General features: G+C 39.9%; 6 protein-coding genes, 1 long non-coding RNA gene and 1 other non-coding gene across 15 annotated transcripts; 5 read left to right on the top strand and 3 right to left on the bottom strand.

Annotated features, from left to right (window-relative positions):
* Positions 1-14,769: 14,769 nt before the first annotated feature.
* On the bottom strand, positions 14,770-116,462 carry ABCB1 (ATP binding cassette subfamily B member 1). 3 transcript variants are annotated; one of them, XM_061413731.1, is made up of 28 exons: positions 116,212-116,462; positions 115,563-115,636; positions 110,180-110,240; positions 96,676-96,847; positions 84,860-84,920; positions 82,374-82,565; positions 81,767-81,938; positions 73,423-73,547; positions 60,804-60,975; positions 59,753-59,866; positions 59,499-59,609; positions 59,286-59,411; positions 58,976-59,179; positions 57,968-58,138; positions 55,816-55,977; positions 54,592-54,768; positions 52,628-52,774; positions 51,323-51,430; positions 47,696-47,773; positions 44,917-45,000; positions 41,839-42,042; positions 33,107-33,207; positions 31,545-31,685; positions 28,378-28,534; positions 27,697-27,894; positions 19,755-19,961; positions 16,250-16,396; positions 14,770-15,389 (listed from the first exon to the last, which is right to left on the bottom strand). In XM_061413731.1, exons 2-28 carry the CDS (start codon positions 115,628-115,630, stop codon positions 15,168-15,170), a joined length of 3,882 nt encoding a protein of 1,293 aa, XP_061269715.1. In that variant the 5' UTR covers positions 115,631-115,636; positions 116,212-116,462; the 3' UTR covers positions 14,770-15,167. The 3 variants fall into 3 exon arrangements, with proteins under 3 accessions (XP_061269715.1, XP_061269716.1, XP_061269718.1); XM_061413732.1 differs by lacking the exons at positions 73,423-73,547; positions 81,767-81,938; positions 82,374-82,565; ... (3 more) ...; positions 115,563-115,636; positions 116,212-116,462 and adding an exon at positions 63,174-63,192; XM_061413734.1 differs by lacking the exons at positions 14,770-15,389; positions 16,250-16,396; positions 19,755-19,961; ... (7 more) ...; positions 51,323-51,430; positions 54,592-54,768 and having other exon boundaries at positions 52,644-52,774; positions 55,820-55,977; positions 116,212-116,403.
* Positions 116,463-167,617: 51,155 nt separating this feature from the next.
* On the bottom strand, positions 167,618-167,689 carry TRNAC-GCA (transfer RNA cysteine (anticodon GCA)). The gene has a single exon. It is a non-coding gene; the product is annotated as a tRNA-Cys (tRNA).
* A 19,319-nt stretch (positions 167,690-187,008) lies between these two features.
* LOC133245956 (phosphatidylcholine translocator ABCB4-like) lies at positions 187,009-228,498 on the top strand. 2 transcript variants are annotated; one of them, XM_061413728.1, is made up of 10 exons: positions 187,009-187,332; positions 189,368-189,418; positions 201,065-201,198; positions 211,332-211,445; positions 213,973-214,083; positions 214,299-214,424; positions 217,530-217,733; positions 218,090-218,260; positions 225,492-225,653; positions 228,418-228,498. In XM_061413728.1, exons 1-9 carry the CDS (start codon positions 187,263-187,265, stop codon positions 225,630-225,632), a joined length of 1,122 nt encoding a protein of 373 aa, XP_061269712.1. In that variant the 5' UTR covers positions 187,009-187,262; the 3' UTR covers positions 225,633-225,653; positions 228,418-228,498. The 2 variants fall into 2 exon arrangements, 1 of the variants encoding a protein (XP_061269712.1); XR_009735828.1 differs by lacking the exon at positions 228,418-228,498 and adding an exon at positions 223,790-223,984 and having other exon boundaries at positions 187,010-187,332; positions 225,492-225,628.
* LOC133245957 (probable mitochondrial glutathione transporter SLC25A40) lies at positions 228,486-264,213 on the top strand. Of its 2 annotated transcripts, XM_061413729.1 has the most exons (7): positions 228,486-228,573; positions 250,713-250,780; positions 252,858-252,982; positions 253,602-253,775; positions 260,226-260,306; positions 260,646-260,816; positions 263,950-264,213. In XM_061413729.1, exons 2-6 carry the CDS (start codon positions 250,776-250,778, stop codon positions 260,756-260,758), a joined length of 498 nt encoding a protein of 165 aa, XP_061269713.1. In that variant the 5' UTR covers positions 228,486-228,573; positions 250,713-250,775; the 3' UTR covers positions 260,759-260,816; positions 263,950-264,213. The 2 variants fall into 2 exon arrangements, with proteins under 2 accessions (XP_061269713.1, XP_061269714.1); XM_061413730.1 differs by lacking the exon at positions 260,646-260,816.
* Positions 264,214-265,601: 1,388 nt separating this feature from the next.
* Positions 265,602-436,289, bottom strand: RUNDC3B (RUN domain containing 3B). 4 transcript variants are annotated; one of them, XM_061413723.1, is made up of 12 exons: positions 435,739-436,289; positions 410,051-410,166; positions 369,680-369,730; positions 361,669-361,802; positions 352,110-352,195; positions 337,218-337,307; positions 334,992-335,072; positions 318,958-319,126; positions 310,921-311,078; positions 289,202-289,348; positions 281,656-281,777; positions 265,602-266,984 (listed from the first exon to the last, which is right to left on the bottom strand). In XM_061413723.1, exons 1-12 carry the CDS (start codon positions 435,855-435,857, stop codon positions 266,839-266,841), a joined length of 1,419 nt encoding a protein of 472 aa, XP_061269707.1. In that variant the 5' UTR covers positions 435,858-436,289; the 3' UTR covers positions 265,602-266,838. The 4 variants fall into 4 exon arrangements, with proteins under 4 accessions (XP_061269707.1, XP_061269710.1, XP_061269708.1 ...); XM_061413726.1 differs by lacking the exon at positions 289,202-289,348; XM_061413724.1 differs by lacking the exon at positions 369,680-369,730 and having other exon boundaries at positions 435,739-436,288.
* Positions 411,866-521,798, top strand: LOC133246745 (ATP-dependent translocase ABCB1-like). The gene is made up of 9 exons (XM_061415372.1): positions 411,866-411,870; positions 493,230-493,290; positions 495,580-495,771; positions 496,170-496,341; positions 504,716-504,840; positions 517,295-517,466; positions 518,756-518,869; positions 519,013-519,123; positions 521,604-521,798. The coding sequence occupies exons 2-9, from the start codon at positions 493,283-493,285 to the stop codon at positions 521,796-521,798; spliced, it is 1,089 nt and encodes a 362-aa protein (XP_061271356.1). The 5' UTR covers positions 411,866-411,870; positions 493,230-493,282.
* LOC133245958 (uncharacterized) lies at positions 461,358-483,469 on the top strand. Its single transcript, XR_009735829.1, has 3 exons — positions 461,358-461,544; positions 462,105-462,175; positions 481,293-483,469. It is a non-coding gene; the product is annotated as an uncharacterized LOC133245958 (long non-coding RNA).
* A 1,051-nt stretch (positions 521,799-522,849) lies between the features above and the next one.
* Positions 522,850-560,391, top strand: LOC133245954 (ATP-dependent translocase ABCB1-like). The gene is given in 12 exon segments (XM_061413722.1): positions 522,850-523,064; positions 526,499-526,576; positions 529,271-529,354; positions 533,098-533,301; positions 542,523-542,623; positions 544,549-544,689; positions 547,300-547,456; positions 547,940-548,137; positions 555,838-556,044; positions 558,634-558,780; positions 559,632-559,770; positions 559,773-560,391. Coding segments are annotated over 12 exon segments (1,686 nt in total). The 5' UTR covers positions 522,850-522,893; the 3' UTR covers positions 559,832-560,391.
* The last annotated feature ends 15,053 nt before the right edge of the window (positions 560,392-575,444 follow it).

The raw sequence follows: 575,444 nt of genomic DNA, 5'->3' as shown, positions 1-575,444 counted from the left end.
AGTGGTATAACAAAAGCCAAGAGCCGCAATTAATGAAGTTAGAATACAGCCTCACGCCATACACAAAAATAAACTCAAAATGGCTTAAAGACTTAAATATAAGACATTACATCATAAAACTTCTGGAAGAGAACATAGGCAAAACATTTTCAGACATAAATCAAACCAATGTTTTCTTATGTCAGTCTCCCAAGGCAACAGAAATAAAAGCAAAACTAAACAAATGGAACCTAATCAAACTTACAAGCCTTTGTTCAACAAAGAAAATCATAAACAAAATGAAAATATAACTTATGGAATGGGATAAAATATTTGCAACCATGCAATATGGTTGCAAACTTTATTATTGGTTGGTTAAACCATGCAACCAACAAGAGCTTAATTTTCAAAACATATAAACAGCTAATAAAACTTAATTTCCAAAACATGTAAACAGCTAATAAAACCAACAATATTACTGGTTGATTAAACCATGCAATCAACAAGAGCTTAATTAATTTCTGAAACATACAAACAGTGAATAAAACTCAATAACAAAAATAACCAAACAACCCAATCAAAACATGGGCAAAAGACCTACAGAGACATTTCTCCAAAGAAGACAAACAGATGGTCAAGGAGCACATGAAAAGATGCTCAACATCATTAATTATTAAAGAAATACATATCAAAACTACAGTGAGTTATTACCTCACACCGCAATGGCCATCATCAAAAAGTCCACAAGTAATAAATGCTGGAGAGCGTGTGGAGAAAAGGGAATCCTCTTGCACTATTGGTGGGAATGTAAATTGCTGTAGTCACTATGAAAAACAGTACGGAGGCTCCTTAATAAAATTTAAAAATAGTTACCATATGATCTAGCAATCCCATGCTATGCTGTGCTTAGTCACTCAGTCATGTCCAACTCTCTGCAACCCCATGGACTGAAGCCCACCAGGCTCCTCTGTCCATGGGGATTCTCCAGGCAAGCATACTGGAGTGGGTTGCCATGTCCTCCTCCAGGGATCTTCCCGACTCAGGAATTGAACCGGAGTCTTCTGCATTGCAGGCAGATTCTTTACCAGCTGAGCTACCAGGGAAACCCCCCAGCAGTCTTACTCCTGGTCATACATCCAGGAAAGATGAAAGCTCTAAATCAAAAGGTGCATGCACCCCAATGTTCACAGCGATTTTTAGCCAAGACATGGAAGCAAAACACATGTTCACTGACAGCTGAATGGATAGGAATATGTGGTAAATCTATATACAGAGGAATATTACTCAACCATAAACAGAACGAGAATGCCATCTGCAGCAACATAGATGGATCTAGAAATCATACTAATTGAAGTAAGTCAGACAGAGAAAGACAAAATTGTATCACTTATAGGTGAAATCTAAAAAACAGTACAAATGAACTTATTTACCAAACAGCAACAGACTCATAGACATAGAAAACAAACTCATGGTTAGCAAAGGGGAAAGAGGGGAAGGATAGATTTGGAATATGAGATTAACAGATGCACAGTACTATATATAAAATAAACAACAAGGATCTGCTGTATAGCACTGGGAACGATATTCAATATACTGTAATAAATTGTAATGGAAAAAGAATATATATGTGTGTATATATATGCATGACCAAATCACTTCGCTGTACATCTGATATGCAACATTATGAACTATACTTCAATTATAGAAAAACAAAAATCCCCACAAGCCAAAACAAAAATGAGGAACTCACCACCATGTCATTCTTTGGATTCCAAGTTCCTTGGCTTGGTTGTCTTTGTCTCTTCACTTCTCAGAATATTCTTATGGTTGTTTTATTGATAATGTTCTGTGTTTCTAGTCGTACTTAGCAGGAGGGATAGGGAAAAATATGTCTCCTCTATCTTCTTGGAAGTTGCTGCTGGATTTTTACAATCCATTTTCTATAATTGGATGCCAAGGCAAAGGAAGATTGTGAAACCAAATGAGCCAGTCTTTATATTTGTTCATCAGTATAAAAAGGGATATGAAATATTAGATTAAAATGTTTCTCTAACTTATCTGCTCACTCTCCTCCTCCAAACTCTCTCACCTTCTTAGTAACACCTAGTAGATGATGGCTACTTACAAAAATCTGTGTTTTTATATGTAAAATATGCAGGTAGGTGGATATTTCCTGGGCCTAAACTTACAAAGTCCGGTGTTTTCCTTACACTTCCCCCTTATAGTAAAATATGAAGTCAAATCTGATAATTATAGGGCTTACCAAAGTAGAACAATGAGGTGCCACTAAAAAAGCCAGGGTAGGGACTTTGCTGGTGTTCCAGTGGCTAAAACTCCATGCTCCCAATGCAGGGAGCTCAGGTTCGATCCCTGGTCAGGGAACTGGATCCCTCATGCCACAACTAAGAGTCTGCATGCCACAACTAAATATACTGTATACTGCAACTAAGACCCAGCACAGCCAAATAAATATACATATTTTTAGAGAAACCAGGGTATAAGATCTTCATAGTTTTATGTTATGCTCTATTATACTGCCTTAATTATTCTAACATCTTTTTTTTCCCACTAGACTGTGATCTCCTTAAAGAAACCGGATGAACTAAATTTACCCAGCACATTGCAAGCACCTGATAATCACTCTTCTCTACCTTCTCTCCCACTTCTCTTCCACCCCCAGCTGGTTCAGGAATCAACATAGAGAGCCCAGAGGAGAAACTGCATCCACAAATCATCTGGGCTTAAGGGCTCGAAGAAGACCTCTGATTCGAAATCCAAGCACCACCAATCAGTCCTTCAAACTAAATCTCGCAGGAAGTGCGGGTCACTTCCCACCCCACCACGCACATCTTGCAAGATTCTGACATGACAAGCACTGATGGATTAAAGGCAAAGGGTGACGGATCCTGTCTTCCATGTCCCTTCTCTGAGGGTTCTGACCAGTTTTGTCAATATTTGTTCAATAAATATTTACGGAGGAGGAAAAGGATGGATTTTAAAGAGCAAGGTTTTCCAAACTGTGACCTGAGGAGCCCACCATATGCTTAGATAACAAGGGTTCCCTGGTCACATAAGTTTAAGAAGTGCTGGCTCCAGGCTGCTGTCTCAGAGCTCAGGAGGATACCAACGTTTTGAGAGCTCTATAGTAACAGGTCATTTAGCTTTTTTAAGATACATTTCTTTCCTCCACTCCCAGACCACAATATCCATTGAAAATACAAAATTCATATTCTCTAACCTCATGCATGAAGCTCTATCTAAAAGAAATAATTCTAGAAGTCCAAAAGCAGGGAATAATACAGAAACAGATAAAAATGAAGAGTGGAGCCCGGGAAGGGAAGAAGCTATGATCTGACTGGGGCAAAAGGCAGATAAGGAAGCACTGGGATATGTGATGGAATAGATTAGGTAGGATTCTGCCAGGGACCAGCCCCGGCTGATCCAGGGAGTTCGAAGGGGAGACGGCGTTGGCGAATACACTGGATACACTGGCTTTAATTAAATATTAATTAGAGATATAAAGAGCAATAGAATAAGGATAGCTCAGTAGGAAAATTCAGTGGAGAAAAGAGACTGAGTAGCTTGGTTTACGCGGGAAACCAATAAAACTTCAAGACAAGAAGCTTGCACCACTTATGTAGGCTGCAGGCGTCCTTCTGTTCTCCCGAAGGAGAGGAGACACTGAGGCCTCCCCGGTCGGATCTTAGAAGCCCAGGCAAAGTTAGTAAGCTTGGCAGGCTCCGCGCTCCAGATGGAGACTCTGAGAGAGAGAGAGAGATGGGGAGACCAGTCTTTCGAGGAACTGATCCCAATTCTTTATTTTCCAGGGTCTGTCTTTATACACTGAGGTGTTATACAAAAGTCACGCGGGGTCAGCAGTCCTGACTTTTATTAAAGTCAGGTGCTTCATACAGATGTATACAGAGATCTTAGGGGTGTTACATCATCTTCTGGCCAGGGGGGCCTGCTGACAATTTATGACCCTCTCCTTGTGACAGCGGTCAGTCAACCAGAACACTTATTTCTCCAGGGGTGATTATTCTTAAAACAGACGCCACCTTCTGAAGGTACCAGATAAAGTTACATTCCTATAGGGTGAGGGTGTAGTGGGTTTTAATTAAGGACAGAATTTGCTTAGCCTAAGGTCTAACGTGATTAATATCAAAGGTTAATACTTATTTCTTCTATATATTCATTAATGTGTATAAGGGCAGGGGATGTGGAGACTTAGCAGTAAACATTGGCTCAACAAATGAAAAACCCTTCACTAATACAATTTCTAATCAGCCCACTATACTATACTAATAGTTTTCTAACTTCTCTAAAGAACTTGTTTTTAGAAGGTTTAAAGCATCTCGTGCCTCTCATGGTTGGGAGGCTGTGAGCAATCACATGGGGCCGGACAAACCTGTCAGGCAGGCTAGAGAACCTTCAGAGGAGTTTGTAGGTTGAAACACTCCTATCATGCCCAGGAATTATTATTAACTGGAGCTCTAAGTTAACTCCTTCTCTGAAAGAGGTGGTGGGGGACAGCCCTCCGTAAAGTCAGAAGTGTAGGTGAGAGCACAAAGTAGTAAAGTAGGCAGGTTCTGGTTATGGGGGTAGATGCTCGAGAATTTCCAGGGGGACTCCTGAGGCTCGATCCTGCCTTTGCGTATGTCGAGCCTCCTTCCTCATGACCTTTGCCATGGGTGGAGATCCTCACGCCGGCACCCCGCAGGATTCTAGATTCACAACTATTGTGGAGAAGGTTTTTAGAAAGCAGTCATTACCTTGTCAAGAACGGTGGCTTCTTTTTGAATAGCTGTAACTGTCTTTTATCAGTTGAAGTCCACGAGGAGCGGAATGGCACACTCTAATTAGGATATTCAAGGAGGATTTAACACAGTGACTATTCACAAAGGTATGAGCAGACATAGGATATCATGGATACACCGTATGGATAGGACGTATGTTGGGGCCATGCAAATGGGTGGGGGGCTGTTGCCCAGGCCAGCATGGGTGAGGGGAGGGAGAAGGTACCAGGTCACTTATGAATGTCACGTAGAGAAAACTGCTTTGAGAAGGGCAGTGATCCCCTCCAACCATACCCAGGTCTTCCTTTAGCTGAACCCACAGAAGTCAGTCTCCCAGGGTGGAAAGCCATGTAGAGAGAAGGGAGGACAGCTAATACACAAGGGCGGAGGGAAGATATCTGGCGCTCGTCTCATGCGGAAGAATCTGGAGACTGGTGACTCTGCCATCTCCTGCCCAGCTGTGTCTATCACGATTCACACAGTGCTTTTGCAGAAGGCATGTACTAGGCCAAGCTCCTGCATCGAGCACAGAGATGTGCAGACGACAAGATCAAGCGCTGGCTGTCAGATATGTTAAAAACTGATAACCAGAGAAGGAAAGAAAGCAAACAATTAAAATATATTGTGAAACATAGAAAGGTGTAGAAAGCATATGGTAGTCTGATGCCAAGAATTTGCAAAGCTAACCTGTGACCTTGCCCTTGATATGCAATGCTAGTATGTAAAACTGTCAGCCAACGTGGACTTTCTGGCATAAATGCAAATTTTGAGAATCAAAAAGGTACTTGAAATTTAATTCCGTTCATTAATAGCCAATAAAAATTTTAGCTTCTCCAAAAAATTGCCTTCAGAATTGAAGTACATGCAAAAGATTTATTCATGAATTCGAACTTTCATGAAATGTCCAGTATTTTGTATTGAGCTTCTGACACTCTTAAGTATTTGTTCTCACAGAGGAAATCCAAAAAATTGTTTTTTTCACTTTAACCCAACCATTTCCCTTTAGCATATTGCTCTCCAGGTTCTATTTACATGTACAAGTTCCAGACCTGGGCTCCCTGATTCCAAACAATTTCACACCATTTTTTAAATTAATTAATTTTTGTTGAAGGATAATTGCTTTACAGAATTTTGCTGTTTTCCATCAAACCTCAACACAAATCAGCCATAGGTATACATATATCCCCTCCCTTTTGAAGCTCCTTCCCATCTCCCTCACCATCCCACTCCTCTAGGTTGATACAGAGCTCCTTTTTGAGTTTCCTGAGCCATACAGCAAATTCCCACTGGCTGTCTATTTTACATATGGTAATATAAATTTCCACGTTAGAGTATAAGGAAGCAGATTATTGTGCCCTTAGTGTTTCCCAAATAATTCAGGTAGGTTTAGCCATAGCCTGGCAAGAACTGCCAGTCTTCCAGGCAACACAGACCATCCATGGAAAAAATGACTTATTGCCTGAGTCATTTATTTAAAGTCTAAAAAGAGTGGGAGCAACAGGGTCATTGCCACACTGACAGACATGTTTTGCATAAGAGGGGATTGGATAGGGACAATGAACTCTGAAGTGTTAGTCACTCAGTCGTGTCCGATAATTTGCGACCCCATGGACTGTAGCCAGCCAGGCTCCTCTGTCCATGGAATTCTCTAGGCAATAATCCTGGAGTGGGTTGACATTTTCTTCTCCAGGGGATCTTCCCAACCCAGGGAGTGAACACAGGTCTCCCTCATTTCGGGCAGATTCTTTACCGTCTGCGCCACCAGGGAAGCCCAATGCACTCTTTAGGAAATGCAAAAACTGTCATACTCAAATTCTGATAGAAGAGAAAAGCTTCAAATGCCATTGTTTAATGATAAAAATAAATATTAGAAGTATGATCTTGATAACAGTGTTTAGTTTTTCTACCTCTTCACTAAAATGGAAAAAAAAAAAAAAAGCCCTCTTCCCCTCACCTTGCCTTTCCCCTTCTTCCCAAAAAGAACACCGTGATTTTTGGCTTGCGATGCTAGAATGCTGTGGCTCCTGATGCTCACAGTTGAAATATTCCAATAGCAGAAGCAGTAGGTTACCCACATGTCCAAGGGTAGCAAGCTAGGTCTCTACAGTGTGTTCTTTTCTTCCTTTAGGTAAGGCATTTGTAAAAGGGTGATATGTCCATCTGCATAACAGAAATCAAAGAAGTTAAATCTGATTTATTTCATAAAATCTCACTGCACAGGTACCCTTGTAGGAATGTGGACACCTGAAAGTAAGGCATATCTCAACACTCTATTTTAAACAAACTACAGCAAGGATAAAAATATATCTGTTTTGGGACTTCCCTGGTGGAGCAGTGGGTGGGAATCTACCTGTCAATGCAGGGGACATGGGTTCAATCTCTGGTCCGGGAAGATCCCACATGCCGTGGAGCAGTTAAGCCCCTGCCCACAACTACTGAAGTCTGTGTGCCAAGAGCCTGCGAACCGCAACAAGAGGAGGCCCTGCAATCATAAGTCTACACACCACAAATAGAGAGTAGCCCCTGTGAGCCGCAACTAGAGAAAGCCTGCACACAGCGACAAAGACCCAGCACAGACAAAAATTAAAAAACAAACAAATAAATAATAGCAATTGTGTCATTAAAAAAAATTACACCTTTGCTGGCACACCTGGCCCTTCAGGCTGTTTCTGGCTTCCTAGCCTCACCCCTGTGGTGGCCACCACCCACTCCTCCCAAGCCAGCACCTGAAACTGACCATGAGTCACTTCTGATGCAGTCTTCTGGGATGTTTACACACTCTCCCTGTGCACAGATTTCCTCTAGCATCCATCTGACAAGTTGACACTCAGTTCTCCAAGAAACGTTTTTAACCCTCAGAGCACTCCCAAGAGAAGTGCTGGCGTTCTGTTTAGTTTCCCCAAGTCTTGTGTGATGGCACGTACACATTACTAACCTTATTTCTTGTCTCCTTAAACCGTGAGCTCCTTATCATCATGCTCCTAATATCTAGCCCATAGGCACTTAAGTAGTTGTTAGGTGAAGAAACACAAAACAGAACTTTTCATGCAAGAGAACAGGTGGCCTTGAAGAGCATGAAGTGAAGGCAACCAACATTATTATTATTGTTTTTGCAATATTCTATCTGATAAGCATTGTCCTAAATATTATAATATCCAGTGTTCAAGTAATCCAGTGAGGTAGCTATTGAAATTCCATAAGGTCCAATGAGGAAATAAAGACTTAGAGACAATCAGTAACTTGCCCAAAGAGTGACATATGTAACAAACAGCCAGCCAGGAGAGAAACCCAGGTTTTCTGGCTGGAGAACTTTGATGGTTCTCCACAGAACAACCGACAATCAATAAGAGGGAAAACATTTAAATTGAGCTGCCTAGCACAGAAAGCAAAAATGTTCCATTTCCAATTCAAAGGTCACTTTTCCTTATGACCCAAACTGGCTCTTTTGAAAGAGTCCTGGTGAAAACATTTCATCATGTATCTTTGCCTCTTGCACACATCAGTGAGCATTCCCGCTTTTCTCTTTGCTCTCCTGATTCCTCCCGAAGCCAAGAGCAGAGGTCTTTCACCTTGGTGTTGTAAGTTCCAAGTGGGACAAAGGACTACAGTTACAGATGGCTCCTGAAAATCTCATCTGATCTCTTTCCTAAGATCAACAGATCTTTTGTTGTTTTCACTTAACAGATGTTCTTAGTGAGGACTTCCAACGTGCAAGATGCTGACTGGGGTGTGTTACAGCCTACAGGATACTTTTGAAGTTTTCAAGAGTTAAGGTAAGTGAAAGTCCTTTATAGGCTTTCCAACTCAGAGGGCTATTACTTGCTCTAGTTATCAACTGGCTTAAAATACTGGATTTTTATGACTCATGGTTCTGTGGATTGACTGGGCATAGCGCTGGGTCTCATCTCATGAAGATGCAGTTAGGTGCTAGCTGGAGCTGGTCATCTAAAGGCTTGAATGGGTTGAAGTCTGTGGTACCCCCTCACGTGGCTGCCACTTGATACTGGCTGTGGGCTGTGCTGAGTCAAGTCATGTGGCCAGCCCACATATCTCAGGCTGCTTCCTATGGCACGCTGGCTAGGTTCTGAGAGGGAAAGGCAATCATAGCTCAAGATCTGATCCTCAGCTTACAACTCCCAAACTGCATTTTGTCAGTAGGGCTTCCAGAGGAAGCAGGCCAGCGCTTCCTGCCTTCATGCCACTCTCTGCCTAGCTCAGCCAGCTCCAACCACAACATCTTTCTGTGTGTACTTCAAATACTTTTAAGTAGGCGCTGAAAGGCTCTACTGAAATGAGAGCCGAGGCTGAAATTTCTCCACCTGAAATGCTGTCCCTTCATCCCTAGGGCCTGTCTTCTCCAGTCACACCACTTCTTAGGTAACTCATTTTTCGTTTTAGCCCACATAATTAGCACTTGAAGAGCAGCAGATCTTTAAGTTTCACCATATGATTCTATCTTTAACCTTTTGTTGTTAAATAATCATAGACCCACAGCAAGTTGCAAAAATTGCAGAGTCCTGTGTACCCCTCATCCAGCCTCCCTAAATGACAGCAGGTAACAACTATTACAGGGCTTCCCTGGTGGCTCAGACAATTAGGAATCTGCTCGCAACGCAGAAGACCCAGGTTCAATCCCTGGGTCATAAAGATCCCCTGGGGAATACAAATCAAACCCGGGATGTTGATATTGGTATGATACTGTTATTAGACTACTCTCACTTCATAAAGATATTTTTTCTTTTACAAAATTATGGACATAACTCCTAAAAGGCTTCCCCTTTTATTTGGTAGAGTAGATAAAGCTGGGTCACAGGTCTTATGATAACGATGGGCTTTCCTACTTATTTTTTATGTAAAACTATATGGCCTTACATAAGACTACTCTTAATATATGTTATATTAACAAATCACTTTTCAGATCCTAATTTTTGATAAAACAAAACTAATAGAGAGGAGGTACATACTAGATTTTTAAAAAAGCTTAGCAGAAGAGCAGACACTTACTGAACCTGACTGAGTATATACTAAAGACACCGCCAGACAAAAGAACAAAGTGATGCAAAGACACAATCCTTTCCTCAAAAGGTTCATAAACTAGAAGCAGGCATCTGAAATGAAGATGTGAGTAAGAAAAAGGAATCAAAAACACTTCTTCTTACTGAGACCTGGGAACAAACGGCTGCTGTGTGCATCAGGAAACAGAAACAGAAACACAAAAATCATCATCACTGTTTAAAGTTGGACAGAGCTGGGTAATCCTAGGATGGAATTAAGAAAATAAAAGAGCTGATTTCAAGCAAACAGCACACAGTGGGACCCATCTGGGTTTAGTTAGTACCAGGGGCCACACTCTAAAACACCTTCTACTATGATGTCACCTTCAAGCCATGCGAACAAACTACCTTCCTCCTAAGAGAGCTGTTCACCTCCACCCGTGTCACGGCATTCTCCTAGCCAGTTTCTTCCCCTCCCTCCACCGCTCACATCTAGACTCTGGATATTTCTCATAGCCACTCGTTCTTCTCTCTTCTCACTCATCTCAGACCTCATTACCCTTCTTTTTAAAAAGTAAAATAAAATAAAAGCATCATGTTTAGCTCCCCCTATCTGAGGTTTCTATTAGTTCCCCAAGGCTACTGTGACCAATTAACACAACTTTGGTGGCTTCAAATTAGGGAAAACAATGTGAAGGTTTCTCAAAGATATAAAACCAGGGTCTTCCTGGTGGCCCGGTGGCGAAGAATTCACCCTCCAACGCAAGGGACGTGGTTTCGATCCTGGTCGGGGAACAAAGATCCCACGTGCTTCGGGGCCACTAAGCCCGTGCACCACAACTAGAGAAAGCCTGAGCGCCGCAGTGAAGACCCAGGGCAGCCAGAAAACACATTTTTTAAAAAAATTAAAACTAGAACTACCATGTGATACAGCAATGGCACTTCTGGGTATGCACCTGAAAGAAACAAAATCAGCACTGTATATTCACTGTCACATTACTCACAATAGCCAAAATATAGAAACGTTAAGTATCCACCAAAGGACGACCGGATAAAGAAAACACAGTAAATACTTAGAATGGAATACTGTTCAGCCATAGGAAGGAAATCCTGCCGTTTGTGGCAACACAGATGAATCTGGAGGGCATTATGCTACGTGAAAGAGGCCATGGAGAGAAAGACATTTTTTGGTAGAATCCGTAGGGTTTTCTGTATGTGTATACGATCATATCATCTGCAAAGACAACCTAACTTCTTCCTTTCTGATGTGGATGCCTTTTATTTTCTTGCCAGATTACTCTGGTTAGAATGCCCAGTACTATGTTGACTAGGAGTCAAGAATGGGGACTCTTATCTCATTCCTGATCTTAGAGAAAAAGCTTTCAATCTTTCACCAATGAGTATGATGTTAGCTGTAGGCTTACAACATATGGCCTTTATTCTGTTAAGGTATGTTCCCTCTACGGCTTCCCTGGTGGCGCAGAGGTAAAGAATATGCCTGGAATGCAGGAGACATGCGAGATACAGGTTCAATCCATGGCTCAGGAAGATGCCCTGGAGGAGGAAATGGCAACCCATTCCAGTATTCTTGCCTGGAAAATCCCATGGACAGAGGAGCCTGGCAGGTTACAGTCCATGGGGTCACAGACTCAGACACAACTTAGTGACTGAACAACATATTCCCTCTATATACAGTTTGTTGAAAAATTTTTATTATGAAAGGATGTTGTATTTTCTCAAATTCTTTTCTACATCTCTTAAGATTATCTGATTCTTATTCTCCATTTTATTCATCTTATTTAATACAATTAATTTATTAATAAACTATTGATTTGCCTATGTTGAACTATCCTTGTATTCTAGGGATAAACCCCCTTGATCATGCTGTATGATTCCTATAATGTGCTGTTAAATTCAGTTTGCAAGTATTTTGTCAAGAATTTTTGCACCTATATTGATCACCCATATTCATCTGTAGTTTTCTTATAATGTTTTTATTTGACTTTTTAATCAGGACAATGCTGGCCTCATAAAATGACTTTGGAAGTGCTCCCTCTGCCTCCATTTCTTGAAAGAGTTTGAGAAGATTGGTGTTATTCTTTAAATGTTTGGTAGAATTCACCAAGGAAGCCATCTGGTTCTGGGCCTTTCTTTGTTGGGAGGTTCTGGTTTACTGACTTAATCTCCTTACTCATTATTGGTCTATTCAGATTTTTGATTTCCGATTCGATCTTAATATGGTGTATGTTTCTAAGCATTTATCAGTTTATCCTAACGTTATTCAACTTGTTGGTGTATAGTTGTTGATAGTAATCTCTTATGAACCTCTTTCTGTGGTATCAGCTGTCATTTCTCCTCTTTCATTTCCAATTTATTTGATTCCTCTGCTTTTATTTCTAGCTAAAGTTCTGTCAACATTGTCACCCTTTGGTGGTATCATGTTTCCTTAATTTTTCACGTCCCTTGAAGTCTGCATTGCAGTCCTCCCATCTGAAGTAGTATTCACCTTCTCCTGTCTTTATTAACTGGTTCAGTAGAGAAGTATCTTCCTTCAGCCCTGCCAGTGATTCTGAGGCTTTCTGACTTCCTCTGATTGTACCTCATCCACACTTCTTGCTCCCTCTTGTGGCAGAACCCTTAGGCTTATATGCCTTCTCTTGATCAGCAGTGCATCTGGCCACGTACTGGCTGTCTTCCTCCTGTTTTGCCAAGTGAAGTTGTTTGTGTCTGACTCTTTGCAACCCCATGGACTGTAGCCCACCAGGTTCCTCTGTCCATGGGATTTCCCAGGCAAGAATACTGGAGTGGGTTGCCATTTCCTTCTCCAGGGGATTTTCCTGACCCAGGGATCAAACCCGGGTCTCCGGCACTACGGGCAGACGCTTTACCATCTGAGCCACCAGGGAATCCCAGAGGTGGCACTAAAGCTCAGTTTGCAGTTTCTCCGTAGCCTGTAGATTTGGCTCAGCCGTCTGTGTGTGCTCACCAGTCATCAGCCAGGTCCTGCTCTTGCCACTGCTGTCGGGAGCACACAGGGAGCCGGCCACAGGGTCAGGGGCTATTCGTGGGTAAGGTATCCTGAGCGCTTATAACTCAGATAGTAAAGAATCCGCCTGCAATGCAGGAGACCTGGGTTTGAGCCCTGGGTCAGGAAGATCCTCTGGAGGAGGAAATAGCAACCCACTCCAGTATTCTTCCCGTGAGAATCCCATGAACATAAGAGCCTGGCAGGCTACAGTCCATGGGGTTGCAAAGAGTCGGACATGACTGGGCGACTAAGCACAGCACAGCATATGCTGAGCACTGCAGGTGAGGCATCCCCTGCAGCTTCAGGACAAGCTTGTTGAGTGCAGTCAGCTGGACCCGTGTGCCTTCAATGCCCTGAGTGGGCTCCCTGCCATCTCCATCTCTTCCTGCCTCCCAGTCATGCAGTCCATGTTTCAGGACTCCGGATGTGGGGAGAGAGAAAGGAGCTTCTTTGGCAGCCTCCCGCATGGGCTGGGAAGCTACGTGTCACCCACAAGCTCTTATTTTCCCTGAGAGAAACTGCAGGATGAGGTCTCTCCTGGCCCTAAGCTGGGTCCCCTTGGGGGCAGGGTGAAGCTGCACCTCCTGCTCTCTCAGTGCATCCAAACTCAGTTTTGGGCTCCAAAGACGGGCTGAAACTTCTCTTTTGGAAGCCCGGACTTCTCAAAGGCTCTCTGGTCGGTGGGTGACTGTTTCAGACAATGTTTTCCAGGGGCTCCTGGACCAAGGCTGGTGGCGGGGGGAGGGGGCGCTGCTCGACCCAGCTCACAGGCTATTTCAGGGTCCAGCCAGGGCCAAGTCTGTATCCCTACCAGTCGACTTGCGGGGAAGCAAGACTCCTTCCTCTCAGGGCCCCTTGGCACAGGGTGTTGGATGCCACAGCTCCCAGACGGTACTCCTGTTCGTGGTTCAATGCCAAATTACTGTCGCTGAGGGCAAAACAAAGAGGGCAGATGCCTTATTCTGCCGCAAGGCTGATGTCACTCCTCAAGGGCTTGTCATTTTAATCTGCATTTCTTTGGGACCGTGCACTTTCTTTCTCCAACGTTTCTTCTTTGGGAGTTTCTGGACCATGTTCTCTTCCCATTTTTCCTTGGAGGGGATGGCATTTTTGTTCCTTTTAAAATTCTTCGTATTTTCAGGATGCCAATTGTTCATAATAAATGTGGCAAATATTGCTCCCAGCTTGTGCCTTTCAGTCATGTTTATAGTGCTTTTTGGCTTGTCTTTTTGTAGTCGGAGCACCATTTTCTGATTGTATTTAAACTTACAGCACATTTTAATCATCTGCCACCAGAAGGATCAATTTGGAAGAGACCAGTTTACTGGGAAAAGTGATTCAATATCAAAACAGAAGAAAAATTTTATTGTGAAACGTGCAAAAAAGAACTTCTTGGTGGTCCAGTGGCTAAGACTCTGTGCTCCCAAGACAAAGGGGCCTGGGTTTGATCCCTGGTCTGGGAACTGGATCCCACATGCCACAACTGAGAGTGGGAATGCCGCAAACAGATCCCGCATGCCGCAGTGAAGATCGAAGGCCCCATGTGCTGCAACCAAGACCCAGCGCAGCCAAATAAATACATGCAAATACTTTTCAAAAGTACAAAAAGATGAAAATTCTGTAAAAGCCCTTCATAACAACAATGCAACACAGTCAACACACATGACAGTATGTGCTTCACAGCTTCCATCCTCTGCCCCCAAAACCCTGTACTGATCCATGTGAGTGGTCGGAGTCAGCATAATGTGGAAATACAAGAATCAGCAGGATCAAGTTCAAGAAGAAGCCACATGGCTTTGTAGAATAGAACCCAACGTGAAAAGACATGTACAATAGGAATTAATATACAGCTTAACCATTCTTACAAAATTAATGGGCGTTTTTAAAGAATTCCTTTTTTTTAAGTGCAGAAATGATCTTCAATAGTCCAGGTGAGAGATGACAGATTTACAGGCACTTCAGACAAGATGACTCCAGTCATATACAAGTTTAGTTTTATTATAGGCACTATATGCAAACATTCAGTACTTTTTGCTACTTCTGTAATCTTTTAGCAGGGCAGTCAGTTACAGTTCGAATAAGAAAATATAAATAACAATTATACACTTTATTAACAAAAACTACTTTGAATGATTCTATAACCTTTCTAATGCAATCATACCCACTGATTTACTCCTGTTGATGATGCTTCTTTCTGTTCTTTCAATTATAAAGTCTCTGAAGACCCAGAACAGAGTGCGATGGATCTTCCACTGCAGCAGGAAATGTTAAATAAGTAACTCTACATAGTTTCTCTGTTAAGTGTTCCCTTTTTAATTTTGATTAAATGCCATATTTTAACACGAATACTATAAGACAATATTTGACAGCTTATATGGTCACTGTTGATTGGCGCTTTGTTCCAGCCTGGACACTGACCATGGTGAAATAGATGCCTTTCTGTGCCAGCAGCTGCTGGTGTGTGCCATGCTCCTTGATTCTGCCATTCTGAAACACCACTATCAAGTCTGCGTTCTGGATGGTGGACAGCCGGTGAGCGATCACGATGCAGGTGCGGCCTTCTCGGGCTTTGTCCAGGGCTTCTTGGACAACCTGTTCAATAATCACACAAATTACCTCTGGTCAGGATAATCCTCTCCCTTGAATTCCTCCTTCATAACAAGCCTCACCGTTAATGTATCCAACGATAAGTGCTTCTTTAACAGTGTCAGTGGAATACAACACATATTTCACAAAGCAAGGGATCTGTTATATGGAAGATACCGAATCCTAGTTTGGGTTAGTTCTCGGGTAGGGGCTATCTCCAAGTTGTGACTATAAATACAGCCCCTGCGATCATTTAAAAGCATTCAGTAGTGGGCTTATCCAAGCAGCATCCTTCTGGTCTAGCACCACAGTTAAGTCAGGAAGCCTAGGCACGGGCCAAACACACCTTCTCTGAATTTTGGTATTTTTAAGATTAAAAAATAATTCTCAGTACAACATTATAAAACAATTATATTCCAATAAAAGATTTTTTAAAAAAATCTCAGAATAAGTTAATCATTAAGATACCTGAATACTCAACTTTTTCTCAAACTAAAAACAATAGCTAGTATTTACCTAAGGAACAGCCAGGTTTAAACATTTTTCTGTGCTTCCACTTTTTGCTATAGTTGTTGAGGAGATGCTGTCAGTAGAGATGGGACCATGCCTCCTGAATGCAGCTTCTTGGATCAATACAAAGTGATCCAGGGCTATTTTTTGGAGCACACGTGCTATAAGACTAATCTGCCTCATTTCATCTTGGATCTCTTGAATGACAGCTACAGAAAGTGTTTAAATTCCACTGAAAGTAACAAAGTTTGTTATCAGCCTGAATTTTGTTCTTTACCGTAGAAGACAGTAGTGCGAATTTAAACCGTCTAAGGACAGCTGCTTCAAGTGTGAATGAGACCAATTTAAATTCTCACCTTTTCACTTTCCGTGTCCAGAGCCGAGGTAGCTTCATCCAGAAGCAAGATGTGAGGCTGTCTAACAAGGGCGCGAGCTATGGCAATGCGCTGTTTCTGGCCACCAGAGAGCTGAGTTCCTTTGTCCCCTACTCTGGTGTTGTATTTCTGTAAACAGGGTTTTGTTATTATGAAAAGCAGAACTGATAAAGCTGTGAGAAAGAGTCTGCTTGCAGAAAATAGGATAACCACTTCCATATACACAAAAAGGTTGAGGTTCAGAAGCTAAGAATGGGTTGATGAGTTTAACAGCAAATTCATAGCTCTAAATGGCAGGATTAATTTGTCTTCTTGAAAATAGACATTTGTGTCTTAAAAATTATGTTTTAGTGTGGACAAATTAACCTGAGGAAGACTACTGCTGCAATGTTAGTCTCTTCAAGCCTTCTGGTTTCACTATATTTGGGACAAAGACTGGTCAGAGGAAGGAAATTTGATTTTAACAGGCTATGCAGAATAATATAATTGAAGCTCATTTTATTTATGACCAGTAGGTGATGCTCTCTGCATTATTTCAAAAAGTGAGGAAGGGAAGACTCTTAGAACGCTAACCTTTTGCTGTCTGTTTTTATAAGACTATTTCCAAAGCGTCAACAATTTTAATGGATGCCAAGAAATTCTATCTTGGTATCTCACTTGAAAAGCTGAAATCTCCTGATTTACTTTTGTTTTTAGAATTCTCCTGACAGTAGATAATTAAGTATTAAATATGACGATAAGGACTGGAATTAATAGGGTAAATAAGTGAGAGCAGAAATGCAATGTATAACCTAGAAAACCACATTATCCTTTTTCATTCTCAGATTCTTGCCAGGCTGAAATTTTGTAAACTGTGGGCTCTGATTCTGACATGCAGAGTTTGATTTTAAATCACATCCTACTTCCTACTCTGCTGGTGAGAACGTAAGCTGGTGCAGCCACTATGGAAATTCCTCAGAAAACTAAAAATAGAATTACCATATGATCTAGCAACACCACTCCTGGGCACACATCCAGACAAAACTCTAACTCAAAAAGATACGCGCACCCTATGTTCATAGTAGCACTGTTCACAACAGCGAGACATGGGAGCAATCTAAACATTCACCAGCAGATGAACAGTTACCAAAGGTGTGGTGCGTACATACGATGGAATACCACGCAGCCGTAAAAGAGAATGAAATAATACCATCTGCAGCCATGTGGATGCAACTAGAGATTATCACACTAAGTGAAGTAAGTCAGAAAGAGAAAGACAAATATCATATGGTATCACTCATGTGCAACCTACAATATGACACAAGTGAACTGAGCTGCAAGACAGACTCACGGACACAGAGAACAGACTCGTGTCGCCAAGGGGAGCGAGGTGGGGAGCGATGGAGAGGGAGGCTGGGGTAAAGCAGAAGTAATTACTGTATACAGGATGGATCCACAGCGAAGTCTAGTGTGAACCACAAAGGTGAAGAAGTAGGTCCTTGGGGCAAGATACACTTCATAAGGTAGATGATAATCACTCTCAGTATTTGTCTTTGTTAACCCCTATCCCAGTGGTTCTCTAACTGTACCTGCATCCCTTATCACCTGGGGTATCAGAACACAGATTCCTAGACCCCAGTTCCAAGTTTCTGGTGCAGCAGGTCTGGGGTAGGGCCTGAAAATCTGCATTTCTCACAGGATCCCAGGTGATACTGAGGTGCTGGCCTATGCCCAGACTAACTGACCTCATCATTAGTGAAGGGGATTAAAGTTATGCACTGAATGTTCCAGCCTTGGGAAGGGCCCATTATCCACAGATGGGCTAGAAGGTTAAAGCAGGGGAGAGAGGGGACACTGCTTCTTCCTGGAGGACTGTGATGTGTGGTGCCGGCAGTGATCCAGAGAAGAGCCTCAAGCAAAGGCAGTCTCGGGAGCGGCCTAGGGCCATAAGGCATTGTCATCTTTCCCCAAGAGGAGAGGACCTTCTCTGCTGGTTTGAAGTTGACCTTTGTTTTCAGGGGGCAATTCCTTATAATAAAGAACATAACTTGTGATAATGGGGGGGCATGAGATAAGACAGGTCTAGTGTATATGTGTTCTCGTGTCTGAGTCTTGCAACCCTGTAGACTGTAGCCCGCCAGGCTCCCTTATCCATGGGATTTTTCCGGGCAAGAATACTGGAGTGGGTTGCCATTTCCAACTCCAGACAGTCTAGATGCACTTAAAACACAGGACCTAAGCAGCTTAAGAGAGGTAAGAGGCTCCATTTATCTAATTTCCTAGGAGGAATTCGGAAGGCATCCATGGGACAACAGCCCAGGGCGGGCTTCAATATCAGTCCGGCAAGTGGAGCGTGGGATCCATGTGAGAGATGACACCATACCACGGACACTCCAATAACTCACCCTTGCTCAGAGCCTTTTTTATGAATGGGTCCAGTCCCCTGGCCTGGCCTGACTCCACAGAGAGAGGCTCAAGGCTTGGGGCAGAGCTGCAAGGAGGCAGAGGGAAGGAAGGTTGGGAGAGAAATGATGGGGAGGGTCACACCTGCTTCTGTGGGCTCCGTGCCCTGATGTGGAGGGCAAGGCCTCCCAGACGTGTACTTTTTAGTCAGACTGCTCACAGGGAGTCAGGCAGGTGGTTGGGTAAACATGACATAGGATGGGGATGGGAAGTGTCGGAAACATGACACAGACGGGGACAGGAAGTGTCCTGTAACCATGACACAGACGGGGATGGGAAGTGTCCTGTAACCATGACACAGACGGGGACGGGAAGTGTCCTGTAACCATGACATAGATGGGGACGGGAAGTGTCCTGTAACCATGACACAGACGGGGACGGGAAGTGTCCTGTAACCATGACATAGATGGGGACGGGAAGTGTCCTGTAAACATGACAGACGGGGATGGGAAGTGTCCTGTAACCATGACACAGACGGGGACGGGAAGTGTCATATAAACATGACATAAGACGGGGACAGGAAGTGTCAGAAACATGACACAGACGGGGATGGGAAGTGTCCTGTAAACATGACATAGACGGGGACGGGAAGTGTCCTGTAACCATGACATAGATGGGGACGGGAAGTGTCCTGTAAACATGACAGACGGGGACAGGAAGTGTCCTGTAACCATGACATAGATGGGGACGGGAAGTGTCCTGTAAACATGACAGACGGGGACGGGAAGTGTCCTGTAAACATGACATAGATGGGGACGGGAAGTGTCCTGTAAACATGACAGACGGGGACGGGAAGTGTTCTGTAACCATGACATAGATGGGGACGGGAAGTGTCCTGTAAACATGACATAGATGGGGACGGGAAGTGTCCTGTAAACATGACAGACGGGGATGGGAAGTGTTCTGTAACCATGACATAGATGGGAAGATGCTTGTCCACAGCAGGGGTGTGTTTTGGTTGCTCAATTCTCTTCACCTTTGGGATCCAGCCCTTTACAAATCACAACCACAGGCTCCCAGGCACTGCATCTTGTGAGAGACTTACGTCTGGCAGCATCTCGATGAAGGGGTGGATGTTGGCCTCCTTGGCCGCGCGCTCAATCTCCTCCTGGGACACGACCCGGCTGTTGTCTCCGTAGGCGATGTTCTCGCCGATGCTGCAGTCAAACAGAATGGGCTCCTGGGACACGATGCCCATGTGTGCACGCAGCCACTGGACATTCAGCTGCTTTATTTCCTTGCCATCGATTAACTGAAAACAAGAGATCATGGATCAGCCTCAGAACCGGAACATTTTTGAATTTAGCAAAATTAATGTTGTTATTTCCTACGTTAAGACTGCAAGTTGTTATGAGACTGTTGTTGTTGCTTTATTTTGGGCTGTCAAGGTTAACTGAATCAGGTTCTAACTGCATGCTTTGGGGAACTGTCATGTTTCTTGCATTTTAACTCTGGCTTCTGATATATGCATCTGGAAGGCAGAATAATTGCTGTCCCTTGGACTGCAAGATCAAATTAGTCAATCTTAAGGGAAATCAACCCTGAATCAACCCCCCACCACCGTTGGAAGGACTGATGAAGCTGAAGCTCCAGTATGTTGGTCATCTGATGTGAAGAACCGACTCACTGGAAAAGTCCCTGATGCTAGGAAAGATTGAGGGCAAGAGGAGAAGGGGGTGACAGAGGATAAGATATTGGATGACATCACCGATGCAATGGACATGAACTTGGGCAAACTTCGGGAGACAGCGAGGGACAGGGAGGCCTGGCATGCTGCAGTCCGTGGGGTCACAAAGTCGGACACAACTGGGTGACTAAACAACAGCAACAAGGCATAATAATGCCCAAGTCCTCCATCCCAGATATCCACATTCTAGTTCACGAAACCTGCTCATATTATTCACATGCAGAGAGAATTATGATGGGAGGCTTGCTCATTAGCTGAGCTCAAGATGAGGAGCTTATCTTGGATTATCCAGGTGGACCCAACATAATCATAAGGGTCCTTAACTGTGGGGGGTGGAGGGCAGGAGACTGGGGATCACAGTGAAACAACACGAGGAGGACTCGATCAGTCGTTGCTGGCTTTGAAGATGGAAGAAGGGGCCATGAGCCAGAAAAGATAAACAAGCAGACTCTCCCTGAGGGCCTGCAGAAGGCGCACAGCCCCGCCAACACCGTGCGGTCCACTTCGGACATCTGACTTCCAGAATGCATAAGATAGACCTGTGGGGTTTTACTCCCCTAAACTGGCTGTAATTTGTTGTAGCAGCCACCAGAAACTAATAAAACATATTCTATTTCTGGAATGTATTCTGGCATTCTTTTTTTTTTTTTTTAAATAAGATGACTTTTTAATTTTAGTTTTCTGGCCATACCATGTGGCACACAGGATCCCAGTTCCCCAACCAGGGGCTGAACCCTAGTTCAACTGGAGTCTTAACCACTGGACCAGCCAGGGAAGTCCCCCATCCTTACCGCTCTGTATCGATTTTTCACAGGAAAAGCATCCACAATTCGATTGGAAATAACTAACTGCTATCACCACATAACAGGCCTGGAGGTCACATTTCTGATCTGACCTGTTAGTCAGGATCAGCTTTTTGAGGACTCAAGTGAAACAGAAGTGAGCGTGGGAGGATGCCGCTATCTCTCTAAATAGTTGTTGACCTTAGGAAAGTGAGTTAGTACCTCTGTTTCTTTGCACATAAAATGGGAATGATTATAATCCCTAAACTCCGGATTGAGGATTCAGCGACGTCAGCAGGGACCCCACTGAGCACAGTGCTGGGCACAGAGTGTGTGAAGGACTGTCTGTGGTTTGGAACGGTGCCTGTGTGATGCACTTGGAACCACAGCAGAGGGACAGATGTCTGAGGGGATGAAAGGATGGACAGACATCTATAGCTTACCCAGAGCAGCAGGAGGGAGAGCCTGGCCTTTCTCTAGGAACCTGGTTCCCCTTGGATCACTCTGCAGAAGCCTGGGCATGCCCATTACAGCCTCGCAGATAAAAATCCTTCCTTTCTGATGGAGATGTATCTGCCCCAAAGATCTACTTTGCAAGAGAACACTGGCATTCAAGTGAGAGCTGCCATAATCGTGGAAGAAGACATCAGTGACTCAGCTTCGAGCTTTTCTAATACTGATGAGTATATCCCGAGCTATAAATATACTCTGAATCCCATGTGCCCGGCTGCCCGCCTCTGGGAGACAGCTGGCCAAGGACAGGGTACATACGGGCTTTGCTGCAGGAAGGTAGCTTCTATTCGTGAAACTAGCAGGTGCAAAGATGGATGGAAAACACAGCCATGACCTTATTAGCACCCAGCCCAGTTGCCATGGAGACTATTCCAAGCATCTATGCTCCAGGCTTCCTCGTGGTGTTAAGTGAAAGTGGAAAGTAGAGGCTGAAGAGAGGAAGGAAAAACCACACAAGGATGGTTACAAACCATATAGCAGGTCAGGCTAGATGGAAGACTGTGCACTTCAGAAATGGAGAACTGAGGGAAGAAAAAGAATTTTTTTCCAGACTTATACCCCTAGGGAGCTTCCCTGGTGGCTCAGATGGTAAAGAATCTGCCTGCAATGCAGGAGACCCAGGTTCAATCTCTGGGTTGGGAAGATCCCCTGGAGAAGAGAATGGCAACCCACTCCAGTATTCTTGCCTGGAGAATTCTATGGACAGAGAAGCCTGGGGGCTACAGTCCACGGGGTTGCAAAGAGTCATACACAACTGAGCAACACACACACACAGACAGACAGACAGACAGACACGCACACACACACACACACACACACTACTAGGAGAAAAAAAGACAGTTTAATATAATCAGATGAATATGACTGATCCCTGCAAGCTTCAATGAGTTTTTCCATCAGACATATAATAAGATGCTTAGAGCTCCTCATCCCCACACTATACACAGCTACTGCTAACTATTTAAAACTTGTGTTTCCTAAAGGATCCTTTCCTGAGGGAAAATATGTTTAAACGTCCAAATGTAAAAAGATCAATGCACATCTTCTTTGGCTGAGGCACGGGTGGTGATCTGAGGAAGACCAAGGAAATCCAGTGAGTCTGTGAACACTGCTCAAAAGATCCTGGCCTAAGTGAAAATCTCAAGTAACACACTGACAGTAACAATGAAAGGCTAAATTAAAATGATGAGCTATCCCTATTCTAGACTTAAATCTACTGCCTGATTTCAGTAGCACAATCAAATGTTAAATATGTATCATTTTCCTGTATGTATTTACTCTGAAATAATCATTTTAGACAAGTTATTGAGCACTGATTATATTATAGGTCCTGTGTTGAAGTATGCCTCATGCACTCTTTCATTTAATCTTGACAAAACTTGCAAGATCGGTGTGATTTTAATCCCCATTTTACTGATGAGGACACGAGCAGAGTTCCGTCGCTTGTGCAGGGTCACGTTCTTAGTGGCTAAGGGAGCTCAGGTCTGCACACTACAGGTTAGATTTTGGCTACACAATGGTTGAGAATTGAAAAATACTTTCTGTCTTCTTTCAAAGGAACAATGTGTCCATCTTAGCCCAGGCACCCAGTGGGTAACAGCCAGACGACAGGCTTCTAGCTGTGTCCTAAGAGGGAGAGAGGACTCTGATGGTGGTGTGAAGGATGGGCAAGGGGAGAAAGGAAAGGTCAGGGGAAGACCAAAGACTCGAGTGAGTCTCAGTGAAGCTAATGAATGTAAGATTCAAGGACCCTCATCTGCAGGCAAATGCTAGGAGTTACACAATGTCCTGGATGAGGGGAGGCCAGGCTGTAGTCAGGGGGTTTTCTGGCTAAGCCTTTAGGATAACTTGCCTAAAAAGGAGAGGGACCAGAATCCTTAAGGCTTTAATATTTTGTTGTGAATTTTTTTCATTAGAAGTAAATATTTACGCTTGTGACTAATTCTGTGTTCCTAACTCTTTCAAGTATAGTCCCTGAACCTGTACAACTTTCGGGCCCCACGAAACTCAGAACCTCTACTCTCTGAACAATCCCATAGCTTCATTTTGTAAGACTCGCCACAGTGTGACCTGAAACTTGAAGTTACCAGTTCAGTGGTCCTCAAAGTCTGGTTGGCATCAGAATCATCTGGGAAAGTTTAAAAAATGAAAAGGCCAGGTCCTAACCTGTGTGAATGAGCCAGGGTGGCTGCATTCTTTGTGAGCTCTCCAGACCATTCGGACCCACACCAGTCTGAGAACCAGCGCTCAGGTCAACGTTGCTAAGTGTGACTTGAGGCTTGCTGATGGTCACGAGCATTTCCTGACCTCAGGGTCAAGTCCTTACTTCAGTTCTTACAATCAAATGACGCTCCGGTCCCCAGACTCATTTTTTTTTTTCATGGCACTAAGAACTAATTGCTAATAACCTATTGACTTAGTCTTTATGATCACCAACTGATGTTCATAAACAGAACCTGGCACATTTACTAGCCTTTACTGGGGCACTTCCACTAAGAAGGCCGGCCGCTGTGTAGCACTTGGTGGCATCTCAAAGCTCTAGCGCAAACACACAGAGCAGATCATCGTGTTCCTCCAACAGATGAGGGCGCTTTGTTTGCAGTGTATCATCACTGTAGTCCTGAGAGGGTTATTCTACGCACTCAGCACTCATTTCCATATTCTTGTGTGTCTGTCCTTTCACCTATCAAGGGACTGCAGGACTAAAATCTATTTCCTAGGCTCCCTTCTGCCGCCAGCAGTAACTGAGGTTCTACCAGTGAGATGCCCGGTGCAAAACCTGGAAACCAGAAGCTGTGGTAAACCGTCACCCGTGTTCCGGCAGAAAGGAGCTTTTGCAGCAGCGAGACTCTGTCCTTGTGTCTTCAGGCTTGGAGCAGCTGTGACATGGGCACCAGTCCCGGCAACTTCCTGGCCACAGGATCCCAGCTGCGGCACTGATTTGAATGCTGGGAGTGCTGACTCTGACTCCCCTCTGCCAGTGATGATGTGAGTGCTGAACCCCCTTATTAAACGAGCAGCTGCTCAGATGCCCACAGAGCTTTGTTTCCTATGCTGAACCATAACTGGTACGGTTCATGCCTTTAATTTTGCTCCCCTGTGTTAATGGATGTGGAGAATAACCATTTATTTCTTTACTTTCTCGTAGTCTGATTATTTTACTGTTACCATTATTGCTGTTTTCAACTCCAACATTTTGTTATTACCAAGAGTTTTTCCCACTACAGAGACTATGAGAGCAGTTGTGCAGGCAGGCTGGGGAATGAAATTTTTTGCCTTTCCTAAATGGGTTATAATCAAACAAGTTTGAGAGTCATTATTCTAATTAAATCTGCTATTTCAGCCAACTTGTGCTGCATGCGTGCATGATTAGTTGCTTTTGTTGTGTCCCACTCTTTGTGACCCCGTGGACAGTAGCCCGCCAGGCTGCTCTGTCCATGGGGATTCTCCAGGCAAGAATACTGGAGCAGGTTGCCATGCCCTCCTCCAGGGGATCTCCCCGATCCACGGACTGAGCTCATGTCTCCTGAGCCTCCTACATTGGCAGGCGGGTTTTTTACCCACTTGGGAAGCCCAACTTATCTTATGCTACATTAGGGACAAATCACTTATCAGCCACACCTCATATTATCTTTCATCAAACAACATCTTGACTGCACACTCATATAGCCTTATGCCTCTAGTTCTAGTTTCCCTTTAACAATCAACTCTAGATTTATCATCTGTTTTAAAAAATTTTTTGACCACACCAGGTGGCATGTGGGATCTTACTTCCCCCACTAGGGATCAAACCCACGTCCCCTACATTGGAAGCATGGAGTCTTAACCAATGGACCCCGGAGACGTCCCAAAGTCTATCTTCTTTAACTCATGGAAGGATGTGCCCTATCTCTTCAGTTAAATTCTTTAACTGGAAGATGGTTAAAATTTTTAATCATCCTCTATAATTCATTAGAGATTAGCATATAACATGCTGCTTAATAAATGTCTCTTAAGGACCATGATCATTGTCTCAGAGTCAACATTTCCTCCTCTGATGGCTTCATTTGTCAGGAAGGTCTTCACTGAGAGTTCTCTGTCCAAACCTTGAACATAAAACTGAAGCATAAAGTCAGAATTCACAGAAGATATGTGATGAAGTAGTAAAAATAAGGAACCAAGCTTAAAGAAGAACAAAGCGTACATAACTGTCACAGAATAGACTCACTAAAGGCACAACTGTCTTTGGATACAGTAAGAGATATTTATGATCACTGTGATTACTGTGAGGAAGTGCAAAGAGCCCTCACCTACAGGTAGAAAATGCTATTTCCATGTCAACCATTAATACAAGCAGGACCCATAAGGAGCTGGCGGGCATCACCTCACTGTACAAAGCAGGTGTCCATCCTGGTTGGGCAGTGCCCAGGCCATTCCAGTTGTTGAATATTTTGAATGTCACCCCTGAGTATAACCGATAACTCAAGGTCTACATAATGGAAATGTTTTGCTATAAACTTCACTCCTTCCTAATATGATTCTTTTCTAGTCCCCATTACAGTCATTTCAAAATTTACTATTTTGGGGAAATCTCTGGTGGTCCAGTGGTTACAACTTTGTAATTTCACTGCAATGGCCCAGGTTCCATCCCTGGTCAGGGAACTAAGATCCCACAAGCTGCACAGTGCGACCAAAAAATAACAATAAATAATGTCCCTACTCCCTTCACAATGCCTATCTCATTCCCAGTGCCTAAGATAGTCCCTGACAGGCACTCATTGACAGTTTACTGAATGTCCCATGAATCAATCTGACCCTTCACTTACCCTTTTAGTTTAGAAAGAAAAGAGAATCCCTCTATGTTCTTTATTTACTTCCCAAATTTGTTGATATTGCTTTTTTTTTTTTTCCTTAGAAGGTCTCTGAATTTCCTTTCTCCATCAATGGTTTTATCCCATCTTCAGCCATAAAAATGTTCAAGATTCCCCGTGATGAAGGTCTTCCCTGGGTTCTGCCCAGTTGTATTTTCCTTCCCTCTCCTTTGATCTGCTGCTAATCTCCACACACCTCGTCTCCGTTTCCCTCCTAACCACACCTCAGCCACGCTCAACTGTTTTCTCCCACCATCACTTCACTCAGGAGACTGTGAAAGGTCAGAAGCAGCCCATTAACTGCCAGCTCCTCCCACGTCTTTTCAGTCTTCACCGTACCTCGTCTCTCCACGGCATCTGCCACTGGGGACCGCCTTCTCCTTGCCATACCGGGCTTCCATCTGGCTTCTCTCAGCGCCCCTCCTCTGCCTTTCTGGATGTCCACCCCCCAACCCCCCGGCCCCCGCCGATCCTCTCATGTAACTGAGACCAAGGGAAGGGGGACGGCAGGCAAAAAGGCTGCCTGTCGAGGAGGGGAAGGTAGTAGAGTTGAGGGAAAAGTTGGACAAATTGGCTGGAACAGTGGACACAGCTTTGAGACTATGTCAAGGAGGTCAGGCCACTGTTTAAAGGTTTATAAAGCCATGGCTTATGGTCGAGAATTAAATACATCTAGGCATTAAGAAGACGAAAAATTTGGAATGAGCTGAACAAGAAAGGATGCTCAGAAGGACCTAGAGATTATAACTAAATGAAGTAATTCACACAGAGAAAGGCAAATATCATATGCTATCACTCACGTGGAATCTAATTTTTTAAAATTATACAAATGAACTTTACAAAACAGAAAGAAGACTCTCAGATTTCGAAAACACACTTATGGTTACCAAAGGGGAAACATGTTGGAGAAGGATAAATTAGGAGCGTGGGATTAGCACACACAATCCTCTATATATAAAACAGATAGCTGACAAGGACCTCCTGTTGAGGGAACTCCACTCAATATTCTGTAACAACCTGCATGGGTAAAGAATCTGAAAAAAGCGTGGATATATGTATATGTGTAACTGAGCTGCTTTGTCGTACACCTGAAACTAACACAATATTGTAAATCAACTACACTCCACAAAAAACTAAAGAAAATAGTGCGCTCACCACTGTGCCAGCCAAGGGGTCATAGAACCGCTCCAGGAGCTGGACGACCGTGCTCTTCCCGCAGCCGCTGCTGCCCACCAGGGCCAGCGTCTGGCCCTTCTTCACCTCCAGGCTCAGCCCCCGAAGCACCGGGATGTCGGGTCGAGTGGGGTAGTTGAACACGACGTCATTAAATGCCACATTTCCTTCCACTGTACTCTAAAATCAGGACAGTAACAGTAAATTTCATTGCTGCAATCCTGAAAACTGACTTTAGAGCCAATCCTCTGTACTGCCAGGTATCAGAGGGCAGCGACCTTGGATTGCAATCAAGCTTCAGTTGTAACTGCTAGAAAGTAATACAGATCTAAAAGGGTCAGCGTTTCCACAGCATGTCTCATTAACACAATACAAACGTGATAACCCAAAGCTATAACAGAATTACCTATACATAATAAAACCTGATTCGCAGGATTTGTGTATAAAATGGGCAGTATTCCTATATCCCTGTGGCTCTGTTATATAAAAGTACTAGATGTTAACATGTATCAATATTATCAGCATTTATTAAAATGAACCCCTGATCAAGAAAGTTTCATTTTACTACCAGCAAGTAAAAGCACAGATTTTATTAAAGTTCCACTTAGAATACATTCATTCATCAGTTAGGAGCAGGTCACGTAATCAAAACACGAAACTGACCGGCTTTAGGCCTTCTGTGCTGTAGCTGTCGATCAGAGGAATTTTTTCAATGATATTGATGACGTGGGCTGCTGACACTTTGGCCTTGGCATAGTCAGGAGCAAATGAACTGACCTGTCCCACAGCCATGGCACCAAAGACAATAGCTGAGAACACTCTGCCAACAACAAAGACAAAATGTGTCAAGAGTTAACGACTGCAATGCCCAAAGGGTGGCACTTCTACAACCTGAGAGCGCTACCTCGAAGAATCCCAACACATTAGTCAAAGAATAAAACAACCGTTTCCTTATAAGTTCATATCAGTGTGGTTAACTGATTGTAAAATGACCCCACGTTTCACCTCTCTCTGGGTTTTCGCCTTCTTATAATGTGACCTTGCAGCCTCTCCATGGAAGAAGTGGAATTTGTCTTCCTACCCTTGGAATCTGGGTTGGCCTTGGGACTTGCTCTGGCCAACAGGATGTGGTGGAAGTGACCGTTTCCAGCTCCAAGCCTACAATTCAGGGGGCCTTGTGTGCTCCTGTCTCTCTCATTCCGCCACAACCACAAGCCCAGCTGGCTGGCTGGAGGACAAGGCACGGACAGAAGAGTGTTGTGTGGACCCCACTGCTCACTGCACACACGTGTGAGCCCAGCTGAGATCTCCTCTGCCTAGGCCAGACAGCAGAACTGCCTGGCTGACCCCAGACTTCAGAGCCAAGAACATATATTCACTATTGTACATTCCTGGGGGCTAGCGGGTGGCTGTCTTGCAGCAGTATCTGTGGCCATCAATAACGGATACAGGCAGTTTTGCTGGAATTGGATCAGAGTCTTAGAAAAGCTGTGAGCCATGCAGCAAACAAGAGAGTTCCTTAAACAGCCACATAGTGTGCTGGTCTCAAGATGCACTGAGTTCTTTTTGGGTTTTTTTTTGGCCATGCTGCAGCTTCTGAGATCTTAGCTCCCCTTAGGGATCGAACCCAGGCCACAGTATAGAAAGCAACTGAATCCTAACCACTGGATCACCAAGGAAGTCCCTGCATCGCCATTCTTAATCTACATCATGGGAATCATAGCAGCTTCAAGTCGGGAAGGACTTCACAGGATGTCAAGTCCAGCTCTCCAAGTTTGTGCCAGGGCGCACACCCCAGGCCAGCTCCCATCCTTTGTTTCAGGAAGGAGGAAGTTTGCTAAAGGAAGTCTTTTGTTAATCAAAGAGAAATGTACATCCTTTTGCCTAATACTGCCCTTCAAAGAACTGGAATATTATTTAAAAAGCCCTTTGCATCTTTGGTAACTCCTTTCACTCCCAACATTCCAGCTGCCCTTCTCTGGACACATTGATCAAAATGTCTTTTTAAACAGTAGGCCTAGAACCGATACAACACTGGGGATCTTCCCAGGATCATACCATGAGTCCATCAGGTCTGTTTCTTTGGGCTCTATGCCTGAGCCAACGGAGCCCACAGCGCTGTTTCTACACACCTCTGAACAAATCACTCAGATGGTTCATTTGGTCTGCTTATCTAGACCTGTGGGATCTTTTTCAAACAGATAACTCTTCAGACAGGTCTCCCCTATCCCTTACTCAGAAGACTGATTTTCTGAATCTAACAATCCAAGAGTCAGTAACTTCCATCAGTTGAATACCTTAACCTCAGAGTAAAGCACTAATTTGGATTCTCTGGTGACTTAGACAGTTAAGAGTCTTCCTGCAATGCTTGTGAACTGTGGTGTTGGAGAAGACTCTTCAGAGTTCCTTGGGCTGCAAGGAGATCCAACCAGTCCAACCTAAAGGAGATCAGTCCTGGGTGTTCATTGGAAGGAATGATGTTGAAGCTGAAACTCCAATACTTTGGCCACCTGATGCGAAGAGCTGACTCATTTGAAAAGACCCTGATGTTGGGAAAGATTGAGGGCAGGAGAAGGGGACGACAGAGGATGAGATGGTTGGATGGTATCACCGACTCAATGTACATGGGTTTGGGTGGACTCCAGGAGTTGGTGATGGACAGGGAGGCCTGCGGTTCATGGGGTCGCAAAGAGTCGGACATGACTGAGCGACTGAACTGAACTGAGTTCAATCCCTGAGTCCGGAAGATACCCTGGAGATGGACATGGCAACCCACTCCAGTATTCTTGCCTGGAAAATCCCATGGACAGAGAAGCCTGGTGGGCTACAGTCCATAGGATTGCAAAGAGTCGGACACGACTGAGAGACTACACTTTCACTTTCAAAGAAATAATTATAAAATAATTATCTAATCGAAGCACCAATACCAGTGAAGCCTGATTACAATCCTTTGGCCATAGTTATAAAGAGCACCTGCATGTCATCTGTCAGAGAAAGGTTGAGTGGAAATTTTACAATCTTCTGTTGGGGTCATCCTGAGAAACCTGGAATGCATGCACAAATCAATGTCTAAATAGGATGTAAATATACTGACACATCCTTCCAAGTTTCAATGATGCTGGTTTAACTATAAAACTGTGTCACCCTGATTATGGTATGTTATGAAAGGGCAGCTCAGACATCACCAAATCAAGACACTCAGAAAAATTACACTCACTTTTCACTACCAAACCACATATTTTAGTTTAACTGTATATTCAGTATTTTAGAAGGAAGTCCAGGCCTGTCTTCTGACTCAGGTACAATCTTCTGCATTTCACAGTGATGAGCCAGATATTTCCATAGAGCTTTCCTTTTTCATTCCTCAATTTCTCCAGCTCTTACCTTCTAATTCCTTTTCTCTTATTAAGCAAAGCAAATGTATCCTAGAATATTCCAGAGCTCTCAGAACTCAGTGCTCCACATCTATTCTTTAGCTGCCCTGTTCAGAATCTTCTCAAAGGAACTAGGTACTTGACTCTGGGTGAGGCTTCTTCCCAAACACCCAGACCTGCTGGAAACCCCTTGATGAATCACAACCCCACCGAGCCATGTATTTGAGAATGTCAAATGTGTGAGTCAGTACTGGGGAGAAGGGCAGATGCCAATTCCCCAAATGAAATGGGATGCTTTCAGGGTAACACACGGAAACTCAGAGGCAAAACGCCAACTTCTGAATCACCAAAATCTCTTCATGAAGCTCCACAGTAAGGCTTCCTATCCAGACATGAAGCAGATGCACCTTGGTTTCATTTCTAGAGCCCGACTGTCAATAGGAGCCCCGTACTTACAAGAGAACATCCTGAAACTCCATGATGCCTTGCGCCACCAAGTAGGCACCAAACCGGAAACAGCCAGCATAGGAGAAATACATCATTGCCTGGGTGAAGGCAAATGTAATTCCAAAGACATGTGCTTTCCTCAAAGAGTTTCTGAAAAGAAGACATTCTGACATTTACTTGACTTTCATTTCTCAGTCCTTAAAACATAATCTTTGATGCGTTAGCAGTAGGGGATGGTGGCATAGCAGACAAAATGGGTTTCATTTCCAAAACCCTAAGTTTGGTCATCACATCTCCACTTTAATGGAGAACTAACCACACCTCGAAGTGTTGAGGTCAAGGTAAAATAAGCCAAGGACAAGAGTTCGTTAGGGGTTAGTGCACTCCTTCCCTCCCCCCCACCCGTGGACATGTAACATATATGTACTCTACACTGAACAATCACTCAACACGTGTTGACCCAACACCATGAGCTGCAGGGACGTGAAGGGCCACGCAGAGGTGCCAGCTGTGTTCTTGACCTTGGGGACCCAGGAGCTGAGCTGGATGACTCATGCAGTGGAAGTTTCCCTTGTAACATGTTACAGCAAGAAATGAGGAGGCACCAGTGGCACCCCACTCCAGTGTTCTTGCCTGGAGAATCCCATGGATGGAGGAACCTGGTAGGCTGCAGTCCATGGGGTCGCTAAGAGTCGGACACGACTGAGCGACTTCACTTTCACTTTTCACTTTCATGCATTGGAGAAGGAAATGGCAACCCACTCCAGTGTTCTTGCCTGGAGAATCCCAGGGACGGGGAGCCTGGTGGGCTGCCATCTATGGGGTCCCACAGAGTCGGAGAGGACTGAAGCGAATTAGCAGCAGCAACCCTCTGGGGGTTTAGGGAAGGCGCCCCCAGGGAGTTAACACATGTGGTTTTGAGCCACATGGAGCTGGGTGGTGTGGGCGCAGACTGGTGAGTGGGCCTGTTTCAAGCAGAGCAGCTCAGCTTCTGTTTCGAGGACTGGGCTTTAAGCAATTTTTTTCCTATAAAAAGGGTCTACTATAAAACCCAAATCTGTTCATCGTATAAGAAACAAAAGAGTCAAAGAGGTCGGGCCTGCTCGTATCCACGTCACTTTTTAGAGCACTCACCGTGAGTTCATTAAAGGACAAAGGGTCTGCACTGGAGACAGGTAAAGAGAACAAGGAAGGGAGGGTGTCCTCAGGAAGCACCACACCCTCAAGCCTCACAGACACCCCAAATTTCACGTTCCACAAAGAACTCACTCCCAGCAGGATGATGTAGTAGGGTCATCACGCAAACACAGGGTCAGAGCCATTCTCAGTATCCTCGCTCCCTCCCCTGCCCTCGGTTACCTGTTCTCACTGGATCTACCTCAGAGACGTCCTTGCCTTAGGTGAGGTCCTGTGATTCCTCTCTTGGAGAATTACAACTGCTTCCCAATTGGTTCCCTTCTAGAAGTCTCTCCACTTACTCCCTACCTTCTGGTCAAACTAATTTTCCTGAAAACAAACCTGATGATTGAAAAAGTCCCCATACTCCCCTCCTACTCGTCAGTGGCTATTACCTGTATGGTACCTGCAAACTCTGGGCATACATATATTCAAACCTCTCCTCCCGAGTCAAAGAAACAACAGTCCGGAAGTTTTCTATCGCTTCAGTGGCAATCTGTAACAGAGAACACTCCGTCACTAAAGGTACAAAAGCCAGCAGTGGCAACGAGTTGGAATTCCAATAGAGAGATTAATATTATATATTAAATAATATTTATTATGACCTCTGAGTTTCTTTGCTATGGAAAGAGATACTAAGTATGTTATCAAATTGAGTTTTAGATCTGGAAAGAACATGAGCTAATTTAAACTCCTCTCTGCAGAAAGAGATTCTCAAGTGTCCACAGATGAAGGCCCTTACCTAAAGCCACATAGCTTTACAGGAGCGAAAGTAACCTGAGAACTCAGTATTTTACCTCTATTGAAGTGCTCTTTCTTCTATGATGGTCACATTTTCAGTTCATAATTATTATATATAAATTATTATAGTATCATTATAATTGCTATTATTAAATATATATAATGTTTATATTTTTCTCTGCATAATTGCCACTTGAGACAACTAAAGAATATTTGGAAAATATTGAAAAGATAAAGAAGGTAATGAAAAATTACATATTAGTGTATTTTACATAATACCTTACATGCTGTTATTTTCTAAAAATATACCTGTTTAACAAAACTGGGCTGAGGTTCTATGTTTGGCTTTACAGCCTTATTTTTTACTTTAACAAATATCAAGAGCCTTTTCCAAGGTTATTAAATATATATATTAACAATGAGTTGTTTAAAGGGCCACTGAACAAAGCTTTTACTGAACTAAGTTTTCAATTCTTATTAAAAAGAATGCTGTGAAAACATCCTTGCACATTTATGTCCATATTAAATTATTGTCTTAGACATTCTTAAAAGTGAGTTAACAAGATCAAAGAAAATAAACTAATTTTTAAGGAGTACAGCACACATTAACACTTTGTTTTCCAGAAAGTTACTATCATTCGATTATGTTTTAGTTGAAAGTTAACTTCTAACAAGGCTATCTCATTAGGACACAAACATCATTTACCACTTTTTAGAGTCTGGGTAAAAAGCCTATAGAAAATACAGAAATCACCAGTATACAATACAAAATGATACTTCAGCCTGCTTCAGCGTGGGACCTTAAAACATCTGTCTGTCTGTTCTCATCTATAAAATGAGGGTAGACAAGAGGGTCTCTGGAGTCCCTTTTAACTCTAATTTTAAGAGAAATAAGTTTTAGATTGTAAGTCTAAATTATAAATCACTATGAGAAATTACCCATATTAAGATGTTCTTCCTTTCTCTGGCCTCTTCCCTGGTCAGAACTGACTCTAATACAGACAAATTCAATTATATTAGAGTGATTTATGGCAAAACAAAAATCACAAACCCAAACTCTCACTGATTCTTTACTGAATCCTACACCAATACCTACCTTTAAAGATAATAGTGAATATTTGATATGATGTTGTTGGTTTTAAAGACTAATGCAAAAGGCTACTAGAAGAAAGAAATTAATACCATATTCTTAAAAACAAAAAAAGTATTTTAAAAATAAAGTTAAAATTATTATGTTCTGACCCAGCAGGCCAACAAGAATGAATTAAGTTTACCATAAGCTACTAACAAATACAGGGAAATGTCCAGATTCAACTTATGTTAAAATATTTTATGCAATTATTTACATATTATAAAAATTATACTTATTTTAGAAAACACTAACACTGCAGAAAGCAAAAAGTTAGAAGAAAAAATCCACCTCCAGTCAAACCCTCAGAGATGATCATTGGTAGAAATATTTCCATTTATGAGGCTTCAAACACAGAAAAGAGGCTTTTTTTGCATTAGTTAAGAAAATTCAGCAAACTTTAAAACTGTCTGCTGAAACAAAACAGACTTCACTGTGAATTTCAATGTAATGATTTTAAGAAATACTTATTTCTGGGCACATTTTTTCTTATGCCAGTGTGTGTATTGTTTGGTTTGTAACATCATCACTTTATTGTGTGTGGAGAGCCCAATAAAAGTGAGAGTTCATGAGTTGCACACCTTGAATAGTGAGTAAAATAATATAAAAACTGCACAATCATCTTCATCTTGTCACACAAGAAGAAATTAGGAAAAGGCTTAATTACTATTCTGTACCCTTGAAGGTTCATTTACTCCAAATTTTACATAGAGATTCAGTAACCACTATGAGGAAAGGGACGTTGTAATTCAAGAGGAGGAAATATCAATAGCACTGGGTTTCCCTCAGAAACCATCATGTACTAAATGATTTTTAGGAATGCAAAAAATATGCACAGGTTTCCTGAAAAACCTCACACTTCTCCTCCTACCCTTGTAGAAACTCAAGTGTGATTACAGCTTTTATTTCTAAAAAAGAAAAAGCATCTATTCTATAAAAATGTTCATTCGTGAATAATATGACAGAAATCAATGGAGCAGAGACCACGAGAAGTGTAGAGGTTTTAGGAGCCGGCTCTGACATCACACTGTCCTGCTCTGCAATCCTGGCCCTGCTCCGTCCTTTTAAGGGGAACAACAGATATGATACTGGTCCCCACCTTAGTAGGGAAGACGGTCATCAATCAATAAACAAGTGGGAAAGAAACATTAAGTGCAGAAAAGTGTCAGTAATGAATTCGAATGTCAGGAGAGACCTCTCAGAAGAGCTATGAAGACCAGAGGGAACCAGCTTGGAATTTTGTAGGACCGGAAAGAAGGCCCATGAGGCCAGGGCAGGTGGATGAGGGAGACAGCAGAGCAAGACAGGGTCAGAGAAGTCATCATGGGCTGAGTCATGCAGAGTTTAATAATCCAGGGTTGATTCTATTGCCAGTGTGATCAGAAGTCACTAGAGGGGTGGAGGTTCGGTTCAGTTCAGTCGCTCAGTTGTGTCCAACTCTTTGCTACCCCATGAACCACAGCACGCAGGCCTCCCTATCCATCACCAACTCCCGGAGTTCACCAAAACGCATGGCCATCGAGTCAGTGATGCCACCCAACCATCTCCTCCTCTGTCATCCCCTTCTCCTCCTGCCCTCAATCTTTCCCAGCATCAGGGTCTTTTCAAATGAGTCAGCTCTCCGCATCAGGTGGTCAAACTATCAAAGTTTGAGCTTCAGCATCAGTCCTTCCAATGAATGTTCAGGACCTCTTTCCTTTAGGATGGACTGGTTGGATCTCCTTGCAGCCCAGGGGACTCTAAAGAGTCTTCTCGAACACCACAGTTCAAAAGCATCAATTCTTTGGTGCTCAGCTTTCTTTATAGTCCAACTCACATCCATACATAACTACTGGAAAAACCATAGCCTTGACTACACGGACCTTTGTTGACAAAGTAATGTCTCTGCTTTTCAATATGCTATCTAGGTTGGTCATGACTTTCCTTCTAAGGAGCAAGTGTCTTTTAATTTCATGGCTGCAATCACCATCTGCAGTGATTCTGGAGTCCCCCAAAATAAAGTCAGTCACTGTTTCCACTGTTTCCCCATCTCTTTCAATGAAGTGATGGGACCAGATGCCATGATCTTAGTTTTCGGAATGTTGGGCTTTAAACCAACTTTTTCATTCTCCTCTTTCACTTTCAGCAACGGGCTCTTGAGTTCCTCTTCACTTTCTGCCATAAGGCTGTTGTCATCTGCATATCTGGGGTTATTGATATTTCTCCCGGCAGTCTTGATTCCTGCCTGTGCTTCCTCCAGCCCAGCATTTCTCATGATGTACTCTGCATATAAGTTAAATAAGCAGGGTGACAATACACAGCCTTGACATACTCCTTTTCCTATTCGGAACCAGTCTGTTGTTCCATGTCTGGTTCTAACTGTTGCTTCCTGACCTGCATACAGGTTTCTCAAGAGGCAGGTCAGGTGGTCTGGTATTCCCATCTCTTGAAGAATTTTCCACAGTTTATTGTGATCCACACAGTGAAAGGCTTTGGTATAGTCAATAAAGCAGAAATAGATGTTTTTCTGAACTCTCTTGCTTTTTCCATGATCCAGCGGATGTTGGCAATTTGATCTCTGCTTCCTCTGCCTTTTCTAAAACCAGCTTGAACATCTGGAAATTCATGGTTCACGTATTGCTGAAGCCTGGCTTGGAGAATTTTGAGCATTACTTTAATTGCGTGAGATGAGTGCAACTGTGCGGTAGTTTAAGCATTCTTTGGCATTGCCTTTCTTTGGGATTGGAATGAAAACTGACCTTTTCCAGTCCTGTGGCCACTGCAGAGTTTTCCAAATTTGCTGGCATATTGAATGCAGTACTTTCACAGCACCATCTTTTAGGATTTGAACTAGCTCAACTGGAATTCCATCACCTCCACTAGCTTTGTTTGTAGTGATGCTTTCTAAGGCCCACTTGACTTCACATTCCAGGATGTCTGGCTCTAGGTGAGTGATCACACCATCGTGATTATCTGGGTCGTGAAGATCTTTTTGTACAGTTCTTCTGTGTATTCTTGCCACCTCTTCTTGATATCTTCTGCTTCTGTTAGGTCCCTACCATTTCTGTCTTTTCTTGAGCCCATCTTTGCATGAAATGTTCCCTTGGTATCTCTAATTTTCTTGAAGAGATCTCCAGTCTTTCCCATTCTATTGTCTTCCTCTATTTCTTTGCACTGATCACTGAGGAAGGCTTTCTTATCTCTCCTTGCTATTTTCTGGAACTCAAATGCATTCAATGGGTATTGAATGCTATTCTTTGGAACTCAAATGCATTCAAATGGGTATATCTCTCCTTTTCTCCTTTGCTTTTCACTTCCCTTCTTTCACAGCTATTTGTAAGGCCTCCTCAGACAGCCATTTTGCTTTTTTGCATTTCTTTTTTTTTGGAGATTGTCTTTATTCCTGTCTCTTTACAATGTCAGGAACTTCCATTCATAGTGCATCAGGCACTCTGTCTATCAGATCTAGTCCCTTGAATCTATTTCTCACTTCCACTGTATAATCATAAGGAATTTGATTTAGGTCATATCTGAATGGTCTAGTGGTTTTCTCTACTTTCTTCAATTTAAGTCTGAATTTGGCAATAAGGAGTTTATGATCTGAGCCACAGTCAGCTCCCGGTTTTATGACTGTATAGAGCTTCTCCATCTTTGGCAGCAAAGAATATAATCAATCTGATTTCATTGTTGACCATCTGATTATGTCCATGTTAGACTCTTCTCTTGTGTTGCTGGAAGAGGGCGTTTGCTATGACCAGTGCGTTCTCTTGGCAGAACTCTATTAGCCTTTGCTCTGCTTCATTCCGTATTCCAAGGCCAAATTTGCCTGTTACTCCAGGTGTTTCTTGACTTCCTACTTTTGCATTCCAGTCCCCTATAATGAAAAGGACATCTTTTTTGGGTGTTAGTTCTAGAAGGTCTTGTAGGTCTTCATAGAACTGTTCAATTTCAGCTTCTTCAGCGTTACTGGTTGGGGCATAGACTTGGATTATCATGATATTCAATGGTTTGCTTTGGAAACGAACAGAGATCATTCTGTCATTTTTGAGATTGCATCCAATACTGCATTTCAGACTCTTTTGTTGACTAGGATGGCTACTCCATTTCTTCTAAGGGATTCCTGCCCACAGTAGTAGATTTACAATGGTCATCTGAGTTAAATTCACCCATTCCAGTCCATCTTAGTTCACTGATTGCTAGAATGTTGATCTTCACTCTTGCCATCTCCTGTTTGACCACTTTCGATTTGCCTTGATTCATGGACCTAACGTTCCAGGTTCCTACACAATATTGCTCTTTACAGCATTGGACCTTGCTTCTATCACCAGTCCCAACCACAACTGGGTGTTGTTTTGCTTTGGCTCCATTCCCTCATTCTTTCTGGAGTTATTTCTCCACTGATCTCCAGTAGCATATTGGGCACCTAGCAACTTGGGGAGTTCATCTTTCTGTGTCCTATCTTTTTGCCTTTTCATACTGTTCACGGGGTTCTCAAGGCAAGAATACTGAAGTGGTTTGCCATTACCTTCTCCAGTGGACCACATTCTGTCAGATTTTATTGCCAGTGTGATCACAAGTCACTGGACGGGTGGAGGTTAGCAAGATCTTATTTATGTTTATAAGAGATGACTGTGGCCTCTGTCAGACAAATATAAAAAGTGGACAGACAGACCAATTAGGCTGCTGCTATGCGACTTTGGGCAAGTTACCTGACTCCTCTGAACCCTGAGTTTTATGATCTAACAGGGTAATTCAAAAGGGTTACTGAGAGTATCAAGTGAGAACAGGTAGCATTCTTAGCATGATGCATGGTATATAATAAACCATCAACAAGTGGTAGCCTGAGAATGACGATCAGATGGGAGCTGACTTTTACTATTTCATAGACTGGTTGGTGCAGCAATCACTTCCCCTATCTGCTTTTCTCTCTCTCTCATGAACCACCGATTTAGAGCATTTACCCCACTCCCGACCTTTATCCAGAAAACCTGCTATTCTCAAACATATGTTTCCATCTGCACCCCTTCACCCCCCCCACTTCCAACAAATGACCAGAGTTTTAAAGCTAATGCAATACTTTGAAGATGAAAACCTGTGGCTTACAATGAACCAGCTTCCGACTGGTCATCTTCCTACAAACAACCGAAACCTCCTCTCTGGGACACTTTGAACACCTCCATAAACGATGACACTAGAAACAGTAATGCACTTGCTTTGGATGCACGTTTTTTCATCTTCTCATTAGATGAATCAACACCATAGGGGAAAATCCCACAAAGTACAGGATTAAACGAAGTGACTGGTCACAGGACGGACTCCCTGCCAGGGGCTGACGTCACCTGGGCCTGACCAGAGCCAACGTCTGAGGGCCAGCACCATGCTGCTGGACTTCAGGACCAAAGGAAACCTCACATGAGGACTTTCTCCCCCAGACAATCACTGAGAAGCACTAAAGCTGATCCAAAGAAGTTTCCTGAAGGAATCCCAAGGACACAGGGTACAAAAAGTCAGAGGAGATAGCAGGGAGGCAAAGGAAGAAGTGAGAGTGCTGATAACCAATCAAAGGACGCTTTTCATCATCCTTATTGGTGAGGTGCCTGGTCCAGAGACAAAGGACCCAAGGCCACTGGATCTGCCCGGGTCGCTGCCTTGAGTCTTAGGCACCTTGGAGGGTCCACGGGTAGATGTCACCCTATCCTAGACGGTAGGCCTAGTTCTGAGGGAGCTCGGCTCTGACCACTCGTTTCTGCAATGATACAGATCATGTGATATCAGACTATGCCCCACCATCAGCAGACCTCTGTTTTATTTTTCTTTAGTGGAGGATAACTGCTTTACCACCTTCCTTCTGAGCCTCCGCTTCCCCCCTGTCCTACTCCTCTAGGTCAGCACAGGGCACTGAGTTGAGTTACCTGTGTTAAACAGCAGCTTCCTACCAGCTATGTATTTTACACATGGTAGTCTGTATATGTCAAAGACCTCTTTGTTTCTTAACTGAGGTACAACTTGGGAGCATGACTGTCTGCGTTTGAATCGTGGCTCTGAAACTTATGAGCTCTGAGGCACTGTGGCATTACCTGCCTGTGCCTCAGCCTCACCTGCGAAAGGAGCTAATAGAAGAACCTATCACACAGGCCTCCCTGAGGAGTAGAGCAACTGCCATACATGCATCTGTTCAAAACAACAACTCTACTCAAAACTCGGTAAAAACCTAAATGAAGAAAGAATTTGACAAAGAACAGATACATGTATAACTGAATCACTTTGTTGCACACCTCAAACTAACACAACAGTGTTAATCAACTATACTCCAATATAAAGTAAAACTTTTTGGGAAAAAAAGGGGAGATTCAAAATGCAAATCAAGCAACAATAACAAACAGGCAAGCATGCAACATGGTTCCTCCACCCCCAGCAAAATATGTTAGGATAAAGGGTAAACGGGGCTTCCCAGGTGATTCAGTCAGTAGTAAAGAATTCGCTTGCCAATACAGGAAACATAGGAGACGCAGGTTCGATCCCTGGGCTGGGAAGACCTCCTGGAGAAGGAAATGACAACCCACTCCAGTTATTCTTGCCTGGGAAATCCCATGGACAGAGGAGCTTGGCAGACTATAGTCCATGGGGTTGCAAACAGTCGGACATGAGTGAGTGACTAAAAACAACATTAACAGATGGCAAACACAAGTAACATGAAGGGAGGAGGCGTAATGAAAGGGAAAGAGGGATGATATTTTAGCCAGTTAGAGTGAATACCTTTAAGGCTTTTCAAGTTTTTAAAATCTCCCCTCCCCACATCTAATTAAATAGGCCTCCTTTCCTCAATAAAGCAATGGATTTCTGGAGAAAGGGGAAGGAAGGATAAAAAGTGATATGAAAACAATTGTAACTAGAAAAGTCCAACAAAATTAGTCTTCAGTCTGTGAGTCTAAGAATTTGTTTTGCTACTTTTCTTCAGTTTGCAATCTGCTGAATAAGTGTCAAATAAGACTGCTTTGAGGAATGGTTATAAAAACATTCTCAGGGACTTCCCTGGTGGTCCAGTGCTTAAGACCCCTGTGCTCCTAACGCCAGGGGCCAAGGTTCAATCCCTGGTCCAGGGACTAAGATCCCACACGCTGTAACTAAGTTCACAGGCCGCAACGAAGACTCAGCACAGCCAAATAAACAAAAACAAAAGCCATCCTCAGAGCACAGAAAGTAGCCACGACTAACAGAACAACACTGCTTAGAATATTTTACTTACCCAGGTCAGAAATGTTATCTCATTTGACTCACCTTCCCAGCACCTTCCAGTTCTTTCTTATCTTTCAGGGCTTGTCCAGACAACATTTTCATTTCAATAACTCCTGCTACTGCAATGATGGGTACAATTGCTAACAGGAGAAGTGTTAACTGCCAGCCATAGATGAGGGATATAATAATGCCTGTGCCAAGATTTGCAATATTCTGAGTAATTACAGCAAGCCTGGAGCCTATAGCCTGCAAAACACACAGAAAACAGTGTTAGAGAGATACCTTCCGATCATCTCTAAAGTCCACGCTTATGCATTTTCTTAGAGATTGTGAAAATTCAGCTTTGTGAAAATCTCATCTCCTCGGTTATGATCTAATAAGTTAGTAGTAAAAGTTTACATGTAACTTTATTTGGTTTCCCAGATGAGGATTTTCATGACCTCCAAATAAATATTGAAAGTAGGTCAATAATTCAGAGTTCAATTACATATTTCTATCTCATTTGATTTTTTAAGACCACAAAACTTTTCATTAAAAAATGACACCATGATCCCTAATGCAAGCTCTGCAAATTAGCAAGATAAAATAGTCTGACAATTACGTTCAACTGGGACTGTTGGAAATTTCCAATGTTAGATGTATAACTACCCATAATTTAAGCCTAATATTGATCATTGAGGGTATCCAGATATTTTGTGGCTTATTTGAGATGCTTATTGTGTTTACAGGGCTTCCCAGGTGGTACAGTGGTCAAGAATCCACCTGTCAATGCAGGAGACTGCGGTTTCATTCCTGGGTTGGGAAGATACCCTGGAGTAGGAAATGGTAACCCGCTCCAGTATCCTTGCCTGGAGAATCCCATGGACAGAGGAGCCTGGTGAGCTACAGTCCATGGGGTCGCGAAAGAGTTGGACACGACTGAGCTAGAGCCAGAGAGACTATGTTCAGAAAAAATATACAGAGCTGAATGTTATGGAATTTAAATTTATGATACTAAGCAGGCATCAGAACCTTCAGTTTACATGCCAGAAGGAGCCTGAAACACAACTGTCAGAAGCATTCAGTTATTTCCAACTGAAAAGTCAGAAGTCAAAATACAAAGTCAATTCACTTCACTGCTCTACACTTCTCTCCCTTACCCTGGAAACGCCCCACAACCTCAAGCCTTTCCAAATTCCTGCTCTGGCCCATGTCTTATCAACTCTCCAAATTTCCTCTGCTTGAGTGGGGCCATTCTCAGGGAAAGATTAATGATGGAGAACAGTCTAGAATGGTCATTTCCACCTCTGGGGCCCTGGTCAAATTTTTCCCAACCCCAAAATGACTAGGTACATTGATTAATAACCAAAGCTTCTGGCGACTCTGAGTTTTAAGACAGAATTCTTTCCCAGCCCCCTGCCTCAATGTCAACCTTCTGAAATCATTTGAAACTTATGTTGATACAAACACCAAACCAGTAACTAGGGGGAAACAGTATTACAAAACTACCAATAGCTCTAGAATTAAATTCCATACCAAGGAATTGCACCAGGGCTGCAAGAAACGGCACATAGAGCATTTATTTTTATCTGATGCCATCACTGAGCTTATATAAAGGGAGGTTTAGCCGTATCTGGCATAAGTCAGAGTGGAGTGGCCTTTCAAATCAGCTCTGTATTTGCACATTTTCAATTTCAAAGTCAAGGGTTATAATCTGAAAAGAGTCTGTGGCACAGGCAAGATGGAGACTGTTCCTTTTTCAGTATCCACAAGCCCTACTCAGAACTCATTTCCCACAGCACCCGACTGCAAGAAGCACTCAGAACATCCCGCAAGTTCACAGCAGACAAATTACTCCGGTACCTAAGCTTCCATACACATAAACGTTTCACTGAGGACGGCAGCCAAGGCCACGGAAATAAGTAAAATGGATTAAAGTGCTTCTTTAATGTACATGAAAATGTACATCCAAAAAACCTAGAACCTTAAGCTGGCGGGGAAGTAAGCCCCTTGGCATAGTATGATTAAATGCTTCTGGTGACATTGCACTGGTTACTGTTCTTTATTCTAATGACACATTCACCGTCCCAATATTTATTCCTCATACAGAAAAAGAGTCTCTAGAACACTCCATGGGAGAGCATAGATTACTAGAAGCCGGAAGTTTTTCAATGAGGAGGAGGGTAGGTAACATTCTAAAGCCAGAGCCCAAGAGTGCAACAAGGTTAAGACAAACTCCATCATCCTGTGGATTTTTGTCATAAATAGACCAGGTGGCACTAGTGGTAAAGAACCCGCCTGCCAATGCAGGAGATGTAACAGACGTGGGCTCAGTCCCTGGGTCAGGAAGATCCCCTGGAGGAGGGCATGGAAACCCACTCCAGTATTCTTGCCTGGAGAATCCTCATGGACAGAGGAGCCTGGCGGGCCGCAGTCCATAGGGTCGCAAAGACTCAGACACGACTGAAGCAACTTAGTTTGCACATGTGGTGCAGTTAAAGAAGAAACTGTCACTTTACCCACCAATCAAAACCTACTGGTCTAATAGTTTCTAGTTATATTAATTAAAGAGATTCATGTAGCAGCAGAATTTAAGTTTTATAGTCTGATACAATTGTTCCTTTTACCCTTGTTTTAGTTTTTTCATACTCGTTTCATTTCTTTCAACCTTTGTCTAAATTTTCTTCCCTCCCCTCTGAATTCAGTGCCCCTAAATTTTCTTACAGCAACTACACACACTTTTTTTCAGTAGCAATTACAATTTTCTGGGGATTAGCAAAGCATTAAAACAGACTGAAAAGATTAAAAAAAAAAAGACTGGGCTTGCATGATACACTGATAAATACTTCCTTTTTAAATAATTATCCTTCTACATGTATGTAGATTATGCCATGAATAAGATATGCCATGAATAAGAAAATAACAAAACAAAGCTCAAAAGTCATCACTGTTATAGTGATACAGCATATGATATTTAAACAGATAATATTTTTTCCATAAGACACATGCTATATCGCATAGGTTAAAGGTTTGACATTTTCTAAATGATGATGAGAATTAACTGTAGCGAGAGAATTAGTTTCATGCTCAAATTCTAAATGGCCCATTAGGACAATCACAGCAGAAAGGAGGCAGTCATACCCCTTTAACTTGAGCGGCGTCATTGGCAAGCCTGGTCGTCAATGCTCCCGTGGTGTTTTTAGGGTCATCGAACCAGCTCACATCCTGTGGCAGAGAAACTCATTTCATTATCTCAAAGCCTGACGCATGAGACCTTCAGCTCAAGAGACTCACAGGGTGCCCTTATCCCCTACATTAAGCACTTAGGATTTGACACTGAATAGATAAGAAAAGGACTTAATAAAGTCATAAAAAGAACATTTCTCAAATAAAAATTTTTTTGAGTGCCTACTCTGTTCCAAACATAATTGCCAGGTGTTGGACCTATTCAACAGTGAACAAAAATGACAGACTTGCTGCTTTCATGAAGCAGATTCCAGGGACAGACGCCACAAATTAATATACACCATGCCAAGGGGTAATAATGCTAGGGAGAAAACCAGAATGGGGTAAGAAGGGAAAAGAAGAGGGGGCGGCACCATTTTATAGACTGGGGAGGTGAGTGAGAAGGCCTTCTCAGGTGACCTTTGAGCAGAGACCTGAGTACGGAGAGGGATGAGAGTATCTGGACAAGGAAGGGACAGCACGTGCAAAAGCCCCGAGGCAGAGGCATTTTTGATCTGCTCACATACAAGCAAGAAAGCGTAAAGGTCATCACCAGCCTTAAAAGCACCTCCATGTAAATGTACAGAAGCTGCCTCTTCCTCAGGACAGACATCCATGCTCACTGGGCTCTCCCTCTTCCCTACCCCATATCCACTTATGTCAGCCAATGTGTAGAGAGTAGACTGTGTATGGGGAAGGAGGTGAAGCTCTAGGAGATGAGGTCTGGGGAGGTAGTGGGGACACAGAGTTTGTGACTTTACTGGCAAAGGCAAAGATTCCAAATTTGGGGAATTCCCTGGTGGTCCAGTGGCTAGGACTCCACGCTTTCACTGCTGAGGGCCTGGGTTCAATCCCTGGTCAGAGAACTAAGATCCCACAAGCTGCATCACGTGGACAAAAAAAACCAAGATTCCAGATTTTACCCTGAGAGATATGGGCAACTTTCAGCAGCTTTTAAGCAGAGGGATGTGATTTAACTTTTATCTTAGAAGAATGATTCTGGTTCTTGGGCAATGAATGAGTGAACTAGGATAAGGATTGAGGCAGTGAGACAGGTTAGGAGGCTGTTGTAATATCGGACAAAGAAGAGGAGACAAGGACAACTCCTAGGACTTTAACCTGAGCAACTGGCAGAATGGAGGGGCCATTTACTGATATTGGGGAGGTCTAGGTGAGGAGTAAGCCCTTTGGCAAAGGGTGGGAGGGGTGTCCAAAGCTGTTTTGGAGACATTTGGTATGAAATTCTTAATAGACATTCAAATAGAGAAGTCAAATAAACAGCTGACTATAGTTTATGGCCAAATAAATGAATCGGGTTAAAAAAAAAAAATAAACCAAAGAAGTCTAGATTAAAGTTTAACACTCAACATAAAAAAGGATTTTCTTTATAAAACCACTTACACTTTTAAATACAAAAACACTAAAAATATTGTGAGTGTCTCAGTTTGTGTCTGTTACAAAAATAACTAAGGTCCTAAGAACTTACCTTAACTCTGATTTGCAGTTAAAGCAGCATTTATCAAATATTTAAGAAAAAATGAATTATAATGCATTATAATTTATTATAGTACATATGCATTTGATTTTTAAAAATTGTTAAGTGCTTAAGTATCTCCCCCATTGGAACACAGCTGCCACATATACAGGCACCACTCTGACTTGAAGACCTTACAATACCTAGTATTATGCCTTGTAAGCAGAAGGCACTTAATGCATGATGGCCGGACTGAATAATTGGTGGAGACGGTATGACACAAATCCTCAGCTCAAATCCAAAGTATAAGGGGCCTAGGAGTCGGCCTACGGCCTGGCAGGGGAATGGGGCATTTTAGCCCTGGGCCCAGGCCCTGAGTCTAGTTCGGATCTGTTATAAATACCGTCTGACTGAAAATCCTGACAAGAGGCCCTACACCAAACAGTGCTCTCTCACTCACTGGACTTGGTCCTGGCTCTGTCAGTCCCAAGCCAGCAATCCCCATAAACACGGCTTGTTTTTAAGCAGCAGGGGGTCATTATACTTATGAGCCAGGGTTTAAACCCTGCCCCATCTCCCCAGGTGTATCTGAGGCATTCTTCTGAAGTATCACCGTATTAGTGCTTTTAAAATGTAAAGTTACAAAGTCACAGGCAAAATGTGCGTGATTGTTAAAGACCCTTTGAACTGATCTGCTTTGAGTGACATGTGTAGGACCCCCCTCCCCCTTCCCCTGAGAAACATTCACATCCACGTGCTGTCAGGGCCTGGGAGGTGCCCAGTGTGGGAGACCTAAGTCACTATCCGCTAGTAACAGTGCAGCTGGAACGAGTCTATCAGCCAAGCCCCTGCACAGAAACCAAGCAGCAGCAAGTGGGCCGCGGGGCTGACTTTTGATCTGTGGAAACAAAGGGTTCAGAGGGCACCTCTTGGCAGGAATAAACACGAGCATCACGGGTCTCCCGGGGAGAGAAGGAAAGAAGGAGAGGAGAGGGATGTGAGGGCACGGAATATTGCTTCCATCTCCTCCGCCTGCAGCTGCTGAGGCGGAGGGCGGAGGGGAGCCCGCCTGGGAGACGCCATCTGGCGCGCGGGGACCCTGGTCCCGAGCCCATCCCCAGCAGAGCACCCCGGGCTCGCTCTGCGGCCCCAACAGCAATCCCAGCGCCTGCCCACAGGGCACAGTGCACACCCCCCGGGCGCCATCCCCGGCAGACCTACCTGCCTCAGCATCGACCTGAAAACCAGGTACCGCAGCCGCCTGGTGAGGATCTCGCCCGCTTTGCCGAAGGTGAAGCCCTGTAGGGAGGGACACGCCACAGGGAGAAGGCTGGTCAGAGGCCCGGCCGCCGGCGACACCGCGGGAAAGGGACGTGGGGTCAGCGCCGGGGCAGGACACCAAAGTCGGAAGCCCGGTTTCAAGGCTTGGCGGCCCTGCTCCTCAAACAGCGACGACCACAAGCGTGGCGCACCACCAGCAGAGCTGGGAGGATCTGGTTCTGACATCGACACTGCCGCACCCCAACCAGCCGGCGGGCCCTTTGCGGATCTACAGGAAAGTGGTTCCTCTGTCTCCCTTCCCACTCCCGCTTCTCTCTCTCAGGAACCAGGGCCTGCCACTGAGGAAGCTGGGGAGTTGTTCCCATGGCAAGGGGAATTCGACTCTAACCCAGGGGTTTATATTATGAATCATCCCAAGCAGGAAAATTTTTGAGAGTGAATTGCGGGGGGTGAGGGGCGGGCACTGGTCACAATTACACCAGACCTGAGGTGCAACCTGGAAAAACAGGAATCTGCAGCCGCTCCAGCCATAAAAGATGCAGAGAACAAAGATATCAAATGCTTTGTTTCCAAGTCAAAAGAAAAGCCAAAGTCTAGGAGAGAAATAGGTTGGAAAGGAAGGCTTACTGGAGACAGAGTTTTCTGCACTGATCTCCCCCCTTCCCCAAGGATATGACCTATGCCTGGGAGGAGAGACGAGCGTAAGATGTGATTGTATGGCCATGCTGGGCCACATCTGGGGAGGAAGGAGGACAGACCCTCGTCCCGGGAGCTTGGGGATATACAGGGCCAGACTGAGGCACTGCGCCACTTTCTCTCTGGAGCTCCGGGAAGGGGAATTTCACAGATGGAGCCTGCCACACAATGGCCCAGGGAGAGCAGAATGGAAATGGCTGGATGGTGCTTTGGAAGATGGGAAGCCCTAAGAAGAGCCCAGAGTCTCCTGCAGCATCTGAGACACGATGGAAGGCAACCGTAGCTCCTCCACACTCCCAGGGGGCAGGCTGGACATCATCGAGAGAGAGACAGAGAGAGAGAGAGAGAGAGAGAGAGAGAGGAGAAACACAGGCAAAGAGCCCAAGTGGAGAGAAAGCGAACTCTTCCTCGTGGTCCTGATCAAGGGGGACAGCCAGGCTGGACCATGTAACTGCAGGCCACCAGCCCCTCCGGTCACCAGTGTGAAGCGGGGGGCAGGGGAGGTGCACAGACCAGCGCCCCCCACCCAGTGCTGCAATACTGCGTACCCTCTCTGCTAGTACACACCACCAGGGACAAGGGGGAGAGAAAGAGACCCTGGATTAACTGAGTTGAAGCCTGCCGTTACCAAAATGATTAACTTTACTAGGAAATGACCAGATGAAGGTTTCTGCTTTAAACTGAATGCAACCTCAACTATCTTGCCCACTATGAGAATACTACTCTTGTCATTTGGTTGAGAACTAGCCAGAGAAGGCAATGGCACCCCACTCCAGTACTCTTGCCTGGAAAATCCCATGGACAGAGGAGCCTGGTGGGCTGCAGTTCATGGGGTCGAGAAGAGTCGGACACGACTGAGCGACTTCACTTTCACTTTTCATTTTCATGTATTGGAGAAGGAAATGGCAACCCACTCCAGTGTTCTTGCCTGGAGAATCCCAGGGACGGGTGAGCCTGGTGGGCTGCCGTCTATGGGGTCGCACAGAGTCGGACACGACTGAAGTGACTTAGCAGTAGCAGCCATTGTAAGTATGTCAGGAACATTATCTCTACAAGTCCTCAGGACAAACCTATAATTACCACTTTACAGAAGAAATGGAGGTTGAGGGAGGCTGGGAAGTGGCCAGAGGCTACAGTTCTAAGGTGGCAGAGCTGGAATCTGATGTGCATCTAAAGAATCTTAACCAGAATGAGCACCCAGAGCCTGGACTATCCCCCAGTGAGCTTCTCCCTTGCTTTTCTAAATGAGGGGCTAACACCATGTTCTAATCCCATTGTTGGCACAGTGCCACCTCTGCACTTCTGAGGTCCTGGAATTCAGAGCCTTTGTTCTCACCCCGGTTTGCCAGGCAAGCCAGGCTCCACTCTCCCTGGGCATCACTGTGTGACAAAGGTACCACTTTGTCTGCCTTTGCGTCACCAATTCAGATTTCCAGCTCAAAGCCTATCCTGCTCCCAACTCCTTAACCAACTGCACCCTCAGCAACCTCTACATTCTCCCAACTTCTCTGGCGTTAATACTTAGTATGACAATCTGTATACAAGTTAGAGTGTCACATTTATTCTCGTTTGATCAGATTCCCCAAAGAGACTTGAAGGACGCAGTAACAAAACAGTCCAGGATTTGGGATCTCCTATCATGTCCAGAAAAGTGTCCTGTCTATTCAAAATATATAAACATGCTCACACCATGCAAAATAGAGTTCTATCTTTAAAAATTACATGTGACTAACCACTCATTCTGGAGAAGGAAATGGCAACCCACTTCAGTATTCTTGCCTAGAGAATCCCATGGACAGAGGAGCCTGGAGGGCTGCTGTCCATAGGGTCGCACAGAGTCAGACATAACTGAAGTGACTTAGCATGCAGGCATGCATTGGAGAAGGAAATGGCAACCCACTCCAGTATTCTTGCCTGGAGAATCCCAGGGACAGAGGAGCCTGATGGGCTGCCATCTATGGGGTCACACAGAGTCAGACACGACTGAAGCAACTTAGCAGCAGCTGCAACCACTCATTCATTTAATAAGTGATTATGTTTATAATCATCTCACACACAAGTAGGACCTTACCTCTTTTCATCATCAAGAGTCAGCTGCCATTCTCCCCATTCTAACAGATGAGGGAACCGAGGCTTACACAGTTTCAGTTATTTACTTGCCCAAGGACACAGAATTAGGAACTGGTGCAACTCATACCTGACCCTACACCTAACACCAAAGCCCATACTGCCTTACGATGCGGAGCATCTAGAGTGCTTAAACTCCTGGCAATTTCATTTCAGCCAAATGATCTGCAATCTGTAAAAGCATACTTTGAATATGCTTACTACAGTTTTTGTTTGAAGACTGACATTCTTCCATCATTAGAAAGGTTCCTTCTTCAGGAAAAGAATGACAAACTCTTCAGATATTTTTAAAATCAGCATGACTGGCTTATGGGGCTCTGAGGTTTGTTCTTGCTTTTAGAACACTGGAAGATACTTGAGTATCAGAACTGGGTGGCAGTACTTATATATCCAAACATGTGTCCACAGCTCCCCTGAGATTCCATTTCTAAGACCCCTGCTTTTACTTCCAATCATCGTGTTAGTTCAAACACTCCGTTCCCTCTGACTTCATGAACATTTCCAGTCAGGGGAGAAGGTGGGGAGAAGGAAGGAAGCAAGGGTTCCTTCCCTTGGGGTGTAAGAGGAAGCCAGAGGAAGAAAACATCTTTGATTTAAGTCAAGGAAACTGACTGCTAAGAGCCCAGTGACTAGAGGAACGACTCTACTAAACAGCAAATCACACAGATGTTTAATAAATCCCGCCAGTTGGGTAATGATACATTTCTCCAAATGGAAAAAGAAAATGAAAATGTGGACACTTACCTGAAGGAAAAATGTAATAAAAGAAATAATTCCAAGGATTAGAAACAACAGTGAAAACAAGTTACTGTTCTGTCGTTTGGTTTCATCATCCACATCTCTGGTGAAGATCTGGCAAAGAAAATATTTAAGGGTTTCAGTACTACTGACGAAATCATTCACAGTCTGACCCATTTTACATCTAGTTATAGTACTTGGGGTCAAGAGGGCCTTAGCATGTGGAGCTCAGGCAGGCTTCCCGAAGGCCAGACTTCAATGGGGCGGTATCGTGCCTTCCCTAGGGCCCAAGGCCTGTCACTCATTCATTGATCCATCCAACTCTTCCTCTGCTCATACTCCTTCTTGAAGTAATGGGTGCTTCAAGTCAGCACCAAACCCAGTACCGCAGAACTGGGAACAAATACTGTCTTATTCCTCTGATGGAAACTACACTGTATGGCAGTCTGTTGTTTCACACGGCGACATTTCCAACTGTCCCAAGGTGTCTGCAGACACATCTGCTGATGTGGTTTTGGAGAGCCCAGGAGGTGAGCTCATATATTCAGCCCAGGTCTCTCTGAAGAAAGGAGGCTTCTTCAGCCAGCCTTCTTTGTAGGGTGGCCTGTTAGACAGACAGTGGGGAACTACAGCCAGCTCACCCGGAACCACACTGGGAGACCTTGGTTAAAAGAGCTAAACAGGATGCCTTGGGCTCAAAAAGCATGCAGAGAACAACCACTTCACAGGGAAAGAAAACCATCTTCCTTCACACTGCACCAAAATCTGACTTGTGAGATTGTAACTTTATGGTTGAAAATGACACCATGAAAAGCAGGGCGACCAGTATCTGTCAGCCTGAGTCTTTTCAAGCCGTCCCATTTGTTTTCATCTTAATACGTGGGACGGACATCCCACAGAGGCCAAGTGCTCAGCCCCATCACGTCCTGACAAGTACACGAGTCAGAGACTGGCTCTTCCTTGAGCTGGTGAGATGAATACACGAGGAACCCTGTACACCAGTCACAGAACTGTTGCTGAGGCTGACTCAGAGTCCAGCGATGGCAGGTAGGGGACAGTCACCTGGTCAGTTTCATGGACTGATTTACAGGACCTCATTCCCAGGGCCCTGGGATAGAAACCAACTGCCACGACAAAGTAAGTTTTGAAAAATCAGTTTTCCTAACACAAATAAAACTTCTACATCTTCAAGCTGTTATATGAAGGTACAATGCACGTTTTTGTGGCTTTTATATAAATTTACAAATACAAACAGTTCATTCTTTAGTCAGGACTCACAGGTAAGTCGCCAAAATGAACATAAACACTTACTCCTATAATCCTTGAAAATATGACTGAGAATGCTGGTTGCAGAGCTCCATTTATAATGGCGCAAAATACACCAACCACAAAATAAGGCCATTCAGTTATATTCAGCTTCAGAATCCTCCAAAAGGAAACTGGAGGTACGCTTTCATCCTGGAGAACACAAAATATTACAACAAACCTGTTAGGAAAATAACTGATCTTAATGGATTGAACTGATATACAGTTCTTCTCTATGAAACAATTTGTAAACAAATAGATCTTATTCCTACTTCCGTATCAACTGACGGCTATGTAAATCTTTTTTAAAGAGTACAGACAGATTCTGTTACATTGTGCCTTCATTTTTAAAGAAATACATGATGATTCCATAAATATTTAAGTCTGACCGTACATCTGGATCCAAGGTAAGAGAAACCCAAGTAAGATGGCAGGTGTTGCAAGAGGGCATCAGAGAGCAAACACACTGAAACCATAATCAAAGAAAACTAGTCATTCTAATCACACTAGGACCACAGCCTTGTCTAATTCAATGAAACTAAGCCATGCCCGTGGGGCCACCCAAGATGGGCGGGTCATGGTGGAGAGATCTGACAGACTGTGCTCTATTTCTGCTTTATTGACTATGCCAAAGCCTTTGACTGTGTGGATCACAATAAACTGTGGAAAATTCTGAAAGAGATGGGAATACCAGACCACCTGACCTGCCTCTTGAGAAACCTGTATGCAGGTCAGGAAGCAACAGTTAGAACTGGACATGGAACAACAGACTGGTTCCAAATAGGAAAAGGAGTACATCAAGGCTGTATATTGTCACCCTGCTTATTTAACTTATATGCACAGTACATCATGAGAAACGCTGGGCTAGAAGAAGCACAAGCTGGAATCTAGATTGCCGGGAGAAATATCAATAACCTCAGATATGCAGATGACACCACCCTTATGGCAGAAAGTGAAGAGCAACTAAAAAGCCTCTTGACAAAAGTGAAAGAGAGAGTGAAAAAGTTGGCTTAAAGCTCAACATTCAGAAAACTAAGATCATGGCATCTGGTCCCATCACTTCATGGGAAGTAGATGGGGAAACAATGGAAACAGTGTTCAGACTTTATTTTTTTGGGCTCCAAAATCACTGCAGATAGTGACTGCAGCCATGAAATTAAAAGACGCTTACTTCTTGGAAGGAAAGTTATGACCAACCTAGAAAGCATATTCAAAAGCAGAGACATTACTTTGCCAACAAAGGTCCCTCTAGTCAATGCTATGGTTTTTCCAGTGGTCATGTATGCATGTGAGAGGTGGACTGTGAAGAAAGCTGAGCGCTGAAGAATTGATGCTTTTGAACTGTGGTGTTGGAGAAGACTCTTGAGAGTCCCTTGGACTGCAAGGAGATCCAACCAGTCCATTCTGATGGAGATCATCCCTGGGATGTCTTTGGAAGGCATGATGCTAAAGCTGAAACTCCAGTAGTTTGGCCACCTCATGCGAAAAGTTGACTCATTGGAAAAGACTCTGATGCTGGGAGGGGTAGGGGGCAGGAGGAGAAGGGGACGACAGAGGATGAGATGGCTGGATGGCATCACTGACTCGATGGACATGAGTCTGAGTGAACTCCGGGAGTTGGTGATGGACAGGGAGGCCTGGCGTGCTGCGATTCATGGGGTCGCAAAGAGTCAGACGCGACTGAGCGACTGAACTGAACATGACAAACATATTTGTAACGATGAAAGAACAAAAATGTCTGTATTTGAAAACTCACTATTATCTCTTTACATTATAAACTCTAATTCTAAAGTTCTTATCCTATAAATTATCATTCATAAATTCCACCTTAGAGTTAACACGTTGAGATTTGGGTCTGTGGACCAAGCTAAGGGATAGGACAGGGAATTCTGGATAACCCTTTCTTGCTCCCACCCCTATCCCAGCCTTAGCCCACTCTTAAAGACATCAGTCTGCAGCCTCCTTTGTACCAAAGTTTCTTCTGAACTGAGCTTTCTGTCCCGGCTTTGGGATCCACGGATACTCCTGCGAGTTGATTTTCTTCTGATTAGACTGGATCTTGAATCTTGGGAGGACGTGTACAAGTCCTCAATTTTACTTAGGGATTCACCAGGGGTATTTTCTAATTCAAGTTCATTTCCTTTTGTCTAAAATAAACAAGAAATATGCATAAGTTGGTTAGGCGGAGTTAACCAATGAAATCTAATTGCTCAACAGCAGATATCAAGGAAAATGGTAATTTAAGTCCCTTTGGGAAAGGATGAAGTGGAACTGCCATTTTTTTGGTGTGATTATATTTGAAAATTGAAACCATTAAATAAGGATCCCCATAAACTATGCTGAAACAATCTGGCATCCATTCCAAGTATCTTATCTAGTCACCTCCTGTGTGTGAGTGATTTTGGCTCAATCAGATTTGCTTTGGACCAGTGACATCACACAAATAACGGTGCAAGTCATACTGTGAGACACAATGTTTTCAGTAGACATGTCAAAAAAAAGTGATAGGTAAAGTTAGTTTTAATTATATATTTTATCTAACCTTTAATGTATCTAAGATATTATATTAACATGTAATCAGTGTAAAAACTTTTTGAGATAGCTTGCATTTTTCTTTGGACTAAGTCTTTGGACTCTGGTATGCATTTTCGACTTACAAACACTTCGATTCAAATTACCCACCACTAATGTGCTCAACAGCCACGTGTGGCTAGCAGCTGCTAGAGTGGATACTGCTGCGGCAGCTGGTTAGCCACTCAGTCGGGTCCTACTCTTTTTGCAATCCCATAGAATGTAACCTGCCAGGCTCCTCTGGCTGTGCAATTTTCCCAGCAAGAATACTGGAGTGGGTTGCCATTTCCTTCTCCAGGGGATCTTCCTGACCTAGGGATTGAACTCATGTCTCTTGCTTGGCAGGCAGATTCTTTACCACTGGGCCTCTAAGAAGCCCTTGCTAGAGTGGATAGCTCACTTTTAAGCCTTTTTAACTTTACCTTTCTCTATCCTTCTTCATTTCTCTCCTTTCAAGAGGGAAAAAAAAATCTAAAACCTGGTGTGATCCTCACTCCCTCTGCTTCCTACCCAAAAATTTTTTCCCTCTTCTCAAGATAATCAATAGTAACATTTATTTATAGCACCAAATACAGAAAAATCAGCTCATGCCTGAGATACTTGAGGAAACTGCTAGACTATACCTGCATTGTGACAAGTTTGAAGTAAATGCCTCTCTTCCCCATGAGCTCATTGTGATTGCCTTCCTCCACAATGACTCCATCATCAAGACCAGCGATGACATCAGCATTACGAACCGTGGACAGACGATGTGCTATCACAATGGTGGTCCGGCCTTCTCTGGCCTAAAGGGAAAAAAATCTCATTTTTGAATACATGAATGATTATATGAAAAAAATTCAGTAATTCAATGTATATTTACTGACCACCAATGCCCTGAACATTGCAAAACTGTGTAAGCTATATGAGGCAGTCTCTGGCTTCAGTAAATGTATTGTTAATGGTTTAAAATGATGTTTTAATAAGTATAAACACAAATATGATAGTCTCATATTAATACTATGTAAGCCTCTAAGATTCTACTCCATCTCTACTAGCCTAAGTTTACGTAATAATCAAGGTACAACACTCGAGAGCCCAGGAATCAGTCGATCGGAGCAGATACAGGCCTGCTGCGATCCGTGCCAGCCAGCACCAAGTCCCCCAGGAGGTCACCCTGTGCTCTCTCAGACATCCGGATGACCAAGACAAACAACAGATGTGAGGCAGCAAAGGCCAGACTTCAGGGTTACACTGATGTGAACTCAAATCTTAGTTCTGCTCTATATGCATTCCAGGATCTTACACAAGTCTTTAAACCTGTGTGAGGTTCAACTTATTCACATATCCAATGGGGATATTAATAGTACAAGGCTACTTTCTGGAGTGGTTGTGCTATACAATAATGCACAGGTAGCACTGTGATGTACACAGTAAGTGCTTAATAAATGATGCTTATTTCTAGGGAGAAGCATTATGGAAAAAACTAAGGAGTTAAGTAAATGTCTTAAACACCCAATCTCATTTTTATTTTCATATGGAACAAAGCCAGATAACCAGCACTTGTCCGAGATTTTTTTAACCTTTGTAACTTTCCCAATGCTTATAATTTTTCTTATTCATATTTCTCTTTGGGAACTAGCAATAAAATTCTCAGAATAAGCTAGCAAAAAGAGGTATAACGATCAGTTTGAAAAAGAGAAGCGAGAAAAAGTCCTGGAAGAAAAAGAAATGCACATCAGAAAAATTAGGTGGAAACAACTAGAAAGCAGAGAAGACGATCAAGTCTTTGGATGTTTTCAAAGGATGAGATGTGGAATGCCCCTTCTAAATGTGCATGAACAGGAAAAGGTATTTTTAAATGCAACCTTTCTAAATTCATTTTATTAATAATTTAATACATAGTAACACCGTAGAATAGAAAGAAAACACAGATAAGCAAAGAGAAGAGGAAAAAGCAGACTCAGTCGCATCTCCATCTATTCTGGTCCACAAAATTGTTCGGGATTTTTTTTCTTTTTCTTGTCTCAACAATCTGTTACGCACTCTGACAGGATGTTTAGAGAAACAGAGTTGTTTTGTTATTAGAAGAGCGGGATAGTTGGAGCATAAATGAGTTTATCTTTCAGTTCTGCCAGGAGCACTTCAACTCACAGCACTTATGGGTTAAAAGGTTTCCACGCTCCGTGTCCTCACAGAGCGAGCCTACTTATCATCAGACACCGGAGACCAAGCACACGGTAACGGGCGTGGCCACACACTCACGTCTAGCCAATGAATGAGTCACACGGACTCAGGTACTGCAGGAAGGTCGAACTCTGTTGACGGTCAAGGACATTTCATTTCATTCCCAGCGTCATCAACTCTCTGGCACTCTCCTCAAGATAAGAGGTCTCTCATTTCCCATTGTCTTTGATAGGCATCTGACCTCTTAAGAACTAGATGTAAACCTTCCTCGTGTTGACAACAGTAAAAACTCATAAAACCTAAGTATCAGGGTGATCTATAAGGCTAAGTTTTTAAGAGCACAATGAAGACCAACTTTCATCTGAGTCTATATTTCTCATTGTTTAACTTAAAAAAATGTACAAGTATCTTTCAATGAAAGTTTATTCATCTCTACCTAAAAATATACCAGAGAGATAGAAGTTATACAGATCCAGAGAGGCCTGATGGTTTTAATAGCTTAAAGAATTACTTTAGGAGAGATTTCTTTAAAAATAATCTTATGAAGAATTAACAATGGAATGTTCTTATGCTTACAAACCAGCTAGGATTGAACTGAGGTTCACCCACCTTATCCAGGGCCGCCTGAACCACTGCTTCACTCTCCGTGTCCAGAGCTGAGGTGGCCTCGTCCAGCAGGAGGATCTTGGGGTTGCGAACCAGGGCCCGGGCGATGGCGATTCTCTGCTTCTGTCCACCGCTTAGCTGGGCTCCTCTCTCTCCAACCAGGGTGTCAAATTTCTACAACACCAAAAACACAGGAGGATTAAACAACAGAATAAGCTATCTCAGCTCAGATTTTTAAGATGGGACGTAATCCTATAAACAACCCAAACCTCACAAGCAGTATGGTCCAGTTGCGTGTGTGTGTGTGTGTGTGGTCGCTTCAGTCGTGTCGAACTCTACAACTCTGTATGGACTGAAGCCCACCAGGCTCCTCTGTCCATGGAATTCACCAGGCAAGAATACTGGAGTGGGTTGCCACGCCCTCCTGCAGGGATCTTCCCAACCAGGGAGCATCTCTCATATCTCCTGCGTTAGGAGGTGAGTTCTTCACCACTGGCACCACCTGGGAGGCCTCAAACTTAGCAATCACCACCCGAATTAAAAAAACACATCAGGTCTTCCCTCACGGGCCAGTGGTTAAGAATCTCCTTGCAATGCAGGGGACACCTGTGTGAACCCTGGTCCAGAAAGATCCCACATGCCACGGAGCAACTAATCCATGTGCCACAACTACTGAGCCTGTGCTCCAGAGCCCCGGAGCCACAACCACTGGCACCTGGGTGCCTAGAGCCCGAGCTCTGCAACCAGAGAAGCCACCACAGTGAGCAGCCCTCGCCCGCAACTAGAGAAGCCCGGCTGGCAGCAATGAAGACCCAGAGTAGTCAAAAAATAAGTAAATATTTTTAAAAGTGTGTCTACTACTAGTTGATGCTACTAGAGCTGTAAAATCTGGAGTCATCTTGATCTGCCACCTTGGGAAGTTCCCCCAGTTTTTATTCCTTTCCTGACTTCCGATGCGTCAGGCCAGCATGCCATGACCCTCCAGCACAACGAAGATGGAGAAGGACTTACATTAGGCAGTTTCATGATAAAGTCATAGGCGTTGGCTTCCTTCACAGCTTTCTGAATCTCATCCATGGTGACATCTTCACGGCCATAGCGAATGTTCTCAGCTATCGTGGTGGCAAACAGCACGGGCTCCTGACTCACCACCCCGATAATCTCCCGCAGATACCTTACGTTGATGGTCCTGATATCCTGTCCGTCGATACTGACCTAAAATAAAAAGGAGCTGTGATATCCACATAGCGCAGATTTGTGATGTGCAATCTGCTAAGGTAAGTCAGTGCTGCAGCATCTGGCTGAACAAGAGTCATCTCACCATGCCCTCCGTAGGGTCATACAGCCTCTGCATCAGCTGGACGGTGGTGCTCTTCCCACAGCCGCTGTTCCCAACCAGGGCCACCGTCTGCCCACTCCCTACCTTCAAGTTGAGGCCCTTCAAGATCTATGAGAACGAACGAGAAATAAACTTAAACCACAGATTTCAGGACTACATACATTGTTGAACTGTTGAGTAATCATTTCATTGTACCTTAACTTCGTTTCGAGATGGATAATGGAAGTGAACATTTCTGAATTCCAGATTTCCTTTAATATTGTCGGGTTTGTGCCCAGTGTTTGAATAGCTGTCGATGCTTGGTTTCTAAACAGAATAAAATGTCAGAAGGTTACAGCAACTACTAGGTTACAATAAATACTTTCAATTACATTTGTGGAGAGCTGAATAAAAGTGATAAAGAAATAGACTGTTTTAGACAGACAGATAAATGGCCAGCCCACACTTACGTGATCAATGATCTTGAAGACTTCATAAGCTGCTCCTCTTGCGTTTGCAAATGCCTCAATGTTTGGAGATGCCTGTCCAATACTAAAAGCTCCAATTAATACAGAAAAGAAGACCTGAGGAATGTGAAGTAAAAGCATTGAGTTACTTAGTATTTAGCATGCTTTTTTCATACTTTTAACATCGTTAAATTTTTACATGGCAAGATAACATATGAATACTGACTATTAAAACTATTATTTTTAAAATTGAAGTACTTTTCAGTTGAGAATGCTGAATTAGTCTTACTGGATCCGTGAAATAATAAATTCCATATGACTGGAATATTTTCATATGTCTTCAAAGACCAAGAATTTTTTGAGAGCATCAGTAGGGTATAGTGGAGATAAACCCTATTACGAGACTCAGAAACCTGAGGTCTGAACCCTGGATTAACCACTAAATGGCTGTATGTCTTCAGGTGATTCTTCGACAGTCTGAACTTCAATTTCTTTATTTGCAAAAAGAGACAAGATTCTGTTTTCCCTACCAAGCAATCTTAGTGTTGTTGTATCAAGTGGAACAGTACATAGGAAAATATTTTGTAAATATTTTGCCTAAATCAGTTTCTTATCATACATTTGACGCTGTTTCTCTACAGGTGTTAAAGAGGACTAAAGTCACTGTTCACTTCTTTGTAAATCACACAGTAGTTACATTATCCAACAACTTACAGAGAAGAAATTTTGCTAAGTGTTTCTACATTCACTTTCTCGATTAGTCCTTACAACAACACTAAAAGTTATGGCGTCTTACTCCCGTCATTTCCATTTTGCAGAAGACGTAACAGAGTCTTCAAAAGTCTAGGTGGCTGAACCAAATCATACAGTCAGTAAGTGGCACAGCCAGAATTTGAATCAGACCAGCCTGATATCAAATCCCAGGCTCTCACTCGCTCTTATTGGCCATTATTTAATAATTCTTCTAAAATATACTCTCCAACAGTCAAACCAACACCACTAAATTTCATTGACACTTTAAAGGTGATTCATCTCTTACTATGATATCACTTACCGTGAGCACTTGTCCAATGGAATATTCTCTTGAGAGGACCAAGGAGGTCCCGTACCAGAATGCCAGGGCATAGGACGCATAGATCAACAGAAAAGCAGCACCCATAGAGATGTTGGCCGTGATAGCTTTCTTTATTCCAATTCTCTTGGCTTCTTCCAAATTTTTGTTGTACCTGGGAGAAGTAACAAATTATCACACATGCTTGTAACATCTTACAAAATGGGTCAGTACAGCATGATGGTTGTTGAGTACTCAAGATGCACCAAGGCCTCTGATGGGCGCTTCGCATGTATTTTCTCCATTTGACCCTATGATGTTAGTACTATTTTAATCTCTTTGTGCAGAAAAGGAAACTGAGGCCTTATGGAAATTAAGTAATCGGAGGCATGTTCTAAAAGCACCTTCTCTGGCCTTAGCAATAGTGAAATAAAAGAAGTAATACTTAGCAAACTTACAGCACTTGCACTGTTTCATAGAAGACAAAACACAAGCTATGAAAACACTTGTGTTTTCCCTTTAAAATCTGCATGCATTTTAAATGTATCAATAAAATTAAGATATAATGCTAGAAAGTACTCAATACAGACGTGTGTGGGGATGTGGACCTAGAGACTGTCGTACAGAGCGAAGTCAGTCAGAAGAAAACAAGTATCATATATTAACATAGATATGGAATCGAGAAAAGTAGTGCAGACGATCTTATTTGCAAAACAGAAATAAAGACACAGACGTAGAGAACATACAGACACCAAGGTGGGGAAGAGATGGGGTGGGATGAATTCGGAGGTTTGGACTGACACATATACAACTACTGATACTTGCATAAAACAGATAACTAATGAGCACAGGGAATTCTACTCAGTGCTCTGCAGTGACCTAAATGGGAAAGAAATTCAAAAAAGAGGGGATACAGGGGTGTGTGTGTGTGTGTATACATATATATATCTGATTCTCTTTGCTGTATGGCAGACACTAGCACAACATTATAAAGTAACTATACTCCAATAAAAATTAATTTTAAAAAAAGAAAGTACTCAATACAAGTAAGTCCTTGAAACCTCTGCACATCAAGGATGAAGGCAGTTTGCTCCCTGCCCTGCCTCCTTCTGGGCCTGCTGGAAGGACCAAATGAGAAAAACACATGTGTAGGAGCAATCTGAGTGCTCTGAACTGCCATCTAAGACTTTTTACATGTGAATAAACTGTGTCCTGTGCTAAGTCCTGTCCGACTCTTTGCAACGCTAAGGATTGTAGCTCTCCAAGCTCCTCTGTCCATGGGATTTCCCAAGCAAGAATACTGGAGTGGGCTGCCATGCCCTCCCCTCCAGAGGGGATCTTCCTGACCCAGGGATCAAACTCAGGTCCCTGTATTGCAGGCGGATTCTTTACCATATGAGTAAAGAATTAATCATTCTTTACTCATATGGTAAAGCAAATACAGGGGATTACACAAAAAAGGGCTAAACCAAGGAAGCAAACAAAAACCAAAGCAATGTTGGAGCCCATTGAGACACATTTCCCTCTCATTCTAATGATTTAACATAATTTGAGCACTTTTTAAACCCTGGGGAAGTGGTTAATTTCTGATATTCAAATTAAAGAAGATAGGTGCATAGCAGACTGTTCCGCTTAAGAAGACAGATACGGAGATAAGTGAATGGGGATCAGATTCAAAGAAAAAGAAGGATCTTTGCAGATACAGAACGATGGTAAAACAATCAGACAGAACAGACTGTAACTGAGCCCTAAATCTGTCCTTATTCTCTTAAAACAACTCCCTACAGGACATCAGAACATTGCCTTGCAGACAGAGGAGCTCATAATTGCGGAAATGAAAGAGTTTATTTCTAATAGGATGTATATTTTGAGTTCTTTGATCCATAAACACATGATGTTATAAACATTATACACTATTATATTAATTTTTTGGAGGATTTGTTCCATTTGAGAATGTACAAGCAGAGATCAAGCCCTGCTCAGATATGAACACGTATTCTTTCATGACCTCATGACATTTAAAAACTACCTCACCAATAACCAGTTACCAAAGCACGGCATGGCCCAATGAAATTTACATGATTACTTCCTAAAGAGTAAATTTAAATGGAACTTTATAGTGATAAAATGGTAATACATTATGAAAGTTTCTCCCTCCAAAAAATGTAAATCTCCAACTAGCCAGTTATAACACTTGACCAGGAAATTATTTTTGAGAAATGTGCTTCAATGGTTGAATATACATGTCTCCCACTTTATGAGCTGATGTGATATGAAAGTACCACTGGGCATAAATTATACACGATTACACTTAAGGAACTTTAATGCTTATGACTCACACTTTGTTTTGCCTTTATTTCAGTTCTTGCTTACCGAGACTAACGTAGAAATCACTGTGATATGCTGTGTCCCAAGCAGCCAGAGGAAACTTTTGCACAGGAAGAAGCAACAAGGAAGAAAATCACTTAGATGCCAGAAAAGATAAATGAAAAAAAAGAAGTGGGTAAGGAAGGAGGAGAACCAAACACTACTCCTTTTGCAAAGGCTTTCTCATTAGCTTGTCAACAAAAATGTCACATGTACAAAATTAGATATTAAAATCATCAATTCATTAAAAACTATAGTATCAAAATGGCAAAGTAGGATTTCCTAAAAGGGGTCAAAGTTACATAACAAAACACTAACAATTAGAAAAAACTATTCTTCTTAAGTAATATGAACACATTTATCAATGATGCAAATAGCCACCTTTGAGAGCAAGGAAAAATTTCTGCTGTGTGTGCGTGTGTGTTAGTCACTCAGCTGTGTCCGACTCCTTGCAACCCCATGGACTCTAGCCAGCCAGGCTCCTCTGTCCATGGGATTCTCCAGGAAAGAATACTGGTGTGGATAGCTACTCCCTTCTCCAAGGGATCTTTGCAACCCATGGATCAAATCCAGGTCTTCTGCATTCCAAGCAAATTCTTTACCATCTGGGCCACCAGGGAAGCCCCACTGTATGCTACTGAATTAAATTCCCCAATTCTGAAAGAATTTGAGAGATCTTACTGTACCTGCTAATTTGAAGAGAAAATCAGAGTAAGACCCTAATTACCTGTCTATGTGGAAGCAGCAAAGGGAAGGGTAAGAACTAGAAGGAAAACTGAAGAATTATATTTGGTCTAAGAATAGCTTTAATAATTCTATTATTGCTATTGTTCAGCCACTAAGTCGTGTCTAACTCTTCTGCCATCCCATGGACTGTAGCCCACCAGGCTCCTCTGTCCATTGGATTCTCCAGGCAAGAATACTGGAATAGGCTGCCATTTCCTTCTCCAGGGGATCTTCCTGACCAATGGGTCAAATCTGTGTCTCTCACATTTCCTGAATTGGCAGGCGGATTCTTTACCACTGAGTCACCTGGGAAGCCCCTTAATAATTCTACTTCCAAATTAAATCCCAAATCCAGGGACTTATCATCCTTCTCCTGGAACATTTCAACAGTTTTCTGAACAGTTCAAATTTTTGACAGCTCTCATCCATTCACCTCTCCGCCCTCCTGCGCCCGCGCAGCTGCCGCTCCTTGGACATGGGGTTGCTCTTCTCGGCCACCACCCCTGACCTCGGGCGTGGCGAAACTCCTCTTGGTCACCGCCCCTGACCTCCGGAGAGGGTTAGCTCAGGAGAGTTACTCCATGTTCAAGGTCAGGACAGGCGGCCCTGAGGACATACCCCTCATCCAAGGTAAGGAGCAGCGGCTGTGCTTTGCTGGAGCAGCCGTGAAGACATACCCCACGTCCAAAGTAAGAGAAACACAAGTAAGACAGTAGGTGTTGCGAGAGGGTTTCAGAGGGCAGACACACTGAAACCATACTCACAGAAAACTAGTCAATCTGATCACACGGACCACAGCCTTGTCTAATTCAATGAAACTAAGCCATGCCGGGTGGGGCCACCCAAGACAGGTGGGTCACGGTGGAGAGGTCTGACAGAATGTGGTCCACTGGAGAAGGGAATGGCAAACCACTTCAGTAATCTTGCCTTGAGAACCCCATGAAAGTATGAAAAGGCAAAATGATATGATACAGAAAGAGGAGCTCCCCCGGTTGGTAGGTGCCCAATATGCTACTGGAGATCAGTGGAGAAATGACTCCAGAAAGAATGAAGGGAGAGAGCCAAAGCAAAAACAATACCCAGTTGTGGATGTAACTGGTGACAGAAGCAAGGTCCGATGCTGTAAAGAGCAATATTGCATAGGAACCTGGAATGTTAGGTCCATGAATCAAGGCAAATTGGAAGTGGTGAAACAGGAGATGGCAAGAGTGAACATCGACATTCTATGAATCAGTGAACTAAAATGGACTGGAATGGGTGAATTTCACTCAGACGACCATTATATCTACTACTGTAGGCAGGAATCCCTTAGAAGAAATGGAGTAGCCATCATGGTCAACAAGAGTCCGAAATGCAGTACTTGGAGGCAATCTCAAAAATGACAGAATGAACTCTCTTTGTTTCCAAGGCAAACCATTCAATATCACAGTAATCCAAGCCTATGCCCCAACCAGTAACGCTGAAGAAGCTGAACGGTTCTATGAAGACCTACAAGATCTTTTAGAACTAACACCCCAAAAAAAGATGTCCTTTTCATTACAGGGGACTGGAATGCAAAAGGAGGAAGTCAAGAAACACCTGGGGTAACAGGCAAATTTGGCCTTGGAATACGGAATGAAGCAGGGCAAAGGCTATTTGCTAAGAGAATGCACTGGTCATAGCAAACACCCTCTTCCAAAAACACAAAAGACGACTCTACACGTGAACATCACCAGATGGTTGACACTGAAATCAGATTGATTATATTCTTTGCAGCCAAAGATGGAGAAGCTCTATACAGTCAGCAAAAACAAGATGGGGAGCTGACTGTGGCTCAGATCATGAACTCCTTATTGCCAAATTCAGACTTAAATAGAAGAAAGTAGGGAAAACCACTAGACCATTGAGGTATTACCTAAATCAAATCCCTTATGATTATACAGTGGAAGTGAGAAAAAGATTTAAGGGACTAGATCTGACAGAGTGCCTGATGAAATATGGACAGAGGTTCGTGACATTGTACAGGAGACAGGGGATCAAGACCATCCCCATGGAAAAGAAATGCAAAAAAGCAAAATGGCTGTCTGGGGAGGCCTTACAAATAGCTGTGAAAAGAAGAGAAGTGAAAAGCAAAGGAGAAAAGGAAAGATAAAAGCATCTGAATGCAGAGTTCCAAAGAACAGCAAGGAAAGATAAGAAAGCCTTCCTCAGCAATCAATGCAAAGAAATAGAGGAAAACAACAGAATGGGAAAGACTACAGGTCTCTTCAAGAAAATTAGAGATACCAAGGGAATATTTCATGCAAAGATGAGCTCGATAAAGGACAGAAATGGTGGGGACCTAAGAGAAGCAGAAGATATTAAGAAGAGATGGCAAGAATACACAGAAGAACTGTACAAAAAAGATCTTCACGACCAAGATAATCACGATGGTGTGATCACTCACCTAGAGCCAGACATCTTGGAATGTGAAGTCAAGTGGGCCTTAGAAAGCATCACTACGAACAAAGCCAGTGGAGGTGTCAGAATTCCAGTTGAGCTATTTCAAATCCTGAAAGATGATGCTGTGAAAGTGCTGCACTCCATATACCAGCAAATGTGGAAAACTCTGCAGTGGCCACAGGACTGGAAAAGGTCAGTTTTCATTCCAATCCAAAGAAAGGCAATGCCAAAGAATGCTCAAACTACCGCACAATTGCACTGATCTTACACACTATTAAAGTAATGCTTAAAATTCTCCAAGCCAGGCTTCAGCAGTACGTGAACCATAAACTTCCAGATGTTCAAGCTGGTTTTAGAAAAGGCAGAGGAACAAGAGATCAAATTGCCAACATCAGCTGGATCATCAAAAAAGCAAGAAAGTTCAGAAAAACATCTATTTCTGCTTTATTGACTATGCCAAAGCCTTTGACTGTGTGGATCACAATAAACTGTGGAACATTCTGAGATGGGAATACCAGACCACCTGACCTGCCTCTTGAGAAACCTATATGCAGGTCAGGAAGCAACAGTTAAAACTGGACAAGGAACAACAGACTGGTTCCAAATAGGAAAAGGAGTACGTCAAGGCTGCATATTGTCATCCTGCTTATTTAACTTTTATGCAGAGTACATCATGAGAAACGTGGGGCTGGAAGAAGCACAAGCTGGAATCAAGATTGCCAGGAGAAATATCAAGAACCTCAGATATACAGATGACACCACCCTTATGGCAGAAAGTGAAGAGGAACTAAAAAGCCTCTTGCTGAAAGTGAAAGAGAGTGAAAGTGTTGGCTTAAAGCTCAACATTCCGAAAAATAAAATCATGGCATCCGGTCCCACCACTTCATGGGAAAGAGATGGGGAAATAGTGGAAACAGTGTCAGACTTTATTTTTCTGGGCTCCAAAATCACTGCAGATGGTGATTGCAGCCGTGAAATTAAAAGACACTTACTCCTTGGAAGGAAAGTTATGTCCAAGCTAGATAGCATATTCAAAAGCAGAGACATTACTTTGCCAACAAAGGTCCGTCTAGTCAAGGCTATGGTTTTTCCAGTGGTCATGTATGGATGCGAGAGTTGGACTGTAAAGAAAGCTGAGTGCTGAAGTATTGATGCTTTTGAACTGTGGTGTTGGAGAAGACTCTTGAGAGTCCCTTGGACTGCAAGGACATCCAACCAGTCCATCCTAAAGGAGATCAGTCCTGGGTGTTCATTGGAGGGACTGATGTTGAAGCTGAAACTCCAGTACTTTGGCCACCTCATGCGAAGAGTTGACTCATTGGAAAAGACCCTGATGCTGGGAGGGATTGGGGGCAGGAGGAGAAGGGGACGGCAGAGGATGAGATGGCTGGATGGCATCACCAACTCGATGGATGTGAGTCTGAGTGAACTCAGGGAGTTGGTGATGGACAGGGAGGCCTGGCGTGCTGCATTTCATGGGGTTGCAAAGAGTTGGACACAACTGAGTGACTGAACTGAACTGATCCACTCACCAGACCAATTATAGACAGAAAAACGATTTTAAAACATAAACTAGACATCATTCCTTTGTTTAAATCCCTCAACTGCTTCCCTGTGCCCTTGGAGTTAAATCCTGACTCCTTACCAGGACATGTAAATCCCCATGTTCTGGCCCCCACTCACCCTCAATAGCCCCTCTTCACTTCAATCTCCTCTGACTCAACCGAGCTCCAGTCACACAAGCCTTAGGATATTTTCTAGAATATACCAAAGTCTCTGCCATCTTGGGAAACCTGGAAGACTCTTGTGTCCCTACCTGACTACAGCAGGCTTTTTCTTTTCCCTCAAGTACCAGCCTCCAGGAAACCTCAAATATCCAACACGCGTGCCTTCCGTGACCACCATGGTTAAAGTAAACTTGTCCTGCTCACCCTCATCAGCACATTCTTTGATTCCTTCAAAACACATTTAAACAATTCATGATTTAATTCATGTCTCTGATGATTTTTTTCTTCCTTCCTGCTCTCCTCCCTCCCTTCCTTCTCTTTTCTTCCACCTTATTATTTTGACCAGGGATCATATGAGGGCAAAAAAGGCAAAGATAAAGCAGTATATCAAGATGTCCAAGACATACAGACTTCCTACAACTCACTGCCTGAGGAACTGTGCTAATTCTTTTACAAGGTTCGCATCAACAGGGAAGGTAAGTGTAGTGTTCTAAATACAAACTGATGAAGCACTAGGAATTATCTGAAAACTTAAACAGAGGAATATGATTATGACCTGAAACTTCCTTTTCTTAGGTTTTTAACTGTTCAAAACACTTTTACATTTACTTTTTGAATAATCATTATAAGAATAGTTAATAAAAACAGCTTTTCAAGGAAATTCTGATACGAATACCAAACAACATCACCTAATGCATAAGAAAATTAAAATTGAATAAAATTCAGAAAAGTATTTCTGTCATATTCTGGAGGGTTTAACATAATTATATTCATATTTGAGAAAACATTTCTAAATTTTCATTTTGTTTAACAGATAATTGATTTTTAAGCTTCTTGATGTTAAAAAAAAAAAAAACACCAGTGAGGGCTACTTTGGGTTTTTCAAAATTTATTATAATTTTTGAAGACCTGGTTACTTATTTGTATCAACTTAAAAAAAAAACACTGCTTAATTGAATCAGTTTAATACCAGAATTAAAACTCTATAAGAATGTCAGCATTTAATATATGAATAATGCTAGAATGTATAAAGAAATCAGCCTGAGCACTGATTTTAACAAAGATATTTTTCTTGCTATTTTTTATTCAAAGATGGGAGAAGGAAATGGCAACCCACTCCAGTATTCTTGCCTGGAAAATTCCATGGACAGAGGAGCCTGGCAGGCTATAGTCCACGGGGTCACAAAGAGTCTGACATGACTAGGCGACTTTCACTCACTGCCAACACACAAGTGAAAACCCAGAGCCTAGCACAGTGCTTTGCATGTGGTAGATGCTGAACAAATTTGCCAAATGAACTGAACGTTCCGGAAATGGCCAAGCTGGAGAGAACCTTAGGCCATCAGGTTGTAGTCTTGAGTCTACTCCTGATATTCACGAAAAAGTAATTTCCAATAATTTCCAATTTTCTAGGGGACCTTTCAAAGACAGAGTCCAGTAAATAACATCTTCTGAAGAAATAATTCTACACATAAAATGAATCTTTGAATATAACTGTGTAAGCCCATTTGCTTGTTAAAAAGTTGATCACTATCTTCTATAAAAAACAAAACAAAAAAATCTGTATCTAATTACTTCAGTTCAGTTGCTCAGTCGTGTCCGACTCTTTGTGACTCCATGAACTGCGGCACGCCAGGTCTCCCTGTCAATTACAACTCCTGGAGTCTATCCAAACCCATGTCCATTGAGTCAGTGATGCCATCCAACCATCTCATCTTCTGTCGTCCCCTTCTCCTCCTGCCCCCTATCCTTCCCAGCATCAGGGTCTTTTCCAATGAGTCAGCTCTTCGCATCAGGTGGCCAAAGTATTGGAGTTTCAGCTTCAACATCAGTCCTTCCAATGAACACCCAGGACTGATCTCCTTTAGGATGGACTGGTTGGATCTCCTTGCAGTCCAAGGGACTCTCAAGAGTCTTCTCCAACACCACAGTTCAAAAGCATCAATTCTTCGGTGCTCAGCTTTCTTTATAGTCTAACTCTCACATCTATACATGACTACTGGAAAAACCATAGCCTTGACTAGACGGACCTTTGTTGACAAAGTAATGTCTCTGGTTTTTAACATGCTATCTAGGTTGGTCATAATTTTCCTTCCAAGGAATAAGCGTCTTTTAATTTCATGGCTGCAATCACCATCTAATTACTTAGATCTAATTACCTCAATCACTGCATTAAAAAAATACTTTCAATTCCTTTCAACTTTCAGTGAACTAAAATAAGATTTATCTAAGTTTTGAATATTGGACTTGACACCTTTCCCTCCTTACACCCAGGTTATACATCATTATAGTTTTTCATTGCTAATAATATCTTCTAAAATTATCATGTTCTTCAAATTTTGGATGCCATTAATCTAAGAAGTATTATAATCGTGTTATTCTATGCAACATTAATAAAGGAGTTTAACAGAACTCTCCATATACAGCAGGGACCCAAAAGGCTACAGCCTGAATATAATAAGCATGTACACCATGGAAAGTGACAGCAGGAGAGCCTGCTTGTCTCAACCTTGACAACAGATGAAGGGTCGGGGGGAAAACATGTGCCCTGGGAACCGGAACCATAAAAGGCAATGCTTATACAGCATTCACCCTTCAGATGAAGGGTGAGGGGAAAACATGTCCCCTGGGAACTGGAACCATAAAAGGCAATGCTTATCCAGGTCTGAAAAATATGAATTCACTAGTGCGGTTCAAAAACTCCTAGACAAAGAATATAATGTACACGGGCTCAGGTTAATACTGCCCCCAGTGAGTGGCAGAAGCAAACACAAATCCTTCTTGCAAGAACTCAGCTTCTCAATCCAGACCCACAGCAATTGTAAGACGGCTCTGATTGTAGGATTTGTCTCAATTTCAGAGTTGATGAATTGCAAGAGAAAAATGTGCATCCTACAACTGACGGAACACTACATGTTCTTAACTGTTCACTGCTGTTCACAGGAATGCCATTTTTAGCCCTGAACTGTCAGCAGGTACCCAGAGGCCTTCCCGTACATTGTTGTTCTGCAGACCTTATTACACTGTTACTAGAGTTGCTGTGTAGACAATCACATATTCTATACAGAATGACAGTTTTGCTTTTTGTTTACCAACCTAATAACTTTTCTTTTTTATTATTCTTACTCTTATTTTTTCCTTAATTTTATTATCTTGTACCAATACAACTCTAAATAGAAATGGTGCTAGCAGACTTGTTTCATTATTTTAAAGGAATGCTATTATTTTACCATTTAATAAAATTTCCTGTAGGTATCTGGTACATACTCTTTATTAAATTAAGAAAGTTTTTGTCATGAATCATCTGTAATCTCATCCATCAAAACAAAATGTCTTTCTTCCAATCAACTACTGTGGTTAATTATATTCATGGATTTTAAATCATCTTTGTACTTATGGGATCAAGCCAACAGGTTCAGAAATTTTTTTTTAATCTGATGATAGTTTTCACATTGATTCATTTAGCAAATACTATCTAGACTTTCTGCATCTATGTTTTAGATGAAACTGTCTTATAATTTTCCTCTCTCATATATCTGCTATCTTGTTATGATGTCAAGGTTATACTAGCCTCATAAAATGAACTCACTCTATATTTATGTTTTTTTTGTTCTCTTGAACAATCTGTGTAAGATGGGGTTATCTTTCTTGAAGTTTTGGTAAAATCTGTCTGGAAAATTATCTGGACCTGGTGGGTTTTTGCGTGTTTATGTGTGTATGTATATGAAAGGCAAAAGACGGAGATTTTAAGCTGGATTCAATTTCTTTAATGATTATGGTTCTACTCAAGTTAGTGTCTTAAGTGAGAATTTTAACCTATATTTTTCTGGGACATCATCTATCTCATCAGGGATTTTTAATTACTGGTATAAAACTGTAATTCTTAAAATAAATTTTAAAAAATCTATAGCAACGTTTTTCCTTGTTCTCCTTCATTTTGTTTCTGCTTTAACCTGCAAAATACTACTTCATTATTTATCCATATTTTCATAAAAATTAATGATTTTTTGTCAGCCCTTTGCTTCTTTATCTTATTTTCTATTAAAATGTTTTTGCTGTTAATCCTTTATCTTTCTTATACTTCCTTTCTCTGTTATTCTTTTTCTAACTTCTTAATTTAGCTGCTTAGTTCACGAATTTTCAGCAACTTTTAAATTTCTTCTACCCAACACCCTAGTGCTACCACTGGACTCGGATTGATTTTTAATGTGAAACTCTCAGCTTTAGGAAGAGAGAGCTCCCTGGTCCTCAGAGTATTATAAATTCAAACTCTAGCAGCACATGAAGGTGAGGCTTGCAATTTTGATTTCTACAGAGAGATGCTTTCCCTTGGTGCGATAACTAGGCAGAATCAGATAAGATTTGTCGCCCCATGTTGGTAAAGAGATTCTTTTTCTGATACACCTCTCCATTGAGAAAAACTGAAAATGAACGCCAAGTTCAAAATTTCATTCTGTCTCTACTCAGACATTTATTCAGAAAGTACTTGGCTGAATACACTCTTGAAACAGTATCCTCCATGACTCTAACAGAGTATTTAACTTCCCCAAACAATATTTACCCCAACTAGTACATTAGATATGTTGTTGACCTGTGGTTGTTTGTATCTGTCCCCTCCCCCCGCCAGAATTAAAGCTCCAAGAGAAAGAGGGGCTTCATTTGACTGGGTATTTGCAAAGCAATGAAGCAAGACTTTCCATTTTTTAGTCAGACTCATGTTAAGGCAAAAGCAAAAACCTTCGCAAAAAATGAGATAGAGCACAGATGCTGCTTTCCTCTGAACTATGATAGGTACACGGCCATCACAAATCTCTCAGAGGACATCTTTATGGGTATGAAATGTATCATCTGAGAAAAGTACCCTGCAAACACAGTGTGTACAGCTGAAAGAGTATACAGTGAGCACTCATGTAAGCACAGCTGAGGTCATGAAATACAAGAATGTCAGAATCAAGATGCCCCTGCCATGTGCCCCACTTTTATCACCAACCCCTCACCTCCCCCAGAAGTAACCATTATTTTGACTTAATGACCCCATCCATCTACCACAAAATACTCATTCTTAGAGAAACAAAAATTAACTTGATGGAGAAAAATTATCATCAGAGATATTAATTATGTTTCAGCCTTAAGAAACTATTTTATCTCACTACCCACCTAGGAGACTCTAGAAAACACTTTCAATTAGCAGATATAAGAAAATTACAACAATTAGAATCACAACTTTTCCAGAATATTAACTATGCTATAATATATCCAAGAAGCTGTTTAAGGAAACATATACATCAGAGAATACCCTTAGAATCATCACCAGCAACCTGAAGGGCATTTAAGATGACAGAATTTAACATCTCTACCAACTTAAAAAAGGAGACTCAAACCTTTCAAGTTCTTTCTTTTGTCCTCCAAATGCAATCACAGTTCTAATAGCCGCTAAGACCTCTTCAGCTACTGCTCCAGCTTTTGCATATGCCAAAAGTTCTTTATCAGTAAATGAAGACAGTATCTGTTTAAAAATGCAATTGCAGATAATTTAAATTTTTTAACAATTTTACCTTTTGTACACAAATGCTGCTGGTACATAGTATACTGTACTGTATATAAATCTTTTACTCGTCTTTTGTTATGAAGCCCTATTTTTTAGTATACATATTGTAGCCATTTCTTTTTGGACTGAGATGGTATATAATAAAGTAAAATTTCAACTTTCTCACTATACTCCATGGATTCTCATACAAATAAATAAATCTGGGCCTTTGGGGGAGATTTTACATTTTAAAAAGAAGTGTATACGCTAAACATCAATAAATACAGAAAATGGGGCAGTATATCAAAAAAAATAGGTGTACTCAACATAGCAGTTGCTAATTATACTCTGGTTCAGAAATGCCAAAGTAGGAGGCCAGGAGAACACAGGGGACCCAGCCCTGTGCAGTGACAGGACCTCGAAGAGGTTTCCAATGGCAGGGGAGCAGAGCTCCTTCTACCAGGGCTTCTGAGCACGACATTGGGCCACCGTGGAGGTCTCTTTCATGGACGCGCTTTGATTTTTCTGTTTGGTCCCTGAGCATCTGTTCTCTGGAAGGAACAGTACTTGGTCCTTTATATACACAGGATCTCCTTCACTGATTCTTCTCAATTGTACCAAGAAGTAGGCATTATTTTCCCCCCTCAATACATGAGGAAATGGAACGAGAAAGAGGTCAAGTCATTTGCTAGTAAGTGAAATATCCAGGATTTAAGGCTTCACAGCATGAATCAACAGCCACCGGAGTCAATCTCTCTCTAAAACCAGCCACTGATATGTGTGGAATCCTAGAGGGCTTTGTGATTAAAACGGAATCAACTGGCATGGGCAAAGAACCACTATTTTTACCTGAAATGCTTGACTAGTCAGCCATCTAAATATTGCACACAAGAATTCAAATCAAATTCTGAGTAAATATATTATCCTCTTTCAATAAATAATTTATAGCATCTGTGGACTCATTTGTATAAGTAATAACAGCCTATTCCTTCTTGTCATAAAAAGTTCAAAGCTGTTTTGATTTTAAGAGTGCATTTCTTCCTCTGCTTGTGCGAAAGTAAAAGGAGCTACGACAGATGTAAGAACGGGTGGGTGAAGGCAAACGAGCCTTTACTAACCAGGTTCTATGTGCAGATGTTGTACTCTATGCGTCTTCTTCTTTGGTACCCAAGCAACAACCCACTGATGCTCTAGACCTTCCTGACCTCTCAAAATGACCTGCCTAGGGCTGCCCTATCACATCTGCCAGAACTGCTCACAGCGCTGGGCCTGACCCAGGGAGATCACTGTCATCCCTGAACAAACAGGTCTGCATAAGGCAAGAGGTGCATACAATACAGTTTAGCTCTGTTTCTCTGCTCTTGTTGAAAACCTCAACCATCAACCACACCAGAAACAGCTGACAACAGAAGATTAGCAGAACTATTTTTGACTGAGGAGTTTCAAAACATGCTATTCTAATTTATTGTTGAAATATCAAGTACCATTCCAACTGATTCAGTAAACCTGGCTTCTCTATGACCTTCCATAATGATAAGCATATCCTTAGGCAAGAATACAGTAGAATGTTGATGAAGTGTTTTGTTTTTTAACAGATCATGTCTATTGAAAGAAAAAAAACACTTTCAAATACTCTCAGGAATGTTAAAAGTCAACTTTACTATTCCTCTAATATAAAATAACAGAATGCTGATACTTCCGATATTACAATCACCCACCCAAACAATATCAAATTTCACTAACTCATCCCTTCTTCCAAAGGCTGCTAATTTTTTTTTAACAAAGCCTAATTGTACTAGTGCTAGACACATGAAATTGTTATTCCTCTTAAGTTAAAAGCCAACACAGGCCACTTTATATTGTTCAAACTAATACATTCAGAAGCAATAGTTTTGACCATGACAGATGTTTTGGCCTTCATCTTTGTCCCTTTTGTCCAGTGCTCAGTGTAGGTTTTTATTTCATTTTGTTTGGGATAATTTATACATGCTTTATTTTTTTTAACGTGGTATTCTGAGATAATTGTAGACACAAAGGCAGACAGTGTAGACACAAAAGAAGACACTAAGGAAGACAGTCAGATCCCATAAACCCTTTATCTGGTGTTCCCCAAAAAACATCTTCAACATCTCTTCAGAACAAGATCCCAGCCAAAAATTTAACACTTAGCATTAATTCAACGTTATTCAGATTTACCAGTTTTACATGCACTCGTGAGTGTGTGTTCAGTTCAGTTCAGTCGTGTCCAACTCTTTGCGACCCCATGAATCACAGCACGCCAGGCCTTCCTGTCCATCACCATCTCCCAGAGTTCACTCAAACTCACGTCTATCCAGTCGGTGATGCCATCCAGCCATCTCATCCTCTGTCGTCCCCTTCTCCTCCTGCCTCCAATCCCTCCCAGCATCAGGGTCTTTTCCAATGATTCAACTCTTCACATGAGGTGGCCAAAGTATTGGAGTTTCAGCTTTAGCATCATTCCTTCCAAAGAAATCCCAGGGCTGATCTCCTTCAGAATGGACTGGTTGGATCTCCTTGCAGTCCAAGGGACTCTCAAGAGTCTTCTCCAACACCACAGTTCAAAAGCATCAATTCTTCGGTGCTCAGCTTTCTTCACAGTCCAATTCTCGCATCCATACATGACCACTGGAAAAACCATAGCCTTGACTAGACGGACCTTTGTTGACAAAGTAATGTCTCTGCTTTTGAATATGCTATCTAGGTTGGTCATAACTGTCCTTCCAAGGAGTAAGCATCTTTTAATTTCATGGCTGCAGTCACCATCTGCAGTGATTTTGGAGCCCAACAAAAGAAAGTCTGACACTGTTTCCATTGTTTCTCCATCTATTTCCCATGAAGTGATGTTAGTTCCAAGCAATGTTATCCTGTTAGATTCACGTGACGACGATCACAATACAGAACAATTCCATCACAAGGATCGCTCAGTCCTGCTTTCTGTAGTCACAGCCACCTCCTTTCCTACTCCTCGTTTCTCCCCTCCACACCATCCCTAACACCTGAAAACCACTAAACTGTTCTGCCTGTTATTTTGTCATTTCAAAAATATTATATAAATGGAGCATAAGGTATGTGACCTTTCGGGACTGGCCTTTTTCACCAAGTGCAAATCTCTAGAGACTCATCCAGGTTGTGTGTGATCAGTACTGCTTTCCTTGTATCACTGGATGTACCACAGCTGCTCAACCAGTAACCTATTCAAGAGTGTTGGGGGTTGTTTCAGTTTGGGGCTATTACCGATAGAGCTGCTATGAACACCTGAATACAGATTGAGTGAATACACGAACATAGTCTCTCTTAGATAAATGTCCAATACAACTGCTGGACTGTATGGTAACTGCATGTTTAGTTTTATAAGAAATCACAGACTATTTTTTCAGGCTGAATACCATTTTACACTCCCACCAATAATGAGTGACCCTGGTTCTCTGCATCTCAGCAGCATTTGGGGTTTCACTTTTATTTTAGCCATTCTGGTAGATGTATAATGGTATCTCATTGAAGTTTAATTTGCTTTTCACTGACGACTAACATTGTTAAACAACCTTTCATGTGCTGACCTGCCACCTGTATAACCTCTCTGATGACGTTTGTTTCTCTCTCCTGCCCATCCCTAACTGGTTCATTTGGGTTGTTTTTCTCCTTAATATATATATATATATTATTGAATATAGCTGACTTCAGTGTCTCAGGTGCACAGCAAGGTGATGCAGTTATACATAAACACACATTATTTTTCAGATTATTTTCCATTACAGGTTATTACAGGATATTGACTATAGTTCCCTATAGTTCCCTGTGCTATACGGTAAACCTTTGTTGCTTGTGGCATATTTATTTTTTAGTTAGAAATCTAGCATTCTATTTATACTACGTCAAACAAGTAAAATCAAAATGTCATAAATTTTTTTCAATTAGGCAAAAGTTTGTAAGTTTTCTAAAAAATATATATTATCCATACTATTTATATATATGTAGACAAAAGCTTTTCTACTATGCCGAAAAAGGCTTGAGAAAGAACATCAAAAAAAGAGAGAGATGGAGAAATTGGAAAAGATAAACTAAATGAAATGCCAGCACTGAGTAAGAAATAGAAAATGAAACAAACTGAATAAAATTAAAGATTATACAGCCCAGTGGTTTTGAAACATGGTTGCTTAAAAAAAAAAAAAAAGAAAAGAAACATATCTGGAACTCTGGAGGAAAAAAGCAATACCTGAGCATTGGTATTTTTCAAAAAATTCCAAGATAATTCTAATATGCATCTTGATTTTAAAAAGTGATTACAGGTATTTCTATTAAATAGTAGTTTTGGTGATTTTTTTTTAACTATCAAATTTTGAGAATTCCTTATATATTAGATAAAGACTAATCCTTTGTCAGATATACGACTTGCATGTTACTTTTTTCCCAGCTTTTAGCTTGTTTTTTCATCTCCTTTACATGGTTTTCACAGAGTAAGAGTTCCCACTTTTGGGGGAAAGCAGATAAAGTCTTCTTTCTTCTAGGGGAGGTTGTATAAAATTGGTGTCAATTCCTCTTTAAATGTCCAGTAAATTTTTCCAGTAAAAGTTGCCTGTGCCTGGAGAATTCTTTTTCAGGAGCTCAGAACTTACAGAATAGATTTCTTTAATCACTTCATCTTAGTTGTTCCGGATATCACAATATTCATAGGTGACATAAAAATCTACTGGTATCAACATTTTACCACTTATAATTCTGGGTTTAATCACCAAATATGATTTAGAAATCTCCTGGGAAAAGAGAGGCCCAAATTCCTGCTCTTTCTGTTGTTTCTTTTCCCTTCCTGATGCTCCAATATGCCTTGTATCACTTTCCTTCTGTTTGAAGAATTTCATTTAGCCAGTTTTTAATAGGAGGTATGCTAATGGAAAGTTCCTCTATAGTATTCCATGATCTGGGAATGTTTTTATCTCCCCCATCATTCCTAAAAAATACTTTAACCAAGTATCCACAGTTGACAGGTCTTTTCTTTAAGCACTTAAAAAATACTTTGCCACTTCCTTCTGGTCTTTATGGTTTCAGATAAGAAATATATTGTCATTCAAATTGGTGTTCCCTGTAGGTAATGTGCTGTTCCGGAGAAGGCAAGGGCACCCCACTCCAGTACTGGAAAATCCCATGGACAGAGGAGCCTAGTAGACTGCAGTCCATGGGGTCACTGAGGGTCAGACATGACTGAGCAACTTCACTTTCACTTTTCACTTTCATGCATTGGAGAAGGAAATGGCACCCCACTCCAGTGTTCTTGCCTGGAGAATCCCAGGGACGGGGGAGCCTGGTGGGCTGCCGTCTATGGGGTCGCACAGAGTCGGACACGACTGAAGCAACTTAGCAGCAGCAGTAGCAGCAGTAATGTGCTGTTCATCTTTAGCCAATTTCAGCTTTTTTCTTTGTCTTTAGTTTTCAATGATTTAACTATGATGTGCTTTAGCATGGATTTCTTTGGGTTTATCTTGTTTGAGGTTAGCTTAGCTTCTCGGACCTGAACGTTTGTCTTTCACAAACCTTGGACATTCTCAGCAATTATTTCTTACAATATTCCTTCAGCCTTACTTCTCTCCTTTCTTTTGGGACTCTGGTGGTCACAAATGTTCTATATCGTACTACTGTCCCACAGGTCCCTGAGGCTCTTTTCATTTTCTGTTTCGTGCTGGGCGACTTGTATTGTTCTATTTCCAGTCCACTGACTCTATCCCATCCTCTCCACTCAACAAGAATAGCCCCTCCATTGTGATTTCTGTTCTACGGCTGTACCTTTCAGTTACCTAATTCCATTCTGTCCTTTTTTCTTAATTTCTTTTTCACTGCTGATATTTTCTATTTCCTTTTGTTTTAGGATAATTTGTAATTGATTAGTGAAGCATTTTTCTGGTGACTATTCCAAAATCCATGCCAAACAATACTGACATAGGAATTGTATCAGCACTTGTCAGTTAAGTGTTTTTTTCTCATTGAAGTTGTGGTTTTCGTAGTTCTTGGTATGACAAGTGGTCTTCTTTTAACTATTTTGGGTGTGATATCTATTATGTTAGGAGACTCTGGGTCCTATTTTAAAGTCTTGTATTTTAGCAAGCAGTTACCCTTTGGGGATTTAGCATATAATTCTTAACCTACTTCTGTGAGTTGTGGGTCAAGCAGCAGTTTTACATTCACTGTCTGTGGTATTACTTTCGTCAGCATGGTTTGTCTGCAGTTGCTGGGGCCCCTGCTTCTGCTACCTGAGGGAGTGAAAGTGTTCTTAAGGTTGGACCACCTCATATAGGAGTAGGAGTAGTTTCCCCTCCCTTTGCTCCTTAGCTGACCCAGTGTCTCTGGGCGGGGTTAGAGAATTGCGTGCAAAGATCAAAAGAGGCTTTTTGGAGTAGGAAGCTTGCTGGGGCCAAGCCTCTTCCTGTTCTGCCTTCTTGCCCCGGTGCCTCTGAGTTACAGAAGAGAGCCTCAGAATCACAAGGACAAAGCAGCTTCCTCCACCAGGCCTCATTTCTTTTTTAGTAAGACTGACGACCAGACAATTGAAGCCTCCATTTATTAAATAGTATCTGAAGTAATGCACAATTAATTATTAAAAGATTAACTTACTGCTTTTCCCCCTAACTTAACTAGAACAAACATCAATACATTTTAGAACAGTTTTTTAGCAAATACTAATACGAAAAATCTGCCTAACCTTCTAGTAAACAGAAAAATCAATTAACACAAAGGCTTTTGCCAAATATTTCAACAGAGATGCAGTTTAGCCACCAAGAACACCATTCAAACATTGTGTTAGTCTGAACAATAAATTAATAAGAGTTCTCAGAACTTCAATTTCTTCCTCTGTTAAATGAGATAATGTCTACACTTTACAAGAACATGTATTTCGTGCCTTTGAGGAAGAAGATAATATGATGGAATGAGGGGGAAAATATTCTGTAATATTCTACAAACTTCTATTTCATATATAGAAAATATTATAGCTAAATGCTGCAAAAAGTGTAACTAACATTTACTAATTTCGGGGGAGATTAAGATATGTTATTTTATACTCTGAAATTCCCTGGGATTTTTTAACCTAAAAAAAGTGGAATCTGGGTAACAAGGTCCTATTGTATAGCACAGGAAATGGTATTCAATAGCCTGTGATAAACCATAATGGAAAAGAATATGAAAAATAATGTATATATATGTATATCTGAATTACTTTGCTGAGCAGCAGAAATTAACATTGTAAACTAACTGCATTTCAACAAATTTTTTTAAAAAGAGAAAAAATATGTATTTGCCTGACACAGTAGATACTTTAAAAAATGGCGGTTACTGTTTATAACAGCAAAACAATATCCATCCCACAGGGTTAAATTTTTTAATTTCTTAATACAGCCTGATTTGTTTTGTGTTAGGCTTCGGTTTGCTTGGCCCTTCGTTATTCTACATCCTTTTGCCATGTGAATGTGTAGCGCTGTCTCTCATTTCTCTTTTTCTCTAAGAAACTACATACCAGGCCAATCTCTCCATGGCCACCTACACTTACAGGAAATCAATTTAGAATGAACACTACACCCCGTCTCAAGAGAAAGGCCTCCCTGCGGAGGTACGGAGGGCCATTTGCATTGCTTTGCTTTCGTGACAGAGAGGGAACCACAGACCTCAGACGTACATGCATAAGGGGCTAGAAAAAACCTCTTTTTAAAAAACTGTCTTCACACCAATGGACTTAAGTATGTATAAACACAGAGCCATTGATAATGCTGACAAAAGTGTTCTCCCAACAAAATAAATAAAATCTACAAAAACACTGACATCAGTAATGGTAACTGAGTGGGACTTACGCGTTAGTCACTGAACTTGAAGCTCTACTTGTGAACAGGGAACTATCTACCGAGAACACAGCTCTCTGAGAGCCGAGCATGCCTTTTGCATGAAGGCAGAGAAGGAGATGGGAGAGCTCCATCTCTCCCTTCCCCCAATAACAGCACAGAGTCTGGGTGGGGACAACTCAGTGAGCTCACAACTGCCTATTCCCACTGATTGTGAACAGATTTAACACCAAGATTTATCAGAAGATTTAATGTCATCGTCAGTGTCAGGGTCATCAATCCTTCTACTGGAGGAGTTGTGGAGTGTTTTTAGAGGGTGGAGACAGTTTAATAGCCTGGATTCATAGGCTTCACACCTACCTTTGCCCAGACAGCAGCTGACAGGCCAAGAACAGGACTGATGGCCAGAATCACAAGGGTGAGCTTCCAACCTTCTGTAAATCCTATTATAAAACCGGTGAAGAATGTTGCCATTGCCTGAAAGAACATTCCGATTTTGTCACCAATTCCTTCATTAATTTTGGAGACATCGCTGAAAGAACAGTGTTAGAAATAAACATCAGGATTATGAACACCAGAACCTTTTTCCTGAAGCTAGTTGAGTGTTTGTTTGTTTGTTTCAGTGGGGGGTAAATCAGTTTACATCTAGGATTTTGCTCAGGAACGTCCCCAGCAAGTATCATGTCACCGCCCTAATGCTCACTCCCACAGGATGTCTTGGGTCTGGCAAGTCCAACCCCTCATTCACTACCAGTCATGCGGGACCTCTTCATGCCCTGTCAGGGTTGTGGGAACGAAAAGATGCATGAGGCACGATCAAGACTCAGAAGGAATTTAGTTTCAGAATTACTTCTGAGGGATGGGCATTGCCTCCAGGGATTACCTCCTGACAGATTTTATGACCTCACTTCCATTTTAAAAGAATAAGAAGCACATGTCAGAGTTCAACACACACCCAGGTACTTACTCTGTGAGGCGGGTGTTAAGTTCTCCAACGTCATGCACGTCAAACCAGCCTATCTCCTGTTTCATGATGGCATGAAAAAACTGTTTTCTGATTCTGTGTACTTGTCTTCCAGCGGCCAGACACCAGAACGAGACCTGGATGTAAGCGGCAATAAGCACGCCAGCGCCAATTCCAGAGTAATAGTAGGCGTACCTGAAAAGCAACAAGAAAGCTGCACACACGCCACTTTCTCATCCATGCACTGTTCCCAGCAGACCACCCGCCCTGCCTTTCAGTCATCTGGCAATCTTGCCCTCCTTAAAAGCAGAGCTGATGGTCAGCATCCAACTACGGCCACCCTGGTAGAATGTCATGGTGAAGTGTGCTTACTGTTTTGGCTCAAATCCCAGCTCTTAACTGCAATACAGGCTGACTTCACCTTTCCAAGTCCCAGTTTTCTAACTGGCAAAATGGAGATAAGAACTGTAACACAGTGGGACTTCCCTGCAGTCCAGCAGTTAAGACTCCATGCTTTCATTGCCAAGGGCATGGGTTCAATCCCTGATTGGGGAAATAAGATCCCGTATGCCTCGTACCATGGCCAAGAAAAAGAACTGTGACACAGTAATATATAAAAACACTTGCCTCTGTGCCTGGCATGCAATTAGCATGTAGAGAACGCCAGTTATTGTGAAAGACGTGAGTGGTGCCTAAAAGCATCACAGCATTAGGTGAGGTCTACCAGTGTCATCCCGCACACCTGGATTACCCCGGTATCAGCTGATGAACACTGGGATGGTTTCTGCACACTGGGGAATGGAAAGAAGGGACAGAACTTGCCAGAAAGTGAAACCAAGAACCAAAAGGTCACCTGACCTTTTGGGTTATTAATCTGCCAACAGACAACTGAGAATAAAAAATGTTTTTATATCATCTGCCCAACTGGCCATCATGAGTTATCCTGAAATGCTTAATGAATCAAGTAGCAGGCCCCCCAGTTTAAATTCTAATGATAAAAAGAATGAGTATTTTCTAAAACCAGACCCTTGATCAACTAGAAATGCCAAATTTGTATTTCCTTATCTGAATCTTCATATAGAAAAAAGCAAACAACATATGTGCTTCACTAAGAAATTACTTTTTAGGTAAAAACAAACATTCAAAAATGAAATACAGGATTCCAATATTCCTGCTTTTAAAAGTTCACAACTTGCCACCCTCAAAGAAAAAACGTATATGAATCATGCAGAAACTATAAAAATGGTGATGTAATAACCAGATAGTTGCTGATATCAATGTTCACAGCCTGATGTAAACGTTATCTTCCCCAAGTTATACCTGGTAATGTACAATGTATTTATCAGGGAAGATAGAATTAGAATACTAAATTTTAGTTAATAGATGACTCAATATTTTTTATCCAAGTGTTAATGATACAGCAAGAGATAGCTAAAAAGAAGCCTCATTTAACAAGTGGAATGTGCTTTGAAAATGAGCTAAAATATTGTAAGCCACCAGTCTACGTTTACTCAGAAAAAAATACCTGTGTTTAAGTATTTATAAGATGATTACGGGCTTCCAGAGCGGTTCAAATGGTAAAGAATCCACCTGCTATGCGGGAGACCTGGGTTCGATCCCTGGGTTGGGAAGATTCCCTGGAGAAGCTAACAGCTACCCTCTCCAGTGTTCTGGCCTGGAGAATTCCATGGACAGAGGAGCCTGGCAGGTTACAATCCATGGGGTCACAAAGAGTTGGACATGACTGAGAAACTTTCACTTTCAAGATGGTTATAAGACACTGTTTTTCATCAATATTAAAAAAGTGCCTCTCCATAAGAGTATCTGGAGGTGTTTGCTTCTCAACTTTCAAAATATGGTCAAATATGTCCATTTTCTTCAAACCTTCTAGAGTAGGATTAGGATTAGGATTACAGGATAATGTGCAATCATTTTCTTGTGAATCACCAACTCATACCTTTGGACATGTTTTATAAGCTGTTCTGAGAGCAAACTTCAAGGTAAGTAAATCATTAATGAAAGCTTCCAAAGTAAGTTGAGGTTAAAAGGACTATATTTATTCTGGAATGTCTTGTTTCATTGTTCAGAATAAGATGCTATATTTAAAAAAATCCTGTTAACTGATCTCATTACATCATGACTAAAGCCAGCCAAGAAGGAAACTAATAATACAAAGCCATTGCAAATAATGTGATTCTTAACTGCATTTTAAACAAGCCCACTTTGAACCCCTCTAATTTCCCTGCAGATGATATTCTATATTTACCAATGCATACATCAGTCTGATCCAGGCTCAGCCTTCACCTTAGAGTGTCTTATGCAGCAAATGCTTTTAAGAAAAAAACCTACATTGTATCCTCCTAAAAAATGAACAATGATGTTGCTCCCCTCAAAATTTTGAATCTTTATTATAATAGTGCAAAAATTTTAACCACATTACAATTGGATTAAGACAAAGATTTAACAATAGTAGAAAAATGTCTACTTACGTGGTCATTTCCTTCTCCAGCTTCTTGCCATACTCTGTTCTGACTATAGTACCTAGTTCACCTCAAAACAAACACACACTGTTATGTCTCTTTATTTTCCATTAAAAATATGCATATAAATAGAACTTCCTCCACAGTCCAGTATTAATAATCTGCCTTCCAATGCAGAGGACGTGGGTTCAATCCTTGGTCAAGGAACTAAGATCCCATATGCTGTGCATGACAACTAAGCCCTCACGCTCTGGAGCAGGCATGCCACAACTGGAGAAGCCCACGTCCCCAACAGGAAAAGCCCACGCACCCCCCAAAAAAATCCCACATGCCGCAACTCAGACCCGGCACCGACAAATGAGGAAATTTCAAAAAGATAAGCATATAAAAATGAATCAAACTTGTGTCACTTAACAACTTACACAAAAATGGGTCGAACTAATTTAATTGCAATTATCTATAAGCATCAGGGCATCTGTGCAAATCCTTTACTACTGGATGTGTGCAACCACACACAAAGTTCAGCGAAGCTTATTTGCGCGAAGAAAGCTGCATTGATTAAGAAGGAGTCTGTCACCTGAGATACTAGTGATCCCTGGATTAAAATGTTCTATGAAATACCACTCCAAGAGGACATGGAGAAAAATCTTTTCTGTGGGCTTTGTCCTGATAAATATCAGTGCAGACTTGACCCTAAACCCATTTAGTATTTCAAACTGAACACCACATTTCTTCAGTTTTTATTTTAAAAATGTAAGATACAAAGAAGAATGTAATAAACACCAGTATTATGCAGTATTAGCAGATGTTAACGTTTTGGGACAAGGTACATTAAAACTCTAACACCTCCCTCCAAACACACACACGCACACGCACGCACACACACACACACACACGCACTAGCCACTATTCCTATTCTGGTGTGAATTTTTTTCAGATTTTATTTTCTATATGCAATTTTACACATACATCAATACACATACATGCTTATTTTAAAAGACAGAATCACAGTTCACATTCAGTGGCCAATTTTCCATGTCAGTACGTGTGTATATGGGGCCTCCCGGTGGCTCAGTTAGTGAAGAATATCTCTGCAATGTGGGAGACCTGCGTTTGATCCCAGAGTTGGGAAGATCCCCTGGAGAAGGGAATGGCTACCCACTCCAGTATTCTGGTCTGGAGAATTCCATGGAAAAAGGAGACTGGCAGGCTATAGATCGTGGGGTCGCAAAGAGTCAGACACGACTGAGTGACTTTCACATGTGTGTGTATGTGTTATCTTTGTTTTTTCAAAGTTGCATCTATTTCAGTTGCTTCCAGTCTTACTGTTACATGCAATGCCACATTAAACATACCTGTCCACATACATGGTGAATATTTTTGTAGTATACATTGTTATAATCAAGATGGCTGGATCAATGCAGAGAGCACACTTTAAATCTTGTAATCATTTCAAAAGTTACAATGCAACATAAGAGGGCTTAGTTCAGCTGAGTGTGCTCTTGACAGGTATGGGAAAGAAGAGGAAAAGTTTTTCTGGCAAAGAGAACAACACTGCATGTGTGAAGAATAAGTAAGCTGCTTTGGCAGGAGTATGGGTGTGTTGTGTGGATGGAAGGAGGTGGATACATGATTGAAAAGATCATCTAGGTTCCCTAGGTATGGTATATAAAAACTAGTAGACATTATGTGTATATGAGTGTACATATATATATGTACATGTATATGTGTGTGTGTATATATGTACTACATATACTTTTCTTCAGATTCTCCAACAGATTGAGTAGAGTTCCCTGTGCTACACAGTAGATCCTTGTTGGTTATCTATTTTATATCATACATGATAATCCCAACCTCCTAATTAATCCCTCCCCAACAAGAAAAGTCAAATATTTAAGTGTAGCTTTTATTTTAATAAAATACTTGCTTAGATTCTTGACCACTTTCTCCTCTGGCTTCCAGCACCTCATCCTCCTCGTCCTCCCATAACTCTGATCCCTCTCTCTTAGTCTTATCCACCAGTTCCTCATGCCCTCTCCTCCCTCCATGCTGCTGCCTCTCAGAATTTTACACTCACTCCCAGGGTGGCCTCTACCACTTGCGCAGCTTCAGTGACTCCTGCATCTGTCTGGGCGCCCCTCAAATCCTCTCCTTCCTCACAGCTCATGTCTGGTTCAGGTCCCCATTACCTCTTACATCTGCTCTAACAAGAGCCTCCTAACTGGCTTTTCTAATCCCATGAAGTCTTTATCTTGCCACCACATCTTCTATTTGGGAACAAAAATATAATTATATTGCCTCTGTTAATAACCTTAAATGACAGTCCACTGGATAAAGGACAAAGTCCAAGAGCCATACATGCCCTATTAATTCCTTTACAATCTTACCACAATAAGCCACACAATGACTTTCCAGATTTTTTTTTATCCCCACCCTTTCTCCTCATCCCAGTAGCTAGGGCACTGTGCAGCCACCATCTGGGGTTGGGGGTAGGGGGCGAGGATACCACAGCATAAAAGCAAACAGAGCCCAGGTCTGCTTGATCATCACATTCCCGAAGCCTTTGCCCTTGGGACTGGAGAGGAAACAGGGCATGACAAAAGATGCTGCTTCAATTTCATGAGACCAAGCTCTGTCCTTTCAGACGAAAAGCTACTGTCCACATACTGAGATGAGATGGAGGGGAGAAGTGCTGACAGCTTTCCTCCTCTAAGCCCTCCTTCATTCTCCTCTCTCTACCTGGACTGCCTTTTCCTAGTCTTTCTCCTGGAAAAGACTGGTCCTTCACGCATGAGCTCAGTATGACCTCTTCCTAAGTGGCTTATCTCCAGCAGGGTGACTCACAGGGTTCCAGAGTAACTGACACACGATTCAGCTGACTAAGTCAACCCTAGAACAGACACGCCACGGTTCATACCCATCTCCTCCTGCCGTTTCCACGGGTGTGAGCGCCTGAGAACATGACTGTGTCATTTACCTTTGTACCCTTGGTGCACAGCCTGCTGCTCTGTCTGCTGTACCTGCACCTGTTTCAAAGACCTTCAAGGATTTCACAGAGCCAGCAACACGCAGACCATTTATAAGAATATGCCAACAATCCTTCTATTTCGTACATGTGTCTTGCATATTGTGGGGTTAAACAGAGATACAGCAGACCACCACCTTACTACCTGGGGTAAGGAAGGCCTTATCTAAAACCAAGCAAGACCACAAAGAAACCTACCACTGAACAGGCTTCTGCCTGCAATGCAGGAGACTCAGGTTCAATTCCTGGCTCAGGAAGTTCCCCTGGAGAAGGAAATGGCAACCCACTCCAAAATCTTGTCTGGGAAATCCCATGGACAAAGGAGCCTGGCGGGCTACAGTCCATGGGGTTAGGGTTACACGGGTCAGACACGACTTAATGACTAAACCACCAAACAGTGTCCAGCACCACAACTAAAGACTTCATACCATTTTGGAATCACATTTAATTACATTTTTATCTGACCCAAATATCTCAATAAGTTTAGTAGTTTTAACTACTGAATGCTTAATAACAGTGTAAAGACAAGTATGTGACATGGATACATCTGTGATTTCCTAACTGGTAAAATTAGATTATGTTATAAAGGGGTTTTCAAACCACTTTGCACAGCAGGCTCTGTTCTGGATACTCTGGACACAACCCGGAACAAGAGCGCCTCTTTTTCTAATCTCACTGGATTCTGTGCGAGTAGGAAACCCTTTCACTATCAGACCCCAAACTGCATGTGACAGGGTACCACTGCTGAAATAGTAAGACAGTTAACTTAAGACAGGAACTTTTTTCTGTTACACCGTTCTTCCCATTTGAGAAGCTGTAATAGCCTGGCAGGCTGCAGTCCATGGGGTTCGCAAAGAGTCAGACATGACTGTGCGACTGAACTGAACTGGATAAACAAGTAACTCAATAAATCAACAAGATAAGTGTACTAACTCATAAAAGGGAAATAAAGCAGTGATGCTACAGTAACTTTGGAGTGGACTGGGGATGAAGGTCTTTCTGTGGGAGAAATGAATGGTAAGAAGCTGGGGCAGGTTCTACACGGCCCCTAGCCAGGGAGGAAATGAGAGTGTTCATGGAACAGTGAGAAGGTCACTGTGGGTGGGCTGTACTCAGAAAGCAACAACCAATGAGACTGACGAGGCAGGAGGGGGACATCAGGTGGGCCAGGTGGGCCAATGGAAGACGGATTTATTCCAGGCTATGGAAAACCATCGAGGATAGATGTGACCTGTCATATGTCTGTAAGAGCTCATTCTTAGGGACTTCCCTCGTGGTGCAGTGGCTAGGACTCAGCAATCCAATGCAGGAAGCCTGGGTTCAATCCCTGGCCAAGGAACTAGTTCTCACATGCAGCAACTAAGAGTCAGCATGTTGCAACTAAAATCCAGAACAGCCAAACACATTTTTTATTTTAAAGCTCCTCCTGAGAGTGTGTGGAGAACCGGATACTAGAGGGCGGGGGTGAGTGGAAGCACAGAGAGGAATTGGGAAGAAAAAGGATGACTCAGCACGGGCTGCAGCCGGGACAAATGTGGTGGCAACACATGCAGTGACTTCAGCACTGCTGCCGGGTGGTCGGAGAGACAGTTAGCAGAGGTCCTCCCCTCCACCACTTTCAACCAAGGAAGCCTCTCTTGGAGCTGATTTCCCCGGGCAGCATCTACGACAGATATCATTCACACAGGAGGATTCTCTGATCAAAGACATGAGGGAACCACTGCCTTCAATGGCCTGTCAGGTCCGTTCTAGCCCCGTTCTAGCCCAAGAATGCTGTGACTCAATTGTTCCCATCATCTGTGCAGGAAGCTCCATCAGACACAAGCAAGAGCGACTTGGACCTTCTGCTTAGATGATCACTCCCCTCTGGCACTTGCCTGACACTCAGGGTGGCTGGGCTCATTGCAGGTGACCGAGGTGCCTCTGGGAGCCACCGTCACTCCTGGCCTGAAGAGCGGTACCTCGGGGCTGCCCTGCCTGATACACTAATATGTAAGTCCACAGGATGGCATCTTAGGGAGAGAAAAGACCAAATGAAAAGTTGGGTTTGAAGTGTTTGCTTCCATTTTAGGCAGAATTTGAAACTACCAATAGAGTGGGGAAAATACCAGAATAAAAGGCAGGATTCCTGGCCCAGGAATTCAGCAATGCCCACTAGCAAGCAATTCCCTTCTGGCCTTCACTGGTTTCTACATCTACAAAATTATGGGTTTGGGCCAGATGATTCTCTGGGCTCTTTTTCACCTATAAAATTCTGTGATTTGGTCTCTCATTTATTCATCTCACTTCTTAAACACCTAGAACGAGTCAGGTATTATCTATTTTCATTTTTGCTACTTTTTATAGAGTTTACACTGTAACTAACCTACTTTTTAAAAAAGCATCTCCCCCATAGTAACAACAACAACAAAAAAATCTGACTATTTTACACTACAACTACTATTCTAGAAAAATTAAACATATTTTAAGTTTTTACTCAAACTTAAAAATTAAACTGCCACACTAAACAATATACTGCAAAATACTTTGCCATTATTTGGTATTTGATTTTTTCAGAAATTTATCTCTAAGAATTTTTCCAATGAAATAGTTGAGAGCAGAAGAAATCCTTGAGCAAATGAAAAAAACAACCATCATGGAAATTTTTAAGAAGTACTTAGAACTGAAATATCAGCTATCATTCTAGTCGGAAGCACACTCATCACGCTGGCCTTGACGACACTGACGGCAGTGTTTTCTATCTTATCAACACCAAGGACACACACCCAAGACCTGCATATTCTTTGTATGTTCATAGTTTAAGCAGCAGAATATAAACATTATTTTGATTATTGGCATTTCACAAATAGTTTTCATATTCCTCACGAGTTTTGGTGAAGTAAGAGTAGAAATGGTAAAAGATAAATAGAAAAGTAAGTTATTTCTACTTTTTTTTCCTGTTTCCCTGAATTATTAACTTCTCTTAGCAGTTGAATGTCTCCTTTTCTCCCTTCCTCAGCCCACAGTCTGGTAGGAGACTAAACAGAACCAACCAAGACATATATAGTTATGGAGAAAAAGAAAAGTCATCCACGTACCATCAATTGAACCCCTAGAGACAAATAATCAAGAGTTTATTTTCAGGGTACCTCTGGGTGACACTCACACCATGAGACATGGCAGATCTCCCCCAGTACTTTCCTTTCTGGATTAACATGTAATCCTCAGTGTCTTCCTTTCTGGGTCTCCCTCTGTCTACCTGATTCCTTGGACTTGGGGCTGGTCTGCATGGGTTCAAATAGCGAGTAACTCTATAACCTTAGTCAATTAAATATACTCAACCCTCTGAGCCCTGGTTTCCTCATCTGTAATGTATAGATAATAACAGTATCAACCTCATGCCCATGAAGAAATAAAGGCGTTAATACACACAAAGCACTAAGAAGAGTGCCCAGAAGATATTAAATGCCCAATGAATCTTGGCCCAGGAGATTTATCATCCCTTCAACTCAAATGATGCCAAATCTCTAGGCCTACTCTTTGTGCCAAGATTCAGTCTCTTACCTTCAACTGCCTGGATATCGTTTACACTTGTCCCCAACCTGTCACCTTTAACACAACATGTCTAAAAATGACAATCACCTTTACTCAGGCTCATTTTCCGGCAGTGCATAGTCTCATGAGGAAGATGAGAACTCCTAGAAGACTACAGAACTTCAGCACTGGTGAAGCTCTGTCCACACAAGTGGATCAGAGTTCGCAAGGCCCAAGTCAACAGAGATTTTAAAGCAAAGGCAAAATCTAACAAGATGGAGATACAAGGGAGGATATCAGGATATCAGGTCCACAACAAAAAGATGATTAGAGAAAGGTGTTACAAGAAGGAAAGATGATAATGGGTCTATTACAGCAGCAGAGAAGGACATGTTCACTCAAAAGTTTTTACGACTGTCTAGTTAAAGCCTATGTTTATTGTAAAACTCCCAGACTTTCAAGAGCCTTAGCAAATCCAAGCTTCCTTAAGCAAGGAATACTTCCTATCCAACAAGGGGGCTCTGGTATCTAGTCTGCCCCCATGAAGAGGTCACGAGGTTCTACCTGGAGAAGGACAAGAAGAAAGGTCTGAGGGTGTCTGGGGTCCCAGAAGGCTGATTCTCCCACCAGAAGCATCAGAAAGCTTGCTTGCCCTCATCTCCAGGACCAACATCAAAACCTTTGAAATCCTTCCCATCCAGGCAAACTTCAGGACATCTGGAAGTCTGAATCTGCAAAGAGGTTTATAACAGAATACTGACTGTCCTTGGGTAAAAATTAATGTAGAGATAAATCATAAAGACACAGAAGGATATATGACAGGGGAGAGGCAATCAGGAGTAGTGGTGAGAGAAGGGTATTAGCTTTGTTTTTTATTTAACATTTGTTTTTAAATGTTTTCACTTGTGACACAGAACATGTCTACTTTGTGCATGAGAGAGATACCAACTGACCAAACTTGGTTATCACCTCCTCCTGGAAGCCTCCCATGATTCCTAAATGGAGCCAAACACCCATCCTTCCCTTCCCAAGTATTTTGTGTATCTCTGTATCATAGCACTACTCACATCCAGTGCATTGGTTGGCTCCCGGTACATTCCACCCATTATACCAAGTTTCCTGGGGGCTGGAAATGCTTCTTTAGGACACATACTATTGCTGGTACATAGAGCACTCGGTCAACTTTTTAAAAAATGCACGAGAGCTGTGAGCTAAGTTTTATTTTAGGCAAAATGAGGGTTATAGTCTGGGAGATAGCACCTCATATAGCTCTGAGAAACTGCTCCAAACAAGTGGCGAGGGAAGGACAGTATATATTCAACGTCGGTGAAGGGGGAGTTCTCGCAAACAAGCACTTATCTTTGCAAAGGTTTTCTGCTAGTCAAGAGAAACTAATGTCCCCATGAAGGAAATAAGTGCTTTTCTAGATATGAGGAGATGCAAGAACTGGCCTCCTAAGATTAAATCCTGAAAACATCTATCTGAAGACCTGTTCTGCCAGTTCTCCAGAGCACAGAGTGCCTCATTTCTGATCTGCATCCTAAACTCCCCTAAAGGGAGTAGCCATAAATAGTATAACAACGTCTGTGGCTTCCATGAAAGCAGCCATAGATAATATGCAAACAAGTGGGCATGTCTGTGTTCCACTAAAACTTTATGTATAGATACTGAAATTTCAATTTCAAATTATTTTATGTGTCACAAAATATTTTTCTTTCATTTTTTCCCAGTGATTTAAAAATGCAAAAAGCATTCTAAGCTCACAGATGGCGTAAAAAGAGGCAATAGGCCAGATATGGCCCACGGGCCATAGTTTGAGGCCCTTGCCTTCCCTGAAGGGCATGGCTAGCAGTCCATAGTTACTAAGGAAACGCACCTGAGAAGGACGGCTTCACATTTATAACAGGTACTGAGTGACTTGCAGTCTGCCTTTCAACAACTATAAAAACTGAGTTAGTATCACAGAGTTCTGAAAAGATGAAAGGAGATAAGGAGCCATATCATTGCAAGTTATGTAGGTTCACTTGTGAGGAGCATGGAAGCATGAGCTTCTTGTTGATAATTATTACAAATATTAACAATTATTGAGCACTTTTTTTATGACTAATCCCTCTTCTGTGAGCCTTAAGTGAGGAATCCATTTAATTCTCACAATCATTCTATGAAGTAGGTCCTACTGCTATCTAACTGTTCCAAAGATGAGGAGATTAAGGTATGAAAATAATCCCCCAATCGTCTTAACTAAAAAGTGACAAAGGTGGAGTTTCAGAGCCAGGCGTCCTACGCTCCAGAGCCAGCACTGTAACTACTGAATACAGCATCTCTTCAGAAGGTAGCAGAGACAGACACCAAACGTCCAAATAGTTCTCTAGGTTTCCCCAAGACTGGAAGAGGGAGCTGAACGGGAAGGACTGGCAAGGAATGCAACATGAACTACCTCCCCAGGTGGAAACTCCGTGATCCGAACATCTATGATGATGCGTGCCGAGGAGGAGCAAGTCTCCACAGCCGGACCATTGTGAGGACTTACTACGCTACTAGGTAACTAGGTCAGGTTACTGTCCGTCTCACACGTAAATACGGACCAGGCAAAGCCAAGACACAGCAATGGTTCGGACTCCTACCTAAAGAGCTCGATTATTTTCTTATGAAAGTAAGGGCCGAGTAATTTTTCAGTGATCAAGATAAAATGTATATAAATGTTAATGCAGTTTTAAAAAAAAGACCAGTTGAACACACATCCCAATATTCATAGCAGCATTATTTGCAGTTGCCCAAGATATGGAAGCAACCTAAGTGTCCACTGACAGATAAATGGTTAAAGAAGATGTGGTGTATATATACATATACAATAGATCACTACTGAGCCACAAAAAAGAACAAAATTTTGGCACTGGCAGCACCATGTGTGAACTTCTACAGCATCATGCTAAGTGAAATAAGTCAAAAACAAAGACAAATACTGTATGATATTATCAATCATATGTGGAACCTAAAAAAAACCCAACAAACTAGTGAACATAATGAGAGACACAGACTCACAGATACAAAGAACAAACCAGGGTCAGCAGTGGAGAGGGGGGAGCGCAGCAGAGGGGCAGCACAGGGCCTGGAGGGGAAGGTACAAAACTGCTGGGTATAAGACGGGCTACAAGGGATGTACTGTACAACACAAGGACTCCAGTCAGCACTTTATAATAACTGGAAACGGAAAACAACCTCTAAACATTATACACAATAAACTTATACAAAACATTTTTAAAAATAAAAATAAAGTTTGAAACAGACCGATCCACACGGCTCAAGGTGCGTTTCCTGTGGCCCATGAGAGCTCAGCTCTGCTAGCTGCAGGGAGCCATGTGATAGTCCACTCTTCCCAGACTGGGCCAACCTTCAACAGCTGCGTTAACAGCCCGGTATTTCCTGACTAACACAGCTGGGTTCAGCACTGGCCCTCCATGGAGTACATGCAGGTATACAGCGGGGTAAGTAGAAACCTCCCACAGTTAGATCAATGTGTGTGTGTCTGGACTGAATTAAAAAATGGGTAAGATCAAAATGGGTCACAGATGTACATATAAAGTCGGCTGAGCTACCACAGAGCACTGAAAGATTCTTGCATTGTAAGGTGGTAACACAACTCCAAAGAATATTGCTAAATTACAGCATGCATGGGAACCAATGAACACAGAAAGCCTTAAACATTTCCTTTTGCTGACTGGTGTGAAAGAAAGGTGCCAGTCCAAATGCAGTGCAACATCTTCTGGCCGGTCCCTTTGAAGGGGCTTAACAAATACATGAGAATTTTACAGAACTCAGACACACAGTAAGATTCTCTAGCCCAACTCAATACCGGCATTCACATAATTTGAAGCAGTCCTGCCGCAGGGTAAAGAACGTGCTCTTCAGCATCACACACACACACACACACAAAGTTCCTAGGATCCACAGACAGGTATCAGAGGATCCATAAAGACCCCCAAATGGCATGCACATCTGCGTGCATATTTCTGGGGGAAAGGATTCACAGCAATCATCAGAGACTTATAGGTCCTGAAAAATCTATGTCACTAAATCCTGGAGTGCACAAAAGGCCTCTTCAAGGTTTCCATGACTTGAGTGCACATCAGGCTGTAAGTCTCTGTGCGGTTTAGTCGAAATCAATGTACACTTGACCAAAGGTGACTTGGGAGCTCAGTTATGAGCCAGTTTCTCCTCAATCAAGTTCAAGGATGTGAAAGTGTGTGACACCCTAGTCCACTCACTTTCTCACTCTGCTAAGAAACTTATTTTAGTTTTTTTTTTTTTTTGGTGATGCCATGCAGTTTAGGAGATTTTTCTTAGTTCCTGACCAAGGATTAAATCTGGGCCCTCAGCAGAGGGTGGAGTCCTAACCACTAGATGGCCAGGGAATTCCCAAAACTTATTTTAGGTTTCCTTTCTTGATCAGCCAAATGTCTTGCTTCCTATTTGACTGAGAAGACAAGTTCTACAAGTCCTCGTGTCCAAGTATACCAACCTTTGAGCACTAACATTCAAATACCCTGTCTTCTCACCCGTTACTGTTGGTGAACTATTCATGCCTGTACTTCAAGCAAGTATTTCCTCTTAAGCATAAGTTTCCTTCCTTTCTCAAGGACAGCACTCAAATGAATCTCTCCATCTCTCCCAAAACATCACTTTCTCTTCTATCTTGGATAATTTCTATCAGCATACAAACAAGCTGTTATTCTCCCATCCTAAACACACACACAGCTTCTCTTGTCCCCATTTCTCCATTTCCATGTTTCCAAAAAGCCCAACCTGTGACGATGCCCAAAATTAAATTTTTGGTATTTACTGCCAAAACTGATCTCCCTCTGTCTTCCTCATCTCAATTGTTAGTAACTGCATCCAACTTATGCAGTTTCTCAGACTAAAAACTTTAGAATCATCTTGGATTCCTGTCTCTTATACCCATAATCAATATGTCACGGAACTGCGTAACTGATTTCTACTTAAAATTCAAATACCAGATTAGGTTCCAACACCTTTTCCTGAAACTGCCTGGGATATTTCTGACTTCATAGAGCTCTCTCTTTTCCCATCTATCTCTACCAGCACTTTCACTGTATGTTCTAATGACTGTGAATATCATCTTCTCAAATTCATTACAGATATGACCCCTTCATCTCACGCAGCACTAAACACACTAATGCATACTTAGTGAAGACTCCACAAACTTCACTTTGAGTCAATGATTTTTCATCAAGCTTTCAAAAAAATCAGTACCACAAACAACACTTACTTCCATTAGTTGTGTTTAGAAAAGTTATGTTTCCGAAACTTCCAGCAGCTGCAAAGCTATCCGTCATGTCTCCAAACACTAGCATCATGAGGGGGAGTCCAGCTCCGTGGATGATGGCAGCCAAAGTCCCCAGCACCATATACAACCTATCAAGCCAATTTGAATAGCGAAACTAAAAAAGGAGAAAATACAGACAATAGGAACAATTAGCACGATGTCATGGATGGTTAACTCTACTTTCCAAATGTATCCAAAATCTAAATAGTTAGCTGTAGACTACTATTGCAACCACCTTGGCCTAATAACTTAAGAGAAACAGGCAATTGCTTCTTCTTCCTTTTTGAGTTTTGACCTTCTTCTTTATATTGGACTCAATCTATTCACTTCATAAAAATTAAACTATAGTTGACTTACAATACATTAGCTTCAGGTGTACAACAGTTACTCAATAATTTAATGGATTATACTCTAAAGTTATTATAAAATAATGGCTATATTCCTTATGCTGTACAATACATCCTTGTAGCTTATTTATTTTATACAGTTGGTTTATACCTCTTAATCTCTACCCCTATCTTGCCCCTCCTACCTTTCCTCTCCCCACAGATAATACTCTTGATCACTGTATCTGTGAGTCTGTTTCTGTTTTGTTATATTCATTTATTTTATTTTTCAGATTACACATATGATAACATACAGCGCTGGTCTTTCTCTGACTTACTTCACTAAGCACAGTACACTCTAGGTCCACTCACGTTGCTGCAAAAGGCATAACTTCATTCTTTCTATGGCTCAATACTATTCCGTTGTATGCATATGTGTGTATACCACATCTTTTTCACCCATCTGTCAATGGACAATTAAGTTGCTTCCACATCTTGGCAATTGTAAATACTGTTATTAAGAACTCTGGGGTGCAGAGAGCTTTTTAAATTAATGTTTTCATTTTCTTTGGATCTATACCCAAGAGTAGAAGTGTGGTTCTATTTTTATTTTTTTGAGGAACCTCTATACTGTTTTTCACGGCTGTACCAATTTACAGCCATACCACCTTGAACATGCCTAATTTCATCTTCCTTCTTCTCTTACATACGAGGGATTCATGAGATGCACAGGACATTCTGGAACATTACAGAGATCTATAACACATGTTCAAGCTGGTTTTAGAAAAGGCAGAAAAACCAGAGATCAAATTGCCAACATCCACTGGATCATGGAAAAAGCAAGAGAGTTCCAGAAAAACATCTATTTTGACTTTGACTCTGTGGATCACAACAAACTGTGGAAAATTCTTCAAGAGATGGGAATACTAGACCATCTGACCTGCCTCTTGAGAAACCTGTATGCAGGTCAGGAAGTAACAGTTAGAACTGGACATGGAACAACAGACTGGTTCCAAATAGGAAAAGGAGTACGTCAAGGCTGTATATTGTCACCCTGCTTATTTAACTTCTATGCAGAGTACATCATGAGAAATGCTGGGCTGGAAGAAGTACAAGCTGGAATCAAGACTGCCAGGAGAAATATCAATAACCTCAGATATGTAGATGACACCACCCTTATGGCAGAAAGTGAAGAGGAACTAAAAAGCCTCTTGATGAAAGTCAAAGAGGAGAGTGAAAAAGTTGCCTTAAAACTCAACATTCAGAAAACTAAGATCATGGCATCTGGTCCCATCTCTTCATGGCAAATAGATGGGGAAACAGTGGCTGACTTTATTTTTGGGGCTCCAAAATCACTGCAGATGGTGATTGCAGCCATGAAATTAAAAGATGCTTACTCCTTGGAAGGCAAGTTATGACCAACCTAGAAAGCATATTCAAAAGCAGAGACATTACTTTGCCAACAAAGGCTATGGTTTTTCCAGTGGCCATGTATGGATGTGAAAGTTGGACTATGAAGAAAGCTGAGCACCGAAGAACTGATGCTTTTGAACTGTGGTGTTGGAGAAGACTCTTGAGAGTCCCTTGGACTGCAAGGAGATCCAACCAGTCCATTCTAAAGGAGATCAGTCCTGGGTGTTCTTTGGAAGGACTGATGCTAAAGCTGAAACTCCAGTACTTTGGCCACCTCACGCAAGGAGTTGACTCATTGGAAAAGACTCTGATGCTGGGAGGGATTGGGGGCAGGAGGAGAAGGGGACGACAGAGGATGAGATGGCTGGATGGCATCACCGACTCGATGGACGTGAGTCTGAGTGAACTCCGGGAGTTGGTGATGGACAGGGATGCCTGGCGTGCTGCGATTCATGGGGTCGCAAAGAGTCGGACATGACTGAGTGACTGAACTGATAACAGCTCAATGTAAGAAATATAGTATTTGTGACTCTGATTCCCACGAGTGGAAGCCACTTTTCAGCTCAAGATTTTTCTTGGTTAAAACACCATGATTGCCAAAGGTCCCTCTGAGGACACCATTGAGGAAATATGTTTTGCTGCTTTCAGAAAGTGGCTTGGGTCAAACATCTGCTGCCTAACAGCACTGGCATAAATGTTAAGCGGTATTAATGTAATTAGGCCTCCATGCTGGCGTGCATTCTCAGTCATGTTTGACTCTTTGCAACCTCAGACCACCAGGCTCCTCTGTCCATGGAATTCTTTAAGCAAGAATACTGGAGTGCGTGGCCATTTCCTCCTACAGGGAATCTTCCCAACAGAGGAATCGAACCTGCATCTCCTGCAGCAGCAGGCGGATCCTTTACCACTGAACCACCTGGGAAACCAATTAGGCCTCCATAGTGAGAAGGAAAGGGAAAGCAACAAGTTAGATACATGCCTCCCAAAGAGCAGAGCAGATCTGCATAAACTCTTTAATTGCAGGCAAATCACAAGAAAGAAAGAGTAAGCTCCTGAGACGCAAACCTGATGAGAAGAGGACACAGTAAGGGGAGTGGGCTTGGGGCTGTGACAGGCCCACTTGGGAAGCGATTAATACTTCTCCCATTCGGGAGGATCTTCCTAACCCAGGGGTCAAACCCACATCTCCTGCACTGGCAGGTGGATTTACCTTCTATTAAAAGCTATAAAGTGGAAAAGTATCGAATTCCTCAATAGATGAAGCAAAGATAATTGATATACAAGGATTTCCCTCATCACCACTCCCAAAGTACTGTCCACCTCAAAAACTAATCACTGACTGGAATAAAAGAAAGTGGGCCATGAATATAAACATTTACTAAATGCTATCCAATGACTGAAGAAATCCAGTAATAAATACCAAAAATACAATTCAAATGGAAAAAAAAAAAAAAGGATATTCCATATATATTCTGCATGCCTTGACAGCATGGTATACAGAGCAGAGAAGACACAAACTTGAGCGAATGGGTCGTTCTGTCCTTTGCGGAAAAGCTTCATAAAGAAGGTAATGGTTCCTCCCAGATCCGAAAGTTTACCACGGGTTGAAAAGCAAGGAGGGGGACTTCCCTGGCGGTCCAGTAGTCTAGCAAGAAATAATGAGTGTGACTAAGAATAATTTGGAGACCGAGTAATGTAGATAGCACATGGACCATTCTTTTATGACCTTAAGACAAAAGCAAGAGAGATGATGGTTACTAGAGACGGTTGTAATGCCAAGGGATAACTATTTAAAGAAATCTTCTACATGTTTGTAGGTAAATGAGTCAAAGAGAGCATTGCTGAAAATACAGGAGGGAAACTGAGGTGCAACAATGTCCTAGAAAATAAGAGAAATCACTATTTTGAGAACCTGGAGTGAGGGATCATCAGCAGGCAAGACACAATAATTATTAGGAGACACAAGATATTCCCTGATGCCCCAAGACCCCTCATATCTGCAAGAGGATAGAGCTCCTTCCACAATGGAGGAATCCAATCTGCCATCACTTTTATCAAGCGATCAAACTCGGTACCACAGAAAAGTAAAATACACTGACATGTGATGTTTCCAGGTGTGATGACACATGACACAGCATTCCCTATGCAATTTTCTTACCAAAAATATTTAGCAGGAATGTATTAAAATCTTTAGACTTAACTCTCAGTATATAGGGCTTCTCTGGTGGCTCAGATGGTAAAGAATCTGGCTACGCTTCAGGAGACTTGGGTTCGATCCCTGAGTCGGGAAGATCCTTTGGGGAAGGAAATGGCAACCCACTCCAGTATTCTTGCCTGCGAAATCCCATGGATAGAAGAGCCTGGTGGGCTACAGTCTATCAGTTACAACAGAGTTGGAGATAACTGAAAGACTTTTACTTTTTTTAGCATATAAGAAACGCAAGATGTGGAATAATAAGTTAAATGATACCAGAACAAAGTAATAGAAATTGTCCAGAGGGTGAAGCATTCTATAGGAAAATTGGTACCATATTTTCAACAGGTCAATGTTATTTAGAAAGAGAAGAAAACAGAACAAATCAACTGTTAGACACACTTAGGGGAGCTAATTGTGAAAGTTCAAATACAAACTACTAGATAATACTGAGGAATTAACATTCACTTTGTTAAATATAATCACTGTATTATGTTTTAGAGGAAAATGTTTGGTAGGAAAATTAAGAGACAGAAACGGAAGTACTTAGAAAATATCATGAAATCTATAATTCCAGGTGAAATGTATGTAAAAAAATGTTAAAAACTACTAATTATAGACAATGGTTATATGAGTATATAGGTTATATTTTTTATTCCACCCTTCTATGTGGTTGAAAAATCAAAATAAAACTTTTTAAAAGGAGAAAAGGTTCTCCAATAGGGAAAGGTATGTCTCTCTATCTCAGGCTAGAAGGAATGAGCTAAAAGTGAGCACAGATACAAACAAGTGTCTGAGAATGAGGACAAATTTGAAAAAGTACAAAACCTCATAGTTATTTGTGACGTGAGGCAAGACTGATTTCTGGAGGGATGTGGTAAGAAGATTTTGAGAGGGTAACAGGCAGGAAGGCCAGGGGTCTCCAAATGGAAGAATCAGGCTGCAAGTGTCGGACATTTTTTCTCTCTCTCTCAAGCAGCAGGAGGAAACAAACAAGTGTTAGATTTTTCCCCTTTCTCTATACAAATTTAAAAAGAGGTTTCTCTTAAAATTTGGTGTTGCCCTGATGACACCTGGTTCCACCTAAGCTTAACTTTTCTCAAACCTTGAGCTAACCAATGCGGTTTTTCTTAAGGAACTGTTTGTCTTAAGCTATGTTAATGGCCTGTGCATTTCCCCTAGACTCCATCTTCCAGTCTGTTCTGCCTAAGCCTCAGAAGGACTTGACAGACTCATGCAAATGTTCTCTTAAGCTGTGTTAATGAGACTGTATTTGCTTGGAAACCTGTCTTTCTTCAAGATTCATGTCAATCTTTTTATGGCCCTGGACAACTCACCTTGTGCCAGTGTTATCTCAAAATGCACATTGTAGGTGAGGGGCCTGGTGCCAGTCTCTGAGTTTTGAGACATTTCCTTTTTCTAATTAGCAGACTGCTAGTAGCAATATAACATCTGGCTAAAGACTAGCAGGGGGGCACTCTTTCTGCCCCCTTCTGATGCCTATGTCAGAAGCTTTCTATCTCATTTATTCCTTAATAAAACTTTATTACACAAAAGCTCTGAGTGATTAAGCCTCGTCATTGGCCCAGGATTGAATTCCGGCATCTTTCACGGCTCAGCAACAACCTTTCAATTTGAGGGCAGTAGTAACACCGCTGAATAGGACAAAAGCCTCAGGGCAACATCCCACCTCTGTCATCTACTCAAAAGGAGACTTTGGAGGGAAAAAAATCTCTTAATAACCTTCACCTTCAGTTTCTACACTTAAAAATGAGGAAAATATTCATATACAGAAAGTTTCACAAAGCTGTTATGAGGCTAAAAACGGTACTTCATAATAGAAACCTTTATTAGCCATATGATATAATACTAATATGCAATATAAGCAGGTACTGTCATCAGTTTTAGAAACATAAAATAAGATTCTTCAGGAGCTTACGGTAAGGGATCAAGTAGACAAAAAACATGTAATACATAGGGTGAAATGTAAGAAAGTGAAAGTGAAGCTCAGTCGTGTCCGACTCTTAGCAACCCTGTGGACTATAGCCTACCAGGCTCCTCCGTCCATGGGATTCTCCAGGCAAGAATACTAGAGTGGGTTGCCATTTCCTTCTCCAGGGAAATGTAATACAGAAGTTTATTTACAATTACAGCCCTTTAAATACAAGGAAATGAAAACTGTTTGGTCAGATACTTACAGGGAAGAGAGAGGGGATGAACCAGAACCATACAGGAGACAGGGTGATCAGGACTGAAAGTCAAGGGGTAGACTTCCCAGGGCAAAGCAGAAGGTGCTGGCAGGGGAGAGGCTTAGGTAATATCCAGCAGGCAAGATGGCGCACATGATCTTACCATGGTACCTGGCTGGAGGCCAAAGTCAATGATTTCATTCATTTATGCATGCATTCATTCAACATTTGAAACATATTTATTAAGCACCTAGTAAGGAGTACGTCAAGACTGTATATTGTCACCCTGCTTATTTAACTTATATGCAGAGTACATCATGAGAAACACTGGGCTGGAAGAAGCACAAGCTGGAATCAAGACTGCTGGGAGAAATATCAATAACCTCAGATATGCAGATGACACCACCCTTATGGCAGAAAGTAATGAGGAACTCAAAAGCCTCTTGATGAAAGTGAAAGAGGAGAGTTCCAAAAGGTTGGCTTAAAGTTCAACATTCAGAAAACGAAGATCATGGCATCTGATCCCATCACTTCATGGCAAATAGATGAGGAAACAATGGAAACAGTGGCTGACTATTTTTGGGGGCTCCAAAATCACTGCAGATGGTGATTGCAGCCATGAAATTAAAAGACGCTTACTCCTTGGAAGGAAAGTTATGACCAACCTAGATAGCATATTCAAAAGCAGAGACATTACTTTGCCAACAAAGGTCCATCTAGTCAAGGCTATGGTTTTTCCAGTGGTCACGTATGGATGTAAGAATTGGACTGTGAAGAAAGCTGAGTGCCGAAGAATTGATGCTTTTGAACTGTGGTGTTGGAGAAGACTCTTGAGAGTCCCTTGGACTGCAAGGAGAACCAACAAGTCCATTCTGAAGGAGATCAGTCCTGGGTGTTCTTTGGAAGGACTGATGCTAAAGCTGAAACTCCAATATTTTGGCCACCTCATATGAAGAGCTGACTCACTGGAAAAGACTCTGATGCTGGGAGGGATTGGGGGCAGGAGGAGAAGGGGACGACAGAGGATGAGATGGCTGGATGGCATCACCGACTTGATGGACATCAGTTTGAGTGAACTCTGGGAGTTGGTGATGGACAGGGAGGCCTGGCGTGCTATGTGATTCATGGGGTCGCAAAGAGTCAGACACGACTGAGCGACTGAACTGAACTGAAGGATCAAGCATGGTTCTAGTTAGTAGCTACAATGACTAAGAAAGGCTATCACTCCTCATAAAGCTTATATTTTACTAATATGCAAATAAAGAGAAAATAGACATTTAACAATCATTCACAATATTCAACATTCATTCAGTATGCAAGTCCCTATTAAAGTTCCAGGCACTGTTCTAGGATCCTGGAGCACAGCAATGAAGAAAACACACCAAACCCCTCTGCCCTAAGGCAGAATCCCAGGCAGAAAGAACAAACGCAAAGATCCTGGGGTGAATACAAGCCCTGTGTGTTTCACGGACCAGACATGACGACCACTGTGGCCAGAAGAAGGTGAAGGAGACCTGTCTGAAATGAAATTAGAGATGAGACAGAGGTCAGGCTATAGATGGCCTTTGATGGCCAGAGGAGGGAGTTTGTTGTTATGCTAAACCTCCCATCTGAGTGTAAAAGAAAGGCCTTCCTTAGAGGGTTTTCAGGCAGGAACTGAGGTGACTTGATGTGACTACTATAGGTAAGATAATTTGTAGAGGAGCTAACGTGGAGGAGGGGGACGAGGAGGTAGAGAGTGGTTGACAGAACCAAGTCCAGAGCAGGAGTGGGAGGCAGAACAATGCCCCACCTCCCAGGCTTGACCACATCCTAATCGCAGGAACCTGAGAATATGCTTCCTTATGTGATAAAAAGGACTTTGCAGACATTAAGGATATTGAGATGGGGAAATTATCCTGGATTATCCCAGTGGGCTCAATGTCATCATAAGGAGCCTTATAAGAGGGAGCCACGGGGATCAGAGTCAGTAGTTGGAGAAATGATGAGGGAAGTAAGGAAGGGGCCAGGAGTCCAAGAAGGCAGGAAGCCTGAAGAAGCTGAAAAAGGAGGGAAACATTCCCTCTTGGAGCCACGAGGAGAATCCAGCCCTGATGGCACCTTGACTTTAGCCCAGTGAGACTTGGGGCCACAGAACTATACGATAATACATTTGTGTTGTTTTAAGCCACTATTGCTAGCAGCAATAGAAAATAAATACTCAAAAAAAAAAAAAAAAAAAAGGATACTAAGGAAGAATGGCCAAGCAAGAAGGATCAGAAGTAGTTGGGGAAGCAGAGGGAAGAGGTTCATCTGAGTTTACAGCAGCGGAGATGGGAGTCCACCCAGATGATAAACCAAAGGTCTTTGTTCATAGTGCAATTTACTAAAGGAAGGTAGGGATGAAGGCTGTTGGAACTGAAGAGGTCAAAGAATGTGGCACCTAGTAGACTTTAATAAGGTGACAAAAATAAAAGAATGTGGAGCCCACAGATGAACAAAGGAGAAGCAATCAAATGCCAAGGTTCTCAATGGAGAAGCAGAAGTGACTAGAAATTAGAAGGTATATCGCTGCCAATGGATAGACGCTATTATAACTGTGCAGAATGAAACAAATACGAAAGGAGTTCTGCATGAAAATGATTTAGAAATGGCCATGTGAAACTAGAGAAAGGCCAACAATACCACTGACTCCAAGGATTGGGGGTGGAGGAGCTCTAAGTTCACAGGCAAAGGTGACACAAGAAAAGAACCAAAGAACCGGGAGGAAAATGAGCAGACTCTGGCATTGCAGAAGCAAACAGGAGGAATGAATATGGCGAACAGCGTCAAGTGCCACTTAAAAGTCAGCAGAGACTGTCCACTGAATTCGGTGAGTGGTGGAGACAGAGCCAAATTAGAATGTAAGAAGTGATACAGACAGAAAGCAAAGTCACCTCCTATTTGTGAAGCAAGCTAGAGGAGGCTTAGTGAAATGAAGGAAGGCATTAGTCAATAAGATAGGTGACATGTAAATACCAATCAGAAAGACCCAGTTGAGAGGGAGAGATGGAGGATACAGAAGAGAAAGGATAATGATAATAATGTAAGGTCCTTGAGAAAGTAGAGGATACAGGAGCCAAAGCACAGTGTACAAGAGGGTGATTAAAGAACCAAATGCTTCCTCTGTTAAAACAGGAGGGAAGGAGGAAGCAATTGACCTGGGTACTGGTGTGTTTGTAGACTGAGAGAAGAGCTGAGGAACTTCTGTCATGGGACTTCCATTTGGTTTGTGAAATTAAAAAAAAAAGGGGGGGGTCATTCACGAAGAGCTGGGGCTTGTGGGGAGACATGGGAAATTTGTAAAGGGCTTAACATACTCAGCGAGAAGAGGAAGAGTAGCATTTCTGTGTGGGATACATGCTGCCATGAGGCTTTTCTCCAGCACCCATCAGATGCAGGGGTTCAGGCACCAAGAAAACAGATGGTCCATCTGACTGTCAAGCTGGGCTTGACAGGTGACAGGTGAAAGGAAGTCTGCAGCTTAGGCAGGAGCATAACAAAGTGATGATCGTTGCTCTAAGGTGATAAGAGAAGGGAAACAAGAAGGGGCTGATGGGAAATTGACAGGTCAGGGGACTCAGGATCCAAGGGAAACAGTGAGCAGATTGAAGACAGAGGAGATAGCTGGCTAGTTCTATCTAACTGCTTCCTAACAGCACTTTGGATGTAGAACAGTTTCAAATAACAAATCTAGGATCTAAGTGTGTGCATGGGTGGCTGGAATAAAGGGGAGGGAAAGAGTGGTTATCCTTATAACACCATAAAAGTCACCCAAGATAGTAGGAGCACCAGGGGCGGAGAGGGAGACACCGAGCCAGATGGTAAAGTCTCCAATGAGGAATGACCAGGTGGCCACAAGGTAACTGCATCAAAGAACCTTTCAATTCCAAGCAAATAAAAATTTAACCAATCACATACTATCATAAATGATTAAAGCTGTTAAAGGCTCTGGCTCTAATGTAAGCAAGGCAACCCACTCCAGTATTCTTGCCTGGAGAATCCCACGGACAGAGGAACCTGGCGGGCTATAGTCCATGGGGTTGCAAAAGAGTCGGGAGGGACTGAGTGACTAACCAACAACAAAATGTTGTAACAAAGCCTGATAGAAAATAGAGGCCAGTAGAAAAAATTTGAATCTATTTCTTACCTCTTTGTCATCATTTTCTCAAGACTGCTAGAAAGAAGTCTTCTACTAGAAAAAAGTTAACAGGGCTGGTGTACAGAAAACAGTTAACATTGCAAGCCTGAGCCTGCGTTCAAGGCTAGCCCTCGGCTGGCATCTAGAATTTGGCTTTTGGGAAGAGTAACCATCACCCTAACTGATAGAAGTGGCCGAACGATTTGTACAAACAACATGCTTTATGTGAGTGTCTGCCTTCCTTCTGTCAGTCTGGAATTTTGGTACATGCTGTGCCTACATCATCAGCTCCCAGTCAGAAACCCTGGGGCACTGAGTCCCTACTGAGCTTCCCCGACAGCATCTCACACAGTGAGTCGGCACAACTCACTGCTGGAGGAATCAAGTCGGCTCCACTAGACAGGACGCGTGGCGCTTCTCTTGGACCTTTCCCGCCTTCCTTTGCCCACTGCTGATTTTGCTTTCTGTCCTCCTTCTGTACTAAATCTTAGCCATGAGTATGGCAATACGCTGAGTCCTGTGAGTCCCCCAAGTGAATCATCGAACCTGGGGCTCTTGGAAACTCCCAACACACATGAGTTTTCATCTTAGCTGGAAATTTTTATTAATCAGCAATGCTAATGAAAGGTTGTTGCTGAACCACGAAAGACACCAGGATTCTCGGCCTCTAGGGGAGAAGAATTCAATTCGGGGCCAGAGACGAGGCTTGATTGCTCAGAGCTTTTGTATAATAGAGTTTTATTAAAGTATAAAAGGAACAGAGAAGCTTCTGACATCGACATCAGAAGGGGGATGGAGTGCCCCCTCACTAGTGTTAGCAATGGAGTTATATACCTTTTAATTAGTTATTACAATGGATCAAAAGAACGTCTGGAGGTTGTAAAGATCTTACTAGACCTACTCTCATAATTCACATTTTAAGATAACAGGATTAGCCAGAAGGTTTTCAGGAAGGAGAAACTGTCCTCAAGCAGGATACACTGTTGTTGTATAATCCCTAGTACAGAGTTTAAACTGAGTTGTGCAATTGACTAAGACTAAGAAATGTAGACAAAAAAAGTTTGTCCTCTCCTCCTCCTTGAGAATTCCAGACCCCTCTCTCCTTGGGGACCCCCGGATTTCTTATCAACCTGCCTAGGAATTGACTCTCTCACTAAGAGCATCAGCATTTTACTGTCAAACATTCTGAATATGTCCCTGTCTATATAGATTTTATACACAAGTTCAGTTTTCTGTGTCAACTCCTTTAAGAGAAAGGCATGAGGAAAAGCCACATAAACATTCAGTATAGCTTTCCATCAAAAAGCTAAGAATATATTCCTTCCTTCATATGCCAACCTGAGCACTATGATTTAGTGTGAATTTCTCAGGTCTGAACCTTGGCCCTGACGACTATTCCTGGGCAAGTTAGTAAGTCTCACCTCCCTTTCTTCATCTACAAAATTAAAACAATAACAGTATCTATCTCCAAGGAAGTTGTAAAGATTAATGCATTCACATAGAAAGTATTTATTGCAACACTTGGCATAAAAAGCTGTGTTTGTGTTTTAATTATCACCTGGACTTCAAACTCCAGATTTTTATTCTTTGGTGGCCTGAATTGGTTTAATAGTCTTACCTCTATATATTAGGTCTGATAAATTTTCTAAAAACATAAGACTAATTTTTAAAATTTAACTTACTTATAAAAACTGAAATTACAAAAGAGAAATATTCTAGTCTCAAAATGACAGAATTGGAAATTAAATCTTGGGAATAAACCCTATTTTAACACCAAAGGTTCTTTTAATATAAGAATATAAAATGAAATGTAAAACAAAAACTGTCACTTGGTTATTTCTGAGAATAACCCAAGTACACAGTCTCATTTCCCCAAAATTCCAAAGAGAGTAAAGACAGACTCAAAGGTGGAATTTTATCAAGAGCAACTGGAGTGCAAGAAGATGTGCATATAAGATCACTGGAGTGTAAAAGGCAGCTCTTTTTTATGCTTGTAACCATACTTAATATTCAATTTTACAAATATTCATTTTATAAGATAGCCTGCCCCACACACATACACAAATTTTACAAGTGTCTGGTGCGTTATGTCTGAATTACAAAGTGTGTACTGCTGCTGCCGCTAAGTCGCTTCAGTCGTGTCCGACTCTGTGTGACCCCATAGACGGCAGCCCACCAGGCTCCCTTGTCCCTGGGATTCTCCAGGCAAAAACACTGGAGTGGGTTGCCATTTCCTTCTCCAATGCATGAAAGTGAAAAGTGAAAGTGAAGTCACTCAGTCGTGTCAGACTCTTAGCGACCCCAGGGACTGCAGCCCACCAGGCTCCTCTGTCTATGGGGTTTTCCAGGCAAGAGTACTGGAGTGGGGTGTACTTTAAGACTTAATTGGTTCAGTAAGTCTTCCAGGTTCTAACTGCAAGTTCCCCTAAATCTGCATTCTCAGGGAAAAAAACAAAAACGGATACAGGTAAAGAGGGCTCATCAACCAGCCTGTCTTATTCCACATCTGATTAAAGAAAAGCTTCAAAGTGGCCACCATGAAACCAGAAAATAAGACAAAGAAGTATAATAAGGTTTTCAAATTCCAGATTTTCAGTTATTCAGCACAGAAGCACAGTGACAGGTACTAAGCCATAGTAATTAATAACCCATTGCTAACTTCTATTATGAGTGCCTGGGACTTTGACCTCAAACCTGCCAGGATTAGAGCCCTTGGCGACAGGGTACCCCAGGTTTTGTTTGAACCACACTCCGTGAGGCTGGTTTCCTCCGTCTAGGACTGAGACCAGCAATGGGAGAGTGCTTGTGTAGTTGACATATCACTGGTGACATAACTGGTTAGGAGAATACTGAAACCCAGGCCGGGACAGGGGAGTCTGGAGGCTCACTGCACACAGCAAGTGTGTGTCCAATGCTCATCATTCCCTGAAAACAAGCTAAATTAAATGAGTTCATTTTACCTCTTCACTAACATACTCCCCAAGAAAATATTATACCAGATCAAATACCTCTTTTTTAGATCAAGAGAAGCACAGCACTTCCTTTTGTTTCGCTTTGATTTCACCGGAGTGAGACTGGTTTACAACCTTGTGCTAGTATCTGCTGTGCAAAGTGAATCAGCTGTGTGTGTGTGTATAGATAGAATAGTGAACACATTCAAACTCACCATTGCAAAAGTACTGACGGTTGGTCTCTTTTCTTTCTTCTCATCTTTTTTACTGAAAAACCTAGCAACAGAATGACATAAAACTTTAAAAACTATGTAAATCTATATCCAATCAACGTAGAGCTTATATTGAGCAACAACCAGGACAAACAAACATGTCTACAGTGTCATTAAAAAAACAGTGTCATTATAAAAAACATTTATAATATGACCCCATTTATAAAGTTTGAGTATGTTTACATATACCTAGAAATCTATACAGGGGGTTATGACTGGGTGTTGAGACTTCTGTCGAGATTTCAATTATTTTCTTCCTTGTGCCTTTGGTATTTCCTAATTTTCTATGATGAATACACAGAGACACACAAATTTGGAATTACAAAACTAACACTAAAAAAAGAGAGCTTCCTGTCTTTCTTCTACTTAGAACTCACTCATGCTCCCCAGAATTAATCCCTTTAATTATCATCTCAGGGATTTTAGCAACAGATAGTCTATCCTTCTATCTACCTAGATATTATCCTTCATCTACCTAGATATTATTCCTTTACCTCAGGGAGAGTAGTGGCAAACATGCAGGGCATAAATTATCCTAAGAAAGAAACATAATTCAATCACTCTCCATGAGCAAATCTAATTCTGAAAAGATGTCTGGAGCCATTGTGGCAATACACAACCAAGAAAATGCACCATCAAAAAAGAGGGTTTGTAAACTGAAAAAAAAAAAAAAAAAAAAAAAGCTGTCCTCAGGCAGAGAAAGGTCAATTATTTCGAGCGCAGATTCAAAACTCTCTAACTGGTGTTCTACTCTAACTGCCATCCAGCTTTTGAAAGCAACCTCCGCATCTGTATTTTCCTATTTCTAAAAGAAAGACTATCTCAGGGAAGAAGTACATTCTTTTTACACAGCTTTTCAAGTTCAAAAAGTAAATTCATCTGTGTCTTTGTTCTTTATGCTAAGCAAGGTCAAAGAGTTGAAGAAACTTCTAAAGCAAAAAAACCCAGAGTCTACTCCATATTTGGCTCTGGAGCGACGTTCCACTACTGAGAAACACACAAAATACACAAACATAACTCTTCAGATTCGGTTCCACCCTATTCCCAGTAAAGGCACGGTTTCAGTACCCCTGGAATCAGGATGAGAGGAGAAAACCAGCCATACAGAATTGAGTTTTAGCTCTAAGCTTTTTATTTATTTTTTCATTCTCCAAAACTGCAGCTACTCTGAAGAATTTATAATGTTCCACACACTGGCTAAGTAAACACTTTCCATACAAGACCTCATTTCATCTTAATCTCTAAGGCAGGCACATTTTTATCCTTCCTTTACAGACAAGAGAACTGCAGTGAGAAGAGTTAACTCACTTGTCCAATGTCACACATTTAGAACAAAGCCAAGCTTTCCACGGAGAAGTCTAACTCCCAGACACCAGGCTATCTGGTGCAGGGTCAGACTTCTGAGACGCTGCCCTGCCGGGAACACTCACTGTCACCCCTCTTAGAAGATTCATCTATCCCCATTTGCTCCAACACAGTGCTGACAAGTAGGAAGTTGCTTATCAAATTGCATTTTAATAAAGAATCTTTACAAACACAAATATGCCAAAGGGTACTATTACCCAAGCATTATACCTATTCACATTATCAGCAAGTCACATGCTTCTTTATGACTCTGAATTAGAATATACAGTTTAAAAAACAAACTCATAGAAAAAGAAAAAAGATTTGTGGTTTCTAGAGGGGGAAGACAGGATGAGAGAAAGCTGGTCCAAAGGTACAAACCTTCAGTTATAAGATAAGAGTGCTAGAGACGCAATGTGCCACAAGATGCCTACAGTTAACAGTGCTGTACGATATAGAAGAATCAGATGTTAAGAGGGTGGATCCTAAAATTTCTCATCACAATATTTGTAATTCAAACCATTATGCTATACAGTCTAAACTTGCAAGGTATTGTAGGTCAATTATAACTCAATAAAATTGGAAAAATACACAGCTTTATAAAACACAGATTCACATCAATAATGGTGCTGCTGCTGCTAAGTCACTTCAGTCGTGTCCGACTCTGTGCGACCCCACAGACGGCAGCCACCAGGCTCCCCCGACCCTGGGGTTCTCCAGGCAAGAACACTGGAGTGGGTTGCAATTTCCTTCTCCAAAGCATGAGAAAAGTGAAAGTGAAGTCGCTCAGTCATGTCCGACTCTTAGCAACCACATGGACTGCAGCCTACCAGGCTCCTCCATCCATGGGATTTTCGAGGCAAAGTACTGGAGTGGGGTGCCATTGCCTTCTCCATCAATAATGGTGAGCACAGTTTAATAAGAGTTACTTAACTAAAAAAAAAAAAAAAAATTCTAGTTTGAAAAAAAAGTTTGTAGACCATGACAGCAATCAACAATAAAATGACAGTATATGCAAGTTTAAAAGAAATAGTTTCCAAAATATGGGCTCTTACAGAAGAATAAATAAGTAAATGTCCCACAAATATTTATTGAACACCTTTTTCAAAAAGGTTCGAGAGGGAGGGGACACATGTATACCTATGGGTGATTCATGTTTATGTTTGGCAGAAACCAACACAATACTGTAAAGCAATTGTCCTTCAATTGAAAATAAATATTTAAAAACTGAGGTATAAGTGACATACACTGTATCAGTTTCAGGTGTACAAGAGAATGATTTGATATTTGTAAATACTGGGAAATCATCACGAGTCTAGTTAACATCTGTCGTCATACAAAAATCACAGAATTTTCTTCCTTGTGATGAGAACTTTCAAGATTTACTCTTAGCAACTTTCAAATATGCAATACATTGTTATTAGCTGGAGTCACACTGCTGTACATTACACCTCCATGACTTATTCTATAACCGGCACTTTGGACCTTTTGACCCCCTTCCCCCGTTTTGTCCCCCTTTCCTCCACCTCTGGAAACCACCAATCTGTCAAATACATTTCTTTCCTTCCACAGAGCCTTAATACTTATTTCAATGTCCCTACGTGTTTGCGTCAAAAAATACGTATTTGTTTAAGGTACCAAGTTTAAAAACTTAAAAACAAAAAGGGATGTATCTACCTTCCACTCGATATAATCTATTTTATGAAAATTTATCATGAAAACCTTCAAACAAAAAGAATATTAATAATGACTACCCATTAAAAATTCACCTAGATTCAACAACTGTGAACATTTTGACCATATTTTCTTTAATGCATAAGGAAGTTTATAACTGTTAATCGCCAAACTGTTTGAAAATAAGCTGCAAATATCTTGGCACTTCACATGTTTTCCTACCATTATCACATACAATAAAATTAACAGCAATTTTGATATCAATCCACATTCAAAATTTCCAAGAATGTTTTCTATAGGTTTTTCCTTTTTAGAACTCTGATGTAATTAAGGCTTATGTATTATACGTGGTGGTTTTGTTTCTTTGTTGTTGTTTAGTCACTAAGTCGTGTCTGACTCTTTTGCCACCCCATGGAGTGTAGCCCTCCAGGCTCCTCTGTCCATGGGATTGCCTAGGCAAAAATACTGGAGTGGGCAGGCTGCCATTTCCTTCTCTATTTGTCTCTTTAGTCTCTTTTAAATCTAGAAATTCTTCTCCCTACCTACCTCCCATCAAATATTGACTTTTTACAGAAACAAAAACAGGTGTCTTATAGGATGTCCCACATCTTAGATATGTCTGTTTCAATCTTTGTCCAAATTGTGCAGTAAGTATGAAATACAGATTTGAGGATGCATTGTAAAAGAGAATGCAAACTATCTCATTAATAATCCTCATTACATGTAGAAATGATAATAGGTTGAATATACTTGGATCCTTAAAATGTATTTCCAACATTAATTTCACCTGTTTCTTTTTACTTTTTAGAAGTTGGTATTAGGAAATTAATAATTACAAATGTGGTTTACATCGTATGTGGTTCACATTATATTTCTATTGGACAGCATTAGTCTGAAAGCTTGATAAGTTAGATTCACTAAATGAGATTTTGCAAACATACTTCCTAGGTGGTGCCATGTCACTAATGCAGTCTATTCCAAGAGCCAGGCCAGGTATGATCACTTGGTTACGGTGACTAACTGCACTATCTTTTCACTGTAAAAAAAAAAATCACATTTTCCTTTTTCCAATTAAGAATTGTGGCTAATTCGTAGATTCAACCTTTCTCTGAGTGGTTTAGGATCCATTAAAAATCCTTGCCTGAACCAATTATATCAATGCAGGTTTCAACATTTTTCTGTGAAGAAGGTTCTCCTTCCCTCTCTCTCCCTCCTTCTCTCTCCCTTAGTTTTCCTTCCCCTCTCAGAATTTTATTAAAAATTAATTTACTCAGTATTTCACAATCAAGTTCTTCACCTCACAATCAAGTACAGTCATTATTCTTGATGCTCAAACTGTCTCTGATGTGGGCCAGTGAAAGCCCCTTCAAGCCAGCTCCTGTGTCCTTTTTTCATAATCGCCCTCCGCCTCTTGTTTTCAGGTACTCCAAGATACTCCAAGCTCAGCCTCAACTGACATTAACCCTTTCTCTGTTGGGTGCAGATTTCCTTTTTGTAAGGAACCATACTGAGAAACCAAGATTGACATTGAGTGTGCTCTCAAAGGACAGAAACTGCCCTATTAAAAAAAAAATCATGAAATCATATTCAGATTCAACATTGTTTTTAAAAAGTCTACTTAATGTCCACACTTGTATTTCTTTTCTCTTACAATGAAAAGCTTGGTTTCTAATAATATTCATAATTTTACTAATTTAAGTTTACCATTTATTACTAACAGAGCTGAGTGAAATTAAAAATTTCCTGTACAGATACTGCACTGTGATCAAAATTTACTTAAGATAATTATTTTTCCTATGTGATTACAGAACCAATTCTATACACAGGATAATTTTACACCATTCTAATAATTCTTTGATAGTACACTCGTCTTACAATTACTTCTACCAGAGTCAGATACCCATTGCCTTAAAAAGAAAAAAAGAACATTTAAAAGTAGTCGTGGCCTTCTGTCCCATCTGCTGCGTGCCACAAACATGCAATGTTTAAGTGACTGTTTTTACCAGAAGGAACAGACTGGACCACAAAGCAGGCTCGCGGACGATCAACATCACACGTAAAGCAGAAGGTTATAAAACACAGGAAAGGAAATGAGCCTTGGCCTGTGTGGGACCAAAAAGCTGAGGAAGAAGCTCACCATGCAAAAGCTGGGCTCAACTCAAGCCAGCGAACCTCCACAACTGCCTGCATTTAAGATACAAAAACCCATCACCACCACCATCATCAGCTCATTTAATTCAGTTAGAGGCCGGAAACAAATCTCCCAAGTTTCTCAAGCCACGTAAAGTATGAAAGTGAAACAAACTACCTTTTTTTGTCCCTTTTCAAGAAATTCTTCCCCCCTGCTCTTCCATTGCGGCCGTCTTCAAGATCCATCGCGACCTGAGGAGAAACCACAGCCAATCAGTCAAACCTAAGATCCTCAGAAGGCTAAGATGAAACTGAACTTTACTACAGCGCGCCGGGCAGAAGGGCGGAGCGCTCGCCCTGATGCTCCAGCGGCTCGTGGCCGCGAGGGTCGCCGCAGGGACATTACTCAGCGCCAGGCATCCAGCCTCCGCACGCGAGCCGAGGGGCAGGGCGGCGGCCCGGCCCGGACTTTGCCCGCCTCCACCGCGGCTCTGCCTCCTGGTTCCCCACGCCATCCATCTGCCCGCGGGCTCAGAGCCGGCTGCCCGCACAGCGCTGGCTCTGCAGGCTCGGGGCAGCAGACTCCAGGACGGATAACTATCTCAAAAAAAAAAAAAACCAAAAAACCTAGAGACAGGTGCCTCAAGAGCTCCCCAACTGAGAATAAGTCTCACCCCTTTTAGTCCCCTTGGACTTGCCAATTGGCATCACCCCTTCCCTCTCCTCCGAAGCCCTCCGCCCCAGGAGACCCAACTCAGGAAATTAGAGAGCCCACCCATCCTCCCCCCGAACCTTCTCCGTCTAGTCCCCAGCTTCCCGCGCCCTACCTCGGGCTTTCCCTCGGAATGTACACTAAGGCGTGAATCTTTGAAGAAGAGAGTCAGACTCCAGCGGAAAGACGCGGCGGATGCGAACAGCGGTCTCGGCTCCACTGAGTCTTGAAGAGCCGCTGCTCGTACGCGCCCCCGCTTCCCGTGGCCCTGGGAGCAGGGAGCGGAGAACTTGCGCAAAGCCCACGCCCGGTGCTTTGCGCTCGGCCAATCACCCGCAGGCTCGGGACAGCTCCCGGCCGGTTCTATTGAATTCTGATTGCGCGAAATTACGAAACAGGTTGGAATTATATGGGAGGAATGTCCTCGCTTCTGTTGCCCCTCAGCAGAAGGGCGAGCAGGGAAACGCTTATCAGCTGAATCACCTAGGGCTTTTACGTTTAGAGAGCCCTTGTCTGTACAAGTCCACGAAATTATGAATATATAGATAGATATAAATGTCACTGTACAATTCGCTTCTTGTGACTCGATTAGATAAGGGAAATTTTCTTTGATATCACATCCAATATATTCTAATAAAACAATATCCGGCTTTGCCCATTCTGTAGTTAAAATTCCCTTCCGCTCTCTTATATTTTGTTTTTCATTAGATTACACATCGTTTGTTACTTTTTTTTTTAAGTCATATATTTTTGTCTTTATAACAACAAATTAAAGATACGGTGAAAAAATAAAGTTCCCTTCCAAGCAGCATTTTTTAAAAGGCCAGGTGAAATTTTTCTGCAAGTGTTCTCTTCAGTTGTTTGACAGTTTCTAAGGTATATATGTTTATCCTTTATTTGAAGAGACATACAAATAAATGGTCTTCCCTGGTGGCTCAGATGGGAAAGAACCTACCTGCAATGCAGGAGCTGGGGTTCGAATCCTGGATGGGGAAGATCCCCTCGAGAAGAAAATGCCAACCTACTCCAGTATTCTTGCCTAGAGTATTCCCTGGACAGAGGAGCCTGGTTGACTGCAGCCCATGGGTTGCAGAGTCAGACATGACTGAGCGATTAACACTGTGCTTCAAGAAATATATGGGAAGATATTTTCTTAAACATATAAATCGAAACGGACATTTCAAGGTAGAAATTTATGTAAAAGAGTGTAATATTTTGGGGTTTTAGCCATCAGATGAATGCCCTGTTTTTCTCAAGACATTTTAAAACATATTTTTATTTGGATTCTAAAAGTATCCTGTATTTTAACATGTTGCTTTAGTTGTAATTTAATGCCATATCTACTGTTGCCGTTTACAGGTTTTTCTGGTCCTCTCTTCCTCAAATTGATGAAAAGTAAGTGCAGTTGTGAAGACAATTCAAATTCATAAAGCAGCATTACCACATCAGAGCTTTTCATACTTGTCAACCCAGGGGAAATGGATGTTTTTATAACCTTTTGTCTGCGTTCTCTGACTTAGAGGAGTTACCTCTCAGCTCACTGCAAAAGTTTAAAAGAAGAAAATCTTTTTAGTTTTTACTGCATAGTGTATTTTCTGTACTTCAAGTAACTCATATTTCAAAGCCATAATTTTCTTTCCATCTTTTATTCCAGATTTTCTTTGCCTTGATTTTTTTTTTTTACTTAGCTATACAATTAGGTTTCTTTCTTTACAAACTGTTAATTAGTCTTTCTAACAGACCACTCACAGTCTCTGTGTTCTAGTTGGAAATGTGTGTGTACAGCATCAGCCCAACTGTTTAAAGGCTTAACACCAACCCTTTGTTCCACCTGGGGCAAATGTATAAGGCGTTCCCCTTTCTCCCATGTGTTTTTAATCTGATTCATGCTTCTGCTCTTTTTTTCCACTTTTGTTTTACCTTGTCCCTCATTTAGTTATGTGATCTTGTCATATATTCAGTATTTTATGTATCCTTGAAAAATGCCCTATATCCCCTCTAAAACAATGCAGGATTTTTTTTTTTAATTCAAGTATAGTTGATTGTCAATGTTGTGTTGGTTTCAGGTGTGCAGCAAAGTGATTCAGTTTTATATATTTTTTTCTTTTTTAGATTTTTTCATTATGGATTATTACAAGATATAGAATACAGTTCCCTATGCTACACAGTAATTCCTCGTTATTTATTTTATATATAGTACTGTGTATATGCGATTCCCAAACTCCTAATTATCTCCTGCTCCCTTTCCCCTTTGTTAACTAAAAGTTTGTTTTCTATGTCTGCAACTCTATTTCTGTTTTGTAAATAAGTTCACTTTTATCAGTTTTTTAGATTCCACTTAAAATTGATGTCATATATTTGTCTTTCTCCCTCTGACTTAGTATGATCATCTCTAGGTCCATCCATATTGCTGCAAATGGCATTATTTCATTCTTTTTATGGCTGAGTAACAGGATTTTAGTAGAACATATATTTTGTTGTTTCCACTATTTCTACCGGCTTGAGCTTCAGGTGATAATCTCCATCAAGGAGTATGTGGTTTAAGGATCAGAATAGCCCACAGAATTTTCAATAACACACACACATGTATATATCTAAGTTGTTTTGCTCCACTGGCATGAAGATATGGTTATAAAATACAATGGATCTAAAACAATGGATGGTTCTAGCTACTCCCAAGCCATAACATAAGTCTTGATTTTAAAGACTCTGACTCCTGTCTCACATTACTGCCAGCCACTCCTGGTAATATTGAACAGCTGGACTAACCACTTCCACTATGAACCTCATTAACTTCCAGTGAAACCCTTTGGAAAGCAACCCCTTTGCAAGTCTTGACTCATACCCCTTCATTCAAGCAGCCATTTTTCCTTTTGAAGTGTGCTTCCCCATAATCCGTACCTTCCTGTCTTCCACGGGCACGTAGTCCTTTCACAGGCTTTAATGCACTCTCCCAACATTCAAGATTAGCATCCCTGCCACAGTTTATTACATACCTGCGGGAATAATAATACATACCTACGGGAGTAATAATAACTAGCATTGACTAAGCACTGGCTGTGTGCCAGGAATTATCCCAAGTATTTGAAAGAGATTAAATCATTTAATCCTCACAATTATCCTCTGACATGTGTAATTTTATTGTTACTCCCATTTTACAGTCACAGAAACTGAGGTTTGACATCACGTGCCCAAAGTCACACAACTGGTACGCAGCCAACCCAGGACTTGAAAGCAATCCAGCTCCCAGCCCTCATAACTACACTCTTAACCACTTGCCTACAATGCTATTATAGTACACTCTCCTACACTGCCTTTTCAAGCCCCATGAAACATTTTCATCTTATGACTCTATCTTAGAAATCATGCAATGGCTCCTTACCACCAACTGTATCTATCGTATCTGAGAGTTCCCACTTGACTTTTAAGGGCTCTAACACATAATATCTCTCTGACCGTCTTCATCCACCTCACTTCCTTACACTCTCTCTCTCAACCCCAACACATATATGAATGTTCACTCCATTTTGGCCCAACTCACCTCTCAGATGATTTGCTTTTTTTCCCCTCTGTGCCTTTCCACATGTAAATCTTTAATTTACAGCAATTTTCTTTTATGGTACCAAACTCCACAAACAACTTCAACTTAGATTCAACTACTGCATGCATGCTAAGTCGCTTCGGTCTCGCGTTACTCTTAAGCGACTGTATGGACTGTTGCCTGCCAGACTCCTCAGTCCATGGGATTTCTCAGGCAAGAATACTGGAGTGGGTTGCCATGCTCTCCTCCAGGGGATCTTCACAACCCAATGGAACCTACATCTTGAGTCTCCTGCATTGGCAGGTGGGTTCTTTACCACTAGCACCACCTGGGAAGCCCTTTCGCTGTCTAAGTTGGAACAATTTATAATTTACTTAACTTTCCAGTCCTTGAGTTGTCCCTTTGGTAAAAGGAGATAATAATGGTACCTTATAGAGTTATTGCAAGATTAAGTGATTTGTGTATTGAAAGGGCTTGTACAGTGCCTGAAACACATTAAGCACTCAATGCTGCTGCTAAGTCACTTCAGTCGTGTCCCACTCTGTGTGACCCCATAGACCGCAGCCCACCAGGCTCCCCCGTCCCTGGGATTCTCCAGGCAAGAACACTGGAGTGGGTTGCCATTTCCTTCTCCAATGCATGAAAGTGAAAGTGAAGTCGCTCAGTCGTGTCCAACTCTTAGCAACCCCATGGACTGCAGCCTGCTAGGCTCCTCCATCCATGGGATTTTCCAGGCAAGAGTACTGGAGTGGGGTGCCATTGCCTTCTCCATAGCACTCAATAATTGTTATATATTAGTAATAAAACCCCGTTCTCAGTCTATTTTTGCCCTTTCTTGCTATTCTTCACCATTCATGTATGTAGCTACATGCATGTATTCTCTGTTACTTTCAACAAGCTTTCCAGGTGACTCAGTGTTAAAAACCTGCCTGCCAATGCAGGAGACACGGGTTGATCCCTGGGTTAGGAAGATCTCCTGGAGAAGGAAATGGTAACCCACTCCAGTATTGTTGCCTGGGAAATTCCATGGACAGAGGAGCCCAGTGGGCTACATTCCCCAGGGTCACAAAAGAGTAGGACACGACCAAGCCACTAAACAGTAACAAGACTTTCAACAGTCATAGAGGCGCTAAATGATAGTGACAGATGGTATAAACATTAAATTCTGCCTTCAGGGAGATTGCAGACTGTTTTATTCATAGAAGTTCTTCTGGCCCAAATAGACTGGGATTGTGTGTTTTATTATTTGGTTGTGTTGCAGTTCATATAGTGCTGAAAAGTACACTTCATATAGTACTGTACTGTCTGTGGTAGAGATATCATAAATGCCATTGTCAGCATCAGTTCAGTTCAGTCGCTCAGTCATGTCTGACTCTTTGCGACCCCATGAATCGCAGCACGCCAGGCATCCCTGTCCATCACCAACTCCCGGAGTTCACCCAGACTCATGTCCATCGAGTCAGTGATGCCATCCAGCCATCTCATCCTCTGTCGTCCCCTTCTCCTCCTGCCCCCAATCCCTCCCAGCATCAGAGTCTTTTCCAATGAGTAAACTCTTTGCATGAGGTGGCCAAAGTATTGGAGTTTCAGCTTCAGCATCAGTCCTTCCAAAGAACACCCAGGACTGATCTCCTTTAGAATGGACTGGTTGGACCTCCTTACAGTCCAAGGGACTCTCAAGAGTCTTCTCCAACACCACAGTTCAAAAGCATCAATTCTTTGGCTCTCAGCTTTCTTCACAGTCCAACTTTCACATCCGTACATGACCACTGGAAAAACCATAGCCTTGACTACATGGACCTTTGTGGACAAAGTACTGTCTCTGCTTTTGAATATGCTATCTAGATTGATCATAACTTTCCTTCCAAGGAGTAAGCGTCTTTTAATTTCATGGCTGAAGTCACCATCTGCAGTGATTTTGGAGCCCAAAACAATAAAGTCTGACACTGTTTCCACTGTTTCCCCATCTATTTCCCATGAAGTGATGGGACCGGATGCCATGATCTTAATTTTCTGGATGTTGAGCTTCAAGCCAACTTTTTACTCTCCTCTTTCACTTTCATCAAGAGGCTATTTAGTTCCTCTTCACTTTCTGCCATAAGTGTGGTATCATCTGCATATCTGAGGTTATTGATATTTCTCCCAGCAATCTTGATTCCAGCTTGTACTTCTTCCAGCCCAGCGTTTCTCATGATGTACTCTGCATAGAAGTTAAATAAGCAGGGTGACAATATACAGCCTTGATGTACTCCTTTTCCTATTTGGAACCAGTCTGTTGTTCCATGTCCAGTTCTAACTGTTGCTTCCTGACCTGCATATATGTTTCTCAAGAGGCAGGTGAGGTGGTCTGTTATTCCCCTCTCTTTCAGAATTTTCCACAGTCTATTGTGATCCACACAGTCAAAGGCTTTGGCATAGTCAATAAAGCAGAAGTAGATGTTTTTCTGGAACTCTCTTGCTTTTTCCATGATCCAATGGATGTCGGCAATTTGATCTCTGGTTCCTCTGCCTTTTCTAAAACCAGCTTGAACATCTGGAAATTCATGGTTCACGTATTGCTGAAGCCTGGCTTGGAGAATTTTGAGCATTACTTTACTAGTGTGTGAGATGAGTGCAATTGTCCGGTGGTTTGAGCATTCTTTGGCATTGCCTTTCTTTGGGATTGGAATGAAAACTGACGTTTTCCAGTCCTGTGGCCACTGCTGAGTTTTCCAAATTTGCTGGCATATTGAGTACAGCACTTTCACAGCATCATCTTTCAGGATTTGAAATAGCTCAACTGGAATTCCATCACCTCCACTAGCTTTGTTCATAATGATGCTTTCAGTTTCCCTATTTTCTTTGAAACTGTTTGCCATTCAAAATAACATTAACCTCTCCTGAAACACACCTTTCCACCCAATGTCAAGCAAAACTAGTATTCAAAGCTCTGCCAAAAAACTCTGAAGTTTTTTGAAATATAATTTCAAAAAACTATTGATTTATAATTCATACACATTATTGTAGTAGTTTGGGGCTTCCCTGGTGACTCAAATGATAAAGAATCTGCCGGCAATGTGGTAGACCTGGGTTCGATCCCTGGGTTGGATTACTGTGATATTGAATGGTTTGCCTTGGAAATTAACAGAGATCATTCTGTCATTTCTGAGATTGCATCCAAGTACTGTATTTCGGACTCTTTTGTTGACTGTGATGGCTACTCCATTTCTCCTAAGGGATTCTTGCCCACAGTAGTAGATATAATGGTCATCTGAGTTAAATTCACCATTCCAGTCCATCTTAGTTCACTGATTCCTAGAATGTCAATGTTCACTCTTGTCATGTCCTGTTTGACCACTTCCAATTTGCCTTGATTCATGGACCTGACATTCCAGGTTCCTATGCAATATTGCTCTTTACAGCACTGAACCCTGCTTCCATCACCAGTCCCATTCACAACTGGGTGTTGTTTTTGCTTTGGCCCCATCCCTTCATTCTTTCTGGAGTTCTTTCTCCACTGATCTCCAGTAGCATATTGGGCACCTACTGACCTGGGGAGTTCATCTTTCGGCATCCTATCTTTTTGCCTTTTCATACTGTTCACAGGGTTCTCAAGGCAAGAGTACTGAAGTGGTTTGCCATTCCCTTCTCCAGTGGACCACATTCTGTCAGACCTCTCCACCATGACCCATCCATCTTGGGTGGCCCCATACGGCATGGCTTAGTTTCACTGAGTTAGACAAGGCTGTGGTCCATGTGATCAGATTGGCTAGTTGTCTGTGACTGTGGTTTCAGTCTGTCTGCCCTCTGATCCCCTCTCTCATGCCTACCGTCTTACTTGGGTTTCTCTTACCTTGGATGTGGGGTTTCTCTTCACGGCTGCTCCAGCAAAGCACAGCCGCTGCTCCTTACCTCTGATGCGGGGTACCTCTCGGCTGCCACCCCTGCCCTCAGGCCAGGATAGCTCTTCTTGGACCGTCGCAGCCGACACTTTATAAGCAACTTTCAAATATGTTATTCAGTATTGCCTGGAGAATCCCATGGATGGAGGAGCCTGGTGGACTGCAGTCCATGGGGTCTCGAAGAGTCGGACACGACTGAGCGACTTCACTTTCACTTTCACTTTCATGCATTGGAGAAGGAAATGGCAATCCACTCCAGTGTTCTTGCCTGGAGAATCTCAGGGACGGGGGAGCCTGGTGGGCTGCCGTCTATGGGGTCACACAGAGTCGGACCCAAGTGAAGCGACTTAGCAGCAGCAGCAGCATTGTTAACTTCATACTACATTACATCTTCATGACATTTATTTTATAACTGAAAAGTTGTACCTTTGACTCTCTGCAGCCATTTGTCCCACTCCCACTTCCCACCTCTGGCTACCACCAGTCTATTCTCTGGATCTATGAGCTTGTTTTGCTTTTGTTTTTAAGAGTCCACATATAAGTGAGATCAGATTGTATGTGTCTTTCTCTGTCTGACTCAGTTCACTTAGCATAACACCCTCAATAACGCCCTAGCGTAACATCCATCCATGTTGTTGGAAATAGTCAGAATCATTCTTTTTATGGCTAAACAATATTCATTTCATGTGTACATGCCACATGTTCTTTATTCAATGGTCAGTGGACACTTATGTTGGTTCCATGTCTTTGCTCTTGTAAAGTTTCAATGAACATGAGCAAGCGTATGTCTTTTAGTGTGAGTGTTTTTGTTTTCTTCAGGTGAATGCCCAGAAATGGAATTGCTGGACCATATAGAGCTTCTGTTTTTAATTTCTTGAGGAAACCTCCATACTGTTTTCCATAATGATAGTACCGATTTACATTCCAGCAAGTAGTGCACAATACTTCCCTTTTCTCCATGTCCTCACCAATATGTTCAGATGACTCAATCTTAAATGTAAAGAGTATTTGCCTTATAAGTCCCATAAGTGGTGAGTTTCACTCAGTGCATTGAAAAATTAGATATTAGATGTGGCACCACCAGCATTTTAGCTACTTTTATTTAGTTGGCTTTATCTTACAGCCTATTAAACTATTCACAAATGAACCTTAATTCCCACTGCTTACATTTTAATTTCTGTAAATGTGTTATTAATAAATGTTTTTATTTCTTTAATGTAGAATTTCAGAAGTTTTAAATTCTGCCATTAATAGAAAATCCATTACATGTGTTTTTATCAATCACCAAGCACCGACTAAAAGTGGATTCTGAGGAATGTCCAGGCTCTCTGGTTGTATATTTAGATGCCTATTTATATCCTAGCTCCCTCAACCCTTCATTACCTTTTCAAGCCACTATTACAATTTATTTTTTGTGCTTTCACCTACTTTCCTTCTTCTCCTAAGAAGAGAATTTTTTATTCTTCAGGAGGTTCTTCTTCCCATGACTCTTTTGTGGTAAATCCTATGTATTTCTTTCCCTGGTCTCTCCAATAATTCATTTTCCTTATTTCTCCTACTTCTATTTAGCCAATCTGAGTGTGAATTGAAGATTCAATATTCTAAAAAAAGGAATGCAAAATCACACTGATGAACTCTGCTGACCTGAGCCAAAGAAAGAACACACCGGAAGTTTCAGTCCAAAGAGCAAGACAGATGACAGCTGTGGCAACAACAGTCAAGGATCCACACACCCTCCACCCATTTACGTGTAATTAATTTTATGTACAAAAGATGTATGACTATCTTGATGACAGGGCTGAATTCACGTTGGATTACATCAGATTGCTTCTATGCACACATGCACTTTAAAAAAAGAAAAACTCTTCATGTAAGCATATTGCTCCCCAAAGATGTTATTTCTCTTGACATTGTTTAACCAATGGATGCAACAGCCTTGACTTGGGTGAAATGCTGATCAGAAGATAACAAATTGACTTATTCTAAAACTAAGTGATTAAGCCATGTATCCAAAGTGAAAGTCGCTCAGTCATGTCTGACTCCTTGTGACCCCATGGACTATACAGTCCCTGGAATTCTCCAGGCCAGAATTCTGGAGTGGTAGCCATTCCCTTCTCCAGGGAATCTTCCCAACCCTGAGGTGGAACACAGGTCTCCTGCATTGCAGGCGGATCCTTTACCAGCTGAGCCACCAGGGAAGCCCAAGCCATGTATCCAAGTCAATGATAAATAGAAGTCTGAATTCTACTCTTCTGGGTATCCTTCTCTGTCTATCCTAGCAAGAAGTGACTCTTACCCACCCCCATCCTACTGCTAATTATCTGTGTCCCTCTTTTGGTATTTATTGTTACTTTTTATATGATTAGGAATTTCTTTCTCTCTCTCTCTTTTTTTTTTTTTGCCACACTATAAGTCATGTAGGATCTTAGTTCCCCAAACAGGGACAGAACCAGTGCCCCCTGCAGTGGAAGCACAGAGGCTTCCCCTGGACCACCAAGAAAGTCCCAGAAATTTCTGTTTATATTTTAATAACACAGCACCTTAGATAAAGATTTAACACAAGCTTGTTGAATCTGTTAAGTACAGAGTCTGATCTCAGAGACAGCTTTATAGAAATTAGACCAGTAGGCCAATTGCTCAAGTCAGTGCTTTGAGAGTTCTATAACCTTTGTCCACCTCTCGTAGCAGCTTGAGTACTCCCTCTGAGTAAATCACTGTCTTCTATGAAAATAAATCTATCTATAAATCTATAAATCTGTGCTATTCATAATAGCAGAAGAAGATTTTTAAAGTAAATCACAGAATTAATAGGAGAGAGAATAAGACAGTAAGAACAAGGGAAAGATGAGAAGGAAGTGAAGCTTGGTGGTGGGTGGTTTAGTTGCTAAGTCGTATCTGACTCTTGTGACCGCATGGACTGTAGCCCACCAGGCTCCTCCATCCATGGGATTTCCCAGTCAAGAATACTAGAGTCAGTTGCCATTTCCTTTGCCAGGGGATTCTTTACCACTGAACCACAAAGGAAGCCCTGAAGTGAAGCTTAGAAGGGTTTGAATTTTAATTGCATCATTTATTGACTGAATCGTTTTGGACAGGTTACTCCACCCTTGATTTGCACATTGTTAAAATTGAGACAATAGTAGAATCCACCTAAGGTTTTTGTAAGAAGTAGATTGGGTAAGACTTGAAAAGTGTTTGGTGTTGAGTAAGTAGTATGGTTACCCAGATAGCCTAGTAAAGATGATGAATGGAATGTCAGGAATAAAAATTAAATACAAGAATAAAAGTGTTTGAAAAGGACTAGTGATAGTCATTGAAAGTAAATAATCATATGGAAAATATGAATAATTATTTGAAATAAAGCTAAAAAGAAGGCAAAAGTTATCTTGAATAATTTAGATTTAGAGGCAACAACTAATTAAATAGTTCTTCATTGTAAATATCATGATGGATTAATATTCTTAATATTTAAATGGTTCTTGTAAGTGTAGAAGAAAATTCAAAAGCCCAAATAGAACTGGGCAAAGTACACAAATAGATAATTCACACACAAAAAAGCAATAGTACTCTGGTCAAGAAAGTAGGATATAGTGAAATGTTCACACTCACAGTACAAAGAAATTCAAATTAAAACAGCAAAGACATTTTGAAAAATGAGACTATCAAGTGTTCACAAGAGTGAAGTAAAATAGGTGAGAAGTGAAAATTATTAAGATGAATAAGGAAACAATGCTTGGCAATATATACTTTAAATGTTTGACTCAATCCAATTTTAGGAATTCTGTTCTAAAAATATAGTCCAAAGAACAGGAAAAATGTCAGGCACAAAGATGTTCATTGCTGCCTTATTTGATAACAGTGAAAAATGAGAGGTAACCTAAATACATAGCCACATATAAATGGCTGAGAAAATTATGATGCATTAATTCAAAGAAAATAGATAAAATGTACTGCGAACTTCATACTCAACAGTAAAAAGCTAAAGGTATTTCCTCTAAGATCAGGAACAAGACAAGGATGCCCACTCAGACAGAGAAAGACAAATACTGTATGATATATGGAATCACATATCTTGTAATTCTAAAAAAATCACATGTGGAATCTAAAAAATATAACAAACCAGTGAATATAACAAAAATGAAGCCAACTCACAGATAATAAGAGAACAAACTAGTGGTTACCAATGTGGGGAGGAGTATGGCGATACGAGATGAAGAAGAACAAACTATTAGGTATAGGATGAGCCACAAGGGTGTATTTGAACAACACATGGAATATAGCCAATATTTTATAATTACTATAACCTTTGAAATTGTGAATCACTATATTGTACACCTATAATATGGTACAGCAACTATACTTCAATGAAAGTAATTTTTTTTTAAAGGAAAAATGTACCTTCAAAGAATTTGCAATAACACTGGAAAAAAACCTACGTTAATATGCAAGGAAAAGGACAGGGGAAAATTATGACAGCATGATTTAACTAGGGTAAAAGAAATGAATTGATATAATATTAGAAAGAAATACATCAAAAGGTGAAGAATGGTTTGTTTTTCAGTGACGAAAGTTATGTCAGTTTTTTCTTTAAGGTTTTCTGTATTTTACAAATTTCCTATAATAAAAGTGTAGAGAATTCCCAGGTTGTCCAATAGCTGGGATTCTGTACTTCCACTGCATGGGGGTTCTGGTCAATCTCTGATCCAGAGGAGAACCAAGATCCCATAAGCTGCTTGGCGCAGCTAAAAATAAAGTGTATTATTTTTACAATAGAAAAAGTGGTGTTTTGTATAGAACATAGAGATGGCCATAAGAAAAAAGTTTCAGGATCCCAGTTACTGTTATCCACATTTCAGTTTCAGTGGGGTTTGCTGCTTATTAAGGCACAAACGGCTATATTTAGTGACGGGCAAAATTAACTGGCTAAAGCAGGTAACATGGAGAACTGACAATATTCTACATTTCTTCAAAAATTTGTATTTCTGAAAATTCCTTTAACATGTTTTTTTCAAAGAAGAGAGACAGGAGCAAGGGAGAAAGACAGAGGTAAAAATAGAGATATATCTCTTTTAAGTGATAAGAAAATATATAGTAGACTGAAATACCAATTTTTTAGTTTTGCCAATTCACTGTCTGGGTGACATGGCTACATTTATCTCATTGCTGCTTCCCTATCAATGCCAAAGCATCATGGAATAGATCAAAGACTAGAAGTACTTCTCCTGAATAACTATGCCATACCTCCCCCTGAGGAAAGTGAAAAGGAGGAGGAAAGACCGATTAGGCACTTCATTGTCATTCCCCTGAAGAGTAGAGCTCCATGATGGTAGAAGTCTTGTGTCTTTTTTTTAACTGAAGTGTAGCTGATTTACTACGTTGTGCCGCTGTCTACTGTACAGCAAAGTAATTCAGTTATACACATATATACATTCTTTTCATGTATTCTTTTCCATTATGGTTTATGAGAGGATATTGAATATTGTTTTACACCATGTTGTTGGTGCCTAGCACAAAGCACAGTGCAAGATCTTCGGTACTCAATTTCTGCCTGTTGAATGGACTTGGAGAAAATCCCATTCACAGCATTATTTGACTTTTTGGTTTTGTTTTTTGTCGTTTTTAATTTTTGGCTGTACCGCGTAGCCTGTGGGATCCCAGTTTCCTGACCAGGGATTAAACTCGTGTCCCCTGAAGTGGAAGGGCAGAGTCATAACCACTGAACTGCCAGGGAAGTCCCTATTTTTCATTTTAAAGTATATCCAAACAAAAATGGATTTTACCAGAACAAAGGTCTTTCTTGAGTTTTCTTTTCTTAAAATTTGTATTGAGCACTGTGTGGCCAGGCATCCGCTAAATGCTGGCAATGGGAAGAGGAAGGACCACAAAGTCCCTCAAGTTGTGTGCATGTGTTTCCAGGGGTGAAAATTATTAGTATAACTTTAGTATACACAACAGATATTTTGTTTGTGTTTTTTAAAAACAAAACTCAGCTTTTACGTATAAAATGATCACTATCCTCTTCAAAGTAAATACCCAAGAAAACTATGAAACAATTTCAATGGTGCCAAGAAATAAGGTTGTTAGAACTTTGGCGGGGATTTGTCCTCAGATTCTACTGACATATGCTTTGAACGTCCTCAGTGTTAGCAAGTATTGCCTTATGTTCATAAATTTAAGTATTAGGAATAGGTCACTTGATATTAGACAATGTATTTATTCTTACTTTAACAGAAATGTCTCATTTTTAAAATTAGTGAATGTAGAACAGTTAGCTTAGTATCTGGATATCTAAGCTTTGAACATTTACTTCTGTTTTCTCATTATTAGTAGTAGGCTAGTGGCTGACTTCCTTGAGAGAAGTTTCAGCTAAAAATGAAATATGGCTAGAACGTAACAAGCCCAATTTTCTTGTGGGCTTAGCAAATTTGTTCTCAAGATTATTCCTAGAGGGAAATCCCTTCAATGTTCAATGTTTATTTACTTGAATCACTCCTAGTATATATCCATTTAATCATTTTTTTACTTTATAGCCAAACCTTTTGCCCTCAGACATCAGGAGTGAGGAATTCCTAACACAATAACAATGTTACCTTAAATGGTTTTTGAACTTGCATAGTTCATAAAAAAAAATAACACTTCCTTTTGGTTTTTAATTGCTTTATGATTCATAGACTTTGAACTTGCTCGATCTTAAATGAACTCTTTCCTCAGAACAAGGTCAAATCAGTTCACCAAGCTGACGTTTGCTCACTTATCTTTTCAAAAAGGTTTTGTATTATTTCAAAAAACAAATCTACTTAAAATATGCTTCCGTGTGGAAAAAACATTGTGCTAATAGACTGACGCGTAGTCGTTAGATCTGATTTTATGATTATAACTCAGGTTAGGAAATGCTTCACTTTATATTGGAATACATTCATGCATCCAGTCAACAATATTAATTGCGCACCTTCTCTATGTCATGTGTTATTATATGTCCATTGGCATTTATCCATGAACAACAACAATATCTCTGCCCAGGTAAAACTTACATTTGGTGGTGGGGTAGACAGATCAACAAAAGCATAGAAAATCAGTGATTTAGTATGTTAAAAAGTAGAGCGTGCTCTGGGGAAAATAGAGCAGAGGAAGGGGACTGTGCCAGTCAGGAAAAGATTGCAATTTTAAGTAGGATGACCCCATGTGACCAAGACAGGATGAAGCTGAGGAAGGTTATCAGTGATGCAGTTAAGATCTTGGGAATCTGAGATCGTGTCTCAGTCACATGAGGTCATCCTACTCAAAACTGAATATAAATGCTCTTAAAATTATTTCTGTAAAATGGTTTCTGCTGTAGGGTAATTCTCACACTCCAGTGTTTCCTTCTAGATTCATGGATGTGTACGCTTGTGTGAGAATTTAGAGGTCAGTGTATGCAGGTCTTTTATTACACCAAGTCTCTGAAATGCTTAGTCACTTGACTGAAGGCCACATATCAGCAAGGGTCGAGTTAACAACATAGATTTTCTGACACTGAGTTTTTTGTTCTTTCTATCATGTTGAGAGGGATCCTAATGGTGAAGATTTCAGATTGGCTACTGTAGGGTGTGCGTTAGGGGCACAGGTGCAGTCAGACTCTCTAGCTGTTTTACTTCACCTTTGTGGCAAGTTTCTCTCACTTGATTTTGTTTTTGCCCTTGATCAGTTACATTACTGACTAGGGTTCTCGGCCTCCTTAATCAATCGAAATTGATGAGAGGCCAGTCAAGAAATTTAGACAAGGCATTATTACTGGGGCTCATGCTGCAGCAAAGAGGAGGGAAAACAAATAACAGGTTCCCTTGCTTGCTCGCTTGCTCCCCGAGGTGGGGCAAGTTGGTTCCTTATATGGGGTGACAGCAGGGCTGTCAAGAAGATCTGGAGAAGAAAGTGTCAGTCCACTCCAGTATTTGTTGCCTGGGAAATTCCGTGGATAGAGGAGCCTGGTGGGCTGGGCTATTGTCTGTTGGGTCGCAGAGAGTCAGACAGGACTTGAAGGACTTGTTGTGACTAAACAACAACAAGGCGGGGCCCAGGGCTCACCTGGAGGGTGGCTGAGGTGGTTTGCCCGCGTCTGTGGGGATATTGTGTGCAGGGGGCTTGCACAGAGCCTTGCTTTTGCCTCCCGCTCTTCAAAAGTGGCAGTTAGGATTTTGGTCTCTTCATGTCACGTTGTCCATAATTTGCCCCAACCGCACCTGCACATGATTATTTTTAGTTTCTTGTACTTTGTTTTCATTTTGTTACTCGAGGGGATATTTGTCCAGATGCAAGCACTGCAGCAAATGGTCCCGGTCGTAGGTCCTAGCCTGCCTCATTGAGACTTGCCTGTTTTAATCACCATTTCTCAGGACCAGGAGAAGGGCTATAGTTCGAGGGCACACTCTGCCTTAGTAGTGTCTGAAGTCCAATTATCTGGGATTCTAAAGCTGGCCAACTGAGACCTGGGGTTTATTTTGTTGCACATACTTGAAAATGCTTGAAAGAAATATTGCTCATTACAAGTTGCATTTTTTTGTAGCTCGAAATTAAATTATGTATTAGAATACCTTAAATGATATTAACATTTCTCACGTTATTAGAAAATGAGGACATACTGCTAACCACAGTAGTGTAAAAGAAATTGCGAAATTTGTCATTTACTGCATGACCCTTTCTTGAGACACTGATGAATTCTGATTCTTATCTTTAGTTGGTTTCTCTTGTGTTAGTCCTTCCCAGTAAGGGATTCTGTAGTTCGACGGAATTTTTGACTGCATTGTCTTTGTTACTTGACATAACCTGCCATGATCTTGTAGCTCTTGTGTTGCTTCTAATCACTGTCCTATTGCATGTTCTTTTCCAGGAATTTGAAATTTAGTTTGCAGTTAACATTCTGCTATCACTTCTAAATTTATTCCTTTTATTTTGCTGATTATTATGCATTACAAATAGTGCTCCCTCAAGCCAAGTATATTGGGGCTTCCCAGGTGGCGCTAGTGGTAAAGAACCTGCCTGTCAGTTCAGGAGATGCTAAGGGATGTGGATTTGATCCCTAGGTCAGGAAGATCCCCTGGATGAGGGCATGGCAACCCACTCCAGTATTTTTGCCTGGAGAATGCCATGGACAGAGAATTCTGGAGGGCTACAGTCCATGGGGTCACAAAGAGTCAGACACAACTAAAGCGACTACAAGCCAATTATATTATCTTATTACCATTTCATCACACGACAAAGATGAACCTTCTTGCTATTCTACAGTGTAGTTTTTCTCACTCTCTGTCATCTTTGTTACTCTAAATACAGTAAATTCCAAAGATCATGCTTTAAAATTGCCACCTGGGTGGCTCAAAACATCTCACATTGAGTATTGGACTTGTTTTTGCTTTCTTTCTTTTTATTATTTATTTATTTATCTGACTGTGCCGGCTCTTAGTTATGGCATGTGGGATCTTTAGCTGGGCGTGTGAACTCTTAGTTGCAACGTGTGGGATCTAGTACCCTGACCAGGGTTGGAACCTGGGCCCTCTGCATTGCGAGTGTGGAGTCTTGGCCACTGGACCACCAGGGAAGTCCCCAGGCCTGAACTTCTGATCCTGTCGCCAGATTGGCTTCTCTTTCAGTTGCATATCTGAGTCAGCACCATCATTTACTTCATATCAGAAACCTGGGGAAAGGGGCAGTCAACCTCGGCACCTGCTTCTCCCCTACTTTCTGTGTCAGACTTGAATCCATTTTCTCCTCAACAGTGATAATAGCCTGGAGAAGGGAAGGTCAACCCACTCCAGTATCCTTGCCTGGAGGATCTCACGGACAGAGGGTCGGACATGACTGAAGCAACTTAGCACACAGGCACGCACGCAATTTTGTCAAACCATAATAACTACTGTCCTCTCTTACCTGGGTTACTATCAGAGCTTCCTACCTGGCTTCTCCATATCCATTCTAGAACGCTTCAAATGCACTCTCCACATCAGGCCAAGTAACTTGTAAAAATGCACATATGGCCATGTCACACACCCATGTAAAGACTTGCAATGCCTTTCCGTTGTTCTCAGGTTCAATTCCCAATTCATCTCTGTAGCTACAGGCTGCTTCTTTCTCTCTTTGCTCCTTCATGATCCAGGCGTGCTGGCCTCTGTGAGCTCCTTGGAGCTTTACTGTGCACGGTGTTCCTCTTGCCCACCCTCCTGGAGTGATCTTTCTCTACCCGCTACCCTCTCCTACCCCTTACAACTGGCCAACATGCATTTGCATGGAAACACACACACACACACACACACACACACACCAGCAGGTGGCTAATTGATTCATTCTTCTGCTTCAAACATCAGTTCCTCAGAGAAATATTCCCTATGCTTCTGGGTTAGATTTTGTCATCTTGATAGTAGTTCACAGAGTATATTGCACTTCTCCTTCCTATTAAACATCACAATTGCAATTTTTGCTCATTACAAAATGTGTCTTTTCCCACTGAGATATAAACCCGGTAAGGGCAGCCCATTTCTGCTTTGTTTTTCTGTTTCCCAACAAAGGAAGGATAGTGAACACAGTAAATATTTACTGAGTGAAGGAATGGCTAAATTAATATTGTTGTTCATCCCCTTGCTTTTTCTCTTTTTATACTGGGCCTTCCTTGTTTTGAATCATCATTCCACATTTGTAGGACAAGTTTGAAATATCTTAGCTGATTAACATCTCTACATTCATTTAACATTCTTAGATTCCTTTAAAGATGAGGAAACTAAGACTCAGTGAAGCTGAAAGATCCCCGTCTTTCTGAACCCAGGAAAAAAAAGACACGTGTGCTAATGTGCTCAGTCGTGTCTGACTCTTTGTGACCCCATGAAATGTAACCCACCAGGCTTCCCTGTCCATGGGATTTCCCAGGCAAGAATACTGGAGTGGGTTGCCATTTCCTCCTCCAAGGGATCTTCCCGACCCAGGGATTGAACTTGAGTCTCCTGTGGCACCTACATTGCAGGCAGACTTTTTATCCACCAGATCATCAGAGAAGCCTTTATGAAGAAAATAGGGCATTAATACAGGTTTAAACATGCTTAGGGCATGTCTGAAATTCTTTGAACTATGTATTAAAATCAATAGATTTGATTTTCAGTTTTGTGTACATATTGCAAATAAAAATCAGGACATATTATATTCATTTACTTATAAATAAATAAAATAATTATTCACAAAAGAATAATTTTTGATTTAAGGCTTTTTGTATTAAAAAACAAAAACAAACAAACAAACAAAAAAAAACATTATAAGAGGGGAATTCCCTGATGGTCCAGTGCTTATGACTCAGCACTTTCACTGCTGTGGCCTGAGTTCAATCCCTGGTCAGGGAATTAAGATACCACGAGCCATGTGGTGTGGCAAAAAAAAAAAAAAAGTTTAGTTACTCATAGAGCAAATCACCTTTACTGAAAAGAAAGACTGGGAAATTTCTGGAGACTGTTAAATGTTCGAGATTTGTGACTAGCATTGGAAAGAATTTTCTGCTCTTTGTCACTACCTGCTTTACCCTGGTAATCTGGTGCCACAAGAAATACGTTATTTACAAAATTCTTTATAGCAGTGCTCCAGATGGTTCTATCAGACCTAAGAATCCCATAACAACAAAACTTAACAAATATTTATTGATCGATTGTACTGAACACTCTAGGTGTAAAGAGAAATGAGTTAACTCTTGCCCTCCAAAGAGCTCCTAATGTATCAGAGGAAAGAAGGTAAAAATAATGACTAATATTTATTGAGCTGTAAATCAGATGTTTTTACACAATGCTGACACAATTGCTGCTGCCAAGTCACTTCAGTCGTGTCCGACTCTGTGTGACCCCAGGGGCTATCATTATATTTATTTTAAAGAAAACTAAGACTCAGTGATGTCTAAAAAAGCTGTAAAATAACACCCAGTCAGTGACCAATAGGACAGAAATTTGCATTCAAGATCCCATACAGCAATCTGAACTTTGGAACCCACATCTTTAACCACTTCTCTATGTTTCCTCAGGTTCAAAATGTTACAGTGTTTAAAAAGCAGAACTGAGATCTTTTCTCAGGCATCTATTGAGCTACTTAAAGACATCCTTTTTTTTTTTTTTTTTGAGAGCCTATATATATGGCACCCCACTCCAGTACTCTTGCCTGGAAAATCCCATGGACCTAGGAGCCTGGTAGGCTGCAGTCCATGGGGTCGCTAAGAGTCAGACACGACTGAGCGACTTCACTTTCACTTTTCACTTTCATGCATTGGAGAAGGAAATGGCAACCCACTCCAGTGTTCCTGCCTGGAGAATCCCAGGGACGGGGCAGCCTGATGGGTGGCCGTCTATGGGGTCGCACAAAGTTGGACAGGACTGCAGCGACTTAGCAGCAGCATATCCATATTTGAACTTTTCCCTAAAAAAAATCACATAGATTAATGCTAAATGCAGCTCTATTAGAGAGGATGAATATGTGAGGTGCATATTTTGTTGTTGAAAGGATAGTTAAAATAGTCTCCATCTGTGTGCCAAGGAAAGCAATTCAAATTCATGAAAATGTATTGAATCAATCTGAATCAACAATTGTTATATATTTTCAACAGTTTTTTATAAGTAAATTCAGGCCTGTTAAAACTACTGAGCTGGAGTATGTTTGAATGATTTAATAGGCAGTTTTCAGAGCTGGTTTCTGAATGAGAGCTCAGTGTAGCCTTGAGACATGGGGAGATTGGTAATCAAATCCAGAAGGGTGTTGTCATGGGCTCTATGGGTGGAATGTGTGTGAGAAGAGTTTTTTAGTGTTCACAACTGCTATCAGCTTGGGCGTGACAGCAGGAAGCCTAGTTTACATGTCTGGATGGTGTAACTCCACGTGTTCCTTGATTTTTTTCTCTTCCATTATGGTTTAAAGGATATTGAATACAGTTCCCTATGCTAGACAGTAGAACCTTGCTGTTTACCTATTTTTTTTTAATTTATTTTTCATTGGAGGATAATTGCTTTACAATGTTGTATTGGTTTCTGCCAAAAAGAATGCAAATCAGCCAGAAGTGTACATCTGTCCCCTCCCTCCTGAGCCTCCCTCCAATGACCCCCCTCTCCTATCCCACCCCTCTAGGTTGTCAGAGCACCAGGTCTGAGCTCCATGCGTCATGCAGTAACTTCCCACTAGCTATCTGTTTTAATATGGTAATGTATATGTTCCAAAGCTACTCTCTGTTCATCCCACCCTCGCCTTCCCTTGCTGCGCCCACAAGTCTGTTCTCTGTCTGCGTCTCTATTCCTGCAAATGGGTTCATCAGTACCATTTCCCTTGCTGTTGTCATTTAGTTGCTAAGTCGTGCCCGACTTTTTGTGGCTCCATGGACTATAGCCTGCCAGGTTCATCTGTCCATGGAATTTCACAGGCAAGAAGACTGGAATGGGGTGTTATTTCCATCTCCAGGGGATCTTCCTAACCCAGGGATCAAACCCACATCTCCTGCATTGGCAGGTGGATTCTTTATCACTAAGCCACCTGTGAAGCCCACCATTTTTCTAGATTCCATATGTACGTGTTAATGTATGAGACTTGTTTTTCTCTTTCTGACTTACTTCACTCTGTGTAACTGGTTTTAGGTTCATCTAACTCACTAGAACTGACAGATGCGCTCCTTTTTATGGCTGAGTAATATTCCACAGTGTGTATGTACCACAACTTCCTTGTCTATTCATCTGTCGATGGACATCTAGGTTGGTCTCATGTCCTAGCTATTGTAAATAGTGCTGCAATGAACACTGGGGTCTTTTTCAATTATAGTTTTCTCAGGGCATATGCCCAGTAGTAGGACTGCTGGGGCATGTGGTAGTTTTATTCCCAGTTTTTTAAGGAATCTCTATACTGTTCTCCATAATGGCTGTATGAACTTACATTCCCACCAACAGTGCGAGAGGATTCCCTTTTCTCCACACCCTCTCCAGCATTTATTATTTGTAATTTTTTGATGATGGCCATTCGGACGGGTATGAGTATAGTAGTTTGTATCTGTTAATTCCATTTTAGAATTTCAGGATTTTAGAATTTATGTAGTTAATTCCTTTAGAGGAAGCAAAGGAAGTATCCAGGGAAATGGGGATAATTGGAAGAATGAATAAAAATATGGAATGGGAAAGCAAGGCTGCATAATATTAAGATCTTTTCTTTTTTTTCAACATTTTCTTTTTCCCTCAACATTCAGACATTCCTTAAGCCCATAATTTTCACTTATAAATTGGTGGAAAACAATGTTTTTACATAATACAGTGAAGATTATCACTGTCCTAAGCATGTTGTATAGTAAGAAGGAAAATTCCAGCCAAATGTGTAGATCTTTTCTCAAGATACGTGTACACACACACACACACACACACACACACTCATGTTTGTGGGCTTCCCTAGTGGTAAAGAACCCTCGTGCCAATGTGGGAGATGTAAAAGATGTGGGTTTGATCCCTGGGTCAGGAAGATCACATCACCTGAAGGAGGGCATAGCAATCCATTCCAGTATTCTTGCCTGGAGAATCCCATTGACAGAGGACCCTGGTGGGCTACAGGCCATATGGTCACAAAGAGTCGGACACGACTGAAGGAACTTAACACACACACACACACACACATATATATGACTTCTCTGAGAGCTCTGTGATAAAGAAACTGCCTGCCAATGCAGGAGATGTGGGTTCAATCTCTGGTCCTGGAAGATCCCCTGGACAAGGAAATCGCAATCCACTCTAGTATTCTTGCCTGGAGAATCCCACAGACAGAGGAGCCTGGTGTGCTACAGTCCATAGGGTCGTAAAGAGTCAGACACAGCTCAGTGACTGAGCGACAACAACAACATATACTCCTGGGAACTGGTCTTAGAAAAGTAATTCTAAATACAAAAAGCTTTATGACAGACTTGATTATTACAATGTTGTTTGAAATACAAATAATTATCCAACAGTATAGGAACAAAAGTAAATTATGATTTCTGACTACTTTCATATGTAAGAGGAAATTCCCACACTCTTGTCTATTCTCTATGTTTCCTTTTGGATAGAAAATAATGACACAGTCGACCAAAATTAAATGAGGATTGTATGTCAAGTAGGGATTCCTGTATATCATAAGGAGAGCGTTTGTAACAACAACCTCATTTACCGTGTTGATGGTTAGGAAACACTCAAGAATGACAACGCGTAGTTTTCTCATATGAAGCAAAACCACGGCAACATACCCTGCCCCCGCACCCCACCCCTACAAAAGTGAAATGTTTTTGTTTTTCTTCTACAAAGTACAAGTTGTCTCAGGACATGAAAGTGCACAGTACTGGCACCTGTTATCAGGAACCTACTAAGGCATGAAAGAAAGAACTAGAGTTTTCAATCAGAAAGTGTATGAAACCCTAAGTCATTAGGGAAACTAATGAAACGTTGCTGCTGCTAAGTCCCTTCAGTCGTGCCCGACTCTGTGCGACCCCATAGACGGCAGCCCACCAGGCTCCCCGTCCCTGTGATTCTCCAGGCAAGAACACTGGAGTTGGTTGCCATTTCCTTCTCCAGTGCATGAACGTGAAAAGTGAAAGTGAAGTCGCTCAGTCGTGTCTGACTCCTAGCGACCCCATGGACTGCAGCCTACTAGGCTCCTCTGTCCATGGGATTTTCCAGGCAAGAGTACTGGAGTGGGGTGCCATTGCCTTATCCGCTCTAACTCCTGAGATGGAGGGAAAAACACGAAGACGCCTTTGAATTTTTTATTTATTCCAACTTTTCTTTATAAACTAGTGAATTTTATATTGTAATATCTGATTAATGACTAAGTTTAGAAAGTGAAGCTAGATCTCATGTTCTGTCTGTCTGGATATGTATGTCTTGGTATGTGTCTTTGTCTCTGGATAATACCGTTGAGATTAATTTGTAAATGAGTTCTATTTAACTTGCTGAAGGAAAAGTAAGTGCTTACAAATGAAACAATTCCAGATTAAGCTAAATAAATTCTGGGTTCATGTGAATGGGAAATATAGACATGTCTATAATATAGACATGTCTTTAGAACCATCAATAAGTATAATACTTCTGTTGTACCTAGGATTACTAGAGGTCAAATGAGACTGTATTCTATCTATTACAAATTTGTCAAAAAGAAAAGAAACTCCATGGGAGAAAAGTTTTAAGGGAAGTGTTTTCACTAAAAGAAGGTGTAAGAAATGAAACTGTACTGAAATGAGTGAGTTATGCATGATCAGGATTTTCTAAAATTAGATTATAATTAATTGGGTAAATGGATTTTGTTAGAAATGACTCATTCATAGGAAAACTGGTTAGAACCAACTAGGTCCAAGATTTCACTAGACCTTGAGTTTTGGTATATGTACCCATTATAAAATATCAGCAAGTTAAGTGATATATCCACTCAGTTCAGTTCAGTCACTCAGTCGTGTCCGACTCTTTGCGACCCCATGAATCGAAGCACACCAGGCCTTCCTGTCCATCATCAACTTCTGGAGTTCACTCAAACTCATGTCTATCGAGTCGGTGATGCCATCCAGCCATCTCATCCTCTGTCGTCCCCTTCTCCTCCTGCCCTCAATCCCTCCCAGCATCAGAGTCTTTTCCGATGAGTCAACTCTTCGCATGAGGTGGCCAAAGTATTGGAGTTTCAGCTTTAGCATCAGTCCTTCCAAGGAATACCCAGAACTGATCTCCTTTAGAATGGACTGGTTGGATCTCCTTGCAGTCCAAGGGACTCTCAAGAGTCTTCTCCAACACCACAGTTCAAAACCATCAATTATTCAGCACTCTGCTTTCTTTATAGTCCAACTCTCACATCCATACAGGACCACTGGAAAAACCATAGCCTTGACCAGATGGACCTTTGTTGGCGAAGTGATCTCTCTGCTTTTTAATATGCTATCTAGGTTGGTCATAACTAGTTTTGGCTAAATCTAAGTGTTTTAGATCCTTCTGATTTTTTGGACAAAATTTCCTAAATAAAATTCTATTAAAGTTCTTTTGATTTCAACTAACTTTGGGATGCTACAAAGGGCCCCTGAAACATTCCAAAGAAAGATACTAAGCTAAGTAGGTTCATTTGGTATATAAAATTACATGGGAAATATTATATTATCAATATCATCCTATTATCCTTTTAGGTTATATTTTATGGTACATGTTACTAATATATATATATCCTAGAAATTACATGGAGTTCCTAAAATTCTGATATGTCCTGGTATTCTAATGGGAAAACTGATGACTTAACAAAGGTTAACAAAAGGACTGAATTAATTAGTGAATATGTTTGTAACTTCTATGGTTTCTATCTAAAAAAATTACTAGTTTGAAAGTGTGTTTTCAAGGAGTATGGAAAACCTTCCCTTCAAACTAATTATGACAGTAATATGGTAAAATTATACTGTATAGACAAATTGAAATATTTATCTTTTCTCTCTATCTGACCCCTCCAAAAATTAGAAACTCTTAGGTTTCCATTAACTTTATCAGATAAATTAGGAAGATTATCTCACTAACAGGTACAGAAGTCTCAAGGAATTTTTGAGACCTTGAGAAGAGAGGAAATTCACCTAGACTTATTAGGCAAAATCTATGATAAGCCTTTGGCATGACTTTCTTATCTGTGAAATATTTTATTTTAAAAGTTCAGTCTGACGAATGGATAAGGAAGTTGTGGTACATATACACAACGGAATATTACTAAGCTATAAAAAAGAATGTGTTTGAGTCCGTTCTAATGAGGTGGATGAAACTGGAGCCTATTACATACAGTGAAGTAAGTCAGAAAGAGAAACACCAACACAGTATATTAAGCATGTATATGGAGTTTAGAAAGACGGTAACAACGACCCTATATGCAAGACGGCAAAAGAAACATAGATGTAAAGAACAGACTTTTGGACTATGTGGGAGAAGGCAAGGGTGAGATGATTTGACACAATAGCTTTGAAACATGTATATTACCATATGTAAAATTGATGACCAGTACAAGTTCCTTGCATGAAGTAGGGCACTCAAAGCTGATGCTCTGGGACAACTGAGAGGGATGGGGTAGGGAAGGGGGTTCAGATGCGGGAATACATGTACACCCATGGCTGATTCATGTTGATGTATGTCAAAAACCACCACAATATTGTAAAGTAATTAGACTCCAATTAAAATAAATGAATTTTTTTAAAAAGTTCCATTTGAGACTCTATAAAAGTTTCAGCAAAGCAAAAAGTCTGTGATCAATTATGGTTTTATAAATCATCAGGCCAAGTTTATTGAGACCAGACCTATTTCATAAACAAACTAGTCTTAATTTGGTTATATTTGGTAAAAATGAGGGTGATTTTAGGGAGAAAATGATGTTTCAATGAACACTAAATCCCAGTTTGTTAATGAAAGTCTGTATTTACTAAGACTCATTTCCTGGATAGTTCTTTGCTGTTAGGGTATAGTACTGTAAAATTTAATTAAATTATTAGAAGACACCCTAAGTTTGTTTCTGAAGCTTATCTCAGTAATCTGTCTTTGAACGAAGATCAGGTGCCTCACGACCTGCAACCAGAGCTGGAAAATGACATAAGGGGCTGTTTCCAACATGGATGGAAGAGCCTTTTTATCAGGTACTCTTAAATAGCTCATGCACAGTGAAATTAAAGGGGAAAGATTAATTTCCACTTTCAAAGGCCCCTATACTGGACTAATCTATAGAGAGGACTGCTGACCTGAATTCACCTTAAAACGGTGCTCAGAGGAAACTGCACTGTACTAGGATGAGAGGAAGACGACATCAGAAGTAGTCAACTTGCCCAAGATGCTGGACCTGATTCGTATGATCATTTATAATGCTTTCTTAACTTCTTGGACCTTTACATATAAATCAAATGTTTTTCTATTATAGACATGATCCTATGCTAGTTTTAGAAATCAATCCAATTGTTGGGTTTGTGGCCAGTTACCTATATCTAGCTCTGGGTTACCTTGGTGAATTTCTCTACTCCAAGGCTCTAACTGGTTGGATGTGAGCAAATTTACTTTAAGATGAAGTCATGTTCAGGTCACTATTGATGTTACTAGATAGAATCACCGCACCTGGCCAATTAATAATGCCTGCTCTGACTCTGGCCATAGGTTGAAATTTTTTTTCAGGGTCACTCAGATTAATTCAGAATGATGAGCTAAGTCTCAACCAAATCCTCTAGTCTATTAAAAGGAAATCTCCCACAAGTATGGAATGGGTTTATGTAGATAACACCAGGCTATGATAATGTAAGTTTAAAATACCCTCTAAATGGTCATGAAATGCCCCCCATAACAGTCAAGTTTATGACCATGAGGGCACTCTGCCAACTAGACACTGGTACTTGCCACCTACCTCTACAAAGATTAAATCATGGCCACTGCAGCTGTTGACCTTTAACACTCCCGAAAGGAGTGCAGGGTGGAGATTAGGAGCGAGGTACTCTGTGCTCTGGGAAAAACTGGCAGAACAGGCCTTCAGAGAGTTAGATACTTTCAGGAGGAGATTTTATGAGTCCCAATTCTTGCATCTTCTCATGCCTAGAGAAATATTAACATCATTATTAACCATGACATCTACTTTGGCTATTAAGGAGAATATTACAATTAAAAGTAAAAAAAAAAAAAGATTGAATAGCTATGGTTCAGACATTCAAAGAAATAACTAGGTGATGCTATGGGTACAATTACAGACTAGTCTTTGTATTGCTAAGAACTTGAGCTTTCTGAGTTGGGTCAGATTTGGATGCCACTAGACATTCTCAAACAATGTCTGTAGGCAGCTAGTAACTGCAAACTTTGGATAAAACCAAACAACTGGCTACCAGGCTACAAGTCTCCTCAAAGTGCCAGGTCCAGATTGGGTTTCAGGCCTATTTTTCTGAAAAGAAATGAGATTTTATTTTGTCTGTTAAAATTCCAGTTGTCACTCCTCCAACTACCTCTGGGTCTGTTACATCAAAATTACAGACCAAGGGATTGAGATTTTAATCATACAAGACTCAGATCTAGGACTTGGAACTCAGAAATGCTTCCAGTTCAGTGTCTATTCTCCAAACTGAGGTGGCCCTATGCCCTATTTTGACAGGAAGCTATCAGAGCCATAGTTGCCCAGTTTCCCTGAATTTAAATTAAGTGGGAGTCTGGGGTCTTGGGGTCTTTCTGTGCCTCCTGCTTCCTGTTTGTAGGATATAGGCTTTATTCAGCCTCCTTGACCTTCCCTGAGTTCCAAAGGGCAGAGTCAAATAGTTGACAATAGAAGAAGGGAGGGAATGGTGGCTTAGTGAGTGGTAAAGAATCTGCCCAACTAAGCAGAAGACTCAGGTTCATTACTGGGTTGGGAAGATCCCTGGAGAAGGAGACGGCGACCCACTTCAATATTCTTGCCTGAAGAATCCCATGGACAGAGCAGTCTGGGAGACACAGTTTATGGGGTCGCATAGAGTTGGACGCGACTTACTGACTACATAGCAGCAGCAGGGAAGGCAGAAACAAAGGAGGAACACTCCAGAAACAATAGTACAGCAATAAAGCAGGGTCCTGGCTCCTCCTCAAAGGGTATTAACAATACCGTTGAGTTCTTCTGCAGGAACTAAGCCCTCCACTCAAGTGGAGGATGATGACTTCATGCTAAGCACAAGATTCTTAGAACTTCACCCTGTTACTTCACCCCCAACCAATCAGAAGAAAGTCTGCATAGAGTGGAGAATAATGAAGACCCCCTCCCCAAATGATTCTCTTTTAAAAAACTTTTGTTGTTGAGCTGGATCTTCAGTGTTGGTTTTTGGACACAAGTCTGCCTTCTCCCCAGGTGGCCAGGGTATAAAGCAAATTTCTTTCCTAACCAACACTTGTCTCCTGAGTATTGGCTTTTGAGTGGTAAGCAGTCAAACCTGAGTTCCTTAACAATATGATTAATTTTACCCTGAAAATTCAAGGGGGCAGTCATTACTATTATGGTCTTTTTGATATATTTTAAACATGTACATGCAAAATTCAACTATGGGCATAGTCAAGTGATACCAAATGTATTTTAATTCTCTTGAGTTAAAGAATCTCTCTAGAAGAATTTTCTTGAACATTGTTTTAAGCTTAAGAAGTTCATTTAGTCTATCTGCAGAAAGAATTTAAGCAATATATATATATATATGTGTATGTATATACATATATATATACACACACATACTCTTCTTGACATCATGGCTTAAAATCCTTTTTGGAAGTTTGTGAGTAACCCATTTCTCACTGATGTTTAACTTTTGCCAAATATCCCCAAGATGATTATTTTGAAAAACTTTACATTTGAATAAGTTGGCTAAGATAACTTACAGAAAATTACTTTGTAGAATTGGCAGTCACCCAGTTATAGCTATAAAAATGAATTCATGATGTTAAAGAGATTTGTGTGTTACTTTACTACCTTCATTATTAATCTTTCTGTTTTTGAACTAGTATGTTACTGTTCTATAATATGGTTTTGTGTATATTACAATAGATTTTATTATCTGATAAAGCAAGTCTTCTCTTGTTGCTCTTGCTTTACCTGGTGATCTAGGCTACATTTGCATGTTTATATGACTAACAGATGAAATTTAGAATAATTTTTCCAAGACCCCCAAATGTAAACCTACTTACTTCATCATGGACAATTTAATCATTCTAATAACCAATATAAATAATAATAATTATTATATCTAATGCTCATTGCATACTTACCAAGTATCTGTCAATATTATAAGCACTACAGGAGTAAACTCAAGGGATATAATTGTTTACTTGAAAACTAAGAAAATCGACTGAAAATATATTAATAACAATGTGTGCGTGTGTGCTAAGTCACTTCAGTCATGTCTGACTCTTTGCGAATGCATGGACTGTAGACCTCTAGGCTCCTCTGTCCATGGGATTCTCCCGACAAGAATACTGTAGTAGGTTGCCATGCCCTCCTTCAGGAGGTCTTCCTGACCCAGGGATCAAACCCACATCTCTTGTCTCCTGCATCGGCAAGCAGCTTCTTTACCACTACCACCCCCTGGGAAGCCCATTAATAACAATGCTGCTGCTACTGCTGCTAAGTCGCTTCAGTCCTGTCCGATCTGTACGACCCCATAGACGGCAGCCCACCAGGCTCCCCCATCCCTGGGATTCTCCAGGCAAGAACACTGGAGTGGGTTGCCATTTCCTTCTCCAATGCATAAAAGTGAAAAGTGAAAGTGAAGTCACTTGGTCGTGTCCGACTCTGCGACCCCATGAATTGCAACACGCCAGGCCTCTCTGTCCATTACCAACTCCCGGAGTTCACTCAAACTCCCGTCCATCAAGTTGGTGATGCCATCCAGCCATCTCATCCTCTGTTGTCCCCTTCTCCTCCTGCCCTCAATCCTTCCCAGCATCAGAGTCTTTTCCAATGAGTCAACTCTTCGCATGTGGTGGCCAAAGTACTGGAGTTTCAGCTTTAGCATCATTCCTTCCAAAGAAATCCCAGGGCTGATCTTCAGAATGGACTGGTTGGATCTCCTTGCAGTCCAAGGGACTCTCAAGAGTCTTCTCCAACACCACAGTTCAAAAGCATCAATTCTTTGGCACTCAGCTTTCTTCACAGTCCAATTCTTACATCCATACATGACCACTGGAAAAACCATAGCCTTGACTAGACGGACCTTTGTTGGCAAAGTAATGTCTCTGCTTTTTAATATGCTATCTAGGTTGGTCATCACTTTCCTTCCAAGGAGTAAGCGTCTTTTAATTTCATGGCTGCAATCACCATCTGCAGCAATTAAGCCCTACTAGATAGTTAAAATTATAAGGCTTAATTCAATACTTATCAGATTTTGGTACCACTAGCTTACAAATGATAAATCACTGGATCAGAATAGAAAATCCAGCAATAGACTCAAATATACATCAATATTTAGAGCCTAATAAAGGTAGCATTTCATGTCCATGGAAAGGAATGCATTATTTAATACCAATGTTAAAGCATCAGTTACTCGGAAAAGTTAGGCTTTTTCATCAATTGTTTCTTACAGCAAGATAAGACCTATAAGTACCAAATATACAAATGCAAAAAACAAAAAGGAAAAACGCATTACAAAATATTAATCATTTTTATAATCTAAGCATAAATAAGTTTTTCTAAGAATGAAAACACACAAAAAACATAAAAATAAAAACATAAATTTGCATAAAAATACAAAGCTTTTGGAAGGCAGAAAATGTAAACAAACACAAATAGTGAGAGGTATTGAAAATACATATTGACTGTGTATAGCATGAGACCATCTGGATAAAGTTAAGTACATATATCTTTATTTTGTGTCTGGAGAGATATCGCGAAAAAAGTTGCTGTGATACATTTATGTTCATTATCTCTGTGGATTTATTATCATGAGCACATATATTTATTGCAAATGTAAAATTACTATTAAAAGTATTCAGTTCAGTTCAGTCACTAAGTCATATCTGACTCTTTGTGACCCCATGGACTGCAGCATGCCTGGCTTCCCTGTCCATCACGAACTCCTGGAGTTTACTCAAACTCATGTCCATTGAGTCGGTGGTGACACACAAACATCTCATCTGTCGTCCCCTTCTCCTACCTCCTTTAATCTTTCCCAGCATCATGATCTTTTCCAATGAGTCAGTTCTTTGCATCATGTGGCCAAAGGACTGGAGTTTCAGCTTCACCACCAGTCCTTCCAGTGAATATTCAGGACTGATTTCCTTTAGGATGGACTGGTTGGATCTCCTTGCAGTCCAAGGGACTCTCAAGAGACTTTTGCAACACTACAGTTCAAAAGCATCAATTCTTCAGTGTTCAGCTTTCTTTATAGTCCAACTCTCACATCCATACATGAATACTGGAAAAACCATAGCCTTGACTAGACAGATGGACCTTTGTTGGCAAAGTAATGTCTCTGCTTTTTAATATGCTGTCTAGGTTGGTCATAGCTTTTCTTCCAAGGAGCAAGAGTTTTTTTAATTTCATGGCTGCAGTTACCATCTGGAGTGATTGGAACCCCCCAAAATAAAGTATCTCACTGTTTCCATTGTTTCTCCATCTACTTGCCATGAAGTGATGGGACCAGGTGCCATAATCTTGGTTTTCTGAATGTTGAGTTTTAAGCCAACTTTTTCACTCTCCTCTTTCACTTTCATCAAGAGGCTCTTTAGCTCCTCTTTACTTTCTGCTATAAGGATGGTATCATCTGAGTATCTGAGGTTATTGATATTTCTCCCAGCAATCTGATTCCAGCTTGTGCTTCATCCAGCCCAGCATTTTTCATGATGTACTCTGCATGGAAGTTAAATAAGCAGGGTGACAATATACAGCCTTGATGTACTCCTTTCCCTATTTGGAACCAGTCTGTTGTTCCATGTCCAGTTCTAACTGTTGTTTCTTGACCTGCATACAGATTTCTCAGGAGGCAGGTCAGGTGGTCTGGTATTCCCATCTCTTATAGAATTTTCCACAGTTTGTTGTGATCCACACAGTTAAAGCTTTGCCATAGTCAATAAAGCAGAAGTAGATGTTGGCAAATTTAACATTTCAAACCACTAGGGAAAAGATTAATCATTTAATAAGTAAACTTAGACAAATGGCTAACAATTTGGAAAAATAAACACATATCCTAATTTCATACATTCTTATATTCCATATAGATGAACTTTTTATTAAAAAACATTTTATGATATTAAAAACAATGTGCTAGATGCTAAATGTAATGAAAGTGCTTTCTGTCTTCCTGGAGCCACAGCACCTATAAATTTTTACAAAAATAAGTTTTGAAATGAAAAAAAAAATAGATGGACCATTTTTTATATAAAAAAGAAACCATAAAATTTCTGTATATTCTTGGGAGTGGCAAAGGCCTTTCTAGAACAACCCAGGGAAAGCCCAATAAGGGAAAATAATGATGAATACAATTTGAATAAAACATTTTCAATATCTCTCTACACTATAACTCTATAGGCACTATAAACAGGTCCAGAACAAGCTAAAAAAAGATCATCCAGTCCTTTGATCTTTCTTTTATACCCCAACCCATCATTTCTCTTTTCATCTTTCCCTCTGTGTCTGGTGTAAAATGCTTTAAAAATCTCTTTAGAATCATACTGTTAATATCCCAAATTTCCTTGTATTTCTGTCTTTTCCTCTTAGTCTCTCATAAAAATCTCATTCCTGCATAAAATCAACATTTCCCTTATTTCTTCCATGCTAGGAGCCTAATCATCTGGGTGAATGTTGTGTTCCCCAAGACTCATACACTGAGACCCTACCCTCCCAGTGTGACAGTATTTGGAGATGGAGCCTCTAGGAAGTTATTCGGGTTAGATGAGGTCATGAGGATGGGCCCTAATGATGGATTAGTGCCCTTCTCTAGAAGAGACACTACCAAAGAATTTGCTCTCCCTCTCATTCGCTACCCCACCTTCAGGACACAAAGAGGTCTTGTGAGCACACGGAGATGGCGCCATCTACAGCCAAAAAGAATTTTCAGATCAGATCAGATCAGTCGCTCAGTCGTGTCCGACTCTTTGCGACCCCATGAAGGAGCCCTGGCTGCGCGGGCGCAGAAGGGCCTAGAGGAGCTATCACACGTTGAAGGTCAGGAAGGGCGGCGGTGAGGAGATACCCCTCATCCAAGGTAAGGAGCAATGGCTGCACTTTGCTGGAGCAGCCGTGAAGAGATACCCCACGCCCAAGGTAAGAGAAACCCAAGTAAGATGGTAGGTGTTGCAAGAGGGCATCAGAGGGCAAACACACTGAAACCATACTCACAGAAAACTAGTCAATCTAATCACACTAGGACCACAGCCTTGTCTAACTCAATGAAACTAAGCCATGCCCGTGGGGCAACCCAAGATGGGCAGGTCATGGTGGAGAGATCTGACAGAATGTGGTCGACTGGAGAAGGGAATGGCAAACCACTTCAGTATTCTTGCCTTGAGAACCCCATGAACAGTATGAAAAGGCAAAATGATAGGATACTGAAAGAGGAACTCCCCAGGTCAGTAGGTGCCCAATATGCTACTGGAGATCAGTGGAGAAATAACTCCAGAAAGAATGAAGGGATGGAGCCAAAGCAAAAAGAATACCCAGCTGTGGATGTGACTGGTGATAGAAGCAAGGTCCGTTGCTGTAAAGAGCAATATTACATAGGAACCTGGAATGTCAGGTCCATGAATCAAGGCAAATTGGAAGCGGTCAAACAAGAGATGGCAAGAGTGAATGTCGACATTCTAGGAATCAGCGAACTGAAATGGACTGGAATGGGTGAATTTAACTCAGATGACCATTATATCTACTAGTGTGGGCAGGAATCCCTCAGAAGAAATGGAGTGGCCATCATGGTCAACAAAAGAGTTCGAAATGCAGTAATTGGATGCAATCTCAAAAACAACAGAATGATCTCTGTTCGTTTCCAAGGCAAACCATTCAATATCACAGTAATCCAAGTCTATGCCCCAACCAGTAACGCTGAAGAAGCTGAAGTTGAATGGTTCTGTGAAGACCTACAAGACCTCTTAGAACTAACACCCAAAAAAGATGTCCTTTTCATTATAGGGGACTGGAATGCAAAAGTAGGAAGTCAAGAAACACCTGGGGTAACAGGCAAATTTGGTCTTGGAATACGGAATGAAGCAGGACAAAGACTAATAGAGTTTTGCCAAGAAAATGCACTGGTCATAGCAAACACCCTCTTCCAACAACACGAGAGAAGACTCTACCCATGGACATCACCAGATGGTCAACACCGAAATCAGATTGATTACATTCTTTGCAGCCAAAGATGGAGAAGCTCTATATAGTCAGCAAAAACAAGACCAGGAGCTGACTGTGGCTCAGACCATGAACTCCTTATTGCCAAATTCAGGCTGAAATTGAAGAAAGTAGGGAAAACCACTAGACCATTCAGGTATGACCTAAATCATATCCCTTATGATTATACAGTGGAAGTGAGAAATAGATTTAAGGGCCTAGATCTGATAGATAGAGTGCCTGATGATCTATGGACTGAGGTTCGTGACATTGTACAGGAGACAGGGATCAAGACCATCCCCATGGAAAAGAAATGCAAAAAAGCAAAATGGCTGTCTGGGGAGGCCTTACAAATAGCTGTGAAAAGAAGAGAAGCGAAAAGCAAAGGAGAAAAGGAAAGATATAAACATCTGAATGCAGAGTTCCAAAGAATAGCAAGAAGAGATAAGAAAACCTTCTTCAGCGATCAACGCAAAGAAATAGAGGAAAACAACAGAATGGAAAAGACTAGAGATCTCTTCAAGAAAATCAGAGATACCAAGGGAACATTTCCTGCAAAGATGGGCTCGATAAAGGACAGAAATGGTATGGACCTAACAGAAGCAGAAGATATTAAGAAGAGATGGCAAGAATACACAGAAGAACTGTACAAAAAAGATCTTCATGACCCAGATAATCACGATGGTGTGATCACTCACCTAGAGCCAGACATCCTGGAATGTGAAGTCAAGTGGGCCTTAGAAAGCATCACTACGAACAAAGCTAGTGGAGGTGATGGAATTCCAGTTGATCTATTTGAAATCCTGAAAGATGATGCTGTGAAAGTGCTGCACTCAATATGCCAGCAAATTTGGAAAACTCAGCAGTGGCCACAGGACTGGAAAAGGTCAGTTTTCATTCCAATCCCAAAGAAAGGCAATGCCAAAGAATGCTCAAACTACCGCACAATTGCACTCATCTCATTCGCTAGTAATGCTCAAAATTCTCCAAGCCAGGCTTCAGCAGTATGTGAAATGTGAACTTCCAGATGTTCAAGCTGGTTTTAGAAAAGGCAGAGGAACCAGAGACCAAATTGCCAACATCCACTGGATCATGGAAAAAGCAAGAGAGTTCCAGAAAAACATCTATTTCTGCTTTATTGACTATGCCAAAGCCTTTGACTGTGTGGATCACAATACACTGTGGAAAATTCTTCAAGAGATGGGAATACCAGACCACCTGACCTGCCTCTTGAGAAACCTGTATGCAGGTCAAGAAACAACAGTTAGAACTGGACATGGAACAACAGACTGGTTCCAAATAGGAAAAGGAGTACGTCAAGGCTGTATATTGTCACCCTGCTTATTTAACTTCTATGCAGAGTACATCATGAGAAATGCTGGGCTGGAAGAAGCACAAGCTGGAATCAAGATTGCCTGGAGAAATATCAATAACCTCAGAGATGCAGATGACACCACCCGTATGGCAGCAAAGTGAAGAGGAACTCATAAGCCTCTTGATGAAAGTGAAAGAGGAGAGTGAAAAAGTTGGCTTAAGGCTCAACATTCAGAAAACGAAGATCATGGCATCCAGTCCCATCACTTCATGGGAAATAGATGGGGAAACTGTGGAAACAGTGGCAGACTTTATTTTTCTGGGCTCCAAAATCACTACAGATGGTGACTGCAGCCATGAAGTTAAAAGACACTTTCTCCTTGGAAGGAAAGTTATGACCAACCTAGATAGCATATTCAAAAGCAGAGACATTACTTTGCCAACAAAGGTTCATCTAGTCAAGGCTATGGTTTTTCTTGTGGTCATGTATGGATGTGAGAGTTGGACATGCGATTCATGGGGTCGCAAGGAGTTGGACACGACTGAGCGACTGATCTGATCTGATCTGATCTGATCTGAATCGCAGCACGCCAGGCCTCCCTGTCCATCACCAACTCCCGGAGTTCACTCAGACTCACGTCCATCGAGTCAGTGATGCCATCCAGCCATCTCATCCTCTGTCGTCCCCTTCTCCTCTTGCCCCCAATCCCTCCCAGCACCAGGAACCAAACTGGCTGGTACTTTGATCTTGGACTTCTCAGCCTCTGTAACTTTGAGAAAATAGATCTGCATCATTTAAGCCTTCCAGACTATGGTGTTATGGCAGCCTGAGATGACTACAACACCAAAAATATCAAGGAAAATCATGCAGTAGGATAGATAGGGCTCACTATAAATTCATCATCATGAACCTTAAAAGAAAATATATTAGTCATTCAGTTGTGCCCGGTTTTGTGTCCCCATGGACTGTAGCCTGCCAGGCTCCTCTATACATGGAATTCTCCAGGCAAGAATAGTGGAGTGGGTTGCCATTCCCTTCTCCAGGGGATTTTCCCAATCCAGGGATCCAACTGGGTCTCCTGCACTGCTGGAGATTCATTATCGTCTGAGCCATCAGGGAAGCCCTCATCAATCTTAAATTGGTCCTCTGACCCTGACGAGGAGTCCTAAATTTCATTAGTCAACTTATTTCACCATTCACTGTTAAGATGGACTGTTGGAATTTTTCAACCAGTGACTTTGTCTTCTATTTTGAAGTTAAAACAGAAGTTACCAGATAGGAACTTCCTCATCCTTCTAATAATAAAAGCTTAAAATTACTTATGTTTGCACCTGGGCTCCCACATTTCTCTATGGTTACAACTGAGAATTAGTATCTTGAACCAAAGCTCAATCCATCTACCTATGCGTTGGATCCCATTGCTTTTCCATATTCTCACTTCTGATCATTTTTCCTCTCTTGCATTACTAACATTTCCTTACCGGTGGATTCATTCCATCAGCTTTAAAATGTGCTCACGTCATTTCTTTGGAAACAAACAACACAACAGTAGGGATAGAATACCAACATCCCTTTACTCAACATTTCCCTATGTCACTCCCCTCTTTTCTCCCCCTTTATAATAAACTTTAAAAAGAGTTGTGTGATTCTCAATTCCCACTCTTTTAGTCTCCTACTTGGCTTCCACCTTCGTTATTCTACTGAAACAGTGCTTATTGATCTGCAGGAATGTTGTGTATAAAAGGAAATCAGCTTTTTGTCCATGATGTGAATTTCAAATATGTTTTCTCAGTCTGTTACTTTTCCTTTGTGTTTATGATGAAACTTGCTTCATAGATTAAAAAAAGTGTGTCTTCAGTTTTATCAATCTTTTCTGTATGGCTGCTGGGCTTGGGTATACATAGAAAGTCCACTTCTTTGAGATTATAAATGATGATTTGGTAGTCTCTCTGGCTTATTTTAGATTTGAGGACATTTTATGTGTTACAATTGGAATTTTGTCTTCTTAAATTTTTTGTCTTTTTTGATGGGGAAAACAAGGAGATTGGGGAAACGGTGAATGAGTATAATCTACCCACTGAGTTCTATGGAGTCCGTGTAGGTGAAATTTGGCATTTACTGTTCTCATTATTTTTACTGTGTCTTTTTACATCCCTGAATAACCTTTGTGCCTCTTGGATTAATAAAGAATGGCAATAGGTGCCAAAATAGTTCAAAACATAATGTGAAAACTCATGTGCTTCTATAGTACTATTGTACTTTGCACTGGAATATAATTGATTTATTATCTCCCAGGTTAGTGATCTGAAGAAAGAATGAGACCCACAACATATAGTTCAAGGTAATTAAGAAAAAGCTTTATCAAATAAGGCCCACATGTGGCGGTTTAATGACACGCTGTGCATAGAAAAGAAGGTTTAAGCGAAATCTTGTGCAGCAAGTGCCAACAACTGAATCCCAGTAAAAGTATCTTTTGAAAAATAACATTAAAAAAAAAGAAAAATAACATTATTACCTAATCATGTAAGATGGAGTTTTACTAAGTCTTCAGTCATAACTGTAAATTCGTAGTACAAGTAACATGAAAATGTACTTGAAAGGTTAGGAAGCCAATTTTAAGAATAACAACATCTCGCTTTTCTCTATTTGACATGACCACTCAGTTTTGTCTTTCTGATAAGGGTTTCAGACATGTGTGTTCTCTCCCTCCTGCAGGACAAACCAGTATGGAATTTTCTTGATAACTGATAGCTTCCCATTCTTTTCTCTATGCAGTTTTCATCTGTATTTAAATAACAATTTTGATTTGAGTAGGATAAACTTCCTTACAATTCTCTATGTCATTCATCACAGAGAAGACAAGAAATGTTTGGCAACCAGTGCACTGACCTGGAAAAACCTCCTACTTTTATGTGAAAGATCGTGTTTAAAGTTTACATTGTTTATTATAATTTTAATGTCTTAATATTTATTGTAATAAATTAGTTGTGACAGTTTTTTTTCTATACGGTCTTTTCATTCTATTAATACTGTGATTAGGCTGAGTGGATGAAAGGGCTCAGTCTTTGCTCTGACGATTTCAAATAGAGATTAAACATTTTTTACAAACTTGGAAATTAATAATTTACAGCTTTAATATACAAAGCTCTGTTTTAAAAGCGTTCAACATACAGTAACAGTACCTCCTGTAGTACTTTGTATAATATACAAGAAGTACAGAGATACCTACACTATATCTATTTTATAATATTCTTTGACAGGAATGTCAACATCAGAGCTGAAAGTTTAATGGTTTTTGGAGCCACCAAAACTGTAAAATCAGAGCATATTAATGTCAAATGTGACTTCAAGTTACATTTAACGAACATTTATTGAAAACCAGTTTTCTGCACAGCAGCGAGCTAGGTCTCATAGGGACAGCTGTGAGTAAGGACTTCACTCTAAAATCCGGGCATACTGATGCAAAGAGAGATGAATGGCCAACCTAGATGAGCGCCCGAGAACTCGGGGTCAAAGCCAGGACCTCCCTGTTGGTAAGGTCAGGGGTGGAGAACCTCTGGAAAGTGGGCGCTAGGTTCCCAACGGTCGCGCTGTGGATGGCACTCCTTGCCTCATCTCTGGGAAGCAGCCCAGCCGAGCCAAGGCCGAACTGCCCGGAGGCTCGCCGCTCCCCGCTCCTAATTCCGGGGTCACTGCCCAGGACTGGAGAAGGGCGAAAGGTGCAGTGTACACTTGCGGCGCACTTCTGTGGGCGGTCACTCCGGGCTGCAGGCCATGCTGGGGGCTAAGACAGGAGCGAAGTGACATCAAAATCTCACCAAGACGCCCCAGGAGGGATGTTCTGCGGGCAATTTCCCTCCTTGTGCTACTTGTAGTTGTCTATCAGGCCAGGGGAGGGCGTTAGCGCGCGCGCGCACACACACACCCACACCCACACACACCCCCACCACATACACACACCACCACCACCACCACCCACCCACCCACACACACACACCACCACCACCACCACCACCACACACACACACCACCACCACACACACACACACACCACCACCACCACCAAAACCCCTGCACGCGCACACACACACCACCACCAACAAAATCCGCTCCCTTCCTGGAAGTCAGGCCCTGGGTCAGGTGAGGGAGCGGGAGCTAGTGCAGGCTCGGCGTTGTAGCTACGGATGCCCCTAGGCTGGGGAGTCGGATTCCGGCAATAGGGTCAGCCGTTAGAGCTAGCGATCCCAGCCATTAGTTGGGCTCCGGGAAAGGGTTGGCAATGTTCCCGGGGCACTCATGAGCGCCGCATCCCACAATCCCCAAGCCAGCTGCGGCGCTGCTCCCCAGTGTGCAGACTGTAGCACCAGGGTGGCGAGCGCTAGCCCGGCCTCTTGACAGCTGCCCATGTGCCCGGCGGGCTCCAGCAGGTAGCTTTAAAGGTCCGCGCGGCAGCCCCGCCCCTCGCGCGCGGCGATTGGCTCCAGCTGGGGCGGCATTGGCTCGATAGGTGCAGAGAGGGCGGGGCTGCGCGCGCGAGGCCCGTGGCTCCCCGTGGCGTCCGCTGCTGGGGCGCGAGTGGAGGCTGAGTGCGGGTGGTTGGGCGTGCGGGGCCAGCGGGCACGCGCGTGCGCGGCGCCGAGATCCCTGGGGAAGTAGGGGAGCGGCCGACGCCGAACCGCACGCGCAGCCCGGCTCCTGGCGGTGCGCGCGAGAGCGGGGGTGGTGCGTTCGTGTGCGCTCGTGAGTGTGTGTATTTGTGTAGAGCTCTGGTGCGGTGCGCCAGCCGCCAGTGCCCGGGTACGAGTCCTCCATCGTCTTCCACACCCTCCCTCCGTGCGCCTTCCTTCCCTGCCACCCTCCCGCGTCCCCACGGCCGCAAGCCGAGCAAAAGCCCAGGAAAGCAGGTGGGGGGGGGGGGTGCGGGGGGGGGGGGGGGGGGGGTCGCACGAGACAAAAGGGTCCGGGGGTCAGCCCGCCATGGCCCTTCCGGAGCCTGGGGGGCCTGGGACGGCGCCTCGCCAAGGGGGGCGGCGGTCCCGAAGAGCCTGAGCGCCCGCAACGCCGCCGTGGAGAGGAGGAACCTGATCATGGTGTGCAGGTACACGGCGCGGCCCGCCGCTCGGGGACAGAGGAGGGGGCCGCCGGCGCCGCGGGCTGGGGAGAGCGCTAGCCCCTGGAGGTCCCGGAGACAACCGGCTGGAGCCCCGGCTGCCGCCGCCGCCCCGGGCGTGTCCGCGGCCAGAGCGTCCTGTGTGGGGCCGGCCTGGGCTCCGCCAAGGCCCCGGATTTTCCGTCAGTTTCAGTGCTGGGAACCGCTTGAGGGTAGGGCTTGGGGCGGGGCTCGGGGAGGATTTGTTTTCAATGTACAATCTAGCGTCTGAGTGAAAGTGGAGGGCAGGGAGGAGGAGCCGTTTCCTTTTAGTACGCGTTAAGCTGTCTGGCAGCTTTTCGTCAAGTAATTGTTGACTGTGTTGCTTCAAAATCGGAGTGCGTTTTGTTTTCTGTTTTTGATTGTTTGCACATTGTCGTTTCGTGCCACAGATAGTGAGTGCCTACTACATGCTAGCCGCGTGTGTATGTGTTTCCTTGTCCTCTGCACTCTAAATTGCAGTGTTACTGATATTTCTGCAATTGATACCAAGAGTAGGACTGTGGAGGATACCTAGTCGGTGATTTATTTCAAGTTTTGCCTTTCTTTGTTTTGTAACTATAATCGTAATATTCCCTTACTTTAAAAAATGTATTTAGAAATTACTTTCAACCAGCCTTGTAGTCAGAAATAACTGACTTTTAGCATGCTGACATTTTGTTTAAGTCTTGTTTCTGGGTATTAAATCCATGGTAGTCCTAAGCATCCGTTTCTTAGGAAGGTCATTGAGCCATCAAGTTGTTGTAAAAGTAGTTTGTTGCATGAAACTCTTCCTTAGCCATCAAAAATCCTGTAAGAATAAGAGAATGAGGAGACCTTTCCCTCCTTTACAATTTACATGTTTTTTTTCTTTTCCTTATGTAAAGATGTGTCTAAAAAAAAAAGATGTGTCTAGCGTGTTAAGCAGAATATAGATATTTATACTCGGGCTTATATTCAGTAACTTTGAGCAGGTTTGTTGTTTTTTTTTTTTAATTGCATTGTGCTTAACAGCTGTTCACCCCTCTGGTAGGAAGACCTGCCTCACTGACTTTTATGGCACTTGGAGTTATAAACAGTAAAATATTAACATGGGATCTTTTGAATTGACATTTGTGCTGTTTAGGATGCAACCTTTTGAGGAAGATAGGTGTATGAAATTTTTTTTACATCTAGGCAGTGTTTTTAAGTTAGGTAAATAGAACAGTAAACAAGGCTAACTTTCTTACAGTTTTTGGGAGAGTTTTGTTACCTACTAGTGGCTGCTGCTGCTGCTAAGTCACTTCAGTCGTGTCCGACTCTGTGTGACCCGGTAGACTGCAGCCCACCAGGCTCCCCCATCCCTGGGATTCTCCAGGCAAGAACACTGGAGTGGGTTGCCATTTCCTTCTCCAATGAGTGAAAGTGAAGTCGCTCAGTCCTGTCTGACTCTTCGCGACCTCATGGTCTGCAGCCTACTAGTGGCAGCTGAAGTGATTTTGAGTGTTTGTAGGATAATGTTAATTACCCAAATATTTCAGCCTGGAACTTTAAACACCTGGGCTGACATAAATTGCTCTCAATCATTGTGGCAGTCTTCAGAACAGTGGGTGTTGAAGATTTGGGGTAAAACACTGTGAGACGTTTTATACTCTACTAATTTTTAAAGACAATAAAAACCGATGAATAAAAAAATCAGTGGAGGATACTGTTTTGCATCTCCATTTTTGTCATGGCAGCAGAGGCAGTGCAGGAAAAGAAAGGGACACATCTAAACCTTATTTAAGTTACATGTTTAAGAAATTTCAGTCACTGATTTGTGTGGGCAGTTGTCTGGGATAGCAGAATTTTTGTTGTGTTTGTCTAATTATTCTTTTCTACTCTGGAATGAGCATACATGCTGACTTTAGTTGCAGTTTATGATACATTTAGTATTGTAGCTAAAAGAAATTTCATTATTGTAGCTATAATAAATTTCAGTTTCTGGCTTAGATTTCAACTTGTGTATTTATTTATGTGGATAATGTTACTAACACTGTTCTTCATGTTCAGATAGTTGGTGGATATCAATTATTATCCTTTTCTAGTAATGAAATCTATTTGATAGATTTTGTCTAAAGGCTTTCAGTTTTGGGGGAAAAGTCATTGTAGGGTGCCGAGGTCCTGCCCCGGCTGATCCAGGGTATTCGAAGCGGGGACAGCGTCGGCGACCTATTTATTTAAATATTTTATCAAAGATACAAAGAGTAATAGGATGAGGATAGCTCAGTAGGAAAATTCAGTGGAGAAAAGAGGCTGAGTAGCTTGGTTTACGCGGGAGACCAATAAAACTTCAAGACAAGAAGTTTGCACCACTTACGTAGGCCGCAGGCGTCCTTCCGTTCTCCCGAAGGAGAGGAGACACTGAGGCCTCCCTGGTCGGATCTTAGAAGCCCAGGCATAATTAGTAAGCATGGCGGGTTCCACGCTCCAGATGGAGACTCAGCCAGAGTGAGAGAGAGAGCGACATGGGGAGACCAGTATTTCGAGAAACTGATCCCAATTCTTTATTTTCCATGGTCTACTTGTATACACTGAGATGTTATGCAAAAGTCACGCGGGGTCAGCAGTCCTGACTTTTATCAAAGTCAGGTGCTTCATACAAATGTATACAGAGGTCTTAGGGGTGTTACATCATCTTCTGGCCAGGGGGGCCTGCTGACAATTTATGACCCTCTCCTTGTGACAATGGTCAGTCAACCAGGACACTTATTTCTCCAGGGGTGATTATTCTTAAAACAGACACCACCCAAATAAAGTTACATTCCTATAGGGTGAGGGTGTAGTGGGTTTTAGTTAAGGAAAGAATTTACTTAGCCTAAGGTATAACGTGATTAATATCAAAGGTTAATACTTATTTCTTCTATATATTCATTAATGTGTGTAAGGGCAGGGGATGTGGAGACTTAGCAACAAACATTGGCTCAACAAATGAAAAACCCTTCACCAATACAATTTCTAATCAGCCCATTATACTTATACTAATAGTTTTCTAACTTTTCTAAGGAACCTGTTTTTAGAAGGTTTAAAGCATCTCGTGCCTCTCACAGTTGGGAGGCTGTGAGCAATCACATGTGGCCGGACAAGCCTGTCAGGCAGGCTAGAGAACCTTCAGAGGAGTTTGTAGGTTAAAACTCTTATCACGCCCAGGAATTATTATTAACTGGAGCTCTAAGTTAACTCCTTCTCTGAAAGAGGTAGTGGGGGACAGCCCCCCGTAAAGTCAGAGGTGTAGGTGAGCACAAAGTAGTAAAGTAGGCAGGCTCTGGTTATGGGGGTAGATGCTCGAGGAGTTCCAGGGGGACTCCTGAGGCTCGATCCCGCCTTTGCGTATGTCGAGCCTCCTTCCTCATGACCTTTGTCATGGGCGGAGTACCTCACTCTGGCCCACAACAGTAGGCCATTTGGGTGTTTTAAGTATCCCCACCTTGAATTCTGCAAAAGAAAGAAATCAGTATTTGTGAATTTCTTTTGCTTTTCTCTCTTTCAGAATTATCAGAACCTGGGTATCTCACCCACATCTGTTAAATAATTTATTTTTAAATTTTTATGTAGCAGATCAGACGTGATTTCGTATTTAAGTTGGGAAGAAGCTGGTTTAGTGAAATATAATTGAGTTCTAAGTTTACTTTGTCATTAATTGTGTCCTTTAACAAATCTGTTTTCAGTTTTCTCATCTGTAAAATAATATTGGACAGAATCATTGGTAATTCTGGTAGACATATGCTGAATGGTAGCTAGATGAGGCATGTGCTTTTTCTCTGCAAACAAAAACATTTTGAATTGTGCCTTCTATGTTGTGATACCTTGATTCTCTACTGGTATCCTGGAAAAATGGCATAGTATAGAAAGCCAAACCAAAACAAACTCCCCCCACCCCTGACTAGCATTCTGGCATATGTGTTAGTTGAGGGTGGGAAGATATTTTAACCTGCTTCTTTGCAGGTTAATTAGTACAGGTGATATGCATCAATACTTAGACAGTAATGCTTTTCATTACCCCTTACACAGTTTAGGCATACTCTCAGTTTAGGTTTACAGCCCTATTACATAACCACACAATTCTTTTGGTTTGAAAATGCCTCATATTAAGAACTATGTTACAGTTCGAACTTTGGAAGTGAGTTATTTGGTTAGGTAGGATAGTCAGGAATTGAATTTTGGTTCATTGTGATTGTGTGTGTAATTATTTCATCAGTTTTTTCATGGACATTGATATATTGTAGACTGAAAACACTTAGTACTTATCTCAGCAAATAAGTAGTCTTTAATCATTTTTTTTACAGATTGTGATAGAAAATAGATCATTCAAAGTCTCTAAATGTTCCACATTCAACTCTAAAATATTCATAAACTGACTTATTTCCATGTACAAACTAATATTTTCTCTGCATATTCTCTACCATTTACAAAAATTGTTAAATTCCTTGAGGATTTCTTAACCTGCATTTTTCATCCTAGAAAATCAGGTACTAGTTACATTTTTAAGCTTCATAGGTTATTGAAAAAACTTACATATTCCTTTAATTTTAGTTCTGGTGACAAGGAGAATTAAAATATAAGTTCTCTTTCCATGGGTCAATAATAGTTTATGAAAAATTATTAAAATATACATTTAAATATAGGTGCATAAATATTTTAAAATAACATTTGGCAAACTTCTAAACCAATACATTAAGAGAAACTCCCACATAAAGCCATAACTTCCCTGTCTTGTGTATGGAAAGGACTAATGAAAGATTGAAGGAGATGGTGTGATGAAGTAAGCACAGTAGAGACAAATGATGATTTTCAAAATTAAAGTACTTTTAATAACGTGTACATAGTTCTTAGTTTTCTATAGGTCAAGATACTATTTCATAACTTGAATGTTAATTCAGATAACCTCATTTGAATAGCACCTCATTTTTCCAATGTGTTTGGGAAATGAGATGCTCGTATTTTTCTTGTAACTGGTGTTTGAGTTAAAATTCTCCGGTCAACTGCAGTGCTTTACTCAGCATTTTTTGTGGAGTAAAGTCTTCTGTTTAACTGAAGCTTACAATCTTAAGTGTTCAGATTTATATTACAATAAAGAATACTATTTAAAGCGTTGTGGATAAACTGCTTTTTAAAAAGCGTTATACGTTTCCCTACCTTATTAAAAAGACTCGGCATAGAATCCCTAAAAGTGACTTTACTCTGGATCTGTTTCTGTGAATGTACCCTGTGCAGTGGTTGCCCTTGGAGACTCCTGAGGCACACAGCGCTGTTTGCTACATGGCCCCATGGTGTGTTTGGTGTTCTTGGTCTGCTTTTGCTTTGCTGGCTCTTCCTACCAAGTTAGCAGTTATTTCCTGCACCTCTGCCTGTTTCTACCAGCTCTTTCCTCTGTGCTTCCTATCCTGACATGCTCATTATGTGGTTGTGAACTAGAAAAGCAGATAAGTAAATTTATCCAGTGTTTTAAAAAAAAAAAAAGCACTGAGACACCTAAGTTCAGTGAGTGAGCTTTTGCACTCTGAACCTCTTAATGTCTGGTGCTGAATAATCAGGAGAAAAAAAGATATATTCCTGTACTTGAACAAGGTGGTTAAAATGCAGATATGTGAAATGTTACCAAATATCATTGGTGATATAATCCTCTAAATAACTTTAAATGCAGTGACTTCCTTTCCTTGTTACTTTTTGCTTGAGAATGCTTTAGCAGACTGTTCATACCTTGCCTATCGTGATTATATTTTTGGCTGAAGCACTTTTTATCAATGCTACACATAGTAGAACTTTGGGTTGGGACTTTGATCAACATTATTTGTTACTGTATGGCTTTGGAGAAGATTCAGTATCATTTCTAAAGAGTCTTAGAGCCCTAATCATAGGTGATCCCAGTGGAGGTAGGATGATCATCTTAAAAGTCAGAGGTCAGCTTCTCAGCATTCACAGAAGATCCTTATCCCTTCCTCTAGCTTAACTGGCTTCATATTCAACTGATAATGGAAAATTGCTGTCCACTACACATTTATTAGAGGGTATTGTGTTAATCTCACTGCTGATTGATAAATGTCAGAACTTGGTTGAGAGATGCGATATTCAGGGGGAAATATGTGAAGCTTATCCACTATTGTATTAGTCTTATAGGTTTATAAACTATATCCCTGGGTCAGCCTGGAGAGCAGCTGAGTGTGTAGGTTGCATCGCTTTGCCCTGTCCTGTCTCCACTTGCTTTTGCCCCTGTCTTGCTTTGGTAAGATTCCAGCAGCCTACATTGAGTGTCAGCATTAGAAGCCATCACAGTGGATCTTCTTGAAATTGTTGTCAAGAACTTTGTTTATTATGTCAAAAAATGTCTTCTTTTTGTGAAGATTTCTATGAGAAATATCTTTTTTTTTTAGTGCCAAGAGTTGTATCTTTAGGCAGTTGATCTACTTATATCTACTGGGCACAAATGAATGTGTAGCTGGCAACTTCTCTTTTTCTCATAAAGCTATTAGAAATCTTAATGTTAAATCGGGAGAAAGAAATGGCAACCCACTCCAGTATTCTTGCCTGGAGAATCCTGTGGACAGAGGAGCATGGAGGGCTGCTGTCCATAGGGTTGCACAGAGTCAGACAAGACTGAAGAGACTTAGCAGCAGCATGCATTGGAGAAGGAAATGGCAGCCCACTCCAGTATTCTTGCCTGGAGAATCCCAGGGACAGAGGAGCCTGGTGGGCTGCCGTCTTTGGGGTTGCACAGAGTTGGACACTACTGACGTGACTTAAAAGCAGCAGCAGCAATGTTAAATCTGTGGCCAACCTCTGACACATATGTAGAACACCATACTGATGTATTTAGCCTTGTTTCTAGCTACACTTTGCTTCCATATTTTAATATAGATTTTCATTGATTTATCATATGCATATAGAAAAGTACACACAGCATAGGTGTACAATGATTTTTTTTTTTTTTTGCAAAAAGAACACAGCTTTATATCCAGCACCCAGTTCAAGAAAAAAGTGCATTACCCAAAGGAAACAAAATCATTGTTTCAGAAAGGTACCTGTACTTGCATGATGATCGCAGCATTACTTGGAATAGTCAAGACATGGAAAGAACTTAAGTGCCCATCAGTGATGAATGCATAAAGAAAATGTGATGTGTATACACAATTGAAAATTATTCAGCCATGAAAAGGGGGGAATCCTGCCGTTTGCCACAACTTGGATAGACCTTGAGGGCATTATGCTAAGTGAAGTAAGTCAGGGAAAGACAAGTACTGTGTGATCCCACTTATATGTGGAATCTTAAAGAAACTGTACCCACCAATACAGAGAACAGGTTGGTGGGAGGTTAGCAAAAAGGTGAAGGTGACAAAAGGTACAAGCTTCCAGTTTAAAGATAATTAAGTTCTGGGAATACAGTATTACTAATAAAAGAGAACACTACCTAAAGCCGCAGAAATCTCTTCCTTCCCTTCCTTCAGTTACTGCATGCTCCTAGCTTTCAACACCGTTAGTTTTGCCTCTTTTTGAATTTGATACAGCATTGAACATTAAATTACAGCTATGTGCAACAAAAAGGATGAATCTCACAAACATAATGTTGAGCAAAATAAACTAAATAGAAAAAGGTACGTATTAGTCCATTCATTTCAAATTCACAATGAGGCAACACTCAACAAATCCAGTCTGTGATGTGAATATACCACAGTATATCCATTCTGCCTAAATAGGACACTTGCATTGTTTTCACTCTTTGACTATTACTAATTGAATATTCATGAATATGTATTTTGGTGAATATATGTACCTATGAGTGCAGCGACATTCCAGGAATCAGTGAACTAAGATGGCCTGGAATGGGTGAATTTAACTCAGATGACCATTATATCTACTACTGTGGGCAGGAATCCCTTAGAAGAAATGGAGTAGCCATCATAGTCAACAAAAGAGTCCAAAATGTAGTACTTGGATGCAATCTCAAAAACGACAGAATGATCTCTGTTTGTTTCCAAGGCAAACCATTCAATATCATGGTAATCCAAGTCTATGCCCCAACCAGTAACACTGAAGAAGCTGAAGTTAAACAGTCTATGAAGACCTTCTAGAACTAACACCCAAAAAAGATGTCCTTTCATTATAGAGGACTGGAATGCAAAAGTAGGAAGTCAAGAAACACCTGGAGTAACGGGCAAATTTGCCCCTGGAATACAGAATGAAGCAAGGCAAAGGCTAATAGAGTTTTGCCAAGAGAACACACTGGTCATAGCAAACACCTTCTTCCAACAACATAAGAGAAGACTCTATACATGGACATCACCAGATGGTCAACACCGAAATCAGATTGATTATATTCTTTGCAGCCAAAGATGGAGAAGCCCTATACAGTCAGCAAAAACAAGACCGGGAGCTGAGTGTGGCTCGGATCATGAACTCCTTATTGCCAGATTCAGACTGAAATTGAAGAAAGTAGGGAAAACCACTAGACCATTCAGGTATGACCTAAATCAAATCCCTTATGACTATACAGTAGAAGTGAGAAATAAATTTAAGGGACTAGATCTGATAGACAGAGTGCCTGATGAACTATGGATGGAGGTTCGTGACACTGTACAGGAGACAGGGATCAAGACCATCCCCAAAAAAAGAAATGCAAAAAAGCAAAATGGCTGTCTGAGGAGGCCTTACAAATAGCTGTGAAAAGAAGAGAAGCGAAAAGCAAAGGAGAAAAGGAGAGATATAAGCAACTGAATGCAGAGTTCCAAAGAATAGCAAGGATAGATAAGAAAGCCTTCCTCAGCGATCAGTGCAAAGAAATAGAGGAAAACAATAGAATGGGAAAGACTAGACATCTCTTCAAGAAAATCAGAGATACCAAGGGAACATTTCATGCAAAGGTGGGCTCAATAAAGGACAGAAATGGTGGGACCTAACAGAAGCAGAAGATATTAAGAGGTGGCAAGAATACACAGAAGAACTGTACAAAGAAGATCTTCACGACCCAGATAATCACGATGGTGTGATCACTCACCTAGAGCCAGACATCCTGGAATATGAAGTCAAGTGGGCCTTAGAAAGCATCACTATGAACAAAGCTAGTGGAGGTGATGGAATTCCAGTTGAGCTATTCCAAATCCTGAAAGATGGTGCTATGAAAGTGCTGCACTCAATATGCCAGCAAATTTGGAAAACTCAGCAGTGGCCACAGGACTGGAAAAGGTCAGTTTTCATTCCAATGCCAAAGAATGCTCAAACTACTGCACAATTGCACTCATCTCACACGCTATTAAAGTAATGCTCAAAATTCTCCCAAGCCAGGCTTCAGCAATACGTGAAGCATGAACTTCCAGATGTTCATGCTGGTTTTAGAAAAGGCAGAGAAAGCAGAGATCAAATTGCCAACATCTGCTGGATCATGGAAAAAGCAAGAGAATTCCAGAAAAACATCTATTTCTGCTTCATTGACTATGCCAAAACCTTTGACTGTGTGGATCACAACAAACTGTGGAAAGTTCTTTAAGAAATGCGAATACTAGACCACCTGACTTGCCTCCTGAGAAATCTGCAAGCAAGTCAAGAAGCAACAGTTAGAATTGGACATGGAAAAACAGACTGGTTCCACATTGGGAAAGGAGTTCATCAAGGCTGTATATTGTCACCCTGCTTATTTAACTTATATGCAGAGTACATCATGAGAAACGGGCTGGAGGAAGCACAGGCTGGAATCAAGATTGCTGGGAGAAATATCAATAACCTCAGATATGCAGATGATACTACTCTTAGGGCAGACAGTGAAGTAGAACTAAAGAGCCTCTTGATGAAAGTGAAAGTGGAGAGTGAAAAAGTTGGCTTAAAGCTCAACATTCAGAAAACGAAGATCATCGCATCCGGTCCCATCACCTCATGGCAAATAGATGGGGAAACAGTGGAAACAGTGTCAGACTTTATTTTTCTGGGCTCCAAAATCACTGTAGATGGTGATTGCAGCCATGAAATTAAAAGATGCTTACTCCTTGGAAGGAAAGTTAAGAGCAACCTAGACAGCATATTGAAAAGCAAAGATATTACTCTGCCAACATAGGTCCATCTAGTGAAGGCTGTGGTTTTCTTGTGGTCATGTATGGATGTGAGAGTTGGACTATGAAGAAAGCTGAACACCGAAGAATTGATGCTTTTGAACTATGGTGTTGGAGAAGACTCTTGGGAGTCCCTTGGACTGCAAGGAGATCCAACCAGTCCATCCTAAAGGAAATCAGTCCTGGGTGTTCCTTGGAAGGACTGATGCTAAAGCTGAAACTCCAATACTTTGGCCACCTGATGCAAAGAGCTGACTCATTTGAAAAGACCCTAATGCTGGGAAAGATTTAAGGCAGGAGGAGAAGGGGACGACAGAGAATGAGATAGTTGGATGGCATCACCGACTGGATGGACATGGGTTTGGGTGGACTCCAGGAGTTGGTGATGGACAGGGAAGACTGGTGTGCTGTGGTTCATGGGTCGCAAAGAGTCAGACACGACTGAGCGACTGAACTGAAATGAACTGGCATTTCTGGGTGATATGGTATATAGATGTTTGGCTTCAGTGGATACAACAGTTTTCCAAAGGCATTGTACCAGGCTGCATGGTAGTCAGCAGTGTACAGTTGACTCCTGAACAGTGGAGTAGGGTTAGGGGTGCTGACTCTGAACATGGCCTGAAATCTGCATGTAACTTCACAGTGGGCTGCATCAGCATGCACTCTCAGATTGTACCAACCGCTGACTGTGTAGTACTGTGAAAAGTGAAGTCGCTCAGTCATGTCTGACTCTTTGTACACCCATGGACTATAGCCTAGCAGGCTCCTCTGTCCATGGAACTTTCCAGAAAAGAGTACTGGAGTGGGTTGCCATTTCTTTCTCCAGGGGATCATCCCAACCCAGGGATTGAACCTGGGTCTCCTGCATTGCAGGCAGATGCTTTACCGTCTGAGCCAACTGGGAAACCTGTGTAGTACTGTATTCAGTGAAAAAAGCCTGCATTAAGTGGACCCATGCAATTCAAACTCATGTTACTCAAGGGTCAACTGTATGAGAATTCCAGTTTCTCTAATCCTCACTAACACTTGAAATTTTTCTGTCTTCACTTAAGCGATTCTAGTGGTTTGATGGGGTGTCACATGGGGATTTATATAATTTGTATTTCCCTGATCTCTGTTGAAGTTAAGCACCTTTCCATAAGTCTGTTGGCCATCTGGAGAGTCTCTTTTGTGACATGCCAGTTCAAGTGGTTTATCATTTGCAATGTCTGATGTTTTGTTTGTGTAATTCTTTGTACATTCTATGTGGATCTTTGCTGAGTCTATGTGATGTAAGTATCTTTCCCCATTTGGTGGCTTGATTTTCCATTCTCTTTATGTTGTGATAAATAGAAACTCATAATTGTGAAGTAGTCCATCATAAAGTTCCGTCTTGGTTCGTGCTTATTGTGGCCTGCCTAAGAAATTGGTCTAGTACTCCAAGGTAATGAAAATATTCTTCTGTTTTCTTCTAGAAGATTTAGTTTTGTCCTTTACATTTATATCAGCAGTCCACCTGTACTTTATTTTTTGTTTATGCTGTGAAATATAGGAGTCAAGATTAAATGTTTTCCTTAGGAAATCAGTTTGAGGTGTGCTAACTAGCTTCAGTCCTGTCTGACTCTTTGCTACCCTGTGGACAGAAGCGCTTCAGGCCCCTCTGTCCATGGGATTCTCCAGGCAAGAATTCTGGAGTGGGTGGCCCTGGCCTCCTCCGGGGGATCTTCCCTAGTACCATTTATTAAAAAAGACCGTGCTTTCCTCACTACACTCAAGTGTCACATTTGTCATAAGTCGGGTGACTGAGCGACTGAACAACGACAAGGTGATGGCATCATTTGTGTGTGTGCTTCCGGACTCCCTCTTCTGTCCCATTAGTCTCTTTGTTCTTGAGCTAATATCATATTGGTTTAATAACTATATCTTTATAGTATATCGTGTTTGGAAATATAAGTTCTCCAGCTTTGTGTTCGAGACTGTCTTGGCTATTCTTGGGCTTTGCAAACTAGATATTAGGATCAGTTTGTCAATTTCCATTTAAAAAATCTGCTGGAATTTTTTTAAGATTGCATTTAATCTATACATCATCTGCCATCTTGACAAGACTTAAATGCAATCCATGAGTAAAAAATCTCCATCCCTTCATGTATTTGTAGCTATTCTGAAATTTTTCTCAAAGATGTTTCGTAGTTTTGAATATATAGATTTTATCTTTTTAGATTTGTTCTTCCATATTTAATCTCTGTATTACAATAATTTAAAAACTTTTTTCTTTTTTGTTGATATATAGACATTAAATTGCTTTTAAAAATATTGTTCTTGTAATTAGCAATTTTACCAGATGTGCTTATTCATTCTAATAGATTTTCTGCAGTTTTGTGTGTGTGTGTGTGTGTTTAGCATTCTGAAAACATTGTCGTGTCTTCTACCTATTTTATTTCTTCCCTTTTTAAACTTTATGGCTTTTCTTTTTTGTCTTACTGCACTGCCTAGGACCACAGTGTTGTAGAAAGCATTAACAGTTTTACCACTAAATATGATGTTTGCAGTAGGTTTTTCTTAGTTCTTTTTACTAGTAGATTGCTGAGAATTTTGTGAGTGGATGCTGAATGAGTTTGAGCAAACTCCAGGAGATAGTGAAGGATAGGGAAGCTGGCGAGCTATAATTCATGGGGTCGCAAAGAGTCAGACATGACTTAGCAACTAAACAACAACAAATGTTGTCAAATAGTTTTTCTATCAAGATGATCATATGATTTCTCTCCTTTTTTCTCTTTATGTAGTTAATCACACTAATTGAGTTTTTGATGATAACCCACCCTGGAATAAATAAACTGGGTTGTGCTGTATTATCTTTTTTACGTATCTTTACATTAAGTGAGGTGATACTGTATTTGGGATTTTTGCACATTCATGAAAGTGATTGGTCTGTGATTGTTCTTATAGTGTCCTTGTCTCGATTTGTCAGTAAGATTATCTGACTTTACAAGTTGGGAAATGTTCTTTTATTCTGTTTTGTAGAAGAATTTGTGTACAGTTAATATTATTTCTTTCTTAAACTTTTGGAAGAATTCACCAGGGAAGAAATCTGAACCACAAATTGTCTTTGTGGGAAGTCTTTTAGTAATAGACTCAATTTCTTTAATAGATACCGAACAATTCAGATTTCCTGTTTATTCTTTTATCAGTTTCAGTGAGTTTTTCAAGGAATACACCTATTCCTGTATGTTACCAAATTTAAAGCTTCTCTCAATATCCTCTGAATATCTTTTTATCATTTAAAAATCTGGTCATTTCCCATTTTTCTCTCCTGATTTTGGTAATTTCTGTTTTTCCCATTTTTTTTTCCTTGCTGGGAGTATATAAATTTTATTAATATCTTCAGAGAACCAGCCTTTAGCTTTGTTAATTTCCTCTCTGTATATTTCTTAATTTGTTGCTTTCTCTTTATCATATTTAGTATTTCCTTCCTTCTGCTTTTTTTTTTTTTTTTTTAAGTTCCTGTTCTTTTTCTAATTCTTGAGATGGAAGTTTAGATCATTGTTTTTCAGCCTTTTTTCTTTCGTATCTTTGCATTATTAGACCACAGATTGCCTTGTTTGACATTGCTTTGGGATAACAAACAAGGGGCTTCCCTGGGGCTTTACTTTTCAGACACTAAAGAATCTGCTTGCAATGCAGGAGGTCCCCGGTTTGATCTCTGGGTTGGGAAGATCCCCTGGAGAAGGGAATGGCAATCCACTGCAGTAGTCTTGCCTGGAGAATTCCACAAACAGAGGACCCCCGTGGGCTACAGTCCATGGGGTCGCAGAGTCAGACACAGATTTAAAATTTGTGTCTTCATTATTAATTAATTTAAAATGTTTTCTACTTTCTGTTGGGATTTCTTCTTTGACTCATTGTTTATTTTAAAAGGTACCGTTTAACTTTCAGACAGTTGAGGATTTTCTGTTTTTAGTTATTGAGTTCTAACTTAATTCCACTGTGCAGAGAGTATTCGAAAAGATTTTAAAGTTTTGCATTTTTATCTATGCTTGCTTTACAATGCAACATTTGGTCAATTGTAGTAACTCTTTCATATACATTTGAAAAGAAGATAAACAGTCCTCTGTATTCACCTGTTCCACATCCAGCAATGTGGAGGGCCAACTCTAAGGAACTTGAACATCTGTGGATTTTGGTTTCTTCAGGGTTCCTGGAAGCAATTCCCTGCAGATATCAAGGGAGGACTGTATTCTGTCATTGTTGATTTCATGTTTTATAGATGCCATTGTGTTCCTAATTTCACTATCCCTCCTAGTTTGTTGTATGCTTAGCCTGATGTTAAGAGACATGTGTTAGATCTGTCAGATCTGTCTGAGTGTAGATTTGTCTGTTCCTCTGTTTAGTTCTGTCATTTATTTGCTAAAATATTTTGTTGTTTGATTACCAGGTGGGTATGGATTGAGAACTGTGGTCTCTTCCTAGTGATTTCATTCCTCTGTTATCATGAAACGTCCTTCTTTATCTCTAATAGTGTTCCTACCTTAAAGTCTAGTTTTTTCTGCTATTAGCATAGTTAAAATAGCTTTCTTTTAGTTAATGTTTATATGATACACTTTTTATTCTTAACTTTAAGTATTTCTGGGTCCTTAAAAGTGTCTCTTTGTAGGCAGGATAGAATTGAATTTTACATTTTATCTAGTTTTTTATTTAGAGCATTTAGCCCAGTTATATTTAATGTTATTACATTTGGGTTTATGACTACCAATTTACTATTTATGTTCACTTTTTAATCTTATGTATCATTATTTTTTTATTTCATTTATTCCATTTAGTTTTCTCGGTATGAACTTGTTGGTTATATATTCTTTTTCATTTTCTATACAGTTTACCCTTGAATAGTGTGAGGCTTAGGGGTGCTTACCTTCCGCAAGTCAGAAATCCACTTTTAACAGTCATGTGTATGCTGTCAGCCCTCCAAACTGTGACTGCGTTTACAGATTCAACCAACCGGAATCATATAGCACTGTAACATAAATGGGAAATAAATGGACCATGTATAAGTGGACTTACGCACTTCAAACTTGGGTTGTTCAAGGGTCAACTCTTTATATATTTGATTTCTATCCTTTTGACCCTTGATTTATTACAGTAAATCCAAATTTAACTGTTACTGCTTTTCCAGTAATGTTAGAACCATTTATCCTCCCTCATCCCAAAATACTTTTTAATAAATATGGTGCTCATTATGCTGTAATCTAATTATCTTTTTGTCTTCTGTTGGAATGTGCATTTCTCAAGTCCAGGAATCATAGTTTATTGAGCATCTATTTTATTCCCAGTATCTAGTAAGGAAATGGCAACCCACTCCAGTATTCTTGCCTGGAGAATCCCAGGGACAGAGGAGCCTAGTGAGCTGCTGTCTATGGGGTCGCACAGAGTCGGACATGACTGATGCGACTTAGCAGCAGCAGCAGCAGCGGTACATAGTAGGGATGTTTGTCAAATGAGGTAATTATGTTCAACTAGTGAAGAATAGTAGCAGTGGATATTTCTATAACAAGGTTGAAGGTAAACTAAAGAAGCATTCTCACTTCTTAAAAAAAAAAAGCCACCCTTATGAATAATCTGTAATGAGGGGGTTTTAAACATCATATAGCTTTGCTACTGCTGCTGCTGCTAAGTCGCTTCAGTCGTGTCTGACTCTGTGTGACCCCATAGATGGCAACCCACCAGGCTCCCCCGTCCTTTAGATTCACAGATACAGAGAGCAAACCAGTGGTTACCAGTTGTGGGGAGGACTGGGGGAGGAGTAGTGTAAGGGTAGGAGATTAAGAGGTACATGCTTAAAAAAATTTTTTTTATATAGTTTATACTAGATATAAAACAAACTACAAGGATATATTGTACAGCATGAGGAATATAGCAAATATTTTCTAGTAATTATCAGTGGATATAAATTTTAAAAACTGAAAAAAATAAGCTTTGAAATTAAAACATCTAATAGCTTCAGTAAAGTAGAACTGTCTATCTAGATTACTAGCTAGCTTGTCGCTGTTATTGTTTAGTTCAAAGTCATTTCTCACTCTTTTTGTGACGCTGTGGGCCTTCCAGGCACCTCTCTCCATAGAATTTCCCAGGCAAGGATACTGGAGTGAGTTGCCATTGCCTTCTCCAGGGGATCTTCCCAATCCAGAGATTGAACCCTCATCTCCTGTGTTGGCAGACAGATTCTTTACCACTGAGCCAGCTGGGAAGCCTCGATAGCTTACTTATGTTAAAATACATTACTTGAATATTTTCATTTGTCTTTGGACAAGGAAAAATTGAATTCCAAAGTGATATGTGATACAGGTGTCCAGTGAAAGTATTCTTTATTAAGCTGATTTTAATTGGAAATTATTTCATATAAGAAATCAAATGAATTAATTTAAGATGGGAAATTGTTTTTTGTTTGAATACTTTCTAATTTTAAACAAGTTGTAAAAAATTTGTTTTGTCCTACACATACTAGTGAAACTAACGAAGACTAAACACAAAGAAAGAATATTAAAAAGGCAAGGGAGAAGCAACAAGTAACATACAAAGGAAACTCCATACCTTTAACAGCTGATCTTTCAGCAGAAACTCTGCAGGTCAGAAGGGAATGGCAGGATATATTTAAAGTACTGAAAGGGAAAAACCAACAACCAAGATTATTGTACCCGGGAAGGATCTCATTCAAAATTGATGGAGAAATAAAAAGCTTTTCAGACAAGCAAAAGTTAAGAGAATTCAGTACCACCAAACCAGCTTTAAAACAAATGTTAAAGGGACATATATAGTCAAGAAATACAACAGAAGAAAAAAGATCTACAAAATCAGTTCGGTTCAGTCGTGTCCAACTCTTTGCAACCCCATGAACTGCAGCACACCAGGCTTCCCTGTCCATCACCAGCTCTCGGAGTCCACCCAAACCCATGTCCATCGAGTTGGTGATGCCATCCAGGCATCTCATCCTCTGTGGTCCCCTTCTCCTCCTGCCTTCAATCTTTCCCAGTATCAGGGTCTTTTCAAATGAGTCAGCTCTTCGCACCAGGTGGCCAAAGTATTGGAGTTTCAGCTTCAACATCAGTTCTTCCAATGAACACCCAAGACTGATCTCCTTTATGATATGCTGGTTGGATCTCCTTGCAGTCCAGGGGACTCTCAAAAGTCTTTGCCAACACCACAGTTCAGAAGCATCAATTCTTTGGTGCTCAGCTTTCTTTATAGTCCAACTCTCACATCCATACATGACACTGGAAAAACCATAGCCTTGACTAGACAAACCTTTGTTAGCAAAGTAATATCTGTGCTTTTCAATATGCTGCCTCAGTTCATTTCAGTTGCTCAGTCGTGTCCGACTCTTTGCAACGCCATGAATCACAGCATGCCAGGCCTCCCTGTCCATTACCAACTCCCAGAGTTCACTCAAACTCATGTCCATCGAGTCGGTGATGCCATCCAGCCATCTCATCCTCTGTCATCCCCTTCTCCTCCTGCCCCCAATCCCTCCCAGCATCAGGGTCTTTTCCAATGAGTCAACTCTTCGCATGAGGTGGCCAAAGTATTGGAGTTTCAGCTTTAGCATCAGTCCTTCCAAGGAATACCCAGGACTGATCTCCTTCAGAATGGACTGGTTGGATCTCCTTGCAGTCCAAGGGACTCTCAAGAGTCTTTTCCAACACCATAGTTCAAAAGCATTAATTCTTCGGTGCTCAGCCTTTTTCACAGTCCAACTCTCACATCCATACATGACCACTGGAAAAACCATAGCCTTGACTAGACGAACCTTTGTTGGCAAGGTAATGTCTCTGCTTTTGAATATGCTATCTAGGTTGGTCATAACTTTCCTTCCAAGGGAGTAAGTGTCTTTTAATTTCATGGGTGCAGTCACCATCTGCAGTGATTTTGGAGCCCCCCAAAATAAAGTCTGTCACTGTTTCCATCATTTCCCCATCACATGAAAGGCTAGTTGTTTTAAAACATTAATACATTTTAATTTTATTAACTCTTGGTCCAGAGTGAGCAAGAAAGAGAAGACAAACTACCAGTATCAGGAGTGAAAGTGGGCATATCATTATAGATCCTACATTCAAAGGATAAGTAAATACTATGAACCACTCTTAACATAAATTTGACAGCATGGATGAAATGGATCAATTTCTTCAAAGACAAATCCTAACAAGACTTAACAGAGAAATAGATAACTTGCCTAGCCCTGCATCTATTAAAGAGATTGAATCAGTAGTTGAAAACCTTCCAACAAATGAAACAAATGCTCTCTTTTATAAGGGCCCTAACCCCATTCATGAGGGCTTATGATGTGATAACCTCCCCAAAGCCCCACTTTCAAACACCATCACACTGGGGATTAGGTTTCAGTGTTGGACAGACACAAACATTCAGTGTGTAGCCGGGATCTACAGAAGTCTACAGCAGGATTTCTTAGCCTTAGGATTAGTAACATTTTGGACCTGATAATTTCTCTAAAACTCAATATTGTTAAGATGTCAGTTCTCTCTACATTGACTATAGATGCAGTGTCCTCTCAAAATGTTAGCAGGCTTTTTTTGTAGATATTAAACTGATTCTGTAAATGGCTAGCCTAGGTAACTAGAATAGGCAAAACAGTTTCACAAGGGAAGAACAAAGTTGGATGCTCAAAGTCTCTGATTTTGAGAACTTTCAGGAAATAGTGATTAAAGGGTATGTTATTGATAAATTACAATTTCAATTAAATATTAAAGTAAATTAAATATTAGGACTTCCCTGTAGCTCAAACGCTAAAGAAGCTGCCTGTAATGCAGGAGACCTGGATTCAGGGTCAGAAAGATCCTCTGGAAAAGGAAATGGCAACCCATTCCTGTATTCTTGCTTGGAGAATCCCATAGACAGAGAAACCTAGAGGGCTACAGTTCATGGGGTGCCAAAGAGTCGGACACGACTGAGCGACTAACACTTACTTACACTTACTTATTGGTAAAAGCTTTTGTATATACATACATATATAAGTGGCTAAGTAATATCTGACTCTGTGATTCTATGAACTGGCTTCTCTGTGCATAGGATTTCCCAAGGCAAGAATTCTGGAGTAGGTTGCTATTTCCTTCTCAGGGAATCTTCCCAACCCAGCAATCAAAACTGGGTCTCTGGGTTGGAGGACAGATTGTTTACCACTGAGCCACCTGGAAAGTAGAATGGAGTAGAGTCCAGAAATCAGAGGCACACAGATATGCTTGATTGGTTTTTTACTGAGAAGAAAAGGCATTTCACTGGTGAATTGATCATCTTTTCCAAAAAATGGTGCTAGAACAATGGGATTCAGGTCAGTTCCTTCACTCAGTCGTGTCCAACTCTTTGCCACCCCATGGACTGCAGCACGCCAGGCCTCCCTGTCCATCACCAACTCCCAGAGTTTACTCAAACTCATGTCCATTGAGTCGGTGATGCCATCCAACCATTTCATCCTCTGTTGTCCCCTTCTTGTCCCGCTTTCAATCTTTCCCAGCATCAAGGTCTTTTCAAATGAGTTAGTTCTACGCATCAGATAGCCAAACTATTGGAGTTTCAGCTTCGGCTTCAGTTCTTCCAAGGAATATTCAGGACTGATTTCCTTTAGGATTGACAGGTTTGATCTCCTTGGAGTCCAAGAGACTCTCAAGAGACTTCTCCAACACCACAGTTCAAAAACGTCAATTCTTCAACACTCAGCTTTCTTTATGGTCAAACTCTCACATCCATACAAGAATACTGGAAAAACCATAGCCTTGACTAGATGGACCTTTGTTGGCAAACTAATGTCTCTGCTTTTTAATATGGTGTCTAGGTTGTTCATAGCTTTTCGTTCAAGGAACAAGCGTCTTTTAATTTCATGGCTGCAGTCACCATCTGCAGTGATTTTGGAGCCCCCCAAAATAAAGTCTGTCACTGTTTCCATCAATTCCTCATCTGTTTGCTATGTGATGGGACCGGATGCCGTGATCTTTGTATTTGAATGTTGAGTTTTAAGCCAACTTTTTCACTCTCCTCTTTCACTTTCATCAGGAGGCTCTTCAGTTCTTTGCTTTCTGCCCTAAGGGTGGTATCATCTGCGTATCTGAGTTTATTGATATTTCTCCTGGCAATCTTGATTCCAGCTGGTGCTTCCTCTAGCCTGGCGTTTCGCATGATGTTCTCTGTATATAAGTTAAATAAGCAGGGTGATAATATACAGCCTTGATGCACTCCTTTTCTGATTTGGAACCAGTCTGTTGTTCCATGTCCAGTTCTAACTGTTGCTTCTTGACCTGCATACAGATTTCTCAGGAGGCAGGTCAGGTGGTCTGGTATTCCCATCTCTTAAAGAATTTTCCACAGTTTGTTTTGTTCCACACAGTCAAAGGCTTTGGCATAGTCAATAAAGCAGAAATAGATGTTTTTCTGGAACTCTCTTGCTTTTTATGTGATCCAGTGGATGTTAGCAATTTGATCTCTGGTTCCTCTGCCTTTTCTAAATCCAGCTTGAATATCTGGAAGTTCACGGTTCATGTACTGCTGAAGCCTGGCTTGGAGAATTTTGAGCATTATTTTACTAGCATGTGCGATGAGTGCAATTGTTCTGTAGTTTGAGCATTCTTTGGCATTGCCTTTCTTTGGGATTGGAATGAAAACTGACCTTTTTCAGTCCTGTGGCCACTGCTGAGATTCCCAAATTTGCTGACATATTGAGTGCAGCACTTTCACAGCATCATCTTTCAGGATTTGAAATAGCTCAACTGGAATTCCATCACCTCCACTACCTTTGTTCGTAGTGATGCTTTCTAAGGCCCACTTGACTTCACATTCCAGGATGTCTGACTCTAGGTGAGTGATCACACCATAGTGATTATCTGGGTCATAAAGATCTTTTTTGTACAGTTCTTCAGTGTATTCTTGCCACCTCTTCTTAATATCTTCTGCTTTTGTTAGGTCCATACCATTTCTGTCCTTTATTGTGCCCATCTTTGCATGAATGTTCCCTTGGTATCTCTGATTTTCTTGAAGAGATCTCTAGTTTTTCCCATTCTATTGTTTTCCTCTATTTCTTTGCATTGATCACGGAGGAAGGCTTTCTTATCTCTCCTTGTTACTCTTTGGAACTCTGCATTCAAATGGGTATATCTTTCCTTTTCTCCTTTGCCTTTCACTTCTCTTCTTTTCTCAGCTATTTGTAAGGCCTCCTCAGACCACCATTTTGCCTTTTTGCATTTCTTTTTCTTGGAGGTGGTCTTGATCCCTGCCTCCTGTACACTGTCACAAACCTCCGTCCATAGTTCTATATGCAAAAAATGAACTTGAGTTCTACCTCACACCACCTACAAGAATTAATTCAAAATGGATCATAGACTAAATGTAAAAACAAAGAACCATTAAAAACATAAAACATCTTTGTTATGTTTAATTAGGCAAACATTTTAGGTAAAACAACAGAAGTGTAATCCATGAAGCAAAAAATAATGACGTGTAGACCTCAGGAAAATTACTGACTTTTGTCCTCCAAAAGACATTGTTAAGAGAATAACACAAGCCATAGGCTGGGAGAAAATAGTTGCTAACTACATGTTTGACAAAGGGCTTGTATCCAAAATATGCTAAGAACTATGAGAATATAATAATTTGAAAACATCTAACCCAATTTAAGGCAGTGGCACCCCACTCCAGTATTCTTGCCTGGAAAATCCCATGGGTGGAGGAGCCTGGTAGGCTGCAGTCCATGGGGTCGCTAAGAGTCGGAAATGACTGAGAGACTTCACTTTCACTTTTCCCTTTCATGCATTGGAGAAGGAAATGGCACCCCACTCCAGTGTTCTTGCCTGGAGAATCCCAGGGATGAGGGAGCCTATGGGGTCGCACAGAGTCGGACATGACTGAAGTGACTTAGCAGTAGCAGCAACTCAATATAATAATGGGCAAAAGATTTGAACAGACCCTTCACCAATGAAAATATGCAAAAGGCATGTAAAACACATGAAAACATGTTCAGTATCGTTAGTCACTTGGGAAGTGCAATTACAACCACAGGCACTGCTGGACTCTATACCCATTTCTAGTAGGGATGTGGGGAAGTTGAAATATTGATGTGTTACCTGTGGGAATGCAAAATGGTTTCCCAAAAGCTAATTCCTTTACTCAAGAGAAATGGAAACTTATCTTTACACAAAGATCTGTTTATAACAGCCATATTCATAATCACTAAAAACTAGAAACAGCCCAATGTCCTTCATGTGATGACTAGGTAAATCAACACAATCCATACAAACTGAGAAAAAAAGGGAAAAAACATCTCTGTATGCAACAACCTTTATGAATCTCAGATGTATTTTGCTAAGTGAGAGAAGTGAGACCCTGAAGGTCAGATACTGTATGCTTCCATTTGTATGACATTCTAGCAAAGACCAGACTGTCATGTCAGAGAAGAGGTTCAGGGGTTATCAGGGGTTAGTGATTAGAGATGTTGATTATATACTGTCAGCACGAAGGAGTTTTTTTGGGTTGTAGAACTGTTATGTATCTTGTGATCATGGTTACATGATTGCTTGCATTTAAAAAATGCACAGAACTTGGCTTGCCAGGTGGTGCTAGTGGTAGAAGGCACCTGCCAGTGCAGAAGGTGCAAGAGATGCAGGTTCGATCCTGGAATTGGGGGAATTGGCACCCCACCAAGTATTCTTGCCTGGAAAATTCCATGGGCAAAGGAGCCTGGCAGGCTACAGTCCATGAGGTCACAAGCAGTCGGACACAGCTGAGAGACTGAGCACTCTGAATGCCAACAGCAAACTTATTGTACATTAAAATATATATTTATAACTTCCTCTAGTTCTGTCAGTTCCCATTAAAACATTTTAAAATGGCAAAGATCCCACTCTTTCGTTGTAATACTTAAAATTACCATTCCTTGATTCTTGGTTACCTTAGGAAGTTGAGTAAGTTTCGTAACATAGTAGAAAGAAACCCCAAGGAAGATAGCCATCACTCCTTCACATTTTTCTTGGCTAAATATAACTCTATATGTTCCTCTGCTTTGGCAACAAGTCATAGTGTGAGTTCCCTATACTTTTCCTGGAGCACATGGCTTTAACCTTGACATTGCACATATGCCTTCCTCTTTTTTTTTTTTCCCCTAATCTTCACTCACACACACACACACACACACACACACACACGCACACCCTATTTATACCATTCATTCTCTTATTTAACAATCCATCTAGATCCTGTGCTACCGTATGGGATACAAAGATTAAGAAGGCATGCTTTCACATGAAATCACTTCCGGAGGGCAAAGGGAAGGTACATGAACAAAGATGTCGATTATTGTCGTTGAGTCATAGTAGAAATATCAACGAGCATGATGTAGCACAAAAGAGTCAATAATCCTTTCTGCCTCATTGGGTCAGAGAGGAGTCCACACAAGAAAGACATAAAAGTGCCTCAAATAAAAATGTAAAATTTCATTTTTAAAATGTAGTAGTGTATTGTAGACCGGATAGTTTAAGAAAAATATGAAATTTAGCAGTAAATTGGTCAGAAACAATCTTGAAAAAGCATCTTGAAAACTTCAACTAGGTGATATGGAAATGGGATATAATGGTGAATTTTGTAAAGGTTATATGAAAAATAGCTGATTAAAATGAAAAAGCTCTGAGTATCATAGAGGACTAAAGCCTATTAATTAGTAATATACTATTAATTAAAGAAAACAGGAACAAATATAATGAGATACTATTGATATATCAAATGGCCAAATATAATAAGATACTACTGATGTATCAAATTTCCTATGGATTAATCTGCTAATTAAACTTCCTAACCTTGGGCTTGCTGACTCACTTTGAGTTTAGATTTTGCCTCAGTTCTCAACATGTTCTCTAGTTACACTATGCACAGAGAATCCTCTTTCTGTTTTTAAATTGCTGTGCTCTAGCCTTATTGGCGGAGAAGGCAATGGCACCCCACTCCAGTACTCTTGCCTGGAAAATCCCATGGATGGAGGAGCCTGGTAGCCTGTAGTCCATGGGGTCGCTAGGAGTCATATATGACTGAGCGACTTCACTTTCACTTTTCACTTTCATGCCTTGGAGAAGGAAATGGCAACCCACTCCAGTGTTCTTGCCTGGAGAATCCCAGGGACAGGGGCGCCTGGTGGGCTGTCGTCTATGGGGTCCCACAGAGTCGGACATGACTGAAGTGACTTAGCAGCAGCAGCAGCAGCCTTATTGGTCTTCTCCTTTTTCTTGAGTAACCAGACACTGCTATCATAGAACACCATTGCACATCTCCATCTGAATGGTTAACTCCCCATCTGTTTCAAAACTGTTCATTGAAGTGTAAACCCTTCCAGCATATTTTAAATTAGAACTCACCTCACCTCCTTTCACCTGAAGCATTCCTGACCTCTTTTCCCTGTCCTGCTTATTTTTTAAAGTCTTAACTTCTGACATATGTGATTTACTCATTATGATTATTGTTTATTGTATTCCTTTACCTCTACTAAAGTATAAGCTTCATTAGGGTAAAGATCTTTGTTTCGTTCATTGACGTCGCCTAGATTTCTGGAACAGTGCTTGGAATATGGTAGGCACATAGTGAATATTTGTTGGAAAACAGAACTCTTTAGAAATTTCCACTTCTTGATCCCCTGAGTACTAATCTCTGGGCTGGTTTTTTGTGGGGGGTTTTTTGTTTGTTTGTTTGTTTTTTCTCTGATAGCATCTGGATTCAGACTCTTAAAATAAGGTAGAATGTCTGTGACTTGACATTTTAGAATTTCTGCAATCCAGTTGAACTGTTATGATACCTAACCATTGTTCAGGAACACTGGCTTGAACCTCAAAGCTCTTCCTGACTTAAATAATAAATAGTTACCTCCCCATGAGGCCACCTTTTGAAGTGTGGTGTAAACACTGTTAGAAACAATGGTAAAGATAAACCTTTCCATTTGCCGCTTGAATTTTCTTTGTTCATTTTTGAATGTTTTCCAACTTTTGATTCTTAGTTTGCACATAAAATGAGACTTGAATTGTTTATGCAGTAACATTTGAACACAACTCACCCAATAAAACTCACCTACTCAGGCCAAAAAAAACATGATACAATAGAAAAGAAAGTGGCTCTGAAGGTTGCCAGAGTTTGGCTTTTAGACAATGGACAAGGCCACTCTGTTCTTGGAATGTACTTCCATGATATGCTTGGAAATGCAGGAAACCTTCAGCAGATTTTGTGTCTCAGAAAATAATAATATTCAAACATTCTTGAAACATCCAGGATTATATGTAGATGGTCATTTTCGTTCAGCGTCTTAAATTGTGTGTTTTAGTTGCTAAGTCGTATCCTGCTCTTGCAACTCCATGGACTGTAGCCCGCCAGGCTCCTCTGTCCATGGGATTTCCCAGGCAAGAATACCGGAGTGGGTTGCCATTTCCTTCTCCAGGGGATCTTCCTGACCCAGGGTTTGAACCTGCATTGACAGGCAGATTCTTTACCACTGAGCCATGGGGGAAGCCCCTTAAATTGTATAGGAAATAAAATTAACCTCTATGTAGTATAGTAAATTTAAAGTTCAAGTAGTAAATAAGCAGCTATGTAGATTCTAAAAACAGAGGACTTCAGTTTGTAAGGCAAGTATGGTTAAAAAAATGTAACTGGAAACATTGAAGTATCATTCAAGTTTCCTTTTCTTCATATATCTTTTTTGATAAAAATCATATACCTATACTTTTATATATTCCTAAGCTTATAGCCCTTATCATTTCTTGTTTTGTTAATGCCTTTTGAAAAACCTCTTTTTCATTTTAAGATTTTATCCCATAAAGGCCATGTGGACTATTTGACTTTGTTTATATTCTTGTTAATGTTCTACTGTGTTTTTATTTTTATTTTTTTCTTTATTAAGAAATGAAAATATTAATTTATTTTCATTCTGATAGTGTCTAAAATGAGAGCTGATAGTCTGCTGATTGTTGGTAGAGCTCTTTTATTTTTACTGTGTTTTTAAAAAAAGGAAAGAAAGGAAGAAAATGATAAAGCTCTAGCACGATTCCTTAATTTAACCCCTTCCTGTATATGTATACTTTCATCTTCATGGACTATCAGTTGTTCTCTGCCTTCCCTTTTACTCCTACTTCATGTAAAAATGATGAGAGGTTCACATATAAAACCTTAGAAGTATTAATAAAACCTTCCAGAAATCCCAGATATAATTGCAGCTAGCAACTTTCTGTATATCTATCACATCTCAATATGTATACATAGACAATATGTGTGGAGAAGGCAATGGCACCCCACTCCAGTACTCTTGCCTGGAAAATCCAATGGATGGAGGAGCCTTGTAGGCTGCAGTCCATGGGGTCTCTAGGAGTCGGATAGGACTGAGCGACTTCACTTTCACTTTTCACTTTCATGCATTGGAGAAGGAAATGGCAACCCACTCCAGTGTTCTTGCCTGGAGAATCCCAGGGACGGGGGCGCCTGGTGGGCTGCCGTCTATGGGGTCGCACAGAGTCGTACACAACTGAAGCAACTTAGCAGCAGTAGCAGACAATATGTGTATTTTCTTTGTTATGACCTGTGTTTTGCCATTAGTCATATTTTTCCACGTCATTTGTTTTATTAGCATTTTAAGACTTGAGATTAAATTCATATAACATAAAGTTCACTATTTTAACCATTGTAAAGTGTGCAATACACTGGATTTTAGTGTATGCACAGTGTTGTATGACTATCACTGCTGTCAGTTCTAGGACATTTTCATTATATTATAAAAGAACCTCTGTATCCACTGAGCAGGTACTTCCTTTTCTCTCCCCACCCCATTGCCTAGAAACCACTAATACACTTTTGGTCCTTACGGATTTACTTCTGAACATTTCATGTAAATGAAGTTGTAAAATATGTGGCTTTTATGTTTGGCTTCTTTAATTTAGCATGTTTTCAAGGCTAATCCTTGTACAGCTACTAGAACTTCATTCCTTTTAAAGGCTGAATAATGTTCCATTCTATAGACACACCACATTTTGTGTATTCATTATTCATTTAATAGAAATTTAGATTGTTTCCATTTTTTTCTACAGCAACAGTACTATTATAATAGTACTGTTATGAAAAGTCACGTACAGGTTTTTGAGCATCTATCTTCTCTTGTTTATATTGCCATTTCATTTAAAACAAATATATAATATTCGATTGTATAAATGAACCATAATTGTCATGTTTACTTATCAAAATTTTTTACCAAATTTGTCTTTCATAAACATGCTGTCATATATCACTGAAAAAATTTTTTCACAGTTTTCTAATTCTTTAAAATTGTTTTCTATTAATGATAGTAGCTAATGAATTCTTAGAATTGTAGTTACTGAAATTAAAGGGTATGCACATTATGATATATATGTACTATGTTATGTTTAATGTATGTTGCTATATTATTGTCTATCAGGTTGTACCAACAATAGTATATATGGTTATTTTCTCATATGCTCATTATATTATTATATTACTATTTTTAATTTGGTAAGTGGAAAGTATTTTTGGTCTTCTATTAATATGAAATATATACAACATTTTGTTATTTTAATTTGTTTTTATTTACAAATGAGATTGAGTGTATGTTCATGTTTATTCATCTGTTTTCCTAACTTCCAGATTATGACTTTGTTTATTTGTTTTGTAGATTGAATTTTTTTAATTAGAATAAAAAAGAATTAATTAGGTACATTATGTGGAACTCATTATTTTATAGCCCATTTTGGTCAATGACTTTTTTCTTCCTTGATATTAGTCTTCTTACATAAATATTATTGGTAGTTTATTATTTTATTCTTATGTTTCACTTGAAAGTTCATTTCTGTTTTGAAACATCTGAAATATTTTTCTTGTCTTAGTTTCACATTGTATATGGTTCTGAATGTTTAAAATTCTGAAACACACAATGGCCACATACTTGGTGATTTGCTCCTGTTTGAAGTATGTGATTGTCATACAATCACACTAACACTTAATTAGTGTTATTTGTTGTAGGCATTTTTAGGTGAAAAGCAAGAAAAATATCTCAAGTTTTTACATTTTATTTGGAGATAGGAGCAAAACAGTTTTTATATTTTAGAACCAAACCGTAATTTTCAAGGAATTTTTGACCTTCACATTTAAGCATTTTCTTACTTACAGGAGAGGTTTATTAATGGTTTTAAACCTGGTTACCCCTGGAGAGTTTTTCAAGTTTTTTTTTTGTGAACTTCCTTCAAAAGTCCTTCAAATGAAAGAATGACAATTTAGAGTTGAGTTCTGAGAAGGGAGTACTACATGGAAGAAAACATTATGAAAAAACTTATTCAATAATAGCTACCATTGATAGAATTGCCTAGGATATTTTGTGTGTGTTTTTTTTGTAAATATAGGATAGAGTTAAAAAACTTTGTGATTCTATTAGGTAATCCAGTTCTTGGAGTTAGCAGGAAATGATGGTTTCTGATGGTAATTGATGTTTGTGTTGTTTACCTGTGTCTGTAGTCCTTTGAGTCTCTGCCAGAAAAATAATAGGACATTCCCAGTTTGATCTTATGATTTTTGCAAATTAGCATAGAGCTACTTACAGTACGTGTAATTATCAGATGATATTTGGTTTATTTTCAGTAATGGAAAGTTTTTTCTTGGTAAAATTTTTGTTACATAACTTCAACAGTTTAGATCACTTAATGCTCAAATATTGCTCATTTAAAGGAAGTAAATATTTCTCATAGTATAGAACAGGGAAAAGATTGCACAATTTAATGGACTTTCATTTTTTTTGGAGAGCATCATAATTTCAGTTCCTACATTTTTCTGATTTTCTAATTTCAATGAGTTGTTCATGCATATAATCTAATATTTTTATTTGGTTAAAATTCTTCCTATATTCTTTTTCTTTAAAGTCACCATGACTTATCAAATGTAAAGTATTTGCATAATTTTGGTGCTCAGTTTTTAAAAATTGTTCAATCAAATAACCAAATACTATTTCAATGTACCTACATTTACCTGTAAATGGCATTTTAAAGCAAACTTTTAAGAAGTTTAAGATAAGTTATATATAATATTTTAACTTTAGAAGCTACTAAAAAGTGGAAAATGGCTACGTAGAAAAGATACTGTTTCACTGTTAGCTGAATTACAGTGCATATTGCAGTTGTAAATATTGCTTCACTGAGTGATTTTTCTCTTACATACAAATACATGGTTAAAGATTCAAAATTTCAAGCAATACAAACTTGAACATTATTAGTATTAATGACAGAATAGAATATATTCTATCTGGTATTCCCAGTTTAAAAAGAAAACTTGTGAAAATTCTGACTTACTGTCTGATCATTGATTATCAGACTTGTTATTTGCCTTATAAATGGCAATCAATTTACAAATATATCTAGGGATCTTTTCAGGAATCCATCTTACATAAAAGTAAAATCATCTACTTGTAGGCTTATTAGAAAAGTATACACGCACAAAGAGAAAATAAGACTAAATACAACAGAGGCTAAAGGTTCACGTTTTATAGTTGTTAGCATTTATCAGACTTTATCAATCATGATAATGTAGCTCAGTCATCAAAGGAATCAAAATAAATAGAAAGCTAAAGTTGTAACAAGGGCTAACATGAAAAAAAGGGAAGAATAAATGTATTTATGGATTGGTATTACATTCAGTCTTATCACCAGGGTTGATTGATTTGTTTAAAGCAGTCTTTTCTGTATGGTGGCCATTTTCCATATTAATATAAAGATTATAAAGTTTACTTACTTAGTTACTTGTTTTTGAAAATTATCTACTTTCCAAGTCAGGAAATACTATATCTTCAGTATAATTAAGCATTCTTTTATTGTATATCCATTTCTGAGTAGATTCTTGTTTTGGATAAAATTTTAGAAACTAGGACCTAGTATCACTGTATAATTATAATGGTCCATTTGAATGACTTTTTTTCTTGAACAAAACATTTTCGGTTTGTTTGGTTTAAATATTTGGTCTTGTCTCATCTGTCCTAACTTAATATGTGTAATGTTAAATATATAACATTATATATATGTAATAGATTTGGATATATAATATTACATATGAAATGTGTAACATAAATTACGTATGAAATGTGTAAGTAAATGTTAAGTATTTACATATTAATATACCTATATTCTTGTTCAGGTATATTGTGTATGTATTATATCTTTTATATATTATAAATAATTTAAACAAAATATATAAATAACTATTATTGTATACTTTAAAACAAAAAGTTTTAATTTCAATTGAAAATGAGAATGTTTTCTACTAACAAGCCACTCCTTGAGCCACTTTGAAATAATGTAAGCTTTGCCATTCATATATATATATATTTTGGCACCATCTAAGCTAAGGATTTAAATTTTATATGAAAATATTTACCCCATTCACACTGCGTGTTTACTGCCCCGTTATTTTTCCCATTTATGAGACTGTAGTAAGAACTCATGTTCAACCAGGAAAGCCAGTCGACTGATTCTCTCATCTGTCAGATCTTGTCTACGGCCGAAGGAGTAGGTGAGCATGAGGATGCGGGGAACAGAGGTGCTGGGTCCAGGTGGGCGCTCTCTGGGCCTCACCTTTCCATCTACAGAACGAGAGCGGTGCTGAACTGTGACTACAGATCATTGGAATCTGGTGGATTGTCTTTTGGTCTGGACACTTCTGGTTGCTTATAACTGACCTCAAGTGAGATATTAAATTATGATCAAAACAATTAATGCCTACAAATAAGTGGAAATGTTTTAGTTCTTAAAATTTTCAGATGGTGTTCCACAGCCAGAATCAAAATATTACACATAACCAGGTCATAAAGGCTAACATGTTAACAGCTGGAAAAAACCCTAAAGTATAAATTGAGCTTCATAATAGATTCAGTAGTTGTTTCCCATTTTGTACCAGGTATTGATTAAACCATGACGTAAATCTGAACATGATGAATCTTACTCGAGACTTTTTTTTTTTAAGTAAAATTACTTTAACCACAGTTTTCCTGAAAATTGTTTTTACTTTGATAACTTTTTGATTATGTGAATGACTACAGGTAAGATACACTACTTTCAAGACAGAGCTAGTAAACGTGGTTTAAACATTAAAAACTGGTGTTCTTAACATTTTCAATGAAAAGCATTCTGTTCTGATTTACATTTAATGCAGAGAGATTTTCATTCTGTTTGTTGTAGAAAGAGCATTCATTTTTAATATGGGCTTCAACTAGGGTACCTTTGGTTATAGATCCTTTTGGATATGTTTCCAAATTTAATATTTGTTTGCAGTGATGCAAATGGATGTAGGAGGATAGAGCTGAATAGCAGAGACATAGATGTAGCCAATAGCACAACTATATATAGCTCCTTCCTTTTACTTTTTTATACATTACTCACTGTGTTTGGTTGCTTCTGTTTAGTTTCATAAAAGGTCTAAGTATTTGGAAAGGTGTGGGACCATGTCCTGTTGGAATTTCAGTGTTTGCTTATGAAAGAAGATACCATCTGTGGGGAGTATGACTTCAGAAATCTGACTTTGGAGTGTTCCTGTATAATTCTACTGGGAATTGCCAAAAAACATAGTCAAGAATTAATAGTACTTTTCCAGATGGTGATTGTTAAACAATAATTGGAAGCTGCAGGAAAAACAGTGTTTTTGCATAAAGTAGGCATTTAGTCAACATTGGTTAAACTAAGGATTATTTTACTAAATAATTAAGTGCTGTTCTCATGATTCAGAAAAAAATATGCAAACTTTATCTCTTCTTAAACCAATAAAAGAGAACTGCTCCTTAAAATGAATTTTATAACTTTTTGAAAAGTTTAACAGTAAAAAAGAACATTTATTTTTAAAGTTAACTTTCTGAGTCATATATTTCAATAAGTAAGCAACTTTCCTAGCCATTTGTATACATTCTGAGGTGCAAGGCTAGCAAATTCAGCAGGCTTCTTGTTCATTTTGGAGAAGGCAATGGCACCCTACTCCAGTACTCTTGCCTGGAAAATCCCTTGGGTGGAGGAGCCTGGTAGGCTGCAGTCCATGGGGTCGCTAGGAGTTGGACACGACTGAGCGACTTCACTTTCACTTTTCACTTTCCTGCATTGGAGAAGGAAATGGCAACCCACTCCAGTGTTCTTGCCTGAAGAATCCCAGGGAAGGGGGAGCCTGGTGGGCTGCCGTCTCTGGGGTCACACAGAGTTGGACACGACTGAAACGACTTAGTAGCAGCAGCAGCTTGTTCATTTTGCATTCTTTCATTATCAGCTTGTTATGTTTGGGGAGCAGTATGGAGATGAAAATAAACAGGGAACAGTAGCTTCTCTCTTGTGTAACTTAGACAACCCAGCCTCTCCAAAAGAATAGGCTACAAAGAGACCAGTTTGATTTCCACGCTGAGTAGAGCCCATGTTTATCTTAATTGAGTTCATCTTATGTAATAGATGTAAGCAGTGTTTACTGCATCAAGATTATTTGTAGCTATCTTATTGGGGCTGTTCAGTTTGCTTTTGTAAACTTCATGTCAGGTTTTTCAAATATCTCTGTGTTGTTGTTTATTTTTTTTTAGAGAGTTCCCAAAGTTGCCGATGGCTGTCTCATCTGCAAATACCTCTTCAAGGTACTCTATGCTGGTGATGTCTCCAAGCACTGAGCTGCACGGGAGCATGGAATTGACTTACTGGGGAGGACTGTATCAGTTAAGTGATCTTTCTTAGTACATTGCATGGGTTTTGCAAAGCTTTCTGCTTTTGTTAATCGAGAGGGCAGAACTATGCTTACGCTGATTTTTAAATGAAAAGCTTTTTGTTAACCCACAAAATATAATACTCCATTTACTCTCCTACATGACCCCCTCTATATTTCTATTAAGTTTCCTGGTTTTAAGCACAATTTTATTAACCATGTGTGTCTGTGTTATTTATGTTTTACTATAACTCACTAAGAAATGCAAAAAAGCAAAATGGCTGTCTGGGGAGGCCTTACAAATATCTATGAAAAGAAGAGAAGCAAAAAGCAAAGGAGAAAAGGAAAGATACAAGCATCTGAATGCAGAGTTCCAAAGAATAGCAAGGAGAGATAAGAAAGCTTTCCTCAGCAATCAATGCAAAGAAATAGAGGAAAACAAAAGAATGGGAAAGACTAGAGATCTCTTTAAGAAAATCAGAGATACCAAGGGAACATTTCATGCAAAGATGGGCTCGATAAAGGACAGAAATGGTATGGACCAAACAGAAGCAGAAGATATTAAGAAAAGGTGGCAAGAATACACAGAAGAACTGTACCAAAAAAGATCTTCACAACCAAGATAATCAGGATGGTGTGATCACTCACCTACAGCCAGACATCCTGGAATGTGAAGTCAAGTGGGCCTTAGGAAGCATCACTACGAACAAAGCTAGTGGAGGTGATGGAATTCCAGTTGAGCTATTTCAAATCCTGAAAGATGATGCTGTGAAAGTGCTGCACTCAATATGCCAGCAAATTTGGAAAACTCAGCAGTGGCCACAGGCCTGGAAAAGGTCAGTTTTCATTCCAATCCCAAAGAAAGGCAATGCCAAAGAATGCTCAAACTACTGCACAATTGCACTCATCTCATAGGCTAGTAAAATAATGCTCAAAATTCTCCAAGCCAGGCTTCAGCAATATGTGAAGCGTGAACTTCCAGATGTTCAAGCTGGTTTTAGAAAAGGGAGAGGAACCAGAGATCAAATTGCCAACATCTGCTGGATCATCGAGAAAGCAAGAGAGTTGCAGAAAAACATCTATTTCTGCTTTATTGACTATGCCAAAGCCTTTGACTGTGTGGATCACAATAAACTGTGGGAAATTCTGAAAAAGATGGGAATAACAGACCACCTGACCTGCCTCTTGAGAAACCTATGTGCGGTCAGGAAGCAACAGTTAGAACTGGACATGGAACAACAGACTGGTTCCAAATAGGAAAAGGAGTACATCAAGGCTGTATATTGTCACCCTGCTTATTTAACTTCTATGCAGAGGACATCATGAGAAATGCTGGACTGGAAGAACCACAAGCTGGAATCAAGATTGCCAGGAGAAATATCAGTAACTTCAGATATGCTGATGACACCACCCTTATGGCAGAAAGTGAAGAGAAACTAAAAAGCCTCTTGATGAAAGTGAAAAAGGAGAGTAAAAAAGATGGCTTCAAGCTCAACATTCAGAAAATTAAGATCATGGCATCTGGTCCCATCACTTCATGGGAAATAGATGGGGAAACAGTGGAAACAGTGTCAGACTTTATTTTTTTGGGCTCCAAAATCACTGCAGATAGTGACTGCAGCCATGAAATGAAAATATGCTTACTCCTTGGAAGGAAAGTTATGACCAACCTAGATAGCATATTGAAAAGCAGAGACATTACCTTGCCAACAAAGGTTCGTCTAGTCAAGGCTATGGTTTTTCCAGTGGTCATTTATGGATGTGAGAGTTGGACTGTGAAGAAGGCTGAGCGTTGAAGAATTGATGCTTTTGAACTGTGGTGTTGGAGAAGACTCTTGAGAGTTGCTTGGACTGCAAGGAGATCCAACCAGTCCATTCTAAAGGAGATCAGCCCTGGGCATTCCTTGGAGGACTGATGCTAAAGCTGAAACTCCAATACTTTGGCCACCTCATGCAAAGAGTTGACTCATTGGGAAAGACTCTGATGCTGGGAAGGATTGGGGGCAGGAGAAGAAGGGGATGACAGAGGATGAGATGGCTGGATGGCATCACCGACTCGATGGACAGGAATTTGGGTGGACTCGGGGAATTGGTGATGGACAGGGAGGCCTGGTGTGCTGCTATTCATGGGGTCGCAAAGAATCGGACACAACTGAGTGACTGAACTGAACTAATAACTCACCAATATAAGACTTACTGGTTATTTTCTCAGTTTGTAAGTGCCGTGTAGTAATATTTGAATTACATGCAAACTGGGGCTCAGGGAAGCTGTGAATTTTCCAAAGTTACTCAGTAAAACATACATGGGTGCTATCAACAGTCACTGCTGGTCTTAAACCACTAGTGGGACTATATTCCTTAGTTTCCTTTCTTCAAGGTAGAATATATGCCTTAACTGACTTATTTGAAATTTTTTTTTATTGTATTCCTGCTGTATACAAAGCACTGCTAGGCCTCATGCTAATGCCTTTTATTATATTTTTGACTTAGAAAAGAAGTACATAGTTGTTATTTTTAAAGATCACTTATAGTAAGACAGGTAGAAATAGTGAAACAGTATGTTCTCATTTCCTCAACCTGATCCCCACAATCACTTTAAAAAATTTAGGTCCCTTGTATATAACCTTAGTCACTACTAAAACATTACACTCCATTTCTTCAGGCCTGTGCTTTGATATGTGACTCTGTGTGGATGTCAGCCTTCATGCTCTTAATTCCGTCTACCAGTGTTCTAAGCCTTATATTAAAAATGCGGGTGGAAGAAGAACGCAAAACCTTTGTACTCTGCTTCGAAAGATGGCAAAATTACTAGGATAAAAAAGCCTGTAAGTCAAATTCAGTTTTCAGATTTCTGGTGAACCTGATTATCTTCATTTTCTTTGTTGGTTTGGGAGATTAAGAATTGGCTAAGTTTTGGAAAGAATAAAATACTTAGGAATATATCTACCTAAAGAAACTAAAGACCTATATATAGAAAACTATAAAACACTGGTGAAAAAAATCAAAGAGGACACTAATAGATGGAGAAATATACCATGTTCATGGATTGGAAGAATCAATATAGTGAAAATGAGTATACTACCCTAAGCAATTTATAGATTCAACGCAATCCCTATCAAGCTACCAACAGTATTCTTCACAGAGCTAGAACAAATAATTTCACAATTTGTATGGAAATACAAAAAACCTCGAATAGCCAAAGTGATCTTGAGAAAGAAGAATGGAACTGGAGGAATCAACCTACCTGACTTCAGGCTCTACTACAAAGCCACAGTTATCAAGACAGTATGGTACTGGCACAAAGACAGAAATATTGATCAGTGGAATAAAATAGAAAGCCCAGAGATAAATCCACGCACATATGGACACCTTATCTTTGACAAAGGAGGCAAGAATATACAATGGATTAAAGACAATCTCTTTAACAAGTGGTGCTGGGAAATCTGGTCAACCACTTGTAAAAGAATGAAACTGGACCACTTTCTAACACCATACACAAAAATAAACTCAAAATGGATTAAAGATCTAAACGTAAGACCAGAAACTATAAAACTCCTAGAGGAGAACATAGGCAAAACACTCTCCAACATACATCATAGCAGGATCCTCTATGACCCACCTCCCAGAATATTGGAAATAAAAGCAAAAATAAACAAATGGGACCTAATTAACCTTAAAAGCTTCTGCACATCAAAGGAAACTATTAGCAAGGTGAAAAGACAGCCTTCAGAATAGGAGAAAATAATAGCAAATGAAGCAACCGACAAACAACTAATCTCAAAAATATACAAGCAACTCCTACAGCTCAACTCCAGAAAAATAAACGACCCAATCAAAAAATGGGCCAAAGAACTAAATAGACATTTCTCCAAAGAAGACATACAGATGGCTAACAAACACATGAAAAGATGCTCAACATCACTCATTATCAGAGAAATGCAAATCAAAACCACTATGAGGTACCATTTCACACCAGTCAGAATGGCTGCGATCCAAAAGTCTACAAATAATAAATGCTGGAGAGGGTGTGGAGAAAAGGAAACCCTCTTACACTGTTGGTGGGAATGCAAACTAGTACAGCCACTATGGAGAACAGTGTGGAGATTCCTTAAAAAACTGGAAATAGAACTGCCTTATGATCCAGCAACCCCACTGCTGGGCATACACACTGAGGAAACCAGAAGGGAAAGAGACACGTGTACCCCAATGTTCATCGCAGCACTGTTTATAATAGCCAGGACATGGAAGCAACCTAGATGCCCATCAGCAGATGAATGGATACGAAAGCTGTGGTACATATACACAATGGAGTATTACTCAGGCATTAAAAAGAATACATTTGAATCAGTTCTAATGAGGTGGATGAAACTGGAGCCTATTATACAGAGTGAAGTAAGCCAGAAGGAAAAACATAAATACAGTATACTAACGCATATATATGGAATTTAGAAAGACGGTAACAATAACCCGGTGTACGAGACAGCAAAAGAGACACTGATGTATAGAACAGTCTTATGGACTCGGTGGGAGAGGGAGAGGGTGGGAAGATTTGGGAGAATGGCAATGAAACATGTAAAATATCATGTAGGAAACGAGTTGCCAGTCCAGGTTCGATGCACGATGCTGGATGCTTGGGGCTGGTGCACTGGGACGGCCCAGAGGGATGGTATGGGGAGGGAGGAGGGTGGAGGGTTCGGGATGGGGAACACATGTATACTTGTGGCGGATTCATTTTGATATTTGGCAAAACTAATACAATTATGTAAAGTTTAAAAATAAAATAAAATTAGAAAAAAAAAAAAAGAATTGGCTAAGTTTTATGGTATAAACTGTGGTATGATTTAGAAGTTTGTGATAAGTTCCTTACCAGTGAACAAGACATTGTCAGCACCAAAGGATAATGATTACATGTTATAGATTGGTAATGATTACATTTTATAGATTGGTAACTGTGATTCATAGTTGCTGAATGATTTACTTGAGGCATCTTATAAGTAACATAGAGCTAGCGGTGTAAGTACAGTTGAGTATCTCATCTAGACTCAGAGTTATTCACATCAGCTGGAAGTGTAATTAAAGTTAGTTTAAGTGTTTATATTCTTTTTTTTTAGAACATTAACATGAAACTTTATCTAGAAAATTAAGGTCACGATTGTACTTTCAGCACTGGGTGGTCTAATAAATGTGAACTTCAACTAAAAGTGCCTTTTTTTTTAAAGGACAAGATTCTGATCTTTTTCAGAAATGGGAATTTTCTCTCTTTAGAAAAATTTAAACTAATTTTCATAAGTTAGCAGGAAGAAATGTAAGATTCCTGCTTCCCTGGCAACTCAGTGGTAAAGAATCCGCCTGCAGTGCAAGAGACACAGGAGACGTGGGTTCAATTGCTGAGTTGGGAAGATCCCCCCAGTCGGGGGAAATGGCAACTCACTCCAGTGTTCTTGCCAGGAAAATCCCATGGACAAAGGAGCCTGTGGTGGGCTATGGTCCGTAGGGTCACAAAGAGTCGGACACGTCTGAAGCAACTGCACACACACACACACACACTATAGAATTGACAGTGCAAAGTTAAACAATCTAAATATATTGGCAACAATATAAATCCACAAGTAATTAGTTTCCTTGAAGTATCTGAAACTTTTGCAGTGGTATTTTGTTGTTGAGTTGCTCAATCGTGCTTGTTGTGACCCCATGGACTCTAGCATGCCAGGCTTCCCTGTCCTTCACTGTCTCCCAAAGTTTGCTCAAACTCATGTCCATTGAGTCAGTGATGCCATCCAACCATCTCATCTTCTGTTGTCCCCTTCTCCTCCTGCCTTCAGTCTTTCCAGTGTCAGGGTCTTTTCCAATGAGTCAACTCTTCGCATCAGGTAGCCAGTGAATATCAGCTTCAGCATCAGTTCTTCCAATGAATATTCAGGCTTGATTTCCTTTAGGATTGAGTGGTTTGATGTCCTGTTGTCCAAGGGACTCTCAAGAGTCTTCTCCAGCACCACAGTTCAAAAGCATCAATTCTTTAGCATGCAGCCTTCTGTATGGTCCAGCTCTCACATCCGTACATGACTACTGGAAAAACCATACCTTTGACTATGTGGACCTTTGTTGGCAAAGTGATGTCTCTGCCTTTTAAAACACTGTCTAGTTTTGTCATAGCTTTTCTTCCAAGGAGCAGTGATATTAGAGTGGCTTTTTAAAATTTGATGGTGCTGTCTTTTATCGCTTGTCTAGATAAATGGCAGGTCCAAGGTAATAGTCTTTGATGTTGTCATCCAGGTGATGTATTGTGGCACTAACAAAACTTCAGTCAGCTCTTCACATAACTAAGCACAATACAAAGAGTGGAGAAAGAAAGTCATTTAACAGATTAATTTATATATTACCAAAAGATGATGTGTTGTCATCCACTACTAAATAGAGAACCATTAGGAAATTTCAGTTTTTAGAAGGTCTCATCTGGCCATAAAATAACGTAAGAACAAAACACAAATGTTCTGCATGACGTGAACATCTACATTATTCAAGTGAGGTAATATGAAAGAGCAATTTAAAATAATGTTAGACCTTAGTGATCACAGGCCATTTTAAGGTGCTTGAAAATAGGCAGTTTAGAGGGAAAGACATCATGTAGCTGGTTAGTAGCAGATCACCTTTTAGTCTAGCAAACTTTCACCTCTTATTTCTGTGCCTGAAATGAATTAGAGTCAGATCAATGGGTTGGAAATAAGTATTGAAAAGTTACTTTGGTAAAAAGTCAACTTCTAAAAATACATATAAAATTGAAAGCACTTTATAAATCTGTACTTGTTGCCAACATTAAAAAGAGAATTCAATTAGTGATAGCATGTTTCTTCTCCTGAATAAAATGTCTTCAAAATATAGGCTAGTCGGTTCCTTGCTGTGTGATTGCTTTTGTGGCTGTTTTTAAAGGAAATGAGAATATCTTTGGAGTGGATTGTTCATTACCTCAGCAATTTTTAAAGGCACGGTCAGCTTGTAACTTTTTAAACTTTCCTGTTGAATATAGGTTTTACAGACTAATAACCCCAAGTACATCTTTTGCTAACAGTTGATCTATATTTAAGTACAAGCGATGTTCAAGTAATAATAATTCAAATAACCAGTTGAACACTTCTGTTGTTCTTAACCGCAACCGTTTTCATAGATGCAGAAATTACTTACTTAAAATCCTAGGATACCTGGACAATTTACATGAGAGTTCATTTGGAGTTTCTAACAAAGACCCCACCTTCTCCTAACCAAAGCACATCGTTCTGAATGTGAAAAATTCAGGGTCTTGATTTAACAAATTCATTTTTGAAAACAATGCACATGAAAGTAAGGCAGGCAGAATCAAGCCAGTCATGCTCTCATCTCATTTCTCGAGTAGGTGGAAGTGTTGTGAAGATGCTGTGACTGGTATACTTTGTTGTTCAGTCGCTCAGTCGTGTCCAACTCTTTGCAACCCCACGGACTGCAGCACCCCAGGCTTCCCTGTCCTTCACCACCTCCCGGAGCTTGCTCAACCTCATGTGCATTGAGTTGGTGATGCCATCCAACTGTCTCATCCTCTGTCATCCTCTTCTCCTGCCTTCAGTCTTTCCCAGCATCAGGGTCTTTTCTAATGAGTCAGCTCTTTGCATCAGGTGGCCAGCGTACTGGAGCTTCAGCTTCAGCGTAAGGCCCTGCGAGTCATGGTGACGTGTCATGCTGTTAGTTGGTTAGTTTCTCGGTTTCTTTAGTTTCTTATCTAGGAAATCTTGTCATTGTCTCGTGGGTGAAAGTCCTGTAGACAGCATATCATACACACAGCAGGAGTCTGAAGGATTTAGCATCCATTCCTTCTCTGTATAACCTAAGCCTAGATATTTAGTTTTTCCGTATCTTTGTTTCCTCTCCTCCAAAAGGGGACTCTGTTTCTTTAAGGTAATTTTTACTGGAGTGTGGTTGCTTCACAATGCTGTGTTAGTTTCCACTGTGCAGCAGAGAGAATCAGCTGTACGTTTACATATATCCCCTCGTTTGGGGATTTCCTTCCCATTTAGGTGGCCCCAGAGCACTGAGTAGAGTTCCCTGAGCTATTTATTAAGCTTTCACCACTTATCTATTTTATACATATTACCAGTAGTGTATATATGTCAATCCCAAACTCCCACTTCATCCCACCCCACTTCTTCCCGCCTTGGCTCCATATGTTTGTTCTCTGTGTCTGTGTCTCTGTTTCTGTTTTGCAAATAAGATCATCTATACCATTTTTCTAGATTCCACGTATATGTATTAATATATGATATTTTTCTCTTTGTAACTTACCTTACTCGGTATGATAGCCTCTAGGTCCATACATGTCTCTACAGATGATCCAGTTTCATTCCTTTTTATGGTTGGTAATATTCAGTTCTATATATGTACCACAGCTTCTTTGTCCATTCCCCTATTGCTGGACATTTAGGTTGCTTCCATGTCCTGCCTATTGTAAGTAGTGCTACAGGGAACATTGGGGTGCGTGTGTTGTTTTGAATTATGGTTCTCTCTGGAAATATGCCCAGTAGTGGGATTACTGAGTCATCCCTACCCATCGATAGGGGACTTTGTTACATTTTAAAAATTTTTCAACGGCTCTACTTTTAAATTTCTCATAAATTATTTTCCTCAACCACATCAAATTTATGAGAATGTTTAAAATAAAGTTACCAGAGAAACCTTGTGATTCTCCCTTTAAGATTGCTTCCAGTGTATGGGACTCCATTTATTGAGAGAAGTGTGGTTGGTAGTCCTCATTTTTAAACTGTGGGATGATCTCAATTAATAGAAGCTAAAGAAATTAACCAAGACTAGATTTTAGGGAGGTCAATTTAGGATGGTTGATATGGGAAAAGGTTGGATTAGGGAGTAAATTTTAAAGATTTTTCTAGATTCTAAGCAAGTCATGGGAAAAACTTCACTATGCGTTTCATTGCTATTTTGTAATGCAAGGGGAGCTTGGATCTCTGAACTGTTTGTATGATAATAATAAAAGTAATAATGGTTATTAACATCTGTATTGGGCTATATAGTAATTGCTGCACATTATCTAATCCTCACAACAGTGTTATCATGTAGATACTACCATTATTATCAGTTCATAGAAGAAACTCAGGTTGGTAGAATGAAAAGTCATTTGCTTAAGACTGCACGTCTAGAAAGTGCTCTGTTCTGGTCTTGACTCAAAAGCCCATATTCTTAACATTAGACATCCTGTCTCTTCTCCAAATGGCTAACAAATTGATAACATGAAAATTGCCCTAAAAACAAACTATGCTAACATCCTGTTCTGGGAACTTTTTTTAAAGAGGAGAAGGAGCAAAGAGAAGCAATGGGGAGAGACTGAAAGAAAGAAGGAAGATTCTAAATATTCCTATAGATTTCTACTTTTGGCAGTAAGATTTCATTACTGAAGACACATTTGAGTTATATAATGATGTTTGAGTAGGGATGTGTCAATGCTTTTGTATTTTTATAAAGGTAAATATTTTTGTCAGAATATTTGATGTTTGCAATGTAGCATGCAGACATCTTGATACCAGATTGTCACTGAGTTGTTACTGTTAAAAGATCCTAATTAGATTTTTAAGATTCAAATTTTTATATGTGTTGCAGTTAAGATCTGGCTAGTGTGGATTAACCAGTCGATTTGTTTTAATAAATATTTATTAAATGCCTGCTGTGAGACAAGCACTGTGTCAAGTGCTGGAGATAGAATTAAAGACAAATAAGATATAGTCTCTGCCTTAGTGACCTTACCATCTCATGTGTGAGACAATCAAGTAAGCAGGTAACTATAAGTGTAAGCTCAGGGTGTTAGGCCAGCTCTTAGGGAGAAGTGACTTGCTGTAGAGATCACATGCGGCTTACAAAAAAAGGAGGCCTTTGAAATGTCCTGCATGATGAATAGGGATTACCTATTGTTACATATGAGCTTTCCCTTGGTTGATTAACTATATTATTAGAAATACCAGAGGGATCTTTTAACAATAGCAATGCCTAGGCCCACCCCCAAAGATTCTGATTATTTAGTTTGGGTGGAGCCCAGACATGAGTACTTTTTAAAAGAAGCCTAGTTATTCTTAGGTGTTGCCATGGTTGGACACCACTCAGATATTTCAGACATTGTTCCTAAAATGCTGCATGTGGACAAGAACACTTTTATACTTCTTGATGTTGCTTAGAGAGAACATGTTACCAGGGAAAAGAAAATTGAGATCAATAAATGTTACTTCAAAATAAAGAAGCAGAGGTTTTAAAATATAAAAGCTACTCTTTCTTAACATTGAACAGCTTCCCTAGGTAAGAATAATTATTTCAGAAAACTGAAGAAATACTAAGATATCTCTCATATCCCATTTAAACATATTCAGAGTACAAAATTGGTCCCATGGACTTATTACCCAAAGTCCTGCATTGAAATATTAATACGCAGAAAAGAACATTTGTTCTTGAACACAGACATAGTTATCCAGGTCTGGAAGATTAGAATGGTAAGTGCCTAAGGACTTGTCATGGGTTGTTGACTAGAAGTGAGCAGGTGAATGACGGATGAAGGTTTGGGTAGAATGGTAGTGAATGGGTGGTAATGGTTAGTCAGTGTATGGTTCCTGCTGTTGATAGGTACTTACAGGCTACATGTTGTTTCATTTCTTGGAAGTATCCCTCTGAAGAGGAGAAAAAGTGTCACCTTTTAAATTTTTTTCTGTTTTTCCAAGAAGAGAAAGGTTTAGGATGCAAGAGGTAACATTTTTTTCCTTTTTTATTATCTTTCTTTTTGTACAGTACTTTTATGTGCCAAGTCCTATGCTCAGGACTACTCGGGCATTACTCAGGCATTGTATTTGATTCAGAGAATACTATACCCTGAATACTCAGGCATTACTCAATACTCATTACTCATACTCATTACTCAGGCATTACTCAGACATTGTTGTATTTGATTCAGAGAATACTCATAAAGTGGTTACTCCAACTAGTCCCCTTTTAGAGTCAAGAAAAGTGGTGTTCAGAAAGGTTAATTAACTTGCCTGGTGTCACACAGCCAGTAAACGGCAAAAGTGAAAGTGAAAGTGAAGTCGCTCAGTCGTGTCTGACTCTTAGCGACCCCATGGACTGCAGCCTACCAGGCTTCTCCGTCCATGGGATTTTCCAGGCAAGAGTACTGGAGTGGGGTGCCATTGCCTTCTCCATAAACGGCAAAGGTGCGATTTAAATGAAAGCTTAACTGGAAGCACAGGGAAAGCTAACTGTGTGCTCTCTGGAAGACTGTGTTAGAATGATAGGATATTAACCTGCAGACAATTGTGTTTAGTGTCTAGGCCCTTTTTGCTTCATTCACTCTGATTGTATTGTTGAGAAAACTGCTATCCAGATCCATTAAATAAATTGCCCCAAATCACACAAGTAGGTAAAGTTAGAAAGGGACCAGACTTAAGGATTTTTGACCCCAAGATCAGTGTCCTTTCCACAATCGCACACTCTACTGCCCTTTATTTTGTTGTTCTTGCATTTTGAGTTACTAGCCTGGTTTTCTTTTTGTGTTACAATTTGTCTCCTGAAGGTCAAGTAACCTGGTTTGGTTACGGAAGTCCTCGTAGCTTCTGGGACTATATCAGAGTGGCTTGCCGGAAAGTTTCACAGAACTGTACCTGCAGCATTGAGAATATGGAACATGTCAGTTCCTCCAGAGCTAAGGTAAGACCTCAGTAGGAATGTGCAGGGTGTGCGTGTGCTCTCCGCCTGAGCATTTGACCCAAACAGAGAATTCAAGCTCCTTGCTGTATACAATATTTCCTTTCTTTGTTGAAATTAAGCACTTGACCATATTTAACATCTTTCAGAAGTTAATTTTTTTTTTTTTTACTAGTTATTTTAGAGTGCTCTTGAATCTTCTCTGTTGCCTTATAAGTAGCAAGAAGGCATGAAGCTAGTCACTGTGAGTTTCTTTTTTGAGAAGCACAGTGAAATATTTCCCAGTCTGTGAAGTTTCAGCAGCTCTTCGTGTCCTGCACTGGCAGTCCACGTGTCAGACTGTGTTCACATAATTCCAGATGTGATTTGCCTGTTGCACCGGGTTGCTATCGCATTACTGGTGCAGAAGCAGTGGTAGGTAAAATTGCTGCTGCCTTGGCACCAAGTAAAACAGTGGCATCAAACTATTCTAGTAGTCATTGAGTTCTTCCTCGTCATGCACTCAGTCTTAAAAAAAAAAAAAAGCCACTTTCACTTAATGTTTGTAATGGTAGACATTATTAATTTAATTAAATCTCAGCCTTTGGAAGCCTTTCTTCTTAGTATTTTGAGTGACACAGTGGGGAGCATGCATAAAGCATTTCGGCAGCATACTGAAACACGGTGGTCGTCTCGAGGAAAAGTGCTCGTGCAACCGTTTGAATTGTTAGCTGAACTAGATGCTTTTGTTGTGTAATAGTATTTTTACTTGAAAGAAAAACATTCAAACTATAGCTTTCTTGACTTAGGCATTTGTAGACAGTCCTTAAATAAAGATGAATGAAGTAAGTCTGTTCCAACAAGAAGAACAGCTTGACAGTGTTTGTTGCCAACGTTAAAATTAAAGCTTTCAGGTAAAAATGAGAATTTGGGAAAACTTAGAGTGTATTCACAAGCTTGATAGCTTCCTAGGACTTAAGACTTTTCTGATAACATTAATATTAACAAAAATGTATTTATCTTGTTTAATGGAATGTGTAATATTTTTAAGTTAGTGTGTTAGTCATGTCTGACTTTTTGCAACTCCATGGATTGGGGACTACCAGGCTCCTCTGTCCATGGGATTTTCCAGGCAGGAATACTGGAGTGGGGTTGCCATTCCCTTCTCTAGGGATCTTCCCGACCTAGGGATCAAACCCGAGTCTCCTGTATTGCAGGCAAACTCTTTACTGTCTGAGCCAATAGGGGATACATTGAAGTCAATAAATGTCTTCATTTCTAAGTCAACTATGACTAGTTTTTTTGTAAAATTTTTTTTCTCATAGATGTTTAAATCTCTTTTGTTTCTTTTTTACTTTAGCAGATTTCATTTTTGTCACAATTGTTATCTTAGTGGTCTTTTGGCCTCCGTTTTCTTCAACTATTAAATTTATTCATTTATTTACTTTCTAATTGTCTGATTGAATACAGGTTTTTAAAATGTGCAATTTGAATTGTCTTTTGCATCTTAACTGAGTTTGTATCTTGGCTTCTGTAGGTTAAGGTGAAAAGACTTGTTCAGTCACTCAGTCATGTCCGGCTGTTTGTGACCCCATGGACTCCAGCATGCCAAGCTTCCCTGTCCTTCACTCTCTCCCAGAGTTTGTCAGACTCATGTCCATTGACTCAATGATGCCATCCACCCATTTCATGCTTAGTTGCGCTCTTCTCCTTCTGCCCTCAGTTTCCTGAGCATCAGGGTCTTTTCCAGTGAGCTGGCTCTTCACATCATATGGCCAAAATTTTGGAGCTTCAGCATCAGCATCAGCCCTTCCAGTGAATATTCGGGCTTGATTTCCTTTCGGAGTGACTGGTTTGATCTCCTTGCTGTCCAAGGGACTCTTAAGAGACTTCTCTAGCATCAAGGTTCAAAAGCATCAATTCTTAAGCGCTCATCCTTTTTTATGGTTGAACTCTCACATCCATACATGACTGTTGAAAAAACCATAGCTTTAATTATACAGACCTTTGTCGACAAGGTGATGTGTCTGCTTTTTAAAACACTGCCGAGGTTTGTCGTAGCTTTTCTTTCAAGGAGCAAGTGCCTTTAGTTTCATGGCTGCAGTCACTGTCCACAGTGATTCTGGAGCCCAAGAAAATAAAGTCTGTCGCTGTTTCCATTGTTTCCCCATCTATTTGCCATGAAGTGATGGGACCAGATGCCATGAGATTAGTTTTTTGAAAATGTTGCGTTTTAAGCCAGCTTTTTCGCTCTCCTCTTTCACCTTCATCAAGAGACTCTTTAGTTCCTCTTCGCTTTCTGCCATTAGGGTGGTGTCATCTACATATCTGAAGTTATGGATATTTCCCCTGGCAGTCTTGATTCCAGCCTGTGATTCATCTAGCCTGGCATTTCACATAATAATGTACTCTGCATGTAAGTTAAACAAGCAGGGTACAATATACAGCCTTGAAGTACTCCTTTCCCAATTTGGAGCCAGCCTGTTGTTCCATGTCTGGTTCTAGCTGTTGCTTCTTCCTGCATACAGGTTTCTCAGGAGGCAGGTCAGGTGGTCTGGTATTCCCATCTCTTTCAGAATTTTCCACAGTTGTTGTGATGCACACAGTCAGAGCCTTTAGCATAGTCAATGAAGCAGATGTTTTTCTGAAATTCTCTTGCTTTTTCTGTGATTCAGTGGATGTTGGCAATTTGATCTCTGGTTCATCTGCCTTTTCTAAGTCCATTGTGTACATCTGAAAGTTCTCGGTTCATGTAATGTTGTAGCCTAGCTTGAAGGATTTGAGCATTACCTTGCTAACATGTGAAATGAGCGCAACTGTATGGTAGCTTGAGCATTCTTTGGCATTGCCCTTCTTTGGGATTGGAATGAAAACTGACCTTTTCCAGTCCTGTAGCCACTGCTGACTTTTCCAAATTTGCTTCGGTATTGAGTACAGCACTTTCACAGCATCATCTTTTAGGGTTTGAAATATCTCAGCTGGAATTCCATCACTTCCCCTAGCTTTGTTTGTAGCAATACTTCCTAAGGCCCACTTGACTTCACATTGCAAGATGTCTGACTCTAGGTGAGTGATCACACCATCGTGGTTATCTGGGTCATGAACATCTTTCTTGTATAGTTCTTCTTCTGTGTATTCTTGCCACCTATAATATCTTCTGCTAGGTCCATCCCATTTCTGTCCTTTATTGTGCCCATCTTTGCATGAAATGTTCCCTTGGTATCTCTGATTTTCCTGAAGAGATCTCTAGTCTTTCCCATTCTGTTGTTTTCCTCTGTTTCTTTGCAATGTTCACTTAATAAGGCTTTCTTATCTCTCCTTGGTGTTCTTTGGAACTCTGCATTCAGATGGATGTATCTTTCCCTTTCTCCTTTGCCTGTAGCTTCTCTTCTTTAAGGCCTCCTCAGACGACCATTTTGCCTTGTTGCATTTCTTTTTCTTGGGGATGGTTTTTGTCACCGCCTCCTGTACAATGCTAGGAACCTCCATCCATAGTTCTTCAGGCACTGTCTATTAGATCTAATCCCTTGAATCTATGTGTCACTTCCTCTATATAATCATAGGGGATTATATTAATAGAAGTTACCCCAGTGATACAGAAACTTTATTTTCTTATTTTCAAATTAAAAGCAGGAGAGATTAACATGACAAGTGTATTCTAAACCCCTTCAATATAGGGGAGAATGTATTTATATAACTAGCATTTACCAAAATACAAAAGGTTGACCTGGGAAGACCAAAGAATGCGAAACTCCAGCTGACCAGCTCTCTTAAGAAGCCTTGGGAGTAGGCCCTACACAGCAAGATGCTGCCCAGCAGAGATGGGTTAATATTTATTCTGTAAAAAACTGGTATTGAGTATCAAAACACCACAGAACAATCACCTTCTAAATCCTGTTTTTATATCTTTGTTTTGCTCAGGCCTCAAACAGAGTCCATCCCCAGGCAAGGATCCTGGAGTGTGTTGCCATTTCCTTTTCCAGGGGATTTTCCCAACCCTGGGATTGAACTCAGGTCTGCCTCATTGCAGGCAGACTCTTTACCATCTGAGCCACCAGAGAAGCCTCCATTTATTCATACTTGTAGGGGAAGAAAGATCTACTACTTGTCTGGAAAAGTCTGCAGGCAAAGATTACACCTGTCTTTCTTCATTGTAGTGCAAAGAGCAAAGTACTTAATCTACTCAGTGCATCACATCTGCCAGGTGTCAGGATTGAAGGATTAAACAGATATCTCAGGGGGCAGGTTTACTGAGCCTTTGAACTGCAGTTCGGAGTGACCGCTAGCATGTATAACACTCTTATCCAGCCTTGATACTTGGGAAACCGTACCAGAACCTGAGCACCAAACTTAGGTTTTAAACAGTGTGTAACTCAGTAGGCTTGGGACCAAAACTAAGATATTCATTTTTGATTTCTATTTAAGAAACCAGATTCATTCTGATTACACTTTTAGGGTTATGTGAACATTTTAAATAGTGGAAGACAGGATGCCCTGTGGCCCAAAGATTAATTCAGCCCAGAGACATTCTCTAAATTGATTGATTGAATCAGGATTGCCTGTGTCTTCGTATCACTGAACAGCTGAGATTCACAATGTAGAAACTTGCTGCCATAAGAGATGTGACCTTAGTCACCGTAATCTGAGACCTGTAAAATGTAGACATTCCCTTTCTTTGCTTACTCTGTGACTAGTTGACCTCATTTTCCAGGGCCTGTTCATAACCTGTCAATGAAATGGAATATTTGAATTGAAGATTGTGACTGTAATCTTTACATCGCAGCCGTATTTGCAGCTCTTCTTTCTATAGTATACAAGGGATCTTCCCTGATAGTCCAGTGGTTACCACTCTGTTTCCACTGCAGACGGCATGCGTTTGATCCCTGGTCAAAGAACGAAGATCCCGCAGGCCCACCAGTGCAGCCAAAAATAAAAAGTATAATATGCAGGAATTTGGGGACATAGGATTTCTGTACATCAGCTTATTTAGCTGTCAGGCTGGAATTAGCTTTCTGAGAAAAATAACTTCATATCAACAGGTACCTATTTTGCTTGCTTCTGAACTCGTCCATCTTCCCTATCTGCTAAGGTGGCCAATTACTTGTAAGCATAATATTAATACATGACCTTTGACATAAGGTCCACTGAAATTGGATCCTTAGTTACTATTATTGTTTATCTTGCAGATCTTTCCATTGGATTTTCTTAGTATCCCAGCTGATTTCAAGTTCAAGATAGCCTTCTTCCCCTTTAGTTAGTCTCTGGCCTGAAAGTATGAACTCTCTACTGTCGTTGAGTTCTTCCTTCTTCCTGCATATGTTGTGTGAATTTTTTGTTTGTTTGTTTTTAAGAGCGTTCTTATTTTTAAAATTCTTATTTAAGGCTGTGTTAGGCTTTCCTAATTTGTGGTTCCTTACCCTATGTATTCTTTGCAGCCAAAGATGGAGAAGCTCTATACAGTCAGCAAAAACAAGACCAGGAGCTGACTGTGGCTCAGATCATGAACTCCTTATTGCTAAATTCAGATTGAAATTGAAGAAAGTGGAGAAAACCACTAGATCATTCACGTATGACCTAAATCAAATCCCTTATGACTATACAGTGGAAGTGAGAAATAGATTTAAGGGACTAGATCTGATAGACAGAATGCCTGATGAACTATGTTCGGAGGTTCGTGACATTGTACAAGAGACAGTAATAAAGACCATCCCCAAGAAAAAGAAATGCAAAAAAGCAAAATGGCTGTCTGGGGAGGCCTTACAAATAGCTGTGAAAAGAAGGGAAGTGAAAAGCAAAGGATAAAAGGAAAGATAAATGCATTTGAATGCAGAGTTCCAAAGAATAGCAAGGAGAGGTAAGAAAGCCTTACTCAGTGATCAGTGCAAAGAAATAGAGGAAAACGACAGAATGGGAAAGACTAGAGATCTCTTCAAGAAAATCAGAGATACAAAGGGAACATTTTATGCAAAGATGGGCTCAATAAAGGACAGAAATGGTAGCGACCTGACAGAAGCAGAAGATACTAAGAAAAGGTGGCAAGAATACACAGAAGACTGTACAAAAAAGATCTTCACGACCCAGATAATCACGATGGTGTGATCACTCACCTAGAGCCAGACATCCTGGAATGAGAAGTCAAGTGGGCCTTAGCAAACATCACTATGAACAAAGCTAGTGAATTCAGTTGAGCTATTTCAAATCCTGAAAGACGATGCTGTGGAAGTGCTGCACTCAATATGCCAGCAAATGTGGAAAACTCAGCAGTGGCCACAGGACTGGAAAAGGTCAGTTTTCATTCCAATCCCAAAGAAAGGCAATGCCAAAGAATGCTCAAACTACTGCACAATTGCACTCATCTCACACGCTAGTAAAGTATTGCTTAAAATTCTCCAAGCCAGGCTTCAGCAATACGTGAACCGTGAACTTCCAGATGTTCAAGCTGGAAAGAAAGCTGAGCGCTGAAGAATTGATGCTTTTTAACTATGCTGTTGGAGAAGACTCTTGAGAGTCCCTTGGACTGCAAGGAGATCCTACCAGTCCATCCTAAAGGAGATCAGTCCTGGGTGTTCATTGGAAGGACTAATGCTGAAGCTGAAACTCCAATCCTTTGGCCACCTGATGTGAAGAGCTGACTCATTGGAAAAGACCCTGATCCTGGGAAAGATTGAGGGCAGGAGAAGGGGACAACAGAGGATGAGATGGTTGGATGGCATCACTGACTTGATGGACATGGGTTTGGGTGGACTCTGGGAGTTGGTGATGGACAGGGAGGCCTGTCATGCTGTGGTTCATGGGGTCACCAAGAGTTGGACACAACTGAGCGACTGAACTGAACTGAAATCCATGCCTCTATTTTTAACCCATTGAATATCAATAACTAACTATAGGTCTAATACCTACTGTAATTCGAAGTAGGTCTGTGGGTAAAATGTGTTTCCAGAAATCTGTAAAAAGTAGAACATGATATGAAAGTGATCTGGGATTGCTATTGGCAACACAGTCACAGTTACTGTTGACACTACAGAGGCTTGTTGCCTGCACTGATAATCGAAGGAAATGCTGAATTTTGGTTAGGGGTTAGCAAAGTTAAAAGTGTAAGTTTTTCCCTGGTCAAATTCCTTAACCAGGGATTCCAGGTCGAGTGCCTCTGCTCTAAGGGGAGTTGATAGACAAAAATGTATGGGCCAGAACAAACCCCCTAATAAAGGCTACTCAACTCTCCAACCAGTTTTCTTTAAATAATAACATACCCTAATATAACTGAAGTATGACTCCATGTAAAATATTTTCTTTTGCCATTCTGCAGGACTCCTGATACCCCTGACTCTATGAAAGAGAAATTCTCTGGAAATTCTCCAGCCTTGAAAGCAAAGGTTCCCCACTCCCCTCTTTTTCATTTTCTGTTTTTCTATTCCTTAAATCCTCTTGACAGCCAACCTGTGCCTGGTTCTCTAACCTCTTCCTTTTTCTCTCTCACTGCTGCTTCCTGCATATAATAGCCCACACACCTCAGGATGTGAGTGTAATCCGTGCCACTCCATTAGCTGCAAAAGGCAAGCCATCTAAGCGAAGGTAATTACAGCACGTCCATCCTTTTCCCCGGAATCCGTGTCACATTGGGGCTGATGTAAACCTCCCTGCCCGCACCTTGCAGCCGGGCCACCTGGGATTCAGCGATGGGCGTGGGGTGCCAGCTGTCTCCCCAGGGACGCAGCTCTGCTAAGTCATGCTGGCCATGAAGGTTGATGGTGAGGTTCTCCCAGGGTTGGGAGTTCAGTCCTGAATCAGCTATGGGAACACTGGTGGGACTGGTGGGGACCGAGGGAGATGGGTCCAGGCCAGTAGAGAAAAGGCTCAGATGGGTTCTGGTCCAGGCTGACCCTGCATTGGTTCAATTCCTGGGAAGCTGGGTATCTCCACAGGTTACTTGTTTGATGGGTTTTGTCCCTTAAACCTCTGGCTGTCCAGGAGGGGAATATAGCTAAGATTATGGATTCTTTTTATATTTCCCTCTTCATTTTCTGGTAGGTGTCAGAAACATCCAGAAAATGCCAAAAAGATTGAAATTAAAAAAGCTATTTCAGCAAACATTTCTATGGGCATTGCCTTCCCGCTAATATATGCATTGTACGCACCGGCCTTCTGGTATGGATCCCCTCTAGATATAGCCAAAGAATACACTATTGGAAATGCAATTACAATAAGTTGTTTTCCTAATATTTGTGACAAATCTAAAAATATTATTTATCTATCTACCTCTTCTTTCATTTTCCTCCTTTTTGAAGAATGAACCATGGTTGTAACCTTTTTACTGTGGCATATCTTTGCTCAGTCCTGTGGGCAGAGCTGGGCTTCTAGAATACACAGAGCATCACAAATGGTTAGACCAATTTAGAAACATATGAGCATATAAAGAAAGATGGAAAGAATTTATGAAAGAACAAATATCAATTGGCATAGTATGTCTCTCATAGTATGAGAGAACATTAAATTTGTATCATATTGGCTATCGAAATACAAGGTGAAAAGTGATTTTAGTTTTTTTTCCTTTATAAAATGAAAATAAGTTCATTTATTGATTAGAAAAATTAAACATACTAGTTATACAAAAGATTAGAATACTTTTAAAAATTAGAAATTACTTAGAATTACTTATGATTTTAAAATCCATATACACTTAATGATAACTTTTGGTGTATATCTTACAGATTATTTTCTGTATATGGGTTTTTTTCTCTTGAAACCTAAATTGCATTATGCATATCTTTCTGTAAATTTTTTTATAAACTAGCAACATATTGTGATCTTCTTTCCATGTCAGTGGTGGTCAGGACAACACGTAACCATTCAACTAGCCATGTTTTAAAACCTGCACTTGCCTGTCTTTCTAAACAGAGGACATGGAACACAGTTTGACCCCTTGATGATGACTTAGGGGCATTATGGAAATTTATCATTTCAGAATGTTCTCTAGAGTGGTACCTTCAGAACCGCATTGAAGTGTTGAGGGCTGTTTGGCTGGATGAGGTTTCATCGCTGCAGAGTCTGTTTTTTCTCATGTTGGTCCCCTCTCCTTGTCAGCTTAGAAGCACTCTGCCTCTCTTTACTTCCTCATTTGCTAAATTTTACAAAGCGGGGAGATTGAGAATGACTCTGGCATTCATCCTCTCTGGCCTGGTCTCCCCATTTGTTGGGTGTAGACAGTGACTTCTCCCAAATAGGGGAGCAGAGTGACTCCCATGATGCAGGGAGCCCAGTGATGGCCTCTTCATAAATACCAAGAACTCGAGTGTGTTAACTTTCTAGCATTGCTTCTGGTAGGGACTTTTTTTGCTCTCTTGCTGGTCCTTCTCTGTATTGCAGATAGTAGATAGATATTTGAGTTCTGGTATGTTAAGTGTTACTGTTATTTGTCATCTTCTGAGAAAAGCCAAACTATAAGTAGATGAAAGGAGTCATTTCTCTTCATTTAGGTTTTTCTCAGTTAATGTATGCTAATAACCTGGATTCCTGAAACTACAGTCTTGACTTTTCTGTATCAATTTGTTTTCCTAGTGAAAAAAAGATGAAGGGAAATGTGTTAAGTTTGTGTGCTATAGTACAGACTAATTGTGTAGAGGAATTATTAATTAATGCACACAGATGTGATTTATAATGCATGAACTATTACTTTTTAATGTTAAAAATCTTATCAAAATGTGTGTATATATATATAACATGGCACTTTTTAAGGAAAGTTATATGGGGCCAAAATCTACTTTGTTGCATCTTGAACATTCTATGTAATTCCATGCATAGTTAGAGAAAGTAATTTAGTACTGAATAATACTGACGGAAAATATTTTCCTCTGGTGGCAATGGCTTCAGAATCAAGGCAACATCTTTGAAAAATCATTGTCATTTTGTCTAAGCCCAGGAGAAGAACAACCAATAGTTTGACAAAATAGATGAAAAAATATTTTTGAGGTTAAAGAAACCCATTTATGCAACAAAATTCTGTAGTTACCTTGTAAATTCTGCTCTTGTGCTGAAAAAAATTTTCAAGGGATAGACCTAATCTTGACGCTTTGGTGGCCTATGTTCCAAACACATGTGTTTGAGATGACAGTGGACACTGGAATGGGACATGTGACTTTCCCTTGTGTTCTCTTGCTCAGGTCTTTTTCTCAATCCTGATCGGCGCCTTCAGCATTGGACAGGCTGCTCCCTGTATTGATGCTTTTGCCAATGTGAGAGGAGCAGCAAATGCAATCTTTGCTATTATTGATAGCGTGAGTCATTTATTATTTTTAATGCTGAAAATTTTTTTAAGGCCTGGATAATTAGATCTGGCTTTATGTTAAATGTCCTGTAAAAATTAAGTGACATGAAAAATTTCTGCTTATTAATGAATAAAACCAAATGCCTCTTTTGAATATTTGTGAAAGTTTGAAAAAAAATACCTCTTTTTCAAGGTTAATAATTTGCATTATATTCTGAGTCTGAGAACTCACAGGATCCCAAGATCAGTAATCAAAACCAGCTCTAAATGATGAGGAAACTTTTTTTGGTTAAGCCTAGACTTGACTATTTGTAACATTCATACTGGTTCCAAATTAAAGAATCAAAACCAAAATAATAATAAAGAATAGAAATGGGATATCAAGTGAGGAATAAATGAGGTTAGGAGTGCTTATTACTGTGCCTGCCTTAAGTTGCTGCTGCTGCTAAGTAGCTTCAGTCATGTCTGACTCTGCGTGACCCCATAGACGGCAGCCCACCAGGCTCCCCCGTCCCTGGGATTCTCCAGGCAAGAACACTGGAGTGGGTTGCCATTTCCTCCTCCAATGCATGAAAGTGAAAAGTGAAAGTGAAGTCGCTCAGTCGTGTCCGACTCTTTGCAACCCCATGGACTGCAGCCTACCAGGCTCCTACACCCATGGGATTTTCCAGGCAAGAGTACTGGAGCGGGGTGCCATTGCCTTCTCCTGCCTTAAGTTAGGGTTTAATAAATTTTAAGTTTTGAGTTAGCCAATTGGGGAATAAAAGGCAGAATGTGCTAAGAACTTTTATAAAGGAGAACAGGTTTGTTTTTTTTTTTTTAAAGAATTCTCTTTCCAATAAACTTTATTTTAAAGAAAAAATATTTCTTAATGCTTATCTTTAATCAAACAGCACTGATCTCATTTGGGAAAGTGCATCTGAACTAGTGTGTTATTACTAGAGTTCAAAGCAAAGATGTTTGTCTTCCTAGTTTTTCTCCTTTTCGCTTTGATTTTGTAGCCAGACTGAGAACATTATGCTTTGTAGACAGGATGAGTGGATGGAAAAATGATTGGTGGGAACAAAATTGATAGTATGTTTTGCTGTGGGTTGCCCTCTCCCTCTGGAGAAGGCAATGGCACCCCACTCCAGTACTCTTGCCTGGAAAATCCCATGGACGGAGGGGCCTGGTTGGCTGCAGTCCATGGGGTCACTAAGAGTCAGACACGACTGAGCGACTTCAGTTTCACTTTTCACTTTCATGCATTGGAGAAGGAAATGGCAACCCACTCCAGTGTTCTTGCCTGGAGAATCCCAGGGATGGCAGAGCCTGGTGGGCTGCCATCTATGGGGTCACACAGAGTCGGACACGACTGAAGCGACTTAGCAGCAGCCCTCTCCCTCAAAAAAAAAAAAAATCACTTTGTATATGATATAATTTTGAATCAATTGTATTGCATAAGTTATCCTGACTGAAGTGAAATAAAGACAATCATTTTGACACATTAAAGGTGGTCTCTGCATTTACACAAAGAAAATGCTAACTAGCTAACTGAAATGTAATTGTGTGTCCAAGCAATTGCTGTTTCATTAATCTAAGTCATGAGAAAATTGGTCAGCTTCTGCATGTATTGAAAATTTACATCATTCCAAACTAAGTTGTCCCTGACCAATTTTTCAATCTTCTCAATCCAGTCCGTCACACTTATTGTTTAGGAATAAGCTAATTTTCACTAAATGCTGAAATACCTGGATATATCAGTTAAGTTCAGTTAAGTCGCTCAGTCATGTCCGACTCTTTGCGACCCCATGAATCGCAGCACACCAGGCCTCCCTGTCCATCACCAACTCCCGGAGTTCACTCAAACTCACGTCCATCGAGTCGGTGATGCCATCCAGCCATCTCATCCTCTGTCGTCCCCTTCTCCTCCTGCCCCCAATCCCTCCCAGCATCAAAGTCTTTTCCAGTGAGTCAACTCTTCGCATGAGGTGGCCAAAGTACTGGAGTTTCAGCTTTAGCATCATTCCCTCCAAAGAACACCCAGGACTGATCTCCTTTAGGATGGACTGGTTGGATCTCCTTGCAGTCCAAGGGACTCTCAAGAGTCTTCTCCAACACCACGGTTCAAAAGCATCAGTTCTTCGGTGCTCAGCTTTCTTCACAGTACAACTCCCACATCCATACATGACTACTGGAAAAACCTGGATATATCAATTATAGTATATTTTGTAATTACAGTTGTAGGAATGTACATTTTGAAAATTTATGAGGATATGCTAGAAACTTAAAGTGAAATATCATATGAAATGAAAAGAATATGTCCCTTATGTACTTTTTAAGAGAAACCTATTTTCAGAGAAGGAATACTTCCTTAAACACATAAACATAAACATACAGACACACACACACATACACAGTCTTCAACTTGGGTTCTGACTCACATGAAGGGAATTATGCTTTTCTGGGTCCTGTTTTTGGCATTGCTGAGGCCTATTCCTTAAAAATGCAATTGTTTGTCCTATGATGGAATAGCCGTTGAATTTTGTTTTGTTTAGGACCCTAAAATTGACAGTTTTTCAGAGAGAGGACACAAACCAGACAACATCAAAGGGAATTTGGAGTTCAGAGATGTTCATTTCTCTTATCCTGCTCGGCCTGATGTCCAGGTATTATAAGTTATATTTATAGGGATTCCTAATTTAGATTGTTTAATCATCTTCAGGAATCCACAGTCTCTATTATTTTGATATGTATGTGCCTTTTCCTTTGGGGGTTATAGTCCCTTATTTAATACTATTTTTCCAAATTTAAAATTGAGTCAGATTACTTCTCTTTCAGGCTTTTGATGTGAAGTGCACTCTTTTTCTCTCTTCCCTTAAAGATCTTGAAGGGCCTCAACCTGAAGGTAGAGAGCGGGCAGACGGTGGCCCTGGTTGGGAACAGCGGCTGTGGGAAGAGCACGGTAGTCCAGCTGGTGCAGAGGCTGTATGACCCTGATGTGGGGAGTGTAAGTGGGAAGAACCCCGCTCTTCAAAATGGGAAGCTGGGTATCAAATAGCCCTTAGAAATTTTTTATTCGGTAACATATTTGCATGTGAATCCAATTTTGGTTAAAAAAAGAAAACGGCTATGGAATTGCAATGCATCTGGATAAGACCTTCAAACCCTTGGGATATTTTGACAAAAGTAGTCAAGATGATAAAACTCAAAGAAGCTAGACAGTGCTCTCCTCTGTTCCATCTAAGCTTTTCATAGTCTACTATGTCACCGGAAAATAGTCATCCAAACTACTGAGAGGATTATTTTCAATGACTTACTGAGTTTGGTTAAAAATGTTCCACATTAGTAATTGTCAATAAGCTTGTGTTCAGGGTCACAAGGAATCTTAGGGCAGTAATTAAATTCATCAAAGACAGTTGAGTTTTCTTCAGTGTTGGAATATCTGAAGGGGAAAGTGGAACAGTCTCCATGAAACTGGGGATGTGAGAAACAGTAACGGCCTAGGGTATAGTTTTTTGATCTTTTAAAATTTTTATTATAAATTGAAACTTACCGAAAAGTTGCAAGTAAGGAACTCACATATACTCTTCACCCAGATTTATTCATTGTTTTTATTTTGACCTACTTGCCTTATTATCATCTCTTTCTTACTGCATGTTTGTGTGTATGTATAAGACCAACACAAACATACATACCAGTTTTTTTCTGAACTTTTGAGAATAAGTTAAAGATGTTATGCCCTTTGATCCTTACGTACATTAGAATATAATTTCTTTTTTTAAATAATGTTATTGGATTATAGGCTGTTTTACAATGTGTGTTCGTTTTAGGTGTATAGCAAAGCAGAATGTATTTTCTGAGAAGACAACATGCTTTTACTTCATCACAAACCAATTATCAAAATCAGTAAATTTAACATTAATACAATAGGGGCCCACAGTAAATATTCAAATTTCCTCAGTTGTACTGACTTGCGAACATTGAGTTTACCTGACATTGAAATGTACTATAATTATGAAAACAGAAGTTTACAAGTTACACAAAAAAACAAAAACAATAAGGCATTAATACAGGACAGAGATTCTAGGATATGCGAATTATTTACTTTCTTTAATAAAATTAACAAAATTTCTTTGAAAAATCTGATACACCAAGTAGGAACATGGACCCCTTCTCATTTCCTAAAGCAAACTCTAGGTTGGTTGAAGTATAAACAGTTTTCTTCATTTTTCAAAAAGAACCTAGTAAATACTTACATTGAGGATAAGCATTTGAAAACATTAAAAAAATTACTATTGGAGTAATGCATTTTTAAAAGAAAATACATGTCAGCAGGAAAAAAAAGTCTTCAGAAATTCTGAACTCAGAGATATTCACTGTTCACATTGTAATTTAAGTTTGCTTACTGCTGAAATAATGGAAAAAATGCCCAGTGATACAGCTGATTGATTCGATTTTCCCTTAAACCTCTCTTCAATAAAAATCAGTAAAGCTATAGTTTAAGAAAGAAAGAAATTGGAATGAAAAATTTATGATACATGATAAAACTATTATATTACTATTTTATAAATTAATATGAATCTATCAGAGGCTATGAACATGCATATCTTTTGAGAGTAAATGTAGATTTGTAAAAAAGAGTCAAGAAATGCTCAATTTCACTTATATATGAATTACATATAAGCTACATCATACACTTATTAATTAGAAAAGACAGATTAATATGATAAAAGCCAGTAAATTACAGTGAAGCAAATATATATTTATATATTCCTGCTCCCACTGTGAATTATTAAAAATCTTTTTAGAGAGTTTGTTCAACCTTTATTCAGCAAATAATAAATACCCAACATGTGCCAGTCATTGTATGAGTTAAGCAATTATTACTGGAAAAGAAAAAATAAAACATACTCTTCAGTCTGGTAATTCTGTCCTTCTACTATGATTGTCCCTCATTGTTTGCACGAAGCCAAATACTCAGCAGGTGGGAAATGCTGAAGTACATTATGGTATTGATATATTATGTAGAGTAAAACATCATAATGCCATCAAAGTGATATGTAGACTAGGTAGGCAAATGGACAGTTAATTCAGATTTAATAATGGTAAGCAAAATTCATAGTTATGCCAAAATACATAACTCAATATGTAATCATTTATGGAGAATATTCCGTCCATGAAAAACAGTATACATAAGATAATAAAATCAAAAGAGAGAATAGACTTTATTTTTAGCCTTGCACATTGCTCTTTATTTCCAATTCCCATTTCTAACCACTGAAATATGTTAAATATTAGCTAAGGTTGTTTTTTTTTGTTTTTTGTCTTGTCAGCAAACAGATTTTATTGAGCTATATTCTAAAAATAATATGTAAAGTTTTGATAAAGATTATTTAAAAGATGGTTTTACCAATGTTGAAAACATCCCAATTAAAATAATAGATTCCAGTGTATAAATTGAATGGTAATAATTTAAATAAAAGATTAATGGGGAACACATGTATACCTGTGGTGGATTCATTTTGATATTTGGCAAAACTAATACAATTATGTAAAGTTTAAAAATTAAATAAAATTTAAAAAAAAAGATTAAAGCATTTAAAATATAAGATCTTTGTAAACACAGCAAGCAGAAATAGCTGATAATCCCGTTAAAAGTGTCTTTTAAAGGAATAAAGATATAAATTACTGGTGCTGACTTTTAATATTATGTGAGTGCTAATGAAGAAACTTTATTATCAGGAATTCCCTGGCCGTCCAGTGGTTATCACTCAGCACTTTGACTGCAGTGGGCCTGGATTTGATTCCTTGCTTGAGAACCAGGATCACGCCAGCCAAGTGGCATGGCCAAAAAAAGGAAAGAAAAACTTTTATTAGCACCATTTTATTTACATGTCATGTGGTAAAATAATAAATAGCTCACTCAGTTTGTATGGATCCATTGCATTTATTGTTATTTTTTTTTTAATTGGTGGATAATTCCTTTACAATGGTGTCTTGGTTTCTGCTGCACAACGTGAATCACATATTAGCTAAGGCTTTTTTGGTAACAAATGCTTTCAACGTCAGATGGCTTATTAAAATATTTAATGGAAGTATCTTGTTTCTTCAGATTATCATCGATGGGCAGGATATTAGGACATTTAATGTAAAGTATCTGAGGGAAATAATTGGAGTGGTGAGTCAGGAGCCGGTGCTCTTTGCTACCACCATTGCTGAAAATATCCGTTACGGCCGTGGAAATGTCACCATGGATGAAATACAGCAAGCTGTGAAGGAAGCCAACACCTATGAGTTTATCATGCGGTTACCACAGGTAAAGCCTCTGTTAATTTAAGTGCCCTCAAACTTCACTTCGTGCCACCGAGTTCTTTCTTCAAAGCTTAAATAAGCTAATAATGTTTGAGGTTCCAGGTTGTCCAACTTTGCTAGGTAAGTCCCTTGAATTATCCATTTGGAGGGTCAAGGAGTGTAGCTTGGTACAATGACTCATAGGAAATTTTATACAGAGTTTGTGTTACTAGTTTTTTAGAATGTGAAATGATTTATTATGATTTGTGACTCATTACGCTAGTCAAAATGAGGCACCCTGTTGTCTTCCATGAATTCCTAGACTCCATAGTTTTTTCTATTTGAAATATTTCAAGAGCTCTACCACGCTTTCTGTTGTAGAAATTTGACACCCTGGTTGGAGAGAGAGGAGCCCAGCTGAGCGGTGGACAGAAGCAGAGAATCGCCATCGCCCGGGCCCTGGTTCGCAACCCCAAGATCCTCCTGCTGGACGAGGCCACCTCAGCGCTGGACACCGAGAGTGAAGCCGAGGTTCAGGCGGCCCTGGATAAGGTCAGTGGGTCCTCAACGCCTGAAGGACCAGCCAACTGAAACTGTATTGAAATTCTTACCAGTGCTTTGCAAGCCTAGGCTGAAAAACATGGACGTGAGAGCAGATGCAGCTCTCCCGTGGGCTTTTTTTTTTTTTAACGTGTTACTCCATGTGGAGTGCAGTTGGTTAACAATCTTGTGGTAGGTTCAGGTGCGCAGCAGAGCGACTCAGCACTTATGTATCCATGCATCCATTCTCCCCCAAACTCGCCTCCCATCCAGGCTGCCACATAACACTGAGCAGAGTTCCCTGTGCTATACAGTGGGCTGGTTATCCATTTTAAATGCAGCAGTGTGTACAGGTCAGTGCCATGGGGCTTTCTTTCAGGGCACATTGCAGAGAGAGGTGGGCAGCCCATTTGCTGGCTTGCTTTCTTGGACCAAGATGCAGTTATCCCCCGGTCCAGGCCTGTGCAGTGAACTGCTTAGCTTTGGGGGTTTTGTTTGTTTACATATAGGTTAGGACTTTGATCAAAAGTTCTTGCGGTAAAATGTACAAAGAAAATTCTGATGACTTACCCAGTGGTCCATCTGAAAAGCAGTTCAAAATACTTGCCTTATTTTGTAGCAGTACATCATCTTTATCTGTTCATAAAAGTGAATGGGTCCTTCTCTGGAAATAAAGTTCAATTTGTGTGTTTCTTTTTTTTTTAATTTAAATTTATTATTTTAATTAGAAGCTAATTACTTTACAGTATTGTATTGGTTTTGCCATACATCAACATGCATCTGCCATGGGTGTATACATGTTCCCCATCCTGAACACATGTTCCCCGCTCCCACCTCCCTCCCCATACCATCCCTCTGGGTCATCCCAGTGCACCAGCCCCGACCTTCCTGTATCTGGCATTGAACTTGGACTGGCGATTCGTTTCTTATATGATATTATACATGTTTCAATGCCATTCTCCCAAATCATCCCCCCTTCCCTCTCCCACAGAGTCCAAAAGACTGTTCTATACATCTGTGTCTCTTTTGCTGTGTCTTGCAGGGTTATCGTTACCATCTTTCTAAATTCCATATATATGCATTAGTATACTGTATTGGTGTTTTTCTTTCTGGCTTACTTCATTCTATATAATCGGCTCCAGTTTCATCCACCTCATTAGAACTGATTCAAATGTATTCTTTTTAATGGCTGAGTAATACTCCATTGTGTATATGTACCACAGCTTTCTTATCCATTTATCTGCTAATGGACATCTAGGTTGCTTCCATGTCCTGGCTATTATAAATAGTGCTGCAATGAACATTGGGATACACGTGTCTCTTTCAATTCTGGTTTCCTCAGTGTGTATGCCCAGCAGTGGGATTGCTGGGTCGTATGGCAGTTCTATTTCCAGTTTTTTAAGGAATTTCCACACTGTTCTCCATAGTGGCTGTACTAGTTTGCATTCCCACCAACAGTGTAAGAGGGTTCCCTTTTCTCCACACCCTCTCCAGCATTTATTGCTTGTAGGCTTTTGGATCGCAGCCATTCTGACTGGCGTGAAATGGTACCTCATAGTGGTTTTGATTTGCATTTCTCTGATAATGAGTGATGTTGTGTGTTTCTTTAAGCATATAAATAAGGAACATATTTCAAGGCTGCTGAACTCATGGGCCTGGCTCAGTGTTTCTAAATCTCTCACTATCGTCTTTACTAAGCTGAAGCTTCGCAGCATGAACCTTATCTTGGGACACTTTCAAGGTTAGTGCTGATGTCATCTGTCATAACAACACAGTATAAAAACTGGAGTCAGATGACACTATGTAAATAGATTTCAAACACATAAATATCATAAACATTTTTGACTTCAGAAAGTTTAATCATAAAATGTGCAAGTTACTTAACAGTCCATCCAAATTGCCTCTTGAAATTTTGTTTTTCTGAATTGACCTACTTTATTTTTTAGTTTTTATTGAAATATAGTTGGTTTACAATGTGGCATTAGTTTCAGGTGTACAGCAAAATGATTGAGTCATACATACATATGTGTGTGTATATATATTATATATATATCTGATATATATATATGTCCTCTTGAAATTATACAGATGAGCTGTATGAGCCTTATTTTCTCAGGAAAATGTATACTTGAATCCTAAGTAAACACAACTACCGTGTGTGCTATAAACTGTAGTTAATTCAGGCTTCGTGGTTTATCATGTTAACATTTTGGCTTATTTTATATAATGTAATTTAATAATTAATGAGAAAGAATATGATATAAGAGAATTATAAGAGAGAATTATGAGAGAATATGATATACTCTCATAAATTATTCCTCATAAATTTTTGTACTGAATTACCCTGCTTTCATGTATATTTAGTCTCAAGGAACCAAAATATAATACATAGGGGGCTTATATTTGGTTGGTTAATTAGAAGTGACTTAAATCAGGAAATCATAAAAACAAATACATGCATTCATTAAATAATTGATTTAAAATGTGTCAGAATAGATTTTTTTAGCATACAGTTACGTACGATAAGAGAGATTTATGGAACAAAGTCCTAGTCGGCCCTAGGACACAGGTCCTAAAACTTTCTAGGGTGTGTACATTCAGGACAGTAGCCCTTGCTGTGCTAAACAAACAGAATTACTGACAAGTTTTTCCATGATGTGAATTCTGTCAGCAAAAGTTGTATCCTTGCAAGTTTTAATTCATATTTGGATACATTACTTTTTTGAATTTTAGCAATTTGTGTTGGCAGACACAAAAGCTATAAGGCCTCTTGAAGTCTATGCTTCAGACATTGAACAAGCATTCATTCCTTCACAGCTTTTGCTCAAAACTAGTCACATGGCCTGCCCAAATTTGAGGAGGTGGGAAAATACAGTCCATCTCTGAAGGGAATAGCCATAAAGTGTTTGTGGCCAATTTTTATCTACCATAGTTGCTACAGATAGTTTATAATCTACCGAATCGACTCCATACATTGCAAGATAACTGATATGTTTTTCAGACAATAAACTATGTCTTGAAGAGGGAAGTCCTTCATTATTGCATTCTCCCCAGTGATACTGGTCAGTCAGTTGGCTGGTCCATCTGGTTAAAAACCAACTGTCTTAACAATGAAAGTTGAGTTTTGTAATTCTCTGTCCTTGAGGAGCATAAGGATGTAACACTGTTACTGTTTTTCCTCTCTGATTACCTAGCCTGGAAGCAGAACATTTTCCTTCTGTAGCCCCTTTCCACAGTCATGACTGTCTCTTGTCCGGCACCATGCTGTTGTACTTAGCTATTTATTTATATGCTTTCTCTCTCTCTCCCCTGAGAGGCAGAACTAACAAAAGGCTCATGTTTACTCTATAACACCCACTCCAGTGCCTGCACATAGTAAAGCCTGAATAAATTTTTACTGAATTGATTTCCATGGTCTAGCTCATTGAATAATGCAGTTCTACATTAGAAAAAAATAATTAATGACCATATCCGCTTTTGGCTCAATAGATAGCAACTGTTCTTCAAAATAAATAATAGGTTTTTCAGTATAAAATCTTAAAGAAGACTAGAAAAGCAGACTTGATATTTTGATTTTTTAAAGAAAGTCAATAACACAAAGGTTTGTACCTGTGTCCCTCTTCTACTTATAGTGTTTCCATACTGGAGGGGCAGGAAAAGAATGAAAATAGTGATTTAATGAAATGATCCCTGAAAGTTTCCATTTGTGCTTCCCCCCCCCCCGCCCCAGAAGTCAAGAAGCCTAATAGATGAGCGCTTCCTCTGTTTGGGCCTACCTTTCATTCCTGTGCTGTGAGCTTAATCACACAGTCATGTCCAGCTCTCTGTGACCCCAGGCACTGCAGCCCGCCAAGCCCCTCTGTCTGTGGGATTCTCCAGGCAGGAATACTGGAGGGGGTTGCCAAGCTGTCCTCCAGGAGATCTTCCCAACCCAGGGATCGAACCTAGGTTTCCCGCGTTGCAATGGGATTCTTCACCATCAGAGCCACCAGGGAAGCCCACCTGCACATCCTAAATTAGAAGTTTCAAATTTCTTAATAGTTGTTCTCCTTGAATCCAGGATATTTGTTTGCCAGTGTCTTGTCATCATGGGGGTGTTTGAAAATACCCTTTTGTGTTGAATCTCCTCTACCCTAGCCAAAATTCTTTGGTCAAGGGTGACAGTGGCTAACTTTGAAATTCACAAATGCATACTTCGTTGCTCCTGCACACCAGTCATGTACTCACGAGTCTGACTCCCAATTCCTTTGTTTTTAAAGTTGACATAGCATTAACCTATTGTTATCATAATGATAAACCCAGCCACTGTTAGCAGTTACTCATCACTGTTAGTATATAATTAGATTGATCAAATTATTTCCTATATACCTTATCATACATGGACAAAGCTGTGCAACTTCCTTATTAGTATATCAGTAAAGATTTATGAAGGTTTCTTTGGGGCCCAATTGCTAAAAATAAAAGAATAGTCTTAAGTGTTGTCCAGTAGAGTTGTGCTCTACTACTGCTAAGTTGCTTCAGTCGTGTCTGACTCTGTGTGACCCCATAGATGGAAGCCCACCAGGCTCCCCCATCCGTGGGATTCTCCAGGCAAAAACACTGGAGTGGGGTGCCATTGCCTTCTCCGTTGTGCTCTAGTCTGTCTTCTTATGCTTTCATGTGTGTTAGTGTGTGTGTGTGCGTGTTAGTCACTCAGTTGTGTCTGACTCTGCAACCCCATCAGTGGTAACCCGCCAGGCTCTTCTGTCCATGGGATTTTCCAGGCAAGAATACTGGAGTGGGTTGCCATTTCCTTCTCCAGGGGATCTTCCTGACCCAGGGATCAAACCTGGGTTTTTCCCATTGCTGGCAGATTCTTTACCATCTGAGCTACCAGGCTGTTTTATATGTATTGAAACATAATTGATTCATCTGGTTATTAGTATAAGGCCTGAGGAAGAAAGACCACATTATTTTTTTTCCAGGTGGCTACACAATTGACTCAGTACCATTAATCACATAGTCTGCCTTTTCTCTACTGATAGACAATGCGTATTTATCACACACTAATTCTTAAAGGAGATCAGTCCTGGGTGTTCTTTGGAAGGACTGATGATGCTAAAGCTGAAACTCCAATACTTTGGCCACCTCACGCGAAGAGTTGACTCACTGGAAAAGATTCTGATTCTGGGAGGGATTGGGGGCAGGAGGAGAAGGGAATGACAGAGGATGAGATGGCTGGATGGCATCACCGACTCGATGGACGTGAGTTTGAGTGAACTCTGGGAGTTGGTGATGGACAGGGAGGCCTGGCGTGCTGCGATTCTTGGGGTTGCAAAGAGTCGGACATGAGTGAGCGACTGAACTGAACTGAATCATTTTAGATAAGTTATTGAGCACTGATTATATTATAGGTCCTGTGATTAAGTATGCCTCATGCACTCTCTCATTTCATCTTGACAAAACTTGCAAGATAGGTGTGATTTTACTCCCCATTTTACTGATGAGGACATGAGCAGAGTTCAGTTGCTCATGGTGGTCTGGTATTCCCATCTCTTTAAGAATTTTCCAGAGTTTGTTGTGATCCACACAGTCAGAGGATGAGATGGTTGGATGGCATCACCGACTCGTTGGACATGAGTTTGAATGAACTCCTGGAGTTGGTGATGGACAGGGAGGCCTGGCGTGCTACATTCCATGGGGTCCCAAAGAGTTGGACACGACTGAGTGACTGAACTGAACTGAATTCTTAAAAATGTATGTCTATTCTGGACTCTCTGTATGATTCTGTTGATCAAATTGTCTGTTCATGTGATAGCTTCCCCTGGATTTTATTGTTTTAATTGCTGTAGCTTTTTATGTTTTAGTATCTAGTGGAGCTATTACCCAGATACTTATTAACTTTTTCAGAATTTTTGTGGATGCTCTTTTTAAAAAGATTGATGAATCTTTTAAAAAGATTCATATACCATGAAGTTCACCCTTTTTAAATGCACAGTCATTTGTTTTTAGTATTAATATATTCACAAGATTTTGTAACCATCTGCATGATCTCACTGAAGAATATTTTCATCATTCAAAAAAAAAAAAAAAAACCCTTGTACCCCATAGTACTCACTCTCTATTCTACCCTCACCCTTGAGCTTGGCAATCGCTAATCTTTCTCTCTCTCTGGATTTTCCCATTCTGGACATTTCCTATAAATAGAATCATACAAGGCATGGTCTGTTTTAACTGACTTCTTTAACTTAGCATCATATTTTTAAGGTCCATCCATATTGAAACACATCCATATTGAAACACATCCATATTGAAACACATTTCCTTTCCTGGCCCAGTGCTATTCTATTGTATGGATATACCACCTTTTGTTTCTCTTTTGATCAACTGAACGTTTGGATTGTTCCTCACTTTTTGGCTATTATGAATCTAGCCTCGCATTTTTATGTTTTTACCTGCTTAGGTGATTTGGGCCACGCCCTAAATACCATCCTAACAATGTGGTTTTATTGCCTCAGAGTAGGTAGGTAGTGGTCTTAAGAAGTTGTTAATCTAATAGGGTAATGAATATTAAAAAGAATAACTATTGTTAATGACATAACGTGAATAATTTGATGGACATTTTCCAGTCCTTTCATTAACCCGTCAAGCTAATGACATGTGAGCTCACTGAACTACTTAGGGGGTGATTTGTAGATTTCAGTGTCCATAAAAACCACCCAAAGTATTTGTTAAAAATCAGTTACTGGCCCCACTCCAGAGTTTGTGACTGAGATGGTCTTTGAACCATAACTTAAACCATCCAGACCTCAGGATATGTTTTCGCCTAAGGTGCCTGCACGTAGTCCATCAGAATTACAATCACACTAATTACAGAATTGCAGGCACTTCAGAAGAAATCATACAGAAGTGCTCTGGAGAAGGCCTTATGTGGCAACAACTTCTGAACATGCTTCTGCTAAAGTCTTTAGCATATCGTATAACTCAGAAGCAGGGCTCCTCACGATGGTATGAAAACATTAGAGAAGCTCCGGAGTTCTCCATCTTCATCCTGGGGGATTGGCCTCCTGTCTGGTCCAGAATTTAAGTCCCCTTGTGTCCATTCACATGTGAGAGATGCCTTTGTGCCCTGATCACACAGGGATGGTGAGCTGCTCTCCATCAACCACAGACACCCCCGTCTGCCTGCTTCATTGTGTGTTAATCAACAGTGCAAGGACGGTGTAACCCTGCTCCCCTTCATGCCTGTCCTTTTCCCCTCTAGGCCAGGGAAGGCCGGACCACCATAGTGATAGCTCACCGACTGTCTACAATCCAAAATGCAGATGTCATCGCTGGGTTTGACGATGGAGTCGTTGTGGAGCAAGGAAGCCACAGAGAACTAATGAAGAAGGAAGGGGTATAGTTCAGGCTTGTAAACACACAGGTATCTGCTTCTTGGGAAGTTTTTCTATTGTTTTTTCCTTAATATAATATTCTTTCTTTATTAAAATATCACTTAGCTAATGCTGTACTGAGAAATCAGAAGTATCAGAAAGATGCCACGCATACATCTGAGACTTTAATTCAGAGTCGTTGAAAGAATCTTGAAAGAGAGAGGTGGGGAGGGGGGAAATAAAAGAAAACACCAAAAACATTTTGAACTTGTTGTTTAGGACAGTGATTCTTAATTGCCTGTTCAAACTAATGGGTCCTTGCCCCAGTAGATTAGAGATGTTCAGAGTGGTGGTCGGGGTAAGAGACTGATGCCAGGATCTCTGGTAGTTGGGAGAGGTCCTATGAGACTTTAAAATACTTCCCAGATCATCCTAATGAAGCCAACAGCAAGATTCATGGCTTTTGGAAGTGAATAGTTCAGTGTTTTGTTTTTTGTTTTTGGCTTGCGAGATCCTAGTTCCCTGACTGGGGATCATACTGGGCCCACAGGAGTGAAAGTGCCAAGTCTTAACCTCTGGGCCTCCAGGGAATTCCTGAGTTTGGTTTTCCTTTAAAACAACAACTATTCACTCTATTTCCTAGAGCAGGTTCTATTGAAAATTCTTGATTTGCCTTATTATTGAAATTAGTCACAAGCAATTTTGCAAAATAAATAATTGAAAAATATTTATCCTGTAAACACAGTTCTTATATTCATTAAAGTTTATACATTTGTTTTGATAACTGTAACTAATATGTACATATTTTTGTTATTTTTCTTCACATTTCAAATACATACACTCCAAATACTATCATTTTATATGTCCTCAGCAGTAATTACATTAATGTGTAATAAACTGCTCAAATCATTTCTCTAAAGTTGACTACATGGCTTGTTTCTAATAATTCTCTGTTCTAAATATTGCCCTTTGGGAGCACGTGGCAGGGAGGGGGTTGAGGGTGGGTTCCAAAAAGGTTAAGGCAAAAATTTGTTTTGTTTTCTGACAAGTAATTTAATTTAACTCCTCTGAGTCTCAGTTTCCACATTTGAAATACAAAACCTACCATGTGAGGCTGCTGTAAGGTTAAAAATAAGCACCTGTTTAGTTCAGTTCAGTCGCTGAGTCGTGTCCAACTGTTTGCAACCCCATGGACTGCAGCACACCAGGCCTCCCTGTCCATCACCAACTCCCGGAGCTTATTCAAACTCATGTGCATTGAGTCAGTGATGCCATCCAGCCATCTCATCCTCTGTTGTCCCCTTCTCCTCCTGCCTTCGATCTTTCCCAGCATCAGGGTCTTTTCCAATGAGTCAGCTCTTCACATTAGGTAGCCAAAGTATTGGAGTTTCAGCTTCAGCATCAGTCCTTCCAATGAACATTCAGGACTGATTTACTTTAGGATAGACTGGTTTGATCTCCTTGCAGTCAAGGGACTCTCAAGAGTCTCCTCCAACACCACAGTTCAAAAGCATCAATTCTTTGGTGCTAAGCTTTCTTTATAGTCCACCTCTCACCTCCATACATGACTACTGGAAAAACCATAGCCTTGACTAGATGGACCTTTGTTAGCAAAGTAATGTTTCTGCTTTTTAATATGCTGTCTAGGTTGGTCATATCTTTTCTTCCAAAGAGCAAGCATCTTTTAATTTCATGGCTGCAATCACCATCTGTAGTGATTTTGGAGCCCCCCAAAATAAAGTCAGCCACTGTTTCCTCATCTTTTTCCCATGAAGTGATGGGACCAAATGCCATGATCTTAATTTTCTGAATGTTGAGCTTTAAGCCAACTTTTTCACTCTCCTCTTTCACTTTCATCAAGAGGCTTTTTAGTTCTTCTTCACTTTCTGCCATAAGGGTGGTGTCATCTGCATATCTGTGGTTATTGATATTTCTCCCAGCAATCTTGATTCCAGCTTGTGCTTCTTCTAGTCCAGCATTTCTCATGATGTACTCTGCATAGAAGTTAAATAAGTGGGGTGACAATATACAGTGTTGACATATGCCTTTCCTTATTTGGAACCAGTCTGTTGTTCCATGTCCAGTTCTAACTCTTGCTTCCTAACCTGCATACAGATTTCTCAGGAGGCAGGTCAGGTGGTCTGGTATTCCCATCTCTTTCAGAATTTTCCACAGTTTGTTGTGATCCACAAAGGCTTTGGCATCGTTGATAAAGCAGAAGTAGATGTTTTTATGAAACTCTCTTGCTTTTTTAATGATGCAGCGGATGTTGGCAATTTGATCTCTGGTTCCACTGCCTTTTCTAAAACCAGATTGAACATCTGGATGTTCACGATTCATGTACTGCTGAAGCCTGGCTTGGAGAATTTTGAGCATTACTTTGCTAGCGTGTGAGATGAGTGCAGTTGTGCCATAGTTTGAGCATTCTTTGGCATTGCCTTTCTTTGGGATTGGAATGAAAACTGACCTTTTCCAGTCCTGTGGCCACTGCTGAGTTCTCCACATTTGCTGGCATATTGAGTGCAGCACTTTCATAGCATCATCTTTTAGGATTTGAAATAGCTCAACTGGAATTCCATCACCTCCACTAGTTTTGTTCATAGTGATGAGCACCACCTGAATATACTAGAAAAAAGCACTTTAAAAGGGTGAATTTCATGATATGTGAATTTTGTGTCAATAAAGCTGTTATATCATTTTTTTTTTTTGAAAAGCACCTAACACAAAATAGATGCCTGACAAATGATAGTTACTGGTTCTAAACCTGAAGGTTACATCCATCTGGACACACAGCTCAGCATTTTGTTCTTCCAGATTTCAGGAAACCAGCTCCAGTCAGAAGAATTTAAAGTCGCTGATCAATGGCCTGCTGTGTGTTTGACTCATCCCATAGTTAGGTGTTCTCTTCATAAAAGCCTGAGGAGTTCCTGACAGTATCAAAATGGCTTTGATGTGGAAACCAGTGAACTTGTAAGTTGTTTTTCAATTATCTTTCATTGTTTAGTTTTGCTGGTGAAGTCCATAGCCTTGCAAGTACATTGTAGCCACAGAAGATTCCCACCATGAGCCATACGCTTATTAAAAGAAGGGAATATTCAACATTAATTGTACTTATCAAAAATTGAAATCAATTCCAATTAACAATGAATTTTCAATACAAAGGGATCCCAAAACATAGCCTTTGTGCTTAGATGCTTAAAATTAAAACAAGATATTCCATTCATTTTTGAGATCCAGAGTAATACGAGGCTGGTCTAAAGCAAGAGGCTCTAATATTTGCATAATCTATTATGTAGGATTACTTTTGATTGTCTATGCTAGGAAACCCAGAGTAATATCAGTTTAAGAAAAATAAGCTTTTATTTCTCTTTCACATTAAAAAAAAAAAAAAAAGCTTAGAGGTGAGAAACCCAGGGTTACAATGGTAACTCCACCATGGTTACCATGGACTCAGGCTCGTTTCATACTTATTCTCGTTATCCTGGCATGTAGCTTTCATTCTCAATAATCTAAAATGACTCCAGAAGCTCCAGCCATCACATCTATGTTCCAAGCAGCAAGAAAAAACAAAGATTTTCCAGACATCTCATACAATACTTAAAAAAAAAAAACAAAAAACTATGTCATTGGCCATAACTTAATCACATGCCCATACTTAGCTACAAGGGAGAGTAGAAAACTGAACCTTTTTGCTATATGCATTGCTACCCTGAGTAAAACTGGAATTTTCTTACTAGGAAACAGGACAAAATAACCAGAAATAGCCAAAGTGTACATTCTTTAATATTTCTCACCTGAAACCTTGGGATTTTTTTTTTAGATCAACATCTTACATTTTATAATACAAATTTTTACACAAATCACATGTTTACAGTACAAAAGGCAAAGGACCTCAAGAGAAGTAACTGGGATGATATTAATTCAAGTTAACAGAAGCTTTTATAATAGAAAGGGAACACATTCCAAGAAAAGATATTTTATGATTTTAAGAAACGATTTAGGAGTGTATTTTGATGTTATTCCCTGATAACTCGGTTGGTAAAGAATCTGCCTGCAATGCAGGAGACCCTGGCTCGATTCCTGGGTCAGGAAGATCCCCTGGAGAAGGGATAGGGTACCCACTCCAGTATTTTTGTGCTTCCCTTGTGGTTCAGCTGGTAAAGAATCTGCCTGCAATGCAGGAGACGTGGGTTCGATCCCTGGGTTGGGAAGATCCCATGAAGAAGGGAAAACGTACCCACTCCAGTATTCTTACCTGGATACTCCCATGGACAGAGGAGCCTGGTGGACTACATCCAGTCCAGGGGGTCACAAAAGAGTTAGACTTGCCTTAGCAACTAAACAACAGTTAATAAAAGCTGAGTGTATTTTACCTCTTGTGTAGGTCTGAAGAAACTGATCCTCCTGAGAGTTCATTGCGTCTGTTTTTCCTGCCCACGATGTTATTCACTGCAGAGGTAAGAAGGGCTCTTTTAGCAGTCTCAATCTTGGTGTATTTATGGAAAGAGAATAACATTGTATTATTGTGGTGCAATATTATTGTAAGTAAGATAAACAGTTTCTCCCTTTTTGCTTCTCATTTTCTGTCTGGATAGTTACACTGTTACATCTTTAGAGTCTGGTATTTTAGAGGAGCACTTCTCTTGGAGAAATGCAAAGAGGGGTAGGCAGAAAATGCCACAATTAATACGGCTGTCCTTGGTGCCATCATAGAGGGATAAATGGTGTGCCCAGTGAGAGGGGGAGATTAAATCTGATTAGAAGGACTGTTTGCTTGTGAAAAGCAGCCTGAGCTCCTTTATCAGCCTGGAGGCCAGGTCTAAAAGATAGTGCTAACTAGGGAGGAAAAAAGCCCCTAAAATGCAGAGGAGAGGGGTGGTTTGAAAGCAAAGGGCTGAATAGAAGCTATTCCCATGTTCTCTATTTTATAGGGACACAAACGTGACCTATTTAGATAACTGTAAGGCCATGGGTTTCCATAGGCACACGTGGTATCTAGTTTACTGTGAAACCACCTCTATAATCAAAATATTCTCCTTTTTATTTTTATTTTTGGGCACCCCACACAGCCTGTGCAATCTTAGTTCCCTGACCAGGGATTGAACACGGGGCCCTTGGCAGTGAAGGTGTTGAGAGAGTCTTAACCACTGGACTGCCAAGGAATTCCCTAGAATATTCTCCTTTATGTGACTTAAATCCCTCATGTTTGACCAAAGAAGCTGGTATGTGCCAGGCATTGGGCCGTTTCTAAGGAGATAAAGTGTTGGTCATTCAGTTAGTCTCTCAGTTGTATCCAACTCTTTGTGACCCCACAGACTGTAACCTACCAGGCTCCTCTGATCATGGGATTTCCAAGCAAGAATTACTGGAGTGGGTTGCCATATCCTTCTGCAGGGGATCTTCCTAATCCAGGGATCAAACCTGGGTCTCCTGCATTGCAGGCAGAGTCTTTTCCATCTGAGCCATAGTGAAAGCCAAGACATGAGCCAAGACATCTTAAAACAAAGTCACAGAGATGTGTAAACAAATGGGGGGAAAGTCACAAAACAAGCTATGAAGCAGAAGTCTGTAGGGAATGCAGAGTAAAGTTAGTTTGCCCTACCGTTAGTAGTGGTGAAAGAAAAGCGCGTGGGTACTTTAGTTTTGTGAGTTAGGATATGACAAGGATAAGATGCGAAGCAGGGTTCTGGGCTGAGGAGACCAGGCCCAGGTCCTCAGATGAATCACGGTGTCTTGTGTTGGTGAGGACGCTTAACCAGTCTATTCGTGGGTCTTACCTTGTGTGACCCCAACATCATGACTTGAATTTTAGGGCATCTGGTGCCCAGATCCTGCCTCCGCTCATTGCTGAGGCTGGGATAGGGAGAGGCTGGTCACACTGTGAGGACTGCTTCTCGGGTGATGGACTCCCCCAGCTCAGGCTGTGCAGTCCATTTGCTGCCGTTCAGTCACTCGGTCATGTCCATCTCTTTGCAACCCTGTGGACTCCAGCACGCTAGGCTCCCCTGTCGCTCACTATCTTCTGGACTTTGCTCAAATGCATATCCATTAAGTCAGCAATGCCATCCAACCATCTCATCGTCTGTCGTCCCCTTCTCCTCCTGCCTCCAATCTTTCCCAGCATCAGGGTCTTTTCCAATGAGTAGACTCTTCGCATCAGGTGGTCAAAGTATTGGAGCTTTAGCTTCAGTCCTTCCACTGAATATTCAGGGTTGATTTCCTTTAGGATTGACAGGGACATAGTTGACATCTTGTCACATCCTGTCTGACCCTCCCGTGGTCTGCTGTGGCCTAGTCATTTCCTCCGCCCAATATGTAAGTTCCTGGAGGGCAGGCCAGGCCCTCTCCGGGTCCACACTCTGGTGCCTGTGGTGTTTCTGCCTGTCCGTCTTGATGTGTGTGTGTTCTAAGACGAATCTGTGCCACCAGTGTCTTTTCTGAAGATGCTGAAACTGAACAAGACAGAGTGGCCCTACTTAGTGGTGGGAACCCTGTGTGCTGTTGCCAGTGGGGCGCTCCAGCCGGCCTTCTCGGTCATCTTCTCAGAAATGATAGCGGTGAGTGTGGAAATACCACTGGATGGCCTGAGTGAAATCACTCAACCACGAAATCAGTTCTCATTCCAACCTGGTCCACTCTGCAGTAAGGCAGCCTCCAATGAACCTAAGCCAAAGGCTTTAATTCTCTGTTGAGGAAAGCCGTGAGGCAAAAGAAAATGTCAGCCAGTTACGCTTTCAAGGAAATTGGAAACTGTAAGATCCCTGAAGGAGGCATTCTGTTCACTCTCTTCGTTCGGGTGAACTGGTGTCATGCTGTGATCCCCACCCTGCTTGTGGAGAGGAGATGCTCACCTCACAGGGTGGTTGGGTGGTGGGAATGGGGGAAGAGTTCACGTCTCAAGGGTTTAAGAGGCCAGGCTCTGGGCTCAGACTGGCCTCGCCATTTAATTGCTGTGCTAAGTCGCTTCAGTCATGTCTGACTCTTTGCAGCCCTTGGAGCCCAGCAGGCCCCTCTGTCCATGGGATTCCCCAGGAAAGAATACTGGAGTGGTTGCCATGCCCTCCTCCAGGGCACCTTCCTGACCCAAGGATAGAACTTAGGCCTCTTAGGTCTCCTGCCTCTTAGGTGGGTTCTTTGCCATTAGCGCCACCTGGGAGGCCCCAGCTGCTGTGCAAATGCTTCACCTTGCGGCACCTCAGCTGTTCATCTGTAAAATGAACCTACCTCCCAGAATGGCTGATGATTAAGAGACGATAAAAACCATACTCCAATAAAAATTTTTAAAAAGGGAGATAAGTAACGATTAATATACAGAAACCATTTAAGAGTGTCTACCTCAAAGTAAGTATTGAAAAGTGCTATCTACTACATCATTGTTCAGTAATCCTTACAAGGCTTGGAGAGGCTGAGACACAGGAGGAAAACTCCTACAATCCAGTTGTTAAATTCCCTGAGGGATGTTTATCAGAAGTGATCAGAAATATCTAAGGCTCCATAAAATCCAACATTTATATTTTATGTCCTTAGTTAATCTCTAATGTTATTGGATAGAATTTTTGTTAGAGTTGAATTATTCCCCATCATATGAAGACTTTATTATGCTTCTGAATTGGAATGTTGGTCTACAATTAAGACCACAAATTAAAAAATAAATGAATTAGGGAGAACCCACCAACTGTTTTTACAGTACAGAATAAGGCAATCCCTGACTCTCTTGCAATTCAAAAACAGTGTGGGCTGTATTTATATGGGGGACCTCTTCTTGGTGTCAAATGGAGCTTTTGGAGATTGAGTATAAAACAAAATAAACCAAGTCCTGCCCCCAAACAGTTTACTTTCTATTGGGACAGACGCATAACACACACACACACAAAACAAGTATATTACATGTCACGGGATCGCAGGCATTTTAAAAGCACAGTCAGGCAGTGGAGGGGCCTGCAGTGGGGGTATGGTTTCGTGCAGTTTGGTCAGGACAGACCTCTTTGGGCCAAGGCCCTGTGGGGTCGGGGGAGGCAGGTGAGGGGCAGAAGGAGTTCGGGCAGAGGGAGCAGCAGGTGCAGAAGAGGAGGAATAAACATCGTGGTGTGCAGCCACACACATCCACGTGCAGTGCTCCAGCCATGGCAGTAACCACGCACAGTGAGTCCTCTACATACGAACCTTCAGGTTGTGAATTTGCAAAGATGCAAACTCACATGCCAGGCCCTGTATGCCAGCTGTTGCACTATGTACTTTACAGGGTTCTGTACTATAAGATTAAAAATATTTCCTTTATTTTTTGTGTTTATGTTTTATGTATGCATTATTTGTACAGTAAATATTATAAACGTGTTACTATGTAGCTTATCATGTTTGTTGGGGTATCTAGGCTAACTTTGTTGGATTTTCAAAAAAAAACAAGTAATTTGATTTAAAAATGGATAGAAGACCTTAATAAACATTTTTCAAAGATGAGGTACAAATGACCAACAGTATGTGAAAAGACACTGAGTGTGACTAATCATCAAGCAGATGAAATCAAAATCCTAAGGTTATCACTTGATACTCTTGTTCAGTCTCTCAGTCATGTCCAGCTTTGCAAGCCCATGGACTGCAGCATGTCAGGCTTCCCTGTCCTTCACTATCTCCAGGAGTTTACTTAAATTCATGTCCACTGGGTCCATGCACTGAGTCAGTCCATCGTCCATCCAACTATCTCATCCTCTGTCTTCCTCTTCTCCTGCCCTCAGTCGTTCCCAGGATCAGGGTCTTTTCCAGTGAATTGGCTCTTTGCATCAGATGGCCAAAGTATTGGAGCTTCAGCTTCAGCATCATTCCTTCCAATGAATATTCAGGGCTGATTTCCTTTAGGATTGACTGGTTTGATCTCCTTGCTGTCCAAGGGACTCTCAAGAGTCTTCTCCAGCACCATAGTTTGAAAGCTTCAATACTTCAGTGCTCAGCCTTCTTTATGGTCCAACTCTCACATCACATCTGTACATGACTATTGGAAAAGCCATAGCTTTGACTATTTGGACCTTTGTTGACAAAGTGATGTCTCTGCTTTTTAATATGCCAAGTTTGTCATAGCTTTTCTTCAAGGAGCAAACGTCTTTTCATTTCAAGGCTGCAGTCACCATCTGCAGTGATTTTGGTGCCCAAGAAAATAGTCTGTCATTGTTTCCATTGTTTCCCCATCTACTTGCCATGAGGTGGTGGGACCGGATGCCGTGATCTTAGTTTTTTGAATGGTGAGTTTCAAGCCAGCTTTTTCATTCTCCTCTTTCACCTTCATGAGGAGGCTCTTTAGGTCCTCTTCGCTGTCTGCCATTAAGGTGCATCTGCATATGTGAGGTTATTGCTGTTTCTCCTGGCAATCTTGTTTCTACCTTGTGATTCATCCAGCCCAGTATTTCACATGATGTACTCTGCATGTAAGTTAAATAAGCAGGGTGACAGTATACAGCCTTGACACATTCCTTTCCAATTTTGAACCAGTCCTATGTTCCATGTATCCGTTTCTGACTGTTGCTTCTTGACCTGCATACAGGTTTCTCAGGAGGCAGGAAAGGTAGTCTGGTATTCCCATGTCTTTAAGAATTTACCACAGTTTGTTGTGATACACACAGTCGAAGGCTTTCGCATAGTCAATGAAGCAGAAGTAGATGTTTTTCTGAAATTCCCTTGCCTTTTCTATGATCCAGCAGATGTTGGCAATTTGATCTCTGATTCCTCTGCCTTTTCTAAATCTAGCTTGTATGCCTGGAAATTCTCGGTTCACGTTCTGTTGAAGCCTACCTTGAAGGATTTTGAGTGTTACCTTGTTAGCATGTGAAATGAGTACAGTAGTGTGGTAGTTTGAACTATTATTTGGCATTGCCCTTCTGTGGGATTGGATTGAGAACTGACCTTTTCCAGTCCTGTGGCCATTGCTGAGTTTTCCAAATTTCCTGGCATATTGAGTGCAGCACTTTCACAGTATCATCCTTTAGGATTTGAAATAGCTCAGCTGGAAGTCCATCACCTCCACTAGCTTTGTTCTTAATAATGCTTCCTAAGGCCCACTTGACTTTACACTCCAGGATGTCCTAGGTGAGTGACCACACCATCGTGATTGTCTGGGTCATTAAGGGCTTTTTTGTATAGTTCTGTGTATTCCTGCCACCTCTTCTTAATCGCTTCTGCTAGGGCCATACCATTTCTGTCCTTTATTGTGCCCATCTTTTCATGAAATGTTCCCTTCGTATCTCTGATTTTCTTGGAGATCTCTAGTCTTCCCTATACTTGTTATGATGGCCATAGTTAAACAACCAAACAAGTGCTAGTGAGGCTGTGGAGAAATCAGAACCCTGTGCTTTGTTGGTGGGAATGTAGAATGACATACTATGGAAAACAGTGTAGAGATGCTCAAAAAATTTAAAATAGAATAGCTATATGATCTAGCAGTCCCTCTTCTGGATATTTATCTAGAAGAACTGAAATCAAGATGTTGAGATTTGTACTCCTGTGTTCATTGTAGCCATCTGCACAGTTCCAGAGGTGGAAACAACGTAGATGTCCCTTGATGGGGAAATGGATATTAAAATGTGGTATATACATATGATAGGATATCATATACTCCTCCTGAAAGAGGGAAATCCTGTCAGATGCTGCAACATGAATGACCTTTGAGGGCATTATACTGGGCAGAATAAGCCAGTCATAGAAGGAGCAGCACTTCATGATTCTAATCATAGAAGGTTCTGAAGTAGTCATATTCTTAGAAGATTAAAGTGGAATGGTGGTTGCCAGGGACTGAAGAAAAGGGGAAAGAGTTGTTAGTAATGAGTATAGAATTTCAGTCACAAGATGGAAAAGTTCTAGGGATGTGTAAAATAATGTGCATATGGTTAGCAGTGCTGTATTGTACACTTAAAAGTTTGTTAAGGTAGAGTTCATGTTGTGTTTTTTACCGTAAAAAATAATGAAGAACTTTATCAAAAAGATGCTGTAAAGAATGTAGAAAGATAAATCATAGACTCTGAGAAGAGAGAAGTCACACAACCTGCAAATAATTTGTACTAAGAATAAAAAAGTCCTTAAACCAGTAAAAAATGTAAATACACCAAGAGAAAAGTGGACAAATGGGATTCCCTGCTGGTCCAGTGCAAGGGGTGTGGTTTCAATCCTTGGTTGGGAACTAAGATCCCACATGCCATGGGGGCGGCAGTCAGTCAATCAGTAAGGGAATAAGACAAAAGATATGAATGGACATATTACAGAAGAGGCGATACATACTACTAATGTTAATAATATGGAGATGTTAAGCATCATTAATTATCAGAAAACATAAGACGGTAATAAGATAGCATTTAGCACACATTTGAGGAAAATTTTTAAAGTTCTGATGATACTAAGTATATATTGATTTACTATCTTCTGACTTGGATATTGCTATAATCTTTTTACTAAATCATCTCCATTTATTGCTTGGTTGAATAGATGTTGTCATCAGGTAGCTTTCATTTCTTCCCCCAAGAGGAGCTCATTGAGTACTCATGTTTGAGAATGTTTACCATTTATACTTGAAGACCACCTTGACCAGGTAGAGTAAATCATTAATACTAACTTGAGTACAGAATGCAGGAAAAGTATAGAAAAGAGCATTTTTATAGGGAGTTGAGGAAGGAAGCTATTCCTGTAGAACATTTGTTTGTGACTCCATAAGTTAAAGGAGATACTAATGTCATCTTTCCCACTAGTCCCTGTGCCCCTGGAAAAGGGATGGTACCTGCCATGTAGAAAAGCAGGTACAATGAAAACTGTAAGCAGGTGGATTAGACTGGAGGAATTTACAGCACTAGAGAATACATTTTGAGTTCTTGACAATCCACTAAGATTATATTAATAACTTCCCATTTTTTCTTCATATTTCCCTAATCTTTGGTTTGTTATCCATTTGACCCCTAGTATTTTGAAAAGGAGACTGATTTTTCAGATATCATAAGTAGATTCATGTTATGATCTTTAGAGATGGTTGATAATGACCTTTTTCTGAAATATATATATATATATATGTTAAGAAATGAAAGTTCAAAGACTTTAATTTTTGGTTCTAAAAAGTTACATCTAAATTTTGGATTTTTTTCCCCCTTACATTCTAAACAATTGGTAGAAATATATAAATTATTTTGGCTTTAATTTCAGGTGAGAATATGCAGGTTGCCATCTTGCAGGATGGGTATTAAAGCATATAGGTCTTTTAACCTTTCAGGAGGAGGTGTATACCCGAATTTTAGCATATGTATGTTATTTTTCTACTTAAAAGACCTGTCTTCAATGTTAGAAATAGATTCTTAGATTTGAAGATTCTACATACATTTTGGGAATTAAAAAAATTTGTTGTGTGATACTTAAGACAAATTATCTTAAGGTATCAAGTACTTAAACTTAAGATACTTAAGCACTTAAACCTAGACTTAACAGATTATTAACATGTTAATATATTTATTTTTTCTGAAGTAGTGTAAGCCACACCTGTTACAACATTTTAGCCCTTGATATGTCACTAAGAACCTCTTTAAAAAGTTTCTTTTTTAATATTTGAATATCTTCTTTTTATTGGATTATAATTGCTTTACAATGTTGTGTAGTTTCTTCTGTACAATAAAGTGAATCAGCTATATGTGTACATACATCCAGACCCTCCTGGACTTCGCTCCTCCTCACCTCTTTCCCACCCATTTAGGCCATCACAGAGCTCAGCTTCCTGTGGTTTATAGCAGGTTCCTACTAGCTATCCATTTTACACATCTGTTGTTGACGTTCAGTCGCTCAGTTGTATCTGACTCTTTTCAACCCCCTGGACTGCAGCACACCAAGCTTCCCTGTCCTTCAGCATCTCCTGGAGCTTGCTCAAACTCATGTCCATTGAGCCGGTGATGCCATCCAACCACCTCATCCTCTCTTGTCCCCTTCTCCTTCTGCCTTCAATCTTTCTCAGAGTCAGTGTATTTTCCAGTGAGTCAGGAAAAGACTCACTTTGACCACTTTGCATCAGGTGGTCAAAGTATTGGAGCTTCAGTTTCAGTCCTTCCAGTGAATATTCAGGATAGATTTCCTTTAGGATGGACTGGATTGATCCCCTTGCAGTCCAAAAGACTCTCAAGAGTCTTCTCCAACACCACAGTTCAAAAGCATCAATTCTTCAGCACTCAGCCTTCTTTATGATCCAATTCTCACATCCATAGACGACCACTGAAAAACCATAGCTTTGATTATACAGAGATTTGTTGGCAAAGTAATGTCTCTGCTTTTTAATATGGTATCTAGATTGGTCATGACTTTTCTTCCAAGGAGCTTTTCTTTTCATTTCATGGCTGCAGCCACCATCTGCAGCAGTTTTGGAACCCAGGAAGATAAAGTCTCACTGTTTCCACTGTTTCCCCATCTGTTTGCCATGAAGTGATGGGACCAGTTGCCATGATCTTAGTTTTTCGAAAGTTGAGTTTTAAGCCACCTTTTTCACTCTCCTCTTTCACTTTTTTCAAGAGGCTCTTTACATCCTCTTTGCTTTCTGCTACAAGGATAGTGTCATCTGCATTTCTGAGGTTATTGATATTTTGCCTGGCAATCTTGATTCCAGCTTGTGCTTCATCCAGCCTGGCATTTCACATGATGTTCTCTGAATATAAGTTAAATAAGCATGGTGATGATATGCAGCCTTAATGTACTCCTTCCCCAATTTTGAACCAGTCCATTGTTCCATGTCTGATTCTAACTGTTGCTTCTTAACCTGCATACAGATATCTCAGGAGGCAGTTGAGGTGGTCTGGTATTCCCATCTCTTTAAGAATTTTCCAGAGTTTGTTGTGATCTACACAGTCAGAGGATGAGATGGTTGGATGGCATCACTGACTCAATGGACATGAGTTTGAGTAAACTCCAGGTGATGGACAGGGAGGCCTGGCATGCTGTAGTCCGTGGGGTCGCAAAGAGTTGGACGTGACTGAGCGACTGAACTGAAGTGAACACAGTCAAAAGGTTTAGCATAGTCAATGAAGCAGAAGTAGTTGTTTTCTGGAATTTCTCTTGCTTTTCTTGCGGCAGTTGTTGGCAATTTGATCTCTGCTTCCTCTTCCTTTTCTAAAACCACCTTGAACATCTGGAAGTTCACAGTAGCGTATTGCTGAAGCCTGGATTGGAGAATTTTGAGCATTACTTTACTAGTGTGTGAGATGAGTGCAATTTTGCAATAGTTTGAACATTCTTTGTTATTGCCTTTCTTTGGGATTGGAATGAAAACTGACCTTTTCCAGTCCTGTGGCCACTGCTCTGTTTTCCAAATTTCCGACATATTGAGTGCAGCACTTTCACAGCATCATCTTTTAGGATTTGAACTAGCTCAACTGGAATTCCATCACCTCCACTAGCTTTGTTCATAGCGATGCTTCCTAAGGCCCACTTGATTTCACATTCCAGGATGTCTGGCTCTAGGTGATTGATCACACTGTCGTGGTTATCTGGGTCGTGAAGCTCTTTTTCATACAGTTCTTCTTGCCACCTCTTCTTAATCTCTTCTGCTTCTTTTAGGTCCATACAGTTTCTGTCCTTTATTGTGCCCATCTTTGCATGAAATGTTTTCTTGATATTTCTAATTTTGTTGAAGAGATCTCTAGTCTTTCCCATTCTATTGTTTTCCTCTATTCACTTAGGAAGGCTCTTTTATCTCTCCTTGCTCTTTGGAACTCTGCATTCAGATGGGTATATCTTTCCTTTTCTCCTTTGCCTTTAGCTTCTCTTCTTTTCTCAGCTATTTGTAAGGCCTCCCCAGACAACCATTTTGCCGTTTGCATTTCTTTTTCTTGGAGATGATTTTGATCACCACCTCCTATACAGTGTTACAACCTCCATCCATAGTTCTTCAGGCACTCTATCAGATCTAATCCCTTGAATCTATTTGTCATTTCCACTGTATAATCGTAAGGAATTTGATTTATGTCATTTCTGAATGGTCTAGTGGTTTTCCCTGCTACTGCTGCTAAGTGACTTCAGTCGTGTCCGACTCTGTGTGACCCCATGGACTTTCTTCAATTTAAGTCTGTATTTTGCAATAAGGAGTTCATGATCTGAGCCACAATCAGCTCCCATTCTTGTTTTTGCTGACTCTGTAGAGCTTCTTCATCTTTGGCTGCAAAGAATATAATCAGTCTGATTTCAGTAATGACCATCTGGTGATGTCCATGTGTAGAGTCATCTCTTATGTTGTTGGAAGTGAGTGTTTGCTATGACCAGTATGTTCTCTTGGCAAAACTCTGTTAGCCTTTGCCCTGCTTCATTTTGTACTCCAAGGCCAAACTTGCCTGTTACTCCAGGTACCTCTTAACTAACTACTTTTGCATTCCAGTCCCCTTTGATGAAAAGGACATCTTTTTTTGGTGTTAGTTCTGGAAGGCCTTGTGTTCACAGAACTATTCAACCTCAGCTTCTTTGGCATTGGTCGTTGGGGTATAGACTTGGATTACTGTGATATTGAATGCTTTGCCTTGGAAACAAAACGAGATCATTCTGTCGTTTTTGAGATTGCACCCAAGTACTTCATTTCAGAGTTTTTTTTTTTTTTTAGTGTGAGGGCTACTCCATTTCTTCTAAGGGATTCTTGCCCACAGCAGTAGATATAATGGTCATCTGAATTAAATTTGTCTATTCCAGTCCATTTTAGTTCACTGATTCCTAAAATGTCAATGTTCACTCTTGCCATCTTCTGTTTGACCACTTCCAGTTTACCTTGATTCATGGATGCAGTATTGTTCTTTGTAGCATCGGACTTTACCTCCATCACCAGTCACATCTGCAACTGGGCATTGTTTTTACTTTGGCTCTTCACTCTTTCTGGAGCTATTTCCCCACTCTTCTTCAGTAACAGTTGGGCACCTACCAACCTGGGGAGTTCATCTTTCACTGTCATACCTTTTTGCCTTTTCATGCTGTTCATGGGGTTCTCAAGGCAAGAATACTTAAGTGGTTTGCCATTCTCTTCCCAGTGGACCATGTTTTGTCAGAATTCTCCACCATGACCCGTCTGTCTTGGGTGGTCTTACATGGCATGGCTCATAGTATCATTGAGTTAGAAAAGGCTGTGATCCATGTGATCAGTGAGTTAGTTTTCTGTGATTGTGGTTTTCAGTCTGTCTGCCCTCTGATGGATAAAGGTAAGAGGCTTGTGGAAGGTTTCTGACTGGCAGTGGGTGAATCTGGATCTTGCTGTGATGGGTGGGTCAGTAAATCTTTAATCCAATTTTCTGCTGATGGGTGGGACTGTGTTCCCTCCCTTTCAGTGCTGTGATCCCACAGCAGGACACTGTGGACCCATGCCTCTGCCGTACACTCTGGGACACTCCTAGGCAAGTCTGGCTCAGAGTCTTATGTGATAGCTGCTCCTTTCTCCTGGGTGCTGGTGCACACAAGTTTTTGTTGTACCCTCCAAGAGTTTTGTCCCCAGTCCTGTGGAAGTTCTGTAATCAAATCCCACTGGCCTTCAAAGTCAAGTTCCCTGGGGATTCTCAGTCCCTTTGCCAGATCCCCAGGTTGAGAAATCTGCTTTGGGCCTTAGAACTTTTGCAACAGTGCGAGAACTTCTTTGGTTCTCCAGCTTGTGGGTCATCTGCTCGATGGCTCTGCTACTGCTAAGTCACTTCAGTCGTGTCCGACTCTGCGACCCCATTAGATGGCAGCCCACCAGGCTCCCCCGTCCCTGGGATTCTCCAGGCAAGAACACTGGAGTGGGTTGCCATTTCCTTCTCCAGTGCGTGAAAGTGAAAAGTGAAAGTGAAGTTGCTCAGTCGTATCCGATTCTTTGTGACCCCATGGACTGCAGCTTACCAGGCTTCTCCGTCCCAGGAATTATCCAGGCAAGAGTACTGGAGTGGGGTGCCATTGCCTTCTCCACTCGATGGCTTTATGGTTGGGCTAATGGCAACCTCCTCCAAGAGGACTTATCCCACATGCTGTGCCTCCCAGTTCTGCTGCAGCCAGAGCCCCTGTCCCCACAACAGGCCACTGTTGACCCATGCCTCCGCAGGAGACACTCAAACACTCAAAGGCATGGCTCGGTCTCTTGTGGGGTCTCTGGGTCCTGGTGCGCACAAGGTTTTGTTTGAGCCCTCTGAGCATCTCTGGCGAGTATGGGGATTGATTCTAAACGTGATTTCGCCCCTCCTCCCATCTTGTTGGGGCTTCTCCTTTGCCCTTGGATGTGGGGTATCTTTTTTTGGTGGGATCCAATATTCTCCTTTCAATGGTTGCTCAGCAGCTGGTTGCAATTTTGGAGTTCTCACAGGAGAAGATGAGCCCATGTCCTTCAACTCTGCCATCCTAGAGGTCTGTTTTGATGCCTACAGTTTTATAATGTGGTTTGGAATCAGGGATAATGATAACCTCTAGTTTTGTTTTTCTTTCTCAAGATTGTTTTGACAATGCAGGATCTTTTGTGTTTCCATACGAATTTTAGAATTTATTTGTTCTAGTTCAGTAAAAAATGCCATTGTCATTTTGATAGGAATTGTATTTAATCTATAGATTGCTTTGTGTAGTATGGTCATTTTAACATTATTCTTCCAATCAAAAAACATCTGTTTGAGTCACCTTCAATTTCTGGTCTTATAATTTTCTGAATTCAGTATTAATATTTTACCTCCTTGTTGAGTTAGATTTATTCCTAGGTATTTCATTCCTTCTGATATGATTGTGAAGGGGATAATTTCCGTAGTTTTCCATGTTGATAGTTTTTAGTGTTTAGAAATGCAGTAGATTTCTGTATATTAATTTAGCATCTTGCAACTTCACTGAACTCATGAGGAGCTCCAGTAGTTTTCTGCTGGCATCTTCAGGATTTACTGCATTTAATAGCATGTCATCTGTAAATGGTGACAATTTTACTTCCTCCTTTCCAGTTTGGAATCCTTGTATTTTTTTCTTCTCTTCTGTGGCTAGGACTTTGAAAACTATGTTGAATAAACCATGTTGAGTGATGAGAGTAAGTGTATCCTTGTCTTGTTCCTGATCTTAGAGGAGATGCTTTCAGCTTTTCACTGTTGACTATGATGTTAGCTGTGGGCTTGTTGTGTATGGCTTTTGTGTGTTGAGGTATATTCCCTCTGTAACCGTATACCCACTTTGAAGGTTTTTATCATGAAACAATGTTGAATTGTGTCAAAAGCTTTTTCTGTACCTATTGAGATGATCATGTGGATTTATTTTTAGCTGAATTATTTTATTTTTATATATTTATTTATAAACTTTATTTTCTTCTTGGCGGTGCTGGGGCTTTGTTGCTATGCAGGCTTTTTTTCCGTCTAGTTGCCGGGAGTGGTGGCTACTCTGTAGCTAGTGGTGCACGGGCTTCTCTTTATGGGGCTTCTCTTGTGGAGCACAGGCTGTGGGTGGCACAGGCTTCAGTAGTTGGAGCTCACGGGCTCAGTAGTGGTGGCTCTTGGGCTCTAGAGCACAGGCTTAGTTCCTCCTTGGCATGTGGGATCTTCCTGATCAGGGATCAAGCTCGTGTTTCCTGCATTGGCAGGCAGATTCTTTACCACTGAGCCACCAGGGAAGTCCTCCTCATATGGTTTTATTCTTCAGTCTGTTAATATGGTGTGTCATTGATTGATTTATTGATACTGAACTGTTCTTTCATCCCTGGGATAAATCTCACTTGATCCTGGTGTGTGACCCCTTTTGATCAGTGTTTATCTTATTATTAAAGTTGGTTTGCTAAGATTTTGCATATCAGAGGATTTTTGCATATCAGTGATGCTGGCCTGCCATTTTCTTTTTGTGTGTGACATCTTTGCCTGCTTTTGGTATCAGGGTGATGCTGGCCTCATAGAATGAGTTTGGAATGAGTTTTTCTTCCTGTACAGTTTTTTGGAATAGTTTCAGAAGGATAGGCATTAACTCTTCTCTGAGTATTTGTTGGCTTCCCTGGTGGCTCAGAGGTTAGAGCATCGGCCTGCAATGCAGGAGACCTGGGTTTGATCCCTGGGTCAGGAAGATTTGTTAGAAGAGTATTTGTTAGAATTCACCTGTGAAGCCATCTGGTCATGGACTTTTGTCTGTTGGAAGTTGTTAAATTACTGATTTAATTTCATTTCTGGTAATTCATTTATTCATATTTTCTGTTTCTTTCTGGTTTAGGAATTTTTCCATTTTTTTCCTGGTCATCCATTTTACTGGCATGTAGTTATTAATCTGTTAGGATCCTTTGTATTTCCGTGGTGTCAGTTGTAAAATTCCATTTTGATATATAGGTTTTTGTGTATATATTCCTTTGCTGAGCTGTTCTAATGTTTCATTTGTTTCAGACATCTTTGTAAGTGATGGTCAGTGGTTTATATGTTGATTGCTGTAAAACCTTTGTCAGATAATCCTGTCAGTCTCACTGCCGGTGTCTGTTTATTGTCTCCTTTCATTCAGGTTGGCATCTTTCTTCCTGTTTATTTTCTATTGGCTGCACCATGTGGTTTGCAGCGTCTTAGTTCCCCAACCGGGGATCGAACCTGGCACCCTGGCAGTGAGAGCGCCAGTTTCTAACCACTGGACCACCAGGGAATTTCCTCTTCCTGCTTCTTAAAATGACAAGTGATTTTTTAAAATATTGGAACCAGGAAATTTTGGGTATTATGAGTCTCTGAATCTCATTTAAATATCCCAGTTGGCTGTTTTGACACTGTCAGCTCAGGAAGAGGGCGCCACCTTGTTAATGGGCTGGCAGAGCTGGAAGTCCGTGTTCCTCACTCAGCCTCCAGACACACGGAGTGGGGGTCGGGGCTTTCACTTTGGGACACTGTGGTCTGAGTGTGTTCCCTCCAGAATTCACTGTAGAAATCCTAATGCCTGATGCAGTCGTTTTAGGACCTGGAGCCTTTGGGAGTTGATTAGGTCACGAGGGCAGAGACCTCATGAATGAGATTAATGCCCTTAGAAGAGAGACTGCAGAGCTTCCTTGCCCCTCTGCCTTGTGACGACACAATGAGAAGTGTGAAATCCAGAACAGGGCCCTCATTTGACCTTAGCAGAACCTGGATCTTGGACTTTCGGCCTTGAGAACTGAGAAATAAATTAGTGTTGTTCATAAGCTACCCACTCTGTCGTGTTTCATTAGCAGCCTTAACAGACTAAGGCAGTGGGAGTGGAATTTCTGACTGCCCTGGTGATTTCCGTTGCCTCTGGCGAGGCGGCCTTATCACTGTCTCCACTACTAGTCCTCTGATACTACTAAGTGCCCTTGACATACTCACCATTGTTACTGAAAATCCCCAGGCTGGTAATTTTAAAATCTCTGCCATATCTGAGTCTGATTTTGATGTTTGGTTTGTTTCTTCAGACTACATTTTTTGCCTTTTAGTATGCTTTGTAATTCTTTTTGTTGAAAGCTGGGCATGATGTATTGGGTTAAAAGACAGACCTTGAATGTGAAGTGTTATCCAGCGAGATGCTGGGCTTTGTTTACTTCTGGATAGCTGTGTTGTAGAGACTGAAATTTCCTCCACTGTCCCAGCTGTTGTCTTACCTGTTGTCTTTTCCTGGAGATTCCTCAGATAGTAAGATAGTTGCCCTTGAGTGTTTCTCCTTTAAAAAAAAAAAGGAGAATAGAGATTTGGGGCATATTTGTAAAGTGATTTCTTTTCCCCTTACCCTGCTGGAAACAGGAGGGGGTTTCTCTTTGATTTTACCAGTGAGGATCTGGTAGGGCTCAGGGGCTGAAAGTCATGAAAGCGTGAAGGCCCTCTCAGAGTAGCGCCTCAGAGGTTTTGATTCTCCGGTTAGTCTACACTGAGCTTCCAGCCGTTGGTCAGTTACAGCTCATAGCATTCCTGTTGCTGCTGGTTCTAACTGCGGGCTTCTGCTCTACTGTGCTGTGAGTCTCTGTATTTGACGGTCTCTCCAGGCTCAGACAGTAAAGCGTCTGCCTACAACGCGGGAGACCCTACAACCAGGTTCAATTCCTGGGTTGGGAATATCCTCTGGAGATCGAGATGGCAACCCACTCCAGTACTCTTGCCTGGAAAATCCCATGGATGGAGGAGCCTGGTAGGCTACAGTCCATGGGGTCGCAAAGAGTCAGACACGACTGAGCGACTTCACTCTCACTTACCAGTGTTCAAGGTAGCAGTTTGACCGGTGACCTCAATTCTCTGATTATCCTAAGAGGAATTGATTTTTCAGTTTGTTCAGGTTTTTTTCTTGTTGTCAGGATGGAAGTGATGCTTTCAAGCTCTTTACATGCAGAACCAGAAATCAGAATTATTCTTTGGATTTATTTTGGTCATTGCATTGTACTTTCTTAGGTGGAAACATGAATTATTGATTTTAAGCCTTTCTTTCCTCAACTCCACATTTAAATTTCCTTCAAAGTACTAAATTAGATATGTTCCAAAGATTTTGATGATGTGTTTTCATTATCAGTTGAAATATTTTCTGATTTTCTTTGTAATTTCTTTTGCCATGGATTATTAATTTTCCAATAATTGGATATTTTCCTAGATACCTTATTGTTCCTGATTTCTAATTTAATTCCAATCTGGTCAAAGGAATATACTCTTAAGTTTTCAGATTTTTTTTAATGTATTGAGTCTTGTGTAATGGCCCTGTGTATGATCTTGGTGACTATTTTGTGCTCTTTAAAGTCTATATTCTGCAGTTGTTGGGTATAGCATTCTATAAGCCATTAGGTCAAGGTGGCTGATGTTTTATTTGGATCTGCTGAAGTCTTACAGAGTTTTTAAAATTATTCTATTATTCTCTGATAGAGGATATAATAATCTTTAGATAGGATTGAGGATATGTCTGTCTTCCTTTTTAGTTCTCTCTGGTCTGCCTCATAGGGTTTTGAACCTCAGTTATTAGGAACATACACATTCACTTGATATGTTTTTCTGATACATCTGTATTATCTTGAAGTCTTTTATCTGAATGTAGTATAGCCACCTTTCAGCTTGCAGCTTTTAGCTTTCTCATAGTAGTGTTTATGTAGCCTGTCTTTTTCCATTCTTTTACTCCAAGATGGTGATACAGTTCTGTCTTGTTCTGTCACCCTCTGTGACCCCATGAACTGCCAGGCTCTTCTGTCCATGGGATTCTCCAGGCAAGAATATTGGAGCCGGTTGCCATTTCCTACTCAGGGGATCTTCCGGACCCAGGGATCGAACCTGCATTGGCAGGTGGATTCTTAACCGCTAGTGCCACCTGGGAAGCCCTAGAAACTCCACAGATAGGATGCAGATGGCTGTTGATGTAGTGACTTTTAATCGGAAAGTTTAGTCCTTTAATATAATTTTTCATATGGTTGGAGTATTAATCTGTTTTTGTATATTTTTCTAATTGTTCCCCCTTTTCCTCCTTTCTTGTTATTGGTTTGAATTTTAGTAACATTATATTGATTCTGCAATTCCCGTTTCTAGGCAAACTGTTCAAAAGTGTTTCGTGTTGGGCATATCTCATGTGCGTCGCATTGTCTGTCCTTTGTTCCTGGTCATCTTTTCAAGGCTGTTTGGAGAGTGAATGACCTTGGAAGATACAGGCATCCTTACTCCCTGTTGTAAATGGTTTGATCCCCTGAGGTCAGTTTTCCTCCCCTGTAGCGCATCCACCGTGTGTTCAGGTGTCATCCACCGTCTTCACACGCCTGTGGAAACTGGGGCTCAGGATACAGGGATCAGAATGCCGGTACTCTGGCTGCTGCTGTTGCTGTGACGATGAGCTTTATGTCTCGCCCCAGAGAGTTTCATCTCTACCTGGGCTCTCATGATGCCATGCAGGCCGACTTGCTGACTTGCAAGTAGAGTGGATCTCGGGCCCCCATGTCCTGGCACCCTTACCCCCTCCTCTTTGTTTGTGCTGCTGCCTCACGGATGACACATCCTAGTTCTTTACAGATGCCAAGGTTCATAGAATTTTCAATTTAAATAGTCTTGTCTTTTAAATAGTTAAAAAGAAATACATATTTTACCTGTAACCATATATTCATCACCTCTTTTGTCCTCCCTGCCTTTCTGAAGATGGGAGTTACGTGGGGCCACCATGACCCTTGATCCTAAAGAACTTCTTTCAGCATTTCTTTAATGAAGGTATTTTGGCAGTGTATCTCTAAGTTTCGGTTCTATACAAGTGTCTTTATAAAGCATTTTTGACATGTGTTTGGCAGCATACAGAATTCTGGCTTGCTCTTTTTTAGCACCTTAAATGTGTCATTACATTGTCTTTGGCCTTTCGTGTGTCTGCTGAGAAGCTGATCTTCATTTAATCATCCTTTCCCGATATGTATTTTGTCATTTTCCTCTACTGTTTTTTGTTTTTTATTCACTTGGGTTTTTTTTTTTTTGGGGGGGGGGGGACCCTGTCAATTGATATCTTTCACTAATTTAGGGAGATTTTTGCTCATCATTTCATCAGGTAATTTCCTATTCTGTTTTCTTTCCTTTTCTCTATGACCCCACATAAACCAGTGCCGTACTGCTTGATATTTCCCCTCAGGTCTCTGAGCCTCTGGTCATTTTCCTACCCTCAGGTCTCTGAGCTTCTGGTCATTTTTCTACCCTCAGGTCTCTGAGCCTCTGATCATTTTTCTACCCTCAGGTCTCTGAGCCTCTGGTCATTTTCCTGCCCTCAGGTCTCTGAGCTTCTGGTCATTTTTCTAAAGTTTTGGGTTTTTTTAATTCGGCCATGCCACATGGGTTGCTGGATCACAGTTCCCTGACCAGGGATTGAACTGGACCCTCGCAGTGAAAGCATAGAGTCTTAACCACTGGACCACGGAGAAGTCCCCATTTTTCTTCATTCGTTTTCTCTTCCTTCTTCCAATTTAATTTTAGATTTGTCTTCAGTGACTCCTTGCTGTCTCCTTTCTGCTGTGAAGCCCACTGAAATTTTTCATTTCAGGTTCAGAATTTTCACTTGGCAGTTTGAGTAGTAATTATTTCCTTGCTGAATTCCAAATTTGTCCATGCACTATGGACCCATCATCTTTGTAACCCTTGCACATGTTTATAATAGGTGTTTTGGAGTTCTTATCTGCAGATAGCATCATCTTAATCATCTCAGTGCTGGTTTCTGATGACTACTTTTTCGTTTGTTTCTTTTTATGTCTAATGAATTTTGATTGGATAGTGATCATTATGAAGAATGCTCTGTAAAGACTCTGGGTTCTGTTATATTCTTCCCAACAGTCAGTTCTGTTCTAATAGGCAGTTAACTTTGGCTAGATTCAGACTATACTCAGGCACCACTGTGGTGGGCTGCAGCTGAAATTCCCACCCCGTCTGCCATCCACGGGGTGTCTGGTTTGTTTTTGTTGTCTTCTCCTGGGGCTGCACAATTGAGTTGTGAGCCACATCTTGTGGCTGACTTTGTTGCTAAATTCAAGGGCTTACGTCCTTTGTCTGGAGAAGAAAACGGCAAGCCACCCGTGTTCTTGCCTGGAGAATTCCATGGACAGAGGAGCCTGGAGGGCTAACAGTCCGTGGGGTCAGAGAGTCAGACATGACTGAGCGACTAAAAGGGCAACAACATGTCCTCTGTAGCCTCTCTTCCTAGGATTTCCCTTCTAACTTTCTGATTAGTTTACAAGCCTAAACTTTGGTGTTGCTATCTCAAGCAAGTAAATGTACTGTTCCTTGCAGCTCCCATGGGCAAAAAGCTGTAAATGTGCAAACCTCATTCATGGGACTTTGACTTTTAACAGTAAGCTTCCCTCTAGCTTCTACTTGCTTTTTGTTCTTCCTCAGAGGTTTCAAATATTGGGTTTAAATAATGTTTTCTCAGATCTCATAATGGGAGAGGAGAGTTATTCTAACTTTCTGCCATCCCTCCACTTCCTTTTTATAATAATCTTCAAAAAACATTGCTTCTCAGCCCTAAGTAGAACAATCCCAAGCTGAGTAATGTAGGTTTATTTTGTAAGCAGGAACTGTGATTTAGAAATGCTTCATTTGTGTCTGGAAGTTGAGAAAAATTCTTTTTTCCTTTTTAAAGAATGGGTGTATATAAATCTGGGAAGCTTTTATTTTAGAAATAAATGCTTAAAAGAATCAAATACCAATTATCACTGTAAGATTTTTGGATATTTTGACCACTTTTTTCTATTACAATTTTAGGATGCTTTTTTGAAAATCATTCTAAATGAGGGCATTAAATCCCTGTGGAGTGGCCTTCCTCATATGTTGTAAGTTGAAATTTAGTATTTTTCTTACTTAGTGATGGTGGTGGTTTTGTTTTGCCTTATCCGTATGATGGGATATCATCATGCATTTTTAATATCAAAACATTTTATTTTCTAGAGCATTGTTTTGTGACTCTCACAACTACCCCACATTTGATGATTTGCTAGAAGGACTCACAGGATATATACTAATGTCTGTGGTTTATTACTGCAAAAGGCATGAAGGGGAATCAGTGAGGAGAAAAGGCATGAAGCGGAATCAGTGAGGAGAAAAGGCATGGAGCGGGATCAGTGAGGGGAGAGGCTTGGAGCGGGATCAGTGAGGGGAGAGGCATGGAGCGGGATCAGTGAGGGGAGAGGCATGGAGCGGGATCAGTGAGGGTAAAGACACAACAGGACCCGGCCAGGCGGAGTCCTCCTGAGACCCCGCTTGTGACACGCAGGGCGCAGCTGCCTCTCCCAGCCCCAGGCTGCCGCAGCAAGTGCAGGGGTTCAGCCTTACTGGCACTTGAATCTGAATCTAGGGTTTGCACTGGGGGCTGATGATAAAACATGCTGTGTTCATGACTGGCTGTGGTTACTGAAACTCCAGCCCCCCAGAAAGAGCAGATATTTACCAAAACTCACATCATGTGCACAAATCAATGCAGGCAAGCTGGTTTAGTGCTCTAGACATACAGAAAAGCCTTGTTACAGGGAGTTTTTCGAGGGCTAAATTCCTTGAAGATGACCCAAGGTCGAGTAGACAAATAGGCCCTGCTGAAGACACTGGATTTGGGGCACAAACATACTTTATTTTTTCATGTTCAGAAATTAAGAAATTAGTGTTCATTTTAGTTTTTATTTTACTAAAATAATGAGAAGTATTGTGCTATTTATACTTCTTTTCCAGATAATTAAATTCTGTGCTAACTAGCTATTACGTGCATTCATATGACAAGCTGCTGCTGCTAAGTTGCTTCAGTCGTGTCCCACTCTGAGTGACCCCATAGACGGCAGCAAGCTAGTAAGGCTGAATGTAAAAATTCCAATTAATACCTTGCCTTTCTCTGCCTCGTTTCTTTCTGACTTATCTTGTTACGGAGCTCATTAGTCAGTTTTGAGGCACCTACTCTACACAGTGCCTAAGGTTATGAGGTTGGTGATAGATCCAGGAGCAGCAGTCAGTCCTGTTCCTAAGTTCTCATCACCACGCTTCACTGGCGAGTGTTAGGCGTTCCCACGTGTGGTCTGTGATAGTCCGTTGGTTAGACCAGAAACAGAGACTGGTTTCTTGTTGCGCTAAATCTTTATGACATGATAGTACCTTCAATTTTGTATTTAATTAATGACTCCCTCTTGATATTTTCATTTGAAAGAATGTCATTGGAATTTCCTTTGAGTATATATAATTCTGGTGACATTATTTTCAGTTATAAGTAGGTAAGACATGGTCAACAGTTCAAAAGTATTTTATAATTGTGCTTGTACTTTTTTACAAGTAATTTTTACGAGTTTTACTTTAGTGATTTTCATGTTACCGTAATGTATGTAGTTGGGAATGAAGACCAGACACAGAATAAGTCAAGACGACTTATTTGTCTTTTCTTATTTATGACCTGACTGGGTGCTCTAAACTTACCTTCTCTGCTACATTACAAATCTCTGGAGAGCAGAAACCTACTTTACATCTTTTGTTGTCTAAGTTAAACACTGCTAATTCTTAAAGAAAAACTGATCTCACAGCTGATTTGCTGTGGTTTTCAGCTTCTGTAAAATAGGAGGATCTTCATTTTTACTTCCCAGGTGGTGCGGTTGGTAAAGAACCCACCTGCCAGTGCGGGAGACACAAGAGGTATGGGTTTGATACCTGGGTCAGGAAGACCCCCTGGAGAAGGAAGTGTCAACCCACTCTGGTGTACTTGCCTGGGAAGTCCCATGGACAGAGGAGCGTGGCGGGCTGCAGTCCATGGGGTCTCAGAGAGTCTGATATGACTGAGCACACATGCTCTGTGCACTGTGTCTTGTGCTTCATAATAATGTAAGAATATGTTTCAGCCTTTTGATAGTGCTGTACCAATCTTTTCGTTTGTTCTAACAGAGTGATGGCAGTTCCTGCCACAGTTATTTATTTTACCTGCTATGATCAATTAACTGCTCTTCTGAGATCTAAATTAGGAGAAAATGAAAGCCGCATACCAATTGTTGCTGGAATCGTGGCCAGACGTAAGTAATAAATTCACAATGTTTTCATTCTGATTTCTACTTAAAGCTTGCTTTTAAATGTTTACATTCATAGAGAATTTCAAGTAGTATATTGCTAATGGTTTATTTTCCATCATAGTTTGTCCTCATATGTCAACACGTATGCTCTAGCGATCATATTGTGTGGTGACTGCCATCAGAATGGGACGGGATCAGCCTATCCTGTTAATTCTTGGACAGAGGTTTTAGATTTGAGATTGTAGACCTTAGATTCTAGATTTTAGGATAATAACACAGAGTCTAATTAATGCCAGAGTCTTTCATCATTTTCTGTATACACTTTGCGATTCAGAGTTTAATCAGAAGGACATTTTTATCTGTGTAGTGGAAGTGAGGTTTGTAATAGTCCTGGTTGATGTATAATGGCTGTGGAACTGCTCTTGAAAGAGTAAGGTGTGTGAAATACCTTTATCAGGGAAAAAATCTGAGCCAGGATGTTGCCATCATTAGATACTAGATACAGTTTGCAGACATTTCAGAATAAAATTTAAAATACAAAAATGCATGAAATACTCATTTCTGCACGCATGTTTTCATAATGCATGGCTTTGCTTTTGTTGTATTCGCTTGTTTTGTACAGTTGGTGCAGTGACTGTAATAAGTCCACTGGAATTGATCAGAACCAAGATGCAATCTAAGAAGTTTTCTTACGAGGAACTGCATCGATTTGTCAGCAAGAAAGTATCTGAAGATGGTTGGATTTCCCTCTGGAGGGGCTGGGCTCCTACCATTCTTAGAGATGTACCATTCTCAGGTAGGATTTATCTGCTACATTTTAAGTAGCTTTGTATGTACCACTTTTAAATGAAGGAAATTCTAGACTCTTTAAGGCTAAAGGTAAGTTACTGTCTTAGGTGACCACACACACCTCGTTCAGCATGGCTCTCTCAGATCTTGATGAGTATTTATTTAATGAACGGTTTCTGTTTCAAGCCTGGTTTTCTTTTCTGTTTGTTTTCTTTCTTTTTAAATATCAATTGGTGAGTACTCATATTTAGGTAATGAAGCTACCTTTAAAATTATTGTAAAGAAGTCATAATTAGCAAGATATGTAAAGTACTACAAATCAAAATATCATAACATTTAAGACCACCTGTGAATTATATTGACTCCTACTTTTTTCAGTTATTAAAAATCTCCCGCACTTAAGTGTCTTGTAGGGACTATTATAAATCAGATTCAAGATTGTGCTAATCATTGAAATATGAAGAAGGAGAAAATCATGAAGAAATACAAAATTAACAACTTATAGAATATGCATACTTCAGTACTACTTCTCTTGTGAAACTGATATTTCCATTTAAAACCTGGAAGAAATAATTATTGAGAACCGTTGTATTAACATTCCACATTCTTTCTCCCTTTGATTTAATCCTTTGCTTGGACTCCTGTTTACAGTCCTATATCTTTCCCTTTCAATTAGTATTTTTCTTCAACTTTTGTGTTCAGCTATGCTTTTTAGAAACACCATGAATTCCTAGACCAATACTTTTTCATTTTTTGATGTTTTATACATAAAAAGTCAGATCAGATCAGATCAGTCGCTCAGTCGTGTCCAACTCTTTGTGACCCCATGAATCGCAGCATGCCAGGCCTCCCTGTCCATCACCAACTCCCGGAGTTCACTCAGACTCACGTCCATCAAGTCAGTGATGCCATCCAGCCATCTCATCCTCTGTCATCCCCTTCTCCTCTTGCCCCCAATCCCTCCCAGCATCAGGGTCTTTTCCAATGAGTCAACTCTTCGCATGAGGTGGCCAAAGTACTGGAATTTCAGCTTTAGCATCAGTCCTTCCAAAGAAATCTCAGGGCTGATCCCGTTTAGAATGGACTGGTTGGATCTCCTTGCAGTCCAAGGGACTCTCAAGAGTCTTCTCCAACACCACAGTTCAAAAGCATCAATTCTTCGGTGCTCAGCCGCCTTCACCGTCCAACTCTCACATCCATACGTGACCACTGGAAAAACCATAGCCTTGACTAGATGGACCTTTGTTGGCAAAGTAATGTCTCTGCTTTTGAATATGCTATCTAGGTTGGTCATAACTTTCCTTCCAAGGAGTAAGCGTCTTTTAATTTCATGGCTGCAGTCACCATCTGCAGTGATTTTGGAGCCCCGAAAAAATAAAGTCTGACACTGTTTCCACTGTTTCCCCATCTATTTCCCAAGAAGTGATGGGACCAGATGCCATGATCTTCGTTTTCTGAATGTTGAGCTTTAAGCCAACTTTTTCACTCTCCACTTTCACTTTCATCAAGAGGCTTTTGAGTTCCTCTTCACTTTCTGCCATAAGGTTGGTGTCATCTGCATATCTGAGGTTATTGATATTTCTCCCGGCAATCTTGATTCCAGCTTGTGTTTCTTCCAGTCCAGCGTTTCTCATGATGTACTCTGCATATAAGTTAAATAAACAGGGTGACAATATACAGCCTTGACGTACTCCTTTTCCTATTTGGAACCAGTCTGTTGTTCCATGTCCAGTTCTAACTGTTGCTTCCTGACCTGCATACAAATTTCTCCAGAGGCAGATCAGGTGGTCTGGTATTCCCATCTCTTTCAGAATTTTCCACAGTTTATTGTGATCCACACAGTCAAAGGCTTTCGCATAGTCAATAAAGCAGAAATAGATGTTTTTCTGGAATTCTCTTGCTTTTTCCATGATCCAGTGGATGTTGGCAATTTGATCTCTGGTTCCTCTGCCTTTTCTAAAACCCTCTTGAACATCAGGAAGTTCACGGTTCACATATTGCTGAAGCCTGGCTTGGAGAATTTTAAGCATTACTTTGTGAGATGAGTGCAATTGTGCAGTAGCTTGAGCATTCTTTGGCATTGCCTTTCGGATATAAATTACCAAGTGCACTAATAAACACCTGTGACATCACCATCTCTGTATATGAATTAGAACACTGCAGTTTTTAAAATCATGAAACCACGTATGTCCACCTCCACTGTCACATCCTTAGTGGTAACCTCTTACCTGAATTTTTATCATTTGATTTAAAAAAAGCAGTTTTACCACATATGTATTATTGCTAAACAATGGTATTCAGTTTTGCCTATTTTTGAGGTATAAAATTTATTTTACTTGGAAATATTCCTTAAGTTTTATTTTATATGTGCAACTATTGTTTCCACTCATTTATACATGAATAAACAAGTAAACCACCCTTATGGCAGGAAGTGAAGAGGAACTAAAGATGAAACTGAAAGTGGAGAGTGAAAAAGTTGGCTTAAAGCTCAACATTCAAAAACGAAGATCATGGCATCTGGTCCCATCACTTCATGGGAGATAGATGGGGAAACAGTGGAAACAGTGTCAGACTTTATTTTTGGGGGCTCCAAAATCACTGCAGATGGTGACTGCAGCCATGAAATTAAAAGACGCTTACTCCTTGGAAGGGAAGTTATGACCAACCTAGATAGCATATTCAAAAGCAGAGACATTACTTTGTCAACAAAGGTCCGTCTAGTCAAGGCTATGGTTTTTCCTGTGATCATGTATGGATGCGAGAGCTGGACTGTGAAGAAAGCTGAGCGCCGAAGAATTGATGCTTTTGAACTGTGGTATTGGAGAAGACTCTTGAGAGTCCCTTGGACTGCAAGGAGATCCAACCAGTCCATTCTAAAGGGGATCAGCCCTGGGATTTCTTTGGAAGGACTGATGCTAAAGCTGAAATTCCAGTACTTTGGCCACTTCATGTGAAGAGTTGACTCATTGGAAAAGACCCTGATGCTGGGAGGGATTGGGGGCAGGAGGAGAAGGGGATGACAGAGGATGAGATGGCTGGATGGCATCACTAACTCGATGGGCGTTGAGTCTGAGTGAACTCCGGGAGTTGGTGATGGACAGGGAGGCCTGGCGTGCTTCGATTCATGGGGTCGCAAAGAGTTCAGTTGAACTGAACTGAACTGAAACAAGTATGCAATGCTGTGAACACTTTTTAAGTCTGTTGCTGGGTATGTACAAGAATCTGCAGCTTTAAGTGCCTATTTAAAAAATCCGTTTAAAAATGTTTTCCAGGTGTTTGTGGATGTTGCAATATGAGTTGATTTTTGTCTGTTACCTTATATTCAGCTTCTTCTAAAACTTACAAATTCTAATTTGTCTGCCTTTTTTCTATGTAGACAATAATGTGTTAATTATAACTATTTCATTTTTAAGTTCATTTCCCCAGTGTGTATGCCCAGCAATGGGATTGCTGGGTCGTATGGCAGTTTTATTTCCAGTTTTTTAAGGAATCTCCACACTGTTCTCCATAGTGGCTGTACTACTTTGCATTCCCATCAACAGTGTAAGATGGTTCCCTTTTCTCTGCACCCTCTCCAGCATTTATTGTTTGTAGACTTTTTGGTAGCAGCCATTCTGACTGGCATGAGATGGTACCTCATTGTGGTTTTGATTTGCATGAAATGTGTTTTTAAAAATGATTTGTGAACTACATTTGAAACCCATAAAGAAAACATATGTAGCACTAAAAGTTCAAATGTCCATTTCCTTTAATTTTTTTTAACAATTTTAAAAACATTTGGAAAATTTTAAATGCTAATTACTAGGTACTTTAATTTCTGCTTTAAAATACACATTATACCTTCATCTGTAGTAAAGGAATAATGGAACACACAGGAGCATCAGAAATTGTGAATACTGGTTTTGCAGTCAGAGGTCTGGTTGGAATTCTGACTGCCAGCTAGTGTAGTGTGACCTCAGGAATATAGGGGGACTGTTCTCTTAGTCCTGAACTTTGGGAGGAATACATAAGACTTTATCTGTTCTCTTCAATAGGAGCTTCTCTTTAAACATCTCTGGTTTTACTTTATGTTTCAGTTATGATTTTATTACGTAATATACTAATGAGAGTATAAAATACTTTGGGAAAATTTAATCAATTTTATTGTTAGTTTGCGGCTGTTGTAACTTTGCCATTTGATGTGGTAAAAACACAAAAGCAGACCCAACTTTGGATATATGAAAGCCAGAAAAGTAAGTTTAATTAATTTAAAATGTGTCTAAGGTGCCATGAAAAATATTTTCTTTCTAGATAGTTAGGAATATCTAAGGTACGGAAGACAAGATTCCCCCTGCCCCTTGGCTGCCTTCCTCTCTACTTAACTCAAACTAATGTATTGTTAGAATGGAGTACCCAGAAAAACTTCTAAACCTAAACAAAAAATTTAAGAAAATTTAAAGACTGTATTAGTATGCATATACATATTCTTTTTTCTTTTCTATTTTTTTAGCTTCCCTTTTGATGTGTTTTTTCCCCCCTGCCTGTTATCCCATCTACTTCTTTATAACCTGTAATTTCTTCTAGAACAAAACTGTCCTGGGGCCTTCCCCTTTAATGCAGAAGGTGCAGGTTTGATCCCTGGTTGGGGAGCTAAGATCCCACATGCCTCCTGGCCAAAACACCAAAACATAAAACAGAAGCAATACTGAACAACCACAATGAAGAATTTAACAATGGTCCATATTTATAAAAAAATACTATTAGTTGCTTCTACTAGATTCATTCTGTTATTATTACAGAAAGTGTAGCAAGCCCACTGGAAATAGGGCTTTGTTTCTGAAACATAAAATTGTTAGGATTTGATCATTTGGATGGTCAGTAGAGGAGTGTTTATTGTTGTCTGTGCTTGAAATATTAATAACCACAGTGTTTCCTTGCAGTGTATGGAGTTGCTTTTCCCCTGTAGAAAGAGCTCTGGGACGTTGGATCTTTAGGCAGGGCTCTGCCATGGCTTCCCTCCAGTTGAGACGTCTTCTTGTTCGTCGTCTTTTACATTCATCTCACCCTACTATTAAAATAGAGACCAGTTTGAAACTTGAGCTCCGTAAGATTAGAAATACCCAGCTACTTAGCCTCCTTTCTTTACTAGTTGTTTCCAAAGTTGAAAACATTTAAACAAGGAGCATAAGTTGTCAACTTGTAGTACAAAGCTTTTGTCACTGACTGTTTTTAGAGAGTTAAATTTCAGTCATAAATACTTTGTTCTTGGTTTAAAAATGTATCCTTTCTGTTTGGTTGCTCTAATTACTGTAGTTATACTTACACTACTTATATAGATAGTTTAGCTTCTTAAATGACAAGGCCTCATTTATCTTCATAGAGAATCTGATATTATATAGAAGACATTTTGAGATAATGAGCCCCTCTTCATCAAGCTGCAGATTCTACAGAGCTGTTACTGAATGATCCCTTTGCCTAATTTTCCCTTTTTCCCTAGGCACACGTACTGAAGTGTACTTTAACCCTAATGACTCAGAATAGTCCTCACTGTACACACTGATTACTGTAGTTTCATAGCGCAGCTCTCAGAAGCCAGTGAGACCCTTAGGAGTGTCTGCCTAGCACGCACTGGTCTGGGAAGACTGAAATCCTCAGCTGTCACAGTGGTAGGATGCCCACCTTTTAGCAGATTTTTTTTCGCCTTTAGCGTCTATAGTCTGGGGGTAAGCCAGCTGCTTAGGATCACTGTGTACAACGAAGGTAAGTGAACTTTGTGTATGTACAGCACATTCATGAGGTTTATGTTTGAATCTGAGTAACATCTATTTTTGCTGTTTTCAAAAGATGTATAAATCTGTTTCTTTACTGTGTTCCAGACACTTGAGCAGTTGCAAATAAGTGAGATGTTACTGTTAGTTACAGGAAAACTTCCCTTCAGAGGAGACAGGACGGATTTATTTCAAGGCTAGCACATCTATTCAGAAAGAGTCGAGTAAGGTGGAGCCTCCCTAGGGAGAATAAGCTATTTTTCCTTAAAGCTTCTCTTTGGGGAAAAAAGTTTTTTTAATGTATGCACTAAAAGTACAATGAAAAATGGTTATCATGGCTTCACTTGGGGAACCCCATGAAAATTCCTGTACATCTTTAAAATTTTTCCATTATGAAAGATCTTTAAGATACAGAAAAAAGTATAAAGGACACACATCACCAAGCTTAAACATCAGTTCAGGGGAGGCTTTCTGTATATTCCTCCTTGATTGCATGTGGTCCTATATACCTTAAAAGTGCCTTCAAAATTTCTGTTTTAATGAATCCAACGATTAAAAATAAGATTTAAAATAGTTCTTTATGTAAACAGATCTGTTCTTATTATAATGAAACAATATATCCCAAAGCCCATAACCACTCTTTTATGTGTATTTATCTATATTAGAAATTAAGTGGTAATTTATAATAGCATCGTTTCTTTAACATTTAGTCTCTATGCCTTTGCAAATGTCAACCTGGACTATAATGAAGAACACTGTTGCTAAGAATGGATTTTCTGGATTATTTACAGGTAAAAATATTTCCTTTACCAAACTGTTGACTAAAATGTTTACTTTTCCTTTTAAATTAATTGCCTTTCAGCAGAAAATTTTTGAAAATATTCCTCATTTACTATTTCCTCCTAAATATCTTTGCTGTAAGTTTAAAAATTTTAAATACCAGTTGCTTTTGAAGTAATTTGGAATCAAAGTGAGGAGTGAACAGTTGGGCTTGTTCTTTGACACCAGTTATGGGACAGTGTTTTATATGTTACTTTACTTAATTTGATAACTGTCAGAATGAAACCAAATAAATTACATTTTAAAATGTACGGTAAGATTTGGTCTGAACTTTTCTCTTCCCTTTTTAGGACTGATTCCTCGTTTAGTTAAAATTGCTCCTGCTTGTGCTGTTATGATCAGTACATACGAATTTGGGAAGTCTTTTTTCCAGAAACAAAATGCTCAAAGACAGCGATACTAGAGATGCTGTTTCAACCTGAAATAACAGCCATGACCAAATAATAAGAGGAGACTCTTAGGCAAGAGCTTTTTTCACTTTTTTTGCTATTATCTTACAGTGGTTTTCTATCATTCTTATCTATAATTTAAACAAATAGTAAATCTCTACTTTGCATTTAATCATTCTAATTTTAAATTTTTATCCTAATTTTTGAGAATTAGAAAAAGATATTCCAGAAGTCATAACCATTGAGCATTCTTGTAAAGAAGAGAAAAATTATTCTACACTGAAAGCAATAATCTCAGAGTTTGGTACAGATTTCTGTGTAACTTCATCCTGTTGGGAGTGTCAGAGTCATGAAACATTTTTGCAGTTGTGTGCTGAATGATGTACAGAGTCTAAAAGAATTCCCAAGTCTTTTATACACGTTTAAATCATGGACGTAGATACTTAAGTGTTTCAACAAAGTAGATAACGGAAAGCAGTCTTTAAATATTATTATTCACATCATTTACCAAATATTGCCTATAAGTTATTTTCTTTAATTCATATGTATTTGGGTGTTTCCCCTGCTACCCCGCCCTGTTACTATTTTAAGGCCTCATGTGTATTAAGATTTCTCTGATCCGAGGTATGGCTATCTTACGTTCATGAACCAAAAATATAACTTGTGTGATATTGATGCTGCTATTTTTGATGTCTAAAGACCCCGTATTATCTACTGTTTCTGTGAGAGAGAGCGTTCACTGACCGTATTCAATGTTCACTTCAAACTTGGGTGTGCAGTGGAAAAGCACATTGCATTCAGGCAGTGAGAAGGCTGTTTCAGCACAAGAAAGGCCTCTGGTTTCAGCTGTCTTGCCATCAGGTATTACCGTTTGTGAAGTTCTCTAGGTCACGTCTGTTCGCTTGTTCTAACATCACTGAGACAGAGTATGTTCAAGATGTCCCTTGACTTTACACATCTCACACAAGTGTGCTAGATCAAGAACTACCAAGGCAGTTTCCTTGAAGAAGAGCTTTTGGTCACTGGAGGCTAATGCCTAAGAAGTTTAGTTTATGAATGTAAGAATGAAAAAGAATATGATTTCAAGACAAACAATATTTTTAAATATTTTTGTTTTTCTCAGGATCTGTATACTCTTAAGAAAAAGCACTTTATTGCAGTCTATCTGTATTTTATGAAAATGTGAAACATTTTTTCCCTAAAATGGAGTAATATATATTTAAGTGACAAATCTCTAGTGTTGGTAGGAATTAATGTATTTTCTAATATAGTAGAAAACTATTTAATGTTTCACCTGAAATAAACTATATAGGGTTTGTATTTAAGCTTTTTGTGTTTATTTTATCCTGTGTTGATTTACCTTTAGTTTTCAACATATATATCCATAAAAATATATTTTCATTGCAATATTTTGTGCTTTCTTAAAGCTACCACTGTGCTTCTAGCTAAATACTTTCATATGAAATTATGTTAATGCTATACTATCAACATATATATAAAACACACATGGAAGTTTATCTTGAACACTGAATTTAACAGTATTCAATTTAAATTTACCTTTGTTCTGCTGTGCTTCTTTTGGGTAACTGGCAGAAAAAGGCAGAAAAAATTTAGGTTTTTAACAACAGTCTCAAAAAACAGTTATGTATTTCAAGTTAATGTCACTTATAAACAAACAGAAGGGAAACTTTCATCCTCTCCTTGCCCCACTATTGACTGCATTGTGGAAAATTCTTATAACTGCTGCTGCTGCTGCTAAGTTGCTTCAGTCGTGTCCGACTCTGTGCGACCCCATGACGGCAGCCCGTCAGGCTCCCCCGTCCCTGGGATTCTCCAGGCAAGAACACTGAGTGGGTTGCCATTTCCTTCTCCAATGCATGAAAGTTGAAAGTGAAGTCGCTCAGTCGTGTCCTACTCTTAGTGACCCCATGGACTGCAGCCCACCACCTCCTCTGTCCATGGGATTTTCCAAGCAAGAGTACTGGAGTGGGGTGCTGTTGCCTTCTCCGATTTTATAACTAAAAGAACTTAAATAAACCTAATTCCCTGTAGTTTTTGTAACATACATTACATGCAAAGTATCTGAAAGAAAAGAAGTCTGAATTTAGGCTTTGTCTATACTTAAGTGGTAAAAAAGCATTACTAGTAGGAACCAAAAACAGTTTGGCTACAATTTGTATTCTTGGTAATGTTTCTAAATGCATTCTGTTAATGTTAAAATTTCTAACATACACATTTAATTTCTTATGTGTAAGTTTTTTAAGAAACATGTCTTATTCAAGTATTACATGCTTGCTGCCTTTCATATAATTCCATATTACTTTTCAAAAATAAAGTTATTTCTAGGAAAACTAATCAATTACTATGTTTATTTAGCCACATTTGACTCCTTTAATTCTAGCCTTTTTATTCCCTGGGGCACAAATTCCAGGGATATGGGAAAGCTTAGTGTATTACTTTTTAATTTTTGTCCAAAATGAACTTTTAAAAGTAAATTACTGTTATTATGTTTTAATCCATCACTCAACACTTACTGAGATGAGTCCTTTGATGTGGTAGGCAGTATAAAAAGCACTGGAGGTAAGACATTGCAGCTACTCTCACTGGTCTTAAGGTTTCAGCTGTGATTGTTAGAAATAAACAAAAGAAGTAATGGGAAAGCTGAAGAATTCTCCCCAGCGTGGGGTGCAGAAGCTGGTCGGGAAATGGTTCTTAGGACAGGCAGTCCAAGGCAACATACCTGGAGGCTGGGAGTCTTCAGTCAGGCAGTGGTACTTAGCACCAGCGGCTGGAGCAGAGTGTACATGCCCCCTGGTAGATCAGATGGGAAAGGAGTCCAGGGGGCCTGGTCTGCCAACGAGCAACAAGAAGGCAAGAGAAAACCTAGGAAGTATTTTGGGCCCAGTTCTGAAAAGTTACAGAGTTGTGTTTTGTTGTTCTCTCAAGACCTATTTTTTTTTAACTGAAAGAAAATAGGATAGCATAGGTTAGCCTAGAATAAAACAGAAAACACCAAAATGTGTCACGTATTAAGACCAAGCGTTGTACCGTGAAGCTGGTTTTAGAAAAATGACTGGCAGGATGAAAAATGGGACTTATGATCAGGTGACCTATTTAAAAACAAAAGTTTTGGTTTATACTAAAGTATATTTTTAAAAGGTACCACCATGGCATTGGTATAATTTTATCTTCCCCTTCCTTTCAGTGGAGGAAAAAGCTAAAGCAAAATAGAAGTTGCTTTGCTTACTAAAGAGCAAAGTGGACCAGATAAAAGAAATTAAGAGCCCTGATGGTCAAAGCAGTCATGTGACGTTTCCAGAGTAATCCAGTGTATGAGCTTATCAAAACCAGAAACTGTAACCGACAATGGGAAATTTAACAAAGAATTTACGTAAGTTGTAAATCTGAGAAACATTTTTAACCACTTGAAAACTTGTATGTACATCTAATAAAGATGACTTAAAACCAACTTAGTCTACTTGGATGTTTAAGGTTCCTGTCAGTCACAGTTAATAGTAGTTTGCATTTGGTACTTACCGCTTCAGGACTTAAAATTTTATTTAATGTTGACTTTATCCTGGTGCCATCACATAGGTGCTGAGAGGATGGTGGTGGGTCCATTTTACATGTCAGTGAGTGAATGTTATCAATTTTAAAGCATATTATGTCATTTTTTAGAAAATAAAAATTTGAAACAAAATGAAGATTTCTCCAAAATAATTTTCATATTAGTTTTTGAGGTGTTAATATACACTCACCAAATTTGTCGAAACAAAAATTCAGTGTATACCTTGAATCAAATAACATTTGTCAAAGAAAAAATAAGACTACTACTTCATGGTACAAAATGTTTAATACACATGCAACAAGTATCGTACATCAAGGCAACGAAATACACATGGAAATAGTAGCATGTAGTTCAGCATTCTGTTTAGGGGAGGGTGTGTAAACAATGAACACTGCTGAAGATCGAGACACACCTCATGCAAACACTAACAAACTATCTCTATAACTAGCGGGAAATGAACTGTGGAGAAACCTGAAGTCACATTAGCAGATCAAGTTTATACCAAGAGCTCCAAGAAAGGAGGGAAAGTCACTGTCCTCAGATGTTGTGTTTCAGTCTGCGTTCAGCAGCGTGGTAAGATGCACAAGATTCGGTACACATTAGAACAAATCCGAAAATTCTGATCAATTACGGAATCCTGTATTTCCTTTCTATATTATAAAAATGTATGGAAATGTAACAATGATTTTCTTAAATTACTAAAGGATAATGTCGTTTGAGAGTGGACCATGAATGAAAGCATTGAAATAGTCTGACTGTTGTTAGGAAAGCAGCAGCAACAGTGCTTAAGGCCAAAAGCCTAAAATTTTCAAAGGTCCCCCCACCCCACCCTTAATCGTCTCTCATTCGCTCCTCCCAAGGTTTCCAGTAACCTTGTTTTAACCTTCCTTCCATTCCCCATGCAGAATTACAAATTGCTGTAGATACATCATTCACAATAAGGTATACAGAATTAAGACTAGATTGATGGTACCATTTCTCAAGAATATTTGCATTACTACAAGTACCAAAGACTTAAGCTAAAGGAAGAAAGCTCTGAGTATGTTCTGATACATCTAAATAACTTAAGGGCTTCCAGGTCTTCTTTGTCCCGGAAATGACATTGTTTGAACTGTCTTAACACACGACTAGCCTTGTTACTGTTTATTATCTTAAATTCCGAATAATGAGAGTCAAGTATTGCAGAGAACCACCACACTCCCACATTTCTAATACAAAGAATGACTGTGGTAAGTGCTGCTTTTCTCTCAATATTTTAGGAGGAATGTTCTTTCAATAGTCAAAGTTACTAAGTTTGAATGTACTGTTTTATTAACAAATAAAAAATAGCATACAAAGTCCCGGATAAGTATTGTAGTAGCCTCTTCATGTAAACAAGGTATAAAACATCTTTGGCACAACTGACCATGTTTTCCTCATCTTACTCTAGAAAATGTACTTCATACATTTCCTTTTTCAATATGGTGGAATCTGGGGGGGCCAAATGTACAATTGTTTCAAAATTTGCAAAAATTTAAAAGACAGCTCAGAGATTTTTAAGAAAACGAATTTTTAACTAGTAATTTTTAAGGTCAGTTTTAAAATGAGATTATGGCTGTTAAAGCACGTAGGACACAATTCATTCCTGCACACGAGAGAAAAACAGCACTGGGTGTCAGACATGCTGTTCAGTATGGTGATGAGCCTACTGATCCTTATTTTAAAACTTCTCAAATCCTTAAATGAACTTGAAATCTTTCCTGATAAAATTGTTTCAACATCTGTTCTACATTTTTAAGTTTTTCCAATTTATGGGACATAAATGTGATCAATTTTAGAATTGGTAAACTTTAAAGGAAATTTTGGAAAACAAAATGTTACTCATTTTACCTAAATGGCCTAAAATACTGTAAAATATTTTCCTTGTGACCCGAACAAATTTAGTAACTGCCTAAAGGCATGTCCTACAAAATTTATAAAATGCTGAATGGAATGTTAGGTTGATGCTAAATGGTAACTGTTACAGACAAACTGAATAAATTGCTGTGAAACTGCAGCTGAGAACCTTTCTCCTCACTTCAAAGACAAGGCATTTAAACATCAGAACCTGGGAAGGAGTTCATGAAATATGAAATAAGTCATTTTTAGAAAATGTAATCATTGAATAAGAGAGCAAAAGAAAATACTTAAATATCTAGAATAAAACCTTGAACTCAGTCTCTGGCAACTATAATACATTTAAATATATGAAAATCAGCTGAATAATAAATATGTACAATTTGCAATGGATTATTAGAGGATATCTGAAAGTTTTTTAAGCCTATTTTTAAACTTCAGTGACAAATATAATCATTTTAAAATGAAAAATGGCAGCATTTTTTTTTCACCCAGAAGTTTACATGGAGTGGACTGAATTCTCTAATACAAGCAACAGAATTCCAGACATGTCCCAGAACAATATAAAATTCCAAAGATTTTCCCAGCAGTCAAACTTACGTATATGGAATATTTGCAACATAAAAACTTCTGGCTTTTACATACAATTTTTCAGGATGGAGTCAGACCTGGACTTGTCATCTCTGTTGTAGGACTTGCAAGGTAGTCATTCGATTTTAGGCTTGTTAGAGATTTGTAACTTGCCACTGACGTTAGAGACCCACAGAGGCCAAGTAATGAGGGAGTATCTTCTTTACCTGAAAATCAGGATAAGATAACAAATATTTAATTGCTCTTGAAGCTTGATACTAGTAAGATCCTAAAACCATTAAACTTTACATACTGTATGAAACAGTGTAAAATCAAACATCTGTATGTTGACGTTTGATCTTCCAGTAGTTTCAATGCTGCCCCTTATAGAAACATTACAGTGGGATTATTTGTGCTTCTTTTAAGCTTCTAGATATGGAAGCTTGAGATATTCTGGAACAAAAATGGAATTTACCTTTTTTGGGGAGAATATGTACTCTTGCCTGGAAAATCCCATGGACGGAGGAGCCTGGTGGGCTGCAGTCCATGGGGTCGCTAAGAGTCGGACACGACTGAGCGACTTCACTTTCACTTTTCACTTTCATGCGTTGGAGAAGGAAATGGCAACCCACTCCAGTGTTCTTGCCTGAGAATCCCAGGGACGGGGGAGCCTGGTGGACTGCCGTCTGTGGGGTCGCACAGAGTCGGACACGACTGAAGCGACTTAGCAGCAGCAGCAGCAGCAGCATGGTCATATCCAATTAGTAAAGAATAACAAGAAACTATAGCAGCAATACAAGTGCCCAGGTGACAGAAATACAGGAAGTCCGTCTGTGGGTAAAGTGATGCAGAAGCAGCAGAACCGCTTCAGTTCACTCGGAGGCTGGACCTAGGGAACCTCTGTCCACGACTGAATAACTGAATAAACTTATTCAGCACCTACTCTGCACCAGGAATACCTGCTAGAAGTCAGTCGGTCCCTGAAGGAGGAGTGGCAGAGCTCTGTGTCCATGCCTGGGGAAAACATGTTCTTTCCCAGGCAGAACAAGTTTCAACCCCCACTGTGCACACGCCTGCTCTAAGAGGCTGGCCTAAGGCTGTGAAAGGCTAGTAAGGTGAAAATCAGTTTTCCAGAGAAGATGGAAAGCTTAGGCTTTACTCACCTGGTTACAGAAATGTAAACTGACCCAGATGTCAGAGGTTTCTGAATATCATGCATTGTTTCAAACAGCCCCTCTGCAGTGCCTTCACTGTCATGCTATATGATCATTGTGGGGCACTCTCCTTCATTAAAAAATCACAGACTGAGAAAGGACATGGAGTTTTTTGTGGTCGTCGTCATATTCCCAGTGCTAGCACACAGGAGACCAACGTTACATAATTACGTAATGAATGATTCAGTAAGAACTCTGCTGGGACATGAAACAACGCCTGTGTTCTTTACAGCCGTGTGACCTGGGGAAAGGCATCTTCTCTGAGCCTGCTCCTTCCTTTGTAAAATGAGAACAGACACCAAAAGATGACTATGTTCACTTCATGGTTTCACTGACTAATAAAATATAGGAAGATACAACACTGTTAGGAAAACATATGGAAGAATAATTGTTACATTCGGGTTTTAAATGTTATCATGTTTTGATGAAGGCTTCCCTGGTGGCTTAGATGGTAAAGCATCTGCCTACAATGCAGGAGATCCAGGTTCAATACCTGAGTTGGGAAGATCCTTTGGAGAAGGAAATGGCACCCCACCCACTCCAGTACTCTTGCCTGGAAAGTCCCATGGATGGAGGAGCGTGGTAGGCTACAGTCCACGGGGTTGCAGGAGTCGGACACGACTGAGCGACTTCACTTTATTTTGATGATAACATTTGTTATCATCAAAAGATACAGATGCTCCTTTTAAGGTCTAAGCTTACAGACCTATTTCAGGCCATTTAGAGTTCTTGCTAAATGCTCCAGAAACTCAAATGCTTGACTGGTTTCTCCCAAATTCCTAATTTGTCATTGACCTATAATATTTCAAAGAGCTTTACTGCTAATTACATACACACACAAAGGTACAATTCAGTGGCATTAATCACATTCACACTATGTGCAACCATCACCAACCACGATTTCAAAACCTTTTCATCATGCCAAACAAAAACTCCCTACCTCTTTAAACAGTAACTTTCCTTTCTCCCCTTCCCCTCAGTCTCTGGAAACCTCTAACCTACTTGCTGTGAATTTGCCCTTCCTAGAGTCATTCTTAAAAGTGGAATCATACAGCATTTGCCCTTTTGTGTCTGGTTTATTTCACTTAATGTAATTTTTTTTTCAAGGCCCATGCATGTGGCATGTATTCCTTTTCCATGGCTCAGTAACATTCCATGGTGTGTATATATATGACATTTTGTTACTCCACTCATCTGTATGGACATCTGGGTTGTTTCCACCTATCAACTACTGAAAATAATTCTGCTGTGAACACTGGCATCCAAGTATCTGTTTGAGTCCTATTTTCAATTCTTTGAGTGTATATACTTAGATTACACATATTTTTAAAACATATAGATTATAACACAGTAATTGCAAAGACTAAAAGTCTAACATACACACTGGAGTAATATGCAGGTGTAAAAGAGAATGAGAAAGACCTCTATAATTTCCAGGATATACTATGTAGTGGACAAAGCAAAGCGCATAAATGTGATCTTTTATATTGAGGAACATGAATTTATTTTAATTTGCATATGTTTTTAAAGAACAATAGATAATCAAACTAATAAGATAGTTACTTATGATGTAGAAGTTAGCAGAGTTGAGATGAACTTTAAGCATAGTACTCTGACTCTAGGATATATTCACAAGATAATTAAAAACGAATCTTAATCTATTTTACTTACCCTATTTTAGTAATAGAGATAATATTACTTTGAAATTAAAACAAATAATAAGGAAAAGCAAATAATCATGTTCCTATAAACTAGGGACCAATATTTTCCTCATAAGAAAGATATAAAAATACAAAATCAAGTACATGGAAACCTTTTATGTATGAATTACAAAGTAAAATAAATTTAAGGTATATTTTTCTTTTATGGAATTTAGAAAGATGGTAACGATAACCCTGTATGCGAGACAGCAAAAGAGACACAGATGTATAGAAGAGTCTTTTGGACTCTGTGGGAGAGGGAGTGAGTGGGATGATTTGGGAGAATAGCATTGAAACATGTATAATATCATATATGAAATGAATCGCCAGTCCAAATTCGATGCATGATACTGGTTGCTTGGGGCTGGTGCACTGGGATGACCCAGAGAGATGGTACGGGGAAGAAGGTGGGAGGGGGGTTCGGGATGGGGAACATGTGTACATCTGTGGCGGATTCATGTTGATGTATGGCAAAAACAATACAATATTGTAAAGTAATTAACCTCCAATTAAAATAAATAAATTTATATTTAAAAAAATAAAATATAAATGCATTTATCTATTAAAAAAAAAAAAACTTCCTAGCTTGCTAGTGAAGAGGCTAGAAACAGTGACCAGTCCAGTCATAACAGACACCTCTATGGCCCAGATTATGTTCTCCGGTATCATTTTCTAGTGTAAACAGGACTTCTTAAAGAAACAGCTGATCCTGGGTATGGGCATGAAATGTACCAAAGAAACTCAGAACATCTTGTTTTCCACAAAGCAAGGAAGCTGTGACAGACTACCGGGATGTCGAACGGAACTGTCTTTTAAAGGGTCTCTCAGTGTGCAAAAAGGTCAGTGACCTCCTAATGAGTGTACTAAAAAATTTGCATTTATACTATATTCTTCCTGATGAAATTAAAAGACGCTTGCTCCCTGGAAGAAAAGTTATGACCAACCTAGACAGCATATTGAAAAGCAGAGACATCACTTTGCCAACAAAGGTCCGTCTAGTCAAGGCTATGGTTTTTCCAGTAGTCATGTATGGATATGAGAGTTGGACTATAAAGAAAGCTGAGCACAGAAGAATTGATGCTTTTGAACTGTGGTGTTGGAGAAGACTCTTGAGAATCCCTTGGACTGCAAAGAGATCCAAACAGTCCATCCTAAAGGAAATCAGTCCTGAATATTCATTGGAAGGACTGATGCTGAAGCTGAAACTCCAATACTTTGGCCACCTGATGCGAAGAGCTGACTCACTGGAAAAGACCCTGATGCTGGAAAAGATTGAAGGCGGGAGAAGGGGACAACAGAGGATGAGATGGTTGGATGGCATCACCGACTCAAAGAACATGAGTTTGAGTAAACTCAGAGTTGGTGATGGACGGGGAGGCCTGGCATGCTGCAGTCCATTGGGTCGCAAAGAGTTGGAGATGACTGAGTGACTGAACTGAACTGACTGATTCTTCCCAAATATGTGTAACCAGAATATACTAAGAATGAACGACTAGAGAAATCTAAATTGTCAGGGATTTAACAAAACAATTGGCTCGGTGCATAAAATACATAAATTTCAAATGAGAGAAAAAGTTGGGGGGAGGGGCACGGTGCTCTGCTAGATGAAAGGACACCAAAGAGATTGAAAACTAAATGCTCTGTGTGATCCTTGATTGGATCAAAAAAAAAAAAAAGCAATGAACAATCAGAAAATTAAACATTTCCAGTTACAATAGCATCTAAAAAAGTAAAATATTTAGGAATAAACTTAAGCAAAAGTATGAAAGTGTGTACACTGACAACTACAAAATAGTGCTGTAAGAAAGTTGAGGTTAAAATAAATGGGAAAACATCCCTTATTTTGATGGATTGGAAGATAATATTGTTAAGATGGCAATGTTTCCCTAATTGATCTAAAAATTCAATGTAATCCCCATCAAAATTCTAACTGCCTTTTTTTAGAAATGACAAGTTGATTCTAAAATTCATATGGCGGCTTCCCTGGCGGTCCCCAGTGGTAAAGAATCTGCCTGCCAATTCTGGAGACATGGGTTCCCTCCTCCAGGAAGATCCCACGAAATGACTGAGCCCAGGCACCACAACCACTGAGCCTGAGCTCTAGAGCTTGGGAAACACAACTCCTGGAGCCTGAGCTCCCTAGAGCCCGTGGTCCACAGCGAGAGAAGCCGCTGCAGTGAGAAGCCCGAGCATTGCAACTCGACAGCACCCCCACTCACCCAAGCTAGAGAAAGCCTGCACGCAGCAATCAAGACCCAGTAGGGTCAAAAATGAGTAAGTGAGAACAAATTATGTGTGAAATAAAGTCATAGGAAATGCAAAGGATCCCAAACTGAAACAATCTTAAAAAAGAACAAATTCGTAGGACTCACATGTCCTGATTTCAAGCTCACTGCAAAGCTACAGTAATTTAAGGCAGTGTCATCTGGACTAAGGATGATGTGGCACCATCATAGACACACAGACCATCAGAACAGAACTGAGAATCCAGAAATGAATACACACACGTATGGGTAATGGATTTCAACACGAGTTCTAGGACCATTCAGTGACAGAAAGAAGAGTCTCTTCAACAAATGGTCCAGGGACAACTGACTACATACAAAAAGAATGAGATTGGAACCTTAGTTCCCACCACATACAAAAATACATATACCTTGGACACATATACCTACACTTAATACATATACCTATACTTAATACATATACCTATACTTAATACATATACCTACACTTAATACATATACCTATACTTAATACATATACCTTGGATTAGGCAGCATTTTCTTAGATGTGACACCAAACAAAAACACAAGCAACCCAACGAAAAACTAGATAAATTGGACTTTGTCAAAATCGACAACTTTATAACTTAAGGAACATTAGCAAGAAAGTGAAAACACACACCTCAGAAAGGGAGAAAATACTTGCAATTTGTATTATCTGATACAGGTCTACAATCCAAAATAAACATAAAGAATTATCACAACTCAACAATAAAAAGACAATGCAATTTTCAAATGGTCAAAGGATCTGAGTAGACATTTCTCTGAAGGTGATATACAAATGGCCAATAAGCACATGAAAGAAAAAATGTTCAACATTATTATGCATCAGTGCAGTCCATGTCAAAACCATAAAATTCCACATCATACCTATTAGATGGCTATTTCAAAAGACAGACAATAAATAGTGTTGGTGTGGGTGAGGAGAAAATGAAACCCTCCCTGCTGGTGAGACTGTAAAATGCAACCGTCTGTTCAAAAAAAAAACCATAAGTTTGGCAGCTCCTCAAATGGTTAAACATATGATCCAGCCAATTCTGTTCTTAGTTATATACCCAAGAGAAAAACATAAGTTCACTCAAAAACTTGTACATGAATGTTCACGGCAGCAGTCTTCATCAAAGCCCCAAAGTGGAAACAACCCAAATGCTCAGATGGCGAACGCACACTCCGTGGTGCAGCCATACAATGGAATGCTATGTGAGCATAAAAGGAAACGAAGCAACTGATGGATGCTGCGGCGCGGAAGAACTGTGAAAACACGCTAAGTCAAAAAACCAGGCCCAAAAGAAGCTACACTTTGTATGATTTCATTTTATGAAATGTTCAGAACAGAAAAATTCAAAGAGAAGATAGGTTAGTAGTCACCAGGAGGAGGGGAAGGAGGAATGGGGACTGAACCCCAGTAGGTACAGCAGGGCTTCTCGACTAGGGGATGGCCATGTTCCGAAATAGACAGCGGTGATGGTTACACAACGCTGAATATGCCAAATACCATTGAAATGTATGCTTTAATATGGTGAGTTCAAAAATTTTGTTTTATAAAATGATGGATTTTATGTTATAAGAATTATAATGAAACAGGTTTTTTTTTTAAGTCTAAAAGAACTTTAAAAATAAAAGTGCTAAGAAATATGGACAAATGTGTTATAGTTTAATTGCTGGCATTCTTTTTCGGGGGTTTTTATTTTTTTTGGTTAGACTTGATGCAATATGTAGCTGTTAGCATAGTAGCAGTCACATATGAAAGGCTTAATACATGCTTCCTAAAAAAAAGACAACTTTTCAATCTTCCTATCAACAACTGTGGTACATTTTAACTTATAAAATTTTTTAAAAATTTAAATAATCAGTAGGAATGTAGAATTTCCTTTTATTTTATACCTCTTTATCATTCATTAAAATAAATCCTTGAGGAATGTAGGGGCCTATATAAAGGCATAAAAGGTTTTTCTGTTTGAATCAAATTTTAGAATACAAGCACATAATTCTTTTCTTCAAGTAATAAGTAACAAATCTCTATTTCTTAAGACTTGTCATATACAGATGTTAATACTTTTATCTAAAAATGTGAAAAATATGTAAAAGTAATGGTCATTTACAGTTCTATCATTAAATTCACCACTTCAAACAATACATTTGATGTATTTAATTTCCAGTATTTGTTTTTAGAAGGGAAAAACATTTATTATGTTTGTAAAAATGACATATTCATTATAAAAATTTAATCAGTGCAGTAAAGCACAAAAGAAATTTTAATGAACTTACCATCCAGCTTACATTCAACAAGAAAAGTAGGTATAAAGTACATTATAAAATTGGGATGATGTCATGAAAGTCTTTAAATTAAAATTTTTTCATTTTTACTGTGATGCAATGTAAGAAACAGCCAGGAAAGGAAATGCTGAACTTCCAAGACATTTTTCTTCCTGAAGAGTCAGTATTTTTTGAAAGAGTAATCTATGTTGAGAAAGCATTAAAATGCATAGCTACCCATCAAGTTTGAGTGTTTTCTAACATGTATCAATTCTAGAATTATCTATTGAACTCTTAAAATTCAACAGTTAAAAAAAAAAGGAATTCAAGTCCAGAATAGACTAAGACAGGAAGAGATATTTCATGGAGGATACTGATGGCAAATAAGTTCACAAAAATGAACGTCACTTGCCATCATGCATGCTCAGTGGCTCAGTTGTATCCGACTCTTTGTGACCCCATGGACTTTAGCCCAGGAGGCTCCTCTGTCCACGTAATTTCCCAGGCAAGAATACTGTAGTGGGTTGCCATTTCCTCCTCTAGGGGATCTTCTTGACCCAGGAATCGAACCCATGTCTCCTGAGTCTTCCTTCACTGGGAGGCAGATTCTTTACCACTGAGCCACCTGGGAAGCCCATCAGGAAATGCAGATTAAACCCATGGTGAGATAGTACTGCACACCTATAACAATGCTAAAATAAAAAACCGTGACAACACCGAAAGGTGGCAAGGATGTGGACAAATGGATTGCTCATACATTGCTGGTGGGAATACAAAACGGAACAGTCACTCTGAAGAATAGTTGGGCAGATTCTTAAAAACCTAAACATGCAACTACCATACAGCCTAGCAGCTGCACTCCTAGGTATTTATCCCAGAGAAATTAGGACTTAGGCTCACACAAAACCTGTAAATAAAGGTTCATAGCAGCTTAGTCCATTTCAGCTGCTGTACCAGAAATACCATAAACTGGGTGGCTTATAAACAACAGAAATTTGTTTCTCATGGTTCTGGAAACTAGGAAATCCAAGATCAAGGTCACTGCAAATTCGGTCTCTGGTTATGGTCTGTCTCCTGGTTTCTATACAGTAGTCTTCTCATTCTGTCCTAACAAGACTAAAGGGGGAAAGGAGCTCTCTGGGGTCTCTCTTTAAGGGCACTAATCCCATTCATGAAGCCTCCATTCTCATACTTAATCATCTCCCAACACCCACGTTCTAATATTCTCATACTAGACATTTGGTTTCGACAGATGAATCTAGGGGAACACAAATGTTCAGTCAACGGTAGCAGCTTTACAGTCTTCAAGTGTAAACCAACCCAAACGTCTCTCAATGACTGGTTTCAAAACAAAACAAAAATGATATAGCACATCCATACCATGGAATATTCTTAGCAATAAAAAAAGCAAAAATAAAAATTCAAAAAGCAATAAAAAAAACAGACACATAACAAGTGGGACAGATCTCAGGGGAATTATGCTGAGTGAAAAAATCCAATCCAAAGAGTCCATGTACTATCTTAATACTCTTCATGATTTTATTATACAATATTATTCATAATTTCATGACAAATTATAGTAACAGAGAACAGATTAGTGCTTGCTGTGAGTTAGGGAAGGGGCAGAGGCAGGGCATGGCTGGGAGGGAGGTGGGTATGGTTATAAAGGGCAGCATAAGGGATCCCTTATGTGAAGGAACGGTCCACGTCTGAACGGTGGTGTGTATACATGGACCGACACATGTAAAATGGCATAAACTAAAAACACACACGACTGAGTACATGTAAATCTGAGTGAAATCAGGGGATTATACTGTCAATTTCATAGATGTGATATTGTACAGTTTTGTAAGATGTTGCCCAGGAGGAAAACTGAGCGAAGGGTATATGGAGATCTCTGTATTATATATTAAGCTGCATGTGAATCTATAATTACTTCAAAATAAAAAGTTAAATTTTAAAAAGGGGGTAGCTAGAGAAATTCTTCAAAGTGATAAGCATTCAGGGAAAAGTACAGAATGTAAACAAGTATTAAGTGAACAGAATAACCTTGGACATACATAGTTTTGTGCTACTTAAGTATATCTCCAGGATAAATTTAGTGGATTAGAAAATAAAAGCATATGCAGGATTGTGTCAACTTTACATTAACTTGGAGAAAACTCGAAAGTATTTCTTTCCATTCACTTGAGTCTGCTTTTATATTTCTTAAAAATGGTTAGTGCTCTCCTGAGATAGGAAAAAACTTAACAAGAAATGTACAATGCCTAAATGTTTTATCTTCTCTGCTATTTAAAAAGTTTTTCTTTTTCCCTACTAAGAGAGTCACTGGTTATCTGTACCACATGTGAAGGCTACTGATTTCTGTATAATTTGATATCCTGTTACTTTAGAAGACTTTGCTTTTTAAACTTTGCAGTTCATCTTTGAGTTTTCTATTTCTGGCTGTGCTGGGCCTTTGCTGCTGCACACAGGTTTTCTCTCATTGCAGCCAGCAGGGGCTACTCTGTTACAGAGCCAGAGTACACAGGCTTGAGGAATGCGGGCTTCAGGAACCTGCAGCTGTGGGCGCAGTACTTGTGGCACACGGGCTTAGTTACTCTGTGGCGTGTGGGGTCTTCCCGGACTAGGGATCAAACCCGTGTCCCCTGAAGGTGGATTCTTAACCACAGAGAAGCTCCAAGACTTTTTTTTATTGTCTAAATTAGTGTTATTTATCTGTGCTTCCCAGGTTCATGCTATAAACTCTAATATCCAGTTCTCATGTCCCTAGAAGTTTCTTCTTTAAATGCACTGGCTAAACCTCCAGTATAATGTTAAATAGTGGTAGAAACAATGGGTATCTCAGCATTTCCCCATTAGGATGCTGGTTTTAGGACAGACATACACACATATATACATATTCATGTAAGGTAAGTATTACTTAGGTCTTCTGTCTTGAATGTTTGTCACGCAAGTGTTGAATTCTGCCCAGGGTATTCTGGCATCTGTGGATGATAAATCTTTTCTATCTCAGATCTATTAATATGGTGTATCATATTAATAGATTTCCTAATACTGAATCAATCTTATGTTCCTGATCATGGTGTATCATTTCCTTATGTGGTGCTAGATTCTGTTCACGAATACATTATTTAAAACTTTTATAAGTGGTATTGACCTATCATTTTTTTATTTTTTATACTGTATTTATCAGGTTATACTTATTCCCTTAATTTTTATTTGCTTTCCTCCCTTTATGGTTGAATTATCTGGGTCTCTTTTAATTAAAAAGGTTTCTTGATTTATTAAGTAAATATCTTTTCTATCCTCTATCTCATTAACTTGTGATTTTATCTTTATTATTTTATTCTTTGTGCTTTTTTATTTACTTTTTGGTTCTTTTTCTAGTTTTAGGGGCTGGGAAAACTCATTTATTTTCTTCCCTTTTTCAGTTCAGTTGCTCAGTCATGTTCAACTCTTTGCGACCCCATGAACCGCAGCAAGCCAGGCCTCCTTGTCCATCACCAACTACCGGAGTCCACCCAAACCCATGTCCATTGAGTCAGTGATGCCATCCAACCATCTCATCCTCTGTCGTCCCCTTCTCCTCCTGCCCTCAATCTTTCCCAGCATCAGGGTCTTTTCAAATGAGTCAGCTCTTCGCATCAGGTGGCCAAAGTACTGGAGTTTCAGCTTCAGCATCAGTCCTTCCAATGAACACCCAAGACTGATCTTTAGGATGGACTGGTTGGATCTCCCTGCAGTCCTAGGGACTCTCAAGAGTCTTCTCCAACACCACAGTTCAAAAGCATCGATTCTTCGGCGCTCAGCTTTCTTTATAGTCCAACTCTCACATCCATACAAGACCACTGGAAAAACCATAGCCTTGACTAGACGGACCACTGTGGACAAAGTAATGTCTCTGCTTTGTAATATGCTGTCCAGGTTGGTCACAGACAAGTAAACCTCACAAAGTCTGCTATGCAGAGTCTTCATTGGCATTTTTTAGAAATTCGTACTTTCAACTTATATTTCTCTTTCACCCAAGAGCTGTTCAATAGATGGTTTATTTACCCCCAGGTGAAAGGCCCCTTTAAAGAAAAAAATTAACAAATTCTATGACTCTTTTGCATTTTGATCAGAGTACTACCTGTAATGTATGTACGTCCAGCAGGGATGCTGGCCTGTCATTTTCTTTTTTGTGTGATATCTTTGTCTGGTTTTGGTATCAGGGTGATGCGGATCTCACAGAATGAGTTCAGAAGTGTCCCTTCCTCTGCAGTTTTTTGGAATAGTTTCAGAAGGAGAGGTGGTGACTCTTCTCTAAATGTTTGGTAGAATTCACCTGTGAAGCCATCTGGTCCTGGACTTTGGTTTGCCGGAAGTTTTTAAATTATTGATTCGATTTTATTACTCGTAATGCATCAGTTCGTATTTTCTATTTCTTCCTGGTTCTGCCTTGGGAGATTGTACATTGAGGACTCTGTCCATTTTTTCCCTTGCTCATCCATTTTACTAGCTTCTGTAATCTATTATGATCCTTTGCATTTCTGTGGTATCAGCTGTAACTTCTCCTTTTCCATTTCTGATTTTATGGATTTGGGTCTCATCTTTTTTTCCTTGATGAGTCTAGCTGAAGGTTTATCAGTTTTGTTTATCTTTTCAAAGCGCTACCTTGAATTCTTAAAACCAATGCAGTATTCTTTAGGGTAATTAGGTTCACAGAGAAACTGAGCGTGAAGGTACAGAGACTGTTCACATGCCTCCTACCCCCTCACGTGCACAGGCTCCCACTATTAACCTCCCCCACTAGACTGCACATTGTTACAACGGAGGAACCTACGCGAACACATAATCATCACCCAGAGTCCACAGTTAATATCAGGGTTCACTCCTAACACTGACCATCCTATGGGCTGCACAGTGGATAATGACACGTATCTATCATTTTAGTATCACTGGAGCCATTTCATGGCCCTAAAAGTCCTGTATGTGCCACCCATTCATTCCTCCCTCCTCCTCCACTCATTTCTATTTTTGTCCTTAACAAATTCCACTTTATTATTATTTTTGGCCACACCACACAGCATGCAGGATCTTAGTTCCCTGACAAGGGATTGCACTTCACACTCCCAGCAGTGGAGGAGCAAAGTCTTAATCACTGGACCACTAGGGAAGTCCCACATTTGTTTTAATAGTATAAAAATATTCATTATTAATATAGTCTTCCTGATATTAAAATGCCTAAAATTAGATATTAGATTAAAAGTTTGAACAAATGTATTTTTATATGAAAAATCATCATAAAGAAATCCACTCATAGTATTCATTAGGCTTTTAAAACATACACACTCTAAATAATGACAGTTTACTCTTTTCCATCGACATTAGTGCCACTACGACCCTCTAATATGCTACCTTTATTGTTCAGATCATCAAAGAAAGATCCGTTTGTATTTAATATACACTGTTTACTAAACTAGCAAAACAGACTAAGGCCCTTTGAGAACATGTCAACAACTATCTTAAAAGAAGCAGGAAATTCATTTTATCACAATTTTCCCATTGCCTGAGACTTCTGGTTAACTGAATTTTTACTTTATACTACCAGTAATTTGTTCCTCACAGTCTATGACACTTATTTATTATATATACTTATTTTATCAACTAATATTTAATGAATATCTATAATTCATCAGACTCTAGCAATATACTGGTGAAAATATGGATAAGATACCCCACCCTCATGTGTGGTGAAAGCATTTGTCACCCAGTCGTGTCTGACTTTTTTGACTCCATGGACTGCAGCAAGCCAGGCTCCTCTGTCCATGCAATTCTCCAGGCAAAAATACTGGAGTGGGTTACCATACCCTTCTCCAAGGGATCTTCCCAACCCAGGGATCGAACCCAGGTCTCCCACATTGCAGGCAGATTCTTTACTGTCTGAGCCACCAGGAAGCTACCCTTAAAAGCTTACATCTTAGTGGGGAGCTACAGATAAGAATCATACCATAATGTATAGCAATATGTACAGTAAAGTGCCTGGGATGGGGTGGACATGTAGACAGGTGGTGAATTAAGGTACGGTAGCCAATGAAAACTACTTTAAAGAGCTGATATTTGTCCAGAGACCTGATAAACAAGTTGCCATGGGAAGACTTCAAGAAAGGAGTTTCAGGGCAGTGGGCAAAGGAAGTGTTAAGATAGCTGAGGCAGAAACCAGCCTGGAGGGACAATGTGGAGGTCAGTTTGCTATGGTGCGGAGAACAAACCAAAGAATGGACCGACACGAGGCAGAAGCTGGCAAGGACCAGATCACGAGGAAGCCACGAAAAGCAGTTTGGATTTGACTCTGACTGGCACTGAGAGCAGTTACAGAATTTCAAGGCGGGTGGCAAATAGATTCCAATTTATGTTCTTAATGGTTAAGGAAAGCAGTCCATCCCAGAGGCTTGATTCAGGTGGCCTAGACCACAGGAGTAGTAATGGGGAGGCTGAATCAACACACGCAGCACGCGTCGCGTGGGAAGCGGACAGAACTTGCCAACAAACTGACTTGCAGTTGGAGGGCAAAGAGCAGCGTCTAGGATAACGCCTGTGGTGGTGTCATTTACTGCAACAAAGACGACAAAGAAGAGAGGAGGCACAGAAGAAAACAGTTCCTCTGAAGTAAGGAAGGGTCTGTTTTTCCCTAGCCCTCACCCATCACCAAGCCTGGAACTGAGAAGAGTAGAGGAAAAATATGTGAGCATCAGATTATTCCAGCACCAGCTATCCAATCCAAAGTGTTAGAGTCACACACCTAGCCTATACTTGAGGGGTGGGAGTGGGAAAGGAAAGAATTTCAAACCAGCTATTCTACTGAAGTTTAAAAGCAAGCAGACTGTGTCTCAGAAACTGAAATGTGATCATACGATTGAAAGTGGCCTCAAAAGTTATGAAACTGGATCAACATGTTGCTCATGAAGATGCAACTCAATGGAAAGAGGGGTACTTGGAACACAGCTGAAAGCAGGCAGGAAAGAAGACTCTTCTATGTTTATTCCCCAAGTTTTTCAGCATATTCAGAAAATGAAGTACCAAAAGGAACTCAAGAATGAGTAATCATCAGCTGGATCAAAAACTGCTGATGACAAAGGACTGATGTCAACAATATGGCAGCGGTTGATCACCTTCATAAAATGCATTTTGGTAAGTAGCAGAGACTCAAAAGCCAAATTGGGGAAAAAAAGGCAAATTGGAGTGGGTAAAAAAGAACATAGGAAGTGAGGAAATAAAGGTTAACAGCTACAGAATATCTTTTGAGAAGTTTAGCTACAAACACATGAGATAAAAACAAGAGTTGACCCTTTTTAATCATAATGGCAGCTTAGCTTCACAGAAATGTCACTATTATTCTTTAGCAATTAAAACATGTACAGTGCAGGAAATCATAATTTTCAAGCAGGTTTTTTTTCTTACCTTCACTGATTAAATTTAACGTGTCTTGTTTTCCGTCTCCTTCTTGTGACTGACCTGGATCCAGTGAAGTCTGAGAAAGGCTAACCTCAGCTGATAACTGGTCAAGGCTCTGATAACTTTTTCTGTAAGACAAAGGTGAAATACTACTTTAACTTCTTCCCACAATAAAAAAATTTCTAGAGATATTCTTTAATGGTTTTCTCCAATTTACTGAATTTCAGGTTCATTTCTCCCCATCTGCCCCCAAAACTTCATCTGTATCACGGCGGCAATAGAAACTTTTGTACTTTTCCCTCCGCCCTCTTTGGAGGTTGTTAAATCCACTAAAACAGGAAAAGAGAAACAACCGGTCAAACAAATTCAATTCCTTACATCAATTTTTGATGATCAAGTTAGTAAAGAAACAGGCACTTCTGGTCATTATCAGTTGTCAAAGGTGCAGAAAGTCTCAAGTCTCTCAATACACAAATGAAACTGAAACTGGCCTAACTTTTGTTGTGAGGACTGTCTCCTAAGCAGAATACCTTGGGACTGTTACAGATGATTTTTACATAAAAATAACAAATTATTGTCATCAATTCCTGTCACTGAGAAATTTAAAAAATGTTGGGTAGTAAAATACCTGTTTGTTAATACACTTGCAAGATGATTAACCTCCTTCCATCATCTGTTGACACCTGTGAGCCCATTTTCTTTTTTTTTTAATTTATTTATTTTTAATTGAAGGATAATTGCTTTACAGTATTGTGTTGGTTTCTGCCAAACATCAACTTGAATGAGCCCATTTTCTATTAAACAAATTCACTGGAAATAAATTATAACAGATGAAAATTCAGTTATGAATGGAAAGTTAATGAATGTAAATGTTCAAATCTTCCTCATATTTGTTTTGTCAACATAAAACCAACTCAAAGAGATATATGCGCTGTGGTATTACTGACATTTCAGGTATGTGACAAAATTCAGTATTATTTCTAAATATAAATGATCCAGGAAGAGGAACACATTTTTTGGGTTTAACATTTATTTCCAAAGGTAGTCAAACCCTATCTAATTTCCTAGAAGTGTTATAATAATATTGTAGAAAATATATATAATCTAAGTGATCTATTACATAGCTCTTCTCTGTTCGTACATACAAGAGGAGGCTCAGAGATTTAGCTGGTGTGTGTGTATTAAGTATGAGGGGCATACACCTGGCACCCATTTGTTTTATCCTTTAAGAAATGAGGTGAAGGATGAGGTGATAGAATAGCTTCCTAGCTTACAATGTGAGCACTTTCTCACTTTACACAGTGATGACTTTTCAAATGTTGAGAGTATAAAAGTTCTTACTCATAATTTTAAATAGCAAGATAGTCTCTGTAGGAAACTTCAGAGATAATTATAACAGATAACACACATATATAACATGTAACAAAAAATGATACCTGATATTTATATAGCACTTACCAAATGGTAGGTTCTGTTCTACATGTACATATATATTAACTTCCTTAATGCTCATGGCTACCAGAAGAGGTTGGAATTATTATCATGCCCACTTTATAGAAGAGGACTGGGACACAGGAGATGAGATTTGCACCTGGTAGCCTGGCTCTAATTCTCTCCCCATAATTACTACACTATCTCCTCTCTAGTGTAAGAAGAAAAGACTCGGCTTCCTATTAGAAGCCCTTCTTAAACAGCAGCTCAGTTTGCTAAGACAGATCATGGAAACTATACTGTATTTAATCAAAGCACTGACAATTTCCCTTGATTTCCAGTAAAATTTTATTTCTTTAGCTATGGCAGAAAGCAGGAATGGAAGAATTTAATAAAGGAAGGTATAAATAAGTTTCTTTTCCAAGTTATTTTTCTGTGTCTAACTGGTAGAAGACTTGCCTTTTAAAATGAAAGGCTTAGGATGTTTCTGATGCTGCTATTTCACTATAGGAAACTTGTTCATATTGATATTATTCAACTAAAAATGTATGCATGGAAATATTTACAAACAACAGAATACCCAGAATTAAAAAGTCTCTGTGACTAAGGACTGAGAACTCGGTGGCACACATTTACAGGCTCTCCAGGACTGGGTCACCCACTGAGGGGGAAAAGTGCAGGAAGACATCCTGTGAGGGGTGTGCTTCCTGAGTGACCTGCTGAAGTACTTTCAGAGAATCGCACTTCCACATCCAAAGTGACTTCAGGACCTCTCTACCCTTTAGGGAATAATCCTTGAGTTTACAGGCTTTATGTGCTTCACCAAATGCCAATGGAAATAAAAACAGAATTTGGGAGACAATGATATTCTGAAGCAAAAATAAAAACTCCAAGCCAAAACTAAGCACCTTATTCATAAGATATTATGAATAAGACATGAATAAGATATTATGAATATCTTATCAGTACTATACAATATCTTCCTTGCATGAAACTATTTCCCAGCATCTGACAGGAATCTAGTTCAGCTGCTTTCAGTAATGACAAAGAATGGCTTTGGTTACCACTGTTTTTTGGTTTTTTTTTTTAACCATTTTTGCAATGTAACCAGCAACTCCATCTGACAAACATTTTATTGTCATGGAGTAAACTGTCTATTGGAGTTCTGTCTTTAAAAGTCTTATCTTGGAATCCTATACTCACTAAAACCATACTGTAAGATTTAAGGGTATCCCATAGCTAAGTCAGGCTTCCCTGGTGGCCTCAGATGGTAAACGGTCTGCCCGCAATGCAGGAGACCTGGGTTCAATCCCTGGGTTGGGAAGATCCCTGAAGAACGAAATGGCAACCCATTCCCGTATTCTTGACTGGAAAATTCCATGGACAGAGGGCCCTGGTAGGCTACAGTCCATGGGGTCACGAGGAGTCGGACACGACTGAACAATTTCACTTTCTCTCTTTCTTTGGTAGCTAAGTTGGTAAAGAATCTGCCTGCAATGTAGAAGACCCAGGTTCAATCCCTGGATTGGGAAGATCCTCTGGAGATGGAAATAGTAACCCAGTCCAGTATTCTTGCCTGGAGAATCCCATGGACAGAGGAGCCTGGCAGGCTACAGTCCATGGGGTCGCAAGAGTCGGACACGACTTCGTGACTAAACCACCACCATCACCAGATACACCAAACCAGGTAACAGTCTGCTCCTATTTCTCAGAGTTGAATTTTTTAAACAGCAAGAGCTTAATCAAAATAAGAACCCAGATAGTAAGAGTCATGCATTAACTATATAAAAGTTCGCAGTTTTATGCCATTACATTGTTAAATATAATTTAAAATTGTAAGAACTGTTGTGAGCACTTGAGACATAATAAAATTCACAGCATTCAATTTCTTACTATAGGAACATTTAAAAACCACTCAAATTCAAACTTCTATATATAGAACTGGGTACCAAAATAAAGGCAAATTAAAGGAAACTGAGTGATAAGTCAATTCAATGATAAGTAAATTTTTCTACAACCTTATACTTCATATCAATGCAGACACAATGTCGTGGCTAATCTACATTACTTATTTGCCCATTAGACATCTTGAGGTCAGTAATAATTTACATTATCTGGTAGTTACTGAACAATAGAGAGTGTGATAAACAGAAGAATAAACTATCCACATGTAGAAAATAGAAATATATGCACCCAATCTATACACAGAGGCGCATCACCGTGCATGGAAACTGTTCTTTTTATTCTTGGTTTAATTTCCACAGACGTATGTTGAAGGAACAAAGTAAGCATTTGTTATAGCAGAACATCTATAAACTTTTAATTTACTAAAAATGCAAGGGAGCTTAAAAGAGGACAAAATGTGAGTCAGGTCAATACAAAATGTAATTTGTAAAAGATTTCCACAACCTCGGTGCTTTAGACACACATGAGAAGGAGAACCTGGAATACACATGAAGTGATTATATCTAATGCACTGGAAATCATTAAGAAAAATAGGCCTAAGTAGTAGATCATGAAGGACATAAAAACTTCATAATTCTTAATAATTTTGTGAATGGCAGCCAAATTGGGAGACAATGATAAATTTAGAAGACTAAAAAAAAGTGTAAATGGAAAATATCTATATGGTGACAATGGATCTGATCTGGGATGGGAATAATCTAACAAAGTTATGCAACAGGTAATCTAACAAGTTATATACCAGATACTTAACAAGCTCATGTGACCTAGACTTTGCATATAAAGATATATATTAAAACAGAACTTAGTGGGGAAAAAAAAAGAATCAATTGCTCAGTGTGTGTGTTAGGGAGTGCGCATTATATATTTATTTATTGTTGCGCTTTTACAGTAATGCCTTAAATGCCTGTAATGCTTTAAAAATTTTTAACATGATTTGCCTATGTCTGAAATAAAGGAAGAGATATAATAAAATCCTGCATAACTAACCTTGTCAGTCTAAATAATCTAGAAATAAATTTGAAATGATATGTTTAAAGCTTTATAAACAGTGTAGTAAATGGAAATAAATTTAAGATCTCTTGTGAAAGGAGTCCTTCCATGACAAGGTGTTCACAGTCAAGTTACCCAACGGGTCATTTTACCACAAAATTCATTACATCAAACAGCACACTCTCTTTCTTCTAAAACCCAAGTGGGCAAATACATTTACAGAGCCTCTGGAGAAGTTAACTATAGACCTTCCATATCTTTAGCATGAAATTTCAATGACTCATTACAGCATCAGTTTCTTTCTCCATATTATTAAGAGAGCTAATATTCCCTGTTAAGGAGGCTCTGGCTACCTCCTTCATGATTTGCAGTTTCTCACAAATGTTTGTTGGACTTATTTAAGACACTGATAAAATGAAGAGGAACTGGTGATCAGGTCAGTTCGATAGCTTTGGCCTGTATTATAAATTTGAGAACAAAAACTGTATCTTGATGCAAAGCTATGATGTGTCTCAAACATGATTTATATACAGCACTACTCTGTTCTGAAAATCCATTTCTACATGAAAATCTCCATTTCTACATGAAAAAGTTGGTATTATTTATTTCAAACAACTGGGAATTTGTTGGTCATTTTAAATTTAGATAGGGCTTTAAGAGCTCTCTAAGAAATAGCAGGATATCAGGTGAGTGGATACTGTCCAAACATGAAAGATGTAAGGCTATACAAGAGTCCAAACAGAAAAGGTTATATAGACTATAAATAAATAAAGACTTATCAGAAAGGGATTAGGTGCCAGGCAACTTACTACCTCCGATGACTCTTACCACAGTTCCGTTTAAATAAGCATTACCCCCACCCCAGTATTACACGTGCAGACACAAAAAGCAAGGAGTCACGCTTAGTGTTAAACAGCAAGGAAGCAACAGAAATACGTTCAAATCCTGACTTTAAACTCTAGGTACGGGCATCTCAGCACCGCCCCGAGTGTGTACTTTTGTTCAGGGATATCAGTTTGGCAACAGGGTCACAGAAAAGCAGTGCCAACATCAGAGGCCTGGCGAGATTAAAGACTGATGGTGCCAGGAAGGAAAGGGCATCCTTTCTTAACCTAACGGAGAAACCAAGTCAAGAGGGACAAAACCTGGATCCATTCTAAACAGCCAGTTTCGCTGCATTTTTTTCTGAGACTGTAATTACTCTTGCTGCTACTACAATATTTTGTAGGAGACAGCCACTATTACTACATGCGGAGGCAACCCAGAAACAAATCTTCCACTTGGATGCCCTCACTGGTTCCCCAGTGGGCAGCTCTAGGGGCAGGCAGTGGTATGTACATGTCTTTCTGCTAAAATATTTTACCACCCACTATATAAAGTGACAACATAGATATTGCACTAAAAAGCACAGTTACTAGTATTTTGTCAGGATATAGTAATATTTTTGCAGTTATAAAAGCAGGAGCATCTTACATTATAGATAAGCATACCAAGTATTGCTATAAATTCAGGTTTTCAATTATAAATCAGAAATACAAATAAATATTTTTGCATACATTAAATGTGTCACAGAAAGATAAAATTATATACTAGCATAATAAGATGTATTATAGTTATTTATACCTTTCATAGGATATAAGGGAACTAGGTTCCAATCCATGAAAGACCCAGTCAACACCCTGACTCATACTCAGTGTGGTGCAGGAGGTGATGAAGAGAGTTCTACTGATTGATTTTGTAAATAACTGGCTCATATTTCCCTATTTATCTCTAACAATCAATGAAACTAACAGGCAAGTAAACATAAAAGCCTCCAGCAATCTTTTTTAAACAACAAAAGGTAAAAATTTATTTTGAGTTCTGTCTCTGAAGTGAGAAAAATCACAGAGGAAAGCAGGCAGAAATAGGTCTGTGCTAAGACATTCCTTGTAGAAATGCCAGGCCACTAATTACCTAGTGAAAGGTGGCCTACGAAGCACAAAAATATATTGCTCTACCAGTGAAGGGCTTCCCAGGTGGTTCAGTGGTAAAGAACCTGCCTGCCAATGCAGGAGACGCAGGATACGTGGGTTCAATCCCTGGTTTGGGAAGATCCCCTAGAAGAGGAAATAGCAACCACTCCAGTACTCTTGCCTGGTTAAATTCCATGGACAGAGGAGCCTGTAAGGCTACAGACCGTGGGGTTGCAAAGAGTTGGGCACGACTGAGTATGCATGTACTACCAGTGAAATTTTAAAAAGGGCTCTTAAAAAAAAAAAAAAAAGAGAAAAAAACAAAAAGAGAGAGGGGGAAGAAAAAAAGGAAGAGAAAAGAGGAGAAGAGAGGGAAGCAGAGGAAGGAGGGACAAAGGTAAAGGGAGAGAGAACCGAAGGAGATGGAGGGCGAGCAGGAAAAACTATCAGAAAAATCAGCTGAAGATATGACAATAAAGACACTGAAAATAATTACCACGATGGGAAAGTGACTAAAAGCCAAAAGAAGGTAACGCGATTTACAAGTTCTGAAATGAAGAAAGAAAACTTAAAAAAAGAGAGGAAAAAAAAAAAAAACCCTAAAGAAAGAGAGCCTAAGATTTTGTAGCTCTCAACAGGGGAAACAGTAGCTAAGTGAAACAGTCCTGAATCCTGGGACAAAGAAATAGGAAAAGGATCTTGTGGCCATGGGTGGAGTGATTTTATCTTCAATATCCCCCCAAAATTAGATTTATTGAAAAATGAACCAAACTCTTTCAGACCCACCAAGAACAAGTAAATTTCTTTCTATCCTTTTATGACATGGAATTTTGTGTTCAAGCATGAAAATTAGTTCTAACGTAAAAACAACCACCACAGCTAGAATTCAAATATAGATGGCTCATTAAATACAAGCTCACTGACGTAACTGAAGGACTGGCTGAAGATTCAGTAGAGAAGTAGGTAGCTAATGTAATACTACATAAGCGTTTCTCAACGTCTTTACTTCTCCAGGGTGCCTTGGCTTTGTAACATTACCACATTCACTGCCTTAATATAACCTTACCAAGCCAAAATAGTCTTAAATCTCACTTTTGCTCTGAGCTAATAATGAATTCAGAAAAGTATTAGAAACCAAAGTGGACAGTCATATGTTTCGGTACAACTAAGTTTGTAATTAGTTGGGGGGAAAAAAAAAAAAGTGTTACACTTACTCATACCACTGTTTATTGTGTTTTCGGTAAAGCAACGTATCCAAGGCAACAGCATTGACATCCAGAGCTCCTGGGGAAGGCCACTGGTTGGTGAGGTGGGCAGTTAACTCTTGTCTCGATCTTAAATCATTATTCTTTAGCACAGTCCTGTGAATATTAAGATGGTGAGTGCTTTTGTCTTCACTGTTCTGCAATGGCAGAGGAACCTAACGGTATCAATTTAGGCCCCCAAATTCACCTTTTGAAAATGGTATGTTAACAGACTGGGGACAGAACTACAGGAAGGCTGCTTGGGCTATGACTGTTCTGTCTCCTGCAGTATGTGTTTCTCATTGTTTCTCTACCTGCTGTAACAAATCGCTACCTGTGAAATTCAGGCTTCCTATCTTTTCCCCAGAGATATTACTGAAGGACTAAGGGACCCAAGCTGCACTTGACATCTTAACTAAAAATAATGGTGATATCCTAAAAGTTACAGGTGATCAGATGCCAATAAAAACATAAAAGAGAGTGGAGATTCCATCTGTATGATTATCTAGCTTCAAAATTCACAATGTTGAATAGTAAACAAAAGAATTAAATAAAAATAAAACATGGAAAAATATAAAATAAAAACTATGAGGCTCCTGTAACTGTTTTTGATAGAAATGACTACCAGCAAATCTTCATGAAAATAATTTCCTCAATGACAACTGCATTGAACCATATACTCTACTGGAAATTTTCTACAGAATGAAGCCACTGTAACAACTCATGGTTTTATTTTCATCTTTTGTAAAGCCATTATTCATTAATACAACTTGGAAAAGAACTAGCTTTCTGCCAAAATTTCAATTTCACAAAACTAATTCAGTATTTGAACTGTTAGTTCAATTAAAAGCATAATTCATTTTGCAAAGCTCTAATTCTACCTCTAAAATATCTTAAAATATCACCTAGGCAACCTGCATTCTCAAGCAGGAGTCCAAGACTTTAGTGTCCCAAGGTTCTGAGCAATCAGCTCAGAAGCAGGAAGTAAAATGTGCTTGCCACTAACTTTCAGAGACCACAGTCCTGTTGTGGGTGGCAGATAGTCAGCAGTGTGCTAGCTAGCAAGACAATCCTGCACTAGAGAAGGCCAATCTGCACACCACGACTGGCTATTAACCATGATTCTAATGGAGTAATCCCACTTTTAAATGTCTCTACAAGCTACAAACAAATATTCTGATTTTATAGAGATCTTATTTTATCTGTGTGCATTTAAAATATTTGTTCCACTATGCCCATAAAGAAACATTACCTGATGTAAACAACAGACTTTCTGCTAAAATTGGAATACTAGAAATGAAATAGGCAGAGTTGAGTGAGAATGTCTCCCATTAAGATACTACCTTAGGCAAGGTTCAACTATTTCATTTCCCTAGAGAAGGAATGAAACATTTTAAAAAGACTTCTAGGGTACTTTAACATTAGTTTTTACAAAAACAGTAAAGAGGGATTAGAAAACTTCTAAGATTGACAGAAAAATTGTGTAAAGCTGAAATGGTGGTTACTGGCCAGAGAATCTGTTAAAATAAACTATCTTTATTTTGGGCTCTATTACTACATTTTTCTCTTTCACATACTCCTCTTTAGGGTTTCCAGTGGATGTCACTGGAGAACAGAATCTCGAAGTCGTAACTGGCCCACAGGAAATATTCACAGCAGAATGCAAGAAAGGCACACAGGCATCTGAGGAAAGGACACTGGTTAAACTCAGTTAACGAAAAGTTGGTGCACCACCTCCACTTCAGAACATGTTGTGGAAAGTGAAAACTTTTACACCACGTAGGATGGAAAAAGGGACTGAATTTTCACAGAACTTTTTACACACTATTCGCCCGTGGATAATTTTTGCCCATTGATGAACTAGGTATTGTCTTTTTCTGTGGGAGCCTGCCTGGTCCTCTGGAACAGGATATAAGAGATTTCAGTGTATTGACTAGGCCTAGTTTTTCATCCACGCCACACCTGGTTCCCACCATCTGTGAGGAATGTGGACAGAGGAAATCCTAGCGCTTGCCCTGTGGCTGTGGAAAGGAAAGCTTCTGGAGGATCCTGGTAAGGGGGCCCTTGCTCTTACCACCCCCATACACTAGGGGGCAGGCAAGTGGACTGGTTAGGTTGAGAACCCCACCCCTGAATTCTGAATCTTGACCAGAGTTCTCTTAGGGTGATAAATGACAAGCAGTTTATTTGTTCTAGCAGTGAGAGCCTGACCAAAATGTGCCAATAAAGAGACATTCCTATTTCCCAACCGTCTGAAGGAGCTCGGCCTGCTGCTAACATTTAAGGTTAATAATTCTACAGAAAGATGCACTAAGAGAAAATTGTTTAATTTACTAAGAAAGTAGAAATAATATATGTATTCCAGCTAATTTTTAACAGCTTTCCTGTAGTATCTACCTCTGAATTGGCAGATAACTAATTTCTCTTTAGATTCTCAGTAGGAATTATTTAGGAATTTGGCCACACCCACACAATTCAGTCTTATCCTCCTCAGCTTTACTGAAGTATAATTGATAATTTAAAATTGTATACATTTAAAGTAAACAACTTGATGATTTGATATACAATGTGAAATAATAATCACACTCATGCTAATTAGCACATCCAACGCCTAACATGGTTAACTTCTTTTTTTTGTGATGAGAACACTTAAGATCTACCCTCTTAGAAAATTTCAAGTATACAATAATGTTAACTGCAGTCACTTTGTCATGCATTAGATCTCCAGAATTTATTCATCTTGCATAATAGAAACTTTGTACTCCTGAACTTTATCTCCCTAAATCCCTGCCTCTCCAGGCTCTGATAACAATCATTTTATTCCATTTCTGTGAATTGACTTCTTTAGAGTCCACATATAAGTGGGATCATACAGTTTTTGTCTTTCTGCATCTAGTTTATTTCACTTAGCATAATGTCATCCATGTTGTCATGAATGGTAGGATTTCCTTCATTTTTAAGGCTGCATTATCATCCATTGTATATGTTTGTATATAGACGCAGAGTCTTTATATATCACATATTCTTTATCCATTCATCCATGGACACATGGACACTGAAATTACCTCTACTTCTTGGTTACTAACGCTGAAATCAACATGACAGTGTGCTATCGCTTCAAGAGAAAGGCTTTAATCTCCTAGGCCTTCCCTGAGTTTCAAAGAAGAGACTCAAGCAGTTTTGAATTTAGGGAAATGAGGGAATGCAGACACAAAGGAAAAGCAGTCAAGAAACAATAGCTCACGTAAACAGAAAATCATAGCAGAATGACAAAAGAAATCAAAGATGATGTAAACAATTGGGGAGATATATCATGTTCCTAGATTGGGAGAAATGGACACTGTGAAAATGACAATCCTACCAGAAGCAATCTACAGATTCAATGCAATCTCTATCAAATTACCAACGGCATTTTTCACAAAACTAAAACAAAAAAATTTCACCATTTGTATGGAAACACAAAAGACCCCAAAAAGGCAAAGCAATTTTGAGGAAAAAGAATGGAGCTGGAGGAATCAACCTCCTAACTTCAGACTATACTACAAAGCTACAATCACCAAGACAATATAGTACTGGCACAAAAGCAGAAATAGAGACCAAGACAGAACAAGACAGAACACCCAGAGATAAATCACACACCCATGGGCACCTTGTCCTTGACAAAGGGGGCAAGAACATACAATGGAGAAAAGACAGTCTCTTCAATAAGTGGCGCTGCGAAAACTGACAGCTACGTGTAAAAGAATGAAATTAGAACGCTTCCTAATACCACACACAAATATAAACTCAAAATGGATTAAAGACCAAATGTGAAGACCAGAAACTATAAAATTCTTAGAGGAAAACATAGGCAGAACTCTTTTTGACAAAAATCACACCAAGATCCTCTATGAGCCACCTTCTAGAGTAATGGAAATAAAAATAAACAAATGGGACCTAATTAAAAAGTTTTTGGACAGCAAAGGAAACTATAAACAAGGTGAAACTACCCTCAGAATGGGAGAAAATAACATCAAATAAAACAGCTGACAAAAGATTAATCTCCAAAATATACAAGTAGCTCATGCAGCTCAATACCAGAAAAACAAACAACCCAATCAAAAAGTGGGCAGAGGACCTAAACAGACATTTCTCCAAAGAGGACATACAGATGGCCAATAGTCACATAGAAAAATGCTCAACATTGCTCATTATTAGAGAAATGAAAATCAAAACTACAATGAGGTATTACATCATACTAGTCAGAATGGCCATCATCAAAAAATCTACAAATAATAAATGCTGGAGAGGGTGTGGAGAAAAGGAAACACCCTTGAACTGTTGGTGGGAATGTAAATTCATACAGCCACTATGTGTAACAGTATTATTGTTGTTGTTCTTCAGTCACTCGGTTGTGTCCGACCCTCTGTAACCCCTCTGGACTGTAGCCTGCTGGGTTCCTCTGTCCATGGGATTCTCCAGGCAAGAATACTGGAGTCGGTTGCCATTTCCTTCTCCAGTATAACAGTATGGAGATTCCTTAAAAAACTAGGAATAAAACTACCATATGACCCAACAATCCTACTATTGGGCATATATTCCAAAAAAACAGTAACTGAAAAAAACACATACCCCAGTGTTCACTGCAGTACTATTTACAATAGCTAGGACATGGAAGAAACCTAGATACCCATCAACAGATGAACGGATAAAGAAGCTGTGGTACATATACAAAATGGAATACTAAGCCATAAAAACAAATGCATTTGAGTCAGTTCTAATGAGGTGGATGAACTGAGAGCCTATCAAACAGAGAAGTCAGAAAGAAAAAAACAAACATCTTATATTCATATATTAGGGAATATAGAAGGGTGGTACTGATAAGCCTACTTTCAGGGAGCAAGTGGAGACACAGCCACAGAGAAAAGACTTGTGGACACAGTGGGGGAAGGAGACGGTGGACCAATTGAGAGTAACATGGAAACATGTATGTTACCATATGTAAAATAGACAGTCAGTGGGAATATGCTGTATGATGCAGGGAGCCCAAATCTGGCGCTCCTTGACAACGTAGAGGGATGAGATGGGGTGGGAGGTGAGAGGGAGGTTCAAGAATGTTGATGTATGGCAGAAACCAACGCAATATTATAAAGTAATTATCTTCCAATTAAAAATACAACACTAAAAAAAATAGCTCAGTGATAAAAGAATCTTAATTCCTCCTCAAGGGATATACCTAACAACCTGCCACATATTTTTGAGTTGTTCTGTAAGACCCCCACCCAGGTGGGGGATGGGGATAACATGCTAGGCACAAGCACTGGACCTCAGACTGGCTGAATGGTTGATGATTAAGATTCCTGAAATACCACCCTGTTACATTACCACTAACCAATGAGAAGAAGGGCATGGCCCCTGCAACCCTCATCCCAACTGTTGCTTTTAAGAACACTGTGCCCTGGCCAGCCAGTAAGATGGATCTGAGACAAACCTTTGTCTTCCATCTTCTTGGTCAGCACCCTTTTGATCAACAAACCTTTCTTTGCTCCCAAGTCTGACTGTTCCGTTTGTTTGGGCTCACTGTGCGTGGGGCACATGAACTTGGGTTTGATAACAATCCTAATTTCCCTCCCTTTGGGTAAATACTCAGAAGTGGGGCTGATGGACCATACAGTAGTTCTACTTTTAATTTTTTCCCGGATGATTAGTGAAGTTGAACACCTTTCCACACATACCTGCTGGGTCATTCCTATGCCTTCTTTGGAGAAATGTCTATTCAAGTCCTTCACCTATTTAAAAAAAAGTTATTTTTGCTACTGAGTTGTATAAGTTCCTTAAATATTCTGGATATTAATTCTGTAAGGCAGCAATATCTGCCACCCTAAAAATGTGCCTCTTTGGCATGAGAATTAATTTAGGCTGATTGTTTTCAAGGAGGAAAAGATGGCTCAAAAGTCTTTCTTTTTACATTCCTCTTAGCTACCTAAAGAATTTAGATTCTGTTGCAGGAATAGAGCTATTACTGAAAATACATACAAAGAATATGTACTCCAAGTCCATGTTCCAACCACTGATGCCAAAGAATCTGAAATTGAACAGTTCTATGAAGACCTACAACATCTTCTAGAACTAATACCCAAAAAAAGACATCCTTTTCATCACAGGGATTGGAATGCCAATGTAGGAAGTCAAGAGATAGCTGGAATAACAGGTAAGTTTGCTGTCAGAGTACAAAATGAAGTAAGGCGAAGGCTGACGGAGTTTTTCCGAGAACACACTGGTCATAGTAAACAACCTCTTCCAACAACACAAGAGATGACACTGCACATGGACATTCTTGTTGTCGTTCAGTCGTTAATTCACGTCCGACTCTTTGTGACCCTGTGGACTACAGCACTGCCAAGGCTTCCCTGTCCCTCACCATCTTCTGGAGCTCTCCCAAGTTCATGTCCATTGAATTGGTGGTGTTATCCAATGATCTCATCCTCTGCTGTCTCTTCTCCTTTGCCTTCAATCTTTCCCAGCATCAGAGTCTTTTCCAGTAAGTCGGCTCTTCCCATTATGTGGCCAAAGTATTGGAGCTTCAGCATCAGTCCTTTCAATGAATATTCAGGGTTGATTTCCCTTAGGATTGACCAGTTTGATCTCCTTGCTGTGCAAAGGGCTCTTAAGAGTCTTCTCCAACACCACAGTTTGAAAGCATCAATTCTTCAGCACTCAGCCTTCTTTATGGTCCACTCAAACATCTGCACATGACTACTAGAAAACCAGAACTTTGACTATACAGACCTATGTCAGCAAAGTTATGTCTTTGCTTTTTAATAAGCTATTCAGGTTTGTCAAAGCCTTCTTTCCAAGAAGCAAGTGTCTTCTATTTCATGGCTGCAGTCACCATCCCAAGTGATTTGGGAGTCCAAGAGAAAACTTGTCACTGCTTCCATGTTTTCGACTTCTATTTGCCTTGAAGTGATGGAACCAGATGCCATGATCTGGGTTTTTTAGTGCTGAGTTTTAAGCCAGCTTTTGCACCCTCTTTTACCTTCATCAAGAGGCTCTTTAGTTCCTCTTTTCTTCTGGCCATTAGAGTGGCATCATCTGCATATCTGAAGTTGTTAATATTCCTCCCAGCAATCTTGATTCCAGCTTATACCTCATCCAGCCCAGCATTTCACATGATGTACTCTGCATAGAAGTTAAATAAACAGGGTGACAATATACAGCCTTGCCGTACTTCTTTCCCAATTTTGAACCAGTCAGTTGTTCCATATAAGGTTCTAATGGTTGCTTCTTGACCTGCATACAGGTTTCTCAGGATGCAGGTTAGGCGGTCTGGTGTTCCCGTTTCTTTAAAAATTTTCCACAGTTTGTTGCAATCCACACAGTCAGAGGCTTTTGCAGAGCCTAAGTTCCACTTGACTTCACATTCCAGGATGTGTGGTTTTAGGTGAGTCATCACACCATCATGGTTATCCAGGTCCTCAAGACCTTTTCTGTATAGTTCTTCTGTGTATTCTTGCCACCTCTTCTTAATCTCTTCTGCCTCTGTTAAGTCTTTACTGTTTTTGTCCTTTATCATGCCCCATCCTTGCATGAAATGTTTCTTTGGTATCTCCAACTTTCTTGAAGAGATCTCTAGTCTTTCCCATTCTATTGTTTTCTTCTATTTCTTTGCATTGTTCATTAAAGAAACCCTTCTTATCTCTCCTTGCTATTCTCTGGAACTCTGCATTCAGCTGGGTCTATTTTTCTCTTTCTCCCTTGCTTTTCACTTCTTTTCTTTCCTCGACTATTTGGAAAGCCTCCTCAGACAACCACTTTTCCTTCTTGTATTTCTTTTTCTTTGGGATGGTTTTAGTCACTGCTACTGTACCATGTCATGAACCTCTGTCCATAGTACTGTCCAGGTACTGTCTACCGGATCTAATCTCTTGAACCTATTCATCACCTCTACTGTATAATCATAAGGGATTTGATTTAGGTTATATCTGAATGGACTAGTGGTTTTCTCGATTTTTTTTTATTTTAAGCCTGAATTTTGCTATAAGGAGCTGATGATCTGAGCCACAGTCAGCTCCAGGCCTTGTTTTTGCTGACTGTATAGAGCTTCTCCATTTTCGGCTGCAAAGAATGTAATCATCACTCTGGTTTTGGTATTGACCATCTGGTAATGTCAATTTGTAAAGTCATCCCTAGTGTTACTGGAAGAGGGTGTTTGCTATGACCAGTGTGTTCTCTTGGCAAAACTTTGTTAGCCTTTGCCCTGCTTCATTTTGTACTCCAAGGCCAAACTTGCTTATTACTCCAGGTATCTTCTGACTTCCTACTTTAACGTTCCGATTCCTATGATGAAAAGGACATCTATTTTTTTGTGTGTTAGTTCTAGAAGGTGTTGTAGGTCTTCATAAAATTGGTCAACTTCAGATTCCTTGGCATTAGTGGTTGGGGCACAGACTTGGATTACTGTGATGTTGAATGGTTTGCCTTGGAAACCAACTGAGATCATCCTGTCATTTTTGAGACTGCACCCAAGTACTGCATTTCAAACTCTTTTGTTGACGATGAGGGCTACTCCATTTCTTCTAAGGGACTCCTGTCCACAGTAGTAGACATAATGCATGAATGCTTAATTCCTTCGGTTGTGTCTGACTCTTTGTGACCCCATGGATTATAGCCCACCAGGTTCCTCAGTCTATGGGATTTTTCAGGCAAGAATACTGGAGTGGGTTGCCATTTTCTTCTGCAGGGGATCTCCCTGACCCAGGGGTCAAACCTGTGTCTCCTGCATTGCAGGCAGATTCTTTACCACTGAAGGTTATGGTAGATATAATGGTCATCTGAATTAAATTTGCCCATTCCCATCCATTTTGGTTCACTGATTCCTAAGAAGTTGACGTTCACTCTTGCCATCTCCTGCTTGACCACATCCAATTTACCTTGATTCATGGACCTAACATTCCAGGTTCCTATGCCATATTGTTCTTTACAGCACTGGATTTTACTCTCACCACCAGACACATCTAGAACAGGTCATTGTTTCTGCTTTGGCTCAGCCTCTTCATTCTTTTTGGGGCTATTCCTCCTTTCTTCCTCAGTAGTATACTGGACACCTTTCAACTTGGGGAAGTCTCTTCTTTCTGTGTCATATTTTTTTGCCTCTTTATATAGTTCATGGGGTTCTATCGGCAAGAATACTGGAGTGGTTTGCCATTCCCTCCTCTGGTGGACCATGTTTTGTCAGAACTCTCCACTATGACCATTACCATCACATGGACATCACCAAGTGGTTAATACAGAAATCAGATTAATTATGTTCTTTGCAGCCAAAGATGGAGAAGCTCTATTCAGTCAGCAAAAAACAAGACCTGGAGCTGAATGTGGCTCAGATCATCAGCTCCTTATAGTAAAATTCAGGCTTAAATCGAAGAAAGTAGGGAAAAACCACTTGGCCATTCAGGTATGACCTAAATCAAATTCTTTATGATTATACAGTGGAGGTAATTAATAGATTCAAGGGATGAGATCTGGTAGACAGAGTGCCAGACAAATTATGGACAGAGGTTCATAACACTGTACAGGAGGCAGTGACTAAAACCATCCAAAAGAAAAAGAAATGCTAGAAGGAAAAGTGGTTCTCTGAGGAGGCTTTACAAATAGCTGAAGAAAGAAGAGAAGCAAAAGGCAAAGGAGAAAGGGAAAGATGCAGAGTTCCAGAGAATAGCAAGGAGAGATAAGAAGGCCTTCTTAAATGAACAATGCAAAGAAATAGATAGAATGGGAAAGACTAGAGATCTCTTCAAGGAAATTAGAGATACCAAGGGAACAGTTCATGCATGGATGGGCTTGTTAAATGACAGAAATTGTAAGGACCTAATAGAAGCAGAAGAGATTAAGTGTTAAAGTGCTGCATGCAGTATGGCATCAAATTTGGAAAACTCAGTAGTCACAGGACTTGAAAATTTCATTTGTCATTCCAATCCCAAAGAAGGGCAATGTCAAAGATTGTTCAAACTACCATATAACTACACTCATTTCACGTGATATTCAGGTTATACTCAAAATCCTTCAAGCTAGGCTTTAGCAGCACGTGAACCAAGAACTTCCAGATGTACAAGCTGGGTTTAGAAAAGGTAGAGGAACCAGAGATCAAATTGCCAGCATTCACTGGATCATAGAGAAATCAAGGGAATTCCAGAAAAACATCTACTTCTGCTTCATTGACTACACAAAAGCCTTTGACTATGTGGATCACAACAAACTGTGGAAAATTCTGAAAGAGATGGGAGCACCAGACCACCTTACCTGCCTCTCAAGAAACCTGTATGAGGGTCAAGAAGCAACAGTTAGAAACAGACATGAAACAATGGACTGGTTCAAAATTGAGAAAGCAGTAAGACAAGTCTGTATATTGTCACCCTGTTTATTTAACTTCTATGCAGAGTATATCATGAAAAATGCTGGGCTGGATGAATCACACACTGGAATCAAGACTGCTGGCAGCGGGATGGGATTGGAAGTGGGAGGGAGGTTCAAGACAGAGGGGACATATGTATACCTATGGTTGATTCATGTTGATATTTGGGAGAAGCCAACACAATATTGTAGAGCAATTACCCTTCAATTATAAATAAAAGGATTTTAAAATACATCTCAACAATTAAAAAAAAAAAGATTGCCAGAAGAAAATTTTCACAACCTCAGATATGCAGATCACCACTCTAATGGCATGAAGAGAAGAGAAACTTAAGAGCCTCTTTATGAAGGTGAAAGAGAATAATTAAAAAACTGGCTTGAAACTCAACATTAAAAAAACTAAGATCATGGCATCCAATCCCATCACTTCATGGCAAACAGGAGGGCAAAAAATGGAAACAGTGGTGGGTTTTATTTTCTTGGACTCCAAAATCACTGCAGATGGTGACTACAGCCATGAAATTAAGACACTTCCTCCTTGGAAGGAAAGCTAGGCAAAGACACCACTTTGCACTTTGCTGACAAAGTCTGTATAGTCAAAGGTATGGTTTTTCCAGTAGTCATGTGAGATTTGGACCATAAAGAAGACTGAGAGCCAAAGCACTGATGCTCACGAATTGTGGTGTTGGAGAAGACTGTTCGAGAGTCCCTTGGACAATAAGAAGATCGGTCAATCCTAAAGGAAATCAACCCTAACTATTCAATGGAAGGACTAATGCTGAAGCTGAAGCTCCAATACTTTGACCACCTGATGCGAAGAGACAACTCCTTGGAAAAGCCCCTGATGCTGGAAAAGACTGAGGGCAGGAGGAGAAAGGGGCAACAGAGGATGAGATGGTTGGATGTCGTCACTGACTCAAAGGACATGAGTTTGAGCAAACTCTGGGAGATATTTGAGGATGATGGAGACTGGTGTGCTATATATACTTCAGGGGGCTGCAAAGAGTTGGACACAACTTAGCGACTGAACAACAACAACCAGGAATAGAGCTATCACTGAAGACACCTAAAAAGAACACGGGCCAGGTGTGTGAGGGGGAGATCAGGGTTGACCATGTCCCACTACTTCTGCACGGTCAAGCAAACATCATTTACCAATGTTTTCCTTCTTGCTGCTGCTGCTGCTGCTAAGTCGCTTCAGTCGTGTCTGACTCTGTGCGACCCCATGGACTACAGCCTACCAGGCTTCTCCGTCCATGGGATTTTCCAGGCAAGAACACTGGAGTGGGTTGCCATTTTCCTTCTTATCTGAATGTAAATTTCATCCCTCCTCTTAGCATTTCCAAACCACTACTCCCAACAAATCACCTTCTTTTGTCTTTAGCTGCAAATGGCATTTAAAGCAAGGGTTTCAGCCAGAGTACCCAGGTTGTCAAAAATGAAATTGCACATTTTTTTTTGCACCCTCAATATTACACTCATTATTCTAAATGAAAGACAAAAAGAAAATTTCCAGTTTGGTCTCTTTCCTTCCTTTCCGAGATTAGGCTCAAGTCTACTGTTACTTACAACCTCTTTTAAAAGATGTAGAATCCCATACTCTATATTTTGATAGCAGTGCTCAGTCAATTCAAAGCTATTATTCTGTTCATTTATTTGATTCCTTATTCTGTGTCTCCATACTTCAGGGTTATCCTTACACCCTCATTTTGCTCCTTTCCCCACTCACCTCAGATGCTGTGCTGATGTTGATGATGAAGTTTTACTTTCAGCCTCTAGTTATACATAAGGCATATAACACTTGGAACTTACCATTTAATATCTGTGACTCCAAGTATTCCTAAGTAAATCCAAAGGTCCATGATATGAGGCAATTTTTAATGTTGATAAGCTAACACATTTGAAGCCAATGTCCAAAAGGCAAGTTCTGATGGCAAGTCCACCAAATGCCCAAAACCCCTGCTGCACACCTTTGCTCTTTTCTGTGTATTATTTATTTCCTGATGTACTATAATTCTCAGCATATAGTCCAGTGCTATTTGTGACAGGGCACACTGAGAAAATCTTAGGCTATAATCTTCATGAAGATAAAGGATCTAATCTAGCATGAGTAAGGGGCTTCCCTGGTGGCTCAGTGGTAAAGAACTCGCCTGCAATGCCAGAGATGCAGGTTCACTCCCTGGGTCAGGAAGATCCCCTGGAGGGGAACATGGCAATCCACTCCAGTACTGGACTGACTGAAGCGACTGAGCACACACACATGCGCAGCACAAGTACAGTAATTCAGAATTTTACTCAAATGAGCGGAATGACTAGGGTAGAGAGACTGACGTTCCAGACAGGGAAAGCCACCAAACATGAGGTGTGGATACACTTCTCTTTTCCTCTCCTAGGAACACAGGATAAGAGCTACCTCCTTACGGATAAAACAGGAAGGCACCTTTAAAATAATGACACAGCCTGAGGACATGACATAAACCGATCAGAACCAAACAGGTCCAAGATGGCAGATGGTTCAACTTCTACTAGACCTTAAGCCTCAATATACGTTCATTGTAACACATCATCAAGCTAAATGACTCACCTTCAGGCACCATGACAGTTCTAAGGCCGATCATCAAAGACCAAAAAGTGAGTGATGGCCCAGTTCCTGGAAATCTCTGCCCTTGCCCCAAATAGTTGGAATAATCCTCCCATTTAGCCTATGAAACTACCCAGCCCATAAAATCTAACCATAGCAGTATTATGAGGCTGCTCTTACCTTCTGAGATGGCCCACACTCTGTGGATTGTGTTTGTCTCTAAATAAATCCACTTTTTACCTATCCCTCTGTCTTTCACTGAATTCCTTCTGCAACAAAACATCAAGAACCAGAGCTTCATTAGGTCCTGAAACCAGGTGTCTGATCTCAGTTGGAAGAGAGTGGGTTTTGGCCAGGTTTCAGTCCTGGCCACGTGGGTTACAGTCCCAAACTGAACAGTTTCACAGCCTCTCTCAGCTCCTTTGGAAGAGGAACAGGACCATCACTCAGGCGCTGTTTGTTACTGCTGGTGTCGGTGACTGCCGACCGCCTAAGGTACACTCTATGAGGGCAGGGACCCTGTTTTATTCACTCCAGAATCACTAGCACCCAGAACAGAGCCTGGATCTTCATGGCATTCTCAGCATTTGTCAAATGAATGAATATAAATGCCAGAGAAGTTACAAAAGCAGTTTTGTACCAAAAGAAGTAAAAAGAATTTACTCTTTATTCATTAAAGTTTACCAGAATTGGAAAATTTACATAGCATTTTGAAAATCCTAACTTCTTCATAATTTCAATATAAAATTTTCTTTAGTCATGTGTTTTGCTTTTTGTTAAATTTAGACGCAGACATAGGATAAAGATCACTTTACAGTTATTCAAAAATTATAAATTATCTATTTTTGTAAATTTTTTGTAAAGTGATTCTTTGCATCACTTTACAGTTATTTCCCCTTGAATAAAACAATGAAAGAAAAAGCCTAGTAAGGAGCCAGGTATTCAAAAATTATTATCTATCTATGAAGTATTCTTGCCCAAAAAGTTAATCCCAAATCTAAAAAGGGTCTCCTAAATGCGTTTCAATGTTTACATTTTTAAAAGAAACTGAAATACAACTGATTTCCAATACTCTATTAGCTTCAGTTATACAGCATAGTGAATAACTATTCACTATTTTTTGAATTATACTCCATCTATAATTATTTAAAGTATTGGCTATATTCCCTGTGCTATACATTACATCCTTGTATCTTATTTATCCTAGTTGGACTTTAGACGTTTACTTGAGAGTATCCTTTGAAAAGAAACATTAATGAGTAATTTAGAACCTCAAAAAACCCTCAAATGCCTCCTTATTTTTCTGGTTGTGTTAGGTTCAAAACCAGGCCCCCTGGAGTGGAAACATGGCGTCTTAACCACTGGACCACCAGCAAAGTTCCTAACCTCCTTTTTTATAGTAATTATTTCCTTGTTGTTCTTTGCCATCTTAACTACCGGAACCACCAGGGAATTCCCTCAAATGCCTCCTTTTCCCTTTCATTGTAAAATATAAGATAAACTCTGGATCCTTAGAGGAATGACTGATTCCAGGACCAGAATTATCCAAGATCAGCCTGTGGTATCTTGTACCAGAAAGCAAGAAAGTTAGCAATGACAAATGTATCTTGTCAGAAGTAAACAGGAAATAACATAAAGGCATTTCCATTAGTAAAGACTGGACAATCTGAGCTTCAAAAAGAAAAATAAATTTAAGTGATAGAAGGACACTGAATATATGCATTTCTGCTGTAATCCAGAAACAAAACAAAACTGTGTTTTTCAATCACACGATGAAAATAATTAGCCTGATGGGGAAAGGGCTTCACTGGTGGCTCAAATGGTAAAGAATCTGCCTGCAATGCAGGAGATTTGTGTTCAACCCCTGGGTCGGGAAGATCCCCTGGAGAAGGGAATGGCTACCCACTCCAGTATTCTTGCCTGGAGAATCCCCATGGACAGAGTCTACAGTCCAAGGGGTCACAAAGAGTTGGGTATGACTGAGCAACTTTCACTCACTTATGGGGAGAACAGGGCTATGGGATGACAACTCAAAGCCTATTCAACCTGCTAACTAAACCACTAAGAAAGACTGTGACAATCCTAACTAAACTTCAAACCTAGTGTAAAATATTTGTTAAATTCCTATTAATTAAAGAAATATTACAATAACTTTACGACAACAGCTTTAACAACGACAAACAAGTAAGAGCTACTTGATGGAAGATGGTCGAGGCTCCTGAGGTTGAGGTTTGCCATGAAGGCAAGGAAAAACCGCACAAAGCTGCATTGCTGCTGCTGCTAAGTCGTTTCAGTCGTGCCCGATTCTGTGCGACCCCATAGACAGCAGCCCACCAGGCTCCCCGTCCCTGGGATTCTCCAGGCAAGAACACTGGAGTGGGTTGCCATTTCCTTCTCCAATGCATGAAAGTGAAAAGTGGAAGTGAAGTCGCACAGTCGAGTACGACTCTTCGTGACCCCATGGACTGCAGCCTACCAGGCTCCTCTGTCCATGGGATTTTCCAAGCAAGAGTACTGGAGTGGGGTGCCATTGCTGCATTACTACAGGTCAATCATCTCCAAGTCCTAGCTCAATTGAGCTAGAGAGGAGGGTAAGAATGTATTATGTACAGTGAGAGAGCGCCATCTATTGGTGGCCTGAAGTATTTGCCTGTATTCAGTTCAGTTCAGTCACTCAGTCATGTCTGTCTCTTTGGGACCCATGGACTACAGCACCACAGGCTTCCCTGTCCATCATCAACTCCCAGAGTTTACTTAAACTCATGTCCATTGAGTTGGTGACACCATCCATCCATCTCACCCTCTGTCATCCCCTTCTCCTCCCGCCTTCAGTCTTTGCCAGCAACTGGGTCTTTTCCAATGAGTCAGTTCTTCCCATCAGGTGGCCAAGGCATTGGAATTTCAGCTTCAGAATCAGTCCTTTCAATGAATATTCAGGACTGATCTCCTTTAGGACGGACTGGTTGGATCTCCTTGCAGTCCAAGGGACTCTCAAGAGTCTTCTCCAACACTACAGTTCAAAATCATCAATTCTATGGCACTCAGCTTTCTTTATAGTCCAACTCTCACATCCATAAATGACCAATGGAAAAACAATAGCTTTGACTAGATGGACCTTTGTTGGCAAAGTAATGTCTCTGCTTTTTAATATGCTATCTAGGTTGGTCATAACTTTTCTTCCAAGGAGAAAGCGTCTTTTAATTTCATGGCTGTAATCACCATCTGCAGTGATTTCAGAGCCGCCCAAAATAAAGTCTGTCACTTTTTCCATTGTTTCCCCATCTATTTGCCATGAAGTGATGGGACCAGATGCCATGATCTTAGTTTTCTGAATGTTGACCTTAAGCCAACTTTTTCACTCTCCTCCTTGACTTTCATCAAGAGGATCTTTAGTTCTTCGCTTTCTGCCATAAGGGTGGTGACATCTACATATCTGAAGTTATTGATATTTCTCCAGGCAATCTTGATTCCAGCTTGTGCTTCCTCCAGCCCAGCATTTGTCATGATGTACTCTTCATGTAAGTTAAATAAACAGGGTGACAATATACAGCCTTGACATACTCCTTTTCCTATTTGGAACCAGTCTGTTGTTCCATGTTCAATTCTAACTGTTGCTTCCTGACCTGCATACAGGTTTCTCAAGAGGTGGGTCAAGTGGTCTGGTAGTCCCATCTCTTTCAGAAGTTTCCACAGTTTGTTGTGATCCACATAGTCAAAGGCTTTGGCATAGTCAATAAAGCAGAAATAGATGTTTTTCTGGAGCACTCTTTTGCTTTTTCGATGATCCAGTGGATGTTGGCAATTTGATCTCTGGTTCCTCTGCCTTTTCTAAAACCAGCTTGAACATCTGGAAGTCCACGGTTCACGTATTGCTGAAGCCTAGCTTGGAGAATTTTGAGCATTACCTTACTAGTGTGTGAGATGAGTGCAATTGTGCGGTAGTTTGAGCATTCTTTGGCATTGCCTTTCTTCAGGACTGGAATGCAAACTGACCTTTTCCAGCTTTGTGGCCACTGCTGAGTTTTCCAAATTTTCTGGCATATTGAGTGCAGCACTTTCACGGCATCATCTTTCAGGATTTCAAATAGCTCAACTGGAATTCCATCACGTCCACTAGCTTCATTCGTAGTGATGTTTCCTAAGGCCCATTTGACTTCACATTCCAGGATGTCTGGCTCTAGGTGAGTGATCACACCATCGTGATTATCTGGGTCGTGAAGATGTTTTTTGTACAGTTCTTCTATGTGTAATATATGTCGGCCTAATTGTAATTTGATATTTTAATAGCTGTTACCTGCCAAAAATATATACAACCAGGAACTGCCATGATTTTCCCATTTTTAACTCGGCTATGATGACATCATTGCACTCTGTTAGAATCTACACCAGTCATCCTAAAAGTTGTGAGCCAGGGTGCCAAAACATCAATGACTTCTGGTTTTCAGGCCAACGGATCACACCATTACTACTCACCGTGAACTACACCATTATGCAATATACAGCCTTGAACTGGAGCAGTGTTGAACCAGAACAGTGGCCTAGTTTTAGCAATGCATGATTCTTCACTCTGCTAGTCAAGACTCTTCACTCCCTTCTCTAGGGAGCCCTCTAAAACATTTTACTACTCCTATTTTTCAAATCACGAATAGAAAGATTTCATCAACTAGAAAAAAATCATTTTACCTTTTATCAATAATTATTATGACAAGGTGTTTAGCTCTTGTATCCTGTTATGAGACTGTTCTCAAAGTCTGCAATGAGTGTTTCACTAAGAATCACTTGTACAGCAGACAGAACATCTCTCTGAATGCCTATCACAGATCTATAATATTATCATAAATATTCATCCAACTACCATTGAGCCTGGCTGCCAACGCAGGAGACTTTAGAGACGCAGGTTCAATCCCTGGGTAGGGAAGATCCCCTGGAGGAGGGCATGGCAACCCACTCCAGTATTTCTGCCTACAGAATCCCCTTGGACAGAGGAGTCGAATAGGCTACAGCCCACAGGGTCGCAAAGAGTCAGACAAGACTAAAGTGACTTAGCATAGCATAGCACACCATTTAGAAACTCAATCTCAAAAGTGAATTCCTTGATACTCAGGGATAATACAATCAAGTCCAAACTCACTGTCTGACCTGTACCATTTAGGCATGTTAAGGTAAAACATTTTAAACTCAATATTCATCTGAGTGATTATATTAAGGAGATCTACGGTTTCTACAAGCCAAAACAGACTAATAATCTTGATTACCTTCTTTGTCCTAACAGTATTAAACATGATATGACTTAATACTTATAATAACCCACAACACAAATATTATCCCCATGTTACAAATAAGGCAACAGAGGCTCCAAGAAAATAATTCAACTGAGATTGAGCTCATAATAGGCAAGGACAGAGCCAGTATCTGAGCACAGTCCTGATCTGCGATGAAGCTGTGGAATGCTCCTCTATGATATCATCTACTGCCCAAACTACACAATGTTCAGATTTCACGAGTATTTAAAGACATTATTAAAGCATATTTTAATGGTAATTAAAAAACACATCTAACCTTTGAGAAATATATAAAAAGTTAAGTGGCAAATTATCTTAATCACCCAGGAAAAGATAATCAACATAATGTAGAAGCAAATATTTCATACTTCATATTCCATTTAATGCTCCTCTTCTAACCTTTTTCCTTATATGTTATATCTTTGACTGCAGACCTTCCTGTTGGAAAAAAATCTCAGTGACATAGGGAAGAAAAAATGTCTACTCTCTCCCTACAGTTTCAAAAATGCCAGAGATTATCTGTACCTTAAATGTGATTCTGATAACGTAGCAAATCATAAACATTCTAGAAAACACCTACTCTTCTATTAAGTGTTCTGTAATGCTTTCTGTATAAAGGGATCTTGTAAGGCACCAATTTACAACCCATCCTGAGACTGCAACCATGTTATGTGAAAATAAATCTTTAATCTCTAAATTCAATAACCTAATTCTCATCAGTGACTTTAACTTTTTATTTTTTGCTCTAATAACTTAAAGAGATTAACTAGATTAATCTAGTAACTTAAAGAGATTAAAACTTAAATTGATTAGTATTTGATTAGTAACTAATCAATTAGTAATTGATTAGTATTGAGATTAGTAACTTAAAGAGATTAAAAACAATTGTAAGGTTTCTTTGCAAAACCAGAAAGATCAAGGACACTTCTATTATAGCAATAAGATAAAACCTAACTCACAAATTCTTTTTTAAACTAAAAAGTTTGAGACTTTCCTTTAAATTATCAGAAGTAAAATAAATGTGATGCATTCAAATTTAATTCTTCAAATGGAAATAGCTCTGTGATGAAATAAAAACCGACTACATAATTATTTTTAGATTAAAAGCATTTAGAAAAACTACCAGTATTACTTGCAAAAGAAAAATTACTTTCTTAATCTTTTAATTGTAAAGAAATAACCAGAAATCTCTATTGTTTGCTTCATGATATTTTTCTCCCTGCTTATAGTAGTGAGGGACACTATAGGATTAGTAGTATTAATGTGCTCCTCAGTGAGAGAGACCCCACAGGACACATTCTCTTTAAAATATTTTTTAAAAATCTTAAGAAACAATAAGTGAACGTAATTCTTATCAAGACACAAATTCCTAGAAACACTAAATTTTTATGTTCCTTAATAAAACTTTTTTACTTAAAAAAAGCATTTAATTTTCTTGGTTGCAAATTATCTCCATGCAAATTATGTGTTAATTACAGAAGGAACAGCAGTAACTATACAGAAGAGAAAAACATCTTAACCAAATGATTAAAATTAACATCACTAATAAAAGGCCAACAGACTTCATGGACCTCTGGATGTGACACCCTGAGAACACACTGCTTGCTTACTATTCCAGCCCCAAATGGATAAGCTCATTCTAATTACAAGAAAAAGTAAACAAACTCAAACTGAGGGACAGTCTATAAAATTTCTAGCTTGTGTTCTCAGAAATACCAATCTCAATTGAGATAACCACTGAAATGCTAACATTAAAAGTAACTGAAGATACTGAGAGTCAATGCAAAATGTGATCCTGGATTAGATCCTGTACCAAAAAAACAAAAGCAATATGAAACATTACTTGGACAACTGATGAAAGTGAAATATGAGATATAGGTAAAATGGAAGTATTCTACTGATTTAAATTTCTTACAATGAGAGCGGAACTGTGAGTGTGTAGGGTAATGTTATTGTTCTTGGAAAAACACACTGAAGTGCTCTGAGGTATGCAACCTTTCGGGTAGTTCAAAAAAACATGTCCACATATACAAGGAGGAGAGAATCATGACATGTGGAAAATGCTGAAAATTGATGAAGCTAGGAAACAGCATATAGACATTATTTTGTACTATCTTTGCAACCTTTCTGAAAGTTTGAAATTATTTCCACTGCTATGCATATACACTGAGGAAACCAGAACTGAAAGAGACACGTGTACCCCAGTGTTCATCGCAGCACTGTTTACAATAGCCAGGACATGGAAGCAACCTAGATGTCCATCAGTAGAGGAATGGATAAGAAAGCTGTGGTACATATACACAATGGAGTATTACTCAGCTATTAAAAAGAATGCATTTGAATCAGTACTAATGAGGTGGATGAAACTGGAGCCTATTATACAGAGTGAAGTAAGTCAGAAAGAAAACACCAATACAGTATACTAATGCATATATATGGAATTTAGAAAGATGATAACGACGACCCTATATATGAGACAGCAAAAGAGACAGATATAAAGAACAGACTTTTGGACTCTGTGGGAGAGGGCGAGGGGGCGATGATTTGAGAGAATAGCACTGAAACATGTATATTACCATATGTGAAATAGATGACCAGTCCAAGTTCAATGCATGAAACAGGGCCCTCAAAGCTGGTGCACTGGGACAACCCAGAGGGGAGGGATGGGATGGGGAGGGAGGTGGGAGGAGGGTTCAGGACATAGGTACACCCGTGGCTGATTCATGTCAATGTACAGCAAAAAACACCACAATATTGTAAAGTAATTAGTCTCCAATTAAAATAAATTAATTTTAAAAAAGAAAAAAATTTAAACCCATCCTTAACATTAAGTAAATATTAACACGAGGAGGTTTTCACTATAAACAACTAATTGATAAAATTGTTTGACAAAACGGTATGGCTAGTAAAAGTGCTTTAAACTAGTACTTTAAACACTACTCTAAGGAGCTGTGCCAGATTGTAGATCAATACACAGTTTTCAACAACAAAAAACTTTCTATGAAAAAAATGTCAGCTCTACTAAACTGCACTCAGTGCATTCTGGCACATCCTGGTAACAAAAAGTTTATCTAGTGGCACTGTATGTTCAGTAGTACAGTGTACTTTGAATGGATGCTCTTATATGCCATCTTTTTGCAATCACTAAAACCTGAAAATTATGCATATACATTTGGAATAACACACACCATATTATCACAGTTAACTCTGGGTAACACAACCGAAGGTGCTTTTTATCTTCTTCCCATATTTTGGAATGTTTCTACAGGGAACATGGATTAGTTTTACAAGAAAAAAGGAAACTTTTTTAAAAAGACTAAGTGAAAAAGACCTAAATAGCAGGCAATCAGATTTCTTGGAAATTGAATCCTACACCAAACATGACATTTTTCTTAACTTTACATACTGCCCAAACTTTTCCAAAAGGACTCACTTACAGCTGATCTTGAAGCTCCACAATTATATATTCTAATTGTTCCTTCTCCAGTTTATGAGCCAGGTCAGAATCTTCAATCCTCTGTAGTAGTATTTTATTCTGAGCGACAGATTCAGACAGCTGGTTCTCTCGAAGTTGTAAGAGTTCTTCAAGATAACCCTGGAAATAACAAGTGCAAAATTCTAATATGTATCTTGAAAATAAATGCTGAGTAGATTAAATGTTATTCTTAGCTATGTTGTAATGAAATTATTTCAAAGTATCACTGAAGAAATGGTAAATAAAACGGTTTTAACTGAATTAAAAATTTAACATATGTTCTCCATTATTTAAAGTTCTCTAAAGTTCAATGAGATGGCTGGATGAGATGAGATGGCTGGATGGCATCACCAACTCGATGGACATGAGTTTGAGGGAACTCCGGGAGTTGGTGATGGACAGGGAGGCCTGGCGTGCTTCAATTCACGGGGTCGCAAAGAGTCGGACACGACTGAGCAACTGAACTGAACTGAAAGTTCAATGAAGTATGTTTATAATTTAACATAAACCTGAGTTAAAATATTATAATTTCTAAGCTCTGCAACAGTGATAAACACTCTAAATGCCTTCAGGCTTCAAAACAGACTTAATTATAGAATTATTAATTAAAAATCTGCCTCTCAGTGGTTATTTTTCAAAAACAGTTATTAACATTTTAGCATTAGCATATTACAGGAAAGCAGCATAATGTCTAGGTTAGGCCTACAGCGTAAGGGACTGTCTCGTGTCAAACTCCAGTTCTACTACTTATAAACTAAGTGTGCTTGGGTAAATTATTTAATCTCTCTGGGTCTTTGTTTCATCATCTAAAAATGTGGGAACAAAAAGGGTATCCAGCTGAGAAGATTAAATGAAAGGTAAAGTGTTTAGAATACTATTAATACCTGGTATCCTGTATGCAATGTATAATTCGTGGCTAAAATTATTAGCAGACACTTAAAGACAGATTCTCCCTTATCTTTTAACTCACTTATTGGTTCTTTGTCCTTTTGCCCTGCTTTCTAGGAGTGTTCATTTAATTTATTCTCCAAATCCTTATACTAAATTTCTGAACTCAAGAAATCTTATTTTTAATTTCCAAACTTTTTTTCATGTTTTCTGCTGTTCCCTTCTCATGGCATTCTATAATTTTTAGATACAATGTGCTTTCTTCTTAGGATATTCATTAGACTTTTTTTTTCTTAAAGTGTTCTTCTATTCCATTTCTTATCCTTTTTACGTGCTTAACATTAGAAAACTACTTTAGCTATTCTGGCTTCATAATACGTATTAATAGCAACTAGTACTATTCCTAATACGTATTCATAATACATATTAATAGCAACTAGTACTATTCTTTTTCAGATTTTTTTTCCTGTCAATTTTCAAATATTTGGTTTTCTCCATAATAAAATCTCAAAAATTAAAAATAAATTTAATTTTTACAAATGAAACTGTTATATGTGTACACAGCTTAGTTTAAGCTATGCATGATTATTTTTAAACATCAGTAATTAACAACACAAATTCCCAGCACCTGGATTCACTGCCAGTACTTTCAGAGACACACCATGTCTTTCTGATCACATCCCCTGTTCTCTGGAGGGATGACAACATCCTGAGATTTGTGTTTATCACCCCCTTGCTTTTCCTCCAGCATCACCACAAATGTGTCTTCTTAAACAATATACTGTTTAGCTTGGCTGAGTTTTACCCATATTCTTTTGCAACTTGCTTTTTCGTCTAGTGATGAGTCTCACTACAGTTGCTGCCTTTACTCTCAACAGTGCACAGTATTCTGTTGTATGAATAATGTGGCCTATTTACTCACTCTCCTATCAATGGCCATTTAGATTATTTTCCATATTTCTTAATATAAACAACATTACCATGAACAGTCCGTTATATGATACCTGGTACAGACATCTGAGAGTTTCTGGGACACATGACTAGGAGTAGAGTTGCTGGGTCATAGGCCTTAGATATCTGTGCACTTATTAGATAATGCTGAACTGTTCATACCACAGGTTTTAACACTAACCATATCCCATTTGAATTCATGTGACTTTATATTCAGTATCAAATATATACTGAATATATCAGATATATTCAGTATCTAAGTTATACTGAATTCATAAAATCAATTGGAAACGATTCCTTCTTTTTCCTATTCTCAAAAACAGCCAGTAGAAAACAGGAATTACTGCCTCCTGAACATTTGGTAGCATCTACCTCAGAAACCAAACAGGTCTGGTGATTTGAGGCGAAGGAGGGAACAGATTTTAAGCTAGTTGTTTAATTTCTTCAATGATTATAGGTCTGTAAGTTTTGAGAAGTAGTATTTATAAAAACTCATCTAAATTTTCTAAGGTACTGACATAAAATTGATAAAATTATTAATAATTATGGGAGGGCTCTCCCTGGCATTTATAGTTATACTGTCTATTCTCTTTTAATTCTTAAAATCATCTATCTGTGCCTCAACTCTTTTAAATTTAATTATGGCTGATTCTATTTAATTGGTTTGTACAGATAATCAGCTTTTGGTTTAACTGATTATGTACTTCTGTTTATTTCATTAATACCTGCTTTTATTTTTATTATTTTGAACTGGTTTGTTGTTTCTGCTTACTCTTGGATGCTTCGCTCTTTAATTTTCATTCTTTTCTAGGATAAGTAGTTCTCCGAGTACTGTGCAAGTTGCAACTTAGTACTATCGGTGTCCATTGTTTTAATTCCTGTTCATTTCTAAGTATTGTCTCATTTCTTTTTGACCCATAACTTAGAAGACTTTATTTTTTTTTAATCTCCATTGGTGTACTTTAGGTGGTGGTAACCTTTTTCTATTGAATCTAATTTTAATGTATTGTGGTCACTATTGTATCATTTTTTGTATTTGCTTTGTGACCTAGTATAGCCCATAAAAAATGGAATAGTTGTCCCATGTATGCTTTAAAAGAATGTGTATTCTAATTGTTAGCATTTACCATATTAAAAAAAAATTTATTTATTTATTTTTGGCTGGGCGGAGGCTTCACTGCTGCGTGGGCTCTCCTCCAGGCGTAGAATGTGCGGGGTACTCTCCAGCTGTGGTGCATGGGCTTCTCACCAGAAGGTGCAATTGCTCCTCTTGTTGTGCAGCCCGGGCTCTAGGGCACGCGGGTTTCAGTGGTTACCCACCAGGCTTTAGAGCACAGACTTAATAGCTGAGGTACATGGACTCAGTTGCTCTGAGGCATGTGGGATATTCCTGGATCAGGGATCGAATCCAGATCTTATGCACTGGCAGTCCACTAATAAAAATTGTAAATAATGCATTCATTGACCAGCAGGTGGATTCTTTACCACTGAGCCACCAGAGAAGTCCCTACCATAATTTACTTCAAGCTTACTAGTTGCATTGCTCAAGGTCATTACATCCTTACCAAGTTTTTGTCTGTTTAATCTGTAATTATTGGGAAGTAAAAATTTTCTACTATTATTATGGATTTACTCATTTTTCCTAGATATTCTATTAATTTCTATTTCATATTTTTCATGGCTGAATTTTTAAATGCATGTAAGTTCAGTACTGTTACAGATTGCTGGTAAATTCTTCTCTTTTAAAAAGGCAATATCTTTCTTTAGTCTTAATAATACTTTTTGCCTTGATGTCGTGTGAATTATACTGATATAGAATTATTTTGGTTAATATTTGCCTACTCTATTTTATCCTCCTAGTTTCAACGTTTTTTGAGTCACTATTTTATGCATGCCTTTTACAGATGGGCAGCATGTCACTAAAACTTATGATTTAAAAAATAAATATAAGGCAAAAACCATTACAATATTGTAAAGTAATTAGCCTCCAATTAAAATAAATAAATTTAATTTAAAAAAACAAAAAATAAATTTAAGAGTTTGTCTTTTTTTTTTTAATTAATTTTTAAGATTATTATTTTTTCGGCTTCTCCGTTTTAGCTTGTGGGATCTTAGTTGCCTGAACAGTGGTTGAACCAGAGCCTTGGGCAGTGAGAGCACACAGGCTTAACCACTGGACCACCAGGCATTCTCAAGAGTTTGTCTTAATTGTCAAGCTTATACCTTTCCCTTTTATGGCAATGTTGACTCTTGGCTGTATTGAGATTTCTGTTATTTTGTGTTTATTTTTTTAAATACTATCTTCATTTTTTTCTCATTTGCTCTTTTCTATTGTAATGATCACATTTTCTTTATTTCTTCTCTTTCTTATTATCAGTTTAAAAGCTAAATATTCTGTTTCTTTAACTGTAATTTTGGAAACAGGCATATACCTTAAAAAGGGTGTCTACACTCCTTTTACACTACACTACTTATAATACATAGATCCTAAGAGGCTTTAACTTCAATCACCCTTTCTCACCCTTTCTGATACTATTAGATAGTGTTTAGTTCCATTTTAATTCCCAGGGAGGTCTGAAGCCAGACCTAAATGTTAAGCTTCCGATATTTTGTAATTCAGTCGTTAAAACACTGCTATTATTAACAATTAAATTATATAAACTCAGTTAAGTAAATTCTATTGAAAAACAAGGATTAAGTAAACTGTATTTAAAAACTACTCAAAATAACTACTACTTAAAATAACTACTACTCAAATAGTAGTAGTTGAGTAAAAATAACTACTCAAAATCCATCACTTCCCAAATATTTTACAACAGTATATTATTGCTATCTGTGCTCTTCAAGTCACAGTCATTGTATTTCTCTGGGAGAAAAACATCTCCCCCTTATCTTGCATTCAGTAACATCAAACAGGTAGTTTTAAGTTGGCCATGACGGGAGTATTTATCCCAGAGAAATCGGCAAATGAAAGCAAATCAGAGCTCATCGACTTCCCCTGCAAAGAAGGGGAACTTCTCCAGTTCTTAAGCATATTCCAGATCATCACTGCTGCCCCATACTGGCATTACTACTGCTGCTGCTATCTCATGTAGTCAAGGTTTACCAATTTCTGTGCTTACTCTGCCACTGTGAGTCTCATTCCTGTCTTCGAGGTTCAGTTTCCAACTTGAATGATAGTGGGCCTAGATTTGCTGTGTCCTGTTGGTATTAAAACACAGGTACCTAGGTTAAGGGAATGGCCCCTCACCACCACCCCAGGAGTTCGCAATGCCTTTAACTCAATTCGCCCCACTTGTTTTTAGGCCCTTCCTTGTTTATAGAGTCCTTCAGCTCAGTTCAGTCACTCAGTTGTGTCCGAGTCTTTGTGACCCCATGGACTGCAGCACACCAGGCTTCCCTGTCCAGGATCAACTGCTGGAGCTTATTCAAACTCATGTTCATTGAGTCAGTGATGCCATCCAACCATCCTGTCCTCTGTCATCCCCTTCTCCTCCTGCCTTCAATCTTTCCCAGTATCAGAGTCTTTTCAAATGAGTCAATTCTTCCCATCAGGTGGCCAAAGTATTGGAGCTTCACCTTCAGCATCAGTCCTTCCAGTGAATATTCAGGATTAATTTCCTTTAGGATGCACTGATTGGATCGCCTTGCTGTCCAAGGGACTCTCAAGAGTCTTCTCCAACACCACAGTTCAAAAGCATTAATTCTTCGGCACACAGCTCTCTTTATAGTCCAACTCTCGCATTCATACATGACTACTGAAAAAATCATAGCTTTGACTAGACAGATCTGTGTTGGCAAATTAATGTCTCTGCTTTTTAATATTCTGTCTAGGTTGGTCTTAGCTTTTCTTCCAAGGAGCAAGCGTCTTTTAATTTCATGGCTACAGTCACCATCTGCAGTGATTCTGGAGCCCCAAAAAAATAATGCCCCACTGTCTGCATTGTTTCCCCATCTATTTCCCATGAAGTGATGGAACCAGATGCCATGATCTTAGTTTCCTGAATGTTGAGTTTTGAGCCAACTTTTCCACTCTCCTCTTGTACTTTCATCAAGAGGTTCTTTAGTTCTTCGCTTTCTGCCATAAGGGTGGTATCATCTGCATATCTGAGGTTATTGATATTTTTCCCAGCAATCTTGATTCCAGCTTGTGCTTCATCCAGTCCAGCATTTCTCATGATGTACTCTGCATATAAGTTAAATAAGGAGGGTGACAATATACAGCCCTGATGTACTCCTTTTTCAGTGTGGAACCAGTCTGTTGTTCCATGTCCAGTTCTAACTGTTGCTTCTTGACCTGCATAAAGATTTCTCAAGAGGCAGGTCAGGTGATCTGGTATTCCCATCCCTTTCAGAATTTTCCAAAGTTGGTTGTGATCCATATAGTCAAAGGCTTTGGCATAGTCAATAAAGCAGAAGTAGATACTTTTCTGGAACTCTCTTGCTTTTTTGATGGTCCAACCAATGTTGGCAATTTGATCTCTGGTTCCTCTGCCTTTTCTAAATCCAGCTTGAACATCTGCAAGTTCACGGTTCACATACTGTTGAAGCCTGGCTTGAATAATTTTGAGCATTACTTTGCTAGTGTATGAAATGAGTATAATTATGCTATAGTTTGAGCATTCTTTGGCATTGCCTTTCTTCAGAACTGTAATGAAAACTGACCTTTTCCAGTCCTGTGGCCACTGCTGAGGTTTCCACATTTGCTGGCATATTGAGTGCAGCACTTTAACAGCATCATCTTTTAGGATTTGAAACAGCTCAACTGGAATTCCATCACCTCCACGAGCTTTGTTCGTAGTGATGCTTCCTAAGGCCCACTTGACTTCACATTCCAGGATGACTGGCTCTAGGTGAATGATCACACCATTGCGGTTATCTGGGTCATGAAGACCTTTTTTGTATAGTTCTTCTGTGTATTCTTGCCACCTCTTCTTAATATCTTCTGCTTCTGATAGGTCCCTACCATTTATGTCCTTTATTGTGCCCATGTTTCCATGAAGTGTTCCCTTGGTACCTCTAATTTTGTTGAAGAGATCTCTAGTCTTTCCTATTCTATTGTTTTCCTCTGTTTCTTTTCAGTGTTCACTTAGGAAGCCTTTTTTATCTCTCCTTGCTATTCTTTGGAACTCTGCCTTCAAATGGGTACATCTTTCCTTTTCTCCTTTGCCTTTTATGTCTTTTCTCAGCTATTTGTAAGGCCTCCTCAGATAACCATTTTGCTGTTTTGCATTTCTTTTGCGGTGGGGTGGTGGTGGGGGCGGGGGGTGGGGGTGGAGGGGGATGGTCTTGATCACTGATTCCTGGACAATGTCCTTAGTGAGCTCTTACTCTTTGAGAGAGAAGTTCTGTATGAAACTGTTTCAAAATTTTATTCTACTTGGCATTTTCACATTTTTACAGTGTAAAGGCTTTTAGTTATCTTAGTCTGACTTCTTGCTGGTATCTGGAACCGGAATTCTTCTTTCACAAGGTATTAAAGCTTTCTTTGTATATCTTAACTAGCAGTTGTTTATCTACAGGAAATCTTTTCATATTTGTAAATTTCCTTTGTAACCATTTTCCTCAGTGTATTTTTTATTGTTCTAATATTTCTATTGATAATTCCACTAAGGCTTTTCCTAAGTAGCTCATCTATGAATAACAGTAATTTGAAAGGAAGGGAAGAAAGGAAAATAAACAATACATGAAAATTAAGAGTTAAGATGCTAGTTGGTATCCCAGTCTGCTATGTACTCCCCTTTGCCTACTATAGTGCTTAACACACAAAAGCTGCTAAAATACCTGATTTTTAAAAAAGGAGACAGACACACATATATGGAATTTCTTAAGCAATCGCTATTACTACATTTTCATAAACCAAATAATCTTTTATAAAATTAATCCTAGAAATTAATACTTCAAACATATAAATGAAACTGCATACAGGAGAATAAATGGGTCAGCGTTATATTAAAATGTAAAATTAGAAAAAGTTTAGCAAACAAAAGCCTCTCCTAAAATTGGGCCTGATTTTTAATTTAGAGGAGGACAATCCAAGAACAGAAAGGAAGTAGCAATAGGTAAATACTTGTGTTTAGCTAAAAGATCTTTTGGTAGTGACAGTCTAAAGGTAGTAACTAGAGTCGAAATGAAATGACTTCTGATGACTGATACACACCTTCTGTTCCAGGGTGAGCTGATACTTCTGTTTGACTCTCTTACACTTGTTGAACCAACTGTTCTCATCCATGATGACTGGAGGCCCGGCCTTCTCTGGAGTGCTGCTCTCACTGTCACTGCTTCCCAGAGTTCTCAGCTCTTCCTCGTCGCTGCTGATACTATCAGAACTGAGAAGATCAACATTTTTAAAGAACTAAAGTTCACAGTATGTTCCATGTTGTTTTTTTAGAAATACTTCAGCATTTGCAAGTTACTGGTAAGTAAGCTCCAAAATGTTCAGCACTAACTATACAATAATGATGATATTATCATCAGGCCTACAGATGCTACAGAAGTTCAAGTGAGGTTTACAGATCTCAGATCTAAGGCATTAACACAGAAAACTATAAGAATGTCCCGAAAAGAGGCAAAAAAACTTCCAAAGAAGAGAGCCAGAAACTCCACATGTGCTGAGAAGAGTTTTCTCGCTGGGCTGTTCTCACTGACTGTTCAATCTCCATTGTAAGGCAGACAGCACATCTCCAGTGTGCTGCCAGTGGGGGTATAATATCAGCACAATGCTCACGATCAGCTTGGCTTTGACTGAAAACAAGAGGTTCAGAAAACCAGTTATACCTAAACACTTTCTACGGGGGGAAGAAGGAGAGACCTAGGTGAAGCAGAGAAAAAAATCTATTACAATCCATATGTAAAATTCCTTATGACATCAGTATGGTAGAAAACACAGAACAAGGTGAGGAAAAAGTAGGAGAGAAGCTAAATAATGGAGAGAAAGGTGTGCTAACATGATTGTCTAGTTTAGAAGAAAAATACACTTTAAAAGGAACAGGGAAAATAAATTTTAGAATACCAGCAATGATATTAACATTTAAGAAACAGCATAAAAATAGTCTCTATAACCCTCAAAGTATACAAAAAATTCTAATCTATCAAACAGAGGAACAAAATTAAAAAATACAGTCAGTTTAAAACAAAAAATAAGGTGGCAGAATAAGCACTAATACAAAAGAAATTACAAAAATCTTAAATAGGTTAAACTTAACAGCCAAGTCAGATGTTCTGGTTTGATTAAGGCAAGTAAGTGCCAACAGTAAGCTATCTATAAAATACACATGAATACAGAAAAATTAAAATTAAAAAGATGGAAACACACCTAGAAAATATGAACCCAAGGAACTCCAGGTCAGAAATTATAATTTTGTAAGTTAATATAGCTATAATGGTAGAAAACACAAGGATCAAAGAAAGATCTTCTATTTCTTTATCCTCTACTATCAGCATTTGCAACTGTTGGGTTCCTGAGTCAGGTCCAAGCCCATTGCAGACGTGAATTAGAGACTGCTACATAAAAGTTCAACCCAGGTGATGTTCTTAGCTAATGATCTCAGAAACAAACCAATGAGCAAACATGCCAAATGAAGTCTGCCTGTCACATCTGTGGCTCTGGAAAGCTGATAATAAGGTTTCAGTTTTGAAAAAGAGACAAGCAGAGCTCTTAAATGATGGTATTTGACATTAAAAATTAAATGAATTAGCTAAAAAGCAGATAAACTTAAGAGAATTAGTAACATTTAAGGTAGATATGAAGAAATTACAGTATTAAAGATTGTCAAAATGCTAAGAAAAAATAACTGCTGAGACAGGCTAGCAAGTACAGCATAATTATCCTTCCAGAAGGAGGGCAATATAAGCATATTTTGAGAAAACTAAAATTTAAGGGATTTACCAACAAATTCTCACTAAAACAAACTTCCTAATCATTGTAATTTAGGAAAAGGGAAACTGAGTTAAGAAGCACTAAGCAAAGAAAATAGTGAACTTGTGGGTAAACCTAAACAAGTTGAGTATAGAACACTGACAACAATGCCTAGTTTTATGGAGTTTTAAATAAACCAACAGCAAACTTACAATTCTGGACAGTAACAGCATATGTCAAGCATGAGATGATTATAGAGTTAAAACAATACAAGGTCCTCAGTCATCTGGATAAGTGTAAAGATACTAAATTTAGCCTTTGTTAAGGTTTAGATATGCATAGTAAAACTAGTAAAAGTACCACCAGTAAAAAAAAAAAAAGCCTATAAAAGAAGCCTAGTAAAAGAAGAGTCTATAAATTAAAAATGAATAAGGAATAAAATGGCAGAAGAAAAGTTAACCCCCCCCCCCAAAAAAAAAAAGAATCATAAGACAGAAAGAGTAGAGAAGAATGTAGGGCAAACAGAAAGTAAGAATGTGTTGTGTGCTGTGCTAAGTCACTTCAGTCGTGTCCGACTTTGTGCAACCCCATGGTGTCAGGAAGCATTTAACAGGAGGCTTCCTGTGTGCTGTTTTGGGTCCATCATGAATCCTCTGTCCCTTATTAATTCCTGAATATTCAGGAATTAAGTGGAGTAGCAAACTACTCCCGGGGGTTTAAGAATGCATGCATTTCGTTCCTTAGTTTTTCCATACAGTGATAAGTAACTATTTACGACCCTCTTCCTTTTTATGAACCATATGGCAAAAGTGATTATTTACAACCCTCTCTCTTTGATATGGATCGCCTTATGTTTCCTTGATAATTTGTAAGTCTGGACTTTTGATTTTTATCTTTGCTGAAAACAGCTACCTTGAAAGACAGTATATATACTCACACGATGTTGAGTAAAACACCTTTGCTCCATCAGAGCTTGGGTCCCCGTGTCTTTCTCTCTCTGTGTGTGTGTGTGTGTGTGTGTGTGTGTGTGTCTCTCTCTCTCAGGCTAATTCTCTGGAGCACAGAGGCTCACTGGGCTCACTCTCCTGGCTGGGCTTCTAAGACCCTCTCAAGAAGGCGCTCTGTGCCTTCACCCCCTCAACAGGGTGCCTGGTGCCTTTGTGAGCAGTGCAAGCCCCATACCAGGGGTTTTATTGGTTTTCTGTGTAAACCAAGGAATAGCAGCCTCTTTCTCTCTCCTTTACTTTCTTATCATCGACTCCGGACCACCAGGTTCCGGTCCATTAAAGGACCTCAACACCATGGACTGTAGCCTGCCAGGCTCCTCTGTCCATGGGATTCTCTAGGCATGAATACTGGTGGGTTGCCGTGCCCTCTTCCAGGGGATCTTCCTGACCCAGGGATCGAACCTGCATCTCTTATATCTCTTGCATTGGCAGGTGGGTTCTTTACCACTAGTGCCACCTGGGAAGCCCTAAGAAAGCAATAGAGTGGATATCAACCCAAAAATATCAGTAAATACCCTAAGCACCTCAGTTAAAACATAAAGCCCATTAAACTAGAGTTTTTAAACTCAAGTACTATTTTTAAAATGTGTGTGTGTATACTTTAAGAACACAAAGGCATGAATCATTAAGTGAACTCTATTTTATCAGTTCTTACTGTACATTTTTTCACATATTAACACACTTGAAATCAGGGTACAACTTACAACTAATGACATATTACTACAGCTGTCAAACCAATTTCTCACATACTAAATGGAAGGTATGTCAGACTAAATATAGTTTTTAAAAAAAGACACTAGAAAAACATTAATCTAAACAAAACTGGTTAGACTCCATTAATATCGACTAAGTAAACTTCAAGGAATTTTTTTTAATTACTACATATTACATCAGGATGAATAAAGAATTCTAAACTTGTATGCATCTGACAAGTTATTTTAAAAAATATGCAGTAAAAATCAAAGGACCTCAAGGAAAAATCGACAAATGAAATATCATAGTGAAGAACTTAATACATTTAAATAATTAAAAAGATGAAAAAAGGATAAGTGATAAAGGACATAAAATACCATTAACAAGCATAATCTATTGAATATTGGACCCACTCACTGGAATACCACTGATTCTAGATCATTTCTCAATAAATTTCAAGGAACTATTATAATAACTATAATATTATGTAGACCACATTCACTAATTATAACCAAAACAAATTCACTGAAAATATCTGAAAATTAAAAATTATATTCCAAATAACCTTTGGTCAAAAAAATTATAATGGAAACTGTACTTTAAACAACAAAAATAAAAAATAACATCAAACTTTTAGGATGCAGCTGAAGTAGTACTTCAAGGGATGTTTATAAGCCTTATTTACTTATAAGAAAAGAAGTAAATTTAAGTTTTGAGAAAGAAAAAAAAGATCATAAAAGCTCTCAACAAACTGGGCATACGGAATATACTACAACATAATATCAGTTATTTTCATTGAGCCCACAGCTAAGACCATATTCAATGCTAAAAAGCTGAAACCTTTTCTTCTAAGATTAGGAATAAGACAAGACTGCCCACTCTCATCACTTATATTTGACATTGGAAGTTCTAATGAGAAAGCAATTAGGCAAGAAAAGGAAATAAAAGGCATCCAAGTAAAAAAGGAAGAAATATAACTGTCATTATTCACATATCACATTACATATCAAAATCCTAAAGACTACCAAAAGAACTGTTAGAACCAATAAACAAATTCAGTAAAGTTGCAGGATAAATACCAATATACAAAAATCAGTTGCATTTCCATATACTAATGATCAACTATTAGAAAGAGAAATTATGAGAACAATGTCATTTTCAGTTGCATCAAAAAAGAATAAAATATCTACAAAAAATTTAACTATGAAGGTGGACAACCTATACACTAAACACTATAAGATGTTGATGAAAAACTGCAGAAGACACTTAAATGGAAAGATAATTTTGTGTTCACAAATTGGAAGACTTACTATTGTTAAAATGTCAATACTACCTAAATCAATCTACATATTTAATGTGATGCCTACAAAAATTTCAATGCATTTTTCACAGAAATAAAATGAACAATTCTAAAATTTGTGTGGAACCGTAACATACACCCAACAGCCAAAGCAATTTAGAGGAAGAAGAACAAAACTGGAGGCATCACACTTCCTGCTTTCAAAATATATTACAAACCTACAGTAATCAAAACAGTACAATACTGGCATAAATACAGATACATAGATTAATAAAACAGACAGAGAGCCCAGAAATAAACTCATGTATATATTTACGACAAAGGAGTTAAGAACATACAATGGGGAAAGATAGTTTTTCCAACAAATGGTGCTGAGAAAACTAGTCAGCCACACACAAAGAATGAAACTAGACCTTATATCTTATACCATATGCATATTGTATATCTTGTATTGTATACCATATGTGTATCTTATACCATATGCAAAAATCAAGTCTGAATTGATTAAAGATTTGAATACAAGACCCAAAACTGTAAAAAAATTCTAGAAGAAAACACAGTGGGTTTTGTGACACAGTGGGTTTTTTGACATCAGTATTGACAATGATTTTTGGATTTGACAGACACACACACAAAGTCAAAAAAAAAGCAAAAGCAAAAACTAAGAAGTGGGTCTACATCAGACTAAAAGTCTCCTGCATAGCAAAGGAAGCCAGTGACAGAATGAAAAGGCAACCTCCTGAAAGGGAGGAAATATTGGCAAATCATATATCTGATAATGAGTTAATATCCAAGAGAACTCAACTGCAAAAAAAAAAAAAAAAGAAAGAAAAAAAAACAATGTGACTGAAAAACAGGAAAGGAATGGAGTAAATATTTTTCCAAAAAAGACATAGAAAGACAGTCAACAGGTACATGAAAAGGTACTCAACATCACTTATCATCAGGAAAATGAAAATCAAAATCACAAGGTATCACTTAACATTTATCAGAACGCATGCATGCTAAGTTACTTTAGTCGTGCCCAACTCTTTGGGACCCCATGGACTGTAGCCCGCCAGGTTCCTCTGTCCATGGGATTCTCCAGGCGAGAATACTGGAGTGGGTTGCCATTTCCTTCTCCAGAGGATCTTCCCCATCTAGGGATCAAACCTGCACCTCTTAAGTCTCCTAAATTGGCAGGTGGGTTCTTTACCACTAGCGCTATCTGTCAAGAAGGGCCATCTTAAAAAAAAAAGAATGGCTATAATCAAAAAGATAAGTGAGGACAAGGATGTGGATGTGGAGAAAAGGGAACCCGTGTCAACTGATTATGGAAAATCAATTGGATTTTTGGAGAACAGTAGGAAGGTTCCTCAAAAAAACTGAAAATAGAACTACTGTATGGTCCAGCAATCCCACTTCTAGGTATGTATCAAAAGGAAATAAAAACAGAATCTTGAAGAGATATCTGTACTCTCTTCTTTACTGAAGTGTAAGTAATCAATATATGGACGGGACCTAAGTGTCCATCAACAAATGAATGGATAAAGAAGATGTGGTGTGTACATGCATACAATGGAACCCTGTTCAGCCGCAAGAGGTTAGGAAATCCTGCCACTGGCAACAACATGAAGAATCTTGAGGGCATTATCCTAAGTGAGATAAGTCAATGACAAATATTGAAGGTTATCACTTACATGTGAAATCTTAAAAGTAAAACTTATAAAAATAGTGAGTAGAAAAGTGGTTCCCAGAGGGTAGTGAAGACTAGGGAGCGGTTGGTAAAAGGGTACAAACTTTCAGCTGTAAGATTAATAAAGTCTGAGGATCTAATGTTAAACGTAGTGATAATAGTTGATAACACTATTGAATAACTGAAATTAGTTACAAAAGTAGAACTTAAATGTTATCCCACACACATAAAAAGTTAAGTATGTGAGATGATGGATATGTTAGTTAATGAGATGGGGAAAATCCTTCCACAAGGTGTACATTATCAGAGGTAGGAAGAATGTATTCAGTTGTGTCTGACTTATTGTCATCCCAGGGACTGTAGCCTGCCAGGCTCCTCTTCCATGGGGCTTCCAGGCAAGAATATTGCATTAGGTTGCCATTTCCTTCTCCAGGGGATCTTCCCAATCTCAGGGATGGCAGGTGGATTCTTTACCACTGAGCTATCTGGGAAGCCATATATTATCAGAATATGGTACCAAATCATCATGATGTACACTTTAAATATCTTAAAATTTTACCTGTCAATGATATCTCAATAGACCTTATTTTATAAAAAGGTAAGAAAAGACCATCACAAACCCAAAGAAGGTAGAACAAAATATTATATAATAACAACATAAATAATGTATAATTTTAAACCACCCAGGAGTACAAAGGAAGAACTGATAATAAGGAAGTTCCTTGTGAGGGCTAGGAGGAAAATAAATACTAACTATAGGGATCCAAGGAACTGTATGAACACTTCATGTACATTACCTCATTAGTCCTCATGATAACCCCATGAAGTATTGCTGTACTATCTAATAAGTTCATTCAACAAAGGAAGAAAATGAGAATAAGAGATGAAAAATAGTTGCTTGAGGTCACCCCAGTCAGGGGAACTGGTATCACTCTTTTAGGGAGAATGTTCCATGCAGGCTTCCTGACTATGATGGTACTAAGCAGACTTTTAGAAAAGATAAGGGAAGTAGCCATGCCAATATCTTGAGAGTGATTACGTTCCTAGTAGAGAAAACAGAAAGACGCATATGTGGGCTGGGTGTGCTCAAGGAAAACAAGGTGACCAGTGTCACTGAAGCACAGTGAGTAAGAAAGCAGGGAATAGGATGTGAGATCAGAGAGGAACTGGAGGCCGGGTAAACCTAGGAATTTTGTCTTTCACTTTGAGTCAGAAGGAAAGCAACTACTGGAAAGTTTTGAACAGAGGAATGAAATTATTTGACATATTCCTAAAGGATCACTCTGGCTGTCCTATGGAGAAAAAATGACAGGAGTCAGAGGTGGAGCTTGAAGACTCTTGCAAATTTCCATATTTAAGTTTAGGAGGTGATAGTGGTGGTGCAAATTTTACTGATGGGTTATGGAAGAGAGAATTCAACACTGACCCCAAAGTTTTTGAGCATAAGCAACTGGCATGCTAGAACTACGATACAAGGAATGGCAAAGACTAAAGGAAGAAGTGTGGTTTTTTTCCAGAGGTGGCGGTGGTGGGATTAGGAGTTCTTCGTTGTACATGCTTCATCTGAGGTGCTTATTACACATCCAGGTGGAGAAGTCAAGTTGGCAGCTGCATGTATGAGTCCAGAGTTCAGAGTAGTGTTCTAGGTGGAAGCATATATACGGAAAGAGCAGTATGGTGTTTAAAGCCGTGAACCTGGATGCAACTACTTAGTATAGACAGAGATTCAAAACTGAGCTCGGAAATTGTCCAACATTTAGAGGTTGGGGAAGTGAGAAGAAAGCAGTCAAAGAGAGTAAGAAGGAGCAAATAGGATGAAAAGTAGCAAAGTGCTGAGAGGAGGAGTTGTGAGTATCCAATACTGCTCAAAGGTCAAGTAAGGTGAGGAACCTGACCTCTGGCTTTGGCAAGGAGACATTCCTGCTGACTCTGAAAAAGAGTACTGTCAGTGGTAGTTATTAAAAGCTCATTTGACTAGTTCAAGAGAAGTGAAAGTGTTAGTCGCTCAGTCGTGTCCGACTCTTTGCACCCCATGGACTGTGGCCCTCCAGGCTTCTCTGTCTGTGGGACTCTGCAGCCAAGAATACTGGAGTGGGTTGCCATTCCCTTTTCCACGGGATCTTTCCAACCCAGGGATCGAACCTGGGTCTCCTGCATTGCAGGCAGATTCTTTACCATCTCAGCCATCAAGAGAGAAAGGAGGCAAAAAAAAAAAAAAAAAAAAAGGAGGCACAGTTCTGTCATAAAAGAAAGGGAACTAAGGAATAGCTTAGAAGTGTTGAATGCAGGGTTCGGAAAATTACTTGGTTCCCTTTTTTAAGAAGGGAAAAATAACAACATGCTTATACGTTATGACATGCAGGAAGATCTAGAAAAAGGAAGGTCAATGGAAAGGGACAACTGTCAGAGCTAAGACCGTAACAGAAGAGAGAGGATGGGGTGCAGTACACAGGCCAAAAGACTGGCCTTTGGTAGAAAACTCCTTAGCTTATCCCTCCTAAGAGGGGAAAAGACAAGGTCAAGAGGTCCCTCAATATCCAGGAAGGACTGTTTCCAGGAGCCCCCCAAGACAGCCGAGTCCATGGAAGCTCAAGTCTCTTACATGTCCGGGTCCTGTATACATTTGATCCACAGTTGGTTGATTCACAGATGTGAACCCTGCAGATATGGACAGCCAATTATACATGAAAAGCTACAGCTAAACTATATATGAAAAGCAATTTAACAGCATACTTGATCATTTACAATCTTTTAAAATCAGCAATTCTGTCTGTAGAAATTTGCCTCTTTAGGAAATAATCATTCTAAATACAAATACTTAACTATAAGCATGCTATATTTAAAAGTGAAAAACTGAAGGCATTATAAAAGACCAACAATCATCAGCTACTGCTAGACTTTTTTGGCCTAAAATCCATTTATGAAAAGATGTTTAAAGTTATATCAAGCAGTAACTCAGAAAAATTTATATCTTATCACTGATACACAATTTAAAACTTAATTAAACCAATTTTAAATATGAAATATATTTTAGGATGTTTTCTATTAACATATTTCACATATTTAGCTTCAGAAGCATAAAACTCTATTTTAAAAGACTAATAACTAATATTTTTAAAGTTCAACTTCATCAGCAATCAAATAAATGCAAACCAAAAACAACAACAGGATATTTTCTATTTAAAGCATTAGCCACACCTTTAAGATTAATTGTAAATGACAGAGGCAGGCCCAGTCACATACTGCTGATAGGATCTAAACTGGTAGGGCCTCTCTGGTGGGCGGTTTGATAACAAGCTTCAAAAGTTTTAATAACATATATACTATCTACCCAAGAAATTCTACTTCAAGGTTTTAACCTAAAGAAATAATGATGGTTCTGCATAAAAAGATGCAGTGCAAGGCCATTAACTGCAATACTGTATATGACAGGGAACTGAACGCACTTGAAAAGTTGAACAATAACTGAGTTAACATACTATATAAAGAATGAAATTCTATTCATGTTAGGAAATGATGCTATAGAATGATCGCTAAGAACATACAAAAGTGTTCATTATATAGTATTAAGGGAAACAGATACATGTATATCATGATTCCATTTTAATCAAAGAAAAAATATTTCTATGCACAGAAAAGGCTGAAAGTGATCCATCAAAATGTTAACAATGCTAGTGGCTGCTCTGTAAACATAAGATTATGAGTTACTTAAGCTTTCTTCTACTTTCTACCTTTCTGTATTTTCTAATTTTTCTACAATAAATACCTACTTTTCAAATAAGTTAAAAAGAGTAATATGGGGAGGAACAGACGCTTATACCAGACCCTGGAATATTAGGTCCATGAATCAAGGCAAATCGGAAGTGGTCAAACTGGAGATGGTAAGAATGAACATTGACATTTTAGGAATCAATGAACTAAAATGGACTAGAATGGGTGTATTTAACTCAGATGACCATTATATCTACTATTGTGGGCAAGAATCACTTAGAAGAAATAGAGTAGCTATCATAGACAACAAAAGAGTCCGAAATGCAGTACTTGGATTCAATCTCAAAAACAACAGAATGATCTCTGTTCGTTTCCAAGGCAAACCATTCAATATCACAGTAATCCAAGTCTATGCCCCAACCAGTAAAGCTGAAGAAGCTGAAATTGAACAGTTCTATGAAGACGTACAAGACCTTCCAGAACTAAACCCCAAAAAGATGTCCTTTTCATTACAGGGGATTGGAATGCAAAAGTAGGAAGTCAAGAGATCCGTGGAATAACAGGCAAATTTGGCCTTGGAGTACAGAATGAAGCAGGGCAAAGACTAATAGAGTTTTGCCAACAGAACACATTGATCATAGCAAACACCCTCTTCCAACAATACAAGAGAAGACTCCACACAGGGACATCACCAAATGGTCAATACCGAAATCAGACTGATAATAGTCTTTGCAGCCGAAGATGAAGAAGCTCTATACAGTCAGCAAAAACAAGACCAGGTGCTGACTGTGGCTCAGATCATGAACTCCTTATTGCCAAATTCAGACTTAAATTGAAGAAAGTAGGGCAAACCACTAGATCATTCAGGTATGACCTAAATCAAATCCCTTATGATTATACAGTGGAAGTGAGAAATAGATTCAAGGGATTAGATTTGATAGAATGCCTGAAGAACTAAGGACAGAGGTTTGTGACACTGTCCAGGAGGCAGTGATTAAGACCACCCCCAAGAAAAAGAAAAGCATAAAGGCAAAATGGCTGTCTGAGGAGGCCTTACTAATAGCTGAGAAGAGAAGAGAAGTGAAAGGCAAAGGAGAAAAGGAAAGATATACCCATTTGAAGGCAGAGTTCCAAAGAATAGCAAGCAGAGATAAGAAAGCCTTCTTAAGTGAACACTGCAAAGAAACAGAGGAAAACAATAGAATGGGAAAGACTAGAGATCTCGTCAAGAAAATCAGAGATATCAAGGGAACATTTCATGCAAAGATGGGTAAAATAAAGGACAGAAATGGTATGGATCTAACAGAAGCAGGAGATATTAAGAAGAGATGGCAAGAATACACAGAAGAAATGTACAAAAAAGATCTTCATGACCCAGATAATCACAATGGTGTGATCACTCACCTAGAGCCAGTCATCCTGCAATGTGAAGTCAAGTGGGCCTTAGGAAGCATCACTACGAACAAAGCTAGTAGAAGTGACAGAATTCCAGTTGAGCTATTTCAAATCCTGAAAGATGATGCTGTGAAAGTGCTGCACTCAATATGCCAGCAAATTTGGAAAACTCAGCAGTGGCCACAGGACTGGAAAAGGTCAGTTTTCATTCCAATCCCAAAGAAAGGCAATGCCAAAGAATGCTCAAACTACTATACAATTGCACTCATCTCACACGCTAGTAAAGTCATGCTCAAAATTCTCCAAGCCAGGCTTCAGCAATACGTGAACCGTGAACTTGCAGATGATCAAGCTGGTTTTAGAAAAGGCAGAGGAACCAGAAATCAAATTGCCAACATCCACTGGATCATCAAAAAAGCAGAAGGGTTCCAGAAAATATTTACTTCTGCTTTACTGACTATGCCAAAGCCTTTGACTGTGTGGATCACAACAAACTCTGGAAAGTTCTTAAAGGGATGGGAATACCAGACCACCTGACTTGCCTCCTAAGAAATCTGCATGCAGGTCAAGAACCAACAGTTAGAACTGGACATGCAACAACAGACTGGTTCCACACTGAGAAAGGAGTACGTCAAGGCTGTATATTGTCACCCTGCTTATTTAACTTACATGCAGAGTACATCCTGAGAAATTCTGGGCTGGATGAAGCATTAAGCTGGAATCAAGATTGCTGGGAGAAATATCAATAAGCTCAGATATGCAGATGACACTACCCTTATGGCAGAAAGCAAAGAAAAACTAAAGAGCCTCTTGATGAAAGTGAAAGAGGAGAGTGACAACGTTGGCTTAAAGCTCAACATTCAGAAAACTAAGAACATGGCATCTGGTCCCATCATTTCATGTCAAATAGATGGAGAAACAGTGGCAGACTTTATTTTTGGGGGCTCCAAAATCACAGCAGATGGTGACTGCAGCCATGGAATAAAAAGACACTTACTCCTTGGAAGAAAAGTTATCACCAACCTAGACAGCATATTAAAAAGCAGAGACATTTTGCCAATAAAGGCCCGTCTAGTCAAAGCTATGGTTTTTCCAGTAGTCATGTATGGATGTGAGAGTTGGACTATAAAGAAAGCTGAGCACCGAAGAATAGATGCTTTTGAACTGTGGTGTTGGAGAAGACTCTTGAGAGTCCCTTGGACTGCAAGGAGATCCAATCAGTCCATCTTAAAGGAAATCAGTCCTGAATATTCACTGGAAGGACTGATGTTGAAGCTGAAACTCCAATCCTTTGGCCACCTGATGTGAAGAACTGACTCATTGGAAAAGACCTTGGTGCTAGGAAAGATTGAAGGCGGGAGGAGAAGGGGACAACAGAGGGTAAGATGGTTGGATGGCATCACCGACTCAACGGACATGAGTTTGAGTAAACACTGGGAGTTCATGATGGACAGGGAAGCCTGGCTGGTTGCAGTCCATGGGGTCACAAAGAGTCGGCCATGACTGAGCGACTGAACTGAACTGAGGCTCTTATAATTAGGCATCAAATAGAATTTTAAAAAATGTGTCTAATATAGGTGTATTTGGGTGGATGTCATTCAATTTTTAAAATATTGGTTCTTTATGACTATTAGGATAGTTTAAATCTTTCTAAAAAGAAAACCTTCATGGTCAGTAATCTAGCTGGGTTATGACTAGGTTGAATTGATATTTCTCTTCTTGTTCTTGTATCCTTTATATAACAAGATGGCAGGAATCCTCTGTTATATATTGACTACAAAGGAATAAATATATATTTGGATTACTTCATAGAAAGAGGAAATTGCAAAAAAACTGGACAAATGGTGACTAAGCAGCTGGAGACACAGAATACAGATCATTAAGTTCATTCTCAGGGTACCAGGTGAGAAGGTTCCATGACTGCATCTTTTTAAAAGCACTGTAATAATCACTACATTCTCTTATTTAAGAAGAGAGGAAAATTTGCATTTATGATTATCTTCATATTTTAATTTAAATTTCCTAAATCACTAAAAACTGCCTTTCTATCCGCATGCTGATGACCAAACTCCTGTCTCCGTCATTTTGCTCTCTAATTTCAGATCTGTGGCCCACTCTGCACAAATCTGCTGTGTCTATGGACAAGCTACTTAACCTCTCTCTGTTTCAGTTTTTCACTTAAAAATAAGGACAGTGGTGCTGACCTCACTGATTTTTTAGGCGATTAATGAGTTAACAGAAGTAAAGCACTTAACACAATGCCTGATAAACATGCAATAAGTAGTATTATTCATATTTACTAGTATTGTTTTGAACTGTTAGTTATCTCCACAAAGTGTCCTATAATCCAATAAATCTCCAAACAGTGTTAATTTCATGCCTGTTCCAAACATCTTGGTGTGTTTCTTTTCTAGATCTAATGTAACAGAATTATCTATTTCCCAAGGGATCCTAACTTAAGTTAGAAATCTCTGTACCATAATACTCTATTTCTCCTTCTCCTTCACCATCTAAAAAATGTTCACACTCCTAGCTCTGAAATCATAGTGACTTCTCTTACTAGATGGTGATTATTTTGGGTACAGGGATTGTACTCCTTTACAGAAGTTTACAAAGTTCCTATACTCTTGACATCTAGGAAGAAACCTAGGAAAGTTTTTTTCCTGCCTTCAGTTCAGTTCAGTTAATTTCAATCGCTCAGTCATGTCTGACTCTTTGCCACCCCATGGACTGCAGTACACCAGGCCTCACTGTCCATCACCAACTCCCGGCAATTACTCAAACTCGTGTCCACTGAGTCAGTGATGCCATCCAACCATCTCATCCTCTGTCATCCCCTTCTCCTCTCACCTTCAATCTTTCCCAGCATCAGGGTCTTTTCCAATGAGTCAGCTCTTCGCATTAGGTGGCCAAGGTATTGGAGTTTCAGCTTCAACATCAGTCCTTGCAATGAATATTCAGGACTGGTCTCCTTTAGGATGGACTGGTTGGATCTCTTTGCAGTCCAAGGGACTCTCAAGAGTCTTCTCCAACACTGCAGTTCAAAAGCATTAATTCTTCGGCGCTCAGCTTTCTTTATAGTCCCAACTCTCACATCCATACATGACTACTGGAAAAACATTGCCTTGACTAGATGGACCTTTGTTGGCAAAGTAACAATTCTGTTTTTTAATATGCTGTCTAGGTTGGTGGTAACTTTTCTTCCAAGGAGTAAGAGTCTTTTAATTTCATGGCTGCAGTCACCATCTGCAGTGATTTTGGAGCCCCCAAAAATAAAGTCTGCCACTGTTTCCAATGTTTCTCCATCTATTTGCCATGAAGTGATGGGACCAGATGCCATGATCTTAGTTTTCTGAATGTTGAGTTTTAAGCCAACTTTTTCACTCTCCTCTTTCACCTTCATTAAGAGGCTCTTTAGTTCTTCTTCACTTTCTGCCATAAGGGTAGTGTCATCTGCATATCTGAGCTTATTGGTATTTCTCCCAGCAATCTTGATTCCAGCTTAATGCTTCATCCAGCCCAGCATTTCTCATGATGTACTCTGCATATAAATTAAATAAGCAGGGTGACAATATACAGCCTTGACGTACTCCTTTTCCTATTTGGAACCAGTCTGTTGTTCCATGTCCAGTTCTAACTGTTGCTTCCTGACCTGGATACAGATTTCTTAGGAGGCAGGTCAGGTGGTCTGGTATTCCCATCTCTTGAAGAATTTTCCACAGTTTATTGTGATCCACACAGTCAAAGGCTTTGGCATAGTCAATAAAGCAGAAATAGATATTTTTCTGGAACTCTCTTGCTTTTTCAAATATCCAGCGGATGCTGGCAATTTGATCTCTGGTTCCTCTGCCTTTCCTGCCTTAGCACTCAATAAATGCATCTTCTGTGTATGTATACACATACATCTATTACTTACAGACATATATTACTCACTCTCTCTCCCTTACAGTTTTGCCTGATCATAACATTTCAGAAGTATATAATTATTCAGGAAATAAATTATGCAAGCAGATCTTAAGAAAAGTTTTAGATTTCATCTGATTAATTTTTAATACTGATGAGATTATGGGAAACCTCTAACTCTCACACAATGTTGGTAGTAGGATAAATTGATACAACTCTAAGAACAGACTTTAAGAGTCACAAAATTTTTCATTGTATTTACCTAAATAATTCTATAAATTCACAAAAGAAACAAAATAAAATTATTTGCACGAAAATGTTCATTATTATTTTCATTTTAATGGAGATAACATGAAAACCAATCTAAATAGTGAATTATAGTTTTGAAATCTCAATGGATTAGTATAGAGCTATTAAGGCTATTATATTAACTACAGAAGTAAAAACAGATGCTGTTTTTAAAAACTATATTTATGCCACGGTTATAATTATATAAAAACTATATATATATGTAGTAAAAATGCAACTGGAGTTTATATTTTTGAATGATTTCTGGTATGGAAATAAATGTTCTATAAAAGGTAATTTTAATCAGATGAATATATTACATAAGACATTCAACTATAAATTAAGATTTCAAAATATCAAATACCTTTGGGTAAACCTCAAATATGGTATATAGTCTATTACAGCAGGAAGGTTGCCATCCAATCTTTCTCCCTTTAGGCAGAAGCTAAGACAACAGATAATAAATATATTAATACATAAAAATTTAAATCACAGTGTTATAAACAATCTCTTGTTAGAAACATTTGTTTCATCAATGATAAAAGGATGAATTTTTTATTTGTAATTTAAATGTGACTTGTTATAATCACCTCAATAAAGACAATTCTACCTTCAATATCAAAGGCTTACAAAAATTAATAACACTATTACATACATACATCATGCAAAAGTAAAGTTTACTGAGAAATCTGTACAAATACTATTTACATAGTTCATTTTATCTTGGTCTTAATTAGACTTCAAAGACGTCACTGGAGTATTTTCATATGAAGAGCTGTTGTTCTCATTTACATACAAATTCTCAGGTGACACTGAATATTTCCTAAAAAGGTCTGACTGATTAGAAAAATCTTCATATATGAACTACTACCTTTTGGTTCCTCCGGGAAGTTTTCCTGCTAAAATACTTACTCTAATATATTAATATCAAGGGTGAGGGATGTATTTTTCCAGACTTGAATAAGGAGAGAATCAAAGTGGCCATATTTCATATGGGCTTTCCTTTATTTACAAAAACATTACTAATGTGTCAGTAAGATATTTGCTTTCTACACAATATCAATGGGCTACAACAAACCAAGAGTTTATATATTATCCCAGTTTTGTTTTCAACCAAAAAATAATTTTAAAGGATTTAGACAGAGCCAGCAGCATACGGTAAAAAGTTAACACCCTTAGAGAAATCATGAAGACAGCCTTCATGCTGTAGTCACCACATTCATCCCAAACAATTAAGTTAATTAACCTAATCCCGCTTTATCAAATTTCAAATAGAGGAAAGTTATACTTATAAAGAGAAAAGTATTTTGAAAAAGAAGTGATTTACTAGAAAAAAGTAACTTGAGTGAAACTGAAGAACTTAAGGAAGAATTGATGCTTTTGAACTGTGGTGAAGTTCAAAACTTGGAGAAGACTCTTGAGAGTCCCCTGGACTGCAAGGAGATCCAACCAGTCCATCCTAAAGGAAATCAGTCCTGAATATTCATTGGAGGTACTAATGCTGAAACTGAAACTCTGATACTTTGGCCACCTCATGCGAAGAGTTGACTCATTGGAAAAGACTCTGATGCTGGGAGGGATTGGGGGCAGGAGGAAAAGGGGACGACAGAGGATGAGATGGTTGGATGGCATCACCGACTCGATGGACCTGAGTTTGAGTGAACTCTGGGAGCTGGTGATGGACAGGGAGTCCTGGCGTGCTGCGATTCATGGGGTCGCAAAGAGTCGGACACGACTGAGCGACTGTACTGAACTGAACTGAACCCTTCCTCAGTTAATTTCTTAAGTTTAAGACAGTCTCTTTTTCGAGAGCATTATTTTTTAGTTCAAGATCTAAAAGCAGATTTTTAAGTTTTATGCTTATTTGTTAACAGTGGATTTTTAAGTGATCTATTTCAATGAAAATATAATCCTTAATTCTCAGGTTTGAATTCTTATTATAGACAAACCTTTTACTTTTAGTACAATGTAAAATCTTAGATCAATAAATGAAATGCAGAAAGATGCTCCCAACAACCTACGGAGAACTTAGAATGTCCATTTTTAGTACCTGCAATCTTAGTTTGGAATCAGCTCACCTTGTTGATAATAAAAGCAAATATTAACAAAATTTTTAGTACTCCAGAAACAAAATAAGAAACATAAGGTATCTAAGACAGCCTGTCAAGAGCCTCTTTATCTCACCACATGAGAAAATGAAAATCTTTCTGGCTATGAATCAATATTAGTATATTTCTTTTTCATTTTAAAACAGTAGTGGAAAAATACTAAGAGATACGATCTAAAACCTTCCTTCAGTGCTACCAGAATATATGATTTTTCTGGTCGGGGGGGATGTGGTCCAAGCTTTCTTTTTCCCAAGCCAGAAAGCAAATAAGTTTCGTCAATTAATTCCTTAAGTTTAAGACAGCCTCTTTTTTTAGAGCAAACCTATTTATAAAACTGATCTCATTATAAAGGGAACAACACAAATCAAATCAATATCCAACTGCATGCTTTACTTAGAAAACTGAAAGAAAAGAATCATAAGCAGAAATTATTATGAGGTAGAATAATTTTAAATCAGAATACATACAGTTAGATGAAGTACCTGAAATCAATAGCATTGAGTCCAAGGAGCATGCCAGCAAGCATATTTGCTTCCTCACCCAAGACAATTGCTCCATCTTCATAAAACCTCCTAAAAAATGAAATGGGTGAATATGTATTAAAAACAGACTGAAGCTTCAGCTACAGGAATCAGTTAAAGCCCAAGCTAGAGTAGAAAGAACTAAAATTTATTTAATTTGTCAAAACAAGAACATACCTGGATCACTTAAATCTTGCATATACTTAGCAGAATAAAAAATTTGCCATTGTAACAAGGAAAAAAACCATTCTAAGTGTTTACATCTCTCTTAAAAAGAATCTTCAAAGTGACTCGTTTAGTAGGCCTACAGTGTCTAGCATTTTTCCAAGCCTGAATGAAGCAATATATACGTAAACCAAAAGGTGGTAAACAGTCGTTTAAACTGGTCTCCTTTCGAAACTATGTAGATTATTTTCTATTAATATACAGAACAAACACAAACATACATCGTTTTTCTGTAATTCCAAGGGTTATTAACCAAACTAAGAACTAGGAAGATGTGATTAATAGTAATTTATGCTAACCTTTAACACTACAATACTAATAGGGCAGATGGGCTACCTAGGTGGCCGCATATGAAAAAGAAAGTGTTCACTGTATCTCTGACAAAATGTAAATATGAATCTATCTTTGTTAATTCTTGTAAAGCCTTCTGTTTTGGTTAATGTTAATTTTTATAATATTAAAGTCTATTTTAAAATATTTAAAATAAATATTTTGAAAAAATATCATTTAATATGGGCTTAAGGTATTTTTCCACAAAAGAATCTAAAGATTATTGAATTCATTTTCAAATAGTATCAAAAACTTGCTTATGTTCAGTAACAGGGATAATAAAATTGTTGTAACTCTTTATGCTATACAATGGCAAGGAACACCACTCTATAACCCCACTAACTAAAAGGAAAGCATCTTAGTAAATGAAATTTGTCTTGCTCTTTTCCATATTCTTGAGAAGGCAATGGCAACCCACTCCAGTACTCTTGCCTGGAAAATCCCATGGATGGAGGAACCTGGTGGCTGCCGTCTATGGGGTGGCACAGAGTCGGACACGACCGAAGCGACTTAGCAGCAGCAGCAGAGCTTATAAAGTCTGCATATAAAGTCTATATTCTTATATTACTATCATCAATTTTGAATAGTCCACAGTTTACCAAATACTTTTATAATCATATTATTTGACACTTGCAAAGCTGATGAAATAAATGCAGAAGCAATTGTCATTCGTTTCAATTTCATTATCAAGAAGAGAGACAGGTTTAAACAGTTTGCCCAAGATGATGTTGATAAACTTATCAAGGAAGAAAACCAATTTTTACTTAAGTTCTACATCTTTTCTACTGAACCATGATACTTCCTGTAAAATAAAAATATTTAAAGAGAATTTAACCTCTGTTATGGTCTGTAAGAAATTTTACATGAATAAAAAGTACAAAGGAAAATACCACTATTTACCCTCTGACAGATGTAAGGCTATAAACAAACATGATGGGAAGACTAGCTTGGATTAAATGCTCTTTCTTGGAAATATGTAAATTTATATCTCTTGAAAATGTAAATGAAGTTACCATTTACATAAAAGGAGAAAAACTTAAAGTTTCAGCCTAACAAAGATCAGTAAAATAAATGGAAGAAATTCCTACATATTCAACTGAGGTGTTCCACAAAATGGTAAAGATATTTAGACAAAACTAAACATCTGAGATTTTGTCACTGCCTCAATGGCTAAATTGGCTGTTGACAGAATATTTGATCAGCTCCTTGAACAACTATGATTCCAATGGTTCTAGACCACCACTTCCTATGGGACACATGCATTTATTCTGGTGTTTGACATCAGCAATCACCCATAATTCCCAGTACTTCCCTATATAAGAATAGGTCTATTTTTATTTGCCACCTTGAGCTTATCATGTTTAAAAATACATTCCAAGAGTCACATCAAAACTATTTTTGCTTGCTTTACAATGTTAATATTATACTAGGAACTAATGAAAAATACCTAAAACAAAGACTAAATGGTTTTAGAACCATTTGTAATCAAGCTTAAAGGTAATTTATATACACTATGTTTTATATATCATTTTGTTTTACTGAGTTTTTCTGGCCTTTGTTTTAATATTGATTTTTTAAGCTAACCTAGGGGCTTCCCTGATAGCTCAGTTGGTAAAGAATCCACCTGCGGGGCAGGAAGCCCCGATTTGATTCCCGGGGCAGGACGATCTGCTGGAGAAGGGAAAGGCTACCCACTCCAGTATTCTGACCTGGAGAATTCCATGGACTACAGTCCACGGGGTTGCAAAGAATCGGACACGACTGAGCGACTTTCACTGTCACTGTCATGTAATACACTAAATGTGAAATCAATTAATTCCACGTAAAACCATATCTGAAATATAATATTGCATAGACCTGATTTAATACGCCTTTACTGTAGCAGACGGGAGGGGAGGACAAGCAGAAGAGGAAAGGCTAGTTAAGAGAATTGTCCACTGCATGTTGAACTTTTCATTATTAAATCTGATTAAGAAAATAAAATAAATGCACTTAAAGAAATCTATCAACATTTAGGTTTCATTTATAATACACTATTTTATGTCACTTGGCATTTTATATACTATCATTTAATCAAAGATACAAGTCATTCGTGTGTATTAAAGAGGCAGAAGCTATTACAAAAAATTGTTTTATTCCCTTAATCAAGCCAATATATCAATAATTCTGACTGAAAATTTGATTCTTGTTATCAATATTTTCAAAGACTTCTAAAGACTGCAGACTTTCAAGCTCTTCATTTTACCTCACAGAAAAATTGGAACATTAATATGTTTGTTTATATAACCAAGATTATGTAACCAATGAGCCAAGAGTAAAGGCTAAGATGACTAATAAAATTCCCTTTTGTTGAAAATATTTTTGTCCTAAGGAAAATATTTTTATGAGAAGGATCTAAACCAAAACAGCGTATTGGCTTGCAAAAATGGATTATAAATATTGAAAGTAGCAAGATGAAAAATATATTTAAAACTTCTGTTTAAAGAGTTATATGTTCGATGGTATCTTTCAAGTTTTGTATTTTAGAAACAAAGGAAAATCGTCAGCAACTATTTGATATTACTGTGATCTGGAAGAAAAGTCCCCACTTTCCATCAGGTGTACTCTTTCCAATTATTTGTATGTTGACTAGAAAAATACTAGACACTAGAAAGGTACTTAAAATAACACTCGAATAATCATCTTTTTCTCAACACATATAATTTAATTCCAACTGAAATACGTCTACAATGCCATCTTTAGTGTTTATTCTGAAGGACTATTTTAAAACCTTTCAGGTACTTCAGTAACAAATATCCTTTGGATGGGAAGTGAACCACCAGAATAGATGATGTTGATACTGAACAATATCATGCTTCAAAATTTATTTTGAGAGCCGTAAGTTATTCTACACACTAAAAGTGCAATACTCAAATATGAGAAAGCTTATTTTATAAGCCAAAGAAATTCCATTATCAATATCTTGTTCTCTTCCCCAGTTTAGTCTTTATTTAAGAAGCTTGAAGTGGTGGGAGATAAAATTCTCCCTCATGACATACAAAACAAATTACAGCATTACAAAGAAATGTTCTATTCTATTCAAAGACAAGGTGAATCAGAAAGAAAAGCTAGCCAAAAAAAAAATCAATCTCCAAACAGTCTTGCTAAGAATGTGAGATTCTCTGTTTTATCAACAAATACATCATGTAGCAAGAACTGTATTATGTACGAGAGATAAAATGATAAAGAAGGTAAATAAGACCCCTCTTTATGAAACTTACAGTCTAGGGGAGAGGACAGGCAATAAACAGAAGGAGGAGACAATCAGAGATGGCAAGCAGTATAAAATAAGGAACTAGGTTGCTGAGGTGGAGAAAAAGTAAAGATGAATCCAACTTTGAAGAAGGGCATTGGGAAAGATATTCTCGAGTGTTTATTCTGGGACCTTAGGCCCAAAGAAGTCTGAAAACAGGGCTTTGGAGGTCATATAACAATTAATAATAATTGTGAACATGTCCTGAGTGCCAGGCATAGTTATAAGGGCTTTACATGAATTATCTTGCTTAACTTTACCAACAATTATTATGCCACAGAGGGAGTAAGAAATTTACCCATGATTCCACAGCTACAAAGTGGTGAAACCAGGATCTGACTCCAGGAAATGTGTTTTAGCCTGCTGGCTAAAGTAATGAGAAAGCATTTCAGTGTTTAAAGTAGGAATTGACAGGATCCCTTTTACAATACTTTTTAAGCAGAGTGTCTGGATGCTGGGTGGCTACTGGCAGGGGGCAAACTGGAATCAGTTGGGAGGCTAACAGGGGAGGAGGTAGGCAAGAGATGAGAGAGGTGCGCATTACTGCTACAGCCGAAATGGTAAAGGTAAACGGGTGGATTCGAAATAGATTCTGTAAACAGGATCAAAGACTTGCTAATGGAATGGCTGTAATGAATGAAGGAGAAAAAGGAATCAATATGAATTTAGATTGTTACTTCACCAGCCATTTAGGTAAGGCAATGAAACGACTTTCAAGAATGGGGTGAACAGGGTTAGAGGGGAGAAGAATCAAGAAATCTGAACTAGTTAAGAGATTTAAATGTGGTGTCATGACCACTCAGGTGGTATTTAAAACTCCAGAGATACAATGAGATATCACGTAACACTGGTCAGAATGGCCACCATAAAAAAAAAAAAAAAAAATCTACAAATGCTGGAGAGGAGGTGGAGAAGAGGGAAAAACCCTCTTGCATTGTTGGTGGGAATGTAAATTGATACAGCCACTATGAAAGAAGTATGGAGATTCCTAAAAAAAACTAGGAATAAAACTACCATATGACCCAACAATCCCACTACTGGGTATATACCCTGAGGAAACCAGAACAGGAAAAGACACATGTACCCCAATATTCACTGCAGCACTATTTATAAAAGTTAGTACATGCACGCAACCTAGATGTCCATCAACAGATGAACAGATAAAGAAGCTGTGGTACATATATACAATGGAATTTTACTCAGTCATAAAAAGGAATGCATTTGAGTCAGTTCTAATGAGGTGGATGAACCTACAGCCTATTAAACAGAGTCAAGTAAGTCAGAAAGAGAAAACAAATACCGTATATTACCACATACATGGAATCTAGAAGGATGGTACTCATGAACCTATTTGCAGGGCAGCAATGGAGATGCATGAAATGTTCCCTTGGTATCTCTGATTTTCTTGAAGAGATCTCTAGTCTTTCCCATTCTGTTGTTTTCCTCTATTTCTTTGCATTGATCACTGAGGAAGGCTTTCTTATCTCTCCTTGCTATTCTTTGGAACTCTGCATTCAGTTGCTTATATCTTTCCTTTTCTCCTTTGCTTTCTGCTTCTCTTCTTTTCACAGCTATTTGTAAGGCCTCCCCAGATGGCCATTTTGCTTTTTGCATTTCTTTTCCATGGGGATGGTCTTGATCCCTGTCTCCTGTACAGTGTCACAAACCTCCATCCATAGTTCATCAGGCACTCTATCAGATCCAGTCCCTTAAATCTATCTCTCACTTCTACTGTATAATCGTAAGGGATTTGATTTAGGTCATACCTGAATGGTCTAGTGGTTTTCCCTACTTTCTTCAATTTAAGTCTGAATTTGGCAATAAGGAGTTCATGATCTGAGCCACAGTCAGCTCCCAGTCTTGTTTTTGCTGACTGTATAGAGCTTCTCCATCTTTGGCTGCAAAGAATATAATCAATCTGATTTCAGTGTTGACCATCTGGTGATGTCCATGTGTAGAGTCTTCTCTTCTGTTGTTGGAAGAGGGTGTTTGCTATGACCACTGTGTAATCCTGGCAGAACTCTATTAGTCTTCGCCCTGCTTCATTCCGTACTCCAAGGCCAAATTTGCCTGTTACACCAGGTGTTTCTTCATTACTACTTTTGCATTCCAGTCCCTTATAAAGAAAAGGACATCTTTTTTGGGTGTTAGTTCTAAAAGGTCTTATAGGTCTTCATAGCAGAAGACATTACTTTGCCAACAAAGGTCCATTTAGTCAAGGCTATGGTTTTTCCAGTGGTCACATACGGATGTGAGAGTTGGGACTGTGAAGAAAGCTAAGCACCGAAGAATTGATGGTTTTGAACTGTGGTGTTGGAGAAGACTCTTGAGAGTCCCTTGGACTGCAAGGAGATCCAACCAGTCCATCCTAAAGGAGATCAGTCATGGGTGTTCATTGGAAGGACTGATGCTGAAGCTGAAACTCCAGTACTTTGGCCACCTCACGCGAAGAGTTGACTCATTGAAAAAGACCCTGATGCTTGGAGGGATTGGAGGCAGGAGGAGAAGGGGACGACAGAGGATGAGATGGCTGGATGGCATCACCAACTCGATGGACATGAGTTTGGGTAAACTCCGGGAGTTGGTGATGGACAGGGAGGCCTAGTGTGCTGCAATGCATGGGGTCACAAAGAGTCGGACACAACTGAGCGACTGAACTGAACTGAACTGAATGGAGATGCAGACACAGAGAACAGACTTATGGACATGGGGTCGGGGGAAAGCGGGGGTGGGATGAATGGACAGAGTAGTATGGAAACATATACACTACCATATGTAAAACAGATAGTGGGAATTTGCTGAATGACTCAGGGAACTTAAAGTGGGGTCTGTGACAACTTAGAGGGGTGGGATGGGGTGGGAGGTGGAAGGGAGGTTCAGGAGAGAGGGGACATTATGTGTACCTACGGCTGATTCATACTGACGTATTGCAGAAATCCACACAATATTGTGAAGCAATTAGCCTTCAATTAAAAATAAATAAATTAAAAAAAAATCTCCAGAGACAGGTGCAGTTGTAAGGAGAGAAAGAACAGCAGACAAAGAAGACTGAGCACAGAGAATACTGACACGAAGAAGCTGTGAACAGCAAAAGAAGCCTGAGAAAGAGCAAATACAGAGGGAGACAGAAAAGCCAGGAGTGTTATAGAAGTAAAAAAACAAAGAGGTTTTTCAAGAAAGAAAAAGGTTTCAACTCTTTTAGCTGGACTGTGGAGTACAATGGGGACAGAGAAATGTTCATTACATTTGGGTAGCTTGTGCATTATTGGTATTCTTTTAAAAACCATCTTTGGTGGAGTGGTAGAGGCAGAGACTAGACAAGAATGAAGAGTGACTCTGAGGAAAGGAGATGACAACAATGTGTATAAAGATTTGTGAGAAGTTTGGTGATGAAGCAGAACATGGAAATGAGCCATACGAGAGGGAAATACAGGTGCAAGGGAGAAAGGTTTTCCTTTTAAGATAGGGGATACCAGTACCTGCTTCTGCAGGGGTGGGAATGATTCAGAAACGGCCAGAGATGGAGGACGAGGAGTGAGAGAGGTGACGATAACGAAAGGAAAAGGTGAATGGGGGACAGGGCCTAGAAGAAAGACTGACAGGAGAGACCCCCGTTGCAACAAAGAACAGAGAGAACGTGGGTAAGGTGTGCTTAGCGACAGGAATGACAGCTTTAATTTACGCCAAGTTCAATTTTCTAATGGAAGGAGGCCTTGTACTAGTAAGTTAATGGAAATATCTAGTTCTCTCTAAATTTTAAAATGGCACTTAGAATTGTTTTTACTCTCAGGTCACAAGTCTGTATGAATGACCAGGAAGATTCTTATTGCAGTCTTGTCTTTACTATGCTGCTGCTGCTAAGTCGCTTCAGTCGTGTCCAACTCTGTGCGACCCCAGAGACGGCAGCCCACCAGGCTCCCCCATCCCTGGGATTTACTATAGACTAATACCAAATATACTCTGAAGCTTTTTCTTCTTTCCAGGAATACGTGGAATTATTTCTTGAAAACAAATTTAAAATGAACACATCTTTGAAACAAAATTTATTAAAAGAGAGCTTGTGGGTATTTAATAACCAAAGTATTTTATAGACAAAACAAAAAGCTGCGGCAGCAGTCCACAAGCACCTTTTAATAATTATTTTTTTCATCTTAATAATGTAAAACTTTTAAACAGATTAAAATTCCTAAGGTCTTTCTTAGTTCTTGAAAGATTTGGTAATTTATCACTATCTTATCTACCTTTCTATAATTAAAAAAAGTGTTTGGCCAACTGTTTGTGTTTTTTTCCCACTTTGTGACAGCTGAGTAATTTTTGAAGTTTTTATACTTTACTCCTTTTCTTACTCCTACTATAATAATGAAAAGATTAGTATTACACTTGAACATCACTTTCGTTATAAATGAAGCACTGTGGTGCAATTGCAAAGTAATAAACAGGACTTGATAAAGTAATTTTATCTCTATATTTTCCACAGTTATTACTTCACATTCTTACCAGAATATTTTCAGTCTTGTTTTAAATGTCACATGTGTATTCTTTAGCTTAACTTTTCTAATTATTTTAAGGCTGTGGGTGGGGAGAAATGAAAACTTTGAGCAAATTATTCAGTTTCTACCTTACTTCTCTATCTCTAGCCTTCCCCACCTCTTCTTTTTTTGTTTTAGCTTTGATTCTCTTCTTGAGTCTGTCAACTTCCCATCACTGGCTATTTCCCAATAACACCCCAGTTCCTAAACTGTGAAACTCTTCAAGGGTTTTTTCAATTGCTCACCAAGATATCCTCCACCATAGCAAAAAGATCACATGAATTTCTCTAATACTTTGGAGCCATCGTCATGCATTTCAGAAGACCTACTGTAGTTCTGCTCCCCACAGTTCCTCCTCCCAATCTTATCCTTAGATTATCACTAATTAGTACTTTCAAGCTTGCTTGTCTTAACCCATGTAGCTCCTCCTTATGTTGATAAGGAGGATATAAGGAGGATATGATAAGGAGGATAACACTTGTTTATCACCATTTTAAAGGACCCCATTACTCTTTATCTGTGAAGAGTAGAACAAGAAGAAATCACTTGATTCACGCACTCTTGAAATTCCTAAAGAATTAGAGACCATTTTTCATTGTTCTACAAGCACTTATGTCAGGGAGCACTCAGACAAAAGGTAAGGTATAATTATTCTTTCCAAAAGTACGCTTGTAATTTTACAAACCTAACCTTCCAAATTCCAGAGAAGGCAATGGCACCCCACTCCAGTACTCCTGCCTGGAAAATCCCAGGGATGGGGGAGCCTGGTGGGCTGCCGTCTATGGGGTCGCACAGAGTTGGACACGACTGAAGAACTTAGCAGCAGCAGCAACCTTCCAAATACATATGTTTCACTAGGGGTTTACAATCAAATGTATTTATAATTAAGAATTTTCACTGGTTTGATTTTGGTTTAAAAAAAAAAAAAGCTAGTGTAAATAGTTTTAAAAAAGACTGTCATTTTGCAACTGCATTTTAAAGTTAACTTAAGGACAGGAATTTTGAAATAACTCCTTACATCATTTTTTTATAACTGCAGAGCCATTATCGTCACATCTAAATACTGTGTGATGTGTATATAGAAACATGATATATTTCTCTGTGTGTGTATAAACATACACTAAGCCACATTTCTATGTGAATAACACATGTTTATATATTGTTACAAGAATATTTTTACTTCATGAACTTTTTAGAGCTGAATCACTTCCTTTTTCTGCCGAACACAAGGCAAAAAGCATTTTCCTTAAAAAATTTAAACTACTCACTCTAAAAATAGTCTATTCAAGTACTATTTCTACCCCACCCAACTGTATAAACTGAGAAACAAGGCTAACAACTTAGATTCAGATCAGATCAGTTGCTCAGTTGTGTCTGACTCTTTGCGACCCAATGAATCGCAACACGCCAGGCCTGCCTGTCCATCACCAACTCCCGGAGTTCACTCAAACTCACGTCCATCGAGTCAGTGATGCCATCCAGCCATCTCATCCTCTGTCGTCCCCTTTTCCTCCTGCCCCCAATCCCTCCAAGCATCAGGGTCTTTTCCAATGAGTCAACTCTTCACATGAGGTGGCCAAAGTACTGGAGTTTCAGCTTTAGCATCATTCCTTCCAAAGAAATCCCAGGGCTGATCTCCTTTAGAATGGACTGGTTGGATCTCCTTGCAGTCCAAGGGACTCTCAAGAGTCTTCTCCAACACCACAGTTCAAAAGCATCAATTCTTCGGCGCTCAGCCTTCTTCACAGTCCAACTCTCACATCCATACATGACCACAGGAAAAACCATAGCCTTGACTAGTCAAAACTTTGTTGGCAAAGTAATGTCTCTGCTTTTGAATATGCTATCTAGGTTGGTCATAACTTTCCTTCCAAAAAGTAAGCGTCTTTTAATTTCATGGCTGCAGTCACCATCTGTAGTGATTTTGGAGCTCAGAAAAATAAAAGTCTGACACTGTTTCCCCATCTATTTCCCATGAAGTGATGGGACCGGATGCCATGATCTTCGTTTTCTGAATGTTGAGCTTTAAGCCAACTTTTTCACTCTCCACTTTCACTTTCATCAAGAGGCTTTTTTTAGTTCCTCTTCACTCTCTGCCATAAGGGTGGTGTCCTCTGCATATCTCAGGTTATTGATATTTCTCCCGGCAACCTTGATTCCAGTTTGTGTTTCTTCCAGTCCAGCATTTCTCATGATGTACTCTGCATATAAGTTAAATAAGCAGGGTGACAATATATAGCCGTGATGAACTCCTTTTCCTATTTGGAACCAGTCTGTTGTTCCATGTCCAGTTCTAACTGTTGCTTCCTGACCTGCATACAAATTTCTCAAGAGGCAGATCAGGTGGTCTGGTATTCCCATCTCTTGAAGAATTTTCCACAGTTTATTGTGATCCACACAGTCAAAGGCTTTCGCATAGTCAATAAAGCAGAAATAGATGTTTTTCTGGAACTCTCTTGCTTTTTCCATGATCCAGTGGATGTTGGCAATTTGATCTCTGGTTCCTCTGCCTTTTCTAAAACCAGCTTGAACATCAGGAATTTCACAGTTCACATATTGCTGAAGCCTGGCTTGGAGAATTTTGAGCATTACTTTACTAGCGTGTGAGATGAGTGCAATTGTGCGGTAGTTTGAGCATTCTTTGGCATTGCCTTTCTTTGGGATTGGAATGAAAACTGACCTTTTCCAGTCCTGTGGCCACTGCTGAGTTTTCCAAATTTGCTGGCATATTGAGTGCAGCACTTTCACAGCATCATCTTTCAGGATTTGGAATAGCTCAACTGGAATTCCATCACCTCCACTAGCTTTGTTCATAGTGATGCTTTCTAAGGCCCACTTGACTTCACATTCCAGGATGTCTGGCTCTAGGTCAGTGATCACACCATCGTGATTATCTGGGTCATGAAGATCTTTTTGTACAGTTCTTCTGTGTATTCTTGCCATCTCTTCTTAATATCTTCTGCCTCTGTTAGGTCCATACCATTTCTGTCCTCTATCGAGCTCATCTTTGCATGAAATGTTCCCTTGGTATTTCTGATTTTTTTGAAGAGATCCCTAGTCTTTCCCATTCTGTTGTTTTCCTCTATTTCTTTGCATTGATCGCTGAAGAAGGCTTTCTTATCTCTTCTTGCTATTCTTTGGAACTCTGCATTCAGATGTTTATATCTTTCCTTTTCTCCTTTGCTTTTCGCTTCTCTTCTTTTTCACAGCTATTTGTAAGGCCTCCCCAGACAGCCATTTTGCTTTTCTGCATTTCTTTTCCATGGGGATGGTCTTGATCCCTGTCTCCTGTACAATGTCACGTACCTCAGTCCATAGTTCATCAGGCACTCTATCTATCAGATCTAGGCCCTTAAATCTATTTCTCACTTCCACTGTATAATCATAAGGGATTTGATTTAGGTCATACCTGAATGGTCTAGTGGTTTTCCCTACTGTCTTCAATTTAAGTCTGAATTTGGCAATAAGGAGTTCATGGTCTGAGCCACAGTCAGCTCCTGGTCTTGTTTTTGCTGACTGTATAGAGCTTCTCCATCTTTGGCTGCAAAGAATATAATCAATCTGATTTCGGTGTTGACCATCTGGTGATGTCCATGTGTAGAGTCTTCTCTCGTGTTGTTGGAAGAGGGTGTTTGTTATGACCAGTGCATTTTCTTGGCAAATGCAACTTAGATTATTAATGCTTTAATTTCTATTTAGAAAAGACTGTTTTGTTATTGTATAGCAGATAATTATGGTATAAACTTAGTTTTTATTTCATAGGACTTCTAGGTTTGATCTATGGGGTTCTGATTTTTTTTTAAAGCCTCAGTATCTTGAAAATTTAGTATCTTTCATAATTAAATGTATTTACTAATGATGATATAAGAAACAAATGTTTCATTGTGTAAAGTTTATTTCAAATGTCTAAGAGTTTATCATCATCTCACTGTCCATCTTTAGAAACATCCCAAGAGTACCATATTGCCTGAAAATGATCCAATAAGCACATGTCAGATTTACTTTATGCAAATACTTCTTGGAGTTAAAAGTCTTTATAACCTGGTCAAATTTAAAGTCGTGATAATTTTTTCTTCGTATCTTCCAAATAAAACATTTATTATTTTATTACCTAAGAACATCAGTTCACTTCAGTTCACTTAGTCATGTCCGACTCTTTGCAACCCCATGGACTGCAGCATGCCAGGCCTCCCTGTCCATCATCAACTCCCAGAGTTTACTCAAATTCATGTCCTTTGAGTCGGTGATGCCATCCAACCATCTCATCTTCTGTTGTCCCCTTCTCCTCCCGCTTTCAATCTTTCCCAGCATCAGGGTCTTTTCAAATGAGTCAGTTCTTCACATCAGGTGACCAAACTATTGGAGTTTCAGCTTCAACATCAGTCCTTTCAATGAATATTCAGGACTGATTTCCTTTAGGATTGACATGCTACATCTCCTTGCTGTCCAAGGGTCTCTCAAGAGTCTTCTCTAACACTACAGTTCAAAACCATCAATTCTATGGCGCTCAGCTTTCTTTATAGTCCAACTCTCACATCCATACATGACTACTGGAAAAACCATAATCTTGACTAGATGGACGTTTGTTGGCAAAGCAATGTCTCTGCTTTTGAATATGCTGTCTAGGCTGGTCATAACTTTTATTCCAAGGAGCAAGCATCTTTTAATTTCATGGCTGCAGTCACCATCTGCAGTGATTTTAGAGCCCAGAAAAATAAAGTCAGCCACTGTTTCCACTGTTTCCCCATCTATTTCCCATGAAGTGATGGAACCATATCCCATGATCTTAGTTTTCTGAATGTTGAGTTTTAAGCCAACTTTTTCACTCTCCTCTTTCACTTTCATCAAAAAGCTATTTAGTTGCTCTTCACTTTCTTCCCTAAGAGTGGTGTCATCTGCATACCTGAGGTTATTGATATTTCTCCCGGCAATCTTGATTCCAGCTTGTGCTTCTTCCAGCCCAGCATTTTTCATGAAGTACTCTGCATATAAGTTAAATAAGCAGGGTGACAATATACAGTCTTGACGTACTCCTTTCCCGATATGGAACCAGTCTGTTGTTCCATGTCCAGTTTTAACTGTTGCCTCTTGACCTGTATACAGATTTCTCAAGAGGCAGGTAACGTGGTCTGGTATTCCCATCTCTTTCAGAATTTTCCCGAGTTTTTTGTGATTCACACAGTCAAAGACTTTGGCATAGTCAATAAAGCAGAAATAGATGTTTTTCTGGAACTCTCTTGCTTTTTCAATGATCCAACAGATGCAGGCAACACCTAAGCAAAGATACTGTCATCTGTACCAGCTAGTCAGCTAAAACAATGTGTAACATTAAAGACCCAGATTTTCTAAAAATCCAAAATGTCAAACATGCCATCAGGACATGGAAATTAAGATTTTAGATATATGATTTCTGTATATATATATATGCCTAATTTTCTCTGTCAGAACTGGCCTACAGTCACTCCCTTCCTTCAGAAATATGATTAACAAGGTAGAAATATGTATGGTAATTTAAAAGTGTCAAAGTCAGTGACGTCTGATAGAACCCTGTGCCATGAAGCACTGTTTTGCATCCGTGCTGTCCAATTTGGTAGCCATTAACCACACAGGGCCAGTGAACACCTAAAGTGTGATAAAGCAACTGAAGAACTGAATCCGTAGTTTAATTTCTATTTTAATTTACTCAGTGGCATGTGGTTAGTGGCTACTATACTGAACAATACACATGTAGGATACTGAAATTATTTAATATTTTCATTTACAAATGCTTTTGAAATGGAAAAAAGTGATTGCTTTAACAAAAGCCTTAAATATAGATTAGCAGAGCAGAGCTGAGTGGGCATAACTGTTGTCCTTATATGAATCTTTTCTCTATCATCATAAAGTGAAAGTCACTCAGTCATGTCTGACTCTTTGCAACCCCATGGACTTTACAGTCCATGAAATTCTCCAGGCCAGAATACTGGAGTGAGTAGCCTTTCCCTTTTCCAAGAAGAATCGTCATAAAAAGTTAATAAAGTCCTGTTTTGCACAATGTACTATCTCATAAATCTATACAACCTAAGGAGAACATTGGTATAGACTGCCCCAAAAACACAACTGAGCAATCATTAATTATATAAGAATTAAAGAAGTGAATGAAATAAATGTTGTGGTGTGGAAAGAGGAAGAAAGCAATAGGAAAAGTCTGTGGTCAGAATGAAACTTCAAGTGCTGAAAAAGTAAGAATCAAAACTTTTCAAAAAAAAGATATTCCAGGCATAATGTGAGGCCTGAAAAGATAAACCAAGGTGGAAGTATGTTTAGTTGAAAAACTGTATTTCCCTGAGAAGACAGTGGATTTATCTGAGAATTATAAAAAGGGAAAATAAAATAGGTGAGGACTTGAAAAACAAATAAGTCTTTATTCTATTTTTACTTCTAAGTCTTCAGGTGACTCTCTTAATATATATTTGAAAATTAAAAGGACTTTTAAACCTGGTTGTTTTGAAGTCTCTCAGAGCTGTAGAGATGTATTCAGACAAATGTTTTTCCATGAGTGCTACTCTGATCCAGGCTCTACCCTAAAAGGAAGAAGAAAGAATCAAACGTAAAGAAAAAATTAGAAATTAAAAAATTTTGTGTTCACTATGTCATCAAAAATATAAGCATTTAACATGCAAAGAATAACTCACTCAAACTGTGTATTTGATAAGATGAGGTAAATTTTAATTATATATAGTATATACTTTGTTTCTCTAAAGGGGTAGAGTAGAGCATGTCCAATTAACTTTCTAGCTTCTGAAGGGACAGAACCATCAAAATTGAGTTACTTGGGTTAGAGACTTCTTGTGAATTATATAAGGAAATCACAAGACTCATCTCTTTACTTCAGTGCCGAAATCAACATGCTAATTGAAATGAGTCCCCTTATAAAACAAGAGGAAAGAGTCCGTTCTCATTAATAAAAATAATCCTCACACCATTTATTTAGTCTTTCCAGAGGGAAGTTTACACAACAAATAGTGAATCAAATTTCATTATTTATCATTTATCCAAATCATGAGTCACTGAATTTGGTGCCTCCAGAGCATTCTAAAAGATATTACCAGAAATTTAAACCAGAAAAAGCAAACACACAACAAAAAATATCCCAGAAGCATATTCTATAATAAAATGACAGAAACACACAATTCTAACAAAATATGAATAATCTTACTTTTGAAAAGGGGTTAACAGCATTCAGTAGTTGGGACTAGTCAGTAAAGTTTTTTTTAATAAGCCAAAGCATTTATTCTGAATTTTTTGTTTAGAATGAAAGAATACTTGTTAGTGAGAATTTTATAATCCCATTATGTTCCCTTCACTCAACCCTTTCACACCTCTCCAGAAAATCTATGAAGACTGACTATATAAAAATTCAAACCACTGTAATAGTAGCTAAGAATAAAGATGACACTAACCAATATATACATGATGGTCAACTACCAGTATAGAAAAAAAGCATTGAAATGCCTACACTTACAGAAATGTCTACAGTTCTAGTGATTTCCTCAAACTGTTGGACAGGAAGGATTGAAAACAAGTTAATCCAGACAGTGGTAAAACATGGGAGGCTAGAAACTGCAGGACTGTTTGGAACATGGGCATGGTTAGCATGCCAGTCAATCACCTACCAACCTCCAAACCCCTTAGCTTGCCCTTGTGCTCAGTCAACTGGTTCTGCTGAGTAAGCCGAGGGGAACCTACAATTAGTTGTAGCTGATTGGAACAGAGGAAGGGAAGAGGCACACAACAGCCCTCGGTCTCAAGTTTCTTAAAATTTCATCTAAAAGACAGAGACTAGCAGTAGTGGCTTGAATCAAAAAGCTACATTCTAAAGCAGAAGCAGGGAAAGTTGCTCTGGAGAAAGTGTGCTGTTGTTAGATAAGAAACGTGGGGGAAAGCCTTGCTTCCTGATTTACTCATTTCAAGCCATACAAAGCTGGGCTGCACCTCGTTTCCCCTCTTTGGATGTTTGTGCAATTCTGTTACACTGTCATAAGAAATGGTGCTGATTTTTAATGGTTTCTTTTCTTTCAACAAAAACAACAGAATACTTAAAGCTTGTTGGAATCCTCAACAGGGAAAAGCTGAAAAGCAGGTATAGGATTTTAGACCACATCAGTTAGGTAACGGTGAACCGCTGTAGGCTGTTGCTATTGTTTGGGAGACACAAATATTAGCCTGTTTGCCACTAAAGGTTTTGGGGAAAAAAAATTAATAAAAGTAGTTAACACTCCTTAAGAATGTAATTAATAAATGCTTGCCTCTGTGTTAGACACATTAAGATATTTAATCCTCCTGAGAACTGCGTCAGTTACAATACTGTCCCTACTTTACTATATGAGGAAACAAAAACAGACACAACGAGAAGACAGGGGACTCATCTCACCCCAAACTGACCAACCTAACAGAGTTACTATCCATACACTCTACTTCCCTCCTACTTCAGAGGGTGGACTGCAACTGTGTGAGAGAGGAAAAAGGCAAATCACAGAGTGGACAGAAGTATCTGCATTATATGTAACTGACAAAAGACTCTCATCTGTAAAATGCAAAGAATTCTTACAAATCTATAAGAAAAAGATAAATCCATTTAAAAATGGCCTGTAAGGGGAAGAGTTTAAACCAGAGAGTCAATTTCTTTAGTAGACATCAGAATATTTAGAAGTTTTCTTCTTTTTGTGTTTTTATAAGTGGCATTTTTCAAAGAATTTGCTCATTTCATTTAAATTTTTTAATTTACAGGTGTGAAGTTATTTATACCTTGTCTTACAATTTTTAATGTTTGTAGAGTCTATGGGGTTTATCACTTCTTCATTACAGATATGGGTAATATATAACCTCTCTTTTGTTCCTTCTGGAGAAGGCAATGGCACCCCACTCCAGTACTCATGCCTGGAAACTCCCATGGACGGAGGAGCTTGGTGGGCTGCAGTCCATGGGGTCGCTGAGGGTCAGACACGACTGAGCGACTTCACTTTCACTTTTCACTTTCATCTATTGAAGGAAATGGCAACCCACTCCAGTGTTCTTGCCTGGAGAATCCCAGGGACGGGGGAGCCTGGTAGGCTGCCCTCTATGGGGTTGCGCAGAGTCGGGGACACGACTGAAGCGACTTAGCAGCAGCAGCAGCTTTTGTTCCTTCTAGTAGCCTTGCTAGAAACTTAGCAGTTATAGTACTCTTTTTAAAAACACCAACTTTTGGTTTTGTTGATTTTCTTCTAGTGTACAATTGTTTCAGTTTAATTGAATTTTTATTCTTCATTACTTCTTTCCTTCTACTTTGGGTTTATTACTTTTTAAAAAAGTTTCTTGAGATGAAAGCTTTGATAACAGATTTTCTGCCTTTTTCTTAAAATACATAAAAGCCTACTTAAACTTCTCCTTTAAGTACAATTTTTATATGTTATATTTTCATTATCATTACTAAGTATGTTTTAATTTCATGTGTAATTTCTTCTTTCATTCATCAGTTATTTAGAAAGTCTTCCCAACTTCAACTTAAATAAGCCCAGTTAATTCTTTGTTATGGATTCTACTGTGGTTAGAGAACATTATATTTATATTTGTTTATATTTCAATCCTCTGAAATTCACTGATGTGCATTAGAACTTAGCAAACAACTGATTACTGTACAAGTTCATTAAGAATGAATATTCTGTAGTTTCCGATTTTGATTTTCTTATATACTCCAGTTCTCTAGTATTAATTTTTATTTATATTTTCTTCATATTATAATAACTTAAAAGTCCATTATCTGCATCTCCCACAAGTCTGTTTCAATTTTATTTTTTACATTTCTTAGTTTTCTTCATTCAACCTTGTTTCCTGATATGCTTGGTGATTTTTGATTAAATATTAGACATTGCGGAAGAAAATTTGCAGCAACTTTAATGCTACCTTTCTCTACAGATTTACTTTTCTTCTGGTAGACAGAGTATATTTGAAAACCACCTTGTACCACTTAAGGCACCACTTTTAGGGTTCTGGGGTGCTGGTTTTCATCTGAATTTCCCTAACTCCCAAGCCTTTCTGGGGTCTCAAAGGCCTGGAATGTTTACAGGGCCCTTTCAATTTGTTTCACTTCCAGGTTTGGGGCCATCACAGTAAAGAACTAGGGATAGGAAAAGTGGAGTGGTAGTTAAAAGAGGAGGCAGATTTATGAATCAGTAAGAGAAAATGAACATAAAAGTGGCCTCTTTGCAATACTGTATCTTACTGTAAAGTTCCAGTATTTGGTAACTCTGGTGTATCTATGATTAACACCCTCTCTCTCTGCCTCTGCCTCTTTCAGTAGAAAATCTGGCTAACCACCATCTAGGACAAAACACTGACAAGGTAAGCTTCTGAACAAGGAAAAAGTAAGAAGAAGATGAGACCAGGAAAAACTAGGCAGAATTAGGGACATAAATCATCATAATGTATTAAGGACTACACTCACAGTTCTGTCACAGTATAGGTGCTCAATGAAAATTTATCAGCTGGAGGGATGCATGGGTATATGAGTGGTTGATGTGATTAGTATATTCAGAAGTTATAATATGTTACAATCATATTGAATAGAAGGAATACATAGGGTAAGCAACCACAAATTAGGAAAGCCTAACACAGCCTTAAATAAGAATTTAAAAAATGAGAACGCTCTTAAAAATAAAGGAAAAGAAAATTCACACAAGATATGCAGGAAGAAGGAAGAACTCAACAACAATAGAGAGTTCATACTTTCAGGCCAGAGACTATCTAAAGAGGAAGAAGGCTATCTTGAACTTGAAATCAGCTGGGATACTAAGAAAATCCAATGGAAATATCTGCAAAATAACCAACAATAGTAACTAAGGATCCAATTTCAGTGGACCTTCTGTCAAAGGTCATGTATTAATATTATGCTTACAAGTAACTGGCCCACATTAGCAGATGGATAAGTTCAGAAGCAAGCAAAATAGGTACCTGTTGATATGAAGTTATTTTTTTCACAAAGCTAATTCTAGCCTGACACCTAAATAAGCTGATGTACAGAAATCCTTTGTCCCCAAATTCCTGCATATTATACTTTTTATTTTTGGCTGCACTGGTGGGCCAGCGGGATCTTCTTTCCCTAACCAGGGATCAAACCCATGCCGTCTGCAGTGGAAACAGAGTGGTAACCACTGGACTGCCAGGGAAGATCCCTTGTATGCTGTAGAAAGAAGAGCTGTAAATACGGCTGCAATGTAAAGATTACAGTCACAATCTTCAATTCAAATATTCTACTTCACTGACAGGCTATGGATAGGCCCTGTGGAAAATGAGGTCAACTAGTCACAGACTAAGCAAAGAAAGGGAATGTCTACATTTTACAGGTCTCAGATTACGGTGACTAAGGTCAAATCTCTTATGGCAGCAAGTTTCTACAATGTGAATCTCAGCTGTTCAGTGATACGAAGACACACGCAATCCTGATTCAATCAATCAATTTAGAGAATGTCTCTGGGCTGAATTAATCTTTGGGCCACAGGGCATCCTGTCTTCCACTATTTAAAATGTTCGTATAACACTAAAAGTGTAATCAGAATGAATCTGGTTTCTTAAATAGAAATCAAAAATGAATATCTTAGTTTTGGTCCCAAGCCTACTGAGTTACACACTGTTTAAAACGTAAGTTTGGTGCTCAGGTTCTGGTACGGTTTCCCAAGTATCAAGGCTGGATAAGAGTGTTATACATGCTAGCGGTCACTCCGAACTGCAGTTCAAAGGCTCAGTAAACCTGCCCCCTGAGATATCTGTTTAATCCTTCCAATCCTGACACCTGGCAGATGTGATTCACTGAGTAGATTAAGTACTTTGCTCTTTGCACTACAATGAAGAAAGACAGGTGTGATCTTTGCCTGCAGACTTTTCCAGACAAGTAGTAGATCTTTCTTCCCCCACAAGTATGAATAAATGGAGGCTTCTCTGGTGGCTCAGATGGTAAACAGTCTGCCTGCAATGAGGCAGACCTGAGTTCGATCCCAGGGTTGGGAAAATCCCCTGGAGGAGGAAATGGCAACACACTCCAGGATCCTTGCCTGGGGATGGACTCTGTTTGAGGCCTGAGCAAACAAAGATATAAAAACAGGATTTAGAAGGTGATTGTTCTGTGGTGTTTTGATACTCAATACCAGTTTTTTACAGAATAAATATTAACCCATCTCTGCTGGGCAGCATCTTGCTGTGTAGGGCCTACTCCCAAGGCTTATTAAGAGAGCTGGTCAGCTGGAGTTTCGGATTCTTTGGTCCACCCAGGTCAAGAGCACTACATTTCCAGTGTTTCTTACCTTCTCAATTATCTTTTGTATTTTGGTATATGCTAGTTATAGAAATATATTCTCCCCTATACTGAAGGGGTTTAGAATACACTTGTCATGTTAATCTCTCCTGCTTTTAATTTGAAAATAAGAAAATAAAGTTTCTGTATCACTGGGGTAACTTCTATTAATATAATCCCTTATGATTATACAGTGGAAGTGACACATAGATTCAAGGGATTAGATCTAATAGACAGTGCCTGAAGAACTATGGGTGGAGGTTCCTAGCATTGTACAGGAGGCGGTGACAAAAACCATCCACAAGAAGAAGAAATGCAACAAGGCAAAATGGTCGTCTGAGGAGGCCTTATAAATAGCTGAGAAAAGAAGAGACGCTAAAGGCAAAGGAGAAAGGGAAAGATACACCCATCTGAATGCAGAGTTTCAAAGAATAGCAAGAAGAGATAAGAAAGCCTTCCTAAGTGAATACTGCAAAGAAACAGAGGAAAACAACAGAATGGGAAAGACTAGGGAACATTTCATGCAAAGATGGGCACAATAAAGGACAGAAATGGGATGAACCTAGCAGAAGATATTATAGGTGGCAAGAATACACAGAAGAAGAACTATACAAGAAAGATGTTCATGACCCAGATAACCACAATGGTGTGATCACTCACCTAGAGTCAGACATCTTGCAATGTGAAGTCAAGTGGGCCTTAGGAAGTATTGCTACAAACAAAGCTAGGGGAAGTGATGGAATTCCAGCTGAGATATTTCAAACCCTAAAAGATGACGCTGTGAAAGTGCTGTACTCAATACAGAAGCAAATTTGGAAAAGTCAGCAGTGGCTACAGGACTGGAAAAGGTCAGTTTTCATTCCAATCCCAAAGAAGGGCAATGCCAAAGAATGCTCAAGCTACCATACAGTTGTGCTCATTTCACATGTTAGCAAGGTAATGCTCAAATCCTTCAAGCTAGGCTACAACATTACATGAACCAAGAACTTTCAGATGTACACACTGGACTTAGAAAAGGCAGATGAACCAGAGATCAAATTGCCAACATCCACTGAATCACAGAAAAAGCAAGAGAATTCCAGAAAAACATCTACTTCTGCTTTATTGACTGTGCCAAAGCCTTTGACTGTGTGGATCACAACAACTGTGGAAAATTCTGAAAGAGATGGGAATACCAGACCACCTGACCTGCCTCCTGAGAAACCTGTATGCAGGAAGAAGCAATAGCTAGAACCAGACATGGAACAACAGGCTGGTTCCAAATTGGGAAAGGAGTACTTCAAGGCTGTATATTGTACCCTGCTTGTTTAACTTACATGCAGAGTACATTATGTGAAATGCCAGGCTAGATGAATCACAGGCTGGAATCAAGACTGCCAGGGGAAATATCCATAATTTCAGATATGTAGATGACACCACCCTAATGGCAGAAAGCGAAGAGGAACTAAAGAGTCTCTTGATGAAGGTGAAAGAGGAGAGCAAAAAAGCTGGCTTAAAATGCAACATTTTCAAAAAACTAATCTCATGGCATCTGGTCCCATCACTTCATGGCAAATAGATGGGGAAACAATGGAAACAGCGACAGACTTTATTTTCTTGGGCTCCAGAATCACTGTGGACAGTGACTGCAGCCATGAAACTAAAGGCACTTGCTCCTTGAAAGAAAAGTTACGACAAACCTCGGCAGTGTTTTAAAAAGCAGACACATCACTTTGTCGACAAAGTTCTGTATAATTAAAGCTATGGTTTTTTCAACAGTCATGTATGGATGTGAGAGTTCAACCATAAAAAAGGATGAGCGCTTAAGAATTGATGCTTTTGAACCTTGATGCTAGAGAAGTCTCTTGAGAGTCCCTTGGACAGCAAGGAGATCAAACCAGTCACTTCAAAAGGAAATCAAGCCCGAATATTCACTGGAAGAACTGATGTTGATGCTGAAGCTCCAATATTTTGGCCATATGATGTGAAGAGCCAGCTCACTGGAAAAGACCCTGATGCTGGGAAAAAAAGACCCTGATGCTGGAAAAAAAAAAGAGGGCAGGAGGAGAAGGGGGCAACTAAGCATGAAATGGGTGGATGGCATCATTGAGTCAATGAACATGAGTCTGAGCAAACTCTGGGAGAGAGTGAAGGACAGGGAAGCTTGGCATGCTGTAGTCCATGGGGTCACAAACAGCTGGACATGACTGAGCGACTGAACAAGTCTTTTCACCTTAACTTACAGAAGCCAAGATACAAACTCAGTTAAGATGCAAAAGAGAATTCAAATTGCACATTTTAAAAACCTGTATTCAATCAGACAATTAGAAAGTAAATAAATGAATAAATTTAATAGTTCAAGAAAACGGAGGCCAAAAGACCACTAAGATAACAATTGTGACAAAAATGAAATCTGCTAAAGTAAAAAAGAAACAAAAGAGATTTAAACATCTATGAGAAAAAATTTTTTACAAAAAACTAGTCATCATAGTTGACTTAGAAATAAAGACATTTATTGACTTCAATGTATCCCCTATTGGCTCAGACAGTAAAGAGTTTGCCTGCAATACAGGAGACTCGGGTTTGATCCCTAGGTCGGGAAGATCCCTAGAGGAGGGAATGGCAACCTCACTCCAGTATTCCTGCCTGGAAAATCCCATGGACGGAGGAGCCTGGAGGGCCCCAATCCATGGAGTTGCAAAAAATCAGACGTGACTAACACACTAACTTAAAAATATTACACATTCCATTAAACAAGAGAAATACATTTTTGTTAATATTAACATTATCAGAAAAGTCTTTTAAGTCCTAGGAAGCTATCAAGCTTGTGAATTACACTCTAAGTTTTCCCAAATTCTCATTTTTACCTGAAAGCTTTAATTTTAATGTTGGCAACAAATATTGTCAAGCTGTTCTTGTCAGAACAGACTTACTTCATTCATCTTTATTTAAGGACTGTCTACAAATGCCTAAGTCAAGAAAGCTATAGTTTGAATGTTTTTCTTTCAAGTAAAAATACTATTACACAACAAGAGCATCTAGTTCAGCTAACAATTCAAACAATTGCACGAGCACTTTTCCTCGAGACGACCACCGTGTTTCAGTATGCTGCCGAAATGCTTTATGCATGCTCCCCACTGTGTCACTCAAAATACTAAGAAGAAAGGCTTCCAAAGGTGGAGATTTAATTAAGTTAATAATGTCTACCACTATAGACATTAAGTGAAAGTGGATTTTTTTTTTTAAGCCTGAGTGCATGATGAGGAAGAACTCAATGACTACTAGAATAGTTTGTTGCCACTGTTTTAATTTGTGCCAAGGCAGCAGCAATTTTACCTACCACTGCTTCTGCACCAGTAATGCGATAGCAACCCGGTGCAACAGGCAAATCACATCTGGAATTATGTGAACACAGTCTGACACGTGGACTGCCAGTGCAGGACACGAAGAGCTGCTGAAACTTGACAGACTGGGAAATATTTCACCATGCTTCTCAAAAAAGAAACTCACAGTGACCAGCTTCATGCCTTCTTGCTACTTCTAAGGCAACAGAGAAGATTCAAGAGCACTCTAAAATAACTAGTAAAAAAAAAAAATTAAGCCTCTGAAAGATGTTCAATTTGGTCAAGTGCTTAATTTCAACAAAGAAAGGAAATATTGTATACAGCAAGGAGCTTGAGTTCTCTGTTTGGGTCAAATGCTCAGGCAGAGAGCACACGCACACCCTGCACATTCCTACTGAGGTCTTACCTTAGCTCTGGAGGAACTGACATGTTCCATATTCTCAATGCTGCAGATACAGTTCTGTGAAACTTTCCGGCAAGCCACTCTGATATAGTCCCAGAAGCTACGAGGACTTCCGTAACCAAACCAGGTTACTTGACCTTCAGGAGACAAATTGTAACACAAAATAAAAAGAAAACCAGACTAGTAACTCAAAATGCAAGAGCAACAAAATAAAGGGCAGTAGAGTGTGAGATTGTTGAAAGGACACTGATTTTGGGGTCAAAAAGCCTTAAGTCTGGTCCCTTTCTAACTTTACCTACTTGTGTGATTTTGGGCCATCTATTTAATGGATCTGGATCGTAGTTTTCTCAACAATACAAACAGAGTAAATGAAGCAAAAAGGGCCTAGACACTAAACACAATTGTCTGCAGGTTAATATCCTATTATTCTAACATAGTCTTCCAGAGAGCACACAGTTAGCCTTCCTTGTGCTTTCAGTTAAGCTTTCATTTAAATCGCACCTTTGCCATTTACTGGCTGTGTGACCCCAGGCAAGTTAATTAACCTTTCTGAACACCACTTTTCTTGACTCTAAAAGGGGACTAGTTGGAGTAACCACTTTATGAGTATTCTCTAAATCAAATACAACAATGCCTGAGTAACACATGAGTAATCCTGAGTAATGCCTGATTAATGAGTATTGAGTATGAGTAATGAGTATTGAGTAATGCCTGAGTATTCAGGGTATAGTATTCTCTGAATCAAATACAACAATGCCTGAGTAATGCCCGAGTAGTCCTGAGCATAGGACTTGGCACATAAAAGTACTGTACAAAAAGAAAGATAATAAAAAAGGAAAAAAATGTTACCTCTTGCATCCTAAACCTTTCTCTTCTTGGAAAAACAGAAAAAAATTTAAAAGGCGACACTTTTTCTCCTCTTCAGAGGGATACTTCCAAGAAATGAAACAACATGTAGCCTGTAAGTACCTATCAACAGCAGGAACCATACACTGACTAACCATTACCACCCATTCACTACCATTCTACCCAAACTTTCATCCGTCATTCACCTGCTCACTTCTAGTTAACAACCCATGACAAGTCCTTAGGCACTTACCATTCTAATCTTCCAGACCTGGATAACTACGTCTGTGTTCAAGAACAAATGTTCTTTTGTGTGTATTAATATTTCAATGCAGGACTTTGGGTAATAAGTCCATGGGACCAATTTTGTACTCTGAATATGTTTAAATGGGATATGAGAGACATCTTAGTATTTCTTCAGTTTTCTGAAATAATTATTCTTACCTAGGGAAGCTGTTCAATGTTAAGAAAGAGTAGCTTTTATATTTTAAAACCTCTGCTTCTTTATTTTGAAGTAACATTTATTGATCTCAATTTTCTTTTCCCTGGTAACATGTTCTCTCTAAGCAACATCAAGAAGTATAAAAGTGTTCTTGTCCACATGCAGCATTTTAGGAACAATGTCTGAAATATCTGAGTGGTGTCCAACCATGGCAACACCTAAGAATAACTAGGCTTCTTTTAAAAAGTACTCATGTCTGGGCTCCACCCAAACTAAATAATCAGAATCTTTGGGGGTGGGCCTAGGCATTGCTATTGTTAAAAGATTCCTCTGGTATTTCTAATAACATAGTTAATCAACCAAGGGAAAGATCACATGTCACGATAGGTAATCCCTATTCCTCATGCAGGACATTTCAAAGGCCTCCTCTTTTTGTAAGCCGCATGTGATCTCTACAGCAAGTCACTCCTCCCTACGAGCTGGCCTAACATCCTGAGCTTACACTTATAGTTACCTGCTTACTTGATTGTCTCACACATGAGATGGTAAGGTCACTAAGGCAGAGACTATATCTTATTTGTCTTTAATTCTATCTCTAGCACTTGACACAGTGCTTATCTCACAGCAGGCATTTAATAAATATTTATTAAAACAAATTGACTGGTTAATCCACAGTGCTGCTGTTGCTAAGTCGCTTCAGTTGTGTCCGACTCTGTGCGACTCCATAGACGGCAGCCCACCAGGTTCCCCCGTCCCTGGGATTCTCCAGGCAAGAACACTGGAGTGGGTTGCCATTTCCTTCTCCAATGCATGAAAGTGAAAAGTGAAAGTGAAGTCGCTCAGTCATGTCCGACTCTTAGCGACCCCATGGACTGTAGCCTACCAGGCTCCTCCATTCATGGGATTTTCCAGGCAAGAGTACTGGAGTCGGGTGCCATTAACCAGATCTTAATTGCAAATCATATAAAAATTTGAATCTTAAAAATCTAATTAGGATCTTTTTACAGTAACAGCTCAGTGACAATCTGGTATCAAGATGTCTGCATGCTACATTACAAACATCAAATATTCTGGACAAAAATATTTACCTTTATAAAAATACAAAACCACTGACACATCCCTACTCAAACATCATTATATAACTCAAATGTCTCTTCAGTAATGAAATCTTGCTGGCAAAAGATAGAAATCTATAGGAATATTTTAGGGCAATTTTCATGTTATCAATTTGTTAGCCATTTGGAGAAGAGACAGGATGTCTAATGTTAAGAATATGGGCTTTTGAGTCAAGACCAGAACAGAGCACTTTCTAGACGTGCAATCTTAAGCAAATGACTTTTCATTCTACCAACTTGAGTTTCTTCTATGAACTGATAATAATGGTAGTATCTACATGATAACACTGTCATGAGGATTAGATAATGTATGTGCAGCAATTACTATATAGCCTAATACAGATGTTAATAATCATTATTACTTTTATTACTATCATACAAAGAGTTAAGAGATCCAAGCTCCCCTTGCATTACAAAATAGCAATGAAACGCATAGTGAAGTTTTTCCCTTTACTTGCTTAGAATCTAGAAAAATCTTTAAAATTTACTCCTTAATCCAACCTTTTCCCATATCAACCATCCTAAATTGACCGCCCTAAAATCTAGTCTTGGTTAATTTCTTTAGCTTCTACTAATGGAGATCATCCCACAATTTAAAAATGAGGACTACCAACCACACTTCTCTCAATAAATGGAGTACCATACACTGGAAGCAATCTTGAAGGGAGAATCACAAGACTTCTCTGGTAACTTTATTTTAAACCTTCTCATAAGTTTGATGGGGCTGAGGAAAAAATTATGAGAAATTGCAAAGTAGAGCTGTTGAAAATTAAAAAAAAGTAACAAAGTCCCTTATCGATGGGTAGGTAGGGATGACTCAGTAATCCCACTACTGGGCATATTTCCAGACATTCTCTCTTTTTCAGAGAGAACCATAATTCAAAACAACACACGCACCCCAATGTTCCCTGTAGCACTACTTACAATAGGCAGGACATGGAAGCAACCTAAATGTCCAGCAATAGGGGAATGGACAGAGAAGCTGTGGTACATATATAGAACAGAATATTACCAACCATAAAAAGGAATGAAACTGGATCATCTGTAGAGACATGTATGGACCTAGAGGCTATCATACCGAGTAAGGTAAGTTACAAAGAGAAAAAAATAATATATTAACGCATATGTGTAGAATCCAGAAAAATGGTATAGATGATCTTATTTGCAAAACAGAAAGAGAGACACAGACACAGAGAACAAACATATGGAGCCAAGGGGGGAAGAAGTGGAGTGGGATGAAGTGGGAGTTTGGGATTGACATATATACACTACTGGTAATATGTATAAAATAGATAAGTGGTGAAAACTTAATAAATAGCTCAGGGAACTCTACTCAGTGCTCTGGGGCCACCTAAATGGGAAGGAAATCCCCAAACGAGGGGATATATGTATACGTACAGATGATTCTCTTTGCTGCACAGTGGAAATTAACACAGCATTGTGAAGCAACTACACTCCAGTAAAAATTACCTTAAAGAAACAGAGTCCCCTTTTGGAGGAGAGGAAACAAAGATACGGAAAAACTAAATATCTAGGCTTAGGTTATACAGAGAAGGAATGGATGCTAAATCCTTCAGACTCCTGCTGTGTGTATGATATGCTGTCTACAGGACTTTCACCCACGAGACAATGACAAGATTTCCTAGATAAGAAACTAAAGAAACCGAGAAACTAACCAACTAACAGCATAACACGTCACCATGACTTGCAGGGCCTTACGCTGAAGCTGAAGCTCCAGTACGCTGGCCACCTGATGCAAAGAGCTGACTCATTAGAAAAGACCCTGATGCTGGGAAAGACTGAAGGCAGGAGAAGAGGATGAGACAGTTGGATGGCATCACCAACTCAATGAACATGAGTTTGAGCAAGCTCCAGGAGGTGGTGAAGGACAGGGAAGCCTGGCGTGCTGCAGTCCATGGGGTTGCAAAGAGTTGGACACAACTTTGCGACTGAACAACAACAAAGTATACCAGTCACAGCATCTTCACAACACTTCCACCTACTCGAGAAATGAGATGAGAGCATGACTGGCTTGATTCTGCCTGCCTTACTCTTTCATGTGCATTGTTTTCAAAATGAATTTGTTAAATCAAGACCCTGAATTTTTCACATTCAGAATGATGTGCTTTGGTTAAAAGAAGGTGGGGTCTTTGTTAGAAACTCCAAATGAACTCTCATGTAAATTGTCCATATATCCTAGGATTTTAAGTAAGTAATTTCTGCATCTATGAAAACGGTTGAGGTTAATAAAGAATAACAGAAGTGTTCAATTGGTTATTTGAATTATTATTACTTGAACATTGCTTGTACTTACATACAGATTAACTGTTAGCAAAAGATGTACTTGGGGTTATTAGTTTGTAAAACCTATATTCAACAGGAAAATTTAAAAAGTTACAAGCTGACCATGCCTTTAAAAATAATTGCTGAGGTAATAAATAATCACTCCAAAGATATTCTTATTTCCTTTAAAAATAGCCACAAAAGCAAATCACATAGCAAGGAACCGACTAGCCTATATTTTGAAGAAATTTTATTCAGGAGAAGAAACATGCTATCACTAACTGAATTCTCTTTTTAATGTTGCCAACAAGTACAGATGTATAAAGTGCTTTCAATTTTATATGTATTTTTAGAAGTTGACTTTTTATCAAAGTTACACAAACTTTTCAATACTTATTTCCAACCCATTGATATGACTCTAATTCATTTCAGGCACAGAAATAAGAGGTGAAAGTTTGCTAGACTAAAAGGTGATCTGCTACTAACCAGCTACATGATGTCTTTCCCACTAAACTGCTACCTATTTTCAAACACCTTAAAATGGCCTGTGATCACTAAGGTCTAACATTATTTTAAATTGCTCTTTTATATTACCTCACTTGAATAATGTAGATGTTCACGTCATGCAGAGTATTTGTGTTTTGTTCTTACGTTATTTTATGGCCAGACGAAATCTTCTAAAAACTGAAATTTCCTAAGTGGTTCTCTATTTAGTAGTGGATGACAACATGTCATCTTTTAGTAATATATAAATTAATCTGTTAAATGACTTTCTTTCTCCACTCTTTGTATTGTGCTTAGTTATGTGAAGAGCTGACTGAAGTTTTGTTAGTGCCACAATACATCACCTGGATGACAACATCAAAGACTATGTATAGTCCAAAGACTTGGACCTGCCATTTATCTAGACAAGCGATAAAAGACAGCGCCATCAAATTTTAAAAAGCCACTCTAATATCACTGCCCCTTTGAAGAAAAGCTATGACAAAACTAGACAGTGTTTTAAAAGGCAGAGACATCACTTTGCCAACAAAGGTCCACATAGTCAAAGGTATGGTTTTTCCAGTAGTCATGTACGGATGTGAGAGCTGGACCATACAGAAGGCTGCATGCTAAAGAATTGATGCTTTCGAACTGTGGTGCTAGAGAAGACTCTTGAGAGTCCCTTGGACAGCAGGACATCAAACCACTCAATCCTAAAGGAAATCAAGCCTGAATATTCATTGGAAGAACTGACATTGAAGCTGATATTCACTGGCTACCTGATGCGAAGAGTTGACTCATTGGAAAAGACCCTGACACTGGAAAGACTGAAGGCAGGAGGAGAAGGGGACAACAGAAGATGAGATGGTTGGATGGCATCACTGACTCAATGGACATGAGTTTGAGCAAACTTTGGGAGACAGTGAAGGACAGGGAAGCCTGGCGTGCTAGAGTCCATGGGGTCGCAAAGAGTCGGACACGACTGAGCAACTGAACAACAAAAATGTCACTGCAAAAGCTTCAGATACTTAAAGGAAACTAATTACTTGTGGATTTATATTGTTGCCAACATATTTAGATTGTTTAACTTTGCACTGTCAATTCTATAGTGTGTGTGTGCGTGTGCAGTTGCTTCAGTTGTGTCAGACTCTTTGCCACCCTATGGACCATAGCCCACCACAGGCTCCTTTGTCCATGGGATTTTCCTGGCAAGAACACTGGAGTGAGTTGCCATTTCCCCCTACTGGGGGGATCTTCCCAACTCAGAGATTGAACCCACGTCTCCTGTGTCTCTTGCACTGCAGGCGGATTCTTTACCACTGAGTTGCCGGGGAAGCAGGAATCTTACATTTCTTCCTGCTAATTTATGAAAATTAGTTTAAAATTTTCTAAACAGAGAAAATTCCCATTTCTGCAAAAGATCAGAATCTTGTCCTTTAAAAAAAAGGCACTACTATTAGCTGAAGTTCACATTTACTAGACCACCCAGTGCTGAAAGTACAATCGTGACCTTGATTAATTTTCTAGATAAAGTTTCATGTTAATGTTCTTAAAAAAAAAAAGAATATAAACACTTGAACTAACTTTAATTACACTTTCAGCTAATGTGAATAACTCTGAGTCTAGATGAGATACTCAACTGTACTTATACAGCTACTCTATGTTACTTATGCCTCAAATCGTTCAGCAACTATGAATCACAGTTACCAATCTATAAAATGTAATCATTATCCTTTGGTACTGACAATGTCTTGTTCATTGGTAAGGAATTTATCACAAATGAACTTCTAAACCATACCACAGTTTATACCATAAAACTTAGCCAATTCTTAATCTCCCAAAACAACAAAGAAAATGAAGATAATCAGGTTCACCAGAAATCTGAAAACTGAATTTGACTTATAGGCTTTTTTATCCTAGTAATTTTGCCATCTTTCGAAGCAGAGTACAAAGGTTTTGCATTCTTCTTCCACCCGCATTTTTAATATAAGGCTTAGAACACTGGTAGACTGAATTAAGAGCATGAAGGCTGACATCCACACAGAGTCACATATCAAAGCACAGGCCTGAAGAAAAGGAGTGTAATGTTTCAGCAGTGACTAAGGTTATACACAAGGGACCTAAATTGTTTAAAGTGATTGTGGGGATCAGATTGAGGAAATGAGAACATACTGTTTCACTATTTCTACCTGTCTTACTATAAGTGATCTTTAAAAATAACAACTATGTACTTCTTTTCTAAGTCAAAAATATAATAAAAGGCATTAGCATGAGGCCTAGCAGTGTTTTGTATACAGCAGGAATACAATAAAAAAAAATTTCAAATAAGTGAGTTAAGGCATATATTCTACCTTGAAGAAAGGAAACTAAGGAATATAGTCCCACTAGTGGTTTAAGACCAGCAGTGACTGTTGATAGCACCCATGTATGTTTTACTGAGTAACTTTGGAAAATTCACAGCTTCCCTGAGCCCCAGTTTGCATGTAATTCAAATATTACTACACGGCACTTACAAACTGAGAAAATAACCAGTAAGTCTTATATTAGTGATTGTATAGTAAAATACAAATAACACAGATACAGATGATTAATAAAATTGTGCTTAAAACCAGGAAACTTAATAGAAATACAGAGAGGGTCATGTAGGAGAATAAATGGAATATTATATTGTGTGGGTTAACAAAAGGCTTTTAATTTAAAAATCAGCATAAGCATAGTTCTGCCCTCTGGATTAACAAAAGCAGAAAGCTTTGCAAAACCCATGCAATGTACTAAGAAAGATCACTTAACTGATACAGCCCTCCCCAGTAAGTCAGTGGCGGGAGACATCACCAGCATAGAGTACCTTGAAGAGGTATTTGCAGATGAGACAGCCATCGGCAACTTTGGGAACTCTCTTTAAAAAAATAAACAACAACACAGAAATATTTCAGAAACCTGACATCAAGTTTACAAAAGCAAACTGAACAGCCCCAATAAGATAGCTACAAATAATCTTGATGCAGTAAACATCACTTACATCTATTACATAAGATGAACTCAATTAAGATGAACATGGGCTCTACTCAGCATGGAAATCAAACTGGTCTCTTTGTAGCCTATTCTGTTGGAGAGGCTGGGGTGGGTAAGTTACAAAAGAGAGAAGCTACTGTTCCCTGTTTATTTGCATCTCCATTACTGCTCCCCAAAATTAACAAGCTGATAATGAACGAATCAAAATGAACAAGCTGCTGCTGCTGCTGCTAAGTCGCTTCAGTCGTGTCCGATTCTGTGAGACCCCATAGACTGCAGCCCACCAGGCCCTGACCTCGTCCCTGGGATTCTCCAGACAAGAACACTGGAGTGGGTTGCCATTTCCTTCGCGAATGCAGGAAAGTGAAAAGTGAAAGTGAAGTCGCTCAGTCGTATCCAACTCCTAGTGACCCCATGCACTGCAGCCCTCCAGGCTCCTCCATCCATGGGATTTTCCAGGCAAGAGTACTGGAGTGAGCCTTCTCCAAAAAGAACAAGAAGCCTGCTGAATTTGCTAGCCTTGCACCTCAGAATGTATACAAATGGCTAGGAAAGTTGCTCACTTATTGAACTACATGACTCAGAAAGTTAACTTTACAAATAACTGTTCTTTTTTACTGTTAAACTTTTCAAAAAGTTATAAAATTCATTTTAAGGAGCAGTTCTCTCTTTTATCAGTTTAAGAAGAGATAAAGTTTACATATTTTTTCTGAATCATGAGAACAGCACTTAATTATTTAGTAAAATAATCCTTAGTTTAACCAATGTTGACTAAATGCCTACTTTATGCAAAAACACTGTTTTTCCTACAGCTTCAAATTATTGTTTAACAATCACCATTTGGAAAAGTACTATAAATTCTTGCCTATGTTTTTTGGCATTTGGTAGAATTATACAGGAACACTCCAAAGTCAAATTTCTGAAGACATACTCCCCACAGATGGTATCTTCTTTCATAAGCAAACACTGAAATTTCAATAGGACATGGTCCCAGTTCAGTTCAGTCGCTCAGTCGTGTCCGACTCTTTGCGACCCCATGAATCGCAGCAGGCCAGGCCTCCCCGGCATTCACCAACTCCCAAAGTTCACCTGAGTGAACTCAGTGAGTTCATATAGTGAACTCAGGTCCATTGAGTCGGTGATGCCATCCAGCAATCTCATCCTCTGTCGTCCCCTTCTCCTCCTGCCCCCAATCCCTCCCAGCATCAGAGTCTTTTCCAATGAGTCAACTCTTCGCATGAGGTGGCCAAAGTACTGGAGTTTCAGCTTTAGCATCATTCCTTCCAAAGAAATCCCAGGGCTGATCTCCTTCAGAATGGACTGGTAGGATCTCCTTGCAGTCCAAGGGACTCTCAACAGTCTTCTCCAACACCACAGTTCAAAAGCATCAATTCTTGGGTGCTCAGCCTTCTTCACAGTCCAACTCTCACATCCATACACGACCACAGGAAAAACCATAGCCTTGACTAGACGAACCTTTGTTGGCAAAGTAATGTCTCTGCTTTTCAATATGCTATCTAGGTTGGACATAACTTTCCTTCCAAGAAGTAAGCGTCTTTTAATTTCCTGGCTGCAGTCACCATCTGCCGTGATTTTGGAGCCCCAAAAAATAAAGTCTGACACTGTTTCCACTGTTTCCCCATCTATTTCCCATGAAGTGATGGGACCAGATGCCATGATCTTCATTTCCTGAATGTTGAGCTTTAAGGCAACTTTTTCACTCTCCACTTTCATTTCTGAGTTCCTCTTCACTTTCTGCCATAAGGGTGGTGTCATCTGCATATCTCAGGTTATTGATATTTCTCCCGGCAACCTTGATTCCAGCTTGTGTTTCTTCCAGTCCAGCGTTTCTCATGATGTACTCTGCATATAAGTTAAATAAGCAGGGTGACAATATACAACCTTGACGTACTCCTTTTCCTATTTGGAACCAGTCTGTTGTGCCATGTCCAGTTCTAACTGTTGCTTCCTGACCTGCATACAAATTTCTCAAGAGGCAGATCAGGTGGTCTGGTATTCCCATCTCTTGAAGAATTTTCCACAGTTTATTGTGATCCACACACTCAAAGGCTTTGGCATAGTCAATAAAACAGAAATAGATGTTTTTCTGGAACTCTCTTGCTTTTTCCATGATCCAGCGGATGTTGGCAATTTGATCTCTGGTTCCTCTGCCTTTTCTAAAACCAGCCTGAACATCTGGAAGTTCACGGTTCACGTATTGCTGAAGCCTGGCTTGGAGAATTTTGAGCATTACGGACATGGTCCCACACCTTTCCAAATACTTAGACCTTTTATGAAACTAAACAGAAGCAACCAAACACGGTGAGTAATGTATAAAAAAATAAAAGGAAGGAGCTATATATAGTTGTACTATTGGCTACATCTATGTCTCTGCTATTCAGCTCTGTCCTCCTACATCCATTTGCATCATTACAAACAAATATTAAATTTGGAAACATATCCAAAAGGATCTATAACCAAAGGTACCCTAGTTGAAGCCCATATTAAAAATGAATGCTCTTTCTACAACAAACAAAATGAAAATCTCTCTGCATTAAATATAAATCAGAACAGAATGCTTTTCGTTGAAAATGTTAAGAACACCAATTTTTAATGTTTAAACCATTTGTACTAGCTCTGCCTTGAAAGTAGTGTGTCTTATCTGTAGTCACTTACATAATCAAAAAGTTATCAAAGTAAAAACAATTTTTAGGAAAACTGTGGTTAAAGTAATTTTACTTAAAAAAAAAAAGTCTCGAGTAAGATTCATCATGTTCAGATTTATGTCATGGTTTAATCAATACCTGGTACAAAATGGGAAACAACTACTGAATCTATTATGAAGCTCAATTTATACTTTAGGGTATTTTCCAGCTGTTAACATGTTAGCCTTTATGACCTGGTTATGTGTAATATTTTGATTCTGGCTGTGGAACACCATCTGAAAATTTTAAGAACTAAAACATTTCCACTTATTTGTAGGCATTAACTGTTTTGATCATAATTTAATATCTCACTTGAGGTCAGTTATAAGCAACCAGAAGTGTCCAGACCAAAAGAAAATCCACCAGATTCCAATGATCTGTAGTCACAGTTCAGCACCCCTCTCGTTCTGTAGATGGAAAGGTGAGGCCCAGAGAGCGCCCGCCTGGACCCAGCACCTCTGTTCCCCGCATCCTCATGCTCACCTACTCCTTTGGCCGTAGACAAGATCTGACAGATGAGAGAATCAGTCGATTGGCTTTCCTGGTTGAACATGAGTTCTTACTACAGTCTCATAAATGGGAAAAATAACGGGGCAGTAAACACGCAGTGTGAATGGGGTAAATATTTTCATATAAAATTTAAATCCTTAGCTTAGATGGTGCCTATATATATACATATATATGAATGGCAAAGCTTACATTATTTCAAAGTGGCTCAAGGAGTGGCTTGTTAGTAGAAAACATTCTCATTTTCAATTGAAATTAAAACGTTTTGTTTTAAAGTATACAATAATATTTATTTATATATTGTGTTTAAATTATTTATAATATATAAAAGACATAATACATATATGATATACCTGAACAAGAATATAGGTATATTAATACACAAATACTTGAAATGTACTTACATAGTTCATATGTAATTTATGTTACACATTTCATATGAAATTAATATGTAACATTATATATTCAAATCTATTACATATATATAGTTATATATTTAACATTAAACATATAATGTTAGGACAGATGAGACAAGACCAAATATTTAAACCAAACAAACCAAAAATGTTTTGTTCAAGAACAAAAGTCATTCAAATGGACCATTATAATTATACAATATATAGTGATACTAGGTGCTAGTTTCTAAAATTTTATCCAAATGAAGAATCTACTCAGAAATGGATACGCAATAAAAGAATGCTTAATTATACTGAAGATATAGTATTTCCTGACTTCGAAAGTAGATAATTTTCAAAAACAAATAACTAAGTAAATCAACTTTATAATCTTTATATTAACATGGAAAATGGCCACTATACAGAAAAGACTACTGTTTTAAACCAATCAATCAGCCTTGGTGCTAAGACTGAATGTAACAGCAATCCATAAATACATTTATTCTTCCCTTTTTTTCATGTTAGCCCTTGTTACAACTTTAGCTTTCTATTTATTTTGATTCCTTTGATGACTGAGCTACATTATCATGATTGATAAAGTCTGATAAATGCTAACAATTATAAAACGTGAACCTTTTGCCTCTGTTGTATTTAGTCTTATTTTCTCTTTGTGCGTGTATACTTTTCTAATAAGCCTACAAGTAGATGATTTTACTTTTATGTAATTAAAGATGGATTCCTGAAAAAATCCCTAGATTTGTAAATTGATTGCCATTTATAAGGCATATAACAAGACTGATAATCAATGATCAGACAGTAAGTCAGAATTTCACAAGTTTTCTTTTTAAACTGGGAATACCAGATAGAATATACTCTATTCTGTCATTAATACTAATAATGTTCAAGTTTGTACTGCTTGAAATTTTGAATCTTTAACCATGTATTTGTATGTAAGAGAAAAACCACTCAGTGAAACAATATTTACAACTGCAATATGCACTGTAATTCAGCTAACAGTGAAACAGTATCTTTTCTACGTAGCCATTTTCCACTTTTTAGTAGCTTCTAAAATTAAAATATTATATATAACTTATCTTACACTTCTTAAAAGTTTGCTTTAGAATGCCATTTACAGGTAAATGTACGTACACTGAAATAGTATTTGGTTATTTGATTGAACAATTTTTAAAAACTGAGCACCAAAATTATGCAAATACTCTACATTTGATAAGTCATAGTGACTTTAAAGAAAAAGAATATAGGAAGAATTTTAACCAAATAAAAATATTAGATCATATGCAAGAACAACTCATGGAAATTAGAAAATCAGAAAAATGTAGGAACTGAAATTATGATGCTTTCCAAAAATGAACGAAAGTCCATTGTGCAATCTTTTCCCTGTTCTACAATATGAGAAATATTTACTTCCTTTAAATGAGCAATATTTGAGCACTAAGTGATCTAAACTGTTGAAGTTATGTAACAAAAATTTTACTAAGAAAAAACTTTCCATTACTGAAAATAAACCAAATACGATTTGATAATTACAAGTACAAATTAGCTCTACGCTAATTTGCAAAAATCATAAGATCAAACTGGGAATGTCCTATTATTTTTCTGGCAGGGACTCAAAAGGCTACAGACACAGGTAAACAAACACAAATATGAATTACCATCAGAAACCATCATTTCCTGCTAACTCCCAGAACTGGATTACCTACTAGACTCACAAAGTTTTTTAACTCTATCCTATATTTACAAAAAAAACACACACACAAAATATCCTAGGCAATTCTATCAATGGTAGCTATTATTTAATAAGTTTTTTCTTAATGCTTTCTTCCATGTTGTACTCCCTTCTCAGAACTTAACTCTAAATTGTAATTCTTTCATTTGAAGGACTTTTGAAGGGACGTTCACAAAAAATAAACTTGAAAAACTCTCCAGGGGTAACCAGGTTTAAAACCATTAATAAACCTCTCCTTCCATAAGTAAGAAAATGCTTAAATGTGAAGGTTAAAAATTCCTTGAAAATTACGGTTTGGTTCTAAAATATAAAAACTGTTTTGTTCCTATCTCCAAATAAAATATAAAAACTTGAGATATCTTTCTTGCTCTTCACCTAAAAACACCTACAACAAATAACACTAATTAAGTGTTAGTGTGATTGTATGACAATCACATACTTCAAACAGGAGCAAATCACCAAGTATGTGGCCATTGTGTGTTTCAGAATTTTAAACATTAAAAACCATATATAACGTGAAACTAAGACAAGAAAAATATTTCAGATGTTTCAAAACAGAAATAAACTTTCAAGTGAAACATAAAAATAAAATAATGAACTACCAATAATAATTATGTAAGAAGACTAGTATCAAGGGAGAAAAAAGTCATAGATCAAAACTCAAAATAATGAGTTCCACATGATGTACATGATTAATTCTCTTTTATTCTAGATTAATTTAAAAAATTCATTCCACAAAACAAATAAAGTCATAATCTGGAAGTTAGGAAATGAGACGAATAAACATGAACATACATTCAATCTCATTTGTAAATAAAAACAAATTAAAATAACAAAATGTTGTATATATTTCATATTAATAGAAGACCAAAAATATTTTCCCCTTACCAAATTAAAAATAGTAAAATAATAGTATAATGAGCATATGAGAAAATAACCATATATACTATTGTTGGTAAAACCTGATAGATGATAGATAATATAGCAATATACATTAAACATAATACATATATATCATAATATGCATACCCTTTAATTTCAGTAATTACAATTCTAAGAATGCATTAGCTACTATCATTAATAGAAAACAATTTTAAAGAATTAGAAAACTGAAAATTTTTTTCAGTGATATATGACAGCATGTTTATGAAAGAGAAATTTGGTAAAAAATTTTGATAAGTAAATATGACATTAACTATGGTTCATTTATACAACTGAATATTATATATATATGTTTAAAATGAAATGGCAATATAAACACGAGAAGATAGATGCTCAAAAACCTGTACATGACTTTTCATAACAGTACTATTATAATAGTAATGTTGCTGTAGAAAAAAACGGAAACAATCTAAATGTCCATTAAATGACTAATGAATACACAAAATGTGGTATATTTATAGAATGGATCATTATTCAGCCTTTAAAAGGAATGAAGTTCTAGTAGCTGTACAAGAAGGATTAGCCTTGAAAACATGCTAAATTAAAGAAGCCAAACATAAAAGCCACATATTTTACGGCTTCATTTACATGAAGTGTGCAGAAGTAAATCCATAAGGACCAAAATTATATTAGTGGTTTCTAGGAAATGGGGTAGGGGGAGAAAAGGAAGTGCCTGCTCAGTGGATACAGAGGTTCTTTTATAATATAATGAAAATGTCCTAGAACTGACAGCAGGGATAGTCATACAACACTGTGCATATACTAAAATCCAGTGTATTGCACACTTTACAATGGTTACAATAGTGAATTTTATGTTATATGAATTTAATCTCAAGTCTTAAAATGCTAATAAAACAAAATGATGTGGAAAAATATAGTATGACTAATGGCAAAACACAGGTCATAACAAAGAAAATACACATATTGTCTATGTATACATATTCAGATGTGATAGATATACGGAAAGTTGCTAGCTGCAACTGATTCTGGGATTTCTGGAAGGTTTTATTAATATTTCTAAGGTTTTATATGTGAACCTCTCATTATTTTTACATGAAGTAGGAGTAAAAGGGAAGGCAGAGAACAACTGATAGTCCAAGATGATGAAAGCATACATATACAGAAAGGGGTTAAATTAAGGAATCGTGCTAGAGCTTTACCATTTTCTACCTTTCTTTCCTTTTTTTAAAAACACAGTAGAACATTAACAAGAATATAAACAGTCAAATAGTCCACATGGCCTTTATGGGATAAAATCTTGAGGAAAGAGGTTTTTCAAAAGGCATCAGAAAAACAAGAAATGATAAGGGCTATAGGCTTCAATTCAGTTCAGTCGCTCAGTCGTGTCTGACTCTTTGTGACCCCATGAATCGCAGCACACCAGGCCTCCCTGTCCATCACCAACTCCCAGAGTTCACTCAGACTCACGTCCATTGTGTCAATGATGCCATCCAGCCATCTCATTCTCTGCCGTCCCCTTCTCCTCCTGCCCCCAATCCCTCCCAGCATCAGAGTCTTTTCCAATGAGTCAACTCTTCGCATGAGGTGGCCAAAGTACTGGAGTTTCAGCTTTAGCATCATTCCTTCCAAAGAAATCCAGGGCTGATCTCCTTCAGAATGGACTGGTTGGATCTCCTTGCAGTCCAAGGGACTCTCAAGAGTCTTCTTCTCCAACACCACAGTTCAAAAGCATCAATTCTTGGGTGCTCAGCCTTCTTCACAGTCCAACTCTCACATCCATACATGACCACAGGAAAAACCATAGCCTTGACTAGACGAACCTTTGTTGGCAAAGTAATGTATCTGCTTTTGAATATGCTATCTAGCTTGGACATAACTTTCCTTCCAAGGAGTAAGCGTCTTTTAATTTCATGGCTGCAGTCACCATCTGCAGTGATTTTGGAGCCCAGAAAAATAAAGTCTGACACTGTTTCCACTGTTTCCCCATCTATTTCCCATGAAGTGATGGGACCGGATGCCATGATCTTCGTTTCCTGAATGTTGAGCTTTAAGCCAATTTTTCCACTCTCCACTTTCACTTTCATCAAGAGGCTTTTGAGTTCCTCTTCACTTTCTGCCTTAAGGCTGGTGTCATCTGCATATCTCAGGTTATTGATATTTCTCCCAGCAATCTTGATACCAGCTTGTGCTTTTTCCAGCCCAGCATTTCTCATGATGTACTCTGCATATAAGTTAAATAAACAGGGTGACAATATATAGCCTTGACGTACTCCTTTTCCTATTTGGAACCAGTCTGTTGTGCCATGTCCAGTTCTAACTGTTGCTTCCTGACCTGCATACAGATTTCTCAAGAGGCAGATCAGGTGGTCTGGTATTCCCATCTCTTGAAGAATCTTCCACAGTTTATTGTGATCCACACAGTCAAAGGCTTTTGCATAGTCAATAAAGCAGAAATAGATGTTTTTCTGGAACTCCCTTGCTTTTTCCATGATCCAGCGGATGTTGGCAATTTGATCTCTGGTTCCTCTGCCTTTTCTAAAACCAGCTTGAACATCAGGAAGTTCATGGTTCACGTACTCCTGAATCCTGGCTTGGAGAATTTTGAGCATTACTTTACTAGCGTGTGAGATGAGTCCAATTGTGCGGTAGTTTGAGCATTCTTTGGTATTGCCTTTCTTTGGGAATGGAAGGAAAACTGACCTTTTCCAGTCCTGTGGCCACTGCTGAGTTTTCCAAATTTGCTGGCATATTGAGTGCAGCACTTTCACAGCATCATCTTTCAGGATTTGAAATAGCTTAACTGGAATTCCATCACCTCCACTAGCTTTGTTCGTAGTGATGCTTTCTAAGGCCCACTTGACTTTACATGCCAGGATGTCTGGCTCTAGGCCAGTGATCACACCATTGTGATTATCTGGGTCGTGAAGATCTTTTTGTACAGTTCTTCTATGTATTCTTGCCACCTCTTCTTAAGATCTTCTGCTTCTGTTAGGTCCATACCATTTCTGTCCTTTATCGAGCCCATCTTTGCATGAAATGTTCCCTTAGTATCTCTAATTTTCTTGAAGAGATCTCTAGTCTTTCCCATTCTGTTGTTTTCCTCTATTTCTTTGCATTGATCGCTGAGGAAGGCTTTCTTATCTCCTTGCTATTCTTTGAACTCTGCATTCAGATGCTTATATCTTTCCTTTTCTCCTTTGCTTTTCACTTCTCTTCTTTTCACAGCTATTTGTAAGGCCTCCCCAGACAGCCATTTTGCTTTTTTGCATTTCTTTTCATTGGGATGGTCTTGATCCCTGTCTCCTGTACAATGTCACGAACCTCATTCCATAGTTCATCAGGCACTCTATCTATCAGATCTAGGCCCTTAAGTCTATTTCTCACTTCCACTGTATAATCATAAGGATTTGATTTAGGTCATACCTGAATGGTCTAGTGGTTTTCCCTACTTTCTTCAATTTAAGTCTGAATTTGATAATAAGGAGTTCATGATCTGAGCCACAGTCAGCTCCTGGTCTTGTTTTTGTTGACTGTATAGAGCTTCTCCATCTTTGGCTGCAAAGAACATAATCAATCTGATTTCGGTGTTGACCATCTGGTGATGTCCATGTGTAGAGTCTTCTCTTGTGTTGTTGGAAGAGGGTGTTTGCTATGACCAGTGCATTTTCTTTTCAAAACTCTATTAGTCTTTGCCCTGCTTAATTCCATATTCCAAGGCCAATACATATGTATTTATGTATTTAGGAATACATAAAAGTATAGGAATATGATTTTAATCAAAAAAGATATATGAAGAAGAGGAAACTTGAGTGACACTTCAATGTTTCCAGTTACATTTTTTTAACCATACTTACAAACTGAAGTTCTCTGTGTTTAGACTCTACATAGCTGCTTATTTACTACTTGAACTTTAAATGTACTATCCTACATAGAGGTTAATTTTATTTCCTATACAATTTAAGGGCCTTCCCCATGGCTCCATGGTAAAGAATCTGCCTGTCAATGCAGGTTCAAACCCCGGGTCAGGAAGATCCCCTGGGGAAGGAAATGGCAACCCACTCCAGTATTCTTGCCTGGGAAATCCCATGGACAGAGGAGTCTGGCGGGCTACAGTCCATGGAGTCACAAGAGCACAATACAACTTAGCAACTAAAACATACAATTTAAGACATTGAACAAAAATAACCATCTACACATAACCCTGGATGTTTCAAGAATGTTTGAATATTATGATTTTCTGAGATTCAAAATCTGCTAAAGTTTTCCTACATTTACAAGCATATCATGGAAGTACATTCCAAGAACAGAGTGGCCTTGTCCATTGTCTAAAAGCCCAACTCTGGCAACCTTCAGAGCCACTTTCTTTTCTATTGTATCATGTTTTTTTGGCCTGAGTAGGTGAGTTTTTTTGGGTGAGTTGTGTTCAAATGTTACTGCAGAAACAATTCAAGTCTCATTTTATGTGCAAACTAAGAATCAAAAGTTGGAAAACATTCAAAAATGAACAAAGAAAATTCAAAAGCCAAATGAAGAGGTTTATCTTTACCACTGTTTCTAACAGTGTTTACACCACACTTCAAAAGGTGGCCTCATGGGGAGGTTAACTATTTATTATTTAAGTCAGGAAGAGCTTTGAGGTTCAAGCCAGTGTTCCTGAACAATGCTTAGGTATCATAACAGTTCAACTGGATAGCAGAAATTCTAAAATGTCAAGTCACAGACATTCTACCTTATTTTAAGAGTCTGAATCCAGATGCTATCACAAAAAAAAAAATAAACCAAAAAAACCCCACCAAAAAACAGCCCAGAGATTAGTACTCAGGGGATCAGGAAGTGGAAATTTCTCAAGAGTTCTGTTTTTCAACAAATATTCATTATGTGCCTACCATATCCCAAGCACTGTTCCAGAAATCTAGGTGATGTCAATGAACGAAACAAAGATCTTTACCCTAACGAAGCTTATACTTTAGCAGAGGTAAAGGAATACAATAAACAATAATCATGAAGATGGAGGAGGAATAGGACAGGGAGACCACTTTCTCCCCCACAAATTCATCAAAAGAACATTTGAACACTAAGAAAATTCCACAAAACAACTTCTGAATGCCGGCAGAGGACATCAGGCACCCAGAAAAGCAGCCCATGGTCTTCAAAAGGAGGTAGGAAAAATATAAGAGACAAAGGAGGTAGGGATGGAGCTCCAACCCGGGAAGGGAGTCTTAAAAAAGAAAGAAGTTTCCAAACACCAGGCAACACCCTCACTGCCAAGTCTGTGTCGAGCCTTGGAACCACAGAGGGCAACATAACAGGGAGGAAAAATAAATAAATAATTAAAACCCACAGATTATGTGTCCAACAGTAACTCCCCCAGCAGAGAAGCAGCGCAGATGCCTGCATTCACCACTAGCAAGCCGGGGCTGGGCAGGGAGGCGCGGGCTGCACTGCTTAGCGTAAGGACCGGGCCTGAATGCCCCGAGGGCAATCTGAGGGAACTAACTTGGGATAGCAAACCAAACTGTGGGATAGCTACCATGCGAAAAGCCCTAACCTAAGACACTGCCACGCCCACTCACAGAACAAAGGCCTGAGCAGAGCTAGCCTGCTGCAGACCATCCCCCTCCCGTGACAGGCAGCCAGAGCCGGAAGGGGGCAATCGAGGCCCCAGAGAGGCATTATCTACCAAACTGCAAGCAGCTTGGCTGCTAACCAAGACTTCTTGGGATTCTGGACGGTCAACATCCGCCTGAGAAGGTATGCCAGTTGTACACCCAGAAAACCGAGCGGCAGGGACGGGGCAGGTGATAAGTTACCTCGACCGCGCTCGCCAAACACCTCATCACCTGAGCTGCTCAGACCTGGGAAGGGCACAAAACGCAGGCCCAACCGAGTCTGCGCCTCTGAGGACTACCCAACTGCCTGAACCTGAGCGGCTTAGACCTGGGAAGTGCATACAACCCAGGGCCAGCCTCAGACAGTTCCCAGCAGGGCAACCTAGAGCCCGAGCAGTGTGGACAGGGAGGGCACATGCGCGGTGAGCTGGGGCAGGCCCAGTGTGGCTGAGGCACTGCGAGCACACGCCAGTGTTATTTGTTTGCAGCGTCCCTCCCTCCCACAGTGTGACTGAACAAGTGAGCCTAAAAAAGTGTCCACCACCACCTCCTTGGGCCAGGGTGGAAATCAGACACTGAAGAGATCAGCAAACAGAAGAAGCTAAAACAGAGGGAACCGCCTTGGAAGTGACAGATGCAATAGATTAAAACCCTGTAGTTAATACCGACTACATAGGAAGGGGCCTACAGATCTTGAGAAATACAAGACGGATCAAGGAACTATCCAAAAATGAACTGACCCCACACTGCCCACAACACCACCAGAGAAAGTCCTAGATATATTTTTACTATTTTTACAATCATTCTTTAATTTTAAATTTTTTTAAGTCCTCTGTTACTCCTTTAATTTTCATTTTTATAACCTACTACTACTTTGCAAAAAAAAAAAAAAGAGAGAGACGCTATTTTTTAAAGCAAACTTCATATATATATATTTTATAACTTTTGTGACTTTGTTTTTTTTTTTTTCTTTTTCTTCAATATTGTGTTTTTGAAAATCCAACCTCTACTCTAGATTTTTAATCTTTGCTTTTTGGTATTTATTTTCAATTTTGTACCTTTACGAACCAAATCTTCAGTACCCATTTTTACTTGGGAGTGAGATTACTGGTTGACTGCTCTCTCCCACTTTAGACTCTCCTTTTTCTCCACCAGGTCACCTTTATCTCCTCCCTCCCCCTTCTCTTCTCTACCCAACTCTGTGAATCTCTTTGTGTGTTCCAGATGGTGGAGAACACTTAGGGAATTCATTACTGGCTGGATCTGTCTCTCTCCTTTTGATTCCCTCCTTTATCCTCCTGGCCACCTCTGTCTCCTTCCTCCCTGTTCTCTTCTCTGTGTAACTCTGTGAACATCTCTGAGTGGTCCAGACTGTGGAGCGCACATAAGGGAAGTGATTACTGGCTAGCTTGCTCTCTCCTCTTTTCATTCCACCTCATCTCATCCTGGTCACCTCTCTCTCCCTCCTCCCTCTTCTCTTCTCCATGTAACTCTGTGAACCTCTCTGGGTATCCCTCACTGTGGAGAAACTTTTCATCTTTAACCTAGATGTTTTATCAATGGTGCTGTATAGATGGAGAATTCTTGAGGCTACTGTAAAAATAAGACTGAAAACCAGAAGCAAGAGGCTTAAGTCCAAATCCTGAGAACACCAGAGAACTCCTAACTCCAGGGAAAAATAATTGACAGGAGCTCATCAAACGCCTCCATAACTACACTGAAACCAAGCACCACCCAAGGGTCAACAAGTTCCAGAGCAAGACACACCATGCAAATTCTCCAGCAACACAGGAACAGAGCCCTGAGCTACAATATACAGGCTGCACAAAGTAACTCCAAACCCACTGACATCTCATAACTCATTACTGGACACTGCATTGCACTCCAGAGAGAAGAAATCCAGCTCCAACCACCAGAACACTGACACAAGCTTCTCTAACCAGGAAATTTTGATAAGCCACCCATGCAACCCTACCCACAGTGAGGCAACTCCACAATAAAGAGAATTCCACAAACTGCCAGAATACAGAAAGGCCACCCCAAACACAGCAATATTAACAAGATGAAGAGACAGAGGAATACCCAGCAGGTAAAGGAACAGGATAAATGCCCACCAAACCAAAAAAAAGAGGAAGAGACAGGGAATCTACCTGATAAAGAATTCCGAATAATGATACTGAAAATAATCCAAAATCTTGAAAACAAAATGCAATCACAGATAAATAGCCTGGAGATAAGGAATAAGAAGATGCAAGAAAGTTTTAACAAGGACCTAGAAGAAATAAAAAAGAGTCAATATATAATGAATAATGCAATAAATGATATCAAAAACACTCTGCTGATACTGGCTAAGTCGTTTCACTCGTGTCCGACTCTGTGTGACCCCATAGATGGCAGCCTACCAGGCTCCCCTGTCCCTGGGATTCTCCAGGCAAGAACACTGGAGTGGGTTGCCATTTCCTTCTCCAATGTAGGAAAGTGAAAGTCAAGTTACTCAGTCGTGTCCGACTCTTCGCGACCCCATAGACTGTAGCCCACCAGGCTCCTCCGTCCGTGGGAAACACTCTAGAGGGAACAAATAGTAGAATAATGGAGGCAGAAGATAGGATTAGTGAGGTAGAAGATAAGATGGTAGAAATAAATAAATCAGAGAGAAAAAAGAAAAACTAATTAAAAGAAATTAGGACAATCTCAGAGACCCCTGGGACAATGTTAAACGCCCCAACATTCTAATCATAGGAGTCCCAGAAGAAGACACAAAGAAAGACCATGAGAAAATACTTGAGGAGATAATAGTTGAAAACTTCCTTAAAATGGGGAAGGAAATAATCACCCAAGTCCAAGAAACACAGTGTCCCAAACAGGATAAACCCAAGGCAAAACACCCCAAGACACATATTAATCAAATTAACAAAGATCAAACACAAAGAACAAATATTAAAAGCAGCAAGGGGAAAACAACAAATAACACACAAGGGGATTCCCATAAGGATAACAGCTGATCTTTCAATAGAAACTCTTCAGGCCAGGAGGAAATGTCAGGACATACTTAAAGTGATGAAAGAAAATAACCTACAGCCCAGATTAGTGTACCCAGCAAGGATCTCATTCAAATATGAAGGAGAAATCAAAAGCTTTACAGACAAGCAAAAGCTGAGAGAATTCAGTACCATCAAACCAGCTCTCCAACAAATGCTTAATGGTGTATAAACTCGAACCCAAAACAATAAAGTAAATGGCAACAGGATCATACTTATCAATAATTACCTTAAATGTAAATGGGTTGAATGCCCCAACCAAAAGATAAAGACTGGCTGAATGGATACAAAAACAAGACCCCTATATATGTTGTCTACAGAGACCCACCTCAAAACAAGGGACACATACAGACTGAAAGTGAAGAGCTGGAAAAAGATATTCCATGCAAATAGAGACCAAAAGAAAGCAGGAGTAGCAATACTCATAGCAGATAAAATAGACTTTAAAACAAAGGCTGTGAAAAGAGACAAAGAAGGACACTACATAATGATCAAAGGATCGATCCAAGAAGAAGATATAACAATTATAAATATACATGCACCCAACATAGGAGCACCGCAATATGTAAGACAAATGCTAATGAGTATGAAAGGGAAATTAACAATAACACAATAATAGTGGGAGACTTTAATATCCCACTCACACCTATGGATAGATCAACTAAACAGAAAATTAACAAGGAAACACAAACTTTAACAGATGCAATAGACATGTTAGACCTAATTGATATCTATAGGATATTTCACCCCAAAACAATGAATTTCACCTTTTTCTCAAGCACACATGGAACATTCTCCAGGATAGATCACATCCTAGGCCATAAATCTAGCCTTGGTAAATTCAAAAAAATTGAAGTCATTCCAAGCATCTTTTCTGACCACAATGCAGTAAGATTAGATGTCAATTACAGGAGAAAAACTATTAAAAATTCCAACATATGGAAGCTGAACAACACGCTGCTGAATAACCAACAAATCACAAAAGAAATCAAAATATGCATAGAAACAAATGAAAATGAAAACACAACAACCCAAAACCTGTGGGACACTGTAAAAGCAGTGCTAAGGGAAAGGTTCATAGCAATACAGACATACCTCAAAAAACAAGAAAAAAGTCAAATAAATAACCTAACTCTACACCTAAAGCAACTAGAAAAGGAAGAAATGAAGAACCCCAGGGTTAGTAGAAGGAAAGAAATCTTAAAAATTAGGGCAGAAATAAATGCAAAAGAAACAAATGAGACCATAGCAAAAATCAACAAAGCCAAAAGCTGGTTCTTTGAGAAAATAAATAAAACTGACAAACCATTAGCCAGACTCATCAAGAAACAAAGGGCGAAAAATCAAATCAACAAAATTAGAAATGAAAATGGAGAGATCACAACAGACAACACAGAAATACAAAGGATCATAAGAGACTACTATCGGCAACTATATGCAAATAAAATGGATAACTTGGAAGAAATGGACAAATTCTTAGAAAAGTACAACATTCAAAACTGAACCAGGAAGAAATAGAAAATCTTAACAGACCAATCACAAGCACAGAACTTGAAACTGTAATCAGAAATCATCCAGCAAACAAAACCTCAGGACCAGATGGCTTCACAGCTGAATTCCATCAAAAATTTAGAGAAGAGCTAACACCTATCCTACTCAAACTCTTCCATAAAATTGCAGAGGAAGGTAAACTTCCAAACTCATTCTATGAGGCCACTATTACCCTAATACCAAAACCAGACAAAGATGCCACAAAAAAAGAAAACTACAGGTCAATATCACTGATGAACATAAATGCAAAAATCTTTAACAAAATTCTAGCAATCAGAATCCAACAACACATTAAAAAGATCATAAATCATGACCAAAAGGGCTTTATCCCAGGGATGCAAGGATTCTTTAATATCCGCAAATCAACCAATGTAATACACCACATTAACAAATTGAGAAATAAAAACCATATGATTATCTCAATAGATGCAGAGAAAGCCTTTGACAAAATTCAACATCCATTTATGATAAAAACTCTCCAGAAAGCAGGAATAGAAGGAACATACCTCAACATAATAAAAGCTATATATGACAAACCCACAGCAAACATTATCCTCAATGGTGAAAAATTGAAAGCATTTCCTCTAAAGTCAGGAACAAGACAAGGGTGCCCACTTTCACACTACTATTCAACATAGTTTTGGAATTTTGGCCACAGCAATCAGAGCAGAAAAAGAAATAAAAGGAATCCAGATTGGAAAAGAAGTAAAACTCTCACTGTTTGCAGATGACATGATCCTCTACATAGATAACCCTAAAGACTCCACCAGAAAATTACTAGAGCTAATCAATGAATAAAGTAAAGTTGCAGGATATAAAATCAACACACAGAAATCCCCTGCATTCCTACATACTAATAATGAGAAAATAGAAAGAGAAATTAAGGAAACAATTTCATTCTCCATTGCAACGAAAAGAAGAAATACTTAGGAATATATCTATCTAAAGAAACTAAAGACCTACATATAGAAAACTATAAAACACTGGTGAAAGAAATCAAAGAGGACACTAATAGATGGAGAAATATATACCATGTTCATGGATCGGAAGAATCAATATAGTGAAAATGAGTATACTACCCAAAACAATCTATAGATTCAATGCAATCCCTATCAAGCTACCAATGGTATTTTTCACAGAGCTAGAACAAATAATTTCACAATTTGTATGGAAATACAAAAAACCTCAAATAGCCAAAGCAATCTTGAGAAAGAAGAATGGAACTGGAGGAATAAACCTGCCTGACTTCAGGCTATACTACAAAGCCACAGTCAAAAAGACAGTATGGTACTGCCACAAAGACAGAAACACAGATCAATGGAATAGATCTGTATATGGATCTATTGGAATGGATCTAATGGAATAGAAAGCCCAGAGATAAATCCATGCACCTATGGACACCTTATCTTTGACAAAGGAGGCAAGAATATACAATGGAGAAAAGACAATCTCTTTAACAAGTGGTGCTGGGAAAAGTGGTCAGCCACTTGTAAAAGAATGAAAGTAGAACACTTTCTAACACCATACACAAAAATAAACTCAAAATGGATTAAAGATCTAAATGTAAGACCAGAAACTATAAAACTCCTAGAGGAGAACATAGGCAAAACACTCTCCTACATACATCACAGCAGGATCCTCTATGACCCACCTCCCAGAATATTGGAAATAAAATCAAAAATAAACAAATGGGACCTAATTAAACTTAAAAGCTTCTGCACAACAAAGGAAACTATAGGCAAGGTGAAAAGACAGCCTTCAGAATGGGAGAAAATAATAGCAAATGAAGCAACCGACAAACAACTAATCTCAAAGATATACAAGCAACTCCTACAGCTCAATTCCAGAAAAATAAATGACCCGATCAAAAAATGGGCCAAAGAACTAAATAGACATTTCTCCAAAGAAGACATACAGATGGCTAACAAACACATGAAAAGATGCTCAACATCACTCATTATCAGAGAAATGCAATCAAAACCACAATGAGGTACCATTTCACACCAGTCAGAATGGCTGCGACCCAAAAGTCTACGAGCAATAAATGCTGGAGAGGATGTGGAGAAAAGGGAACCCTCTTACACTGTTGGTGGGAATGCAAACTAGTACAGCCACTATGGAGAACAGTGTGGAGATTCCTTAAAAAACTGGAAATAGAACTGCCATACGACCCAGCAATCCCACTGCTGGACATACACACCGAGGAAACCAGAATGGAAAGAGACACGTGTACCCCAATGTTCATCACAGCACTGTTTATAATAGCCAGGACATGGAAGCAACCTAGATGTCCATCAGCATACGAATGGATAAGAAAGCTGTGGTACATATACACAATGGAGTATTACTCTGCCATTAAAAAGAATACATTTGAATCAATTCTCATGAGGTGGATGAAATTGGAGCCTATTCTACAAAGTGAAGTAAGCCAGAAAGAAAAACACCAATACAGCATACTAACACATATATATGGAATTTAGAAAGATGGTAACAATAACCCTGTATGCGAGACAGCAAAAGAGACACAGATGTATAGAACGGTCTTTTGGACTCTGTTGGAGAGGGCAAGGGTGGGATGATTTGGGAGAATGGCATTGAAACATGTATAATATCATATGTGAAACGAATCGCCAGTCCAGGTTCGATGCAGGATACAGGATGCTTGGGCTGGTGCACTGGGATGACCCAGAGGGATGGTACGGGGAGGGAGTTGGGAGGGGGGTTCAGGATGGGGAACACGTGTACACCCGTGGCAGATTCATGTTGATGTATGGCAAAATCAATACAATATTGTAAAGTAATTAGCCTCCAATTAAAATAAATAAATTTATATTTAAAGAACGACAACAAAAAGGTTAAAAAAAAAAAAAAAGAATCCCTTACTTTTAATCAGAGGTGTTTAGTAATTTGCCCAAGGTCACAGAATTTATAATGGGTGGAGCCAAAGCTAACAGCCAATTTTGCTTGACTCTAATCTAATACTTTTATCATAGCTTTGCTTTCTCTTTCAGAATCCCTTTAATCATACAACACCTAATAACCTGAAATACAGTTTTGTGTAACATACTTTATCAGGAGGGGGGTTCAGGATGGGGAACACGTGTATACCCGTGGTGGACTCATGTTGATGTATGGCAAAACCAATACAATATTGTAAAGTAATTGGCCTTCAATTAAAATAAATAAATGTATTAATATCACATATGTCAGAAGTTAAGACTTTAGAAAATAAGCAGGACAGGGAAAAGAGGTCAGGAATGCTTCAGGTGAAAGGAGGTGAGGTGAGTTCTAATTTAAAATACGCTAGAAGGGTTTACACTTCAATGAACAGTTTTGAAACAGATGGGGATTTAACCATTCAGATGGAGATGTGCAACCGTGTTCTATGATAGCAGTGTCTGGTTACTCAAGAAAAAGGAGAAGACCAATAAGGCTAGAGCACAGCAATTTAAAAACAGAGAGAGGATTCTCTGTGCATAGTGTAACTAGAGAACAATGTTGAGAACTGAGGCAAAATCTAAACTCAAAGTGAGTCAGGAAGCCCAAAGTTAGGAAGTTTAATTAGCAGATTAATTCATAGGAAATTTGATACATCAATAGTATCTTATATTTGGCCATTTGATATATCAATAGTATCTCATTATATTTGTTCCTGTTTTCTTTAATTAGTAGTATATTACTAATTAATAGGCTTTAGTCTTCTATGATACTCAGAGCTTTTTCATTTTAATCAGCTATTTTTCATATAACCTTTACAAAATTCACCACTATATCCCATCTCTATATCACCCAGTTGAAGTTTTCAAGATGTTTTTTTCAAGATTGTTTCTGACCACTTTACTGCTAAATTTCATATTTTTCTTAAACTGTCTGGTCTTGACTACTACGGTCAAAGTTACACATGACATTTTAAAACTGAAATTTAAATTTTTATTTGAGGCACTTTTATGTCTTTCTTGTGTGGACTCCTCTCTGACCCAAGAAGGCAGAAAGGATTATTCACTCTTTTGTGCTACATCACACTCGTTAATACTTCTACTATAACTCAACGACAATAATCTACATCATTGTTTGTTAATGTACCTTCCCTTTGCCCTCCGGAACTGATTTCATGCAAAAGCATGCCTTATTAATCCTTGTATCCCATATGGTAGCAGAGGATCTAGATAGATTGTTAAATAAGAGAATGAATGGTATAAATATGGTGTGTGTGTGTGTGAAGATTAGGGGATAAAAGAAAAAAAGGAAGGCATATGTGCAATGTCAAGGTTAAAGCCATGTGCTCCAGGAAAAGTATAGGGAACTCATACTATGACTTGTTGCCAAAGCAGAAGAACAATAAAGAGTTATATAAGCCAAGAAAAATGTGAAGGAGTGATGGCTATCTTCCTTGGGGTTTCTTTCTATTATGTTAGGAAACTTACTCAACTTCCTAAGGTAACCAAGAATCAAGGAATGGTAATTTTAAGTATTACAACGAAAGAGTGGGATCTTTGCCATTTTAAAATGTTTTAATGGGAACTGACAGAACTAGAGGAAGTTATAAACATATATTTTAATGTACAATAAGTTTGCTGTTGGCATTCAGAGTGCTCAGTCTCTCAGTTGTGTCCGACTGCTTGTGACCTCATGGACTGTAGCCTGCCAGGCTCCTTTGCCCATGGAATTTTCCAGGCAAGAATACTTGGTGGGGTGCCAATTCCCCCAATTCCAGGATTGAACCTGCATCTCTTGCACCTTCTGCACTGGCAGGTGCCTTCTACCACTAGCACCACCTGGCAAGCCGAGTTCTGTGCATTTTTTAAATGCAAGCAATCATGTAACCATGATCACAAGATATATAACAGTTCTGCAACCCAAAAAAACTCCTTCGTGCTGACAGTATATAATCAACATCTCTAATCACTAACCCCTGATAACCCCTGAACCTCTTCTCTAACTTGACAGTCTGGTCTTTTCTAGAATGTCATACAAATGGAAGCATACAGTATCTGACCTTCAGGGTCTCACTTCTCTCACTTAGCATAATACATCTGAGATTCATAAAGGTTGTTGCATACAGAGAAGATGTTTTTTCCCTTTTTTTCTCAGTTTGTATAGATTGTGTTGGTTTATCTAGTCATCACATGAAGGACATTTGGGCTGTTTTTAGTTTTTAGTGATTATGAATACGGCTGTTTTAAACAGATCTTTGTGTAAAGATAAGTTTTCATTTCTCATGAGTAAAGGAATTAGCTTTTGGGAAACCATTTTGCATTCCCACAGGTAACACATCAATATTTCAACTTCCCCACATCCCTACTAGAAATGGGTATAGAGTCCAGCAGTGCCTGTGGTTGTAATTGCACTTCCCAAGTGACTAACGATACTGAACCAGTTTTCATGTGTTTTACATGCCTTTTGCGTATTTTCATTGGTAAAGGGTCTGTTCAAATCTTTTGCCCATTATTAAATTGGGTTAGATGTTTTAGTATTATTAATTTTCATAGTTCTTAGCATATTTTGGATATAAGCCCTTTATCAAATATGTGATTAGCAACTATTTTCTCCAGCCTATGGCTTGTGCTATTCTCTTAAAAATGTCTTTTGGAGGACAAAAGTTAGTAATTTTCCTGAGGTCTACATGTCATTATTTTTTGCTTCACAGATTACACTTTTGTTGTTTTACCTAAAATCTGTTTGCCTAATTAAACATAATAAAGATGTTTTATGGTTTTAACGGTTTTTATGTTTTTACATTTAGTCTGATCCATTTGGAATTAATTCTTGTACGTGGTGTGAGGCAAAACTCAAAGTTCATTTTTTGCATATAGAACAATGGACGGAGGTTTGTGACACTGTACAGGAGGCAGGGATCAAGATCACCTCCAAGAAAAAGAAATGCAAAAAAGCAAAATGGTTATCTGAGGAGGCCTTACAAATAGCTGAGAAAAGAAGAGAAGTGAAAGGCAAAGGAGAAAAGGAAAGATATACCCATTTGAATGCAGAGTTCCAAAGAATAGCAAGGAGAGGTAAGAAAGCCTTCCTCAGTGATCAGTGCAAAGAAATAGAAGAAAACAACAGAATGGGAAAGACTAGAGATCTCCTCAAGAAAATCAGAGATACCAAGGGAACATTTCATGTAAAGATGGGCACAATAAAGGACAGAAATGTTATGGACCTAACAGAAGTGGAAGATATTAAGAAGAGGTGGCAAGAATACACAAAAGAGCTATACAAAAAAGGTCTTCATAACCCAGATAACCATGATGGTGTGATCACTCACCTAGAGCCAGTCATCCTGGAATGTGAAGTCAAGTGGGCCTTAGGAAGAATCACTACGAACAAAGCTAGTGGAGGTGATGGAATTCCAGTTGAGCTATTTCAAATCCTGAAAGATGATGCTGTGAAAGTGCTGCACTCAATATGTTAGCAAATTTGGAAAACTTAGCAGTGGCCACAGGGCTGAAAAAGGTCAATTTTCATTCCAATCCCAAAGAAAGGCAATGCCAAAGAATGCTCAAACTACCGCACAATTGCACTCATCTCACACGCTAGTAAAGTAATGCTCAAAATTCTACAAGCCAGGCTTCAACAGTACATGAACTGTGAACTTCCAGATGTTCAAGCTGAATTTAGAAAAGGCAGAGGAACCAGAGATCAAATTGCCAACATCCGTTGGATTATCAAAAAAGCAAGAGAGTTCCATCAAAACATCTACTTCTGCTTTACTGACTATGCCAAAGCCTTTGACTGTGTGGATCACAATAAACTGTGGAAAATTCTTCAAGAGATGGGAATACCAGACCACCTGACCTGCCTCCTGAGAATTCTGTATGCAGGTCAAGAAGCAACAGTTAGAACTGGACATGGAACAACAGACTGGTACCAAATCAGGAAAGGAGTATATATATCTGTATATTATCATATATATTATGTATATTATCACCCTGCTTATTTAATTTATATGCAGAGAACATCATGTGAAATGTCAGGCTGGATGAAGCACAGCTGGAATCAAGATTGCCGGGAGAAATATCAATAACCTCAGATATGCAGATGATACCACCCTTATGGCAGAAAGCGAAGAAGTAAAGAGTCTCTTGATGAAAGTGAAAGAGGAGAGTGAAAAAGTTGGCTTAAAACTCAACATTCAAAATACGAAGATCATGGAATCCAGTCCCATCACTTCATAGCACACAGAAGGGAAAACAATGGAAACAGTGCAGAGTTTATTTCTGGGGGCTCCAAAATCACTGCAGATGGTGACTGAAGCCGTGAAATTAAAAGATGCTTGCTCCTAGAAAGAAAAGCTATGAACAACCTAGACATCATATTAAAAAGCAGAGACATTACTTTGCCAACAAAGGTCCATCTGGTCAGAGCTATGGTTTTTCCAGTAGTCGTGTATGGATGTGAGAATTGGACCATAAAGAAAGCTGAGCACTGAAGAATTGATGCTTTAGAGCTGTGGTGTTGGAGAAGACTGTTGAGAGTCCCTTGGACTGCAAGGAGATCAAACGTATCAATCCTAAAGGAAATCAGTCCTGAATATTCCTTGAAGGAACAGATGCTGAAGCTGAAATTCCAATAGTTTGGCCAACTGATGCAAAGAACTGACTCATTTGAAAAGACTCTGACGCTGGGAAAGATTGAAGGCAGGAGAAGGGGATGATAGAGAATGAGATGACATCATTGACTCAATGGACATGAGTTTGAGCAAGCTCTGGGCGTTGGAGATGGACAGGGAAGCCTGGTGTGCTGCAGTCCATGGGGTGGCAAAGAGTCAGAGACAACTGAGTGACTGAAATGAGCTGAATCCCATTGTTCTAGCACCATTTGTTGGAAAAGATGATCAATTTGCCAGTGAAATGCCTTTTCTGGTAAATTTTTTTTACTAAAAGTAAAAAAACAATCAACCATATCTGTGTGCCTCTATTTCTGGACTCTACTCCATTCTACTTCCCAGGTGGCTCAGTGGTAAACAATCTGTCTACCAAGCCAGAGACCCAGGTTCAATAGCTGGGTTGGGAAGATCCCCTGAGAAGGGAATAGCAACCCACTCCAGAATTCTTGCCTTGGGAAATCCGATGCACAGAGGAGCCAGTTCATGGAATCACAAAGAGTTGGACACGACTTAGCAACTTATGTATTTATGTATATATAAAAGCTTTTACTAATAAGTGTAAGTAAGTGTTAGTTGCTCAGTCTTGTCCAACTCTTTGCCACCCCATGAACTGTAGCCCTCCAGGCTTCTCTGTCTATGAGATTCTCCAAGCAACAATACAGGAATGGATTGCCATTCCCTTCTCCAGAGGATCTTCTCGATCCAGGGATTGAATCCAGGTCTCCTGCATTGCAGGCAGCTTCTTTAGCGTTTGAGCTACAGGGGAGTCCTAATATTTATTTTACTTTAATATTTAATTGAAATTGTAATTTACCAATAACACACCCTTTAATAACTATTTCCTCAAAGTTTTCAAAACCAGAGATTTGAGCATCCAACTTGGTTCTTCCCTTGTGAAATTGTTTTGCCTATTCTAGTTACCTAGTCTAGTTATTTACAGAGTCAGTTTAATATCTACCAAATAAGCCTGCTAACATTTTGAGAGGACACTGGATCAATGTAGAGAGAACTGACATCTTAACAATATTGAGTTTTAGAGAAATTATCAGGTCCAAAATCTCACTAATCCTAAGGCTAAGAAACCCTGCTGTAGACTTCTGTAGATCCTGGCTACACACTGAATGTCTGTGTCTCTTCAACACTGAAACCTAATCCCCAGTGTGATGGTGTTTGAAAGTGGAGCTTAGGGGAGGTTATCACATCATAAGCCCTCATGAATGGGATTAGGGCCCTTATAAAAGAGAGCATTCGTTTCAATCTCTTATTCAATCTCTTTAATAGATGCAGGACTAGGCAAGTTATCTATTTCTCTGTTAAGTCTTGTTAGGATTTGTCTTTGAAGAAATTGATCAATTTCATCCATGCTGTCAAATTTATGTTAAGAATGGTTCATAGTATTTACTTATCCTTTGAATGTAGGATCTATAATGATATGCCCACTTTCACTCCTGATATTGGTAGTTTATGTCTTCTCTTTTTCTTACTCACTCTGGACCAAGAGTTAATAAAATTAAAATGTATTAATGTTTTAAAACAACTAGCCTTTCATGTGATTGGTTTTATTTATTATTTTTAGGTTTTTAATTTCATCAATTTCTGCCTTTATCTTTATTATTTTGATCTTTCCACCTGCTTTGGGTTTAATTTTCTCTTGTTTTTTTAGTTTCTTCAGGTGGACTCTTGAATTATTGGCTTTAAACCTTTCTTCTTTTCTAATACAAGCTTCCTTATTTAATGCCTTAAATATCCCTCTAACACTGCTTTAACTTCATTCCATAAATGGTATGATGCATTTAATTTTTCATTCAGTTCAAAATACTGTCTAATTTTCCCTAAGACTTCCTCTTTGAAATACGAATTACTTATGATTTTTTTAGAATTCCAAAATAGTTGGTGATTTTTCAGATCCTTCTGTTCTTAATTTCTGGTTTAATTTTGTTAGAGTCAGAGAACATAGTTTGTATGATTTTAATTCTTTTAAATTTGTTAAGGTCTGTGTTATGGCTCAGAATAAGATCTTTTCGAATGTTCCATTTGTCCTTGAAAAGAACATACAACCTACTGCTGTTGGGTGGAGTGTTTTATAAATGTCAATTAAGTCAGTTGGTTCAGATCTTCTATATTATTGCTGTTATAATATTTTTATATGCTATTTTATTTTTTATTCTTTATATGCTGTAATATTTTATGCTGTTTTATATTATTGCTGTTATGTTATGCTGTTCAGATCTTCTATATTACTAATATTCTGTCTAGTTGACCTACTGGTTATTATAAGAGTGCTGTAGTTAATGGGGCTTCCAGATGGTACAGTTGGTAAAGAATCCACCTGCCAAAGCAGGAGACTCAAGAGATGAAGTTTCAGTCCCTGGGCCAGGAAGATCCCCTGGAGTAGGAAATGCAACCCAACCCAGTATTCTTGCCTGGAGAATTCCACGGACAGAGGAGCCTGGTGGGCGACAGTCCATGGGGTCGCAAAGAGTCAAACACAAATGAACAATTGAGCATCCACACAGGCACACTGTAGTTGATAAGTACAACTGTAGATTTCTCTCTCTTTTTTTTTTTTTTTGGCCACATTGTGAGGCATGTGAGACCTTACTTTCCTGACTAGGGATCAAACCCATGCCCCCTGCAATGGGAGTATGGAGTCTTAACTACTGTACAAGCAGGGAAGTCCCTACTTGTAGATTTTTCTATCTTTAATTCTCTGGTCAGTCCATCAGCTTTTGCTTTTTGAAGCTATGTTAACTGTACGTATCTTAGGATTTTTTATGTCTTCTGAACAAATAGACTCTCTTTTTATTATGTAAATGTCCACATTCAATCACATCAATTTTCATTGTTCTGGAATTTACATTATCTGATATTAATACAGTCACTCCAACTCTCCTTCAATTAGTTTCTGCATGGAATATCTTATTATATCTTTTACTTTTAAACTATCTGTATTACTATAGTAAAGTTTTTTAAAATTTTATATGTTGAGTTTTTTCCCCAAATGATCTCTTTTAATTGGTATGTCTAGGTCATTTACATTTAATGCAATCAATAATACAATTGGAGTTAGTTCTACCAGTTGACTGTATTTCTCTTAGCCTTTTTTCCCCCCTGCCTTCTTTTGGGTAATTTGAATATTTTCAGTATTCCATTTTAATTTAGCTATTAGGTTTTTTTCTAGATCTCTTACTATTTTTATAGTCACTGATTAAGGATTACAATGTAAAACCTAACCTTTGAGATATCTGGGACATTAAACACACCAACATTTACATTATAGGGGTCCCTGAAAGAGAAGAGAGAGAGAGGGCCCGAGAAAAATATTTTTAGAGATTATAGCTGAAAAATTGCCTAACATGAGAAAGGAAACACTGACTCAAATTTGGGAAAGTACAGAGAGTCCCATACAGGATAAAGGCAAGGAGGAACACGCCAAGACACATATTAATCAAACTGAAAAAATTAAATACAGGGAACAAGGGAAAAGCAATACATAATTTACAAGTGGTGGTGGTTTAGTTGCTAAGTCATGTTCAACTCTTGTGACCCTGTGGACTGTAGCCCACCAGGATCCTCTGTCCACGGGATTTAATCAGAAGAGAAGCCAAGAAAAAGAGGAAGAGAAAAAAGATCTCCAAAATCAAATCCAAAATAATTAAGAAAATGGCAATAGGAACATTACTTTAAATGTAAATGGATTAAATGCTCCAACCAAAAGATACAGACTGCCTGAATGGATACAAAAACAGATCCATATATATGCTATCTACAAGAGACCCACTAGAGATCTAGGAACACATCCAGACTGAAAGTGAGGGGACAGAAAAAGGTATTCCATACAAATGGAAATCAAAAGAAAGCAACAATAGCAATATCCTTCTGAAACTCCTCCCAAAAACTACTGAGGAAAGAAGATTCTTAAGCTCATTTTAAGAGGTCATCATCACCCTGATATCAAAACCAGACAAAGATACCACAAAAAAAGAAAATTATAGGCCATTTATCACTAATGAACATAGATGCAAAAACCCTCAACGAAGTACCAGCAAACCAAATCCAACAATACATTAAAAGGATCACACACCATGGTCAAGTGGGATTTATCCTAGGGAAATAAGGATTCTTCAGTATATGAAAATCAATCAATGTGATACACCCCATTAGCAAACTGAAGAATAAAAACCATATGATCATCTCAATAGATGCAGAAAAAACTTTTAGCAAAATTCAACACCCATTTATGCTAAAAAAAAAAAAAAACAACACAAAAAACTCTCTAGAGAGTGAGTACAGAGGGAATCTACCTCAACAAACAAAGGTCATATACAACAAACCCACAGCTAACATCATTCTCAATGGTGAAAAAATAAAAGCATTTCCTCAAAGATCAGGAACAAGACAAGGGATGTTTACTCTCACCACATTTATTCAACATAATTTTGGATATCCTAGCCATGGCAATCAAGGAAGAAAGTGAAATAAAAGGAATCAAAATTGGGAAAGAAGAAGTAAAACTGTCACTGTCTGTAGATGATATGATAGTATATACACAGAAAACCCTAAAGACACCACCAAACTACTAGAGCTCATCAATGAATTTGGTAAAGTCGCAGGGCACAAAATTAGTAAAGAAATCTCTTGCATTCCTATATACTAACAATGAAAGAGCAGAAAGAAAAATAAGGAAACAATCCCATTTACTGTCCCATCTGAAAGAATAAAATACCTAGGAATAAACCTATGTAAGGAGGCAAAAGACCTGTAGTCATAAAACTATGAAACACTAATGAAAGAAATCAAAGATGACAAGCAGACAGAAGATATACCATGTCCTTGGATTGGAAGAATGAAAATACTGTCAAAATAATTATGCTACCCAAAGCAATCTAGACATTCAATGCAATTCATATCAAATTACCAGTGGTATTTTTTCACAGAACTAGAACAAAAAAAAGTTTTCAATTTGTATGGAAATACAAAAGACCCTCAATAGCCAAAACAATCTTGAGAAAGAAAAACAGAGCTGGAGGAATCAGGCTCCCTGACTTCAGACTATACTACAAAGTATACTACAAAGTATTTGGTCATCAAAACAGTATGGGACTGGCACAAAAGCAGATAGATAGATTAATGGAACACAACAGAAAGTGGAGAGATAAACCTATGCACCATAGCCAGCTAATAAGACAAACAAGTCAAGAATAAAATCATGGAGAAAAGACAGTCTCTAATAAGTGGTGCTGGGAAAACTGGACAGCATGTAAAAGAATAAAACTAGAACATTCTTTAACATCATACATAAAAATAAACTCAAAATGGGTCAAATACCTAAATATAAGATCCAGACACTATAAATCTCTTAGAGGAAAACAGGCAGAACACACTATAACATAAACTGGAACAATATCTTTTTGGATCCACCTCCTAAAGTAATAAAAACAAAAATTAACAAATGGGACCCATTTAAACTTAAAAGTTTTTGCACAAAAAAGAAAGTGTAAACAAAATGAAAACCATTTTCACAAAATGGGAGAAAATATTTGCAAACAAAGAGACCAACAATGGATTAATCTCCAAAATACACAAACAGCTCATGCAGCTCAATATAAAAAAATAAACAACTCAACCAAAAAATAGGAGTAAGATCTAAACAGACATTTCTCCAAAGAGGACATATAGATGGCCAAAAGCACAGGAAAAGATCCTCAACATCACTAATTATTAGAGAAATGCAAATCAAAACTACAATGATAACCTCATACCAGTCAGAATGGCCAACAACAAAAAGTATACAAATAATAATGCTGGAGAGGATGTGGAGAAAAAGGAACCCTCCTGCACTGTTGGCAGGAACATAAACTGGTACAACTGGTCAACTGGAGAACACTATGGAGGTTCCTTAAAAGAATGAAATATAGAACTACCATATGATCCAGCAATTGCACTTTTTCCCACAAATCTGGAGAAAACCATACTTCCAAAAGATATATGCACCCCAATGTTCACTGTAGCACTATTTACAATGGCCAAGACATGGAAGCAACCTAATATCCACTGACAGACGAATGGATAAAGCAGATGTGGTACATATACAATGAAATATTACCCGGTCATAAAAAAGAATGAAATAATGCTGTTAATAGTTTCAATGAGTAATAACCAAGAACAGACTTCACTGCCAAGGAGAAAATAAACTTTGTATCTACAGGACCAAAAATGTATTTAAAAACCAGGGCTACAGGATGCAAATGGGTGAATTTATGTGTAAAAAAAGGGGAAACTTGGAAAAAGGGAGATCTAAACTTAAAAATATATACATAATATATGATATACTGTATTACCTAAATATGAATTTATTAAATAACAGTGATTATATATTATTATGTGTGATATAATATCCAGATATATATATACACACACACACACCCCTGAGTATTTTTCATTTTTAAGAAGTTTTATTGGCATATAGTTGATTTACAATGTTGTGTTAGTTTCTGTTTGTCCAGCAAAGTTAATCAGTTATACACAGAGCCACACTCTTTTAGATTCTTTTCCCATATAGGTCATTACAGAGTACTGGCACCACTGTTTCTTATTCATCTTTAATTGAAAACCATCTTTTCAACTCTCCAGTCTCATTACTACACATAAGCAACGCTCAAGTTCTATATATATATATATCCCTTTTTCCCCTACCATGACACACGGCTTGTGGGATCTTAGTTCCCCAACCACAGATCAAACCCAGGACAGTGGCAGTGAAAGCACGATGTCCTAAGCCCTGGACCACCAGTGAATTCTCCAGTCCTATAGATTCTGCTTGCACAGTACCTCTGTGTTTTCATTTCAATTCCCTTTGCCATCCAGTTCAGACTCTCATTACCTTTCAACCAGACTTATCTTAACAAACATTTCTGACTCCCTACCACTAAGCTCTCCTAACTCTCAAAGTGTCTAGATATTGTTTCCAGATTAATGTTTTGATTCTGATATATTCTTCTGAAACACTTTGAATAACTTCTTACACTATTTTGTCCAACTTTGTAAACTTCAGGTAATTCAAAGTGGTTCAAAAAGTAATCCCAACTTATCTTTCTACCCTTATTTTGCCCTTCTACATACAGAATTTATCTGGGCAAAGCCAAAGAAACTCCTCAGTATTTCCTGGACATAACTCATTTCCTCTCTCCATGCTACCTATGATTTATTCCTTATATTCAAATGCCTGCATCTTGACCTAGACGTCTCAAATGAAATCTCTTTCAGAAGTTTTTTCTTGACCCCTGCCAACAGAGGAAGTCTTGCCATTTTTGACTCTTCTAGAGATCTGAGTATTTTTTAATTACATGACAATAGAAACTATCTAAGAGGAACTAATGAATACTTCCTACTGGTGCCAGACTTGTTTACATCACATCACACACTTTGACCATTAAGTTTAACTGCTCACTCAAATCCACAACAAAGGGTAACGATAACTTTCAAAGAAGAAGAGAAGAGAAAAGTTTGGAACTCTCTCTAGAGACAGCAAAACTTTGTCCTTGGAATGGAAAGCAGGAGTTAAGGAAAATCTTCTCTCTTCCGAACACAAAAGTAGAAATACTAGATAAAATATAATAAATACACTTTTAAACATGGCAAACACAGAAAATAAGAGACTCTAGAAAAACCCTAAAACTGAATGCATCAACATAGACTCAAAATACAGAAAGCAAAAATAGACATATCTATAAGAATAACTTAATAAATTCATCAGGATAATACTTTAAAACTTGTTATTAATAGATCAAACTGACAAAAATGTGACTAGTATTTGAAAAACATAATCAAGAACTGGAAAATACAAATTCTTCTCAATACAGAACATTTATTGAATCTAATAATACAACATTTATGGAAATTAATCATACACTAAGCCATTAAGCAAATCTTATAAATTTCAAAAACATCTGCCATCCAGACCAAATTCTCTAATCAGAAGTCAATTAACATAGAAATAAAAGTGAAAATGTAAAAGCTATTTTCAGAAACATTAAAAATAAACTTCCAAATAACACAGATGCTAAAGAAGAAATAATAAAAAGTAAAAATTACCTGAAAATGAATATTAGTGAAAAGAAAACATATCCAAACTTCTAAATGTAGCCAAAGCAGCATTTGGAGAGAAGGTTAAAAATCAACATAGGCAAAAACAAAGTTATTTGTTTTATTAGTCTATTTGAAAGACATAAAATTAACAAATCTCTGGCAACAGTGCTCATGAAAAAAAAGAGAAAAAAACTAATAATCAATATTAGTGGTATAAAAGGGGACATCTGTGTAGAAATAATACCAGGTAGTCACTAACAGAGCTTTTGTTTATTCTTTAAAAGCAATCTGAATTAAATGCAGGTGGCGCTCTGTATCCATGGATTCAACAAACTGTGGATGGGAAAAAAAAAAAAATTTAATTCCAGAAATTTCCAAAAAGCAAAATTTGAATTTACCAGGTGCTGACAACTATCTTGATGAAAGTGAAAGTGGAGAGTGAAAAAGTTGGCTTAAAGCTCAACATTCAGAAAACGAAGATCATGGCATCCGCTCCCTTCACTTCATGGGAAATACATGGGGAAACAGGGGAACAGTGGAAACAGTGTCAGACTTTATTTTTCTGGGCTCCAAAATCACTGCAGATGGTGACTGCAGCCATGAAATTAAAAGACGCTTACTCCTTGGAAGGGAAGTTATGACCAACCTAGATAGCATATTCAAAAGCAGAGACATTGCTTTGCCGACAAAGGTCCGTCTAGTCAAGGCTATGGATTTTCCTGTGGTCATGTATGGATGTGAGAGTTGGACTGTGAAGAAGGCTGAGCACCGAAGGATTTATGCTTTGAACTGTGGTGTTGAGAAGACTCTTGAGAGTCCAAGGGACTGCAAGGAGATCCAACCAGTCCATTCTGAAGGAGATCAGCCCTGGGATTTCTTTGGAAGGAATGATGCTAAAGCTGAAACTCCAATACTTTGGCCACCTCATGCGAAGAGTCGACTCATTGGAAAAGACTCTGATGCTGGGAGGGATTGGGGGCAGGAGGAGAAGGGGACGACAGAGGATGAGATGGCAAGATGGCATCACAGACTCGATGGACATGAGTTTGAGTGAACTCTGGGAATTGGACAGGGAGGCCTGGCGTGCTGCGATTCATGGGGTCGCAGAGTCGGACACGACTGAGCGATTGAACAGAACTGACAACTATCTGCATAGCATTTACACTGTATTAGGCATCATAAGTAATCTACAGAAGATTCAAACTACACGGGAGGGTGTGTGTAGGTTATATGTAAATACTATGCCATTTTATATGAGGGACTTGGGCATCTGCTGATTTTGGTATCCAGGAGGTCCTCAGAACCAATCCTCCAAGGATATCTAGGAACAACTGTATACCATATCCTTCAGAGGAGGTAGATGGCTGGTAAACGATAAAGACAGGGAGAAGGTTTTTTTGAAAAAAGGAATCTTAGCTTTTAACAATGCCATAAGGATGAACATGTGACGTATCTTTAGATCTCTTCGGTGAGCTTTGACTTTTTTTAAACCATTCAGTTGAATTCATCTATTTTAAGTGCGTCACAATGAAAGGAAAAATGGCAACTAACTAGAGGTTAAATAATTAAGAGGATATAGAGGAAACTGACAACTGTAGAAAAGAATATAGAAATCAACAACCTAACTAGACTGATAAGCATTAAGCAAGTAAATTAGCCATTAAACTGCATTTGTGTATGCACACTGTCTTGTCCCTGCCCCACTCGACCCAGAGTTTCTACTGGCAAATTCTCCCTAATAGATTATTTCAAGATTATGCAAAATTCTTACAAGGATAATAAAAGATAAAACACCTTCATTTATTTAATGAGGTATATATAACCTTGATAACAAAAAAAGTACCAAGTATCAAACAGAAAAATGATAAATTTTGCTCATAAACTCAGAATCAAAGCTTACCACTAGGGCTGCCCTGGTGGCTCAGTGGTAAAGAATCTGCCTGCCAGTGCAGGAGACACAGGTTCGATCCCTGGTGTGCGAAGATTCCACATGCCGCAGAGCAACTAAGCCTGTGTACCACAACTACTGAGCGTGTGCTCCCGAGGCCAGGAGCCACGAGTACTGAGCCCACGTGCCACAACTACTGAAGCCTGCACCCTGGAGCCCACGAGAAGCCACTGCAATGAGAAGCCCACACACCGCAACTAAACAATAGCCCCTGCTTGCCACAACTAGAGAAAAGTCCGCACAGCAACTGAGAATCAGCAGAGCCAAAAAGGAAAAAAAGAAAAATCCTAAATCTTACAAAGTATATTAAAATAATACATGAGGTCCAAATTAGATTGTTCCCAAGGATATATGGATGAATAAACATTAGAAAAACTACTGATGCAATTATTCACATTAAAAAATTAAAGACTACTGGTTCCAGAAACATAAAGTAGATGCTCTCCCCTGCTAAATACAACCCTAAACCCTGACATTATGTATAAAACAAAGCAAAGAAGATTCTGAAGGTGGAGAATTTTAAAAAAGGACCAACTAGGGACCTTGGAACTCAAGAAATGACACAGCAGTTAAGTCCCTCTGTAACCTGAAAAACAGACTTGCTTTCTCCTCTCAAATTTTCTCAATTAAATTTGATGGTGGAAAGAAACATTGTAACACTGTCTAATGTGGTTCTAAATGTATGTACAAGAAACAGCTAAAATAATTTATAAATAGAGGAGAGTAATGCTCATGAAGAAAGGTAAAGTTTTTAAGTTTCAGATTGGAAAATGATGATACCAACAGACCGTGACAAGTTACGTATATATAATACCTAGAGCAATCACTACTATATATACACACACACACACAAAGAGATACACTCAAAAACACTATCGATTAATAAAGATGGAATTCTAAAAAGTTTTGAAACAATTCACAGGAAATAGGAAAAAGAGAAATCAAAAGCAGAGGAAACAAACAGAAAAGTACAAAATAAAAGGAAACTTTCTTGAGTCTATGTTTACATCTTTTGCCAAATTTCAGAAATTTTCAGTCATTATTTCTTTGAGTACATTTTCAGTCTTGTCCTCTTTCTCTCCTTCAAGGACTCTGATGGCAAGAATTTTAGACCTTTTGTTATGATCCCACAGATCCATGAGGCTTTTTGTTTAAGTATCTTCTTTCTAATTTTAGATTATTTTGAGTCTCTGTCATTTAATTAGGAAGTTTCGATTGCTTTGTCTTCCAGTTCACTGAGTCTTTCCTCTTCCCCCTTCACTTTCCTACTGAGCCTAACCATAGAACTTTCCATTTTGGTTTTGTACTTTTCTGTATCAAAATTTCAACTTGTTTCTTCTTTTTATCTTCTATTTCTTTGCAGTGTTTTTCTATTTTTTCACTTGTTTCAAGAATGTTTGTAATTGCTTCAGTGAAGCATTTTTGTCATGACTGATTTGTGATCTGTATCAGTAATTCTAACACCTTTTATCATCTCAGTGTTGACATCTATTGCCTTTTGTTACACATCTTCCTGGTTCTTGGTATGAAAAGCCATCTTTGAATGAAACCTGGATATGTTCATACTGTGTTATGAGACTATGGATCTTATTTAAACCTTCTGTTTTAACTGGCTTTCTGTGACACTGCTCCAGCAGGGGAAGGTCACGGGGTGGAAGGCACCACACTTCATTACTGACATGTAGAGGGAGAGGTTCAAGCTTCCTGGGGGCCTTCACTGACATTTCAGGGAGGAGTCCTCATTACGCTGGGGTGGAGGTGGGAGTATAGGCTGGCTGACAATGCACTGGGAGCAGCCTCATCACTGCTGGGTGATGGTCCAAAGACATAACTCTCTAATACACCTCATTGCTGCTGGGTAGGGATCAAAATCCATGGCAACCCACTCCAACACTCTTGCCTAGAAAATTCCATGGATGGAGGAGCCTGGTGGGCTACAGTCCATGGGGTCACAAAGAGTCGGACACGACTAAGTGACTTCACAACACAAGGGATCAAAATCCAGGCTCTCTATGAACACAGTATGGGAACAGGTGAGAAGACAAGGCTCACAACCAGTGAGGAGGGAAGAAGTGCCAGCTCTCTGCTTGGTCTTCTCTGATACCACACTGTGGTGCTGCTGAGATACTCTGTTCTCATGAGGATGGAATTCTAAGTTCTCCACTCAGCCTCTTCAGGTCTGGGTTGGGGTAATGCCAGTTTTTCTGTAGTATTTGGCTAAAATGGAGTAGACTGTGTCTAAAAAGTCTCCTATCTTGCCAGGGTGTTCTATTCCTTCTATTCCTGGTCTTTTAGCTAGAGACAGCAGATCTTTGTCAGACTGTGTGTGTATGGGCATCCTCCTGTTGATGCCCGCAGGCTACTGGCTTATCCAGTACTCAGTGTTGGATATAAAGCAAGCAGAGAATCCAAGAGACCTGCCACTATGCCATCCTTAAGGAACCAAAGGCCCTAGCCTTCTTCTCCCTACCTTTCCGAGTCTTGTGTTTTATAGGTCTAGAGTTTAATGGGAGAAGTAGGGGAAAGTATGTCTACTTTATCTTCCTGAAAGTAGAAATCCTCCAAAATTTTATTTTTATAGCCACTTCATCTATCTCTAGAGTGAATGATGAAGGGCACTTTCCTGGTGGGCCCACGGGCTAAGACTCCCAATGCAGGGAAGCCAGGGTCCACCCCTGGTCAAGGAACTAGATATCACATGCTGCAACTCAGAGTTTGCATGCCACAACTAAAATCCCACATGCCACAACTGAAAGATCTCGCAAAAGGCAAATGGCTCCCCTGATGGCTCAGACAGTAAAGAATCCGCCTGCAATGCCAGAGGCCTGGGTTCGATCCCTGGGTGGGGAAGATCCCCTAGAGGACGGCATGGCAACCCACTCCAATATTCTTGCCTGGAGAATCCCGCGGACAGAGGAGCCTGGCGGGTCACAAAGAGTCGGACATGACTAAGCAACTAACACTTTCATACTTTCATATGGCAGCTAAGACCTGGTACAGCCAAATAAATAAATATTTTTAAAAAATAAATGAGAATGATTAGGAAAATAATACTTCATTTGTCCCTATCAAACTTGATTTCTAGCAACTGATTTAGAGAATCTAAAACATAAGACAAGCAACAGTTTAGCTTTTAGAAGCTTTGGGATTTTACTTGGCCTTTACTTAAACACAAACAAAAGTGTGATGTGGGAATCAGAAAGTCACTGTAATCTCAAACTCCAGCCAACACAGAAGTTAGCCTATCTGAAGCACTTTACTCAGCTCTGAGTACCAGATTTTAAGGTCCAGTAAACCACTGATAAACCCGAAGAATGAGACTATAGTGGTTCCAGAAGACTGAAAGAACTAGAGATACTTCACCTGAAGAAAGAAAAGGGGAACTAAGGAAAAAGGATTACGTAATAGCGACTTTTAATATGTATTAGGCTCGCAATTTTAAAGAGAGGCAGCAGAGCACGGTCACCTAAGCTGACTTCTTATATTATACATCAGAATTTTCTAACAATCTGAACTGCCCAAAAAATAATGAATAAGGCTGCTGTACTATCCTTTGTTCCCCGATATCAGAAGTATTCAAATGAAGACCGTATGTCCACCAGCTGGAAATATCGCTTGGTGGATTGCTTCAGTAGGAGACAGACTAGTGATTTTTAAGCTATGATTAATGGTGCTGCCTGAAGTGGTACTGTGGAGGTGGGGTGTGATTGCTGCTGAGCTGGAAAAATGCCTGATATTCCCACCCAGCTTCAACAAGACCTTCCACTTACATATCCAGCATCTGCAGTGACTTTTATTAAGGGAGGTGGAAGTGAGCTGGAGAAAAGGATTATGCTTTAGAGCAAAAGTTAAAAAATGACTGAAGTGAAGACATGAACTAAGGCTCCTTTGAACTTTCCATTCTGTGATCAATTCTTAGCTCACAGCTATATTCCAGAAAAGTAAGATCATCATCTCATTACAGCATTACTGCAGACGACATTAATATATGTGATTTTAAAAGTCTTGTTCTTTTGTTTATAATGGGCTGTTAGAATGAATGATGCTCCCTTTGCTACCTGTGTCAGTACAGCCTATAGTGGGCCTGGGGTGAGTTTTTGTTTTTCCTCTGAAAAAAACTGATGAACTAAATGCCTTTTTATTAAAAAAATTAAAAGTAGCTACAGAAAAGTAAGCCTTGTAAACCCAAGAAATTATACATTTTAAACTTCTTCTATCAAGGAAAGAATAGAAAAAATTAGTTGTTACATTAACTAAATTATAAGTGAACACACTATATTATCAAAATAATTATATAACTTTTGCAAAACTAAAGGCAGTTTGCTACATATTAGAATAGCAAAAAATGGGCAATACTATATGAAACTTTCTAGACACCTGAATCTTTAATAAACTACCTCATCATGAAAGTTACAGATCATTTCATGATTCATATCCATACTAACAACAGTGACCACCATAGTTGATCTACAGGAACTTTTTTAAAAGCATGTTTTAAATTATTAATCTTACCAAGCTTAAAAAATTCACAGATTTCAGAATCATCATTCTTACTGTCATTCTAGTGGAATTCTTATCCATAAAATAACTAGAGATTGTATTCTCAACACAGCAGTCCACTGGCTTCTATAGAAATAACATTTATGGTGAAGAAGTCAGTCTAAAGGTCTACAAGGTGTATTTTGCTGAGAAATGATTCATAAAATGGCAGAGAGATGTGCCACTTATATAGTAGTGAGTCTACCCCATCACTCAGCATGGCTAGATCAACATGGTTTGTTTTCTTTGTAGTTTATGTATTTTGTGAACAAATTAAATGCTAAATGGTATACCAAATCAAGGGAATTGAGGTCTTATGATAAAACCTTTGTGGAACATTAAGATACCTCAAACATCACTGCATTTCACATGTTTTAAATATTATTTGTAAATTTACATATAAAGTTTTAAAAATGATAACACAATATAGTAACTATGAAAATATTTCAAAATATTTTCAGACACTTTGCTTTCATAAAAACTTATTTTCTCATAAAGGGTAACATGGAAAATTTAGAAAATAGCAAATAGCAAAACTAAGAAAAATAAATAAACCTTTAAATATACAGAACAATGAACTTTAACAGAAAAGCACCAGTGATTTTTACGGATCCCATTTTAAGATGCAAAGGGCTGAATGAATTCAGATTTTGTTACCTCATTTAACATTTAATTAAATTCAACCATTTATCATAAGCCTACAGGACTGCTCAACTGATTTAAACAATTATAGTAAAAATTGATGCTTTCAGCACTAAAAAGCAAAAAACAGAATTAACTTTCAGATTAAATTTGAGATGCTCATAAATTATATCACCAAAACATTACTTATTTGAAATTACTATACCATTAAGATCATAAAGATAATAAAAACTTAAGTGAAACCATCTAATGATCAAATTTCCTTTAGAGAAAGTAGGCAACTGAATTAATGTGATAGAGTTATCATTTATTACTACTAAAATTTATATACTACATACTATTTCTTGATGTTATCAGCTATATTATACAGATGTATATTTTTAATTTAAAAGTATCATATGTCTGAAGGAACACAGTTTTCATTTTTTCTTTTAAATTTTAAGAGATTTATGTTTCTGACATAAATACATTTACCGATGTTTAAGTCCAGCATCTCTTTTACATAGCTCTTTTTTAATCTACTTACTGCTAAAAAATTTCCAAAGATTTTGAAATTTAATAAAGAAAAGATTAAGCAAACAACGCCTGGTGCTCCTCTGTAAACTGATTAAAATACCAACTAGTAATCTTTGAAGATGAGTTACCTTTTAATTTAAGCTTTTATTTTAATTACATATAGAAAGTGAATCTGCTTCTTGTATGTGGCAATTAATATTCAACATTTTTAATGCATCCTGGAAATGGGTATAAATTCAAGAATAGATTCTTTACCAGGGACATAGCCAAAAGATTAGGTGTTCTAAAATCAGTTTTTTGTTTCTCAAGATGCTGCAGTCTAAATCACACTAAACCGTATAATTTCTAAAATCTCAAGCTTGTTAATAACAGAACTGTTGGAAGAATAAGTAATACATTAGCGCTATTACCTTTCAGTCGGTGACTTAGAATCTGTTCCAAAATGGCTGCAAAGTTGTTAAATTCAGGAGAAGAATCATCAATTGTCTCAAAGCAGGACCGATCAATCAGGGTCTTCACAGAAAACCTATGGGGGAAAAAAATTATTATTGCTTTTAAGTAAACATAATTCATTCACTGAGTAAGAAAAATGGGAGGAAAGCAATCTAGAGAAATATTACAGAAATGTTTTAAAAGATTATATGCTCTGAAAACTCCATTTACTCAAATTCACTCTGTACACAGAAAATTTACAGAAATATCAGCCTTTTTGGCTTATATATTTACTATCTGTTGACTGCATTAAGACTTAGAAATAGTCCACTGTCCTCAGAGTCATTAAAATCAGAATAAACAAAATGACCTAAATTATTAAGTCCAGAGCCATAATACAACTTATGAGTTTAAGCATCAAACCAAAACGTTTTTACGAGTTTTGGAGAAAAAAATCAAGATAGGATTTGAGTATTCATGAAGTGTAGACCCCAAGTTTTTATGAACTACAACAGGAAAACTTATAACTCTGTAAAGTACACTGTATTTTTCCTTCTCTTCAGAATGCCCTTTGTCTCTATTTTTGACTGCCAAATACCAATGCATTTCCCAAGACTCAGCTTAAACGCCATCTTCTCAATGAAGAATTATCCTCTACATATTCCTAGCTCAAAGTAGCATCTTGTTTGTATCTCCTTTAAGAGATGATTACAACTTGTCTTACTGCTATTACTTGTGTTGTCTATCTCTATCTTAAAGTGAAAGTGAGTGAATCACTCAGTCGTGTCTGACTTTTTGTGCCCCCATGGACTGTAGCCATGAGCGCGCACACACTCACCCACACACGCGTGCGCGCGGGAGATAAAGGAGTACAAACTGTTCCTTAGTTTTTAGGCTTACTGGCAATGCTCATTCAACCAGGACAAAAAATACAACACATAAGTATAAAGGAAAATATAAAGATATTTGTTTATATGAGTTAAATAAAGGCAGTCCTCCCTTTGCATATGAAAATAGACTGTGCAAACTGAAATCATGCAGTGTGATCACAATAATCAATAGAAAGAATTATAATTATTCTCTTCCCTTCACAAATTTTTATCAAAACATTAAAAACTCTCTGCTGGCTATAATGCACAGGGAAATGGAAGAAACAGTCAAACATTATTTAGTACACTGTAATTTAAAACATGAGCAATATTGAGAATTAAGGGGTCTTCTTTGTAAAAAAAAAAAAAAAACTTATCTAGTACAGTTTGAAAAGTGTTTATTTTCTTCTCATTGTATAACTTAAAATATTAGTATGAAGAAAGTTGAGCGCCGAAGAATTGATGCTTTTGAACTGTGGTGTTGGAGAAGACTCTTGAGAGTCCCTTGGACTGCAAGGAGGTCCAACCAGTCCATCCTAAAGCAGATCGGTTCTGGGTGTTCATTGGAAGGACTGATGTTGAAGCTGAAACTCCAATACTTTGGCCACCTGATGCGAAGAGCTGACTCATTGGAAAAGACCCTGATGCTGGGAGGGATTGGGGGCAGGAGGAGAAGGGGACGACAGAGGATGAGATGGCTGGGTGGCATCACCGACTCGATGGACATGAGTTTGGGTAAACTCCGGGAGGCCCAGGGATGGCGGGGCCTGGTGGGCTGCTGTCTATGGGGTCACACAGAGTGGGACACGACTGAAATGACTTAGCAGCAGTAGCAGCAGCATAGTACTATTTACAGCAACTGGAGCTCCATGGAGGAACAACTATGTAAAAGGCACAGACAAAAAATAACTATGAAGTAATTAATGGAAGTTTGTCTCTTGTATCTAATAGACAAGTTAGATAAATACTACGTGTAATGCATGAATACCAAAAGAAATAAAAACAAAGTAAACCAAAATCAAATTAAAGCAGGGACTTGAAATCCACTTTTGTTTCCTCTGCCCTTTTCATTGACAATACACTAGAAAAGTGCTGTCAATCTTCAGCAAACTTTTAACAATAACAAAAAAGTTTAATGTTCTTATTTCATAAGAGAAAGAAATGCTAAGTGTTCATAAAATGAATAAACAAAAGCCATATAGTCTCCACCTCCATCTTTGACCTGAAAAGAAGGAAACTTCTGAATGTTTCTCTCTAATCTTTAATAGAATAGAATGGAATATCTAACTCTGTAATCACATTCAAGGTAGCAGTAACCTACCTCAATTTCAAAAAAGTATAGCATTTAAAATAGTAAGCACACAGGTAAAATGAACTGAAAATGATATTTAAAGATAACAGAGTGCTTATTTCACCAAAAGGAGCTAGAACTCAATTTCCACCTGTAACAGCCTTGTAAGATTTCAGCCACTACTGTCCTCCAGGAATAACATAAAACTACCTAACAAATGCTCTTTGTAAAAGTGATAGGAAGGAAAAGTCATGGAGAGTTAACATATATATTTTTGTAGCATCAAGAGCCCTGTACAGATCAATCAATAGTCAATAAAATATGAATCTATCATGTTGTTTTAGTAGATTATCTCCTACAGAAGACATTATGTGCATGACACAAATCTAAAATGGTGAACCTCGGAGCATCAGATTACTTGTAAGTCAACATGTGACTAAAAACCAAAACAAAAGCAAAGCGTAAATATCCTAAAGCATATCATTAGACACATTTTCTGTTATTTTCAAGCATGAAGATATTTTAAGGCTGAGAAAGCATTTCAAATAATTTCTATTATAACAAGGTTAAAATGAAGAAATTACTGTTTTCCAGCATTGCTTCATCATTTATAGCCTGCTCTTCTCCTGTCAACACAAATCAAAACTTCAGAAGGCAAATTAGTTCTTTAGAGTCCATGCTTTTACTTCTAGCTAGCCAAGTCTTCCCATTCAGCATTTACTTCTCCAGAATTATGCAGCTAGCTCCATTATGCCAGAATAGTGAGAATCTTTTCCTCCATAATCCAGTAACTAAGACATGTTATAAAAACCAAACCTGTAAAAAGAATTTCAGTACATCTAAAAAATATCACACAGATGCTGAGCTATTTCCTGATAATGATGACATTAATATTAGTCATCTATTTCCCAAAGAGTACTGATTTTAAAATAATGAAATGACAATTTGATGAATGTCTAAAAATACCAAATCAAGTCTAAGTAACAGCTTTCACATAAGAATTAAAAAGTAAAAAAATTTACATAAAAGGGTCTTTTAATTAAATGCTGTTTTTTGAAATGTCTGTCTTAAAAGATTCTCTTTCCTACCTTCAATGTTCAAATAAAATTTTGTTAGTGCAGAAATTTTAAAAATGAGTGTGACTAAAACCATCAAATTTAAGAAAGCAGGAACTACCTTTTTCCCTTTGGAAACATATCAAGAAAGATGTTTACCAAAACTACATTTAAAAAAAAATCTTCACTACACCCATTTAAATTAATTCCTTCCACAGTAAACAGATTTCTAACATAACAGTAACAACAAATAATTAAAGGCAAAAAAATGTGACAACAAAATCAAAAATAAAACAGCTTTTCCAGAGAAAACTAAAAACAGAGTTACTATATGATCCAGCAATCCCACTCCTGAGCATATATCCTCAGAAAACATAATTTGAAAAGATACATGCATCTTAATGTCCACAGAAGCACTATTTACAATAGCCAAGATATGGAAGCAAGTAAATGTCCATCAACAGATGAATGGATAAAGAAAATGTGGTACATATATACAATGGAATATTACTCAGCCATAGAAAAGAATGAAATAATGCTATCTGCAGTAATATGGATGGATCTAGAGATTATCATACTCAGTGAAGTAAGCCAGACAGAAAGACAAGTATCATACCATTGATATGTGCAATTTTTAAAAGAATGATACAAATGAACTTATTTGCAAAACAGAAAGAGACTCAGAGACATAGAAAACAAACAAGTTACTAAAGGGGAAAGATGGGGAAGTGATAAATTAAGAGTTTGGGATTAATAGATACATACTACTATATATAAAACAGATCACCAACAGGGACCTACTGTAGAGCACAGGGAACTATACTCAATATTTTGCAATAATCTATAAGGGAAAAGAATCTGAAAAGGAATATCTACATCCATATATCTGGATCACTGTGCTGTATAGTTTAATAAGATATTATAAATCAACTATACTCAATAAAAAAAAAAAAGAATCTCATTGCAGGTCCCCCCAAAATGACTTCATGAAATATCTCACTCTTTATTAGAAAAGTAACTATTAAAAGTAGAAATTCATCTTTAATATTTAAAGGCCCTGTATTAGTAATATACAAAGACGTATTCACATACACAGAGAAGAATCAAGTAGAAAAGAAATATATTTCCATCTCTTTAAAACAAGCTTACATAATCTTAACTATTTGTCAAACATGCATCAGAAAAATATTAATTTCACAAAATCAGATTTTCTTATCTATATTTTTATATTCCTTTATATGGAATTATACCTGAAGATAAACAAAGTACATTAAAGCATATAGAATCATTACATTTCAAAACCAAAAGGAGTTCAGAATAGCTATAATCATTTATGAGTGATATTTTAAAAAGTCACATAAGTATCTGAATTGTAAGAGAATTCTTTCCACTACTACGACACCAAATTTACAGGATTCCTTATAATATATTATTATTGCAAGTAGCCTTTACCAAGGGGTGAGGTAACTATCCTCTGCCATTGCTGTATCTATAATCAATAATCTACAAGGAGATGGCTGCCAAGAGACATGATACAATCCACCCCAAATGTAAAATAGTGACTATGGATGATAATGAGCACCGCATCCAGGTATCTATTCATTGGAAAGCCTATTTCTTTTATTTTATACCAGAAACCCCTCCCAAATCTATCTGAATCAGCAATTCACCTTATTTTCTTTTAAAGTCTCATGACAGTTAAGAATTCCCAACAGTCATGTGTTTTCCCCCTTCATCTTTCCTAAAATTTAAATCTCCTTTATAAGTAGAAAAAAACTTTCCACATACCCGTTTAGCAGGAGTCTCGGATTATCATCCACAGGCAAAAACCAACCAGTTGCTTGTTTCTATAAAGTTTTACTGAAACACAGAAGAAAAAAGTTCCAACCCTCTTCTCTGGAATATACACCCTGTAACTCAAAAGTCTCTTTTGACAGTTTACCACTTTTTTTTTTCTTTATAAATTTTGCTTAGTGTAAAAAAATGAGAGACAGAGAAAGAGAGGTATATTTTAAAATATTTTCCCCATGTGTACTATGAAAATTGCTTGTAAAACAGAACTGTGAACACCTAAGACTGAGATATCGTATTAACATCTTGTATTGCTACATAAGCAGACTGACAACAGCAGATTGCAGCACATGAAAAATAACCTGAAGCACTATCTTTCAACAAAAGGACAAGACAATTTTTTAAACATTTTTAAAATTTATTCTGTTATTGAAGGATAATTGTTTTACAGAATTTTGTTGTTTTCTGTCAAACCTCAACATGAATCAGCCATAGGTATACATACACCCTTCCCTTTAGAAGCTCCCTCTCCATCCCACTCCTCTAGGTTGATAAAGAGCCCCTTTTTGAGCTTCCTGAGCCATACAGCAATTCCCCCTTGGCTATCTATTTTACATATGGTAATATAAGTTTCCATGTTACTCTTTCCATACCTCTCACCCTCTCCTCCCCTCTCCCCATGTCCATAAGTCTATTCTCTATGTCTGTTTCTCCATGTAGCCCTGTAAATTAATTCAGTACCATTTTTCTAGATTCCATGTATACGCATTAGAATACAATATTTATCTCTTTCTGACTCACTTCACTCTCTATAATAGGTTCTAGGTTCATCCACCTCATCAGAACTGACTCAAATGCATTCCTTTTTATGGCTGTATATGTACAGCCATATGTACATTGTAAATATGTACCACAACTTCTGTATCCATTCATCTGTCGATGGACATTTAGGTGGCTTCCATGTTCTAGCTATTGTAATCAGTGCTGCAATGAATGAGATACATGTGTCTTTTTCAATTTTAGTTTCCTCAGAGTATAGGCCTAGGAGTGGGATTGCTGGGTCATATGGTGGTTTTAATCCTAGTTTTTTAAGGAATCTCCATACCATCTTTCACAGTGGCTGTATCAATTTACATTCCCACCAACAGCGCAACAGTATTCCCTTTTCTCCACACCCTCTCCAGTATTTACGGTTTGTAGACTTTTTGACGATGGCCATTCTGAGCAGCATGAGGTGATATCTCATTGTGGTTTTGATTTGCATTTCTCTAATAATGAGCGATGTTGAGCATCTTTTCATGTGTTTGTTAACCATTTGTATGTCTTCTTTGGAGAAATGTCTGTTTAGGTCTTTTTCCCACTTTTTGATTGGGTTGTTTGTTTTTCTGGTATTGAGCTCTATGAGCTGCTTTTATATTCTGGGCTTTTGTTTTGGGGGAGATTTTTGATCACAGTTTCAATTTCAGTGCTTATAATTGGGTTGTTCATAATTTCTATTTCTTCCTGTTCAGTCTTGGAAGATGGAACTTTTCTAAGAATCTGTCCCTTTCTTCCAGGTTATCCATTTTATTGCCATATGGTTGTTCATAATAGTCTCTTATAATCCTTTGCATTTCTGCATTGTCTGTTGTAACCTCTCCTTTTTCATTTCTAATTTTGTTGATTTGCTTCTTCTCTTTTTCTTGATGAGTCTGGCTCAAGGTTTGTCAATTTTGTTTATCTTCTCAAAGAACCAGCTTTTAGTTTTATTAATCTTTACTATTGTTTCTTTCATTTCTTTTTCATTTATTTCTGCTCAGATCTTGATGTTTCCTTCTACTGATTTTGAGGGTTTTTGGTTCTCCTTTTTCCAGTTGCTTTAGGTGAAAAGTTAGGTTGTCTATTTGACGTTTTCCTTGTTTCTTGAGGTAGGATTGCATTGCTATACATTTTTCTCTTAGGACTGCTTTTGCTGCATTCCATAGGTTTTGAGTTGTCATGTTTTCATTGTCATTTGTTTCTAGAAATTTTCTGACTTCCCTTTTGATTTCTTCAGAAACCTGTTGGTTATTTAGAAACGTGTTGTTTAATCTCCATGTGTTTGTGTTTTTTAGATTTTTTTCTTGTAATTGATATCTAGTCGCGTAGCACTGTGGTTGAAGATACTTGATATGATTTTAATTTTCTTAAATTTACTAAGGTTTGATTTGTGACCCAAGATGTGGTTGATTCTGGAGAATGTTCCATGTGCACATCAGAAGAAGGGGTATTCTTTTGCATTTGGATCGAATGTCCTGAAGATATCAATGAAATCCATTTCATCTAATGTATCATTTAAGACTTGTGTTTCCTTATTAATTTTGTTTTGATGATCTGTCCATTGGTGTGAGTGGGGTGTCAAAGTCTACTATTATTGTGTTATTGTCAATTTTTCCTTTTATGTTTGTTAGTGTTTGTCTTACGTATTGAGATGCTCCTATGTTGGGTGCATAGATATTTACAATTGTTATGTCTTCCTCTTGGATTGATCCCTTGGTCAATATGTAGTGTCCTTCCTTATCTCTTATATTGTTCTTTAGTTTAAGGTCTATTTTGTTTGATATGAGGATTGTTAAAAAAAAAAAAAACAACTTTCTTTTGAAAGTAAAAAAATACTTACTTTTGCTTCCCATTTGCATGGAATGTATTTTTCCATCCTCTCACTTTCAGTCTATATGTGTCTTTAGGTCTGAAGTGGGTTTCTTGTAGACAGCGTATATATGGGTCTTGCTTTTCTATCCATTCAGCCAATCTGTTTCTTTTGGTTGGAGCACTTAATTTATTTATATTTAAAGTAATTATTGATATATATGTTCCTATTGCAATTTTATTAGTTGTTTAGGGTTGATTTTGTAGATCTTTTTTCTTCTGTTGTATTTCTTGACTACATAAGTCCCTTTAACATTTGTTATAAAGCTGGTTTGGTGGTCCTGAATTCTCTTAACTTTTGCTTGTCTGAAAAGCTTTTTATGTCTCCATCAATTTTGAATGAGATCCTTACCAGGTACAGTAATCTTGGTTGTCGGTTTTTCCCTTTCAGTACTTTAAATATATCCTGCCATTCCCTTCTGACCTGCAGAGTTTCTGCTGAAAGATCAGCTGTTAAACGTATGGAGTTTCTTTTGTATGTTACTTGTTGCTTCTCCCTTGCTGCTTTTAATATTCTTTCTTTGTGTTTAGTCTTTGTTAGTTTCATTAGTATGTGTAGGACAAAACAATTTTTTACAACTTGTTTAAAATTAGAAAGTATTCAAACAAAAAAAATTTCCCATCTTAAATTAATTCATTTGATTTCTTATATGAAATAATTTCCAATTAAAATCAGCTTAATAAAGAATACTTTCACTGGACACCTGTATCACATATCACTTTGGAATTCAATTCTTCTTTGTCCAAACACAAATGAAAATATTCAAGTAATGTATTTTAACATAAGTAAGCTATCAAGGCTTCCCAGGTGGCTCAGTGGTAAAGAATCTATCTGCCAACACAGGAGATGAGGGTTCGATCCCTGGATTGGGAAGATCGCCTGGACAAGGCAATGGTAACTCACTCCAGTATCCTTGCCTGGGAAATTCTATGGAGAGAGGTGCCTGGAAGGCTACAGCCCACAGGGTCACAAAAAGACTGGGACACTATTTTGCAACTAAACAATAACAATGACAAGTTATCTAGTAATCTAGATAGACAGTTCTACTACTGAAGTTATTAGATTTTTTAATTTCAATGCTTATTTTTTTCACAGTTTTTAAAGGTTTTCAGTTCAGTTCGTTCAGTCACTCAGTCATGTCCAACTCTTTGCAACCCCATGAATCACAGCACGCCAGGCCTCCTTGTCCATCACCAACTCCCAGAGTTCACTCAAACTCACGTCCATCGAGTCAGTGATGCCATCCAGCCATCTCATCCTCTGTCGTCCCATTCTCCTCCTGCCCCCAATCCCTCCCAGCATCAGAGTCTTTTCCAATGAGTCAACTCCTCGCATGAGGTAGCCAAGGTACTGGAGTTTCAGCTTTAGCATCATTCCTTCCAAAGAAATCCCAGAGCTGATTTCCTTCAGAATGGACTGGTTGGATCTCCTTGCAGTCCAAGGGACTCTCAAGAGTCTTCCCCAACACCACAGTTACCTGACATTCCACTGATAATTACTAGAAATTATCTGCTATATTCCTCATGCTGTACAATATATCCCTGTAGCTTTATATCTAGTATAAAATATAGTAAAAAAAATTTTTTTTTAAGCATGTACCTCTTAATCTCCTACCCTTACACTACCCCTCCCCCAGTCATCCACCCACTGGTAACCACTGGTTTGCTCTCTGTATCTGTGAATCTAAAGCTATTCAATGTTTAAAACCCCTAATTAGAGATTATTCATAATGGTGGCTTTTTTTTTAAGAAGTGAGAATGGTTCTTTAGTTTACCTTCAGTCTTGTTTTAGAACTATCCACTGCTACTATTATTCACTAGTTGGACATAATTACCTCATTTGACAAACATTCCTACTATGTACTAGATGCTGGGAATAAAATAGATGCTCAATAAACTATGATTTCTGGACTTGAGAAATGCACATTCCAATAGAAGACAAAAAGATAATCAGATTACAGCATAATGAGCACCATATTTATTAAAAAGTATTTTGGGATGAGGGGGGATAATGGTTCTAACATTACTGGAGAAGCAGTAAAAGTTAAATTTGGATTTAATGTAATAAATCAAGGGTCAAAAGGATAGAAATCAAAAATATAAAGAGTTGACCCTTGAACAACACAAGTTTGAAGTGTGTTAAGTCCACTTATACATGGACCATTTATTTCCCATTTATGCTACAACAGTATATGTTTACAGTTGGTTGAATCTGTAAACGCAGTCACAGTTTGGAGGGCTGACTGCATACACATGACTGTTAAACGTGGATTTCTGACTTGTGGAAGGTAAGCACCCCTAAGCCTCACACTATTCAAGGGTAAACTGTATAGAAAATGTAAAGAATATATAATCAACAAGTTCATATGGAGAAAACTACAAGGAATAAATTACATAACAAAAAATAATGATACATAAGACAAGAAAAGAGAAAAAGTGAACATAAATAATAAAATGGTAGTCATAAACCCAAATGTAATAACATTAAATATAAATGGGCTAAATGCTCTAAATAAAACACTAGATAAAATGTAAAATTCAATTTTATCCTGCCTACAAAGAGACACTTTTAAGGACCCAAAAATACTTAAAGTTAAGAATAAAAAGTGTATCATATAAACATTAACTAAAAGAAAGCTATTTTAATTATGCTAATAGCAAAAAAACCTAGACTTTAAGGTAGGAACACTATTAGAGATAAAGAAGGACGTTTCATGATAACAGAGGAATGAAATCACTAGGAAGAGACCACAGTTCTCAATCCGTACCCACCTGGTAATCAAACAACAAAATATTTTAGTAAATAAATGACAGAACTAAACAGAGGAACAGACAAATCTACACTCAGACAGATCTGACAGATCTAACACATGTCTCTTAACATCAGGCTAAGCATACAACAAACTAGGAAGGATAGTGAAATTAGGAACACAACGGCATCTATAAAACATGAAATCAACAATGACAGAACACAGTCCTCCCTTGATACCTGCAGGGAATTGCTTCCAGGAACCCTGAAGAAACCAAAATCCACATATGCTCAAGTTCCTTAGAGTTGGCCCTCCATATTGCCGGATGTGGAATTGGTAAATACAGAGGACTGTCTATATTCTTTTTAAATGCATATGAAAGAGTTACTAAAATTGATTGAATGTTGCATTGTAAAGCCAGCATAGATAAAAATTCAAAACTTTAAAATCTTTTCGAAGAATAAAATACTTAAGAATGTATCTACCTAAAGAAACTAAAGACCTATATATAGAAAACTATAAAACACTGGTGAAAGAAATCAAAAAGGACACTAATAGATGGAGAAATATACCATGTTCATGGATCAGAAGAATCAATATAGTGAAAATGAGTATACTGCCCAAAGCAGTCTATAGATTCAATGCAATCCCTATTAAGCTACCAATGGTATTTTTCATAGAGCTAGAACAAATAATTTCACAATTTGTATGGAAATACAAAAAACTTTGAATAGCCAAAGCAATCTTGAGAAAGAAGGATGGAACTGGAGGAATCAACCAGCCTGACTTCAAGCTATACTACAAAGCCACAGTCAAAAAGACAGTATGGTACTGGCACAAAGACAGAAATATAGATCAATGGAACAAAACAGAAAGCCCAGAGATAAATCCATGCACCTATGGACACCTTATCTTTGACAAAGGAGGCAAGAATATACAATGGAGAAAAGACAATCTCTTTAACAAGTGGTGCTGGGGAAACTGGTCAACCACTTGTAAAAGAATGAAACTAGAACACTTTCTAATACCATACACAAAAATAAACTCAAAATGGATTAAAGATCTAAACATAAGACCAGAAACTATAAAACTCCTAGAGGAGAACATAGGCAAAACACTCTCCGACATACATCACAGCAGGATCCTCTATGACCCACCTCCAAGAATATTAGAAATAAAAGCAAAAATAAACAAATGGGACCTAATTAAACTTAAAAGCTTCTGCACAACAAAGGAAACTATAAGCAAGGTGAAAAGACAGCCTTCAGAATGGGAGAAAATAATAGCAAATGAAGCAACTGACAAACAACTAATCTCAAAAATATACAAGCAACTCCTGCAGCTCAATTCCAGAAAAATAAACGACCCAATCAAAAAATGGGCCAAAGAACTAAATAGACATTTCTCCAAAGAAGACATACAGATGGCTAACAAACACATGAAAAGATGCTCAACATCACTCATTATCAGAGAAATGCAATCAAAACCACAATGAGGTACCATTCCACACCAGTCAGAATGACTGCGATCCAAAAGTCTACAAGCAATAAATGCTGGAGAGGGTGTGGAGAAAAGGGAACCCTCTTACACTGTTGGTGGGAATGCAAACTAGTACAGCCACTATGGAGAACAGTGTGGAGATTCCTTAAAAAACTGGAAATAGTTACAAGAATAAAGAAAACTGAATAAAATATGCCTTACTCCCAGTTTGTAATGAAATTCTCATTACAAATTAAATTACATTACATTCTTTCTCATTACAAATTACAAATACATTACAAATACATTACATACATTACATACATTACATTACAAATACATTACAAATACATTACAAATACATTAAATTCTCATTACAAATAAAATATGTAAGGCATATTTTATTCAGTTTTCTTTATTCTTGTAAGTATTCGCTTGTGTGTGTGTGTTTATCAGAGTGAGATGTCCAGGCTGCCAGCAAAAAGACCTGATTATAAATAAAGGAAGGATAAAATGAAAGGATGAGAATCTCCCTTGACAGAGAACTTTCCTTGAAACATGGGAGCCATGCTGGTCTTTTTAATTAAAAAACAATTTTGGCTCCTCTACGGTATGTGGAACCTTAGTTCCTTGACGAAGGATCGAACCCAGGCATCCTGCAGGGGAAGCATGGAGTCTTAACCACTGGACAGCGAGAGAAGCCCCCAGGAGCTATGGTTTAGTAAGCATGCTTTCTTCCTCCTAACTAGCTTATCCTTTTAAGAATAAGTGGGGACCCACCCAAACAAGGACTCAGTGACATGTATATACATTTAAAATAGAATCTCTTACTCTGTAAGTTTATCCTCAACTCATGGTTATTCTTACTCTCAGATTCTAGGTTAATGTTTAAAAATCTACACATATCTTTAAACACATAATGTTTAAAAATCTACACAAATTTCACAATTTGTATGGAAATACAAAAAACTTTGAATAGCCAAAGCAATCTTGAGAAAGAAGGATGGAACTGGAGGAATCAACCAGCCTGACTTCAAGCTATACTACAAAGCCACAGTCAAAAAGACAGTATGGTACTGGCACAAAGACAGAAATATAGATCAATGGAACAAAACAGAAAGCCCAGAGATAAATCCATGCACCTATGGACACCTTATCTTTGACAAATGTTTAAAAATCTACACATATCTTTAAACACATAATGTTTAAAAATCTACACATATCTTAATAGTATTTATGACTCATTTGTACCAGTAATGCAGGCAATGAAATAATGTCCAGCAAACAGCTTACTCCACATTATATTAACACATTTTCTGTTCTCTATTCAGAGGCTTGGTGCAATCTGCCTAATTCTCCCCAGGAAATAAACGGCTTGGAGTCATTTCAATCAGAATAAAATGTGAAAGTTATTTTTTCCCCCTGATACAAATATTGCATGGTGTGACAGTATAAAAAAAAACAAAAAAAAACTGGAAATAGAACTGCCTTATGACCCAGTAATCCCACTGCTAGGCATACACACCAAGGAAACCAGAATGGAAAGAGACACGTGTACCCCAATGTTCATCGCAGCACTGTTTATAATAGCCAGGACATGGAAGCAACCTAGATGTCCATCAGCAGATGAACGGATAAGAAAGCTGTGGCACATATACACAATGGAGTACTACTCAGCCATTAAAAAGAATACATGTGAATCAGTTCTGGTGAGGTGGATGAAACTGGAGCCTATTATACAGAGTGAAGTAAGCCAGAAAGAAAAACACCAATACAGTATACTAATGCATATACATGGAATTTAGAAAGATGGTAACGACAACCCTGTATGCGAGACAGCAAAAGAGACACAGATGTATAGGACAGTCTTTTGGACTCTGTGGGAGAGGGAGAGGGTGGGATGATTTGGGAGAATAGCATTGAAATATGCATAATATCATATATGAAACGAATTGCCAGTCCAAGCTCAATGCATGATACTGGATGCTTGGGGCTCGTTCACTGGGATGACCCATAGGGATGGTATGGGGAGGGAGGTGGGAGGAGGCTTCAGGATGGGGAACACGTGTACACCCGTGGCGGATTCATGTTGATGTATGGCAAAACCAATACAATACTGTAGTAATTAACCTCCAATTAAATAAATTTATATTTAAAAAAAACTAAAATCTTTTCAAATACTCTCTGCACAGTGGAATTAAGTTAGAACTCAATAACTAAAAACAGAAAGTCCTCAACTGTCTGAAAGTTAATCAGTACCTTTTAAAATAAACAATGAGTCAAAGAAGTAATCCCAACAGAAAGTAGAAAACATTTTAAATTAATTAATAATGAAGATACAAATTTTAAATCTGTGTCTGACTCTGCGACCCCATGGACTGTAGCCCACGTGGGTCCTCTGTTTGTGGAATTCTCCAGGCAAGACTACTGGAGTGGATTGCCATTCCCTTCTCCAGGGGATCTTCCCAACCCAGAGATCAAACCCAGGGCCTCCTGTATCGCAAGCAGATTCTTTACTGTCTGAGCCACCAGGGAAGCCCCTTGTTTGCTATTCCAAAGCAATGTCAAACATGGAAATCTGTGGTCTGAAAATGCAAAGATTGGAAAGAAGAAAGGCTGAAAACCAATGATCTAAACTTCACCTCAAGAATTAGAAAAAGAACAGGAACTTAAAAAAAAAAAAAAAAGCAGAAGGAAGGAAATACTAAATATGATAAAGAGAAAGCAACAAATTAAGAAATATACAGAGAGGAAATTAACAAAGCTAAAGGCTGGTTCTCTGAAGATATTAATAAAATTTATATACTCCCAGCAAGAAAAAAAAAAAATGGGAAAAACAGAAATTACCAAAATCAGGAGAGAAAAATGGGAAATGACCAGACTTCTAAATGATATAAAGATATTCAGAGGATATTGAGAGAAGCTTTAAATTTGGTAACATACAGGAATGGGTGTATTCCTTGAAAAACTCACTGAAACTGATAAAAGAATAAACAGGAAATCTGAATTGTTCAGTATCTATTAAATAAATTGAGTCTATTACTAAAAGACTTCCCACAAAGACAATTTGTGGTTCATATTTCTTCCCTGGTGAATTCTTCCAAAAGTTTAAGAAAGAAATAATATTAACTGTACACAAATTCTTCTACAAAACAGAATAAAAGAACATTTACCAACTTGTAAAGTCAGATAATCTTACTGACAAATCTAGACAAGGACCCTATAAGAACAATCACAGACCAACCACTTTCATGAATGTGCAAAAATCCCAAATAAAATATAACCTCACTTAATGTAAAGATACGTAAAAAAGATAAGACAGCACAACACAGTTTATTTATTCCAGGGTTAGCATCAAAAAGTCAATCAATGTGATTAACTACATAAAGAGAAAAAAGGAGAGAAATCATATGTTCATCTTGATAGAAAAAGTATTTGACAACATTTGTTGTTATTCAGTTGCTAAGTCGTGTCTGACTCTTTGCGACCCCATGAATTGTAACTCGCCAGTTTCCCTATCCTTCACTATCTCCTGGAATTTGCTCAAACTCATTCAGCATCCACTTACAATAAAAATTCTCAGCAATCTATTAGTAAAAAGAACTAAGAAAAACCTACTGCAGACATCATACTTAGTGGTAAAACTGTTAATACTTTCTACAACACTGTGGTCCTAGGCAGTGCAGTAAGACACAAAAGAAAAGCCATAAAGTTTAAAAAGGGAAGAAATAAAATAGGTAGAAGACACAACAATGTTTTCAGAATGCTTTGCACACATACAAAACTGCAAAAAAATCTATTAGAATTAATAAGCACATCTGGTAAAATTGCTAATTACAAGAACAATATTTTTAAAAGTCAATTTAATGTCTATATATCAACAAAAAAGAAAAAAAAATTTTAATTATAATACAGAGATATTAAATATGGAAGAACAAATCTAAAAAGATAAAATCTATACATTGAAAACTACGAAACATCTTTGAGAAAAATTTCAGAATAGCTACAAATACATGAAAGGATGGAGATTTTTTACTCATGGATTGCATTTAAGTCTTGTCAAGATGGCAGATGATGTATAGATTAAATGCAATCTTAAAAAAATTCCAACAGATTTTTTAAATGGAAATTGACAAGCTGATCCTAATATCTAGTTTGCAAAGCCCAAGAATAGCCAAGACAGTCTTGAACACAAAGCTGGAGAACTTATATTTCCAAACACCACAACATACTATAAAGATATAGTTATTAAACCAATATGATATTAGCTCAAGGACAAACAGACTAATGGGACAGAAGAGGGAGTCCGGAAGCACACACACGAATGATGCCATCACCTTGTCGTTGTTCAGTCTCTCAGTCACATGACTTATGACAAATGTGACACTTGAGTGTAGTGAGGAAAGCACGGTCTTTTTTAATAAATGGTATTAGGGAAGATCCCCCAGAGGAGGCCATGGCCACCCACTCTAGTATTCTTGCCTGGAGAATTCCATGGACAGAGGGGCCTGAAGCGCTTCTGTCCACAGGGTAGCAAAGAGTCAGACAGGACTGAAGCTAGTTAGCACACATCAAACTGATTTTCCTAAGGAAAATATTTAATCTTGACTCCTATATTTCACAGCATGAACAAAAAATAAAGTACAGGTGGACTGTTGATATAAATGTAAAGGACAAAACTAAATCTTCTAGAAGAAAACAGAAGAATATTTTCATTACCTTGGAGTACTAGACCAATTTCTTAGGCAGGCCACAACAAGCACAAACCAAGACGGAACTTTATGATGGACTACTTCACAATTATGAGTTTCTATTTATCACAACATAAAGAGAATGGAAAATCAAGCCACCAAATGGGGAAAGATACTTACATCACATAGACTCAGCAAAGATCCACATAGAATATACAAAGAATTACACAAACAAAACATCAGACATTGCAAATGATAAACCACTTGAACTGGCATGTCACAAAAGAGACTCTCCAGATGGCCAACAGACTTATGGAAAGGTGCTTAACTTCAACAGAGATCAGGGAAATACAAATTATATAAATCCCCATGTGACACCCCATCAAACCACTAGAATCGCTTAAGTGAAGACAGAAAAATTTCAAGTGTTAGTGAGGATTAGAGAAACTGGAATTCTCATACAGTTGACCCTTGAGCAACATGAGTTTGAATTGCATGGGTCCACTTAATGCAGGCTTTTTTCACTGAATCACACACACACACAACACAGTCAGCGGTTGGTAGAATCTCAGAGTGCAGAACTGCTGATGCAGCCCACTGTGAAGTTACATGCAGATTTTAGGCCATGTTCAGAGTCAGCACCCCTAACCCTAGTCCACTGTTCAAGAGTTAACTACACTGCTCACTACTATGCAGCCTGGCACAATGCCTTTGGAAAACTGTTGTATCCACTGAAGCCACACATCTACATACCATATCACCCAGGAACTCCACTCCTAGGTATATATCTGAAAGAAGTAGGTACATATATTCACCAAAATACATATTCATGAATATTCAATTAGTAACAGTCAAAGAGTGAAAACAATGCAAGTGTCCTATTTAGGCAGAATGGATATACTGTGGTATATTCACATCACAGACTGGATTTGTTGAGTGTTGCCTCACTGTGAATTTGAAATGAATGGAAAAATACGTACCTTTTTCTATTTAGTTTATTTTGCTCAACATTATGTTTGTGAGATTCATCCTTTTTGTTGTACATAGCTGTAATTTAATGTTCAATGCTGTATCAAATTCAAAAAGAGGCAAAACTAATGGTGTTGAAAGCTAGGAGCATGTAGTAACTGAAAGAAGGGAAGGAAGAGATTCCTGCGGCTTTGGGTAGTGTTCTCTTTTATTCAGATTAGATCAGTCGCTCAGTCGTGTCCGACTCTTTGCGACCCCATGAATCACAGCACGCCAGGGCTCCCTGTGCATAACCAACTCCCGGAGTTTACCCAGACTCACGTCCATCGAGTCAGTGATGCCATCCAGCCATCTCATCCTCTGTTGTCCCCTTCGCCTCTTGCCCCCAATCCCTCCCAGCATCAGAGTCTTTTCCAATGAGTCAACTCTTCGCATGAGGTGGCCAAAGTACTGGAGTTTCAGCTTTAGCATCATTCCTTCCAAAGAAATCCCAGGGCTGATCTCCTTCAGAACGGACTGGTTGGATCTCCTTGCAGTCCAAGGGACTCTCAAGAGTCTTCTCCAACACCACAGTTCAAAAGCATCAATTCTTCAGCACTCAGCCTTCTTCACAGTCCAACTCTCACATCCATACATGACCACTGGAAAAACCATACCTTGACTAGATGGACCTTTGTCGGCAAAGCAATGTCTCTGCTTTTGAATATGCTATCTAGGTTGGTCATAACTTTCCTTCCAAGGAGTAAGCGTCTTTTAATTTCATGGCTGCAGTCACCATCTGCAGTGACTTTCGAGCCCCCAAAAATAAAGTCTGACACTGTTTCCACTGTTTCCCCTGTTTCCCCATCTATTTCCCATGAAGTGATGGGACCAGCGGCCATGATCTTCGTTTTCTGAATGTTGAGCTTTAAGCCAACTTTTTCACTCTCCACTTTCACTTTCATCAAGAGGCTTTTGAGTTCCTCTTCACTTTCTGCCTTAAGGCTGGTGTCATCTGCATATCTGAGGTTATTGATATCTCTCCCGACAATCTTGATTCCAGCTTGTGCTTCTTCCAGTCCAGCGTTTCTCATGATGTACTCTGCATATAAGTTAAATAAACAGGGTGATAATATACAGCCTTGACGTACTCCTTTTCCTATTTGGAACCAGTCTGTTGTGCCATGTCCAGTTCTAACTGTTGCTTCCTGACCTACATACAAATTTCTCAAGAGGCAGATCAGGTGGTCTGGTATTCCCATCTCTTGAAGAATTTTCCACAGTTTATTGTGATCCACACAGTCAAAGGCTTTCGCATAGTCAATAAAGCAGAAATAGATGTTTTTCTGCAACTCACTTGCTTTTTCCATGATCCAGTGGATGTTGGCAACTTGATCTTAGGTTCCTCTGCCTTTTCTAAAACCAGCTTGAACATTAGGAAGTTCATGTTTCACATATTGCTGAAGCCTGGCTTGGAGAATTTTGAGGATTACTTTACTAGCATGTGAGATGAGTGCAACTGTGTGGTAGTTTGAGCATTCTTTGGCATTGCCTTTCTTTGGGATTGGAATGAAAACTGACCTTTTCCAGTCCTGTGGCCACTGCTGAGTTTTCCACATTTGCTGGAATTTTGAGTGCAGCACTTTCACAGCATCATCTTTCAGGATTTGGAATAGCTCAACTGGAATTCTATCACATCCACTAGCTTTGTTTGTAGTGATGCTTTCTAAGGCCCACTTGACTTCACATTCCAGGATGTCTGGCTCTAGGTCAGTGATCACACCATCGTGATTATCTGGGTCGTGAAGATCTTTTTTGTACAGTTGTTCTGTGTATTCCTGCCATCTCTTCTTAATATCTTCTGCTTCTTTTAGGTCCATACCATTTCTGTCCTTTATCAAGCCCAACTTTGCATGAAATGTTCCTTTGGTATCTCTGATTTTCTTGAAGAGATCTCTAGTCTTTCCCATTCTGTTGTTTTCCTCTATTTCTTTGCATTGATCGCTGAAAAAGGTTTTCTTATCTCTTCTTGCTATTCTTTGGAACTCTGCATTCAGATGTTTATATCTTTCCTTTTCTCCTTTGCTTTTCGCTTCTCTTCTTTTCACAGCTGTTTGTAAGGCCTCCCCAGACAGCCATTTTGCTTTTTTGCATTTCTTTTCAATGGGGATGGTCTTGATCCCTGTCTCCTGTACAATGTCACAAACCTCATTCCATAGTTCATCAGGCACTCTATCAAATCTATCAGATCTATCAGATCTAGGCCCTTAAATCTATTTCTCACTTCCACTGTATAATCATAAGGGATTTGATTGAGGTCATACCTGAATGGTCTAGTGGTTTTCCCTACTTTCTTCAATTTAAGTCTGAATTTGGCAATAAGGAGTTCATGGTCTGAGCCACAGTCAGCTCCTGGTCTTGTTTTTGCTGACTGTATAGAGCTTCTCCATCTTTGGCTGCAAAGAATATAATCAATCTGATTTCAGTGTTGACCATCTGGTGATGTGCATGTATAGAGTCTTCTCTTGTGTTGTTGGAAGAGGGTGTTTGCTATGACCAGTGCATTGTCTTGGCAAAACTCTATTAGTCTTTGCCCTGCTTCATTCCGTATTCCAAGGCCAAATTTGCCTGTTACTCCAGGTGTTTCTTGACTTCCTACTTTTGCATTCCAATCCCTTATAATGAAAAGGACATCTTTTTTGGGTGTTAGTTCTAAAAGGTCTTATAGGTCTTCATAGAACCGTTCAACTTCAGCTTATTCACAGTCCAACTCTCACATCCATACATGACCACCGGAAAAACCATAGCCTTGACTAGATGGACCTTTGTTGGCAAAGTAATGTCTCTGCTTTTGAATATGCTATCTAGGGTGGTCATAACTTTCCTCTCAAGGAATAAGCATCTTCTAATTTCATGGCTGCAATCAGCATCTGCACTGATTCTGAAGCCCAAAACAACGAAGTCTGACACTGTTTCCCCATCTATTTCACATGAAGGGATGGAACCAGATCCCATGATCTTCGTTTTCTGAATGTTGAGCTTTAAGCCAACTTTTCACTCTCCTCTTTTACTTTCATCCAGAGGCTTTTTAGTTCCTCTTCACTTTCTGCCATAAGGCTGGTGTTATCTGCATATCTGAGGTTATTAATATTTCTCCCAACAATCTTGATTCCAGCTTGTGTTTCTTCCAGTCCAGCATTTCTCATGATGTACTCTGCATAGAAGTTAAATAAGCAGGGTGACAATATACATCTTTGACGTATTCCTTTTCCTATTTGGAACCAGTCTGTTGTTCCATGTCCAGTTCTAACTGTTGCTTCCTGACCTGCATATAGGTTTCTCAAGAGGCAGGTCAGGTGGTCTGGTATTCCCATCTCTTTCAGAATTTTCCACAGTTTATTGTGATCCACACAGTCTACTATGTACAGCACTGATTAAAACAGCTTCAGACAAAAATATAATCACGATAGGCAAGGTATGAACAGTCTGCTAAAGCATTCTCAAGGAAATAGTAACAAGGAAAGTAAGTCACTGCACTTAAAGTTATTTAGATGATTATATCACCAATGATATTCGGTAACCTTTCACATATCTGCATTTTAACCACCTTGTTCAAGTACAGCAATATATCTTTTTTTCCCCTGATTATTCAGCACCAGACGTTAAGAGGTTCAGAGTGCAAAAGCTCACTCACTGAACTTAGGTGTCTCAGTGCTTTTTTTTTTTTTTTTTTAAACACTGGATAAATTTACTTATCTGCTTTCCTAGTTCACAACCAACTATAATGAGCATGTCAGGATGGGAAGCACAGAGGAAAGAGCTGGTAGAAACAGGCAGAGGTGCAGGAAATAACTGCTAACTTGGTAGGAAGAGCCAGCAAAGCAAAAGCAGACCAAGAACACCAAACACACCATGGGGCCATGTAGCAAACAGCGCTGTGTGCCTCAGGAGTCTCCAAGGGCAACCACCGCACAGGGTACATTCACAGAACAGATCCAGAGTAAAATCACTTTTAAGGATTCTATGCCGAGTCTTTTTAATAAGGTAGAGAAACGTATAATGCTTTTTAAAAAGCAGTTTATCCATAATGCTTTAAATAGTATTCTTTATTGTAATATAAATCTGAACACTTAAGATTGTAAGCTTCAGTTAAACAGAAGACTTCACTCCACAAAAAATGCTGAGTAAAGCACTGCAGTTGACCGGAGAATTTTAACTCAAACACTAGTTACAAGAAAAATAGGAACATTTCATTTCCCAAATACATTGAGAAAATGAGGCACTATTCAAATGAGGTTATCTGAATTAACATTCAAGTTATGAAATAGTATCCTGACCTACAGAAAACTAAGAACTATGTACACGTTATTAAAAGTACTTTAATTTTGAAAATCATCATTTGTCTCTACTGTGCTTACTTCCTCACACTATCTCCTTCAATCTTTCATTAGTCCTTTCCATACACCAGACAGGGAAGTTACGGCTTTATGTGGGAGTTTCTCATAATGTATTGGTTTAGAAGTTTGCCAAATGTTATTTTAAAATATATGCACCTATATTTAAATGTATATCTTAATAATTTTTCACAAACTATTATTGACCCACGGAAAGAGAACTTATATTTTAATTCTCCTTGCCACCAGAACTAAAATCAAAAGAATATGTAAGTTTTTCAATAACTTATGAAGCTTAAAAATGTAACTAGTACCTGATTTTCTAGGATGAAAAATGCAGGTTAAAAAATCCTCAAGGATTTTAACAATTTTTATAAATGATAGAGAATATGCAGAGAAAATACTAGTTTGTACATAGAAATAAGTCAGTTTATGAATATTTTAGAGTTGAATGTGGAACATTTAGAGACTTTGAATGATCTATTTTCTATCACAATCTATTAAAAAAAATGATTAAAGACTACTTATTTGCTGAGATAAGTACTGTTTTCAGTCTACAATATATCGATGTTCATGAAAAAACTGATGAAATAATTACACAATCACAATGAACCAAAATTCAATTCCTGACTATCCTACCTAACCAAATAACTCACTTCCAAAGTTCGAACTGTAACACTGTTCTTAATATGAGGCATTTTCAAACCAAAAGAATTGTGGTTATATAATAAGGCTGTAAACCTAAACTGAGAGTATGCCTAAACTGTGTAAGGGGTAACGAAAAGCATTACTGTCTAAGTATTGATGCATATCACCTGTACTGATTAACCTGCAAAGAACTTAAGCAGGTTAAAATATCTTCCCACCCTCAACTAACACATATACCAGAACGCTAGTCAGGGGTGGGGGGAGTTTGTTTTGGTTTGGTTTGGCTTTCTATACTATTTTATTTTTCCAGAATACCAGTAGAGAATCAAGGTATCACAATATAGAAGGCACAATTCAAAATGTTTTTGTTTACAGATAAAAAAGCACATACCTCATCTGCCTACCATTCAGCATATATCTACTATTACCCTGCTCATGTTTGGAGAAATTCAAAACTAAGTATGAACCAACCCATTCTGCTGGAATGAGCTCTAGCTTTTTTTTTTTTTTTTTTTTTACTAGTTTTAGGGCTGTCAGCGAAAATTACCAATGATTCTGTCCAAAAATATTTTACAAATGAGAAAATTGAAAAACAGACTTGTTAAAGGACACAATTAATTAATGACAAAGTAAACTTAGAACTCAATTATATTTTCACTAAACCAGCTTCTTCCCAACTTAAATATGAAATCACGTCTGATCTGCTACATAAAGATTTCAAAATAAATTAACAGATGTGGGTGAGATACCCAGGTTCCTATAATTCTGAAAGAGAGAAAAGCAACAGAAATTCACAAATACTGATTTGTTTCTTTTGCAGAATTCATGGGGATACTTAAAACACCCAAATGGCCTACAATGACTTTTCCCCCAAAACTAAAAGCCTTTAGACAAAATCTATCAAATAGGTTTCATTATTAGAGAAGGATAATTGATATGCACCAACTATTTGAACATGAAGAACAGTATTAGTAACATTATCCACATAAATAAATACACGAGTTGAAATCTAAGCCAGAAACTGAAATTTATTATAGCTACAATAATGAAATTTCTTTTAGCTACAACACTAAATTTATTGTAAACTGTAACTAAAGTCAGCATGTATGCTCATTCCAGAGTAGAAAAGAATAATTAGACAAACACAACAAAAATTCTGCTATCCTAGACAACTGTCCACACAAATCAGTGTGATGTGACTGAAATTCCTTAAACATGTAACTTAAATAAGGTTTAGATATGTCCCTTTTTTCCCTGAACTGCCTCTGCTGCCATGACAAAAATGGAGACGCAAAACAGTATTCTCCACTGATTTTTTTATTCATGTTTTTATTGTCTTTAAACATTAGTAGAGTATAAAACCTCTCACAGTGTTTTACCCCAAATCTTCAACACCCACCGTTCTGAAGACTGCCACAATGATTGAGAGCAATTTATGTCAGCCCAGGTGTTTGAAGCTCCAGGTTGAAATATCTGGCTAACTAACATCATCCTGCTAAGTCACTTCAGTCGTGTCCGACTCTATGCGACCCCACAGACGGCAGCCCACCAGGCTCCCCTGTCCCTGGGATTCTCCAGGCAAGAACACTGGAGTGGGTTGCCATTTCCTTCTCCAAAGCATAAAAGTGAAAAGTGAAAGTGAAGTCTGTCAGTCGTGTCCGACCCTCAGCAACCCCATGGACTGCAGCCTTCCAGGCTCCTCCATCCATGGGATTTTCCAGGCAAGAGTACTGGAGTGGGGTGCCATTGCCTTCTCCGAACATCATCCTACAAACACTCAAAATCTCTTCAGCTGCCACGACTAGGTAACAAAACTCTCCCAAACAAAAACTGTTTGTAAGAAAGTTAGCTTTGCTTACTGTTCTATTTACCTAACTTAAAAACACTGCCTCGATGTAAAAAAAATTTCATACAACCTATCTTCCTCAAAAAGTTGCATCCTAAACAGCACAAATGTCAATTCAAAAGATTCCGTATTAATATTTTACTGTTTATAACTCCAAGTGCCATAAAAGTCAGTGAGGCAGGTCTTCCTACCAGAGGGGTGAACAGCTGTTAAGTCAAAAGCAATTAAAAAAAAAAAAAAACGCTCAAAGTTACTGAATATAAGTCCGAGTATAAATATCTATATTCTGCTTAACATGCTAGACACATCTTTATACAAGGAAAAGAAAAAAAATGTAAATTGTAAAGGAAGGAAAGGTCTCCTCATTCTCTTATTCTTACAGGATTTTTGATGGCTAAGGAAGAGTTTCATGCAACAAACTACTTTTACAACAACTTGATGGCTCAATGACCTTCCTAAGAAATTAATGCTTAGGACTACCATGGATTTAATACCCAGAAACAAGACTTAAACAAAATGTCAGCATGCTAAAAGTCAGTTATTTCTGACTACAAGGCTGGTTGAAAGTAATTTCTAAATACATTTTTTAAAGTAAGGGAATACTACGATTATAGTTACAAAACAAAGAAAGGCAAAACTTGAAATAAATCACCGACTAGGTATCCTCCACAGTCCTACTCTTGGTATCAACTGCAGAAATATCAGTAACACTGCAATTTAGAGTGCAGAGGACAAGGAAACACATACACACGCGACTAGCATGGAGTAGGCACTCACTATCCGTGGCACGAAATGACAATATATGTGCAAATAATCAAAAACAGAAAACAAAACGCACTACGATTTTGAGGCAACACAGTCAACAATTACAGCGACAATTACTTGACGAAAAGCTGCCTGACAGCTTAACGCGCACTAAAAGGAAACGGCTCCTCCTCCCTGCCCTCCTCTTTCACTCAGACGCTAGATTGTACATTGAAAACAAATCCTCCCCGAGCCCCGCCCCAAGCCCTACCCTCAAGCGGTTCCCAGCACTGAAACTGACGGAAAGTCCGGGGCCTTGGCGGAGCCCAGACCGGCCCCACACAGGACGCTCTGGCCGCGGACACGCCCGGGGCGGCGGCGGCAGCCGGGGCTCCAGCCGGTTGTCTCCGGGACCCCCAGGGTCTAGCGCTCTCCCCAGCCCGCGGCGCCGGCGGCCCCCTCCTCTGTCCCCGAGCGGCGGGCCGCGCCGTACCTGCACACCGTGATCAGGTTCCTCCTCTCCACGGCGGCGTTGCGGGCGCTCAGGCTCTTCTTGACGCCGCCGCCCCCGCCTCGGCTCCCTCCCAGGCCCCCCAGGCTCCGGGAGGCCATGACGGGCTGACCCCAGGGCCCCTTTGTCTCGTGCGACCCCGCCCGCCCCCCCACACCTGCTTCCCTGGGCTTTTGCTCGGCTTGCGGCCGTGGGGATGCGGGAGGGCGGCAGGGAAGGAACGGGGACGGAGGGAGGGTGTGGAAAACGATGGGGGACTGGCACCCGGGCACTGGCGGCTGGCGCACCGCACCAAAGCTCTACACACATACACACACTCACGCGCACACACGAACGCACCACCCCCGCTCTCGCGCGCGCCGCCAGCTGCCGGTCTGTGCGTGCGGTTCGGCGTCGGCCGCTCCCCTACTTCCCCAGGGATCTCGGCGCCGCGCACGCGCGTGCCCGCTGGCCCCGCACGCCCAACCACCCGCACTCAGCAGCCACTCGCGCCCCAGCAGCGGACGCCACGGGAGCCACGGGCCTCGCGCGCGCAGCCCCGCCCTCTCTGCACCTATCGAGCCAATGCCGCCCCAGCTGGAGCCAATCGCCGCGCGCGAGGGGCGGGGCTGCCGCGCGGACCTTTAAAGCTACCTGCTAGAGCCCGCCCCGGCGCGTGGGCAGCTGTCAGGAGGCCGGGCTCGAGCTCGCCACCCGTATGCTGCAAGCAGTCTGCACACTGGGGAGCAGCGCCCCAGCTGGCCTGGGGATTGTGGGATGCGGTGCTCAGGAGTGCCCCGGGAACATTGCCGACCCTTTCCCGGAGCTCAGCTAATAGCTGGGATCGCTAGCTCTAAGGGCTGACCCTATTGCTGGAATCCGACTCCCCAGCCTAGTGGCATCCGTAGCTACAACGCCGAGCCTGCACTAGCTCCGGCTCCCTCACCTGACCCAGGGCCTGACTTCCAGGAAGGGAGCGGATTTTGTTGATGGTGTGCGTGTGTGCGTGCGGGGGTTTTGGTGGTGGTGGGGTGCGTGTGTGTGCGTGCGTGCGCGCGCGCTAACGCCCTCTCTTGGCCTGATAGACAACTACAAATAGCCCTAGGAGGGAAATTGCCCGCAGAACATCCCTCCTGAGGCGTCTGATCGTGAGATTGACGCCACTTCGCTCCTGTCCTAGCCCCCAGCATGGCCTGCAGCCCGGAGTGACCGCCCACAGAAGTGCGCCGCAAGTGGACACTGCACCTTTCGCCCTTCTCCAGTCCTGGGCAGTGACCCCGGAATTAGGAGCGGGGGGCGGCGAGCCTCCCGGCAGTTCGGCCTTGGCTCGCCAGGCTGTTCCCAGAGATGAGGCAAGGAGTGCTATCCACAGCGCGACCGTTGGGAACCTAGCGCCCACTTTCCAGAGGTTCTCCACCCCTGACCTTACCAACAGGGAGGTCCTGGCTTTGATCCCGAATTCTCGGGCGCTCATCTAGGTTGGCCATTGATTTCTCTTTGCATCAGTATGCCCAGATTTTAGAGTGAAGTCCTTACTCACAGCTGTCCCTATGATACCTAGCTCGCTGCTGTGCAGAAAACTGGTTTGCAATAAATGTTCGTTAAATGTAACTTGAAGTCGCATTTGACGTTATTTTACTCTAATTTTACAGTTTTGGTGGCTCCAAAATCCATTAAAATTTCAGCTCTGGTGTTGACATTTCTGTCAAAGAATATTATAGAGTAGATACATAGATATAGTGTAGGTATCTCTATACTTCTTGTATATTATACAAAGTACTACAGGGGATACTGTTACTGTACTTTGAGCGCTTTTAAAACAGAGCTTTGTATATTAAAGCTGTAAATTACTAATTTCCAAGGTTGTAAAAAATTTTAAATCTCTATCTGAGATCATCAGGGCAAAGACTGAGCCCTTTCATCCACTCAGCCTAATCACAGTATTAATAGAATGAAAAGACCGTGTAGAAAAAACTGTCACAACTAATTTATTACAATAAATATTCAGACATTAAAATTATAATAAACAGTGTAGACTTTAAACATGATCTTTCACATAAAAGTAGGAGGTTTTTCCAGGTCAGTGCACTGGTTGCCAAACATTTCTTGTCTGCTCTGACAAGATGAATGACATAGAGGCTTGTAAGGAAGTTTATCCTACTCAAATCGAAATTCTTATTTAAATACAGATGAAAACTGCATAGAGAAAAGAATGGGAAGTTATCAGTTATCAAGAAAATTCCATGCTGGTTTGTCCTGCAGGAGGGAGAGAACACACATGTCTGAAACCCTTATCAGGAAGACAAAATGAGTAGTCATGTCAAACAGAGAAAAGTGAGATGTTGTTATTCTTAAAATTGGCTTCCTAGCCTTTCAAGTACATTTTCATGTTACTTGTACTACGAATTTACAGTTACGACTGAAGACTTAGTAAAATTCCATCTTACATGATTAGGTAATAATGTTATTTTTCAAAAGCTACTTTTACTGGGATTCAGTTGATGGCACTTGCTACACAAGATTTCACTTAAACCTTCTTTTCTATGCACAGCGTGTCATTAAACTGCCACTTGGGGGCCTTATGTGATAAAGCTTTTTTCTTAATTACCTTGAACTATATGTTGTGGGTCTCATTCTTTCTTTTGATCACTAACCTGGGAAATAATGAATCAATTATATTCCAGTGCAAAGTACAATAGTACTATAGAAGCACATGAGTTTTCACATTATGTTTTGAACTATTTTGGCACCTATTGCAATTCTTTATTAATCCAAGAATTGGCACAAAGGTTTTTCAGAGATGTAAAAAGACACAGTAAAAATAATGAGAACAGTAAATGCTGAATTTAACCTACGAGGACTCCATAGAACTCAGTGGGTAGAGTATACTCATTCATCGTTTCCCCATCTCCTTGTTTTCCCCATCAAAAAAGACAAAAAAAAATTTAGGAAGATAAAATTATAATTGTAACATATAAAATGTCCTCAAATCTAAAATATTATAAGCCAGAGAGATTACCAAATCATCATTTACAATCTCAAAGAAGTGGACTTTCTATGTATACCCAAGCCCAGCACATACAGAAAAGATTGATAAAACTGAAGACACACTTTTTTTAATCTATGAAGCAAGTTTCATCATAAACAAAGGAAAAGTAACAGACTGAGAAAACATATTTGAAATTCACATCATGGACAAAAAGCTAATTTCCTTTTATACACAACGCTCCTGCAGATCAATAAGCACTGTTTCAGTAGAATAATGAAGGTGGAAGCCAAGTAGGAGACTAAAAGAGTGGGAACTGAGAATCACACAACTCTTTTTAAAGTTTATTATAAAGGGGGAGAAAAGGGGGGAGTGACATAGGGAAATGTTGAGTAAAGGGATGTTGGTATCCTATCCCTACTGTTGTGTTGTTTGTTTCCATGGAAATGACGTGAGCACATTTTAAAGCTGATGGAATGAATCCACCGGTAAGGAAATGTTAGTAATGCAAGAGAGGAAAAATGATCAGAAGTGAGAATATGGAAAAGCAATGGGATCCAACGCATAGGTAGATGGATTGAGCTTTGGTTCAAGATACTAATTCTCAGTTGTAACCATAGAGAAATGTGGGAGCCCAGGTGCAAACATAAGTAATTTTAAGCTTTTATTATCAGAAAGATGAGGAAGTTCCTATCTGGTAACTTCGGTTTTAACTTCAAAATAGAAGACAAAGCCACTGGGTGAAAAATTCAAACAGTCCATCTTACACTGAATGGTGAAATAAGTTGACTAATGAAATTTAGGACTCCTCGTCAGAGAAGGCAACGGCACCCCACTCCAGCACTCTTGCCTGGAAAATCCCATGGACGGAGGAGCCTGGTGGGCCGCAGTCCATGGCGTCGCTAAGAGTCAGACACAACTGAGCGACTTCACTTTCACTTTTCACTTTCATGCATTGGAGAAGGAAATGGCAACCCACTCCAGTGTTCTTGCCTGGAGAATCCCAGGGATGGGGGAGCCTGGTGTGCTGCCGTCTATGGGGTCGCACAAAGTCGGACATGACTGAAGCAACTTAGCAGCAGCAGCAGCAGTCAGGGTCTGAGGACCAATTTAAGATTGATGAGGGCTTCCCTGATGGCTCAGATGGTAATGAATCTCCAGCAGTGCAGGAGACCCAGTTGGATCCCTAGGTTGGGAAAATCCCCTGGAGAAGGGAATGGCAACCCACTCCACTATTCTTGCCTGGAGAACTCTATGGATAGAGGAGCCTGGAGGGCTACACAGTCCATGGGGACGAAAAACCGGGCACAACTGAATGACCAATATATTTTCTTTTAAGGTTGCTGCTGCTAAGTCACTTCAGTCGTGTCCGACTCTGTGCGACCCCGTAGATGGCCTCCTACCAGGCTCCCCCGTCCCTGGGATTCTCTAGGCAAGAACACTGGAGTGGGTTGCCATTTCCTTCCCCAATGCATGAAAGTGAAAAGTGAAAGTGAAGTCGCTCAGTCGTGTCCGACTCATGGCGACCCCATGGACTGCAGCCCACCAGGCTCCTCCATCCATGGGATTTTCCAGGCAAGAGTACTGGAGTGGGGTGCCATTGCCTTCTCCGCTTTTAAGGTTAGTGATGATGAATTTATAGTGAGCCCTATCTATCCTATTGCGTGATTTTCCTTGATATTGTTAGTATCGTAGTCATCTGAGGCTGCCATAACAAACATGGAAGGCTTAAAAGATGCAGATCTATTTTCTCAAAGTTACAGAGGCTGAGAAGTCCAAGATCAAAGTACCAGTCAGTTTGGTGTCTGGTGAAAACTCTTTTTGGCTGTAGATGGCGCCATCTCCCTGTGTGCTCACAAGACCTCTTTGTGTCCTGAAGGCGAGGTAACAAATGAGAGGGAGAGCAAATGGGAGAGCAAATTCTTTGGTGGTGTCTTCTGGCTTCCTTGGTAGTTTGGACGGTAAAGCGTCTGCCTACAATGTGGGAGACCAGCTTTCGATCTCTGTGTCCGGAAGGTCCCTTGGAGAAGGAAATGGCAACCCACTCCAGTATTCATGCCTGGAAAATCCCGTGGACCGAGGAGCCTAGTGGGCTACAGTCCATGGGATCGCAGAGTCGGACACGACTGAGTGACTTCTCTTCACTTCACTTCTCTAAAGTGAAAGTGAAGTCGCTGAGTCGTGTCCGTTTCGACCCCGTGGACTGTGGCCTATCAGTCTCCTCCATCCATGGGATTCTCCAGGCAAGAATACTGGAGTGGGTTGCCATTTCCTTCTCCAGAAAAGGGCACTAATCCATTATTAGGGCCCATCCTCATGACCTCATCTAACCCTAATAACTTCCTAGAGGATCCATCTCCAAATACTGTCACACTGGAAGGGTAGTGCCTCGGTGTATGAGTCTTGGGGAACACGACATTCAGCCCAGATGATTAGGCGCTGGCATGGAAGTAATAAGGGAACTGTTGATTTTATGCAGGAATGAGATTTTTCTGAGAGCACAGGAGGAAAGACAGAAATACAAGGAAATTTGGGATGTTAACAGTATGATTCTAAAGAGATTCTTAAAGCAAATTGGACACAGAGGGAAAGATGAAAAGAGAGAAACGACAGGCTGGGGTAGAAAAGAAAGATCAAAGGACTGGATGATCTTTTTTTAGCTTGTTCTTGCCCTGTTTATAGTCCTTATAGAGTGATAGTATAGAGATATGTTGAAAATGTTTTATTCGAATTATATTCATCATTATTTTCCATTATTGGTCTTTCCCTTGGTAGTTTTAGAAAGGCCTTTGCCACTCTCAAGATTATGCAAAAATTTTATGGTTTCTCTTTTATATAAAAAACAGTCCATATATTTTTTTTATTTTAAAACTTATTTCTGTAAAATTTATAGGTACTGTGGCTCCAGAAAGACAGATATCACTTTCACTACATCTAATATCTAGCACATTGTTTTTAATATCATAAAATATTTTTAATAAAAAGTCATCTATGTGGAATATATGAATGTGTGAAATTAGGATATATGTTTATTTTTTTCCAAATGGTTAGCCATATGTCTAAGTTTACTTATTAAATGATTAATCTTTTCCCTACCGATTTGAAATGTTAAATTTGCCATCTACTTCTGCTTTATTGACTATACCAAAGCTTTGACCTAGATAGAATATTCAAAAGCTGAAACATTACTTTGCCAACAAAGGTTCGTCTAGTCAAGGCTATGGTTTTTCCTGTGGTCATGTATGGATGTGAGAGTTGGACTGTGAAGAAGGCTGAGCGCCGAAGAATTGATGCTTTTGAACTGTGGTGTTGGAGAAGACTCTTGAGAGTCCCTTGGACTGCAAGGAGATCCAACCAGTCCATTCTGAAGGAGATCAGCCCTGGGATTTCTTTGGAAGGATTGATGCTAAAGCTGAAACTCCAGTACTTTGGCCACCTCATGCGAAGAGTTGACTCATTGGAAAAGACTCTGATGCTGGGAGGGATTGGGGGCAGGAGGAGAAGGGGACGACAGAGGATGAGATGGCTGGATGGCATCACTGACTCGATGGACGTGAGTCTGGGTGAACTCCGGGAGTTGGTGATGGACAGGGAGGCCTGGCGTGCTGTGATTCATGGGGTCGCAAAGAGTCAGACATGACTGAGTGACTGAACTGAACTGAAAGCTTTGACTGTGTGGATCACAACAAACTGTGGAAAATTCTTTAAGAGATGGGAATACCAGACCACCTGACCTGCCTCCTGAGAAATCTGTATGCAGATCCAGAAGCAACAGTTAGAACCTGACATGGAACAACAGACTGGTTCCAAATAGGGAAAGGAGTATGTAAAGGCTGTATATTGTCACCCTGCTTATTTAACTTCTATGCAGAGTTCAGTTCAGTTCAGTTCAGCCGCTCAGTCATGTCCGACTCTTTGTGACCCCATGAATCGCAGCACACCAGGCCTCCCTGTCCATCACCAACTCCCAGAGTTTACTCAAACTCATGTCCATCAAGTTGGTGATACCATCCAGCCATCTCATCCTCTGTTGTCCCCTTCTCCTCCTGCCCGCAATCCCTCCCAGCATCAGGGTCTTTTCCAAAGAGTCAAATCTTCGAATGAGGTGGCCCAAGTATTGGAGTTTCAGCTTTAGCATCAGTCCTTCCAAAGAACACCCAGGACTGATCTCCTTTAGGATGGACTGGTTGGACCTCCTTGCAGTCCAAGGGACTCTCAAGAGTCTTCTCCAACACCACAGTTCAAAAGCGTCAATTCTTTGGCGCTCAGCTCTCCTCACAGTCCAACTCTCACATCCATACATGACCACTGGAAAAACCATAGCCTTGACTAGATGGACCTTTGTTGGCAAAGTAATGTCTCTGCTTTTGAATATGCTATCTAGGTTGGTCATAACTTTCCTTTCAAGGAGTAAGCGTCTTTTAATTTCATGGCTGCAGTCACCATCTGCCGTGATTTTGGAGCCCAAAAAAATAAAGTCTGACACTGTTTCCACTGTTTCCCCATCTATTTCCCATGAAGTGATGGGACCAGATGCCATGATCTTTCTCATGATGTACTCTGCATATAAGTTAAATAAGCAGGGTATTTACAGTACTCCTTTTCCTATTTAGAACCAGCCTGTTGTTCCCCATCATGAGAAATGCTGGGCTGGATGAAGCACAAGCTGAAATCAAGATTGCTGGGAGAAGTTATCAATAATCTCAGATACTCAGATGATACCATCCTTATGGCAGACATTGAAGAGGAGCTAAAGAGACTCTTGATTCATCAAGTAAAAGAGGGGAGTGAAAAAGTTGGCTTAAAACTCAACATTCAGAAAACTAAGATCATGGCATCTGGTCCCATCACTTCATGACAAGTAGATGGAGAAACACTAGAAACAGTGAGAGACTTTATTTTGGGGGGCTCCAAAATCACTACAGATGGTGACTGCAGCCATGAAATTAAAAGACACTTACTCCTTGGAAGAAACGCTATGACCAACCTAGACAGCATATTAAAAAGCAGAGACATTACTTTGCCAATAAAGTTACATCTAGTCAAAGCTATGGTTTTTCCAGTGGTCATGTATGGATGTGAGAGTTGGACTATAAAGAAAGCTGACCACCAAAGAATTGATGCTTTTGAACTATAGTGTTGCAGAAGTCTCTTGAGAGTCCCTTGGACACCAAGAAGATCCAACCAGTCCATCCTAAAGGAAATCAGTCCTGAATATTCATTGGAAGGACTGATGTTGAAGCTGAAACTCCAATCCTTTGGCCACCTGATGTGAAGAACTGACTCATTTGAAAAGACCCTGATGCTGGGAAAGATCGAAGGAGGGAGGAGAAGGGGACGACAGGATGAGATGGTTGGATGGCATCACCCACTCAATGGACATGAGTTTGAGTAAACTCCAGGAGTGAGTGATGGACAGGGAAGCCTGTTTCATCGGTGGGCAAACTGGTCCCTGAGTACCCCAAATGATCAGGATGTCAGTCACAGTGAAGAAGAATCCCACCAGAGTCACCATTTGTTGCAGGAAGAGAGACCCCTTCCAGAGCCCAAGAGTGGGCTCTTGTCTAACACTCGGAAATGAATTGTCCAAGGAGACACATGTGTTGACAAAGCAAGAGACTTTATTGGGAAGAAGCGCCTGGGTGGAGAGGAGTAGGGTAGGGGAACCCAGGAGAACTGCTCTGCCACATGCTCACAGTCTCAGGTTTTCCGGTAATGGGATTAGTTTCTGGGGTGTCTTTGGCCAATCATTCTGACTCAGAGTCCTTCCTGGTGGCACACGCATTGGCTCAGCCAAGATGGATGCCAGAGAGAAGGATTCTAGGAGGTGGTCAGAAACGTGGTGTCTCCTTTTGACCTTTTCTGAACTCTTCTGATTGATGGTGGCTTATTAGTTCCCTGTTTCTTACTAGGACTGCCTGTCATGAAACAATTCATGCAAATAGTTACTATGGTGCCTGGCCAGGGTGGGCGGTTTCAGTCAGTATGCTTCTCCTAACAGTTGCAGCAAGAGGGGGCTACTCTCTAATTGCAGTGCATGGGCTTCTCATTGTGGTGGCTTTTCTTGTTGCTGAGCACGGGCGCTAGGCTCACAGGCTTCAGTTGTTGCAGCACATGGGCTCAGTGGTTGCAGCTCACAGGCACTAGAGCACACGCTCAACAGTTGTGGCACACGGGCTTAGTTGGTCCACAGCATGTGGGATCTTCCTGGATCAGGGATCAAACCTGTTTCTCCTGCATTGGCAGGCAGATTCTTCCCACTAAGCCATCAGGGAAGTCCTGTTTCTGTATTCTTTTTTTTCTTAAGATCATTAATTACTGAGAACAGTTCAAGGCCAAGCATTGTGACCAGGCTTAGATCACAAAATAATTTCAGCCCCAAATGGCTTCTCTTATGTCAAGAAAGCCACGCCTGAACCACTTTCTCCAGGGATGCCCAACTCTATTTGGTTTCAGGAATAGGACTCCAGAAAGTACTATTACCATAGAATATAATGTCAGAAGCGCCTCTGGAGTTGAACAACACTGTGTCCCTACAGGGATGTCAGGGAAGCAAGTAATGATTGAGCTGAGATGTGAAGGAAGAATTGGGCTTCCCCAGTGACTCAGTGATAAACAATCTGCCTGCAGTGCAGCAGCTGTGGAAGACACAGTCTTGATCCCTGGGTCAGGAAGATCCCCTGGAGGATGGCATGGCAACCCGCTCCAGTATTCTTGCCTGGAGAATCCCATGGACAAAGAAGCCTGGCAGGTTGCAATCCATGGGGTTGCAAAGAGTTTGGACACGACTGAAGCCACTTAGCATGAACACACGTAAAGGAAGAATTAGGAATTAACTAGTTAAAGGAGCTTAAGATGAGAGAAGGAACGAAGGCTGAAGGAAGAGCATATACAAATGTCCCAGGGCTGGAGGAAATGCATTCTGCCTGAGGTCAGTGTGGCTGGAGCTCTTAGAATAAAGGGGAGTAGAGAGTATTTTTGGACAGAAGACCAGAAAGGAAGACAGCATTTGCTTTACACAAACTCCTTGATCTCAGGAAGCATTTTGATCTTTATCCTAAGAGTCCTGAGAAGCCCTAGGAACTGTATGTAGCAAAAGACTGACCAGAGCAGATTTGTATTTTGAAAGGACACCCTGGCTGCCTTGTGGAGAACGGTTGAAACAGCAAATAAGAAGTGCTGCCACATTATGATTTGGTGGCACTTAGCAACGTTTCATTAGTTTCCCTAATGACTTAGGGTTTCATACAGTTTCTGATTGAAAACTCTAGTTCTTTCTTTCATGCTTTAGTAGGTTCCTGATAATAGGTGCCAGTACTGTGCACTTTCATGTCCTGAGACAACTTGTACTTTGTAAAAGAAAAAAAAAAAAAAATTTCACTTTTTTTTTGGTGGGGGGGGGTATGTTGCTGTGGTTTTGCTTCATATGAGAAAACTACATGTTGTCATTCTTTAGTGTTTTCTAACCATCAACATGGTAAATGAGATTGTTGTTACAAATGCTGTCCTTTATGATATATAGGAATCCCTACTTGACATACAGTCCTCATTTAATTTTGGTTGATTGTGTCATTACCATTTTCTATCTAAAAGGAAAGATAGAGAACCGACAAGAGTGTAGGAATTTCCCGTGCAATGGATAAATAATTTTTTAAGGCAAATGCCTGAATGCAGGATTGTCCTGGTGATGGCCAAGCCCCCTCCCCACTTAAGTGAAATTTAGCCATCAGACCAGTGTCTAAATCCATTTAACAGAACCCTAGGCCAGAAGAGCTAGATAATCTAATTTTTTGATTCCCTGTTTGCAGCGTCAAGCAGAACTGTAACTGATGGAATGGATTAAATAGAACATATAACCCAAATCAGCCCATATCCTGTTCCCATGGGCTTGTCCTCTGCTCTGCTTTGCCACCCATACACCTCCTTCCTGTATTAGGCAGGACTCTTGGGAGAATCAGAAATGATAGTGTGTGTTTGTGTGTGTGTGTGTGTATAGAACTGACTCACATAAACACGAAGGGGTTGAGAAGTCTCACAATCTATGCAAGCAGGAGACCCAGGGAAGCAAGTGATGTGATTCATTTCCCATCCAAAGGCCTGAGAACCAGGGGAGACAATAGTGTAAATCTCAGTCCGAGAACAGGAGAAGGTGAGATGAGAAGTCCCGGCTCATCTCTGAGGGAGGAAAAACAAGAAGTGACTTCCTCCTTTGTCCATCTTTTGTTTTGTTCAAGCCCTCAATGGATTGGATGGTTTCCACCCACATTGGAGATGGCAATACTTTACTGAATCTCCCAATTCAAGTGTTAATCCCATCCAAAAGACCACACAGGCAGACCCAGAAATAATGTTTAATCTGGGAACCCTATAGTCAGTCAAGTGGACATACAAAATTAACCATTACATCACTCATTCCTCTTACAATATGTTTTGGTTTTCTTTCTTTCTAATTAAAGTATAGTTGATTTACAATATTATGTTAGTTTTAGGTATAGAGCAAAGTGATTCTGTTTTTATATTCTTTCTCATTATAGCTTCTTACAAGATACTGAATATAGTTCCCTGTGCTATACAGTAAATCCTTGTTGTTTATCTATGTTATACATAGTATATATCTGTTAGTGTGTATCTGTCAATCCCATACTCCCAATTTATCCCTCTACCCTGCCTTCCCATTTGGTAATTGCAAGTTTTTTTTCCATATCTGAGTCTATTTCTGCTTTATAAATTAGGTCATTTGTACTATTTTTTAGATTTCATATATAAGCAATATCATATAATATTTGTCTTTGACACTTCACTTAGTGCAATAATTTCTAGGTCCATTCATGTTGCTGCAAATGGCATTGTTTCATTCTTTCTTTAGGCTAATATTCCATATATAATATATATATATACACACACATATATATATACACACACATACCATATATTCTTCATCAATTCACCTGTTGATGGATATTTAGGTTGCCTACATGTGGCTATTGTAAACAGTCCTGTTACGAACATTGGGGTGCACAAATTTTTTTGAATTAGAGCTTTCATCTTTTCCAGGTATATGCCCAGAAATGGGACTGCTGGATCATAAGGTAGCTCTATTTATAATTTTTAAAGGAACCTCCATACTATTTTCCATAATGGCTGCACCAATTTATGTTCACATCAACTATGTAGGTAGGAGGGTTCCCTTATCTCCACGCCTTCTCCAGCATTTACTATTTGTAGACTTTTTGATGATGGTCATACTGAACAATGCTACTTCATTATAGTTTTGATTCACATTTCTCTAATAATTGACAATGCTGAGCATCTTTTCATGTGTTTATTGTCCACCTGTAGTCTTTGACTATACCTCCCTGAAAGTGCTTAATCTCATCTATGCAATGTTTTTTGTTACCTTTTGAATGAAGGATGCAGTGAATATGGCCCACTGAACCTTTCTCAAACAATTTGACTTTACCATGAAGTTATGGGATAGCTCTTGACATGGTCCTTAATGTATTAATACTATGTGACTTATGAAAATTACATGATTTCTAAATACTTCTATTCTCTGATTTCTAAACATGGGATGATTATGACAGCACTTTTTTCATAGGGTTTGGGGGAAGATTAAATGGAAAACAAGAGAAGCTCTTAAAACAGGGTGTGGTGTTTAGTAATTGTTCAAAAGTATAAGCTATTATTATTAATGGTTCTTCCTAGAGTAGGTACCAGAACATCAAATCTGGATTCAGCCAGTTTCTCCAAAATTCTGTTACATGGCTTGGCAAGAGTTTTATAAATTTGACTTTAACATTGATGTGTTTTCCAACACAGAATTGTATCAGTTCCGTATTGAACAGAACATCTATCTTTCTTTATCAGACAAATTCATTATCTGAATTGTCCATAATATAACAATCTGTGCTAAATTTAACTATAAAAATGTTATTGTGTGGCAAGACTATATTTATTAAATTATCGTGAATTTCTTCACACCAAGGACAAATTTTAATTCCTTGTTATCTGCCGCAGAAGCTGTGCCACATAGCACAATGGCTTGCACATAACATACAATCAAATATTTAAACAGAAAATGACATTATCATACAAATTCTTCATTCTAAATGACAATTCCTTGTAATCTGATAAAACTCTATAGAAGCCAAAAACCAAAAGCACAAGTTTTATTTTCAATAAAGTTTGTAAAACAAAAAAGTGTCACACTTACAGAAATATATCATGCTACTTACAGAATAATAGAACATATATATTTGTAAATTTTGGAAATAATAATTCACATTTTCTTCACCCCAATATTCAGGGCCTTTCATTATGTGCAAGCAGTATTATACAATGGTAATCGTATGGTAAAAACAGTCCTGTATCCTGTGTTTTTACTTATTTACATGATAAACTCTTGCTATGTTACTCCATGGTCCTCTTACATATGAAAGTAGTCACAAATCAAATTTACTTTTGTTCCTATACTGTTGGATAATTATTTTCCAGCGTATCATTTGTATTTCAAACAACATTGTAATAATCAAGTCTGTCATAAAGCTTTTAGGATTTAGAATTATTTTTCTAACACCAGTTTCCAGGAGTATATGTTGTTATTGTTCAGTTGCTGAGTTGTGTCTGACTCTTTGCAACCCCATGAACTGTGTAGCACGCCAGGCTCCTCTGTCCATGGGATTCTGGAGAATACTGGAGTGGATTGCCATTTCCTTGTCCAGGGGATCTTCCCAGACCAGAGATTGAACCCACATCTCCTGCATTGGCAGGCAGTTTCTTTATCACCGAGCTCTCAGAGAAGTCATATATATGTGTGTGTGTGCATGTGTTAAGTTCCTTCAGTCGTGTCTGACTCTTTGTGATCATATGGCCTGTAGCCCACCAGGGTCCTCTGTCAATGGGATTCTCCAGGCAAGAATACTGGAATGGATTGCTATGCCCTCCTTCAGGTGATCTTCCTGACCCAGGGATCAAACCCACATCTTTTACGTCTCCCACATTGGCACGAGGGTTCTTTACCACTAGTGCCACCTGGGAAGCCCACATACATGAGTGTGTGTGTGTGTGTGTGTGTGTGTGTGTGTGTACACATATCTTGAGAAAAGATCTACACTTTTGGCTGGAATTTTCTTTCTTACTATACAACATGCTTAGGACAGTGATAATCTTCACTGTATTATGTAAAAACATTGTCTTCCACCAACTTATAAGTGAAAATTATGGGCTTAGGAATGTCTGAATGTTGAGGGGGAAAAAAAAAGAAAAGATCTTAATATTATGCAGCCTTGCTTTCCCATTCCATCTTTTTATTCATTCTTCCAACTATCCCCATTTCCCTGGATACTTCCTTTGCTTTCTTTAAAGGAAATTATATAAATTCTAAAATCCTGAAATTCTGAAATGGGATTAACAGATACAAACTACTATACTCATACCGGTCAGAATGGCCATCATGAAAAAATTTACAAAAAATAAATGCTGGAGAGGGCTGAAGAAAAGGGAACCCTCTTGCACTGTTGGTGGGAATGTAAGTTCATACAGCCATTATGGAGAGTTGTATGGAGATTCCTTAAAAAACTAGGAACAAAACTACCACATGCCCCAGCAATCCCACTACTGGGCATATGCCCTGAGAAAACTGTAATTGAAAAAGACCCTAATGTTCATTGCAGCACTATTTACAATAGCTAGGACATGAGATGAACGTAGATGTCCATCAACAGATGAATAGAAAAGGAAGTTGTGGTACATACACACAATGGAATATTACTCAGCCATAAAAGGAGCACTTGAGTCAGTTCTAGTGAGGTAGATGAATCTAAAGCCTGTTACACAGAGTGAAGTAAGTCAGAAAGAGAAAAACAAGTCTCATACATTAACACGTACATACGGAATCTAGAAAAATGGTGGGCTTCACAGGTGGCTTAGTGATAAAGAATCCACCTGCCAATGCAGGAGATGTGGGTTTGATCCCTGGGTTAGGAAGATCCCCTGGAGATGTAAATAACACCCCATTCCAGTCTTCTTGCCTGTGAAATTCCATGGACAGATGAACCTGGCAGGCTATAGTCCATGGAGTCACAAAAAGTCGGGCACGACTTAACAACTAAATGACAACAGCAAGGGAAATGGTACTGATGAACCCATTTGCAGGAATAGAGACGCAGACAGAGAACAGACTTGTGGGCGCAGCAAGGGAAGGAGAGGGTGGGATGAACAGAGAGTAGCTTTGGAACGTATACATTACCATATTAAAACAGATAGCTAGTGGGAAGTTACTGCATGACGCATGGAGCTCAGACCTGGTGCTCTGACAACCGAGAGAGGTGGGATAGGAGAGGGGGGTCATTGGAGGGAGGCTCAGGAGGGAGGGGACAGATGTACACTTCTGGCTGATTCACGTTCTTTTTGGCAGAAACCAATACAACATTGTAAAGCAATTATCCTCCAATGAAAAATAAATTAAAAAAAACAGGTAAACAGTGAGATTCTACTGTCTAGCATAGGGAACTGTATTCAATATCCTTTAAACCATAATGGAAGAGGAAAAAAATCAAGGAACACATGGATTTACACCATGCAGACACATAAACTAGGGTTCCTGCTGTCACGCCCAAGCTGATAGCAGTTGTGAATACTAAAAAACTCTTCTCACACACATTCCACCCATAGAGCCCACGACAACATCTTTCTGGATTTAATTACCAATCTTCCCATGTCTCAAGGCTACACTGAAAGCTATCTCATTCAGAAACTAGCTCTGAAAACTGCCTATTAAATCGTTCAAACATACTCCAGCTCAGTAGTTTTAACAGGCCTGAACTTACTTATGAGAAACTGTTGAAAATATATAACAATTGTTGATGCAGTTTGGTTTTACATTTTCATAAATTTGAATTGCTTTCCTTGGCACATGGATGGAGACTATTTTAAGTACCCTTTCAACAACAAAACACGCACCTCAAATATTCATCGTCTCTAATAGAGATGCATTTAGCATTAATCTATGTGATTTTTTGGGGGGGAAAGGTCAAATCTGGATATATAGGCTCTCAAAAAAAAAAAAAAAAGGATGTCTTTAAGTAGCTCAACAGATGCCTGAGAAAAGATCTCAGTTCTGCTTTTTAAACACTGTATCATTTTGAACCTGAGGAAACATAGAGAAGTGGTTAAAGATGTGGGTTCCAAAGTTCAGATTGCTGTGTGGGATCTTGAATGCAAATTTCTGTCCTATTGGTCACTGACTGGGTGTTATTTTACAGCTTTTTTAAACATCACTGAGTCTTAGTTTTCTTTAAAATAAATATAATGATAGACCTAATTGTGTCAGCATTGTGTAAAAACATCTGCTGCTACTGCTAAGTCACTTCAGTCATGTCCGACTCTGTGTGACCCCATAGACGGCAGCCCACCGGGCTCCCCGTCCCTGGGATTCTCCAGGCAAGAACACTGGAGTGGGTTGCCATTTCCTTCTCCAGTGCATGAAAGTGAAAAGTGAAAGTGAAGTCGCTCAGTCGTGTCCGACTCTTGGCGACCCCATGGACTGCAGCCCACCAGGCTCCTCCGTCCATGGGATTTTCCAGGCAAGAGTACTGGAGTGGGGTGCCATTGCCTTCTCCGGTAAAAACATCTGATTTACAGCTTAATAAATATTAGTCATTATTTTTACCTTCTTTCCTCTGATACATTAGGAGCTCTTTTGAGGGCAAGAGTTAACTCATTTCTCTTTATACCTAGAGTGTTCAGTACAATCACTCAATAAATATTTGTAAAGTTTTGTTGTTATGGGATTCTTAGGTCTGAGAGAACTATCTGGAGCACTGCTATAAAAAATTTTGTAAATAATGTATTTCTTGTGGCACCAGATTAGCAGGGTAAAGCAGGTAGTGACAAAGAGCAGAAAATTCTTTCCAATGCTAGTCACAAATCTCGAACATTTAACAGTCTCCAGAAATTTCCCAGTCTTTCTCTTCAGTAAAGGTGATTTGCTCTATGCATAACTAAGCTTTTTTTTTTTTTTTTTTTGGCCACACCACATGGCTCGTGGGATCTTAATTCCCTGACCAGGGATTGAACTCAGGCCACAGCAGTGAAAGTGCTGAGTCATAAGCACTGGACCATCAGGGAATTCCCCTTTTATAATTTTTTTTTATATACAAAAAGTTGTAAATCAAAAATTATTCTTTTGTGAATAATTGTTTTATTTATTTAAAGTAAATTAATATAATATGTCCTGATTTTTATTTGCAATATGTACACAAAACTGAAAATCAAATCTATTGATTTTGATACATAGTTCAAAGAATTTCAGACATGTCCTAAGCATTTTTAAAAATGTATTAATGCCCTATTTTCTTCATAAAGGCTTCTCAGATGACTTGGTGGGTAAAAAGTCTGTCTGCAATATAGGCGACACAGGAGACTCGACTTTGATCCCTGGGTCAGGAAGATCCCTTGGAGGAGGAAATGGCAACCCACTCCAGTATTCTTGCCTGGGAAATCCCATGGACAGGGAAGCCTGGTGGGTTACATTTCATGGGGTCACAAAGAGTCAGACACGACCGAGCACATTAGCACACATGTCTTTTCCTTCCTGGTCTCAGAAAGATGGGAATCTTTCAGCTTCACTGAGTCTTAGTTTCCTCATCTTTAAAGGAATCTTTCTAAGAATGTTAAATGAATGTAGAGATGTTAATCAGCTAAGATCTTTCAAGTTTGTTCTACAAATGTGGAATGATGATTCAAAACAAGGAAGGCCCAGTATAAAAAGAGAAAAAGCAAGGGGATGAACAACAATATTAATTTAGCCATTCCTTCATTCAGTAAATATTTACCGTGTTCAGTATCTTTCCTTTGTTGGGAAACAGAAGAACAAAGCAGAAATGGGCTGCCCTTACCGGGTTTATATCTCAGTGGAAAAGACACATTTTGTAATGAGCAAAAATTGCAATTGTGATGTTTAATAGGAAGGAGAAGTGCAATATACTCTGTGAACTACTATCAAGATGACAAAATCTAACCCAGAAGCATAGGGAATATTTCTCTGAGGAACTGATGTTTGAACCAAAAGAGAGTGTGTGTGTGTGTTTCCATGCAAATGCTTGTTGGCCAGTTGTAAGGGGTAGGAGAGGGTAGGGGGTAGAGAAAGATCACTCCAGGAGGGTGGGCAAGAGGAACACCGTGCACAGTAAAGTTCCAAAGAGCTCACAGAGGCCAGCGCGCCTGGATCTGAAGGAGCAAAGAGAGAAAGCAGCAGCCTGTAGCTACAGAGATGAATTGGGAATTGAACCTGAGAACAACGGAAAGGCATTGCAAGTCTTTACATGGGTGTGTGACATGGCCATATGTGCATTTTTACAAGTTACTTGGCCTGATGTGGAGAGTGCATTTGAAGCGTTCTAGAATGGATATGGAGAAGCCAGGTAGGAAGCTCTGATAGTAACCCAGGTAAGAGAGGACAGTAGTTATTATGGTTTGACAAAATTGCGTGCGTGCCTGTGTGCTAAGTTGCTTCAGTCATGTCCGACCCTCTGTCCGTGAGATCCTCCAGGCAAGGATACTGGAGTGGGTTGACCTTCCCTTCTCCAGGCTATTATCACTGTTGAGGAGAAAATGGATTCAAGTCTGACACAGAAAGTAGGGGAGAAGCAGGTGCCGAGGTTGACTGCCCCTTTCCCCAGGTTTCTGATATGAAGTAAATGATGGTGCTGACTCAGATATGCAACTGAAAGAGAAGCCAATCTGGCGACAGATCAGAAGTTCAGGCCTGGGGACTTCCCTGGTGGTCCAGTGGCCAAGACTCCACACTCGCAATGCAGAGGGCCCAGGTTCGAACCCTGGTCAGGGTACTAGATCCCACACGTTGCAACTAAGAGTTCACACGCCCAGCTAAAGATCCCACATGCCATAACTAAGAGCTGGCACAGTCAGATAAATAAATAAATAATAAAAAGAAAGAAAGCAAAAACAAGTCCAATACTCAATGTGAGATGTTTTGAGCCACCCAGGTGGCAATTTTAAAGCATGATCTTTGGAATTTACTGTATTTAAGAGTAACAAAGATAGCAGAGAGTGAGAAAAACTAGACTGTAGAATAGCAAGAAGGTTCATCTTTGTCGTGTGATGAAATGGTAATAAGATAATATAGTTAGCTTGTGTACTCAGTCGCTTCACTTGTGTCCAACTTTTTGTGACTCCATGGACTGTAGCCCTCCAGGATCCTCCGTCCATGGCATTCTCCAGGCAAAAATACTGAAGTGGGTTGCCATGCCCTCATCCAGGGGATCTTCCTGACCTAGGGATCAAATCCACATCCCTTAGCATCTCCTGAACTGACAGGCAGGTTCTTTACCACTAGCGCCACCTGGGAAGCCCCAGTATACTTGGCTTGAGGGAGCACTATTTGACTGTAATGCATAATAATCAGCAAAATAAAAGGAATAAAATTAGAAGTGATAGCAGAATATTAATTGCAGACTAAATTTCCAGTTCCTGGAAAAGAACATGCAATATAACAGTGATTAGAAGCAACACAAGAGCTACAAGATCATGGCAGGCTGTCAAGTAACAGAGACAATGCAGTCAAAAATTCGGTCGAACTACAGAATCCCTCACTGGGAAGGACTAACACAAGAGAAACCAACTAAAGATAAGAATCAGAATTCATCAGTGTCTCAGGAAAGGGTCATGAAGTAAATGACAAATTTTGCTATTTCTTTTACACTTCTGTGGTTAGCAGTATGTCCTCATTTTCTAATAACGTGAGAAATCATTTAAGATATCATTTAAGGTATTTTAATACATAATTTAATTTTGAGCTACAACAGAAATGCAACTTGTAATGAGCAATATTTCTTTCAAGCATTTTCGAGTACGTGCAACAAAATAAACCCCAGGTCTCAGTTGGCCAGCTTTAGAATCCCAGATAATTGGACTTCAGACACTACTAAGGCAGAGCGTGCCCTCGAACTATAGCCCTTCTCCTGGTCCTGAGAAATGGTGATTAAAACAGGCAAGTCTCAATGAGGCAGGCTAGGACCTACGACCGGGACCATTTGCTGCAGTGCTTGCATCTGGACAAATATCCCCTCGAGTAACAAAATGAAAACAAAGTACAAGAAACTAAAAATAATCATGTGCAGGTGCGGTTGGGGCAAATTATGGACAACGTGACATGAAGAGACCAAAATCCTAACTGCCACTTTTGAAGAGCGGGAGGCAAAAGCAAGGCTCTGTGCACGCCCCCTGCACACAATATCCCCACAGACGCGGGCAAACCACCTCAGCCACCCTCCAGGTGAGCCCTGGGCCCCGCCTTGTTGTTGTTTAGTCACAACAAGTCCTTCAAGTCCTGTCTGACTCTCTGCGACCCAACAGACAATAGCCCAGCCCACCAGGCTCCTCTGTCCATGGAATTTCCCAGGCAACAAATACTGGAGTGGACTGACACTTTCTTCTCCAGATCTTCCTGACAGCCCTGCTGTCACCTCGTATAAGGAACCACCTTGCCCCACCTCGGGGAGCAAGCGAGCAAGCAAGGGAACCTGTTATTTGTTTTCCCTCCTCTTTGCTGCAGCATGAGCCCCAGTAATAATGCCTTGTCTAAATTTCTTGACTGGCCTCTCATCAATTTCGATTGATTAAGGAGGCTGAGAACCCTAGTCAGTAATGTAACTGATCAAGGGCAAAAACAAAATCAAGTGAGAGAAACTTGCCACTGCTGCTGCTGCTGCTGCTAAGTCGCTTCAGTCATGTCCGACTCTGTGTGACCCCATGGACTGCAGCCTATCAGGCTTCTCCGTCCCTGGGATTCTCCAGGCAAGAACATTGGAGTGGTTGCCATTTCTTCCTCCAGGGGATCTTCCCAACCCAGGGATCGAACCTAGGTCTACCACATTGCCAGCAGATTCTCTATCATTTGAATCACCAGGGAAGCCCAAAACTAATACAATAATGTATATTAATTATATCTCAATAAAAAGAGTTTTTGGTAGAGCTTCACATACTAATTTTGCTTGACATTGGGTAGAAATGTGTGTTTCAGAAGAGGTTAATGTTATTTTGAATGGCAAACAGTTTCAAAGAAAGTAGAGAAACTATCCTGACCATGGCATTTATGGTATCTCTGCCACAGACAGTACAGTACTATATGAAGTGTACTTTTCAGCACTATATGAACTGCAACACAACCAAATAATAAAACACACAATCCCAGTCTATTTCGGCCAGAAGAACTTCTGTGAATAAAAAAATCTGCAATCTCCCTGAAGGCAGAATTTAATGTTTATACCGTCTGTCACTATCATTTAGCGCCTCTATGACTGTTGAAAGTCTTGTTACTGTTTAGTGGCTCAGTCGTGTCCTACTCTTCTGTGGCCCCGGGGAATGTAGCCCACTGGGCTCCTCTGTCCATGGGATTTCCCAGGCAACAATACTGGAGTGGGTTACCATTTCCTTCTCCAGGGGATCTTCCTAACCCAGGGATCAAACCCATGTCTCCTGCATTGGCAGGCAGGTTTTTACCACTGAGTCACCTGGAAAGCTTGTTGAAAGTAACAGAGAATACATACATGTAGCTACATACATGAGGTGAAGAATAGCAAGGAAGGGCAAAAATAGACTGAGAAGGGGGTTTTATTACTAATATATAACAATTACTGAGTGCTTAATGTGTTTCAGGCACTGTACAAGCCTTTTCAATACACAAATCACTTAATCTTGCAGTAACTTTTTAAGGTATCGTTATTATCTCCTTTTACCAAAGGGACAACTCAAGGACTGGAAAGTTGAGTAACTTATGAATTGTTCCAACTTAGCAAAAGGGCTTCCCAGGTGGTGCTAGTGGTAAAGAACCCACCTGCCAATGCAGGAGACTCAAGATGTAGGTTCCCTCAGGTTGTGAAGATCCCCTGGAGGAAGGCATGGCAATCCACTCCAGCATTCTTGCCCGAGAAATCCCATGGACTGAGGAGTCTGGCAGGCAACAGTCCATACGGTCGCTTAAGAGTAACGCGAGACTGAAGCGACTTAGCATGCATGCAGTAGTTGAATCTAAGTTGAAGTTGTTTGTGGAGTTTGGTACCATAAAAGAAAATTGCTGTAAATTAAAGATTTACATGTGGAAAGGCACAGGGGGGAAAAAAAGCAAATCATCTGAGAGGTGAGTTGGGCCAAAATGGAGTGAACACTCATATATGTGTTGGGGTTGAGAGAGAGAGTGTAAGGAAGTGAGGTGGATGAAGATGGTCAGAGAGACATTATGTGTTAGAGCCCTTAAAAGTCAAGTGGGAACTCTCAGATACGATAGATACAGTTGGTGGTAAAGAGCCACTGCATGATTTCTAAGATAGAGTCATAAGATGAAAATGTTTCATGGGGCTTGAAAAGGCAGTGTAGGAGAGTGTACTATAATAGCATTGTAGGCAAGTGGTTAAGAGTGTAGTTATGAGGGCTGGAAGCTGGATTGCTTTCAAGTCCTGGGTCAGCTGCGTACCAGTTGTGTGACTTTGGGCACGTGATGTCAAACCTCAGTTTCTGTGACTGTAAAATGGGAGTAACAATAAAATTACACATGTCAGAGGATAATTGTGAGGATTAAATGATTTAATCTCTTTCAAATACTTGGGATAATTCCTGGCATACAGCCAGTGCTTAGTCAATGCTAGTTATTATTACTCCCGTAGGTATGTATTATTATTCCCGCAGGTATGTAATAAACTGTGGCAGGGATGCTAATCTTGAATGTTGGGAGAGTGCATTAAAGCCTGTGAAAGGACTACGTGCCCGTGGAAGACAGGAAGGTACGGATTATGGGGAAGCACACTTCAAAAGGAAAAATGGCTGCTTGAATGAAGGGGTATGAGTCCAGACTTGCAAAGGGGTTACTTTCCAAAGAGTTTTACCGGAAGTTAATGAGGTTCATAGTGGAAGTGGTTAGTCCAGCTGTTCAGTATTACCAGGAGTGGCTGGCAGTAATGTGAGACAGGAGTCAGAATCTTTAAAATCAACGGTCATGGCTTGGAAGTAGCTAGAACCATCCATTGTTTTAGGTCCATTGTATTTTATAACCATATCTTCATGCCAGTGGAGCAAAACAACTTTTATATATATATATATATATATATATATATATATATATATATATAAGAGCTTTATTGAAAATTCTGTGGGCTATTCTGATCCTTAAACCATGTACTCCTTGATAGAGATTATCACTTGAAGCTCAAGCCTGTAGAAATAGTGCAATCAACATAATATATGTTCTACTTTAAAAAATATCCTGTAACTCAGCCATAAAAAGAATGAAATAATGCCATTTGCAGCAACATGGATGGACCTAGAGATGATCATACTCAGTCAGTCAGAGGGAGAAAGACAAATATCATATGACATCAATTTTATGTGGAATCTAAAAAACTGATAAAAGTGAACTTATTTACAAAACAGAAATAGAGTTGCAGACATAGAAAACAAACTTTTAGTTACCGAAGGGGAAAGGGCGCGGGAGATAATTAGGAGTTTGGGAATCGCATATACACAGTACTATATATAAAATAAATAATGCGGAATTACTGTGTAGCACAGGGAACTGTATTCTATATCTTGTAATAATCCATAATGAAAAAGAATCTAAAAAAGAAAAAAAATATATATAAAACTGAATTACTTTGCTGCATACCTGAAACTAACACAACATTGACAATCAACTATACTTGAATTAAAAAAAAATCCTGCATTGTTTTAGGGAGGATATAGGGCATTTTTCAAGGATACGTAAAATATTGAATATATGACAAGATCACATAAAGTAAATGAGGGACAGGGTAAAACAAAAGTGGAAAAAAAGAGCAGAAGCATGAATCAGATTAAAAACACATGGGAGAAAGGGGAACACCTTATACATTTGCCCCAGGTGGAACAAAGGGTTGGTGTTAAGCCTTTAAATGGTTGGGCTGATGCTATACACACACATTTCCAGTTAGAACACAGAGAATATGAGTGGTCTGTTAGAAAGGCTAATTAACAGTTTGTAAAGAAACCTGATTGTATAGCTAAGTGAAAAAAAAAAAAATCAAGGCAAAGAAAATCTGGAATAAAAGATAGCAAATTATGGCTTTGAAATATGAGTTACTTAAAGTACAGAAAATACACTATGCTGTAAAAACTAAAAAGATTTTCTTCTTTTAAACTTTTGCAGCGATCTGAGAGGTAACTCCTCTGTCAGTGAATGAAGACAAAAGGTTACAAAAACATCCATTTCCCCTGGGTTGACAAGTATGAAAAGCTCTGATGTGAGTTAACGCTGCTTTATGAATTTAATTGTCTTCACAATTGCACTTACTTTTCATCAATTTGAGGAAAAGAGAGGACCAGAAAAACCTGTAAATGGTAACAGTAGATATGGCATTAAATTACAACTAAAGGAACATGTTAAAATACACGATACTTTTAGAAGCCAAATAAAAATATAGGAGTTTTAAAACACCTTGAGAAAAACAGGGCATTCACCGGATGGCTAAAGCCCAAAAATATCCGTTTCAACTTACATATTTAAGAAAAAAATCTTCCTATTTATTTCTTGAAGCAGAAAGTGTTAGTCGCTCAGTCATGTCTGACTCTGCAACCCATGGGCTACAGTCAACCAGGCTCCTCTGTCCATGGAATTCTCTAGGCAAGAATACTGGAGTGGGTTGCCATTCTCTTCTCCAGGGGATCTTCCCCACCCAGGGTTCAAACCCCATCTCCTGCATTGCAGGTAGGTTCTTTCCCATCTGAGCCACCAGGGAAGACCATTTATTTGTATGTCCCTTCAAACAAAGGTGTATACCTTAGAAACTGTCTAACATACTGAAAAAAACACTTGCAGAAAAATTTCACCTGGCCTTTTAAATAATACTGCTTGGAAGGGAATTTTATCTTTTCACCATATCTTTAATTTGTTGTTATAAAGAAAAAAAATATGACTGTAAAAAAAAAAAAAAAGTACCAAACTGTGTGTACTCTAATGAAAAACAAAATATGAGAGCGGAAGGGAATTTTAACTACAGAATGGACAAAACTGGAGATTGTTTTATTAGAATATACTGGATGCGATATCAAAGAAAATTTCCCTTATCTACTCGAGTCACAAGAAGCGAATTGTATAGTGATATTTTTATCTCAGTTCAGTTCAGTCACTCAGTCGTGTCCAACTCTTTGCGACCCCATGAACTGCAGCACGCCAGGCCTCCCTGTCCATCACCAACTCCCGGAGTTCACCCAAACTCACGTCCATCGAGTCAGTGATACCATCCAGCCATCTCATCCTCTGTCGTCCCCTTCTCCTCCTGTCCCCAATTCCTCCCAGCATCAGAGTCTTTTCCAATGAGTAAACTCTTCGCATCAGGTGGCCAAAGTATTGGAGTATCTATATACTCATAATTTCGTGGACTTGTACAGACAAGGGCTCTATAAACATAAAAGTCCTCGCTGATAAGCGTTCCGCTGCTCGTCCTTTTGCTGAGGGGCAACAGAAGCGAGGCCATTCCTCCCATAATTCCAACCTGTTTAGTAACTTGGCGCAATCAGGATTCAATAGAACCGGCCGGGAGCTGTCCCGAGCCTGCGGCTGATTGGCCGAGCGCAGAGCACCGGGCGTGGGCTTTGCGCAAGTTCTCCGCTCCCTGCTCCAAGCTCCCAGGGGAAACCAGGGCTTGTTGGACCAGCGGCTCTTCAAGGCTCAGAGGAGCCGAGACCGCTGTTCGCATCCGCCGCGCTTTTCCCCTGGAGTATGAATCTACTTCCAAGATTCACGCCTTAGTGAACATTAAGAGGGAAAGCCCGAGGTAGGGCGCGGGAAGCTGGGGACTAGACGGAGAAGGTTCGGGGGGAGGATGGGTGGGCTCTCTAATTTCCTGAGTTGGGTTTCAGAGGAGAGGGAAAGGGAGATTCCAATTGGCAAGTCCAAGGGGACCCAAAAGGGTGAGACTTATTCTCAGTCGGGGAGCTCTGAGGTACCCCAGTCTCTAGTTTGGTGTGGTTTTGTTGTTGTTGTTTTGCGCTAGTTATGCGTCCTGGAGTCTGCTGCCCCGAGCCCACAGAGCCAGCGCTGTGCGGGCAGCCGGGCTCTGAGCCCGCGGGCAGATGGATGGCGTGGGGAATCGGGAGGCAAAAGCCGCGGTCGAGGCGGGCAAAGTTTGGGCCGGGCCGCCGCCCTGCCCCTGTACTCGCGTGCGGAGGCTGGATGCGTGGCGCTGAGGCATGCCCCTGCGGCGACCCTCGCGGCCACGAGCCGCTGGAGCATCAGGGCGAGCGCTCCGCCCTTCTGCCGGCGCGCTGTAGTAAAGTTCAGTTTCACCTTAGCCTTCTGAGGTGATTTGACTGATTGGCTGGAGTTGCTCCTCAGGTCGCGATGGATCTTGACGGCCGCAATGGAAGAGCAGGGGGGAAGAACTTCTTGAAAAGGGACAAAAAAAGGTAGTTTGTTTCACTTTCTTACTTTACATGGCTTGAGAAACTTGGGAGATTTGTTTCTGGCCTCCAACTCTGAATTAAATGAGCTGATGATGGTGGTGGTGATGGGGTGTTTTTGTTTGTTTGTTTTTTATCTTAAATACAGGCAATTGCGGAGGTTCGCTGGCTTGAGTTGAGCCCAGCATTTGCACGGTGAGCTTCTTCCTCAGCTTTCTGGTCCCACACAGACCAAGGCTCATTTCCTTTCCTGTGTTTTATAACCTTCTGATTTACGTGTGATGTTGATCGTGCATGAGCCTGAACCGTGCGCTGCTTGTCTTCTGCTTTGTGGTCCAGTCTATTCCTTCTGGTAAAACAGTCACATAAACATTGCATGTTTGTGGCACGCAGCAGATGGGGCAGAAGGCCACGACTACTTTTAAGTATTCTTTTTTTCTTTTTAAGGCAATGAGTATCTGACTCTGGCAGAAGTAATTGTGAGACGAATGTACCACCAAAGAATTACTAGAATGGGGTAAAATTATCCTGTGTATAGAATTGGTTCTGTAATCACATAGGAAAAATAATTATCTTTAGTAAATTTTGATCACAGTGCAGTATCTGTACAGGAAATTTTTAATTTCATTCAGTAAGCTCTTTGTTAGTAATAAATGGTAAAATTAGTAAATATATTATTAGAAACCAAGCTTTTCAGTGGAAGAGAAAACAAATACAAGTGTGGACATTAAGTAGACTTTTTGAAAACAATGTTGAATTTGAATGTGATTTCATGATTTTTTTTAATAGATCAGTTTCTGTCCATTGAAATGGATAGTGAATGGCAGAGAGCACACTCAATGTCAATCTTGGTTTCTCAGTATCCTTCCTTACAAAAAAGGAATCTGCACCCCATAGAGAAAGGGTTAATGCCAATTGAGCCTGAGCTTGGAGTATCTTGTGGTACCTGAAAACAAGAGGTGGAGGGCGATTATCAAAAAGGACACAGGAGCTGGCTTAAAGGGGCTTTCACTGGTCCACATCTGGGACAGTTTGAGCATCAACAAGAATAATGACTGTACTTGATTGTGAAATACTGAGTAAATTAATTTTTAATAAAATTCTGAGAGGAGGAGGAAAACAAAGGGGGAGAGAGGGAGAACCTTCTTCACAGAAAAATGTTGACACCTGCATTGTTGTAATTGGTTCAGGCAAGAGTTGTTAATGGATCCTAAACCACTCAGAGAAAGTTTGAATCTATAAATTAGCCATAATTCTTAATTGGAAAAAGGAAAATGTGATTTTTCCAGTGAAAAGATACCTCAGTTCTCCACCTTATCCAAGTGATCATACCTGGCCTGGCTCCTGGTGGAATAGACTGCCTTAATGACATGACACCACCTAAGAAGTATGTTTGCAAAATCATTTAGTGAATCTAACTTATCAAGCTTTCAGACTAATGCTGTCCAATAGAAATATAATGTGAACCACATTTGCAATTATTAATTTTCTAATACCAACTTTTAAAAAGTAAAAAAAAAAAAAAGTAAAAAGAAACAGGTGAAATTAATGTTGGAAATACATTTTAAGGATCCAAGTATATTCAACCTATTATCATTTCTACATGTAATGAGGATTATTACTGAGACAGTTTGCATTCTCTTTTACAATGCATCTTCAAATCTGTATTTCATACTTACTGCACAATTTGGACAAAGTTTGAAACAGACATATCCAAGATGTGGGACATTCTATAAGACACCTGTTTTTGTTCCTATTAAAAAGTCAATGTTTGGTGAGAGGTCGGTGGGAAGGAGAATTTCTAGATTTGAAAGAGACTAAAGAGACAAATGGAGAAGAAAATGGCAGCCTGCCCACTCCTGTATTCTTGCCTAGGAAATCCCATGGACAGAGGAGCCTGGAGGGCTACACTCCATGGGGTGGCAAAAGAGTCAGACACGACTTAGTGACTAAACAACAACAAAGAAACAAAACCACCACGTATAATACGTGAGCCTTAATTACATCAGAGTTCTAAAAAGGAAAAACCTATAGAAAACATTCTTGGAAATTTTGAATGTGGATTGATATCAAAATTGCTGTTAATTTTATTGTATGTGATAATGGTAGGAAAACATGTGAAGTGCCATGATCTTTGCAGCTTATTTTCAAATAGTTTGATGATTAACAGTTATAATACAAACTTCCTTATGTATTAAAGAAAATATGGTCAAAATGTTCACAGTTGTTGAATCCAGGTGAAGTTTTAATGGGTAGTCATTATTAGTATTCTTTTTTTTGTTTGAAGGTTTTCATAATAAATTCTCATAAAATAGATTATATAGAGTAGAAGGTAGATACATCCCTTTTTAAGTTTTTAAACTTGGTACATTAAACAAATATGTATTTTTTGATGCAAACACTTAGGGACATTGAAATAAGACTTTGTGGAAGGAAAGAACTTTGTTTGACAGATTGGTGGTTTCCAGAGGTGGAGGAAAGGGGGACAAAACGGGGGAAGGGGGTCAAAAGGTCCAAAGTGCCGGTTATAGAATAAGTCATGGAGGTGTAATGTACAGCAGTGTGACTCCAGTTAATAACACTGTATTGCATATTGGAAAGTTGCTAAGAGTAAATCTTGAAAGTTCTCATCACAAGGAAGAAAATTCTGTGACTGTGTATGATGACAGATGTTAACTAGACTCGTGATGATTTCCCAATATATATAAATATCAAATCATTCTCTTGTACACCTGAAACTAATACAGTGTATATCACTTATACTTCAGGTTTTAAAAATTTCATTGAAGGACAATTGCTTTACAGTATTGTGTTGGTTTCTGCCAAACATCAACATGATTCACCCATAGGTATACATATGTCCCCTTCCTCTTGAACGTTTTTGAAAAAGGTGTTCAATAAATATTTGTGGGGTATTTACTTATTTATTCTTCTTTAAGAGCCCATATTTTGAAAACAGTATTTCTTTTGAGCTTGCACATACCTTCATTTTATTGTTGATTGGTCTACAAACTTTTTTTTCAAACTAGAAATTTTTTTTTAGTTAAACTCTTATTAAACTGTGCTCACCATTATTGATGTGATTCTGTTTTTTATAAAGCTATGTATTTTTCCAGTTTTATTGAGTTATAATTGACGTATGATACTGAAAGGTTGTTACTGAACCACGAAAAGATGCTGGGATTCTTGGCCTCTGGAGGAGAAGAATTCAATCTGGGGCCAGATGCTCAGAGCTTTTGTGTAATAAAATTTTATTAAAATATGAAACAGACAGAGAAAGCTTCTGACATAGACATCAGAAGGGGGCAGAAACAGTACCCCCTTGCTGGTGTTAGCAATGGAGTTATATACCTTTTAATTAGTTATTACAATGAATCAAAAGAATAAAAGAATGTCTCAAGTTTGTGAAAATTTTACCAGACCCACTCCCACAATTTACATTTTAGGATAACAAGATTAGAATTTAACAATAGAAGGATCCTACCAGACCCACTTGCATAATACATTCTAAAATATCAGGATTAGTCAGAAGGTTTTCCGGAAGGAGAAACAGTCTTCCAACCGGATACATTGTTGTTGCATAATCCCTAGTACAGAGTTTAAACTGAGTTGTGTAATTGACCAAGACTAAGGAATGTAGAGGAAAAAGACTTTTGTCATTTTCTCCTCCTTGAGAATTACAGACCCCCATCTCCCCTTCAAGAGCCCCACACCCCTTTCTCCTCCTTGGGAACCCTGAACTTCTTATCAATCTGCCTAGGAATTGACTCTCTCAATACCTTGTAAGTTTAAAGTGTATAGCATAATGGTTTGAATTATAAATATTGTGATACACTACCACAACAAGTTTAGCTAACATCCTTCATCTGATACAGATAAAAAGAAAAAAGATTTTGTATTGTGATGAGAACTTTTAGGATCCACCCTCTTAACAGCTGATTCATCTGTATCATATAGCACTGTTAACTGTAGGCATCTTGTGGCACATTGCGTCTCTAGCACTCTTTTATAAGTGAAAGTTGGTGCCGTTGGACCAGCTTTCTCTCATCCTGTCTTCCCCCTCTAGAAACCACAAATCTTTTTTCTTTTTCTATGAGTTTGTTTTTTAAACTGTATATTCTAATTCAGTCATAAAGAAGCATGTGACTTGCTGATAATGTGAATAGGTATAATGCTTGGGTAATAGTACCCTTTGGCATATTTGTGTTTGTAAAGATTCTTTGTTAAAATGTGAGTTGATAAGCAACTTCCTATTTGTCAGCACTGTGTTGGAGCAAATGGGGATAAATGAATCTTCTAAGAGGGGTGACAGTGAGTATTCCCGGCAGGGCAGTGTCTCAGAAGTCTGACCCTGCACCAGATAGCCTGGTGTCTGGGAGTTAGACTTCTCCGTGGAAAGCTTGGCTTCGTTCTAACTGTGTGACCTTGGACAAGTGAGTTAACTCTTCTCACCTGCAGTTCTCTTGTCTGTAAAGGAAGGATAAAAATGTGCCTGCCTCACAGAGATTAAGATGAAACGAGGTCTTGTATGGGAAGTGTTTACTTAGCCAGTGTGTGGAACATTATAAATTCTTCAGAGTAGCTGCAGTTTTGGAGAATGAAAAAATAAATAAAAAGCTTAGAGCTAAAACTCAATTCTGTATGGCTAGTTTTCTCCCCTCATCCTGATTCCAGGGGTACTGAAACCGTGCCTGTACTGGGAATAGGGTGGAACCGAATCTGAAGAGTTATGTTTGTGTATTTTGTGTGTTTCTCAGTAGTGGAACATCGCTCCAGAGCCAAATATGGAGTAGACGCTGGGTTTTTTTGCTTTAGAAGTTTCTTCGACTCTTTGACCTTGCTTAGCATAAAGAACAAAGACACAGATGAATTTACTTTTTGAACTTGAAAAGCTGTGTAAAAAGAATGTACTTCTTCCCTGAGATAGTCTTTCTTTTAGAAATAGGAAAATACAGATGCGGAGGTTGCTCTCAAAAGCTGGATGGCAGTTAGAGTAGAACACCAGTTAGAGAGTTTTGAATCTGTGCTCGAAATAATTGACCTTTCTCTGCCTGAGGACAGCTTTTTTTTTTTTTTTTTTTTTTTGCAGTTTACAAACCATCTTTTTTGATGGTGCATTTTCTAGGTTGTGTGTATTGCCACCATGGCCCATTTAAGGCTCCAGACATCTTTTCAGAATTAGATTTGCTCATGGAGAGTAATTGAATTATGTTTCTTTCTTAGGATACTTTATGCCCTGCATGTTTGCCACTACTCTCCCTGAGGTAAAGGAATAATATCTAGGTAGATGAAGGATAATATCTAAATAGATAGAAGGATAGACTATCTATTGCTAAAATCACTGAGATGATAATTAAAGGGATTAACTCTGGGGAGCATGAGTGAGTTCTAAGTAGAAGAAAGACAGGAAGCTCCCTTTTTTTAGTGTTAGTTTTGTAATTCCAAATTTGTGTGTCTCTGTGTATTCATCATTGAAAATTAGGAAATACCCAAGGCACAAGGAAGAAAATAATTGAAATCTTGACAGAAGTCTCAACACCCAGTGATAACCCCATGTATAGATTTCTAGGTATATGTAAACATACTTAAACTTTATAAATGGGGTCATATTATAATCTGTTTTTGTAATGACACTGTAGACATGTTTCTTTGTCCTATTTGTTTCTAAATATAAGCTCTACATTGATTGGATATAGATTTACATAGTTTTTAAAGTTTTATGTCATTCTGTTGCTAGGTTTTTCAGTAAAAAAGATGAGAAGAAAGAAAAGAGACCAACCGTCAGTACTTTTGCAATGGTGAGTTTGAATGTGTTCACTATTCTATCTATACACACACACACACAGCTGATTCACTTTGCACAGCAGATACTAGCACAAGGTTGTAAACCAGTCTCACTCCGGTGAAATCAAAGCGAAACAAAAGGAAGTGCTGTGCTTCTCTTGATCTAAAAAAGAGGTATTTGATCTGGTATAATATTTTCTTGGGGAGTATGTTAGTGAAGAGGTAAAACGAACTCATTTAATTCAGCTTGTTTTCAGGGAATGATGAGCATTGGACACACACTTGCTGTGTGCAGTGAGCCTCCAGAGTCCCCTGTCCTGCCCTGGGTTTCAGTATTCTCCTAACCAGTTATGTCACCAGTGATATGTCAACTACACAAGCACTCTCCCATTGGCGGTCTCAGTCCTAGATGGAGGAAACCAGCCTCACGGAGTGCGGTTCAAACAAAACCTGGGGTACCCTGTCGCCAAGGGCTCTAATCCTGGCAGGTTTGAGGTCAAAGTCCCAGGCACTCATAATAGAAGTTAGCAATGGGTTATTAATTACTATGGCTTAGTACCTGTCACTGTGCTTCTGTGCTGAATAACTGAAAATCTGGAATTTGAAAACCTTATTATACTTCTTTGTCTTATTTTCTGGTTTCATGGTGGCCACTGAGAAGCTTTTCTTTAATCAGATTTGGAATAAGACAGGCTGGTTGATGAGCCCTCTTTACCTGTATCTGTTTCTGTTTTTTTCCCTGAGAATGCAGATTTAGGGGAACTGTGCAGTTAGAACCTGGAAGACTTACTGAACCAATTAAGTCTTGTAGTACACCCCACTCCAGTACTCTTGCCTGGAAAACCCCATGGACAGAGGAGCCTGGTGGGCTGCAGTCCATGGGGTCGCTGAGAGTCTGACACGACTGAGTGACTTCACTTTCACTTTTCACTTTCATGCATTGGAGAAGGAAATGGCAACCCACTCCAGTGTTTTGCCTGGAGAATCCCAGGGACAAGGGAGCCTGGTGGGCTGCCGTCTATGGGGTCGTACAGAGTCGGACACGACTGAAGCGACTTAGCAGCAGCAGCAGTACACACTTTGTAATTCAGACATAACGCACCAGACACTTGTAAAATTTGTGTATGTGTGTGGGGCAGGCTATCTTAGAAAATGAATATTTGTAAAATTGAATATTAAGTATGGTTACAAACATAAAAAAGAGCTGCCTTTTACACTCCAGTGATGTTATATGCACATCTTCTTGCACTCCAGTTGCTCTTGATAAAATTCCACCTTTGAGTCTGTCTTTACTCTCTTTGGAATTTTGGGGAAATGAGACTGTGTACTCGGGTTATTCTCAGAAATAACCAAGTGACAGTTTTTGTTTTACATTTCATTTTATATTCTTATATTAAAAGAACCTTTGGTGTTAAAATAGGGTTTATTCCCAAGATTTAATTTCCAATTCTGTTATTTTGAGACTAGAATATTTCTGTCTTATTTAATTTCATTTTTTATAAGTAAGTTAAATTTAAAAAATTAGTCTTATGTTTTAGAAAATTTATCAGACCTAATATATATAGAGGTAAGACTGTTAAACCAATTCAGGCCACCAAAGAAGAAAAATCTGGAGTTTGAAGGCCAGGTGATAATTAAAACACAAATACAGCTTTTTATTCCATGTGTTGCAATAAATACTTTCTATGTGAATGCATTAATCTTTACAACTTCCTTGGAGATAGATACTGTTATTGTTTTAATTTTGTAGATGAAGAAAGGGAGGTGAGACTTACTAACTTGCCCAGGAATACTCATCAGGGCCAAGGTTCAGACCTGAGAAATTCACACTAAATCATACTGCTCAGGTTGGCATAGGAAGGAAGGAATATATTCTTAGCTTTTTGATGGAAAGCTATACTGAATGTTTATGTGGCTTTTCCTCATGCCTTTCTCTTAAAAGAGTTGACACAGAAAACTGAACTTGTGTATAAAATCTATATAGACAGGGACATATTCAGAATGTTTGACAGTAAAATGCTGATGCTATTAGTGAGAGAGTCAATTCCTAGGCAGGTTGATAAGAAATCCGGGGGTCCCCAAGGAGAGAGGGGTCTGGAATTCTCAAGGAGGAGGAGAGGACAAACTTTTTTTGTCTACATTTCTTAGTCTTAGTCAATTGCACAACTCAGTTTAAACTCTGTACTAGGGATTCTACAACAACAGTGTATCCTGCTTGAGGACAGTTTCTCCTTCCTGAAAACCTTCTGGCTAATCCTGTTATCTTAAAATGTGAATTATGAGAGTAGGTCTAGTAAGATCTTTACAACCTCCAGACGTTCTTTTGATCCATTGTAATAACTAATTAAAAGGTATATAACTCCATTGCTAACACTAGTGAGGGGGCACTCCATCCCCCTTCTGATGTCGATGTCAGAAGCTTCTCTGTTCCTTTTATACTTTAATAAAACTCTATTACACAAAAGCTCTGAGCAATCAAGCCTCGTCTCTGGCCCCGAATTGAATTCTTCTCCCCTAGAGGCCGAGAATCCCGGTGTCTTTCGTGGTTCAGCAACAACCTTTCATTAGCATTGCTGATTAATAAAAATTTCCAGCTAAGATAAAAACTCGTGTGTGTTGGGAGTTTCCAAGAGCCCCAGGTTCGATGATTCACTTGGGGGACTCACAGGACTCAGCGTATTGCCATACTCATGGCTAAGATTTAGTACAGAAGGAGGACAGAAAGCAAAATCAGCAGTGGGCGAAGGAAGGCGGGAAAGGTCCAAGAGAAGCGCCACGCGTCCTGTCTAGTGGAGTCGACTTGATTCCTCCAGCAGTGAGTTGTGCCGACTCACTGTGTGAGATGCTGTTGGGGAAGCTCAGTAGGGACTCAGTGCCCCAGGGTTTCTGACTGGGAGCTGATGATGTAGGCACAGCATGTACCAAAATTCCAGACTGACAGAAGGAAGGCAGACACTCAGCATAAAGCATGTTGTGTGTACAAATCGTTCGGCCACTTCTATCAGTTAGGGTGATGGTTACTCTTCCCAAAAGCCAAATTCTAGATGCCAGCCGAGGGCTAGCCTTGAATGCAGGCTCAGGCTTGCAATGTTAACTGCTTTCTGTATACCAGCCCTGTTAACTTTTTTCTAGTAGAAGACTTCTTTCTAGCAGTCTTGAGAAAATGATGACAAAGAGGTAAGAAATAGATTCAAATTTTTTCTACTGGCCTCTATTTTCTATCAGGCTTTGTTGCAACATTTTGTTGTTGTTTAGTCACTCAGTCATGCCCGACTCTTTTGCAACCCCATGGACTATAGCCCGCCAGGTTCCTCTGTCCGTGGGATTCTCCAGGCAAGAATACTGGAGTGCGTTGCCTTGCTTACATTAGAGCCAGAGCCTTTAACAGCTTTAATCATTTATGATAGTATGTGATTGGTTAAATTTTTATTTGCTTGGAATTGAAAGGTTCTTTGATGCAGTTACCTTGTGGCCACCTGGTCATTCCTCATTGGAGACTTTACCATCTGGCTCGGTGTCTCCCTCTCCGCCCCTGGTGCTCCTACTATCTTGGGTGACTTTTAGGGTGTTATAAGGATAACCACTCTTTCCCTCCCCTTTATTCCAGCCACCCATGCACACACTTAGATCCTAGATTTGTTATTTGAAACTGTTCTACATCCAAAGTGCTATTATGAAACAGTTAGATAGAATTAGCCAGCTATCTCCTCTGTCTTCAATCTGCTCACTGTTTCCCTTGGATCCTGAGTCCCCTGACCTGTCAATTTCCCATCAGCCCCTTCTTGTTTCCCTTCTCTTATCACCTTAGAGCAACGATCATCACTTTGTTATGCTCCTGCCTGAGCTGCAGACTTCCTTTCACCTGTCACCTGTCAAGCCCAGCCCAGGCAGATGGACCATCTGTTTTCTTGGTGCCTGAACCCCTGCATCTGATGGGTGCTGGAGAAAAGCCTCATGGCAGCATGTATCCCACACAGAAATGCTACTCTTCCTCTTCTCGCTGAGTATGTTAAGCCTTTTACGAATTTCCCATGTTTCCCCACAAGCCCCAGCTGTTCGTGGATGACCCCCCCTTTTTTTTTTTAAATTTCACAAAACAAATGGAAGCCCCCTGACAGAAGTTCCTCAGCTCTTCTCTCAGTCTACAAACACACCGGTACCCAGGTCAATTGCTTCCTCCTTCCCTCCTGTTTTAACAGAGGAAGCATTTGGTTCTTTAATCACCCTCTTGTACACTGTGCTTTGGCTCCTGTATCCTCTACATTCTCAAGGACCTTACATTATTATCATTATCCTTTCTCTTCTGTATCCTCCATCTCTCCTCTCAACTGGGTCTTTCTGATTGGTATTTACATGTCACCTATCTTATTCACTAACGCCCTCCTTCATTTCACTAAGCCTTCTCTAGCTTGCTTCACAAATAGGAGGTGACTTTGCTTTCTGTCTGTATCACTTCTTACATTCTAATTTGGCTCTGTCTCCACCACTCACCGAATTCAGTGGACAGTCTCTGCTGACTTTTAAGTGGCACTTGACGCTGTTCACCATATTCATTCCTCCTGTTTGCTTCTGCAGTGCCAGAGTCTGCTCATTTTCCTCCCGGTTCTTTGGTTCTTTTCTTGTGTCACCTTTGCCTGTGAACTTAGAGCTCCTCCACCCCCAATCCTTGGAGTCAGTGGTATTGTTGGCCTTTCTCTAGTTTCACATGGCCATTTCTAAATCATTTTCACGCAGAACTCCTTTCGTATTTGTTTCATTCTGCACAGTTATAATAGCGTCTATCCATTGGCAGCGATATACCTTCTAATTTCTAGTCACTTCTGCTTCTCCGCTGAGAACCTTGGCATTTTATTGCTTCTCCTTTGTTCATCTGTGGGCTCCACATTCTTTTATTTTTGTCACCTTATTAACATCTCCTAGGTGCCACATTCTTTGACCTCTTCAGTTCCAACAGCCTTCATCCCTACCTTCCTTTAGTAAATTGCACTATGAACAAAGACCTTTGGTTTATCATCTGGGTGGACTCCCATCTCTGCTGCTGTAAACTCAGATGAACCTCTTCCCCCTGCTTCCCCCAACTACTTCTGATCCTTCTTGTTTGGCCATTCTTCCTTAGTATCCTTTTTTTTTTTTTTTTTTTGAGTATTTATTTTCTATTGCTGTTAGCAATAGTGGCTTAACACAAATGTATTATCGTATAGTTCTGTGGCCCCAAGCCTCACTGGGCTAAAGTCAAGGTGCCATCAGGGCTGGATTCTCCTCGTGGCTCCAAGAGGGAATGTTTCCCTCTTTTTTCAGCTTCTTCAGGCTTCCTGCCTTCTTGGACTCCTGGCCCCTTCCTTACTTCCCTCATCATTTCTCCAACTACTGACTCTGATCCCCGTGGCTCCCTCTTATAAGGCTCCTTATGATGACATTGAGCCCACTGGGATAATCCAGGATAATTTCCCCATCTCAATATCCTTAATGTCTGCAAAGTCCTTTTTATCACGTAAGGAAGCATATTCACAGGTTCCTGCAATTAGGATGTGGTCAAGCCCGGGAGGTGGGGCATTGTTCTGCCTCCTACTCCTGCTCTGGACTTGGTTCTGTCAACCACTCTCTACCTCCTCATCCCCCTCCTCCACGTTAGCTCCTCTACAAATTATCTTACCCATAGTAGTCACATCAAGTCACCTCAGTTCCTGCCTGAAAACCCTCTAAGGAAGGCCTTTCTTTTACACTTAGATGGGAGGTTGAGCATAAAAAACAAACTCCCTCCTCTGGCCATCAAAGGCCGTCTATAGCCTGACCTCTCTCATCTCTAATTTCACGTCAGACAGGTCTCCTTCACCTTCTTCTGGCCACAGTGGTTGTCATGTCTGGTCCTTGAAACACACAGGGCTTGTATTCACCCCAGGATCTTTGTGTTTGTTCTTGCTGCCTGGGATTCTGCCTTAGGGCAGAGGGGTTTCATGTGTTTTCTTCATTACTGTGCTCCAGGATCCTAGAACAGTGACTGGAACTTTAATAGGGACTTGCATACTGAATGAATGTTGAATATTGTGAATGATTGTTAAATGTCTATTTTCTCTTTATTTGCATATTAGTAAAATATAAGCTTTATGAGGAGTGATAGCTTGTCTTAGTCACTGTAGCTAGTAACTAGAACCATGCTTGATCCTTCAGTTCAGTTCAGTTACTCAGTCACGTCTGACTCTTTGCGACCCCATGAATCACATAGCACGCCAGGCCTCCCTGTCCATCACCAACTCCCGGAGTTCACTCAAACTCATGTCCATCGAGTTGGTGATGCCATCCAGCCATCTCATCCTCTGTCGTCCCCTTCTCCTCCTGCCCCCAATCCCTCCCAGCATCAGGGTCTTTTCCAATGAGTCAACTCTTCGTATGAGGTGGCCAAAATGTTGGAGTTTCAGCTTTAGCATCAGTCCTTCCAAAGAACACCCAGGACTGATCTCCTTTAGAATGGACTGGTTGGTTCTCCTTACAGTCCAAGGGACTCTCAAGAGTTTTCTCCAACACCACAGTTCAAAAGCATCAATTCTTCGGCACTCAGCTTTCTTCACAGTCCAACTCTTAACATCCATACATGACCACTGGAAAAACCATAGCCTTGACTAGACAGACCTTTGTTGGCAAAGTAATGTCTCTGCTTTTGAATATGCTCTCTAGGTTGGTCATAACTGTCCAAGGAGTAAGCGTCTTTTAATTTCCTGGCTGCAATCACCATCTGCAGTGATTTTGGAGCCCTAAAAAATAAAGTCAGCCACTGTTTCTACTGGTTCCCCATCTATTTCCCATGAAGTGATGGGACCAGATGCCATGATCTTAGTTTTCTGAATGTTGAGCTTTAAGCCAACTTTTTCACTCTCTCTTTCACTTTCATCAAGAGGCTTTTTAGTTCCTCTTCACTTTCTGCCATAAGGCTGGTGTCATCTGCATATCTGAGGTTATTGATGTTTCTCCCAGCAATCTCGATTCCAGCTCGTGCTTCTTCCAGCCCAGCGTTTCTCATGATGTACTCTGCATATAAGTTAAATAAGCAGGGTGACAATATACAGCCTTGACGTACTCCTTACTAGGTGCTTAATAAATATGTTTCGAATGTTGAATGAATGCATGCATAAATGAATGAAATCATTGACTTTGGCCTCCAGCCAGGTATCATGGTAAGATCATGTTCGCCATCTTGCCTGCTGGATATCACCTAAGCCTCTCCCCTGCCAGCACCTTCTGCTTTGCCCTGGGAAGTCTACCCCCTGACTTTCAGTCCTGATCACTCTGTCTCCTGTATGGTTCTGGTTCATCCCCTCTCTCTTCCCTGTAAGTATCTGACCAAACAGTTTTCATTTCCTTGTATTTAAAGGGCTCTAATTGTAAATAAACTTCTGTATTAGATTTCCCTGGAGAAGGAAATGGCAACCCACTCCAGTATTCTTGCCTGGAGAATCCCATGGACGGAGGAGCCTGGTAGGCTACAGTCCACAGGGTTGCTAAGAGTCGGACACGACTGAGCAACTTCACTTTCACTTTCTTACATTTCACCCTGTGTATTACATTTTTCTTGTCTACTTGATCCCTTACCGTAAGCTCCTGAAGAATCTTTTTTTATGTTTCTAAAACCAATGACAGTACCTGCTTATATTGTATATTAGTATTATATCATATGGCTAATAAAGGTTTCTATTATGAAGTACCATTTTTAGCCTCTTAACAGCTTTGTGAAACTTTCTGTATATGAGTATTTTCCTCATTTTTAAGTGTAGAAACTGAAGGTCAAGGTTATTAAGAGATTTTTTTCCCTCCAAAGTCTCCTTTTGAGTAGTTGACAGAGGTGGGATGTTGCCCTGAGGCTTTTGTCCTATTCAGCGGTGTTACTACTGCCCTCAAATTGAAAGGTTGTTGCTGAGCCGTGAAAGATGCCGGAATTCAATCCGGGGCCAATGACGAGGCTTAATCACTCAGAGCTTTTGTGTAATAAAGTTTTATTAAGGAATAAATGAGATAGAAAGCTTCTGACATAGGCATCAGAAGGGGGCAGAAAGAGTGCCCCCCTGCTAGTCTTTAGCCAGATGTTATATTGCTACTAGCAGTCTGCTAATTAGAGAAAGGAAATGTCTCAAAACTCAGAGACTGGCACCAGGCCCCTCACCTACAATGTGCATTTTGAGATAACACTGGCCCAAGGTGAGTTGTCCAGGGCCATAAAATGATTGACATGAATCTTGAAGAAAGACAGGTTTCCAAGCAAATACAGTCTCATTAACACAGCTTAAGAGAACATTTGCATGAGTCTGTCAAGTCCTTCTGAAGCTTAGGCAGAACAGACTGGAAGATGGAGTCTAGGGTAAATGCATAGGCCATTAACATAGCTTAAGACAAACAGTTCCTTAAGAAAAACCGCATTGGTTAGCTCAAGGTTTGAGAAAGTTAAGCTTAGGTGGAACCAGGTGTCATCTGGGCAACACCAAATTTTAAGAGAAACCTCTTTTTAAATTTGTATAGAGAAGGGGGAAAAATCTAACACTTGTTTGTTTCCTCCTGCTGCTGAAGAGAGAGAGAAAAAATGTCTGACACTTGCAGCCTGATTCCTCCATTTGGAGACCCCTGGCCTTCCTGCCTGTTACCCTCTCAAAGTCTTCTTACCACATCCCTCCAGAAATCAGTCTTGCCTCATGTCACAAATAACTACAAGGTTTTGTACTTTTTCAAATTTGTCCTCATTCTCAGACACTTGTTTGTATCTGTGCTCACTTTTAGCTCATTCCTTCTAGCCTGAGATGAAGAGACATACCTTTCCCTATTGGAGAACCTTTTCTCCTTTTAAAAAGTTTTATTTTGATTTTTCAACCACATAGAAAGGTGGAATAAAAAATATAACCTATATACTTATATAGCCATTGTCTATAATTAGTAGTTTTTAACATTTTTTAACATACATTTCATCTGGAATTATAGATTTCATGATATTTTCCAAGTACCTCCGTTTCTGTCTCTTAATTTTCCTACCAAACATTTTCCTTTAAAACATAATACAGTGATTATATTTAACAAAGTGAATGTTAATTCCTCAGTATTATCCAGTAGTTTATATTTGAACTTTCACAATTAGCTCCCCTAAGTGTGTCTTACAGTTGATTTGCTCTGTTTTCTTCTCTTTTTAAATAACATTGACCTCTTGAAAATATGGTACCAATTTTCCTATAGAATGCTTCACCCTCTGGACAATTTCTATTACTTTGTTCTGGTGTCATTTAACTTATTATTCCACATCTTGCGTTTCTTATATGCTAAAAAAAGTAAAAGTCTTTCAGTTATCTCCAACTCCGTTGTAGCTGATAGACTGTAGCCCACCAGGCTCTTCTATCCATGGGATTTCTCAGGCAAGAATCCTGGAGTGGGTTGCCATTTCCTTCTCCAAAGGATCTTCCCGACTCAGGGATCAAACCCAAGTCTCCTGAAGCGTAGCCAGATTCTTTACCATCTGAGCCACCAGAGAAGCCCTATATACTGAGAGTTAAGTCTAAAGATTTTAATACATTCCTGCTAAATATTTTTGGTAAGAAAATTGCATAGGGAATGCTGTGTCATGTGTCATCACACCTGGAAACATCACATGTCAGTGTATTTTACTTTTCTGTGGTACCGAGTTTGATCGCTTGATAAAAGTGATGGCAGATTGGATTCCTCCATTGTGGAAGGAGCTCTACCCCCTTGCAGATACGAGGGGTCTTGGGGCATCAGGGAATATCTTGTGTCTCCTAATAATTATTGTGTCTTGCCTGCTGATGATCCCTCACTCCAGGTTCTCAAAATAGTGATTTCTCTTATTTTCTAGGACATTGTTGCACCTCAGTTTCCCTCCTGTATTTTCACCAATGCTCTCTTTGACTCATTTACCTACAAACATGTAGAAGATTTCTTTAAATAGTTATCCCTTGGCATTACAACCGTCTCTAGTAACCATCATCTCTCTTGCTTTTGTCTTAAGGTCATAAAAGAATGGTCCATGTGCTATCTACATTACTCGGTCTCCAAATTATTCTTAGTCACACTCATTATTTCTTGCTAGACTACTGGACCGCCAGGGAAGTCCCCCTCCTTGCTTTTCAACCCGTGGTAAACTTTCGAATCTGGGAGGAACCATCATCTTCTTTATGAAGCTTTTCCGCAAAGGACAGAATGACCCATTCGCTCAAGTTTGTGTCTTCTCTACTCTGTATACCATGCTGTCAAGGCATGCAGAATATATATTGAATATCCTTTTTTTTTTTTTCCATTTGAATTGTATTTTCGGTATTTATTACTGGATTTCTTCAGTCATTGAATAGCATTTAGTAAATGTTTATATTCATGGCCCACTTTCTTTTATTCCAGTCAGTGATTAGTTTTTGAGGTGGATAGTACTTTGGGAGTGGTGATGAGGGAAATCCTTGTATATCAATTATCTTTGCTTCATCTATTGAGGAATTCGACACTTTTCCACTTTATAGCTTTTAATAGAAGGTAAATCCACCTGCCAATGCAGGAGATGCGAGTTTGACCCCTGGGTTAGGAAGATCCTCCCGAATGGGAGAAGTATTAATCGCTTCCCAAGTGGGCCTATCACAGTCCCAAACCCACTCCCCTTACCGTGTCCTCTTCTCATCAGGTTTGCGTCTCAGGAGCTCACTCTTTCTTTCTTGTGATTTGCCTGCAATTAAAGAGTTTATGCAGATCTGCTCTGCTCTTTGGGAAGCATGTATCTAACTTGTTGCTTTCCCTTTCCTTCTCACTATGGAGGCCTAATTGGTTTCCCAGGTGGTTCAGTGGTAAAGGATCCGCCTGCTGCTGTAGGAGATGCAGGTTCGATTCCTCTGTTGGGAAGATTCCCAGTAGGAGGAAATGGCCACCCACTCCAGTATTCTTGCTTGAAGAATTCCATGGACAGAGGAACCTGGTGGGCTGAGGTTGCAAAGAGTCAAACATGACTGAGAATGCACGCCAGCATGGAGGCCTAATTACATTAATACCACTTAACATTTATGCCAGTGCTGTTAGGCAGCAGATGTTTGACCCAAGCCACTTTCTGAAAGCAGCAAAACATATTTCCTCAATGGTGTCCTCAGAGGGACCTTTGGCAATCATGGTGTTTTAACCAAGAAAAATCTTGAGCTGAAAAGTGGCTTCCAATCTTGGGAATCAGAGTCACAAATACTATATTTCTTACATTGAGCTGTTATCAGTTCAGTCGCTCAGTCATGTCTGACTCTTTGCGACCCCATGAATCGCAGCACGCCAGGCCTCCCTGTCCATCACCAACTCCCGGAGTTCACTCAGACTCATGTCCATCGAGTCGGTGATGCCATCCAGCCATCTCATCCTCTGTCGTCCCCTTCTCCTCCTGCCCCCAATCCCTCCCAGCATCAGAGTCTTTTCCAATGAGTCAACTCTTCGCATGAGGTGGCCAAAGTACTGGAGTTTCAGCTTTAGCATCAGTCCTTCCAAAGAACACCCAGGACTGATCTCCTTTAGAATGGACTGGTTGGATCTCCTTGCAGTCCAAGGGACTCTCAAGAGTCTTCTCCAACACCACAGTTCAAAAGCATCAATTCTTTGGTGCTCAGCTTTCTTCATAATCCAACTTTCACATCCATACATGGCCACTGGAAAAACCATAGCCTTTGTTGGCAAAGTAATGTCTATGCTTTTGAATATGCTTTCTAGGTTGGTCATAACTTTCCTTCCAAGGAGTAAGCGTCTTTTAATTTCATGGCTGCAATCACCGTATGCAGTGATTTTGGACCCCCCAAAATAAAATCAGCCACTGTTTCCCCATCTATTTGCCATGAAGAGATGGGACCAGATGCCATGATCTTAGTTTTCTGAATGTTGAGTTTTAAGGCAACTTTTTCACTCTCCTCTTTGACTTTCATCAAGAAGCTTTTTAGTTCCTCTTCACTTTCTGCCATAAGGGTGGTGTCATCAACATATCTGAGGTTATTGATATTTCTCCCAGCAATCTTGATTCCAGCTTGTACTTCTTCCAGCCCAGCGTTTCTCATGATGTACTCTGCATAGAAGTTAAATAAGCAGGGTGACAATATACAGCCTTGACGTACTCCTTTTCCTATTTGGAACCAGTTTGTTGTTCCATGTCCAGTTCTAACTGTTGCTTCCTGACCTGCATATAGGTTTCTCAAGAGGCAAGTCAAGTGGTCTGGTATTCCCATCTCTTGAAGAATTTTCCACAGTTTGTTGTGATCCACACAGTCAAAGTCAAAATAGATGTTTTTCTGGAACTCTCTTGCTTTTTCCATGATCCAGCAGATGTTGGCAATTTGATCTCTGGTTCTTCTGCCTTTTCTAAAACCAGCTTGAACATCTGTTATAGATCTCTGTAATGTTCCAGAATGTCCTGTGCATCTCATGAAGCCCTCGTATGTAAGAGAAGAAGGAAGGTGAAATTAGGCACGTTCAAGGTGGTATGGCTGTAAATTGGTACAGCCGTGGAAAACAGTATAGAGGTTCCTCGAAAAAATAAAAATAGAACCACACTTCTACTCTTGGGTATAGATCCAAAGAAAATGAAGACATTAATTTAAAAAGCTCTCTGCACCCCAGAGTTCTTAATAACAGTATTTACAATTGCCAAGATGTGGAAGCAACTTAATTGTCCATTGACAGATGGGTGAAGAAGATGTGGTGTACACACACATATGCATACAATGGAATAGCATTGAGCCATAGAAAGAATGAAGTTATGCCTTTTGCAGCAACGTGAGTGGACCTAGAGTGTACTGTGCTTAGTGAAGTAAGTCAGAGAAAGACCAGCGCTGTATGTTATCATATGTGTAATCTGAAAAATAAATGAATATAACAAAACAGAAACAGATTCACAGATTCAGAGATCAGGAATATTATCTGTGGGGAAAGGGAAGATAGGAGGAGCAAGATAGGGGTATAGATTAAGAGGTATAAACCAACTGTATAAAATAAATAAGCTACAAGGATATATTGTACAGCATAAGGAACATAGCCATTATTTTATAATAACTTTAGAGTATAATCCATTAAATTATTGAGTAACTATTGTACACCTGAAGCTAATATATTGTAAATCAGCTATAGTTTAATTTTTTATAAAGTGGATAGACTAAGTCCAATATAAAGAAGAAAGTCAAAACTCAAAAAAAAAAAAGAAGCAAATACCTGCTTCTCTTACGTTATTAGGCCAAGGTGGTTGCAATAGTAGTCTGAGAGCTAACTATTTAGATTTTGGATACATTTGGAAAGTAGAGTTAACCATCCATGACATCGTGATAATCGTTCCTATTGTCTGTATTTTCTCCTTTTTTAGTTTCGCTATTCAGATTGGCTCGATAGGTTGTATATCGTGCTGGGGACTTTGGCTGCCATCATCCATGGAACTGGATTCCCCCTCATAATGCTGGTGTTTGGAGACATGACGGATAGCTTTGCAGGTGCTGGAAATTTCGGAAACATAACTTTTTCAAACATGACTAATGAAAGTAAGTGTTGTTTGTGGAACTGATTTTTTTGAAAGCTTGATGAAAAATCATTGACTCACAGTGAAGTTTGTGGAGTCTTCACTAAGTATGCATTAGTGTTTTTAGTGCTGTGGGAGATGGAGGGGTCTGAGCTATAGTTCATATCTATAATGAATTTGAGAGGACGATATTCACAATCATTAGAACATACAGTGAAAGTGCTGGTAGAGATAGATGGGAAAAGAGAGAGCTCTATGAAGTCAGAAATATCCCAGGCAGTTTCAGGAAAAGCTATTGGAACCTAATCCGGTATTTTAATATTAAGCGGGAATCAGTTACGCAGTTCCCTGACATATTGATTATGGGTACAAGAGACAGGAATCCAAGATGATTCTAAAGATTTTAGTCTGAGAAACTGCATAAGCTGGATGCAGTTACTAACAATTGAGATGAGGAAGATAGAGGGAGATCAGTTTTGGCAGTAAATACCAGAAATTTAATTTTGGGCATCGTCACAGGTTGGGCTTTTTGGAAACATGGAAATGGAAAAATGGGGACAAGAGAAGCTGTGTGTGTGTTTAGGATGGGAGATTAACAGCTTGTTTGTATGCTGATAGAAATTATCCAAGATAGAAGAGAAAGTGATGCTTTGGGAGAGACAGAGAGATTCGTTTGAGTGCTGTCCTTGAGAAAGGAAGGAAACTTATGCTTAAGAGGAAATACTTATTTCAAGTACAGGCATGAATAGTTCACCAACAATAACGGGTGAAAAGACAGAGTATTTGAATGTTAGTGCTCAAAGGTTGGTATACTTGGACATGAGGACTTGTAGAACTTGTCTTCTCAGTCAAATAGGAAGCAAGACATTTGGCTGATCAAGAAAGGAAACCTAAATTAAGTTCTAGGAATTCCCTGGCCATCTAGTGGTTAGGACTCCACACTCTCTGTGCTGAGGGCCCAGATTTAATCCTTGGTCAGGAAACTAAAAAAAATCTCCTAAACTGCATGGCATCACCAAAAAAAAAAAAAAACTAAAATAAGTTTCTTAGAGTGAGAAAGTGAGTGGACTAGGGTGTCACACACTTTCACATCCTTGAACTTGATTGAGGAGAAACTGGCTCATAACTGAGCTCCCAAGTCACCTTTGGTCAAGTGTACATTGATTTCGACTAAACCGCACAGAGACTTACAGCCTGATGTGCACTCAAGTCATGGAAACCTTGAAGAGGCCTTTTGTGCACTCCAGGATTTAGTGACATAGATTTTTCAGGACCTATAAGTCTCTGATGATTGCTGTGAATCCTTTCCCCCAGAAATATGCACGCAGATGTGCATGCCATTTGGGGGTCTTTATGGATCCTCTGATACCTGTCTGTGGATCCTAGGAACTTTGTGTGTGTGTGTGATGCTGAAGAGCACGTTCTTTACCCTGCGGCAGGACTGCTTCAAATTATGTGAATGCCGGTAATGAGTTGGGCTAGAGAATCTTACTGTGTGTCTGAGTTCTGTAAAATTCTCATGTGTTTGTTAAGCCCCTTCAAAGGGACCGGCCAGAAGATGTTGCACCGCATTTGGACTGGCACCTTTCTTTCACACCAGTCAGCAAAAGGAAATGTTTAAGGCTTTCTGTGTTCATTGGTTCCCATGCATGCTGTAATTTAGCAATATTCTTTGGAGTTGTGTTACCACCTTACAATGCAAGAATCTTTCAGTGCTCTGTGGTAGCTCAGCCGACTTTATATGTACATCTGTGACCCATTTTGATCTTACTCATTTTTTAATTCAGTCCAGACACACACACATTGATCTAACTGTGGGAGGTTTCTACTTACCCCGCTGTATACCTGCATGTACTCCATGGAGGGCCAGTGCTGAACCCAGCTGTGTTAGTCAGGAAATACCGGGCTGTTAACGCAGCTGTTGAAGGTTGGCCCAGTCTGGGAAGAGTGGACTATCACATGGCTCCCTGCAGCTAGCAGAGCTGAGCTCTCATGGGCCACAGGAAACGCACCTTGAGCCGTGTGGATCGGTCTGTTTCAAACTTTATTTTTAAAAATGTTTTGTATAAGTTTATTGTGTATAATGTTTAGAGGTTGTTTTCCGTTTCCAGTTATTATAAAGTGCTGACTGGAGTCCTTGTGTTGTACAGTACATCCCTTGTAGCCCGTCTTATACCCAGCAGTTTTGTACCTTCCCCTCCAGGCCCTGTGCTGCCCCTCCGCTGCACTCCCCCTTCTCCACTGCTGACCCTGGTTTGTTCTTTGTATCTGTGAGTCTGTGTCTCTCATTATGTTCACTAGTTTGTTGGGTTTTTTTTAGGTTCCACATATGATTGATAATATCATACAGTATTTGTCTTTGTTTTTGACTTATTTCACTTAGCATAATGCTGTAGAAGTTCACACATGGTGCTGCCAGTGCCAAAATTTTGTTCTTTTTTGTGGCTCAGTAGTGATCGATTGTATATGTATATATACACCACATCTTTAACCATTTATCTGTCAGTGGACACTTAGGTTGCTTCCATATCTTGGGCAACTGCAAATAATGCTGCTATGAACATTGGGATGTGTGTTCAACTGGTCTTTTTTTTAAAACTGCATTAACATTTACATACATTTTATCTTGATCACTGAAAAATTACTCGGCCCTTACTTTCATAAGAAAATAATCGAGCTCTTTAAGTAGGAGTCCGAACCATTGCTGTGTCTTGGCTTTGCCTGGTCCGTATTTACGTGTGAGACGGACAGTAACCTGACCTAGTTACCTAGTAGCGTAGTAAGTCCTCACAATGGTCCGGCTGTGGAGACTTGCTCCTCCTCGGCACGCATCGTCATAGATGTTCGGATCACGGAGTTTCCACCTGGGGAGGTAGTTCGTGTTGCATTCCTTGCCAGTCCTTCCCGTTCAGCTCCCTCTTCCAGTCTTGGGGAAACCTAGAGAACTATTTGGACGTTTGGTCTCTGTCTCTGCTACCTTCTGAAGAGATGCTGTATTCAGTAGTTACAGTGCTGGCTCTGGAGCGTAGGACGCCTGGCTCTGAAACTCCACCTTTGTCACTTTTTAGTTAAGACGATTGGGGGATTATTTTCATACCTTAATCTCCTCATCTTTGGAACAGTTAGATAGCGGTAGGACCTACTTCATAGAATGATTGTGAGAATTAAATGGATTCCTCACTTAAGGCTCACAGAAGAGGGATTAGTCATAAAAAAAGTGCTCAATAATTGTTAATATTTGTAATAATTATCAACAAGAAGCTCGTGCTTCCATGCTCCTCACAAGTGAACCTACATAACTTGCAATGATATGGCTCCTTATCTCCTTTCATCTTTTCAGAACTCTGTGATACTAACTCAGTTTTTATAGTTGTTGAAAGGCAGACTGCAAGTCACTCAGTACCTGTTATGAATGTGAAGCCGTCCTTCTCAGGTGCGTTTCCTTAGTAACTATGGACTGCTAGCCATGCCCTTCAGGGAAGGCAAGGGCCTCAAACTATGGCCCGTGGGCCGTATCTGGCCTATTGCCTCTTTTTACGCCATCTGTGAGCTTAGAATGATTTTTGCATTTTTAAATCACTGGGAAAAAATGAAAGAAAAATATTTTGTGACACATTATAAAATAATTTGAAATTGAAATTTCAGTATCTGTACATAAAGTTTTAGTGGAACACAGACATGCCCACTTGTTTGCATATTATCTATGGCTGCTTTCATGGAAGCCACAGACATTATTATACTATTTATGGCTACTTCCTTTAGGGGAGTTTAGGATGGGGATTAGAAATGAGGCACTCTGTGCTCTGGAGAACTGGCAGAACAGGTCTTCAGATAGATGTTTTCAGGATTGGATCTTAGGAGGCCAGTTCTTGCATCTCCTCATATCTAGAAAAGCACTTATTTCCTTTATGGGGACATTAGTTTCTCTTGACTAGCAGAAAACCTTTGCAAAGATAAGTGCTTAATTGCGTGAACTCCCCCTTTATCAAAATTGAATATATACTGTCCTTCCCTCGCCACTTGTTTGGAGCAGTTTCTCAGAGCTATATGAGGTGCTATCTCCCAGACTATAACCCTCATTTTGCCTAAAATAAAACTTAGCTCACAACTCTCGTGCATTTTTTAAAAAGTTGACAGAGTGCTCTATGTACCAGCAATAGTATGTGTCCTAAAGAAGCATTTCCAGCCCCCAGGAAACTTGGTATAATGCGTGGAATGGACAGGGAGCCAACCAATGCAGTGGATGTGAGTAGTGCTGTGATACAGAGATACACAAAATACTTGGGAAGGGAAGGATAGGTGTTTGGCTCCATTTAGGAATCATGGGAGGCTTCCAGGAGGAGGTGATAACCAAGTTTGGTCAGTTGGTATCTTTCTCATGCACAAACTAGACATGTTCTGTGTAACAAGTGAAAACATTTAAAAACAAATGTTAAATAAAAAACAAAGCTAATACCCTTCTCTCACCACTACTCCTGATTGCCTCTCCCCTGTCATATATTCTTCTGTGTCTTTATGATTTATCTCTACAGTAATTTTTACCCAAGGACAGTCAGTATTCTGTTATAAACCTGTTTGCAGATTCAGACTTCCAAATGTCCTGAAGTTTGCCTGGACGGGAAGGATTTCAAAGGTTTTGATGTTGGTCCTGGAGATGAGGGCAAGCAAGCTTTCTGATGCTTCTGGTGGGAGAATCAGCCTTTTGGAACCCCAGACACTCTCAGACCTTTCTTCTTGTCCTTCTCCAGGTAGAACCTCGTGACCTCTTCATGGGGGCAGACTAGGTACCAGAGCCTCCTTGTTGGGCAGGAAGTATTCCTTGCTTAAGGAAGCTTGGATTTGCTAAGGCTCTTGAAAGTCTGGGAGTTTTACAATAAACATAGGCTTTAACTAGATAGTCATAAAAACTTTTGAGTGAACATGTCCTTCTCTGCTGCTGTAATAGACCCATTATCATCTTTCTCTTCTTGTAACACCTTTCTCTAATCATCTTTTTGTTGTGGACCTGATATCCTGATATCCTACTCCCTTGTATCTCCATCTTGTTAGATTTTGCCTTTGCTTTAAAATCTCTATTGAGTTGGGCCTTGCAAACTCTGGTCCACTTGTGTGGACAGAGCTTCACCAGTGCTGAAGTTCTGTAGTCTTCTGTGAGTTCTCATCTTCCTCATAAGACTATGCACTGCCGGAAAATGAGCCTGAGTAAAGGTGATTGTCATTTTTAGACATGTTGTGTTAAAGGTGACAGGTTGGGGACAAGTGTAAACGATATTCAGGCAGTTGAAGGTAAGAGACTGAATCTTGGCACAAAGAGTAGGCCTAGAGATTTGGCATCATTTGAGTTGAAGGGATGATAAATCTCCTGGGCCAAGATTCATTGGGCATTTAATATCTTCTGGGCACTCTTCTTAGTGCTTTATGTGTATTAACGCCTTTATTTCTTCATGGGCATGAGGTTGATACTGTTATTATCTATACATTACAGATGAGGAAACCAGGGCTCAGAGGGTTGAGTATATTTAATTGACTGAGGTTATAGAGTTACTCGCTATTTGAACCCATGCAGACCAGCCCCAAGTCCAAGGAATCAGGTAGACAGAGGGAGACCCAGAAAGGAAGACACTGAGGATTACATGTTAATCCAGAAAGGAAAGTACTGGGGGAGATCTGCCATGTCTCATGGTGTGAGTGTCACCCAGAGGTACCCTGAAAATAAACTCTTGATTATTTGTCTCTAGGGGTTCAATTGATGGTACGTGGATGACTTTTCTTCTTCTCCATAACTATATCTTGGTTGGTTCTGTTTAGTCTCCTACCAGACTGTGGGCTGAGGAAGGGAGAAAAGGAGACACTCAACTTATAAGACAAGTTAATAATTCAGGGAAAAAGGAAAAAAAGGTAGAAATAACTTACTTTTCTATTTATCTTTTACCATTTCTATTCTTACCTCACTAAAACTCATATGAGGAACATGAAAAGTATTTGTGAAATGCCAGTAATCAAAATAATGTCCATATTCTGCTACTTAAACTATGAACATATAAAGAATATGCAGATCTTGGGTGTGTGTCCTTGGTGTTGAAAAGATAGAAAACACTGCCGTCAGTGTCGTCAAGGCCAGCGTGATGAGTGTGCTTCGACTAGAATGATAGCTGATATTTCAGTTCTAAGTACTTCGTAAAAATTTCCATGATGGTGGTTTTTTTTATTTGCTCAAGGATTTCCTCTGCTCTCAACTATTTCTTTGGGAAAATTCTTAGAGATAAATTTCTGGAAAAATCAAATACCAAATAATGGCAAAGTATTTTGCAGTATATTGTTTAGTGTGGCAGTTTATTTTTTAAGTTTGAGTAAAAACTTAAAATACGTCTAATTTTTCTGGAATAGTAGTAGTAGTGTAGAATAGTCAGATTTTTTTTGTTACTATGGGGGAGATGCTTTTTTAAAAAGTAGGTTAGTTACAATGTAAACTGTATAATATTATAAAAAGCAGCAAAAAATGAAAATAGGTAATACCTGACCCACTCTAGGTGCTTAAGAAGGGAGATGAATAAGTGAGAGACCAAATCACAGAATTTTATAGGTGAAAAAGAGCCCAGAGAATCATCTGGCTCAAACCCATAATTTTGTAGATGTAAAAACCAGTGCTCAGGAAGCTGAGCCAACATGGCCAGAATGGAATTGCTTGCTAGTGGGCATTGCTGAATTCCTGGGCCAGGAATCCTGCCTTTTATTCTGGTATTTTCCCCACTCTGTTGGTGGTTTCAAATTCTGCCTAAAATGGAAGCAAACACTTCAAACCCAACTTTTCATTTGGTCTTTTCTGTCCCTAAGATGCCATCCTGTGGACTTACATATTAGTGTATCAGGCAGGGCAGCCCCAAGGTACCGCTGTTCAGGCCAGGAGTGACTGTGCCTCCCAGAGGCACCTCGGTCACTTGTGATGAGCCCAGCCACTCTGAATGGCAGGCAAGTGCCAGAGGGGAGTGATCATCTAAGCAGAAGGTCCAAGTTCCTCTTGCTTGTGTCTGATGGAGCTCCCTGCACAGATGACGGGAACAGTTGAGTCACAGCATTCTTGGGCTAGAACGGACCTGACAGGCCACTGAAGGCAGTGGTTCCCTCATGTCTTTGATCAGAGAATCCTGCTGTGTGAATGATGTCTGTCGTAGATGCTGCCCGGGGAAATCAGCTCCAAGAGAGGTTCCTTGGTTGAAAGTGGTGGAGGGGAGGACCTCTGCTAACTGTCTCTCCGACCACCCAGCAGCAGTGCTGAAGTCACTGCATGTGTGGCCACCACATTTGTCCCGGCTGCAGCCCGTGCTGAGTCATCCTTTTTCTTCCCAATTCCTCTCTGTGCTTCCACTCACCTGTGCCCACTAGTATCCAGTTCTCCACACACTCTCAGGAGGAGCTTTAAAATATTTTTTTGAAAAAATGTGTTTGGCCATTCTGTATTTTAGTTGCAACATGCTGACTCTTAGTTGCTGCATGTGAGAACTAGTTCCTTGGCCAGGGATTGAACCCAGGCTTCCTGCATTGGATTGCTGAGTCCTAGCCACTGCACCACCAGGAAAGTCCCTAAGAATGAGCTCTTACAGACATATGACAGGTCACATCTATCCTCGATGGTTTTCCATAGCCTGGAATAAATCCGTCTTCCATTGGCCCACCTGGCCCACCTGATGTCCCCCTCCTGCCTCGTCAGTCTCATTGGTTGTTGCTTTCTGAGTATAGCCCACCCACAGTGACCTTCTCACTGTTCCATGAACACTCTCATTTCCTCCCTGGCTAGGGGCCGTGTAGAACCTGCCTCAGCTTCTTATCATTCATTTCTCCCACAGAAAGACCTTCGTTCCCCAGTCTACTCCAAAGCTACTGTAGCATCACTGCTTTATTTCCCTTTTATGAGTTAGTACACTTATCTTGTTGATTTATTGAGTTACTTGTTTATCCAGTTCAGTTCAGTCGCACAGTCATGTCTGACTCTTTGCGAACCCCATGGACTGCAGCCTGCCAGGCTATTACAGCTTCTCAAATGGGAAGAAAGGTGTAACAGAAAAAAGTTCCTGTCTTAAGTTAACTGTCTTACTATTTCAGCAGTGGTACCCTGTCACATGCAGTTTGGGGTCTGATAGTGAAAGGGTTTCCTACTCGCACAGAATCCAGTGAGATTAGAAAAAGCGGCGCTCTCGTTCTGAGTTGTGTCCAGAGTATCCAGAACAGAGCCTGCTGTGCAAAGTGGTTTTAAAACCCCTTTATAACATAATCTAATTTTACCAGTTAGGAAATCACAGATGTATCCATGTCACATACTTGTCTTTACACTGTTATTAAGCGTTCAGTAGTTAAAACTACTAAACTTATTGAGATATTTGGGTCAGACAAAAATGTAATTAAATGTGATTCCAAAATGGTATGAAGTCTTTAGTTGTGGTGCTGGACACTGTTTGGTGGTTTAGTCATTAAGTCGTGTCTGACTCGTGTAACCCTAACCCCATGGACTGTAGCCCGCCAGGCTCCTTTGTCCATGGGATTTCCCAGACAAGAATTTTGGAGTGGGTTGCCATTTCCTTCTCCAGGGGAACTTCCTGACCCAGGAACTGAACCTGAGTCTCCTGCATTGCAGGCAGAAGCCTGTTCAGTGGTAGGTTTCTTTGCGGTCTTGCTTGGTTTTAGAAAAGGCCTTCCTTACCCCAGGTAGTAAGGTGGTGGTCTGCTGTATCTCTGTTTAACCCCACAATATGCAAGACACATGTACGAAACAGAATGATTGTTGGCATATTCTTACAAATGGTCTGCGTGTTGCTGGCTCTGTGAAATCCTTGAACGTCTTTGGAATAGGTACAGCAGACAGAGCAGCAGGCTGTGCACCAAGGGTACAAAGGTAAATGACACAGTCATGTTCTCAGGCGCTCACACCCGTGGAAACGGCAGGAGGAGATGGGTATGAACCGTGGCGTGTCTGTTCTAGGGTTGACTTAGCTGAATCGTGTGTCAGTTACTCTGGAACCCTGTGAGTCACCCTGCTGGAGATAAGCCACTTAGGAAGAGGTCATACTGAGCTCATGCGTGAAGGACCAGTCTTTCCCAGGAGAAAGACTAGGAAAAGGCAGTCCAGGTAGAGAGAGGAGAATGAAGGAGGGCTTAGAGGAGGAAAGCTGTCAGCACTTCTCCCCTCCATCTCATCTCAGTATGTGGACAGTAGCTTTTCGTCTGAAAGGACAGAGCTTGGTCTCATGAAATTGAAGCAGCATCTTTTGTCATGCCCTGTTTCCTCTCCAGTCCCAAGGGCAAAGGCTTCAGGAATGTGATGATCAAGCAGACCTGGGCTCTGTTTGCTTTTATGCTGTGGTATCCTCGGCCCCTACCCCCAACCCCAGATGGTGGCTGCACAGTGCCCTAGCTACTGGGATGAGGAGAAAGGGTGGGGATAAAAAAAAATCTGGAAAGTCATTGTGTGGCTTATTGTGGTAAGATTGTAAAGGAATTAATAGGGCATGTATGGCTCTTGGACTTTGTCCTTTATCCAGTGGACTGTCATTTAAGGTTATTAACAGAGGCAATATAATTATATTTTTGTTCCCAAAAAGAAGATCTGGTGGCAAGATAAAGACTTGATGGGATTAGAAAAGCCAGTTAGGAGGCTTTTGTTAGAGCAGATGTAAGAGGTGATGGGGACCTCTTGGCTGTGAGGAAGGAGAGGATTTGAGTGGCTCCCAGACACATGCAGGAGTCACTGAAGCTGCCCAAGTGGTAGAGGCCACCCTGGGAGTGAGTGTAAAATTCTCAGAGGCAGCAGCATGGAGGGAGGAGAGGGCATGAGGAACTGGTGGATAAGACTAAGAGAGAGGGATCAGAGTTATGGGAGGACGAGGAGGATGAGGTGCTGGAAGCCAGAGGAGAAAGTGGTCAAGAATCTAAGCAAGTATTTTATTAAAATAAAAGCTACACTTAAATATTTGACTTTTCTTGTTTGGGGAGGGATTAATTAGGAGGTTGGGATTATCATGAATGCACTACTGGATATAAAATAGATAACCAACAAGGATCTACTGTGTAGCACAGGGAACTCTATTCAATCTGTTGGAGAATCTGAAGAAAAGTATATATAGGTAAATATATACACACATATACATGTACATATATACATGTACACTCATATACACATAATGTCTACTAGTTTTTATATACCATACCTAGGGAGCCTAGATGATCTTTTCAACCATGTATCTACCTCCTTCCTTCCACACAACACACCCATACTCCTGCCAAAGCAGCTTACTCATTCTTCACACATGCAGTGTTGTTCTCTTTTCCAGAAAAACTTTTCCTCTTCTTTCCCATACCTGTCAAGAGCACAATCACCTGAACTAGGCCCTCTTAGGTTGCAACGTAACTTTTGAAATGACTACAAGATTTAAAGCGTGCTCCCCGCATTGATCCGGCCATCTTGATTATGATAATGTATCCTACAAAAATATTCACCATATATAATGTATGTGGACAGATATGTTTAATGCGGCATTGCATGTAACAGTAAGACTGGAAGCAACTGAAATAGATGAAACTTTGAAAAAACAAAGATACACATATACACACATGTGAAAGTCACTCAGTCGTGTCTGACTCTTTGTGACCCGCCACGGTCTATAGCCTGCCAGTCTCCTCTTTCCATGAAATTCTCCAGACCAGAATACTGGAGTGGGTAGCCATTCCCTTCTCCAGGGGATCTTCCCAACTCAGGGATCAAACGCAGGTCTCCCATATTGCAGACATCTTCTTTACTGACTGAGCCACCGGGGAGGCCCCATATACACATGTACTGACATGGAAAATTGGCCACTGAATGTGAACTGTGATTCTGTCTTTTGAAATGAGTATGTCTGTGTATACTTGCATATAGAAAATAAAATCTGAAAAAAAATTCACACCAGAATATGAACAGTGGCTAGTGCATGCACGTGCGTGCGTGCGTGTGTGTGTGTGTGTGTGGAGGGAGGCGTTAGAGTTTTAATGTACCTTGTCCTAAAATGTTAACATTTGCTAACACTGCATAATGAGCTCACTGGTGTTTATTACATTCTTCTTTGTATCTTACGTTTTTAAAATAAAAACTGAAGAAATGTGGTGTTCAGTTTGAAATACTAAATGGTTTAGGGTCAAGTCTGCACTGATATTTATCAGTGGACAAAGCCCACAGAAAATATTTTTCTCCATGTCCTCTTGGAGTGGTATTTCATAGAACATTTTAATCCAAGGACACTAGTATCTCTCCTGACAGACTCCTTCTTAATCAATGCAGCTTTCTTCTTGCAAATAAGCTTCACTGAACTTAGTGTGTGTGTGGTTGCATACAGCCAGTAGTAAAGGATTTGCACAGATGCCCTGATGCTTATAGATAATTACAATTAAATTAGTTCGACCTATTTTTGTGTAAGTTGGTAAGTGAGACAAGTTTGATTCATTTTTATATGCTTATCTTTTTGAAATTTCCTCATTTGTCTGTGTCAGGTCTTAGTTGCGGCATGTGGGATTTTTTGGGGGGTGCGTGGGCTTTTCCTGTTGGGGACGTGGGCTTCTCCAGTTGTGGCATGCCTGCTCCAGAGCGTGAGGGCTTAGTTGTCATGCACAGCATATGGGATCTTACTTCCTTGACCAGGGATTGAACCCACGTCCCCTGCATTGGAAGGCAGATTATTAATACTGGACTGTGGAGGAAGTTCTATTTATATGCATATTTTTAATGGAAAATAAAGAGACATAACAGTGTATGTTTGTTTTGAGGTGAACTAGGTACTTTTGACAGAACAGAGTATGGCAAGAAGCTGGAGAAGGAAATGACCACGTAAGTAGGCATTTTTCTACTATTGTTAAGTCTTTCTGTCTTAATCCAATTGTAATACGGTTAAAATTTTTGCACTATTATAATAAAGATTCAAAGTTTTGAGGGGAGCAACATCATTGTTCGTTTTTTAGGAGGATACAATGTAGGTTTTTTTCTTAAAAGAATTTGCTGCATAAGACACTCTAAGGTGAAGGCTGAGCCTGGATCAGACTGATGTATGCGTTGGTAAATATAGAATATCATCTGCAGGGAAATTAGAGGGGTTCAAAGTGAGCTTGTTTAAAATGCAGTTAAGAATCACATTATTTGCAATGGCTTTGTATTATTAGTTTCCTTCTTGGCTGGCTTTAGTCATGATGTAATGAGATCAGTTAACAGGATTTTTTTAAATATAGCATCTTATTCTGAACAATGAAACAAGGCATTCAGAATAAATATAGCCCTTTTAACCTTAATTCACTTTGGAAGCTTTCATTAATGATTTACTTACCTTGAAGTTTGCTCTCAGAACAGCTTATAAAACATGTCCAAAGGCATGAGTTAGTGATTCAGAAGAAAATGATTGTACATTATCCTGTAATCCTAATCCTAATCCTACTCTAGTAGGTTTGAAGAAAATGGACATATTTGACCATATTTTGAAAGTTGAGAAGCAAACACCTCCAGATACTCTTATGGAGAGGCACTTTTTTAATATTGATGAAAAACAGTGTCTTATGACCATCTTGAAAGTGAAAGTTTCTCAGTCATGTCCAACTCTTTGTGACCCCATGGACTGTAACCTGCCAGGCTCCTCTGTCCATGGAATTCTCCAGGCCAGAACACTGGAGTGGGTAGCTGTTAGCTTCTCCAGGGAATCTTCCCAACCCAGGGATCGAACCCAGGTCTCCCGCATAGCAGGTGGATTCTTTACCATTTGAACCGCCCGGGGAGCTGGTAATCATCTTATAAATGCTTAAATACAGGTATTTTTTCCTGAGTAAATGTAGACTGGTGGCTTACAATATTTTAGCTCATTTTCAAAGCACACGTTCCACTTGTTAAATGAGGCATCTTTTTAGCTATCTCTTGCTGCATCATTAACACTTGGATAATAAATACTGAGTTATCTATTAACTAAAATTTAGTATTCTAATTCTATCTTCCCTGATAAATACTTTGTACATTACCAGGTATAACTTGGGGAAGATACGTTTACATCAGGCTGAGCATTGACATCAGCAACTATCTGATTATTACATCACCATTTTTATAGTTTTTGCATGATTCATACAAGTTTTTTCTTTGAGGGTGGCAAGTTGTGAATTTTTAAAAGTGGGAATGTTGGAATCCTGTATTTCATTTTTGAATGTTTGTTTTTACCTAAAAAGTAATTGCTTAGTGAAGCACATGAGTTGTTCCCTTTTTTTGTATGAAGACTCATACAGAGTCTTTGGCATTTCTAGTTGATCAAGGGTCTGGTTTTAGAAGATGCTCATTCTTTTTATCATTAGAATTTAAACTAGGGGCCTGCTACTTGATTCATTAAGCATTTCAGGATAACTCATGATGGCCAGTTGGGCAGATGGTATAAAAACATTTTTTGTTGTCAGTTGTCTCTTGGCAGATTAATAACCCAAAAGGTCAGGTGACCATCTCCGTCTCTTGGTTTCACTTTCTGGCAAGTTCTGTCCCTTCTTTCCATTCCCCAGTGTGCAGAAACCATCCCAGTGTTCATCAGCTGATACCGGGGTAATCCAGGTGTGCGGGATGACACTGGTAGACCTCACCTAATGCTGTGATGCTTTTAGGCACCACTCACGTCTTTCACAATAACTGGCGTTCTCTACATGCTAATTGCATGCCAGGCACAGAGGCACGTGTTTTTATATATTACTGTGTCACAGTTCTTTTTCTTGGCCATGGTACGAGGCATACGGGATCTTAGTTCCCCAATCAGGGATTGAACCCATGCCCTTGGCAATGAAAGCATGGAGTCTTAACTGCTGGACCGCAGGGAAGTCCCACTGTGTTACAGTTCTTATCTCCATTTTGCCAGTTAGAAAACTGGGACTTGGAAAGGTGAAGTCAGCCTGTATAGCAGTTAAGAACTGGGATTTGAGCCAAAACAGTAAGCACACTCTTCACCATGACATTCTACCAGGGTGGCCGTAGTTGGATGCTGACCATCAGCTCTGCTTTGAAGGAGGGCAAGATTGCCAGATGACTGAAAGGCAGGGCGGGTGGTCTGCTGGGGACAGTGCATGGATGAGAAAGTGGCGTGTGTGCAGCTTTCTTGTTGCTTTTCAGGTACGCCTACTATTACTCTGGAATTGGCGCTGGCGTGCTTATTGCCGCTTATATCCAGGTCTCGTTCTGGTGTCTGGCCGCTGGAAGACAAGTACACAGAATCAGAAAACAGTTTTTTCATGCCATCATGCAACAGGAGATAGGCTGGTTTGACGTGCATGACGTTGGAGAACTTAACACCCGCCTCACAAAGTAAGTACCTGGGTGTGTGTCGAACTCTGATGTGTGCTTCTTATTCTTTTAAAATGGAAGTGAGGTCATAAAATCTGAAAGTAATTCTGAAACTAAAGTCCTTCTGAGTCTTGATCGTGCCTCATGCGTCTTTTCGTTCCCAGAACCCTGGCAGGGCATGAAGAGGTCCCGCATGACCGGTAGTGAATGAGGGGTTGGACTTGCCAGACCCAAGACATCTTGTGGGAGTGAGAATTAGGGCAGTGACATGATACTTGCTGGGGATGTTCCTGAGCAAAATCCTAGATGTAAACTGATTTACCCCACACTGAGACAAACAAACAAACACTCAACTAGCTTCAGGAAAAAAGTTCTGGTGTTAATAATCCTGATGTTTATTTCTAACACTGTTCTTTCAGTGACGTCTCCAAAATTAATGAAGGAATTGGTGACAAAATCGGAATGTTCTTTCAGGCAATGGCAACATTCTTCACCAGTTTTATAATAGGATTTACAAAGGGTTGGAAGCTCACCCTTGTGATTCTGGCCATCAGTCCTGTTCTTGGCCTGTCAGCTGCTATCTGGGCAAAGGTAGGTGTGAAGCCTATGAATCCAGGCTATTAAACTGTCTCCACCCTCTAAAAACACTCCACAACTCCTCCAGTAGAAGGCTGTTTTTGTTACATTGATGACCCTGACACTGACGATGACGTTAAATCTTCTGATAAATCTTGGTGTTAAATCTGTTCACAATCAGTGGGAATAGGCAGTTGTGAGCTCACTGAGTTGTCCCCACCCAGACTCTGTGCTGTTACGGGGGGAAGGGAAAGATGGAGCTCTCCCATCTCCTTCTCTGCCTTCATGCAAAAGGCATGCTCGGCTCTCAGAGAGCTGTGTTCTCGGTAGATAGTTCCCTGTTCACAAGTAGAGCTTCAAGTTCAGTGACTAACACGTAAGTCCCACTCATTTACCATTACTGATGTCAGTGTTTTTGTAGATTTTATTTATTTTGTTGGCAGAACAGTTTTGTCGGCATTATAAATGGCTCTGTGTTTAATACATACTTAAGTCCACTGGTGTGAAGACAGTTTTTTAAAAAGAGGTTTTTTCTAGCCCCTTATGCATGTACCTCTGAGGTCTGTGGTTCCTTCTCTGTCACGAAAGCAAAGCAATGCAAATGGCCCTCCCCACCTCCGCAGGGAGGCCTTTCTCTTGAGACTGGGTGTGGTGTTCATTCTAAATTGATTTCCTGTAAGTGTAGGTGGCCATGGAGAGATTGGCCTGGTATGTAGTTTCTTAGAGAAAAAGAGAAATGAGAGACAGCACTACACATTCACATGGCAAAAGGATGTAGAATAACGGAGGGCCAAGCAAACCGAAGCCTAACACAAAACAAATCAGGCTGTATTAAGAAATTTAAAAATTTAACCCCGTGGGATGGATATTGTTTTCTGTTATAAATGGTAACTGCCATTTTTTAAAGTATCTACTGTGTCAGGCAAATACATATTTTTTCTCTTTTTTAAAAAATTTGTTGAAATGCAGTTAGTTTACAGTGTTGTGTTAATTTCTGCTGCTCAGCAAAGTAATGCAGATATACATATATATACATTATTTTTCGTATTCTTTTCCATTATGGTTTATCACAGGCTATTGAATACCATTTCCTGTGCTATACAGTAGGACCTTGTTACCCAGATTCCACTTTTTTTAGGTTAAAAAATCCCAGGGAATTGCAGAGTATAAAATAACAACATATCTTAATCTCCCCCCAAATTAGTAAATGTTAGTTACACTTTTTGCAATATTTAGCTATAATATTTTCTACATGTGAACTAGAAGTTTGTAGAATATTACAGAATATTTTCCCCCTCGTTCCATCATATTATCTTCTTCTTCAAAGGCATGAAATACATGTTGTAAAGTTTAGACATTATCTCATTTAACAGAGGAAGAAATTGAAGTTCTGAGAACTCTTATTAATTTATTGTTCAGACTAACACAATGTTTGAATGGTGTTCTTGGTGGCTAAACTGCATCTCTGTTGAAATATTTGGCAAAAGCCTTTGTGTTAATTGATTTTCTGTTTACTAGTATTTAGGCAAGTCAGGTGGCAGATTCTTCATATCAGTATTTGCTGAAAAACTGTTCTAAAATATATTGATGTTTGTTCTAGTTAAGTTAGGGGGAAAAGCAGTAAGTTAATCTTTTGATAATTAATTGTGCATTACTTCAGATACTATTTAATATTTTCTTTAAAAAATTTTTAATATAAATTTATTTATTTTAATTGGAGGCTAATTACTTTACAATATTGTTTGGTTTTGTCATACATTGACATGAATCCGCCACGGGTGTACGTGTGTTCCCTCCCCATCCTGAGCCCCCCTCCCACCTCTCTCCCCATACCATCCCTCTGGGTCATCCCAGTGCACCAGCCCCAAGCTCCCTGTATCATACATTGAACCTGGACTGGCGATTCATTTCACATATGATAATATACATGTTTCAATGCCATCCTTCCAAATCATCCCACCCTCTCCCTCTCCCACAGAGTCCAAAAGACTGTTCTATACATCTGTGTCTCTTTTGCAGTCTCGCATACAGTGTTATAGTTACCATCTTTCTAAATTCTATATATATGCATTAGTATACTGTATTGGTGTTTTTCTTTCTGGCTTACCTCACTCTGTATAATAGGCTCCAGTTTCATCCACCTCATTAGAACTGATTCAAATGTATTCTTTGTAATAGCTGAGTAATATTCCATTGTGTATATGTACCGCAGCTTTCTTATCCATTCGTCTGCTGATGGACATCTAGGTTAATTGTCTGATTGTCAGTCTTACTAAAAAAGAAATGAGGCCTGGTGGAGGAAGCTGCTTTGTCCTTGTGATTCTGAGGCTCTCTTCTGTAACTCAGAGGCACCAGGGCAAGAAGGCAGACCAGGAAGAGGCTTGGCCCCAGCAAGCTTCCTACTCCAGAAAGCCTCTTTTGATCTTTGCATGCAATTCTCTAACCCCGCCCAGAGATACTGGGTCCGCTAGGGGGCAAAGGGAGGGAAAACTACCATATCCTACTCCTACTGAGGTGGTCCAACCTTAAGAACACTTTCACTCCCTCAGGTAGCAGAAGCAGAGGCCCCAGCAACTGCAGACAAACCATGCTGACGAAAGTAATACCACAAACACTCTGAATGTAAAACTGCTGCTTGGCCCATAACTCACAGAAGTAGGTTAAGAAAGTGAAAGTGAAAGTGAAGTCGCTCAGTCCTGTCCCATTCTTTGCGACCCCGTGGAGTGTAGCCTACCAGGCTCCTCTGTCCATGGGATTCTCCAGGCAAGAATACTGGAGTGGGTTGCCATTTCCTTCTCTAGTAGGTTAAGAATTATATGCTAAATCCCCAAAGGGTAACAGCTTGCTAAAATAAAAGACTTTAAATAGGACCCAGAGTCTCCTAACATAATAGACACCACGCCCAGAATATAGTTAAAAAAAGACCACTTGTCATACCACGAAAATCACAACTTGAATGAGAAAAAAACACTTAACTGACAAGTGCTGATACAATTCCTATGTCAGTATTGTTTGGCATGGATTTTGGAATAGTCATCAGAAAAGTGCTTCACTAATCAATTACAAATTATCCTAAAACAAAAGGAAATAGAAAATATCAGCAGTGAAAAAGAAATTAAGAAAAAAGGATAGAATGGAATTAGATAACTGAAAGGTACAGCCGTAGAACAAAAGTCACGATGGAGGGGCTACTCTTGTTGAGTGGAGAGGACGGGATAGAGTCAGTGGACTGGAAATAGAACAATACAAGTTGCCCAGCACGAAACAGAAAATGAAAAGAGCCTCAGGGACCTGTGGGACAGTAATACGATATAGAACATTTGTGACCACCAGAGTCCCAAAAGAAAGGAGAGAAGTGAGGCTGAAGGAATATTGGAAGAAATAATTGCTGAGAATGTGCAAGGTTTGTGAAAGACAAACCTTCAGGTCCGAGAAGCTAAGCTAACCTCAAACAGGATAAACCCAAAGAAATCCATGCTAAAGCACATCATAGTTAAATCATTGAAAACTAAAGACAAAGAAAAAAGTTGAAATTGGCTAAAGATGAACAGCACACATTACCTACAGGGAACACCAATTTGAATGACAATATATTTCTTATCTGAAACCATAAAGACCAGAAAGAAGTGGCAAATTATTTTTCAAGTGCTTAAAGAAAAGACCTGTCAACTGTGGATACTTGGTTAAAGTATTTTTTAGGAATGATGGGGGAGATAAAAACATTCCCAGATCATGGAATACTATAGAGGAACTTTCCATTAGCATACCTCCTATTAAAGACTGGCTAAATGAAGTTCTTCAAACAGAAGGAAAGTGATACAAGGCATATTGGAGCATCAGGAAGGGAAAAGGAACAACAGAAAGAGCAGGAATTTGGGCCTTTCTTTTCCCAGGAGATTTCTAAATCATATTTGGTGATTGAACCCAGAATTATAAGTGGTAAAATGTTGATACCAGTAGATTTTTATGTCACCTATGAATATTGTGACATGCAGAACAACTAAGATGAAATAGTGATTAAAGAAATCTATTCTGTAAGTTCTGAGCTCCTGTTCTCCAGGCACAGGCAACTTTTACTGGAAAAATTTACTGGACATTTAAAGAGGAATTGACACCAATTTTATACAATCTCCCCTATAAGAAGGAAGACTTTATCTGCTTTCCCCCAAAAGTGGGAACTCTTGCTCTGTAAAAACCATGTAAAGGAGATGAAAAAACAAGCTACAAGCTGGGAAAAAGTAACATACAAGTCACATATCTGACAAAGGATTAGTCTTTATCCAATATATAAGGAACTCTCAAAATTTGATAGTTAAAAATCACCAAAACTACTATTTAATAGAAAAACCTGTAATCACTTTTTAAAATCCAGATACGTATTAGAATTATCTTGGAATTTTTTGAAAAATACCAATGCCCAGGTATTGCTTTTTTCCTCCAGAGTTCCAGATATGTTTCTAATAAGTAACCATGTTTCAAAACCACTGGACTGTATAATGATCTTTAATTTTATTTAGTTTGTTTCACTTTCTATTTCTTTTTCAGTTCTGGCATTTCATTTAGTTTGTGTTTTCCAATTTCTCCATCTCTCTTTTTTTTTTTAATGTTCTTTCTCAAGCCTTTATCGAGCATAGTAGAAAAGCTTTTGTCTACATATATATAAATAGTATGTATAATATATATTTTTTAGAAAACTTATAAACTTTTGCCCAACTGAAAAAAAATTGATGACATTTTGATTCCACTTGTTTGACTTAGTATAAATAGAATGCTAGATTTCTAATTAAAAAATAAATATGCCACAAGCAAACAGAGGTTTACCGTATAGCACAGGGAACTATAGTCAATATCCTGTAATAACCTGTAATGGAAAATAATCCGAAAAATAATGTGTGTTTATGTATAACTGCATCACCTTGCTGTGCACCTGAGACACTGAAGTCAGCTATATTCAATAATATATATATATATTAAGGAGAAAAACAACCCAAATGAACCAGTTAGGGATGGGCAGGAGAGAGAAACAAACGTCATCAGAGAGGTTATACAGGTGGCAGGTCAGCACATGAAAGGTTGTTTAACAGTGTTAGTCGTCAGTGAAAAGCAAATTAAACTTCAATGAGATACCATTATACATCTACCAGAATGGCTAAAATAAAAGTGAAACCCCAAATGCTGCTGAGATGCAGAGAACCAGGGTCACTCATTATTGGTGGGAGTGTAAAATGGTATTCAGCCTGAAAAAATAGTCTGCGATTTCTTATAAAACTAAACATGCAGTTACCATACAGTCCAGCAGTTGTATTGGACATTTATCTAAGAGAGACTATGTTCGTGTATTCACTCAATCTGTATTCAGGTGTTCATAGCAGCTGTATCGGTAATAGCCCCAAACTGAAACAACCCCCGACACTCTTGAACAGGTTACTGGTTGAGCAGCTGTGGTACATCCAGTGATACAAGGAAAGCAGTACTGATCACACACAGCCTGGATGAGTCTCTAGAGATTTGCACTTGGTGAAAAAGGCCAGTCCCGAAAGGTCACATACGTTATGCTCCATTTATATAATATTTTTGAAATGACAAACAGGCAGAACAGTTTAGTGGTTTTCAGGTGTTAGGGATGGTGTGGAGGGGAGAAACAAGGAGTAGGAAAGGAGGTGGCTGTGGCTACAAAAAGCAGGACTGAGGGATCCTTGTGATGGAGTTGTTCTGTATTGTGACTGTCGTCACGTGAATCTAACAGGATAACGTTGCTTGGAACTAACACACACACGAGTGCATGTAAAACTGGTAAATCCGAATAACATTGAATCAATGTTAAGTGTTAAATTTTTGGCCGGGATGATGTTCTGAAGAGATGTTGGAGATGTTGTTTGGGGAACACCAGATAAAGGGTTTATGGGATCTGACTGTCTTCCTTAGTGTCTTCTTTTGTGTCTACACTGTCTGCCTTTGTGTCTACAATTATCTCAGAGTAACAAGTTGAAAAAAATAAAGCATGTATAAATTATCCCAAACAAAATGAAATAAAACCCTACACTGAACACTAGAAAAAAGGGACAAAGATGAAGGCCAAAACATCTGTCATGGTCAAAACTATTGCTATTGCTTCTGAATGTATTAGTTTGAACAATATAAAGTGGCCTGTGTTAGCTTTTAATTTAAGAGGAATAACAATTTCATGTGTCTGGCACTAGTACAATTAGGCTTTGTTAAAAAAAAATTAGCAGCCTTTGGAAGAAGGGATGAGTTAGTGAAATTTGATATTGTTTAGGTGGGTGTTTGTAATAATGGAAGTATCACCATTCTGTTATTTTATATTAGAGGAACAGTAAAGTTGACTTTTCACATCCCTGAGAGTGTTCTTGGCTGGAGAATCCCAGGGACGTGGGAGCCTGGTGGGCTGCCGTCTCTGGGGTTGCACAGAGTTGGACATGACTGAAGCGATTTAGCAGCAGCAGAGAGTATTTGAAAGTGTTTTTTTTCTTTCAATAGACATGATCTGTTAAAAAACAAAACACTTCATGAACATTCTACCGTATTCTTGCCTAAGGATATGCTTATCATTATGGAAGGTCATAGAGAAGCCAGGTTTACTGAATCAGTTGGAATGACACTTGATATTTCAACAATAAATTAGAATAGCATGTTTTGAAACTCCTCAGTCAAAAATAGTTCTGCTAATCTTCTGTTGTCAGCTGCTTCTGGTGTGGTTGATGGTTGAGGTTTTCAACAAGAGCAGAGAAACAGAGCTAAACTGTATTGTATGCACCTCTTGCTTTATGCAGACCTGTTTGTTCAGGGATGACAGTGATCTCCCTGGGTCAGGCCCAGCGCTGTGAGCAGTTCTGGCAGATGTGATAGGGCAGCCCTAGGCAGGTCATTTTGAGAGGTCAGGAAGGTCTAGAGCATCAGAGGGTTGTTGTTTGGGTACCAAAGAAGAAGGCGAATAGAGTACAACATCTGCACATAGAACCTGGATAGTAAAGGCTCGTTTGCCCTCACCCACCCATTCCTACATCTGTCGTAGCTCCTTTACTTTCGCACACAGCAGAGGAAGAAATGCACTCTTAAAATCAAAACAGCTTTTAACTTTTTATGACAAGAAGGAATAGACTGTTATTACTTATACAAATGAGTCCACAGATGCTATAAATTATTTGTTGAAAGTAAATTTCAGGTAAAAATAGTGCTCCTTTGCCCACGCCAGTTGATTCCGTTTTAATCACAGGGCCCTCTGGGATTCCACACATGTCAGTGGCTGGTTTTATTTATTTATTTATTTATTTAATTTTTTTTTAATTTTATTTTTTAACTTTACAATATTGTATTGGTTTTGCCATATATCAACATGAATCCACCACATTTATACACGTGTTCCCCATCCTGAATCCTCCTCCCTCCTCCCTCCCCATACCATCCCTCTGGGTTGTCCCAGTGCACCAGCCCTAAGGATCCAGTATCGTGCTTCGAACCTGGACTGGCGACTCATTTCATATATGATATTATACCTGTTTCAGTGCCATTCTCCCAAATCATCCCCCCCTCTCCCTCTCCCACAGAGTCCAAAAGACTGTTCTATACATCAGTGACTGGTTTTAGAGAGAGATTCACTCCAGTGGCCATTAATTCATGCTGTGAAGCCTTAAATCCTGGATATTTCACTTATTAGCAAATGACTTGACCTCTTTCTCGTTCCATTTCCTCATGTATTGAGGGGGGAAAATAATGCCTACTTCTTGGTACAATTGAGAAGAATTGGTGAAGGAGATCCTGTGTATATAAAGGACCCAGTACTGTTCCTTCCAGAGAACAGATGCTCAGGGACCAAACAGAAAAATCAAAGCGCTTCCATGAAAGAGACCTCCACGGTGGCCCAGTGTCGTGCTCAGAAGCCCTGGTAGAAGGAGCTCTGCTCCCCTGCCATTGGAAACCTCCTCGAGGTCCTGTCACTGCACAGGGCTGGGGCCCCTGTGTTCTCCTGGCCTCCTACCTTGGCATTTCTGAACCAGAGTATAATTAGCAATTGCTATGTTGAGTACACCTATTTTTTTTGATATACTGCCCCATTTTCTGTATTTATTGATGTTTAGAGTATACACTTCTTTTTAAGACGTAAAATCTCCCCCAGAGTCCCAGATTTATTTATTTGTATAAGAATCCATGGGGTATAGTGAGAAAGTTGAAATTTTACTTTATTATATACCATCTCAGTCCAAAAAGAAATGGCTACAATATGTATACTAAAAAATAGGACTTCATAACCAAAGACGAGTAGAAGATTTATATACAGTACAGTACACTATGTACCAGCAGCATTTGTGTACAAAAGGTAAAATTAACTTGTTAAAAAATTTAAATTATCTGCAATTGCATTTTTAAACAGATACTGTCTTCATTTACTGATAAAAAACTTTTGGCATATGCAAAAGCTGGAGCAGTAGCTGAAGAGGTCTTAGCGGCTATTAGAACTGTGATTGCATTTGGAGGACAAAAGAAAGAACTTGAAAGGTTTGAGTCTCCTTTTTTAAGTTGGTAGAGATGTTAAATCCTGTCATCTTAAATGCCCTTCAGGTTGCTGGTGATGATTCTAAGGGTATTCTCTGATGTATATGTTTCCTTAAACAGCTTCTTGGATATATTACAGCATAGTTAATATTCTGGAAAAGTTGTGATTCTAATTGTTGTAATTTTCTTATATCTGCTAATTGAAAGTGTTTTCTAGAGTCTCCTAGGTGGGTAGTGAGATAAAATAGTTTCTTAAGGCTGAAACATAATTAATATCTCTGATGATAATTTTTCTCCATCAAGTTAATTTTTGTTTCTCTAAGAATGAGTATTTTGTGGTAGATGGATGGGGTCATTAAGTCAAAATAATGGTTACTTCTGGGGGAGGTGAGGGGTTGGTGATAAAAGTGGGGCACGTGGCAGGGGCATCTTGATTCTGACATTGTTGTATTTCATGACCTCAGCTGTGCTTACATGAGTGCTCACTGTATACTCTTTAAGCTGTACACACTGTGTTTGCAGGGTACTTTTCTCAGATGATACATTTCATACCCATAAAGATGTCCTCTGAGAGATTTGTGATGGCCGTGTACCTATCATAGTTCAGAGGAAAGCAGCATCTGTGCTCTATCTCACTTTTTGCGAAGGATTTTGCTTTTGCCTTAACATGAGTCTGACTAAAAAATGGAAAGTCTTGCTTCATTGCTTTGCAAATACCCAGTCAAATGAAGCCCCTCTTCTCTTGGAGCGTAAATTCTGGCAGGGGCAGGGGACAGATACAAACAACCACAGGTCAACAACATATCTAATGTACTAGTTGGGGTAAATATTGTTTGGGGAAGTTAAATACTCGATTAGAGTCATGGGGGGGTACTGTTTCAAGAGTGTATTCAGCAAAGTACTTTCTGAATAAATGTCTGAGTAGAGACAGAATGAAATTTTAAACTTGGCGTTCATTTCCAATTTTTCTCAATGGAGAGGTGTGTCAGAAAAAGAATCTGTTTACCAATATGGGGCAACAAATCTTATCTGATTCTGCCTAGTTACTGCGCCAAGGGGGGAAGCATCTCTCTGTAGATATCAAAATTGCAAGCCTCACCTTCATGTGCTGCTAGAGTCTGAATTTATAATACTCTGAGCACCAGGGAGCTCTCTCTTCCTAAAACTGAGGGTTTCACATTAAAAATGAATTCGAGTCCAGTGGTAGCACTAAGGTGTTTGGTAGAAGTTTAAAAATTGCTGAAAATTCGTGAACTAAGCAGCTAAATTAAGAAGTTAGAAAAAGAATAACAGAGAAAAGGAAGTAGAAGAAGGATAAAGGATTAAGAGCAAAAAGATTTTAATAGAAAATAAACATGAAGAAGCAAAGTTCAATTCAGTTCAGTCGCTCAGTTGTGTCCAACTCTTTGTGACCCCATGAATCACAGCACACCAGGCCTCCCTGTCCATCACCAACTCCCGGAGTTCACTCAAACTCATATCCATTGAGTCAGTGATGCCATCCAGCCACCTCATCCTCTGTCGTCCCCTTCTCCTCCTGCCCCCAATCCCTCCCAGCATCAGAGTCTTTCCAGTGAGTCAACACTTCACATGAGGTGGCCAAAGTATTGGAGTTTCAGCTTTAGCATCAGTCCTTCCAAAGAACACCCAGGCCTGATCTTCTTCAGAATGGACTGGTTGGATCTCCCTGCAGTCCAAGGGACTCTCAAGAGTCTTCTCCAACATACAGTTCAAAAGCATCAATTCTTCGGCTCTCAGCTTTCTTCACAGTCCAACTCTTACATCCATACATGACCACTGGAGAAACCATAGCCTTGACTAGATGGACCTTTGTTGGCAAAGTAATGTCTCTGCTTTTGAACATGCTATCTAGGTTGGTCATAACTTTCCTTCCAAGGAGTAAGCATCTTTTAATTTCATGGCTGCAATCACCATCTGCAGTGATTTTGGAGCCCAGAAAAATAAAGTCTGACACTGTTTCCACTGTTGCCCCATCTATTTCCCATGAAGTGATGGGACCAGATGCCATGATCTTCGTTTTCTGAATGTTGAGCTTTAAGCCAACTTTTTCACTCTCTCTTTCACTTTCATCAAGAAGCTTTTGAGTTCCTCTTTACTTTCTGCCATAAGGGTGGTGTCATCTGCATATCTGAGGTTATTGATATTTCTCCTGGCAATCTTGATTCCAGCTTGTGCTTCTTCCAGTCCAGCGTTTCTCATGATGTACTCTGCATATAAGTTAAATAAGCAGGGTGACAATATACAGCCTTGACATACTCCTTTTCCTATTTGGAACCAGTCTGTTGTTCCATGTCCAGTTCTAACTGTTGCTTCCTGACCTGCATATAGGTTTCTCAAGAGGCAGGTCAGGTGGTCTGGTATTCCCATCTCTTTCAGAATTTTCCACAGTTTATTGTGATCCACACAGTCAAAGGCTTTGACATAGTCAGTAAAGCAGAAATAGATGTTTTTCTGGAACTCTCTTGCTTTTTCAGTGATCCAGCGGATTTTGGCAATTTGATCTCTGGTTCCTCTGCCTTTTCTAAAACCAGCTTGAACATCTGAAAGTTCATGGTTCACATACTGCTGAAGCCTGGCTTGGAGAATTTTGAGCATTACTTTACTAGCATGTGAGATGAGTGCAATTGTGCAGTAGTTTGAGCATTCTTTGGCATTGCCTTTCTTTGGGATTGGAATGAAAACTGACCTTTTCCAGTCCTGTGGCCACTCCTGAGTTTTCCACATTTGCTGGCATATTGAGTGCAGCACTTTCACAGCATCATCTTTCAGGATTTGAAATAGCTCAATTGGAATTCCATCACCTCCACTAGCTTTGTTCGTAGTGATGCTTTCTAAGGCCCACTTGACTTCACATTCCAGGATGTCTGGCTCTAGGTCAGTGATCACACCATCGTGATTATCTGGGTCGTGAAGATCTTTTTTGTACAGTTGTTCTGTGTATTCCTGCCATCTCTTCTTAATATCTTCTGCTTCTGTTAGGTCCATCCTTTATCGAAAGAAGCAAAGGGTTGACAAAGAATCATAAACTAATTTTTATGAAAATATGGATAAATAATGAAGTAGTATTTTGCAGGTTTAATCAGAAACAAAATGAAAGAGAAAAGGAAAAACATTGCTACAGATTTTTAAAATATTACTTTAAGAATTACAGTTTTATACCAGTAATTAAAAATCCCTGATGAGATAGATGATGTCCCAGAAAAATATAGGTTAAAATTCTCACTTAAGACAAAAACTTGAGTAGAACCATAATTATTAAAGGAATTGAATCCAGTTTAAAATCTCCGTCTTTTGCCTTTCATATAGATACACACATAAACACGCAAAAACCACCAGGTCCAGATAATTTTCCAGACAGATTTTACCAAAACTTCAAGAAAGAGATAACCCCATCTTACAGAGATTGTTTGAGAGAATGAAAAAAACATATATAAAGTTGTAAGTTCATTTTATGAGGCTAGTATAACCTTGACATCATAACAAAATAGCAGGTATATGATAAAGGAAAATTATAAGACAGTTCCATCTAAAACATAGATGCAGAAAATCTAAATTATTTGCTAAATGAATCAATGTGAAAACTATCATCAGATTAAAAAACATTTCTGAAACTGATGGCTTGATCCCATAAGTGCAAAGATGATTTAACTTAGGAAATCCATGAATATCGTTAACCACACTAGTAGATTGGAAGAAGGACATTTTGTTTTGATGGATGAAGTAAAAGTATTAATTATGGATGATTCATGACAAAAACTTTCTTAATTTAATAAAGAGTATGTACCAGATACCTACAGGAAATTTTATTAAATGGTAAAATGTTAATAGCATTCCTTTAAAATAATGAAACAAATATGTCTGCTAGCACCATTTCTATTTAGGCTTGTACTGTTACAAGATAATAAAATAAGGAAAAAATAAGAGTAAGAATAATAAAAATAAAAAAGAAAAGTTATTAGGTTGGTAAACAAAAAGAAAAACTGTCATTCTGTATAGAGTATGTGATTGTCTACACAGCAACTCCAGTAACAGTGTAATAAGATCTGCAGACTAACAGTGTACGGAAAGGCCTCTGGGTACCTGCTGACAGTTCAGGGGTAAAAATGGCATTCCTGTGAACAGTTAGAGAACATGTAGTGTTCTGTCAATTCTAGGATGCACATTTTTCTCTTGCAATTCATCAACTCTGAAATTGAGACAAATCCAAGCTGAATTCTTGCAGGAAGGATTTGTGTTTGCTTCTGCCACTCACTGGGGGCACTATTAACCTGAGCCCATGTACATTATATTCTTTGTCTAGGAGTTTTTGAACCACACTGGTGAATTCATATTTTTCAGACCTGCATAAGCATTGCCTTTTATGATTCCGGTTCCCAGGGCACATGTTTTCCCCCCGACCCTTCATCTGTTGTCAAGGTTGAGACAAGCAGGCTCTCCTGCTGTCACTTTCCATGGTGCACATGCTTATTATATTCAGGCTGTAGCCTTTTGGGTCCCTGCTGTATATGGAGAGTTCTGTTAAACTCCTTTATTAATGTTGCATAGAATAACACGATTATAATACTTCTTAGATTAATGGCATCCAAAATTTGAAGAACATGATAATTTTAGAAGATATTATTAGCAATGAAAAACTATAATGATGTATAACCTGGGTGTAAGGAGGGAAAGGTGTCAAGTCCAATATTCAAAACTTAGATAAATCTTATTTTAGTTCACTGGAAGTTTAAAGGAATTGAAAGTATTTTTAATGGAGTGATCGAAGTAATTAGATCTAAGTAATTAGATGGTGATGCAGCCTTGAAATTAAAAGACGCTTACTCCTTAGAAAGAAAATTATGACCAACCTAGATAGCATATCGGAGAAGGCAATGGCACCCCACTCCAGTACTCTTGCCTAGAAAATCCCATGGATGGAGGAGCCTGGTAGGCTACAGTCCATGGGATCGCTAAGAGTTGGACACGACTGAGAGACTTCACTTTCACTTTTCACTTTCTTGCATTGGAGAAGGAAATGGCAACCCACTCCAGTGTTCTTGCCTGGAGAATCCCAGGGACGGGGGAGCCTGGTAGGCTACAGTCTATGGGGTCACACAGAGTCGGACACGACTGAAGTGACTTAGCATAGCATAGCATAGACAGCATATTAAAAAGCAGAGACATTACTTTGCCAACAAAGGTCCGTCTAGTCAAGGCTATGGTTTTTCCAGTAGTCATGTGTGGATGTGAGAGTTGGACTATAAAGACAGCTGAGTGCTGAAGAACTGATGCTTTTGAACTGTGGTGCTGGAGAAGACTCTTGAGAGTCCCTTGGACTGCAAGGAGATCCAACCAGTCCATCCTAAAGGAGATCAGTCCTGGGTGTTCATTGGAAGGACTGATGTTGAAGCTGAAATTCCAATACTTTGGCCACCTGATGCAAAGAGCTGACTCATTTGAAAAGACCCTGATGCTGCGAAAGATTGAAGGCAGGAGGAGAAGGGGATGACAGAGGATGAGATGGTTGGATGGCATCACCGACTCAATGGACATGGGTTTGGGTGGACTCCGGGAGTTGGTGATGGACAGGGAGGCCTGGTGTGCTGCAGTCCATGGGGTGGCATAGAGTTGGACATGACTGAGCGAGTGAATAAGTAGATACAGATTTTTTTGTTTTATTTTTTAGAGAAGATAGTGATCAACTTTTTTTTTTTTTTAGAATTTTATTTTATTTTATTTTTTAATTTTATTTTATTTTTAAACTTTACAATATTATATTGGTTTTGCCATATATCAAAATGAATCTGCCACAGGTATACATGTGTTCCCCATCCTGAACCCTCCACCCTCCTCCCTCCACATACCATCCCTCTGGGTCGTCCCAGTGCACCAGCCCCAAGCATCCAGTATCGTGCATTGAACCTGGTGGACTGGCGACTCATTTCATATATGATATTATACATATTTCAATGCCATTCTCCCAAATCATCCCACCCTCTCCCTCTCCCACAGAGTCCAAAAGACTGTTCTATACATCAGTGTCTCTTTTGCTATCTCGTATACAGGGCAGAAAGTGAAGAGGAACTCAAAAGCCTCTTGATGAAAGTGAAAGTAGAGAGTGAAAAAGTTGGCTTAAAGCTCAACATTCAGAAAACGAAGATCATGGCATCCGGTCCCACCACTTCATGGGAAATAGATGGGGAAACAGTGGAAACAGTGTCAGACTTTATTTTTCTGGGCTCCAAAATCACTGCAGATGGTGACTGCAGCCATGAAATTAAAAGACGCTTAGTCCTTGGAAGGAAAGTTATGACCAACCTAGATAGCATGTTCAAAAGCAGAGACATTACTTTGCCAACAAAGGTTTGACTAGTCAAGGCTATGGTTTTTCCTGTGGTCATGTATAGATGTGAGAGTTGGACTGTGAAGAAGGCTGAGCGCCGAAGAATTGATGCTTTTGAACTGTGGTGTTGGAGAAGACTCTTGAGAGTCCCTTGGACTGCAAGGAGATCCAACCAGTCCATTCTGAAGGAGATCAGCCCTGGGATTTCTTTGGAAGGAATGATGCTAATACTGAAACTCCAGTACTTTGGCCACCTCATGCAAAGAGTTGACTCATTGGAAAAGACTCTGATTCTGGGAGGGATTGGGGGCAGGAGGAGAAGGGGATGACAGAGGATGAGATGGCTAGATGGCATCACTGACTCGATGGACGTGGGTCTGGGTGAACTCCAGGAGTTGGTGATGGACAAGGAGGCCTGGCGTGCTGCGATTCATGGGGTCGCAAAGAGTCGGATACGACTGAGCAACTGATCTGATCTGATCTGATCTGATACAGGGTTATTGTTACCATCTTTCTAAATTCCATATATATGTGTTAGTATACTGTATTGGTGTTTTTCTTTCTGGCTTACTTCACTCTGTATAATAGGCTCCAGTTTCATCCACCTCATTAGAACTGATTCAAATGTATTCTATATAACGGCTGAGTAATACTCCATTATGTATATGTACCACAGCTTTCTTATCCATTCATCTGCTGATGGACATCTAGGTTGCTTCCATGTCCTGGCTATTATAAACAGTGCTGCAATGAACATTGGGGTACACGTGTCTCTTTCAATTCTGGTTTCCTCAGTGTGTATGCCCAGCAGTGGGATTGCTGGATCATAAGGCAGTTCTATTTCCAGCTTTTTAAGGAATCTCCACACTGTTCTCCATAGTGGCTGTACTAGTTTGCATTCCCACCAACAGTGTAAGAGGGTTCCCTTTTCTCCACACCCTCTCCAGCATTTATTGCTTGTAGACTTTTGGATAGCAGCCATTCTGACCGGTGTGAAATGGTACCTCATAGTGGTTTTGATTTGCATTTCTCTGATAATGAGTGATGTTGAGCATCTTTTCATGTGTTTGTTAAGCCATCTGTATGTCTTCTTTGGAGAAATGTCTATTTAGTTCTTAGGCCCATTTTTTGAATGGCTCATTTATTTTTCTGGAATTGAGCTGTAGGAGTTGCTTGTATATTTTTGAGATGAGTTGTTTGTCAGTTGCTTCATTTGCTATTATTTTCTCCCATTCTGAAGGCTGCCTTTTCACCTTGCTTATAGTTTCCTTTGTTGAGCAGAAGTTTTTAAGTTTAATTAGGTCCCATTTGTTTATTTTTGCTTTTATTTCCAATATTCTGGGAGGTGGGTCATAGAGGTGGTCATAGGTCCCCTAGAAAATTGGAAATTATTGGAAATTAGTTTTTCTTGAATATCAGGAATAGACTCGAGACTACAACCTGATGGCCTAAGGTTCTAAGGAGTGGGTTGCCATTTCCTTCTCTAATCTTTGAATAAAAAATAGAAAAATATCTTTGTTAATCAGTGCTCAGGCTGATTTCTTTATACATTCTAGCATTATTCATATATTAAATGCTGGCATTCTTATAGAGTTTGAATTCTGGTATTAAGCTAATTCAATTAAGCAGTGGTTTTTTTTTTTTAAGTAGATACAAATAAGTAACCAGGTCTTCAAAAATTATAATAAATTTTGAAAAACCAAAGTAGCCCTCACTGTTTTTTTTTTTTTAACATCAAAAAGCTTAAAAATCAACTATCTGTTAAACAAAATGAAAATTTAGAAATGTTTTCTCAAAATATGGATATAATTATGTTGACCCCTCCAGAATATGACGGAAATACTTTTCTGAATTTTATTCAATTTTAATTTTCTTATGCATTAGGTGATGTTGTTTGGTATTCGTATCAGAATTTCCTTGAAAAGCTGTTTTTATTAACTATTTCTTATAATGATTATTCAAAAAGTAAATGTAAAAGTGTTTTGAACAGTTAAAAACCTAAGAAAAGGAAGTTTCAGGTCATAATCATATTCCTCTGTTTAAGTTTTCGGATAATTCCTAATGCTTCATCAGTTACCTTCCCTGTTGATGCGAACCTTGTAAAAGAATTAGCACAGTTCCTCAGGCAGTGAGTTGTAGGAAGTCTGTATGTCTTGGACATCTTGATATGCTGCTTTATCTTTGCCTTTTTTGCCCTCATATGATCCCTGGTCAAAATAATAAGGTGGAAGAAAAGAGAAGGAAGGGAGGGAAGAGAGTAGGAAGGAAGAAAAAAATCATCAGAGACATGAGTTAAATCATGAATTGTTTAAATGTGTTTTGAAGGAATCAAAGAATGTGCTGATGAGGGTGAGCAGGACAAGTTTACTTCAACCATGGCGGTCACGGAAGGCATGCGTGTTGGATACTTGAGGTTTCCTGGAGGCTGGTACTTGAGGGAAAAGAAAAAGCCTGCTGTAGTCGGGTAGGGACACAAGAGTCTTCCAGGTTTCCCGAGATGGCAGAGACTTTAGTATATTCTAGAAAATATCCTAAGGCTTCTGTGACTGGAGCTTGGTTGAGTGAAAGGAGATTGAGGTGAAGAGGGGCTGTTGAGGGTGGGTGGGGGCCAGAACATGGGGACTTGCATGTCCTGGTAAGGAGTCAGGATTTAACTCCAAGGGCACAGGGACGCAGTTGAGGGATTTAAACAAAGGAATGACTGACTACTTTATATTTTTAAATCATTTCTCTGTCTGTAATTGGTCCGGTGAATGGATGAAAGCCATCAAAGATTGGAACTGCTCAGAAGACTGTTGAAGTGGTCCAGGAGAAGGAGGATAAGTCCCTGGATTTGGGATATAATTTGGAAGTAGAATTATTAAGGGGCTTCCCAGGTGACTCAGTGGTAAAGAATCCGCCTGCCAATTCAGGAAATGTGAGAGACGCAGGTTTGATCCATTGGTCAGGAAGATCCCCTGGAGAAGGAAATGGCAGCCCATTCCAGTATTCTTGCCTGGAGAATCCGATGGACAGAGGAGCCTGGTGGGCTATAGTCCATGGCATGGCAGAAGCTTCAGACATGATTGAGTGACTAAACAACAGCAATAATAGAATTATTAAAGCTATTCTTAGACCAAATATAATTCTTCAGTTTTCCTTCTAGTTCCTACCCTTCCCTTTGCTGCTTCCACATAGACAGGAATTAAGGTCTTTACTCTGATTTTCTCTTCAAATTAGCAGGTATAGTAGGATCTCTCAAATTCTCTCAGAATTTAAAGTGGATTTAATTCAGTAGTATACAGTGGGGCTTCCTTGGTGGCTCAGACGGTAAAGAATTTGCTTGGAATGCAGGAGACCTGGGTTTGATCCCTGGGTCGGGAAGATCCCCTGGAAAAGGGAGTAGCTATCCACACCAGTATTCTTTCCTAGAGAATCCCATAGAGAGGAGCCTGGCGGGCTACAGTCCATGGGGTTGCAAGGAGTCAGACAGCACTGAGTGACTAACACACACACAGCAGAAATTTTTCCTTGCTCTCATAGGTGGCTATTTGCATCATTGATAAATGTGTTCATATTACTTAAGAAAAATAGTTTTCTCTAATTGTCAATGTTTTGTTATGTAACTTTGATCCCTTTTAGGAAATTCTACTTTACCATTTCGATACTAGAGTTTTTAATGAATTGATGATTTTAATATCTGATTTTGTACATGTGACATTTTTGTTGACAAGCTAATGAGAAAGCCTATGCAAAAGGAGTAGTGTTTGCTTCTCCTCCTTCCTTACCCCCTTCTTTTTTTCATTTATCTCTTCTGGCATCTAAGTGATTTTCTTCCTTGTTGCTTCTTCCTGTGCAAAAGTTTCCTCTGGCTGCTTGGGACACAGCATATCACAGTGATTTCTACGTTAGTCTCGGTAAGCAAGAACTGAAATAAAGGCAAAACAAAGTATGAGTCATAAGCGTTAAAGTTCCTTAAGTGTAATCATGTATAATTTATGCCCAGTGGTACCTTCATATCACATCAGCTCATAAAGTGGGAGACATGTATATTCAACCATTGAAGCACATTTCTCAAAAATAATTTCCTGTTCAAGGGTTATAACTGGCTAGTTGAAGGTTTAAATTTTTTTGGAGGCAGAAACTTTCATAATGTATTACCATTTTATCACTATAAAGTTCCATTTAAATTTACTCTTTAGGAAGTAATCATGTAAATTTCATTGGGCCATACCATGCTTTGGTAACTGGTTATTGGTGAGGTAGATTTTAAATGTCATGAGGTCATGAAAGAATACATGCTCATATCTGAGCAGGGCTTGACCTCTGCTTGTACATTCTCAAATGGAACAAATCCCCCAAAAAAATTAATATAATACTGTATAATGCTTATACCACCATGTGTTTATGGATCAAAGAACTCAAAATTTACATCCTATTAGAAATAAATTCTTTGATTTCAGCAATTATGAGCTCCTCTTTTTGCAAGGCGATGTTCTGACGTCCTGTAGAGAGTTGTATTAAGAGAATAAGGACAGATTTACAATCTGTTCTCTCTCTGATTGTTTTGCCGTGGTTCTGTATCTGCAAAGATCCTTCTTTTTCTTTAAATCTGATCCCCATTCACTTATCTCCATATCTCTCTTAAGCAGAACAGTCTGCTATGTACCTATCTCCTTTAATTTGAATATCAGAAATTAACCACTTCCTCAGGGTTTAAAAAGTGCTCAAATTATGTTAAGTGATTAGAATGAGAGGGAAATGTCTATCAATGGTCTCCAACATTGCTTTGGTTTTTGTTTGCTTCCTTGGTTTTGCCCTCTTTTGTGTAATCCCCTGTATTTGCTCTAAGAATTATTCATGGGTGCTTCTCTGGTGCCTCATATGATAAAGAATCTGCCTGCAATACAGGGGACCTGAGTTCTATCCCTGGGTCAGGAAGATCCCCTGGAGGAGGGCACAGCAACCCACTCCAGTATTCTTGCCTGGGAAACCCCATGGACAGAGGAGCTTGGTGGGCTACAATCCTTAGGGTTGCAAAGAGTCAGACACGACTTAGCACAGGACACAGTTTATTTACACGTAAAAAGCCTTAGATGGCAATTCAGAGCACTCAGATTGCTCCTACGCGTGTGTTTTTATCATTTGGTCCTTCCAGCAGGCCCAGAAGGAGGCAGGGCAGGGCAGGGAGCAAACTGCCTTCATCCTTGATGTGCAGAGGTTTCAAGGACTTACTGGTATTGAGTACTTTTTTTTTCATTAATTTTTATTGGAGTATAGTTACTTTATAATGTTGTGCTAGTTTCTATCATACAGCAAAGAGAATGAGTTATATATATATGTATCTATACACACACACACACACACACACACACACACACACACCCCTGTATCCCCTCTTTTTTGAATTTCTTTCCCATTTAGGTCACTGCAGAGCACTGAGTAGAGTTCCCTGTGCTCATTAGTTATCTGTTTTACGCATAGTATCAGTAGTTGTGTATGTGTCAATCCAAACCTCCGAATTCATCCCACCCCATCTCTTCCCCACCTTGGTGTCTGTATGTTCTCTACGTCTGTGTCTTTATTTCTGTTTTGCAAATAAGATCATCTATACTATTTTTCTCGATTCCATATTTGTGTTAATATATGATATTTGTTTTCTTCTGTCTTATTTTGCTCTGTACGACAGTCTCTAGGTCCACATCCCCACACATGTCTGTATTGAGTACTTTCTAGCATTATATCTTCATTTTATTGATACATTTAAAATGCATGCAGATTTTAAAGGGAAAACACAAGTGTTTTCATAGCTTGTGTTTTGTCTTCTATATGAAACAGTGCAAGTGCTGTAGTCTGCTAAGTATTACTTCTTTTATTTCACTATTGCTAAGGCCAGAGAAGATGCTTTTAGAACATGCCTCCACAAATTACTTAATTTCCATAAGGCCCCAGTTTCTCCTTTTCTACAAGAAGAGATTAAAATAGTACTAACATCGTAGGGTCAAATGGAGAAAATACATGCAAAGCGCCTATCAGAGGCCTTGGTGCGTCTTGAGTACTCAACAACCATCATGCTGTACTGACCCATTTTGTAAGACGTTACAAGCATGTGTGATAATTTGTTACTTCTCCCAGGCACAACAAAAATTTGGAAGAAGCCAAGGGAATTGGAATAAAGAACGCTATCACGGCCAACATCTCTATGGGTGCTGCTTTTCTGTTGATCTATGCGTCCTATGCCCTGGCATTCTGGTACGGGACCTCCTTGGTCCTCTCAAGAGAATATTCCATTGGACAAGTGCTCACGGTAAGTGATATAGTAAGAGATGAATTGCTTTTGAAATGTCAATGAAATTTAGTGGTGTTGGTTTGACTGTTAGAGAATATTTTTTTGAAGAATTATTAAATAATGGCCAAGAAGAGTGAGTAAGAGCCTGGGATTTGATATCAGGACGATCTGATTCAAATTCTGGCTCTGCCACTTACTGAGTGTATGATTTGGTTCAGCCACCTAGACTTTTGAAGACTCTGTTCATCTGCAAAATGGAAATGACAGGAGTAAGACGCCATAACTTTTAGTGTTGTTGTAAGGACTAATTGAGAAAGTGAATATAGAAACACTTAGCAAAATTTCTTCTCTGTAAATTGTTGGATAATATAACTACTGTGTGATTTACAAAGAAATGAACAGTGACTTTAGTCCTCTTTAACACCTGTAGAGAAACAGTGTCAAATGTACGATAAACTGATTTGGGCAAAATGAAAAAAAAAAAAAAATCTGTTCATCAGACCTCAAAAAGAATAGAGTTTGGTGGAGGGGGAAAAAAAGACTCCATCTGATGGAAAATGTGTGCTTTATCATTTACAAAATATTTTCCTGTGTACCGTTCCACCTGATACAACAACACTAAGATTGCTTGGTAGGGAAAACAGAATCTTTTCTCTTTTGCAAATAAAGAAATTGAAGTCCAGACTGTCAGAGAATCACCTGAAGACATACAGCCATTTAGTGCTTAATCCGGGGTTCAGACCTCAGGTTTCTGAGTCTCATAATAGGGTTTGAAGGCAGTGGCACCCCACTCCAGTACTCTTGCCTGGAAAAATCCCATGGATGGAGGAGCCTGGTAGGCTGCAGTCCATGGGGTCGCTAAGAGTCGGGCACGACTGAGCGATTTCACTTACACTTTTCACTTTCATGCATTGGAGAAGGAAATGGCAACCCACTCCGGTGTTCTTGCCTGGAGAATCCCAGGGACAGGGGAGCCTGATGGGCTGCCGTCATGGGGTCGCACAGAGTTGGACACGACTGAAGCGACTTAGCAGCAGCAGCAGCATACCCTGCTGATGCTCTCAACCAAAATTCTTAGCCTTTGAAGACATATGAAAATATTCCAGTCATATAGAATTTATTATTTCATTGATCCAGTAAGACTAATTTAGCATTCTCAACTGAAAAGTACTTCAATTTTAAAAATAGTTTTAATAGTCAGTATTCATGTTATCTTGCTGTGTAAAAATTTAACTAGCAATGTTAAAAGTATGAAAAAAACGTACTAAATACTAAGTAACTCAATGCTTTTACTTCACATTCCTCAGGTCATCTTTTCTGTATTAACTGGAGCATTTAGTATTGGACAGGCATCTCCAAACATTGAGGCATTTGCAAACACAAGAGGAGCAGCTTATGAAGTCTTCAAGAGCATTGATCACGTAAGTCTGGGCTGGCCATTTATCTATCTGTCTAAAACAGTCTATTTCTTTATCACTTTTATTCAGCTCTCCACAAATGTAATTGAAAGTATTTATTGTAACCTAGTAGTTGCTGTAACCTTCTGACATTTTATTCTGTTTAGAAACCAAGCATCGACAGCTATTCAAACACTGGGCACAAACCCGACAATATTAAAGGAAATCTGGAATTCAGAAATGTTCACTTCCATTATCCATCTCGAAACGAAGTTAAGGTACAATGAAATGATTACTCAACAATTCAACAACGTATGTAGTCCTGAAATCTGTGGTTTAAGTTTATTTCTTGATGATGGAGTCATTGTGGAGGAAGGCAATCACGATGAGCTCATGGGGAAGAGAGGCATTTACTTCAAACTTGTCACAATGCTGGTATAGTCTAACTCTAGCAGTTTCCTCAAGTATCTCAGGCATGAGCTGATTTTGCTGTATTTGGTACTATAAATAAATGTTACTATTGATTATCTTGAGAAGAGGGAAAAAATTTGGGGTGGGAAGCAGGGGAATTGAGGATCACATCAGGTTTTAGACTTTTTTTTTCCCTCTTAAAAGGAGCGAAATGAAGAAGGATAGAGAAAGGTAAAGTTAAAAAGGCTTAAAAGTGAGCTATCCACTCTAGCAAGGGCTTCTTAGAGGCCCAGTGGTAAAGAATCTGCCTGCCAAGCAAGAGACGTGGGTTCAATCCCTAGGTCAGGAAGATCCCCTGGAGAAGGAAATGGCAACCCACTCCAGTATTCTTGCTGGGAAAACTCCATAGACAGAGGAGCCTGGCAGGTTACAGTCCATGGGGTGGCAGAAAGAGTAGGACCCGACTGAGCGCCTTACCAGCTGCCGTAGCAGTATCCACTCTAGCAGCTGCTAGCCACACGTAGTGTTGAGCATGTTAGTGGTGAGTAATCTGAATCGAAGTGTTTGTAAGTTGAAAATGCATACCAGAGTCCAAAGACTTAGTCCAAAGAAAAATGCAAGCTATCTCAAAAAGTTTTTACACTGATTACATGTTAATCTAATATCTTAGACAGAGTATAGGTTAGATAAAATATATAATTAAAGTTAATCTTACCTATCAGTTTCTTTGACATGTCTACTGAAAACATTGTGTCTCACAGTATGATCTGCACCGTTATTTGTGTGATGTAACTGGTCCAACGGAGAAGAAAATGGCACCCCACTCCAGTACTCCTGCCTGGAAAATCCCATGGACGGAGGAGCCTGGAAGGCTGCAGTCCATGGGGTCGCTGAGGGTCGGACACAACTCATCGACTTCACTTTCACTTTTCACTTTCATGCATTAGAGAAGGAAATGGCAACCCACTCCAGTGTTCTTCCCTGGAGAATCCCAGGGACAGGGGAGCCTGGTGGGCTGCCATCTGTGGGGTCACACAGAGTCAGACACGACTGAAGTGACTTAGCAGCAGCACAGCACTGGTCCAAAGCAAATCTGATGGAGCCAAAAACACTCACACAAAGGAGGTGACTAGATAAGATACTTGGAATGGATGCCATATTGTTTCAGCATAGTTTATGGGGATCCCTTATCTAATGGTTTTAATTTTCAAATATAATCACACCAAAAAAATGGCAGTTCCACTTCATCCTTTCCCATAAGAATTTAAATTACCATTTTCCTTGATATCTGCTGTTGAGCGATTAGATTTCATTGGCTAACTCCGCCTAACCAACTTATGCATATTTCTTGTTTATTTTAGACAAAAGGAAATGAACTTGAATTAGAAAATACCCCTGGTGAATCCCTAAGTAAAACTGATGACTTGTACACGTCCTCCCAAGATTCAGGATCCAGTCTATGCTATGCTATGCTAAGTCACTTCAGTCATGTCCGACTCTGTGTGACCCCATAGACGGCAGCCACCATGCTCCCCCGTCCCTGGGATTCTCCAGGCAAGAACACTGGAGTGGGTTGCCATTTACTTCTCCAATGCATGAAAGTGAAAAGTGAAAGCAAAGTCGCTCAGTCGTGTCCGACTCTTAGCGACCCCATGGACTGCAGCCTACCAGGCTCCTCCATCCATGGGATTTTCCAGGCAAGAGTACTGGAGTGCGGTGTCATTGCCTTCTCAGAGGATTCAGTCTAATCAGAAGAAAATCAACTCACAGGAGTATCATTGGATCCCAAAGCCAGGACAGAAAGCTCAGTACAGAAGAAACTTGGGTACAAAGGAGGCTGCAGACTGATGTCTTTAACAGTGGGCTAAGGCTGGGATAGGAGTGGGAGCAAGAAAGGGTTATCCAGAATTCCCTGTCCTATCCCTTAGCTTGGTCCACAGACCCAAATCTCAACATGTTAACTCTAAGGTGGAATTTATGAATGATAATTTATAGGATAAGAATTTTAGAATTAGAGTTTATAATGTAAAGAGATAATAGTGAGTTTTCAAATACAAACATTTTTGTTCTTTCATCCTTACAAATATGTTTGTCACATTCCAGATGTCCAGTCAGACTTAAATATTTATGGAATCATCATGTATATCTTTAAAAATGAAGGCAAAATGTAACAGAATCTGTCAGCACTCTTTAAAAAAAGTTACATAGCCATCAATTGATAAGGAAGTAGGAATAAGATCTATTTGTTTAAAAACTGTTGTGCATACAGAACAACTGTACATCAGTTCAATCCATTAAGATCAGTTATTTTCCTAACAGGTTTGTTGTAATATTTTGTGTTCTCCAGGATGAAAGCGTACCTCCAGTTTCCTTTTGGAGGATTCTGAAGCTGAATATAACTGAATGGCCTTATTTTGTGGTTGGTGTATTTTGCGCCATTATAAATGGAGCTCTGCAACCAGCATTCTCCGTCATACTTTCAAGGATTATAGGAGTAAGTGTTTATGTTCATTTTGGGGACTTAACTGTGAGTCCTGACTAAAGAATGAACTATTTGTATTTGTAAATTTATATAAAAGCCGCAAAAACGTGCATTGTACCTTCATATAACAGCTTGAAGATGTTGGAGTGGAAGTTTTATTTGTGATAGGAAAACTGATTTTTCAAAACTTACTTTGTCGTGGCAGTTGGTTTCTATCCTAGGGCCCTGGGAATGAGGTCCTGTAAATCAGTCCATGAAACTGACCAGGTGACTGTCCCCTACCTGCCATCGCTGGACTCTGAGTCAGCCTCAGCAACAGTTCTGTGACTGGTGTACAGGGTTCCTCGCGTGCTCATCTCACCAGCTCAAGGGAGAGCCAGTCTCTGACTCGTGTGCTTGTTGGGACGTGATGGGGCTGAGCACTTGGCCTCTGTGGGATGTCCTTCCCACGTATTAAGATGAAAACAAATGGGACGGCTTGAAAAGATTCAGGTTGACAGATACTGGTCACCCTGCTTTTCATGATGGCATTTTCAACCATAAAGTTACAATCTCACAAGTCAGATTTTGGTGCAGTGTGAAGGAAGATGGTTTTCTTTCCCTGTGAAATGGTTGTTCTCTGCATGCGTTTTGAGGCCAAGGCATCCTGTTTAGCTCTTTTAACCAAGGTCTCCCAGTGTGGTTCCGGGTGAGCTGGCTGTAGTTCCCCACTGTCTGTCTAACAGGCCACCCTACAAAGAAGGCTGGCTGAAGAAGCCTCCTTTCTTCAGAGAGACCTGGGCTGAATATATGCGCTCACCTCCTGGACTCTCCAAAACCACATCAGCAAATGTGTCTCCAGACACCTTGAGACAGTTGGAAATGTCACCGTGTGAAACAACAGACTGCCATACAGTGTAGTTTCCATCAGAGGAATAAGACAGTATTTGTCCCCAGTTCTGCGGTAGTGGGTTTGGTGCTGACTTGAAGCACCCATTACTTCAAGAAGGAGTATGAGCGGAGAAAGAGTTGGATGGATCAATGAATGAGTGACAGGCCTTGGCCCCTAGGGAAGGCACGATACCACCCCATTCCCCAAGTTTGGCCTTCGGGAAGCCTGCCTGAGCTCCACATGCTAAGGCCCTCTTGACCCCAAGTACTATAACTAGATGTAAAATGGGTCAGACTGTGAATGATTTCGTCAGTGGTACTGAAACCCTTAAATATTTTCTTTGCCACATCTTCACCAGAGATGAGGTTGATGAAACCAAACGACAGAACAATAACTTGTTTTCACTGTTGTTTCTAATCCTTGGAATTATTTCTTTTATTACATTTTTCCTTCAGGTAAGTGTCCACATTTTCATTTTCTTTTTCCATTTGGAGAAATGTATCATTACCCAACTGCCGGGATTTATTAAACATCTGTGTGATTTGCTGTTTAGTAGAGTTGTTCCTCTAGTCACTGGGCTCTTAGCAGTCAGTTTCATTGACTTAAAGATGTTTTCTTCCTCTGGCTTCCTCTTACACCCCAAGGGAAGGAACCCTTGCTTCCTTCCTTCTCCCAACCTTCTCCCCTGACTGGAAATGTTCATGAAGTCAGAGGGAACGGAGAGTGTTTGATCTAACACAATGATTGGAAGTAAAAGCAGGGGTCTTAGAAATGGAATCTCAGGGAGCTGTGGACACATGTTTGGATATATAAGTACTGCCATCCAGTTCTGATACTCAAGTATCTTCCAGTGTTCTAATAGCAAGAACAAACCTCAGAGCCCCACAAGCCAGTCATGCTGATTTTAAAAATATCTGAAGAGTTTGTCATTCTTTTCCTAAAGAAGAAGGAACCTTTCTAATTATGGAAGATGTCAGTTTTCAAACAAAAACTGTAGTAAGCATATGTGAAGTATCAGATTGCAGATCATTTGGCTGAAATGAAACTGCCAGGAGTTTAAGCACTCTAGACACTCCGCATTGTAAGGCAGTATGGGCTTTGGTGTTAGGTGTAGGGTCAGGTATGAGTTGCACCAGTTCCTAATTCTGTGTCCTTGGGCAAGTAAATAACTGAAACTGTGTAAGCCTCGGTTCCCTCATCTGTTAGAATGGGGAGAATGGCAGCTGACTCTTGATGATGAAAAGAGGTAAGGTCCTAGTTGTGTGTGAGATGATTATAAACATAATCACTTATTAAATGAATGAGTGGTTGCTGCTGCTAAGTTGCTTCAGTCGTGTCTGACTCTGTGTGACCCCGTAGATGGCAGCTCACCGAGCTCCTCCATCCCTAGGATTCTCCAGGTAAGAATACTGGAGTGGGTTGCCATTTCCTTCTCCAATGCATGCATGCATGCTAAGTCACTTCAGTCGTGTCTATCTCTGTGTGACCCTATGGACAGCAGCCCACCAGGCTCCTCTGTCCACGGAATTCTCTAGGCAAGAATACTGGAGTGGGTTGCCATTTCCTTCTCCAGAATGAGTGGTTAGTCACATGTAATTTTTTAAGATAGAACTCTCAATAGATCTCTTTATTTTGCATGGTGTGAACATGTTTATATATTTTGAATAGATATGACACTTTTCTGGACGTGATAGAAGTGAAGTTGCTCAGTCATGTCCGACTCTTTGCGACCCCATGGTCTGTAGCCCGCCAGGCTCCTCCATCCATGGGATTCTCCAGGCAAGAGTACTGGAGTGGGTTGCCATTTCCTTCTCCAGGGGATCTTCCCGACCCCAGGATCCAACCCGGGTCTCCTGCATTGTAGGCAGACGCTTTACCATCTGAGCCACCAGGAGATCCCAAACCCTGGAATCTTTTGTTACTGATCCTTCAAGTCTCTTTGGGGAATCTGATCATACTAGAATAAACGTGACACTCTAACTTGTATACAGATTGTCGTACCAAGTATTAACACCAGAGAAGTTGGGAGAATGTAGAGGCTGCTGAGGGTGCAGTTGGTTAAGGAGTTGGGACCAGGATAGGCTTTGAGCTGGAAATCTGAATTGGTGATGCAAAGGCAGACAAAGTGGTACCTTTGTCACACAGTGATACCCAGGGAGAGTGGAGCCTGGCTTGCCTGGCAAACCAAGGTGAGAACAAAGGCTCTGAATTCCAGGACCTCAGAAGTGCAGAGGTGGCACTGTGCCAACAATGGGATTAGAACATGGTGTTAGCCCCTCATTTAGAAAAGCAAGGAAGGAGCTCACTGGGGGATAGTCCAGGCTCTGGGTGCTCATTCTGGTTAAGATTCTTTAGATGCACATCAGATTCCAGCTCTGCCACCTTAAAACTGTAGCCTCTGGCCACTTCCCAGCCTCCCTCAACCTCCATTTCTTCTGTAAAGTGGTAATTATAGGTTTGTCCTAAGGACTTGTGGAGATGATGTTCCTGACATACTTATCAATGGCTAGTTCTCAACCAAATGACAAGAGCAGTATTCTCATAGTGGGCAGGACAGTTCAGGTTTCATTCAGTTTAAAGCAGAAACCTTCATCTGGTCATTTCCTAGTAAAGTTAATCATTTTGGTAATGGCAGGCTTCAACTCAGTTAATCCAGGGTCTCCTTCTCTCCCCATTGTCCCTGGCTTGGTGTGTATTAGCAGAGAGGGTACGCAGAGTTGCAGCACTGGGTGGGGGGCGCTGGTCTGTGCACCTCCCCTGCCCCCCGCTTCACACTGGTGACCGGAGGGGCTGGTGGCCTGCAGTTACATGGTCCAGCCTGGCTGTCCCCCTTGATCAGGACCATAAGGAAGAGTTCGTCTCTCCACTTGGGCTCTTTGCCCGCGTTTCTTCTCTCTCTCTCTTGATGATGTCCAGCCTGCCCCCTAGGAGTGTGGAGGAGCTACGGTTGCCTTTCATCATGTCTCAGATGCTGCAGGAGACTCTTGGCTCTTACTAGGGCTTTCCTTCTTCTAAAGCACCATCCAGCCATTTCCATTGTGTGGCAGGCAGGCTCCATCTGTGAACTTCCCCTTCCCAGAGCTCCAGAGAGAAAGTGGTGCAGTGCCTCAGTCTGGCCCTATATATCCCCAAGCTCCCGCGACAAGGGTCTGTCCTCCTTCCTCCCCAGATGTGGCCCAGCCTGGCCATACATTCACATCTTACGCTCGTCTCTCCTACCAGGCATAGGTCATATCCTTGGGGAAGGGGGGAGATCAGTGCAGAAAACTCTCTCCAGTAAGCCTTCCTTTCCAACCTATTTCTCTCCTAGACTTTGGCTTTTCTTTTGACTTGGAAACAAAGCATTTGATATCTTTGTTCTCTGCATCTTTTATGGCTGCAGCAGCTACAGATTCCTGTTTTTCCAGGTTGCACCTCAGGTCTGGTGTAACTGTGACCAGTGCCCACCCCCCACCCCCCAGTCTCCAATTCACTCTCAAAATTTTCCTGCTTGGGATGATTCATAATATAAACCCCTGGGTTAGAGTCGAATTCCCCTTGCCTTGGGAACAACTCCCCAGCTTCCTCAGTGGCAGGCCCTGGTTCCTGAGAGAGAGAAGCGGGAGTGGGAAGGGAGACAGAGGAACCACTTTCCTGTAGATCCGCAATGGGCCCGCTGGCTGGTTGGGGTGCGGCAGTGTCGATGTCAGAACCAGATCCTCCCAGCTCTGCTGGTGGTGCGCCACGCTTGTGGTCGTCGCTGTTTGAGGAGCAGGGCCGCCAAGCCTTGAAACCGGGCTTCCGACTTTGGTGTCCTGCCCCGGCGCTGACCCCACGTCCCTTTCCCGCGGTGTCGCCGGCGGCCGGGCCTCTGACCAGCCTTCTCCCTGTGGCGTGTACCTCCCTACAGGGCTTCACCTTCGGCAAAGCGGGCGAGATCCTCACCAGGCGGCTGCGGTACCTGGTTTTCAGGTCGATGCTGAGGCAGGTAGGTCTGCCGGGGATGGCGCCCCGGGGGGTGTGCACTGTGCCCTGTGGGCAGGCGCTGGGATTGCTGTTGGGGCCGCAGAGCGAGCCCGGGGTGCTCTGCTGGGGATGGGCTCGGGACCAGGGTCCCCGCGCGCCAGATGGCGTCTGCCAGGCGGGCTCCCCTTCGCCCTCCGCCTCAGCAGCTGCAGGCGGAGGAGATGGAAGCGATCTTCCGGGCCCCCACATCCCTTTCCTCTCCTTCTTTCCTTCTCTCCCCGGGATACCCGTGATGCTCATGTTTATTCCTGCCAAGAGGTGCCTCTGAACCCTTTGTTTCCACAGATCAAAAGTCAGCCCCGCGGCCCACTTGCTGCTGCTTGGTTTCTGTGCTGGGGCTTGGCTGATAGACTCGTTCCAGCTGTACTGTTACTAGCCGATAGTGACTTAGGTCTCCCACACTGGGCACCTCCCAGGCCCTGACAGCACGTGGATGTGAATGTTTTCTCAGGGGAAGGGGGAGGGGGGTCCTACACATGTCACTCAAAGCAGATCAGTTCAAAGGGTCTTTAACAATCACGCACATTTTGCCTGTGTGCCTTTGTAACTTTACATTTTAAAATCACTAATACGGTGATACTTCAGAAGAATGCCTCAGATATACCTGGGGGGATGGGGCGGGATTTGAACCCTGGCTCATAAGCATGGGGACCCCCTGCTGCTTAAAAACAAGATGTGTTTATGGAGATTGCTGGCTTGGGACTGACAGAGCCAGGACCAAGTCCAGTGAGTGAGAGAGCACTGTTTGGTGTAGGGCCTCTTGTCAGGATTTTCAGTCAGACGGTATTTATAACAGATCCGAACTAGACTCAGGGCCTGGGCCCAGGGCTAAATGCCCCATTCCCCTGCCAGGCCGTAGGCCGACTCCTAGGCCCCTTATACTTTGGCTTTGAGCTGAGGATTTGTGTCATACCCTCTCCACCAATTATTCAGTCTGGCCATCATGCATTAAGTGCCTTCTGCTTACAAGGCATAATACTAGGTATTGTAAGGTCTTCAAGTCAGAGTGGTGCCTGTATATGTGGCAGTTATGTTCCATTGGGGAGACACTTAAGCACTTAACAATTTTTAAAAAGCAAATGGATATGTATTATAATAAATTATAATGCATTATAATTAGTTTTTTCTTGAATATTTGATAAATGCTGCTTTAACTGCAATCACAGTTGACATAACTTCTTAGGACCTTAGTTATTTTTGTAACAGATACAGACTGAGACTTCAAACTCACAATATTTTAGTATTTTTGTATTTAAAAGTGTAAGTGGTTTTATAAAGAAAATCCTATTTTATGTTGAATGTTAAACTTTAATCTAGATTTCTTTGGTTGATTTTTTTTAAAACCCAATTCATTTATTCGGCCATAAACCATAGTCAGCTGTTTATTTGACTTCTCTATTTGAATGTCTATTAAGAATTTCATACCAAATGTCTCCAAAACAGCTTTGGACACCCCTCCCACCCTTTGCCAAAGGGCTTACTCCTCACCTAGACCTCCCCAATATCAGTAATGGCCCCTCCATTCTGCCAGTTGCTCAGGTTAAAGTCCTAGGAGTTGTCCTTGTCTCCTCTTCTTTGTCCGATATTACAACAGCCTCCTAACCTGTCTCACTGCCTCAATCCTTATCCTAGTTCACTCATTCATTGCCCAAGAACCAGAATCATTCTTCTAAGATAAAAGTTAAATCACATCCCTCTGCTTAAAAGCTGCTGAAAGTTGCCCATATCTCTCAGGGTAAAATCTGGAATCTTGGTTTTTTTTGTCCACGTGATGCAGCTTGTGGGATCTTAGTTCTCTGACCAGGGATTGAACCCAGGCCCTCAGCAGTGAAAGCGTGGAGTCCTAGCCACTGGACCACCAGGGCATTCCCCAAATTTGGAATCTTTGCCTTTGCCAGTAAAGTCACAAACTCTGTGTCCCCACTACCTCCCCAGACCTCATCTCCTAGAGCTTCACCTCCTTCCCCATACACAGTCTACTCTCTACACATTGGCTGACATAAGTGGATATGGGGTAGGGAAGAGGGAGAGCCCAGTGAGCATGGATGTCTGTCCTGAGGAAGAGGCAGCTTCTGTACATTTACATGGAGGTGCTTTTAAGGCTGGTGATGACCTTTACGCTTTCTTGCTTGTATGTGAGCAGATCAAAAATGCCTCTGCCTCGGGGCTTTTGCGCGTGCTGTCCCTTCCTTGTCCAGATACTCTCATCCCTCTCCGTCCTCAGGTCTCTGCTCAAAGGTCACCTGAGAAGGCCTTCTCACTCACCTCCCCAGTCTATAAAATGGTGCCGCCCCCTCTTCTTTTCCCTTCTTACCCCATTCTGGTTTTCTTCCTAGCATTATTACCCCTTGGCATGGTGTTTATTAATTTGTGGCGTCTGTCCCTGGAATCTGCTTCATGAAAGCAGCAAGTCTGTCATTTTTGTTCACTGTTGAATAGGTCCAACACCTGGCAATTATGTTTGGAACAGAGTAGGCCCTCAAAAATTTTTATTTGAGAAATGTTCTCTTTATGACTTTATTAAGTCCCTTTCTTATCTATTCAGTGTCAAATCCTAAGTGCTTAATGTAGGAGATAAGGGCACCCTGTCAGTCTCTTGAGCTGAAGGTCTCATGCATCAGGCTTTAAGATAATGAAATGAGTTTCTCTGCCACAGGATGTGAGCTGGTTCGATGACCCTAAAAACACCACGGGAGCATTGACGACCAGGCTTGCCAGTGACGCCGCTCAAGTTAAAGGGGTATGACTACCTCCTTTCTGCTGTGATTGTCCTAATGGGCCATTTAGAATTTGAGCACGAAACTAATTCTCTCGCTACAGTTAATTCTCATCATCATTTAGAAAATGTCAAACCTTTAACCTATGCAATATATCATGTGTCTTATGGAAAAAAATATTATCTATTTAAATATCATATGCTGTATCACTATAACAGTGATGAATTTTGAGCTTTGTTTTGTTATTTTCCATCTTATTCATGCTATTATCTAAATACATGTAGAAGGATAATTATTTAAAAAGGAAGTATTTATCAGTGTATCATGCAAGTCCAGTCTTTTTTTATTTTATCTTTTCAGTCCATTTTAATGCTTTGCTAATCCCCAGAAAATTGTAATTGCTACTGAAAAAAGGTGTGTGTAGTTGCTGTAAGAAAGTTTGCTACTGCTGCTGCTAAGTCGCTTCAGTCGTGTCCGACTCTTTGCGACCCCATAGACGGCAGCCCACCAGGCTCCCCCGTCTCTGAATTCAGAGGGGAGGGAAGAAAATCTAGACAAAGGTTGAAAGAAATGAAAAGAGTATGAAAAAATTAAAACAAGGGTAAAAGGAACAATTGTATCAGACTATAAAACTTAAATTCTGCTGCTACATGAATCTCTTTAATTAATATAACTAGAAACTATTAGACCAGCAGGTTTTGATTGGTGGGTAAAGTGATAATTTCTTCTTTAACTGCACCATGTGTGCAAACTAAGTTGCTTCAGTCGTGTCTGAGTCTTTGCGACCCTATGGACTGCGGCCCGCCAGGCTCCTCTGTCCATGAGGATTCTCCAGGCAAGAATACTGGAGTGGGTTGCCATGCCCTCCTCCAGGGGATCTTCCTGACCCAGGGACTGAGCCCACGTCTGGTACGTCTCCTGCCTTGGCAAGCGGGTTCTTTACCACTAGTGCCACCTGGTCTGTTTATGACAAAAATCCACAGGATGATGGATTTTGTCTTAACCTTGTTGCACTCTTGGGCTCTGGCTTTAGAATGTTACCTACCCTCCTCCTCATTGAAAAACTTCTGGCTTCTAGTAATCTATGCTCTCCCATGGAGTGTTCTAGAGACTCTTTTTCTGTATGAGGAATAGATATTGGGATGGTGAGTGTGTCATTAGAATAAAGAACAGTAACAGTAACCAGTGCAATGTCACCAGAAGCATTTAATTATACTATGCCAAGGGGCTTACTTCCCCGCCAGCTTAAGGTTCCAGGTTGTTTGGATCATCTTTCATGTACCTTAAAGAAGCAGCTTTGATTCATTTTACTTATTTCTGTGGCCTTGGCTGCCATCCTCAGTGAAACATTTATGTGTATGGAAGCTTAGGTACTGGAGTAATTTGTCTGCTGTGAACTTGGAGGATGTTCTGAGTGCTTCTTGCAGTCGGGTGCTGTGGGAAATGAGTTCTGAGTAGGGCTTGTGGATACTGAAAAAGGAACAGTCTCCATCTTGCCTGTGCCACAGACTCTTTTCAGATTATAACCCTTGACTTTGAAATTGAAAATGTCCAAATACAGAGCTGATTCGAAAGGCCACTCCACTCTGACTTACGCCAGATACGGCTAAACCTCCCTTTATATAAGCTCAGTGATGGCATCAGATAAAAATAAATGCTCTGTTATATATGCCGTTTCTTGCAGCCCTGGTGCAATTCCTTGGTATGAAATTTAATTATAGAGCTATTGGTAGTTTTTTAATACTGTTTCCCCCTAGTTACTGGCTTGGTGTTTATACCAACATGAGTTTCAAATGATTTCAGAAGGTTGAATTGAGGCAGGGGGCTAGGAAAGAATTCTGTCTTAAAACTCAGAGCCGACAGAAGCTTTGGTTATTAATCAGTGTACCTAGTCATTCTGGGGTTGGGAAAAATTTAACCAACGCCCCAGACATGGAAATGACCATTCTGGACTGTTCTCCATCATTAATCTTTCCCTGAGAATGGCCCTACTCAGGCAGAGGAAATTTGGAGAGTTAATAAGACATGGGCCAGAGCAGGAGTTTGGAAAGGCTTGAGGTCGTGGGGCATTTCCAGGGTAAGGGAAAGAAGTGTAGAGCAGTGAAGCGAATTGACTTTGTATTTTGACTTCTGACTTTTCAGTTGGAAATAACTGAATGCCTCTGACAGTTGTGCTTCAGGCTCCTTCTGGCATGTAAACTGAAGGTTCTGATGCCTGCTTAGTCTCTTAAATTTAAATTCCATAACATTCATCTCTGTGTATTTTTTCTGAACACAGTCTCTCTAGCTCTAGCTCAGTCATGTCCAACTCTTTCGCGACCCCATGGACTGTAGCTCACCAGGCTCCTCTGTCCATGGGATTCTCCAGGCAAGGATACTGGAGTGGGTTGCCATTTCCTACTCCAGGATATCTTCCTGACCCAGGGATGAAACCTGCATCTCCTGCATTGGCAGGTGGATTCTTGACCACTGTACCACGTGTGAAGCCCTCTAAACACAATAAGCATCTCAAATAAGCCACAAAATATCTGGATACCCTCAATGATCAATATTAGGCTCAAGATTGCCAGGAGAAATATCAATAACCTCAGATATGCAGATGACATCACCCTTATGGCAGAAAGTGAAGAGGAACTAAAAAGCCTCTTGATGAAAGTGAAAGAGGAGAGTGAAAAAGTTGGCTTAAAGTTCAACATTCAGAAAATGAAGATCATGGCATCTGGTCCCATCACTTCATGGGAAATAGATGGGGAAACAGTGGAAACAGTGTCAGATTTTATTTTGGGGGGCTCCAAAATCACTGCAGATGGTGACTGCAGCCATGAAATTAAAAGACGCTTACTCCTTGGAAGAAAAGTTATGACCAACCTAGATAGCATATTCAAAAGCAGAGACGTTACTTTGCCAACAAAGGTCTGTCTAGTCAAGGCTATGGTTTTTCCAACGGTCATGTAAAAATGCGAGAGTTGGACTGTGAAGAAAGCCGAGCACCGAAGAATTGATGCTTTTTGGATTCTCAAGAGTCCCTTGGACTGCAAGGCGATCCAACCAGTCCATTCTGAAGGAGATCAGGCCTGGGTGTTCTTTGGAAGGAATGATGCTAAAGCTGAAACTCCAACACTTTGGCCACCTCATGAGAAGAGCTGACTCATTGGAAAAGACTCTGATGCTGGGAGGGATTGGGGGCAGGAGGAAAAGGGAACGACAGAGCATGAGATGGCTGGATGGCATCACCGATTCGATGGACGTGAGTTTGAGTGAATTCCGAGAGATGGTGATGGACAGGGAGCCCTGGCGTGCTGTGGTTCATGGGGTCGCAAAGAGTCGGACACGACAGAGCGACTGAACTGAACTGAACTGATGGGTAGTTATGCATCTAACGTTGGAAGTTTCCAACAGTCCCAGTTCAACATAATTGTCAGACTGTTTTATCTTGCTAATTTGCAGAGCTTGCTTTAGGGATCATGGTGTCATTGTTTAATGAAAAGTTTTGTGGTATTAAAAAGTCAAATGAGATAGAAATACATAATTGAACTCTGAATTATTGACCTACTTTCAGTATTTATTCTGAAGTCATGAAAATCCTCATCTGGGAAACCAAATAAAGTTACATGTAAACTTTTACTACTAACTTATTAGCTTATAACCGAGGAGATGAGATTTTCACAAAGCTGAATTTTCACAATCCCTAAGAAAATACATAAGCGTGGACTTTAGAGATGATCGGACGGTGTCTCTCTAACAGTGTTTTCTGTTTGTTTTGCAGGCTATAGGCTCCAGGCTTGCTGTAATTACCCAGAATATTGCAAATCTTGGCACAGGCATTATTATATCCCTCATCTATGGCTGGCAGTTAAGACTTCTCCTGTTAGCAATTGTACCCATCCTTGCAGTAACAGGAGTTCTTGAAATGAAAATGCTGTCTGGACAAGCCCTGAAAGATAAGAAAGAACTAGAAGGTGCTGGGAAGGTGAGTCAAATGAGATAACATTTCTGACCTGGGTAAGTAAAATATTCTAAGCATTGTTGTTCTGTTAGTCGTGGCTACTTTCTATGCTCTGAGGATGGCTTTTGTTTTTGTTTATTTGGCTGTGCTGAGTCTTCCTTGTGGCCTGTGAACTTAGTTGCAGCGTGTGGGATCTTAGTCCCTGGACCAGGGATTGAACCTTGGCCCCTGGCGTTAGGAGCACAGGGGTCTTAACCACTGGACCACCAGGGAAGTCCCTGAGAATGTTTTTATAACCATTCCTCAAAGCGGTCTTATTTGACACTTATTCAGCAGATTGCAAACTGAAGAAAAGTAGCAAAACAAATTCTTAGACTCACAGACTGAAGACTAATTTTGTTGGACTTTTCTAGTTACAATTGTTTTCATATCACTTTTTCTCCTTCCTTCCCCTTTCTCCAGAAATCCATTGCTTTATTGAGGAAAGGAGGCCTATTTAATTAGATGTGGGGAGGGGAGATTTTAAAAACTTGAAAAGCCTTAAAGGTATTCACTCTAACTGGCTAAAATATCATCCCTCTTTCCCTTTCATTACGCCTCCTCCCTTCATGTTACTTGTGTTTGCCATCTGTTAATGTTGTTTTTAGTCACTCACTCATGTCCAACTGTTTGCAACCCCATGGACTATAGTCTGCCAAGCTCCTCTGTCCATGGGATTTCCCAGGCAAGAATAACTGGAGTGGGTTGTCATTTCCTTCTCCAGGAGGTCTTCCCAGCCCAGGGATCGAACCTGCGTCTCCTATGTTTCCTGTATTGGCAAGCGAATTGTTTACTACTGACTGAATCACCTGGAAAGCCCCATTTACCCTTTATCCTAATACATTTTGCTGGGGGTGGAGGAACCATGTTGTGTGCTTGCCTGTTTGTTATTGTTGCTTGATTTGCATTTTGAATCTCCCCTTTTTTTCCCAAAAAGTTTTACTTTATATTGGAGTATAGTTGATTAACACTGTTGTGTTAGTTTGAGGTGTGCAACAAAGTGATTCAGTTACACATTTATCTGTTCTTTGACAAATTCTTTCTTCATTTAGGTTATTACCGAGTTTTGAGTAGAGTTGTTGTTTTGAACAGATGCGTGTTTGGCAGTTGCTCTACTCCCCAGGGGGACCTATCTCACAGATAGGTTCTTCTATTAGCTCCTTTCACAGATGAGGCTGAGGCACAGGCAGGTAATGCCACAGTGCCTCAGAGCTCATAAGTTTCAGAGCCACGATTCAAATACAGACAGTCATGCTCCCAAGTTGTACCTCAGTTAAGAAACAAAGAGGTCTTTGACATATACAGACTTGGTTCAGTTAAGTTCAGTCGCTGAGTTGTGTCTGACTCTTTGCAACCCCATGAATCGCAGCACACCAGGCCTCCCTGTCCATCACCAACTCCCAGAGTTCACTCAAACTCACGTCCATCGAATCGGTGATGCCATCCAGCCATCTCATCATTTGTCGTCCCCTTTTCCTCCTGCCCCCAATCCCTCCTGCCCCCAATCCCTCCCAGCATCAGAGTCTTTTCCAATGAGTCAGCTCTTCACATGAGGTGGCCAAAGTACTGGAGTTTCAGCTTTAGCATCATTCCTTCCAAAGAAATCCCAGGACTGATCTCCTTCAGAATGGACTGGTTGGATCTCCTTGCAGTCCAAGGGACTCTCAAGAGTCTTCTCCAACACCACAGTTCAAAAGCATCAATTCTTTGGCACTCAGCTTTCTTCACAGTCCAACTCTCACATCCATACATGACCACTGGAAAAACCATAGCCTTGACTAGATGGACCTTTGTTGGCAAAGTAATGTCTCTGCTTTTGAATATGCTATCTAGGTTGGTCATAACTTTTCTTCCAAGGAGTGTCTTTTAATTTCATGGCTGCAATCACCATCTGCAGTGATTTTGGAGCCCCCAAAAATAAAGTCTGACACTGTTTCCACTGTTTCCCCATCTGTTTCCCATGAAGTGATGGGACCAGATGCCATGATCTTCGTTTTCTGAATGCTGAGCTTTAAGCCAACTTTTCGCTCTCCACTTTCACTTTCATCAAGAGACTTTTTAGTTCCTCTTGACTTTCTGCCATAAGGGTGGTGTCATCTGCATATCTGAGGTTATTGATATTTCTCCCGGCAATCTTGATTCCAGCTTGTGCTTCTTCCAGTCCAGCGTTTCTCATGATGTATTCTGCATAGACATTAAATAAGCAGGGTGACAATATACAGCCTTGACGTACTCCTTTTCCTATTTGGAACCAGTGTGTTGTTCCATGTCCAGTTCTAACTGTTGCTTTCTGACCTGCATATAGGTTTCTCAAGAGGTAGGTCAGGTGGTCTGGTATTCCCATCTCTTTCAGAATTTTCCACAGTTTATTGTGATCCACACAGTCAAAGGCTTTGGCATAGTCAATAAAGCAGAAATAGATGTTTTTCTGGAACTCTCTTGCTTTTTCAGTGATCCAGCGGATGTTGGCAATTTGATCTCCGCTTCCTCTGCCTTTTCTAAAACCAGCTTGAACATCAGGAAGTTCACGGTTCATGTATTGCTGAGGCCTGGCTTGGAGAATTTTGAGCATTACTTTACTAGCATGTGAGATGAGTGCAATTGTGCAGTAGTTTGAGCATTCTTTGGCATTGCCTTTCTTTGGGATTGGAATGAAAACTGACCTTTTCCAGTCCTGTGGCCACTGCCGAGTTTTCCAAATTTGCTGGCATATTGAGTGCAGCACTTTCACAGCATCGTCTTTCAGGATTTGAAATAGCTCAACTGGAATTCTATCACCTCCACTAGCTTTGTTCGTAGTGATGCTTTCTAAGGCCCACTTGACTTCACATTCCAGGATGTCTGGCTCTAGGTGAGTGATCACACCATCGTGATTATCTGGGTTGTGAGATCTTTTTTGTACAGTTCTGTGTATTCTTGCCACCTCTTCTTAATATCTTCTGCTTCTGTTAGGTCCATACCATTTCTGTCCTTTATTTAGCCCATCTTTGCATGAAATGTTCCCTTGTTATCTCTTTTTCTTGAAGAGATCTCTAGTCTTTCCCATTCTGTTGTTTTCCTCTATTTGCATTGATCCCTGAAGAAGGCTTTCTTATCTCTTCTTGCTATTCTTTGGAACTCTGCTGCTGCTGCTGCTAAGTCGCTTCAGTCATGTCCGACTCTATGCAGCCCTATAGACAGCAGCCCACTAGGCTCCCCCGTCCCTGGGATTCTCCAGGCAAGAACATTGGAGTGGGTTGCCATTTCCTTCTCCAATGCATGAAAGGGAAAAGTGAAAGTGAAGTTGCTCAGTCGTGTCCGACTCTTCCCGACCCCATGGACTGCAGCCTACCAGGCTCCTCCGTCCATGGGATTTTCTTGGAGTGGGGTGCCATTGCCTTCTCCGTGGAACTCTGCATTCAGATGCTTATATCTTTCCTTTTCTCCTTTCCTTTCACTTCTCTTCTTTTCACAGCTATTTGTAAGGCCTCCCCAGACAGCCATTTTGCTTTTTTGCATTTCTTTTCCATGGGGATGGTTTTGATCCCTGTCTCCTGTACAAAGTCACAAACCTCATTCCATAGTTCATCAGGCACTCTATCTATCAGATCCAGTCCCTTAAATCTATTTCTCAATTCCACTGTATAATCATAAGGAATTTGATTTAGGTCATACCTGAATGGTCTAGTGGTTTTCCCTACTTTCTTCAATTTCAGTCTGAATTTGGCAATAAGGAGTTCATGGTCTGAGCCACAGTCAGCTCCTGGTCTTGTTGTTGTTGACTGTATAGAGCTTCTCCATCTTTGGCTGCAAAGAATATAATCAATCTGATTTTGGTGTTGACCATCTGGTGATATCCATGTATAGAGTCTTCTCTTGTGTTGTTGGAAGAGGGTGTTTGCTATGACCAGTGCGTTCTCTTGGCAAAACTCTATTAGCCTTTGCCCAGCTTCATTCCATATTCCAAGGCCAAATTTGCCTGTTACTCCAGGTGTTTCTTGACTTCCTACTTTTGCATTCCAGTCCCCTGTAATGAAAAGGGCATCGTTTTGGGGTGTTAGTTCTAAAAGGTCTTGTAGGTCTTCATAGAACCATTCAACTTCAGCTTCTTCAGCGTTACTGGTTGGGGCATAGACTTGGATTACTGTGATATTGAATGGTTTCCCTTGGAAATGAACAGAGATCATTCTGTCATTTTTGAGATTGCATCCAATTACTGCATTTCGAACTCTTTTGTTGACCATGATGGATACTCCATTTCTTCTGAGGGATTCCTGCCCGCAGTAGTAGATATAATGGTCATCTGAGTTAAATTCACCCATTCCAGTCCATTTTAGTTTGCTGATTCCTAGAATGTCAACGTTCACTCTTGGCATTTTGACCGCTTTCAATTTGCCTTGATTCATGGACCTGACATTCCAGGTTCCTATGCAATATTGCTCTTTACAGCATCAGATCTTGCTTCTATCACTGGTCACATCCACAACTGGGTATTGTTTTTGCTTTGGCTCCATCCCTTCATTCTTTCTGGCGTTATTTCTCCACTGAACTCCAGTAGCATATTGGGCACCTACCGACCTGGGGAGTTCCTCTTTCAGTATCCTATCATTTTTGCGTTTTCATACTGTTCATGGGGTTCTCAAGGCAAGAATACTGAAGTGGTTTGCCATTCCCTTCTCCAGTGGACCACATTCTGTCAGACCTCCCCACCATGACCTGCCTGTCTTGGGTGGCCCCACACGGCATGGCTTAGTTTCATTGAGTTAGGCAAGGCTGTGGTCCATGTGATCAGATTGACTAGTTTTCTGTGATTATGGTTTCAGTGTCTGCCCTCTGATGCCCTCTCACAACACCTACCACCTTACTTGGGTTTCTTTTGGACATGGGGTATCTCTTCACAGCTCCTCCAGCAAAATGCAGCCGCTGCTCCTTACCTTGGACGAGGGGTAGCTCCTCACCGCCACCCCTCCTGACCTTGAATGTGGAGTAGCTCCTCTTGGCCCTCCTGCGCCCACGCAGCCACCGCTCCTTGGATGTGTAAAATACATAGCTGGTGGGAAGCTGCTGTTTAACACAGGTAACTCAACTAGTGCCCTGTGCTGACCTAGAGGTGTAGGATGGAGGGGAAGCGGGAGGCTCAGAAGGAAGGTGGTATACGTACACTTAGAACTGATTCACGTTGTTGTACAGAAGAAACCAGCACAACATTGTAAAGCAGTTATCCTTCATTAAAAAAAATAAAACAGAGGTCTGCTGATGGTGGGGCATAGTCTGATATCACATGATCTGTATCATTGCAGAAACGAGTGGTCAGAGCCGAGCTCCCTCAGAACTAGGCCTACCATCTAGGATAGGGTGACATCTACCCGTGGACCCTCCAAGGTGCCTAAGACTCAAGGCAGCGACCCGGGCAGATCCAGTGGCCTTGGGTCCTTTGTCTCTGGACCAGGCACCTCACCAATAAGGATGATGAAGGGGGTCCTTTGGTTGGTTATCAGCACTCTCACTGTTTCCGTTGCCTCTCTGCTATCTCCTCTGACTTTTTGTACCCTGTGTCCTTGGGATTCCTTCAGGAAACTTCTTTGGATCAGCTTTAGTGCTTCTCAGTGATTGTCTGGGGGAGAAAGTCCTCATGTGAGGTTTCCTTTGGTCCTGAAGTCCAGCAGCATGGTGCTGGCCCTCAGACGTTGGCTCTGGTCAGGCCCAGGTGACGTCAGCCCCTGGCAGGGAGTCCGTCCTGTGACCAGTCACTTCGTTTAATCCTGTACTTTGTGGGATTTTCCCCTATGGTGTTGATTCATCTAATGAGAAGATGAAAAAACGTGCATCCAAAGCAAGTGCATTACTGTTTCTAGTGTCATCGTTTATGGAGGTGTTCAAAGTGTCCCAGAGAGGAGGTTTCGGTTGTTTGTAGGAAGATGACCAGTCGGAAGCTGATTCATTGCAAGCCACAGGTTTTCACCTTCGAGGTATTGCATTAGCTTTAAAACTCTGGTAATTTGTTGGAAGTGGAGGAGGTGAAGGGGTGCAGATGGAAACAGATATGTTTGAGAATAGCAGGTTTTCTGGATAAAGGTCGGGAGTGAGGTAAATGCTCTAAATCGGTGGTTCATGAGAGAGAGATAAAAGCAGGTAGGGGAAGTGATTGCTGCACCAACCAGTCTATGAAATAGTGAAAGTCAGCTCCCATCTGATCGTCATTTTCAGGCTACAATCAATTTATTGATTGTTTATTATATACCAGGCATCATGCTAAGAATGCTACATGTTCTCACTTGATACTCTCAATAACCCTTTTGAATTACCCTATTAGATCATAAAACTCAGGGTTCAGAAGAGTCAGGTAACTTGCCCAAAGTCACATAGCAGCAGCCTAATTGGGCTGTCTGTCCACTTTTTATATTTGTCTGACAGAGGCCACAATCATCTCTTATAAACATAAATAAGATCTTGCTAACCTCCACCTGTCCAGTGACTTGTGATCACACTGGCAAGGAAATCAACCCTGGATTATTAAACTCTGCATGAGCCAGCCCATGATGACTTCTCTGACCCTGTCTTGTGCTGCTGTCTCCCTCATCCACCTGCCCTGGCCTCATGGGCCTTCTTTCAGTTCCTACAAAACTCTAAGCTGGTTCCCTCTGGTCTTCATAGCTCTTCTGAGAGGTCTCTCCTGACATTCGAGTTCATTCCTGACACCTTTCAGCACTTGATGTTTCTTTCCCACTTGTTTATTGATTGATGACCGTCTTCCCTACTAAGGTGGCGACCAGTTTCATATCTATTGGTTTCCCTAGAAGGACGGAGCAGGTCCAGGATTGCAGAGCAGGACTGTGTGATGTCAGAGCCGGCTCCTAAAACCTCTACACTGCTCGTGATCTCTGCTCCATTGATTTCTGTCATATTATTCACGAATGAACATTTTTATAGAATAGATGCTTTTTCTTTTTTAGAAATAAAAGCTGTAATCACGCTTGAGTTTCTACAAGGGTAGGAAGAGAAGTGTGAGGTTTTTCAGGAAACCTGTGCATATTTTTTGCATTCCTAAAAATTATTTAGTACATGATGGTTTCTGAGGGAAACCCAGTGCTATTGATATTTCCTCTTCTTATAAATTACAACGTCCCTTTCCTCATAGTGGTTACTGAGTCTCTATGTAAAATTTGGAGTAAATGAAGCTGTGAGGATGCAGAATACTAATTAAGCCTTTTCCTAATTTCTTCTTGTGTGACAAGATGAAGATGATTGTGCAGTGATTATATTATTTTACTCACTATTCAAGGTGTGCAGCTCATGAACTCTCACTTTTATTGGGCTCTCCACACACTATAAAGTGATGACGTTACAAACCAAACAATACACACTGGCGTAAGAAAAAATGTGCCCAGAAATAAGTATTTCTTAAAATCATTACATTGAAATTCACAATGAAGTCTGTTTTGTTTCAGCAGACAGTTTTAAAGTTTGCTGAATTTTCTTAACTAATGCAAAAAAAGCCTCTTTTCTGTGTTTGAAGCCTCATAAATGAAAATATTTCTACCAGTGATCATCTCTGAGGGTTTGACTGGAGGTAGATTTTTTCCTCTAACTTTTTGCTTTCTGCACTGTTAGTATTTTCTAAAATAAGTATAATTTTTATAATATGTAAATAATTGCATAAAATATTTTAACAGTTGAATCTGGACATTTCCCTGTATTTGTTAGTAGCTTATGGTAAACTTAGTTCAGTCTTGTTGGCCTGCTGGGTCAGAATATAATATTTTTAACTTTATTTTTAAAATAATTTTTGTGTTTTTAAGAATATGGTATTAATTTATTTCTTCTAGTAGCCTTTTGCATTAGTCTTTAAAACTAACAATGTCCTGTCAAATATTCACTATTATCTTTGAAGTTAGGTATTGGTGTAGGATTCAGTAAAGAATCAGTGAGATTTGGGATTTGTGATTTTTGTGCCATAAATCACTCTCATATAATTGAATTTGTCTGTATTGGAGTCAATTCTGACCAGGGAAGAGGCCAGAGAAAGGAAGAACATCTTAATATGGGTAATTTCTCTTAGTGATTTATAATTTAGACTTACAATCTAAAAATTATTTGTCTTAAAATTAGAGTTAAAAGGGACTCCAGAGACCCTCTTTTCTACCCTCATTTTATAGACGAGGAGAACAAGACAGATGTTTTAAGTCCCACGCTGAAGCAGGCTGAAATATCATTTGTATTATACACTGGTGTTTTCTGTATTTTCTATAGCCTTTTTACCCAGACTCTAAAAAGTGGTAAATGATGTATTTGTCCTAATGAGATAGCCTTGTTGGAAGTTAACTTTCAACTAAAACATAATCAAATGATAGAAACTTTCTGGAAAACAAATTGTTAATATGTGCTGTACTCCTTAAAAATTAGTTTATTTTCTTTGACTTTGTTAATTCACTTTTAAGAATGTCTAAGAGAATAATTTAATAGGGACATAAATGTGCAAGGATGTTTTCACAGCATTCTTTTTAATAAGAATGGAAAACTTTGTTCAGTAAAAGCTTTGTTCAGTGGCCCTTTAAACAACCCATTGTTAATATATATATTTAATAACCTTGGAAAAAGCTCTTGATGTTTGTTAAAGTAAAAAATAAGGCTATAAAGCCAAACATAAAACTGCAGCCCAATTTTGTTAAACAGGTATATTTTTAGAAAATAACAGCATGTAAGCTATTATGTAAAATACACCAATATGTAACTTTTCATTACCTTCTTTATCTTTTCAATATTTTCCAAATATTCTTTAGTTGTCTCAAATGACAATTATGCAGAGAAAAATATAAACATTATACATTTTTAATAATAGCAATTATAATGATATTATAATAATTTATATATAATCATTATGAACTGAAAATGTGACCATCATAGAAGAAAGAGCACTTCAATAGAGGTAAAATACTGAGTTCTCAGGTTACTTTCGCTCCTGTAAAGCTATGTGGCTTTAGGTAAGGGTCTTCATCTGTTGACACTTGAGAATCTCTTTCTGCAGAGAGGAGTTTAAATTAGCTCATGTTCTTTCCAGATCTAAAACTCAGTTTGATAACGTACTTAGTATCTCTTTCCATAGCAAAGAAACTCAGAGGTCATAATAAATATTATTTAATATATAATATTAATCTCTCTAGTGGAATTCCAACTCATTGCCACTGCTGGCTTTTGTACCTTTAGAGACGGAGTGTTCTCTGTTACAGATTGCCACTGAAGCGATAGAAAACTTCCGGACTATTGTTTCTTTGACTTGGGAGGAGAGGTTTGAATATATGTATGCCCAGAGTTTGCAGGTACCATACAGGTAATAGCCACTGACGAGTAGGAGAGGAGTATGGAGACTTTTTCAATCATCAGGTTTGTTTTCAGGAAAATTACTTTGACCAGAAGGTAGGGAGTAAGTGGAGAGACTTCTAGAAGGGAACCAATTGGGAAGCAGTTGTAATTCTCCTACTTTTGCATTCCAGTCCCGTATAATGAAAAAGACATCTTTTTGGGGTGTTAGTTCTAGAAGGACTTGTAGGTCTTCATAGAACCGTTCAACTTCAGCTTCTGGTCCCATCACTTCATGGCAAATAGATGGGGAAACAGTGCAAACAGTGGCTGAGTTTATTTTTCTGGGCTCCAAAATCACGGCGGATGGTGATTGCAGCCATGAAATTAAAAGACGCTTACTCCTTGGAAGGAAAGTTATGACCAACCTAGATAGCATATTCAAAAGCAGAGACATTACTTTGCCAACAAAGGTCCGTCTAGTCAAGGCTATGGTTTTTCCAGTAATCATGTACAGATGTGAGAGTTGGACTATAAAGAAGGCTGAGTGCAGAAGAATTGATGCTTTTGAACTGTGATGTTGGAGAAGACTCTTGAGAGTCCCTTGGACTGCAAGGAGATCCAGCCAGTCCTTTCTAAAGGAGATCAGTCTTGGGTGTTCATCGGAGGGCCTGATGTTGAAGCTGAAACTCCAATACTTTGGCCACCTCATGTGAAGAGCTAACTCATTTGAAAAGACCCTGATGCTGGGAAAGACTGAGGGCAGGAGGAGAAGGGGACGACAGAGGATGAGATGGTTGGATGGCATCACCGACACAATGGACATGGGTTTGAGTGTACTTCGGGAGTTGGTGATGGACAGGGAGGCCTGGCGTGCTGCCGTTCATGGGGTCGCAAAGAGTCGGACACGACTAAGTGACTGAACTGAACTGTAATTCTCCAAGAGAGGAATCACAGGACCTGACCTAAGGCAAGGACGTCTCTGAAGTAGAACCTGTGAGAGCAGGTAACCGAGGGCAGGGGAGGGAGCGAGGATATTGAGAATGCCTCTGACCCTGTGTTTGCGTGATGACCCTACTACATGATCCTGCTGGGAATGAGTTCTTTGTGGAACGTGAAATTTGGGGTGTCTGTGAGGCTTGAGGGTGTGGTGCTTCCTGAGGACACCCTCCCTTCCTTGTTCTCTTTACCTGTCTCCAGTGCAGACCCTTTGTCCTTTAATGAACTCACGGTGAGTGCTCTAAAAAGTGACGTGGATACGAGCAGGCTCGACCTCTTTGACTCTTGTTTCTCACACAATGAAAGGAACAGATTTGGGTTTTATAGTAGACCCTTTTTATAGGAAAAAAATTGTTTAAATCCCAGTCCTTGAAACAGAGGCTGAGCTGCTCTGCTTGAAACAGGCCCACTCACCAGTCTGCGCCAACACCACCCAGCTCCATGTGGCTCAAAACCACACGTGTTAACTCCCTGGGGGCGCCTTCCCTAAACCCCCAGAGGGTTAGTGCCTCCTGTCTTGCTGTAACGTGTTACAAGGGAAACTTCCACTTCATGAATAATCCAGCTCAGTTCCTGGGTCCCCAAGGTCAAGAACACAGCTGGCACCTCTGCATGGCCCTTCACGTCCCTGAAGCTCATGGGTTTTGGGTCAACACGTGTCGAGCGATCAGTGGAGAGTACGTATATGTTATATGTCCACGGGTGGGGGAAAGGGAAGGAGTGCACTAACCCCTAACAAACTCTTCTTGTCCTTGGCTTATTTTACCTTGACCTCAACACTTCGAGGTGTGGTTAGTTCTCCATTAAAGTGGAGATGTGATGACCAAACTTAGGGTTTTGGAAATGAAACCCATTTTGTCTGCTATGCCACCATCCCCTACTGCTAACGCATCAAAGATTATGTTTTAAGGACTGAGAAATGAAAGTCAAGTAAATGTCAGAATGTCTTCTTTTCAGAAACTCTTTGAGGAAAGCACATGTCTTTGGAATTACATTTGCCTTCACCCAGGCAATGATGTATTTCTCCTATGCTGGCTGTTTCCGGTTTGGTGCCTACTTGGTGGCGCAAGGCATCATGGAGTTTCAGGATGTTCTCTTGTAAGTACGGGGCTCCTATTGACAGTCGGGCTCTAGAAATGAAACCAAGGTGCATGTGCTTCATGCCTGGATAGGAAGCCTTACTGTGAAGCTTCATGAAGAGATTTTGGTGATTCAGAAGTTGGCGCTTTGCCTCTGAGTTTCCATGTGTTACTCTGAAAGCATCCCATTTCATTTGGGGAATTGGTATCTGCCCTGCTCTCCAGTACTGGCTGACACATTTGACATTCTCAAATCCATGGCTCGGTGACTCATCATGGGGTTTCCAGCAGGCCTAGGTGATTGGGAAGAAGCCTCACCCAGAGTCAAGCACCTGGTTCTTTTGAGAAGATTCTGAACAGGGCAGCTAAAGAATAGATGTGGAGCACTGAGGTCTGAGAGCCCTGGAATATTCTAGGATACATTTGCTTTGCTTGATAAGAGAAAAGGAATTAGAAGGTAAGAGCTGGAGAAATTGAGGAATGAAAAAGGAAAGCTCTATGGGAATATCTGGCTCATCACCGTGAAATGCAGAAGATTGTACCTGAGTCAGAAGACAGGCCTGGACTTCCTTCTAAAGTACTGAATATACAGTTAAACTAAAATATGTGGTTTGGTAGTGAAAAGTGAGTGTAATTTTTCTGAGTGTCTTGATTTGGTGATGTGTGAGCTGCCCTTTGATAGCTACCATAATCACTGGTGACACAGTTTTATAGTTAAACCAGCATCATCCAAACTTGGAAGTATGTGTCAGTGTAACATTTACATCCTATTTAGATGTCGATTTGTGCGTGCATTCCAGGTTTCCCAGGATGACCCCAACAGAAGATTGTAAAATTTCCACTCAACCTCTCTCTGACAGATGATATGCAGGTGCTCTTTATAACTATGACCAAAAGATTGTAATCAGGCTTCACTGGTATTGGTACTTGATTAGATAATTATTTGATAATTATTGCTTTGAAAGTGAAAGTGTAGTCACTCAGTCCCATCCGACTCTTTGCAATCCTATGGACTGTAGCCCACCAGGCTTCTCTGTCCATGGGATTTTCCAGGCAAGAATACTGGAGTGGATTGCCATTTCCTTCTCTAGGGGATCTTCTGGACCCAGGGATTGAACTCAGGTCTCCCAAACTGCAGGCAGACTCGTTACCTTCTGAGTCACCGGAGAATCCGAATTAGTGCTTTACTCTGAGGTTAAGGTATTCAACTGATGGAAGTTGCTGACTCTTAGATTGTTAGATTCGGAAAATAAGTCTTCTGAGTAAGAGATAGGGGAGACCTGTCTGAAGAGCTATCTGTTTGAAAAAGATCCCACAGGTCTAGATAAGAAGACCAAATGAACCATCTGAGTGATTTGTTCATGGACTCACGGTATTATCCTGGGAAGATCCCCAATGTTGTATCGGTTCTAGGCCCACTGTTTAAAAAGACATTTTGATCAATGTGTCCAGAAAAAGGCAGCTGGAATGTTGGGAGTGAAAGGAGTTACCAAAGATGCAAAGGGCTTTTTAAATAATATTCCAGTTCTTTGAAGGGCAGTATTAGGCAAAAGGATGTACATTTCTCTTTGATTTGAAAAGGAACTTTTTAACAAAAGACTTCCTCCAGCAAACTTTCTCCTTCCTGAAACAAAGGATGGGAGCTGGCCTGGGGTGTGCGCCCTGGCACAAACTTGGAGAGCTGGACTTGACATCCTGTGAAGTCCTTCCTGACTTGAAGCTGCTATGATTCCCATGATGTAGATTAAGAATGGCGATGCAGGGACTTCCTTGGTGATCCAGTGGTTAGGATTCAGTTGCTTTCTATACTGTGGCCTGGGTTCGATCCCTAAGGGGAGCTAAGATCTCAGAAGCTGCAGCATGGCCAAAAAAAAACCCAAAAGAACTCAGAGCATCTTGAGACCAGCACACTATCTGGCTGTTTAAGGAACTCTCTTGTTTGCTGCATGGCTCACGGGTTTTCTAAGACTCTGATCCAATTCCAGCAAAACTGCCTATATCCGTTATTGATGGCCACAGATACTGCTGCAAGACAGCCACCCGCTAGCCCCCAGGAATGTACAATAGTGAACATCTGTTCTTGGCTCTGAAGTCTGGGGTCAGCCAGGCAGTTCTGCTGTCTGGCCTAGGCAGAGGAGATCTCAGCTGGGCTCACGCGTGTGTGCAGTGAGCAGTGGGGCCCACACAACACTCTTCTGTCTGTGCCTTGTCCTCCAGCCAGCCAGCCAGCCGGGCTTGTGGTTGTGGCGGAATGAGAGAGACAGGAGCACACAAGGCCCCCTGAATCGTAGGCTTGGAGCTGGAAACCGTCACTTCCACCACATCCTGTTGGCCAGAGCAAGTCCCAAGGCCAACCCAGATTCCAAGGGTAGGAAGACAAATTCCACTTCTTCCACGGAGAGGCTGCAAGGTCACATTATAAGAAGGCGAAAACCCAGAGAGAGGTGAAACGTGGGGTCATTTTACAATCAGTTAACCACACTGATATGAACTTATAAGGAAACGGTTGTTTTATTTTTCGACTAATGTGTTGGGATTCTTCGAGGTAGCGCTCTCAGGTTGTAGAAGTGCCACCCTTTGGGCATTGCAGTCGTTAACTCTTGACACATTTTGTCTTTGTTGTTGGCAGAGTGTTCTCAGCTATTGTCTTTGGTGCCATGGCTGTGGGACAGGTCAGTTCATTTGCTCCTGACTATGCCAAGGCCAAAGTGTCAGCAGCCCACGTCATCAATATCATTGAAAAAATTCCTCTGATCGACAGCTACAGCACAGAAGGCCTAAAGCCGGTCAGTTTTGTGTTTTGATTACGTGACCTGCTCCTAACTGATGAATGAATGTATTCTAAGTGGAACTTTAATAAAATCTGTGCTTTTACTTGCTGGTAGTAAAATGAAACTTCCTTGATCAGGGGTTCATTTTAATAAATGCTGATAATATTGATACATGTTAACATCTAGTACTTTTATATAACAGAGCCACAGGGATATAGGAATACTGCCCATTTTATACACAAATCCTGCGAATCAGGTTTTATTATGTGTAGGTAATTCTGTTATAGCTTTGGGTTATCACATTTGTATTGTGTTAATGAGACATGCTGTGGAAATGCTGACCCTTTTAGATCTGTATTACTTTCTAGCAGTTACAACTGAAGCTTGATTGCAATCCAAGGTCGCTGCCCTCTGATACCTGGCAGTACAGAGGATTGGCTCTAAAGTCAGTTTTCAGGATTGCAGCAATGAAATTTACTGTTACTGTCCTGACTTTAGAGTACAGTGGAAGGAAATGTGGCATTTAATGACGTCGTGTTCAACTACCCCACTCGACCAGACATCCCGGTGCTTCGGGGGCTGAGCCTGGAGGTGAAGAAGGGCCAGACGCTGGCCCTGGTGGGCAGCAGCGGCTGCGGGAAGGGCACGGTCATCCAGCTCCTGGAGCGGTTCTATGACCCCTTGGCTGGCACAGTGGTGAGCGCACTATTTTCTTTATTTTTTTGTGGAATGTAGTTGATTTACAATATTGTGTTAGTTTCAGGTGTACGACAAAGCAGTTCGGTTACACATATACATATATCCACGCTTTTTTCAGATTCTTTACCCATGCAGGTTGTTACAGAATATTGAGTGGAGTTCCCTCAACAGGAGGTCCTTGTCAGCTATCTGTATTATATATAGAGGATTGTGTGTGCTAATCCCACGCTCCTTATTTATCCTTCTCCCAACATGTTTCCCCTTTGGTAACCATAAGTGTGTTTTCGAAATCTGAGAGTCTTTTTTCTGTTTTGTAAAGTTCATTTGTATAATTTTAAAAAATTAGATTCCTCATTTGTATAATTTTAAAAAATTAGATTCCACGTGAGTGATAGCATATGATATTTGCCTTTCTCTGTCTGAATTACTTCATTTAGTATAATAATCTCTAGGTCTTTCTGAGCATCCTTTCTTGTTCAGCTCATTCCAAATTTTTCATCTTCTTAATGCCTATTTAATTCTCGACTATAAGCCATGGCTTTACAAACCTTTGAACAATGATTCCACTTAAAGCCTGACCTCCTTGACACAGTCTCAAAGCTGTGTCCACTGTTCCAGCCAATTTGTCCAACCCTTCCTTCAACTCTACTACCCTCCCCTCCTCGACAAGCAGCCTTTTTGCCTGCCATCCCCCTTCCCTTGGTCTCAGTTACATGAGAGGATCCGGGGGGTGGAAATCCAGAAAGGCAGAGGAGGGGCGCTGAGAGAAGCCAGATGGAAGCCAGGGATGGCAAGGAGAAGGCGGTCCCCAGTGGCAGACGCCGTGGAGAGACGGGGTACAGTGAAGACTGAAAAGACGTGGGAGGGGCTGGCCGTTAATGTGCTGCTTCTGACATTTCAGTCTCCTCAGTGAAGTGGTGGCGGGAGAAGACAGCTGCGCGTGGCTGAGGCATGGTTAGGAGGGAAACGGAGACGAGGTGTGTGGAGACTAGCGGCAGATCAAAGGAGAGGGAAGGAAAATACCACTGGGCAGAACCCAGGGAAGATGTTCATCATGGGGAATCCTGAACATTTTTATGGCTGAAGATGGGATAAAACCATTGATGGAGAAAGGAAATTCAGACACCTTCTAAGGAAAAAAAAAGCGATATCAACAAATTTGGGAAACAGATAAAGAACATAGAGGGATTCTCTTTTCTTTCTAAACTAAAAGGGTAAGTGAAGGGTCAGATTGATTCATGGGACATTCAGTAAACTGTCAATGAGTGCCTGTCAGGGACTATCTTAGGCACTGGGAATGAGATAGGCGTTGTGAAGGGAGTAGGGACATTTTTGATTGTTATTTTTTGGTCACACTGTGCAGCTTGTGGGATCTTAGTTCCCTGACCAGGGGTGGAACCTGGGCCATTGCAGTGAAATTATGAAGTTGTAACCACTGGACTGCCAGGGAACTCCCCCAAATAGTGAATTTTGAAATGACTGTAATGGGGACTAGAAAAGAATCAAATTAGGAAGGAGTGAAATTTATAGCAAAACATTTCCATTATGTAGGCCTTGAGTTATCAGTTATACTCAGGGGTAACATTCAAAATATTCAACAACTGGAATGGCCTGGGCACTGCCCAACCAGGATGGACACCTGCTTTGTACAGTGAGGTGATGCCCACCAGCTCCTTGTGGGTCCTGCTTGCATTAATGGTTGACATGGAAATAGCATTTTCTACCTGTAGGCAAGGGCTCTTTGCACTTCCTCACAGTAATCACAGTGATCATAAATATCTCTTATTGTATCCAAAGACAGTTGTGCCTTTAGTGAGTCTATTCTGTGACAGTTATGTACGCTTTGTTCTTCTTTAAGCTTAGTTCCTTATTTTTACTACTTCATCACATATTTTCTGTGAATTCTGACTTTATGCTTCAGTTTTATGTTTAAGGTTTGGACAGAGAACTCTCAGTGAAGACCTTCCTGACAAATGAAGCCATCAGAGGAGGAAAAGTTGTCTCTCAGACAGTGATCATGGTCCTTAAGAGACATTTATTAAGCAGCATGTTATATGTTAATCTCTAATGAATTATAGGGGATGGTTAAAGATTTTAACTGAAGAGATAGGGCATATCCTTCCATGAGTTAAAGAAGATAGACTTTGGGGCTTCCCCAGTGGTCCATTGGTTAAGACTCCCTGCTTTCAATGTAGGGGACATGGGTTTGATCCCTAGTGGGGGAACTAAGATCCCGCATGTCACTCAGCGTGGCCAAAATTTTTTTTTAAATGGATGATAGATCTAGAGTTGATTCTTAAGGGAAAACTAGAACTAGAGGCATAAGGCTATAAGGGTGTGCAATCAAGATGTTGTTTGATGAAAGAGATAATGTGAGCTGTGGCTGATGAGTGGTTTTTTCCTAATGTAGCATAAGTTGGGCTTCCCAGGTGGGTAAAGAACCCACCTGCCAATGTAGGAGGCTCAGGAGACATGAGTTTAGTCCGTGGATTGGGGGGATCCCCTGGAGGAGGGCATGGCAACCTGTTCCAGTATTCTTGCCTGGAGAATCCCCATGGACAGAGCAGCCTGGCAGGCTACTGTCCATGGGGTCACAAAGAGTTGGACACAACAAAAGCAACTAATCATGCACGAATGCAGCATAAGTTGGCTGAAATAGCAGATTTAATTAGAATAATGACTCTCGAACTTGTTTGATTATAACCCAGTTAGGAAAGGCAAAAAATTTTCATTCCCCAGCCTGCCCCCACAACTGCACATGTAGTCACTGTAGTGGGAAAAACTCTTGGTGATAACAGAGTGTTGGAGTTGAAAACAGCAATAATGGTAAACAGTAAAATAATCAGACTACAAGAAAGTAAAGAAATAAATGGTTATTCTCCACATCCATTAACGCAGGGGAGCAAAATTAAAGGCATGAACCATACCAGTTTTGGTTCGGCATAGGAAACAAAGCGCTGTGGGCATCCGAGCAGCTGCTCGTTTAATAAGGGGGTTCAGCGCTCACATCATCACTGGCAGAGGGGAGTCAGAGTCAGCGCTCCCAGCATTCAAATCAGCTCCGCAGCTGGGATCCTGTGGCCAGGAAGTTGCCGGGACTGGTGCCCACGTCACAGCTGCTCCAAGCCTGAAGACACAAGGACAGAGTCTCGCTGCTGCAAAAGCTCCTTTCTGCCGGAACATGGGTGACGGTTTACCACAGCTTCTGGTTTCCAGGTTTTCCACCAGGCATCTCACTGGTAGAACCTCAGTTACTTCTGGCGGCAGAAGGGAGCCTAGGAAATAGATTTTAGTCCTGCAGTCCCTTGATAGGTGAAAGGACAGACACACAAGAATATGGAAATGAGTGCTGAGTGCGTAGAATAACCCTCTCAGGACTACAGTGATGATGCACTGCAAACAAAGCGCCCTCATCTTTTGGAGGAACACGATGATCTGCTCTGTGTGTTTGCACTAGAGCTTTGAAATGCCACCACGTGCTACACAGCGGCTGGCCTTCTTAATGGAAGTGCCCCAATAAAGGCTAGTAAATGTGCCAAGTTCTGTTTATGAACATCAATTGGTGATCATAAAGACTAAGTCTTAAAGACTAAGTCAATAGGTTATTAGCAATTAGTTCTTACTGCCATGAAAAAAAAAAAAATGAGTCTGGGGACCGGAGCGTCATTTGATTGTAAGAACTGAAGCAAGGACTTGACCCTGAGGTCAGGAAATGCTCGTGACCATCAGCAAGCCTCAAGTCACACTTAGCAACGTTGACCTGAGTGCTGGTTCTCAGACTGGTGTGGGTCCGAATGGTCTGGAGAGCTCACAAAGAATGCAGCCACCCTGGCTCATTCACACAGGTTAGGACCCGGCCTTTTCATTTTTTAAACTTTCCCAGATGATTCTGATGCCAACCAGACTTTGAGGACCACTGAACTGGTAACTTTGCAAGTTTCAGGTCACACTGTGGCGAGTCTTACAAAATGAAGCTATGGGATTGTTCAGAGAGTAGAGGTTCTGAGTTTCGTGGGGCCCGAAAGTTGTACAGGTTCAGGGACTATACTTGAAAGAGTTAGGAACACAGAATTAGTCACAAGCGTAAATATTTACTTCTAATGAAAAAAATTCACAACAAAATATTAAAGCCTTAAGGATTCTGGTCCCTCTCCTTTTTAGGCAAGTTATCCTAAAGGCTTAGCCAGAAAACCCCCTGACTACAGCCTGGCCTCCCCTCATCCAGGACATTGTGTAACTCCCAGCATTTGCCTGCAGATGAGGGTCCTTGAATCTTACATTCATTAGCTTCACTGAGACTCACTCGAGTCTTTGGTCTTCCCCTGACCTTTCCTTTCTCTCCTTGCCCATCCTTCACACCACCATCAGAGTCCTCTCTCCCTCTTAGGACACAGCTAAAAGCCTGTCGTCTGGCTGTTACCCAGTGGGTACCTGGGCTAAGATGGACACATTGTTCCTTTGAAGGAAGACAGAAAGTATTTTTCAATTCTCAACCACTGTGTAGCCAAAATCTAACCTGTAGTGTGCACACCTGAGCTCCCTTAGCCACTAAGAACGTGACCCTGCACAAATGACCAAACTCTGCTCGTGTCCTCATCAGTAAAATGGGGATTAAAATCACACCGATCTTGCAAGCTTTGTCAAGATGAAATGAGAGAGTGCATGAGGCATACTTCAACACAGGACCTATAATATAATCAGTGCTCAATAACTTGTCTAAAATGATTATTTCAGAGTAAATACATACAGGAAAATGATACATATTTAACATTTGATTGTGCTACTGAAATCAGGCAGTAGATTTAAGTCTAGAATAGGGATAGCTCATCATTTTAATTTAGCCTTTCATTGTTACTGTCAGTGTGTTACTTGAGATTTTCACTTAGGCCAGGATCTTTTGAGCAGTGTTCACAGACTCACTGGATTTCCTTGGTCTTCCTCAGACCACCACCCGTGCCTCAGCCAAAGAAGATGTGCATTGATCTTTTTACATTTGGACTTTTAAACATATTTTCCCTCAGGAAAGGATCCTTTAGGAAACACAAGTTTTAAATAGTTAGCAGTAGCTGTGTATAGTGTGAGGATGAGGAGCTCTAAGCATCTTATTGTATGTCTGATGGAAAAACTCACTGAAGCTTGCAGGGATCAGTCATATTCATCTGATTATATTAGTTAAACAGTGTCTTTTTTTCTCCTAGTAGTGTGTGTGTGTGTGTGTGTGTGTGTGTGTTGCTCAGTTGTGTATGACTCTTTGCAACCCCGTGGACTGTAGCCCCCAGGTTTCTCTGTCCATGGGATTCTCCAGGCAAGAATACTGGAGTGGGTTGCCATTCTCTTCTCCAGGGGATCTTCCCAACCCAGAGATTGAACCTGGGTCTCCTGCATTGCAGGCAGATTCTTTACCATCTGAGCCACCAGGGAAGCCCCCTAGGGGTATAAGTCTGGAAAAAAATTCTTTTTCTTCCCTCAGTTCTCCATTTCTCAAGTGCGCAGTGTTCCATCTAGCCTGACCTGCTATATGGTTTGTAACCATCCTTGTGTGGTTTTTCTTTCCTCTCTTCAGCCTCTACTTTCCACTTTCACTTAACACCACGAGGAAGCCTGGAGCATAGATGCTTGGAATAGTCTCCATGGCAACTGGGCTGGGTACTAATAAGGTCATGGCTATGTTTTCCATCCATCTTTGCACCTGTTAGTTTCACGAATAGAAGCTACCTTCCTGCAGCAAAGCCCGTATGTACCCTGTCCTTGGCCAGCTGTCTCCCAGAGGCGGGCAGCCGGGCACATGGGATTCAGAGTATATTTATAGCTCGGGATATACTCATCAGTATTAGAAAAGCTCGAAGCTGAGTCACTGATGTCTTCTTCCACGATTATGGCAGCTCTCACTTGAATGCCAGCGTTCTCTTGCAAAGTAGATCTTTGGGGCAGATACGTCTCCATCAGAGAGGAAGGATTTTTATCTGCGAGGCTGTAATGGGCACGTCCAGGCTTCTGCAGAGGGATCCAAGGGGAGCCAGGTTCCTAGAGAAAGGCCAGGCTCTCCCTCCTGCTGCTCTGGGTAAGCTATAGATGTCTGTCCATCCTTTCATCCCCTCAGACATCTGTCCCTCTGCTGTGGTTCCAAGTGCATCACACAGGCACCGTTCCAAACCACAGACAGTCCTTCACACACTCTGTGCCCAGCACTGTGCTCAGTGGGGTCCCTGCTGACGTCGCTGAATCCTCAATTCCGGAGTTTAGGGATTATAATCATTCCCATTTTACGTGCAAAGAAACTGAGGTACTAACTCACTTTCCTAAGGTCAACAACTATTTAGAGAGATAGCGGCATCCTCCCACGCTCACTTCTGTTTCACTTGAGTCCTCAAAAAGCTGATCCTGACTAACAGGTCAGATCAGAAATGTGACCTCCAGGCCTGTTATGTGGTGATAGCAGTTAGTTATTTCCAATCGAACCGTGGAAGCTTTTCCTGTGAAAAATCGATACAGAGCGGTAAGGATGGGGGACTTCCCTGGCTGGTCCAGTGGTTAAGACTCCAGTTGAACTAGGGTTCAGCCCCTGGTTGGGGAACTGGGATCCTGTGTGCCACATGGTACAGCCAGAAAACTAAAAAAGTCATCTTATTTTTAAAAAATGCCACAGAAATAGAATATGTTTTATTAGTTTCTGGTGGCTGCTACAACAAATTACAGCCAGTTTAGGGGAGTAAAACCCCACAGGTCTGTCTTATGCATTCTGGAAGTCAGATGTCCGAAGTGGACCGCACGGTGTCGGCGGGGCTGTGCGCCTTCTGCAGGCCCTCAGGGAGAGTCTGCTTGCTTATCTTTTCTGGCTCATGGCCCCTTCCTCCATCTTCAAAGCCAGCAACGACTGATCGAGTCGTCCTCGTGTTGCTTCACTGTGATCCCCAGTCTGCTGCCCTCCACCCCCCACAGTTAAGGACCCTTATAATTATTTTGGTTCCACCTGGATAATCCAAGATAAGCTCCTCATCTTGAACTCGGCTGATGAGCAGCCTTCCATCGTAATTCTCTCTGCGTGTGAATAGCATGAGCAGGTTTCGTGAACTAGAACGTGGATATCTGGGATGGAGGAGATGGGTATTATTATACCTTGTTGCTGTTGTTCAGTCACCCAGTTGTGTCCGACTTTGTGACCCCACGGACTGCAGCATGCCAGGCCTCCCTGTCCCTCGCTGTCTCCCGAAGTTTGCCCAAGTTCATGTCCATTGCATCGGTGATGTCATCCAACATCTTATCCTCTGTCACCCCCTTCTCCTCTTGCCCTCAATCTTTCCTAGCATCAGGGACTTTTCCAGTGAGTCGGTTCTTCACATCAGATGACCAATATACTGGAGCTTCAGCTTCATCAGTCCTTCCAATGGCGGTGGGGGCTTGATTCAGGGTTGATTTCCCTTAAGATTGACTAATTTGATCTTGTGGTCCAAGGGACAGCAATTATTCTGCCTTCGAGATGCATATATCAGAAGCTAGAGTTAAAATGCAAGAAACATGACAGTTCCCCAAAGCATGCAGTTATAACCTGATTCAGTTAACCTCGGCAGTCCAAACTAAAAGCAACAACAACAGTCTCATAACAACTTGCAGTCTTAACGTAGGAAATAACAACATTAATTTTGCTAAATTCAAAAATGTTCTGGTTCTGAGGCTGATCCATGATCTCTTGTCTTCAGTTAATCGATGGCAAGGAAATAAAGCAGCTGAATGTCCAGTGGCTGCGTGCGCACATGGGCATCGTGTCCCAGGAGCCCATTCTGTTTGACTGCAGCATCGGCGAGAACATCACCTATGGAGACAACAGCTGGGTCGTGTCCCAGGAGGAGATTGAGCACACGGCCAAGGAGGCCAACATCCACCCCTTCATCGAGATGCTGCCAGACGTCTCTCACCAGATGCGGTGCCTGGGAGCCTGTGGTTGTGATTTGTAAAGGGCTGGATCCCAACGGTGAAGAGAAATGAGCAACCAAAACACACCCAATGTAGACAAGAGTCTTCCCATCCCCGTCTATGTCATGTTTACCCAACCACCTGCCTGACTCCCTGTGAGCAGTCTGACTAAAAAGTACATGTCTGGGAGGCCTTTCCCTCCACATCAGGGCATGGGGCCCACAGAAGCAGGTGTGACCGTCCCCATCATTTCTCTCCCAACCTTCTCTCCCCTCCTTTAACCTTCTAGCCCATCTGTGGATATTGGGCCCTTCCTAAGGCTGGAACATTTAATGCATAACTTTAATCCCCTTCACTAATGATGAGGTCAGTTAGTCTGGGCATGGGCCAGCATCTCAGTGTCACCTGGGATCTTGTGAGAAATGCCCTACCCCAGACCTGCTGGACCAGAAACTTGGAACTGGGGTCTAGGAATCTGTGTTCTGGTACCCCAGGTGGTAACTGATGCAGGTACAGTTAGAGAACCACTGGGCTAGGGGTTAACAAAGACAAATACTGAGAGTGATTATCATCGAGCTTATGAAGTGTATCTTGCCCCCCTCACTTTGTCTGCCACAGAGCCCTGTCTTCCTGGGCTCTGGGCTGCGTCCACAGAACACGCCTGTACACATCAGAATTCTTTTCCTCAGTGTCTACATGTGGAAAGAAAAGGCAAAACCCCTTAAGTCCTACATTCTGTCCAAGGACCTACTTCTTCACCTCTGTTGTTCACACTAGGATTTACCTCATCCTGCAGCGGGACTGGTCTAGCTTCCTTCTCTCGGGGTTTACAGTCCTGCCTTTATCTGCCTCAGTGGGATCTGTATTGTGGCCATACAGCCTGGAAACCCCTCCACCTGCGTGGGACTCACTTCAGTGCATCGGCCTCCCCGGTGGCTGCAGCTCTGGGGTGGGCCTGTTGCAACCGTCTGACCAAACCTCCCCCGAGCTCGCTCACATCATCTGCAGGTGGAAAGCTCTATGTTGAGTACCACAGAATTAGGGTTGCTACAAATAGCAAGCAAAAACAGGCAACCCTACATAGCACATGAGTTTTTTTTAATTGAGGTACAGTTGAACACAACAATTTACAGTGTTAAGTTCTGCCATACAGCAGAGTTGTTCAGTAACCTATATATGTACACATTCTTTTTTAATATTCTTTTTCATTATGGTTTTTATAGGATACTAAATGTGCCAAACAGTAAGACTTCGCTGTGTATCCATCCTGTATACAGTAATTACTTCTGCTTTACCCCAGCCTCCCTCTCCATCCCTCCCCACCTCGCTCCCCTTGGCGACACAAGTCTGTTCTCTGTGTCCGCGAGTCTGTCTCGCAGCTAAGTTCACTTGTGACATATTGTAGGTTGCACACATGAGTGATACCATATGATATTTGTCTTTCTCTTTCTGACTTACTTCACTTAGTGTGATAATCTCTAGTTGCATCCACGTGGCTGCAGATGGTATTATTTCATTCTCTTTTATGGCTGCGTGGTATTCCATCGTATGTATGCACCACACCTTTGGTAACTGTTCATCTGCCAGTGAATATTTAGATTGCGTCCATGTCTCGCTATTATGAATAGTGCTACTATGAACATAGGGTGCGCGTATCTTTTTTTTTGAATTAGAGTTTTGTCTGGATGTGTGCCCAGGACTGGGGTTGCTAGATCATATGGTAATTCTATTTTTAGTTTTCTGAGGAATTTCCATACTGTTTTCCATAGTGGCTGCACCAGCTTACGTTCTCACCAGCAGAGTAGGAGGTAGGACATGATTTAAAAATCAAACTCTGGATGTCAGAATCAGAGCCCACAGTTTACAGAATTTCAGCCTGGTAAGAATCTGAGAATGAAAAAGGATAATGCAGTTTTCTAGGTTATACATTGCATTTCTGCTCTCACTTATTTACCCTATTAATTCCAGTCCTTACCGTCATATTTAATACTTTATTATCTACTATCAGGAGAATTCTAAAAACAAAAGTAAATCAGGAGATTTCAGCTTTTCAAGTTAGATACCAAAATAGAATTTCTTGGCATCCATTAAAATTGTTGACGCTTTGGAAATAGTCTTATAAAAACAGACAGCAAAAGGTTAGCGTTCTAAGAATCTTCCCTTCCTCACTTCTTGAAATAATGCAGAGAGCATCACCTACTGGTCATAAATAAAATGAGCTTCAATTATATTATTCTGCATAGCCTGTTAAAATCAAATTTCCTTCCTCTGACCAGTCTTTGTCCCAAATATAGTGAAACCAGAAGGCTTGAAGAGACTAACATTGCAGCAGTAGTCTTCCTCAGGTTAATTTGTCCACACTAAAACATAATTTTTAAGACACAAATGTCTATTTTTAAGAAGAGAAATTAATCCTGCCGTTTAGAGCTATGTTTTTGCTGTTAAACTCATCAACCCATTCTTAGCTTCTGAACCTCAACCGTTTTGTGTATATGGAAGTGGTTATCCTATTTTCTGCGAGCAGACTCTTTCTCACAGCTTTATCAGTTCTGCTTTTCATAATAACAAAACCCTGTTTACAGAAATACAACACCAGAGTAGGGGACAAAGGAACTCAGCTCTCTGGTGGCCAGAAACAGCGCATTGCTATAGCTCGCGCCCTTGTTAGACAGCCTCACATCTTGCTTCTGGATGAAGCTACCTCGGCTCTGGACACGGAAAGTGAAAAGGTGAGAATTTAAATTGGTCTCATTCACACTTGAAGCAGCTGTCCTTAGACGGTTTAAATTCGCACTACTGTCTTCTATGGTAAAGAACAAAATTCAGGCTGATAACTACTTTCAGTGGAATTTAAACACTTTCTGTAGCTGTCATTCAAGAGATCCAAGATGAAATGAGGCAGATTAGTCTTATAGCACGTGTGCTCCAAAAAATAGCCCTGGATCACTTTGTATTGATCCAAGAAGCTGCATTCAGGAGGCATGGTCCCATCTCTACTGACAGCATCTCCTCAACAACTATAGCAAAAAGTGGAAGCACAGAAAAATGTTTAAACCTGGCTGTTCCTTAGGTAAATACTAGCTATTGTTTTTAGTTTGAGAAAAAGTTGAGTATTCAGGTATCTGAATGATAAACTCATTCTGAGATTTTTTTTTTTAATCTTGTATTGGAATATAGTTGTTTTATAATGTTGTACTGAGAATTATTTTTTAATCTTAAAAATACCAAAATTCAGAGAAGCTGTATTTGGCCCGTGCCTAGGCTTCCTGACTTAACTGTGGTGCTAGACCAGAAGGATGCTGCTTGGATAAGCCCACTACTGAATGCTTTTAAATGATCGCAGGGGCTGTATTTATAGTCACAACTTGGAGATAGCCCCTACCTGAGAACTAACCCAAACTAGGATTCGGTATCTTCCGTATAACAGATCCCTTGCTTTGTGAAATATGTATTGTATTCCACTGACATTGTTAAAGAAGCACTTATTGTTGGATACATTAACGGTGAGGCTTGTTATGAAGGAGGAATTCAAGGGGGAGGATTATCCTGACCAGAGGTAATTTGTGTGATTATTGAACAGGTTGTCCAAGAAGCCCTGGACAAAGCCCGAGAAGGCCGCACCTGCATCGTGATCGCTCACCGGCTGTCCACCATCCAGAACGCAGACTTGATAGTGGTGTTTCAGAATGGCAGAATCAAGGAGCACGGCACACACCAGCAGCACAGAAAGGCATCTATTTCACCATGGTCAGTGTCCAGGCTGGGACAAAGTGCCAATGAACGGTGACCATATAAGCTGTCAAATATTGTCTTATAGTATTTGTGTTAAAATATGGCATTTAATCAAAATTAAAAAGCGAACACTTACCAGAGAAACTATGTAGAGTTACTTATTTAACATTTCCTGCCGCAGTGGAAGATCCATCGCACTCTGTTCTGGGTCTTCAGAGACTTTATAATTGAAAGAACAGAAAGAAGCATCATCGACGGGAGTAAATCGGTGGGTTTGATTGCATTAGAAAGGTTATTCCTTCCTTCCTTTCCTTTTTGTCACTCAGTCATATCCGACTCCTTGTGACCCCATGGACTGCAGCCCACCAGGCTCTTCCATCCATGGAATTTTCTAGGCAAGAGTACTGGAGTGGGTTGCCATTTCCTTCTCCAAAAAAGGTTATAGAATCATTCAAAGTAGCTTTTGTTAATAAAGTGTATAATTGTTATTTATATTTTCTTATTCAAACTGTAACTGACTGCCCTGCTAAAAGATTACAGAAGTAGCAAAAAGTACTGAATGTTTGCATGTAGTGCCTATAATAAAACTAAACTTGTATATGACTGGAGTCATCTTATCTGAAGTGCCTGTAAATCTGTCATCTCTCACCTGGACTATTGAAGATCATTTCTGCACTTAAAAAAAAGGAATTCTTTAAAAACGCCCATTAATTTTGTAAGAATGGTTAAGCTGTATATTAATTCCTGTTGTACATGTCTTTTCACATTGGGTTCTATTCTACAAAGCCATGTGGCTTCTTCTTGAACTTGATCCTGCTGATTCTTGTATTTCCGCATTATGCTGACTCAGACCACTCACATGGATCAGTACAGGGTTTTGGGGGCAGAGGATGGATGCTATGAAGCACATACTGTCATGTGTGTTGACTGTGTTGCATTGTTGTTATGAAGGGCTTTTACAGAATTTTCATCTTTTTGTACTTTTGAAAAACATTTGCATGTATTTATTTGACTGCGCTGGGTCTTGGTTGCAGCACATGGGACCTTCAATCTTCACTGCGGCATGTGGGATCTCTGTTTGCGGCATTCCCACTCTCAGTTGTGGCATGTGGGATCCAGTTCCCAGACCAGGGATCAAACCCAGGCCCCTTTGTCTTGGGAGCACAGAGTCTTAGCCACTGGACCACCAAGAAGTTCCTTTTTGCACTTTTCACAATAAAATTCTTCTTCTGTTTTGATATTAAATCACTTTTCCCAGTAAACTGGTCTCTTCCAAATTGATCCTTCTGGTGGCAGATGATTAAAATGTGCCATAAGTTTAAATACAATCAGGAAATGGTGCTCCGACTACAAAAAGACAAGCCAAAAAGCACTATAAACATGACCGAAAGGCACAAGCTGGGAGCAATATTTGCCACATTTATTATGAACAATTGGCATCCTGAAAATACAAAGAATTTTAAAAGAAACAAAAATGCCATCCCCTCCAAGGAAAAATGGGAAGAGAACATGGTCCAGAAACTCCCAAAGAAGAAACGTTGGAGAAAGAAAGTGCATGGTCCCAAAGAAATGCAGATTAAAATGACAAGCCCTTGAGGAGTGACATCAGCCTTGTGGCAGAATAAGGCATCTGCCCTCTTTGTTTTGCCCTCAGCGACAGTAATTTGGCATTGAACCACGAACAGGAGTACCGTCTGGGAGCTGTGGCATCCAACACCCTGTGCCAAGGGGCCCTGAGAGGAAGGAGTCTTGCTTCCCCGCAAGTCGACTGATAGGGATACAGACTTGGCCCTGGCTGGACCCTGAAATAGCCTGTGAGCTGGCTCGAGCAGCGCCCCCTCCCCCCGCCACCAGCCTTGGTCCAGGAGCCCCTGGAAAACACTGTCTGAAACAGTCACCCACCGACCAGAGAGCCTTTGAGAAGTCCGGGCTTCCAGAAGAGAAGTTTCAGCCCGCCTTTGGAGCCCAAAACTGAGTTTGGATGCACTGAGAGAGTGGGAGGTGCAGCTTCACTTGACGTGCACCACCCTGCCCCCAAGGGGACCCAGCTCAGGGCCAGGAGAGATCTCATCCTGCAGTTTCTCTCTGGGAAAGTGAGAGCTTGTGGGTGACACGTGGCTTCCCAGTCCATGCGGGAGGCTGCCAAAGAAGCTCCTTTCTCTCTCCCCACATCCGGAGTCCTGAAACATGGACTGCATGACTGGGAGGCAGGAAGAGATGGAGATGGCAGGGAGCCCACTCAGGGCATTGAAGGCACACGGGTCCAGCTGACTGCACTCAACAAGCTTGTCCTGAAGCTGCAGGGGATGCCTCACCTGCAGTGCTCAGCATATGCTGTGCTGTGCTTAGTCGCTCAGGCATGTCCAACTCTTTGCAACCCCATGGACTGTAGCCTGCCAGGCTCTTCTGTTCATGGGATTCTCCTGGGAAGAATACTGGAGTGGGTTGCCATTTCCTCCTCCAAGGTATCTTCCTGACCCAGGGCTCAAACCCAGGTCTCTTGCATTGCAGGCGGATTCTTTACCATCTGAGCCATAAGCGCTCAGGATACCTCACCCACAAATAGCCCCTGACCCTGTGGCCGGCTCCCTGTGTGCTCCCGGCAGCAGTGGCAAGAGCAGGACCTGGCTGATGACTGGTGAGCACACACAGACGGCTGAGCCAAATCTACCGGCTAGGGAGAAACTGCAAACTGAGCTTTAGTGCCACCTCTGGCAAAACAGGAGGAAGACAGACAGTACGTAGCCGGCAGCACTGCAGATCAAGAGAAGGCATATAAGCCTAAGGGTTCTGCCACAAGAGGGAGCAAGAAGTGTGGATGAGGTGCAATCAGAGGAAGTCAGCAAGCCTCAGAATCACTGGCAGGGCTGAAGGAAGATACTTCTCTCCTGAACCAGTTAATAAAGACAGGAGAAGGTGAATATTACTTCAGATGGGAGGACTGCAATGCAGACTTCAAGGGACGTGAAAAATTAAGGACACATGATACCACCAAAGGGTGACAGTGTTGACAAAACTTTAGAAATAAAAGCAGAGGAATCAAATAAATTGGAAATGAACGGGGAGAAACGACAGTTGATACCACAGAAATAAGAGATTACTATCAACAACTATACACCAACAAGTTGAATAACCTTAGGATAAACTGATAAATTCTTAGAAACATACACCATATCAAGACTGAATCAGAAATCAAAACTCTGAATAGACCAATAATGAGTAAGGAGATTAAGTCAGTAAACCAGAACCTCCCAACAAAGAAAGGCCCAGAACCAGATGGCTTCATTGGTGAGTCCTACCAAACATTTAAAGAATAACACCAATCTTTCTCAAACTCTTTCAAAAAATGGAGGAGGGAACACTTCCAAAGTCATTTTACAAAGCCAGCATTGTCCTGATTAAAAAGTCAAATAAAAACATTACAAGAAAACTACAGATGAATATGGGTGATCAATATAGGTGAAAAAATTCTTGACAAAATACTTGCAAACTGAATTTAACAGCACATTATAGGAATCATACAGCATGATCAAGGGGGTTTATCCCTAGAATACAAGGATAGTTCAACATAGGCAAATCAATAGTTTATTAATAAATTAATTCTATTAAATAAGATGAATAAAATGGAAAATAAAAGTAAGATAATCTTAAGAGATGTAGAAAAGAATTTGAGAAAATACAACATCCTTTCATAATAAAAATTTTTCAACAAACTGTATATAGAGGGAATATGTTGTTCAGTCACTAAGTTGTGTCTGAGTCTGCGACCCCATGGACTGTAACCTGCCAGACTCCTCTGTCCATGGGATTTTCCAGGCAAGAATACTGGAATGGGTTGCCATTTCTTCCTCCAGGGCATCTTCCTGAGCCATGGATTGAACCTGCATCTCCCATGTCTCCTGCATTCCAGGCATATTCTTTACCTCTGCGCCACTAGGAAGCCGTAGAGGGGACATACCTTAACAGAATAAAGGCCATATGTCATGAGCCTACAGCTAACATCATACTCATTGGTGAAAGATTGAAAGCTTTTTCTCTAAGATCAGGAATGAGATAAGAGTCCCCACTGGACTCCTAGTCAACATAGTACTGGGCATTCTAACCAGAGTAATCTGGCAAAAAAATAAAAGGCATCCACATCAGAAAGGAAGAACTTAGGTTGTCTTTGCAGATGATATGATCATATACACATACAGAAAACCCTACGGATTCTACCAAAAAATGTCTTTTTCTCCATGACTTCTTTCACGTAGCATAATGCCCTCCAGATTCATCTGTGTTGCCACAAACGGCAGGATTTCCTTCCTATGGCTGAACAGTATTCCATTCTAAGTATTTACTGTGTTTTCTTTATCCGGTCGTCCTTTGGTGGATACTTAACGTTTCTATATTTTGGCTATTGTGAGTAATGTGACAGTGAATATACAGTGCTGATTTTGTTTCTTTCAGGTGCGTACCCAGAAGTGCCATTGCTGTATCACATGGTAGTTCTAGTTTTAATTTTTTTAAAAATGTGTTTTCTGGCTGCCCTGGGTCTTCACTGCGGCGCTCAGGCTTTCTCTAGTTGTGGTGCACGGGCTTAGTGGCCCCGAAGCACGTGGGATCTTTGTTCCCCGACCAGGATCGAAACCACGTCCCTTGCGTTGGAGGGTGAATTCTTCGCCACCGGGCCACCAGGAAGACCCTGGTTTTATATCTTTGAGAAACCTTCACATTGTTTTCCCTAATTTGAAGCCACCAAAGTTGTGTTAATTGGTTACAGTAGCCTTGGGGAACTAATAGAAATCTCAGATATGGGGAGCTAAACATGATGCTTTTATTTTATTTTACTTTTTAAAAAGAAGGGTAATGAGGTCTGAGATGAGTGAGAAGAGAGAAGAAAAAGTGGCTATGAGAAATATCCAGAGTCTAGATGTGAACGGTGGAGGGAGGGGAAGAAACTGGCTAGGAGAATGCTGTGACACGGGTGGAGGTGAACAGCTCTTTTAGGAGGAAGGTAGTTTGTTCGCATGGCTGGAAGGTGACATCATAGTAGAAGGTGTTTTACAGTGTGGCCCCTGGTTACTAACTAAACCCAGATGGGTCCCACTGTGTGCTGTTTGCTTGAAATCAGCTCTTTTATTTTCTTAATTCCATCCTAGGATTACCCAGCTCTGTCCAACTTTAAACAGTGATGATGATTTTTTTGTTCACCAGAACGAACTTCTGAATTTAGGCCAAAATGTGTTTCTGTTTCCTGATGCACACAGCAGCCGTTTGTTCCCAGGTCTCAGTAAGAAGAAGTGTTTTTGATTCCTTTTTCTTACTCATAACTTCATTTCAGATGCCTGCTTCTAGTTTATGAACCTTTTGAGGAAAGGATCATGTCTTTGCATCACTTTGTTCTTTTGTCTGGCGGTGTCTTTAGTATATACTCAGTCAGGTTCAGTAAGTGTCTGCTCTTCTGCTAAGCTTTTTTTTAAATCTAGTATGTACCTTCCTCTCTGTTACTTTTGTTTTATCAAAAATTAAGATCTGAAAAGTGATTTGTTAATATAAGATACATAGATGTTCAAGCTAGTTTTAGAAAAGGCAGAGGAACCGGAGACCAAATTGCCAACATCTGCTGGATCATCGAAAAAGCAAGAGAGTTCCAGAAAAACATCTATTTCTGCTTTATTGACTATGCCAAAGCCTTTGACTGTGGGGATCACAATACACTGTGTAAAATTCTGAAAGAGATGGGAATACCAGACCACCTGACCTGCCTCTTGAGAAATTTGTATGCAGGTCAGGAAGCAACAGTTAGAACTGGATATGGAACAACAGACTGGTTCCAAATAGGAAAAGGAGTACGTCAAGGCTGTATATTGTCACCCTGCTTATTTAACTTCTATGCAGAGTACATCATGAGAAACGCTGGGCTGGAAGAAGCATAAGCTGGAATCAAGATTGCCGGGAGAAATATCAATAACCTCAGATATGCAGATGACACCACCCTTACGGCAGAAAGTCAAGAGGAACGGAAGAGCCTCTTGATGAAGGTGAAAGAGGAGAGTGAAAAAGTTGGCTTAAAACTGAACATTCAGAAAACGAAGATCATGGCATCTGGTCCCATCACTTCATGGGAAATAGATGGGGAAATAGTGGAAACAGTGTCAGACTTTATTTTTGGGGGCTCCAAAATCACTGCAGATGGTTACTGCAGCCATGAAATTAAAAGACGCTTACTCCTTGGAAGAAAAGTTATGACCAACCTAGATAGCATATTGAAAAGCAGAGACATTACTTTACCAACAAAGGTCCGTCTAGTCAAGGCTATGGTTTTTCCAGTGGTCATGTATGGATGTGAGAGTTGGACTGTGAAGAAGGCTGAGTGCCAAAGAATTGATGCTTCTGAACTGTGGTGTTGGAGAAGACTCTTGAGAGTCCCTTGGACTGCAAGGAGATCCAACCAGTCCATTCTGAAGGAGATCAGCCCTGGGATTTCTTTGGAGGGAATGATGCTAAAGCTGAAAGTCCAGTACTTTGGCCACCTCATGCAAAGAGTTGACTCATTGGAAAAGACTTTGATGCTTGGAGGGATTGGGGGCAGGAGAAAGGGACAACAGAGGATGAGATGGCTGGATGGCATCATTGACTCAATGGACGTGAGTCTGAGTGAACTCTGGGAGTTGGTGATGGATAGGGAGGCCTGGCGTGCTGCAGTCCATGGGGTCGCAAAGAGTTGGACATAACTGAGTGACTAAGCACAGCATAGCATGGGATTGCTAGATCATATGGTAACTATTTTTTAATTTTATTAAGGAACCTCCGTACTGTTTTTCATAGTGACTGCAGCAATTTACATTCACACCAATAGTGCAAGAGGATTCCCTTTTCTCCACACGCTCTCCAGCATTTATTACCTGTGGACTTATTGATGATGGCCATTCCGGTGTGAGGTAATAACTCATTGTAGTTTTGATATGTATTTCTTTAATAATTAATGATGTTGAGCATCTTTTCATGTGCTCCTTAGCCATCTGTTTGTCTTCTTTGAAGAAATGTCTCTGTAGGTCTTTTGCCCATTTTTTGATTGGGTTGTTTGGTTTTTTTGTTATTGAGTTTTATTTGCTGTTTGTATGTTTCAGAAATTAATTAAGCTCTTGTTGGTTGCATGGTTTAATCAACCAGTAATATTGTTGGTTTTATTAGCTGTTTATATGTTTTGGAAATTAAGTTTTATTAGCTGTTTATATGTTTTGAAAATTAAGCTCTTGTTTGTTGCGTGGTTTAACCAACCAATAATAAAGTTTGCAACCATATTGCATGGTTGCAAATATTTTATCTCACTCCATAAGTTATCTTTTCATTTTGTTTATGATTTTCTTTGTTGAGCAAAGGCTTGTAAGTTTGATTAGGTTCCATTTGTTTAATTTTGCTTTATTTCTGTTGCCTTGGGAGACTGACATAAGAAAACATTGGTATGATTTATGTCTGAAAATGTTTTGCCTATGTTCTCTTCCAGAAGTTTTATGATGTAATGTCTTATATTTAAGTCTTTAAGCCATTTTGAGTTTATTTTTGTGTATGGTGTTAGGCTGTATTCTAACTTCATTAATTGCGGCTCTTGGCTTTTGTTATACCACTTACTAAGGAACTATCTTTTTCCCACTTTAAATTCTTGCCTCCTTTGTTGAAGATTAGTTGAACTTAGGTGTGTGGGTTTATTCCTGGACTGTCTACTCTGTTCCGCAGATTTGCTTTGTTCTTTTTCCTCAGGATTGCTTTGGCAATTCTGGGCCTTTTGTGGTTCCAAATAAATTTTAGAATTATTTGTTTCCCGTTCTATGAAAAAAATGTCATGGGTAATTTGATAGAGACCACATTAAATCTGTAGAGTTCTTTGGATAGTATGGCCATTTTAACTACATGTATTAATTCTTCCAGTCCAAGAGCATGATTATTTTTCCATTTTCTTGATTCATATTTGATTTCCTTTATCAGTATTTTACAGTTCTCAGTGTATGAGTCTTTTACATCCTTGGTTAGATTTGTTCCTAGATATTTTTTTAATGGGATTTTAATGGGAGTTTTGTTTTTGTTTTTTTTTTGCTCTCTGGTAGTTCATATCACTGTAAAGAAATACAACCAATTTCTGCATATTAATCTTGAATCCTGCTGTCTTGCTGAATTCATTTATCAGTTCTAATAGTTTTCATGTAGAGTCTTTAGAGTTTTCTATATAGAGCATCGTATCATCTGTATGCTCTGATAATTTTACCTCTTCCAATTTTGATATATTTTATTTTTTTTTTTTTTTTTTGTCTGATGTTTTTATCTTGTTTTGCTTTATTCTTGCCTTATATATGTCAGCTTGGAGCTGAAGAAGATGAAAACCCAGAAATGCCAGTGTGTACAGACAAAAAAAGCCCCAACAAAAGCCAGCTCTCTCTGGCCAAAGGACCAGGAAAGAGGCAGCCCAGCAAAACATAAAATGTGTAGCCAGACAGCATAGGAAAAACGATGGTATGCTCCAGACCCATGCCTGGAAAGAGTGAGTGGCAAGCCTTGACTTCCACCCTCACGAGGCTGTACAAGTGCGCCCCAGCTTCACTGCCTGCCAGCAGGGAGCTGGCTTTTCATCCCTACCAGCAGCGATGAGGATTTGAGAAGAGGTGGCCTCGTGGAGGCTCAGGACTTTCATGTTGACAGTAACGAGGCTACCTCCCCATTGCAGTGTCAGTAGCGACCACGTGGAGAGCTGTAACAATGCACTCCCTCTCTGCCAAGCCAGGAGGGGATCAGTGGAGGCCTAGCGGGGAGTCAGCCCCGCTGCCTCTGCTCTACAGTAACAAGGAGCCCCTCCCACCTCAGTGTCCGTGGAAACCAAGTGAAGAATGACACCCTCTCTCTGGTGGGGCACTGTCCTCAAGGAGAACAAAAGGTTTCAGTGAGGTCTGGAATCTCACAACAGAATACCTCAGATGTCCAAGTTTCAGTGAAATATCACTCAGCAGACCAATATCCCTTATCAATTTACATACATAAATAAAGTATATAACCATTGGGAAAACTAAGAAAAGTACAGCGAGTCTCTGTATTTGTCTTACAACCATATATGAATTAATAAGCATCTCAAAATTAAAAGTTTTAAAAGAGTAGCAAAGGCGTGAGACAAAGAGAGTTGTAGATTCTACCTAATATTAGTAGAGTTCCAAAAATACTGCACAGATGATTGCAAACCCCAATTATTTTGCTTCGGTAGATTTCTGAACATCTCACAACTCTCTCTAACGTGATTAAAGAACCCTTAAGATGCCACAATTTTAGGGCTAGGAAATAGTGCTGTGAGTAACTGAGAACTAACAACAAATGCAAACATAATGTTATTGTTCTTCTTTGTTATGTTATCCATAGGTATTTTAGTATGATATGAGCAAATATTATTAATCTGTTATGCAGTAAAGTATAATTTTTTGAAAATGTGCAGTTTTAGAATAAACTTAAGAGTCAACATTAATGACCCAAAGCATAGTGACCCTGCTGCTGCTGCTGCTAAGTCACTTCAGTTGTGTCTGACTCTGTGCGACCCCGTAGATGGCCTCCTACCAGGCTCCCCCGTCCCTGGGATTCTCCAGGCAAGAACACTGGAGTGGGTTGCCATTTCCTTCTCCAATGCATGAAAGTGAAAAGTGAAAGTGAAGTCGCTCAGTCGTGTCTGACTCTTCGAAACCCCAAGGACTGCAGCCTACCAGGGTCCTCCATCCGTGGGATTTTCCAGTGGGGTGCCATTGCCTTCTCCTGAGGCTTATTCATTCACTCTCCAACCTTGGCACCCCGAACCCCTTCCTGTCTACCCAACTGTTACCATAATCCTCACAGGGCACAGAATTCCACGAGGCAGTGTGACCTTGGGATTCTCAATGTGCCATTACTCTATCCTGGAGGAAATGATATGACATCGGTGATTAATAATGATGCTTCTTCCCAACTGCTTTAATTTTAACTTCTGTCATACCTTTGCAAGTCTACCCTGGTTTAAGAGGGTGTACGGAAGAGTTCAGTCTTCCGAGGTGGCATCAGTGGTAAAGAATCCACCTCCCAGTGTAGGATACACAAGAGGTGCAGGTTAGATCTCTAGGTTGGGAAGATCCCCTGGAGTAGGAAAGGACAACACACTCCAGTATTATTTCGCCTGGATAATTCCACAGCGAAAGGAGCCTGGCAGGCTACAGTTCATGGGTCCCAAAGAGTTGCCCACACACAGTGCCCACACACAGTTGCCCACACACAGTGCCCACACACAGTGGGCAAGGAAGAGATCATTGGAAATATCCGTTAAAGCCAGTTACATTAGAAATTAGCATTACCCTCATCCTTAACATCTTACAAATGCCTTCCAAAGTGCTGGAGCTGAGTTAGATGAATTTTATAATGAGCAAAGAAAAGTGAGACCCAAAGGGAAGGCTTTTTAGGAGATAAGAGGTCAGAGGTGGAGAGGAATTTTTGTTTTTCAAGCAGATAAGGTTTTTGAAAAGAATTTTGGGAGAAAATTGTAAGATTGAACATGGTTTGAAAGCAGTGAAGGTAAGAGAAATTATGATCTATCAACTTGGAGAGGAAGATGCAAGATTTAAGCAGGGGTATTGGCGGCAGGAAATTTGGAAACAGAATGTAGCGAAGTGCTAAACTGTTAGTTGCTCAGTTGTGTCCGACTCTTTGTGACCCCATGGACTGCAGCCTTCCAGGCTCCTCTGTCCATGGAACTCTCCAGGCAGGAATACTGGAGTGGGTAGCCTATCCCTTCTCCAGGGGATCTTCCTGACCCAGGAATTGAACCAGGGTCTCCTGCATTGCAGGCAGGCTGTTTAACAGCTACTAGTGAAGCACCAGTGCAGTGTGGTGACATGCAAATATAACAGTCAAAGATAACATCTAACAGTCTATCTTCAGAGATGAAAAGTCTGAGAATTGTTAGCCACAAAGACAATATAGCGGGAGAAACACTGCAGAGAATATTACCGTCAAGCTGAAGGTGCACTGGACAGAGAGCCGATTCCATCATTCTCTCTGCAGAGAAAACTGTTGCAAATTAGTACACATGTAAATATAAGATATAGAAAATAGGATATTCAATTATTACAATGTAATATTTTATAAAATATGCAAAATTACAATGTAATATTATATAAAATATACAAAATATTAAGTATTTTAAAATACTTTGGTAGATGGAGTTTGTTCTTCCCTTTGGCTCTTAGTTATGACATTCTTTTTTGCATGTAAATCTTTTATGCCACAGCTTAAAGCTAGGGATCTATTCAGTACACATTTAATAACCTTCAAGTGCTTTGGGGACAGATACAGAGAGAGGCATGACTCTGCTGGCACAAGTCTTCCCCAGGGAGTCCTAATTCCATTCACTTTTTAGGAATTGCGATTTCCTCACCATTAAACTGAGAATAATACCACCTCACTTGTTTACCTTGAACGCGCTGCTTCTTTTGAGATTTCAATGAGGTGATACCTGGGTTTGATGGCTTCATAATTTTATAAAACACTATAGAGATCCGATTTTTGTATTGGTATATTCTCGGTCCGTTTTGAGGCAGGAGCTGAGACCTGTTTTTCTTTATGTCCTCAAATCCTTGCACAAGGTCTGGTACTTAGTAAGTATGGGTAGCAAATGTTGGCCACCTCATTGAATAAAGCAGAGAAAAATACCTTTTTTTCCTTGGGTCTGATGTATTACTGAGGTGACAATAAATAGCAAGCATAGTCATTTCATAAATTGTATAGTAGACTAGGTGGTGGGGAATGATGTGGGGAGAAAAACTGAAGTAGAGTAAAGGGGAACTGGGAGTCCTGGGAGGAAGAGATGCGGTTTTCAAGCAGGTCAGGAGTGGTCTCATTGACAAGACGGGAATGGAGAGGAGACTTGTAGGAGGTGAAGGTTTTAGCCATGTGAATATTTGGGGAAGAGACTTCGGGGCAGAGGGAACAACTAGCACGGACACCCTGAGGTGTAATTCCATCTTGTTTGAGGAGCATCCAAGAAGCCGGTGTGGCTGGCAAGGAGTGAGGGAGGGGGAGGCAGAAAATGAGGTCAGAAACATTGCAGAGAGGGCAGCCACTGCAGGCCAAGGCTCCCAGTGGACTGTGGCCTCTGGGGAATTAGGATTTGAGGGATCACGTGGTCGGACCCACTTTTCAGATGAATCACTCTGGCTTCTGCTTTGAGAATGAACAAAGGCAGGAGAGGAGGCAAAGACAGGAGCAGAGGAGACTGAAGAAGCTACTGCAGTCAGTCAGGTGAGAGATGAGAGCAGCTTGCACCATGCTGGTAGAACTGGGGAGAGACAGATAGTCAGACCCAGGTGGCGCAGTCATAAAGTACCCGCCTACCAATGCAAGAGACGAGGAGACCCGGGTTCAATCTCTGGGTCAGGACGATCCCCTGGAGAGGGAAATGCAACCCACTCCAGTATTCTTGCCTGGAGAATCCCATGGACAGAGAAGCCTAACAGGACCAATAGTCCAAGGGATCCCAAAGAGTCGGACATGACTGAGCATATATTTTGAAGCCAGAACCTATAAAATCTTCTCATGGAGTATGAGGTGGGGAAGAAAGAGAAGAATGCAGGATGACTCAATATTTTTGCTGGTCATCTGGATGGTGGAGCTGTCAACTGAGAAGGAGAGACACCTGTTGGAGAGGCCAGTTTAGGGGAAAGGTCAAGAGTCAAGGTTGGGCACGTTAAACATCCAAGTAGAGAGATCGAAGATGCAGTTGTATATATGAGCCAGGAATTCAGGAAGGAAGTCTAGATTAGAAAAAAAAATTAGACATTGTTGGGTACAGATAGTATTTAAAGCCATGAGACCGGCTGAGATTACAGAGGAAATGAGACTAGGCAGAGAAGATTCACTGTCAGCCTTGGAGCACTCCAGTGTCGGCTGAGAGGCAGAGAGAAGAGGCACAAGCTGAAGGACACTGAGAGAGAGTGACCAGTAAAGCCGAATAAAATCCAAGAAATATGTGGTGTCCTAGAATTCAAGTGAGGAAAATGTATCAAGGAAGAGAGAAAGATAAATCTGTCAGCTGCTTGAATTTGTTAAGTCAGATAAGGACAAAAAATTGACCTTTGGAGGTAGCACAGTAGAGGTTATCAGTGACTTAACCAGGGCAGTTTTGGTAGTGTGACAGGTCAAACTCCTGATGAGTGTGTTTCAGGGAGGACAGGAGGACAGGAAATGGAGAAAGTGATGGAACTCTTAGTAGCTTAGCTGGAAAGAGGAGGGAAAGGCAGTGGCAGTTAGTAAGAAAACCGGGGTCAAGAGAGTGTTTTTTAAGATGAAGAAACAGGGATGGTATTGATATCCAGTAAGGCAAATCTCTGATGCAAAGAGCTGACTCACTGGGAAAGACCCTGATGCTGGGAAAGATTGAAGGCAGGAAGAGAAGGGGGCGACAGAGGATGAGAAGGTTGGATGGCATCACTGACTCAATGGACATAAGTTTGAACAAACTCCAGGAGATAGTAAAGGACAGGGAAGCCTGGCGAGCTGCAGTCCATGGGGTCACAAAGAGTCCAACATGGCTTAGCAACTGAACAACAAAGGCAAATCTCTGAATAATTTTCCTAAATAAACGTGAAATAATTTCTCAGGAAAAAAAAGTTGAGAAAAGTTATCACTGGCAAAAGGAAGCACAGAGCATTCTTTAGGTAAAAGGAAAATTATCCAAGATAGTGGCTCTGAGATGTAGGAAGAAATAAAGAGAAAGAAAAGGATAATACATGTATAGATAAATCTAAATGATAATGAATATAAAATAATTTCTCACAAGGGTCATAAAAGATAGAAAAAAATTAAAGTACATGACAGTAGTAGTGTGTAAGAGGTGGGTAAATGAGGTTTGAGAATTTTAAAGTCCTTGCATTGGCCTGGAAGAGGAAAAAGTACCACTGTTTAGTCAAAGATAGGTCATAATCTCTAGGAAACAGTTAACTGTTAAATATAAAATGAAATATGCACTTATTAAATCAAAAGAACCAAATAATAAAAATAATTTAAAAAAGCAATAATTAAGATTAAAAAAGAAAGAACTAATGGAACATGTAGAAAAAGTAAGATGGAGGGAAGGATATTAACTCTACACCAATGAGAACAAAGCAGGATTATCTCAATATCCTACCAATAAAAGAAAGTTGAGATTTCTTATAGCCTGAATGTCATGGCTCCATGATAAATTCTCCAGTTTATCACAGTGGCTTAAATACTGTTTTTTAATGAATAACGGATGGATGCACCAGGTAAGCTTGTTTTTAGATAAATGTAAAAGTAGCCCTTGGAATGGGCTGTAACACAGGCAAATACATGAATACAGTCATGTGGGCGAGGCTTCTCTCTCCCCACACACAGGCCCCAGACGCAAGCAACATGCGATGAATGCTTTTTATAGGGACAACTTTATGAACTGACTCTGATGGGAAAATGTCATGTTCCTGTGTGTTGGTTTTTTGTTTTTTGTTTTTTTTTTTTTCCTGAGAAACAGATAATCTTTAATTTCTATAAACTAGGTTCATAAAAAATACCTTATTAAGAACAAACCACCATAGGGAAGATTTATTTTTAAACAAACTATCATGGAATTTGTTCATGGATAGATAGCATGTGTATGTACATGAATGTTATGTTTTTAAATTTAAGCATCTTGTGATACATAAATCTATGCAGTACCATAGTTTAAAACTGACATCTCCTGGTTGTTTAAGTTTTCAGTTTAAAGATAAGACCAAAATCAAAAACCTGAAAGAATCAAAGAATGTTGTTTTTTTTTTTAGTTCAGAAGCTTCCTACTTTCTCACGTGTCTACCTTTTCACTCCCCCAAGATGTCTTTTATAGAAACTGAAGAGGCTACCATCTCCTTACAGGGTACTGAGCTTTATAATGTTCTCCTGTCACCACCAAGCTTTCTTTCAGCTCAACAATTTCAGTTGCTGTAATTGTAGAGTATTTTTAAAATAGTGATCTGACCACCTGTTAGACCTGTGAAGAAGAGGAATTCTGGTTGATCAAAGAAGAGAATCCTCCTGATTGTGGTAGATGGGCTAAGTCCATGAACAGAGGAGCCTGGTGGGCTACCGTCCACAGGGTCGCAAAGAGTCGGACACGACTGAGCGAGTTCACTTTCACTTTCAGGCTAAGAAGAAAAAACTTTTTTAGGAAAACCTGTAAATAAATTCATTTTTAATAATTCTAGAACATGCCACAGTTCCAATCAACTCTAAGTCATCTCTTCAAATCAGGTTCTGCCTAGCTCAAGGTGATATGCAGAGCGGGGTAGAGATAAGTGGCATATTTTAGAGTGAGTGCTAGAGCTCCTGGCTCTTATCCCAGTCTCTCATCAGCCTCTTCTGATCTTGTAACTATTAATACTAGGTACCTCTTATATGCCAAGGACTTTACACACATTATGTCTAATCCTAATAACACCTCAATTTTACGGTTTCCGTAAAATCAAGAATTAAGTAAATTGCCTAAGGCCAAACAGTAAGTGAACAGGTGAGATTCCAAGGTCTGCCGACCGCACTTCCTCTTGTAGGATGCTCTTTGTTAATTTTCTCTGGGAACCCGAGAAAGCCACGGGATGACTTCTGTGTTAACAAGACAGCGGGAGCAAGGCCCAGCAGG

This window comes from Bos javanicus, chromosome 4, assembly GCF_032452875.1.
Source record: "Bos javanicus breed banteng chromosome 4, ARS-OSU_banteng_1.0, whole genome shotgun sequence".
NCBI classification, from domain to species: domain Eukaryota; kingdom Metazoa; phylum Chordata; class Mammalia; order Artiodactyla; family Bovidae; genus Bos; species Bos javanicus.
Note: the sequence above shows the minus strand (reverse complement) of the source record. Positions and strands in the feature narration are given on the sequence as shown.

What these genes read in the sequence shown, in the direction of transcription:
- ABCB1 (XM_061413731.1), bottom strand. Translation starts at nt 115,630, where the DNA reads ATGGATCTTGAAGACGGCCGCAATGGAAGAGCAGGGGGGAAGAATTTC. An exon ending in CTTAACACCCGCCTCACAGA is followed by an intron (nt 81,939 to 82,373) that starts GTAAGTACCTGG and finishes CTGTTCTTTCAG; the next exon opens with CGATGTCTCCAAAATTAATG. An exon ending in TGGACACGGAAAGTGAAAAG is followed by an intron (nt 15,390 to 16,249) that starts GTGAGAATTTAA and finishes ATTATTGAACAG; the next exon opens with GTTGTCCAAGAAGCCCTGGA.
- LOC133245956 (XM_061413728.1), top strand. Translation starts at nt 187,263, where the DNA reads ATGTTCAACCAGGAAAGCCAGTCGACTGATTCTCTCATCTGTCAGATC. An exon ending in GTCTACGGCCGAAGGAGTAG is followed by an intron (nt 187,333 to 189,367) that starts GTGAGCATGAGG and finishes ATTTTTTTTTAG; the next exon opens with AGAGTTCCCAAAGTTGCCGA. An exon ending in TCTTTGCTATTATTGATAGC is followed by an intron (nt 211,446 to 213,972) that starts GTGAGTCATTTA and finishes TGTTTTGTTTAG; the next exon opens with GACCCTAAAATTGACAGTTT.
- LOC133245957 (XM_061413729.1), top strand. An exon ending in TGCTGGAATCGTGGCCAGAC is followed by an intron (nt 252,983 to 253,601) that starts GTAAGTAATAAA and finishes TGTTTTGTACAG; the next exon opens with TTGGTGCAGTGACTGTAATA. An exon ending in ATTTTCTGGATTATTTACAG is followed by an intron (nt 260,307 to 260,645) that starts GTAAAAATATTT and finishes TTCCCTTTTTAG; the next exon opens with GACTGATTCCTCGTTTAGTT.
- RUNDC3B (XM_061413723.1), bottom strand. Translation starts at nt 435,857, where the DNA reads ATGGCCTCCCGGAGCCTGGGGGGCCTGGGAGGGAGCCGAGGCGGGGGC. An exon ending in TCTAAGTCACCGACTGAAAG is followed by an intron (nt 369,731 to 410,050) that starts GTAATAGCGCTA and finishes ATTTTTTTAAAG; the next exon opens with AGAGTTCCCAAAGTTGCCGA. An exon ending in CTCAATGCTATTGATTTCAG is followed by an intron (nt 335,073 to 337,217) that starts GTACTTCATCTA and finishes CTGTTGTCTTAG; the next exon opens with CTTCTGCCTAAAGGGAGAAA.
- LOC133246745 (XM_061415372.1), top strand. An exon ending in CTTAACACCCGCCTCACAAA is followed by an intron (nt 495,772 to 496,169) that starts GTAAGTACCTGG and finishes CTGTTCTTTCAG; the next exon opens with TGACGTCTCCAAAATTAATG. An exon ending in CAAAAGAAAGAACTTGAAAG is followed by an intron (nt 504,841 to 517,294) that starts GTTTGAGTCTCC and finishes TACTTCTCCCAG; the next exon opens with GCACAACAAAAATTTGGAAG.